Raw genomic sequence first — 492,757 nt, 5'->3', positions numbered from 1 at the left:
TGGGGTGGCCCCTCCCTCCCCAACTTCCACCACAGAGCTGCTTAAGAAGGGAAGGAGAAGGAAGCGACAAAGTCTAAAGGGCTCAGTGTATAAATATGTAAACATGTTGCCTGATATATAGTTCCTTATTGAAGCTTTTATGTAAACCGCTTTGGAAGGTTCACCTGAAAAGCAGTATATAAATGTCAAAAACACAGTCAGTGACGATATAAGAACATAAGAACAGCCCTGCTGGATCAGGCACAAGGCCCATCTAGTCCAGCATCCGGTTTCACATAGTGGCCCACCAGATGCCTCTGGGGAGACCTCTTGCCTGTGGGCTCCCCAGAGGCATCTGGTGCATGCCCTCTCTTTTATTGTTGTTCCCCTGCAACTGATATTGAGAAGTATCGTGCCTCTGAGGCTGGAGATGGCTCACAGCCATCAGACTTGTAGCCATTGATAGACCTGTCCACCACGAATCTGTCTAAACCCCTTTTAAAGCCATCCAAGCTGGTGGCCATCACCACATCCCATGGCAAGGAATTCCATAGATTAATTATGCGCTGTGTGAAAAAGTACTTCCGCTTGTTGGTCCTAAATTTCCCAACCTTCAGTTTCATGGGGTGACCCCTGGTTCTAGTGCTGTGAGAGAGGGAGAGATCTTATTGTTTGGAGAGATCTTATTGGAGTTCCTCATAATCCGTTGTGGATTTCACTATCCTAAATAGTTTAGTGTCATCTGCAAATTTGGCCACTTTGCTGGTCACCCCAACTTCTAGATCGTTTATGAACAAGTTAAAGAGTACTGGTCTCAGTACAGATCCCTGGGGGACCCCACTTCCTACCTACCTCCACTGTGAAAACTGTCCATTTATTCCTACTCTCTGTTTCCTGTCCTTCAACCAGTTACTGATCCACTCAGGAACCTGTCCCCTTATTCCATGACTGCTAAGTTTACTCAAGAGCCTTTGGTGGGGAACTTTATCAAAAATTTTGGAAGTCCAAGTATTCTATGTTGACACTCTCAAAGAACTCCAAAAGGTTAGTGAGGCAAGACTTGCCCTTGCAGAAGCCATGCTGGTTCTCCAGACTATATAGACTATATTCAGACTACCATCTGTTAGCTCAACTCATTGTCCATCATGGCTCAAACATGGTCCTGAAGCCAGGTTACTTCAAGGACCATCAGTGTTTCCAATTGATGGGGAAACACTTAGAAATATACACACAAATTCAGATATAAAAATTAAATGGTTAAATTTTTAACCCAGCTAAATTACAGTTTGTGTAGTTAAATCCCTTGTGAGCCCAATCACAACATTTTATTAAACAGTTTTCCACGTTTAACTGTTATGCATGGAAAGGTCCACTATAATTGTATTTTAGCACCATCAACCTGTCAAAATCAACTTGTTCAATTACCCCAAACTGCATTAACAACAGTGAATATTACTCTAATTGTGTCCAGTTTCTATGTAGACAAAGTCCCACATGGCTAATCTTGTATCTGCAGAGACAAGCAACCTGGCCATCAAACTGATTTCACAAGGATTCCTTCTCATAACACAGGTCCAGGTTGTCATCATTCTTTATTTTCTGTCCCCCGCCACACACACACATGCACACACACACACACACACACACACACACACACACATATTAGTGGGCTAATTAGTCATCAGTTATTTCCTGGAAATTTAGCATACAGAGGGTTAATGGGCTGGAAGGGTTTTGTTTTGTTTTGTTTGTTTTTGCATTTGAAGCAGAAAGCATATGGCAACCCTTCTAGATGGATTTGGCTACAGAAGGGTGGAAGGAATGCATGTATAATAATTAGGTGCAAGAATACAAATCAGAAAGCCTTCAGTGGAATTATTTTTCTAGTATAAATATAAATTAATGTAATAAGTTGGACTGACAGATCATGTTGGATTTATCAGTCCTGGTTATTACATTAATTACATCAATCTTGCCTCAAAGCATACTTCACCATAAGTTTTTTCTTTCATCCAAGAGAAGAATTCCTACCCTAACCCGCCCCAAGTCAGAATGTATTTCTGGTCATTGTAAAACAGCACACATCTGAACTTTCAGATTCCAAGTCTGTCGATATTCCTTCGATATGCAGAAATGTAAAAACTATTCTTGTGTGTTCTGGAAATTAACAGAAACAGAAACAGTGCTACAGTGATAACAGAAACAGTAGAATGCAGCAATGACCTGTGTTTTCACATGGTTTTTTTAAACAAATCTGGTCAAGAATGTGACAGGCCACATCATTAATTTTCAGATAGAAAATGATCCAAGACAAGCGATATTAAAGCAAAGATATGGTTCATTCTTAGCAGTTAATATATGAAACTCAGCACTCTGGCTACAGCCTCTCCCAGGCCCACTGTCTTACCTTTCTAAGCAACACCACTATAATATCCCTTGACCTTAGGATCTAAGTTATTTCCCAGGGCCTCACTTCTCTAGAAACCCGCCTTTCCATTACCATTCATTCTGGGGCACAGTATGATGTAATGGAAAATGTTAAGTTCCATTAGGAACTTGTTAGGAAAAGGTAGGTTTATATCCCCACTAAGTCAAAGGTCACTGGACCATCTCAGGCAAGTCACACTCTGAGCTTGTTCACATGCCACATGGAGTAAAGGTTTATTTTTATTTAGGTTTATTTAACAAAGCAGAATTGGTGTGCATACCATCACCAAAGTAAACAACTTGTTTTGTTGACTTGTATCTGTGTGGATCCTGCTTCCTTTCCTTGTCCTCCAATGAAAGTGCCTGAATTCTGTCCCAGCCTGCTTTGTCTTGCCCTGCTGCTGGCAAGGCATCACCTTATCAGCTACTCTTTCAGCAATGATCCTGATAAGAAGGAGAATATGGACTCTGACCCTATAACTCTAACCTCCTTTGTAAACAGAGAACATCAATCCCCTCCCCTCTCCATAGCCCAAGCATAATTACCTCTTTCCTATCCAATTACATTATGAAGTAGTGATTGTTAAACCACCACCTCTCCCTTCTCCCCCAGGGAATCAAATTAACACCCCTCACAAGCTTGTTTCAGACACTTGCAATATTTGCATGTCTCGAAACTTAAAATTGAGCAGGATCCGGACTAATGATGCATAAGAGGAACAATGTTTCACACATGCAATGAGGGGGGACAAATTTTGGCAATCCTCCCTTCCAATAAACCCCAAATATATGTCCCTGAGGGCTGGGGGACCTTTGCGAACATATTTTTGAGGTGCATTGGGGGAAGCCAGTGTGGATAAAAATAAATGATTTTTAAATTTTAAATGTGATTTAAAAAAAAGTAAATAAAATACTAAATTTCCAGTTCTCATGTGAAAAACAACATGAATAAAATTAAATATCATAAACATGCTACACCAACATTTTCAGTTTCCTAAAAATGAATCAATGACTCTCTATCACACACATTGCGTTACCTACTAATGAAACAAACATGGACATTCATTTCTGTTTCATCTCATGAAAATGGTGCTAGGCGGCCCAGCAGCTACCAGCTCTTGCTTTTGAAAATTTCTGGGCTCTCAGTTTCTAAGTCTGTTTTTCATGTGCAAAGACACATGCTGGATAACAGAGTGGTTGTTTTGAGATGGGACTGAATCAAGTCTGAGAAGTTAGAACAGACACACAATATAGGAAAAGAGGTGAAGCAGAAAAACAGTGGAAGAAAAAGGAACGTACACAGTACATGGCTTCCTTTATTGCCCCAAAAAACTGTCATAGCATTTGGGCGTAGGAGACACCTTATCTAGAACTATATTTTGAAGAAATGCTTTCCCTAGGTAAAAAGGCAAATGTGTCAAGTATAAGCAGTACAACAAGAAGATGCAGGGCAGCTTGACACAGGTAATGAGTAAAGGTATCAGTTATATTAAAAAAACCAGGTATTGTATACTATTTCCTAAATAAGTAAAAATTAAATTATCTAAAATATTTACAGAAAATACACCCCTATGCTGGCCTTGGGTCGAAATAAACAAATACATACATACATGCTAATTTATGTTGTAAATTAATGTGTTGTTGGTAAGATTGGCACCATTGTTGAAGAAATATGTTAAGTAGTATTTACTTCACATGAAACTTGATCTAAATAAATTCACCCTGGAGAGAGCAGAAAAAATGAAAGATGGCATAAAATGTTGTTGCACGAGCGAAACGTTCTTCCCCGCATACAAATACTATGAATATTTATATACTTTTCAACAAAAATTCCCAGAGTAGTTTACATAGATATAAATAAATAAAATGGCTCTTTTGTGTCCCCAAAGGGCTCACAATCTAAAAGACAAAGACTCCTTTCCAGTCTGCCTAGCTACAAATGAGGTCACTCCTCCATCCCAGGCAGTGTGGCCTGCAACTTCTGTTTTCTCTCCCTTGTTCAACACACACAGAGAGAGAGAGAGAGAGAGAGAGAGAGAGAGAGAGAGAGAGATGAAAGGCATTTAGCCTTTGAAACAAACTGCTGGAAGCACAGAAAGGATTAATAAAGATCCTGGGCAGTGTGCAGGCGACATCATGTGCTCTTGACCCTTGCCCTTAATGGCTAATAAAAGCTGCCAGGGAGGGTACAGGTGGTTGGTTGGAGGCGACTATTAATGCTTCATTAAGGGAGGGCAGGATGCCACCGCGCCTCAAGGAGGCGGTGGTAAGAGCATTATTTAAAAAGCCCTCCCTTGATCCCTCCAACCTGGACAACTATAGACCGGTCTCTAACCTGCCCTTTTTGGGCAAGTTGATAGAGTGTGTGGTGGCGTCCCAGCTGAAGAGGGTCTTGGATGATCCAGATTATCTGGACCCTTTTCAATCTGGCTTCCGCCCTGGGTATGGGACTGAGACTGCTTTGGTCATTCTAGTGGATGACCTACGCCGGGAACTAGTCAGGGAGAGTGCATCCCTGTTGGTTCTGCTGGACCTCTCGGCAGCGTTCGATACCATCAACCATGGTATCCTTCTGGGCCGCCTCTTGAGTATGGGAGTCGGAGGTACTGCATTGCAGTGGTTCCGGTACTTTTTTGAGGGGAGGGGATCCAGAAGGTGGTGCTGGGGGACTACTGCTGGGCTCCATGGCCACTGGCCTGTGGGGTCCCGCAGGGTTCGGTCTTGTCCCCCATGCTGTTTAACATCTACATGAAACCGCTGGGAGAGGTCATCCGGGGACTTGGACTGAGTTGTCAGCAATATGCGGATGACACTCAGCGCTATCTCTCCTCGTCTAGGAAGGCAGTGGATGTCCTGAATCGGGGGCTGGAGGCCGTGATGGGTTGGATGTGGGCTAATAAACTGAAATTGAATCTGGACAAGATGGAGGTACTGTTGGTCAGTAGGAGAGCCAATCGGGATGAGGAGATTTTACTGGTTCTGGATGAGGTTGCACTCCCCTTGAGGGAGCAAGTACACAGCTTGGGGCTACTACTGGACCCGGCTCTACTTTTGGAAGCTCAGGTGGAGGTGGTGGCCAGGGGTGCCTTTGCATGGCTTCGGCTAGTGCGCCAGCCGCATCCCTTTCTCAAGAAGGCAGATCTGGCCACGGTTACCTATGCCTTAGTCACGTCACGGCTGGATTACTGTAACACGCTTTACATGGAGCTGCCCTTGAAGAATATCCAGAAACTGCAGCTAGTGCAAAATGCGGCAGCTAGGGTTTTATCCGGAGCTGCTCGATGGGAGCACATCACAACCATTCTGAAAGAGTTGTACTGGCTGCCAGTTTGTTTCTGGGTCCAATTCAAGGTGCTGGTTTTGACCTTTAAAGCCCTTAACGGTTTGGGTCCGGGGTACCTGAGGGACTGCCTGCTCCCAAGGGTTGCTGCCCGCTTGATGAGGTCATCTGAGAGTGCTTTGCTCCAGGTGCTGACAATGAGGGAGGCTCAACTGTCGTGCACTCGGGACAGGGCCTTCTCTGTTGCTGCCCCCAGACTTTGGAATGCTCTCCCAGTTGCCATTCGCTCCTCGGACTTCATTACAATTTTTAGAAAACTTTTTAAATCTTGGCTTTTTATCCAGGCTTTTACATGATTGTTTTTATTGCTGCTTCTGTGTGTTTTTACCCATGTAAAGTTTTTATGCTTGTATTTTATAGATTTTAAATTTGGTTTGTTTTTATATTTTTAGCTTAGTATTTTAATTGTCATTTTGTTATATTATTTTAACTTTTGTAAACTGCCTTGAGATTGTTTTTAATGAAAGGTGGTATATAAATTCAACACTAAAATAAATAAATAAATAAATAATAAAGGAATTGTAAACAGAGAGGTTTTTAGTAATACTTTTGAGCAGTATCCAAACTAACACTGCATGGTGTTCAAACTGGCACAAACACTATAAAATGGGTGGCTGGGAGTTAGTCAAGACAGTGTCCCTTAATTTCAAAAAACGCGTATAATAGGACTATGATTATACTGCGTGCAGACAAATCTAGGTGATTCAGACTAGAAGAAAGCGAATTTTGCAGACTAGCAGAATCACATCTGCTCTCATGATCACCTCTTCTGCTACATCGATCTGGCACAGATCTACATAGATAGCAGAGAAAATACTAGAGAAATTGTGTGCTGTGCCCCTTCCCATTAATTAGTATTTATTTGGAAGAATGACAAGGGACATTGCCAGAGGTGCAACTGAATATCAGTTTCATCCTCAAAAGGAAGTCCGTGAAGGATGCTAGATTACACATCACAGTTGCCACAGCAGATGCTAAAAAAAGACCGGAAGATGTACTGGAGGGACCGGGAGATGTACTGTTCATCCCAGGCTGAGTCCCCATCCCAGAATGGTCAGAGTTGGGGTCAGCCGTTTCCTGAAAAGGAGTCCTGAAGAACTAAGGACCAGAGGGGTTCTGGCCCCTTCTCTAGAACCCCTTCCATTGACCCTGGGTCTCAGAAGCAGGGGCAATACCAAGCCCCTGGTTCTGAAAGCAAAGCACATCCCTACCTGGAAGGGGCTGGGCCCTTCCAAGACATAAAGATCTTCAGTTGTAGCCAGCAATTCACTGGTTTAACAATCCATTAGAGCTCAGGCCTCCAAGTCTGCCTTGCCTGATCTGGGTTTGGACAGTACTACACTTTGGGAAGGAGTCAAATTGGCCTCCCAGGTTATTTATGGATTGTTTCCTCTTTGAATTAAGTTACTCTAAACTGTTCCTTAGCTTGTTCACGATCACAGCCTTTTAAGTTCTGTGTAAGATATATAGTTTGCCCTCTACTTCTTAAAATAAGGAAAACACCAGAAATTCCTCCTTAGGGAAGGTACTGAACCAGAGTGTGAAGTATGGCTCAGATGCTTCTGCTTATCAAGGCTTGTGGGTACTAGGGTTGTGTGAAGCACAATGTTTGTGATTTGGGTGTCAGTTTGGCACTGTGGAGGGATCCTTGGTTTCATGCCTCTGTGTGTGTGTGCGTGTGTGTGTGCGCGCGCACGCTTGCGCTTTGCAACAGCCCAATTCCCACATTTGCTAGGGAATAATAAATCAATAATAAAGCTGATACAGTCTTTTATAAAAGTGAAACCACCACAAGTTGCTGCTCCCTCACTGCTAGGAGTCTGCCCATCTGCCTCCTTCCATGCTGCCTGATCTGGTGTAGGAGTGTGTGAGTGGTCTGAGACCAAAGTTTTTCCAACTTGAATTGAGCCCATTTCTACTCTATTCAATTAGATTGCATCCAAATCAGTTTGGACTGAATGTGACTCAGTTCAGTTCTAGACCAATCCTGCCTTCGGAGCTTTGCACAACCGTAGTGATTACAAAGGTATCAATTACTCATTTGGACTTAGAAGGGAGAGGTTTTTTTGGTTTTGTTTTTAAAATAATAATAATAAGAGAGACTACATGTTTGATAATATTCATGTCCAGAGGGCTTAGCTTCTGGAAAATCGGCTGAGTTAAATTTAAATAGACTACATTTCCCCTCATTTATGAGAACAGCATAAATTGTTGATCTGAGAGAAGCCAGCAGCTTCAGATGATAGTGTACCACATTTCTCCTTTCTGACTGAAGTTGTGGTGAGGGTAAAGTGAGATTTCTTCCAAGTTTGTTCACTAGTTGTCCAGGTCACATTTCAAGGCATGCATGTTCCATCATTTTCTAAGGGCCTTGCAGGATGTTGTTTTAAAAAAAATCCCTGTTGATACTAAAGAGCTTCAAAAGTGACTAACCTTCCTTTGATAGGTCCTTTGATCCATGCAACACTTAGATTTGTTTTTCTTCTCTTGCAATTTTCTAAAATCATTTTGTCAATCAGCAGCTGGTCTTTTGTGCCTCTGGTGTTCGGGCAATTTCCTTTCTGTTCAACTAGAAGATGTTTGTTAATTAATAAGTGTTGCATGACTTCATCTGCTATTATTCCAGTTAATAATTTGAACACGGTTGGCAGGTAGGTTATCAGTCTATAATTACTTGGAACTGCACCTTTTGCTGGGTCTTTCATGATGAGATGAGTTTTGCCAGTTGTTAGCCATTGTTCAATATCACCTCCTTGCAAAATGTGATTGAACTGTTTTGATAGTTGTTTATGAAGGCTTGTTAGGTGTTTAAGCCAAAAGCCATGTAGTTGATCGTCACCTGGTGCAGTCCAATTTTTTAAATTGCTGGAAGTCGAACCCTGGTGGTTGTTTGGTTCATGTGCTCAGTTATTTTTTGCTTTATTTCTTGTTGCTTTTCTGTTAAACGGCATTCAGGATTTCGAGGTGAAGGCAAAGGGGAGGTTGCCTGGCTGTGATTTTGAAACAGTTCAGCAACAGTGGCATCCTCTATTTCCAACACCTCCTCCACCTGCGCCTGAGCAACTTCTTCAGTTGGTGGTAATTCTTCTTCTATATCTTGAGCCTCTCTTTGCAGTTCTTCCAGCTCAACTTCTGTGAATACTTTATTTCTTATTATGAATCTTCTCTGGTCTGCTAGCCTTTGTTCTGTTATTTCTGTATCTGGATGCTTCTCTTTCCAAATTTGGTACATTCTTTTAAAATAACCTCTTCTTGTTGGACTAGACTTGTAATAGCAGATCATTATTTCCTTGGCATTTTTCGTATATTTTTTCCAGTTAAGCGACGTTTCTTCCAGTAACCCTGCAGTCTCCAGCCCTGGTTGCTCAACTGAAGATCCTGAGTCCTATAGCCCACTTGCCACTAGATGTCCAGGAACTCCAGCACCTGGTGTGGTCCTTGTTGACCAAGGCGACAACCGATCCGGTATAGATTTATTAAAGTTACATCTCACCATATTGTTGATGGGAGAGGCACTCTTCATCTGGCTCCTCTGGTGAGACCTGTCCAGTATGGTTGGACCTCTGGCATAGCTCTCACCTTCCTCAGAGCATGCAAGCCCCACAACCAAGCCAAGGTAGTGCCTCACAAGGTAATGCCTCACTTATTATTATTATTATTATTATTATTATTATTATTATTATTATTATTATTATTATTATCTATCTCCTTCTCTTAGACATACCCATTGCTAATCCAAAGCATGGCAGCTCTCGCAAAGTGTTCGCAAGCAACTGCCGGATAGTGATGGGGACAGGTGGGAGAGAAGAAAATGGCAGTGGTGGCGGCAGTGAGCCAGCCAGCCGGCGAAAAAAACAGCGGCAAATGGCAGCAGTGGAGGTAGGAGGTGGGCAGGGAGGAAACGATGGCATCAGACAGGCGGGGTGGAGGTGGCGGTCACAGGCAGGCAGTGGGAGGCAGCAGCGGGTGGGCAGGAAAACGGTGACTGTGGTGGCAGCGGGTGAACTAGAGGCTCAGACGCTCTGCGCCCGGCCCAACTAGTTGTTGTTGTTATACTTGATTTACAGGGTGTCACTTATGCTACAAGGTGCTATTTATAGATGATGAGGAACATTAAATGATCTGAGATGGACTTCCCAGAAATCCCACCATTCGAATCAAACGTACAGGAGCAGGAAACCTGTGGGATCAATAAGGACTTTAAGGAATCCTGTGTTTTAATAGACATTCTCTCTGTTTAGAGGCACCAAGTTTTTGTAACAACCCATGACACATTCTTTTGAATTAAACATCTTCTGATAGAGATTTCAGGCTCCACAGATATTTGTTAGATAGAAGTACAAGAAAGCAAAGTGAAGGAATAACTTCAGGCAGTAGATTCCATGGGGGACTAGCATTTCTTGCTTCTGATGTGATGCGGCTTACATTAAAACGCCGCTGCCTGTGCAGCAGAATCAGGCTGCTGCGGGAAGAGTTGTGTATGTTGCGGCTGCGTTGGGGGCGTGCACTCATTTGGGAGGGAGGAGGGGAGCTGGAAGGAGCTCTCCCTTGCTGCTGCTTCACACGCACCGGCAGGCAGTGGACGGACTCTGCTTTAAGGTAAACAGGGGACTTCCTCCCCCAATATACACAACCCTCCCCGCTGCAGCCTGATTCTGCCTCACAAGCAGTGGCGTTTTAATGTAAAATGGCGGGGGGGGGCTTTCCTTTCACTCTGCCCCACTCCCCGCAGCAGCCGCAAATTGCTGGCACTGCCCCCCATCCTGCAACTGCGGCGATGTTTAGAAGAAAAATGGGGGGACTTTCTTCCTCCTCGCCACCCCTACCCTCCTCGCTGCAGTGGTGGGGGTGGCAAAAGACTTAATCTCTCACCACTGCCACACAGCAACAGTTTTAAAAGGTGTGGGTTTTTTTAGTGTTTTTTTTTTTAAAGATAAAACATTCCCCCGCCCCAAGATTTGTGCCACTCCTCCTGGATTTGCCGCCATAGGCAATTGCCTCTATTGCCTCTGTGGTAATCTGCCTATGGAAACCAGCCCCTCAAAGATCTCCCCTCCTCCTGTTAAACAGCATAGAGGAAAGAATGGAACCCTGTGAAACCCCAAAGCATAACTGTCAAGGGGTTGAACAGTAACCCCCCAGCACCACCTTTTGGGAACAGGCCTCAAGGTAGGAGCGGAACCACCTCCATGCAGTGCCTCCCACACCCAGCTCAGCCAACCTATTCAAAAGGAAACCGTGGTCAATGGTATCGAAAGCCGCTGAGAGATCCAAGAGAATTAATAGGGTTGCACTCCCATCTCTCTCTCTGCACAAGTCATCCCACAGGGCGACCAAAGCAGTTTCTGTTCCAAAGCCAGGCCTGAAGCTTGATTGAAATGGATTTAGATAATCAGTTTCCTCCAAGAGTATCTGGAGCTGGTCAGCCACTACATGCTCAAGCACCTTGCCCAGGAAGGGAATATTGGCCACAGGCCTATAGTTTACAGCCTTTGGGTCCAGACTCGTTTTCTTTAGGAGTGGTCGAATAATAGCTTCCGTCAATGGAGCTGAGACACTCCCCTTCTCAATGAGGCATTTAGAACCTGCTGGACCTAGCTAAACATTCCCTCCCTACTAGATTGAATAAGCCATAAAGGCCTGTCACAAACGAACCCCGATTCTGACACGGAGGAATCCAAGGATGAAGAGGTCATGACCCCTGAGCTGGACACCAGGGGCTCTCGAGGTGAAGTAGCTGTGACCCCTGTGACATGCAACAAGGTATTCCCATCCCACATATTTCTTTCCCCACTCCCTGCTCTGTCGCTAAAGCAGAGGTTGCACTTGGCATCCGGCGCAAGTCACAGTCATGTTGGCCACCTGGCGCAGAGTGGGGTGGCAGCGCAGCGACCACACCACCTAGGGCAGACTAAAGAGGATTTGGGGGCCCATAGCAATAGCAATAGCAATAGCAATAGCAATAGCACTTACATTTATATACCGCTCTATAGCCAGAGCTCTCTAAGCAGTTTACAATGATTTTTAGCATATTGCCCCCAACATTCTGGGTACTCATTTTACCGACCTCGGAAGGATGGAAGGCTGAGTCAACCTTGAGCCCCTGGTCAGGATCGAACTTGTAACCTTCTGGTTACAGGGCGGCAGTTTTACCACTGCGCCACCAGGGGGTGCGCCATAGGGGGTGTGGAGGCCCTGGACTTCGGCTTCGGCCTAGAAGTCCAGGGGTAAGGGCGCCTCTGAGTCAACCAAGGCAGTCTACACCCCAATTAAACATGCGTAAGACTGGACTGTAAAAGCATTATTGAAATCAACAAGAGGCTGGGTGGATGGCCATAAAGTTGCTCATTCTTTAGCAATGAGGTGAGTAACCCATGGCTTTGTTATGCTTAAACTCTGATTATGATCTGTGCTCCTTGGCCTAAAGCTGCTAGCAGAATGCATTTCATCTAAGATCTTTTGAAGGGAGTAACCCTCTGACCTTTTCCAAGGGCAACATAATTTCAAGGGGCCCAGGGTTTAAACTGAGATCTTTTTATGCTTAGCAAGGTACTACTGTATTTACTCAAAACTAAGATGACTCTGAATTTAAAACGAGCCCCTTAAAAATACAGGTTAAATACAGGTTATACCCTTATTTACCCGAAAGGAAGAGGATTCTGCATTTAAGATGCCCCCTGATTTCTAACATGAAAGAACTTGGTGGGGGGGGGGCGGGGAGCCTAGTTTTGGATTCGGGTAAATGCAGCATATTTCTGTCACTTCTGGTCTCTTCCTCTTTCTGACTGATTAGCATAGCAATACACCTCCGTCTAATAAAACTGTTTCCCTGTACACATAGAAAGTCTTGCATCACGCCACATTCTCTAGGTCTGACTGCCTAGGCTCCCTGGTTCTGCTGGCTGAGTCTCTTTTCCTTTGAAACACTCGCCCCCTCACAGCTTTGATCCTGGCTCTTGCACAATGCTTCTTCTTTGTAGGATCTAATTTCAGGCTATCAGCTATGCTCCTGTTACATTTTCAGAACCTGAAGATTCTCCTCAGGAGCATAGCTAGGGGAGAGGGAGCCTGTGTTCACCCCTCTTCCCCTCGGCCCTTTGGAGTAAGGGAGATAATGAAGAAAATAGGGAGGGGTGGAACTGGGGGGTCCTCAGGAGATGAGGGGCCCAGGGATCTTTGAATCCATCCGCTCTACCCCTAATTTTGTTCCTACCTACAGGGGGGGGGAGCTATAATTGGGCAAACAGGTTCAAAGAATCCAGGCCGTGCCCAAGCAGGAGCCACCATTTGCGGCCCTGACACGCCCCCCGCGTCTGACGTCCGACGCGGGGGCGGTAGTTTAGCTCCTGAGCGGGGGCCACGCAGCCCCTTCGGGAGCTAAACAAAGGCTGGCGCAGTGAACGCAGCACCAGCCTAACTAGCTCCTGAAGGGGCCGCGTGGCCCCTTCAGGAGCTAAGACTGGTGCTGCATTCGCAACACAGCACAGAAGCGACTCTTCCCTGCAGGGAAGAGCCACTCCTGGGCTGCGCTGCGAACGCAGCACCAGCCTTCGTCTAACTGCCGAAGGGGCCACGTGGCCCCTTCAGCAGTTAAGCTGCTTCTCCCGAACAGAGCCTCAAGGCTCCGTTCAGGAGCCAGACCACGCCCCCCATGTCTGACGTCAGATGCGGGGGCATGGCTATCCCCTGCGTCTGACGTCAGGCGCAGGGGGCGGGGCTATCGGGGCGCCCACCACGGCCGCACATGGGCTGCCAGCGGGCTAGCTATGCCCCTGCCTACCTGTGCTCCTATCTGGTGTTCCCCTGTCTAGAATTTCCTTCTCCTGGACAGCCTTCTTGGATTTGACTGTCGTGCCTAATTTTCCTCCTGCTTGGCAATTTTCCTTTGCAACTTCCAGAGGCACCACAGTTATCATTGGTTCTCTTCCTGGGAGAGGGAGTCACAAATCCAGCAGCTGATTGTGGTAGTTGCCACACTTCTGGGAATCCATGTGGTGTTGCTTCTGGAGGCTATCATCTTCTATATATCTTCTATATATTTATTTCACTAAGACAGTCCACGCGTGGATGAAGGGGGATGCATCGTGGAAATCTCATGAGAGCCACGGAACTCTCACAAAGAATTCTCACAGAGAAGCAGGGGGAGAAGCAAACTCACCCAGAAGGTTGTGGGGTGGGTGACGAGGGGGTTAGGGTTAGGAGGAAGCAGATGGTCAACGGGTGAATCGGCCGCTGGGCTGAGGAGGAGGCAGCAGGGGGCCCTGGCCTGGCCGCCAGGAGGAGGGTGGAGAAAGTGGGGTGTGGGCAAGAAGTGCCCGGCGGGGAAGGAAAGCACTGCCTGTGGCCCAGCACAGAAAGTTGAGAGGAGGCGGGTGGCAGAGCCACACCAGCGAGAGGAGCCCGGCCAGGCGGGAGGCAGAGCCTCGTCCAGAGGGGAAGGAAAGTGCTGCTGGGCGGGGAGGGAAAGGTGAGAACAAGTGGGGAGCTGTGCCGTGCCCGGAGGGGAAGGAAAGCGCTGCCTGTGGGTGCAGAGGGAAAGGTAAGAGGAGGCGGGCGGCATCAGGGGAAGGAAAACATGGTGACAAACTAGCAGCACAGATGCTATGCACCGAGTCTGCTAGTTTTTATTTTTACATGTATATCCTACTCTTTCTCCAGGGAGTCCAGAGCAATGTCTAGGGTTATGCTTATCCTTACAAGAACCCGGTGAGGTATTCTGGGCTGAGAGAGAAGTGACTGGCCCAGAGTCATCCAGTGAGTTTCATGGCTGAATGAGGATTAGAACTCGAGACTCCTCAATCCTAGTCCAACACTCTAACCAATACACCACCCTGAAGAACGGAGCCACTGAATGAGGTACCTGAGGATGGCAATGAGAGAGGGTGCAGGTAGGTGACTGAGCAGGGAGTAGTTATGGAGCAGTTATGCCTCTTTGAGGCAAAGTCCCACACAAAGATCTACAATAGGCTAGGTGGAACAGCAGAACAGTTCATTGTTCAAATGTTTTGTTTTGTTTCATATTCATTCATTCATTCATTCATTCATTCATTCAATTTTTATAGCACCCTTCCAATAATGGCTCAGGGCAGTTTACACAGAAATAAAAAATAAATACTAGCCGACCCCGCACAGAGCATCTGTGCACTCTTGGGAGCCGGCGGTTACCCCCCCCCCCACTTCTGCCCCAGTCTCTGCTTCCGGGCCCAGCCACCTCTCCTCCCCACTTTCTTTCCCCCCTCCTGGGCCTTGCCTCCATGGCCTGGCCAGGCCTGCCACCTCTGGCCTCCATGGCTGGGCCGTGGTGGCGGCAACCAATTCTCCTGGGTGTGCCTCAGCCAATCAGGCACGTCCGCTGCCCAGACAATCGGCTGGGCTCTGGGACGCACATTCCAAGGCACACCCAGGAGAATTAATATAATAGAAGAAGATGGATCCCTGTTCCCAAAGGGCTCACAATCTAAAAAGAAACATAAAATAGACACCAGCAACAGTCACTGGAGGCAGGGGCGTAACTATAATAGGGCAAGGGGATGCAGTTGTCTGGGGGCCCACTGCCTTGGGGCCCCCCCTAGAGACAGGTCACATGACTGACTCCCCCAGCCGCGCACCCGCCCGGGCTTCCTTCAGTTGTGTTCATCCTCCGAAATTGATGTGAGTGTTAAGACCTGGAGTTACCAGAATAGCATGACTTTCTCTAGGACCATTAAATGACTTGCATCGTCCACAATTTACAAAACCTTTAAAAACACTTTAGGATGATGTTCTATTGTGGCACATTGGTTATTTTATTTTTTTTATATATATATATATAAACTTTACTATGCTTTTTGTTACCACTATTCAGCCTCATTTAAGATTTCTTTACTTCATGAGCTGAGCTTCAGTGTGTGCGTGTGGGGGGGGGCATTTTAAAATCTTGTCTCTGGGCCCACTCCAACCTTGCTATGCCCCTGACTGGAGGTACTGTGCTGGGGGTGGATAGGGCCAGTTACTCTCCCCCTGCTAAATAAAGAGAATCACTATGTTAAAAGGTGCCTCTTAGTTTTGTGGAGAATGGGTTCGATGTCTCCATTTCGTTATCTGTGGGCACCCATTAGGGCAGTGAGCAGCTTAAGAAAGCTTTGCTTTGCTCTGGCTAAAACAGTTCGATTTATTTATTTATTTATTTTGTTCCATGCTTGTGGCATTCTAGGGATGGTCTGAGACATTTCATAGAAAGGAAAAGCTTTGAAAGCTTACCCAAAGTTCCGCCCGGTTCCTCAGTCATTCAACTCCCCTGACGTTTCCCTCACACTTCCTGCATCTGTCTGAAGAGTTGAACTCTGTGTGATGGCGGGTGCATCTGTAATCAGGGGGCTCTAGTGCCAGAGCCTCCGGATCACAGAAGCACCTGCCATCATACTTATAGCACTTGCCTCTTCAACTGAATGCTTTAAGCAAGGGACTTCCAGCCAGCTTTTGGAGGCTGTGCCCGAGTGATTGATTAAGTGCCGTCAAGTCGATGTCGACTCTTAGCGACCACATAGATTCTCTCCCGAGTACAGCCTCCTTTTTATAACATCTGCCAGCTGAGGCAAACGTCATTATGATGCTCTCCCATCTGGAGGTGGCTACACCTTTGTGGCTGTGGAGGCAGGACTTGCAATGCCCTGCACTGCCTCCTCACACCCACACCTGAGGTAACTGCCTCACCCTGCCTTATGGAAAGGCTGTCCGTCCCTGTGGCATTCTAAATAATGAGGTTATTCACACAATCAAAAACTGTGTTCTGTCTGGGCTTGGGAGCTGTATGTGCTCCCAATTTTCGGTTGTGTGGAAGCAAGGTAAGAGAAAAACTTGGGTAGAAGCAACTGCATGGAAGCAAGGTAGGAGGGAAACATGGGTAGCTTTTCCTCCTACCTTGCTTCCACACAATCACTTCTACCCAGGTTTTCCTCCTACCTTGCTTCCACACAACCGAAAATTAGGAGCATACACAGTTCCCAAACCCAGGTAGGACACATTTTTTGATTGTTTGAATGTCATGACCCCCATGTGTGGTATCTGATGCTGTAACTGAATTTCAACTTTCCTTTCCCTTTTAATTTTTTTTTAGTTAAGTTTCTACATTTCATAGTTATGGAGATAAAACTGAAAATGTGCAGGCCATACTGGCAAAGGTGCCAGTTTTCTGGGGGGTAAAGATTCCTGTGTAAATAGCTGGCTCTCCTTCAGGTCTTTACTTGCCATACAGATATTTTGTGCCCTCCCCCCATAAATTTCCTCTCACCTGCTCACTCACTGTCAGGTAACAATAAGGCTATTTCCAGAGGTCACATTTAACCTGTAATGATTTATATGCAGGACTAACATTTGGTGGCTGTCTCACTAATGAGGTTCCTGTTCATTCCACATAGGTCATATGCCACCAGTAATATACAAAGTGTGGCTATGACTCCATAGACAAGGGCAATATTCTTATTTGTGTACAACAAATCTGCTTGGTTTTGTTGTAGCAAAATTCCTGCGAGCAGAAATATAGCCTTAAAAGATGCCCCTAAAACCAGCTGTTAACATTTCCTCTCCCTCAAAAGGCTACTAAGAGCTGTGAGCCAAGAGAACATTCAGCAAGTATTGGTTTTTTCATCATTGTCTCTTTGGACTGAGAAAAGCCTGGAGAACTACTGTTTGTTGTACAGCAAATAAAGACGCTAAAACAATGTGAGAAAAAGGTAGTGCTAGTCCTAACTGCTAATATTCTTGCAACAGGATAGAAACATGCAAAGGCACCATATACTAAGGCAGACTATTGGTCCATCTTGCTGAATATTGCATGTCTGTCTATGCTGACTAGCAACAGCTCTCTTGAGGTTCAGATGGGGATCTTTGCCAGGTTTACCAGGGAGTTATTTGCACATGGCTTCATGCTTCGGGGTAAATATTGAGCAAAGCCACTTTAAACTATACTCACGGCATTGAGGGAAGCAGCCCCTCCCTTCTGCTCTCGGGTTTTGTTTTGAAACAAGTTCACATGGTATGTGTCCGTGTTTTCTTTCTTGACAATGTGGTGGGGGCGGGGAGAAGAGACGGCTTCCTAAAGAGCGATATCTGCAATTCTAAAGAGAGCATTCCTCTTATCATGCTAATGATTTTGTGTCAGTGCCTCTCTCTATTTGCTCCGGCATTTTCAGAAACAGTAGCTTAAAACCAGCATTTTAAAAATCCGGAAATATGTTGAGATAAGCTAGAATTCGCATCACAAAGCCTGATTTGTGTGTGGAGTGGATCCAAGAATCTCGAAGGGACTTTGGGGTAAGTTTGGCTGGTGTGTGAATGTGCACACACTCTCCTCTGAAGTAGGTTCGGGGTAGAAGCCCCGTGTGTAAAGCCTTCTGGCTATGCCAGGAATTAAACCTGAGGCCTTCTGCATGCAAAGCATGTTCTCTGCCACTGAGCTCCAGCCCCTCCCCTATACATCTAAAAGGATAACTCTAAAGTGCACGCATGATGAGTTTTCGTCCTCTTCAGGCAGCTGCTGTTCACTGCTGCTGGAATCCCAATAAATGTATTCAAATAAAAAAGGATGCATTGGCCTCAGTGGACCATTGTTCTGAGTAGTGTGTTGGTTCCTAACATAAAGGATATTTGAAGACTTCCAATAATTTGCACTAGTTTATACCTGTTATATCAGAAGTGGCCACGAGGGGGAAGGATCACATCAGAAATAGCAAGGGTTGGTCCTTAAGTGAGGCTTCTCAAAATGTGAGATGACCCCTTTATGCTAGAATGATCATTTCCAGCCCAGGTTTTGTGTAGGCCATATTGGACATGGAGACCAAATAGGGATCTGTCTCCTCTAACCATTCTACAACACACATCGTTGTGTGGCCATCACCATTTATCTTGATGGTTGATGGCTGACACCACACTGGAGCAATGTATTCTTTGCAATTGTTTAAAAAACAGATTCTTCTATGATCTGCTTTCCTGGGGGGACACTGATGGAAAAAATGGGCACAAATTTATTCCACTTACTTTCCTTGGTCTGGCACCTGGAGATCTCCCTAGACTTCAGGCTCGTGGAGAGGAAGTTTGAGTCCTAGTGAGAAATTTGCTTTGTACAGATCTTTTAATCCAAGGCAAATGTCAACATTAGCAGACGTATTCAAATTACAGTTGTACTAATTTATTTATAAAATGTATCTTGCAGTTAAAATGTATTAACAAAATACACAAAGAAGTCTTGAAAACATGCCAAAAATAAAAATGGAATGCCTTGATCCAGCAAGAGAAATCTTTGAGCATTGTTGACACTGGCTGACATCCCATGCATGGGTATTTCAGCTCAGTAATGCTGCGTGCACTCAAGCTGTACAACTGCACATATGATGTGAAACAAAAGCAAGCCCATGAGAAATAGTGGGTGTACTCTTGTGTCCCGTTCCCCCCCCCCTTTTGTCTTAACGAATGTTTTTCTTTGTTTTTATTCTGTTGTAAACCGCCCAGAGATGTAAGTTTTGGGCGGTATAAAAATGTTTTAACAAATAAATAAAAATAAATAAATAATGTCATTTGCACAATGCTTGCATTTTTTCAGTTCGCATAGTTCCACTTCTTGCATGCATGCAACATTAATGAGCCAATGTACCCTTGCATGGTATGTCAACCACTAATGCCAATGTACAACTGGATGTACGTCCCCATCCTCATCACAGCACCCATCAGAAACGCTCTGAGAAGAGCACTTGCCTGCTTGCATGCAGAATGTTCCAAGTTCCTTCCCTGGCATCACCAAGATAGTGCTGAGAGAGACTCCTGCCTGCAACCTTGGAGAAGCTGCTGCCAGTCTGTGTAGACAATAATAAGCTAGATGGAGCAATGGTCTGACTCGGTATATGGCAGCTTCCTATGTTCCTAAAACCATGGAGAGCTGTAGTGGCTAAGAGTCCAAGTTATAAATCAGAACCACCTACCTGCTTCAAAACTGTATTTATAGTTAGATTTCTATATCACCTTTCATAACATTTATCCCATCGGTTTACAAAAGTACAATATTGTTCCATAAAAGTCACATTAAAACAAGATTAAAAACAATACAAAACATAAAAGCCGAGGAGGTGGGGCAGTAGCTCAGTGACAGAGCATCTGCTTTGCATTCTGAAAGTCCCAGGTGGAATCCCTGGCATCTCCAGATAGGTCTGGGAGAGCCACTGCCAGTCAGTGTGGAAAACACTGAGCTGGATGAACTAGTGGTCTGACTCAGTATACAGCTGCTTCCTATGTTCCACAGACAGAGCAGCAAGAGTTAACCCCTGCTAACTGGGCAAAGAGGCACCTTTTACCGTGGTGATTCTCTTTATTTAGCAGGGAGAGAGTAACTGGCCCTATCCACCCCCAGCACAGTACCTCCAGTGACTGTTGCTGGTGTCTATCTTATGTTTCTTTTTAGAATGTGAGCCCTTTGGGGACAGGGAACCATCTTATTTATTTATTATTTCTCTGTGTAAACCGCCCTGAGCCATTTTTGGAAGAGCGGTATAGAAATCGAATTATTTATTAATAAATAAATATTATTATTATTATTATTTATTGTTTACACAGTCAGACAGGTGTTATTGACTGGTTTGTTTTATCCAGACATCGAGTCCTTCCCAAGGACCTGGGATGCCAGAATTTTATCATCAATACTGTTGGTTATTATAGATATCGTCGCAAAATATAGGCTGTTCCCAGTAAAGCTGCTTTTTGTAACTGGCTGATGGTGATTTCTGTAGCCCCTATGGTGTTGAGGTGCTCTTCAAGGTCTTTTGGAACTGCACCCAGGGCGCCAATTACCACTGGGATTATTTGGGTCTTTTTCTGCCACAGCCTTTCAATTTGTAGATCTTTGTATTTGGTGATTTTTTCTATTTCTTTTTCTTCTATTCTGCTGTCCCCTGGTATTGCTATGTCGATTATTTTAACTTGTTTTTCTTTCTCCTCAACTACAGTGATATCTGGTGTATTGTGTGGCAGATGTTTGTCTGTTTGTAGTCGGAAGCCCCATAATATTTTTACATCTTCATTCTCTTCAGTTTTTCAATGTTATGGTCCCACCAATTTTTGGCTACAGGTAGCTTGTATTTTTTGCAGATGTTCCAGTGTATCATCCCTGCTACTTTGTCGTGTCTTTGTTTGTAGTCAGTCTGTGAGATCTTTTTACAACAGCTGATTAGGTGGTCCACTGTTTCATCTGCTTCTTTACAAGTATTTGTAATGTTTTTTCTCTTCTAGGTTCTTGATGTTGCTTCTATTGGGCAGTTCTATTCCTTCTGTTTTTGTTATTTTCCCTCTATTCATTATTAATGCAGCACACTTGTCTAGTCCGAACTCCATTGCTATATTGCTACTGAATATATGGACAGTGTTTAGCAGTGATTCTATTTCTGACTAGGACTTTCCATACAACTTCAGATCGTCCATGTACAGCAGATGGTTGATTTTACTTGATGTTTTAGATGTTTGGTATCTGAGGCCTGTTTTGTTTAGTATTTGTGAAAGTGAGGTCATGGCGATTACAAACAACAGAGGGGATAGTGAGTGCCCTTGGAAAATGCCTCTTCTAATGCTACCCTGTCCAAGTGTCTCGCCATTGATTGTTAACTGTGTACTCCACATGCTCATTGCTTTTTTAATAAATATCTGGATGTTTTTGCTGACACCAATTGTTTCTAAACATTTTAGTATCCATGTGTGAGGCAATGAGTCGAAGGCTTTCTTGTAGTCACTCCATGCAACACTTAGATTTGTTTTTCTTCTCTTGCAATTTTCTAAAATCATTTTGTCAATCAGCAGCTGGTCTTTTGTGCCTCTGGTGTTCGGGCAATTTCCTTTCTGTTCAACTGGAAGCTGTTTGTTAGTTAATAAGTGTTGCATCACTTCATCTGCTATTATTCCAGTTAATAATTTGAACATGGTTGGCAGGCAGGTTATTGGTCTATAATTACTTGGAAGTGCACCTTTTGCTGAGTCTTTCATGATGAGATGAGTTTTCTCAGTTGTTAGCCATTGTTCAATATCACCTCCTTGCAAAATGTGATTGAACTGTTTTGATAGTTGTTTATGAAGGCTTGTTAGGTGTTTAAGCCAAAAGCCATGCAGTTCATCGTCGCCTGGCGCAGTCCAATTTTTAATTTTCTTTGCTCTTTCACTTATTAATTCTGGTGTTATTATTAGATCTTGCATTTGTTGGTTACATTTTTGACCTCTTTCATCCAGCTTGCGTTTTTATTATAATCTATTGGATTGTCCCATAATTTCCGCCAGAATTGCACTGTTTCTTCTTTATTTGGTGTTTCTACATTTCTTGCAGTTTCTCCTTCTATGCTTTGGTTGAAACGTCTCTGATTCGACTGGAATTGGAGATTCTGCCTGTGTTGTGTGATTCTGGCTTCGTATCTGCTAATCCTCTTTGACACTGCTGTTATTTGTTGCTTAATTATTTCCAGGACTTCTCTAATTTTCCTTGAATCTAGGTGGTATTTTTGGATCAGATACTGTTTGGTGTTTTCATTCTTCAGCTTCTTGTCTTTCATATCTTTCAATTTACTAGCATCTGATCTTTGCCTGGAGATTTTATTTTCTAATCTAATCTTCCATTTAGGTGATGTACTGCTTTCTTTTTTTACAGGTCCATTGATCTTATATCCGAGCTCTTGTTTTGTTATTGTTGCTGCACTGTACATTAGTTGGTTTGTTTCTTGCAAATTATTGGTTGTTATTTCTGCAAGTGCAGCATTGACATCTTTTAATGCCTGAGTAAGTTGTTTTTTGGCAACTGTTTTTAGAGCTGGAAGTCGAACCCTGGTGGTTGTTTGGTTCATGTGCTCAGTAATTTTTTGCTTTAGTTCTTGTTGCTTTTCTGTTAAACGGCATTCGGGTTTTTGAGGTGAAGGCAAAGGGGAGGTTGCCTGGTTTTGATTTTGAAACAGTTCAGCAACAGTGGCATTATTATTATTATTAATTATTATTATTATTATTATTATTACTATTACTATTAGTATTATTACTGGGCCTGTACTATTAACACACACTCTCTCTCTCTCTCTCTCATCTGCAGTATGATGACAATCGTACTCACTTACCTTATAGGGTTTGTTGTAAGGATTACAAATTAAAAATAGGTGAAACACTTTGAACATGTGAAAGTGCTACACAAATGCTAGGTATTATTGTTGAGCTGGATGGGTGATTCACTTGAGATGGAAATGTGCAGGCACATCTGGGGCCACCAGTTATTACGCATGACTAGTTCAGTGCTAGCCACGTAGTGGGACAGTGGGGAGATGACTTGCCTAGTGAGCAAGAGGTTGCTGGTTCGAATCCCCGCCTGTTTGTTCCCCAGAATATGGGAAACACCTACACCGTGCCGCAGTGAAACACCTACACTGGGCAGTAGTACACTGGGGAAGGTGCTGAAAGGCGTAATCTCATACTGCGCGGGAGGAGGCAATGGTAAACCCCTCCTGTACTCTACCAAAGACAACCACATGGCTCTGTGGTCACCAGAAGTCGAGACTCGACACTGACTCGAGGACACAACTTTACTTTACTTTAGTTCAGTGCTGGAATTATTGTCAGGAGGCAGGGGAGAAGGGAGTAGAGGTCAGTATTCTCTCTAAGGCGCATGTACGTGCGCTCACAAATTTTTTAATGTCCACTCAGTTAATTTTAGATCCTGTTCAGGTTAAATCAGGAAGGCCCCACTCCCAGTGCACACGTGCACAGACTGTCTTGATACTGCCACCCAGAACAAAACTCATTCCACACACAGATGAAAAAAATTAGAGGGAACACTGGTAGAGGTACCCCTGAAGAAATTCAGAAGCCCTGTTCTCTGATTCCTCTGTTTTAGCCGACCATGCCCTGCTACAGCTTTCTAAAAATCATAGCTATAGAAGCTTCCTAACAGTTAAAGGAGCTGCCTCCATTTCAACCTTCTGATTCAGTCACTGGACTAGTTGCCTGTGATTATAGCCATATCAGGGCCAGAAGGATTTATGAGTTATTTGATATGAATAAAGGGTGCTGGAAGAGAGAATTTAAATTACAAGAGTGTGAGAGAGGGGTTGCCCCTGTAACCTTTCAGGACAACTGCCCCCCTCCCACCCCCGGCAGCTACTTTTGTTTTTAGGCAGCTGCCGGCAGAATCAATATCAGGCTAAAACTGGGGTGGGGTGGATTTAGAGTAGGGTTTGTTGATTTCATTATGCCCCCCCGCCTTTCTCGTCATACTGTGAAACTGCTGGAAAACAATTGGAAGTTGATTCTGCCATAGGCAGAACAGTCAGGTTCTAAAAAACCAGAATGGCCAGAAAGCGCCATAAGCAAACTCTTCAGTGGCACCAATGCTACCAACTTGTGTGGTACTCTCTGGGGAGGGAAAACAGCTGCAAGCCGGAAGTAGACAGACGCAGTCCAGCAGAATGTCTGTGTTACTGAGTGACAGGGAGATGGTGGTTCTTAATCCCAGCATTATGTATGCAGGTAATGGCAAGAGAAATTATGTTTATGACTATGGCTTTAGGAATGAAGAGAGCTACATTTATATGCAGGAGGGTGACAGGAACTGTTATGTTCACTTGCACTGAAGGAAGGATCTCCAGCAGGAATTCCCTTCTTCTCTCCAGGGCAACCCAAGAGGAGGAGAGGAGAGGAGAGGAGAGGAGAGCTGGTCTTGTGGTAGCAAGCATGACTTGTCCCCATAGCTAAGCAGGGTCTGCCCTGGTTGCATATGAATGGGAAACTGGAAGTGTGAGCACTGTGAGATATTCCCCTCAGGGGATGGAGCTGCTCTGGGAAGAGCATCTAGGTCCCAAGTTCCCTCCCTGGCTTCTCCAAGATAGGGCTGAGAGAGATTCCTGTCTGCAACCTTGAAGAAGCCGCTGCCAGTCTGTGAAGACAATACTGAGCTAGATAGACCAATGGTCTGACTCAGTATATGGCAGTTTCCTATGTTCCCAAGAGATTGGGAGTCATTTAGGTGGCGGCGGCAGCAAACATAAGCTTCGTCAGCACTGAAACACTCCATGTTCCCTTTTGATGGACTTTAGAAAATTAATCCAATGGAAGCCTATTACACACCTGTTAATATTAAAATCCCTTTTGATTATGAACTGCATTTGTTTGGGTATTAGAATGGGAGCATTCCTCATGCCATTGGTATGGGAGCGAGCTGCGGTTACTAAGTGGTGAAGCAATCAAGTCTGCACACGTTCAGGCTCGGAAAGGATCTCTCCAAACTGGGTGAAGAGCAGAGGCGTAACTAGGGAAAATGGCACCTGGGGCAAGCACTGAAATGGCGCCCCCCACGCCCCCCTGCCCCCCCAACATACTACATTATACTTAGGTTTTTCCTCACAAGCGCTCGCCGCCACCAAGCCAGGCCACTGATTGGCCGCCAGGCGCCAGCAAAGCAATGGGGGGGCCGCGGGCAGCGCAGAAGGGACTGCTCGTGGGGGAGGGGGCTCCGACGCGCTCCCTTGACTGCTGCAGCGCTGCTGCACTGAGCAGGAAACATTTGTGCTAACAAAAAAAATTTAAAAAAAATTAAAAAAACTTTTTTTTGTCATGGCGGCGCCCCCCACATGACCAGAAAAGATGGCGCCCGGGGCATGTGCCCCCCCCGCCCCCCTATAGTTACGCCTCTGGTGAAGAGGCCACAAAATGGCACATGAGGTTTAATGGCTGACATGACTGCAAGGGTAACGGAGCCAGAAGACATCAGTGCCTCTGCTGCTGTGTCCACGGAAGCAGTGGTGCTGTGTTCCAAACAGTGGTTGTGCAAGCTGTGTCTGCACAGTTTCTCTTATTGTGGTACTAGGTGGTGACATCATTATACTGTGCTGTGACTGGCTTGCTTTCCTGTGCTGGTCGGGGCTGGGGGTGGCTGCGGCCATGCCGGCAGTGACCTGTCAAAAAAGCCCCCAAACACTGAGTATGGGTCACTGCCAGTGTTCCCTGTAATAGGGATTCCCAGATGTTGCTGACTACAACTCCCAGCACCCTCAGCTGCAATCGCCTTTGGCTGGGGATGCTGGAAGTTGTAGTCAACAGCATCTGGGAATCCTTTACAGGGAACACTAGTCACTGCCAATGTTGCTAGGCCACTGGACAAGGGTCTTTCCCAGACATAGCCGGACATTGCCAGGGATTTAATCTAGACCTTCTGCATGCAAAGCAGATTTATCATATTCTTATACTGTCTGATATATACATCTCTAGATGCTACAGCCCCATCCTCCAGTCAATTGTACTTGCATTCAGAATCAGAAATCTATCTCTTAAGACTTCAGAATATTCCGCTTTTGCTTATGTTGCATTTTCTACTGTTTTCCCCTCCTTGCATTATTTCCAGCCTCCTCCTCCTTGGCCACACACTCCAAACAACTCTATCTTCATTCCTTTCTTTGTGCTTGCACTTTTAGAGAGAGGTTAGGGCGTGTATGTGTACATGTGCTCACACACAAACCTTCAGAGTGAGAGAGGGTGGGCAGCCTGATCAGGTCCATTACCTCTCATCTCCATCTAGTGTTGCTAACAAGCATGTTCATAGTATATAGTTAGATCTTATAATCCCTAGTCATCAGTTTTAGCATAATAATCCTATTCTTTTAGGGTTTTTTTAAAAAAATTCTTAGTTTCAAAACATATGGACTGAGGTGGGTATGTATGGGTGTGGCTGTATGTTGAATGTACATTTTCCTCAGATCTACCTTCAGTAGAGGGATTGCTCTGACCCCAATTCAGGAGTACACTTGTAGAAAATTATTATTAACATGGGACAGTCACTTCCTTCATAATAGTTTTAATTATGTTATATATTATGCACATGCTGCTCTTTTGAGATAGGCTGCCACCACTTGAAGACTGATCTAGAGTCATTGACTGCACTCGGACACAGCTTCAAAACACCTTAGAGCTGTCTGACTTGGGATGTGTTGACACTGTACAGCTAGAGTCCATAGAACCCAGCTTTAGACAAACAGTAGTTTATTCTAAAAGCCAAAGCATTAAGTAGTGCATGACCTCATGAGGCACATCAGGATTGGAAAGCGTTTTGCAAGAAACCTTCCAAAGCCTTTTAACACCAGACTGAAGCCACTTCGTATTATAAGAAAAGCATCAAGAAAATAGAGGTTGCACACAGAATAAGGAATTGGGGGTGGGGAAATAGGGGAAAAGCAGAGTAAGGAAATACATGCAGGAATACAGAAAGAAAATACAAAAACGTTAACCATCACTTAGTTTTACTTTAGTTCCTTGACTGAGAGAGCATCAATCTCTACAGTGTCTCCCTTGGGACACCAGTTGAGGGAAAATAGCAAAAACTGGCTAGGTTCTTGCCTCTTCTATTTATAGAACTTACAGAGGGAGAAGGTTTTCCCACTCTCCAGGGATAGACAGCTCTTGGATCCAATGAAAATATCTGGTGTAACTCTGATGTCATGCTGGTTTCAAGCCAATCTGGATGTAAGGGTTTTCCTCCAAATTTGTATCCTGGTCTGGTCTTATAAGACTTAAAGTGAATTAGTCTGGACTGGTTGCCTATTGTGAAAAAGGGATTAAGACTCTACCCCGGCTCTTCCATAAGGGAGGTAAGAGGTTGCACTTAATCAATGGCAAAAGGGAGGAATATCCCCCTTCAGAGCACTCAGGGTGGAGTGGAAGTGTAAGATATTCTTGATGACGGAGATCTGCATTTTGTCACAAAATTAAATTAAAACCATATAGGTTATTTTTATTTTCTTTAAAAGTTGTTAAAGAAATATACATTTAAATTGCTGAGATTTTTATCCACCCTGCATCACTGTACAACCCTGGCTCAACACTTCAATGGCAAAATTCAACTTACCCCAATTCAGGATGGAGGATATGTGAACATTTGAGGTGTAAGTGGACTAATTTGTGAACTGCTTAACCAATCTGAACCAAATTTGGTACAGTCGTAGGCAGGGGCATAGCTAGGGCAGAGGGGCCCTGTGTTCATCCCTCTCTCTGGCAGCCTCCCAGAGTGTGGGAGATAATGAGGAAAATAGGGAGGGGTGGAGCTGGAGGCCCGTGTTCTTTGAACCCTTTCGCTCAATTATAGCTACGCGCCTGGTTGTAGGGACACATAAACACACCTCAACTGCGTAGTTTGTGAGAATGTCATCCACCCCAATTCAAGATAGCAGACATGTTTGAGACACAAGTGGGCTACCTTGTGGAGATGGTAATTATCAATTAAGATTATAGTGAAAGGAAAGTAGGTAGATGAGTTCTTACCAGAACTTATTGTTTCTGCTTTGTTTTCTCATTTGTGTATTTGCTTTTCACTTGATCAGGATCTTTTATCCAATATAGTATGATGTGTTTGTTGGATCTAGTACAATAAACAGCTTCCTATAATTTCATTTATATCAGTGCCTTTGTTCATTTGAGTCAGTATGTTTCACCAGTTTAGGTATTTACCTACTCAGGTAAAAAACCCTACTTATTTACAGAGGTCAATTTGCTGAGGGCCCATGAAATCAGCCTTATTTGCCAACTTCTGCTGTGCCTTTAACAAACAGAAACCTAAGAAGCAACAGTTGGCATCACTACCTTCACGCCAGGAAAACCTTCACCAAATATCTGAGCACCAGCCTGCTATTAAAGGTACAGGAGAAGGGACAGTAGGAAAAAAGGTGGCAACCAGAAGAAAGAGAGAGGAAAAGATAAAGTTTGCAAGATCAAAGCAGAGCTTCTGGCGGCTGCACAAATACTCTGTAAGTTAATGATCTTAAGTCAATTGACACAAGCTTATACATATATTAGAAATTAGAAGCAGCAGAATGTAGTGTTGTGTATGCCAATGGATCAGAGATGACTGTGCAAGACAGAACAAGAGGAGAGTGTGCTGTTAAATGAGGTGAATCATTGCCATGGCAACATTGTTTTTCTCTGCCTTCCAGAAGCCAACCTCTTAAATGATATATTTGGCTGAAAAAGCCCAAGATTCATCATCCATTTTGAAGGAAATGGGCTGCCACATGTGGTCTCTGGAGCCAAGAAGGCACTGCATTTCCTGCTCTATAGGAAAAGTGGAAGTGCTTGCCATTCAGCTGCATCTGAAGTTATAGTTTTAGCAAGTACACAACATGGACCTCTAATTTCTGTATACAGGTGGCCCTCATTATTTGCAGGGGTTCAGCAATGTCTGTGGATAATGAAACTGTGAATAATGAGACCTTGAGTCTATGGGATGGAGGGTTAAAAAACCAAAACTTTTTAAAAAGCAGGAAGGGGCAGAAATAAGGGTAGAAAAGCATAGTACCTTGTTCTTCAGGTATGTCCCCAAATCCTCTTTTCCCATTTAAAATCTTTTTTAAAAACCCAAAAAACCACAAAATGATTCTGTGCTTCAAAATGGAGGCTGGAAATGACATCTAAAGTCATTTCTGGCTACTCGGGGACTGCAGATAGGCAAAAATCACCTATATTTCATGCTGTGAATAAAGAGGGTCTCTTGTACTACAATATAACGTATGAAATGGGCCTAGAGGAACATGACTGGAATAACGGAGATGGCCAGATTTCCACACAGAAACTCCATCTCAAAGCAGCCTTTCATGCATTTTCAAGAATATCTCCACAATCATGAGGAAAGGTTTTCTTCTCTTTTCTTAAAAGACATAGGTCGGAGGAGAAGATGACTGAGATTCCTGAAAGGAAAACTATGAATGAGATTTTGTCTCTCCATCCAGTTCTCAAATCCAGACCTTGGTCTGAGTGAAACTTCTTCACTCTCTGTTATCCTCTTTTCTCTTGAGCTGTTCCTTTTCATCAGTCCCAGCAAACCAGTTATTGTCTAAAAGGACCCATCAGTCTCCAGACTTAGGGGAACTTGCTGTTCAAGACCACACCTGGGAATACAAACTCCCTCTGTCTGCTCTGCATTCACCATGTCAACAGTAGCCAACTTCATTTGCAGTTTGTGAAACAGTTCATATATAGTACCAAATCTTAGATTTGGTGGAATTGCTGAAGCTTTAGAAATGCACAGGTGCCCTACTTCTGGTCTCAGGAAGGATATGCTGAGATTAGGCATGTCATACAAACTCACCCATCTCTGCGTATTCTAACCTTGCTTGCATTATGGAACCCCATATCTATCCCTCACTTTAAATCTTAGTTATAGATGTTGAGTTCTGTACCACAAGTAGGGTAGAATATGGAGAGGGCTCTTATGCACACTAATCTTGCCATATTCTACCCTACTTGTGGTACAGAACCCAACATCTGACCCTCACTTCATATCTGTTACAGATGTTGAGTTCTGTATGCTGAGATTGGTGGGTTCATACAAGATGCCCAATCTCAGCATATCCTTCCCACGACTGGAAGTAGGATGTGTGTGCTTTCCTGGGGCTTCAGCAGCTCTGCCAAACCAGAGGTTCAGAGTCATGTGAACATTTCCTCTTTGTGGCAAGTCCTTTTCTCTCAGTCTCACTCATACTCTGTCTCTCTTTTCTGCCTGTACCCCAGCTGAGGAAGGTTAGCTTTGAACATGATCTCTCTGTGTTATGAAGTTCTATTATACTAATTGTTCTGCTTCAGTACAACTTCTGTCCTAGTCCCAAGCAGTGACTGGAAAGGCCGACTGATTTCAATGAAATATGTTTCCAAGTAAACAAGCTTAGGATCCCCATTTTCATCAGGCACCTAAGCTCCAAGCATCATGAGGGGACACAAATCTTTCGCAACTGTTCTTTCCATTCAAAGCCAGGAACTCTTGCAAACCCCATTAAACAACCCTCTGCTTGCACTCTCCTCACACTGTGCTGACTATATGTAAACAAGAAACATGACATGAGAAATGAGCCTGGCTTCTAGATGTCTCTCTCTATGCTGGATCTTCCATTATTCGAAAATCAATAACCATCTCCAATACTCATCACTTGGCTCTTCTGTGACTCGTTATGGCTGTAATTTGCCACTACAAACTGCACTGCACCCCAATCAACAGGGCCATTCTATTAATGAGAAAAAAATGTTCCTTATCTCTTCCCCTAGCATAGGATAAAGATAGAAATTGATGGTGGTCAGTTTAGGAAACCAAAGTTCCCCATGATCCCTCTCTATAGGACACTGGTCCTTCTCATTTTCAAAATGCAGAGTAGCAAGAAGAGGATACATTTATTTAGAAAGCAATTCAAATCCTAGTTCAAGGTGCTTATCAGACTGGCACTAGTTTGCTGTGTAAGAGCTATTAATACACAGAATTGAAATAAATATGAGCATAGATTTTCAGATGCCACTATTTTCAGGAAGATATTTACAAGATCCCTACCACTCATTAAGATAATCAGGAAGGGTCTGTATTCAGGTGCCACCAGTTCATCTGATGGTGACCTGGGATTGGGTCTTCTCTGTTGTTGCCCCTAGATTGTGGAACGTGCTTCTCATGGATATGAGAGGATTATCTTCCTTGGAGGCCTTCAGGAGAGCCTTAGAGCCATCTTTTTAGCCTGGCTTATAATGATATCTAGTTTAAATTTTAATCTGGTTCAAATGTGTTTTTTATTTTAATGTAAACTGCTCTGAGCCACTTTAGGAAGGGCGGTATATAAATCAAAATATATAAATTGTCTGAGACCATGCTATCACAATCCTTTTAAACTGTGAGCCCATTTGGGACAGGGAGCCATCTTTTTATTTTTTCTCTGCAAAATGCTTTGAGCACTGAAAAGCAGCATATAAAATATGCTTTGCTGAAAAGCAGCATATAAATATTTGTAGCAGTAGTGTTATTGTACTTCTGGTTCTAAATAAGCATTTATTTAGCAATTAGTAGTAAGAATTTAGAGCAGGTGATTGGGGAGCCAGAACTTATCAGTTAAAGGTTTTCATTGTACACTAAGGCAAGTAGAGAAAGGACAATTATATTGACTTCCATTTTATAAAGTGATTTGGAATCTTAGACTAGCTTGCTACAGAAGAGACATTCTTACACCAACTCAGCTGGTGGGGAGGGGCGGGAGTAGAATCTCTCTCCCCTCAAGGCCTCATTTAGTCATTGCACTTGCCAATATGTATATTTTCCAAGAAGTGGATCCACCAATCAAAAAAGGGTGTGAGCACAAATTCATTTTTTTCCTGGGATAGTGGTACAAAAGCAAACATTTAACGTAAGGACAAGAAGTGATAGGCTGGTCAGCCTCACTGAAATTTTTTAAAAATAGCCTGTGATTATATGACTTGCATTAAACCTCTTGGCAAAAGCTAGCCAGCCTCTCTTGAGACAGACTTACTGCCAACTTTACATTTCCCCTTCTTTTTATAAGAAGTGGAAATGACAACTGCCTCAGAAAGGTGCTTTCCATAGAAGACTGGAGGCCACTTTGCATACAGTATTACTTCTTTGTAAACATATACCTAACCATGTCAAAAAGTGTATCATGCAAGTATGCTTGTCAGGGAGCCATGATTGGCTGCAGCTCCCAGCTGTGGGGGCACTCTGTAGGAAACCTGGGCTTGGTCTTGGATTTCAATTTTGTGTACACAAAATTCAATGCCATTAATCCTCAAATGTTATAATTGAGAAATAATTTTATAGCATTAGAAATGTTTAACTTCTGTGCAGAATGGCATTTCCTATTTGGAGGTAAATGAGATATAAGCCCAGCACTGGAAAGAGATACCAATTCTGTATGAAAATCCTATTGAACCACAGGGTAGCAACTCCTGGAGATGTGGAAGGCAATACTGTACCAAATCACCACAAAGCCATGCTGAAGACCTTAGAAGAGACTCCCCAGATTTAGCTGTACGAAGGTGAGCAGATACCCCCGCGAGCAAAACAGGGAGTATCAAGAGCAGCAGAGCTACCCAAAGCCTGAAGGAAAAGGTGAGAGAGTTGCTCTGAGCAGCATGAACAATACTGCAAAAATAAGCAAGCAGGAGGAGGAGGGGAAGGTGGAGCAGCTCTCCAAGACAAGATAGAGATCTTTAATTTAAAACAGAGTAAGCTTATTCATGGGGAAAGTGCGACAAAACACCCCAGGGACAGAGTGCTGCGCTCTGGCAATTAAAACTGCATTAAAAACCAGATAGGGGAGTCGGAATCCTAAAACAGATGGGCACAGAAGACTGTGTTGTCCCTATTTGTTTCAATATATTTACCTTTTGGGCAACAGAGATAGTTGCTGATTAATTTTCTTTCTGGGTGCTTCATCTACAACTTCATTGTTCCTGTTTGTAAAGTCATTCTCTTCCGCCTGCTCCTAAAGGAGGCAGGCTGCAAAGATTGCATTATGCAGGCAACCCAATGGCCTGATGCTGATGGAACTGGGAGGCTTTAGTATTCAGAGACAAGGTGGAGAAAAGGACATCTTGAATAGAAAAATCACTAGACAATCTCTAATTATTTTGCTCCAAGAAGGAGGGAGAACAAAAGCCCTATCCCATTTGCAAAATGAACCCTCCAGTCAAATGGTAATAAACACATTGTGAGACATACAACAGGCCCCTAAATGACACAGCAGGACACCAGGAGAGCAGTATTCAGGGCAGGCGCAGTGGCTCCAGAGAGGAAGGTACCTTAAGGTACAACAAACAAAATGCCTTAGAGTTAAGTATTTCAGTCTGAACCCAGGTTAAAATTGTATCATTTATTTGCAACATTTCCCTTGGGGTTCCCAGATGATCTCCCATCCAGGCAGTGACCAACCCAGACCTGCTACATCATGCGTTTCAGATCATGCCATGGGCTTATACAAGCTTACAGTTTAATAGATGCTCCTTTTGTTGATGCCCCCCTTCTGATACCTCAAAGAGAGTAACAAGACAGTTATAGGCCAGGTGAGTTATTCTGTTTTCAGGCAGTGTAAACCAAAGTGCTGGAGTGACATCGATTTACTATTTGACCTTACAGAGATCACCACAGAAATAGAAGCACAATTCAATTCTCTGCCCTGAGCCATGAACCTTGACCACAAAGGCTGAACAGTCATCTCTTCCATGTTACATCCTCCGATTTCCAGCAATAAGGCTCACAGCTCTGTTTCAGCCACTTCTTCCACCATCATTTGGTGGTCCACATGGTGGATAACAGACCTGCCTCACTGGATTGTTACCAACATAGGCTGTGCTGAGCGAAATGAAGGCTTCCAGGTCTCAGCTGTCAACATCAGACTTCTGCTTTTTGAGTCTACTATCCTCCTCATGATAGGAGCCTGTGAGGACGGCACCTTGTTCTCCATCTGTCCTGGCTTCAGTTGGGAAGCTCTGGCCTTCAGCCAGCACCTGCCTGACAGTCATGTTAATACGAGATACTTGCAAGTATTTGGCACAGACTTGCCAGTCCTTTTCGGAGCAGGGCTTAATAACAGAGTCTGCAGGAAGGTCTGCAGGGAGAGGCAGCTCCAGACAAGAAGGCAGAGGCTTTCCCTCAAGGTTTGGCAGAACTCGGGGGACTGCGTGAAACAGCAGGCGACTGAAGCCAGACATGATCATCAGGTCACCACTATGCATGAACATGGCCACAGGGGCTTCATCACGTTTTAGTCCTCCCAACAAAAATATAGATGACTGTCCAAAGCTAAAGGTGGAGGAAAAGAAAAGGAGGATTAGTAAAACTGTAGCGCTATAAAAATGTGAGATGTCTTCATGAGATGTATCCCTCTTAAGTCAGAGGGAAGTTCATTCATAACTTAGCACACATGACCACCAGATATGTGCAACATTGGTTCTTGTTTATGTGACACAATCTCTTAAAGACTAACCAGATTTGTATGGCAAAGTTATCTCCAAGGCCCAACTTCTGTGATGATGCTCAGTGGCATATAGTTGTCCCCATTTTCACCCCACTTTCTTTCCCAAAATTCAACCACAGAAATGGCAGTCTAAAGTAGAAGATCTGTAATGGGGTGTGGGTGTGTTTAACCCTTTCCCTCCACCAGAAGTGGCGAGTGAAGCCCACTTCCCCTTCAGAAAGATATGGATATCTGTTCTCATCTGAAGATGAACAGTTACCCATCCCTCTGATTTCCGTTTGTCCCTCTCTGGTACAGATGAAGAGCTCAGGTCCAGAGATAATTTGCAAATGCCAGTGTGGTGCAGTTCATCAGGGCCAGGATCTTTTAGCCCAACCTTCCTCACAGGGTTATGAGGAAAAAATATACACACCACTGGGCTCCCTGAAGGAGGGAAAGAATGCAAGCAAAACAAGTAAGGGCCACCATTTTGGCTCTTGCATACTTAATTCATATATTTCAGAAATCCACTGATTGACATCTGTGGCTGTTTTAAAAAACAAAACAAAAACTAAAGACCTTTTTATTTGTTCAGTCTTTTACACCTTAGGGGTTGTTTGTTCTTTTTCTTTTTAGATCCGCTGCTATTTTGTCTCTTTTTATGGTTGTGGTTGATATATATATATGTGTGTGTGTGTGTGTGATGGCTTATCAGTTATTATTTCAACTGATTTTAATGTTTTAATGTGATTTTTATGGAGTTCTATTGTTATTTTAATTTTTGAAAAGGGCCTTGGGATGTCTTATGAAAGGTGGTATAGAAATGGAAAGAATAAATAAATCCAGCCATTCTGCCCCTCTGTGTCCCCTACTGTGCCACTGCCCATCATCTTTATCTGCAGGGACAAAAGGAAATGGCTACTACTCCATTTTTTAAAAACATAAAATCTAGCAATTACTCAGTTCAGTCTCTAACTGGAACATGATGAACATTTCTGTAGTATTTGAAAGCTTGCTGCTCACTACTTAATGACTCTTTGGTTGATCCTAATAAAGATATTGTCCTACTTGGCTTAAAACAAGCAAACAAACCAAGGTGTATTAGGTAGATGATAGACAGGTATGCTTCACATTCTAGGACAAGAAAACCCTTTGCACAGCTTACCTAAATGATAAGAGGGGTCGAGAGTGGTCCAGCTCAGACTCATCCACATGAATTCCCAGAGATGAATCAAAATGATAGTAGTTCAGGATCCCTGCTTCTGCTTGGAAGCCTGGAAATCCACAAGCTGTAGCCACTTGCTCTGAGAGGAAAGCCAGATCGGAAGGGAAGGCGGTATAGTGATCAGCCAAATATTTCTGAGGAAGGGAAACAGGAAAGAACCATTCAGAAAATCAAACTGGAATCTGTGAGAATCAGATGCTCAAAGCCAGTCTTTAAATTTTTCCAGTGGCCACTTACAAGGACTGAAAGTAAAATTTAATGCAATACCTAGATGAAAACCCTGGAAACTGGTATCTTATTTCCAAAGCTAGTCAAACATACATATATATTATAAACAATTATAAACAACTAGTGATTTTCGGCCCGTTAAATAACGGGCGCTAGTGCAGTTGTGAGCTCTGGGCCTCCGCCACCATTCCCCCTCCCGGAGCTGTCGCCCGCCTCCATGCTGCGGCCGGTCTCCCTGGCCGGGCAAGGGCCCCAAAGTTCCCCCCCCGCCCGGCTTCGGCGGCAGCGCCATGGCTCGGCCATGGCTCCGCCACCGCCTCGGCCGTGCCGCATCCTCTGGCCTTGGCGGCGGCTCTGCCACCACCTCGGCCAGTTCCCCCCGCCACCTCTTTCCTGGCTTTGCGGGGCTTCCCCGGCTTCTTCGCGGCGGCTGCTTCTGGCCGTCCAACATGGCCGCCTGGTCGCCGCGGTTGTGTCTCCCTCAGCGTGTTCTGGGCATGCGCTCCGTGCATGCCCAGAACGGCTGAGGGAGGCACGGACACACGCCTGGGTGTCCACGGACGGACACCAAGGCTTTTATTATAGAGGATTTCCCTTACTCTTGGAACAGCAGTTATATCCTTGAGCTATAAAGTCCAAATTCATTTCCCCCCTCTATGATTACAAGGAAGGAGGAGACTAATTAGCACAAGTTGTTCTGACCAAGACTACAAGCTGAGAACAGAACTGAGAGGTTCCGTATTTTGCAGAGGCTAGTGAATAGTTTTCAGACAGGATTCACAGAGTCATTCAGTACTGTAATGCACTACAGAATAGAAAAGCTTCTCATTATTTTACCAGCGCCCCAAATCTTTCCCAGAAGTGCCTAAACACAACCATCCATGAACTAGAATCCTAAATCTGTTTCACTAGATGTTTCTGATGAGATGACTGGGATTGAATAGGTGGATTTCTTATGAAGGCCATACAATAAGCAGCTCACACAATTCAGATAAAGCTGCTGGCTCATTTGGTTAAGCATGCCTGCAGCAAGCTGATAGACAGTGCTTCCTCACTCTACCTTAGGTTTGCAATCTGATTAGAAAGACATTTTGGTTTCAAAAATTGACAGGAGTCCATGGCATCTATAGCAGGAAGCCTGTACTGTGCCTTTAAGCCTAAAGTTTTTAAAGCAAAAAATCATGGCAAAAATAAAACCAGCAAATAACTGCTATCATAGCCTCTTACTAATATACATTACTAACAAGTTCTGTTGTCCAAATGTAACATTTCCCCCCTTTCAGTACCTTGGTATTCCAGTTATAATGGTAACCCAATGTCACCCAGCGCAGCTTCTCCAGTAAACATTTTGCTTCCTGTTTGCTAGAACTTCTGCTCCTAGAACCATATAAAACAAAATGACAGAAAGTTTCATGTATGAATTTATGAAAACCCTGCAAGAATCATAAGTGGATTTATGAAAACGCTGGAAGTTTTCTGAAGACAGCCTAGTTCATTTTAGGGATGTGCACAAAACTGGTTTGCCCAGTTTGGTTCGAGTCCAAACTGGACTGGAACTAGACTGGACATGTTTGGTTTTGGCACACCCAAAGAAGGTTTCCGTTCGAATTCGAACTGGTTTGAGCCTGGTTCGTGGGCGCCATCCACGTTAAAATATGTTTTTTAAAAAGCTGACTTACCACTGCCGAGGGCGTTGGTGACTTCAGGGGGAGCTGCTGTGGCCGCAGGGTGTGTGTGTGTGTGTGTGTGTCTCCTCTGATGGCTCCCCCCACCCTCTGTGAGTGCTTGGCGGCCTCAAAATACATGCCTCTGTGGCCGCAGCAGCACCTGCCTCCCCCCCGCCCCCGGCCACTGAAGCCCTCAGTGGCAGTAAGTCCACTTAATTTTTTTTTAAAAACATGGATGCCCCCCTCCCCAAACCAGCCTGAGGGGTTCAGTTTGAGGTTCAACCGGCTCAAGGTCAAGCCAGCTCACACATCCCTAGTTCCTTTTACTGCCTTCTGTAGTTCTTGATAAAACTGCTCTGAAAGTTTGTACAAATACTAATCAATGTGTCTGCGTTTTCAGTGAGGGATGCAATGGTGAAAACAGAGTGAGCAAAGAACTGCAGTGAACTGAACAATTTAAGAGGATAATTGAAAATGCTAAGTATTTAAAACCCAGTGGAACTCTAAATAACACAAGAGAAGAGGGCATAATGGGCCGTAAATTTCTAGAATGTAATGACCAAGGAAAAAAATGTATTTCCTTGGTCCACATAACAGATTTTGAAAGAATGAGACAAAATGTAGATGAAGATTTCCAAGACTTGGCAATATACCAATCTGTGAAACAGGCACAAAGTAGTAGATGACAATATCGGCCAGAAGACATCCTATGGAAAGCAGTTACTCTGACTGAAGGAAATCCTGCTCCGTCTTGCAATATGATGAATCTAGAGTTCTTGACACTTATTCTATTGTTCTCTTGCAACAGAATGGCAGAATGTATATTGGAATTCATAGCAGGATAGCATGTGATCGCCTATCAGTGACTAAGTCAGAAGAAAAAATTTTGTGTCTCCAATCCACTGATTCATGCAACCTTGGATTTCAAGTCAGTGGAATAATAAAGACGCACAAAGCATGGGTTGCAACCCTTTTTTCAGAGCACTTTGACAAAGTATAGTGCCAAGCAGTAGGCTGGCCTTTTCAGTCATTTTAGGCCACAAGAAGTCCTGCCCAGAAAAATAAGAGGTTCAGCATTTCTGCCCCTACTGATTAGACCTATTCCAAACCTGAGCATTCTATTGTTCTATTTCAATAGGAATGCATGGCCTGCTTTTCCTGTCTTTTATTGGGATTTCCTCTCTGCCTAGCCAATGTGCAGGAAGGAAATCTCAACCTGCATTAATTAAAAACAAGGAAAAGGAAAGGAAAGATTGTGCCGTCAAGTTGGTGTCGACTCCTGGCGACCGCAGAGCCATGTGGTTTTCTTGGTAGAATACAGGAGTGGCTTACCATTGCCTTCCTCCTGCGCAGTATGCTTTTGTCATTGTCACTGAAGTGAGCATCCACCTCCAGCACCTTCCTATATCGCTGCTGCCCAATATAGGTGATTGATATATTTACTAGGCACAGTCTGGGAAGCACACCAGCGGGGATTTGAACTAACAGCCTCTTGCTCCCTAGGCAAGCTGCTTCCCCGTTGTGCCACCGCAGCTGATAATTAAAAACAAACAAACCATTAAAAAACAAAGTAAATCATCACTCCTGCTTTCCTCCTTCATGACAGAAGTAATTCTGGTGACTTTTGTGCACTGACACAGTAACTTTCAAAAATACCTATACCAGATGACTTGTGAAGCTGAGATGTCCAGGAAGCCCTAGGCCTGGAGAATGGATAGAATGGAGGACTTGCAAGTTAGAAATAATTATCTTCAAGGCTAGAGGAAGTGTACCTGGAAGGAACAGGTACGCCGCCTGGGGGTGCTTCTGGACACAAAACTCTGCCTGGTGTCCCAGGTTGAGGCAGTGGCCAGAAGTGCCTTTTATCAGTTTCAGCTGATACGCCAGCTGTGTCCATTTCTTGAGATGAATGACCTCTAGTACATCTGCAGGTCACCTCCAGACTTGACTATTGCAATGCGCTCTATGGGGGCTGCCTTTGTACGTAGTCTGGAAATTGCCGTTAGTCCAGAATGCAGCAGCCAGATTGGTCTCTGGGTCATATCGGAGAGACCATATCACTCTTATCTTAAAACATCTACACTGGCTGCTGGTAAGTTTCTGGGCAGAGTACAAGGTTTTGGTTATAACCTATAAAGCCCTAAACAGCTTGGGCTCTGGGCATTTAAGAGAACGTCTTCTTTGCTATGAACCACAACGCCCGTTGAGATCATCTGGAGAGGTCCGTCTGCAGTTGCCACCGGCTCATCTGGTGGCTACCTGGGGACGGGCCTTCTCCATTGCTGCCCTGAGGCTTTGGAACGCACTTCCTGCTGAAATAAGAGCCTCCCCATCTCTTACAACTTTTAAAAGGGCAGTCAAGATGCATTTGTTCACCCAGGCTTTTAAATTAGATACTGTTTTAATTGTGTTTTAATAGTTTTAACTTTTTAATTTTAATTGTTGAGATGTCTTAATCTTTTATTGGCTGTTTTTACTGTTTGTAAACTGCCCAGAGAACTTGCGCTTTGGGTGGTATAGAAATGTATTAAATAAATGTATGTATGTATGCATGTACGTATGTATGCATGCATGCAGTACTTCAGGTGACTCAGACACACCAAGTCCTGGACATATTTTAGTAAGCCTTAATATCTGCACATAATTCCACAAGCAGCTGCTGCGGAGTGGAAATGCAGTACTCCGCAGTGCTGAGGTCAAAGCAGCAGGGAGAGCTGCAGGTCAGGGCACTCGCAGAGTTGGATGAGTGGGAGGAGGAACAGCAAAGAGTTTGCCGATCTGGTAGGATGACACTGGCACATCTTTGCAGGGTGCCCACGATGAAAAGAGCAACGGGTGCTGCAAAAGCAGAACTGAGACACATCTGCTGCACTCTGATAACTGCCTGTGCTCTACCGCAGCAAAGCTGTGGCTCAGATATCCTTGTGCAGAAAGGTGCAAGGCAGCCTGAATGTGGCTCTGATTCTCCCCCATTGTATTGTTTTTATTGTTGATTATTATTTCAGAAACAAGTAGTTGGCATTTAAAAGCAGAGACAGACACTTGGCACTTCATGTGGAAGCCTGTGGAGATATGGAAGGATTCCCTCTGCCCTCACATTCAACTCTGTATCTTCCTGCTGGCCTCACTCTCACACACCTTTATTCATTGTAAGAGAGACATGGCTTTGTATGCAGTTAGCATGCCAAGAAAAGTATTCACTAACTCTGGCCAAAGGCAGAGGGTATTGCCCCCAAACAGAAATACAGGTATTTCCCTGCAGCAGTTCCCGGGGGACACTAAATTACCCACCTGGGTTTTCATGTTTAGTGATTAACCTAAAAAGCAATACTTAGCAATTGTGTCCAGTCCTAATCTTGTCTCTTCTTCAAGCCCAGTAACTTTCTCAACTCACCTCGCTAAGTCTAGGCTCAATAACTGGCTCGCTTACTTGTCTCTGACAAGAGTGCTCACTCAGCACTTAGTCTCTGCACACTCTCAGGCAAGCGCTTAATGGAACTGCCAATGTTTCTCTCAGTTATCGCACTCTGCAATATCGTTTCAGCCTGAATGATAACCAGCGGTGCATTAAACTCTGTCCTATATGGCTCTGGCGGATGCTGCTGGGGGAAAGCACTTCTGCCTCACTGATGGAGGGTGCTGCTCAGAGCCGAGCTGAGGATGCTGCTAACCAGCTTTCAGTGGTTAATTTTTACTCTAGATGGAGTATTAAAATCAAGAGTCTAGGGGCTGACATTAAATATGTAGCATGTGCATGAGGGCAGAGGGTATTTCACATCTGCCTTAGGAGAGAAGCCCCTGTTTCTGGGGGGAGCATCCCTCCCAGTGCCAACAGCAGATTCATGGGGACCATCTTTGTCAAGATGGGAAAAGGCTAAATATCCCCTGTGTGCCATGATCCCTATCCCAATTTACTGCCCTGCCCTGCAGCTGCTATTTAAATTACACACACACACACACACACCCCACACACGAATAGGACAACTAAGCCCTGCAACTAGAGTTTCCAGTCTGAGACCTCAGGCACGTTACATCCAAGGAACTGGTACTCTTACTCTGCTCTGCAGAATCTGTATGTGGGACTACACAGAGATCACAAAGAAAATAGTATCCTATTTCAGGTGGTTAAACGTTTTATAAACAAGAATGTAAGCACACACAGAACCAAAATATGCATTTAACGTAACAGAGAGTCCAGCTCTAGGCTTATGTAACAAACAAACAAGACACCTTGGTTCTGTATCTAGTTTTAAAGTGTTTCTCCTTAGAGAAAGGAGAGGAGGAGGAAGTAACGCTGAAGGGAAAAGAGGAGGTGGCATTTCACTTAGCTGGGCCTGGTTTGTTGGCACAATTAGGAGTCCACTTCTCTCCCCCCCCCCCCCCAATCTATGGGCCATGTCAACTTGTGCGATACAAAGTTATACTTATGTAAAGGCTTTGTTTCCATTTACAAGGGGCAAAAAGGGGCTTTGGAGAAAGTGGTGGTGGTGGTGGGAGAATAGTTCTAAAATATCACTGCAACAAACAAAAAGACTCCAGAGAAAGTTACATGAACTTGGTGAACAGAGGAAATAAGGAGGGCATTCCTTTCACTTGTGGTGCAAATCTATTCTGGGTTTCCAAAAGAAGGTGTATAGAATGGAAAAAAGGGGAACTTAGGTCACCTTGGTTCAAAGTTGACACCTTCCCTTCTATTTTGTTCCTTCATCTGTATCAGGCTTGCAGTGGGGTTATTCAGAGCCAGGACTTACCGCAGCTGCAGCTGACTCTTTCCCCATAGATCAGTGGTCTCCTTAGAAGACATGTGCATATCCAAATTGCACACATTGGGTTTCTGGGTGTACTGCTTGAGAGATTGCTTCACCCAGTGTCGCTGGCAGCCCGGAAGGAAGGGATTTGGGATAAATATAAACCCTGAACAGAAACAGGGATGGGTGAGGAAGAAAGAAGAAAGCACATTTAAAGCCTCTGCTCATAACATTAAACTGTGAACACTGAAGGAATTCCAAGTTACAGCAGCAACAAAGGGCTCAGAAGGTTCTCTAGAATCTCAAGCAGGCAGCATGGTTTATTGGCTATCAAGAATATGGTCTGTGGCCCTAGGAAAATTCATTGTGCTCTTTAATACTAAGTTCATAAACAAAAATAAATGCAGGTGAATGGAGCAAATAAGAGGCATCCCCCATCTGCTTTATTGGCTCATTTTGAACTCAGAACAGGAAATCTTTGGATAGTTAAAATGCATCAAAAATACAGCACAAGTCTCTCAGAAATAAAAATGTTCTCCTAAGTTTGTCCTGTCTCTGTATGTTGAAGAGAAACAGACACATGATCAAAGGAAGGAGTCCCGCGTCCCCTGCTTGATATCCAAAGATGCTCACCTGGATAGCTGTCCAGCCCATAGGCTTTCCATTGGCTAACTGGCTGCAGTCCTGCTCTGGAAGCATCTTGATCACTCACTGAAGAACAACTCAAGGGGCAGTTGACCACCTGGCAAAGGAAAAATCAGGTATCTGTCACCTGAACAGGAGTCGGTAAATAGTAGCTAGCAATAATATGTGCTTATCCTCTCCACAGAAGACATGTTGAGAGGCTAGATGCGGGCATAGTATAGTAGGAGGGTGATCTGATTTTATCTAGACAAAATTCTTCATATATGATACTTTTACTGTACTGTTTTTATTGCAGTTTCTCTTGATGTTTCTGATGTGTCGTGTACTGTTGTGTGTGTTATTTTGTTGTATTGAGTGGCCGTTGGCTGTAATAAAGTACTACTACTACTACTATGTGCTTATCCTCAACTCTGCCCCTCCTGCAAGGAGGGGTGACATCACACTTGCCAAGACTCTCCAGGGCTCTGCATGGTCAGGTAGATCTCCCACCCTTTTCCAGAGTCAGACCTTGTGCAGTTTGAAAAGGTTAAATAAGTATCTTACTGCTTTCCAAGCTTTTCCGAAGTCAGCACTTGAATATTAAAGGTAAAGTATGCTGTCAAGTCAGTTTCGACTCCTGGTGCCCACAGAGCCCCGTGGTTTTCTTTTGGTAGAATACAGGAGTATTATCTCATTAAATAAATAATATCTGTATTCAACACTGTCCACTGAACCATACCTGTTCTTAAAAGATTTGTTTTAAAATATTTAGTACCTTGCCTTTTAAGCAGTGTTCCCTCTAACAGGAATTCCCCGATATCCCATCTTTAATAGGGGGGAATAGTCAATCACTGTGATAGAGCATACATATAGGAGCTGGAGAGTGAGTTCATGAGAGTGTGTGTTACCATAGTAACCAGGCACAGAATGTTCATGGGGGAGGGATTTAAATAAGAACAGTTATGCTGGTTTAAGACCGCAATAAAAGATTTGAATTTGAATAAGTACAGTTGGTCAGGAGAAGACAGTTGGAGCTGGAGTTAGTTGGATCTGAGCATTGGGAGTGAGAGGCTGGAGAGAGTGTAGCAGAGAGACTGTTTAGGAGTTTGTTTAAGACTTGATTGGTGAATGTGTAGAGAGCCAGCGTGGTGTAGTGGTTAGAGTGCTGGACTAGGACCGGGGAGACCCGAGTTCAAATCCCCATTCAGCCATGAAACTAGCTGGGTGACTCTGGGCCAGTCACTTCTCTCTCAGCCCAACCTACTTCACAGGGTTGTTGTGAAAGAGAAACTCAAGTATGTAGTACACCGCTCTGGGCTCCTTGGAGGAAGAGCGCGGGATATAAATGTAAAATAATAATAATAATAATAACAACAATAATAATAAATAATAATGTGTAGAGACTGTGGAACCAGCAGTACACTAGGACAGTACTCTAAAAGTGGGGAGTGTTAAGCCTGGGAAAGAAACCTTGAACGTGAAAGGTGCCCAGAAATGAAACCTCCTGGTGACCAACAGTGAAGTCTGAGTTGATTCACTAAGTCTGCAAACCAAGTTTTATATACCTCTCTCTGTCCCAGTTATATCACTTCCCTAAACGTTACATTTTATTAAGAAGGAAAAACCACTCAGAGTTAAACAGCTGACATACTTAAACACTTTGTAGAGAAGTTTATGTGCCCTGCCTTACAGAGATCTTTATTCCAATCAGCTGTAAACAAACTTATTCTTGTTTTTGTTCTACACCTCAATTTTTGTTTCATTTTGTACACTGAACATAAACGCCTATCCTGCGCTCACAAGGCTATGTAACCAAGGCGTTGAGTTCTGAGAGCAGGGTAGTAAGTAATCATACGGTGGCAGCGAAAGAAAGTAAAAACTGAATACATTTCCAGAACCTGGAGACTGAGTTATTATAAAACAATATAAAAACAAATTACCTCCCTGGACTTGAGAGGGGCATCAGGGTGAGTTCCTAACAATCACCCTTTAATATTTTTCCTGTTCTATATAAAGTGCATCTAGGAAATTAAGTTATACTTGAATGTAACATGCCCAAGATTTGTCAAATTTGCCCAGTGAATATCTACCACACACATTCCTGATGCTGGCCAAAGTCTCCCAGCTTGCATAAATGTCAGAGTTAACAGCATGCAATATAATTGGAATTCCAGCTTTTCAAAGATAATATAGCATTTGTTTTTATCTCCAGAGAACTGTCAGATATCGGACAATAAAACTGTAATGTGTTCTTTGGACCTGTGAGGTTTTGGTGGGACATTTTACTTCTTGATTCAGTAGGCTGAGTGCTTCAAAAACCTGAAATCACAATGTTCTGACAAATAGCTCGCTTTTCTCCCTGCACCATAATTCCGACATTATGTGTGGTAACGGCTATTAATGCAGGAACCGCTATAGCTAGAAGAGACAACATTTTATAACCTGTGACAGACTAGAATCCCAAATCCAAATGAGATAATGCATTAATTTCCATCTCCAGTGAATATGCAATTTTAATTGAAATTACAAAGGATGCCAGAGAAATAAGAGGGTAATCATAATTATGTATTCTTAAGGTTTGAAGTGCTTATTTCTGTGACAGAAAATCTCCTTGGGAGGGCTGTAATTACACTGCACTCATTACAGTATTAACTGAGGACCAGTAAACCTGTCTAAGCACTGGTGCTAGTCAGATATTGTTAACACCTCATAGTCACTTTTAATATGTTATTCTTAATGAAATAAAAGGGATCTTTTGTTATTGAAGACAGCGCTAATCCTCTGTCAACCTGAAAATGTCACCTGTACAGTACTGTTAGTTTCTTTCCCTCTAGTTAATTTCCTGCAACAGACAGAAGATAATGGGATCAGGTGGGGAAAAAGCAGTAGGCAAGACATTATCTTGCTTTCTGGAACATGTCTGATAATAATGCAGACTATTTTTCCAGAAGTAAGAAACAGAATACACTACAACATACAGAGAGTACTGTATAAAAAATATTTGCAATAGGCAATGTTCCTACAGAGAGCTTCTCTAGGAATATTTACTGAGCTTCCAAGATTTGTTACCAATGTTTCAAGATCAAAACCTCCTCAAAAGCATTTGTGAGTTTGCCACTGACATGGAAGATGATAATCAGATATACTGACAGACTATGAAAGAGGATTCTCCTTGTAGGCTTTATATAATGATCAGAGTGGCAAGGATAGAACCACCTATGAGCTCCAAATATTTTCAAGAGCAAGTAAAACAAAAGAAGGCATGAATAGAGAACAAACAGTCCTAGGGATAGCATCTAGCTTTTGGCAACTGATAAGGGCGGATGTTGCAGGTAGGGGACAAGTTCCAAAGATCAAGTGTGGCTGTTTAAATGAACAGTTTTAATTTTGTGGCATGTCATTATCATTAAGCTCGCTATAAATCCAGCATTTTAAAAAACACTAAATCTTTCCTATTCACATTTCCCCAAATAATTTGAGATGTCATACACTTTTTAATCACATTATACCTTGATCACATTTCCCCCAATACTCTGACTCCATTACCCTGATCCAAAGGATGATGGGAATCCCTGTGATAAAGCAGGCTTTTGTGCACACAGGCCAGCCGTGCTTGCAATATTCATTCATGTACCACTGAACTGTTTAAAGAGTGCACAGAGATGTGCTTGTCAACCTGGGGTCTCCAGTTATTACAGGCAAATACTGTTATATTCCTCGTTCATACTCCCATTTATTTTTCAAAAGAGTAGCTGTGGCAGTCTGTTCCAGCAAAAAGACTGAACTCCATGGCTCAAAGACGAAGGTTATTGTAACATCAATTTTCATAGGCAAGAGCCTATGATTTGATTAGATGCATCTGATGCAATAGGCTCTGGATGGAAAAAAGCTTATGTCATAATAAACTAGTTAGCCTTTAAGGAGCCACATGATTCTGTTGGACTGTATTTGGCTTCAGTTTGCATTCTCTTCTTGAGTCCAATTATATATGCTTGTTTAGATGAGGGTATCTACAATCATCCAAGGAAGGAGGACAGTTTTTATAAGGGCATTGCTTTTAAAAATTATTTTCTACCTGTTCTACCATTCCTACTACATTATTATACTTTTAAAACAAAACAAAACAAAACACCACACACACACACACACACACACACACACACACCACAAGCTCTATGTCACGAACAGCAATTCTGAGAGGTGGAAGGTGGATTACTTTTGAATGATTGTAAAGCAAACATTGCCTCTTTGGATGAAAGAAAAGGCCAATCTAGTCTCCACTCTATATCCAACAATGGCCAGATGCCCTTGAGAAGTTCACAAAGAGAGAAGGATGGAAAAATCATACTCTTGTTAGAACAAAGTATCTGCTGCTCACAGATATACTGCCTCTGAATTCTATTCACAGCTTTCATGAGTAGACATGAAGTTGTCTTTGCTGGATTTTATCTGCATTGTTTTGCCCACTCTACCCAAGAATAAACATAACTCTAATACCATACAGAATTAAGCTTATTTTTTTAAAAAATCTGTCATCTAGAAGTTTTGCAACTTCTGTTTACACCAATTCATAAATTGCTAGTGAGTACATTTAGAAAGCATAAGTCCAATTATAGATCCTTCTTTGTGTCTTATGTGTGTACAGCCTGCCCTTCCTCTAAAGAGCTCACTTCATGAGGAGCATATTTTCATTATTTCATCAGTTCCTTCCAAATGAGTATGGGAATATCCTTACATACACATATTACAGACATATATATCCTTACATACACATATAATGTGTCTAGCCTGCCCTTCCTCTAAAGAGCTCACGTCCAGGAGGTATTTTAGTATATCAACAACTTTGTATGGAGGATAGAGATGTGGATTTTCTAAAAAATACAGAATTGGAAAATTTTCTGGTAATGTTCTGATGCAAAAGTTTCCTTGTTTGCATAAAATCTACATAACATTTTCTTCAGATAAATTTATTTATGTATTTATATCTATGTAAACCGCTTTGGAAACTTTTGTTGAAAAGAGGTATATAAAGATTTGTCGTATTCATATTTGCTATGCAAATTTTTCTGATGCCATAAATAGTTTTAAAACCCCAACAAAACCTACCATCTTATTTTCCCACACTGAATCTCCAAGTTTTTCAAGCAGCCAAGCAGTTAAATGGAAATATTTGATGGGCGGGGGGATCAATAAAGATACTTAAAGTGGTTTAAATGTTATATTGAAACAAATTCAGAGCATATGGAAAGAATTTTTTTTAATTGGAATAATCAGTAAATCAACATATATTCTCTTACACACTTCCTAAGGATAATCAACTGAAAAACATTAATTACAAATCTGAAATTGCCAAGCTTGCTTAACATTGCATTGGTATCCATTGTTACAAATACATTTTATGACATCATGAATTTTTAGAAATGGAAAATTTTCTACAGAAAAATTTCAACCCCACATAGGGTTGAAATAGGTGGTAGGTTAGCCAATAGTGATTGGCCAATGAGTCACCCAATGAGCTGCAGTGCCAAGCATGGATTTGAATCTGAGCTTTCCAAGTCTCAGACCAACACTTTAGCGACTAAAGTTTAGCCACTCCAGCACACTGGCTCTCTTTTGTCTTCTTCCAGAGGTGCTTGGATATTCTGGGGAAAAGTGTTCCAGAAATAATGAAATCTGATTTAAGGCTAAATTACTATTATTTTATTTAGTACATTCATATACCACCTATTTGTTATAACTCAAGGTGGTTTAGATCAGAGAAGTAAAACTCATACAGCCCTGTCCTAAGCATGTTTATTCCAAAGTAAACCTCACTAAGTTCAACAGATTTTACTCCCAAGTGAGCACAGGACTGCAACCCTACAATGCATTCTCAAGGTCTCTTAAATGCAGCGGGGAAGTAACTTGCCTAGGGAGCTTGCTGATTTGTATCCCCACTGATGTGTTTCCCAGACTATGGGAAACACCTATATCGGGCAGCAGCGATATAGGAAGATGCTGAAAGGCATCATCATATCATATTGCGCTGAAAATGGCAATGGTAAAGTCCTCCAGTATTCTACCAAAGACAATCTCAGGGCTCTGCGGTCACCAGGAGTTGACACCGACTTGACTGCACACTTTACCTTTACTCCAACAACAAAAACCAGCCTTTTAACAACTGAGAGCAACACTACAAGTGATGTGTAGTCCAGCAATTATCTTTTGGGATTCATGAGTATTCATATTTCATCTAGTAAAAGCAGTTGAAGGAAGAGATTTTCGGGGCGGGGGATTTATGACAGAAAAGGGTTACAAGATTTCTCCCTCCAGTGCAGTGGTTAGAGTGTTGGACCAGGACCAGGGCGACCTGAGTTCAAATCCCCATTTAGCCATGAAACTCACTGGGTGACTCTGGGCCAGTCACATCTCTCTCAACCTAACCTACCTCACAGGGTTGTTGTGAGGAGAAACATAACCATGTACTCTGGGCTCCTTGGAGGAAGTGCGGGATATAAATGTAAAAAAATAAAACAAAAAACAAAAATTGTAACCTCAAAAAATATATTTAATCCCCCCCAAGAATGGAATCACATGTAATGTGAAGTTGATTCTCACAACACTTAATAAATAAAAAGTCACATATGAGTGTGACCTCATGGGATATGGTATTATGGCAGTGAAAGAGGCCAGATGCTTCTAAATACCAGTTGCAGGGGAGCAACAGCAGGAGAGAGGGCATGTGCCAGCTCTTGCCTGTGGGCTTCCCAGAGGCATCTGGTGGGCCACTGTGGGAAACAGGATGCTGGACTAGATGGGCCCCGGGCCTGATCCAGCAGGGCTGTTCCTGTGTTTTTATGTTCACCATCAGTCTGCTTGCCAGAAAGTCTGAACTCTGTTTCAGACATCTTCAAAAAAGAACACCATTTATTCATCCATCTTTTCTCTCTAAGAGATGGAACAGCATAACAGAAACTGTGCCCAGTTGTTCAGCACCAGAGAGATAATGGACAAGGTCATGACATAAGAAAAAAAGCTCCAGCAACAGACAAGAGGTTCTAAAATCACAACATGTGAAGGTGCTGCCAGGAATTGACTCTCATGATATGCCCACAATGTTCCATAATATCCATGATATGAAAAATGAATACAAAAATAAGTAACCAGAACATACCAAAATTAGGAGACAGATTATGAAACCTTTCTTCCAAGTACAGGAACATAGGAATCTGCCATACACTGAGTGAGACCATTGGTCTATCTAGCTTAGTATTGTCTTCACAGACTGGCAGCAGCTTCTCCAAGGTTGTAGGCAGGAACCTCTCTCGTGTGTTGGTTCAATAAAAAAAATCTTGTCCTAAAAAAAAAAATTTAAAAAATCTTGTCCTATCTTGGAGATGCTGCCAGGGAGGGAACTTGAAACTTTCTGCTCTTCCCAGAGTGACTCCACCCTCCTAAGGGGAATATCTTACAGTGCTCACATGTTTAGTCTCCCATTCATATGCAACCAGACCCTGCTTAGATAAGGGGACAAGTCATGCTTGCTACCACAAATCCTCTCCATACAATTAAGTATGCTTAATAGTTGGGTCTGAGGAAGGGAAAATGGTTCACCACTAGGTAATGACCATTGCTCCCCAACAGACGGGATTTAAAACCAGGTGACAGGCCAATAGAAATTGGTATTCACACCATCCCTTGAAGACACCAGGAGAGTTAAAGGGCTTCAAAACTTCCCCTTCAACTTGCCACTGGAGAAGACATTTCTTTATTTAAAATATTTATATTCCACCCCTCCAGTACACTATTGCTCAGCGCAGCTCACAACATTAATAAAATAGATATACAATGTAAAGTAAGAATAAAGTTAACCAAATTAAGTTAAGTTAAATGACCAGGCTAAAACCACAATTAAAATTACATTAAAAAAATTTCAAGTTAACAGTTATTTAGAAAGTTTAAAACTGGGAGCATCAGGAGACGGGGTGGTGCCGCAGGGCACTCTCGTCCCCCTGTGGGATTCCCACCCAAGCTCTACACTCAGCAGAAGCATGGCTTTGAGAAGGAGAGCTGGTCTTCTTGTAGCAAGAATGACTTGTCCCCTTTGCTAAGCAGGATCTGGCCTGGTTGCATTAAAGGGGAGACTACATGTGAGCACCGTAACAAATTCCCCTGGGGGGGATGGGGCCGCTCTGGGAAGAGCACCTGTATGCTCAAATGCAGAAGATTCCAACTTCCCTCCCTGGCATCTCCAAGACAGGGCTGGGAGAGACTTCTGCCTGCAACCTTGGAGAAGCCACTGCCAGTCTGTGTAGACAATACTGAGCTAGATGGACCAATGGTCTAACTCAGTATATGGCAGCTCCCTATGTTCCTACCAGATATAAGCAGCAGATTAAATATTAAAAAGTCTCTTTTAAAAAAACACACTGGGGTTTGTTTTAAAAAAATCACACAGTGCTTTTTAAGAACACAGACATCTGGAAGAATAACTATGTATAGTTATTTATTTATATACCGCTCCATATAAAATCTCTGGGCAGTTTAGTACACCACTAACTACATTGATTTCAATCTTTGTAAACTGTTGTAGAGAATTATCTTTATTAGTCTAGCAGTATGAAACTTTGTTCAACTCTGAGTTTACTGACATGACTAGAACCATCGCTTGATGGTAAAGAACGTGCAGTATGCAGGCTGTGTCCCCCAGGTTCAGTCCCCAACATCTCCATTCAAATGGTAGCAGCGCTTTGGAAGGCCTTTGCCTGAAGATCTGCTGCCAGTCGGTTAAAAACATAACTATACTGTGTTAAGAGTAAGGCATGGTCTAACTGAGCGAAAAGCAGCTTCTTAATACACACATTATACAGAATGGAATGGAAGAATTCTGGACTGTGCCACTTGGTGAAGGCTTCCTACGGTAAACGGAGAGCAAACAAAAAATCCCGAACTCCCTGCATGTAGTAAAAGTGCCCTCATCTAGTATTTGCAGGGACAAAGCAAAGCATTCGAAGACAGCGCCCCCACCTGCGGTCTGAACTGGTAGAGTCCAGCATGCGACCGCCTCGTGCGCGGCGCGCGTGACGTCCGACGTGTAGTCCGGCGGCGGAAGACTACCGCAGGTCCTTGCCGGGCTGTCTTGTCCCCTCACACACACCCCCACCGACCAGGAGAAACTGACGCCGCAGTGATCTTCCCGAGATTGCGAGTCCGTCACTAAACGGCGGACGGGAAGAAACCCAACGGGAAATCATTCAAAACATGATGCCCGGACTGGTGTGGAGAAAGCATTATGTAAACCTCAGTTCCTCAGCCCGGCTCTTTCCAGGGGAGCCTCCCCCCCCCGCCCCCTTCCTCCAGCCACCCAAGACTTGCACTTGGTGCACACACCAGAAGAAGACGGGAAAACTCCTCAGCGAAGGGCGGGGGGAATTATGAGGAGGCCACCGCCCCCTGGCAGGCGTTGCCATAGCTACCGGCCGAGGAAGGCAGCCCCCAGCGCGAAAGGCCTAAGAGAGCGACTCGAGGCAAAGGACCGCCCAGGTACCTGCCGCGTCGCTGGCTGCGAGAAGTCAATCACCCCCGTCAGGTCCAAGCCCTCCCGTCGCCGGTAGAAGCGGAAAAGCCGTCGGAAAGCGTCTTCCCCGCCCTCCCTTGCGGCGACCCTGCTGGCCGCCATCTTTGTCGAGATGACCTTGCCCGCCGGGGTCAGCGGAAGGGGCTGGGCTCCGCTGCCGTCAGCCCGCCGGCGAGTCCCTTGGTTTCCAAGATGGCGGCGGTAGGACCTTCCCGGCGCGTCTTCGAGGTCTTTGTTGCCCGGATCCCCTGGACTGTATCGGCAAGTGAGTTCTCTGAGGCCGGGAGGAGTGTTTTCCCTTCGGAAAGCTACAGGCTGTTAGGAGCGGGCCATTTTTGTCTGAGGCTGTCAGCCGAGAAACGGCATGGATGCCCCGTTCCTCACACCCCCTCCCGCCGATTCTCGATATTTTTCTTTCCCTGCCCTGCAACAAACGCCTCGTAGAAATAGGATCCAAACAAATGTGTCCGAGTTGGGGTTCGGATCCTATGGAACTGGATATAGAACTTCCGCCCTAGAATCTCCCCCTCTTCCATCCCTGCCGAGGATCCGCTGCAGACGTGCTTTCCCGCCCGCTGGGGAACAAGTCCTCTTGAATGTTTTGCCGCAGTCGATGATTGTGTACCCATCTGCATTCTTATTTCTAATCGATCCCAGGTTTACGGGTGAACGACAACACCTGACAAACTATTCGTATTAAATAGTGCAAGAAATAAAGAAACCATGCTCAGTTATTTTTAGCCTAATTTATTTTAGCCTACAGTAGGCTTATGAGATTACCTGCCATTCTCTGTATGTCTGTGAGTCCCGCTATCATCTTCCCAACACCTGGACCAAATCAGGTACAGTTGTAGGGGGGACATCTCGATGGCATAGTTTGTGATGTCATCCACCCCATCCACGATGGCAGACTGTGAACGTTTGAGGCGCAAGTGGCCTAATTTGTGAACTGCCTAACTGATTTGAACCTAATTTGCTACAGCTGTACACATAAAGATAAAGTTGTGCCTCTGAGTCGGTGTTGATTCCTGGTGGCCACAGAGCCATGTAGTGTTCTTTGTAGAATACAGTAAGGGTTTACCATTGCCATCTCCCACGCAGTATAAGAAGATGCTTTTAGCATCTTTCTCTATCGCTGCTGCCCGATATAGGTGTTTCCAATAGTCTGGGAAATACACCAGCGGGGATTTGAATCAACAGTCTCTTGCTCCCTACGCAAGTTACTTCTCTGCTGTGCCATTAGGTGGCTTGGAGGGATGCCCAAATGGTGTGATGTATGATGACTCCAATTCAAGGTGGTGGCCACGTGAACTTTGTTACAGTTGTAGCGACACATAGGGACACCTCAACAGCAAAGATTGTGATGATGTCATCCACCCCAGTTCAAGATGGCTGACATGTAAACTTTTGAGGCTCAAGTGCACTAACTTGTGGACAGGCTAACCAATTTGAACCAAATTTGCTACAGCTGAATGTACACATAGGGATAACCTAATGGTGTAGTTTGTGATGATCTCACCCACCCCGATCCAAGATGGCGGATGCATAAACCTTTGAGGCACAAGTGCACTAACCTGAGGACTGTCTAACCAATTTGAATCAAATTTGGAACAATTGTATTGAGTGACACACAGGGACACCTCAATGGTGCAGTTTGTAATGATGACATCCAGCCCGATCCAAGATGGCAGACACATGAACCTTTGAGGTGCAAGAGATCTAACTTGTGAACCTAGATTTGCACCAGATTTAGTTCGGATGTAGAGATAGTGAAAGGAAAGTAGGTTGATTAGTTCTTACTAGAACAACTTGTTGATACTTCTTTTAGAAACAAATTCTTGTCATAGGCTGCCACTCTTCGCCACCACACCCCACCCTTAGAAGATTGTCTATCACTTTTGTGTTTCTTCCTTCCTCCAAGGAGCTCAGTGTTACTGACGCTGGAGGATTTTGACTGACCCTATTTTATCCTCACCACATCCCTGTAAATTAGATCAGGCCGAAATTAGATCAACCACCTACCTTAGAGAGTGGTTGTTGTACTACTGCTGTTGGTACTATTTATATAACATTTTTCAACAAAATTAGATCAACCACCTACCTTAGAGAGTGGTTGTACTACTTCTGTTTATGTAGTATACTACTGCTACTATTTATGTACCACTTTTCAACAAAAGTTCTCATCAAAGTGGTTTACATAGAATAATAATAAAATGGCTCCAAAAGGCACATCCTACTATATAATAAAACCCTAAGGTACCTGCGTCCGTGTCTCTTGAAGGTGTTCTGTGCATGCGTGGCACACGCGTAAAGGCGTCCGTGTAGGCAGGGCGCCTGATTGGTCCTGGCGGCACACCCAGGAGAACCAGCGGGCCAGACTGTGGGCGCCCATGGTGGCTGCGGAGCCGAGGTGGCGGGCCTGGCCGGCCAAGGCAAGGAGGCGGCAGGGGAAGCCGGGCGAGGCGGCAGTGGGCCCGGCCGGAGCCGCGGGCAACTCTTCTAGTGCAACTCTTCTAGCGCTCTTCTAACACCACTCTTCTAGCGCCCGTTAATGTAACGGGCTAAATGACTAGTAGTCCAATAAGAGCACAAGCAAGACACCAGCAACAGCTGCTGCAAGAAAACTGTTCTGGGTTTGAATAGGGCCAGTTGCTCTTTTCTTCCTAAATAAAGGCGTAGTGTGACATCAGCCTGGCATGTAGAATTGCAGCAAGATAGACAGTTGCTTATTCTATTTGTTACAATGCACACACACACACAAAAAAAATCAGCATAGGAAGCTTGTCTTCTGTGTTTTATCCTCTCATTCGTCCAATGTGTATAGAATATCTTTGCCTTGCAGCTCTCTGAGGTAGGCTTGAAAGAGACTTGTCCAAGGCCCCTCAGTGAGTTTCGTAGTTGAACAGGAACCGAATCAATGTTCCCTCTAACAGGAATTCCCAGATGTTGTTGATTACAACTCCCATCATCCCCAAGCAAAGGCTGTTGCAGCTGGGAATGCTGGGAGTTTTAGTCAGCAACATCTATCTGGGAATCCCTGTTAGAGGGAACACTTAACAGAACCTGGGTTTTCTATATATTTGCTCTCATGTAAAGTAAGCTGCAGTCTGTTTATTTCCATCCTTTCTCCCATGGAACTGAAGGTTGCGTAAATTCCCCAGCAGTCTTCTATCCAGGCACATACCATACTCGGATCTGCTTAACTTCACAGGTTGATGCGCCTTGTGCATTCAGTCTTTGTGTATTTTTATGAATATTTTTGTAAATTATGAGCCTAGCTATAGGACTTGACCAGCTGAATCATTTGGGAAGAATTATTGGTGTGCTGTGTCCCCTGCTGCGTGAACAAAAAAGGCACCTTTTAAAAGTGGCGATACTCTTAATTTAGCAGGGGGAGAGCAATTGGCCCTATCCATCCCCAGCACAGCATGCCTCCAGTGACTGTTGCTGGTGTCTATCCTATGTTGCTTTTTTAGACTGTGAGCCTAAGGGACAGGGAGCCATTTTATTTATTTATATCTATGTAAACCACTTTGGGAAATTTTGTTGAAAAGTGGTATATAAATATTCATTGTATTTGTATAGCAATCACTAAAATTAGATCTAGAAGGCATTCACTAGCACACTGGGTATGTTCCTAATCTCTTAATGAAGAGCTGTTTCTTGGTTAGGTTCAAGGGACAAGCAATGCGTAAAGGTACATCTGAGAGTTGTATGTAGAAATAAGGTATGTTAGGTAGGGGCAAGTATACTAGAGGACCTTCTGTTTTCCTCAGGCTGCAGAATTCTTCCAAGAAACAGTTATGTGACCTGTGTAAGCAAACATTTTTAAACTTCAGGCAGAAAAGTGAAGTATGGTATTTCACCTTCTCTTTTTTATTTGTTTTGTAGATGAAATAAGAAAATATTTTGCTCAGTTTGGCTCTGTGAAGAGATGTACGCTGCCATTTGTGAGTACAATTGCCACTAATTGACTTAAGAAACCAAATAAATTTGATTTTTTGTGGTGGGGGAGGGTATTTGATTATTAAGAAAAACCTAATCAATAGGCCATTGAAATCTCACATAAAGGATTTTATAACTGTCTAATTGTACCTATTTTAGAATAGACTTATGGTTGAAGTTCTGTTTTTTCTTTGTAATTGTTTTTTTAAACTTATCATTAGACCAGACAATTACTTTATAACACAATTTATTAAAATATAACAGGGCTAGCATGGTGACTTACTAAGGGGGCTTTTACCAAAGAGAAAACTTTTGTTTTTAATTGCCCAAATAAAACTAGTGTTTCCCATCTGGAGAAAAAGATTTCATCCCTGTTTAAGGCACATAAGAACAGCCCTCCTGAATCAGGCCCAAGGCCCATCTAGTCCAGCATCCTGTTTCACATAGTGTCCCACCAGATGCCCCTGGAAGCCTACAGGCAGGAGTTGAGGGCATGCCCTCCCTCCTGTTACTCCCCTGCAACTGGTACTCAGGGGCATCCTGCCTTGGAGGCTGGTCTATAGCCCTCCGACTAGCAGACGTTGATAGACCTCTCCTCCGTGAATTAATCTAAACCCCCTCTTAAAGCCATCCAGGTTGTTGGCTGATACCACATCTTGTGGCAGATAATTCCACAAGTTGATTATACTTTGTGTGAAAAAGTACTTCCGTTTGTTGGTCCTAAATTTCCTGGCAATTTCATGGGGTGACCCCTGGTTCTAGTATTATATGAGAGGCAGAAAAATTTTTCTCTGTCTACTTTCTCCACACCATGCATGATTTTATAGACCTCAATCATGTCTCCCCACAGTCTTTTTTTCTAAATTAAAAAGCCCCAGGTGTTGTAGTCTTGCCTCATAAGGAAGGTGCTTTAGGCCCCTGATTATCTTGGTTGCCCTCTTCTGCACCTTTTCCAGTTCTACAATTCTTCATGTTTTTAATTCGGGGTATATATTTATCGGTATGTATCACACTGCAGTGGATTGTAGTTCTGTTTGAGTTGCATATTAAATTCATAAGACTCAGAAAAGTGAAAAAGGCAAATGTTCTGTCTGACTGCATAACTTACTAAAATAGGCATCTGAAGAATCTTATAATATGTCTAAACAACATTCAGAACTAGGGGTGTGCAAACAGGTTTGATATCAAACTGGTTTGGTATGAAGGCGAACCACCCCCTGTTCGGGTTGACCCCAGACCAAACAAACGGGAACACACACACACACACCCAGTTCAGAGGTTCATCAAACATTTTTTTAAAAACAATTTTTTGCTTTGCTTTCTTTTTTAACTTATTTCCTCCAGGGGGCTTCTCCAAAGTGGCTGGGGGGACCGCGGAGTTTCCCCCTCCCCCTGCCAACCTTCCTTTTTGTAAAAATCATCTGGTTTGGGCACCCTCTGCCTTTTCCAGACCTATTCCCTGGCAGGTTGGCCATTTTGGAGGCTGCTGCGCCTGCACAGTGGGAGCCTGTGTGGCCGTGTTGGGCAATAGGCCTGGAAAAGGGCCGAAGACACCTGAACTGGGTGATTTTTACAAAAAGGAAGGCCGGCAGGGGGTGGGACCTACATAACCCCACCACCACCACCACCTTGGAGAAGCCTCCTGGAGGAAGCTTAAAAAAAAAAGAATACACCCACCCACCCACCCCGAACCGATGGGGAGCAAAACCAAACTGGTCTGTTTTAGGTCCAGTTTGAGCTTGAACCGAGCCAGGTGGTTTTGTGTACACTCCTATTCAGAGCAACACACCTGTGCTGTCACCTTCAGAATTGTATTTGTATACACTTGGTAAAAATTATTAATGATTCTGGTCTCTCAATTCTTTCCACTGCATTTTGCAAAAATTTTATTTACAAATCTTTCAACATTTACCATATGTATTCAAGAACTGCTTTTCCATGGAGATCAGTATTCAGGTACCAATCTCAAGAATAAAAACACATGGACGCTTCATCTGGTACTTCATTTTGCCCTTTAAAATGCATACAAAACAGTTTTGAACATTCCCTGCACATGTGTATTTAAAAGGGAAAGCAGTAACTTATTTATACCTGTGCCTTTGTTTGACACAAGGGGCATGATCCAGCCAAAGCTAAGCACTGTGGAGCAGGGCTCAGGAAATCCACTCGTCTACCTGTTCCTGCTGAGTGAAAATGATGCCTGACAAGTGAAAAAATTCTGACTAGTAACCTATCAAAATAAAATAGCTCAAGGAACCATCTGATTAATAAAGTTTTTGTCTGGCTGATAAACTGAGCCAACATTTTTGAACAGTGGTTTTGGGTTTCATTGCAAAAAATTCTAAGTTCATGCTTAACTCTCACTGAAATCAATAGACTTGAAAGATTGAATCTTACAGTGAAAGATACATGTTTGTATTGTACTTGGGTATCAACAGCTTAATATAACATGTCTTTAGAAGTACCCCTTTTCCCGTAGCGTATACATAATTTAGTTTTGACCCTAGTAAAGGGGGAAACTGGTAAACAAAAACAAAACAAAACAAAAATGACCAGTGCCCTGCCCTTCTGTGTTTCTCTCCCCCACTCCCCACTGGGAATTTTCAGTCCTTCATTGTGATATAACCAGTAAGTTTCTAGCACAATAATAATTCTATCTATATAGACTTGAGGAGGAAGTGGCTAGAAAGCTTTCTGCTCTGTTCAGGAGAGAAGATAAGCTATATGCCTTAAAACCTAAAGGGGATCCATTACAACCCATGTTTACGGTATTGGCTGTAAAACCATGATTATAGGAACATAGGAAGCTGCCATATACTGAGTCAGACCATAGGTCCATCTAGCTCTACACAGAGTGGCAGCAGCTTCTCCAAGGTTGCAGGCAGGAATCTCCCTCAGCCCCTAAAATCACCTGCAAACAGAAAGCTAGTGAGCTAGGCAAAACATTAAGGGAAACCCACTCACATTTCTTAAAAGAGTGTGTGGTAGCCAAAAGAGTGTGGCAGGGAGTAAGCAAGCTGTTAGAGTGGCCTGATTTGGAAAAACAGACTTGGGAAGAACTAACCTCGGGTTTGAGCGATAGAACCTCCTTTCGAGGTCCCAGAAAGAAACCTTCAAGGAAACGGGAGGGAACGGGTGCCCCCATACTAGGGAACTGGAACGTTCCCCTTCTCGTAATCAGGTTAGTAAACCTGTATGTCATTTATGCAATGCTCGTGTATAGGAATAGGGAGGGAAGACACGACCAAGAGGTTCACGCAGATGAGACAGTAAATCTCTTCTGGAAAAGTTTGTATGGTTATGTGCAAAAAGACAAGAGTATCTCTTCTAAACAGCAATGGGACAAATTGTGGAAATGGACGTTGGACGTAACCCCCCCCCCCCCGATTACCCGATGTGCCTTGTAATCCCCCACCCCCGAGTTACAGTACTACCTGCATATACTTCATAACTTGTGTGTTTCCAAATTCTTGTGTGTAAATCTTTGTAGATATATGATGTACAAACAACCACTTTGTATATAATTGTGCTTTGGCAACGTACTGTATGCTTTGGTAGTTTGTTGGTTCAATAAAAAAATCTTGTCCTATTAAAAAAAATAAATCTTGTCCTATTAAAAATAATAAATCTTGTCCTATATTGGAGATGCCGGGGAGGGAACTTGGAACCTTCTGCTCTTCCCAAAGTGGCTCCATCCCCTAAGGGGAATATCTTATAGTGTTCACACATTAAGTTTCCCATTCTTATGCAGCCTACTTAGCTAAGGGGAGAAGTCATGCTTGCCAGCACAAGACCAGCTGTCCTCTCTAAGGTGGTGTATCTTAAACTGTAAATTAGGGATCAGTAATTGAAAGCCCTGGGCCAAATGAAGCCCCTTAGGATCTGGGAGGCCAGACAGCATTTTTAATGTGGAATGAAACTGCGTTGGAATGGAAGAATTGGCAACTTTAGCAAGTGAACTTGTCAGCAGGCTTCTTTGGGTGGCACTGGTTGAAGTGGTGTTCCTCACACTACTTTCAAAGTGGCCTTTTAGAGAAAGTTGCTGAACAGGGCTATAAAGCTTACATAACCTATGGAAGGGATTTGAATGAATTAGGTCTTCGGTAAAGCTGATTCATAACAGAAATCGCTCTAACTACTGACATTCTATCTAGTACTTTTTGAAGCCCATTACAAACAGGTGGAGTATAAATTGCAGTTATAACCTGTGCAACTGATATTGTGAATATCTAAATGTTGCCTATTCATGCCCCTCATACAGTATTAGCTTATTGTAAGAAGGGTATAGAAGTAAACAGTGTTTAGGTTACATTTAAGCAGTAGTTAGCTACTGGAAAAAAATTATATTGTCTGGAAGTCTGAATTTTTGTATCAATATGTCTTGAATGATTAGAATAAAGAAACAGGATTCCACAAAAGTTTTTGCTGGGTTGGATTTTCTACTGAAGAAGGCTTCAAGAATGCTTTGCAGAAAAACACTCACATCCTGGAAGGAGTTAAGGTAAGAGGCTTGTGCAACCATAGATACCTGTCTTTTCCTTTTGAAATAACAATCTTAAGCTGCGCACTAAAATGGAAATGTGCAAACTATGACTGTGGTTAGTATGTTTGTTATATCTATATTATTAATTCTCCTGGGTGTGCCTTAGAATGTGCATCCCAGTGCCCAGCTGATTGGCTGGGCGGCGGAAGTGCCTGATTGGCTGAGGCGCACCCAGGAGGCAAGTGGCAGGCCCTGCCTGGCCACAGAGGCAAGTTGGACGGGGGAGGGAGGGCAAGAGAGTGGGGCGGGAGGGGAGAACAGCCAGCCCCAAAGAGCGCACAGATGCTCTGCGCGGGTCGGCTAGCTTTATATATTTCACAATGTGTAAGAAAGTGTCACAATTATCTTAATAAATGATGCAAGGCGTGTGTTAACATCAAAAACTTAGGTTAAGGGTGGGCAGGCTTAAGGCTTCCAGGAACTTTGTTTTGCTAGAGCCTTGGGAGCTACCGGCATGAAATAGCAGCTTGGGGCCAAGTCACAAAATAGTAGCTTGTATGAACATTTATATTTATGGAATAAGGATTTTAATATCAGAACGTGAATTCTAGGAGAGCTTTGCTGCAAAATTGTCTGCTTGGGTGGGTAGGGGGAAGAAATAGACAAATGTGAACAACTCTGAGCACCTGAAGAGAGAGATTAAAAATTGTGTGACCTGAAGCCAGCCAATCAACTTGTAGTATTGGCTGAGAGGGAGAAGCCTAGAGAGCTACTGCAGATAAGCTTGGAAACTACCAGTAGCTCCTGAGCTGGCTAATGCCACCCCAATTTTGTGTTTCTGTCATGGGGAGTAGGAAAAAGGCTTGACGCTTGCAGCAATGGAGGATTGTGAGAGGGGGAGGGAATCTTGCCCTGTTGTCCTCCCTCCCTCGGCTGCAGTTGAAAATATCAGTAGCCATTGGGATGCAGTGGTTAGAATTCTGGACTGAGAATGGGATTCAAACCCATTTTGAGCCCCTTCCCCAGAGAACTGGCAAACCTTTACTCAGTCTCTCTCTGTATAATATACCTTATAGAGTTGTGAAGATGAAGAGTGAGGTATGTGCTGTGCCCTGAATTCTCTGGCAGAAGGGCTATAACAACTTTTACATTCAGTTATTTATTGGAACTTATAACTGAAAGTAGTTCAGAAACACCTTAATCCTTGTACAAGGCTATGCTTCACAAAATGTTTTGTGTAATGGCAGCAGGCAGAACACACATTTTCAAAGTAGTGGAGGGAATATGCACAATTCAGCCCTTTTCTCCTGGGGGAGAGAGCCTAGAATAATTCTCCCCCTCCATTTGTTTTTCATAAGTTTATAAATATAGCAACAATAAGTCACCTTCTGCAGGACTCAGGTGCTGGATTATGTAGTTCAGCTTAATTTCTTAAACTGTGCATAAGGAAATTTAGGTATTTTTTGGTTGAAAAAATAACTTTCAAAATTGAAACCAACCTTGATTCAGGATGCTTGCAGAAATAGTGAATATTCAGTGTAATACCTACCCACCCTGTCAAGCAGGTGAATGTTTCCAGTGGCATTCTATTATTCCTTGACTTCTTGAACACAAATCCTGAACACTGCCACCATTGCAGTGATATCCAGTTGTAGTGGTAAGGCAAACTGCAATCTTAGTACGTTACATATACTCCAAAGAACACAATGGAGTCCGGTTGAGGAAGTGCTTATGGAGGCTCCTCCAGTTATGGTGAAGCTTATACTTATTGTCACAGTAACATAATATAGCCTAGCCAACACTACACTTTCATGTGCTTAGCTTATGTAGAACATCTCCATAATGAATATTTCCCTGTAAGCATAGAAATCAATGTATATTAAGCTTGTGTTTCCTTGCTGTCTTACTAGCAGTTTTGTCTTTATCTTTCAGCTTGACGTTCAGCACCAGAAAAAAAGTGTTTTTCCAGGCCAATATTCAGGCAGAAGAATTGCTGACACTAATTAAAGGAAAGAGACTTTATTTCACTGCCATGTAAAGAAACTAAAATAAACTTATGGATATGTATTCATCTCAGTTAAATGAATCCAGCTGTTTCTCTAAGCTCAAAATGACAGTCACAGCAGAGCAACAGTGAATCACAATACCCTTCCCTCTTGCAAGTACATTACAGCAGAAGCAGGGAAAACTATGTACAAGGGAAATTTCAGATAGAATAAACAGCTTTAACTAAGTAGAACTCAAGATAGGGCCAGAATATAGTTCCTGATACAAGACAATAGTCTAGTGCTTCACTTGTGTGGAAACAAATGGGAAGGGCATAGCTAGAATCCAGAATACAGAACACAACTCAGTGGTCCAATTTTGCCTTCCCTCTGTTCCTTGGGTAAGGTGTCCTATTGAGCTCATGGTGCTTTATATCCACTGCATTGGGGATTATCAACTGGTTAAGACAATTCCCCTGGAGCCTGTCTTTAAAATGCTTGAAGTACTGAATTCAGTCTTGCTATCTAGAGAAAGCAGTTCTTTATTCTTTCCTCCTTTTCTTGCCTTCATGCTCATGTTCTTTAGGGCGGCTGCTATCAGATGGCCTTTTTGAGCCCCCGTGCTGTTTGGCTTCCTCCAAGAACTTGTCTAGACCAAAAGGATCCTCCTCAAACTGAACTGGTCCTTCTCGACCTCTTTGTCTGCGATCTGAGCCAGAAAATTCCTTGTCAGGCACAAACCTATGACAGACAGGAAGCAAACAGTAAATCTAGTGTTCCAGTTGCAAAAAATAAAATAAAAAATAGCTTGGGCTTCAGATGTCTCACATTTGCTTCCATACCTATTTGTAGTTTTTATTTGTGCTTCTAAATCATCACCATACATGTCCTTATTCACATTTTTACTGGGTCTGTAGATGTTCTGGGCCATGTCTTTACCACTTCTCCAGGGTTGGTCATACACATTGTAAATTTCGTCTTCTCCTCCAGCAAAACCACTGTCCATGCCCTAGAGTAACACAAAATGGTCTGCATTAACTGGATGCTAATAATTCTCAGTACTTCTCTGCTGTAAGCCTATCCTAACTGCATTAGGTAACAATGGTTATTTAGAAAGAGTAGTATTTGCTTTTGCTGGGAGTTCAGAAGTATCCCATACAACATGAAGTCCATGGATCAGCATGTTATTGTTGGGCAGCCACAATTATCTCAAAGCCAGTTCCTAGCAATCTCTCACTAGCATGAGCATAAAACAAAACTGCAGGATACAAGTATGGCTTGATTCTCAATGCTAGGCACAAGTAATAGACTAGGTCTGAATTGCAGTGGTGGCTTTGAGCGCACACCTTCATTTTCCAAACATAAGTGAAAGTGCTGCACTTTTGCAGTGAGTGCATATTTGTCCTCACTGATATCAACCATGCAGGACTGCTGCAATAAACTTTTCTGCCTATCCTGCTACATACCCCAACACTCAGTTCTTGCAGTATGTGAGCCCTTCCTATCCATTGTCCCTCACAATGGGGGCAGTTTGCTAGTGTATTAGGTTACATGCCATGGGACAGAAAACTGATGGGTTCTGCTGATGGATGGAACTGATGGATTTCCCTGCTAACTGAGCAAAAAGGCACCTTTTAAAAGTGGTGATTCTCTTTATTAAGCAGGGGGAGAGCAACTGGCCCTATTCGGCCCCAGCACAGCGTCCCTCCAGTGGCTGTTGCTGGTGTCTGTCTTGTGTTTCTTTTTAGATTGTGAACCCTTTGGGGACAGGGTTCCATCTTTATTTATTTTTAGTTCTCTATATAAACCGCTTTGGGAACTTGTGTTGAAAAATGGTATAGAAATATCTGTCGTGTTGGTGAGGGTCTCTGGCCAGCATTCCCTTGCAGAGAAATAGTAGAGTTTGAACAACTCGCAGCCTCCCTTTTCTCTCAGCCACTGGAGAATTTACAAGCTGCTTTTCCACCATGAAATTATTCAAGGTAGCCCATCTGTAAAGTTCGTACACTAAATAGCCCCAACTATTGGGAGAACTGACAGGCGCTGTGAGTGCCATGTGTTTAGGATGGTGGCTGAAAGGAAGCAAACACTTCACTTCTTTCGACAGACCCAGACCACCCTGAAATGTGTGATACCCAAGGAGATCATCCCAGGATGTGATGAATATCTCTTCAGGGTTCTCTTGACTGTTGGTTCCCTGGATCTACCAGGCAACCAGATTCTTCTCACAGGGCGTAGAAGCTTCACTGCCAAAAGGATCTGGTGGAAGCAGGGGGCTGAATTGGGCTATTGTATCCAAACCGTCCAAGTCTCATCTCCCCAATACTTTTGGCAGCAAAGATAACCCTGCACACAGTGGTGAAATGTTCATGAGTCTTTATTTTTATCATCCAATGCCATAAATATTTAGCAGCGATTATAGGCAAGGATTTCAGCAGCTGTTGCCAAAACCACCATACATTTAGGGTTGAATACTACTATTGGGAGAATTAGAAGAACATTTAGGGTTCCCAAGATCCTAAGCACCTTAAAACTTAAGGTGAACTCCGTATTATCTACATTATTTTTTTTAAGTGTTTATACTTTCCTTCTTTGGCTCCAAGACCTCTGAGCAGTTAACAATCAACAGCAAATAAAGTTAGGCAGAAGCATTAAGGAAAGTATGCTAACAAGTTGCTACAAATTTTCTGCTTCATCATGCCTCCAGATACATGGAAAGAACTGCTTACCTTATGCTGGTTGAAGAGCCTCTGGTCATATTGAACTTCATTGGATGTTCGAGGGTTGGGAACACCCAAGGCAATGACTTCACTAATGTCTCTGTTCTCATTCCTTTGCAACTTTGATCTAAGTCAGGGTTAACGATATTGCATGTTGTTAGGCTACAATAAGATCAACCATTAATTAGCATGCTGAAACTCTTGAATTCTCACAGTGAAAAAGGTTAGCTGAACTTCTAACTTTCTTGTTCTGAATAGGCACGGTGATCTGCATTTGGAATTTTGACCAAACATTACTGGGCTTCCTGTCATAGTTGCCCCCATCCCCATTGGTTTGTTCTAGAAACATTAGTTTCTTGTACCTTTTGTCTGGAGCTGCTCTAGAAAGATTCCGGTCATGTTGTCTCTCTTTTCGCCTGTCATGTCTGATTTCATCTCGTTCTCTAGCTTCTCCATCCTCTGTAACGTTTGAGAGTCAAAATGTATCAATCATAATCTATGTGGGTTATTTCACAATAAATATCACTGCAGCAACTGGACTCAGGATTTAGGATCTGATGCTTCTGCACTAGTACCGGAAGTATTAAATGGTTTTTCTGGCACAGCCAAGTTTAGATAAAATAGAGAATTTCACTTAAGGTTATGTGCCATTAAAAAAAGGGCCTGATGCTGCAATCTTATGCACACTTACTTGGGAATAAGCACCAGTGAACTTTACCTGGAACTCCTAAATAAATGTCCATAGAACCAGGCTACATGCTCTTTGTCCGAGGAGCACCAAGCATGGAAAAAATGCAGTTTTTCAGCAGAGAGACTGGCTGACTAAAGCAGTTCCCAGCTACTGCAGACTCATAGCAGCCTTCCCCAAACAGCACTCAATTGCTTAAACTCAAGAGCAAACACGCCTTTGGAATCTTTTATAAAGGCAGCATGAAGGGAGCACATTACCTTTCTCCATGTGAGTTTTGATCCCAGCTCTTCGCTCTCTGGCCTTTTGTGCCATTTCCCTGAGTTTCTCCTCATGTTTCTCTTTTTCTTTTTGGGCCATCTTCCGCTCCACCTGGGCTCTCATCTCTACAGCCTCACGAGCCTGCACAAGATTCAGAGCAAAGGCAGACTATCAAGGACTGTAGCAAAAATCCTGAAGCTTTCTATCAAAACAGAGCCGCATGCTTCGAATGGTAATATAAACCCACATATGTAACCCAGAATCCAAAGCACTCAGATGTCTTTGGCCAGACAAAAAGCTAGAAAGGTGTAGCGTCTATACTATGTCACAAAGGTCTGTTCCCAAGCAGCTGAAGTTGTTATGCTGCTCAGATTTTTTCAATGGAAATAAGTAACCAGAAAGATGCACAACGAATAATAATAATTTTTAAAAAATAATGCCCTGACCTTTCTGTCAGCAATGTAGAGAGCCTCGGCCAACTTGGCAAAGTTTTCATTAATGTGAACAGTCTGCAGTCCTCTGCCATCTGCAGCCAGACGCTTGTCTAATGGAATGGTGTAACCCTGGAGTGAAAATAGACAAGACACTTAATCAACAAGCAAGAGACGTGGTGTGCTAAGAAATCTGCCACAAATATTTATTCATCATTAAAATACTCCAGTTAACTTGTTCTTTGTGCATCTGTATAGTTAGATGCACTGTTCTCTGATTTTTGGCTCAGATAATTTAAAAAAACAACCACCACCTTTACTGTTAATGCTAATAATTTACAACACATACCAAGGCCCTAGCTTGTGGAGTTAGTTGCAGTGACAACAGTTCCGTGCTTTCAAACCTTGTCTAAAACTAGTGTTGCATCCGCGCAACAAGAGAAGCTGCATGCACTTAAGAAGTTTATGGGGCTGTGTGAAGTTGCAGTGCTCCATGACATTGCACAACTGCTACCAGAAGACCTTCTCCAGGACACACACAAGGTTGTGCAATGCACCATGTTTTTTTGCTAGTTTAAGAGCTAGCCACTGAGTGCACAACATCATTCCATTACATTCTTGTGCTAGCACAAGAGCATCATGCCAACACAAAACTAGTCTGGATGTAGGCAGCTGTATTTTATTTTACATTATCCTTCTTTCCTACTTGTTACATATTCCTGGAGAATCCAGGAAAATCAGGCTCTTCCCCACTCCCTAAACATCTGGACGAACCTACAATCCTAAGCACATTAATTTGTCATCAATGGGAATAACCTTCCCACTGATGCCAGATTCTAATATGTTTAGGCTTGGAGAGATTCGTTTGTTTCCTGTGAACTAAGATGTTACATAAAATCAACAGAACACCTGCATCTGTCTCATAGTCAGTGTTCTTAAGAGTGGAGTAATGCCTCTGAGTTCCAGTTGCAGGGGAGTAACAGCAGGAGAGAGGGCATGCCGTCAACTCCTGCCTGTAGGCTTCCAGCGGCATCTTGTGGGCCACTGGGTGAAACAGGATGCTGGACTAGATGGGCCTTGGGCCTGATCCAGCAGGGCTGTCCTAATGAGTTGTCTTAGTAAGACCCATCACTGAAGCTTCAACGATGAGAAACATGATCAGGAATTATCAGTGCTCCCTGCTCCTTCCCCTGCCACACTAAACTGCCAATAGAATTGTTCTCTATGATCAGGACAACAAAAGGATCTTGCAAGAGAATAAAATAGCTAAGACAAAGTAGAAAAGACACAAAAAGGCTGTGACAATTGAAGTCTACTGGTTCTTTGTCCCACAAGTTTTCACAAGCAACACCAAACTCCTCAGATGGTAGATGGAGATGGTAGTGAGAATGTACATTCACACAGCCTGGAGTACACTGAAGTTGATTAGTGTAGGTGGGCACAAATGAGAACCAGTCAGTTTTAAATGATGTACCACACCTGTATTATATCCCATCCTTTCTCCAAGTTGCCCAAGTGGCATACATAGGGGTTGTATCAATTTCTCCTAATAAAACTCTGCAGTTGGTAAGGCTGAGAGTGTAATAACTGGCCCCAAGTCACACTATAAAGTTAATGGTCAAGGGGAGTTTCCAACACAGTTCTCTCTGGTCCAAGTCAAACATTGATGATGAGTGCAATAAAGAACTACAATTGTTTCAAGAATAGACTCCCCCACTTTTTTCCCCTTTCTTTTTTTGCTTCAAGTTAAAATGCACCAGGTCAAACTGGTGTCACATCATGCACTACAGCATTATGACAACTGTAAACACTTTCTTCTGTTTATTCAAAATAGGAATATACTCTCTAGAATATGTCTTGCTCTTGCCATCTTGGCAGTCCTAAGACATAGGAAAAAGAAGAGTCATGCTATATCCCTGTATACCCCTTTCTAAAAGCAGCTGGTTTACCCAGTTCTGGAGGTTTTAAAGTAACATTCAAATTGCAGATCATCTGAGGAGTTTCCCACCAGCAGGATGCAATATCGGAGACTGATGTTATAACAAGTTTTAATTACCTTTGCATTTTTCCAGTTTGAAATGCAAGGAGGAATTTTCCATTCTTGTTGCTCCTTCACAGTCATCTGAACAGGGACAAGGTAAAGAGATTTTAGATTTTTTACCAAAGAGGGGAGGAGGATGCTTTTCCATTTTAACACACAGTGGCAGAATAATAATGAAATGTCAAATAGCAGGTGCCAACAAAATGCACAGCAAAATAGTTTTTGCAGCAACTGTAGCATTCATCCGCACTGTACTTCCTGGAAAGCTATAATTAAGAAACATGTGTTACTCAGCAATTCTGAGTACAAGAACTGAATTTTTAACCTCTAGATAGCAAGGTCTTCTCAGGAACTCCCTGGTCTGTAGAAAGCCATCCCCCATTCCAAACTGCAAACTTCCATGCACAACTCCCCATCCCACCTTCTAAGATTAATTCATATGAACCTCATCAATGGTTCTACAAGGTACGTCAGAAAGCAGTAGCCCAAGGAATATTCTGGGCTTCCATAAACCTCACTATGCTGCCGCAAACAGTTAATAGGAGTAAACAAAAGTGCATTGTGCTAGAATGCCTATAGAACAGATGGCTCCAGATTTCATTAGCAAGCAAACCAAATATTTGGGCAAAACTCAACTAAGCCTCCTCAAAATGATATTGTACTGGCACCCCAGTCCACTCCCATCTTGAAATTCTATTTCAAAATGTAGTAGCCTGTGATTACCAAGACATGAGGGGAAAACAATTTGTGCCCCCAAAGGCCCTCAATGGAATATCTCCCACAGAGTTAATACTTGATGTTCTTATACTTGCATAGAGTGGGATATGCACCAGACCTTTAAAAAGTCAAATTAGAGAACGGCTGCAAAGTTATTACCTTTCTACTGGGAGAGTGCATTACAGGAGCTGGAGGAGATGGTGGCCCTCGAGGAATTTTCTTGTTAATCCTAATGTGTGAAAAACACAGCATAATTAATGCTTTAAATGAATTAATTAATGCTTTCCATCCCTCAACCTTCCATGACATAAGAGCCATACATTTTGTACACTCACTTGAATCTTGGTGGCTCCATGGGGTCCTTCTGCATCTCCACCATTCTAATAACTCTCTGTTTTGCACCAGAGTTGAAGGCCACACCTTGCTGTGATGGTGTGTATCTGAAATAAATAATCACAAGAAATTCAAGCTTTCAAGTCAATTCCTCTTTCCATTTGGCCTCTCCTTGGCATTTGTTAACTGGGCCAACATTTCAGTTTTGCTAACAGACATTGGACTGCCAAGCATACAGACGTTAGAAGAGAACCACCGAAATGAATGAAAACCGCCCAGAGACGCAAGTTTTGGGCAATATCAAAATATTTTAAATAAATATCATGTATTTATTTATTTAAAATATGTAATCCCACCCCTCCAGTGCAATACAGCTCAGGGTAGCTCACAAGAGTGTTAAAACAGTGCAGACAATAAAACAATCAACATATTAAAACAATATTAAGTAAAATAACTAAAAACAGGACCCAATTAAAACCAGATTTGAAAGTTTAAAACCCACCAAACCGCCTAGAGACAGAAGTTTGGGGCAGTATATAAATTTGAAAAAGAAACAAACAAAGTTGTAGATAACACACTAAAAGCCTCTCTAAAAAGATGCTTCTTCAGATGCTTCTTCAAAACCCCTGAGGAGGGGTGGCGCATGGCAAAGCTCTCCTGGGATGGCACAGTAGTAGCTGAAGAGTCATGGAGCACAATGGCTTCAGAGCTCTGTTTCAGTCACAGAACAGAACCTGATGTTCTAATTTCAAATTGATTGGGTAGCAGCTATCTTTCCAGTTGGATGTCTTACATTTTGGATTTGTATCTTTGAGGATAGCTTCACAGGCATTACTGTGCTATTCACCGTTTATGGGCCAGAAAGAGCACAATACATTCGACCAGAAAAAAGTTCATTATCAGAAACAAGTCAAGAAAGGAACACACAGCACGCAGCTTTCTCTGCATAGCCAAGTACATGATGTTATTTCTAACTGGACTAATATCACATTTCATTAAACAGCAATAACTTTCTAACATTGGTATAAGTGCTTGTGCCCTCAGATAATAATTACATTTTATTATCACAAAAAGGATATGTACTAAACTTGTATGCAAAAGGCTTTAAAAATATCCAAAGTGCCCCATACCGAATGTACTGAGCTGGAGCTAGTTTGTCAGCTGCTCGGACTGGCATGGCTGCTGCAATTTTCTGGGAGACGGATTTTTCCAGTGCTGCTCGGGTCTTTTCTGTAAGCTGCAATCAGAAATGTTACATTAAACACTGGGACAAGATGTGGGTGGCTTCAATAGTTATGTGCATCACTGATCACAATACCTCTCTGACAGCATCTTCATCGGGTCTTTGCAGCTCAGGGTCATCCACATTCATAACTTCCTTTGGAACCAGATCTGTGTATTTGCTGTAAATGACCTGAAACATTGAAAATAGCACTGTGAAGGGAGAATACTGTAAAGGAAAAAAGGTATTTCCCACTGGGGATTTTCAAGAAACTAGATCAGCTTTCTGATAAGGAATGGACCCTACAAGTGCCAAGCATCAAATATATCACAGGCAGCTGGAAATATGTTTAGAATTTTTATGTGCTGGAGGCAGTGATAATAAAATACTAAATTGTGTTGTACTGGTTACAGAAGGTGGTGCTGGGGAATTCCTGCTTAGCACCTTGGCCTTTGGCTTATAAGTCACACAAGCCCCTATTCTGTCTTCCAAGCTGTTTAACAGCTATATGAAATCGCAAAGGGAAGTTGTCTGTGAACTTGGGATTGGATAACACCAATACGCAGATGACATCTAGCTCGCTCACTCTTGCTCGCTCTCTCCCCGCTTTCCATCTTATGCCAGGGAAGTGGCTAAAGTTCCGAATCAGTGCCTGGAGTTGGTAGCAGACATAATGGAAGTGCTAAAGGTTGGCAGCACCACCAGTCTGGGAGAAGGGGCTCAGCATGTGTTAGATCAAGTATTTATTTTACTGTCATTTTATTACTTTTTGGTGTTGGTAAGTCACCATGGGCATTTTTTTTTTTAAAAGGTGGGACAAATAAACAAGTCCTACTGCAACCCATAGTGAGTCTAGATTGCAGCTTTCCTCAAAGAGGCAAGTATTTTCCACTAGAGACAATTCTACATAGGGATGTGCCAAAATGCGATTCGGCTGTCTGAGTTATGAGCACCTCCCTTTAAAGTCGAGGGCTTACATAGCCCCTTGAAAGCAGAGGAGAGCAGGTCCATACCTGCTCTGCTCACTGCCATCCCGGTGCTCCCCCCAGCTATGCCCACACACTGGAGGGGCATCTCCCAGCTGCCTCTACACGGCACTGGCACACACATGGCTGCCAGGCATGCACAGAGGCCAAATGCATGTCAGCACTGTGCAAGGGCAGCTGGGAGACGCCCCACCAGTGCGTGAGCTTAGCTGGGGTGAGAGCCGAGATGGCGGCAATGGTGGTGAACATAGGAACAGGTACGGACCTGCTCTCCTCCGCTTTAAACGGGCTGTATAAGCCTTTGATTTTAAGGGGAGGTGCCCGCGATCTGGACAGCCGAATCACGTTTTAGTACATCCCTATTCTAAGCAGCAGCCCTCCATCTCCATGGCATTTTCATAATAATAAAAGAGACTCATCGCCCAAATAATAATTTAGCACAGGAGTCATTTATCGATTCTCGTCCATATATTCCAAAATTAACAGTCCCTTAAATGAGTATCAATAAGAACACATCTTGCAAAGCCAAGTGAAGGACATTGAAAGAGCAATATTTCTTCTCGGTAATTAACTATAAAATACCCAAGAATCTCATAGCTCTCACTTGAAGAGCTCAAAATATTCCTGGCAGTGAAAGAGGGATAAAATGTTCTCCCAGAATTAAAATGGGTAATATCTGAACAAGACAAAGCCAAGGTTCATTATCCATTCATTTATGAGAGAAAGAGCAGTAAATGGGGCAATCTGATTGGTAATAGCACACTTGCAATTAGCCACTTGCCTGGTCATATGTGGAGAGCAAAAATTGCCTCAAAGCAACCAGGTGAATCTTGCCTGCTGTGACGAAAGAGTCATGTAGCGCTCCTATTTGTTCCTTTAGTGCAACCCTTTATCATAAAGCTACATCATGTGGGCTGCTGAAAGGGCTCCCCTTTTCTCCCTTCCCATCTCAAGACCCTGTTTTGATTTAGAAAGTGAAACAAAGGACCACAGCTCAGTGGTAAGGAACTACACTTGCATGCAAAAGATCCCAGGTTCAGCTTCTGGCTTCTCCAGGTAAGGCTGGGAAAGACTTCTCGTCTTGAAACCCAGAGAGCCACAGCCAGTCAGAATAGACCATACTGAACTAGATGGACCAATAGGCTGACTCCATATAAGAAAGCAGAGAGAGAGAGGGTGCCCCGTATTCATTGTCCAGATGTCATGGAGGCTGAGCACTAGGCATGTTCTTTCTTCCCTTGCAGCTCTAGGGCTCTAAGAGGAAAAACAGCCTAAACCACGGAGAAGGGGGCCTACAGCAAGGAGTGATTTATCATTCTCTGAAGATTTAACAAACATCTCTATCCTGCATGCAACAAACAATTTCACTCCAAAATAATTAACAACCCCCCACACACTTTCATATCCATAATGATCAATATAGAGTAAAATCTCAACCCAACTCATAAGCACACATTGAAAGGAGTCTTGTAATATGCATCTGCCTGAGGAAAGTAGCAATTTTCTTGAGTAAATACAGTATCTGAGATTTAAGCTATGCGGTGCTACGGTGGCTTCCTATGTGGTGATCTCTCCTAGCCTCAGATGGCAATTAGCTTTTTAAAGGAAGAAGCAAAACTTCGTTCTTGAAAGGGAGCACTGAAATTTACAACTCTTATACCGGGCTACACAGGCAGCTCCCATCTCCCTTCAATTTTAAAGCCTAATAGACCTTCAAGACAGAACGACATGCGTGTGCATAGACTAATGTCTATCACTGCTGTCCATGGTTTGTGGATCTAAGGACTGTGGTGACAGATAATTCATTTCCAGGTGATTGGCTTCGCATTCCTGGGTGAAGCTAAGCATAGATCTCAATCTCTGCCTCCCTCAGCCCTTATAGAAACTGCATCAGTGCCAAGCAAAGTGGGCAGGCAACCCAAACACCAGATGAGCAACCACCATCTAAGAAATCAGTTGCAAGAATGGAACAAGCCATCTACTCTTTAAACACTCAAGGAAAACATTATATGACCATTTATACATCTGTAGTTGAACGAAGTGGTAGAATTCTGTAGAGTGGGAACATTTTTAAAATTATCCCCTTATAGTATGCAGTAGTACAGTCCACTCTACCAATTCAGGATTTTACTACCTCATTTTGTTGCATGCATAGACCAGGACTCTGAGATCTTGACAACCGCGGATAACAAAACCCATGGATAACGAGACCTTGAGGGGAACTGGGTTAGGTTCTTCAAAAAAGGTCAAAAAGTGGGGAGGAAACAGGAATCTATATGTTTATTTCTCCTGCGTGTGCCTTCAAATGTGTGTCCCGGCACCCAGCCTGATTGGCTAGGCGGCGGAGGTGCCTGATTGGTGGAGGTGCCAGGAGAATTGGCTGGCGGTGGGCCAGGCTGTGGCGATGGTGGCACCGGGTCCGGCCCGGCTGCCGGGGCGAGGCAAGGTGATGGGCTCGGCCGCGGAGGCAGCACTCGGCCCAGCAGCCTGGGCCTGTCCCCGCCTGGAGACTGGGGCAGAAGGTGGGGGTGGAGGGAGTGGTAGCCGGCCCCGAAGAGGCCGGCCGCAGAGGCTGGCAAGCGGCAGCAGCGAGCCCGGCGGGCCACAAAGGCGGCACTTGCTGTGGTGGGCCCGGCAGAAAAGGCGGCACTCGCAGGCCAGGCCACAGAGGCGCTGGGCCCGGCCGCCGAGGCCAGGCGCCCATGGGATGATGGGGTGGGAGGGAACCGGGCGGCGGGACTTCCCTGTTCGCCGCCTGGGAGGAGGAGCGGCGGTGGGACCTTTTTTGGCTGCCCAGTAAGGAGAGCAAAATGGGGAGGAGGGAAGGGGGAGGAGAGAGCGGGGGGAGGGCAAGAGGGTGTGGGGGGAGGGCAAGAGAGTGTGGGGCAGGAGGGAGAGGGGAAGGGCAGGAGAGAGGGGGAGGGGGAGGGAGGGCAGGAGAGACTGGAGCAGGAGGGTGAGAGAGAGGGGTGGGAGGGGGGAAGAGAGTGGGGCGGGAGGGAGGGGAAGAGGGGCAAGAGTGTGAAGCAGAAGGGAGGGCGGGGGGAACAGCCGCCCCCAAAGATGCTCTGTGCGGGTTGGCTAGTGTTAAATAATGTACTATGCTGTTCAGTTGTCCAGCAATGCCACCCCCAACACCCAATTCTGCCCCATTTCTGCAAAAAATCATGGGATTTTTTTTTTTTTAAGAAAAAGCCATGAAGTGGCTCTGTTTAGCAAAATGATGGGCAGAAATGACCTCAGAGATCCTTTCCAGCCATTCAGGAACCGTGAAAAGGCAAGTTTTCAGTATTCTGTAGCTACGAATAATGAGGTTGCGTCTCCATTGCCTGACTGCGGGTACACGAAACCGTGGGTGCCAGGGTTGCAGATAACAAGGGCCATCTGTATCTGTCCTTTCAGGCCTGGTCATTTTTTCACAAAAAGCAGAATGCTAAGAATGTGCTTCTGTGCCATTTCTTAGAGCATAACTATTCAGAAAAGGAACTTGATGCATTATACTTAAAGATAGCCATCTTATCTTCTGCCTCTCTACAATTGGACTTTTGAGCAACTCATCCAGCATTCATGAAGAAGCCCTTCCAGTTTGCCCAGAAAAAGCATTATCTTATTTAGTTCATAATTTCCAGATGCATATTTCAGTTGTCAGTATTTTAGAATTATATTACCTTGTCTTTCGATTGTCCCTGCCGAGCTAAAGCATCGTATTTTATTTTTCCTTCTGCATCCACCTGAACAGCTAACGCATTGGACATTTTCTTTTTCCGGCCCATATCCAGAGGATACTGAGCAACGTGTATTTCCGGGAAAGCACCTCCATCTCCAAAATCCTATACAGAATAAAAGTGATTAGGGTACGAGCATGAGATGCAAAACTCCTAGAGCCTTTGGAGTCAGGCGGCATATAAAATTAAATAAATAAATAATATCATCATCGGCCCTGGAACACCCATTCAAAGTAATAGTTACGGGTGGAATTCAAAGAGCTAGTTTAAACATACCCAAAGATTTGGGGTTGTCTAGTTTTGTTCTAATGCCAGCCCCACATACCACAGCACAAGCTGCTTTTGAATGACCATTCAGGAGCCCCTGGTGGCGCAGTGGTAAAACTGCCGCCCTGTAACCAGAAGGTTACAAGTTCGATCCTGACCAGGGGCTCAAGGTTGACTCAGCCTTCCATCCTTCCGAGGTCGGTAAAATGAGTACCCAGAATGTTGGGGGCAATATGCTAAATCATTGTAAACCGCTTAGAGAGCTCCAGCTATAAAGCGGTATATAAATGCAAGTGCTATTGCTATTGCTATTTACAAGTGGCTTGTCATGTGGAATATGGGAGGCTGTTTTAAAAAACAATACAAACCTAGAGACACAACCCTTTGAGCACACAGAACTAGTTGCATGGTTCTGAAGCTCTGATGCAATTATACAAAAACAAGGTTATAGCCTAAGTACAGTTACTGATCCCATTTGCAACCCCTGCAGCTTACTTTTGAGTTAACATGTTTAGGAATAGGGCAAACATATTTTATATGCAATTAATCAGTTATTCAATGCTTTCAAACTTACAGTAATATTTACACAGAAATAATAGATATATTTCAAAGATGTTTAATATAATTCAAGCATTTACTCCACTAAGTTTGCAGTCATGGGATAAGGGGACAAGCACATGTGTGGACTGCTAACTGGTTGAAAGACAGGAAACAGAGGGTAGGTATAAATGGAGAGTTTTCGCAACGGAGGGAAGTAAGAAGTGGGGTCCCCCAGGGATCTGTACTGGGACCGGTGCTTCTTAATTTATTCATAAATAATCTAGAAGCAGGGGTAAGCAGCGAGGTGGCCAAATTTGCAGATGATACCAAACTCTTTTGGGTAGTGAAATCCAAAACAGATTGTGAGGCGCCCCAAAAGGATCTCTCCAAACTGGGTGAGTGGGCAACAAAATGGCAAATGAGGTTCAATGTTGGCAAGTGTAAAGTGATGCACCCTGGGACGAAAACCCCCAACTTCAAGTATACGTTTATGGGATCTGAGCTGTCGGTGACCAGCCAGGACTCGAGAGATCTTGGGGTCGAGGTGGACAGCTCATTGAAAGTGTCGACTCAATGTGTGGCAGCTGTGAAAAAGGCCAATTCCATGCTAGTGATCATTAGGAAGGGGAATGAAAATAAAACGGCTAATATTATAATGCCCTTATACAAAACTATGGTGCGGCCACACTTGGGAGTACTGCGTACAATTCTGCGTACAATTCTACATCTAAAAAAGGATATTGTAGAACTGGAGAAGGTGCAGAAGAGGGCAACCAAGATGATCAGGGGCCTAGAGCACCTTCCTTCTGAGGCAAGGCTACAACACCTAAATTTAGTTTAGAAAAAAGATGACTGCAGAGAGACAGGATAGAGGTCTATAAAATCAAGCATGGTGTGGAGAAAGTGGATAGAGAGAAATTCTTCTCCCTCTTACATAACACTAGAACCAGGGGTCGTCCCATGAAATTGACTGCCAAGAAATTTAGGACCGACAAATGGAGGTAATTTTTCACACAACACATAATCAACTTGTGGAATTCTCTGCCACAAGATGTGGTGACAGCCAACAACCTGGATGGCTTTAAGAGGGGGTTTGGATAAATTCATGGAGGAGAGGTCTATCAACATCTACTAGTCAGAGGGCTATAGGCCACCTCCAGCCTCCAAGGCAGGATGCCTCTGAGTATCAGTTGCAGGGGAGTAACAGCAGGAGGGAGGGCATGCCCTCAACTCCTGCCTGTAGGCTTCCAGCGGCATCTAGTGGGCCACTGTGTGAAACAAGATGCTGAACTAGATGGGCCTTGCAGCTGATCCAGCAGGGCTGTTCTTATGTTCTTAAGTGAGATGCTATTTGTTCTTTGAATTAATTAAAACCTAACAAGATGAGCCTAAAAATCAGTGGCTGACACACTAAGGAAATTACTCCATGAATGTCCTATTTAAATTAAGTAGACCTATACAGTAACTAGTGAGTAGTACTATTGAGAAACGTAGGCTGGATGTCAGCCAGAGCTCCAAGACCTTCAATTTTTCTAAAAATAGGCCAATAAAACTATACTCAGGAAGATGAGGGAGAACCTGAATATTGAGAAACCTGTGCACAAAGCACCATCTAGAACAGGGATTCACAACGCTGGGTCTCTAGATGTTATTGGACTTCAACCATAACCCCCAGCCAAAGGCCACTGTAGCTGGGAATTATGGGAGCTGAAGTCCAATAACATCTGGGGACCCAACATTGGGAACCCCTGATTTAGAAGCAGCCCCTTGAACCATAAGGAGTGCTGTTTTGGAGGGCATGGCATTTGAAGGATTTTTGTGAATGTGCATGCAAGGAACTGCCAGCAAAACAGAACTCAGAAGAGCCACAATGTGTGAGGAGCTGCAGCAACCTTGTGCTTCTCTGGATCCAACCAACAATGAAGAAGATCATAAAAACATTTCTACATCATATTTATAGCTTCAAAATGCACTTCACAAGTATTGTTATATGTTTTTCCAAAGCCTTAAGAGTAGGGGTGTGTACAGAACCGGTTCCGAACACACCGGGGAGTGGTGGCTTTAAGGTGCGGGGAGGGTGCTCTTACCTACCCCACTGCGCTTCCCACTCCGGTGCTGCTTTAAAAACTGCTGGTGTGGGGTGGCTGTATACCCTCTTGTTGCTCTGGTCAGCGTAAAACCGCAAGTAGTGGGCACACATGCAGTTTTACTCCCACTTTGCACATGGGACAAAGCCAAGCCAAGTTATAACATGTTAGTTGCTGTGGGAGTGGCGATATTGGAGGTGTAGGGTATAGGTTTTTAAAATAAAACAGAACCAAGAGATAATTAGTTGCCCAAGGTTATGTAATGAGTGCACAGTGCAGACAGGACGTGAATCTTGGCCTCCCAGATCCAAATTGGATCCCAGACCTAAATAATGTGGCCCACAAGGTTAAATGCAGCTTCCCAGGCTGCATTTTACAGTGAAATCAGCAGCAGACCAGGCATTTAAAACCCCAGTCTTCTCCAAAGCCACCCAGAATTAAACAGCAGAAACTGAAGTCCCTAGTGAAACTATCAGTTTCTCTGCAATGATTACAAATTACTCTGGCCTTCCAACACCTTCAGTCTCATGCAGGCAGCAAAGCAGAAAATTTATGAAGCCTCTGGTGTCTATCTCACATGGTTGGTAACAAGAGGATCACAACTTGAGCAGACTGGATCTCACTGATCTGCATCCAGGGCTATTTCCAAAATCATTTGTTTTCCCTTCCAAGTTTCCATCATTTACAGAGTCAATAGTTGGAATAATTATCGCTGCATCAGAAGTTTTTGCTACAATCTTTGGCTGATGCAGTTGCTAAATCTAAGTTAAAAATTACGTGACTTGAGAAACATATTAACAAATGTTAATATTTTTGTCTCATTTTAAGACATCATAGAAAACATTCTATTATATGAGACAAGTTTTATAGTAAGAACTAATCTACCTACTTTCTTTTCACTAACCCTACACATGGACTAAAATTTGGTCCAAATTGGTTAGACAGTTCACAAGTTAGCTCACTTGCACCTCAAACATTCATGGGTCTGCCATCTGAATCAGGGTGGATGATATCATTACAAACTATGCCCTTGAGCTGTCCCTAAATGTTCCTATACCTGTAACAAATTTGGTTCAAATTGGTTAGGTGGTTTACCAGTTAGCCCAGTTGCATCTCAAATGTTCATATGTCCGCCATCTTGAATTGGGGTGGGTGACATCACAAACCATACCATTGAGGAGTCCCTTTGTGTCACTTACTACAAATGTACCAAATTTGGTTCAAACCAGTTAGATGGTCCACAAGTTGGCCCACTTGTGCCTCAAGCGTTTATGCGTCTGCAATCTTGAATGGGGTGGTTGACATCACAAACTATGCCAATGAGGTGTCCCTATGTGTCCAGCTGTAGTAAATTTGGTTCAAATTGGTTAGGCAGTTCAAGTTAGCCCACTTGCTACCTGATTTGGTTCATATTGGTCCAGACATTGCGAAGTTGATAGTGGGGGACGCACACGGAAATTTGGGTGATATCATAAGCCTACTGGAAAGTAGGCTAAAACATGGAAGAAGAGCCCTGCTGGAACAGATCAAAGATCAATCTATATATATAATTCTCCTGGGTGTGCCTTGGAATGTGCGTCCCAGCTCCCAGCTGATTGGCTGGGCAGCGGACGCGCCTGATTGGCTGTGGCATACCCAGGAGGATTGGTTGCTGCAGCGGGCCTGGCCACGGAGGCCAGAGGTGGCGGCAGGCCCGGCCCGGAGGCAAGGCCCATGAGGAGGGAAAGAAAGTGGGGGGGGGGGCAGAAGTGGCAGCGGGGAGGAGAGGCGGCTGGGCCTGGAAGCGGAGACTGGGGCAGAAGGTGGGAGAGAAGAGGTAACTGCCGGCCCCAAAGAGCACACAGATGCTCTGTGCGGGGTCGGCTAGTCAAGTTCTATTTTCAATAGTGGCTAACCAGATGCCTGTTGAAATGGCATAAGTGTGAACTTTCCAGCAAAGTCTTTTCAGCCCCATTACTTTGTTGTTGTTGTTATTAGCACTGATAACACATTTCCTTACTAGTTACTGGGAATCAGTATCTATACATTTAGCAAGAGATAAAGGAACTGGAAACAGCAAACATTATAGGCCTTTACATCCAGAAGGCAAGATGTTACCTTTCAAAATTCACTGAAGCTGTTAGTCATGACTAGACCAGTGCACATTATTATTTACCTCCAACATTCGGGGTATCCATCCTTTCCGATAACCATAAGGAGGAGGCTCCCTTCGTGAGGATACCAGTGCAGTCTGTCTCACTCTTTGGGATCTTGCCCTCTCTTCCAATTCCAGCTGATCCTGAGACAGCTGAGTTGGTGCTGGTAAAAAACTGAGCAAACAAGAGGAGAAATGTTAACATTTGCACTCTATTATATACAACATTAGGCAAGGCATCATGCAATATCTTAATTCTATCAGAAGATTTTAAAGAGCAATTATTGTTCTGCTATTGATTAATATTTAATCAGAAGCTGTCTGTAATGTCTTAATAAGATGTTAATTACACCTAGGGAGAAAGAACTAATCTTTATTCTATTTGGGGATTTTTTTGTTGGCCTGAAATGAAGATTTCCAACCCATAGCTGAGTCAGTCCAAAGTACAGCCATCTCCTCATGTCAAGAACTGTGTTTCAGTGTTTTATAAAACTCCTAGAAAGATCTTTCCCTGCCCCCATCACATGTTTTTCGCATACTTCATCAAATTAGTTTGGAAGATGAGATTCCAGATGCTACTGGTTATCTCTTTGAAAAATATGAATTGCTTTCCAAGAATGAACCCCGCTCACATTCAGTACAAATACTTCTCTTTCCTTCTCTCCCTGTTCCCTAGATCACAGATCATGCCCTGCCAACACAAATTCCAAGGTAGATTAGCTAGAATCTAATCTACACTGACCTCCTCTGGTCAACTCATTTTGCACTTTCATGCTTTTGGCTTAAAGTGCGGACATATTTGAGCATTATTTCAACTGGACAGAAAAACACTGCCTCCATTCAGTAAGGTAACATTGTCATGGACCGTGAGTCCTTTTGGGACACAGAGCATTTTCTCAGGCCTTCTTGCTACGCAAACCACTATGATAATTTTTTATTGAAAAGCAGGATAATAAATAATACTGATGATGCTCATCATGGCACTCATTGTCTTCACAGAGAAAAGAGGAAAGCACCCCAATTTTCACTCCACATGCTAGAGAATTCATTGCTCATATGTAAAGAACAAAGGTCACAAAACATATAATCTTCCTCCCTGAATTGTCACATTTGCAACAGTAGTCTCAAGGAAGGGAATTATTTCAGGAGCCCACAAATAAAACTGCCAGCAGTGACCATAAATTTCTGTTAACTACTTGCCTAAGTGAACTCATAGGGAAGAGGGAGTCAGACACCAAACCTTCCTCGAACAGCACGAACAGAGAACTCAGGGGAGGGGGTCAGTTCTCATGTTGCATCACTTTGGAAACACTGAAAAGCACTGAGATTCTTCATATACACATTTTGTTACAATGGACTTATACACCAGTAAGGGTAAATAACATGCACATTTGGAGATGCTCTGCAAAGAATGCAGGATCTCTCCACCTATGATGGCACTGTGAGATAATGAAGTAGTTCTGGGTACTTGTGTTGCATGTTTTCAAAATTACTGTGGCTATTTCATATGTTCCTAGCAGCAGTGGCCAGGAGTGTTTTGTACAATTCTTCCTTGAGAAGGCTGATCTAGCCTTCTGTCACATTATGTCTTGATTATTACAATAAGTTTTATGTAGATCTGCCCTTGAAAAGTATTCAGAAGCTACAGATGGTACAGCATACGGCAGCTAAATTGGTATCTGAAGCCACTGGCTGCAAATCTGTCTCTGGGTACAATTCAAGGTGCTGGTTAAAGCCCTAAATAACTGGGCCCCTGATTGTGGTAGCAACCATGAATTGTTGGGAAGAGCAGAAGGTTCCAAGTTTGCTTCCTGGCATCTCCAAGATAGGGATGAGAGAGACTCCTTGGAGAAGCTGCTGCCAGTCTAAGCTAGATGGACCAATGGTCTGTCTCAGTAGAAGGAAGCTTCCTATGATGGGGGGAAGAGTTGGTCTTATGGTAGCAAGCATGAACTGTCTCCTTTACTAAGCAGGGCCCACCCTGGTTCACATTTGAATGGGAGACTACATGTGTGAGCACTCTGAGATATTCCCCATAGGGGATGGGTCCACTCCAGGAAAAGCATCTGCATGCAGAAGGTTCCAAGTTCCTTCCCTGGCATCTCCCGATAGGGCTGAAAGAGATTCTTGCCAGCAACCTTGGAGAAGCCGCTTACTCATGGGTCAAATGGGCCATAACCCAAAATTTGGCTTAAAATAAGCCAAATCTCGCAACAGAGCGGTCTGTGTAGACAATACTGAGCTAGATGGACTAATGGTTTGACTCGGTAGAAGGCAGCTTCCTATGTTCCTAAAAGACTGTCTGCTCTCAGCTGAATACCAAAAAGGCTCTGCTCTATGTGCATCTGCAGAAGCTTGTTTGTCAAGCATGAGGGACAGAACCCTGTGACTATCCCCAAGCTGTAAAACTCACTCTCTCAGGTTTCATCCACATGGCTCCCTCGCTCCCAAGGGCTGCCAGTTTATTCAGGCTTTCGGCCAATGAGCAGCTCTCTCCTTATTTCCTTTTAGCTGGTTGCAACTGTGTTTGTTGATTTTGAGTATATTTGTAAAGAAACTTTTATTAGTTTGCTGTTTTTTAAATGTGTTATTCACCACAATGGGGTTCCAGAACAAAGGCTGGTATGTACATGTAAATAATAAATATGTTTCTGTTCCTACATAGGAAAAAAATAGGCCTACACATACAAAAAATGTGTTTCATAGGATGAGCAAGTGTTTTTGCTACATGTATAAATGACAAGCGACATAATGGCACAATGGGGAAGCATCCTGCCTAGAGAACAGGAGGCTGTTGGTTCAAATCCCTGCTGGTGTGTCTCCCAGAATCATGGGAAACTTCTATATCAGGCAGCAGCAATACAGGAAGGTGCTGAAAGGCATCATCTCAAAACGCACGGGAGAAGGCAAAGGTAAACCTCTCCTGTATTTTACCAAAGAAAACCACAGGGCTCTGTGGTCTCCAGAAGTCGACACCAACTGCACGGCACAACCCTTCCTTTTAATTTACAAGTGATTAACACTGTTCAATGAAGATGTGCACACAGGCTATAAAAACGTTAAGTCTGCATGTAGGGAAAAAAGTTTACCTCATACGATAAATAAGCATACAAGTATTTTCATTAAAATGATTAACACAATCACAGAAAAATGCACACAAGGGCAACCCATTTCCTGGTCCATTTTACATGTGCATATATGCCACTTGATTTCTCTGCACTTTGTCACTAAAACACATCGGATGGGGAGCAGCTGAAGGTGTGAACAAGCTTCACTCAAGAGCATTTTTTCTGAGTCAACAACATGAACAGAAATTAAGCTTCTATCTAGCACGGCCCATCCAACACACGCAGACAAATAGCTGCTTCGTGCCACAAGCGAAAGAAGAACATGCGTGCGTGAGACCGTGTTTTCTTTAGTCAGAAATGCGTCTCGTGTAGGAAACAGCTCTCAGGTCGAGGCTTAGGCCTCTGCCTGCAGCAGTTTTCAGAGAGATCAATTCAACCAAACCTCTGGACCACGATGCCCCTATCTTTAGTGGGCAGCCAAGTCCACCGCCCCGGACTGCCGGCCATCCACACAAGCCGTGGATAGAAACCCACCCACCCGACCTCGTCCCTGAAAGAAAAGGGCTCCCCCATGGTCACTGGAAGTACTGGGAGTGGGGGAGAGGAGGAAGGCCTGCCTTTAAACATCCAGGCTACGGACTTGAGTCTTAAGAAAATGCCCGGATCAGTCCAGGCCTCGCTGACGTAACTTCTCCGCCACCGGAACCGCCTCAAAACCGAGGACGACAAACAAACAGCTGGACCGGCTCACAGAGACAACGAAGCGAGGAAAAGGGAAGGAAGCCTATTGCCATTTTTAACAGGCTCCCGCTCCGAACCCCGTAACCAACCTGGTGAGCGCCATCTTGCTCTTCTCCTTCCTTTTCTCCGGGCCTGGCGGTAAGATGCCCAACCGCGCAAGCCTAGAGGCGCACGGCATTCTGGGAGTTGTAGTTTCCACGCTTCCTTGGGTTGCAGACGGCCGCGCGCTAGACGGTTTTGCGCGTGCGCTGTAAGCGCGGCTCTCTTGAGAGTTCGTTAGCGAGAGAGAGCGTTTGGAAGCGATGTGAGGGGATTAGTGGTGGTCTGCCTTTCACACGGGGTGAGATTTGGGGCTCTTCTTCCACACGCTATTTTCCTACCACCACCTCAAAGAGAAAAGAGGAAACTTGAAAGCGAGACCAGTGGACATGCACGTGGCATCCTACTAACGAAAGTGGTGGTGTTGCAGTAGCAGCAGCGCTAACGCTAAAGAGCATACCCTGATGATTATAAGCGCTCTTCAAACTAGAACTCCCAGGACAGGACTGGCGAAACACGTATATGTTTGTAGTGTGGATAGGGGCCCACCAGCTACATTTCTCTCTAGTGTTGAAGGATGACACTTTGCCCCCCACCCCCACTTCTGCAGATGGCAATTATGACATCGCCTGTGGTTTCTCTACTATGACGCACTTATTGTCTCCTTGGTGATGGTTAGAGTTCCGTTGCCAAGTTTTAGCCATCAAGGTGTGGAGGATGCAGGAGAAGCAGCAGCATCTCACAGGGGGCAGCTTGGTTCTCCCTATCCCCCAAACAGACGGAATAATCATGGCAAAGCAGTTGTGCTTCTTTTAAACATACAAATGAGTGTTAAGGCTGCCAGATAAGAAGTATCTTTCTGTTCTAGAACAGGAGATTATAATGGCTGGAAGTGGTTTGAAATCAAATAATCCAGCAAATAAGGCAAATATCTCAGCCTCTCTAAATGCCAAAGTCTTTTGTTTCCTTCCTTTCTTTGGCTGTGTAAGTAAGCTTTGATTGATTAAGTGCCGTCAAGTCGGTGTCGACTCTTAGCGACCACATAGATAGATTCTCTCCAGGATGATCTGTCTTCAACTTGGCCTTTAAGGTCTCTCAGTGGTCCATTCATTGCTGTCGTAATCGAGTCCATCCACCTTGCTGCTGGTCGTCCTCTTTCAAAACTTGGTAGGCTTTGCCAAGGCTTAATTCTAGAGATGATGGAGGAGGGAAATATAACTTTGCCTGGAGCAGGCGCGGCTCGTGAACACACCTGGGGGGGTGGCGGCAGGCAGCTTCTTTAAGATAAATGGAGCTGGTGCTCCGTGCCACCCAGCAGCCGCCGTGGTGGGGAATCGCCTCCACCACTCACCTGGCTCATGCAGAGGCAAGCCCCCGCCAGCGGCCAGGTGAGTGGCGGAGGCGATTCCCCGCAGTGGGGGCTGCTGGGCAGCACGGAGCACCGGCCATGTTTACCTTAAAGAAGCTGCCTGCCGCCCGCCCCAAGAGGAGAGTTCACGAGCCGCGCCTGGCTGGAGAAGTATCTTCATCCTGGAAATAAACAAATGGACAATAATAAGAGAACCTTCATTTTGAGAATACTCTGGAAAAGCTATTAAAAAATAGATTCTGCCAAGTTTGAAAAAAACCCAACAAAAATGATGCAAGGTAAGGAATAACACTTGTTGCACTGTTTCGGGGGGGGGGGGGAAGGGATAATTATTCTAATTGAACTTGCTAATAGACTGAATTCCATGGACCAAAACAATTTAGATAAAATAATATGGTGGTTTATCTTCAAACAACATATGTCTGGCTATGGAGTAGATGGGAGGAGAAGATACAGGAGATTGGATTTTGTCAGTTTGTCTCCCTGGCCTCTGCCTGGAGAGATATCACAGTCTCCCCTTCTAGCTACCCATTCAGCCATGAAACTAGCTGGGTGACTCTAGGCCAGTCACTTCTCTCTCAGCCTAACCTACTTCACAGGGTTGTTGTGAAAGAGAAACTCAAGTATGTAGTAACCACTCTGGGCTCCTTGGAGTAAGAGCGGGATATAAATATAATAATAATAATAATAATTGTTCCTTTACTGGGAACAGCCTATATTCTGTGATGATATCTATAACAACTGACAATAAAATTCAGCCATCCCAGGTCCTTGGGAAGGACTCGATGTCTGGATAAAACAAACCAGTCAATAACACCTGTCTGACTGTGTAAACAAGAAATAATAATAATAATAATAGCTTGGATAGCTAGGAGATCAATCCTGACTAGTTGTTGGTTTGCTGCTCTGTTTCTTTGTTCCCTTTTTGAGTGGCTGACAACACTTGTGGGCACTAATTTCATCTGCCCCAGCTTGGAGCCACCTGTGAGAGGAGTGACTCTGATTTTGGGGTGCTTATAAGGACGGAAGGAGCATCAGAGACTGACTGCCAGAGGGTGGTGGGGCTCTACTAAGTTAGGGTTGGAGGTCTGGGTTGAAGCTTTGTAAGTTTCACTTTTATTGGGTTGTGTTAGTCCTTTTCTTATAGTGTATTTGGTTTCTCTTAGGCAGGGTGATTATGGGGGTGCACCTGGGGCAGCTATTACTGTTGTGGTGGGGAATAGATGAATTGGCATGGGCAGAATAGCTGGCTGTTACAGGGGAAGAGGAACTAGTAATTTTGTAACTGTTTCCACTTCCAGCTGCCCTATCAGCTCTCTGGCCTCAGGGAGCAGTTCCAACTACCCACAGAGCCTAGCCTTGCTCCTCTGCAATGCCAAGTTGGTTCAGAATAAGACCAAAATCATCCATGACTTGATCATTGATGACGGAGCTGACCTGTTTTTTATAACTGAGACCTGGATGGGGGAGAACTGTGGCCCAGTTTGGGCCCAGCTTCTCCCACCAGGCTACTCTGTTGTGGAGCAGCTGGGGGAAGTGGGTGGGGTGGTGGAGTAGCTGTGGTCCATAAGAATAGAATAAATAAATCTCTCTCAGGGGTGTAACTATAATAGGGCAAGGGGAGACAGTTGTCTGGGGCCCACTGCCTTGGGCCCCCCCCCCAGAGGCAAGTCACATGACTGATTCCCCCAGCAGCGCACCTGCCCGGGCTTCTTTCAGTTAGCACTTACATTTATATAGCACTTACATTTATATACCGCTCTATAGCCGGAACTCTCTAAGCGGTTTACAATGATTTTAGCATATTGCCCCCCAACATTCTGGGTACTCATTTTACCGACCTCGGAAGGATGGAAGGCTGAGTCAACCTTGAGCCCCTGGTCAGGATCGAACTTGTAACCTTCTGGTTACAGGGCGACAGTTTTACCACTGTTGTATTCATCCTCTGAAATTGATGTGAGTGTTAAGACCTGGAGCTACAAGAATAGCATGTCTTTTTCTAGTACCATTAAATGACTTGCATCGTCCACAATTTACAAAATCTTAAAAAAAAAATTAGGATGATGTTCTGTTGTGGTGTGTGTATGTGTGTGTGTATGTGTGTGTATGTATATATATATATATATATATATATATATGTGTGTGTGTGTGTGTGTGTATATATATAAAATTTTAGTGTGCTTTTTGTTACCACTATTCAGCCTCATTTAAGATTTCTTTACTTCATGAGCTGAGCTTCAGTGAGGGAGTGCATTTTAAAATCTTGTCTCTGGGCCCACTCTAACCTTGCTACGCCCCTGATATATATATTATTTATATTCTTATGGACCGTAAACATTTATTTATTTATTTAGATTTATATATTGCATAGTGCTCCTCCAAAATGGCTCAAGGCAATTTCTCTTACCAGGGCCCCTTGTGACAGTTGACTTATACTGAGTGTGTGTTTCTTTGGCTAGCAAGTAGGGATAGATTGGGGATTCTGTTGGTGATCCATCCACCCCGCTGCCCAACTACTGACTTCCTAACTGAGCTGATGGAGCTGGTCTCGGAATTGGAGTCACCTAGATTTTTAGTGCTGGGGGGCTTCAATATCCACTGTGAGGCTGATATGTCTGGTGCAGCTCAGGAGTTCATAATGGCCATGACAACTATGGGTCTATCCCAGCTAGTTTCAGGACCAACTCAAGTTGCCAGCCACACACTCAGTTTGATCTTTTGTTCAGATCAAGGGGGAGTTCCATGGGTGGGGGATCCTGTGGTTTCCCCATTGTCATGGATGGACCACTACCTGGTTAAGGTTGGTTTCACAGCCACAACCCAGCTCTGCAGGGGTGGAGGTCCTATTAAGATGGTCCACCCGAGACGTCTGCTAGATACAATAAGATTCCAAAAGGCCTTGGAGGGTTTTAGTTTTGGTCCTGCCAGTGATTCTGTCAGTGCCCTGGTGGAAACCTGGAATAGGGTTTTGGGGTATTTTAATTGGTTTTAAATGATTTTGAATTGTTTTAAAACTGTTTTTATATTGTTTTAAGTAGTATGTTTTAGATGGTGTTTGTTTTATGTCTTTTTAAATTTGTTGTGCATTGCCCAGAGCCTTTGGATGGGGTAGTCTATAAATGTAATAAGTAATAAATACTAATAACTAGCTGAACCCGCACAGAGCATCTGTGTGAAAGTACACCCCCGCCGCCCCCTTCTGCCCCAGTCCCCTCTCCCCGCCGCCCCCTTCTGCCAGGCATCCCATTTCCCATTGCTGCAAAGCAGGTGAACTTCGTGGCAGAGCTGCTTGCCTTTTTGCGGTCCCTCAGTCTTTGTTTTGCAGTCCCTCATGTCATCGCTACCAGCCCCAGCCGTCCCCTCCCAGCTGCCCCCAACCACCGAATTTCCTCCCACTCCTTGAGACTGGGTGTACGTTGTCTCTGCGCCTTCAGGCAAGCTCCTTGGGTTCCTTTACCTCACAGGGGTCCAGTTTCCTCCTTTTTCCTATAGTTTTCCTCCTTCCTCCTTTTCCTCAACTCTGCCGATGCCTTGCTAACTGCTCTCTCCCACCTGCCTCCCTCGCTGCCGTTCGCCATCCAGAAGCATCTCCACATCCCCATGCAGTTCCCAATGCAGTCGGCCGTAAGAGAATTAAATATATAGATAAATTTCCATCTGTAATTTTTGCAGCACACTCAATATGTGGGGGGAAATGCTTTTTTCTTAACCCCTGGAAATATTTGTCCCTTAGTTGATGAAAAATATGACTATTCATACAGTTTTACCAGGTCACTGTTGGGGTTTTGTATGATATAGTGGTTTTGTATGATACATATTGAATTAATTTTTATACTATGGATTGTATTCTCTTCATAAGTATATTTTCAATTAGTATTATTTCAGGTTGAATCTCAGTTCTACTAGAAGTTGAGTGTGTCTTTAGATTTATATAACTTCTTATGTTAACATAAAATACAACTATATCAAAAGTGGTTGTTATATATTTTTTATTATATAGTGGGGATCTTATTGTTTCTTGTTGTTTTGACATAGATATCCCAGTACACATGGTTTATCCCTAAATGTTGATCTGACCATTTTGATTACTGTTTTGCAGAATGAAAGGTAATTTTCCATTTTACAGGGAGCAACAATTTATCTATTCTCAAGAGGAAAAAAAGATACTTCTTCAAGGTAAGTAAACATATGATGATGGCGAATATTCAACCAACTTCAACCAAAGTTCCCAAAGCGGTTTTACACAGAAAAATGAATAATACATAAATAAAATGGTCGCCTATCGCCAAAGGGCTTACAATCTAAACAGAAACATTAGGTGGACATTAGCAACAACCACTGGAGAGATGCTGTGCTGGGGTTTGTTAGGACCAGTTGCTCTCCCCCTCCTAAATATAAGAGAATCACCACTTTAGAAGGTGTCTCTTTGTTCATTTAGCAGGGAGCGTACTACATACACCTTTGTCTTGCATGGGAACAGACTTGTGCAGAGAACTGGATGGGGGTCTACTAGTGGTTCAATGGCTACTAGTTTGGTGGCTATAGGCCACCTCCAGCCCCAGAGGCAAGATGCCGCTAAATAGCAGTTGCAGGGGAGCAATGGCAGGAGAGGGGGCAAGCCCTCACCCCCTACCTGTGGGCTTCTCAGAGGCCACTGTGTGAAACAGGATTCTGGACTAGATAGGCCTTGGGTGTGACCCAGTGGGGATGTTCTTATGGGGGCAATCTTTATTTGCAGGAAATGGTTTGGCTTGAAAAGCATAAAGCAGTTCATGATTTTCTACATGATCAAGTAAGCAACAAACTCATAACAAAAAGTCTACCGTGAGGTAAGGAATACCAGAATTGTTGCTTTGCTTTAGGAAGAAGGAAATGTGAAACATCACCAACATGATTTATGTGAAAACAGACCCTTAAGAAGTAAGTCCTTTGGCTTTATTACTAATGAAAGTGACTACAGCTGTCCCTCGCCACCGCGAAGGTTCTGTTCCTGGAAAATCTTGCGGCTGGTGAATTCCGGTTGGAGAGCCATTGAAATCAATGGCAAACGGTGTTGGGGGAATTGTGTTCACAAAAAGACCACAAAACAGTGAAAAATAGATAGAATGTTCCCCTGGCCCCCTGAAATGTCCCCCCAAACTGGCAAAAATGACCCCCTGACCCCGGATCCCCCTCCCACAATATGGTTAAAAACAACAACTCTCCAATCGATCAATCTTTATTACGGTCATAGACCAGCATAAAAAAACTTGCCAAACAGCAGATATTCTGGTCGCAGTTGGCAAGGGTGGTCACAATTTCCCAGTCGTGGATACTCAGCTCTTCAACTGGGAAAACCGCGATTGACAAGGGATGACTGTACCTGGTTTATTTCAACAATTAAACCAATCATTCAAACAGCTATGATGGTTAAACATCTATTTGATCATTTTGGTGTCTTTTTTTTCAGATTGAAAGGGAATTTTTAAAAGACACAATGAGTTGTCCATCCATTCTCTAAAGATGTTATCACTATAAGTAGTTACTCTTCATCAGATAAGTTGCTGAAAGGAAAATTCCATCTTTTAAAACAGTGCATGATATATAAAACTAATCCATCTTTCTTATGAGGCAAAGCAGTAGATTTATCTTCAGGAATATTGGCATCACAGGAATTTTGTTGCTTTATCTCATCCAGAAGTAACAGCACAAGGCATGTGAGTGAGAAGGAAGGAAGCCCTGAGATTTATGCAGTGGTTTTGAATGCTGCTGCTTTTGCCATTCAGAAGGGATTGTTCCTTCTCATGATGTTTAAACAATGCTAAACGTCTCTCTAGTTATTCTTTCAGATGGATCTAAACAAGACATGTGACTTTGGACACATCTGCAAATCTAGAGCCAACCAGATGAGCAACTACTAGAGAGGAAATCTGTGGCAAGGGAATGAATGTAAGCATTGCTAATAACATACACAGAAAGGAAGTGCATTCCATTCATTCAGAAAATGAATGCACACCCTTACTTTCTCTGCATGGTTATTTCCCATGAAGGACAGCAATACAGCCTGCTGGACACCAGTCAGCCATTACAGTGAGTAGGTAAGCTGAGGGAGTGCTTGTTTATAATAACAACTTTGCTCACATGCCCAGGGTAGCACTGACTGCCACTTTAGGGGTCAGGAAGGAATTTTCCTCCAGGGTAAATTGGCCATCCACCTTTTGTAATAGTTTGGGTAACCCTTCCCTCCCCGACAAGGTAAGTCACCAAATATCTGTGCAGTCACCTAATAGTGCAGTGGGGAAATAACTTGACTAGCAAGCCAGAGGTTGCTGGTTTGAATCCCTAGGAGATACCTATATCGGGCAGCATCGATATAGGAAGATCTGAAAGGCATCACCTCATACTGCGTGGGAGCTGGCAATTGTAACCGCCTCCTGTATTCTACCAAAGACAACCACAGGGCTCTGTGGTCACCAGGAGTCAACACCGACTCGATGGCACACTTTATCTTTACTGTCCACTGAAAGGCTTTGGATTCTTCATTTTAATGCCTGCAATTTGACGCATCACACAGTGTATGCCACGGATAGAGGAATGTTCTAGTATTTAAAATATGCTTACGAAGTATAACACTTAACAGTTAAAATTGTCATTCATTGTGCCCCTATATGTGCTGCACCCTAGGCAGCTACTTTGCCTGTATGCCCCTAGTCCCAGCTCTGGGTGCAATTGTAGGTAACAAACTGCAATAATTTAAAACCTGAATTATTGGCCCCTTGCTTCCACTGTTTTGTTTTTTAAATGGGCTTTCATTGCTTTTTTTAGAGAGTCACTTTCCTGTTTGCTTATTGTGGGAAGAACTGCATGGCAGCAGAAGTAGCCAGGAGTCCTGACCTAGACATCTGTTCTGCTTCCAGATTGGTTGGAGGTGATTGGGTGTTGTGTGCGGAAGGCTTGCCCAAACTTTAAATAGAGGGAACCATCCCTGACATTTGTAAGAAAGGGGGACAATTCCATCAGTGCCTTTACTGTGAGGATTCTCACTGCCATTGACTATGGGCTCAATTTTGTAGCATGGTATAAATATAAAAACAAGGAGTCATGTAGCACCTTAAAGACTAACAAATTTACTGTAGCACAAGTTTTTGTGGACTACAATCACTTCATCAGCTGAAAATCTATAGACATGGATCCAAGTAGCTATATCATACCAAGTGTATGGAAAACTGGGACAAGTACAGAAAAATATTTATCCTAATATCCTAGAATTTCTGTTTCTTTTGATCCTGATTTTAATGAACATGCTGGTGTGGACCTTTTCTAGAGCTGGGTACCCTATGGCACACAGACTGATATAAACACTGGATTGAACAAGGCAAATAAAGGCTCATGCTCATATTCAAGAAGGAATTTCAATGGCTAGACCCCCATTGCTTCAATACTTTCAGAGATTTGACATTATTTATCTTATTGGCGGAGGAGAATAGGTGGGAAACTTAAGGCTGCTTGATTTGAACCTGTAATAAGCCCAAAATATAATTATTGCAAATATATAAGATCTTGTTTCAAATTGGAAAAGACACAGGTCCTGCATACATTTCAAATAGGAAAGCTTACACACCAAACTACCAATGGATCTATGGAGTTCTCTCTGGAACAACTCAGATACTTATATGGTTATCTCAATACCAAAAGAGAATTGCTTTTAAAATGCAGTCTTAGTCGTATCTATATGTCCTCCAAGGTCTGTCATAATATGGATCAATGCTGGAAAAGCAGCATAGATACAGTACAGGAGATTTTATTCACTTTTGAGAGACATGCATCAAAGCAAATAATTACTGGATGCAGATCTGATGTATGATTAATAACACCTTAAAAATGAATTTGGTATTAGCTCCTAAAACTAGTTACTGGTTTTTAAAAGTATTTTAGCAACCAGAATAACATGCTAAATATTGGAAATGTACTAAAACCCCAAGGTTAAAGAAGTGGTTCATTAAGTTGAGGGATTTTGCTATTTTATATTAGCTAACTTGGTATATCTGTCTCTGACAAGGCTTATGTTAGTTTAACCAATCTGAAGAAGAATAGAAGTGTTCCAAAATATTTTGGAATGCTCAACAGAATGCTGTTAAAATTCATCTTTTCCCTGTATTACTTTGTTTTGTGTTGATATATTCTATATAGTATTAGATATTTTCAAACCAAATAAAACTTGAAATGAAATATATATTCAGGGACTTGTTCTGATATAAGTTGACTGCACATCACAATCTAAAATTCCATGGCTAGAAACATCAGACAGGATGAATCATGCAACACTGAATTCTACAAATATTTTGGATTTATAGATTTATAGTTTTAAAAATTTTAATACTGGGTTTTAAATGTTTTTAATATTTTAAATGATTTTAATTGTTAATTGATTTGGTATTGTAAATGATTTTAATTGTAAACCACCCAGAGATGCAAGTTTTGGGCGGCACAGGAATAGTTTAAATAACTTTGATCGAATAAATCAGTCAAGACTTGTAGGTTGTAACCAGAGCTTCATTAAGCAACGGAGAGGGTAAGTGAAGGGAAGAGAAAGGAAAAAAGACAAAAAGACCTAGTGAAACATTGAACAGCTTGAAATGGTACAGAAAAGAAGGGGATTCACTTGGGAAAGATGCACTGTGTAGGGATGTTAACTTATGAGCATGATCTGATAGATGCCCATGAAACTTGAGCAATTGCTTTCTTCACAGTAAAACATATGTGATGTTTGTGCTTGTTGGGGCAAGAACTACTGTTTTGAAGCCAGGGCAGCCAGCAGGTTAAACTGGAAAACCTTTATAAAAGAGATTGCCAAGGTTGTGCCAGCTGAGTTGATTAGTGATGACTGTGAATCCAGAAAATAATGGCAAAGATCTTAGTCTAAAATACGTTCACCGTATAGCAGGGTTTCCCAGCCTGTCTTACTCCATATGGTTGTTGTAGTTCAGCAACATAATCCCAAGCCACAATAAATTGTAGCTGGGGATGATGGGAGTAAGCCTAGTGCTTGCTTGCTCATTCTTCAAAAGAAAGACTACTATGATAAAGCTTTGCTTAAATCATATATTTAGGGCACAAACAGGGAATTTTTAATTTATTTATACATTTATATCCCACATTTGTATCCACATCTGGAGTACCACAGGTTGGGAACCCCCATGTAGAACATTGTGACCACATCTGGTGAAACATTCCTTTATTTCTACAAGTGTGTCTCATTAAGAGGGGTTTTGGATGACTTCATGGAGGAGAGGTCTATCAATGGCTACTAGTCGGAGGGCTGTGGGCCACCTCCAGCCTCAAGGGCAGGGTGCCTCTGAGTACCAGTTGCAGGGGAGTAATGGCAGGAGAGAGGGCACGCCCTCAACTCCCGTCTGCGGCTTCCAGCGGCATCTGGTGGGCCACTGTGCGAAACAGGATGCTGGACTAGATGGGCCTTGGGCCTGATCCAGCAGGGCTGTTCTTATGTTCAGTTTTGTTTTTCCCTAGGGGGTAAAAAAAAGGAAGACACTACCCACAGTTTCCCTCAGACAACCCAACTGGGTGTCAGTTGATACAGTTAGCAGAACCAAAATGGTAATGCCTTGCCTAGATTGTACCACCTCAAGTTGCAGGTAAGGTTGCATCATGTCTGACTGCTTCCTCGTGTGAAACATCTCTTCACATAGAAAACTGGGGCATCAGCGAGAAGGCTAGTTTGAACCTCAACACTGACATGCTAGTTTTATGTTCAGGGAGTATTTATTCAAATATGCAATTGAGAGCCAGCATGTTGTAGTGGTTAGAATGCTGGACTAGGACTGAAAGACCTGAGTTCAAATCCCCATTTAACCATTAAATTCACTGGGTGGCTCTAGGCCAGTCACTTATCTCTCAGCCGTAACCTGCTTCACAGGGTTATTGTGAGGATACACATAACTATCTACACCGCTTTGGGCTTCTTGGAGGAAAAGTGAGATCAATGTACAAATAAATTTTAAAAAACCACTTGTACCTTAAATTTACAATTTCGGGAAAGCTTTATCATAGGGGTTTGTATCAACTGATCTTTTCTTTTGAGGAATGAGCAAGCCAGCCCTGGGCTTATAGAAGTGATTGGTTATTTGCTTAACAAGCAGATAAAAGCATTTTACATCTTCTGTAGCAGTTGGGATAATCTCTGGATGTTTAAATTCACCAGTGATAGTGAAACAGAATTTTTTTATAATAAACTGAGTTCTTTCTTAAGACCTAGCAGCAAAATCGCACACAAAGCAGCTCCAATTATTCCATCTAAGTGCATGCTCTAATTATAGAAAGGTTTAGCTTTGGTTACATAATTACCTAGTGTTCTGGGGCACACAACATCATTATATTATAAAACCTTAGGGTTTTTCTTTGTCTGCTACAGATGAAGATTTAGGCTATTTGGTTAAGAGTCACATGAAGCAGATCATTTTGAATCAAGGGAAAAGATGCTGATAGGAAGTAGATATAAGCACATACACTTTTCTTTTAGTCAAGGCTTATGATCCAGTGATTAAAGGAGGTTGGGAGTTGAGGCAAGTCATGGCTTAATATCTGCTCAATTCAGATTGCAGGGAACTGGAATTATCGTTTACTGCATGTGAAAAACCAATGGAGAAAACTATTAAGACCATAACATTTCCAGACTGTAAAATCAACAATACCATAGGCTGATATAATGAGGAAAACCAGTCAAAGTAGTCCCATTGAAATTAAAAGGACAAGTTAACAATGTCTTAGCTTGTCCTTTTAATTTCAATGGGACTACTTTGACTAATTTTCTTCAGTATGTTAGCCATAGTGTATGTATTGATGGAAAGAACAATTCAAAGGGTAAACTAGATTGATCAAGATATTTGGTCAAACTAATTATGATAGATCCATTATAGTTAAAATGTGCACAAATAAGGTGGAGCCTTGTGAAGGCTGTAAGGAGAGACTACATACAACTGTAATGCAATGCGGACAACCAAAGTATGTTCTAAGAGACGGATGGCCAGTTTGTCAGCATTAGGACTCCTGTTATGCTTGGCCTTGAATGAGACAACAATGCAAGAATTGTGCTGTTTTCAAGCTGCTGCAGTATTGAGATGTTGTAAGCTGCATCTACACAACTGCTAAAGGACAGGTGCAAGAGACCCAGTGTTGGAAAGCTGCTCATCCCTATTATAAGCATATTCTTGTTGTTAAGTCCTGATATAACATAGCCACCTGATGTAAATGACAGTAGGGTCAGCTTAAAGCTTTGCATGAAAATCAGGACAAAACAGCATGGAAGACCCAACCATATTGTTTATTACAAGTATGGACCTACAACAAAAAGTTGTAGAATATCCCTAATGTGCATATGTTGCCTAAGCATGGCAGAAAATTTTAGGCACCTTTCCTCCTCAGAAGCAGAAGGTGTTGTGACTATCTTCAGGGAATATTCTTCAAGCTGAGAAATTTCCCACTCTTTCTCCTCCTTCCCCTCTCCTCACCAATGAGTCCCATCAGCTCTGGCCATCTGTTAACGGCGCTCTGAATCCACCAGCATTTCACTCTACTGAGTTACATTGGGGCAGTTTGGAGGGGTTTTTATGGTGTTTTTTCTCCCTTAAGGTTTTCTTCCTACAGCTTTTTGTGAAACTGGTGTATCAGTGGGTTACCCTTAGTCTGCCACCTTCCTCTTGCCCACAATATTTCCAGGTTTTTGGAAATAGATATATAGATTTATTATTACATTTTTATACCGCCTAACAAAAAAATCTTTAGGTGGTTAAAATATTAGTGGCTGCTAGTTATGGGACACCACCTCTCTGGGGGCTGAAGAAACAATTATATAGTTTGTAGCCATGAAAGAGAAGGACTGAGTTTCTGCAGCGAGTTGATCACAAGGAGCCTTGAGAGGCTGCAAATACTATACATGCTACTGCTTTTCCAGGTGCCTGTATTCTCCCCTGCTCAACATCTATATTTGAGAATAAACCAAACCAATACTACAAAATCCCCATAAGTACTCTGTCCTCACTTAGGGCTGCACACAACTCTGTCCCCCCAGCTGTTTTTGGACTACCACTCTCATCATCCCCAGTCACATAGGCCAGTAGTCAGGGATTATGGGAGTTGTGGGCCAACATCTACAGGAGGGCCAAAGTTGTGCAGCCCTGCAAGGTTGCACACCTGCCAACGTCCCTATTTTCCCGTTCAGGTGAATGGGAGAATAGGGAGATGTTGGCTGGTATGAGTTTGTCCCTGAAACTTCTTATCTTTCAGGGAAGTGGGAAGCAGAGTTACTGGGACTCAAGAATTGGTGTGTCTCTGCTAACAGTTCTGTAAGAGCCTCTGTCCGCTTTCTTCTTTTTCCTAGAAAATATATTTAAACTTTTTCAAAATCTGTTTATCATCATCATAATTATTTGAGCACAGCTTTAGCAAAGAAATCAATCCTATCTTCCTGAAAATTGTGATGTTTGTCATTCTTCTTTTTGATGGGAGGGAGGCCCTAGTTAGAAGCCAGCTGTACAGGAAGCTTCATCCTTTGCACCTGCAAATGTTTTCCCTTGTCATCACGCTTGTATTGTTCCTAACGAGCACATTTATCCTTGATTATTGGGGGTGGGGAGGCAGGGATGTTGGAAATATTCGAGTTTATTGTGGAATGCTGATACTTGATAGGACCTTGAATATATGAGAAAAACAGATGGAGGTCTTTTCTATGAAAAAGGATCGGAAGAAAACATGGTGTAAAGTGGTGCTCTACTCATTTATTCAGTGGACGGAGGGGGTGGGGAGCGCTGGCTATTGGAGACTTGAGTTGTTTCCATCTCTGCCATGAGTTCCTTGTGGTAAATGCTTTGAAAATTAAAGAAATGCACTTATATCTGTCCACTAATAGATGGTGTTTATTTAAATTCCATCTATTAGTGGAAAAGATATAATTACATTTCTTTAATTTTAACCCATTCAGCCCCTTCCAACACTATCCATTAAATTTTAAACACTGCTTAAAATTTCATGGATTGTATTGGAAGGGGGTGGGCTGGGGAGAGGAGAAAGCTCCAGCCCATGATTTTGACTACTCCTTCCACCTTTTTCCTTTGTGCTTCAGTCTCATTGCAATCAGGAAGGGGGGGGGGACACAGCAGGAGAGCTTCTATAAATCTCCATTATGTTCCTTACCTTTGCCCAAGATTGGGTCTCAATTGTGCAGGACCCAGGCAAAAATAGTCCCCGCCCCCCACCCGATGAATCAATGCTGTTCTTGCCCTGCAGGAACTAGAAGAGTCTCTGTTGCTGGGCTGCCGTCAGTGCGGGCCCCGCTGTATGTACAAGGCCCTGGGCAACTAGCCCCCACTTCAGTCAGCCCTGCCTTTGTCTCCTCCAGATCTCAGCTCTGTTAGTGTGGAACATTTGAAGCTGGCTTATACTGAGTTGGTATAACTCATATTGGATTCCATATTGGAATCGTTTCCGTTTTGGATACGTGAGAACCATAGCACGCATCATACATCTTCTAATAGTTCAACTATGTATTGCTTACAATTCAGTGTGGGAAACCCAGTATGTAAAGCTTAACTTAGACTGGAGAAATGACAAGTACAATGTAACTGAGAACTGTCTTTAGGTTCAAATATGGACCTTTCAGCAGGGTTTGAAATTTAGTAATAACAGCTGGTTGAGTAGGGTAAAATCGAGTTTGCAATGTGGACTATATGTGCTTTGAATTATTATAGCAATGGTAGATTTGTAGAGCTAATATGAACCGCGCAGATTGGTGAGCGGGAAGGTATTGTTAAGATATTGTAAAGTATCTTATTTTACTGTTAAGATATTGTAAAAACCAATAAAAATTTAAAATGTGAGAACTGTTTTTAGGTACTAGACCATCTGGACCTAGGACTGCTCAGGCTACATTGTCTTGCATCCCCAGAGCTGCCTTCAGGGAGGGATGGATGGACAATGCTCCTTTCAGTGGGGCCCTCAGTAACACTGGTCTACTTTGTGTCAAGATGGGCAGACCACAACATTGTCTTCAAGTGCAGCACTTTACATTTCCCCATAGAGAAGAAAGGCAACCATTCTTAATAATGGGACAAACCAAAGGCATGCATTCCGGGATTCTACTGGGGTAGTGGCTAAACCTGACATGGAATAAGGCGGTATTACCCTCTCTCATCCATGTTCCAAGCTGTAGCCTTTTTAGGGCATATGAAGCTGCCTTGTATTGAGTCAAGAGGACATTGGTCCATCTAGTTCAGTGTTGTCTACAGTGATGGGCAGCAGCACTCCTGCTTTTCAGCCAGAGAAATATCTTTCCCAGTCCTACCTGGAGATGTCAAGGACTGAACCTGGGACTGCCTGCATTCAAAGCATGTGATCTATCACTGAGCTACAGTTCCATTTGCGTTATTCCATCAAACTCAATGGCAGCCATTGGGAATGAAGCATCTGCTATCTACATAGCCTCATCCTCACCACCTAGGTCCTTTTTTCAGAGTGCGGTGCTATAACAGGCCCACACAACATAAGGAATGCTAGCAGATTATGGGTGCCTTCATGGATTATTGGAAGTTCTTTGCAGGAATGTCAAGCCCCTTTTGTATAAAGCCCTTTCCTACCTCTCTGAGAGAACATTTATGGCTTTGCACAGGTCTATCTACAGTGAGGATGAGAGAATTTTTGTGTTGCTTCTCCCCTCCTTGGTTTCAGAGATGCACAGATGCACAGCTGAACTCTGTACATTATTTATATATGTTAATTAACCCACTGAAAGAACTGCATGATACAGACCCTGCTAACCTGGCTGTCATTTCGCCACCTGCTCTATTTCATGCCTCACATGATGGGAGTAACTGGCCTGAGAGTTTACATCAACTCATCATATTTCCCCACCACCAGCAACCAGGGATGTCTGAGTGGTCAGTATAACAAACAGCAGTTTTGGTCTAGGTGTGAGAGAGACGTAGAGGGAGTTTTGACGAAACTAGAGTGAAGAAGCCAGAGGCACCAAGGATTGAATGTGGAAGAAAGAGAGAACTGAAGGAAGAGAAAACAGCTTGGGCAGGGCACTGACTCTGGTGTTTGCCTCTGCCCCACCTTGCTCCAGGTGTGTCATCTTTGGGACTGCTCCTGCTACAAAGAGCAGGCTGGGCCAAGGGCTCTCATTCTTGTGGCTCTCAGCCGTGGGGTGAGCTGCCTGGGGCCTCAGAAGACCTTCCTTTCACTTTTCCATCAAGAAGTCAACACGAGAGTTTGACTGCATGAGTCCTGGACCTGGTTTTTATCAAATACAGGAGCTGTGGTTGGTCGGGCTGAGGAGATGTGTCTGGGAGAGCAGAAAAGGGGGGATGGTCTGGGGGCAGCAATATCACAAGTAGCGGGCAGAGGGAGGTATGGTGGTGGGAGTTGGGCAGGCCATTACAGGGGGAAACAGTCCAGGCAATTGAGGCCTGTTCCTTTTTCTAGCTCTTCTCCCAACCCTGTGACCTCAGGGAGCTCTGAGGACACTTCCTCAAGGATTAGGGTGCTGCTGTTGAATGTCAGGTCGGTCAACGCTAAAACATCTCTCACTCATGATTTGGTTGTGGATGAGCATGCTGACCTGGTATGTGTGACGGAGTCCTGGCTGGATGAGCTGGGTGGGGTTGGTCTCTCTCAGCTGTGTCCTTCAGGTTTTCTGATCATGCAGCAGCCCCGCCTGGAGGGTTGGGGAGGGGGCATTGCAGTCATCTATCAAGAGATCTTTCCCATTTCCAGGTGCCCAATCAGGCAATCTCAGAATTTCAAGTGTTTGTCCATAAGGTGGGCCTCCAAAATAGGCTGGGGATTCTGCTAGTGTACCAACCACTCCGCTGCACTTCAGTCTCCTTAGCTGAGCTGGCGGGGGTGGTCTCGGAGGTGGTCTTGGGTTCCCCCAAACTTATTGTCTTGGGAGATTTCAATGTCCACGCTGAGGCCCCCCAAGTAGGTGCAGCTCAGGATTCCATGGCAACCATGGGCCTGTCTCAGCTGGTATCGGGCCCTACCCACATGGCAGGACATATTCTGGATCTTTTTGCCGACCAGGGAATAAATGATCTAGAGGTGGGGGAGTTTGAGATAATTCCCTTGTTACGGACAGACCATCATCTGGTGGGGCTTAGTTTGACTGCTCCGTCTGCCCTCTGCAGGGGTGGTAGACCAATTAGAATTGCCCGCCCCCGGAGGCTTAAGGATCCACTTGGTTTCCAGACGGCTCTCGGGGAGTTTCCAGTGTCCAGAGTTGGTGCCCTGTCGAGGCCCTGGTGAATCTCTGGAATGGAAAGATAGCCCAAGTTGTTGACACGGTTGCTTCTAAATGCCCTTTCTGGCTTGGTGGAGCCTGTTCTGCTCCTTGGTTTTCCTCAGAGCTTAGGGCGATTAAACAACTCAGGTAATGGCTGGAACGATGCTGGAGGAAGAGTCGTGACAAATCACACGGGCTAGAGCCCATTTTAGGGACTGCCTCGTGGCAGTGGGGGCAGCGAAGAAATGTTTTCTCTCTGCCTCCATTGCATCTGCTAAGTGCAGACCAGTGGAGCTGTTTCGTGTAGCAAAGTCATTGCTCCACACATTCCTCCAGGTAATGGGGGAGGAATCATCTACAGCCTGTTGTGATCGGTTTGCATGTCACTTAGCAGATAAAGTCACTCACATCCAGGCTGACTCCAGAGTTTTGGCAGTTCTGGCAGAAGTGCCTGTGGTACCATCTGGTCCTATTGTGTTGGATTCTTTTCAGTTGGTACAGCCTGAGGATGTGGACAAGATCCTGGACAGTGTGCGGGTGACATCGTGTGCTCTTGAACCTTGCCCTTCATGGCTAATAAAAGCTGCCAGGGAGGGTACAGGCAGATGTTTGGAGGTGATTATTAATGCTTCATTAAGGGAGAGCAGGATGCCATCGTGCCTCAAGGAGGTGATGGTAAGACCATTATTTTAAAAGCCTTCCCTTGATCCCGGATAACTATAAACCTGTCTATAACGGTTCCTTTTTTGGCAAGGTGATAGAGTGTGTGGTGGCATCCCAGCTGCAGAGGGTCTTGGATGATATGGATTATTTGGACCCTTCAAAATCTGGCTTCCGCCCCAGATATGGGACTGAAACTGCCTTGGTTGCTCTTGTGGATGACCTATGCCAGGAACTAGACAGGGGGAGTGCGTCCCTGTTGGTTCTGCTGGACCTCTCAGCAGCGTTCGATACCATCAACCATACTGTCCTTCTGGACTGCCTCTTGAGTATGGGAATTGGAAGTACTGCGTTAGAGTGGCTCTGGTTCTTTCTTGGGGGGGGGGAGGGAGGGTCCAGAAGGTGGTGCTGGGGGTCTATTGCTCGACTTCATGGCCATTGGCCTGTGGGGTCCCACAGGGTTTGGTTTTGTCCCCCATGCCATTTAACATCTACATGAAAATGCTGGGAGAGGTCATCTGGGCACTTGGACTGAGTTATCAGCATTATGCTGATGACACTCATTTCTATCTCTCCTTGTCACCTGATCCTAGGGAGGCAGTGGATGTCCTGAATCGGGGATTGGAGGCCATGATAGGTTGGATGTGGGCTAATAAACTGAGACTGAATCCAGACAAGATGGAGGTAATGTTGGTCAGTAGGAGAGCCAATCGGGATGAGGAGATTTTACTAGTTCTGGATGGGGTTGCACTCCCCTTGAAGGAGAAAGTATAATGCAGCTTGGGGGTATTACTGGGCCCGGCTCTGTTTTTGGAAGCTCAGGTAGAGGTGGTGGCCAGGGTGCCTATGCACGGCTTTGATTAGTGCGCCAGCTGTGTCCCTTTCTTGCGAAGGCAGATCTAGCCACAGTTACCCATGCCTTAGTCATGTCACGGCTGGATTACTGTAACATGCTCTACGTGGGGCTGCCCTCGAAGAATATCCAGAAACTGCAGCTAGTGCAAAATGCGGCAACTAGGGTTTTATCTGGATCTGCCTGTTGGGATCACATCACACCCATTTTGAAAGAGCTGCACTAGTTACCAGTTTGTTTCCAGGTCCAATTCAAGGTGCTGGTTTTGACCTTTAAAGCCCTTAATGGTTTGGGCCTGGGATACCTGAGGGACCATCTGCTCCCAAGGGTTGCTGCCTGCTTGACGAGGTCATCTGAGGGGGCTGTGCTCCGGGTGCTGACAATGAGGGAGGCTCGGTTGTCATGCATGCGGGACAGGGCCTTCTCTGTTGCTGCCCCCAGACTCTGGAATGCTCTCCCAGTGACTATTCGCTCCTCAGTCTCCATCAGTTTTTAGAAAGCATGTTACATTTTGGCTTTTTACCCAGGCTTTTATATGATTGTCTCTACTGCTGCTTCTTTGTATTTTGTACAGTTTTTATGCTTGTATTTAAAATATTTTCAGTTAGATTTGTTTTATATTTTAGCTTAATATTTTAATTGTGTTATTTTTATAGTCTTGCTTTTAATTTTTGTGTAAACCTTCCTTTGTGTAAACAATCCTTTTGGGATAGTTTTAATGAAAGGCAGTATACAAAACAAACAAATAAATAATCATTGGCAGCACCCATACAATTTCCCTATTTAGTACAACAGTGGTAACTCTCTCTCTAACTAAGAATGGATAGGTCTTGTTTAAACACATTTATGCAAATAATTTATAAGCTGCCTTTTCCTTGCTGTACAGTATAAACATAATAAAATCAAAACAAAACTACCCAAACAAACAGAACAGTGCAACAACCACAAAAGAGTACCAACAAGTTGCAGCCAGAAGCGTTATATCCCTTGCTAGTCAGAAGATGTGAGTAGTAGCATAAGACAGATGAACTCTACCTAGAACTCTCACTCTACCATTGGGGACAAGCCGTTTTTTGTTTTGGTGCTGATGGAGTGGTCAATGGAGTAAAAACCCAAATAATATTCAGTTCCTAATGTCTGACAAATCTAGTGTGCCAAAATGTTATTTTGGTACATTGAAAAATAAGAATAACTGCAATACTGCATCCTGGAGATTACTACAACAACAACATTATTGAATGAGTGTTAAAAGGGTAACCTTAAAAGGAAACAGAACCGAGAACCTACACAGGCAGTAATTATGTGCCCAGCTGAGACTGACGGTAATAATACCGTAGGGTGCGGACGCTTTGAGGAGGCTAATCGGGAATTATACTTCTGGAGATGACTGAAAGCAGAAGAAGTGGTTTGTCCTGTTCTTTCCACAGACTTTCACAGCACAGAACATACTTATTATTACACCTCCCAGAAAGAAATCAGCTGCTGACGCATGCAGATTTTTAAAGCGGTACTACAAACAAGTGTTAGTGGAGGCGGCGGTCTCAGGGTAACTTGTTGGTTGACAGCGGAACATGACCAATGCTCCCTCCTATTTCTTTTCAATGAGATTGCTCCGTACACCGCTTCTGTAGTTCTTAAGAGCTCATGCTCCTCGCAGATCTTACAACATCGACGTCAGCGGAAAAACTACAAGTTCCAGGATCCCTTGCAGGGAAAAGCCTGTACCACGTGTGAGGAGTGGAGGGGGGACCTTTGATTTCGCCAAATAAAATTGCCGCGGTGCCCTGGAAGCCGGTAAGTGCGAAGAATGAGCGCTCCTCATTGACTCCATGGTTTCATGGATAGCCGGAGGAGTGCAGGGGGGCGAGCGCGGAGGTGGGGTGCGTTTGGCATTTCGAGCGGTGGGACAAAGCTTCGTGGAATTTAGAACGTCGGGTAACGAGCTGGGGGGTCAAAAACGCAGAATATTCTAAGGAGCCGAAATAGAACCGATCCCTTTCCCCACGCTTCCCAAACCCAGTTATGCAATTAGTGTAGGGGCATCCCATCTATACCCCCGCCCGCCCCCCCATCAAGCCCTTCCAGCCCCACTGATGGGACCGGCTGCTTTAACGATCTTTCCTTCACCCAATCAGCATCTTCTGACTGCCTTCGTTCCCGAAATGCACCCAATCCCCTCGATCCTCATAAACTTGTACCATTCAACTACCGGCTCAGCCTCGTTAAGCCTCGGTCATTTGGTTGACCTCTGAAATCCAAAATCCGTCTCTCCGCCGCGAAGATCTGTCCCAAATTCCTCTGTTTTAGGTTATTTTTTTCACATTCTGCGTGTTCCCTTGTAAGATAAGATGGTCTGTCTTACCCAACGTAAGAGCAAGCAGCTAGGAGGAGGCAGCCTCAAATGCTTGTAAGACATCCCTGTTTGCATTGAAGCAGGTTCATGGTGGGAAAATATCTCACTGGGCTCTTACTTTCAGTGGCCAACTATGTTTTACAAAGAATAACCGTAAGGTATTTATTTATTTAAAACCCAACTATATTGCCTTTCTACCAAAGGTGAATTTATTTATTTTTATTTTTATATCCCACTTTTTCTCCCAAGGATTCCAGCAGTGTACATGGTTATTTTTATCCTCACAACAATCCTGTGAAGTAGGTTAAGCTGAGAGTTATGTGACTAGCCCAGAGTCACCCAGGGAGTTTCATGGCTGAACTCTCGTCTCCCTGGTCCTAGTCCAACACTCTAATGACTACACTGGCTTATATATGCACTGGCATATCTACCTACCTACGTACCTACCTACCTACCTATACTGCCCCATATAAAATATCTGGACCATTTACAATTAAAATCCAAGTATTAAAACCTTAAATCATATAAAACAAATTTTTAAAACCATCAATTAAATTTTAACACATTATAAACTAAAAACCTGATAAAATGGGTGCGTTTTCAAAAGTTGCTTTAAAATAGCTAGAGATGGGGAGGTTCTGATTTCATTTGGCAGCATGTTCCAGAGCCCTGGGGCAACTCTGGGAACTGCCTGGTGGTAACTGCATGAGATGATGCCTTTCAGCATTTTCCTATATCGCTGCTGCGGCTTCCCGATATAGGTGTTTCCCATAATCTGGGAAACATACCTGTGGAGATTCAAACCGGCAACCTCTGGCTTGCTAGTCAAGTCATTTCCCGCTGATTAATTACTGAATTTAAAATTTATTTAAATTTTAAATTACTGAATTTATAATTTATAGATCTCCTTGACTCGTTAAAAAATGGGTTTGCACTGAAAGCAGATACCAACTCTATGAGCACAACTGGAAGTGAAAAAGTAGTATTGAAGAACACAAGAGGCTTAAAATACTTCTATTCTTGGCATCTTTTGAATGCTAACCTGAAATGATGTGAGACAGTTTTTCTTCAGGAGAGACCCAGTTTTAACATTGCTCACTGTTGTCCCAGAAATTTACAGTTCAATCTCATCTATGAGGAAGTAAGTCCCATTGAGTTCAACAGGGCTTACTCCCAAGTAAGCATTCATAGGATTGCACCCTTATTTCTTTGTAAAAGCTGGTTGGTACACCATGCGATATGTGCACCACGTCCCCCTGCCCCCCAGTTGCAGTAGGGTGATGGTCCATAATACAAACTCTATTTTATTTTATTTTATTTTATTTATGTTTATATCCCACTCTTACTCCAAGGAGCCCACAACAGTTATCTTCACAACAACACTGTGTGGTAGGTTAGGCTGAGAGATAAGTGACTGGCCCAAGACTCACCCAGTGTGTTCTATGGCTGAGTGGGAATTTGAACTTAGATCTAGTCCAGGCCTGCACAATTTAGGCCCTCCAGCTGTCTTTGGACTACAACTCCCATAATCCCCAGCCACAGTGACCAATAGCCAGGGATTATGGGAGTTGTAGGCCAACATCTGCAGGAGGGCTGAAGTTGAGCAGCCCTGTCCTAGTCCAACACTAACCTAGGCCTGCTCAACCTTGGCCCCCCAGTTGTTTTTGGACTACAACGCCCATAATCTCTAGCCACAGTGGCCAATAGCCAGGGATTATGGGAGTTGTAGGCCAACATCTGCAGGAGGGCTGAAGCTGAGCAGCCTTGCTCTAACCACTACACCATGCTGGCTCACATTAGGTTTTTAGGGGATATGTTTTTAAGCGTATGCCAAACAACGGATAGTATGAATGCAACACACACATTTACAGACCCTTGGGTCATACAGGCCCTTGTGCAGAAGCTCAGTTAGGCTGTTGCTTTCTGATGAGCATATACTCATTAGCAAACTCATGTTTACTGCCTTGTGATTTGTGAAATGGGCCTTAGCCAATACTGCAGTGAGTCACAAAGCTCCTCTCTCATGCTTGTAGGTGGGGTTTCCACCAGGAAAGACTGCGTATGTGCGAAAGGTGTATCACATTACCTGTGTGGTTTTCTGAATAAAATAAGTTAGCCCTTTCTCTGCCCTCAGTGTGCGGGGCATCTTCAAAGAAGGCAGTTACCAGAGGGAGGGGGGAAATGGTAAAGATTTTATATCTTTGCATTCATGGAGAGCCTCACTTATTCCTATCCTTACAATTGCACAAAATGGTTTACAAGTTGCCTAATCATGAATGTGATTGCAATATCTGTGTTGGATTTCTCAGTGTTCATGACTGCTTGTCCTATTTAGGTTCTAATAAAAAGGACCTGTTCTCTGAAGGTATTATTAGTTATTAGTTTGCTGCCAGTTCTATGTAGCGAGTGAAGAAAGCAAGACTGGAAAGGGAGGAGAGCTGGTCTTGTGGAAGTGAGCATGAATTTCCCCCTTTACTAAAGAGGGTCTGCCTTGGTTTGCATGTGTATGGGTAACTACATTTCAGTGCTGCTGTAAGATATTCCCCTTAGGGGATGGGGCCATAACTCAGTGGAATGGCATCAATATGCTTGTATGCAGAAGGTCCCTGTTTCACTCCCTGGCAGCATCTCCAGGTAGGCCTGGGAGAGACCCTGCCTGAAACCTTGAGAGCTGCTGCCAGTCAGTGTAGACAGTATGAAGCTAGATCAGGGCTGCTCAACTTTGGCCCTCCTGCAGATGTTGGCCTACAACTCCCATAATCCCTGGCTATTGGTCACTGTGGCTGGAGATTATGGGAGTTGTTGTCCAAAAGCAGCTGGGGGGCGGTCAAAGTTGAGCAGGCCTGAACTAGATGGATCAATGGTCTGCATAGAACTGGGCGAGGGTGGTTTGAAGGCGGGGCTTTTTTTGGTTCCTGCCCCCCATCTTTAAGGGCAGGAGAGGATGCACTTACCCCTCCCTCTGCCTTCCCCTGCCGGCGCTCCATTTTTGAAAAGTCAATTGGAGCAGCAGCATACTTCTCTGTTGCCCTGTTGCCCCCTTTACTGGAAGTAACTGGAAGTATCCGACCTGCCTGAGCATGCCAGGCATGGGCACGTTGTGGGAGGGCATGCACATGGTGTGCACGCGCCTGGCACACGCAGGCATGTTGGATATTTCCAGTTTCTTCCAGTAAAGGGGGCAACTGTACGCTGCTGCCCCGATGGACTTTTTAAAAACGGAGCGTTGGTGTGGGGCAGGGGGAAAGCGGAGGGAAGGGTAAGTTCAAACTCTCCTGCCCTTAAAGATGTACCCTCCCACCTTTTATTTATTTATTTATTTATTTATTTATTGTTAAATTTATATACCGCCTTTCATTAAAGCAATCCCAAGGCGGTTTATAGCAAAAAATTTTTAACACAAGATGGTAAAAAAGACACAATTAAAATGGTAAAAAAGACACAATTAAAATATTAAGTGGGGAAAAAAATACTAAACAAATCTGATTTAAAAATTTAAAACAAAAAGCATAAAAGCAATAAAGATTATAAAGAGCAGCAGCAGAGAATCAAATAAATGCCTGGGCAAAAAGCCAGTGGAACCAGTGGAACTTTGAACCAGTAGAACTACCCGCCATTTGAACTGGTTCCGTGCACATATTTTGCAATAGCAAATACCACAGATTCAGTAGGACAAGAGTTCTTGTGCTTAGGAATTGGAATGTTAGAAGCATATTGCATCGTTGATGGGGCATTTAAAATTCCCCCTGGGAAATGCTCTGAGATGTTAGAGCAGCTCATTTACATGCTAGAGGTACAGTGATGCCTTATGGAACATTTCCAAAACAATTTCTTCTAAGCAATTATTCTCTCTACCTTATATTTTAATAACTCCATTTTTATTACAAAGAGAAATTAGCACAAAAGCAGGTGCCTTTGCTGCTTAAAAGTTCAGCTGCCACTCTGGTTTTCCACTGAAGTTGCTTCTCTGTGCTGGGTGTTGCAATTAGTGGCGGTGACAATAGTTGTAATGACACAAACTGCACAATATGTCTGCAGGTGAGACTAAAATATGGCAGCAGATGGAGTTCTCAAGCACAAGTTCTTGGAAAACAATAAAAGAAAACATAGAAGGAAGTTGAAAATGAGATGGATTTCTTTCAAAGGAGTTGTTGCTAAAAAGATTTAGGCCTTAGCTGAGAGAAAAGTCCAAAAGGGGAAAGCTGGGAATAGAAATGTTGTGCATAAAGTATAGAAGGATGGAAAATAGGTGAGAGCATTGTTGCACTTATTATTATTACCCCTCCTTTATCCCTACTCCCAAATGATTATGGTAAAATTGCCGTCATTTTTGCACAGAGCAAAGAGTTAAGGTTAGGGTAACAATGAACAAATTATACTTGCTCCATGGCGTAATCTTTGGAGAACATTATTGCCAATTGTCAATTCCATTCTTCTGACAACATCAATAAAATTTTATAATAGTTTTTGTGTTTTTTGTACTTTTAAAAAGCTTTGAAAACATCCTTGCAAATTTGGCTGCTGCATACCATATGGTCGGGACAATAAAACATGAGAACACATTGAAAGCTGGAAGTATGGCAATGCTACCACCTATTTTCCACCTCTAGGGGTATATAGACCTTGTCAAAAATCACGACCCCCCCCCCGATGGTATCGTCCACCCTAGTGTTCATGCACTAAAGAGGAATCTGCAACCACTCTGGCTTCTATTGTTTCTGCAGTTAGGAAGGTTTTGATGTAATATTTAACCTCATATGAATATCTGAAGTTGTCTTACGCTTAGCCAGATCACTGGTCCATCTGGCCCAGGATTGTGTCTATTCTAAGGTCTCAAGCAGAGGTCTTTTCCCAGCCCTGCTCCATGAGAATCTTTTAACTGGATATTCTGGAGACTGGAACTGGAACCTTGGCATGCAAAACATGAACTCTACCATAGCCCCTTCCCTACATGTGCTTTCCCCACAATCAAAACACATTGTTCCTCGTTGTCCATTGATATAGTGGAATATTGTTCCATGCTGTCCTCTGATAGTCCTTTTGATTGGTAGCTGCCAACCTTCTTGGGAAGTATGCCACGAGCTGGATTCAAAGTTTGAGGGAGGAACTAGGCATTGCAAGGAAACATGGGAAATGTGGTGTTCCTCACCTCCTTCCTGTACCCTGCCCCTTTATTTCCATTTCCTTGGTGGGCAAACACATGCTTGGAAACACACTTTTGGTGAAATTGTGTCTACTTTCACCCTGAGAGTAGTGCTTGTGAGCACAACAGCACATTGTGTTGCAGCTCTTGCCGATGCAATTCCCAGCTACTCAGCTAGGAATCAAGCACTGTTGCAGCATAAGAGGCATGGGCAGGAATACAGGCCACCTGTTTTCCTAGTTACATAGTTCTTCCTTCATACTTTGAATTTGCCTTCCTATTGTCCAGAAGTGTCGCAAAACTCCTGCTTATGTTGTAGGTTAGCCACTTGTATTTAAGTCTTTAAGAAACCATCAGACTATGGCGATTCTCTTTATTTAGCAGGGGGAGTGCAACGGGCCCTATCCATCCCCAGCACAGCATCCCTCCAGTGGCTTTTGCTGGTGTCTGTCTTATGTTTCTTCTTTAGATTGTGAGCCCTTTGGGGATAGGGACCCATTTTATTTATTCATTTATATTTATTTATTTGTTTGTTTGTTTCTATGTATTGGGAACTTTTGTTGAAAAGGTATATAAATATTTAGCAATCAGAATATTCTGCCACCTCATTTTAGAATATTGCAATACATTTCCTTTCCATCATTCAGTGATGACTCCTGTTTTATTTCTCCACAGTGTTTGCTGCCATGGCCAGAAGGGCTTTAAAGCTTGCATCATTTGCCACGGTAGCAGCAGCCACCACTGGTTTCTACCTGCACAGCAACAAGCAGCTGGATCCCAATGATTTTGGGGTTGTTCGAGTAGGCAGAGCTGTTGCCACGGTAAGTTTCAACCTGGCAGCTTGTGAGAGGGAATGAGAGCGAAGGCATAAAGATTTTCTAGGCCAGGGCTTAGAAGAACTGGCTTAAAAAGATGTAGGACCCATTTACTAACATGTAATGTATCTGATTTGAATATTTTTGTCCTACTGTGGGTGTTTGTCATCAGGAATTTATACTTCAGTCTACTGTGTTCTTACATTTGATGGTGAAGAGAAAATCATGAAATCATGAAATCCTGGATAATCATAGAAAAGATTCAGCAATGGGCCCATATTCACGAAGAGAACAGGAAAAGCTCAGTGATCAGGTATCAGAATTATTTTAATAGAAAGCATCAAGTCACTGGGACTTGGGGTTTTCTGCTAAAAGAATTTTGATAGCCATTTATTTATCATATTTTTATACCTCCTGATATATACATCTCTAGGTGATGTACAAAATATAAAACATTTAGAACACAGATTAAAATATTTGAGACACAATAAAAGCAATAGTGACAGTTACTAAAACAAATTATTAAAATTATTGAAGTTCTAATTAAAAGCTTGCGTGAACCAGAGAGTCTTGAGGGTCTTTCTGAAAACAAACAGAGAAGGAGATGCTCTTATTTCAGCAGGGAGCATATTCCAAAGCCCTGGGGCAGCCACAGAGAAAGGTTGGTCCTGGGTCCATTTATGGAACTCTTCCTGTTGTCTTTTGGTTTTTCATGTGATGCTGCTACAGCATCAGCATCTCAACAGCTAGCAGCATCTCAAGACAAGGGATGAGGCGAGCTCCTTCGTTCTCAAAGTGGGAGAAAGTCCTTCCTACTGAGAAGTTTTTAGAGCTATTTTATTATTTAGGTTTTAGAGATACTGTGAACTCCACCCCTATTCCTTCTCTCTTCATGTTCTTCTTATACCCAAGCTTGGATTTGCGCCAAAATTGTCATCATCTATTAGAGTGACTGCAAAAATGGTCTTCATCTAGTACAGTGTATAGATGAACTGCAGTAATGCAGATAAGTGGGACTTTCATTTGACCTCTTCAGTGATAAGAAACAACAGAGCTATGAAGTTTCCTTTATTTGGCAGTTAACTTAAAAAACATGTACACTCTGTAATGGTTCACAATTTATCACCCGCCCCCCATGGGCTTCTATGTCATGTTTTTGGTTGAGAAGAAGGTAGTGCATCAAGTGTCCTTCAAAAATATATTTACTTGCTCCTGCTTTCTTTCTTTTTGCTCATTCACATAGTGGTGATGCTGTTTTCATTCTGATTGTCACAGAATCATCATATATTCATGATTAAAACACTTGTCACAGTTAGCAAACTGTAAACTTTCAACTCAGAATAACATACTATTTGGGATCCTGTCAGATTGTTAGAATTTCTGTCATCTGGTTTTGAACTCATATGCTGACTAGTGAAGTAGGAAAATATGGTCCTTTGCCATCCTTACTGGGTGGATGGGAGATATTTAATTTACTTCTTCATCATGCAGAGGCGGCACCAGCTCCAATGAGTGTATGAACTTGGGCTATGAAATGAGAGTTCAACTTGCCAGATCCCACCGGAGGGATGAGGAAGGAAGACTCTCCCAATTTGCCCCTTACATTCCGATAAAGCATGTTATTTGTTATTGTTGTATCTAAGCTACATCCAAATTTTATCACCATGACAGCAGACATGATATCACTATATTGGATTGTGATACAGTTGTAAAACTTGGGTAGGAGGAAAAGAAAAGGTATTTGTGTATAAAGGTAGTCTTACCCTTTTTTAAAAAAAGTCAAGACCTTAGATTAATGGGCCTGTTTTGATTGACAATATATAGGCAAAGCCATTGCTTTTCCTAAGTCCTTTTCTTACCTTTGATAAAGAAACCTCCTTAAACACTGGACAAATCATTTTTGCTTCTTTCTGAGAGGCAGTGAGTTCTTTCCTTATTTCTGAAATAGAACAAACCCTGATCTAGTTTCTAGAAAGGTTGTGTTGTTAGGATTGTTACTTAAACCTTTTAATTTATATTAGGAATTACTTATGCTCTCTCTGTATTTTAAACTGAATCTTAATTTGGAACCCAGTACTGAACAACATCCCTTTGCCAAATATTTCAGTAAATTGGTGGTTCTGAGTAGATGAAATGGAAAGTTGGTAACTTGCTGGATTGAAGATGAATTCCTAGACAGCCAGAAATGGAACAAAATGGGCAAGGAGGACTGTAGTTCCAGGTCATGGGATCATAGATTCAATTTTCCTTTATTCAACTGAAAGAGCTGCAGTCTAAAGTGAATGAGCTGCACTAGGATACATTGCTTATGATTTTGTTTCTGGCTTGTTTTGTAGACAGCAGTGATTACCTATGACTATCTCACTTCTCTCCGGAGTGTTCCACGTGGGACAGAAGAGTATGAGTATGTCAAATCACAGGTAAAGGGACAACAGTTTCCCAATAGGATACCCACCAATGGCAGTTTTCTAAACCAACCCACTCAGTTGCTGATTTAGCAGAGTGCTGGAGAAGAAACAGATTTGTCTCCCTGCTTCAAGGAGTTTGCCAAAGTCCAGAATGATGCATAGAGCCAGCATTTCAGCTGCTGCCCATATGGAAATGTAAACTGCTTGACTGGGTTAACGACGAGAGTTTTGACATCCTTGGCTAGATAGTGGTTGAAGGCTAGAACAAATGTGTATAATATGAGGTGGGGTGAGAGGATGAAGACAAGAATGATCTTGATTCATCTTCCAGAAGAAATATAGAAATAACGAGGCAGACGTAAGGACAGCATGATTTAGAGCCTTCTGTTGTACTTGTTTGGAAGTTACTGTCTAGCGCGTGCATGAGCATCTGCAGTGACAACGGTTAGGATTGAAATTGCCAATATTTCTGTTGATGTCCTTCAGTTCTTATCTGGAGTTTCTCCTGTTTCTGTCCTGGAGCCTCTTCCAGAAGGTTGAATAATGCCAGCTTATATATTTTTGCCAAATTCATATGGCTTAATTAATTTCTCACTTGATATGAAATCTAGGATCTGGGTTCTCTACTATCATGCAGCACAAGATGGCACACATTGAACTGAATCCATCAAATAAGAACACTGTAAGGCTTCCCCTTCTTCCTCCCATAATTGGGGTCCAACATGCCTCAGGAGGGTGGGGAGGGGTTTTTAGCCACCTGAATGCGCATTTACCTGCCAGTAAGAGAGAATGCCCTGCTCCTCCCTGGGAGTCTCTAAGGGCCATCACCTTCTGTCTCCTCTGGCCTCCTTCTCATTGGCTCTGGGCCTATTAAATAGTTCCCCACTTGAGAGACATTCAGCTGCCTCCCTTACTGGCTCTCTTCCGAGGCCTGGTTATTCCCCCTCCTGATCACTCTTTCAGCAGCTGAGACTGCCGTCCTCATAGGCCCCGCCCCTTCTCCCAGTGTCATTGCACGGTGCCGCAAGAGAGGGGTGAGGGCTTCTCTCATCTGCTTGCCAGGCCATTCCCGCCCAGCGATCGGCAGCTGGCTACTGGCCTTTCATGCCCCTTCCAGACTTTTGGGATGGGCATTGCTACCTCCGAATGGGGTCAGGCTCGTCTCCTCCGTCAGTGTCCCTGCCCCTGTTCTGCTGGGCTGTTTTGACATTGATATAGGTTTCTTTCTTTCTGTCATTCTTTGTCCTGTTATTCATTTGTAAGCCTATTGACAAGGACTTGTCAGTTTTATTCTTGTACAGCTAATTTAGTTGCTTTATAAAATAAACTACTACTACTACTACTACTACTACTACTACAACATCATCATCATCATCATCATCATCATCATCATCATCAATGTTGTGCACAATCCAAACAAGGTGAAAAGCCAGACTGCCAGAAGCCTAGAGAGATAGGTCGAGTAACAGCCATGATAGCTAAATTTGATATTCAGATATATTTTACAACAGGGGTGGGGCGTTGTCTCCTGGTTAACATCTCAGAAGCATTTGACTCACTACTGTTGGATGCAGTAGTCCATCCCAGCATGACTCTTTTGTGTTTTGATGACTGCTAGGTAGAATTACATCCAAGCATAGGTTTAAGGCCAGGTTTTGGGCTGGCCTTTGAAGTTCCGCTGTGTCATCAGTTTGAAAGGTTGAGCAATTATTACATAATCAAGCAGTAGTCAGAAGGATAGTCCATGGTTCTGAGACAGAAGTTCAAGTAATGGTTGATAAGATCTGGAGGGCAGATGTTGAGCAGAGCTGGTTTGCCAGGCTGTTCCTGAAGTAGAACTGAGAAGGCCCAGGATTACAGTATATATGTATTTATATAGGGCTACATCCATTGAAAGACTGAGCTGAAAGCTTCAAAGAAAAGCAGCAACAAAGAATAAGATGTCATAGCTCATGCTTTGATTTAAATGGGCAAGGAGAGCAGGGGAAAGTTGAGTGGACAAGTCTTATCCCTCTCACAATGCAGAAAGAAAAATAAGAGCAGGCTAGGGGGCAGGCAGCAGGAGAATTTTGTATCAATATAAGAAGAATTTATTTTCCACCAAGCATGGGAGAAACGTGACTCAGATGAAACAAGTAGTGGTGGCCTGCCACAAACAGTTCTGGCCCAGTTCTGGCACTAAGTATGATGCAAAATCTGCCATGGGCAAATGGCAATAAAATGGATGATGATGGTCCATAAAAACGATTGTAGTGTCTGGAAGTGTTGGCCTCCTTGCAGCAGTTTACTGGATGTGCATGAAATGGTTGGTGGATTCTTGGTACAGTTTCCAGTAGGAATGGGCAAGCAGCACATAGTCTTCCTAGGATGAGTAGCTGCCTTATTGGCAGTCTGAAAGGGAGAGTAAATTGCTGTATGGTCCATGGGATGGAATCCTCAACTAAAATGTATCTCTCCGGATGAAGAGGGGGAGCCAGTTCTACCACTGGGTAAGGGATGCAGATGTTTGAATGACTGGAAGCTTTTCTGATTTCAAGCCTGGTATTCTGGAATCTTCCTTGGCTCTGACACAGGGAATATGACCTTGATATCCTTTCTTACAGAAGAGCAGACTGTCATTTCCCTCCCTGTGCTGCAGGCAGCTTGTGGTTTGATAGCTGTTGCCAGTAGTACAAGCAAGACTTTGACCTTTGGCCTTGTGTCTCTATGGCCTCATTAACCTCTGTCAGGCACTGGCTGATGGTTTTTCGCTTTATGTATGGGGAAGGAGCCCAGTTCATTTCAGCTGCTTCCTTCTTTCTTGGCAGCCTAGGTCTGTCATGATTCAGCACTAAAGCCTTGCCAAGGTGAGTGGTTAGTGCAGTGAGTTGCGGTGAGATTTTTGCCATAGTCTCTGTTTGCCTTGAAACCTTTTGTTCAAACCCTCACCAGCTCTGGATTGGTAGCAACCTGAAGTCTTTGATAGGCTGTTCAATGCTCTGTGTAAACAACAAGAACAACAAAGAAATTCACTGAAACTCAGTCCAATTTTTGAAAGACATTATTCAACCAAACCTACCATCAGTACTGGGCTTCTTTAATTGTCCATTCGGTATAGTGTGCTGTCGAGTCAATGTCAACTCCTGGCAACCACAGAGCCCTGTGGCTGTCTTTAGTAGAATACAGGAGGGGTTACCATTGCCATCTCCTGCACAGTATGAGATGATGCCTTTTAGCATCTTCCTATATTGCTGCTGCCCGAGATAGGTACCAGCAGGGATTTGAATTGGCAACCTCATGCTTGCTAGGCAAGTCATTTCCCGCTGCACCATTAGGTGGCTAGCTGAGATCAATGCTGACTTATCTTACTTTTAACCATAGCAGTCATGGAGAAAGTGCAGAGGAATATTTCTTGTTGTTGCCTTGGTGCTTCACTTCCTCTGTGGAAGCCTGATCATTTCAAGACTGTGGTTGACATCCAGATGAACGAAGCTTTGGTGCTATGGGAGAAGCACTGAGGTAGCACCAATGCTTCTGAAAAGTTCCAGACTAACACTGCACCAGTGCTTTTGTATGTGGGAGGGTGAATTTCAGCTACCTCCCCTTACTCCAGAAGTAGTCTGCGTTACCTAAAAAATGTTCCTGAGGGTTGCACAACCCTCTGGGGCATATTTTTGGATGGCAGAGTGTGCTTCCGGGGGAAGGGAAGTTGTTGATCTCATATGCTGGCTCTAATGGTAGCTGATATTTATATATGGTGTACTGTAGATTTTTTGGTAGTTCTTTTATTGCAGTTTAAATATCTTTAAATAGTGCTGTTTGGGGTTCTAACTGTTTCTGCCTTGTTTTTATGTTATCATATTGCTGTCTTCATTGTTTATATATTGCTTTTATTTTGCTCTTTTATTTTTTATTTTTGTACACTGCTCTGATACTGTTGTTGAAGATCAGTGTATAACCCCTACTAACTTGGCAAAGAGGCACCAAAGAGGTTAAACCCTTCATATGACATGCATGGAGGTGTCTTGTCATGGGCTGAAGCAGCTGGCATTCTGCAGTATTGCCCTGGCCACCACAGACTGAAATGGTCATGTTACTAGAACCTGAAAGGCAGGGGAAAATATGCTTCTGTTGTATTTACATATGTGTAAGTGTAGCAGATAGCGGATTTAAACCCAGCCTTTGTCTTAGGCAAGCCCACGTGGGGGAAAGAAAAATGCTGATTCATTCTCTCCATGTTTGCTCAACAAAGGCTGTTCCTTTAAAACTTAAATTGGTAGAATATATGCTGCCACCACACTGTAATTATTACAGAGTGCCCCCCCCCCCAGATTTGGGTGAATGTCCAGAGAGCTCTCTCCTTCTCATTTACCAATGGAAAAAAAATACAAAAACCCCTCTACGTGCAGTTTCCACGTGGTGGGAAAACTTGGTAGGTTGCTGAACAATTAACCTTGAGGCATGTTTGCACCAGAGTAAAACCCCTTTGCCTTAAGTTAAAAATCCACTCGGAGGTAGGTGAAATATAAAGAACAAAAAGAGAAAAACTTTATTCAAAATAGTACAGACTGCTTCAGTCTGAGGCTCTCTCAGCTTTGAGTTACAGGTAAAAAGAAATACTCAGTACTTCACAAGATTACTTCCAAAGAACACCCCAGCTGGTATTTGGAGTGGCCATTTAAAACTTGTGATTACCCAGTTGCATAAATAATTTAAAAAGCACCCCCGCCCCTGTTGCAAGGAACCTTTAAAAGCACCTTTACAGGATAGAGAGACTTCTACAGCCTCCTGGTTGGATAGAAAGGGCTCAGGCTAGAGTTCTTAGAAGGTTAAGTTACAAAATAAAACGGTGTAAGGATTTGCAAAGCACAAAAGGAAAGTAAATAGTCTAACACAGGCTAGCTATCACACTATTTCCTGTCTAAGTCTTTCTGAAGCCAAAAAGCCCTTGAGGCGAGTCTCATGATCAGTGAGACTCGCCATAAGGGGGTTTGTGGGGAGAGCAGGCTTAGCCCGCTCTCCCTGCAGACGATCAAGGCTGCAGCCCTGGGTGGTCAGATCAGCCACCCACACAACTGCTGGCTCCGTCATGGAGCCAGCGGGGGCTGCAGGGATTGGGGGCCGTGTGGACCTCGGAAATTCCAGGATGCCCCGTGCAAGTGTGCGGGGCATGCTGGAGAGACCCCTGAGCCCAGGAGGCTGCTTGCAGTCTCCTGGCCGGGGGTCTCCTCGTGTGTTGCTGTGGCATGCAGCCGCAGTGCTGCAGCACACAACCGGAAAACCCGGGTTAGCGGAGTGCTTGCTCCGCTAACCTGGCCTAAGGGAGGGGTATTTAAGCGGGCCACCCACTTTGGGGAAACTGGGCTTGCCTGGTGGTTCCCACAGTCTGTGAAAAGCAGGCTAAGCTCCCTTAGCCCGCTTTCCACTGATCGTGAGAATACCCTCCTTGGCTTCCTTTCTCCATGAACTCACCCCAAACTCCAGGAGAGAATTCAGGCTTCCTGCAATCCTGTCTCCCAAGGATCTGCAGATGTCCTTCCATGAGTGAAGTCTCCAGTCTGGCTGTTGGCCGTAAGGCAGCAAGACTTCATTGCTGGTGCTCACGAAGCCTGCTCTCCATCTTCTCTCATCACCCTCCTGGCTCCTTCTGAGAACAAAGACCCCTTTCTTCCTGCCGCCAGGCCCTCTAGGTCCCGGCCACCATGTGCTGAGTGGCTGATCCCTAAAGGTCTCTGCCTGACAGACAGGACAGGGTTCACTTCCGGTTCACTTTTTAGGAGGGCCGATTGCTACAGTAAGGTATGACACAGAGTTGTTGTGAGAGTTGTTGTACACCACTCTGGGCTCCTTGGAGAAAGAGTGAGATATAAATGTAAAATAATAAATAAAATGACTCCTCAGCCCCATCCTGGTTTTGAATGCAGGCTCACTTAAGTCCTCTTCAGATGTTAAAACAAGAGTGCATGTGAGTATAGTTTCCCAAGAGCGTGGTCACAAGCCCTGCTCCAGCACTGATGCACTCAGAAGCCTCAACACCCCCCTGCCCCCATGTCCACAGTTACCAAGTTTCTCTGCAGAGACACACTCTGTAACCGTGGACAGATTCTTTCTGTGATTGGAAGGCTGGGCTGCCTCAGCCCTCCAGTCATGAAAAGAATGTCTTCATGTTTACAGAGTTTGGCTCTGCAGAGAAACTCTGTAATTTATTCCGGAGAGCAAAGGGGTGAGAATCTCAGCATGTCGGCCCTGGGGCAGGGTTTGCAGGTGTGCTCTTAGGATGCTGTCGTTGGATACAGCCCACCCCCCACCCCGCCACACCTCAACACTGAATATGACTTTGCTCAAACCTTCATGCTGTCTTTGGCCCAAGTCTACCAACTGTCTCTGCAAAAGGAACCAGAAAAAGGCTACTAGCCGATTGGTCAACAGCTTGTGTTGGTCTCCCATGGGGAGACCAAAGTTCTAGTCCCTCCTCAGTTTTTAAGCTGACTGGGTGACCCTGGGCCTGTTGCTCTTTCCCAGCCTAACCTACCTCAAGGGTTGTTGTGAAGGTAGAAGGAGGGAGGAAAAACCACATATGCTGCTCTGAGGTCCTTGGAGGAAGAGCAGAATTCAAAAATGACATAAACAAATAAAATAAAGCCAGGTATAGTCAGCCACTTCTTCCATTTGCTTTGTTCTGCAAATTGAATTAATGAATTCCTGTCTGGTCGGTTTGCCTTTGGCTTTCCTTTGGTGTAGCTGTGCTGCTCAAGTCCTTGCATTTTTAAAGGAATTAGAATGACAATAAAACAGGCCCAACAAATTGGTTATGGACGAATCCTCTAAGCGTCGTATGCAGTTTTCAGTTTCTTTTTGAAACTCATTCCAAGTATAAATATTATTTCCATTTCTCAGAGATGGAAATCTCCAAGCCATCCATCAGAGAGACATTTTTTTTCTATCCTTTTATTTACTATAGCTTACAGTATACTCTTGACTGTTGTTCACCTCTAGAGAGTGAGAACATAAGAGCCCTCCCTTCTGGATCAGGCCCAAGGCCTATCTAGTCCAGCATCCTGTTTCCCACAGTGGCCCACCAGATGCCTCGGACAAGCCCACAGGCAAGAGACAAGGGCGTGCCCTCTCTCCTGCTGTTGCTCCCCTGCTACTGGTATTCAGAGGCATCTTGCCTCGGAGGCTGGAGGTGGCCTATAGTCACTAGACAATGCTCAGCAATTAGTAGGCACTCCCAGTCCCTGAGCCTGCTGGGGCCAAATAAGGACATTGTCATTAGGAAACAATTACACACAGAGCAGATTAAGCAAGAAATGGGCTCCCCATGGGCTCTTAGGCAGGTTCCTACTAGCTTCATCTTCCATTCCTCTCTTGTTTTCCTTTCATGTGTGAGCTGCTCTTGCTGCTAATGTTCACAGCCAGGCAGTTCCTAGCATCTCTTTATGGGCAGCAAATTGGGGGACTATTCACTCTTCTCCATAAGGAAATGGAAACAAACCTGCTTGCACGGAGTCTCCCGAAACACTAAGCAAGCGTTGTTCTTCTCGTTAACTCTGTTGGCTTCAGAACTGCAGTGTCAGGGACATTTGGGGAGGCTAATTAATTTCTTTCTTCCAAAGAGCAGGACTGAGATATTCTCTTCCTCCAAGATGCAGTTTTCAGAGCTTCAGGTGTGTGAGTAATTTGTGCCAAAGTAGTGTGATGAGCTGTGGAGGTTTTTTTTGGCACGGGAAGGGTGAGGGGAGGCCATGCCCTGAAGTCAGGCTGATCTGCTAAGCTTTCTCTCTTCTCAGATCTAGAACTGGGTGTGACCATTTACAGTATATAGGCTGAGAATTAGGGGATAGAAGCCTTATTCACATGTTATGTTTAACACTCGTACAAGTGTATAGTACACAAGTACGTCTGTACACAGATACAGCAATGTTGAACACAGATACATTTAGCAGTACATTTCCTATCTGTTTTGTTTTATTCGTTCATTTATTTCAATTTATATACTGCTCTTCCTGAAGTGGCTCAGGGTAGTTTACATTAAATTAAATTAAACAATTAAAATAAATTTTTTTTTAACCAGATTAAATCTCTTTAAAATTAAGGTTAAAACTAGATATCATCAAAAGCCAGGCTGAAGAGATGGGTCTTTAAAGCTCTCCCGAAGGCCTCAGACAGTCTTCTATATCCACAAGGAGCGTGTTTCACAACACAGGGGCGGCAGCTGAGAAGTACCGATCTCAGGTTGCCACCAGATGAACTGGTGGCATCCAAAGACAGATCCCTCATGATCTTAATGATCAGGATTTTAACGATGGATCTTAATGAATTTTGGGGATATTGTAGAGAAAGGTGCTCTCTCAGGTAACCTGGACCTAAGTGATTCAGGGCTTTAAAGGTAATAACCAGCACTTTGTACTTTGCCCAGAAACATATCAGTAGCCAGTGCAACTGTTTAAGAATAGGCATAATGTGGTATTTCCGGGATACTCCATAAACCAATCTGGCTGCCACATTTTGAACTAATTGAAGTTTCTGTACTATGCACAAAGGCAGTCCTAGATAGAGTGCATTGCAGTAGTCCAACCTGGAAGTTACCAGCTGATGTACCATTGTTTTCAGGTCATTCTCCTCAAGGAACAGGCAAATTTGTAGAATCAATAACAGCTGGTAAAAAGTGCTTCTGGCCACAGCCTCAACCTGAAACACCAGGGTGAGACCCAGATCCAAAAGCACTCTCAAACTACGAACCTGTTCTTTTTGGGGGGAGTGTAACCTCATCCAGTACAGGAAATTCTAATCCATTTTGCAGATTACAACCCCCAACAACGAGCACTCCATCTTTCTTGGAATCAATTCAATTTATTATCCCTCACCCAGCCCATTACTGCCTGTAGGCAGGCATTTAAGGGGCTAATGCCATTTCTTGATATCACTGACAAGTAGAAATAACACCCAGCTGTCATCAACATATTGATAACACCAAGCACCCAATCCCCTGATGTTTCATATAGATGTTAAAAAGTATTGGTGACAGAATGGAGCCCTGAGCCAAATTATGCATTTGATGGACCTGTACTTAAGTTCACTTTAAAATGAACACAGATAAAACCCTATTCAGATATTATGTTGTATGAGTGTACAGATGTGTGTATTGCCAACAGGTGTTCCCTAGGGATTCCTAGATGTTGTTAACAGCTCCCATCATGCCCAGCTGCAATGGCTTTTGGCTGGGGATGATGGGAGTTGTAGTCAACAACATCTGGGAATTCTTTTTATGGGGAGCACTCGTACATCTTTTTCTGTGAATGACTATGCCTTCATTCATTTCAAAAGTACACCAGGGCACAGTCTCCTGAAAGCATGGTACAGATAGGAAGTGTACTGCTGTACCTGTGTTCAGTATGATATGTGAATAACTATACCTGAGTACAAATCTGTACTGGCGTACACTGAGTGTTGAACATATGAGTGTTGAACAAATGAGCCCCTGGTGGTGCAGTGGTAAAACTGCCGCCCTGTAACCAGAAGGTTAGAAGTTCGATCCTGACCAGGGGCTCAAGGTTGACTCAGCCTTCCATCCTTCCGAGGTCAGTAAAATGAGTACCCAGAATGTTGGGGGCAATATGCTAAATCATTGTAAACCGCTTAGAGAGCTCCGGCTATAAAGCGGTATATAAATGTAAGTGCTATTGCTATTGCTATATGTGAACAGGGCTGCAGGCATTCACACAAAAACACCTCTCTGTGTATAGACATCTGTACATTTGTACAACAAAGTAGCTGAATAGGGCTAGAATCTCAACCAATCCCTAAAATTGTGGAATGGCTGTCACCTCTGTGCCCTTTGTTTCTAACTTGGAACTTGCAGCTCTGCTGCCAGTCTAGGGCTAGGTGGCAAAGCAGGGTGCTAGGCCTCTGGATCAAGAGCGACCTTGGTCAGAACCTTAACCACTAAGTGAATGGCTTTTTTGCAAATCTGCATAGGGAGTTGTTTGCTTGTTATTTATTTATTACATTTATATCTCTGCTTTTTCTTCCATGGGGCTGAAAGCAATTCCTCTGCACCCTGCTCTTGTGATCCTTACTGCTATGTTGTTGCTGCTGCTGCTATGTTGTTGTTGTGGTGGTGGTGTGTGTGTCTGTGTGTGTTTGGTGCTGATTTTTAGCCTGCTTTCTGTATGGAAAGTACCCTTATGAGATCGCCTTGCTGTCTGTGTGTCTCCCCCTCCCCCAGCACCTTTGCAATGCCTGCACTGATTTGCACCAAATTTGCATCAAATCATAGCTGTTGTGCCACATAGGGTCATCTGGACGGTGTTGTTTGTGATGGCTCAATGCACCTCAATCCAAGATGGCGACCCCATGGAAAGTATTGTCTAAAAAGAAAAAGGTTTGAGAGTTTTGCTGAAACTTGTATGCTGTTTAGGGCTTTGCTCCAAAAGTGGTATATAAATTGTAGGGATAAATTTGGTTTTTTAAACTTTTGGTCTGTGGACCACAGTAAATGCACTGGACTGTAAATAAAATGGATACTTTCCTGATGATCTACCACCCAGGTACTGATCAGACCCAGCTCTCATTAGCTTCAGCAACATTTCTAAAATCTCCCTTCAGCCCATGCCCTGGGACATGAATTTCCATTCAACTGAAAACAAAAGTACCTCAAATGGTACTGAAGCATGGCTGTGAAACAGCTGTGTAGTTGGAAAGGCTTGGCATTTCCTACAAATGCTGTTTAAGGAAAACCTGCAAGCAACAGATTAATCTTTAACCCAAAGAGTGTAGCAGGTTGTGAAATAAACGGAAATAATCTCCTTATTCCCTTTCTTCCTATAAAGGGTCCCCAACGGAATGATTCATTTTGGCTGTTGTGAGGGTGGTAGTGTATTTTACAAATGGTTCAGTTTTGTTTGGCAGCAGGTATAGTTGCAGCCTGTTGAGGGGTTTCTTAAGGGAACAGACTATATTCCACTGTGATTTCTTGTGAGATGCATTTTGAAGGAAATAAATAGTGCCTTATAAAGCTAACATTCTCTACATCATTGTTTTCAATCCTAGTAGTAGAACACATCTTTAAATAGTTTCTCCTGTAATTCCAAAGATAGGCATGGGCTATATACTATTCACAAGTCAAGCGATTCATTTCTGATTTTGAAGATCTGCCCAGGAGGATTCTGCTTCCCTTGTCCTCACCTGGTTTTGTATGTGTTCCCACCTGTCACCTCCAGGTGGGGCTGTTCCTTTGTTATTGGATCAAACATAGCTCTAATAAATTTATTGCCTTAAAGGACTTCAGCCCCTTTCAAGACAATTAAAAACAAAACAGATTTCCCCCCTTAGTGCTAGTCCAAATCCAGTGCTACTGCTGTGACATTCCAGTCTTATTTAGTGGATTGAAAGGTGAGCAGTAGCCTTGTTGCAGGGAACACCCATACTCCTGTTTATCTTTCTAGTTCTAAATCAGGATAGGTATGACCTCTGGTCTTAAAGGTGAGAGGGAGCACACAACCTTCGAAAACTATTGCCTGATTCAGACATCATCTCTACACTTGTACATGTGTTTGTGTGAATGACTGTACCTGTGTTCATTTAAAAAGTGAACCTTGATACAGGGCCTTCAAATGCATAGTACAGATAGGAAGTGTACTTCTGTACCTGTATTCATCATAACATGTGAATGACTGTACCTGTGCACAGATCTGTACTTGTGTAAACTGTACACTCGTAGGAATGCTGAACATAACTTGTGAATGGGCCTTATGTTAAATTAAAAACTGGTTCCTGGTTCCTAAAACTTGCACTAATGACAAGCACTGTTTGTATATTAAAGGAAACTCTAAGACATGTCTGCCATTTGCTGTTCTAACATCAGTTCATCATATGACCTAATACTAGGTCAGATGATGAGTTGGTCCCCTACGTACTAACTGAGCAAGGAGGCACCTTTAAAAAGTAGTGATTCTCTTTATTTAGCAGGGAGAGCAACTAGCCCAATCCATCCCTAGCACAGCATCCCTCCAGTGGCTGTTGCTGGTGTCTGTCTTATGTTTCTTTTTTAGATTGTGAGCCCTATGGGGACAGGGAGCCATTTTGTTTGTTTGTTTCTATGTAAACCGCTTTGGGAAATTTTTTGATGAAGAGTGGTATATAAATATTCATCGTATTCATAATTACCCATTTCTTCTATTAACTAGGTGCTCTTTCTCCATTAAAGGGTAAACCTGGAAAAGTGGCTTGGCCTTGTCATAACATCTGCTTCACATGTAAGCTGTTCTGTGGTAAAGAGAAGTCAGTAAAATGAAGGCCCCTGATCTGCCAGAGTAGATAGGGGGGTTGTTTGCTTTTCCAGATAATAGTTTCTTTGCCCAATGAATGCACAGTTGTTACTCATTTAGAGTGGAAGATTCCCTCCAGTTATCACTTCCCTTGAGAGAATATCACATTTTAGCAGCACTCAAATAGCACCTAGTTGTTGCTGGAAAAGAATTCTTCTACTCTGAACAAGATAGGACTATTTCTGCTAATGCAGTTAGCATGTCAAAGAGGGTAGCATCAATGTCACAAGCATCTATTGGATAGTGCCTGTGACATGAGGAGTGACCACTGACACAGTTCTTCATTCTACTACTACGAATATTTATACACCACTTTTCAACAAAATTTCCCATAGCTATTTAAATAGAGCAATAAAAATAAATAAATAAGGATGGCTTCCTGTCCCCAAAGGGCTCACAATCTAAAATGAAACATAACACAGACACCAACAACAGCCAATGGAGGGATGCTGTGCTGGGGATGGATTGGGCCAGTTGCTCTCCCCCTGCTAAGTATAAGAGAATCACCACTTTTAAAAGGTGCCTCTTTGCTCAGTTGTGCCACCTTAAGTGGCTCAGTGGGGGAAATGCTTGACTAACAAGCAGAAGGTTGCTGGTTTCAATCCCCACTGGTATGTTTCCCAGACTATGGGAAACACCTATACAGCAGTGATATAGGAAGATGCTGAAAGGCATCATCTCAGACTGCGTGGGAGATGGCAATGGTAAACCTCTCTTGTAGCTGTGGGTGCCAGGAGTCGAAATCGACTTGATGGCACACTTTACTTTTTACTTGCTCAGTTAGCAAGGGGTAACAGGGCTCTCCTCTGCCCGTGCCAAATTAAGATTTTTGTTGTTTAATTTTTGTGCTGGGTGATGATACAACTCAAAAGGTACAGTGAGGGAAATAAGTATTTGATCCCCTGCTGATTTTGTCCATTTGCCCTCTGACACAGAAATGACCAGGCTATAATTGGAATGGTAGGTTTATTGTAGCTGTGAGAGACGGAATAACAACAAACAAACCCTCAAAAGCCCAGTGCCCAAAAGTCAGCGATGGATTTGCATTGTATTGAGGGAAATAAGTATTCGATCCCTTCACAAAAGATGTCTTAGTACTTGGTGGCAAAACCCTTGCTGGCAATCACAGAGGTCAGACGTTTCTTGTAGTTGGCCACCAGCTTTGCACACAACCCAGGAGGGATGTTGTCCCACTCCTCTTAGCAGATCCTCTCCAAGTCAGAAAGGTTTCGAGGCTGATGTTTGGCAACCCGAACCTTCAGCTCCCTCCACAGATTTTCTATGGGATTAAGGTCTGGAGACTGGCTGGGCCACTCCAGGACCTTCATGTGCTTCTTCTTGAGCCACTCCTTTGTTGCCTTGGCTGTGTGTTTTGGGTCATTGTCATGCTGGAATACCCATCCACGACCCATTCTCAATGCCCTGGCTGAGGGAAGGAGGTGCTTACCCAAGATCTGACGGTACATGGACCCGTCCATCGTCCCTTCGATGCGGTGAAGGTGTCCTGTCCCCTTAGCAGAAAAACACCCCCAAAGCATAATGTGTCCACCTCCATGTTTGACGGTGGGGATGGTGTTCTTGGGCTCATAGGCAGCATTCCTCCTCCTCCACACATGGCGAGTTGAGTTGATGCCAAAGAGCTCGATTTTGGTCTCATCTGACCACAACACTTTCGCCCAGTTCTCCTCTGGATCATTCAGATGTGCATTGGCAAACTGCAGACGGGCCTGTACATGTGCTGCCTTGAGCAGGGGGACCTTGCGGGCACTGCAAGATTTCAGTCCTTCACGGTGTAGTGTGTTACCAATTGTTTTCTTGGTGACTATGGTTCCAGCTGCCCTGAGATCATTGACAAGTTCCCCCCGTGTAGTTCTGGGCTGCTTTGTCACCGTTCTCATGATCATTGCAACTCCACGAGGTGAGATCTTGCATGGAGCCCCAGACCGAGGGAGATTGACAGTTATTTTGTGTTTCTTCCATTTGCGAGTTATCGTGCCAACTGTAGTCACCTTCTCACCAAGCTGCTTGGCGATAGTCTTGTAGCCCAGTCCAGACTTGTGCAGGTCTACAACCTTGTCCCTGACATCCTTCGACAGCTTTTTGGTCTTGGGCATGGTGGTGAGTTTGGAAGCTGAGTGATCGCTTGCTTCTATGGACAGATGTCTTTTATACAGGTACTGTAACAAGCTGGGATTAGGAGCACTCCCTTACAGAGGGTGTTCCTCATCTCAGCTCATTACCTGCATATAGTGAAAAGACACCTGGGAGCCTGAAATCTTGCTGGTTGATAGGGGATCGAATACTTATTTCCTTCACTACAATGCAAATCCATCGCTGACTTTTGGGCACTGGGCTTTTGAGGGTTTGTTTGTTGTTATTCCGTCTCTCACAGCTACAATAAACCTACCATTCCAATTATAGCCTGGTCATTTCTGTGTCAGAGGGCAAACGGACAAAATCAGCAGGGGATCAAATACTTATTTCCCTCACTGTATAAGTTCATTTCGGTTTCTGCACTGTGCACTGTTGTGTGTTGTATCCCTTAACCTTCTCCAGTGGCTGTGCATTTCCCTTCTCTGGTGCTGAAATGCACCACCTTGTAGGGTAATTTATCAAAAGAAGGATGAACAGCAGCACAATCATTTTCAAAGGCTAAATGCCAAACCCCAAATAAACGTTGCAAGTCATGGGAAGCATCTTGGACAATGAAACAAGGTTGCTGTGCCCTTGTTAGCCAAAGGTGGGAAGTTGTGTGCATTGTGGCTGATATCTGAACCTCTTGATGCTGCAGTAGGACTAGAAGCAATATGGATTCTGAGCATCACTAGGGATGGGGTAAAGCTTCTTTTCCCCATAAACACAGTAGTTGACCAGAAGCACAGCAAGATAGAGCTGCTGCAAAATGTGTTGTGGCTGCTGTGGACTCATAAGGCAGCCCCGAAACTGTAGAGCAGGGGTGTCAAACTGCGACCCTCCAGCTATTGGCCTACAACTCCCATCATCCCCAGTCACCATGGGCAGTAATCAGGGATGATGGGAGTTGTAGGCCAGCATCTGCAGGAGGGTTGCAATTTGAAACCCTTGTTGTAGAGGAGAGCTGGTCTTGTGGTAGCAAGTATGAATTGTCCCCTTTGTTAAGCAGGGTCCACCCTGGTTTGTATTTGAATGGGAGACTACATGTGAGCACAGTAAGATATTCGCCTTAGGGGATGGGGTCACTCTTGGAAGATCAGCTGTGTGGTTGCATGCAGAAAGCCCCAAGTTCCCTCCCTGGCATCTCCAGATAGATCTGAGAGAGACTCCTGCCTGTAACCTTGGAGAAGCCGTTGCCATGATCCCCATGCCGCTCCCATGATCCCCAGCCACAGTGGCCAATAGTTGTAGGCCAACAAATGCAGGAGGGCCGAAGTTGAGTAGCCAGGGGCAGAGCCACCATTGGGTGAACGGGTTCAAAGAACCCGAGCCGCCACCAATGAGGGGCTGTGCCTCATGGCCCCGACACGCCCCCAGCATCTGATGTCAGATGTGGGGTGCTGATGTAGCTCTGAGCGGGTGCTGCACGGCCCCCATTCAGGAGTTAAGTGGCCGCTGCATTTGCAGCGTGGCCAGGAGCAGCTCTTCTTTGCCTTTAAGGCAGGGAAGAGCTGCTCTGGGCCGCACTGCGAACGCAGTGCCGGCCCCAACCTAGCTCTCAAACGGGGCCACGGGGCCCCCTCCGGGAGTTGGACGGGCAATGCAGCGTGGTCAGAAGTGGCGCAAACCCAGCGCCGGCTGGACTCAAACTCCCAAATGGAGCCGCGCAGCTCCGTTCGGGAGCCAGATCACGCCCCCCGCGTATGACATTAGATGCGGGGGCGGGGTGAGTGGGGCTGCTGCCGTGGCAGGACACAGGCTGCTGGCGGTCTGTTTCCGCGTCTGTGAGTAGCTCTGGTGTAGACAATACGGGGCTAGATGGACCAATGGCCTGACTTGATAGAAGGCAGCTTCCTATTCATTCATTCATTCATAATATGCGGTTGTGGAAGCAGTGCTGCTGCAGCTCCTCCCAAGGTTGCCCACACTTCCCCTACAGAATCAAGGCTGCCTTATGGGTACATAGCAGTCTCCTGTTTGTAGCAGCTCCAGACTGCTGTGCTTCATGTTGCACATAAATTTTAAAATTTTTAAATTAATCTGATATGTGCACAAGCTTTGTGGGTGTTTGGGCAGGAAAGCACTGGCTGAATTTGTATGAGAAGAGAAAGGGATAGAAAGGAGTTGTTTCTCCCTGGAATGCTTAGTGTCAGAGATCCTGGATTGTGGGCATTAAATCTGTGGTAGCAAGGAAGCCACTGGATCATGTGAAGGATTTTTGCAAAGACTGAGGGGCCGATTTAGCATAAAACCTGCAGGTTTACTCTGCTAAACCAGTGACCTTATCAAAATCTCCCTAAAGTGTATCTGATGAAGGAATGTGCTTGAGGCTAACACACAATTAGCTTACTTGTCAAGCCAACGTCTTCATTTTACCCTACTCCGTCAGTGTCAAGGGATTAACTGAAATTGGTATTGGCTTGTGGTTCGCTCAAACATTTTGTTTGTTTAACAAATCTGTATACTGCCCACTACTGAAGTCTCTAGGTGGTTTACACATAAAACAATCCGATAATTTAACAGTTAAAACATATAATAGATCAAATTAAAACCCATAAAAACACAGCAACTAAAAGGTTTGGCTGAAGAGTCTTTAGTTGTTTGCATTCCACAGCCCTGAGGCAACTACAGAGAAGGCGTGCCTTTGAGTCACCATCACACAAGCCGGCGACACCCTCAGAGGAACCTCCCCTGAAGACCTTAATAGGCAGTGGGATTCATAATGAAGAAGGCGCTCTCTTGAATACTGTGGGCCCAAGCTGTTAAGGGCTTTATAGATAACTAGCTGGGCCGGGCGCAGAGCATCTGCGCCACGGGCTGGCCCAGCCACCGCCACTGTTCTCCCCCACCCCACGCTGGCATGCCCGGGGTCCCCCCCCCGCTTCTTGCCCTCCTCCCCACACTTTCTGATGGGCTGGCTGGCCGGCCTGCTGGCCCGCTTCTTCTCCCCGCAACCCCATGCTTTATGGCTTGCAGGCCAGTTGGAAAGCCAGCCCGCCACTTCCTCCCAGCAGGCGGCTGGGCCAGGGCCAGGCCGGCCTGCTGCTGCCTCCTCCGGCAGCCGGGCCAGGACCAGGCTGGCCCACCGCCACTGCCTCTGGCCTCCTCCTCACGGTGGCTGGGCCAGGCCGACCTGCCGCCTCCTCCAGCTGACCAGTGGCCAGGACAGGGCCAGGCTGGCCCACCACCTCCACTTCTGGCTGAGCCAGGACCTGGATGGCCCACCACCTCCTTCCGGCAGGTGGCCAGGCCAGGCCAGCCCACTGCCGCCTCCTCCGGTGGCCAGGCCGGCCCGTCGCCACCGCCCTCCTCCTCCTCCCAGCAGCCGGGCCAGGTTGGCCCCGCCACTGCCTCTCCGGCCCAAGGCCAGGCCGGCCTGCCACCTCCTCCGGGCCGGCCAGGGCCAGGTCGGCCCTCTGCCATTGTCTTCCGTCCCTTGTCTCCTGTCCCATCGCTATCTCGTGAGAGCTGCCACACATGGGATTAGTGATGGGCATGCCTAGGAGAAATAAATATATAGATAACCAGCACTTTGTATTTTGCCCAGAAACATATTGGTAGCCCGGGTAGAGCTTTTAGAACCGGATTAATATGGCCTCTATGGGATATCCCGGAGACAATCTGGCAGCAGCATTCTGCACCAGTTGTGGCTTCCAGACTACGTAAAAAGGCAGCCCCACATAGAGTGAATTGCAGTAGTCAAGCCTGGAGGTTGCCAGCATGTGCACTGCTGTCTTAAGGTCACTGACTTCCAAGAAAGGGCGCAGTTGGCGAGCCAGGCAAAGCCGATAGAAAGCACTCCTGGCCACCGCCTCCACCTGCGTTATCAGCAGGCAGCAGGGGTGCACCTAGGTAATTTTGGAGCCTGGACCTGAAGGGCTTTGGAGGCCCCCCTCCCCCGGCATGAGGGCTTGGGAGGTCGTTGGGGGCAAGTTAAAGTCCCCCCCCTTACCTTTTTTCAGCCACCGCTGTGCAGCAGGGACGGGGACACCCAGCAGGGTGTGTGGCGCAGACACTTGAGTGGAGACCAAGGGGGGGGGAGGTGGGGCAGCAGCAACACAGGAACATAGGAAGCTGCCATATACTGAGTCAGACCCTTGGTCCATCTAGCTCAGTATTGTCTTCACAGACTGGCAGAGCCGGCTTGTCATCCAAATGAGAGATTGGATTCTTTGCCTGCGCAAAGAGCCCCGAAATGACCTGAAAATGGCCTGACCTCTCATTTGGGTGGCAGGTGGGCTCAGGGAAGGAGCTCTTGCCACCGCATCCCCTGCCTCGTTCTCTCCCCTCGAGTGCTCACACCCCGCTCTCCGTCTCCCATCCCTGCTACCACCCCGCTGCACAGCAGTGGTTGAAAAAAACAATTTAAATTTTTTTTAACTTGCACGGCAGGGCAGCAGCCGGCACGGGGAAGTGGTGGGGCTCTGGGGAGGCTCCCCAGAACATTTGGAGGCCCCCCTGGGGACAGGAGGCCATGGACCAAATCCCCAAGGTCCCTGGTAAGCCTGCCTCTGGGTATCAGAGAGAGGGTCCAGAAGTCTTCCCAAACTGCATACCTGTTCCTTCTGGGGGAGTGTAATGCTATCCAGAAACAGGTAGATCTATCCCATTTCCCAAACTGCGGCTTCCTACAGTGAGCACCTCTGTCTTGTTGAGCTGATGTATACCTTAAACAAGTGCAGTTTTAGGAACATAGGAAGCTGCCATATACTGAGTCAGACCATTGGTCTATCTAGCTCAGTATTGTCTTCACAGACTGGCAGCAGCTTCTCCAAGGTTGCAGGCAGGAATCTCTCTCAGCCCTATCTTGGAGAAGCCAGGGAGGGAACTTGAAACCTTCTGCTCTTCCCAGAGCGGCTTCATCCCCTGAGGGGAATATCTTGCAGTGCTCACACATCAAGTCTCCCATTCATATGCAACCAGGGCAGACCCTGCTTAGCTATGGGGACAAGTCATGCTTGCTACCACAAGACCAGCTCTCCTGATTTGTTTGACATTGGGTGTATGATAGGTCATAGGAAGCTGCCTTCTACCGAGTCAGACTATTGGTCCATCTAGCTCAGTATTGTCTACACCAAGGCTTTGGCCCTCCCACTGTTTTTTGACTACAACTCCCAGCATGCTCAGCTACAGTGGCCAATAGTCAGGGATGGTGAGAGTTGTAGGCCAACATCTGCAAGTGGGCTGAAGTTGTGCAACCCTGGTCTACACTGACTGGCAGTGGCTCTCCAAGGTTTCAGGCAGGAGTCTCTCCCAGCCCTACCTGGAGATGCCAGGGCTTGAAATTGGGACTTTCTGTTTGCAAAGCAGATGTATTACCACTGAATTACTGCCCCATCCCCAAGGGGAATAGCTTACTTTAGACAGTGCTCACATGTAGTCACCCATTCAAATGCAAACCTAAGGGAACTCTGCTTAGCAAAGGGGACCATTCATGCTTGCTAGCAAAAGACCAGCTTAATCTACCAGAAACAAAACCAAAGCCAAAATGTTTGGATGCCATAAGAACATAAGATCAACACTGCTGGTCCAGCATCCTATTTCACATCGTGGCCCACCAGGTGCCTCAGGGGAGCCCACAGGCAAGAGATGAGGGCATGCCCTCCCTCCTGCTGTTGCTCCCCTGCAGCTGGTATTTAGAGGCATTGTGCTTTGGAGATGGCCTATAGCCACCAGACTGGTAGCCAGTGATAGACCTGTCCTCCATGAATTTGTCTAAGCCCCTTTTAAAGCCATTCAAGCTAGTGACCATCATCACATCCTGTGGCAGAGAATTTCATAGATTAATTATGCACTTTGTGAAAAAGTACTTCATCATGTTGGATGTGAAAAAGTACTTCATCATGTTGGACCTAAATGTCCTGGCCATCAGTTTCATTGAATGACCCTTGGTTCTAGTGCTGTAAGAGAGTGAGAAAAATTTATACACCTCAATCATGTCTCCTGTTAGTCACCTCTTTTCCAAGGTCAAGAGCCCCAGATGCTGTAGCCTAGCCTCATAAGGAAGGTACTCCAGGCCCCTGATCATCTTGGTTGCCTTCTTCTGCACCTTTTCCAGTTCTACAATGTCCTTCTTAAGATATGGTGACCAAAGCTGTATGCAGTACTCCAGATGTGGCCGCACCATAGATTTGTATAAGGGCATTCTAATATTAGCATTTTTATTTTCAATCCCCTTCCTAATGATTCCTAGCATGGAATTAGCTTTTTTCACAGCTGATGCACACTGGGATGACACTTTCAGTGAGTTGTCAATCACGACCCCAAGATCTTCTCCTGGTCAGTCACTGACCTCTAAGATCCCATCAGGGTATATGTGAAGTTGGGGTTTTTTGCCCCAATGTGCATCACTTTACATTTGTCAACTCCCTGTCTGTGGCAGCTGGTTATGTACAGCTGCTGGCACATGCATGATTAAGCTTCAAAGATATTACTAGAAACACTCAGAATCGTAATTTGCAAGTGGTGTGCAAACGGCTTAGCTCCACATGTGGCAGCAACTGCTGCATTTGATTATCTGAAAGTTGTGAGAAAGCCAGTGTGGGCAGAGTTTTTCAAGCGGTAACCTCATGGTTGTGTGAATCTGCCTTAAAGGGCCTACCTAATGCTGTAGCCTAATATGAAACTTCGAACAGTAGCAGCTGTTGATTTAATCAGGAAACCAAATAAAATGGAAAGCTCTGTGGCAGTGTTAGCAGTAGTCTTTGCTTGTCATAGAAGAACTATATTGTCCAAGTCAGGAATTCTCAATGGTGGGTCCCCAGATGTTAGACTAGGACTGGGAAGACCCAGGTTTGAATCCCCATTCAACCATGAAACTCACTGGGTTACTCTGGGCCAGTCATGTATCTCTCAGCCTAACCTGCTTCACAGGGTTGTTGTGAGGATAAAAATAACCATGTATACTGCTCTGAGCTCCTTGGAGGAAGAGCAGGATATAAGTTTTAAAATAAATAAAATAAACAATTGGACTTCAACTCCCATAATCCCCAACCAAAGGCCACTGGGGCTGGGGATTATGGGAGTTGAAGTCCAATAACATCTGGGGACCCAACGTTGAGGATCCCTGGTGTAAGACATGGGTTCTTAAACTTGGGTTCCCAGATGTTGTTGGGACTACAGCCCCCATCATCCTTGGCCACAGTGGCCAGTGTGACTGAGGATGATGGGAGCTGTAGTCCCAACAGCATCTGGGAACCCAAGTTTGAGAACCCCTGGTCTAAGAGATCAAACCAGTCAGATGGACAAGCATGAGTGTATGTACTTCCAAACACAGACAGTCCCATTTGAACAAGGCTTTGTTGAGCTGTACTTGAAGCACCCTAAAGTCTGGATGGAGTTACAAAGTCTCAGCTGCAGTTTATTCTACTATGAACTATGAATATTGATATACCGCTCTTCAACCAAAGTTCTAAAAATAGTTTAACAATAAATAATACATAAACAAGATGGTCCCCTGTCCTCAAAGGGCTCACAATCTAAAAAGAAACATAAGACAGATACCAGCAACAGCCACTGGAGGGCTGCTGTGCAGGGGTTGGATAGGGCCAGTTGCTCTCCCCCTGTGGCAGGGGTTCCCAACCTGTGGTACTCCAGATGTTGAACTACAACCCTCATCACCCCCTGCTAAAGTTTGTTGTGTCTGGGAATGATGAGAGTTGTAATTCAGCAACTTCTGGAGTAACCACAGATTGGAAACCCCTGCTTTATGGGAAAGCATGCTGTTAAAATGTTTTAAAATGTTAGAAAAGTGAGCTCTCCTCTCCTTTATGGAGAGGAGAGCTGGTTTTGTGGTTGCAAACATGACTTGTCCCCTTAGGTAAGCAGGGTCTGCCCCGGTTGCATATGAATGGGAGACTAGAAGTGTGAGCACTGTAAGATATTCCCCTCAGGGGATGGAGCCGCTCTGGGAAGAGCATCTAGGTCCCAAGTTCCCTCCCTGGCTTCTCCAAGATAGGGCTGAGAGAGATGCCTGCCTGCAACCTTGGAGAAGCTGCTGCCAGTCTGTGAAAACAATATGAGCTAGATAGACCAGTGGTCTGACTCAGTATATAGCAGCTTCCTATGTTCCTAAAAGTGGGCTGGGAGGCAGGGTAGGTATTTTAAAATAAACAAAATGGTTTCCCTCATCATAACTATGAGGGCTAGAAAAGTAAAATCTTTTGAAGAAGGGTGCATGCTGTGCATGTATTTGGGGGAGGAGCTAAACTTTGACGGACGTAAGTAAAGGTAAGGTTTCTGGCTATATCCTTATTTCTGAATACTGACTGGTTTTGCTAAAGACAGTGATGACACTCTATTAATGTAACAGAGTAGAGTCCTGGACATGCTGGAATCCCTATGTTCACCCCTTTATCTGAGGATGAATCTTTGCATCTTCTCCTTAAAAGTTGCCAAAGCTTAGATTGTGATAATTGTTTCTTCATCCCATTCTAGAGTAGTAGTATGTTGAATGTTTCCTGTTATGGGGAAAGTGAAACTCTTTATAATCTTTATTTAGCAGAGGGAGAATAACTGGCCCTATCCGCCCCCAGCACAGTATCCCTCCAATGACTGTTGCTGGTATCTGTCTTATGTTTCCTTTTAGACTGTGAGCCCTTTGGGGACAGGGAGCCATCTTTATTTCTTTTTATTTCTCTTTGTAAACCACTTTGGGAATGTTTGTTGAAAAGTTTCCAAATATAAATAGTTGTTGTTGTAGGAGTAAACTGCCTTGGGATGTCTTATGAAAGGTATAAAAAACTGAACAACATGAAGAACAAAATGGCTGTAGACCCCGGCTGAACAACTTGGCCCTCCAGCTGTTGTTAAGCTCCAACTCCCACCATCTCTGACTGTTGGCCATTACAGCCCTGCTGTAGACTGCAACACTGCAGATTTTACAGATCACTGCAAATCTTGTAAGTAGATCACTGTGGATTTTAGGTAGGGGATTATCAACGTAAAGGGAAGACTTCAAGCACATTCCGCACTGGTTGAATCTTCCAAATAGTTATCCAAGGCAGCCTGCAAATGCAACATTATGTTGCATTGCAGACATTATGCATCACAGATGATCCTCCTAGGTAGCTTTATAGGGATGATGATCCTCCTAGGTAGAGGAAGGTAACAGGGGAGCAGGGCCATTTCATCTGCCTTGCTGGGATTTACCATCTAGCCCCTTTGCCCGCTGTGGACATTCCAGCACAGACGGAGTGCAGCCTGCTTGTTTGGCTGCTAAGTTACAGCTGGCTGGTTGCCAGCCTCCCAGACTGCTCAAGACTGCTTAAGTTCCATCACCTGCCGCCTGTCCTGGGAGCTGCTTGTGTGAGGAGTGGCTTCTGGGGCTTGCAGGCTTAAAAGCAAGGAGGCTCGCCATAGGCGGCCGCCGAAGCCGGCTGCTAAAGGGGGCCTGCCTTTGGGGCTGGGCCTTCAGGGCTGGGACTGAGGGCTGGGGGGGTTGGGTTGGGCTGGGCCAGGCCTCTTGCAGACATGTGTTTGGGCTCTCTTGAGTGGGATGGTGCTGGGGTTGTGCCTAGCAGTTCAGGGGCAGCTATTACTGTAGTGGTGGGGAATAGAAGAATTGGCGCTGGCAGAGCAGCTGGCCGTTACAGGGGAAGGGAAGTCAGTAATTTAGTAACTGTTTCCACTTCCAACTGTTCTGTCAACTCTTCGGCCTTGGGGAGCAGCTCCAACGACTCACAGAATCTGGCCTTGCTCCTTTGCAATGCCAGGTCAGTTCAGAATAAGACCGAAATTGTCCACGATTTGATCGTGGATGAGGGAGCTGACCTGGCATGTATAACGGACCCTGGTTGGGGGAGGCGAGTGGTCCAGTGTGGGCTCAGCTTCTCCCACCAGGTTATTCTGTCGTGGAACAGGCCAGGGGAAGTGGGCGGGGTGGTGGTGGAGTGGCTGTGGTCCATAAGAATACCATATCCCTTACCAGGGCCCCTGTGAGACAGCTGACTTATATTGAGTGCATATTTTTGAGGCTGGGGACTAGGGATAGATTGGGGATTCTGTTGGTGTACCGTCCACCCCGCTGCCCAACTGACTCCCTAACTGAGCTGATGGAGCTGGTCGCAGAGTTGGTGTTGGAGTCTCCTAGACTTTTGGTGCTGGGGGACTTCAATATCCACTTTGGGGCTGGCTTGTCTGGTGCGGCTCAGGAGTTCATAGCGGCCATGACAACTATGGGCCTTTCTCAACTAGTTTCTGAACCGACTCACGTTGCCGGCCACACACTCGATATGGTCTTTTGTTCGGATCAGGGGGGTGTTCCGTGGGTGGGGAATCCAGTGGTTTCCCCATTGTCATGGACGGACCACTACCTGGTTAAGGTTGGTCTCACAGCCGCAATCCACCCCTGCAGGGGTGGTGGACCTATTAGGATGGTCCGTCCGAAAAGGCTGCTGGACCCAGTGGGATTTCAAAAGGCCTTGGAGGATTTTGATGTTGGTGCGGCCGGTGATTCTGTCGATGCCCTGGTGGGAACCTGGAACAGGGAACTCAACAGGGCAGTAGACACGATTGCTCCTAAGCGTCCCTTCCGACCTGCTGCAAAAAGGGCCCCTTGGTATACTGAAGAGCTGCGGGGGCTGAAGCGGTTGGGTAGGCGACTAGAGCGCAAGTGGAGGAGAACTCGGTTCGAATCTGACAGGATTCAGCATGTGACCCATTTGAAGGCTTATGCGGTGGCAGTGCGCACAGCGAAAAAGAGATTCTGGTCTGCGCGCATTGCAGCTGCAGGTTCACGCTCGGCGGAGCTATCCCGGCTTGTGAGGAGTTTGGTTTCTGCTCCTTCTACTTCCAATCAGTCCCCGGGGTTGCTCTGCTGTGATGCCTTTAATGGGTTCTTTGCGAATAAGATCTCCTGTATTCAGGCTGACTTGGAGTCCACTATTTCTGCAAGGTCTATGGAGGAGGTGTCCAGCAATCCTTCTTGCAGTATTAGATTGGATCAGTTTCAATCTGTGACTCCTGAGGATGTGGACAAGCTGCTTGGGGCAGTGCGGCCTACCACCTGTTCTCTGGATCCCTGCCCGAGTTGGCTGCTTCTATCTAGCAGGCAGATTGTTGGAGATGGCCTAATTAATATTGTAAATGCATCGCTGAGGGAGGGTAGGGTGCCCCCCTGCCTGAAGGAGGCAATGATTAGACCACTCTTAAAGAAGCCTTCCCTGGACCCTTTAGCAATGGATAGCTACAGGCCAATCTCCAATCTCCCTTGGTTGGGCAAGGTGATTGAGAGGGTGGTGGCAGACCAGCTCCAGGCAGTCTGGAGGAAACTGATTATCTAGACCCATTTCAAACTGGCTTTAGAACGGGCTATGGGGTTGAGACAGCCTTGGTCGGCCTGATGGATGACCTTTACCAGGGAATTGACAGAGGGAGTGCGACTCTGCTGGTTCTTCTGGATCTCTCGGCGGCGTTCGATACCATCGACCATGGTATCCTTCTGGATCGCCTGGGGGAGTTGGGGATAGGGGGCACTGCTTTGCAGTGGTTTCGTTCCTATCTCTCGGGTAGATTCCAGATGGTGGAGCTTGGTGATAGTTGCTCCTCAAAATGGGAGCTGTTATATGGAGTCCCTCAGGGCTCCATTCTGTCACCAATGCTTTTTAACATCTACATGAAACCGCTGGGTGAGGTCATCAGGAGGTTTGGTTCTGGGTGTTATCAGTATGCTGATGACACCCAAATCTACTTCTCCTTTTCATCCTCAGGAAATGGCACTCATTCTCTAACTGCCTGCCTACAGGCAGTAATGGGCTGGATGAGGGAGAACAAATTGAAGCTGAATCCAAGCAAGACGGAGGTGCTTATTGTGGGGGCTCAGAATCTGAGGGGAGAGTTAGACCTTCCTGTTCTGGATGGGGTTACACTCCCCCAGAAGGAGCAGGTGCGCAGCTTGGGAGTACTCCTGGACCCAGTCCTCACCCTGGTATCTCAGGTGGAGGCCATGGCCAGGAGTGCTTTCTATCAGCTTCGGCTGATTCGACAGCTGTGCTCATTCCTCGAAGATGATGACCTCAAAACAGTGGTGCATCAGCTGGTAACCTCCCGGCTTGACTATTGCAACGCGCTCTACGTGGGGCTGCCTTTGTACGTAGTCCGGAAACTTCAGTTAGTTCAGAATGCGGCAGCCAGATTGGTCTCTGGGGCAACCCGGAGAGACCATATTATGCCTGTTTTGAAACAGTTACACTGGCTGTCAATATGTTTCCGGGCAAAATACAAAATGCTGGTTATTACCTTTAAAGCCCTGAATGGCTTGGGTCCAAGATATCTTAGAGAGCGCCTTCTTTTACATGATCCCCACCGCACGTTAAGGTCATTTGGGGAGGTCCGTCTCCAGTTGCCACCGGTTCGTTTGGTGGCGACTCAGAGGCAGGCCTTCTCTGTAGCTGTTCCTGGACTGTGGAATGCACTCCCAGCGGAAATTCGTAATCTTGATTCCTTACTGACCTTCAAGAGAGCCCTTAAAACCCATCTATTTGGCCGGGCTTTTCAGGGTTTTTAATCAGTTTTAATGGTTTTAACCTGGTTTTCAGGGTTTTAATTGTTTTGATAGTTTAATTGTTTTTAAAGATGTTTTAAACTGGTATTTATATTTGTATCTCTGTTTTAATTGTTTTTAATGATTTCTGTTTTAATTGTAAACCGCCCTGAGCCATTTCGGAAGGGTGGTATAAAAATCGAATGAATGAATAAATAAATAAATATAGTAGTCTTGAAGGCTTTGCACAACCTCATTGGTAATATTATGGCTTGGCTTAACCGAGAAGCATTTGCAAGATTACTGTATGATGTATATAGAACATTAAATAAAGCCAAACCCACAGCCTTGCTTAGTAGCAAGATTTTTATTTTCCTCCTTCACTTGCTTTGAAAAGAATAACTGTGCAACATATGTGCAATTAATGAAAGTTCCTTAAATATATAAATAAACTGTTGACTGGTTGTAAATTGTGGGACATATGTGCAGTTAATTAAAGAAGATGCAATGCATAGATTAGGCCACTCCTGCAACAATCTGCCCTCCCTCCCTGATGGCAGATGCCCCCCTCCACCTGGATTGCTTTACATTTTTTATCTTTAAATGGAAAATGTACGTTGAATCACAACATGGCCCCATAATTAATTGCAGTGTAATTCCAGTGTGCGGCTCTGTCATCCATGATAGCGAAAGGGGAGTGGGGAAGGTGTTGATATTTTTGTTGATGGTTGAACATTTGTTTTCTTCATCATTTTGACACCAGAGGTAATTGCCATTCCTGAAATATTTTCTTGCTGCCATTGCAAGGAAACTGTTAGGGACAAATTAATTATGAAGACTCTTGTTATGGCAGATTAATAGGCTGATGGAAGAGATTTCTTCCTGTCTTCTGCAATTTTTGGCTGGCTGGCTGGATGTTGGGCATCTGTGTATAAAAATAAAATAAAAATCAGCCTTTTTCCAGATACCTGATTTAAGGCATGTTATCTATATACACCAGCAAACTTGCATATCAGCTTATTGCCTAGAGGGAAAATTGAAAAATTAGGAATAGCAGTTATAGTGGGCCCAGGCCAGTTAAGGGTGGAATCGCTCCCATGTATGTCAGTTCTATTTTTTTTAAAGGGCTGGTGTCTGGATGCGGGATATGTGTGTACAACTTCTACTCTATCTCCACCCTCACCTGGTCTTTTCCCTAAGCATTTAGCAGAAATTTCCTACACATTTTTAAGGATTTGTTTCCTATCCCTGCAAGAGTTAGTAACTTGGCAACAAACAAACAAACAAAGGTCATTTAGGCTTCCCTGACAACTGCCAGATTTGAAATTTAGGGACCGTCATGGAGATGAGGCTAGCCTAGTGAAGTCTTTGTTCTACTTCAGTCGGGCACACATCTGGATGGGATTTATAAATAATGGCTGACATCCTGACTAACAGTGCGCCTGTGCGTTGTGGTGGTTTGCATTTTTTTTAGTACTGTTTGTTGACTTTATTTCTTGTGTTATTTATAAGTGTTTTAAAATGTATGTTTATACAGATTTTATTTGTTTGTTTGTTTGTTTGTTTGTTTAATTTATATACCACCCAAACTTTCGGCTCTGGGTGTAAATTGTTATTGTAAGTCTGTGCAGGAGGTTGATTTGACAGGTGGCGGCAGCAGCAGCAGCAAGACCCCCGTAGGAGAGATAGAGAAACCCTGCTTAGAATGTAGGAGAGAAAGACAGTTCGTGAGAGAGGAAAAATCGGAGATTCAGTTGGAGAGCAATTGGCCATACAGATAAGAGGGGTGAGAGGGTGAGCTGGAGGCTTGGAGAAAAAAGGAGTACGGAACACTTCTTTTAGGAAGAGAGAAATGGGGCGTAAGTAGAGGTGGGGGGTAAATCCGCTTTCTGCAAGAAAGCATTGTCTGTGTCAATGGGTGAGTGCATGTAAGCATGCGCGTGCCCTGACTACACCCCCTGACTCAATGTCAGAGTATCTGACATTGATATCTGATACTGACAATGCCAGTATCTGGAAAAGGAGCAGCTCCATCCCTCACCAGGGCAGAGAAAGAAGCTTCCCGTCAGTGCTTGAACGAAGCGCTGACTGGTGAGGATCAGGAAAGGCGTGGAGCAGCCCCGCTTCCTGATCCTGGCCAGCCTCACCACTATGTGACTGGAACTGACTGGATCTGGGGTGGGGTGGGGGACTGTCCTTGCCCCCCCTGCAGATGCCCATGACCCCAACCACAAGGTGGAGAAAGAAAATAAGGACGGAACCACAACTTGTTTATTATATGAAAAATAGCAATACTACTGTAAGTTGTAAATTAAGAGTTTTGCACCACCCTGGAACAATTAAGCTTATTTACACTGAAAGCTCATGACCATTACACGTTAAAGAACTTGTGCTAAAGCAATAAAACTTGTTTTAGAATTATCAAGCAGTAAGAACATTTTATTTCCTCTCCTATGTCACCAGGGAGGTATCCCACACTCTCACACAAATAGATGGAGAAGGTGATTTTTGGTCTCAGATCCTGCCAGAACAGATCTGAGTGGTGCAGCAAAGATAACCTCAAGCATCCCCACTGCAGGGAGCTTTCTGAGTGCCACATTGTTTATCATACAAGAGTGGGTCATTTTTTTACTATTTCCTTTCCCCGGAAGTGCTCTTTGTCACCTGAAAATATGCCCCTGAGGATCATGCAGCCTTCAGGGACGTATTTTCACTGGGTAGTTCCAGGGGAAGGAAGGAGAGGTGAAAACTGCACCCTCACCCATGCAATAAGCGCTGTGGAGCTCAGGAAGATCCCTACAGCGGTGACACTTCTTCCTGGTGCACAGGTGCATGGTTGGTTGGGATATTGCCCAGTATCAGGAAGGAAAATGGCCAGCTGCACCAAATTTATGCTGAATCAGATGTTTGTTTAATCAAATATGTTAAATTTCCATCACCATTACTAGATCTTTAAATGCAGACCAGAAGGTAGCTGCAAAATGAACAGGGACTTGGTGAAGAATTTGTACCCTTGTTACTTTGCTAATCCTGCATGTTCCAATTCCATTATGTTAACTCCTGAAATATATTTTATACCCCATTAACTTAATAACAAGCAACACTTTTGGGGTAGTCATTTTTATTTTAAATAACTTGGAATTGAGCTAATGTAAATTTAAACAAAAATATCATGAATGGGTTAGCAGCAGTCAAGGGTTTGAGAACACCACTCTCACAGATTTAAAAAACATGCAGATTAGTCTGTCAGTCTGCATTTTCACTGATGAAACTTTGTTTATACATAAGCAGGGCAGATGTAGTGGTTAAAGTGTCAGCCTAAGGCTTGGGAAACCGAGGTTCAAATCCCTGCTCAGTCATGAAACTCATTGGGTGGCCTTGGGCCAGTCACTATCTCAGCTTAACCTACCTTATAGGGTTGTTGTAAAGTTTAACTGAGGGGTGGGTGGGCACCATGCACACTGCAGTGAATTTCTTTGAAGAGCAGGATTAAAATGTAAGTAAATCAGTAAATAATAAGGTTATTAATAATGTAACAAATGTACCAACTTTTTCTTCATCTGGGTTAGTTTCCACTTTGGTGTAACAGCAGGTTTCTACACCTCCCCTGACCAAATTTTAAATGGCCACAAATAGATGTATTGTATATTGTCACTGAGTGGGGCTTTACATAGTCTTGTCTTTTGTTAAGACTAAATTTTGTTAGATGTTGTTAACATTGCATTTCTGTCCATCTGGATAAGACTAGTGCAGGGCTTGACAAATTGCAGGTGCCAGGGAGCCATGACACCTAGAAATTTAAACGTGGTGCCTAGTGGCTGACATGCAGAGCAAAGAATCGACGGGTAGACTAAGAGCATTTCCAGATTAATTGTTCCAGTGCACCGGGGAATATTTGACGATCCCCCTTTCCTCAGTAAGCTCTCTGTGCCACCCAAAAATATGTCCCTGAGGATTGTGCAGCACTCAGGGAAATATTTTCAGATGGCATAGAGCAGTGATTCTCAAACTTGGGTCCTCAGGTGTTATTGGACTTCAACTCCCATAATCCCCAACCAAAGGCCACTGAGGCTGGGGATTATGGGAGCTGAAGTCCAATAACACCTGAGGACCCAAGTTTGAGAATCCCTGGCATAGAGGGCTTCTTGGGGAAAGGGATGTTTTCAAAAATCGTCCCTTCTCTAGTGAACTGGTGCAGTCAGTCTGCAAGGCCTGTTAGTCTGCTCTTCTCTCTGCACTGGTGCTTTCTTGCTCTGGATGTCAGCTAGTAAAATTAGTCCTGCTGTTATGTCCTGATATGAGGTAGCATAATGTTTCAGAGAAATGACAGTAGATGTGCTGTCTTAAGTACTTGTACTTGGATGTAATACAGGTGGCCCTCATTATCTGCACTTTCGGCATTTGCGGTTTTGTGTTATCTGTGGTTGTTACTCATGGGTACACAGATATCTGTGTACCACGTTATCCATAGCTCACAGATATCTACCTCATTACCTGTGGTACATAGCTATGCAGATCGGCAGTTTTTGGCAGTGTAGTTCTGCTCTTACACAGTCATGCTCTTGCTGCACATGCTCATGGGTTGTGAGCAGTAATCCCCATCATCCCTAAGCAAAAGCCCTTGCATCTGGGGATTCTGGGAGTTGTAGTCCGCAACAACTGGGAATCCCTGTTAGAGGGAATGCTGGTTGTGAGAGAAGTTTAGAGGAGGATAACGGAGTGCATTGGTCTGCATGTTTAGAGGTTTTTGTGCTTCTAAAAGCCATTTTGGGTAGCCTTTGGTATCCGTAGGGAGCCATTGGAAGCCTTCAGGAGCCATTGCTCTGGAGCTTTTGGAGCCTTTTTTGAGCCATTCCTTGGAGCTTCTCGGAGCTATTTTCTGGAGCCTCTTGCAGCATCGTGCTGCCTTCGTAAGATGCTAATTATCACTTTCATAAATTTAATTTTGATGAAATTTTTATTTTTGATTAAAATTTCAAATTAGAAATTAATTTTAATTTTGATGATTATCTAATTTAAACTGCAATTCAAATTCAAATTAAATTAAAAATTAAAAAATGATTTTAAATATCCATTGAAATTGATTCTCCTCTCGCTCCTTGATTCTCACACTGTCCTCTGTGTGTGCTTACTTGAATTGGATGTAACTTTGTGCTGCCTCTTTGGCCAGCCTACCAACCAATCAGGCCAAAGGGCTTGTGCTAGTTACTAAGTGCTAGACTTCAACAGTGGGCTGAGGAAATGTCATGATTACACATTAGTGGAGAATCTGGGTGGCATTGCTGGAGGAGCTGGAGAGTGGGAGAATTGAGGTGGCTAAAGTACAGTGCTGTGATTTTTCGGTCAGCTCCTTGGGCTCCGGAACCTAACCCCCCCAATTCCCATTGACTTAAGATTTCATTATCTGTGGTTTTGTTATCCACGGTTGTAGGCCAGAACGGAACCTCCTGTATGTGAATGTGTGAGTGAGATTCCCTGCGTTTCTCTACCTCTCATTTTATCTGGGTATTTAACATAATTGGAACTTTAAGCCAAAGCACATGTTATAAGAGCTATTTAAAAGAAATATTTACTTTAAAAAACAATCTTGAAAAGGAGAGACTCCTATACTGCCCAGATGCCAAAGAATACAGTCATCTAGAATTCTAGGTGCAGCCAGTTTTTGGTGATTGGACATCTGTGTTCACTGATGCACTGTAATCTATCCAATTTCTCCCTCTTCTTTCATTAGCATATTAAATGCCACAAAAAATACTGACAAATCGGAGGACATTCAAAGGAGAACAACATAAATAGTCAGGCAGCTGGAGGGTTCGATCGATAAAGTGGAATTAAAAACACTCAGTGTGCAGACCTTGGCTAATAGAGAAATTGTTTGTTTTTCACGAACATTTGAGATCTTAAACAGAGTTCAGGACCACTAGACTAGTCAGCCTGGCTCAGGAAACTGCTTAACCTCATAATGCAACAAAAAGCATTTCTTACTCTAAAATACTCAGGAAGATGTGCTCTGTCACCTACAAAAAGTCTTGGAAAAATCTGTGTTTTTCTATTTTGCAGGAATAATTGCACTATTTCTATCTAATAATAAGATAATAAATAATATTTTAATAATAAAATAATTTATATTTACTTATATTGAATGATATTTATATTTGTAGCAAATTCTTAACTTAACTTAACTTAAAAGGTACCACTTTATTATACTGAAGGAATAATTAAACATTTTCTATATGTTTGTAATTCATTCTTATCTTAGATGAGTCAATTTTGGTATTAATTATAATTAAACATTGGCATGTACTGCACTTTTGTATACTTTGGATTATGTCCATTTGTGGAAGAAGTTTTGTTTGTTCAATGGGAAGGGGCAATTTCCCCAGTTGGCCTAGAATGCGGCGGCCAGGTTGGTCTCTGGATAATCTAAGAGAGCCCATATCACTTCTGTGTTGAAAGAATTACACTGGCTGCCGATATGTTTCCGGGCAAAATATTACCTTTAAAGCCCTAAACAGCTTAGGTCCTGGGTATTTAAGAGAACGTCTTCTTCACTATGAGCCCCACCGCCTGTCATCTAGAGAGGTTTGTCTGCAGTTGCCCCCAACTCATTTGGCGGCTACTCGGGAACGGGCCTTCTCTGTTGCTGCCCCTGGACTTTGGAATGTGCTCCCTGTTGAAATAAGAGCCTCCCCATCTCTGGCGACTTTTAAAAAGGCACTGAAGACACATTTATTCACCCAGGCTTTTAATTAGATTAATGGTTTAAATTTTTAATGTTGGTTTTAAATGATTTTAATGTTAATATATTTTAATGTTTCAATGATTTTAATTGTTTAATTGATTTAGTTTGTTTTTAACTGTTAATTGATTTTAATTGTTTTTATTTGTTGTAAACCGCCCTGAGCCATTTTTGGAGGGGCGGTATATAAATCAAATAAATAAATAATAAAATAAATTCCCCTTCCCTTTGTGCCTTCTCCCCCCACCCTCTAGGCCAAGGCTGCTCAACTTTGGCCCTCCTGCAGATGTTGGCCTACAATTCCCATAATCCCTAGCTATTGGCCACTGTGGCTGGGGATTATGGGAGTTGTGGTTCAAAAACAGCTGGGGGGCCTAAGTTGAGCAGGCCTGCTCTAGGCTTTTGAGAGTGACAAAAATTGTCCTTCATCCTTGCACAAACAGAAGTTGTTGTTCGGATAGAACCCATTGGATCAAAACTTAGTTCTTCCTATTAGTTCTTAGATATTAGTTCTCTAGATATTAGAAATATCTTCCTATTCTATTAAATTTGGATTCAAATTCAAAGGGGTATTGGTATGTATTTGTGATATTTATTATGAAATTATATAAACATCCATCATTGAAAAAGTATATATGGATGTTAAACCTCTCTTGGATTTTTTTTCTGGGAGATAGGAGTATTTTGTTTAACACCAAAATGTACAGATAATTCTATAAACATTATATATTAAAAATTAAATTTTATAAACATTATACATTAAAAATTATATATTATAAAAAATCGGTCAATAGAAAAACATTGGTGCTCAAACATTTGTGTATTTTTAAACCTCTCTTATTTTGGCCATAGTACATCTTGATTGTGTGTAAATTCAAAGTATTATATATTGGTTTGAAGCTTGGGATGTGGTGTTTTAGATGGTTTGTGATTAGTTTTTATGTCTCAGTTTGAATGGATTCTGGCTGACATCCAGACTAGCAAAGTGTGTGTGTAATGATGTTTGTGCATGCACTATGCATCAAGGAGGATTTTCGTTGAGATCCCTGTTACGAAGATAGCCTGTTGGGAGGCATCCCCTTCACTCTGAAGCCAATGGAGACTCCCAAAAATATCTCCCTGAGGGCAGCCCTCATGGACATGTACTGTATCTGGGAGTCACAGTTGGCTTCAGGGGGAAGGGGAGGTTGATGAAGATTGGCACTCCTGTGTAGCGAGCAGCGTGTTACTTCCATGGGCACTGTTTGACTGGACATCAGCAACTGAGTTGTATGTAGAAGCAAGCTGAAAAGCAAAATTAAAAATGGGTGGTGGTGGAGGAATATTGGGAGACTTTCTTCCTAAACAATGCTGTTGCTGTAATTTGAGGATTACACCATATTTTGCCTTGATGACCCAGGAAGTTTTCCACACCCGACTTTTAGCCCACATCTCCTCCGGAACAGAGCGGGCTCATTCACATATTCAGCAGATTTACCCCGAAGTCCCTGCAAGCTATTGGGGAACACCTCACACACAATTCGGATTTTTCACTGCTCATTAGAGTGCAACCTGATTTATATCCGGGGTAAAAAAATCCACTTTTTGCATTGGATTTTTTTGCATAATGTTGAGTTGGCTGGAAAGCCTTGCAGAAAACACAGTAAAGCTTGCTATGTGGAGAACTCCCTGTTCTTCTCATTTTGCAAACGGAGGGTCAAAACTTGAACTTCTTACTTGATTTTTGCTCAGGTCAACCTTCCACAGGCAGAGGCTGTTGTATTTCTGTCTCAGCTAGAACCCATCTGACAGAGAGAAAACAAAAAGCTGTTGAGGAGAAGGAAACAGCCAAGGTTCTTCTTTTGTCTCACTAAACCTAATGAAGATTGGGTTGCCTTCTCTTAACTTGGGGACTGTTTCTATCTCTTGAAAATCTCTAAAGGCCTCTTCACCCTCTGTCTGCCTGCTGTGGGGCAAAACTAAACTCATATTTACTATAGCAAGACTTATTTTGTGACTAGGGCAGCATTTGCAATCTGGCAGGGGGTACTGCCATTTCCAGTAAATGATTATTGCTTTTGCTGTTGCTAAACTCAGATTATGTCCACATTCCAATAAATCAGTCAAATAAATGTGCTTGATTTATTAGATTGAATTATCGAATAACATCGGCATAGTTTGCATAATTTATCCTGCTTGTGATAAACTCAGCTTTACTGGATGCCCAATTTTAGTTTTTGGTTTGCAGTAGATTATCATTCTAGGTCTTGTGTGTTATTTTTTTCAGACTTCTCTCTTTTGCTCATTTCTAAGCATGTTTTGTATATTTGTTGCCAGTCTCTGAGCGACACTGTGTTGCTTTCAGCCACCTTGAATCAAAAGTTGCAGTGCCCAGTAACCTGAAATGCTTTGATTTTGCTGCAGCTTCTTGGAATGCCATCCCATATCATTTATGATATGCACTTGTTCAAGCTGAAATTTGACAAGGTAGTCCCTTGATTATTTTTTTTAAAAGTTTCCTTAGCCATGAGGCAGTGGGAGAATTTCACCGTTACTAATTGGACACTACACATTCCATTGCTAGACTCGGCAATCATTATCTACTACCTTCATAGTGTGATGTAAGACAATCCCATTTTTGGAAATCTATTTTGCATCATTGTTCATGGATTGCCCTTAATGTGAAAGACTGTGTAAGTGACCCTCTGTTCTGTTCTCTAACCTATCAGCCCCATTAATTTTAGCTCTGCTTTGACCAGTTGGTTGCTTTCATGAGGACAGACATCTCCTCTGTCTGGGGAACGGAAGAGGTCAAGTGTTCTAACCCTTTATGCCTTTCTGAGATGAGGAGAGCAATAAAGATAATGGGTATTGAAGGCCAGTCCCATGCATACTGGTTGATGTATGATAGGCTGGCTAAGCTGTGGGAGGTCAGTATATTTGAAAGGCTGCCAGAGAGCAAGAGTGAGAATGAATGAACAATATTCTCGGTTGCTATTATAGGTAAGGCCAGAGCAGAGTCTGCACTGGTGCACTTTTGAAGCTCTGATGTGTGCCAAGTATACATTAGACCCCCATGCAAGATTTGCACTTCACTACCAACCTATCCTATTGGGGTCCACAAATATGGGTGCCAGGTCATCGGCAGGAAGAGTCTTCAGTATACTCTGTTTTAGAGTAACAACATGTTCTCCTTGCCAGCCATCCAGCATCTCAAATGCACCCACTACTTCTACTACTAAGGGGGATTCCTTCCAGTGTACTGGGGTGCAGAGGACCAAGAGTAAAGTCCACAAAATGCATGTAGGCGTTGTAGTTGGCAGTAAGCATTTTCTTTTTTTGCTTCATCTCATTCAGAGTCAAACCATGGTTTGGAGAGGCACAGGCACTGTTTGGGGTGAGGAGTGTTTTTGTGGGTTAGGTGATTTTGTAATTTCTGCACTAGGTAGCAATAGTTCTCTATGATTGAGCTGAAGGATTCTGCTGAGAGCAGGGCAAGGCAGATTCTTTGGAAGTGTCCTGAAGGGAGTTGTTCTGTTATTGCTTTGTCCAGTTGGGGGAACTATTTGATGTGGCAGGCTCTTCCCGCTGGTAGAATTTGTGGTTGGTATAGAGCCTCGGTGTGGGGCTGCTGAACAAAGGGTTTTAGGCATATTAGGGTGGGTTGCAGCCAGAGGCAGCCCAGAAGGGTAACTGGAAGACTGCTGTGGTATAAGGAGTTCTTATCTGGGTTCTACGCTCCATTCCCCTCTGGCTGGGGAAAGGGTCTGGCCAAGGCTTTTTCTGTACTCTTTCCCTCCTCTTTGAAGCCTGTTTGTTATCGAGGGCTGGACTCACGCTAGTAGTAATGTGCACGAACTGGTCCGGAGGCCATTTTAGAGGCTTCCGAACTGGTTCGAACGTGGCCCGGTCCGACACTGGGGGGTGGGGGGTGTCTCGCTTTAAGGGCAGGGGGGGTTGTACTTACTCCTCTTGCCGCTTCCCCCGCTCCGGCACTCCAGTTTTTTGCAAAGTTTTTGGGGCGGCAGCATTCCTCCCTGCTGTCCCTACCCCCATTGTTGGCCGAAAAAAGCGGAAGTAGCTGCCATGCATGTGCCCACTGCCACGCACTCATGTTGTGCATGTTGTGCACATTGAGTGCGCATGTTGTGTGCGTGATGTGCGCACACAGTGTGTGACGTGTGCAGCGGATGTGTGCGGCAGCGGGCGCACGCCTGGCAGCTACTTTTGCTTTTTCCGGCCAACAATGGGGGCAGGGGAGGCAGGGAGGAACGCTGCTGCCTCAAAAACTTTGCAAAAAAACAGAGCGTGGGAGGAGTAAGCACAACCCCCTGCCCTTAAAGCGAGCCACACCCCCCCGGGTGCTGGACCATGACTCTGCGGTTCCGTGCACATCTCTACACTCTAATTGTGTTTTTGATTTTCTGCACCTGGCCAGACTGCCTGATTGGTGGGAGTGAGAGACATATCCATTGGTCAGGAGAGGCTAGTGGTCCAGTTTGGTCCCAGCATCTCCCAGATGCTTTAACCAGAGGGTTACTCCATGGTAGAGCAGGTGAAACGATGTGGTCGGGGAGATGGGGTGGCTGTGGCCTATAAGAAAACAATCTCCCTTGCCAGGGTCTCTGTCAGGGACTTGGCCTATACTGAATGTGTGTATCTAAGCCTAGCGACCAGGGATAGACTGGGACTTCTGCTGGTGTACTGATCACCCTGCTGCCCAGTGGAGTCCCTAATTGAGCTGACGGGACCTGGTTGCTGAGCTGGCATTGGAGTCGCCCAGGTTGTTCTTGGTGGGGACTTTAATGTTCATCTTGGGACCGGGTTTTAGGGGGTGACTCAAGAATTCATAGCGACCATGTCGACTGTGTGCCTATCTCAGCTGGTTTCTGGTCCGACACATGATGCTGGTCACATGCTCCATTTGGCCTTTTGCTTTGATCAGGGTGTTCTGTGGGTGAGGACCCCTGTCATCTCCCCACTTCCATGGATGGATCACCATCTAGTTAAGGTAGAACGTGCAGCCATGACACACCTCTGCAGGGGTATAGGACCTATGAGATTGGTCAGCCCGAGAAGGTTATTAGGTCCGATAGGATTCCAAGAAGCCTTGGAAAGGTTTTGGGTTGGCTGCTAATGATTCTGTCTATGTTCTGGTACAAAGATGGAATAACGAACTTACTAGAGCAGTAGACACAATAGCTACTAAGTGGCTTCTCTGACTTGCCTTAAAGACAGCCCTGTGGTATTCAGAAGAGTTACGGGAGCTGAAGCAGCGAGGTAGACGATTAGAGCACAAGTGGAGGAAGACCCGGTGCGAGTATGATCAGGCACAACACAGAGCACATTTGAGCGCACCACGGAGGTCTGGAAACATTCGGAAGTCGAGGAAACCGCATCTAAAAATTCGTAGGTTGAGTAAGCTGAATCTAAACCGGCAACTACTTCCGGTCTTTTTTGTCGCTCGTAACTCGAAAACATCGGATGTCGAGTAGTTTGTAGGTCGAGGGACCACTGTAGCTGGTTTCTCAGGTTGAGGTGGTGGCCAGGAGCGCTTTTTCTCATCTTCAGCTGATAGATCAGCTACGTCCATTTCTAGAGGCGAATGACATTAAAACAGTGGTACATACGCTGGTAATCTCCAGGCTTGACTACTGTAATGTACTCTATGTGGGGCTGCCTTTGTATGTAGTCTGGAAATTACAATTGGTACAGAATGTGGCAGCCAGATTGGTCTCTGGGACAACATGAAGGGACCACACAACTCCGGTTTAGAAAGAACTGCACTGGCTGTTGCTATGTTTCCAGTTGAAATACAAAGTGCTGGTTCTTACCTATAAAGCCCTTAATGGCTTAGGTCCAGGCTATTTAAGAGAGTGTCTCCTTTGTCATAAACCCTGCTGCCTGTTACGATCTTCTGGTGAGGTCCAGTTACGGATGCCATCAGCTCATTTGGCAACCCAGGACCTGTCTTTCTCTGTGGCTACCCCAGTGCTTTGGAATATGCTTCCTACTGAAATAAGAGCATCTCCTTCTCTGTTTGTTTTCTGGAAGAACCTCAAGACTCTATTGTTTTTGCAGGCTTTTAATTAGAATGAATTTTAATAATTTAAAAACTTGTTTTAATATCTATCTTATTCTGTTGTTTTTATTATCATGTATTTACGTTTTGTAACTTGTAAATATTTTAAATTTTGTACACCACCTAGAAATGTACATATCAGGAGGTATAGAAATATGATAGATAACAAACAAACAAACAAACAGGGAGATTGGAAGTGGTCAAACTGGGGGATGACCTCAAAACGGTCTGCAAATTGGAGCAGGTTTCCAGAGATGATTACATAATTGATGACACTCATTTTGTTCCCGGCCCAGAAGGTAGATTTGGCGGGGTGGTCATTTTGAGGGAGCCATTTAGGATATACAGGTTAACTCTAATGGCCATTTGGGTCAGACAGAGTCCTGCATAGTTTGGTTTCCTGTCCTTCAAGTAGCGTGTGAAGGGGAGTATATCTACTTCCGGGTTAGGCTGGTAGCACTGATAGCGTGCATATCAGCTTCAGGGCCTAGTCTGGCATTAAGATCACTGCCTACTATTGTATATGCATTGGGGAAGGTAGGTTAAGTAGCTTTCCAGATCAGACCACAGGTTCCTGACCTGGGATTTCTGCCTCAGTGGAGGTAGGTAGATGTTGATTACTAGCAAAGTGCAGTGTCTGAATTTGATTGTTACAGCCCTAGCATGTTGCTTAAAAGAGTGGAGTCCTACTGACATTGCACGCAGGGTAGTAGAGACTAATACTCCCAGTATACCTTTAGGTCTGCCCCTTCCTGCACTGATTATGAGCTGAAGCCATTGAGTGTGATGTCCTCAAAAATCCAGGTTTCCTGCACCATTATGACATCATATCCAGAGATGAAGTCTATAAAGAGGACATCCCTGCAACTGGAGTGCCAACCTGCTACATTCCAGGTCAGGAGGGAGACTTTAGGCTGGTCTTTTGAATGTCAGTCTGTGGTCACATTAGCAGGGATCTGTGTAGAGGTTCCCAGTGGAGTGTCTTGGGGAGTGGTAGGTTGAATACATGGAGTCAGCTCCAACAATTCTTCAAAGGGTGCAATGGCCAACCACTGCTCTTGTGGTTCTGATGAAATCCCAGGGGGTGCATTGGTTGTTGCAGCTCTTGTGATGACAAAGATAATGGTGGGCATGTAGAGGACTCCATAGTGTCCCCTGGGAATGCATGTGGCAATTGGAGCTCTTGAGATTGTATAGGTGATCTAGAAGTCCCTACATTTGAAGTAGCTGTATCTATTTCTTGAGGAAATGAAGTTGATGTTGGGCATGCGTCCCCATTCCTCAGATCTTTGGGGCTTGTGTGAGGCAACTGTAGCTCTTGGGGTGTTGCAGGTGTTGCTGTCACTATGGGGCTCTGCAGCATTCAGAGCATGCATGGAGGGGTTGTAAACTGAGGTTGGGCAAGATCAGAGATAGCCCACTCCTCCGGATGGCTGATGATGAGGGAGAGGCCTCAATAATGTCTGTTTCACTGTCATTTACCTCTGAGTCAGTCAGAATTAAAGTCAGAGTAGTGAACTGACAGTTGCCTCCTTGATCTGGATGGGGTTTTTGTGCTTGGGTTGGTTAGGGCAGATATGCTATTAAGTCCCTCTGAGGTGGCTTGGAGAAGATTTGTGTTCACATCGTTATGACTATCTGTGAGCTCAGAGTCTGAGCGGGAGAAGAGTGTTGTCAGTGGCTGCGTTTGTGCTTGAACAGCTGTGAGTAGTTTTTTCCGTTGTGCAAGACCTAAGTCTATGGATTTATGACTTTCACTCTCTCTAGGCCATAAAGGGCTAGTCTCTCAAGTCTGGTTGAATGCAGCTGAGACATTTGTAGGTTGTTTACGGAAGTCTAATCTTGTTCCCCTGGAGATGTTATCATCAAGGTCATTTGCAGAAGGCACAGGTTTGCTTCTGAATTTCCCTGCTAGTATTGGTTTTATTGTGCAGTCCTTGAATACTCTGATAGTTCTTATGTTGTAATTATGAGAGAGATGCCCCTCCATCTGAATGAGCTTAAGTGGGAGGGTGGAGCAAGAGAAGGTAAGCAACATTATCTTGGTCTCTGGATGGCTAGGTAAAAATTGAATCAATTCCAGGTCTATAAATCTTGGCTGGCAATTTAAAAGAAGATTCAGAGAATTTATTATTGCTTTGTGAAATGACCACCTCCCTACATTGGTGTAATCTGTTGAAATTTGAAGCAGCATCTGGTTAGTTTGAAGTATGTGTGATATATTAGATGAGTGAGTTGTTTTTGGCGGCCCTGTATGCGGCTTGTGCGGAGTTTTGGCAGAGGTCTCATTCGGAGCTGAGGGCTTTCTCCGCACAGTTGTCTCATGCTACAAACGCATTGAAGGCATGCCTGAGCTTACCTACCTTTGCTGTGATTGTTCCAAAATTTGAATCACAGTTTCTGTGGTTAAAAGGCAGGTGTTACCTAGGTAATCTGATAATTCACGGAGGTGGCGAGGGGGATGTTTTGCCCTCTTAGATTAACTATCTCTCTGCTTCAGTGGGTTTCCTTGGCAGGAGTTCTTAGATAGCGAAGGTGTAATGCAGTCTCACTTGTAGCAGACTCCTGGGGGTGGGGTGAGGGAGGGTTCTCCGTGCCCAGGACCGTAAATCGGTTCTTGGTAAGGAGTGCAATGGTGGTAGTTACGGCTCAATTTGTGGGAAGGAAGGAGTTGATCCTCATCTGCTTCCTTGACTTTGCTGATTGATCGATAGGGCTGCTCCTATTTTCTCTTTTCTTGCCTTTACTTGTCATGGTTAGGATTTGTGTGGTTTCTGCTTGAGTATTTCAGCTCCAATGAGAAGTCCAATTTTAAGGCAGGAGCTCATGAATTGTGCCCCTAGCTTGTCGCCATCTTGCCCCCCCCCCAAACTTTATGCTTGCTGCACACCTAATTCTTGGCTTGTCTCAGGCCAGAGTGACAGGGGAGAGGAAGGACTTAGTGCCTTCCCAGTGGCACTGGGGTAAGTAAAGGGAGCGTTGTGGATGTTGGAAGCTTAGAAGGAAGTATTGAACTTCTCTGGCTTGGGAGTGCAGTTTAGAGAGTTTGCTCCTCTTTTTGGGGACCAGTTTTGAATCCTCCAAAACCTATTTATGAGCCTGAGCTTGTAGAAATTGACTGACATCTTTAGTTCCTGGACTGAGATCTGCTGTGCACTTTAAGATCATCTGCACCATGGAAATAACAATGTTAAAAAACTAGATTTACATGAAGTCTCCACAGGGCCACTTGCACTGCTGAAGAAGCTGCTGCATGGACACTCCATGGGGGTCAAATCAAATGCAGGGCTCCTAATTGGCAAAAACCAAAGACCTAATCCTAGATCTCCAGCATCACATCTGGCTTGGCCCCAATGTAAGGGAATGTTGTTATACACACTAAGTTTTAGGAGTAGAGAAGAATATATTTTATGCAAAAAGAAATGGGAGATTTTACTTGCTGGTTTGTTCATATAGAAGGGGAAGATAATGTGTGAGTTTCAATCAAGCATTACTTTACCACATTGGTAGATACAGAGAACTAGTATTATTACAGTCCCACTGTTTTGCACTGAAATGCACTCCAAGTGACATGCAATAAAGATAAAATACAATAAATATTAAAAATAATTCAGAAAATAAGGAAATAAACAGCAATAAAATAATATAAAAGCAGCTGCATAAAACAAATTTATAATTGAGTGGTGATTATTGAGTGCCTGTCAAGGCTAATCTAAAAATGGAAAGAGAGGAAGCCTGCTCAGTCTCTGCTGGTTAGAAAACTGTGGTGCCACCACTGAGCAGACCCTGTCCTTAGCCATATCTCCAGCAAAGCTGGGTTGTAGAGCAGGGCCTCCGACACTGATCCTGAAATTTGGTCAGGTTTGTATGGGTGAAGGCGCTCCTTGGGGTAACCTGGTCCTACATTGTTAGTGATCGTTAGGGTTTACACACTTGGTATTCAAAATTCTAGCACTTTGAATTTAGCACAGAAGAGGTAAGCCAGGGCCAGCCCAAGGCATTTTGCTGCCTGCAGCAAAGGATAATATGACACTCCCCCATCCAGCTCTGGATGAGTGTTGAGCATTCACAGGCCGTGTTTCAAGTCAACAAACAAACAAACAAACAAACAAAGTCAGTGGCCATGGCTTGCAGCCACTTTCTGGGTGATGCCTCCAAACCAGGCAGTGGTGGCAGGAGTGTTCCTAGCTCAAGTTGGGCATGGGGAAAGAAAATATGCACCCCAGTGGGGCAAGCAAGGGAAAATGAACAGCATGTCCCAATGGGGTGAGGAAAGGCAGTGATAGTGGATAGTGGTGTGGTGCCCATAGTGGCCCGGCACTTGCCATCCTTGTGACCCTCTTGCACCCATACCTGAGCAGGCCAGCCTAAAGGTTGGAGGGGGGTACCAAAAAAAAGTAGTGGGGCCAGCTATTAGCCTGACAAAGGAAATCTGCCAGACGAAACTTGTACAACTGATTTTATCACTTTTAGTTCTCCATTACGTTATAGCATAGTAGGTGCTGTATTGGCCTATCAGTCCTAAGTGTGAGCAGCATCTAGTTATTTGAAAATTGTTTGTTTTTGAAAAAATTAGAGGGGACAGGCCTGCCAGCTCCCCCAGCTATGGGTCTGGGCTTGAGGTGACTTCCTCACCCTGCCTCATGGAAGGGCTATCTCTGAGGTGAATTAATTTCAATGAGACCTAAATTCTGGTAATTGTTTGGATTGCATTATTTGATTCCAGTCAGTTTCTACATCTGAGAGAGCACAGTCTGACAGGAAAATCTCCTGCAAAGGTCCGACTGAAATGGGTGGGAGCTGTTGAAGAGCACAATGGTGGAGCACCACCGTGGTCTTGAGCAGTTCTCGTTCATCACAGTGGACCTTGTGTGGGAGATCTTCCCACTGGATTGTGCTCAAGCATGATTGGGCTTTTTTTTAAGGCTTGTCTTTCAAGATTTTCTAAAGAGGTCCTGTGAGAAGTATCCATTGTGTCTCATTGGAATTTAGAAGAGGAACAGCTGCTCCCTACAAACATTCTGATCCTCCCCCTTAACAACCCCTATTGGTAACTAATCGCAGCCCAGACACTTCTATTAGCTATTTACCCAAAATCGAGTTGGCTAATGAAAATGTTTCTAATTAATACGAGGCAGATTAAAACTCATTACAGCAAGGTCGTTGGTAATGAGAGATAATCAGAGCGCAAATGACCAAGCTTGGAGCAAAATGAAGATGGAGCGCGAGCCAGGAAATCGGCACCAACTGCCTGCGCCTCAACCTGCGAGGGAGAAAGAGAACGTGGCAAGGTGGCCGGAGGCTTTCTGCCAGCTTTGCTGCAGGCCACAAATGGCTATCTAGTCCCACCCCCCACCCCCAGATTCTGTGGCACCTTTTGGTTGTATGTCTGAGATATTGCAGTTGTGGGAGTTTAGACTATGTGTTATGGTACTTTGGAGGGCCAAAAAGACCCTCAGCATTCCCGAAGGCTATCAGGAATAGCCATCACACACATTCCTGAAGGGAATCTGTATACCTAAAGAAGTGTTTGATTTATATCTAGAGCAGAGGTTCCCAGCCTTAGTTCCCAGATGGTGTTGGGAATATAACTCCCATCATCCCCAGCCATTGTAGAAGGCCACTGTGACTGGGGATGATGGGAGTTGTAGTCCCAACAATGTCTGGGGACCTAAGGTTGGGAAGCCCTGATCTAAAGGGCCGCTTCATCCCACATGAACCTGCCTACCAGCTGAGATCTGCTTCTGAGGGCCTTCTTCAAGTGTCTTTGACAGCTGGACTCATGACTAGCAGCAGAAAGGGCATTTTCTGTGGTAATGCCCTAGCTGTGGAACTCCCTCCCTGGAATTGTGCTGCTGGCACCTTTAAAAAAATCTATATACTTATTTCTTGTAGACGGGCCATGCGCGGTGACGTGGTAGGAAGGAGGGGATTGGCTGAGTTTGCAAGCAGAAGCACCTGATTGCGCAGTGGGGATTCCATATGCAGAGTTTGCAAGTAGAAGCAACTGATTGGGCAGTGGGGATTCCATATGCAGATAGGGAGAAGGAGCCTGTAAGAGCAGAAGCACCATGGTGATTGGGCAGTGGGGATTCCCTATGCAGATAAGGAGGAGGGGCCTGTGATGGTTAAGGTCAGTTGGAATGCAGCTGTTACTGGTCGGAAGATGTTCTTGATATAAAAGGATAGCAGGCAGGGGTCTGCAAAAAGACAGGTCGTGAGGGAGGAAAGAGCCCCTTCAGGACAAGGAGAATGCCGTTGTGTAAATGAACAAAATCTGTTAACTCAGGGAGGGAGGAAGAAAAAACATGGAGGGGGAAGAAAGAGTGGAGAAGAGCGAGTGGAGGAGAGAGAAAGAGAAAAAGAAGGGAAGGGGAAGAGAGACAGAAGGAAGGGCAAGGGATGGGCCTGAGCCTGTCAGCAGCCTGAGGGGAATGAGTGGCCATGGCGGCATTGGCAGCAAGGAAGGGTCCAGGCAACCACTGCTGCTATTTGGGGCTACTGAGGCCATTGTAAGAGGGAGGCAGTCAGGCAAGGGATGGGCCTGGGCCTGTCAGCGGCCTGAGGGGAACGAGCGGCCATGGTAGTGACAGCAGTGAGGAACGGCCCAGTCAACCACTGCTGCTGCTCCTGAAGGGCGGAGCAGGAGCGGGGCTCGGGTGAGGGTGGGGAGGTCTCTGGGGATAGGGGGCTGCAGCTTGGCCAATAGGCAGCAGCAATGCTGCAGCCATGACCAAGAAGGGTGAGGAGGATGGAAGCAACGGGATGGAGAAGCAGCAGGAGTGCAGCTCAGGTCAGGGTGGGGAGATCTCTGAGGTGAGGGGAGCAATCAAGTACTAACGGGCAGATGCTCTAGAGCGGGCAAAATTTCTAGCACTGAAGCGGAGAGAAATAATGGCGGCGGTCAGGATGCAGAGGTGGAGGGCCGGCAGGCGAAGCCCCTCAGGCCAGAAGAGGTGGGTGGATGGCGGGCGAAGCCCCGCCAGCCGGGAAGAGGAGGCGGTGGCGGGGAGAAATGATGGCGGTGGTGAGGAGGTGGGCAGACGGCGAGTTAAGCCCTACCAGCCGGGTGGAGAAGGTGGGAGGCGGTGGTGGGATGGCCTGGCCCTGGCCCGCCCAATGGGGAGAGCAAGCGAGCGAGCCGAGGGGGGGAGAGCAAGCGAGCGAGCCGAGGGGGGGAGAGCGAGCGAGTGAGCTGCGGGGGGGAGAGCGAGTGAGCGAGCTGCGGGGCGGAGAGCGAGTGAGCGAGTGAGCTGCGGGGGGGAGGAGAGCGAGCGAGCGAGCTGCGGGGGATGTCAGAGGCTCAGTACACAACTGCACAGATGCTCTGTGCGGGGTCAGCTAGTAAATAAATTATACGAGTCCGGATGAAGTCTGTCCTGTTCTGTCTTGCTTTTCATAGATGTTAACAGAATAGTATTTGAGATCCTATTAATTGCCTTTCTGCTGTTGTATAGATGTTTTATCTGGATTTTAATATTCTGATCGCTGTTTGTATCTGTTGCGTTTATGGTCTTTCTGTATATTTATACACACACACCCTCTATTATTTATTAATCATTCATATATATATATATAGATAGTTGTTATAAGTGATAAGATGGTATAGAATTACCATAAACAAAGAAATTCATGTTATACTATGTTTCTTCACATCACTGCGGCTATTCTTGAGTATATGAGTTGTAAACTTATAGTATGCTGCAGCACCCTTGAAATCCTTGTGTGACATCACTCTTTGCGTTCTTGCCAGAACTGGTGTCGTGGGTGGAACAGGTCAGGCACAGGTCCCAGGGCCTGTGCTTGTCCATGCAGCTGACCCCTTTGCAGTGGCAGTAGTGGTGCAAGCTGGCTGACAGATTTGCACTGCCGCTGCCTTCATCACTAGGTACACCAGTGTCGTATTCTATCTAGCAATCCTTTATGTTTGGTTAATTAGAAGTTTGTTCCAGTGGGGATCCTGTAGAGAGTGTGTGTGTGTGGGGGGGGGGGTGGAGTCAGAAAGAGAAGGGAGGGAAAGGAGAAAGAGAAAAATGGAGTTGTTTCTGAATAAAGCTTAGTTAAACAAACATAAGACTGCTTTGTGTTTATGAGGGAAGCAGCTATAAAACACCTAGCAGCTATAAAACTCCATGGGAATGTCTGGCAGAAGTCCCTGCATCATTGTGGGGCCTTAAGAGTGCTCCCTTGCCCTATGGTGAGAGGCAAGAGGAGGAGGAGCTGTTGTGTGCGTCAAGACCCATGCAATCGCCCATCCTTCCCCCTACTCCCTGCATGTCGATGGGGTTGATCTCAAAGGTGAATGCAAGGGCTTTGGGAGGAAACCCATTGACTGCTGCGAAGGGTGAGGGAGGAGCTACCACTAAAGGGCTCAACAATATTGGTGACAGCTCTTCTTCTTTTCACCCTGCAACGGTGGGAGGGAGAGGAACTGCCACCACCTGGCAAGTTGTTGAGGGCAAATGGAGTGGGGTGAAGGCCCAGTGCAACCTATGGCCAGCACTCTATCTTGCCGTTTATTTAATGGCACAAGTCCGGATAGATTGTGGGGGATAGATAGAGGGTAGCTCCCTACAGCTGTTGCACTGCATGTGCAGTGCAAGATCTGATGTTCCACCAACACTGTTGAATGCTTACTTGAAGAAGGAACATGAGGACAGAGCTCTCCATTTAGCCATGTCCACAGACAGTCAGAATTGGCCAATTTACCTACAGGCCAGAACAAGGATGAAAGTGTCTTACTTCCAAAGGGAGAGAGCCCCTCTAGGAAGAATACTGAAAATATGAGAGACACAAATGGGGCAAAGAACAAAGGAGCCAGGGTGCAGAAACATCTAGAGAGGGGGGGAATTCACCTAAGAGAACTGTTTCTTGTGATTCTGAGTGTAATAAACTAAACATAGCATATTTGCCCATAAGTTCAGAAGATGAAACAACTTTCTCTCTTAGATTAGAAGATGGGACGAGTGGATCATAAAAGCACTGTATTACCCCCAGAGTTTCCATTCCTGAGTTATTCTGTGTCCAGCTAGAGTGTATGACATTCAAACTCAATTGCTTCCAACTGACCCAGAAAGAACTTGGGTTAACCAGCTTCCTTTTAAGTAAATGAATGATAAGCTCCAGTTTTGTCTCATGTGTCCAAAGGACACTCTCCCAGCAGCATTGTGGCTTGTCAATATGCTTTTTAGCAAATTCCAGTCTGGCTTTTTAATGACAAAACTGGAGCTTCTTGCAAGTCACATCAGCTCTATGTCCACAGATGAAAAAATGAAGCTTTCAAAGAAAAGAACACCATACCTACTGTGAAACATGGAGGAGGCTTGGTTATGTTTTGGGGCTGCTTTGCTGCGTCTGGCATGGGGTGCCTTGCATCTGTGCAGGGAACAATGAAATCTCAAGGTTATCAAGACATTCTGGAGCGAAACGTACTGCCCAATGTCAGAAAGCTCTGTCTCAGTCGCAGTGTCAGAAAGCTCTGTCTCAGTCACAGGTCATGGATCCTCCAACAGGATAATGACCCAAAACACACAGCTAAAAGCACCCAAGAATGGCTAAGGACAAAACATTGGACTATTCTGAAGTGGCCTTCTATGAGCCCTGATTTGAATCCTATCGAACATCTATGGAAAGAACTGAAACATGCAGTCTGGAGAAGGCACCCTTCAAACCTGACAGGAGCAGTTTGTTCAGGAAGAGTGGGCCAAACTACCTGTTGACAGGTGCAGAAGTCTCATTGAAAGCTACAGGAATCGCTTGTTTGCAGTGATTGCCTCTAAAGGTTGTGCAACAAAGTATTAGGTTAAGGGTCCCATCATTTTTGTCCGTGCCATTTTCATTTCTATTATTATTTGAAATATTCTGTTGCATCAAAATTCAAAAATATTCTGTTGCATCAAAAAAAAGCAAAGTCTGATTTTTGTTAAATGCGGAATAAACAATGATGGTTGCCAATTACGTTTGTCAGTTTCAAGTTATTTCAGAGACAACTGTGGGTTCTCCTTTTTCCGTGGAGGGGTACCAACACATTTGTCCACGTGGTATGTAAAGGAACTCTTAGGGCACATCTCTATGATGGGCAAGCTGGTTTTGTAGTCAATCCCTTTCCCTAGGGAACTCTGAGAACTGTAGTTCTGTTGAGGGGACAAGCTACCTAACAGAAAATCTTCAGCACCCTCACTAAGCTACAGTTCTTTGGGAGAAGCCGTGTTTGTTACAAAGCCAATAAAGGCTTATAGTGTAGATATGCCCTTAGACACAAGATTCTCAGGGAATCTTAGAATAGTAGTTCAGGAATAGGTCTGAAGGCCATTTAATCCAACCTTTTGCTCTGAAGCTATATTCTTTGTGATTCCATACCCTGAAAAGATTAGCCAGGTCATCAAAATTATATTGTATAAAGACTTGCTCTGCCAGCCTGGAAGTGCCAGTTGTAGTGCCATGCGAGAAATGTCTCTGTGTAAGAAGGAATAACTTTATTTATCTGAATTTCATAGTCAGCTTTTTTGTGTTCCCTATAAAGCCATAGGTCTTGTAATGATGTGATTTAATTTTTTTAAGTAAAGATGTCTTGCTTAAATAATTGTGAAGAAAAGCTTAATGATGCAAGCCTGGTGAATTTTCAGGGCTCAGAAGGCAAATAAAAACAATGCAGTTTCGACATACCTTGGCTCTTACCATTCCACAAAAATTATATTTTAAAATGTCAATCATGTGGTTTCTTGAGCCTGACTAATGCTTCCTGTTATTTTGTCTTTGACACTGGGGGCACCATCTCATTTTTCATTGTCATTGTCTGTGTAATCTGTTCTACATTTCCATTTCTGTCCTTTGTTTTAATGCACCCAAACACCCTGTTTTTGTTCCAGCGGCTGCTGTATTATAAAGAAGCATCTTTACTGATCTGAAATCCATCTGCCATTGGTTTGCCAGATCTCCCAGTGTGTTTGACTCCATCTGGAGTTTCCCATAATCTTTCCTCAGTCTAATGTAACCCAAATATATAGGCCTACATTGCAGCTTTACCAGCCCTAGCCAAGTTGTGCTGTCTAATCCTGAACACTGAACTACATATTGCAGTAAATGTGTGTTCCCAAGCCTTTGCCACTATAACAATATTATGATGATAACTTGGCAAACTATAAAAATGCATGCAACATGAGATAGCATCCAAATCTGCCAATGTGAAGGATACAAGGTAAAAGTAGAATAATTTAATTAATTCCATGCTGTTGCAAAGATAAAACTGCATTATCTAGACATTCTAATATCAGTGTATTACTCAATATTTAAATGGTTTGTTAATGTCTTTGCCATTTCCTCCCTATATAACAGATAAAGGACAACCAAACTACCAAACAATCTGAAATCAGTGCCATTTCCATAGAAAACATGCGTTAATTCGTGATCCCTCACCCCTGAACTGCTGTATCTCAGTTCCTTCATATCCATCGATGAATGCTTGGCATCTTTCCCTTATCTTTCTGCTCTTGTGGCAGGATAGATAAAGCCTCAGCCAACAGGTAGATTATTGTCTTCATGGTTCTTAGGGTGCTTAAGTTCTAAATAATGAGATTTTCTTATCCTGTTCCTATCTCGAGGCCCATTTCCAAAAAGTGGTGCTGGGGGATTCCTGCTCAACCCCTTGGCAGTTGTGCTTTGGGGTTCTACAAGGTTCATTCTTTCCCCTATGCTGTCTAACATCTACATGAAACTGCTGGGAGGGGTCATCTGGAGATTTGGCCTGAGGTGTCACCAGTATGCGGATGACACTCAGTTGTATCTTTTTCATCAGACGCAGGTGAGATGGTGACTGTCCTGAATCAGTGCCTGGATGCAGTAATGGAGTGGATGAAGGTGAACAAGTTGAGACTCAGTCCAGACAATACAGTAGTTCTGTTGGTTGGTGGTTGCTCTGCCCTGGTGAATGATATTCAGCCTGTTCTAGATGCGGTTGCACTCCCTCTGAAGGACCAGATACGCAGTCTGAGGGTGCTCATCAATCCAGCACTGTCGCTAGAGGCTCAAGTGGTCTCTGTGGCTCAGAGCACCTTTTATCAGCTTTGGCTGATATGCCAACTGAGACCTTGCCTGGATAGAGATAGCTTGGCCACAGTTAGTCTCTGGTAATCTCTTGCTTAGATTATTGCAATGTGTTGTACATGGGACTGCCTTTGAAAACGGCCCGGAACTGCAGTTGGTACAAAATAGGGCTGCAAGATTATTAACTAGGACTTGGTGTTTTGATCATATCTTGTCAGTACTTCGTCAGTTGCACTGTCTCCTTGTCCATTTCTGGGACCAGTTCAAAGTGCTGGTTTTAAGCTTCAAAGCCCTAAATGGCTTGGGACTGGGTTACCTGAAAGAGTGCCATATGTCCTGACTCGGACCTTAAGATCTTATCCCATATGTCCTGACTCGGACCTTAAGATCTTCTTCAGAGGCCTTGCTCCGAGTGCCCCTGCCAACGAGGTGAGGTGGGTGGCTACTAGGGAGAGGGCCTTTTTGGTAGTTTCACTCTATTTATGGAACAGCCTCCTCAGTGAGGTTAGCCTGGCATCATCACTTTGTTCTTTTAGATACCAGTTAAAGACCTATTTTTTCACTCAGGTGTTCTAAATTTGATTTTTAAAATTGACTTTAAAAAAGTTTTGAACTCTTTGCTAACTGAGCAAAAAGTCACCTTTTTAAAATGGTGATTCTCTTTATTGAGCAGGGGGAGAGCAACTGGCCCTATCCAGCCGCAACACAGTATCACTCCAATGGCTGTTGCTGGAGTCTGTCTTCTGCTTATTTTTTAGATTTTGAGCCCTTTGGGGACAGGGAGCCATTTAATTTTATTTATTTATAACTATGTGAGCCTCTTTAGGAACTTGTATTGAAAAGTGGTATATTAATATGCATCATATTTGTATTCATATTTTGTATTTTGGAAAATGTGTTTTGTTTTATGTGTTTTATTTGATGTTTTAATGCTGTGTTATGAGCCACCCAGAGAACAATTTGTTATGGTATGGCTAACAAAGTTTATTATTATTGTTGTGTTTGTTGTTGTTATCGAGCATTCCGACAATGGAACCAATTACCTAGTGAGATGGTGGGCTCCCTCCCTAGCTGGAAATCTTTAAGTAGAGACTGGACAGGCATTCTTTGGGGGATGCTCTTGCTCCGTATTTCCTGCACTGAGAAAGGGTTAGCCTACAAGTCCCCACCCCCGGACACCAACTCTATGATTCTGTGAAACACACGTATCTAGTCCATCTAGATATGTACATCAGGGAGCTGATTGTCCAGAGGGATTGTCTAAGTGAAATAGCCCTTAGGAATTGGTTTGCACAGGCTGTAACTGCAGATGCTTTTGCCACTCTGATAACCCTGCATTTCTGCATCCTGCTAAGCGTGCTTGGCATCTGTGTGCTATAGTTGTGCATCATGCAATGCACAGCATAAAAATGCTTGCAATGAAATTTCATCATTCAACGAACAAGGTCAACTTGCGTAAAAGTCAAGAAACCCCCTGGACAATGCAATGGGAGATCCAGTGAAGTGCAGGGCTGGGTTTGGACTTGAGAAATTCAGGCTCAAGTCCTCTTTGACCCATGAAGCTGAACTGAACATCTTTGGACAAGCAATTGTCTCTCAGTCTAACCCTAGGGTGTTGTGATGCTCTTTGATGTGTTATCCCCTTGAGCCTTGGGAAAGAACTCTACATGAACAGATTACTTTGGATCAAGTATTGTTTTATAAAGCTTTAAAAAATGTTTTATCTTTGTATTTTTCTAAAGAAAAGTTGAGCTTGCTCCAGCCTCTCATCAAATGTAATTTTTTTTCTGGGCTGTTTTCTTTTGTTTTTCTTTGAGGTGGGATTGCTTGTAGTTAATGCAGTATTTAAAATAAGGATATATCACCAATTTTAATGATGACACTGATAGTATTTGATATTCTCTATCGATCATTCTTTATCCATGCATTAATCCAGCATAGCACTATGTTGACTGCTGCTGTGCACCTAGCAGATGCTTTTGAAGAGCTGTCTAGAAGAATTCTCAGCTCTTTCTCATGAAAAGTCAACCATTAATTTAGATCCCATCATGGTATAAGAGTAGGACAGATTGTTCCTTATCTATCATGCTTAACCTTGGGCTTGACTGTATTGAATTTAATGTGCCAATATACAGTCTAGACACCTGGCTGTATTACATACTTTTGAGATTCCTGGAGTGGAATCTAGAGCCTCCTATGGTCCAGATTTGATGCTTTACTGCAGGGTTTTTGAACCTTGGGGCCCCAGATGTTGTTGAACTACAACTTCCATAGTCCCTAGCTGCTTTCAGCTATTGTGGTTGGGGATGAGGGGAGTTGTAGTCCACCAACATCCTCCTCCTCTGCGGGAGGGCAGGGTGCCTTCCTTTCTTAAGGAGGCAATAATTAGACCTCTTCAGAAGAAGCCTGCATTGGATCTCTTGGAGTTAAGAACTATAGGCCTGTCTCCAACCTTCCATGGCTGGGCAAAGTATTTGAGAGGGTGCTGGCCTCCCAGCTCCAGACTGTCTTGGGGGGAAAAGACTGATTATCTGGACCCATTTCAGACTGATTTTTTGGGCAGGCTATGGCGTGGAGACTGCCTTGGTTGGCCTGATGGATGATCTCCAATTAGGAATTGACAGAGTGAGTGTGATTCTCTTCCTTTTGGATCCCTCTGTGGCTTTCAATAGTATAGAACATAGTATCCCTCTGGAATGTCTGAGGAGGCTGGGAGTGGGAGGCACCACTTTGCTATGGTTTTGCTCCCACCTCTTGGGCAGATTCCAGATAATGTCCTTTGGAGACTGTTGTTTTTTAAAACATGAACTTTTATATGGCGTTCCCAGGGCTCCATGCTGTCTCCAATGCTTTTTAACATCTACATGAAACTGCTGGGAGAGATCATCAGGAGATTTGGTGCAGTGTGTTAACAGTATGCTGATGACACCCAAATCTATTTCTCCATGTCAGCATCATCAGGAGAAGGCGTAACCTCCATAAATGCCTACCTGGAGGCAGTGATGGGCTGGATGAGGGATAACAAAACTCAGACTGAATCCAGATAAGACAGAGGTACTTATTGTGCAGGATGGGAACTCAGGAGACAATTTTGATCTACTGGTTCTGCATGGGGTCACAGTTCCCCAAAAGGAACAGGTACACAGTCTGAGAGTGCTTCTGGATCCATATCTCTCCCTAGTGTCTCAGACTGAGGCAGTGGCCACAGGTGCTTTCTATCAGCTTTGGCTGATATGCCAGCTACGTTTGTTTCTTGAGATGAACGAACTCAAAATGGTGGTACATATACTGGTATCCTCTAGGCTGGATTACTGCAATGCGCTCTATGTGGGGCTGCCTTTGTACGTAGTCTGGAAACTACAGTTAGTCCATAATGTGGCAGCCAAGTAGATCTCTGAGTCATCTCGGAGAGACTACATTTCTCCTATATTAAAAGAACTACACTGGCTACCAATATTTCTGGGCAAAATACAAGGTGCTGGTTATAACTTACAAAGCCCTAAACAGTTAGGCTCTGAGTAGTTAAGAGAACTCTTCTTCGCTATAGCCTCACTTCCCATTGAGATCATCTAGAGAAGTTCCTCTGCAGTTGCCACCAGCTCGTCTGGTGGCCATACAGGGACGGGCCTTCTCTGTTGCTGCCCTGAGACTCTGGAATTTGCTCCCTGTTGAAATAAGAGCCTCCCTATCTCTGACAATGTTTTAAAAGTCTCTAAAGACACATTTATTCACCCAAGCTTTTTAACTAGACTTGTTTTAAATTGTTTTAAGGTTTTCATTTCAGTTTTAAGTTGTAGACTGCCCAGAGATGGAAGTTTGGAGCGGTCTAAAAATATAATAAATCAATAAATCTGGGGCCCCAAGATTGAGAACCCCTGCTTTACTGGCATACTGGTAATGTAGGAAGAATTCCTTGAAATGGCATGATGCAGGAGAACCGCATTGACATCCTATGTAGAGGTGTACATACACACACGTGTGTGTGTGTATGTGTATGTGCGTGCCACACACAGAGAAACCAACATCTTTTTAAGGTTCAGTACATATCAAACTACTAGGATTGGGTGTGCATCAGATGTACCTTGAACCTACAGGCCGTAGATAAGGTTGATCAATTCTTAGTGTGGCACTGTCAGACCACAGTTTTCACTAACCCCTTCATCTGATCTTGTAATGGAAACAAAGCCTATGTGTACTGGTTTTGTGCATATTCATTCCGTTTTCCTTAGTGTTCTCTCTGTTTCTTCCTCCCCATGTCCTTGAAGGCACTCTGTATCTGAACAATATAAATAAAAGCCAGTTTCCAACATTTTGTCCTATTTGCCAAACATGCTAAAGTGGCCAAAAACAAAAACGAAAACAGAATATAGAAAATGAAGACTGTGCAGAGAGGGTCTGACCTCTGGTTCAGAGTAGCCTTCACTGAGCTTAATGGGACAAAGTAAGCAGGCTGCAATCATGATAAATCAATGTGGCTACTACTAACAAGGACTAAGAGGAACTGAGTGTTGAACTGGAACAAGGAGGTGTGGCTACACCTTCGCTCTATGGATTGGGTGGAGCCCCAGATTGTCTGATAGGCTCCTGATACTATAAAACTGAATGGCTAAGCCAAGCTAACCTTAGTAAGGGTCTGCTGGATGCTCTTGAGGAGGAGAGGTGGTAGGCATGAATAGCTCTCTTTGCTAAGCAGGCTCTACTCTGGTTTGCATTTGAATGGGAGACTACATGGGAGACCTGTAAGATATTCCCTTAAGCGCTGGGGTTTCTCTGGGAAGAGCATTTTTATGCTTGCATGCAGAAGGTCGCAGATTTCCTCCCTGGCATCTCCAAGAGAGGACTGAGAGAGTCCCTTGCCACCCCGAGCATTAGCGTACGGGAGTGGGGGGTGGGGGCAGGGTATGTATAAACAAACAAACAAACAAACAAACAAACTGTGGAGAAGCTGCTGCCAGTCTGGGTAGACAATACTGAGCTACATGGACCAATGGTCTGACTCAGTATAAGGCAACTTCCTGTGTTTTTGAGGTCCTGATTAGACATTTGGGCTTGATGAGCAACAGGGACTGAAGGTAAGCTTGTGGTTATGGCTGGGTGTACCTCAGCAGTGTAGCATCCACCAGCCCAAGGCATTACATCTTACTAGTTCATCACCCAGTTCCAATTAATGGCCATTCTGCCCTGTTCAAGACTGAGAGTTTCTGGTGGCAACAAGATTTTTGAAATCATGTTTCTTTTCCCCCTTCTCCTACTAAGAATAATTATGAAGAGGACTAGATAGCACCAATAATATAAAGCCAGCTGCTTTATTACACTTGAAGTGACACTGAGAAATGAGATGGAGCCATTACTGTCAAACCCAAAATATTAGAAAACATTAGTCATGTCCAAGAAACCACATGACTGACATAGAAGATAGGGATGGAAGTGGTTATTGAACTGTGATTACTATTAATAATGGATTTCTCATGCTTTAATTAACTGTGTTTTAACCAGTGGTACATGTACCACTGCCAGTACCAGTAAGAGAAGGAACTTCTGAGTCCTGGGCTTTTTGAGGCAGAAGGGAGTATACCTTATATTAGAGTTTTTCCCATGATCACAAATTTGTGGGTAGAAGTGGGTTAACCCAGGAATCTGTAGTCATCTGGGACCCAGGGAGCCCTCCCAACTCAACAGTTCTAAACCTGGGTAGCCCAGATCCGCTACCCAGGTTAAAAGTGAGGTAGGACACAAAGAGAGCCTTCCTACCTTTTTCTTTGGTTCGTCTGCAGCACCAGCATCTTTTAAGCTGTTCCCAGGCTGCTTTACTAAAGAGTTTTGTGGAAAGCAGGGCCAGGGAAAGGAGAGCTGCTGCAGTACTGAGGGCTGCCTCTCCACTGCTCCCACAATGCATTGTGGGATATGTGGAGGCCCCAGCTCTTGGTTTCAGTAATGGAGAATGCTGTTGCAGTGTTTGTGTGGGCATGTGAGCTGCAGAGCCCAATGGAGACTCTGGTCGTTTGGGAGTCTCCCAAACTCCCAAACTTCAGTAATGGAGAATGCTGTTGCAGTGTTTGTGTGGGCATGTGAGCTGCAGAGCCCAATGGAGACTCTGGTCGTTTGGGAGTCTCCCAAACTCCCAAACTTCAGTAATGGAGAATGCTGTTGCAGTGTTTGTGTGGGCATGTGAGCTGCAGAGCCCAATGGAGACTCTGGTCGTTTGGGAGACTCCCAAACGACCAGAGTCTCCATTGGGCTCTGCAGCTCACATGCCCACACAAACACTGCAACAGCATTCTCCATTACTGAAACCAAGAGCTGGGGCCTCCACATATCCCACAATGCATTGTGGGAGCAGTGGAGAGGCAGCCCTCAGTACAGCCCTCAGCACAAGGTAAGAGCGTGCCTTCCCTCCAGCCCACTCCATTATATTCGTGAGAATGAGCCCATTGTGTCATAAGCTAACAATTTCTGCTCAGCATGCTGATGTGGTACCCCAGTCCACTGCTGTCTTGTGATAGCAATTGGAACTTTAAGTGGGACTGAACAAAGTCAAGTACTGAAAAGGTTTAGACAGTGTCTGATCAATGGCTATGTTTTTGCATCTCAGGCAACGATTAGTTTCTAACAGTTTGTAAGGGGCTTCATCAAAAATCGTTTGGTATTCTATTAAATATCTCCCTCTCCCCCCCCCACTACTTTGTTAGCATGTCCGAAAACTATAATAAATTGGGGAGGAAATGATTTTTTTGTGTTAGGAAAAGCCATGCTGGTTGTCATGTTTCATATTCATTGAGGTGATTTATAGCTCTGTTGTTAATTATTGTTTCAGCTCATTTATATGTTGCTGAAGTAATTGAGAGACTGAGGTGGTTCCATGGCTAAATGAGTAAAGAAAACTCAGTAATGCATAAAATAGTTGAGGCTGGGAGAACATGGGTTCAAGACCTCGATCAGCCATGAGCTCCCTAAAGAATCTTTGCGGACAGAAACATAAGATTGAACAAATCCAATTCAGCATCACGAAGGAAAACCTAAAAACATCAGATGAGTACCTGCTGTTTCAGACCAAAGGTCCATGTAGTCCAGCAACCAGTTTCTAACAGGGACCAGCCAGAGGCTTCAAGGAAAGCCCACAGCAGGGCATGAAGGCAAGAGAACTCTTTTGCTGTTTCCCTCTTCCGCAACAGATATTCAGTGGAATGCCACACCAGAGTCAGAAGGTTCCATTTATCAAGGCTAATAATCAAGGCGGTCGCTAAGAGTTGACACCGACTTGACGGCACTTAATCAAAACCCATTGAAAGGTGCATACTCCATAAATTTGTTGAATTCCATTTTAAAGCCTTCTAAACCTTGACAATGAGTTCCATTTTCTTCTCTCTCTCTCTAACCTACCCTTTACACAAGGACCCCAGAGGTGGTGTACATGGTTATGTTTATCCTAACAATAAACCTGTGAGGTAGGTTAGGTTCAGAGTCACCCAGGGAGTTTCATGGCTGAACAGGAATTTGAACTTGGGTCTCCCCAGTCCAAACATTTGTGTTATGTGGAGAAGTATTTTCTTTTGTCTATGGCCAATTAATTTCTTTGGGTGACCCCAGGTTTGAGTATCAAAGAGAGGGAGAAGAATTCCTCTCGATCCACTTTATCGACATCATGCATAATTAAAAAAACCTCTGTCATATAGGGATGTGTATGAACCATGATTTGAACCACGATTTGAGCACAGTTTGAGAGCTTAAGAAAGAGGAGAGCAGGTCCTTACCTGTTCTCCGTCGCCCCATACAGCGCATGCGCAGATGCCATGTGCATGCTGGTGCTGCATGGGGATTCTTGGGATGCACACCACTCCAGCAGTAAGTTGCATGGGGTGGTGGAGAGCAGGTAACGACCTGCTCTCCTCTTTTTTTTTTAAAGCTCCCGATATGTGCTTGAACTGTGGTTCGTGCAAATCCCTACTTTCATACCCTCCCTCATTAATCTCTCTTCCCACCCCCTTTGAATCAGACTAGACATTCCTAATTAGACATGAACTTGGGGAATTGTGGTTTGTTAACCTGGTTTGTTCTAACTCTAGTTAGTTATCCGACCAGTCAAACAGTGGTTTAGTATCCTGGTTTGTTCTAACTCTGGTTAGTTAACAAACCACAGTTCCCCAAGTTTATGTATGATGGAGAACCGTTGCTTGCTATTGAAGTGGAAGTTTTTACACTCCTCTTGTGAGGTGAGGGCAGAAGCATGTAACTGTGCAGTTCCTTAGACTTGTTTATGTAGTGCTAAACCAAAGTTTTATATTACCTTTGAACCAGGGCAATATCTATGTGCATGGTGCCCAGTATTATTATAAATCCATAGGCATCCCAGAAGAACTAGTTTGCATGCATTTCCTTTTCTGGAAATGAGAGATGTCTTTTCATTGAAGTCTTGCTGAAAAGCATTCAGGATCAGTGCTGACATAATAGTAGTAAAAACATTTTGAGCTTGCACTTTAATTAACAGGTTTGTTAATCCTGACTTTTGGGGCTAGGTGCCCAACCTTAGTCTGTTGGTTAAGTCTGGTGCATTCATTGCCATGATCCTGGACTTGGGACTGCCCCAACCCAAGGTGGACATTTCAGAGGAAGAGACTTGATGAGGAGACCTTGCAATCTTCTCATCAGAGCCCCCTGAGCTGGAGGAGCCAGATCTAGCATGTCTGCCATGACTTGAGGATACCACCCTATGTTTTTCTGACTGGGAGGAGTCCCTTAAAGACACCTCCACATAGATCAACAGCATAATAAAGTTCCCTCAGCTCTGGAGTTAGCACCTACAAAATCTGGGAGGACCCTTTTAAGCCAAAGAGCTTTTCCCAGGGAGCACTCATAAAAAACCTTTTGTCAGCTCCAAACATTTGCTAGAGCAACATCTAACCCTACTCTGCTGTACCCAAATCTCTCTCTTGCCTGCTCAGATCTGTTTGCGGTCCAAACTGCTTTACCCGACTGTGCTTCCTCTGGAGTTCTGTCAGAGGTCTGAGCCCCTCCTAGGATTCTGATTAGCCTCCAGACCTCTATCTCAGCAGAGTCTCTGGCTTGTCCATAGACACCCGCACCCCCACCTGGAACGGGTTACTCACATATTATCATGTCTCTGAAGTCAAGGCTCTTTCTGTCTGAAGACAGGGCAGACTTGGGGAATGAGTCAGAGGGGGAAGCTCCCATAGCCCAGACCTCCAGAGCCCCCACTCACCAGAACCCCCCCTTGCAATAGAGGAATCATAGGTAACTGTTTCCAGCACCCCCTCCATGGCTGAAGGTTACAGTTCTGCCCTTGTCCTATGACTTGAAGGAGTCCCTTGATGACCACCAGTACCAATACAATCAGCTCCTGGGAAATCATGGAAGGGGCACTGAAGCCACACAAACTTCTCCAGTAAAGTGTGCCGTTGAGTCGGTGTCTACTCTTGGCGACCACAGAGCCCTGTGGTTGTCTTTGGTAGACTACAGGAGGGGTTTACCATTGCCTCCTCCTGCACAGTATGAGATGATGCCTTTCAACATCTTCCTGTATCGCTGCTGCCCGATATAGGTGTTTCCCAAAGTCTGGGAAACATACAAGTGGGGATTCAGACAACCTCTGGTTTGCTAGTAAAGTTATTTCCCGCTGCGCCATTAGGTGGCTGAGGGTAGCCCTAACTAGCCAGCGACCTGCATAAGACTGCAGTAGACTCTAGACTTTTGTTGGAACAACCTCTTCCTTGCTCTGGTGAAGCAAGGAATCTCCCCAGCTCAATCTCTCTTGCTTGGAGCTGTCCAATTTCCACTCCCCCCACCCTTGCTCTCCCTTGGTGCTGTCCGAGGTCTGAATCCCTCCTGCGACTCTTTCGTCCACCCAAAGCCCTGAGTCAGCTGAAACCTTGGCTTGGCTAATGTTCCCTCCAGGAACAGAATTCATGCAGGAGATCTTGGCTTGGCTTGTTTCTGCGTGTTCCCAGTGGCCCTGACTCCATGGGTGAACTTACAGAGGGGAAAACATATTTTACTCTCTCAGCATGAGAATATGAGGAATTAGGGTTGACGTGCCATTTCCCCCTTCTCAAGTGCACCCAGACTGCCCTTTCTCTCCTCTCGAATGCAGGTTAATTCTGGATAGCTATAGATAGCAATACTTCTCACCCCCGCCTTTTGCTGGCTGCTATTTTTTTCCCTCTCCTCTGCTGGAGACATTGTCGAGGACAATTATCCAAGCTGCATAAAAGCTGTTTCCCTGTAATGGGCTGAACTCCCTGTACTGTGACAAACTGCCCAGCTGCTCTGGCTCCAGCCCTCCCCCCCCCCCCCGCCGCCTGGCTCCAACCCGCACCCTTTCTCTTCCAATTTCTCTTTTTTCTTTCTCTGTTCCTTCCCTTCCCCTCTTGACATCTCTGTCACTCAAAAGGAAGAGGACAAACAAACAGTTCAGGGATTGTACAAGATGCTGCACCCTCTGAAGTACAATGCATAAGACTAGAGGGCTCATGGTGGTGCTTGTTTTCTGTGGTAGCTCCCTGCTCATTGTGAAAATGTTATATTATGAGTCAGGAGGTAGAACTTTCCATTTTGCACGCCATTGCTTAAACTACATCAAGAGGTTTTTCAGGGGCGTGCAAAATGGCAGCTTCTGCTTGTAGCCATCACCAGCAAGGCAGTTAGGCACATCAGCCATTAATTATGACTTTGGAGGCCTGCGGACAGCATTTCCCCGGGTATTTGCTTTTTTGCTGCACTTTTGTGCAGTGCTTACTGAAGGGATTGAATGTACCCGTGCAGTCAGAGGTGCACCTAGGTAATGTTGGAGCCTGGACCTAAGGGCCTTGCCTCCCACCCCACCCCACCCCAGTTTAGCATAATCCCCCTTCACACACAACTACACACACACACACACACACACATTTTAATACGTGGGTTCTTGAGGGCACAAACAGCAACTGAACTCACATGAATTTGAGAATATAAAACAGATATATTTATGCAAATATGCATTAGCAGAAACATTTCAACATGCAACTCAACATATCCCCATCCCACATATTTCTTCCCCCACTCCCCTCTCTGTCTCTAAAGCAGAGGCCATGCTTGGCTGCCTGGTGTAGCATGGGCTGGCAGCTCGGTGGCCACACCACCTGGGACAGACTAAAGAGTATTTGGGGCCCCCCAGGGGGTGTGGAGGCTCTGGACCTCCACCTGGAAGTCCAGGGAGAACAGCACTTCTGCATCCAGTGTTTATAATGCCTGCAGTCTGCACCTGCTGCAGCCCACACTGGTCTCTGGCCACCCACAAGGACTGACAGAAGCAATTCCAGTACAGGAAGTCCTCCGACTTATGGCACAATTGGTTCTTGAAAACTGCGTCAAGTTGAAACGTTTTAACTCAGTGGTAGCAAGCATGACTTGTCCTCTTAGCTAAGCAGGGTCCACCCTGGTTGCATATGAATGGGAGACGATGTGTGAACACAGTAAGATACTCTTCTTGGGGGAAGGAGCCACTCTGGGAAGAGCAACTAGGTTCCGAGTTCTCTTTCTGGGCTGAGAGAGATGCCTGCCTGCAACCTTGGAGAAGCCGCAGCCAGTCTGTGAAGACAATACTGAGGTAGATGGACCTATGGTCTGACTCAGTATATGGCAGCTTCCTATGTTCCGATGTAACCTATTTCCCTATAGGAAATAATGTTATAAGTGGGGGTTTGGTTCCTGAACCAAGACTGGATACCTTATTTCCCCCCTCTTGTGGTCAAATCATGTGGCATGTTCATCACAGAGGAGCAGCCATTCAGCAGAGAAACTGATGGTGGAGAATTAGAAGTGGCTCACCCTTCCCACCCACTCCCTTCCTGGCTCTTTCTCACTTTTCCATGGAAGGAAGTATGGCAACTGGGTAGCTCGCCTCCATCTCCCCCTCCTCCTGGGCAATGTTTAGGCATGGAAGGAAGAATGGTGGGTAGGAAGCAGCGTGTGGGCTGGGAGCAGGGCGAGCCTTCCCTCTTTTACCATCATAGCACAGCAGCTGAGCCTGGAGGAGGAGCCAAAGCAGCAGCAGTGGCAGGCATTTTGGACAGGCAAGTCAACCAATCCCTTTGCAGCCTCAGATGCAGCAGCAGCAGCTGCTGCCACCACCAGACTGCTACTCTCAATGACAATTGAGGCTTCCTTCTCCTCTAGTCCATACACCACTAGCTGTCCAGTGGAGTCTCCTCTCCCACGGCAAATATTGTAAAGTAGAAACATAGTTGTAAAGTTGAAACAAGGTGGCAATTTACAAATGTCCTAAGTGCCATTTGTCTTAACTCAGGGAGTCTTCAGTGGAGGACTCCCTGTACTAATGCAGGCACTGCAAACTGCACCACCAGCTTCCAGGCATCGGCACAGGGGTATCCTTGGAATAAAACACCAAGAGGCCTCCTGCCCTGATGGTAAACTCAGCCCTCTGATAATTCTGTTGCTCAACAATTAGACAACTGCACAGTTGCATCGGGAATCTTGGGGAGTGGGGAATGTTTCAATATGTACTGTGTGGTCTGGAGAAAGGAGTTCAGGCAAAATCCGGAGGGTTCTAAGTCTGTCTCTCTTTTGGCAGGTGCATCTGCGTTCTGCAAAACGTCTCCGAGATCTGTGCTGTGCCAACCGGGGCACCTTCATCAAAGTGGGACAGCACCTGGGGGCTCTTGACTATCTCCTGCCTGAGGAATACACCCACACGCTCAAGGTGCTACACAGCCAAGCTCCTCAGAGCAGTATGGAAGAGATTGAGCAAGTGATCCGGGAGGACCTGGGAAAAGAGGTATGTGAGACAATAGGCCCTTGATGACTTGCCAGTCACGCAAAAGCAATACACGTACTCTGGCAAATGAAAGATGAAGAATACTAGACTTGGGGTAGCATCCACAGCCGCGTTCCCTGTAAGAGGGATTCCCAGACGTTGTTGACTACAACTCCCAGCATCCCCAGCTGCAGCATGGCCTTTGGTTGGGGATTAAGAACAGTCCTACAGGGCTCAAGACTTATCTAGTCCAGCATCCTGTTTCACACAGTGGCCCACCAGATGTCTCTGGGAAGCCCAGAGGCAAGAGGTGAGGGCATGCCCTCTCTCCTGCTGTTGCTCCCCTGCAATTGGTATTTAGAGGCATCTTGCCTCTGAGGATGGAAGTGGCCTATAGCCACCAGACTAGGAGCCATTGATAGACCTGTCCTCCATGGATTTGTCTAAGCCCCTTTTATATCCACCCCCAGCACAGTACCTCCAGTGACTGTTGCTGGTGTCTATCTTATGTTTCTTTTTAGATTGTGAGCTCTCGGGGACAGAGTTCTATCTTATTTGTTTGTTATTTCTCCATGTAAACTCCCCTGAGCCATTTTTGGAAGTGCGGTATAGAAATCGAATGACTGAATGACTGAATGAACGCATAGCCATCCAAGCTAGTGGCCATCACCACATCCTGTGGCAGAGATTTCCATAGATTAAAATTATGTGCTGTGTGCAAAAGTACTTCCTCTTGTCGTCCTCAAATTTCCCAACCTTCAGTTTGATGGGATGACCACTGGTTCTAGTGTTGTGAGAGAGGGAGAAATTTTTCTCTCTGTCCACTCTCTTTACTCCATGCATAATTTTATACACCTCAATCATGTCTCCCCTTAGTCGAATCCTTTCCACACTAAAGTGCCCCAGGTGCTGTAGTTCTGCCTCATAAGGAAGGTGCTCCAGGCTCCTGATCATCTTGCTTGTCCTCTTCTGCACCTTCTCCAGTTCTGTAATGTCCTTTGAGGTATGGTGACCATAGCTATGCAGTATTCCAAATGTGGTTGCATCATAGATTTTATAAGGGCATTATGATATTTAGCAGTTTTACTTTCAGTCCCCTTCCTAATGATCCCAAGCACAGAATTGGCCTTTTTCACAGCTGCTGCACATTGTGTGGACACTTTCAATGAGCTTTCCACCACGATTGCAAGGTTCCGCTCCTGGTCAGTCAACAACAACTCAGATCCAATCAGCGTATATGTGAAGTTGGGTTTACGTTCCTGCCATTTTGTTGCCCACTCCTCCAGTTTGGAGAGCTCTTTTTAGTGCTCCTCGCAATCTGTTTTGGATTTCACGACCGTAAATAATTTGGTGTCACCTGCAAATCTGGCCACCTTGCTGCTTACCCCAACTTCTAGATCATTTATGAATATATTAAAAAGCACTGATCCTAGTACAGATCCAAGGGGGACACCACTTATTCCATTTAGAGAGCTGTCCATTTATACCTACCCTCTGTTTCCTGTGCTTCAACCAGTTACCAGTCCACACATGGACCTGTCCCCTTATCCCATGACAGCTAGGTTTTCTCAAGAGTCTTTGATGAGGAACTTTGTCAAAGGCTTTTTGAAAGTCCAAGTATAGTATGTCAACTGGATCACCTTTATCCACACGCCTGTTGACACTCTCAAAACTCCAAAAGGTTGGTGAGGCAAGATTTACATTTGCAGAAGCCATGCTAGTTCTCTTTCAGTAGGGCCTGCTATTCTATATGCTTAACAATTTGATTTTTGAAAGTGCTTTACATCAATTTGTCCAACACAGAAGTTAAGCTAGTTGTTAAGTTGTGCCCTTGAGTCGGTGTCGACTCCTGGCAACCACAGAGCCCTGTGGTTGTCTTTGGTAGAATACAGGAGGGGTTTAGCATTGCCTCCTCCCACACAGTGGGAGATGATGCCTTTCAGCACCTTCCCATATCACTGATGCCCGATATAGGTGTTTCTCATATTCTGGGAAACATACCAGTGGGGATTTGAACCAGCAACCTCTTGCTCGCTAGGCAAGTCATTTCCCCGCTGCGCAATTAGGTGGCTTGATGTTAAGTTAACTGGCCTGTAATTTCCTGGTTCCCCCGGATCGCTTTTTGAAAACAGTTTTTACATTGACTACTTTCCAGTTCTCTAGTTCAGAGCCTGATTGTAAGGATAAATTACATATTTTTGCAAGGAGGTTGGCAATTTCACATTTGGGTTCTTTAAGGACTCTCTGGTAGATGCCATCTGGCCCTGGCAACTGGTTAATTTTTAATTTTTCCAGATAGTTTAGAACATCACCTCTCGTCACCTCTATCTGACTCAGTTCTTTAGCCTCCATCCCTGAGGAGCTTGGTTCAGGCACAGGTATACGCTCAGTATTCTCTGCCATGAAGACAGCTGCAAAAACTTGTTTAGCTTCTTTGCAATCTCCATATCCTCCTTAATAATCCCTTTCACTCCCTCATCATGTACTGGACCAACCACCTTCCTGGCAGGTTTCCTGCTTCTGATGTATATAAAGACGTTTTTGTTATTCCCCTTTGTGCTTTTAGCTAAATGATCCTCAAACTCTCTTTTTGCCTCTTTTTGTCACCTTGCATTTCTTTTGCCAGAGTTAGTGTTCCTTTCTGATCTCTTCATTTGAGTAGGCCTTCCAGTTTCTGAAGGAATTATTCTTCCCCTTTATAGCTTCCTTGATGTTACTCGTTAGCTGTGCTGGCATCCTTCTGGACTTTGTGATACCTTTCCTCCTTTTTAGTATATATTCTAAATGGGCTTCCATTATTGTGGTCTTAAATAAACTCCATGCATTTTGCAGCAAACTGACTCTCTTGAGTCTCCCTTTCAGTTTTATTTTCACCACACTCCTCTCTAGAGAAATTTCCTCTTCTGAAGTTCAAAGTGTCCATGGTAGACTTCCTTGGTGATCTTCTCCTTGTATATATACTGCATTTGATCACACTATGGTCACTGTTCCATAAAGGTTCCAGAACACTGACATCTCACACCAGGTCCTGTGCACCACTCAGGGTTAAGTCCAAGGTATCCTTCTCTTTGATTGGTTCTATGACCGACCAACTGTTCTAGGGCACAGCCATTCAGCATATCTAGAAATTTGGCCTGCTTCTCATTACTTGAATGTGAATTTACCCAGTCTATGTGTGGGTAATTGAAGTCACCCATTATTACAGCTCTGTCTCTTTTTGATGCCTCCCTGATTTTCTTCTGCAACGCCCACTCACAGATTGTGAGTTGTAGTTAGCAACATCTGGGAATCCCTGTTACATGGAACACTATCCATACTTGCTGTTGTTCTGGAGCAAGAGTCCTTACCCAAGAACATGGAGTCCTTACTCCAGAGCAAACACTTCTTTCTGGTCTAAGGACAATTGTGGATGCTACCCTTGGTGTTGTTCTAGGTGTTTTCTTTTTAAAAATGAGCAAGATAAAGGCATCTTTCCTCTTATTAGCATTGCTGTTGCAGAGACATTGGACTTTCTCAGTGCTCCAACTGGAATATGCTGTCACTGTGAAAATGCAAGTTTTTCCTTAGTGATATCTGTTGCTGCTGTGATTGCCATGCACAATGTTATGTGATTGTCACAGACTTCTGTAGACTAATGCTTGCATCATTTCTGGTGAGAGCCTACACTTGTCCCTGCCTGAAACCTACTAGGGATGTGCATGGAACCACTTCAGAGGCTCTTTATAGGCCTCCAAACCGGTTCAAAGAACCAGTGGTTCCGCCGGTTCGAAGGCGGTGGGGGTCTGCCTTTAAGAGTGGGGGAGGGTGCACTTACCCCTCCCGCTGCTTCCCCCACGTCACCTGTCCATCTCTTACAACTTTTTAAAAGGCAGTTAAGACACATTTGTTCACCGAGGCTTTTAATTAGATACTGTTTTAATTTTTTGATTTTTAATAGTTTTAACTTTTTAAATTTTAAATTGTTGTAATTTTTTAACCTTTCTATTTGTCATTTTTATTGTTTTGTTGTAAACCGCCCAGAGACTTGAGTTTTGGGCGGTATAAAAATATGTTGAATAAATAAATAATAAAATAATAATACATAAGTCCCCCAGGTGACTATTTTGAACAGAGCTGTGGTTACTGCACAGCAGGATACAGGCACACTAGCAAATATATATATTTTTTACCTATTCAAGTATTGCAGATTTGGGGATCCTAGGTTTCCTGTTGAATGGAGTCATCATCATAAGGAATTAATAGGAGTTTTATTTATGTTTGTATCCAAAGGTTCATTGGCTCAAAACCATCGACATGAACTGCTAAAGATTATCAGAGTGTTGGTAGTAATTACACAACTGGCTCTGACAGTTTTTGCTCAGAGCAGATCCCCGTGTTTGTTGCACACAGCTGCTGATAACTCTAATTGTAGAATCTCACCACTCCTCTTAGCAAACAGCATTAAGCAGCAAACTCACCGAAAGCAAATGAATGCTTATAGTCTTGGTCAAGCACAAATCTTGGATCTTGGGAAGGCCCTTGGGGACTTGAGTCATGTGCCCCTAGTTGAACATAGGAACCTGCTTTATACCAAGTCAAACCATTGGTCCTTATAGCTCAGTACTGTCTACACTGACTGGCAGCAGCTCTCCAAGGTTTTAGGCAGGAGTCTTCCCCAGCCCTACCTGGAGATGCCAGGGATTGAAGTTACCTTGTTAACTGGGAGTGTATCGCTCCCAGTGGGAGCTACAAGCCCTACTTGGAGATGCTCTTCCATGCAGATGCTCTTCCACTGAGCTATGGCCCCATCCTCCAAGGGGAATATCTTACACCACTCACAAGTAGTCAGCCTTCTAAATGCAAACCAAGGTGGACGCTGCTTAGCAATGGGGACAAATCATGCTTGCTACCACAAGGCAGCTCTCCAGGAGACTGTCGTGCAGTGTTCCCTCTAACAGGGATTCCCAGATGTTGTTGACTACAACTCCCAGAATCCCCAGCTGCAATGGCTTTTGCTTGGAGATTATGGGAGTTGTGGTCAACAACATCTGGGAATCCCTGTGAGAGGGAACACTGCTGTCGTGTCCTTGTCCTTTGATGTCTTGGATAATGTCTCCAGATCAATGACTTTCCAGATGCAATCCAGCAGGAATCTACTTCTGGAATCCCCCACTGACTCAGGTCTGGCCTGAGGCCCATTCTGTGGGAGAGCATTCTGTGGGCTGCACAGAAAAAGAGGACTTGGTAACTGACTAAGTAACAGCAGGAGAGAGGTTATGCCCTCAGCTCCTGCCTGTAGGTTTCCAGTGGCATCTGGTGGGCCACTGTAAAACAGGATGCTGGACTAGATGGGCTTTGGGCCTGATCCAGCAGGGCTGTTCATATGTTTTTATGACTGCCTTTAAAGCAAGAGAGAGACCAGAATCTGCAGCTCCATCACCATTGTGCTGGTTCAAAGCACATTCAAAAGCAAGAGTACGCAGAGGCATGGAACAATAGTGGGGCTGTGCAGACGTGTTGTGGCAGAGTCAAAGAGCTCTCCCTCAGTAGAATCACAGGCATTGTTAATCAGCAGCAAAGTTCTTGTTGGTAGAGAGCTACTACATGTGGGGGCAGCTTTTGCTGTTCCTCTCTGCACTATACCATTTCCAGACAGCGCTGTCAGCTCTTTACATTTGCGAGCCCCCTAATTAACCCTGGCTGAAACAAATAAATAAATCTCGGTAATAACAGCATAAATTGTTGCTGCTGCTCACTCCAAGGCCATGTGGTAGCAGACAGAAGCCTATGTTATCATTAACTCTTTGGTGCCAGGAGTTGGATTAACTTTTGGATGCTTTCCCCATCTTCATTTATAGTTGAATTTTGTATGTATGTATGTGTGTATATCTCTCTATATATTACATTGAATATAAAACAATTCACATATAGTTGAATACCATTTACTTGAAGCCCTCATGTGGATTGAGAAGGCCATGTTGTGAAGAATGGGGTTGTAGAATGTATACATCTTATGAGGAATGGGGGGTGAGATTCGCAATACATGAAGATGGCAGAGAAATGCAAGCTCTGTAGCAGGATGAGACCATCCAGTAAATCTGTAGCTGGATTTACTGTAGCTGTAGTAAATACGTAGCTGTAGATGGACCATACAGTAAATCTGTATGGTGGAGGAGTCCACGTGGCCTCATGGGCTAATGTCTTTGGGAAAGTGAATTACCTTACCAGCAGTGTTCCCTCTAACAGAGATTTGCAGATGTTGTTGACTACAACTCCCCTAATCCCCAAGCAAAAGCCATTGCAGCTGGGAATTCTGGGAGTTGTAGTCAGCAACATCTGGGAATTGCTGATAGAGGGAATACCGCTTGCCAGATATGATGTAATTTGGGCAAATCTGTATGAGTAGGTCAGGCCTTGTCAAATTGTCTTTGGCTCTAGGAGCCAGCCCCAAAATTTGGGAGACAAAGGACACCTGACAAAACTACCAGACTTAATAACAGACAGGGGAGGTGAGGGTAAACGGGCTTCTTTTTATCCCCTTTAAAAGTGACAAACTTATAACAGAAACAGGGCTGCCTGTGACAAATAAAAATTTTGTTAACTAACTCTACCTCTGAATATGCTAGTCTAAGTGTCACAGTTAAACTCCCTGGTGCCTGGTATTTGTAAAGCCCTGGAGTAGGTGGGCAAACCTCAAAACAGCCTTTGTTACGAGCAGTGATGAAAAACTGGAGGGTTTAGAGCAGGCCTGCTCAATTTAGGCCCTCCAGCTGTTTTTGGATTACAAATCCCAAAATCCGAAACACAGTGGCCAGTAGCCAGGGATTATGGGAATTGTAGGCCAACATCTGCATGAGGGCTAAGGTTGAGCAGCCCTGGTATAGAGGTATAAAGGGACAAGTGTTGTCCCACCAGGGCCACAAGCAGTTGCCCGTGCTGTCACCCTACCCACACTGAATTGTGATATCATAATATAATTCATGACTGGAGCGTGCTGCTGAAAATAAGCAGGGCTGAGCCTCTTGCCAGCTTTCTGAACTGAGCCTACCTGTGTTGTGTGATGCAGTACACAGGATGTGTTGCATGAAGCAGAACATAGGAAGCTGCCTAATGCTTAGTCAAAGCATTGGTCCACCTACAGCCATCTATTCTAGCTGGCAGGAATTGCCAAGTTGCCAAGCAGAAGCTTTTCCCAGCTTGATTCCCTACAACTGGAGACACTGGAGATTGAACCTGGGACCTTACAGATGCACGGTATGTGCTCTTTCATTGAGCTATTGCCCCTCCTGTACAATAAATGTAATGTTAGTCCAGCTGGCATAGTATAACCCTATTTGTATATGCCTGCATTCACACAATTTATGAATTTGTGGTTAAAGAGTTAACCAAGGCTCGCTGAGCCCTGTAGAGCTGATTGTGAAAACATATTTCCTGGAAGATCCTGGTCAAACCGCTGTGGTTAAACCACTTTTAACCGGGATAGAAAACCAGGCCGGTTATTAATCCTAGTTAAACGCAGTGCCTCCCTCTTAGCTGGTGAGTTGATGGGGCAGTCCAGGAGTTGGCTAGACCAGGGATTCTCAACACTGAGTCTCCAGATGTTATTGGACTTCAACTCCCATAATCCCCAGATCCAGTGGCCTTTAGCTGGGGATCATGGGTTGAAGTCCAATAACTTCTGATGATTGGACGCTGAGAATCCCTGAGCTAGACCACCACCCATCTGGCTGCCCAGGAGAGACAATCCTGGACAACGATGAAATTCTTTGTTGGCCTTAGACATTGCGATTGACCATGGATGGAGATGGGCCTCTGAGTATGTTGGGCCATGGCCTTTTGAAGCTTTGTAGATTAAAACTGGAACCTTGAAGTATATCTGGAAGGCCTTTTAATAGTCAGTTAAGATGCCTGGGCACTGGAAGCCTGGGAGCTCTTTCCCTTATTCCCAGGAACATGTTAAGTTTGGCTGCATTTCCATAGTGCTGAAGTAAGGGCACCATTCTGTATATTATTCATTCATGTGTTTTAGGGTTGGCCTTTGGCCCTGAAAATATGGCAAAAATCTACATCCTCACCCAAATTAAATCCTCCTCAGTATTATTCATGGCCCCTTCTGAACTGCTCTCTGGAAACGAAGAAAAGTAGGAAAGCTACACATTAAAATGCCGAGTTTGGTTGCCTCTGTCTCTCCTTGTGCAGCTTCGGCTGAATGCCGCTTCTGCGACAGGGGCCTTTTCTTCTCTCTTGAATACGTTTTCAGCCGCCACTGATCCGCCCCGGTTTCTTTCAGCATTTCAGAACCTAGACAGAGCCTTCCATGCCTCATTGATTCCCAGCTAGGCAGCTCGAATCCCCTCTCAGCCGCAGAGTTTCCTCTTAGCATTACTTTGCCTGCATGGGCAGCGCCAGGGTGATATTTAATTTTAAAGAGACAGAGAGAACATGACAAAGAGAAAGTGTGGAGAGAGATACTGTATGAAAGGGAAGAAGAAACAATTAGACAAAAAGAGATGAGGTGGGAGAGGAAACGTGTTTTGATGCGGAATGGGTATGGGCGGAGGTGGCTTGGGCAGCTCTGGTGGGTGATCTGGAAGCTGACATGAGGGACTCTTGACGCTTTTGAACCTTTGTGGCCTTTATGTGACTTTTGAGATGGACCAGAACATTTTGCTAGAATACAGTTGGGGCATCTGGCAGGGGGATGCATTATAACCCTTTAGTGGCTCTGATCTTCTTTGGTGTACAGTATTCAAGGGGTCATTATTGGTGATGCCAACTCAGCCCCCTGAGAGCTGCTGTGTGGGGTCCCCCAAGACATACCCAACCCTCAGGGACATATTTCTGAAGCCAAAAAATTACTTTTGGAGAGAGCATTGAAAATTGCTCCTGCCTTCCCCCTCTGCTTATGTTGGGCTGCTTGTTAATGCTCTGGGCTGTCCTCCGATCAGTGGCTGCTGCTGCTGCTGCCATCTCGGACTGTGGGTGTAGGGCAAGGATGCCTGTGGGCCACCTCCAGCCTCAAAGGCAGGATGCTTCTGAGTACCAGTTGCTGGGGAGTAACAGCAGGCAAGAGGGCATGCCCTCAACTCCTGCCTGTGGCTTCCAGCAGCATCTGGTGGGCCACGGTGCGAAACAGGATGCTGGACTAGATGGGCCTTGGGCCTGATCCAGCAGGGCTGTTCTTATGTTCTATGTTCTTATGATGCTAGTTGCGAGAAGCACGCAGTGAACATTACACATGAGTAAGCCCATTATTTCCAGTGGGCCTATGCATGGGTAACAGACACTGAGTCACTCAAAACTATCAGCAGCCTGCACTCCACCCCCCACTCCACCTCAAAAGAAAAGAAAAAAGCCCATGGCTGGTAAAAGATAACTTACAGTGTCCAGTCAGCCAGGGGAGGAAAGAGGCAGCCAATCTGCTGGGAGGCAGGGAATTTCCTGCTTCCTCCTCTGGCCGCTGCATCTTCCTCCTCGCCCTCCGCTATTGGAGGGAATAGCCTGCTTATCAAGGCGATTTCCTCACCTTGTTGCTTTGGGAACCCTGCGTCACTGCGTCCCCAGATTAGACATAAAAGGGCAAAAGAGGGAAGTGCACATGTGTCACTCCTGTTCTGCTTGCTCTTCTAGCATTGCAGAGTGTGAGCCAGCGTTTCCAAAAGGCTTTTTGCTGCTGACTTTTTAATGTCTTATTGTTCATGCTGTGTGGGGTGTGTGTGTGTGTGTATTTATTTTTACATGTATATCCTGCTCTTCCTCCAAGGCACCCAGAGCAGTGTACATGGCTATGTTTACCTCTACACAACAACCCTGTGGAGTAGGTTAGGCAGAGAGAGAAGTGGCTGGCCCAGAGTCATCTAGTGAATTTTGTGGCTGAGTGGAGATTTGAACTCAGGTCAAATCTGACACACTATCGGCTGATCCTAGTCCAACATACTAACTGCTGCATGTATAACTTTCTGTTATGGTTTTTATGTTTATTTCAAGCTGCCTCAAGCTTTGGAAATGCAAGATACATATGTTTTCAACAGATAAATTCAGGGACAGATTTGGGAATTGATTAACTTTTTAAAAATAATGGTTTTAAAGTAATTCTATATACAAACATTTTCTTGGATCTAATTCCCAGGCCTTGATTGAGTTCTTATCTTATGCAGTTTCTTATGAGCAACAGCTATTGGCCCCGGGTGAGGATGTGCATACCTATTCTCACTAAAAGATGCATCCAGCCAGTTTAATGGAACCTGGATGAGCATCACAATGCAGATGTACATTTAAGTGTGAATCCCATCTGCACTAGCTATGTATCTTGCTAGATCAAGGTGCCATTCTCCAGTGGAAGTGAATTCGATTATTGCTGGAATAAATTTAGCTCATGCATGCAGTTACCTGACACTACATTTGTAAATTACAACTATTAATTGGAAAAAAAGAATTTCCTCCTAAACATGATTAGGGGATAAGTGTTTGCTACATCAAAGTTTTAAAACCAAGATAAATTCTGAATCCGTGGTGTCTGAAATAAGGGACACTGATTATGTTTTGTAGAGCTGTAAATTAAGGACATTTGGCAATCTGAAGAATGAGGATTTTAAAAATACCTTTTCTCCTGCTCTTCTGAGAAGCCGAGACAGAAGCCTAGTGCCCAAGAACTATTAAAATCACTGTATCTGGAGAGTACAACTGATCTTGAGGGAGGACAAAGAAGCCATGAGTAATGGCTGGTCTTTTGCCTTTCTTGTTATTTTGACCTGCTGCAAGAGTTGGTGTCCAATAAAGAAAGAATCAGGCTTCCTGGTGGGACTGACATGCAGGCCATAGCTAGTTAAATATGATTTGATTTGTTTCCAAACAATGCAACAAAGGGTTGTGTGTGTGTGTGTGTGAGAGAGAGAGAGAGAGAGAAGGGGGTGGGGAGAGAGAGAAGGATCTCAGATGCATGGGTGTACTGCATTTGATCTTAATGAGCCATATGGAACCTGTAAAAGTCATGTGCTGATCCCTTGAGAAACCATGTGATCATCCATGATCTCGATTCCTTGGGAGTTAATGCGAGGTGGTTGAAGAGAAACTCAGAGATAGCTGCTTGAAAGATCATTTAGTGTCTGGTGCAATATGACTTAGAGACTTCTGCAAAAACAAAAACAAAAAACAACAACCCCCCCCCCGCCACACACACACCCCTTGTCTGCCAACTTTCTTTTGTGGTCTACACAACAAATGGTGGGGGGCGGGCTCTGTGAAGTTAGCAGAGGTAGCAGAAACCACAGAGCAGAAAGGTACACAGAACACCTTGCTACATTGAACTTTTCCTTCCTAGTACTGCTGGCAAGGCTGGATCCAGGTTTGAGAGAGCCCCCAGGCAAGAGGTATGCAGTGAGCCCTCTTAGACAGGAAATGTGGTCCTCTCCCACACAAAGGACTCACTCTTTCCTCGGCAAGTGTGTATGCAGTCCATTCAAATTCCATAGTCTTTAATCCACATGGTTGCTATTCTCCCAGCACTGGAAGAGCAGAGAATAAGGAGGGTTAGGGCTTGTGCTAGGTCTGGAGTTCAGCTCCATGGGTCTTTCAAGCTCTGTCCTTGGGCACTGGCAGCTGCTTAACCTTCCTGGGTGCTGATGATGGCCCTGACTGCTATTGTGTCCAGGCACTGAACTGTGGACGTGAGAGATGTGTAGAGGAGAGGGGGCAGCATGATTTAGGGCTATACTTGCAGCAGCAGCATGTTGTTATGAGGAGTGGATTGTCCCTGGATAACCTTACAGAGGGCCGGTTTGGAATATATTGTTGAAGCCTCATGACCCTCAGAAATGTGAACATTTTTCCAAAAGCAACAGAGCCGACAAGGCTCTCAGTGAACTGACTTGTGAGAGAAGATTTGAAGGATTTGAAATGCACGCATGCTAGATACTGTGATTAATTCTTTTACCCCTATTTTATCTATGCATGGGTTGATATAAAAGTCAGGTGTGGTGGCAAATCACAGTGTAGGATCCCTGGGGTGGGTGGGTCGAATTCCCACTGTTCCCCTCAGTGTTAGTCATTGCTCCACACATGTGTGATTCCACAGTACAAGTACTTATGCCAATATATTTAAATCCAGTGGTGTAAAGATGTTGGCGGTGACTTGGGTTCTAAACTTGACGGCCGCTGCCACAGCCACCCCACCCCCCAGCTCATCTGCTGTCTTTCTCCCCACCTCCACCCCAGGTCCTGCAGCCACCTCCATACCAGCCACTGCCTTACCAGCCACCTCCGAGGTGGCTCACTTGCTGCCTCTATTCATGTGTCCCTGTGGCAGCTCCTGAGGCTCCAGAACCACTGCGGCTTCTTAAGGTTTGCTCAGCCTCTCATCACGGCCCTGCAACAGATGCAGCAGCTGGGCAAACCTGAGGAAGCTGCTGCGACTCCCGGAACCTTAGGAGCTGCTGTGGAGGCAGGTGGCCTGGGGAGGGAGGTGAGGGGAGATGGCAGGGGAGTGGGAATCTGTGATGGGGAGAGAGGCAGCAGGCGAGTGACCTTGGGCGGTGAACAACCTGTGTTTGTGGAACACATCCACTCTCTTGTCATTCTGTCAGTGTTTAAATTATGATTGCATGATTGTTCTTGTATCCGTTCCTGCCTGTCTTCACTCATAGGATCCAGGGCAGGTACACATGAACACAGAAAGCCAGTCTAGTGTAGGGTTCAAGTTATTGGACAAGCAGTGTGGAGATCCAGGTTAATTTTTTTGCTGGATGGGGCACTTTGGACAACATTGGGCCAGTCATACTCTCTCAGCCTAACTTATCTCACAAGGTCGTTTTGAGGATAAAATGATGGGGAACCATGTTGCAAGCTTCCCTGGACGCCTTGAAGGAAGGGCAGAATAGAAATGTCAATATTATTAATACAAGAATTTCTGGTAAGTACTAATCTGCCTACTTTCATTTCACTATAATCTTAATTGATAATTAACATCTTCACAAGTTAACCCACTTCTACCTCAGATGCTCACAAATCTGCCATGTTGAATTGGGGTGGATGACATCATCACAAATGATGCTGTCGAGGTGTTCCTATGTGTACCTACAGCTATATCAAATTTGGTCCAGATTGGTTAGGCAGTTCTCAAGTTAGCCCACTTGCGCCTCAAAGGTTCATGCATCTGCTATCTTGAATTGGGGTGGATGACATAATCACAAATGATGCTGTTGAGGTCTCCCTATGTGTAACTACAACTGTACCAACTTTGGGCCTGATCAGTCCAGGCATTGTGAAGTTGATAGGGGACACACGCCCTCACACCCACACACCCGTAACTGGACAATCTTATAAACTTATTTTCCTTAAGCAAAGAAGGCTAATAATATTAATTCAGACTATTAGTCTTGCTCAATATTGGGCCAGTTCAAATGTCATGTGGAACTATGGTTTAATCCTCCTTTATGCAACACTCCTGAGCTTTGGATTTGTGTGTGAGGGGAGGGACTTTTCCCCTTCCTGCAATGGTTTAGAACAAACTATCATTCATTGGCTTATTGTTCTGGTTAGAACAAGCCAGGTTGTGAAACTGAGATTCTGGCTTTTTCAGAAATGAGGATTAGAACAAGTCAAGATTTGTCAAGTTCGGTTGTCATTACAGTGAATCCCAACTTGTTCTAAACCATAATGATTCCCACCCCACATTGAATGCAAATGGGAGGGAGGAGTGCACCAGCTTAGGAATGTAATGCAGAACCAGGTTTAAACTATGGTTCTGTGTGATGTCTGAATCAGGCCATTGTCTTTATTCTGTCAGCCGCCATACAAGGTTTGAAGCCAACATTCTCCTACTTGAAATTATTTAAACTAGACTTGAGCCCTGCTTCTGAGCTTCCCAGAGACATCTGCCTGGCTCCTTTTGAGAGGGGGAGGGGCAACTTGCTCCTCTGCTATGTAGAGAGGATCCCTGGCCTGGGGATGGGGCCACAGCTCAGTGGCAGAGCATCCAGATCTGCATGCAGGAGGTCCCAAGTTCAATCCTTGGCATCTCCAGGTAGGGCTGGGAGAGATTTCTGCCTGAAACCTTGGAGAGCTGCTGCCATTCAGTGTGTAGACAATACTGAGCTAGATGGGCCAATGATCTGACTCAATATAAGGCAGCTTCCTGTGTTCCTATTATTGTGTGAGTTGTTACACTAATTATAACCTATTTTGTTTTGTTTTGTTTAAACTGTTTTTTCCTGCTCTTTCTCCAAGGAGCCCTGAGTGGTGTACAAGGTTATGTTTTTATGGTTCATTGTTAGAATGTTTCTCCAGTGACATCAGTCACAAAGCATTTCCTTTTCTTGATATGCCTTAAACATTCAGGATGTTTATAATGAAGTGCTTTAAAAAAATCAGGACATGACAGTGATTTTTCTCCAGCTATCCTGTAAACATTACAAGAATTGACTACTCTGTGAAAAGAGCCATCTTCTTGTCTGGATACCCTAGGAGTCTACTGTATAGTGGCCAGCAGATGGCCAACTAGATCCACCCTGAATAGGATGTGTTATATTATGTAATAGATAGGTTGTGAGCCTGGGTTTGCAAATACCTGAGTGTAAAATACTAATATTAACTGGTTTATATAGCACAATGCTTATCTAGTTCCTTATTCCTAGAAACAATCTCCTGGTCAGCTTTGTAATTGTCTCTGCCTTATCAGTTCTGTCAATAATGTCCCATTGTCAGATCTGGATGTTTCCATGGAAATGATATATGACACTGCCTTATACTGAATCGACCATTGGTCCATAGAGCCCAGCCCTGTTTATTTTGAGTGGCAGCAGCTTGGCAAGGCCTCAGGAAGAGGTATTTCATAACACTTGCTACCTCAAGTCCTTTCTACCTGGAGATGCCAGGGACTGAATCTGGAACCTTTGGCATGCAAGAGAATGTGCTCTGCCCCTGAGCATGGTCAAAATTAACTGCAGTTATGGATCTGGGGTAAGACACTGGAGACACATGCATATTCGTATCTCTTTTCATGATGTCTCTAGGCACACAATGGGCCGGGCCCAGACGAATGCATGTCATACTGCTAAGGCTGTATTGGAGGAGTAATTGTAATCAATCTCTCATTCCCTCTGAAACCCCTTGTGACTCCTGGAAAAATATGTCCCCAAGGGTTGCATTTTTGGGAGGCACAGTGGGCTTCAAAGGGAAGAGGAGATAGACGGAAGTCACCCCTTCTCTGTAGCACATTCAGCATTGCTGCACTAAGCCTTCGTGGGTCTGGATACCTATTAAACAGGTACTTTTGGATGGTAGGTACATGGTAAGAGTTGGAAATCCTGGCCCACACGATGTGCAGCGTTACAGCTCTGAGGCTGCTGTGGAATTGGAACACAGCCCCGATGCTTGTACGAACAGGTGGTTGTGCTAGCTGCAGTTTCCCCCATTTGCAACTCATTTCCAGTTTTCGACATTGCATTTTTTTGCGGTGTTCCCCATTGCAAGCCTTGAGTGCAGCATTACAGAACCATAATGCTGTGCATCATGGGGGCCAGGATTTCCAATTCTTACCACTTTCCTATCATCCAAAAGTAGCTGTTTAATACATAGTACCTTGCATAATACTTTGCAGAGTACTTTGTCATTGTGAGTGTCAGTTGATGAGCACTGAATTCTGGAGCTCACTTGTTGATACACAGTGGGCACAGCAGGACTGCTTAAGATGGCATTTTACGTTCTGGGTGTTACTGAAAAGGATCACTTTGAAAATATGCCTGCATGCATATAGAGAGCATCAAGCATGCAGAACAAAACAACTCCCCCCTAGGCCCCCCCCCAACAAACTCTGTGTGACAAGTGCATGTCCAAAGCAGATCTTATTTTGCTTTGCCTTGGAACTGAATCTGACAACTTTGCTTGCAAACATCCAGACGTGAAAAGATCAAAATGTTACCAAATGCTAGCATTTTGGAACGGACATGTATAGCTATTAAAATGTGTTAATTTGTTACATGAGCTGCTACCCCAACGCTGCCCAGTATCCACCACACTTTCAGTAGAAAGTTAATATTTCAAAACCTATTTTGAGTGGGGCGGGGATGCCACTTGACCCCCTGGAAGTGGAATCTGGCTCGTTCGCTACTACCCTATCCTCCTGCTCATTTAACATGAAGAAGTATAGTGCTGAGCAGGAGGAAATTTTGGGGATGGCTGTTAAGGTCCGTTTCCTTGTGTGGTCAGAATGATGGATACTTAAGCTGTAATTTATAATACTAGGATTTACAAATATACCTGTTGAGCTTGGGGTGTGCTAGCAGACGGTGCTAGTTCTTAAAATAACCAAAAGCAGTAACAGCCACTAAGACAGATTCTTACTATTGGCTACAAAAACTTGAACTTAGTCCTGTTTTGTGGGCGATGTTCAAAATTGAAAAATGCACTCTGTCCTTTGACATCACTTCTCCTTTATGCATCAAGGTACTGGTCTTCATACCCACCCCACCAGTAGATGTGCCCTACATCCCCCCCTGTTATAAATATTGATACAAATATTTGTATAGTGAAATCAGAAATGTGCAGAATACCCTTGGTAGTAGTCCATTCATAAGCATTTATTGACAGCATGTTGCTCATAATGTCGGGATCCTCTCAAGAGTTGCTCCCCAGTTGCAGGGGAGTAACAGCAAGAGAGAGGGCTTGCCCTCAACTCCTGCCTCTGGCTTCCAGTGGCATCTGGTGGGCCACTGTGTGAAACAGGATGCTAGATGACTCTTGGGCCTGATCCAGCAGGGCTGGTCTTATGTTCTTAAGAGAGGAAGGGACCATCTGCTTCCCAGACGGCTCGGGGTGAGAGCCTGTATTGCCGTCTGCCTGCTGCTGGTACAACTGCTGCTGCCTGTGCTGGGGGTAATTTGTGGGACTGTGGCTGCTGCTGCTCTGTGGGGAGTTTGTGCAGGACTGGGGCTTGGGCCAGTCAGCAGTTTCTGAGTACCACCTTCCCAGACTCTGGGCCTATATAGGAACACTGCCTATGATGGTGGGCCTACCACTGGCGGGGTTGCCACCAAAGGGGCGACACCAAAAGGGGTCACTTTGGGGGATAACGAGGGTGAGGGCTAGCCCCTCTGGCCTAGGAATTTGTTTGGTTGTGTGTGCTCTGACTGTGTGGTGGAGGTGAGTGGGTATTTTATATATTTCGGTTTGTTATAGTGCATTGAGTTAGAATTTGAGGAGGGTGGAGCAATGTGTCAAGGTAAGGACTGGGGAGAGGAGGAGGTATTGGGTTTTTTTTATACCAGTAGTAATGGGCAGGGGGAGCTTAGGAGCTGCGAGGCAGAAGAAGAGATTGAGGCCAAGGAGTGTTAGACATATCAAGGCTGTCACTCCTTCTGGTCTGACTTCTAGCGAGCAGAATTTGGGGATACCTGTCAATCCAATCCTCTGCTCTGGTGGTGTTATTACTGAATGCTAGGTCAGCCCGTAATAAATTCAGTAATCCAAAAACTTTCAGTTTGAGATGAGAGTTAAGATGCTTTACATTTTCACTTTTGCTCTAAAAAGAATGGAAATTGCAAGTTAAGATGCCCATCTTAACTTCCACGCCATATAAGCTATAAATACTTTGTACAGTCTGACTTTAGGAATGAATAATGACTTTAGGAATGAAGTTTCATGCACCCATACGTTGCCTTGATCAGAGATGCATCAGGCAGAAATTCATCAGGGGCATCTCTAGGAAGTGATTGAGGAAGCTGTACTTGTTAAATGCCTGCCTGGATGCCTCCTTCTCCAGCTCAATGTCTAACTGAAAGACCAAGGCAAAGCATGGGTGCATGGAGTCTCATTTTTAAAGCCATTATCGTATACCAGACTGTACACAGTTTTTACAGCTTATATGGTGTGGAGGTTAAGATGGGTATCTCAACTTGCAATTTCCATTCTTTTTAGAGCAAGAGTGAAAATGTAAAGCATCTTAACTCTCATCTCAAACTGAAGGTTTTTGGCTTACTGAATTTCCAGGCATTTTAAAAAGGGAAATCTGATTAGACACCATGGGGAAGAGCTTACCCATGCTGGTTAAGTGGAGCCTTCCCATTCTTATGCATGATACCTCTGATGTAAAACCTCTGTGCTCAAAGGCAGTCTGCCACCACCTTAAATGCAACTGCAAGGCCCCAGTCATCTCGCTTCCGCCTTGCATTCCCTGGTAAGTACAATTGCCACTTCATTGCTGCCATACGTGCCTTCAGAAGTCCATTTGTCACCCTGCCCCTTTTGCCTCATATGGCTTGTAAGGACCCCTGTTACCTTGCCATCAGCTTGTGCTTCCTCATAAGCATTCACCCTACTTTGAGTTCTCTTCCACAACCTGTTGCCAGCTCTTTGCATTCCCTCACAAGTTCACACACCATTCCATTGCAGCCATGGAAATAGTGCTGGGAGGAAGTACACATTCCAGATGGCCCCATGTGCTTCCCCAGTGCACCTGTGTGAATTCTCAGCCCCATAGGCTCTGCTTCCTGCAGAAGAGGTCCTCCCAGTACCAGGAATGTAATGAACAGCACCAGAGATGGACATAGTGCAAGCAGCACCAGGGGGATGCTACAGATTCATTGGGATTGCAGCACCCAATAAACAGCCCTAGTAGCCAACTCTTGTTTTCTAGAGCAGGGATTCTCAACGTTGGGGCCCCAGATGTTACTGGACTTCAACTCCCATAATCCCCAACCAAAGTTCACTGGGGCTGGGGATTATGGGGGTTGAAGTCCAATAACATCTGGGGCCCCAACGTTGAGAATCCCTGCTCTAGAGTTTAAGCATCAGTTTTCAAACTGCTGCATCTTCTGCACCAGATCTGAAAGGATGGTGTCCCCTAGTTGATGCCTGTAAGCAGTGTTCCCTCTAACAGGGAATCCCAGATGTTGTTGACTACAACTCCCATAATCCCCAAGCAAAAGCCATTGCAGCTGGGGATTCTGGGAGTTGTAGTCAACAACATCTGGGAATCCCTGTTAGAGGGAACACGGCCTGCAAGCTTTCAGTCAAATCGGGCAGAAAATTTAGATGTTATCACCAAGAGAATATTCAGGGATTATAATGTTAAAATGCTGAAACAACTCCCTCCATCTTTATATTTACAGAACTGTGACATAAGGAAAGGTTCTTTGGTAGGCGTTTTCTCCACCATAGAAGCTCTCTCTGTAAGTGGAGGATTAACTTTCCTTTCTATTGAAAAACTGCTGATTTTGATAAGTAACCGTTGGAGGAAACTGTTGTATCTTAAGCCTGGTTTGACAGAGATTACTACCTATATCTCTCCAGATGAATAGCATTGTAGGCCTCAGTAACTGGGCTGGGCACATAATTGATCTTTAAACTCACAGAATACCACCCCCACTTTAATAGCACCCATCTCTCTCTCTGTCTTTTGATTACACATAGTTTTAAAGGGATATTTTAAGTTTGCAAATTCCCTATTCAAATCCCCATTCAGCCCTGTAACTCACTAGGTGACTCTGGGCCACACACTTAACTCTCAGCATAACCTACCTCACAGGGTTGTTGTGAGGATAAAAATAACCTTGTACTCTGGTTACTCTGGGCTCCTTGGAGGAAGTGTGGGATATAAATGTAAAACAAAACAAAACAAAACAAAACAAAACATAACTCAACCTGCAATTCTATTTTATTTATCAAAATGCTGCTGGAAAAGGCATGTGTATTCTTGCTTAGGATCCTCTTTCTCACAACACTAAGCTACATGCTTCTAGAAAGCTCCACAGAAGTGCAGCAAGAAAATCCCAGAAACCATTCCCAGCCAGTGCCAACAAACTATTATTGTGGTGTAGAGTGTTCTTGAACATAGAGGTTCTACATGAGAGCCAAACCACCTGTGAATATGGAGGCTTATGGCCAAGTGAAGCTTCAATATTCACTGGGAGTTTGGTTCTGATGAAGAAACTCCATGTTCAAGAGCAATCTACACAAGAATGATGGTTTCTTGGTGCTGAGTGGGAATTTTTAAGGATTTCCTTGAGGTTCCTCCTTCAGAACTTCCTAGCACAGTCTCCTTGTTCCCAATCCTAAATTTTTTACTCAGAAGTATGCCCCAGAGAAATAAATGGGGTTCCCCCCTTCTATGCTCTGCTGAGAGGCTGGGAGGAAGCATTAAAAAAAGAGAACCCACATTCATGCCTAGGACCTCTGCTGGTCCTGATTCCTATGTGTGTTTACTCAGAAGTAAGCTCCAGTGTAATCAGTGGTCTTACTTTCTAGTAATTTCAAGCTTTGCTGAGGGCCTCTACTTTACCCACTTTGATGGGGGTGAGAGAAAGGGGCAGAGGGGAAAAAATGCCAATTTTAAAAAAGGGAGGGGGAGGAATGGTTGTTTAGCTATACAAGTGCTAAAGTGCTCATAGACTGTCCTTATCAATCAGCTATGTTCAGAACCAGGAAGTCACCTGCTAGAAATTGCCAGGGCTTGCCCCTCCCAACTTTGGCTTCAGAATTCTCAGTGGACAGACTCAGTTATGCTCTTAGCTAACTTTCCCTCAGTTATTTTCCCTGTTGCTATGGAGATTTTGAACAGTAATTACTCAAAAACCACTAGGCTGATGTTTTTCAAACCGGCAAAAGGCACCAGTCCTGTATGGACCTGAATCGTTGAGGAATGCTAAAAAGACAAAAAACGTTTTAAAATATACATTATCTGTGATGAACAAAGGTCGCCAAAACCTTTAGAACCCCTTTTTGTGCAGGTAGCGGGGAATGGTGATGGTGGCGGCAAAATAATTTTTTTGGCCGCCACTAATGCCACATGGTAGGCACGATAATGTGCTCGCAACCTGGGTTTGATCAAACTCACAATGGGATTTACGCCACTTTTGCTCCAGCCATCATCCTTCCTTCGTCATTACCCGTAGTTCCCTGGAATACTAGGGTGTCTTACGGGTTCCACAGCATCGTTGAGAGCAATCGTGTCAATAGCCCTTATCCACCACCATTACATACTGGAGTAGCCATCCAGCAGAGCTTTTCCGGGTAGTGAATGGCCTACTAATGTTAGGCCAGAGGAGAAAGGGTTTAACATCATTTGTGGTCTGCTGTGACAAATCTGCAAGGTACTTTTAGGATAAAATCTCTAAAATCCACTCCAGGTGGTGCTAGACTACGACCCCCATAACCCCTGGCCATTCTGCCATTGGGAGCTGTAGTCCAAGAGCAGTTTTAGAGCCTCAGGTTGGCTGTCCCAGAGTTACTGGGACTTACTGACTGGGACTTACAATTGGAGATAGTTTGGTGGAGGTGTCTGGAGCATCGTCTGGTCCAGTTACCTTGGATTAGATTCAATTATTGCAGTCTCTGGATATGGAAGGGGTCTTGCAGGGGTCTGGACGACGACGTGCTTTCTTGATTCATGTCCATCATGGTTGATAAAAATGAATCAAAGGGGGTGGGCTCAGGGAGTGGTGAATTCCTCATTGAGGGAGAGGGTTGTCTCACTGATTCTTAAAGAGGCAGTGGTGTGTCCCCTTCTCAAGAGGACCTCCTTGGGCCCAGAAGAGTTGAACAACTATCCTGATATGGCTTCGGGGATTGGGAATTGGAGGCATTGTTTTACAATAGTTCCGCTCCTATCTCTGGGACCAGTATCAGACAGTAGTCATGGGAGACTTTTGTTTGGCACCCTGGAAACTACAGTCATCCCTTGCCAACGGTCCCATCTCTCGGTTTTAATCACAACTTGGAAATTGTGGCAGGTCTCGCCAATCATGATCCAAATATCCGTGCTTTGGTTAGATTTTTTCGCAATTTGGGTGGGTTTTTTGTTATTGGGGGGGCTTGGGGGTGATTTCCAGTGATTTTGGGGTGATTTTGGGAGGTTGGAGGGTGATTTCTGGGGGTCCCCCCTTACTCCTCTTGCTAACTATGGCTGATTCCGGGTGTTTCTTTGGTGTTTTTTAGTCTTTTAAATTTATTTCCCCCCGACTGCGATTCCCCTAACCCCCCGGTTTCCAATGCATTTCTATTGCTCTTCAGCCACCAGGTTTTCTTGAAACAGAACTCTGATGACTGTAACTTGTGGGGTTTCTCAGGGATCAATCTTGTCGCCCATGCTTTTAAACATTCATATGAAGCCACTGGGAACTTACATCAGGAGATTTGGAGTGAGGTTCCATCAGTATGCTGATCAGTGTTCCCTCTAACAGGGATTCCCAGATGTTGTTGACTATAACTCCCATAATCCCCAAACAAAAGCCATTGCAGCTGGGGATTCTGGGAGTTGTAGTCAACAACATCTGGGAATCCCTGTTAGAGGGAACACTGATGCTGATGTCACTCAGCTCTGCTTCTCCATTCCATCTGAATCAGGAGAGGCAGTCCAGGTGCTTGACCATTGCCTGAAGACAGTAATCGGCTGGATGTGGACCAACAACCTGAAGCTGAATCCAGACAAGATTGAGGCACTGTGTGTTACAGGTTCTTGAGTCCAGGAATTAGGGAGATGGCCTGGTCTTGATGGTGTTGCACTCTCCTGGAAGGGCCAGGTGTGTAGTTTGAGGGTACGATTAGATTCATTGCTGTCACTCAGGTGGCTAGGGTGGCCAAGAGTGCCTTTTTTCAGTACCAGCTGGTTCGCCAGCTACAGCCCTTTCTGGATCAAGATAGCTTGGCCACAGTGATCCAGGCCACGTGGGGCTGGCCTTGAAGACAGTTTGGAGACTGCAACTAGTGCAGAATGTAGCAACAAGGCTGCTGATGGGTATGTCTGGTTGGATGCACATCACACCAGTCCTAAAGGAGTTGCACTGGTTGCCAATTCACTACTGAGCCCGATTCAAGATATTAACGCTGACATACAAAGTCCTAAACGACTTGGGCCCCAGATATCTAAAGGAGCGTCTCCTCGCATATAGACTTGCCTATTAAGGTCACCCATAGAGACCCTCTTGGTAGTGATGTACATGAGAGGCCTTCTGTATGATAGCCCTCAGGTTATGGAATGACCTCCCTCCTGAGGTGTGTCAGGCTCCTTCATTACACATTTTTCGACGATTGGTGAAGACACGCCTCTTTACCCTGGCCTTTGGCTCAAAGTAGGGTGGTTTTCTTGCACTATATTGTTTTAATAATTTGGTTGGTTTTTATAGGTTAATGTTTTAGAATTTTTAAATGTTGTTAATGTGTTTTAATTGTTGTAATCCGCTCTGAGACCATGGGGTATAGGGAGGGATATAAATGCAACTAACTAACTAACTTAGCTAGCTAGCTAGCCAGCCAGCCAGCCAGCCAACCAACCAACCAACCAACTAACTAAGTAACTTAACAGTATTTTCCAGGACTGAACTTAAGCTACTCATTTTTGGTAAATATTTTTGGGAGCACTGAAAAATGGCTCTTTTCCACATGTTTTTCATCATCGCTTGTGAAAATGTTTGCTCATTAATTTAAATTGCCCTCACTCTTCCTTGCCCTCAGTTGCCATCAGTGAAATCATGCCACTAAATTTGATTAGCTACATAGTGTTGTGATATCATTCAGTTTGCTACATGATAATGCAGGAGGGAGAAAGAAGAATCTGTGAAAAGAAATAATGCAGTAGAGGAAACAATGGCACCTGATAGGATTTTTTAAAAAGTTAAATATTCACTCTTTAAATGATTTTAGGGGAAAATTGTACAACACTAAAATAGCTACTTTCAAACCAAGAATTCAAAATGGACAAATATTCAGTGGAACTCTACTATTTATTTAGTTATATGTTGGAGGGTTTGCTTGTTTGTCTCTGCTTTTGGGACTTAAGACCATGGTTGGTTGGTTTTTCGGTTCAGACCCTGAGCTTCTCAAAGTATGAGTACCTCAGTAGCTTAACTATTGGAACTTTAATTATTGCTGTAGAAAGCTTGGAAGTGAAACTGTTATGTGGTCTGTCAGCTCAATCATAATAAGGCAGGTGCTTCTTATTCTTTTCTCTTCGAGAATATAGCTTTTAGGGACCATTATACTTTGAGTACCACTAAGTGTGCAATTATTATTATTTGCCTCCAAAAACCTATGATTTTGGAGGTGAAGTCCAGTCAAAAATTGACTGCCGGTTTTTGAAAAATGGGAGGGTGTAATCTAGTACCAGCACAGGGCCTAGCAGTAAAAGCCCAGGAAAATGTTGGGTGGGGGTAGAGAGGAATTGGGGCTTTTTTTGTTTTGGTAATTGTGTTGGAGGATTTTTTCTAGTGCAAATATTGCAGTTTTTTCAGGATGCCGAGTAAAAGATTTTTTAATGTAGTTTCTAAAATAATATTGTTACAGATAATTAGACTGCTGCAAAATGCCTAGTTCCAAGCTAGTAATGTTGGTGATAATGTTGGTCAGGCTATTGAATGCAGTTCCAGTACAGTTAACCAGGGCAACTTTGAATGTGTTCTGTTCTGCAGCAAGTTCTAAAGATGCTGACCTGCTGAGGATGCTGAGGGTGAAGCACAAACTGAGGAGGGCAGGGCCGCTTTTCCTCTCTCCTTTGAGATTATCTCTGAGCGGGCTTGTCAGACTTTCCAAGTGGGTATCAATAAAAGCCACATTTGTATTAAAACGAAAATGAGGAATAAAAAGAAAAAACCCTCCACATTTTCTCCCAATAACATGGGATATAAAAAAGAGATTTTTATCAATTATGAAAAAGATTTCATCCATAAAAAGGTAATTTAAAGAGTCGGAGATGGATGGCAAGGAGCATTAATGTCAGCCAGAACAAATGGGCCCACATTAGTCAACTGAAAAGTGGCGGTGTTGGCGTCTCAGTAGAAAGTGCGGCTGCTGCCTTTGGAAGCTTGCTGGGTGGGCCCTGATGCACCTGTTGAGGGAGGTCTTTTAAGCACAATCTCTCAAGCAACCTGCCTGCAGTACAGCAAGTCCTTATGACGGTGGTGTGACCTTTTGAGGTCAAGACCAATGTGTGCCTCCCTGGAGGAGAATTGGGAAAAAGGATCTGCAAAGACTGCTGTGGCTTTAAGAACAGTGGCGGCGGCAGCAGCAACAGCCATTATTATGGTTTCTACCCTGCCACATCACTTGTGGATTACAGCAGGAAAATAAAACCAAAGTTAAGAGAAAAAGAACATTAGAAAAAGGAGCAGATAAAACATTACCTTTTCTAAGGGGGCAAAGAGGCACCATTCAAAGTGATGGCACTCTCTCCCCCCCTCCCGCCTCCTATTTATATTATGAAGTGCTTCATAAGACACGTGCGAAGTGCCTGACGGGGTTCTGTGGGGAGAGTGGGCTTAGCTCGCTCTCCGCACAGACAAACAGCTGCTCGTAGCTGGGTGGCCAGATCGGCCGCCCACACAACTGCCGGCTCTGTCATGGAGCCTTCGGGGGCTGCAGGGATCAGGGGCTGCATGGCCCCTGGAAGTTCCAGGATGCCCTGCGCAAGTGCGTGGGGCATCCTGGAGAAACTCCCGAGCCTGGGAGAGCTGCTTTCAGGCTCTTGGTCGGGGGTCTACTCATGTGTCACCGTGCGCTGCGGTGACACACAAGCACAAAAACAAGGTTAATGGAGTGATCACTCCGTTAACCTCATTAAAGGGGAGGGGGATTTAACGTGGCTAGCTGCCGGGAGCCGTGTGGCTCTTGTTGCAGCATACAATTGCCCAAAAGTGGGCTGGGCTCCCTTAGCCCGCTTTTGGGTGATTGTGGGAATAGCCTCATTGTATTTCAACAAAAGTTTCCAAATAGTTTACACAGAAAAATAAATAAGACTCCCTGTACCCAAAGGGCTCACAATCTGAAAAGGAACATGAGGTAGACATCAGCAACAACCATTGGAAGGATGCTGTGTTGGGGATGGATAGGGCCAGTTGCTCTCCCCCTGCTAAATGTAAGAGAATCACTCTCTTTGCTCAGTTAATTTTCAGTAGGGGAAGAGCAATTGTCCCTCCCTGTTCAACCCAGCACAACAACCCTGGTGTGCTTCTTTTTAGATTGTGAGCCCTGGTGGAACAAGGAATCATTTTTTCATTCTTGTTCTAATTTCCCCCCACATGGCTTTTGCTGTTGAAACAATTTTGTGAACGTTTTGTTGAAAAACATCATATACATCTTAATCATCATCATCATTAGCATCATCAACACCACAGGGGCCACAGAAATCACCATCAGTCAATTACAAAAAGCAATTTTACTGGGAACAGCCTATATTCTGCGACGATATCTATCATAACAGCAACAACATTGATAATAAAATTCAGCTATCCCAGGTCCTTGGGAAGAACTCGATGTCTGGATAAAACAAACCAGTCAATAACACCTGTCTGACTGTGTAAATTATTAACAACAACAACAACAACAACAGAAATCACCATCAGCCATATGCAAAAAACAACTTTACTGGGAACAGCCTACATTTTGCGGCGATACCTATAACAACAACAGTATTGAGAATAAAATTCTGGCATCCCAGGTGTTTGGGAAGGACTTGATGTCTGGATAAAACAAACCAGTTGAAAATACATCTGCGACCAGTTGGTTTAATTCCTGAGTTTCTTTCAGTTAGTTCCCAGCCATTATGGTGTACTACAGTAAGTACGAAGCTCACCTCTCTAGGCTTAGACCCAGCCCAACTGCTGGAATTGGGTCTAGTGAATGCAAAAAGAGTAGTGAAACAACGCTTTGTTGATATTGAGATCCATGAAAACTGGGCTGCGCTTCCAGAGTTTGATAGAGCTATAAGAACTAATATGGATCTTTTCCCCGCAAAATATCTGTCGACAATTACTTTCTCTAAGTTTCGATGGATATTCACAAGAGTAAGGGTTAATTCCTTCCCATCCACACTTCTAGCTGGGAGGTTTCAAGGTGTGCCTTTAGAAGAACGACACTGCCGTTGTGGATTAGGAGATACAGAAACTGTCGCACATATCCTTCTCCACTGTAATCTCCATTTGTATCCCAGGGAACGCCTTATTGCTCCTCTAATATGTAAACTGGCAGATCAATCCGATGATAACCTTGTAAAACATCTGCTTTCAGACAAAGATGCTTTAATTTCTATTCCTGTAGCTAAGTTTAGTTATATTGCTTTTAAAAGGTATAATGGGATATCACCCCAATCTTAAACTGTATATATGTATATACATATTTTAATGTTTACTGGTTTTTGCTCTCTGTTTGGTCAATGACTGTAAATAAAATTACATTACATTACATTACAAACCAGTCAATAACACCTGTTTGAATGTGCAAACAAGAAATAATAAATAAAATATAATAAAATTCATAATAATAAATTTTATTATTCTTAAATAAAATCAGGCAATAAAAATGAACTGAAATGCCAGTTTGCTATAGTTCAGAGGAAGTGCCTCTGCATGCTTGCAGAAGGTCCCAGGTTCACTCCCTGGCATCTCCAGGTGGGGTTCGGAGAGCTGCTGCCAGTCAGTGTAGACAATACTGAGCAAGATGGAACCATGGTCTGATTCAGTAGAAGGCAACTTCCTATCTTCGTATGATCAGCTTCCTATGTTCATATGATTTTTTTCCCCAGAGCACTAATCATTCCATGATTTTTTACTTCATTACTGCACCTTGCTTTTATTGCAGGCAGCTGTGCATTGTGATGGGGTGTGTGTGCGCATGCGTGTGTGAGTTTGTGCATGCGCGCCTGCTTACTGTAACCAAGCTTTTGTGGTTACTGATCACATGATTAGTTCCTACACAAACTGCATTCTGATGTAATATGGACACCTTGACTTGTAATGAATGCACACATGTTTCTTTTACCACAGGAACTTTGACACTTTTCTGTCAGTCTCTAGATTGTGATGTATTTGTTGTATGGATCAGGATGCACATGGGATTCATACAATCCCCCATGCAGGTGCAATATCCATCAAAGAAAGTTGCCATGTGTGGAAAAGCCCCTGGAACTGGAAAGAGGTCTGGCTGCAATGCATAATACAGACTTTAATAGAGTAATGCGATTCTCTGCTTATTTTGTAACTCCTCTTGTCTTCAGTGTTAACTGAAATGAGAAGGCCTCAGGCAGGTCTGCACTGCAAGTCAACTTCCTTTTCTTTGGTGCAGTGTTTATAATAACAATACACTTATATGGTGTTTTCTAGTGTATGAAGCACTTCAGAAACATTTATTGTAATCCTTACAGTAACTCTGCAATATAGGCAGTTATTATTAGTTAGTTGTGAAAAGTATGTTTTATTACAGAATGGGGAAATGTCACAACATTTGGTTTTAAAATAAGTGTAGCTTGGCCTACTCAAAGCTTCTTGGTTTGTTGTTTTTAATTAATAGGTGTGTGTGTGTGTGTGTGTGTGTGTGTGTGTGTGTGTGTGTGTGTTATCAAACAAGGAAATCCTGTTTGCCACAAATAATTAAGATGTAAATCTCCTTCTGGACCAATTATAGTGGTACATACAACCAACAGTATTGAAAAAAATATAAAAATATCATATAGGTTATTATTATTACTGTATCCTGTGTTGCAGAGAATGAGCTGAGGCTGTTCGAGTGACTTGCCTAAGGCCATTCATTTTGGTCTTGGCAGAGGTGAGATTCCATTCAGCGTTTTCCTGGTTTGTAGCTTAGTCAGCTAGTATATTACATCAGGATTGGTGCATTGCATTGGATCTGTACTGAGCCACCAGAGATTTAGTCAGATGATCGGAATTTGAATATCATCCTCTGCCTAATTTTGCCATGGTTACCCTTGGGGAGTTTGCTCATTCCTCCTACTGTCCCCGTCTCAGTTCTTCCATGATGGGTAATGTATCTGCATGTATACAGCTGCCAGCAGAAGGGAAAGAAAAACAGGTGTATTTAGCACTCCTTTAGAGCAGCACTGTGAGCCACCTAATGTGGCAGCGGGGAAATGACTTGACTAGCAAGCCAGAGGTTGCCAGTTCAAATCCCCACTGGTTTCCCAGACTATGGGAAACACCTATATCGGGCAGCAACGATATAGGAAGATGCTGAAAGGCATCATCTCATACTGCGCAAGAGGAGGCAATGGTAAACCCCTCCTGTATTCTACCAAAGACAACTGCAGGGTTCTGTGGTCACCAGGAGTTGACACCACCTTGATGGCACACTTTAGATTTACCTAAAGCAGCACTATTGGATAATTTAGTCAGGATGTCAGCTAATGATTTTACCAGGGACAGATATCAGAAAATAGGGACTGTCCTTGGTAAACAGGGACAGTTATAGGCTGGCAGTGAATTCCATGCATTAATGATGTACTGTATACAATAGAGGTTGTCGCAAACCATTGTGCTGGGGATTATGGGAATTGTAGTCCAACAGCATATGGGGGCCCAAGTTTGGGAACCCCTTGTATACAGAATTACTTTTTCCTGTCTCTTCTGAATCTTCTACCAATTGTTTTCACTGGGAGGAGGGAGAATCTCCCCCCTCTATCCGCCACTAATATTTGGTGCATCAAAGAAAGAAAGACAGATTTCCCAGCTCTTCTCCTGAAAGCATATTTCATTCTTCAGGTGAATCCTTGTGGCTCACCTCATAAGGGAAAAACCTGTGCACAGAGTATTGCCTCCGACACCCTCCCTGCAAACATCTGACAGCATCCCTCACTCCAGGATTTTTTCCTTTTCCTTGCAAATCATGTCCCTGTGGAGCAGCAGCAGTGCTGGGCCCATAAGTGTAGTTGATTTATGTTAACTGTTGAAACGATAATGTTTAATCTGTAAAGTGCTAATCTATTTTTATGTTGATTATGAATAGGCCAGCTGTGCCTACTTCCCTATTCATAGAGTTTAGCGAACAAGCCCATTTTACAGGCTGGGCTCGGAGGGTGATTTACATGCGAGCAGACACGGCTTTAAGGAGAGTAAATCAGTCGAGTTGCACTCCTGAACCAGAGCTCTGGCATCTCAGCAAGGAAAGAGATGAGGGAGGATGGGATGAAAAAAAAAGGAGAGAAGGAAAGAGTGAAGTGAAGAAGCAGAAAAGGAAGTAAGAGGAGCAAGCGGAGAACGTTTTGGGGGAAAGTATGTGCCTTCCTTTGTATGGTAAATGTCTTGACTCAGCATCTCAACTGAAAATGCAATATCCATGCAGCAAGCACTGAACCTTCAGGCAAGATTTGACGACTGCATGCAACAAATGGGAAACCTTTATTGTGCAATAAACTGATTTTGTAGAAAGGCACTGATAGAAACTATTCAAGGCATAGCCCTTGCTGTATTCCCACCCCCCCACCCACCCCCGTAGTAGCTGAGGCATGCTTTGGGCATGCACAGATGTCTAAGAAAATAATAGCCAATCTATGACAATAATAGCATAATTTTCTCTTTTTTTAATCAGATTTTCTTACTTTGTGCAACTGAGCATGCTCAAGTGCAGTGGAGCATGTTCAGTATGATCAAAGCTGCTTTCTATTTTCTGCCCACAATTTCTGTAAGATTTTCTTACCTTCTTTACAACAGGAAGAAAATAAATCCAAATTCTGCAGATAAGAAAAGCGCTTTTTTTTGCTTGTTACACATTACCAAAAAATCATGCTGCATGTGGTTGTTTGGCCCTTGTGTGGTGAGTCTAGCTTTCCTCTGCCGTTGCTCTTCAAATAAACCTCATATTTGCTTCTGCAGTGTATCCTGATTGCCTTGCGAGTTGGACACCTAAACCCATACTCCTGCTTTGGATGGATTGTCTGTTCTTTTGTTTGTTGGTATATTTAAAGAGCCATTTGTATAATCATACAAGCACTGTTTGTACCATTGTTTAAATATCTAATTCCATAGTAACTGCCTTTTTTCTTTTAAATATTCATTTTCAAGTGGCAAAACTGCTCTGTGCTGGGTATGATGGGTGCTTTATGATATCACAAACACTCAACCAATCAGTGATCTGCACAGTCTCTTTTGCTTAAGCTGGCAGAACCTATTCCTCCTGAACTAGATCCTCAAGAGAAGATTGAAAGTGAGACAACAGTGTGGTGAGTGCACTTTCTAGAACAGAGTGGCTCCTGTTTTTTTAATGTACATTTAAGCCCTGTTCAGGCATTCAGCTGAACATGGGTACAAGCACCAAAGTGGGCCGGAAGTCCTACCCCGGCATGTCACTGACCTCCCCTGTTACATTGTTCATGGAAACATCAGCATTTGTGTGAAGAGGGAAGCGCCCTGATAGCAGGCGCTTCCATGACTGGCAATCTTTTTCTTTCTTTTTCAGCAGGCTTTCCCTGGTGCTCTGTAATAGATCTTGTAGCTTTAGTTTCATCATAACTTCAATTGATGGTTTTAGTGCTGTACTTACTGTTGTACTTTATATGTTTATTTCAATTTTTATTGTGAATTGTCCCGAGTTTTTTCTGAAAGTAGGCAGGGTACACATTGTTATTAGCTATGAGAACTAATTAATAATATCCTAATAGTATGTAAGTATTGTAATTTGCACACCATTGTTCTGAACATGCTGGGTTTTATAAGCTATTCTCCTCTCTGTTGGCTGTCTTTTCCCTCTATAAACTGAAAATCAAAAGCTGCTTAATCCAGAACATTTGAGAATAAATGAAAGCCAAGATTTCTACAAGAGAAAGGTAGAGGATACAGATCATATACAGGTGAAACTCGGAAAATTAGAATATTGTGCAAAAGTCCATTAATTTCAGTAATGCAAATTAAAAGGTGAAACTGATATATGAGACAGACGCATTACATGCAAAGCGAGATAAGTCAAGCCTTAATTTGTTATAATTGTGATGATCATGGCGTACAGCTCATGAAAACCCCAAATCCACAATCCCAGAAAATTAGAATATTACATGGAACCAAGAAGACAAGGATTGTAGAATAGAACAATATCGGACCTCTGAAAAGTATACAGTATACTGTGCTTGATTGGCCAGCAAACTCGCCTGACCTGACCCCATAGAGAATCTATGGGGCATTGCCGAGAGAAGGATGAGAGACACGAGACCAAACAATGCAGAAGTGCTGAAGGCCGCTAATGAAGCATCCTGGTCTTCCATAACACCTCATCAGTGCCACAGGCTGATAGCATCCATGCCACGCCACATTGAGGCAGTAGTTGCTGCAAAAGGGGCCCAAACCAAGTACTGAATACATATGCATGCTTATACTTTTCAGAGGTCCGATATTGTTCTATTCTACAATCCTTGTCTTCTTGATTCCATGTAATATTCTAATTTTCTGGGATTGTGGATTTGGGGTTTTCATGAGCTGTATGCCATGATCATCACAATTATAACAAATTAAGGCTTGACTTATCTCGCTTTGCATGTAATGCGTCTGTCTCATATATCAGTTTCACCTTTTAATTTGCATTACTGAAATTAATGGACTTTTGCACAATATTCTAATTTTCCGAGTTTCACCTGTACCTGCTCTGGAACTGAGTTTAGCTTGGAGGCTAAAGAACTGGGTCAGTTTGAGATGATGAGAGAGAATGTTCTAAATTGTCATGAAAAACTAAAAATTAGCAAATCTCCAGGACCAGATGGCACCCACCCAAGAATTCTGAAGGAACTCAGATGTGACATTGCTGATCTCCTAGCAAAAATATGTAACTTGTCCTTACAATCAGGCTCTGTACCAGAGGTCTAGAAAGTAGTCAATGTAATTCTGATTTTCAAAAAATGATCTGGGGTGGGGATCCAGGTAACTACAGGCTAGTTAGCTTAACTTTTGTGCTGGGTAAATTGATGGAAAGCATACTTAAGGACAAAATGGTTAAACATATAGAAGAAAAGGCCTTGCTGAAGGAGAACCAGCATGGATTCTGCAAGGGCAAGTCTTGCCTCACTAAACTTTTGAAGTTCTTTGAGAGTGTCAGGAGGCATGTGGATAAAGGTGATCTGGTTGACATAGTATACCTGGACTTCCAAAAAGCTTTTGACAAAGTTCCCCACCAAAGGCTCTTGAGTCAACTTAGCAATCATGGAATAAGGGCACAGGTTCATGTGTGGATTGGTAACTTTTGAAAGACAGGAAATGGAAGGTAGGAATAAATGGACAGTTTTCACAATGGAGGGAAGTAAGAAGTGGGGTCTCCCAAGGATCTGTACTGGGACCAGTGCTCTTTAACTTGTTCATAAATTATCTAGAAGTTGGGATAAGTAGCCAGGTTTGCAGATTATACTAACTACTTAGGGTAGTGAAATCCACAACAGATTGAGAGGCTCCCCAAACTGGGTGAGTGGACGACAAAACGGCAAATGCAGTTCAGTGTTAGCAAGTGTAAAGTGATGCATATTGGGGCAAAAACCCTAGGGGTGAGCATGAACCGTTCAGTCTCGAACCGGTTCACCTTGAACTCAGCCGGTTCGATCACAAACCAGACCAGAGGTGGTCCGATCTGTGATTGAACTGAACTAAACCTGGTCTGTGGCAGACTGGTTTGGTGATTCAAGGGGCTATGCATGTAAAAGGAGAATCTAGTGAGCACTTCCCTTTACAAGCAAAGGAGTGGGAGAATCCTTGGAAAAACTTCTAAAGGGTAGCTGTGGGGGTGAGAGGGCACCTCTAAAAGTAGATTAAGGTTGTTATTAGTTTGGTGGCAGTCGCTGCCACTCCTCGCAGCCCCCCCCCCCCCCCCCCGTGCAGCTCAAGTTTGTGGCACTCCCTCCAACAATCCACCCACACAGTCCTGGCCTCTTAAAAACATTGTAGAACTAGAAAGGGTGCAGAAGAGGGCGACGCCGATGATTAGAGGCCTGGAGCACCTTTCTTAGATGCAGGGTACAGCATCAGGGGCTTTTTAGTTTGGAAAAGAGGTGACTACAGGGAGACATGATAGAGGTATATAAAATTATGCATGAAGTAGAGAGAGTGGACAAATCTTTCTCCCTCTCTCACAACACTAGAACCAGGGGTCATCCTATGAAACTGAAGGCCGGGAAATTTAGGATCAAGGAAAGGAAGTACTTTTTCACACAGTGCATAATTAATCCATGGAATTCTCTGCCATGGGATGTGGTGATGGCCACTAGCTTGGGTGGCTTTAAAAGGGGTTTAGACAAATTCACGGAGGACAGGTCTTTCAATGGCTACTAGTCTGGTGTCTGTAGGCCACCTCCAGCCTCAGAGGCAAGATGCCTTTAAATATCAGTTGCAGGGGAGCAACAACAAGAGCGAGGGCATGCCCTCAGCCCTTGCTTGTGCACTTTCCAGAGGCATCTGGTGGGCCACTTTGTGAAACGGGATGCTTGACTAGATGTGCCTTGGGCCTGATCCAGCAGGGCTGTTCTTATGAGAGCATACTGGCATGTTTGTCACTCATTAGGTATTATGTTGTGGCTGGATGGGTCTGAGTGATAGTGGTAGCAGCAGTATAGAGCATGGCTTGGTGAGCCAGTACAGGGCTCCTCTGCTTTTTCCAATCTACCACTGGAGCCTAAAGCCTCACTGGGCCTTATTGGGGAACCACTCTTGCCTAGGGATGTGCACAGAACCTGGCGGGGGTGGCTCGAGGCCGGGCAGGGTGTGCCACTTTAAAGGTGGGAGAAGGTGCACTCACCTCCCCGCTCGCCACTGCCGCCCCTTCCCCCTCTTCAGCCGGAAGTATCAGGTGCGTGCAAGCGACGTGTGCATATGCACCCAGTACTTCCGGCCACTTCTGGCCGAAGCAGAAGGGAAGTACACGGCCGCCCTGAAGGCTTTTATAGGCAACGAGCGCTGCCAAAGGAAAAGGGGGGAGGGGTAAGTGCACCCTCTCCCACCCTTAAATTGGCACCCCCCTCGCCTCGAACTTCGAACCCTCCTCGGTGTTCAAACCTGTTCGGAAGTCTGTAAAAGGGCCTCCGAATAGGTTTGTGCACATCTCTACCCTTGCCTAATTGGCTGATACCTGAAACAGACTAGCAGAAGCCCTGTGTGATCTCTCTTTTACCCGGCTATACTATTTTATGCCACAGCCATAGATCTGATTGCTTGAATGCTCCTTTAATAACCAAAATGAGAGCAGAGGTTCCTAACCTTTTTTTTCATGCCAATGTGCCCCTTCTTTCATAAACCTTCAGCTCAGATACCCCATAGAGATTTTGTGTGTGTGTGTGTGTGTGTGTGTGTGTGTGAGAGAGAGAGAGAGAGAGAGAGATTTAAACAAATTTTGTGTGTGTGTGTGTGTGAGAGAGAGAGAGAGAGAGACTGACTGACATCTAGATTAAGTTACTCATGAGTACTCTCGTTGAATTTAATGGGACAAGTTTACATTATCGTATAATTTCAATGGGAGTACTCCGTGTTAATTTTCTGAAGCCTGTCACTCAGGCTGAGGAGACGGGTTTGCTGAGCTTCAGCATGTAATTAGCCAAACAGAAGCAGAGGAGGAGGGGTTCCCTCTCCTCCCCCCCTTTTGCAGCAGACACATTGCTGAAGACATGTTGGCTTCAAGCTGACAATCCTCAGATGGGGAACAAATAGTGCAGCTGCAGCGTGGGGAGGTAGGAAGACTCGGAGTACCCCCAAGAGCCTTTCAAGTACCCCAGGAGTACTAGTAAGTAAGTAAAGTGTGCTGTCAAGTCAATTTTGACTCCTGATGCCTACAGAGGCCTGTGGTTTTCTTTGGTAGAATACAGGAGGGGTTTACCATTGCCCCCTCCCACACAGTATGAGATGATGCCTTTTAGCATCTTTCTATATTGCTGCTGCCCAATATAGTAGCAGCGGGGATTCGAACCGGCAACCTTTTGCTTGTTAGTCAAGTACTTCCCCGCTGCGCCACTTAAGGTGGCCTAGGAGTACAAGTACCTGTTGGGAATCCCTGTGTTAAGGAGAAGATTTGGACTAGCCTTTTCCCTCACATGCTTGTCATAGATTATATTTTGTGTAGATGGGCAACTAAGAACCTACATGGCAGTGGATAGAAAGCTCAAAACCTGACAGTTTTGCTGGAGTTCTGTATCCATAATCATGGCTGCTCTTGCCTTTTTTTTAAATAGAAAGCACAACACAGTGCTAGAAAAGAGTGTCTTAAGTTTCCTTCCTTCTCTTTTTCTGATATAAGAGAGGCTCTTGCCAGAAGGAAACAATGAAAGCATATCCTGTTTCCTGCAGACTTTCAGGAAATCAAGACCAAAATTTTCAATCAGAAATAGGGAGAGACTGTTTTTTAAAAAGTTGATTTTAGTTGCTGCTGCTGTGAAACTTACACATTCTCTGAGAGCCACAATCCCAATCCATCTCTGAGACTGACAGACACAGCTCCATCCTGACAGGCAGGCTAGTGCAAGAAGCGCACAAGATAATATTTCTTTCTGGGGAGAGAGAGAGAGAGGATTTAATGAGCATCGTTTAGTCCAGCTAGGAGACAACTTGAGACAGAAGAGCAAATTAGGAGGGAATAGGGTTGATGAGAGAATAAAATAGTGTCCGATTGAAGGATACCTCTTTTTGGCAAAAGCAGAACAACGCTGGTGACTTGACAAGTCACCAGCCGTGTGTGTGTGTGAGTGATATTTATATATAAAACCAGGTTGCCCCATCACATCTACTGTGACCCTAAAATAAAATTCTAACTGCAGTCATGCAATGCTGCTTAGATTAGGAGGGTGATGAAGCATTGCAGTGAAACATTGCTGAAGCCACAAAATGGCTGACAAATCTGATGCTTCATGTCATAAGCCAACTGGCAGCTGCCTTCTGGGAGGAAAAAAATTATCTTCCTTGATCACCTCACACCTGCACGTGGCAGGGCAGCTGGGCTCAAATGGGCATTTGGTGCATCTCAGACCCCACAATCTGAATTCTATAATGTTTCAACCTACACTGATCTTCCATTCATACTAGGGAAATGTTTAATACAGAAACATACTTTTCTCATGGGGTACCATCACAAAAACACAAAAACCTGTGCCTCACAGATTTTTATTATTTTAATTTAGCCTGGGCTTAAACATAAAAACAGTTTAAAATGGAGGCTAAAACCAAGAAACAGACTTGGTTTTCCTTTAGTCAATAGCAGCCACACAAATGGGGGGATCTGGATTAAGGTCGTGAGGGGGACTCTTTGCCACCACCATAGTTCTGATCTGGATAGTCACACACACCCGCCCCCCCATGGTTGGTTGCCCTGGGAGGACCCACATGAGAACTGTAGCAGTGGCAAAGGGTAAAAGTCCTCTTTCCCTTATATAATGGACCCAGGCCAGATCCTCTGGTCCTCCTCAGCTGCTGCTGCCTAAAGAAAAACTAAGCAGTCAGGATTCAGCATCAGATGTAGTTTGGCCTCTGGTCTTCCTGCTAAAGTGCAGAGTCTAAGAATTTTGAAAATGTAATGTACATAGCTAAATTCAAAAGCCGCTTCAACATAATAATGCTTCTTGTTCACCTTAATCCTGTACTTTTGCACTCAGTGACAACCATCATAATGTAAAAATGTGGCCTAAAATATAGCTGGAAGAAACAGAAAGCATAGAACTTGAGATCCATGGATACTGATGTAAATGGGCCTTAGTGTAAAAGAAAATAGGGAGATGTTTTATTTGTTGTTCAGTGTTTATACCGCCTTTCGTAAGGCACTTCAAGGCAGTTTGCAAAAGCTAAAATACAATAGAACTCCATAAAAATCACATTTAAAACCTTAAAACCAGTTAAACAGTAAAAGCCAGTTATCTAGGCTTCTGGCTAGATTGTCCTGAGAGTCTGATGATTGAGCTAGGATTGAATGACAGTCTTGCCTGTGATTCAGGCTGGCTTTTTTGGAGGTCTATATATAGATGGGCTCAGGATAGACATTTCCGCTGCTCTCATCTCTTCTCTCTTCCCTGGTGGTATCATATCTGGATATTGTTATTAATCCAGGATTATGATTTTATTGCTACCTTTGCCTTTTATTAAGCATCTGGCTTTAATCAAAAAAATGAATGAATGAATGAATGTTCTGTGTTTTTGCCTGAGCACAGATGATAAGCAAGAGTAAATTGGGATGGAATAAAGAGCAGTTTCCTCAAAGCATCACCTTGCAGATTAAAAAAAAAAAATCACATCAGGGTAATGATGATCATTATATTGTGCGCCAAGCATGGGTTGAATGGAAAGCAAGATCATGCATACGCTACCTTTAAAATGGAAGAAAGAAAAATCAAAATTCTTTATCGATGTTAAGTGCAATTTTGCGCCAAGAATAGATTCATTTAGCATCTTTTATGAATTATACAAATGAAGGACATTTACATTTGCCTGGCTGTAGAACTGAGTGTATTTTCCCAGTGCTTAAAGATCTGCACTGGCTATCAGTTTGTTTCCAGGAACAATTTGAAGTGCCGAGTTAGACCTATAAAATTTGACCTAAATAATCTGGAACCAGGCTATCTGAAGGGTCTTTGCTCCAGTATGATCCTGCTCAATTATTAAGATCTGTTTTGGGTCCTTGGAGATGAATCTTGGGGCTACCATGGATAAGACCTTCTCTGGGGTGGTGCTCCATTTGTGGTACTTTCTCTTCAGACCAGTTTGCCAAATGCCATCCCTGCTAGCATTTAGACACCAGATTAAAGCTTCACTTCTTTCAAACAGGGATTTAGGGGTGTCTGAGTTGTTAAATGGTATATTGGTGCTGACTTCTGCTTAGTACTTTTTAAATAATTGTATAGGATTTGGATGACATTTTATATTATTTTGACTGTTTTTAATTGTTTTATTTTGTAAGCCATCTTTGAGATCTTAACATTGAAAAGCAGTTTTAAAATGTTTCCGATAAATGAATAAAGAAACAAACAAATAGATAGCAACATGGGCATCCTCAGGACTTTTTCCCTGGGGGAGGGGTAAAGCCGGTAATACAACATCCCCCCTTCCTGAGATCATGTCCCTTTGAATTCAGTGGGAACTGGCTCAATCCGAGGTGGGTCAACTGCCCTCTCTTGGCCCCTCCTGCCCCGGATTCCCATGAATAGCAAACAAGACCAGTATCTGCCAGTCGTCGTAGACAGTACTGATCTAGATGGACCAATGGTGTGACTTAGTATAAGGCAGCTTTCTATATTCCTAGAGTGAGAATAACCCAGTGTCTGGATGAGTAGATGGTAACAATATAAGAGCAGAGCATCTATCCCCTTTCATAGTGAAGGGTTGCAGCTCAGCAGTAGAGCGTCTGCTTTGCATGCAGAAGCACCCAAGTTATGTCCTCAGCCTTTCCAGGTAGAGCTGGGAAATACCCATTTGAAACCCTGGAAAGCCCTTGCTAGTCAGTGTAGAGAAGACTGAGCTAGATGGATCGATGGTCTGACTCTGTTTAAGGCAGATATCTGTGTAACACTGTATAGATGCATGGGATGTGTGGAAGTGGCTTAGAGACAGTTCTGTATGTGTGAAAGGGACCTCTAGATTACATGTCAGAATATTCACAAGGTGGCTCACCACACTGTAATATGGAAACATCACTTTGTGGTTCCTTTGTTACATAAACATTTGTGTGAGTTGGCCTTGATTTAACTGGACATATGTTAGAAGCCTCCATCATAACTGAGAAAAGAAAACCTCCTACTCTTGTTAGTCTCGCCCCCATCATCTTGCAGCTGTCTCCTGTAAGCATTAGCCCCACTGTGCATTCAATGGACCAAGACGTCTTCCACGCCAAATAATAGCCGATCAAATAATTACAGACATGATCCTTCTGCATTAAGTGGTTAGGAGAGAGATTTTCCACAGTGCCTCAGTTTGGGGTGAAAGGCACACATATTAAGAAATTATTATTAAAAATAGTTAATAAATATGCACTCTTGACAGCCAAGTTAGGGTCCCATCAATTAAGCTTGGCATTCATTAGTCAAGGAGAAGTCCAATCAGATTTCACTGGCTCAACCCGGCTTCTATAAATTGTGGGCTGTTTGTTCTGACATTTGATGAATTATTCTTCATAATCCACTATCTGCTGCGATAAATCTAATCTTTCAGTTTCTGCTGTCTTAATAACTCCTAGAGTAACAATGCAGCACTTGATTTCTGAGCAAAAAATGCACAAATTGATGGGGGAAGAGAGGGTTCATGTTGACTCCAGGTTTAGAGTGGTTCTCTTACTCTAGCTTGACGTCTTCTGACCCCGGAAGCCTAGGTCTTGCCATAAATCCATGGAGCAATGAATCCATATTGCCCTTCACGTATGGGAATAATCTTCTAATTTTGAAAACTAATTTGGAACAGGAACAATGTCAATATGTTCTGGATGTGTCCTAGCATGAGGGATTTGTAAGAAACATCCAAGGCTTCCTGAGAGCTGGTGTTGGGTATGGGTCCATTGCTCAGTGGTAGAGCAACTGCTTGCATGCAGGAGGTCCTAGGTTCACTCCATGGCATCCCCAGGTCGGGCTGGGAAAGACTCCTGCATGAAACCTTGGAGAGCTGCTGCCCGTCAGTGTTGACAATACTGATCGAGATGGACCAAGGATCTGATTCACTATAATTTAGCTTCCTATGTAATCTATATAATATCATGTGATCTGTGCAAGCTAGGAGTCATCAACTCTCACTCCTGTCTTGAACTCACTGAGCCATTATTTTCTTAGCCTCATCCCCTCGCCATCTGCATCACAGGGGCAACAAGGGTAGTTTTCCTTGCAGGACTGTTGTTTTACAGCAATAATGTATGTGAAGCACTTTGAGCGCTTGAAATGAGCCATATAAATGTGAAGTATTATTAATATTTCTTGTTTACACAGTCAGACAGGTGTTATTGACTGGTTTGTTTTATCCAGACATTGAGTCCTTCCCAAGGACCTGGGATGGCTGAATTTTATTGTCAATATTGTTGCTGTTATTATTATAGATATCGTCGCAGAATATAGGTTGTTCCCAGTAAAGCTGCTTTTTGTAATTGGCTGATGGTGATTTCTGTGACCCCTATGGTGTTGAGGTGCTCTTCAAGGTCTTTTGGAACTGCACCCAGGGCGCCAATTACCACTGGGATTATTTTGGTCTTTTTCTGCCACAGCCTTTCAATTTCAATTTGTAGATCTTTGTATTTTGTGATTTTTTCCATTTCTTTTTCCTCTATTCTGCTAGCCCCTGGTATTGCTATGTTGATTATTTTAGCTTGTTTTTCTTTGTTCTCAACCACAGTTATATCTGGTGTATTGTGTGGCAGATGTTTGTCTGTTTGTAGTCGGAAGTCCCATAATATTTTTACATCTTCATTTTCTTCAACTTTTTCAGTTTTAGGGTCCCACCAATTTTTGGCTACAGGTAGCTAGTATTTTTTGCCGATGTTCCAGTGTATCATCCCTGCTGCCTTGTCATGCCTTTGTTTGTAGTCAGTCTGTGCGATCTTTTTACAACATCTGATTAGGTGGTCCACGGTTTCATCTGCTTCTTTACAAAGGCAGCACTTGCTGTTTGTTGTTGACTTTTCAACTTTTGCTCTTATTGCATTTGTTCTTAGTGCCTGTTCTTGCGCAGCCAGTATTAAACCCTCTGTTTCTTTCTTCAAGTTGCCATTCTTAAGCCATTGCCAGGTCTTGCTGATGTCTGATTTTCCACTTATATTGTGCAAATATTGACCATGCAGTGGCTTATTTCTCCATTTTTCTGCTCGGTTCTTGATTTATTCTTTCTTGTAGGCCTACTTTGTTTCATTGGTGTTGAATAGTTTCTCCTTATTGACCATTTGAAGTGCATCTTCTTCACTGTCCTTTGTATATTCTTCAAGGCCTCCTCTGCTGTTTGATGGACTTGCAGCATTCCTCTTCCACCTGAGCTGCGAGGGAGGTATAGCCTATCTACATCACTGCGGGGGTGCAGAGCATGATTGATGGTCATTATTTTCCTAGTCTTATGAAATAGCTTCTCTAGCTCTGCCTGGGTCCAGTCTATTATTCCTGCAGTGTATCTGATAACAGATATAGCCCAGATTTTTATGGCTTGTATGGTGTTCCTGCCATTGAGTTTGGACTTTAGGATTTTTCTAACTCTCCTGATGTATTCACTTCCCATTTTTCTTTTAACGTCAGCATGTGCGATGTTATCAGCCTGGAGAATGCCCAAATATTTGTAATGTTCTTTCTCTTCCAGGTTCTTGATCTTGCTTCCATTTGTCAGTTCTATTCCTTCTGTTTTTCTTATTTTCCCTCTGTTCATTATTAATGCAGCACACTTGTCTAGTCCAAACTCCATTGCTATATCGCTACTGAATATATGGACAGTGTTTAGCAGTGATTCTATTTCTGACTGGGACTTTCCATACAACTTCAGATCATCCATGTACAGCAGATGGTTGATTTTACTTGATGTTTTAGATGTTTGGTATCCGAGGCCTGTTTTGTTTAGTATTTGTGAAAATGGGGTCATGGCGATTACAAACAACAGAGGGGATAGTGAGTCCCCTTGGGAAATGCCTCTTCTAATGCTAACCTGTCCAAGTGTCTCGCCATTGATTGTTAACTGTGTACTCCACATGCTCTTTGCTTTAAAAATAAATAAATATCTGAATGTTTTTGCTGACACCAGTTGTTTCTAAACATTTTAGTATCCATGTGTGAGGCAATGAATCGAAGGCTTTCTTGTAGTCAATCCATGCAACACTTAGAGTTGTTTTTCTTCTCTTGCAATTTTCTAAAATCATTTTGTCAATCAGCAGCTGGTCTTTTGTGCCTCTGGTGTTCAGGCAATTTCCTTTCTGTTCAACTGGAAGCTGTTTGTTAGTTAATAAGTGTTGCATCACTTCATCTGCTATTATTCCAGTTAATAATTTGAACATGGTTGGCAGGCAGGTTATCGGTCTATAATTACTTGGAACTGCACCTTTTGCTGGGTCTTTCATGATGAGATGAGTTTTGCCAGTTGTTAGCCATTGTTCAATATCACCTCCTTGCAAAATGTGATTCAACTGTTTTGATAGTTGTTTATGAAGGCTTGTTAGGTGTTTAAGCCAAAAGCCAAGCAGTTCATCGTTGCCTGGTGCAGTCCAATTTTTAATTTTCTTTGCTCTTTCACTTATTAATTCTGGTGTTATTATTAGATCTTGCATTTGTTGGTTACATTTTTTGACCTCTTTCATCCAGCCTGCTTTTTTATTATAATCTGTCCCATAATTTCCCCCAGAATTGCACTGTTTCTTCTTTTTTTGGTGTTTCTAGGTTTCTTGCAGTTTCTCCTTCTATGCTTTGGTAGAAACGTCTCTGATTCGACTGGAATTGGAGATTCTGCCTGTGTTGTGTGATTCTGGCTTCGTATCTGCTAATCTTCTTTGACACTGCTGTTATTTGTTGATTTATTATTTCCAGGACTTCTCTAATTTTCCTTGAATCTAGGTGGTATTTTTGGATCAGATACTGTTTGGTGTTTTCATTCTTCAGCTTCACGTCTCTGACGTGCGCGCGCATGACGTGTGTGCAAAGCACTCCTGGGAAGGTTTGCAGAGTAGCAGCGGGGAAGGGGCGGCAGGGAGGTATCCTGCTGCCCCAATTACTCTGAAGATTATGGCCGCAGAGTGGGAAAGCGGCGGGAGGGGTAAGTAAACCCTCCCTCTGCTCTTAAAGCTACCCCCCACCCCCGAACCGAACCACCAAGGTCTGGACCGGTCCGGAAGCCTTTACAATGGCCTCCAGACCGGTCCGGGCCCATCCCTACCCAGTATTCTCCAGCTCCTGCAGTGTCAATCAGTCCTCTCTTTAAGCTTGAGCTCATTCCTTTCCTTACTTTGCTATGCAGGCATGTGTGTGCTGTGAGTAACCCCTTCTGGCTGGGACCAGGGATAACTGCATCTCTGATTTGGCGGTCCGGACCTTCCCTTCACGCAGAGTACCAGCATCTTGCGTCTGCATGGGGCCTTTGCTCTGGGTGGTTGGGTGGCATCACCCCCTCCTCAGATTGCAAACTTGAGCTGAAAGTGCTGAGTCCAAAGGAAGAGAGACACATTTTGCCAACACCTTAGTGTGCAGTAAACAAGCTATGCTTTCAGTGATGGGGTGGTTGACTGTGAACAGGTTTGAAAGTGTTTGCCAGTTCAGAGTGAGGGTAGGAAGCACTGCAGTCACTCTGAATTGTCTTCTAAGTGCTATCCCAAAGCCAAATCTGATTGGTTACCTGGTATAATATAATTAGTTTCACTGTGTAATCCCTGACTGGCTGCGTTCCCACAACAATGATGCAATTAAAAAAATTATTTGAAAGCAGCTGCCAGTCTGGGAAGTGAAAAGCCCTGAAACAGGCATGAGAAAAGAGGAGCAGAGAGGTGGGTGAGAGAATACTTGATGGAGTGTGTGGCAAAGGTTTTACTTTAACATTGGAAGTGGATGGATTTTTTTGTGGATATTCATTGCAACTCTAAGAAAACGGAATAACAGCACTAAATATACACATCACCTGACCTCAATGTCTACATGCTCTCCTAAAATAAATAGATCTTGCAGCCTCTTCAAAAGGCCATCAGGGACATGTGTTCAAGGGCATCTTCTGGGAGGCCATTCCACAATCCCAGAGCTACCACTGAAAAACCTCTGCCTCTTGCTGAGGTCATCTTGACCTTACATAACAATGGAGTTCAAAGTAGAGAACTCAATGCAAATCTTAATTGGTAGGGGGAAAATAATTTTTCTGGAAGCTAACAGGTAGCCAGTGCAATCACTGCAAAATTGTCTGGTGTCTCCATCAACTTTACCTCCATCCAGTGTTCCCTCTAATAGGGATTTCCAGATGTCGTTGATTACAACTCCCAGAATCCCCAGCCAAAGGCCATTGCAGCTGAGGATGCTGGAAGTTGTAATCAGCCACCACAATTACCCCCCCCCCAAAAAAAATCTCTCAGGAGGGCCAGTGTGCCACACAGTGGGGGTTAGGGGTGGGGAAGTTTGGGAAACACACTGGACTAGAAACTTAAAAAGAAAAGAAAAACTGAAGTTCAAACCTAAGTATTTGTATGGTGTGATAATTATATAATGTGGAGCCAGTGTGGTGTAGTGGTAGAGTGTTGAACTAGGACTGGGAAGACCTGAGTTCAAATTTCCATTTAACCATGAAACTCACTGGATGAATCTGGGTCAGTTACTTCTCTCTCAGCCTAACCTGCCTCACAGAGTTATTGTGAGGATAAATATAAACTATGTACACTGCTCTGGGATACTTGGAGGAAGAGCAAATATAAATGTAAAAATTAAAATTAAATAAGGTGGCATACTCACTGACTTGCCCATGGGACAGAAATCACTACTTTGGTGCAGTGGTTTCAGCCATGAAGCGCCATAGTAGCTCAGTGCCCATGCTACCAGTTTCCCCAAGCCTTCTGGCTTCCCACAGAATAGTTGGTTGCTTGTGGGAGGGGGTGGAATCTGAAGGTAGAAACCCAACATCTAACACAATATTTAAGAGGGAGAGAAATTCTCTGAAAGCCGGCATGTCAAAAGGTTTGAATCATGGATCTGCTGTAATTAAAACACACATAACTAGTCGTTTTCAAATGCGGTTGTTCTACTTAATTGATTTTGCCGCCAGAGGAATAAAATAAATAAATAAAAGGCGCCTTCCCCGTGAATTACTGGAGGCGGCGGAGACTCTGTTTGAATCTAATTGCTGCAAATGTGCCAGTTTGTTGCTGCTAATAGTTATTATAAAAAGAGGCTGTGGAGGGAGGGGGGAAAAGAAGCAGTGTTGTGTGCCTGTGTGTGTGTTGTGGTGTTGCGGGGGGAGCTGGTCTTAGCAGCTGTGTGTAGGCAAGGGCTGCTTCTAGAATGCTGCTCCCCCCTCCTCCATCAGCACAAAGGATTTCTGCTGAACGCTTTGCATGTAGGCTCTGTTTAAAAGTGTTTTATTCATATTTAATTGCTGGCTTGCTGCGGCTTCCATCTTTAATTATTGTGTAAAAAGTAGGATATAAAAATGCACTCGCATTCAATTTGTTTTCTTTTAATTTCTGCATATATTATGTGTTCCTTGATGGCTTGCCCTGGCGAGAAATATGCTTTGTATGAGCCGAGGACAGGCAGTCTTCTGTGAAGCCAACTCCTCTGGCTGACTATTGAGCATGGTGCGGCTCTGGGGAACTCTGCCCAGAACTGGAGGTGTGGCAAGGCAGCCCTTGGCGCCTCCCACAGCTCTGTATTATGCTGCAGGAGCAGAGTGCCTACATTTTCTCACTGTTGTCTGATGCTCCCCTTTTCTTGCCTGCCGCTTGGCTGGCTGATCCAGTTCTGCTTCCATCTCATGCAGCCCTTGATATGTACTGTAGCTTCTGTAAGCGACAATACTTACATGTATTCTGTAGCTTCTACTAAGTCCTTCCCTGCATTGGATGTAAGATCTCTCTGAATCAGGACAGCGGGAAAGGCTTAGCTAGGTATATTTTTCTTGGTCACTCAATAGGCTGGAAGAGCAAATGGGGCATAAGTAAGACAGTACGATCAAAAGGGAAGTACAGACAGAGCAAGGCTGGTTCCAAGGCTGGCTTGAAGGCACAAGACTTATCAGTTGATTCTCTTATCCAGCAAGGGGTGGAACAGGGGGAGGTATGTGAAATGAGACAGGGCTGTTGTAGGCATCCCTAACATTCATCTGGCCCGCTTTCCTTATGCTCTCCCAGAGCCCTCTACATGCATGGGATGAGACTGTAGCCCAGTGGTAGAGCATCTGCTGGGAAAGACTCTTTCCTGAAACATTGGAGAGCAGATGCCAGTCAGCATAGACAATACTGAGCTAGATGAACCAGTGGTTTGACTCAGTATATGGAAACTTCCCATGTTCCTATTCCAAAGCTTTAAAACCTGTATAACTTGGGCTCTGGATAACTGAAGGAGTGTCTGCTCCCATATCAACCCGGTGGCTCTTCTCCGGGTGTCCAGAGGTGAGGGATGTATCAGAGGTGAAGTTTGTGGTGACTAGAAAGACAGCCTTCTCTGTGGTGGCACCTTGTTTGTGGGACTCTGTCGCCAGAGGGACTCATCTGGCACCTATGCTGCTATCTTTTCCATGCTAAGCAAACGTTTTTGTTCCTCCTTCAGGCCTTCTAGGTTTTAGCTGCCATTTTAGTTGTTGCCGTTCTATTGATTAATTGTGGCTGCTTTATTGTTTTACTTGTTAACCTACTTGGGAATTTCTTATTTGAAAGGCAGGGGAAAAAATTCTGCTCAATAAATAAATAAAAAATCACAGAGGGCTGATGAGAAATTTCACTGCCTCAGACTTGCCAAGTGTTCAGAAAGCCTGGAAGCAACATGAGCCCCATGACACTGCTCTGACCTCATTCCCTCTTGTGTGAGGGAGAATGCCTCTTCTAAGATCTTAGGAACATAGGAAGCTGCCTTGTACCAAGTCAGACCATTGGTCCATCTAGCTCACTATTGTCTGCACAGACTGGCAGCAGCTTCTTCAAGGTTGCAGAAAGGAGTGTCTCTCAGCCTCTCTCTCTCTTGGAGATGCCAGGGAGGGAAGTTGGAACCTCCTGCATGCAAGCATGCAGATGTTCTTCTCAGAGTGGACCCATCCCTGCTAGGGAAATACCTTACAATGCTCACACGTAGTCTCCTATCCAAATGCAAACCAGGGTGGACCCTGCTTAGCAATGCATCCTTGTTACCATAAGACCAGTTCTCCTCCTTAGAAGAGAGGTATTCTCTTCTGTGAGGGTGATGAAGGAATGGCTTTTCTAAGATGACATCTGCCACACATAGCTTTTTAAAGTATAAATATTTAATAATTTTTTTTAAAGCAAACTTCTCTCAAATAAGTAGGAACCTCTTTTTAATAGATCAAAAGTTGCTTTAATCAATTAATCAGCTAGTCATTGCACCCCTTAAAAATGGTTCTCAGCCCCATTACAGTGCTGCAGAGATGTTCATGGTTATCTTAAGCCAGTCAGTCAAGACTGGCAAGTTAGAGCCTTTTTCAGACAGTACAAGAGGGAATGCCTCTCTTCAGTTTTCAAAAACAAATACTCTTCATTGTCTTTTAAACTATTGCCTCATATCCAAACAAAGCGAAGAAGATTTCATTCAATTAAAACCCGTACAATTCATTGACTAAGGTTTCTTTAATCAGGCAAAAGCCCTACTTCTCCCCACCCCCTAAAATGGGCAAAACCTATGACCACCCTCTCCCTATAGAAAACGACAACTGTCTTCTCATGCATAAAGTCTGTGGGTTTCCCAGTGATGTTTTCTCTTTCCATCCTAAAAGACTGACATGTCCATGTATTTTATTCTTTTTAAAGGGCTAAGGGCTAAGACGTCAGCAAATGAGAAGGGCTGACACATTTTGCTGAGTCCATCTGAGGCTGATAGCTTCCTTTCATCTTCTCCTTACAGATTAAGGAGCTGTTTGTAAGTTTTGAAGATGCCCCACTGGGAGCAGCATCCCTGGCCCAGGTGCACAAGGCTGTGCTGCAGGATGGGAGGACGGTGGCAGTGAAGGTCCAGCATCCAAAGGTTCAGGCTCAGAGCGCTAAGGATATTCTACTGATGGAGGTAAAATGGTTGGTAGACCTGGCGGGTGGGTGGGGATGGGATGCTTTTGTAGTGTACATGGAGCTTTACTGAATGAAATAAGCAAAAACAGACAGGTCTTGGACTCTGGAGTCTAAATGTTTATTCTGTGGAAGACAAAAGAGGAAGGGAAGGGAAGGGAAAAAGAGAGGACAGTGAAGGTTATATAACTCCTGCTAACTGAGCAGTGGTGATTCTCTTTATTTAGCAGGGAGAGAGCAACTGGACCTATATATCCCCAGCATAACACCTCTCTAGTGGCTGTTGCTGGTGTCTCTCTCATGTTTCTTTTTTAGACTGTGAGCCCTCTGAGGACAGGGATCCATTTTATTTATCCATTTATATCTATGTAAACTGTTTTGGGAACTTTTGTTGAAAAGTGGTATATAAATATTCATTGTTATTGTTATATTTCTTATGTGCAAATTGTATGTAAGTATGTATTACATTTTTATCCCACAGTTCATAAAAACTGGTGGCACTTTATAACCAAATGTAGTTATTTTGTTCAAATGAAGCTATCCATACTTTTAGTTGGGGCTGAGAAAGGACTGAGGGGCTAAACCTCCAAAATCTTAAGGGGCTTGAGGGGGTGTTTGAAGAAAGAGAGAGAGGTGACACCATCTAGGGGCATCACGTCGGGCACCATGAGAAAGAGGTGCCACCTTTGAGGGCTCCATGCATTCTGGGAAGGCGTTCCAGGAATAGGGGGCAGCAAGGTCAGTTCCAATCATTGTGGAGGTTTCTCCTTGCTTTTGTCTTCTTTTAGTCCTAGGACGGCTTCACACGTAGCGGTAAGTAAGCAGAAGAGAACCGTTGGTTCCCAGCAGTTGCATGCTCCTGGTACTTCTACGTCTTCTGTGTAATCCAAATCGGGGAATGTTGGGTTGCCAGTGTTGGATTCCCTCTATCACCTGACATTTGCTGCCAAACTTCAAGTCTGGGTTACAAATGCTGAGCACATGTCAGAAGACAAGAAAGAGGTGGAAGTCCTCAGAGAATGTGCTCTCCGGGAACCAGTGTTTCCCTTCCTACTTAAGCCTCACTTTTAGTTAGCAAATCAGAGTCTGAAGAATGGTTGCTAATTGCCACGTAGTTATAGAGTGTATTAAGGCTATAGTTCTGTGCATGCTTACCTGAGAGTAAGCTCTCTTGATTTCAGTGGGGACTTCATATGCATAAGACTGGGTTATAATTGTCTAATATAATCCTCTCTTAAGTCTACGTCTTCATTGTCCAGTCTCTCTCTCTTAATAAGTAGCCAGGCTATGCATGGCTACTGTTTGTTGACATTCCCAGAGAAATCACACCAAATTTATTTAGTCCTACAGCTTGAGCTTGCTTTGGCCTACATGTGTGTTATGGGGCAACCTCTTGGAACTGCTCAGGTCTAGATTGCCTTTGTTAGGAAAAAGGAGGCACCTTTTAAAGTGGTGATTCCCTAGACCCATTTCAACCTGGCTTTCAGGCGGGCTGTGGGGTGGAGACTGCCTTAGTTGGCCTGATGGATGATCTCCAATTAGGAATTGACAGAAGGAGTGTGACTCTTGGTCCTTTTGGATCTCTTGACTGTAGTATTCTTCTGTAGCATCTAAGGGGTTTGGCGGGTGGGAGGCACTGCTTTGCTGTGGTTCTGCTCCTACCTCTTGGGCAGATTGCAGATGGTGTCCCTTAGAGAGACTGTTGCTCTTCAAAATCTGAACTTTTGTATGGTGTCCCTGAGGGCTCCATACTGTCTCCAATGCTTTTTAACATCTACATGAAACCTCTGGGAGAGAACATCAGGAGCTTTGGTGTAGGGTGTTATCAGTACTGTATGCTGATGACACCCAAATCTGTTTCTCCATGTCAACATCACCAGGAGAAGGAATAACCTCCCTAAATGCCTGCCTGGAGGCAGTGATGTGCTGGGTGAGGGATAACAAACTGAGACTCAATCCAGATAAGACAGAGATACTAATTGTGTGGGATCAGCACTTGGGAGATGGTTTTGATCTGCTGGTTCTGGATGGGGTCATACTTCCCCAGAAGGAACAGGTACGCAGTCTGGGAGTGCTTCTGGAGCCACACCTCTCCCTGGGGCTCCAAGTTGAGGTGGTGGCCAGAGGTGCTTTCTATTAGCTTTGGCTGATATGCTAGCTACGTCAATTTCTTAAGGGAAATGACCTCAGAACAGTAGTACATCTGGTAATCTTCAGACTTGACTACTGCAATGAGCTCTATGTGGGGCTGCTTTTGTACGTCGTCCGGAAACTGCAGTTGTTCCAGAATGCGGCAGCCAGGTTGGTCTCTGGGTCATCTTGGAGAGACCATATTAATCCCATACTAAAAGAGTTACATTGGCTACCAATAAGTTTCCAGGCAAAATACAAGGTGCTGGTTATAACTTATAAAGCCCTAAACAGTTAGACTCTGGGTATTTAAGACAACATCTTCTTCACTACGAGCCCCACTTCCCATTGAGATCATCTGGAGAGGTTTGTCTACAGTTGCCACCAGCTTGTCTGGTGGCTACACAGAGACGGACGGGCCTTGTCTGTTGCTGCCCCGAGACTCCTTTTAAAGTAGACTTGTAGTTTTAAATTGTTTTAAAGTTTTCATTTCTGTTTTAATTTGTTTTGAGTTGTTGTAAACTGCCCAGAGACAGGGACAGGCCTTCTCTGTTGCTGCCCTGAGATTCTAGAATGTGTTTTCTGCTGAAATAAGAGCCTCTCCATCTCTGACAATATTTTAACAGTCTCTTAAGATTCATTTTTTCACCCAAGCTTTTAAACTTTACTGTGGTTTTAAAATTGTGTTAAGATCCTCATTTTTAATTTATTTTATATTGTAAACCGTCCAGAAATGGATGTTTGGAGTGGTCTGCAAATTTGAAAAATAAATATTTAGCAGGGTGAGAGCAAATGTCCCTATCCAATCCCAGCACAACATTCCTTGAATGGTTGTTGCAGATGTTTCCATTATATTTCTGTTTATATTGTGAGCCCTTTTGGGACAGTAGACCATCTTCTTGTTTATTATTTGTCTGTGTAAACTGCTTTGAGAACCTTTGTTAAAAAGTGGCATATTTGTTTATTTATTTATTTACTTACATTTATATCCCGCTTTTCCTCCAAGGAGCCCAGAATGGTGCACATAGTTATATTTATCCTCACAACAACCCTATGAGGTAGGTCAGGGTTAGATAGGTGAGAAGCACCTGGCCCAGAGTCACCCAGTGAGTTGCATGGCTGAATGTGGATTTGAACTTGGGTCTCCCCAGTCCTAGTCCAGCTCTCTAACTGCTACACCGCATTGGTATATAAATGTAGTAGTAGTAGTAGTAGTAGTAGTAGTAGTAGTAGTAGTAGGATGGTAATGCAGATGCAGGAACCTTTGGTGGGACCACAATCATACTAAAGAAATGCCCACCAGGGGTCAATCCTGATCGGTACTGTGTTGCTCAAGGGGGAGAAGATTGACTTGTTCCCTGCATTCTCTTTTCCTGCAGAACATCTCTGCCACCCTTACAAAACAGTTATTTGTCTCTGAAGCAGCTATTCGCTGCTGCTGCAGTCCAATGGCATCTCACAAGTGGGTTATGTTTCTCCATGTGACTCTAGAAGGAAGGACTTGTAAATTAAGTTAGGCTTTTAAGACCGGGAGGAGCATGACCCCACAATTCTTTTAGTTCTATGTGGCTCTAAGGCAGCTCTTCCTCGGCTCTAGCTATACTTGCTAAGATTCTTTCCTGATATTATTTCTCTTTTCTCCTCTCTCAATCTTTCTCCTTAAAAAACCAAAAACAAAAACAAATCTTCCCTACTTTCGTTTTCCCCTCTGCCCTCCTCTCCTTTGTTTCCTCCTCTGCTGCATGGAACACACAGCCAGGATCCTTCACATAAGAATCCCCAAGGGGAAACAGCATCAAGGTCCAAAGGCCATCAGAGCAGCCGGGAACCCACCCTGAGATCCCATGCACCGGCTTATTCTGCGGCGAGAGAGAGCTCCCCGGAACGCTCAGCCCCCACCGAACAGCTGACCGGCGGTGTTCCAGAGCAGGAAGAAGTTCCAGCCGCTTGTGTCCAGGGCGGGCAAGTGGACCAAGCCTCGACCTTGCTTCCACTTCCCACCAGCCCCACTTGCTGCCAGCCAGTTACCGCTGCAGCGGGAGCTCAGCAATGACAGTATCCACATATTTGGTGAGTTCAGCCCAGGCTGGGCCTTCTGAGACTTCTGCCTCCACCATCCTGGACACTTCTGGGTCATCTAGTCTATCCCAGCCCACACCAGTTTGCTAAGCTCTAGATCAAATGCCGGAAGACATGCCACCTACCTGATGCACCTGGTTCCAAGATGTGTGGGCAGGTGCTGGCAAGTTCATTCGAGACCTATGACCAATTAAAATCTAAAAAGAGAAACAGATCCAAGAGGGCTCCCTCCTCCTCCAGTGCTTCATGTTCCGTTTCAGAGGCGCCAGCCCCTAAAAAAGCAAAGAAAAAGAGAAAACATATTAAGAAAGCAAAAAAGGGGAGGTTTAAGTCCAAACAAAGGGGAAGGAGCGTGCATTCATCTGAACTCTCTGACCCAGTTCCCAGGGATACAGAGGAACTGCCCAGTAACCCCCCTCCCCAAAGCCGCCAGCCAAAGCACCTCTTAACCCATTCCCCACCATCCCATTGGATGAAGAACTCACCTTGCCAGAGAATTCTGGGGACTCAGGGGACCCCATGCGGGGAGGGAACATAGGAAGCTGCCATTTACTGAGTCAGACCATTAGTCTATCTAGCTCAGTATTATCTTCACAGACTGGCAGAGACTTCTCCAAGGTTGCAGGCAGGAATCTCTCTCAGCCCTATCTTGGAGAAGCCAGGAAGGGAACTTGGAACCTTCTGCTCTTCCCAGAGTGGCTCCATCCCCTACGGGGGATATCTTATAGTGCTCACACTTCCAGTCTCCCTTTCATATGCAACCAAAAGCAGACCCTGCTTAGCTAAGAGGACAAGTCGTGCTTGCTGCCACAAGACCAGCTCTCCTCTCCACCTCAGTACCCTTTGATGGGGGGAAAATTGTTTGGGGCAGTGGCCTTAAAAGACATTTTGGTTGAGTCAAAAGACAAAAAGACACCTATGCCTTCCTTGACACAAAAACAGGACCACCCTCAAGGATGGTGACCCTTTCAGTCCTTTTGTCCCTTTAGATCATTCTTTGAGGGCAGGGGCAGGGGATTCAGGTCACAACACCCCTATTGGGGTAGAGCCAGACCAGCCAGGCAGGGATTCGGTAGCTGGGCAATTTTCAGTGCCTGAGCCAAGCAGTCTAAAGAACTGGCATGACTTGGGGGAGCACCCCTAGGTGGTCACCTCTCCTCACATTGGTGCGTTTGGGAGGGCACCACATCAGACCTTTGGGTACTCAACACTGTCAAGGAGGGCTACTCCATAGAGCTGATCTGACAACCCCTTCACTGCTTTCTTCCTACTCCAGTCTCTCACCTACAACAGAAATACCAAGGTCTGAAGGGAGTGATTCAGCACTTCTTGTCAATCGGGGACATAGAGCTTGTCCCCTCAGAACACCAGGGCACAGGCATTTACTCGATAATCTTCACAGTGCCCCAAAAGGACGGCTCTCTGAGGGCAGTGCTGGACTTAAAACACTTAAACCGCTTTGTTCACAAGAGGAAATTCCGCATGGAATCCTTGAGGTCAATTGCTTAAGCACTCCAGCATCTAGACCTGAAGGAGGCATACATACACGTGCCAATACACCAAAACAGCCGCCACCTACTCTGTTTCCTATACACAGGAGTACATGATCAGTACAGGGCTTTCCCATTCGGCCTATCCTCAGCCCCACACATTTTTACAACGATCCTGTCATCATTGTTAGCGCACCTCCGCTTCCAGGTCGTGAGGATTTTTGGGTACCTAGATGATCTTTTGATAAAGTCTCTGTCACTGCAGGCAGCTCAGAGGGACCTGCAGCACACCCGACAGGTACTCAAGAACCACAGCTTCCTGATCAACAGGGAAAAGAGCCAACTCTGGCCGGCGCACCTCCTACTTCATCTGGGAGTCCTCATGGACACTCAACAAGACAAATTGTTCCTGCCAACAGAACGCAGACACACATTGGAGACCGAGGTACTCCAGGCCCTAGTGCATAAATCTCTTCCTCTGCTGTCCTTATCTAGGCTCCTGGGTCTGATGGTGGGAAGTTTGGAGTTGGTTCCATGGGGAAGTTTCCACTTGAGACCCCTGCAATGGTTCCTCCTGCCCTTCCACCGGGACATCTCAGTGAAGTTCAGCAGACGGGTGACCCTGACACGACTGGTTCTACAATCTCTACATTGGTGGATCACTCCTCCACACCTGTCAGTAGGCAAGGAGTTTCTGGACCCACCCAGGGTCATTGTGACCATGGACGCCAGCAAGAGAGGATGGGGTGCCCACTGTCTCCAATGGTCAGCCCAAGGCAACTGGTCAGCGGAAGAGCGTCAGCACAGCATAAACTGGCTGGAGCTCAGGGTGATCCGGATGGCACTTCTGGATTCCAGTCCATCATTCTCCATCGCCACATTCTTATACACACAGACAACTCCATGGCCAAAGCACACATAAACCACCAGGGGGCAACCAGGTTCAAATCTCTACAGGCAGAAGTGGTTCTACTCTTTCTATGGGCAGAATGGCATGTGGCATCTCTAGCAGCGCATCACGTACAGGGGGACTTGAACACAGTGGCAGACTGACTCAGGTGGTTGGATCTACTCCCAGGGGAATGGCATCTGAAATCGAAAACGTTATGCCTGATAGCCAAACACTTTGGGCAGCTGTTAGTGGATCTCTTCATGACTCCATCCAATGCTCAAGTCCCACGTTTTTTCACCAGGTTCCCCTGTCGACAAGCAGAGGCAGTGGACACGCTCTCCTTGCCATGACAGGCAGGTCTCCTGTATGCCTTCCCATCCACACTGCTCCTGGCTCGGGTGCTTTGCAGAGTCAAGCTCTTTAAGGCACAGCTTATCCTGGTGGCTCCGTTCCGGCCAAGAAGACCGTGGTTTGCAGAGCTCTCCAAACTGGCCATAGAAGTGCATCTGATGCTCCCAGTCACGCCGGACCTGCTTTACCAGGGCCCAGTATGTCACTGTAGTGTGTAGGCTGGTTAAAACTAGCTGCCTGAAGACTGAGCAGCACATCCTGAAACAACATAGCTACTCAGGAAAGGTGCTTGACATGATCCTGGCATCCAGATGTCCTTCCACGAACAGAATCTATCAATACACATGGAGGGCCTTCCTGCAATGGTCAGCAAGACATGGAATACCTAGGGGATCGGCCACCGTGAAACACCTCCTACAGTTTCTGCAAGATGGCCTAGACCAGGGACTCTCAGCCAATACCCTGAAGCGCCGGGCCGCTTCCTTGGTGGGACTCATATAAGGGACTTCTAAACTATCCATGAAACGTCATCCCCACCTAAGACGTTTCCTAAGGGGAGCTACCTTACTGTCTCCTCCGGTGGTCCATCATTTCCCTACTTGGCACCTGCATGCGGTCCTAAAAGCACCCCAGGGACCCCACTTTGAACCAGTGTCCATCATTCCACTCTGCTTACTTGCAAGGAAGAACACTGATCTCATTTGACCCATAGATGTCTGTATTAAGACTGATGTCTGTATTAAAATGTCTGCTTTAAGATCTTCTGTTTATGAGGCCAGACCAGGAGAACTTGGCAATTTTTTTAAATGGCAACCTGGAAAGAAAGTCAATACCTTAAAATCCTATGGATGTAATAACACAGGTTTTCATTCATCTGATTTTAACCGTGCTTCTTTGGGCTGCCTTCGGCATTCAAACCATGGAGGCAAACAAGAAGGTTGTTGTTGTTCTTGAGAGAAAGAGCTGAGAGCAGTTTGAAAGACAGATTGCTGCTCCTGGGATGTATGTTCCGCTCCCATCTCCAGTGAGAGTGTCCTCGTTCCCCTTCTCCATCCCATTCTCATCTCCTGTGAACAGGTTTTACAGTATTTTGTACAGTGTCAAAACATACAAAAGTGATTTGGCCGGAGGTGACAGAGAATTGAAATGGGTGCACACCATGGGAAGCGTCTCTCAAACTGCTTTCAACCCTTTACAAGTGCAATTTGTATTTATTAAAAGATTTCCAGCAACATTGCCAGGGCAGTTTGCAAAACAGAAGATAAAGTCAATAAAATAATCACAAGATATAACCCGGGATGCCTTCATCTACAGGCAAAACTGCCCACTCTTAAATACAGCCACGGGGGGGGGGGGCGGGGGAGAGAATCACCATTAGCTTCTGTCTTACTGCAGTGGGATGCTGATGACTGAGGGAGGTTGTTTAGGACTGTAAGAGTAGCCCTGAGAGGCAGACTAGATGACGTGTGTTTAAATATGGAACTGCCCAATCACTTAGAAAGAAAAAGGTAGTATATGAGCTAGCTGGAGTGGTTGGTACCATCTAGGCGGGGGACAAATGCTCATTGTGGTTTTTGACAAGCTCTACACTCCTAGAGATGGAAAATAGGTGATAGCATGCAATACTTCCATCTTTCAGTGTGTTATCTTGCTTTTATTGTCCTGACCATTGGGCCTGAAGCAGCCAAAATTGCAATGGTGTTTTAAAAGCTCTTAGACTTTTTAAAAACACAAAGAATATTATAAGATTTTGTTGATGTCATCAGAGGAATGGAAATGAACATCAGCAGGAAAGTCTTCCAAAGATTGCTCCATGGAGAGAATACAACAGTTTGTTCATTGTTAGCCTAACCCTAACCCTTTGCTCTGTGCAAAAATGACTGCAATTTTACCATAATCATTTGGGGGATAGGGATAAAGACAGGGTGATAACACACAGAAAGCTGTAAGTGCAACAATGCTATTGCCTATTTTCCATCTCCGGGTGGTAGACGTTGCCAAAAATCACCATCAGCGTTTGTCCCCAGAGATTGCACTGATGGTCAAAATTTCTGGGCCTGGCTCATGAACTAAGCTGGGTGAGTCAAATTCTAACACTAAAAAAGAGGCACAAATGAGAGGCATTGAACCCTCTGTGCATCTGCTGCTTACCTTACCATAGCCCCTCTCCCTAAGTATCTTTCCACCCAACCAAGATGGCTTCAGATATTAGGGTTGGCTGAAGGGTGGGGGGATTCGGTGGGGGTGGGTGGGCAGGGGCGGGATGGGTGGAAAGAGAGTTCTACACTCTACAACTGCATGGCTCATTTACATTGCAATTGGTCCCTACCCCACCCCCACTGTATATGTGTGGGGCAGTTCTGGGCTTAACCTGCCCCCATTTGCTGGGTGCTGCTCTTTGACACAGCTTTGCTACCTACCAGGTGATCCAGGAGTCTTTTGAAAACTTACCATTTACTTGTTTGGTTTCAGATCCTCCTGGTGGCTGTGAAGCAGATCTTCCCAGACTTTGAGTTCATGTGGTTGGTGGAAGAGGCAAAGAAGAACTTGCCTCTGGAGCTGGACTTCCTTAATGAGGGACGGAATGCTGAGAAGGTGGCCCACATGCTCAAATCATTTGATTTTCTGAAGGTAATACGTGTGCGTGTGTTCCGTATGCATAAACATGCATCTCTTTCATGCAAGCTCATGCTTATAGGTGCAAGACTGGCATTAAGCAGAGAGGGTGCATTATGAACTTGCTATGGTGGGAGGAACACCTAAAGAATGTGATTCGAAAGTGAGTATAACTCTGCTGAACATGCTACATTGACTATCCTGGGCACTCAAAGCCTCACCAGACCAAGGCAGAATAGCAGGAAGAGATTAAGCCTTAACTATGTTTTGGAGGCACTGCCTGGAGGAGAAAGAGGTAGTAATTTTTAACAGTCAGTTTGGAGTGCCTCTGTTGAAACTAGCAAAGAACACAGCTGGGACTTTGTTCTCTGCACATCTCAGTAATTTCTGTGGTGCATGATTGGCATTATTCCATGTGACCTCAGTCCTCCAGGACAGCTGCATTCTGGTGGACAGAATGGCCTCTTGGTACACAGGGAGCCCTTTGAGTCACCTGTCCCAGCTCCTCCCTCATATTCCGGAGATACCAACCAGCAACCCAAAATAAGCAGCAGGACCTGATGTTATAATCCTGGCAGTGTAGCTATTGGGAAGCATCAACATACAGTTAGTTAGAAATGCAAAGTACGGTAAGTTCAAAGGCTTATGTACATGGTGATGTCATTTTTCTGCTGATGCTACTAGTGCTTGCGCTGGAAATGAAACTAAAAACTATGATGTCAGCATTGGTTCTGTTGCTAAGGACTCATTTGCATGGCATTTTCCTGCACTTTTGGTTTAGTGTACTTGTGCTAAACCAGAAGGACTAGGGAAGCACTGCTTAAAGAAGCAGAAACCCAGTTATGTAATTTGTGTGGTTATTGCTGTAGGGGTTTGCACGAACTGTGGTTCGAGCACTGGTTCAATGCCATGGGCAGGGGAGTAGGGGTGTGCAAAACCTGGTTCGGATAGCCTGGTTCGACTAGTTCTGACTCAAACCAAACCCCAAAAAGGGGTTTCGGTTTGAGTTATAGCTGAACCAGCCTCAATTCTAACAGACGGTTCAGAACTAGTTCAGCTGTTCAAGGGGGTATGCTTGTAAAGGGGAATCTAGTGAGGATTCCCCTTAACAAACAAAGAGGGAAACCCTGCCTACCATTAAAAAAGACACTAATAGGGCGGCAAGAGGGCACCTGTCTGTTGCGTGGTGGTGCGGTTCCTTCAGATTGTCCGGACTGAGTCCAGTGCTCCAGCGTGGCCTAATTCCGGCCTTTGTGCAAGTGAGGAGGCCGGAACTAGACTGTGCTGGAGCACTGGGCATGGTCTGGATGATTTGGAGGAGCTGCGTTGCCACGTACTGGTGCCCCTCTCGTCACCATTATTAGGATCTTTTTAAGAGGTAGGCAGCCAGCCCCCGCCCCGCTTGTAAAGGGGAATCCTCACTGGATTCCCCTTTACAAGCATGCCCCCTTGAACCGCCAAAGTGGTTCCAAACCAGTTCGGCTGGGTTCAACACTCGCACTGAACTGGGGGCTGGTTTGACTCGAACCGTCTTGCAGGCTAGTCGGCCGGTTTGAGTTTGGCTCTAATTCGAACTGAACTGCTGGAATCGGATCGTGCATACCCCTAGTAGGAAGCAGGAGCTTTAAGAAAAAGGACAGCGGGTCCGCCAGCCCCCACTCCATGCAGTTTCCTGCAGGGGCGGCACTCGTCCCAAGTACCCTGCATGGCGGGGAAATAGAGAAAGGCTCGAATAGAGCCTAAATGAAAGGAGCACTGGACAAAAAGTGCTCTGAAGCAATGATTTCCATAGTGCCACACCCTTAGTGCATTTATACAAAATGTATCAGCCCCTGCACAAACTGGGCTGGAAAGAAATGTATTTATCTGCAGAAGCACCTATTTAATTTGCTTCTGCCTATTCTTTCTCTCAAAAGTCCCAAAGTGGGAAGTCTCGTACCCGAAAGTGTCTGAATGTGTGACATTTGGCAGTTTCTTTCCCAATCCGTCCCTAACTCTCAAGCTCTGAGGGTGGGCCAGCCCTTCCCAACCTTGGGAACAGCTCAGCCGCGCTCTGCAATAGTCCTTCCCTGCATAATGCTAAGCAAACAGGCATTTAAAAGGGCACAAAAGGCCAAAGGCTGGTGGCTTGTTCTGGGCGAGCGTTTCTCAAGAGCGTTGCGCCTAGGAGAACTGTGTCCGTTGCTGCTGTAACGACTCGGAGAGTGTGGAGCAAATCCCCATGGAGACAGCCAATCACGTCTTTGCTGAGTTAAAGAGCCGCTACAATATCGATTCAGAGAATAATAACAAATTGCTGCAAAAATGGCTAAATAATAGATTTCCCCTGTCCAACCCGTCGATTCCAAGACGTTTTCATCAGCCCCCAAAGCATCAAGGGAGTCAGGTTCCTGTATAAATAATTTTTTTTCCGAGGGAGAAAAAAAAGCCCAGAGCACCGCAGGGAAGTGGATTTCTTGCTGTGGACCCAGTTGAGCTTGTAAAGCCAGAGATAAATTGTTTCCATGTGCAGGCATTAGGGCCAAATGTCTGTGCATAATTTAACCTCGCTGAAGACTTTTGCTTTGTGCAAGTGAGACTTATACGCAGCTTAATAACTGCCATTGACTGCCACTGTAAATTTTGAAATGGGGATAAATGTTGACTCAGGGTTAAAATAAGCTACAGACTTTGGGATCAATGGACTTAAAAGCCAATGCATGGTAACAGCAGCAGCTGGAGAAACTGTTATTGTCAGGGTCAGCATGCTTTGATTGTGGGGTTTCTCTTTGTAAAATGTAAAACAGAAAGGGGATTTAGAGATGGTTCTGAACATGACTCATCTTTCACATTGGACAGAAGGCTTCAAGTCATCTGAAATGCCTTGGAAGTGGAAAGATGCTAGTCAGTCTAGGGACAAGAGATTTGCAGACCCAGACTGAGAAGCAAAGAGTTGTACAGTTTCTGGAATTTTGGAGGCATAGCCGGGGGGACGGGGGACGTGTTTAAAAAAACAAACCCAGACGTTTAAGAAACATTGGCTGGCACCCTGACTATATTACTAAATAGTACTACTCGGAGTTACTCCAAATGGGAGGAGAGCTGGTCATGTGGTAGCAAGCATGAATTGTCCCCTTGGCTAAACAGGGTCCACCCTGGTTTGCATTTGAATGGGAAATGTGTGAGCACTCTAAGATAGTCCCCTTAGGGGGATGCGGCTGCTGTGGGAAGAGCACCTGCATGCTTGCATGCGGAAGGTTCCCAGTTCCCTCTCTGGCATCTCCAAGATAGGGCTGAGAGACACTCCAGCCTGCAACCTCCGTCTGACTCAGTATAAGACAGCTTCCTATGCTCCTATGACTACTGAATCTCCTCTAGTAAATGTATTCAGGATGCTAGCCATTGGAATATATGCAGCAATTGTCTTCTTATCAAACTTAAAACTGCTTTGCTGTTTTGCGGATTGAGACTCTCCACACGGGCAGTGTGGAGAGTCGAGCAGGGCTTAGTGGGGAGAGCGGGCTTGGCCTGCCCTCCCCGAACACGAGAACTCCGCCTTCCCTGGGCGGCTGGATTAGCCCCCCACACTATTACCAGCTCTGTCACAGAGCCGGTTGGGGCGGCAGGAATCGGGGGCCGACTGGCCCCTGGAAGTCCCAGAATGCCCTGCACAAGTGCATGGGGCGTATGGGGAGACCCCCGAGGCCAGGAGGCTTGTAGGCATGGTGACTCACAATAGAAGGAACAGGGTTAGCGGAGCGCTCACTCCGCTAACCTCATTTAAGGGTGGAGTCATTTACAGAGGTTTGCCGCACAACTCCCGTTGCAGTACACAAGCAGCAGAAACCGGACTGGGCTCCCTTAGCCTGGTTCCTGCCGCCCATGAGAATAGCCTCATTGTGTATAACTTGCATATACATATACTACTTGGCGTATTTATGAAATTTGAAAATTTTTCATGAAATAGAAACATAGGAAACTGCCTTAGTCTGAATTGGACTGTTGGTCCACCTAGCTCCATATTGTCCAGGAGGTCTAGGACCAACAAACGGAAGTTGATTGCCAGGAAATCTACGACCAACAAACAGATGTACTTTTTCACACAACGCGTGATCCACTTGTGGAACTCTCTGCCACAGGATGTGGTGACAGCCAACTGCCTGGATGGCTTTAAGAGGGGTTTGGATGACTTCATGGAGGAGAGGTCTATCAATGGCTACTAGTCGGAGGGCTGTGTGCCATCTCCAGCCTCAAAGGCAGGATGCCTCTGAGTACCAGTTGCAGGGGAGTAATGGCAGGAGAGAGGGCACGCCCTCAACTCCTGTCTGTGGCTTCCAGCGGCATCTGGTGGACCACTGTGTGAAACAGGATGGTGGACTAGATGGGCCTTGGGCCTGATCCAGCAGGGCTGTTCTTATGTTCTTATGTTGCTGGCCAACGGCCATAATAAAATTGATGATGATGTTCTTATGTCTGCACTTGACTGGATGTGGCTCTCCAACATTTCAGGCAGGAGTCTCTCCTAGCCCTACCTGGAAATACCAGGAATTGTACTTAGGACTTTCTGCATGCTAAGCAGAAGGTCTACCACTGAGCTACAGCCCCATTCCAAATAACTACAAGCAGACCCAGAGGTTGTTCTCACGACTCACAGAAACCGACTCGCAGCAACTGGGCGAAGGGAGCCCAGCCTGGTTTCTGTGTGTCGTGTGCTGCAAAGGGAGCCACGTGGCTCCTGGCAGCCAGCCTGCATAATTGCCCTCCCACAATGAGGTTAAGAACATAAGAACAGCCCTGCTGGATCAGGCTCAAGGCCCATCTAGTCTAGCATCCTGTTTTGCACAGTGGCCCACCAGATGCCGCTGGAAGCCTACAGCAGGAGTTGAGGGCATGCCCTCTCTCCTGCTGTTACTCCCCCACAACTGGTACTCAGAGGCATCCTGCCTTTGAGGCTGGAGATGGCCCACAGCCCTCCGACTAGGAGCCTTTGATAGACCTCTCCTCTATGAAATTATCCAAACCCGTCTTAAAGCCATCCAGGTTGTTGGCTGTCACCACATCTTGTGCAAGAGAATTCCACAAATTGATTATGTGTTGTGTGAAAAAGTACTTGCGTTTGTTGGTCCTAGATTTCCCGGCAATCAATTTCATGGGATGACCCCTGGTTCTAGTATTATGTGTGAGAGAGAAGAATTTCTCTCTATCCGCTTTCTCCACACCATGCATGATTTTATAGACCTCTATCATGTCTCCCTACAGTCACCTTTTTTGTAAACTAAAAAGCCCCAGGTGTTGTAGCCTTGCCTCATAAGAAAGGTGCTCTAGGCCCCTGATCATCTTGGTTGCCCTCTTCTGCACCTTTTCCAGTTCAACAATGTCCTTTTTTAGATGTGGTGACTAGAATTGTATGCAGTACTCCAAGTGTGGTCGCACCATAGTTTTGTATAAGGGCATTATAATATTAGCCATTTTATTTTCAATCCCCTTCCTAATGATCCCTAGCATGGAATTGGCCCTTTTCACAGCTGCCACACATTTAGTCGACACATTGAGCTGCCCACCAGGACCCCTAGATCCTTCTCCTGGTCAGTCACCGAAAGCTCAGATCCCATCAGCGTATACTTGAAGTTGGGGTTTTTCGTCCCAATGTGCATCACCTTACACTTGCCAACATTGAACCGCATTTGCCACTTTGTCTCCCACTCCCCCAGTTTGGAGAGATCCTTTTGGAGCTCCTCACAATCCTATTTGGATTTCATTACCCGAAAGAGTTTGTTATCATCTGCAAATTTGGCCACATCACTGCTTACCCCTGCTTCTAGATCATTTATGAATAATTTAAAAAGCACCAGTCCCAGTACAGATCCCTGGGGGACCCCACTTCTTACTTCCCTCCATTGTGAAAACTCTCCATTGATACCTACCCTCTGTTTCCTGTCTTTCAACCAGTTAGCAATCCACACATGTACTTGTCCCCTTATCCCATGACTGCAAAGTTTTTTCAAGAGTCTTTGATGAGGAACTTTGTCAAAAGCTTTTTGGAAGTCCAGGTAGACTATGTCAACTGGATCACCTTGATCCACACACTTGTTGACACTCTCAAAGAACTCCAAAAGATTGGTGAGGCAGGATTTACCTTTGCGGAAGCCATGCTGGCTCACTTCCAGCAGGGCCTGTTCTTCTATGTGCTTTACAATTTTATCCTTGAGGATGCTTTCCATCAATTTGCCTGGAACGGACGTTAGGCTAACCGGCCTGTAATTTCCCGGATTGCCCCTGAATTTCTTTTTGAAAATCGGTGTTACATTTGCTACTCTCCAGTCCTCTGGTACAGAGGCCGATTTCAGGGCTAAGTTATATGTTTTAGCAAGGAGGTTGGCAAATTTACATTTGAGTTCTTTGAGGATTCTTGGATGGATGCCATCCAGCCCTGGTGATTTGTTAGTTTTCAGTTTTTCTAGACAGTTTAGAAGATCATCTAAAGGTTAGTGGAGCATGTGCTCTGCTGACCCCTTTTACCTGATCTTGTGTTGCCCTGGCTCAGCTGCACACCACACCGACTCACGAGGAGACCCCCGACGGGGAGGCAACAGCAAGACTCCCCATGTTGAGGGGCTCCCCAGAATGTTCCACGCACTCGCGTGCGGCATTCTAGGCCCCCGATCCCTGCCACCCCACCCAGCTCTGTGATGGAGCCGGTAATTGGAGCCCTGCTCGAGTGGAGAGCTTCCCAGTGTCAGAGATGGAGCTTCAAACTTCTGAGCACCAAAGTACCAAAGCACATCTTAGTTTTTGCCAGTTGGGAAAACAGGGGAAAAAATAAATTAACGTTGAGAAAAGATGCTATCAATGTAGCAAAGAAAAATAAAGTAAAGAAATCTGTTCCAGGGACCCACAAGTCCACATTTTAATACTAATGAGAGCCTGTCCTTCTCCAGCGCCTGGAAGGACTGTCCCTGATGTCATGCTGAGCTGGTTTGGACCACATATGTGAAGATGTTCTATATTCTGTAACATCTGAAATGAGTTTTCCAACATGAAATCCAAAGAGTGTGACTTGTATAGCAAACCAGGCAAGTGTTCAATACTATCATCACTGACATTACTACCTTTGAATCTTGGATCAGAGAGATTTGAAGCAGTGTGAATTGGCTGTAACAATATTCTTTCAAATAACTGCTTTAAAAAGTACTTCACCCATCTTTTTGAAAGAGAAAGTGTTTCATAAGAGGTTGTTTCAGCCTCTTCCCCCTCCACACATAGTCCCAGTTCTTCATACCAGGAGAGGAAATACACACCCCCTCCTGAATTTTTACATTATTCCTTTCCCTCCCAGACTTCACATCTTTACATTGGCAGGCGTAAGAAAGAACATTGGTTACAAACCATAAGAAGGCTGCTTGTACTTACAATCCCATTGAAATCAATGCAGCGATTGTTTCCAACAAAGAAAATCTCTGAAGAGCCAAATGGGTAGCCACATGGGGTTACCGTGTGTTGCTGTGTGAAGAGAAGCTCTTCCTTTGACTTCTTGATTCCATTATTGCCAGCTGCAATGCCAAGTTCCACCCCAGTTCCAAGGTTTGAGGCTTTCTCATTTATTTATTTAATGACTACATTTATATCCTGCTCTTCCTCCAAGGAGCCCAGAGCAGTGTAGCTGGTTATGTTTATCCCAACAACAACCCTGTAGGTTAGGCGGAGAGATGAGTGACTGGCCCAGAGTAATCCTGTGAGTTTGATAGCTGAATGAGGATTTGGACTTGGGTCTCCTTGGTCCTAGTTCAACACTCTAACCAGGTGCGTATCTAGGGGAGGGTGGGCTTGTGTTTGCCCCTCTCCCTAGCAGCCCCTTGTGCATGCCAGACACGCCATGGTCATGGCCATGACCATGGCCAGTGCCTTCAAGGGCCTGTACAACCCTTTGGAGCTTGTTTCCCTGCCAGCTTCATTGACTGAATGTTTTCTTCGTTCTCTCCTTTCCCTGGAGTGAGGGAAAGAACAAAGAAAACATGCAGATGACAACGAAACCGGCTGGGCATGAGGCCAGCCGGGACGATGGGCCAGCCAGGAGATTCCCAGGAGCTGGGTGACTTGTGTTCTTTGAACATGTCCACCCCATCATAGCTCTGCCCCTGGCTCTAACCACTACACCACACTGGCTGTTGTGGGCAAGTTGGAGGCTTGCAAACCGAGGAACACTAATTCTGCCCTTCTTGGGTGCTCTGTTTGCACACTAATTGCACACTAATTCTGCCCTTCTTGGGTGCTCTGTTCAGAGGGAGAATAGTGGTATTGGCTGACATCCTGATGAATGCTGAGCTAGCACAAGGCTGTTGCACTAAATCTGAACCTTGCATTCCAGACTAGTGTTGCACTGTAGTGGAGCAAGGTGCTCCACTTGTGCCACACCTCATGTTTTGCAGGGAACTTTTGCCCAATAGTGAAATAGCGCAATTCCAAAAAAACCTCGTCCCCTGCTATCTGGGCAAAGAGGCATCTTTCAGAGTGGTGATTCTCTTTATATTAAGGATGGAGAGAGCGACTGGCCCTGTCCAACCCCAGCACAGCATCCCTCCGAAAGTTGTTGCTGGTGTCTACCTTTGTGTTTCTTCTTATACTGTGAGCCTGTTAGGCTGCCACGTATGGGATTAGCCACGGGTCTTCTACTTATTATTCTTTTTCTGTGTAAACTGCTCTGAGAAGTTTTTGTTGAAAAGTGGTATTTTAATTAATAACTAGCTGGGCCGGACGCAGAGCATCTGTAACTCTAGTTTGTCACCTGTCGCCCCCCCCACCATTGTTGCCATTTTGTCACTCACCCGTTGCCGCCTCCTTCTTCCTCCGCCCGCCTGATTCAGCCTCATTTCCCCCTTGCCCTCTGCCACCTCCTTCCCCTGCCCACCCGTTGCTGCCTCCTTCTTCCCTTCCCTCGTCCTTGTCTGTCCCTGCCACCTCCTTTCATCCGTCGCCATCGCCGTTTTCTTGGTGCTGTCCCCCACCCCCACTGGCCGGCCAGCTGGCCACTGCCACCATTTCCCCCGCTCCTACCCGTCCCGTGGCTAGCCTATCCAGCAGCTCTTCGAACTCTCGTGAGAGATGCCACGCATGGGATTAGCCACGGGTATGCCTTAGATAATTAAATATATAGATAACAACAACAATTAATTAATTATCACTGTGATTTAGTGCAGCCATGCAGTCTTCTTGCACCAGTGCAACTTTGCTCAGTGCAACAAGCGCAGTATTAGTCAGGGTGCTGGCCAGTGTTCAGCGTGGGCACTGTCGGGGTACTGCAGATGTCTGACGTTGTTCCCTTCTGGAACTGGCATGGCAGTAAGTCTCCAGTTTCCAGCTGTCATGGTATCATCCTGAATCTCAAGTCAGAGGATCTGGAACTTGGACCAGAAGCCACATGACCTGAGGCTGGGATATATAGTCTAGGAAACTACCCAAGACTGTGTGTACTCATGCTCTCAAAACTTCCTGGCAAAGAAAGGAGCCTTGTAAAGAAAGTCTTCTGTGACTGGCCAGCTGTATGAGGACTCTGGATGGCCAGGTATCAAGAGTTGGGAGTCTTTTGCGTGTACCTGCAACAGAACAGAATCTTGCCTGCTGCAATCCAGCCTTATACCCAGTCTTGGCTCAGGCAACTGACTTCAGAGGCCCTGGCTTGGAGAAGTTCTGCTTTTAGATATGGCCACCTTGCTCTAGTTCAGGGCTGCACAACTTCAGCCCTCTGGCTGTTGATGGACTACAACTCCCATCATCCCCAGCCACAGTGGCCAATAGTCAGAGATGATAAAAGTTGTAGCCCAGCATCCACAGGAGGGTTGAAGTTGTGCAGCCCTGCTCTAGTTGATTAGTCTACCAGGGGAGAAACCACCCATGACAGAAACATCAAATCTTTCCGCTGCTGCAACACATATGTAATATCCATGAGTAGAACACGGATGTTGTAAGTTGAACTTTATTCTCTGATGGTGCTGGGGTGGGGCGATCCTTAGTTCAGAGATGGCACCTCCTCTTAGCTGACAATCAGGGGCCTCTCGCATCTGACACCAAGGAAAGGGCCTTTCTCTCAGTTCCCAGACTAGTCCTGTCCAGGAAGCAGACTGGCTATAGGATTCTGCTTTGCACATAAGCAGACATTGTGACATCATTCTAACCACCAGTCATGGACATGCTTAATTTTTTTCTTCTCTGCCCCACCCCTGGAAAGGGAATCTGGTTGAGGAGGGAGAAGACCCCAATCCTGAAGCCCAGGGAAACCAAGCAATTCAGCGCAATTGTCTCTCTTCCCAGTGTTTCCCCCCCCTTCCTTCCTGTGCTTTCCCCTCCCCCTCTGCACAATAGGAAGACACCTAGCACCCAGCCAACAAAGGCCAGGAAATGCCACTTGGACTCTCACCTGATATACCCATTCCCCACCTTAAGGCTAGGAAGTTTGGGTCACCAGGTTTCTTGGCCACATTGTCTTATTAGAACTTCCTCTGACTTTAAAAGATGTCACTCCTACAGTAGGGGTGTGCACGGAACCGCAGAGCTGCGCTCCGGCACTGGGGTGGGGGGTTCCAATAAGGACGGGGGCGGGGCTTTACTTACCCCTCCCAACAAAGGCGCCGTATTTCCTTGAGCTATCGGGCGGCAGGATACCTCCCTGCTGCCTGCTTCAATCCCCGCTTGGCTCCTTAAGAATTAAGAATCGGGCGGCAGGATACCTCCCTGCCGCCCCCTTCAAAACCCCGCTTGGCTGGCGGCCGCCCCCTTCAAGCCCCCTGCCGCCCCCAATCCCCCTGCCGCCCCCTTCTTGCCAGGTCTCCCTTGAAAACGGGCGGCAGGATAACTCCCTGCCGCCCCTTTGCCGGCTTGGCATTTAGAAGCCATTTGCAGCCATTTGCAGCCAAGCCGGCAAAGGGGCGGCAGGGAGTTATCCTGTCGCCCATTTTCAATGGAGACCTGGCAAGAAGGGGGCGGCAGGGGGATTGGGGGCGACAGGTTTTGAAGGGGGCGGCAGGGAGGTATCCTGCCGCCCGATTCTTAATTCTTAAGGAGCCAAGCGGGGATTGAAGACCCTAACCCTAAGCATCAACGACCAGAGCTTAAAATATGAGGACTGAAGCATGCTAAAGGCTGACATCTAGGCGAATGAAGCACTGGTGCAAACATGTTGCATTAGTTTGTGTTGCACTAAGTCTGGAGCTTGCGTTCCAGACTAATGCTGTGCTTTTGCAACACGTTGTTCAGCCTGTTCACGCCTCATGTGTTTTGCAGGGAACCTTCGCACAATAGCACAAGAATGCAGTTTTGAAAATCCACATGACTTTGTAACTACTTGCTCTTCTTGTACCAGTGTAACTGGCCCTATCCAACCTCAGCACAGTATCCTTCCCAGTGGCTGTTGCTGGTATCTGCCTTGTGTTTCTTTTTAGATGGTGAGCCCTTTGGAGAAAGGGGGGCATCTTATTTATGTATTGTTTATTTTTCTATGAAAATCGCTTTGGTTGAAGAGTGGTATATAAATATTCGTAGTAGTTCTATTTACCAACCAGAAAGGTCCAGCTGACTTGAACTGACATCAGCACTGTCTGTGCTCACCTGGGCTATTTAAACGAAAGCACCATGCTTTAAGCCTGCCTTTAGAGAGCATTTGTTCTACAAGCATGACTTTGAAGAATCCTGAACAGTTTCCAGTTTAGTCTTGCATTTATTAATCTAGTATGAGGCTGTTCATATCTGCTGTCCCATCAGGCATCTGACTGGCTGCTACTAGAAACAAAATGTTGGGTGCATAGACCTTTGGTCTGGCCCAGCAAGGTGGATCTTATGTTCCGTTTCATCCTCAGGGAAACATATTTGTGTGCAGAGTCATTTATATATTTGTTTGTTTGTATACTGCCCTTCATGCTAAGGCCCCAGGATGGTTAACAACAAGATAAAAACAATTCAATAAGAACAGAGTAAATGCAGCAACAAATTACAAAAGCGCAAGGGACAGCTAATTGGCCCAAAGCCTGAATTGTCTTTTTTGGGGGGTCTTTTTTTGTCCTTTTGACGCCAGGCAAAGACCTTTTCATTGACCCAGGACTTTTAATTTTTTGTCTGCTCTTAGTGGAAATTGCTGTTGACTTCCCTTTGTAGTCTATTCTATTGCTGTTTTTAGTTTTATATTTACAATTTATATGGGAAAATATTACATTGTTTATATTTAGTTTTATATAGTGCATAATGCTGATGTTCTCCTTAAGCTAGGATATGAAATTGTATAAACAAACCAATAAAGCCAGCAAAAATTAAAAGGACTTTCCAAGCTTTCAATACTTTCCCAACATCCTGCCTCCATCATTCTAACCACATGCTTTCTGATAAACACACAAGAGACAAAATAGTGATGTAGTGACAAGATGGAAAGCTCACTCATTTCAAGTTGTTATAAGGCCTTTTGTCAAGACATTTGTCATTTGTGCTCCCTTCAAACAGGTTGATTTTTGGGAAGTTTATACTGTATATCTATTTATTTTGTGTATTTCTATACCACCAAACATACAAATCTCTGGATGGTTTACATAATGTATACAAGTTCCCTGTTTCTTGGTCCATAACACATACACAACATCTCTTATGTTCCCTGTCACCCATCATTTGTACTCAGTGTTATATTCTGTTTCAGGTACCAAAGATTTATTGGGAACTCTCAACCAGGCGTGTTCTTCTCATGGAGTTTATGGAAGGTGGGCAAGTGAATGACAAGGCCTACATGGAGAGAAACTGCATCAACGTCAATGAGGTAATATTCCTTCTCTGTGTGACATTAACCAGTGGAAGTGTTAGAAACAGAAACATTATGTAGTATTCCTGCAACCAAGTGATCTAGCTGGATCTAGTAGCACAAGAATAATTGAGGAGTAAAAAGAATGAATGTCAGTGTGGGCTGTTTCTTCATGGATACATCGAGGAGAGCCCTCAGTCTGTGATTCTTTGGCATACTCTAGTTTTCCTTTGGGATGAGGGTGCTTTCTCATAGAGGGTTGTCTATGATTTCAGAATTATCTATAGATCTATATCAGAGTGAGTCTTCCTACATTAATGGATCTCCTGCTTGGTGTAATGTATAGAATGGTAGAACTCAAAGGAACCTCATGAGGAGAACCTCATTAATCATGGACCTGGCATCCGCGGTTTCGCGTATCTGCAGTCGGGTAATTGCCACGCAACCTTGGTATACATGAAAATATTTGACATTTAAAGGGTTAAGATTTGCATATTCATGGGTCGGGGATGGGCCATTATGAGGACAGGAGCCATTTTGTGTCTCCTTTTTGTTAAACAGAGAGAGAGCAACACAATGTTTCATGAAATAAATTTGATTTTTTTAAACTTTGGGAGATATTGCTGGATAGCTGGGGACACACAGGAACAGTAGGGCAATCCCTCGCCTCCAATTTACCCCACTTCAGTCCATTTTTCAACTCATTTTTGACAGCCCCTTTGCACCATTTCCAACTTTTTGCCTACTGCCTTAGGAACGTAACCCCCCCCCCAATTTCCATTGCCCTAATGCCCTGTTATCCACGGTTTCACTATCCACCCCTCCCCCTGTGGAACGGACCCCCCCATCCTGAAACTGGGGTTCTCCTGTACATAATTGCCCAGCTACAAACTGAGTTTTATTTCTTTATTCTTTATTCTGTGTAGTTTGGTTGTTCTTTCAGCCCACAAGTGTTCAGAGCAACATACAGAAATAACATCTAGATCAATCACCATTAAAACCAGATGTTTAAATTAGTCCGTGAACCAGGCGCACACATTTGGGCCATTAGTACACTCTCAGGGGACAAATGCACATGATGTTTTTAGGCAACATCTATCCCCCAGTGATGGAAAATAGGTGACAGCATTGTTGCACTTATAATTGTTTCTGTGTTATCCCTACCCCCAAATGATTATGGTAAAATTGCAGTCATTTTTGTCTAGAGCGAAGGGTCAAGATCAGGGTTAGGGACAAGTCAGGGTATGGGTAACAATGAACAAATTGTTGTGCTCTCACCATGGAGTACTCTTTAGAGAACATTCCTGCAAATTTTCATTTCCATTCCTCTGACAACACTGATATAATTTTATAGTATATGTGAGTTTTAAAAACTTTTTAAAGTTTTTAAAATGCCATTTCACATTTGGCCACTGCAGGCCTGATGATCAGGACAATAAAAGCATATCACACTGAAAGCTGACAGTATTGCAATGCTATCACCTATTTTCCATCTCTAGGGCTGTAGATTGTGTCAAAAGAGCATTGGGCCTCCGCAGATGGTACCAACCATCCCAGCTGGCCCATGTACTAAATGACCAAGAATGAATGACTATGAAAACAAAGCCAAAACCATGTGGATGTTGACTGCCAGAGCAATGCCTAACTGAAACTAGAAAACGCTTGTGGAAATGTCTCTGCTTTCAGCGGGTGATGAAAAAGCTTACAGGGAGGTGGCCAGTCTAATATCCTGAGCAGGGGAGTATTGAAGGGCTGGTGCCACAGTCCGAAAGGCCCTGCATGCAGTTTCACCAAAGTGAAAGCCAAAACAGTCAACAGAGCTTGACTGGAAGATCTGGTGGCCCAGGAGAACACATGGTTTATTCCATGTTTGAAACTTGCATAGGTAGGGGGAAGTCACCTTCTGACATGCTGTGCATTTTTTTGTTTTGAATGTGTCCTTACTATTCTGAAAACCTGGGGACATTGTTGGGATTTTACCTTTTGAAAAAGGACTTTAGGGGAGCCTTTAACTTGCCTTGTACATAGTTTAAGGGGCTCTGCAGGGTGTAAGAAAATGAGGCTACTGGGAAAAAGAAATACTGTTGCAGTAGCTGTCAATGACGCTGTACCCTGGCCATATCCCAGCACCAATGACTGTTTTCTAAGCCTGAACTGGAAACACCCTCCCCTTTGTGACTTTTGCTCTGAAAGAAGATGAAAGAGTTTGCCTATTCAGAGGAAGGGCAGAGCTGATCCAAGAAGCACTGCTTCATTCTCAGCTGACTTGGTTTGCCCTAGGTGAGGTCAAAGTCCTAAACCTTTGGCCAGCTTTTTCCATTAAATCTCCCGGTTTGTTTGCATTCATTTGTTTAAATTCATTATCTTCAGCAGGAGCTCAGATAGCTGCGTCTGTGCTCGCCAACACCGGAACCGGAACCTGGTGAGGTCATAATATAGTCAAATCTGGTTGGCTAGCATCATTATGTCAGTTCTGTGATTTCCAATTGGCTCGGACCCTTCTTGGGATGAGTCTTTTTATATCCCAAATCAGAGGCATGTGCTTCAAGATGTGACACTGTTCCAGATGCAGTCATATTGTATTGAATGGTGCCATTATTCCTGCGCACAAGGTGTGTATAGCTGGCCCCTTGGGCATTAACGTGTGTCTTTTTTGGAAAAGGATCCTGGTCTTGTGTCCAAGAGGCAGGGGCAGCTTCAGCCTGCTGAGCTTACCCTCGGAGTCAGTGAATTCTGATTGAATCAATGCTGCCTTCTCTCCCTGTGCACTATTGACGAGTGTCAAAATGCCACTTGGCTGACTAGCTATCAGTGAGTTCCGGCACAAAATCAATTTTACTTTGTCTGTCTGTCTGTCTATGAAGTCGATGTTCCTTCCCCTTTCGTCTTTTTATTCTGTGGCAGAGTTCACTCAGCATCAATTATAGACATTCCAAAATATATCCAGAGGGGGAGTCAGCTCATGTGTTCATTATCTTCCAAGAGGCTACATCTGTATTCTCCTAATTTTCCACTAGAAGGAATTGTTCACAAATGTAAGTAAGCACAGATAAGTCACATTAATACACTAATTGCCGGTACCATGAATGGCAATTAGGACCCAGAAGCACTGCTTCCCTGCTTTCTCGTGCTTCCCTAGCTACAATCTAAATTTATATACAAGTCAGTTCAAAGCTGCCTTCTACTGAGTCAGACTATTGGTCCATCTAGCTAAGTATTGTCTTCACAAACTGGCAACGGCTTCTTCAAGGTGGCTGGCAGGAGTCTCTCTCTGTCTTATCCTGGAGATGCCAGGGAAGGAACTTGGAACCTTCTTCATTCAAGCATGTAGGTGCTCTTCCGGGAGTGGCCTCATCACCTAAGGGGAATATCTTACAGTGCTCACACATGTCTTCCATTCAAATGCAAACCAGGGTGGTCCCTGCTTAGCAAAGTGGACAATTCATGCTTGCTACCACAAGACCAGCTCTCTTCCTAACACTTCCTAACACTGCATTACATTCTGGCATGACCAAGAAACGGAGGCAAGGATGGGGCCATGCAAATGAAGTTGTGTGTCTAGGTAAATTGGAGCAGATTTGATTCTCAGTTTCTGGAGTCACTGATGTCACCAAAGCCAGAGAGCAGATCTAGCACCCACTCCTTGCAGTAGCGAGCATGAATTGTCCCCATTGTTAAGCAGACTCTGCCCTGGTTTGCATTTGGATGGGTGACTACATGTGAGCACTGTAAGATATTCTCCTTAGGGGATGAGGCCACAGCTCAGTGGAATAGCATCTGCATGCTTCCGTGCAGATGGTCCCAGGTTCACTCCCAGGCATCTCCAGGTAGGGCTGGGAAAGACTCTTGCCTGGAACCTTGGATTACTGCTGCCAATCAGTGTAGACAATCCTGAGCTAGATGGGCCAATGGCCTGACTCAGTACAAGGCAGCTTCCTATGTTGCAATGGTGTCCCTGAGTGCAACCCTTTACTCTCCTTCATACATAAATGGTTCACCTATGGAGAAAAGGAAAACTCTGCACTAGGGGACATTAAAGGCAAAACCTACCCAGCCTTCACGGTCCCTTCAGGGGCTGCATGTATCTCAGTGCACAGTGATACACAGCACCCCCAAGGGTCCTTGCAATTTACAAGTTCATCACAACTACGAACATTTTGCAAATGTCTTCAGTATCCCAGTAGCAGGTTCTCTCGTCGTCCTTTGTGCTCTCTATAGTGTTGTGTTCAGCCACTCGGAACCCTTTGCATAGCTGAATAGACCGATGTCCTCTGAAGCAGCTGATTAATCTTGCCCTTCACCCTGTAATTAGAAGCAGGAAACCTTTGAGCCTGATGATGTAATGGCACACAGGAGGACAGGTATCGAAAACGCACTTCTATTGCCTTGAGTGTTCCTTGCAGAATGTTTACAGCGAATCTGAATAATGTTTATTCAGTAGCAAGTCGTATTGGTTTCAGTGGAGCTAGCTTTCAAAGAAGCAGGCTTCATGTCACAGCCCTAGCCATTCTGGCATTTGAGAAGAGAGAGTTCCTGAGACATTCACAGATCCACAAGCATGCTGTTGATATATGAGCAAGGGGGCTGATTTGGGCTTGCTCCTTCATCCTATACCACCAGGAATGCACTTCATTCCTGACAGTGATAATTTCATTTCTCACATAAATCTTGCCTCTGTGTAACAGTGTTCCCTGTAACAGGGATTCTCAGATGTTGTTGAGTAGAACTCCCACAATCCCAGCCAAACACCATTGCAGCTGGGGATTCTGGGAGTTGTAGTCAACAACATCTGGGAATCCCTGTTACAGGGAACACTGCTTTGTAGTCTTGATTATAACGGGTAATAAACAAATACTTGAGTGGCTTAATGGCAAATCTTTTTACATTATTGTGGGATGAAGTAGATGGACCAGTCTTTGCCCAAGTTTGGCCATTCTTATGTTTGATATCATGGTTTATTTTCTAGCCACAGGTAGAACTAACCACAGTACCCTAGTTCAGGCAACATGGGAAACTGTGGTTGGATGGAAGCAGTGTTCCCACTAACAGGGATTCTCAGATGTTGTTGACCTCAACTCCCAGAATCCCCAGCTGCAATGGCTTTTGCTTGGGGATTCTTGGAGTTGTAGTCAACAACATCTGGGAATCCCTGTTAGAGGGAACAAGGCTTCCTTATAACCACAATGGTTAGTTCTACCTGTGACTAGAAAATAAACCATGATATCAAACATAAAGAATGGCCATACTTGGGCAAAGAATTGTCCATCTACTGCATCCCACAATAATCTAAGATGATTTGCCATTAAGCCACTCATGTATTTCTTTATTACCCCATTATAATCAACTAGTAATTTTAAGCCAGTTATAATAACGGGCACTAGCCTTCCCCCCCCCCTTATGAGTTCTTCATCTCTTTTCTTTCTTTCTTTCTTTTTGTCACCTGACTGTCTCTCTCTCTCTCTTTGTCTCTTTCTCTCTGTTTTTGTTTTCCTCCACCCTTTTTCCTCCCCTTTAAGCGTTCCTCATCTCTTTTCCTCTGGTTTTGTGTTTGTGTGTGTCCCAGTTTTTTATTTTTATTTTTACCTGACTGTCTGTCTGTCTCTCTTTGTCTCTTTCTCTCTTTATCTTTGTCTTTGTTTTCCACCATCCTTTGCTCTGGCTTGTGTCAGTCGGGTGATCTTTAAACATAACCAGAGCAGGAGAGAGGAGCTCGCTAGCAGAGCTCCTCTCTCTGCAAAGCCTCTTCCCAAACTGGCGCTTTGGGCGCAAAGGATGGCGTCCTTTGCGTCCATAGCGGCAGTATGGGCAGAGGCTTTGCACAGAGAGGAGCTCTGTTTGCGAGCTCCTCTCTCCTTCTCTGAATATGCATTTTTCCGGGTAAGGAGGACTCGGGCATCTGGGAGGGCGGGCGGGCGGTCGTCGTCGGCAGCCGTGGCGGCAATTTCATGGGCCAATTTGGCCCTTAATCATGGGGGGGCGCGCCCCCGCCCCCGAGTGCGGCCGCCAGCGGGCCCAGTCCTTCCCTGTCCGCCCCGCGGCTACCGCCACCTCTTGCTGTGGTCGCGGCCGCCATCGGGGCCAGTTGCCCCGCCTCAGCTGTCGACGCCTCACTCTCACCGCGGCGGCCGCCGCCATCGGAGCCAGTCTGCCCCCGCCGCTGCCGCCTCACCCGCACTCTTGCCACCGTGGCGGCCGCCGCCATCGGGGCCAGTCGCCCCGCCGCGGCCACCGCCGCCTCGCCCGCACTCTCCTCCTGGCGCGGCCGCCGCCGCCTCACCCGCACTCTCGCCGCCGTGGCGGCCGATATTGTTCTATTCTTCAATCCTTGTCTTCTTGGTTCCATGTAATATTCTGATTTTCTGAGATTGTGGATTTGGGGTTTTCATGAGCTGTACGCCATGATCATCACAACTATAACAAATTAAGGCTTGACTTATCTCGCTTTGCATGTAATGCGTCTGTCTCATATATCAGTTTCACCTTTTAATTTGCATTACTGAAATTAATGGACTTTTGCACGATATTCTAATTTTCCGAATTTCACCTGTATGAAACTGCCTTAAGCTGAGTCTGTCATTGATCCATCTACCCCAGTACTCTCTGCTCAGACTGGCAGCAGCTCTTCAAGGTCTTTCCCCTCCTGTTTGCAATCCTTTTTGTTTTCTTAAACTGAAGGTGCCAGGAATTGAACCTAGGGCCTCCTCTACACTCTGAGCTGCAGTCTCTCTGTGGAACCATGATTATAACCTCATTTTCCCCAAAGAGGTCTTGCCATATTTAGCTGGGAGGGTCGGAGAGGAGTCTGTGCTAAGCAGGCTTTCTTTTGTAGAGTCGCAAAGTCTTGAAAAGCAGGCTGAGCCTCTCTCCTCTAAATGGAAAGGATCCCTGAGGTGAAAGCTCCCTTCAAACCAGGTTACTGACATTTACTTAATGCCGTCTGTAGCGGGATTATCATTAAAGCTGCCCAAAAGCACATTAATCTCTCTGGATCCATCCGAGCGCTGGACTGTAATGGCATTTAATCAGCGAAGCCTTTGATTTCTAAAGACAAGTGCAAACACTGAAATATCTGCTTGTGGAACAGTTACTTATTCATGTGCGAGCACAGCCTAGAATGAGAACATGGCTGGGGAAGCGAGGGAGGGGAGGAAAAGCAAGTCATGAACCTAGAGGGTGAGGCAAAGAGGAAAGAGCTCAGGTGTGTATTTGGAAATGAGATTCTCCAACCCCTGGACTACATCTGGACAGCTTGGATATCCCTGATCTTGACACGTTCCTATACAGCTTTCCCCCATCTTCTGCTTCTAGAATTTCTAATGTCCAGAACCAAAGAAAGTTCTTTTGCTTAAAGAAGGGACTTTATTTGGTTCAGGACATTAGAAATTCTAGAAGCCAAGATGGTGGGGGGACACATTGACATATATGAATGTGTCAAAATCAGGAATGTCCAACTAGTCTCTCCCTTTTGGTCCAAATGTGGTCCAGTGGGTAGAAGAGTAGCTTAAGTGGCTTTAAAAGAAAGCAGACCAGTTCATGGAGAAGAGGTTTATCAGTAGCTGTTAGCCATTATGGCAGTATGGAATCTCTGTGGCCAGTGGTAGTACTGAATATCAGTTGCTGGGGACCAACAGTAAGGGAGGGTTATTACCTTCATGCCTTGCCCATGGGCTTCTCAGAGGCGCCAGGATAGCCACTATAGGAAGATGGCATGGGAAGTCCGACAAGATGGTGGACTAGGTGGCCCTTTCATCTGATCCAGCAGGGCCCTTCTTATGTTCTTAATATAGTGTCTTATACAAACCAACTCCCACACAAGTACTCTGGCTCCATTATAAAGTTGGTATCTCTTGGCAGTAAGATCTTCATAGTTACAGAGTGCTTGTGCCTGGGCATAGTTGTGGCATGGAACACGAACATAAGAACATAAGAATAGCCTTGATGGGTCAGGCCTGAGGTTCATCTAGTCCAGCATTTTATTTCCCATAGTGACACACCAGATGCCTCTGGGAAGCCCACAAGGAGAAGATAAAGTCAGATGCCTTTCCTGCCATCATCCCTCGGTATTCAGAAGCAACTGGTATTCAGAAGCCTTTGAACCTGGAGGGAGTCTTTAGCCGTCAAAACTAGTCACCCTTGACAGACTTGCCCTCCATGAATTTATTTAGCCTTTTTTTTTGAAGACATCCATGTTTCTAACAACCTGAAGACAATTGTGTTTTCCTGATCAGTGAAACTGTGGGCAAACTTTTAATCAAGTCATGGTAAACATTTGGTAGGGCCATTGTGGGCTGACTGTTGGCGTTTCCTGTACAAGATAGACGATGTTGTTAATTGAATGAGTTACTGAAAGGGATCTACATTTCAGAGAACACCCCTCTATGGACAGTGCTCCTTGAAAATTCACACCCTTCCCTAATGGACCTGTTATCCTCGGAACTCCCTCTTAGTTTGCTGCATATTCTGCTTTGTGTTTCAGGTGCCATGTTTCAGTCCATGAGATGGCATGTTGAGTTCATTGCTGGTATCGCAAATAGAGCAAGATCCCCCATTCTGCAGATCTATTTCATTTGATCTAGTTATCTGAAGTCCTTGTGTGAATTCCTTTATTTGATGTAGTTATCTGAAGTCCTTGTCTGAATTCTCTTACACAGCCCTGTTTCTCTCAAGTATCATACTAATAGTACTTACATTCGTTTTGAATGTGTCTCCACCTCTGAGCTATTCAGCTAAAGCATGTTTTGCCACAAACCTAACGTTTGTCCAATGTTACTGATTAGGACAGCTCTCAGGCCCAATGGTTAGCTTGTCAGAACTTACAATATCTGCTGTTATCAGTTAGCCTCAGCAGTCACAGAAGTGATATTGTATATTTTGTGATGGGGTAATAAATAAAATGGTTCTCTGCCCCAAAGGGGGTCACAAAACAAAAAGAAACATAAAGTAGACACCAGCAATCACCACCAGAGGGATGCAGTGCTGGGGCTGGACAGGGCCAGTTGCTCTCTCCCTGCTAAATGTAAAAGAATCACCACTTTAAAGCTGTCTCTTTGCTCAGTTAGCACGGGTAGTTCTGATTGTTAGCAGGGGCATAGCTAGGGGAGAGGGGGACCTGTGTTCACCCCTCTCCTTGGCAGCCCTTCGGAGGGAAGGAGAAAATGAAGAAAATAGGAAGGGGTGGAGCTGGGGGGCCCTCAGGGGTTGGGGAGCCCAGGTCCTTTGAACCCATCTGCTCAGGTATAGCTACACCCCTGATTGTTAGCAGGTGTTTGTGGGCTCTGTCTTCCAAACCATTCACAGCAGAGTTTCAACACCTTTGTGTCTTTGCTGTGTAAATAAAAGGACAATGGTTTCTGTCCTTCCTTAGAGCTTTCTTATTTCAAGATCTCAAAGCTCCGCCTTCAAATATTAATGGTCTTTGTTAGGAAACGACTGATAAGATTCTACCAGTTTGGAACTGGGGGCACTATTAGTCAGTCTGCCATTCTCTTTGTGTTACGATATCAGTTTTCCTCCTTGTCATATGCCGTCAGAATAGGCATTGGCTGATCCACACAGCTGGTACCTGTGAGCCCCAATCACAGCATTCTAAGAGGCGGGCCTAAGTTATGAAAAGACATAGATCAGTGTCATTTGCCTGTGGAGGTTCAGGTAGAACAAGAAACCATGGTTTTCTGCTATGAGAATGAGCCCCAGAGAACCACAGGCTTCCCTCTCCTTTTTAAAACAAGCAAGGAGGACAGTGGAAGCTTTCACTATGAACTAAACTACAGTTCTGTGATTTATTCAAACTGTGATTTATTCAAACTACATTTAGGTCAAACAAATCAGGATTAAACCATGGTTTCAGATGGTGTGAATAAACAACAGTTCCTCTATCCATAGTACATATGTAATGTGGAATTGTCATTTACTTCAAACCAAAAACAAAAGCTTTCACTTTCCTCCTCCAACATTTGAAAGAGGTGGAGGAGAAGGCAGGGGGAAGCTCATGAGCCCACAGCTCTCTGACACTCATTCTCCTAGCAGGAACCCATGGTTTCTCTTTGTTTGAACTAAACCCGTGTTGTCTCATAGGAAGAGTTATGACAGCATGATACTTTGTTGGAGGCCAGAAGCCCACTTCCAGTCAGCAGCAGTATGAAGTGGTAAGAGGCCTGAAGTGGATGAGCGTACACTATGTCCTCTCAGACTGTAGGTGGGGTATCCTTTTGAATGCCCCCCTCATTAAAAAGTTCCCTGAAAGTAGAAAACTAGGAAATGGGAGAGTTCTGAGTTTGAACTCCCCCCACCCCCAACATGGGGTTTTCTTTTTGCTTGGAGTTTTATTTTAATTTTTACATGGCATCACCTATTTGCGGCCTGCAGTGGTACAGACTGTTCCACCGCTTCAGTATTCTATCACTCCATTCTGCGGCCTGTATAGACCAAGCCCAAAAATGCAGCTTCTATATGAGGAGTTTAGAATTGTACTTTTTTCCACTCATTGATGAATGGTCCCATGGGGGATGGGGTCATAGCTCACTCAAAGAGCATCTGCTTTGCATACAGAAGGTCCCAAGTTCAATCCCTGGCATCTCCATGTGGGACTGAGAAAAGCTCAAAACCCAGGAAAGCCGCTGCCAGTCAGCGCAGACAATACTGAGCTCGGTGGACCAAGGGGCTGACTCAGTATAAAGGCAGCTTCTTATCTCCCTGTGCTCCCGTTCTGTGGCCAAGTGCTTAACTGTGTACACATTACATCCCTTCATCTCAGCCAAACGTTGCAAATGCATAACAATCCTGTATTGCTTCCTCTGCATCGCAACGATACAAACACCTCTATTTCTGGAGTGCAAATCCTTCAGGTTTTTCTGACTGTGTTTTTTATATCACTCATTGATGTGGAGTGTTGCAGAGCTGTGATGCTGAGCAAGCTGCAGTGTCCAGCCCCTACGTCCCCCACTGCTGTTGTTAATTTCATACAAATTTGACTGGGGGACCTGCAATAGTAGGATTAAAAAACAACAACACCACATTCACTAATCCAATTAACCTTCGATTAAGGTTCCAAAATCGATGCTATTCTTTTGGCCCGAGGTGCTAATATCGAGTCCTGAGAAATGAGCTACATCACGACCTTTACTTTTAATGAGATCAATAGAAGTTAGTGTCGGCGTCTCTTAAAATAATTGGCAAATATTATGGCCGCATTAGGGCCAACAGCTAGTATCTGTTCTAAATCGGAAGAGACAGGAATAAATGGAGGAAGGACATGGAAGGATCCTGTCTTGAACCACCTGCTCCATTTTAGGTTTTCCCATGATCAGTGGAGAGATGAAGTCATCGGAACACAGCTTCTGTACCAGCAGTGGGCAACATGCTATACCTCCAAGATACAATCAAGCACTGCTGCTCATGATACCTGGTTTGAATCTTGGGTTTATTTTTTAAAAGTTTCTAGCCCTCAGTGATTTGACCTAAGGTGGGGGATAGTAGTTCCACACCAGATGATTTTTTTAACGTATAACATGTAAGCCCTCCATTCCTCTGCTGGATGCATCAAGCCGATACCAATGTATTGACTCCGTGTGATCTAGGGCCCCGCAATGATTGAATGCACAATCCAGTCATTACCGGGATTGGATGAATATTGACCTTGATAATGAGCACCGTGCAGAGCCCTCGTATTTATTACCTCCGTCCTGTCTTGCCCCTTTAAGCTCATGAAAAATCTCAATGTGGACCATACTGAGCTAGATGGACCAATGGTCTGACTCAGTATATGGCAGCTTCCTCTTTTCCTATGTAATGTTAGACTTGGAAGGGACCTTGAAGATCTTCTGGTCCAGAACCTGCTCAGTGCAGGAGACTGTCACAGCATCCCTGATAAGATCATGGCTGGATGGATCCCTGTCCAGCCTCTGTTGGGAAGCCTTGAGTGAAGGAGAGTTCACCACTGCATGAGGCACACCATTCCTCTGTCAAACAGCACTTTCAATTAGGAAATCCTTCCTAATGCCCAGGCTAAGCTTCCTTGTAATTTCAATCTATTGGTTCTAGTCCTGCCTTCAGGAGCAACAGAGAACAAGTTCTCTACTTCTTTTGTAGGGAGGAGAACAGGTCTTGTGGTGTGTGTATGTGTGTGCCGTCAAGTCAGTTTCAACTCCTGGTGCCCACAGAGTCCTGTGGTTTTCTTTGGTAGAGTACAGGAGGGGTTTACCATTGCCTCCTCGAACACACTACAGTATGTGATGATGCCTTTCAGCATCTTCCTATGTCGCTGCTGCCCGATAGAGTACCAGCAGGGATTTGAACCTTCTACTTGCTAGTCATGCATTCCCCCACTGTGTCACTTAAGGTGGCTTGGTCTTGTGGTAGCAAGCATGATTTGTCTGCTTTGCTAAGCAGGATCCACCCTGGTTTGCATTTGTATGGGAGACTACATGTGTGAGCAGTTCAAGATATTCTGGGGCTGCTCTGGGAAGAGCACCTGCATGCTTACATGCAGAAGATTCAGAGTCCTCCCCCTGCCCCGCCCCGGCAAGTTTTTTCTGTAGACAGGGCTGAGAGAAACTCCTGCCTGCAACCTTGGAGAGGTTGCTGCCAAGTCAGTGTAGACAACACTGAACTAGATGGACCAATGGTCTGTCTTGGTATAAGGCCACTTCCTATGTTCTAGGTAACAGAAATTTCAGCTTGTCTTCCCTATTGTTGATTGGTCCAGTAAATTATATGTTGCAGCTGCTGTTCCCTAATTAAACGAGCATTCATCCCATCGTTAATACAGTGCCCTATTTTGACATTTATCCTTCTTTTTTTCTCTTTTTTTACCATTAGATTTTGTTTGTGACAGAAGGCAGGCAAATGCAGTCAGAGTAAAGTTTGAATAAAATTCACTGGAAATCATTATTCTCCAGTCTCTGATAGGCACAGTCACAGTTCATGTCATCTTTATTAGCGCTCTCACCATAGGCTGTCTCTCCTGCAAATTCACAATTGCATGTGTACATTCATGGAACAACACGTCTGAGCAAGCATGCACAGTTACATTTGCATGTGCAAAGGCTTTATCACAGCCTTTCTGTCAGAGAGAGAGAGAGGGAGGGAGGGAGGGACAGGGAGAGAGAGGTGTGTTTGCGGGGGGGTAGCGCCTTACCTTGAACAGGCAAATTCGCTGGGAGGGCTGGTCAGCATGCATAGCCTGGGTGATATATGTGCTGCCTCTCCACACACTGGGTGCAGATAGTGCCTCTTATTATTGCTGCTTTGTGATTAATGTTGATGAACAAATTTAAATTTCTGCCAGTGTTCTCACTGCCGCCTGGCCCCAATGTGCTCAGAATCCCAGCAAGCTGGCTGCCTTCCGAGATGCTACGCTGGTGGGAGGAGACGTCTCTGCCTCGCACAACCTCCTTGTGGGCAAAAATGCTCTTATCCTGGTTTGCACAGAAGGTGCTCACAGGCCTCAAGGGGGAAGATGGTGGTTTTTGAGGGAGGGAAGAAAACAGGCTAATTCTCATGCAGGAGGCTGTCTGTGCTGGGATTCTTGCCCTTCAGGCTTCAAGTCTCTTGCCTCATGCTTTGAATTCTATTAGTTTCTGAATGTGAAACTGTGGTCTGGGGTTCCATAAGGAGCTCTGCATTGGCCCACAGCATTGCATCAGCTCCTCTTGTTGTGTTCCCATGCATACCTAGAAAAGCCATCTTTGGCCGTATCTGGCCTCTTCAGAAAAGAGACCACACCCTCTGCTTTCTGAAGGCTCCCCATCCTGAGGCAGGTCAGGGTGACTGGTACCAGGATACGAATGGCAGTTATGGTGATGACTGCTACCGTCACTGCCTCTAGGTAAGGGGAGATTGGGAGGAATCGACAGGGAGATGGGGGAATGGGAGATCAAAGGGGAATCGGCTTTGCATGCTGCAGGGATTGCAAAGGAACTGGAAGATTGGGTGGAGGGGAATGGTTGGAAAGAGAGGATTGATGCACGGTGCACTCTGCGTGGGCTGGGGCTTGGATGCAGCAACTCATCATGCTGCTTCAGGTACTTGGCACGGGGAGGGCCTACCCAACATTCCTGGGCACTGGGCAGTGCTCTGCAGTCTGCATGATACATATGCACCTTGGCCTAGAACACACACCAGGATCCTCTACAATGCACTGTGTTTCCATGGCAAATAGTCAGCAAAGTAAGCAGTCAGAGTAACTGGTGTGAGGACACCATGATGTGGTCACCTTCCTGAAACTAAGCTGGATGGGAAGCTGCTTGGGAATCCCGCATATGCCCCCTTGAGTCCCACCATGGACACAGGTTCATAAGGGTTATGTTCCATGTTACATACCACTCTATGTGTTCAGAAAAGACACTTCCTGCCACTCGAACTTCCCCTCCCACCTTTAGAACAGGTAAGACAGGCTGCAACATAGCTAAGAAAGAGGAGTAGGACAAGGAGTAGGACAAGACTGGTATGTGCACACGACACGGCTGCTGAGAGAGATGTGAGGGATTAGTGAGGTGAGGCCAGGTGAGGTGGCTAGAGGTGGAGGGTTGGTGGAGGTGGCCAATTTGCTGCCTATGTCATTCTGCCACCTGAGGTGACTTCCTCACCCAGCCTCATTAGTGGGCCTGCCATATTATTGAGCCTCACTTTTGCCCCTTGTGAACATGATCTGGAACACAACCAAGATTCCCCTGTAGGTGCCCCTTGCAGAGGGAGATCATAGTCTGAGGCAAGCTGTCTTTCCATGAAGCTTGTCTGCCATTACCCATCTTCTCATTGAGGAGCCTTTGATCAGCTTCCAAAGAACACCTGGGTTCCCTAAAACACTATTTGAAAACCACTGGCCTGATACATTCATTTCCTTCCAACTTTGACTCTGCCTAGATCTGGCAAAAGCTGGCTCATGATTTGTCACATTTGTAGGAAGGAATTTCAAACCCAGAATATTGATAACTTATGGGGCTCATTCTCACGATCCTAAACAGGGTAGGAGAGCTGTGTGCACACCCAGTCAGTGATCATATGTTCTCAAAGATCAAGGTAGGAGGAGGGGAGAGTAACTGTGTGGGAGCTGGGAGCTGTGTGCCAGGAGCTGTGCCAACCCACACTCTGTCCCCAACATTTTGAGAGTGGATAAAAAGCCATTCTGCCCAGCTCCCAGCTCCCACATTATTACTCTTCCCTCCTCTTCCCTTGATCTTTGCAAACACATGACCATCGATTGGGAGCATGCATGGCTGGGTGCTCCCCTTACCTGTTTAGGGTTGTGAGAACAGCCCTACTGTCTGCCTTCTCAGAGTTCTTTGAAACCCGATTCCCTGGCAAGAAAACCCATAGCGCACCTTACTTTCCCATCTGTTGCTTCTGCTGTGTGTCCTTGTGTGTTTGTAAATATACAAACTGGCTTCAAATCTGGATGCGGAGCAGTGTGAAGCAGGGGAGGGTTAGCAAGGGGAGTTGGATGTGGCGCTGTTTTGTGTATAAATGGAAAATGTTTTGTTAAACTTTAAATTAAGAAAAACGGAATATAGTAGGTTGAGATGGTGTTGAGTAACGCAAGAAGATCAGCACTTTCAGTTTGGCACCCACTGTGATGAGAAATATATAAAATTAGCCACAGCCTCTGGCTCATGTTCTATTTCTGACCCTAATGCTGCCCATTTGTGTGAAGCAGGGTGTTTGCATGAGCGCACTTGCTTGGTATGTTGATCTTTGCAAATGGTTTCTAGAATCCTTCCAGAAGCATTGGACATATGGCTCATGGTGGGTGCCTGCACAGTGTCTCCATCCCTTTCCTGACACAGTTTTATAGTATGCTGTTTATTCTTTGCATCGTTTATAATAATTGTCTTTTAATTGCCTCTTGGATAGCCTGCTGCGGGGCTGTTTGTGTCTTGCTGGGGGAAGGGGTTGGCAGGCAGAGACTTGTGTGTGTGTGTGTGCGCGCACACACACACATCCTTGTGTGTGGCTGCTTCGTTGCATAAGGCAGGGGTGTGTGCACCCCCATTGTGTAAGTGGATGTGAAACTCTAGGGCTGTTTACTGACTCTGAGCAGACTTTTAACTTTAATAAAATGGTGTGGTGATAAGGAGGTGATGGGGGGGCTGATGAAGGGGGAGCATGAGCAGTGACAGAATGATTTAAACAGCCTTGTGGTGTCGCTTCATCTTTGCAGACATCATAAATCAGATTAACATCCAATAGAGCAAGGAGGTGTGGAGGGTGGCAGAGTAAGAGCCGGCTAGAGACAGGGAGATTCTCATGCATTCTAGATGAAAATATTGCGGCCACTTTTGCAAAAGGCATGTACATCTTTTTTTTTTTTTTTTAATGTTTCCTGTGTCTGCATGATGACATCACATCAGTTCAGAGTTAGGCATATTCAGACATTAACATGTTCCCCTTCGTAGAAATACAATGTTGACCATTTTCTAGGGTGAGAAGGGCCAGTCCACCCCACCCTGAGAATTTCTTGAAGGCTGTGAAGAATGGAACTACCTAGTAGGATAAACATGAGGGCTACTCTGAAACTCACAGTTTTGTGTCAATTTTCCATTCCCTCTTTAAGGTGTAGTACTTTCTGGAGTCCTGATATTATTGTGTTGTGCATTTCTCCGCCCCCAGTGCTGCTTTTGATGGCAGCCCTATATTTATCATAATGTAAAAGTCCATTCGGATTCCACATGGTTATCCGTAACCATTAATGTACATCTTTAAGATTATGACTATTCACAGGGATGGGAAAACCCATGCTCAACAGGTCATGCAATCTCAGCAAGTGCATTTCCTCAAACAGTGGGCTTGTGTTAAAATGATTGTTTCCTGCATTATATGCCATATGAATTATATTCACCCTAGGTTAGAGGCAAAATAATGTTCTTGCATAATTTATGAACACCAAGTATGCCTGTTGTAGAGCGATGTCTCACTGGGAATGGGGCCACAGCTCAGTGGTGGAGCATCTGCTTTGCATGCAGAAGGTCCCAGGTTTAATCACTGGCATCTCCAGGAGGAAAGACGCCTGCCTGAAATCATGGAGAACTGCTGACTGTCACTGTAGACAATACTGAGATAGATGGACTAAGGGTCTGGTTTGTTACAAGGCAGCTTCCTAGGTGACACAAAGCAGCAGAGACCTGCACTTCTTTTCTTCCCACTGAGGGCCACTTTACACATTCCTTTTGTTAGGAGTGTACCCCAAGGGGTTTCAGGTGTATACCTAAGGACCAAACTAGATGTGAAGGGGAAGCTGTCCATGTGTCTGCTCAAATCACATATAAAGCGCGGGGGGGGGGGGGGGTTCACTCTTCACATGAAAAGGAGAGCATGGTGAGTTAATCCCCATCCCTCTTCCACCTTAGCTCACTGAGACCTGCTGTTTTAAGCAGTTTTATCGTAAAGTAAAGCTGTGCCCTCAAGTCAGTGTCGGCTCCTGGCGCTCACAGAGCCCTGTCGTTTTCTTTCGTAGAATACAGGAGGGGTTTAGCATTGCCTCCTCCCGTGTAATATGAGATGATGCCTTTCAGCACCTTCCTATATCGCTGCTGCGCAATATAGGTGTTTCCCATATTCTAGCCCAGCTCTAATATCGGAACTTAGTCAGGCTGGGATAAATTGCTTAAAGCAATGGTAAGAGAGAGCTTAACTTCTCTCCCTCGCATACTCCTTGTCATGTAAAGGATAGGACAACCCCCACCCCCATCCTGCTTAATATGTGAATGGGGCAGATACATGGATGAAACACACATGCATGTGCCATCATGTCTACTCTGCCCCTAAAATAATAAGATGTTAAGACAGCATGTAACTGTTTGCCAACATGGGTATCAAGACAGATGTGCTCATCAAGGAATCAGGATTGGCTGCAGTTCGCTGTTGAGTGTACCCTTGGTGGCAAAGCCAGGTTTTCCTTTGTATAATGTATGAAACAGCCCACAGCTGGGCACTTCGGTTCTTCTCTTCACTATTTTCCTTTCCCTCAAATCTCTGCTAATTACTTTGCTTGCTTGGAAGCATGCATATGTCTCTGATCCTTCTGAATCTATCCTTAATAGACTTTAGCATAGTTCGAGAAATGCTTCCAGCTTAGCCCCAAGTCGATCTGGCTCCCTGTGCCTTTATCTGAGATGCCTCCAGCTCTTTACATAGGCAGATGATCCATTTTGTACACTTCCCAAGTTACCTTGTGTACACACTCCAACAGGGAATCAAGCTGAATATGAACCCCAAAATTGGTTCACATGTTTGTTTTCAATGAACTAGAACTGAACATAAAATCTCTTGGCTGTCTTGAACCTGAACTGGAATATAGAGATGTGCATGAATAGGATTTTGCTATTCAATTCAAGCTTGAATCAAATTGCAAAATCTTTGACTTCAATGAATCAACCTTGAATAGTTTTGAGTGATTCAGCCATAGGGAATAATGGGGAACTCTAATCACCCCATTGTTCCCCTGGGGCCTAAGGACACCAAAGTGGGTTGGGTGGTAGGGCATGATGGGTGTCACCTACCACCCAACCTACAAAAGAAATGGGCAAGAGAACAATTAATTTTTTTAAACTTTCAAAACAACCACCACCACCACAACCACCCACAGGATCCTATGGGTGTTTGGGGGAAAGGTTAAAAAAAAAATTAATCGCCTGCTTGCCCATGTATTTTGTGGGTTGGGTGGTATGTAGCACCCATCAAGCCACTTTGGTGTCCCTAGGGCCTATCCATGGGGAACAATGGGGTGTTCTGTGTTCCCATTGTTCCCTATGGCCGAAACAAACTGCACTCAGAGTGTGCATGTCAAGTTTTGCGTTGCAATTTGCAATGCATTTTGCATCCCTGCCTTGCAAAACACTGTATATTAGAAGCACACAGTTAAAGGAATCTGTCCCTTCTGACACAGAACGACGCACATTTTTTTCAAACACAGTCCAAAGATCCCCAAAAAGAATCACTGACCCAGAATCCACAGTGCCTGTGCTGCAGTAACATCATTGGCACAAGTTGCTCTGTCTCACACATAATTATGATTCCTTACTTCAGTATTGCAAGAGCTGTCACAGCAGCACCCTTAAGCAGCAAACATAGCCATAAGCTCAATTAGAACAATGTCTTCAGCCACATTTTGACTGAGTACACCTTGCAGTGCAAATTGCAGACCAGACCAGAGCAGTGAGTGAAGCACAATTAAAGGCTCATCTCACAGCAATAATCAAGAAAATATCACACACACACAGACCCCTGAGCTGCCACTGTCCATTTCTTGCCACAACACCATCTCACAGAGACTTGTGTTTTGGGCGGTATACAAATATGTTAAATAAATAAATAAAAACTCACAAACAGACCAAACCACAATTCAATGAAGGCAGGCAGGCACCCCAGTTCTGCCTTTGTCAATCTGAGATCCAGCAAAATTAGTTAATAATATAGCAGCAATAGCACAGCAGATTATACTCTTGCTGAAAAAAGAAAACCACAAAATCAAATCTTCCTGGATTGATTCCTCCTCTCCTGATGTATCCTCTTCAAAGGCTCACTATGGGCTCTCTCTGCCTCCCCTCCCCAGGCCCTTTGAAAGCATTTTGAAATTCCCTGCTTTTTTGTTCCCCTTCTTCTTCCCTCCCCGCAGCCAATGGGGGCTCAGTTGCCCATGACAGCACTTGATTTATATGATAACAAGCCAACCAAGAAGCAGGAGATCTCAAGCCAATCGGAAGCTGGTGCAAGAAAACCAATCGGCAAGGGGTGAAAGTCCTCCTGAATGGTGCTCAAATCGATTCAAGCTCGAATTGGGGTTGTTTCAGTTCAAACTCAGATCAGGCCCTTTATTTTAAGGGCATTTCATTTTGAGTTCAAATCACTCAAAATGGTCTGATTTGAGCTCGAATCAATTCAAACTCAAATCAGTTTGCACATCTCTACTGAAATCAAGCCCCTAAATCACAAAAAGTGTAGCTTGTTCAAAATAAGGGGTTCAGTAACCAGATGTTCAGTTTTCTTTGTACAATGTATTGCACAAAGAATTATTTTATTTTCCTGTTTTTATACCATTTTATGTATTTTGTTCATAAAACCTTTAAACATTTTTTAAAAACCAAGTTTATATCCTTTCTCAAGTTAAATAATTATAATCGTTACAAGTTATAATCATTATATGTTATAGGATGGCATTGCAAGGAAAATAGTTTGATATTACTGTTATTGTGGTGTTGGTGGTGGAGGAGGAGGAAGAAGATCATCAAAGTGACTGAATGAGTAACCTAACCACTTTTTAAAGTTAGTGAACTGGAACTGAACCAGAGACTTAAAAAATACTGATGAACCTGAATCAGAACAAAACCCAAATGTTAATGGTCTCCCTGCACTTCCTGCAATCAGACACATGTTATTTCTTCTGATGGGCATTCTTGCATTTGCTTCTATTTCTAGAAGCATAGAAATGTAAGGGACATGCCAGGATTTGCTGCTCCTTTGCCATGCCATTAGGTGACATCTTTCTTACTGTAGTCATTATGCCCAAGCACGTAGGCTTCCTGCCCTTAGTGGTGTTTCCAGAGCCTTAACTCATACTGTGGCTTCCTCTTTCCTCCCCTCAGATCTCTCGCAACCTGGGGAAGCTCTACAGCGAAATGATCTTTGTGAATGGTTTTGTCCACTGTGACCCACATCCTGGCAATGTGCTGGTGAGAAAGTGCCCAACGACAGGCAAGACGCACATCATACTCCTGGACCACGGACTCTATCAGGTATGTAGAGGACAGCACGAGCAGATGGGGAGAAACTTCCAGCCAGTCACACCAGTGAACAACCCTTGGAGGCTGTTTAGGGCAGAACTTGATAAGGACAAGGAGTGCTTTTCCTGCAGCTGCAGATGGCGGAGTGTTTCCTTCCCAATGGAACGTTGGCGGGACTCCTGTGTCCCTGTGTGGGGGTGGGATGTTGCTCACACATTTTTCAGAGCCCAGGTTCAATATTCGTCATCTCCAGGTAGGGCATAGAAAGGGGCCAGTGTGGTGTAAGAGTGTTGAACTAGGACCAGGGTGACCCAAGATCCCATTCAGCCACTGGGTGACTCTGGGCCAGTCACTTATCTCTCAGCCTAACCCACCTCAGAGAGGAGTTATAAAGATAAACATAACCATGTACACCCCTCTGAGCTTCTTGGAGGAAGAGCAGGATATAAATGTAATAAATAATAAAGATTCCTCTGCTGTCTGAATCCCAGAGAACTGCTGCCAGCTGGTGATATTTAACCCTTTCTTTGGCGTGTGGGGGAAGGCCTGTTTAACCCCTTTTCCTTGTTCTGATGAAAATTGGTCTCCCTGTAGTTGCTGCTGGCTTCAGGAGGAACTTCACCATTGAGGCTAATAACCGATTTGGATGGCAGTTTTCACTGGGATCTCAGCATGAGGGGGAAAGAGTTAAATCCCCATGCGCCAGCGGCCCAGTCTTGATCACTCTTCTCTTGGCTGCTGTTTCAATGTGTAAAACGGAAGACACAAGCTGTAGTGATGCTGCTACCTTCCCATGTTGTTTGACCCTGAGCTATCAGAGCCTGGGGGCTGTGGCTCCTAGAGAGACGAGGGGCAGTGGGATGCGGCAGGCTGTTGCAGTGGTGGCTGTGACTGACTGGCTCATTAGGCAAGGTAAGCCACAGGCCAAGCAGAATGGGTGAGCCAGTCTGTCGGGAGGATTAGCTCCCGGCCTCACAGCAAGTAGGGCAGCATTTTAATATTTTGCCAGGGGTGCTGTAAAATTCATGAGGCCATCCCAGGGATACAGAAGCTCATGAGCGGTCAGTTGAAGTAATGGCTACGTGCCTCTGTCTGAATGAAAAGGACAACATAGACTGGCACGTTCCTTATTCATATTGTCATCTAGCCCCTGCTGCCATTTCCCAGAATTCTGTCTATAATGTCAGACCCTGGATTCTTACACACAATCAGATGGGGATGGTTTGGGGCTGGGAAGAATCCTTTCCTCATGCAGAACAGACAAGCAGAGCCTCAATTGGGCTCTGTAACCTCCACTCCCAGAGGAGTGGAGTGACAAACTAGGCTCAGGGAAGTCTGCCAAGAATTGGGAGAACCTTTCCACAATGCACCCTGCTACCAGGAGAAGGGAAGACGTCATTACATCACAGCTGCCTTCTGATTGGGCACAAGGGGGAAGGAGGTGGGGCAAACCACATTCATACCATTTTGAGCAAGTGGTCATAGAGTGAGCAGCGCAGAGTGGCACATTCACAGATCACAGCCCCTCCAGCCACAGTGCTCTCTAACAAACATGGCTGCTGGCTGCTGGGATCTGAAAGTACAGCAGAAAGTAGACACATGATCAACACCCCCAGCTACTGGGGCCGCTGCTGTGCACTAACCTAAGATGGAGGATTGGAAGCAAGATTACCCAGTTTCAGATTGCCAGGGCTTGGGGGTTTTGCCCTGGTTCACACAAGCATGTGAGCCTGGATTAGTGGCAGATAATTCAGGTTTAGATGCTTATGTGAAGAAGCTTTCTGGCTTGGCATCTTTTTCAAACCATAGTTGATAGGATGGTGTTGGTTCAGGTATCATAATTAATCATTTCTTGGCTCTACAAGCCATGGTTTAGCATTATGTCTAAACCTGTGTTTCCCAACCTTTTCCATCCTGAGACACACTTACACTAAAATCTATCTATCTATCTATCTATCTATCTATCTATCTATCTATCTATCTATCTATCTATCTATCTATCTATATGATAAATAAATTAAATAAAATTGAAAATGGAGTATGTCCCCACCCCACACACGCCTTCCTAAGTTAGCATCCCCGTATCCTTCCTAGTGCATTATGGAGCAAGTCAGCTCCAAAAGTGGGAAGTTTACATTTCCTGCTTCTGAAGTTGACTGACTCCCCTTATGTACCAGAAAGGGAGCGTATCAGCTCCAAAAGCAGGGAGTTTTAACTCCCTGCATTTGGAGCTGACTTGTCCCATAATGCACTGTGAAGGATACAAGGGGTGCACCAGGATGGACACAAGACTGGAGGAGGTAGCAAGTTATGGGGCAAGTCAACTCAAAGCTGAGTCAGTTTTGGCGCTGACTCAGAGTGTCAGTGCAGCAAACCAGCTAGTCTCCCACAGCACACTGGTTGGGAAATGCTGCTTTAAGCGATTCCTGAATGTTCAGCTCTGCATAGCCATCAATTCCTTTATTGCGATCCTTGACCAGTATTAAAGCTCTGAATATCAGTGATGTCACTTAAAACTGCTTTGCTGGTCTTTGCTGTTTTTGACTGATCTGCCCCAAAACATTCTTCCACTCTCCTAAGGACCTGACAGACAACTTCCGCTTGGACTACTGCCAGCTTTGGCAGGCCCTGATCAAAGCTGACGTGAAGCGAGTACAGAAATACAGCCGGCGTCTGGGAGCAGGTGACCTGTACCCCCTCTTTGCTTGCATGCTCACTGCCAGGTCCTGGGAATCAGTGAACAGGGGAATTGATCGGTCTCCAGTCACAGCTAAAGAGGTATATGTTTTGTTATAGTTCTCTAGCAGTTTAACGTTTATAATGAATGAGACCATTCTAAGAACACCATAGCAAAGATTAGCTGATACCTGCAATTCTGATGCTGTATTTTCTGCATAGGTACGATATAGCCCTGTGGTAATTCTCTTTATTTAGCAGAGGGAGAGTAACTGGCCCTATCCACCCCCAGCACAGTACCTCCAGTGACTGTGGCTGGTGTCTATCTTATGTTTCTTTTTAGATTGTGAGCCCTTTGGGGACAGGGATCCATCTTATTTTATTTTTTTTATTTTATTTTATTTTATTTTATTTTATTTATTTATTATTCCTCTGTGTAAACTGCCTTGAGCCATTTTTGGAAGGGCAGTATAGAAATCAATCAATCATTCAATCAATTAATCAATCGCCCAGCATCACAAGTCAGCTAACTTGGACCCTCGCCAGGGGCCTAGGGCTAGCAGAGGGCCCATGCCTGATCCTTGAAGTCCACCTGCTGAGTGCCCACATCTTTCCGTTGGTTCCACCATTCTCTCGGATGAGAGACTTGCTTTATCACTCCTGCCTTCTTCTGCCTTCCCAATCTGCAAATGAGCTTTCTCCAGAGGTTCCTGCATCATCACGGGGACCTCTGAAGGAAGCCAATTCAGAGATGAGGAGATGACAAAGTGACGCACTTGACTGAGTCGCTCTGTTGTCACATCTCTGGTGCCACCCTTGAAGGAGGAGCATCAGCTTCTGGTCTTCCTGGTAAGCCTCCTCCAATGAGCATAGGAACATAGGAAGCTGCCATCTACTGAGTCAGACCTTAGGTCCATCTAGCTCAGTATTATTTACACAGACTGGCAGCAGCTTCTCCAAGGTTGCAGGCAGGAATTTCTCTCAGCCCTATCTTGGAGATGCCGCCAGGGAGGGAACTTGGAACCTTCTGCTCTTCCCAGAGTGCCTCCATCCCCTGAGGGGAATATCTTACAGTGCTCACATTTCTAGTCTCCCATTCAAATGCAACCAGGGTGAACCCTGCTTAGCTAAGGGGACAAGTCATGTTTGCTACCACAAGGCCAGCTCTCCTCCCTTGAGCACTGGCAAGCTCACTGGGCCGTGGTGGGCAGCAGCAGACAGTGGCAGTGCCATTTTGTATTTTCCATGCCCCGTCCTCCTGACGCAGGATCAAGGGGCAGGGGCATTGTGGAATCCTAAAATGGCACTGCTGTCCTCCAGTGCCCAGTCAGCTTGCCACCTGGACACCATTATGGGAGGCATCAAGGGGGTGCAGTGGGAGGCTTTTGCCTTGAAGCTGTCCAAAACCTGGTGCCGGCTTTGGCTAGAGTTGTGGAGGCTCGTAGAGCTATTGTATAAATAAGAGTTTGAGATTGTTATGAGGAAGGGGCCATAGCTCAGTGACAGAGCACATGCTTTGCATGTAAAAAATCCCAGATCCAATTCCAGGTATTTCCAGTTAAAAGGCTGGGAGAGAGCCACTGCCTGTTAGAGTAGTAGCCACCGGGCTACTAGGCTAGATGACAGCTCCATATGCTCAAGAACATAAACCCTTTACATGCTCCTGGGTTTATTTCCTGGAGTTTCAAATTCAGGTTAGCAGCACTGCCACGGATTCCTCCTGGCGCCACCCCCCACCCCCCCTAAACAACGAATCGGGGGCCTCTGGGGGAAAGCTCCCATTTGTGTATGGGTCAAGCGAGAGTAGATGATGATGATGGACCAAGCCTCTCAGCCAAGAGGAAAATTCTGTCACCTGGCTATGGGCACAGGAAGGCAAGGACCAGCAATGGGCTCTTGGCTTAGGATATTGGCTTAACGGGATTGTTAAGATATTGTAAAAACCAATAAAGTTTTAAAAAGCAATATATATATATAGAGAGAGATATATAGATAGATAGATATAGATATAGATATAGATTTTTCAGCAGGGTTTGAAATTTAGTAATAATAGCAGGTTGGGTAGAGTAAAATCAAGTTTGTAATGTGTAGGATATATGCTTCGAATTATTATAGCAATGGTTGATTTGTATAGTTAATGAATCGCACAGATTGGTGAGCGTGAAGTCAATATTTACTTAATTAGATGTAACGGGATTGTTAAGATATTGTATTTAACCTCTGCTTTTTAAGGGGGTTGTCTTAAATTCAGAGTTGTCTTTGATGCGGGTAAATATGAGTAGTCAAACTTCCCACAGTCAGTCAGATGTCTGTTAGCCCTGGTTCATATTCAGCCTCAAAATCATAACGTGGTGTAGATAGACAGTTCTCTGTAGAAAAGGAGCCAGAGAAGTCAGCAACTTCTTTGTCCAATTTAAACATCTCTCTGCCCGGTCTTCCTTGCATCTCTGATCTGACCATGCCAGGATGTGGAAATCCGGAGCAACGCTGCTGCCTACTTACCTCAGATCAACAAGCTTCTCAACAACGTCCCTCGTCAGATGCTGCTGCTACTGAAGACCAATGATTTGCTGAGGGGGATCGAGTCAGCTCTGCAAACACGGGCCAGCGCCAGCTCCTTCCTCAACATGTCTCGCTGCTGCATCCGAGCCGTCTCCACGTGAGTCCCTCTGCCTGCGAGGCAGGATCGCCGACAGCTTCTTGGGCAATTCCTGCTTCTTGCTACTCTGCCAAGACTGAGGTGATAGTATCCACAATGGGCCAATCCTCCTTTGTGCTAGGCTGGAAGTGAAGGGGTGTCATGAAATAGTTAACATCTTCTGACATCCCTGGACTGCTGAAATGAAATGTAATTGGGGTCGGGCTAAGGGTGGACAATTTATTTCTTTCCACTCCTCTTTCTTGGTTGCTGCTATTGTTGTACTCGTGCTTGTGCATGCTAAACCACCGAGTAGCCAGGAACTACCATGGAGAGTCATAGGTGGAGAGCCAGTCTTGTAGTAGCAAGCATGAATTGTCCCCCTTCCTAAGCAGGATTCACCTTGGCTTGCATTTGGATTGGATCGGTGTCTACATGTGAGCACTATCTGCTGTAAGATATCACATCCCTTAGTGGATGGAGCTGTAGCTCAGTGGTGAAGCCTCTGCTTTGCATGCAGAAGGTTCCCGGTTCAATCCCTGCCATCTTCAGGTAGGGCTGGGAAAGACTTCTGCCTGAAACCTTGGAGAGCTGCTGTCAGTTGCTGTGTAGACAGGGGTTCCTAAGATGTGGTACTCCAGATGTTGCTGAACTACAGTCGCTCGCCAACTGTGAAGCTTCCATTCTGGGAAACCCTCACAGTTGCAAAATTCACAGTTGGAGAGCCATCAAAAGCAATGGCAAACAGGGGGTTAGGGGAGTTGCAGTCGAGAAAAGACCGCAAAACAAGGTAAAAAACAGATAAAATTCCCCTGACCCCCCCCAAACCACCCCCTGACCCCCCAAATCACCCCTGGCCTCCAGACATAACCCTGAACATTTCCCCTGAACTCCCGAAAATCTCCCCAAACTCCCTAAAATCACCCCTGATCCCCAGAAATGACCCCTGCCCTAAGAATAGACCTGCTGGATCAGGCCCAAGGCCCATCTAGTCCAGCATTCTGTTTCACACAGTGGCCCACTAGATGCCGCTGGAAGCCACAGACAGGAGTTGAGGGCGTGCCCTCTCTCCTGCCATTACTCCCCTGTAACTGGTACTCAGAGGCATCCTGCCTTTGAGGCTGGAGGTGGCCTACAGCCCTCCAACTAGTAGCCATTGATAGACCTGTCCTACATGAAGTCATCCAAACCCCTCTTGAAGCCATCCAGGTTGTTGGCTGTCACCACATCCTGTGGCAGAGAGTTCCACAAGTCGATCACGCGTTGTGTGAAAAAGTACTTCCGTTTGTTGGTCCTAGACCTCCTGGCAATCAATTTCATGGAGTGACCCCTGGTTCTAGTGTTGTGTGAGAGGGAAAAGAATCTCTCTCTCTCCACTTTCTCCACCCCATGCATGATTTTATAGACCTCTATCATGTCTCCCCGCAGTCGTCTTTTTTCTAAACTTAAAAGCCCCAGGTGTTGTAGTCTTGCCTCATAAGAAAGGTGCTCTAGGCCCCTGATCATCTTGGTTGCCCTCTTCTGTACCTTCTCCAGTTCAACAATGTCCTTTTTAAGATGTGGTGACCAGAATTGTACGCAGTATTCCAAGTGTGGTCGCACCATAGTTTTGTATAAGGGCATTATAATGTTAGCCATTTTATTTTCAATTCCCTTTCTAATGATCCCTAGCATGGAATTTGCCTTTTTCACAGCTGCCGCACATTGAGTCGACACTTTCAACGAACTGTCCACCACGACCCCAAGATCCCTCTCCTGGTCCGTCACCAACAGCTCGGATCCCATCAACATATACTTGAAGTTGGGGTTTTTCGGCCCAATGTGCATCACTTTACGCTTGCTAACATTGAACCGCATTTGCCATTTTGTTGCCCACTCCCCCAGTTTGGAGAGCTCCTTTTGGAGCTACTCACAATCTGTTTTGGAGTCCAATACCCGGAAGAGTTTGGTATCATCTGCAAATTTGGCCACATCGCTGCCTACCCCTGCTTCTAGATCATTTATGAATAAATTAAAAAGCACCGGTCCCAGTACAGATCCCTGGGGGACCCCACTTCTTACTTCCCTCCATTGTGAAAACTCTCCATTGATACCTACTCTCTGTTTCCTCTCTTTCAACCAGTTAGCAATCCACACATGTACTTGTCCCCTTATCCCATGACCGCTAAGTTTCCTCAGGAGTCTTTGATGAGGAACTTTGTCAAAAGCTTTTTGGAAGTCCAGGTAGACTATGTCAACTGGATCACCTTGATCCACACACTCGTTGACACTCTCAAAGAACTCCAAAAGGTTGGTCAGGCAAGATTTACCTTTGTGGAAGCCATGCTAGTTCACTCCCAGCAGGGCTTGTTCTTCTAGGTGCTTTACTGTTTTATCCTTGAGGATGCTTTCCATCAATTTGCCTGGAACGAACGTTAGGCTAACCAGCCTGTAATTTCCCAGATCTCCCCTGGATCCCTTCTTGAAAATCGGTGTTACATTTGCTACTCTCCAGTCCTCTGGTACAGAGCCCGATTTCAGGGATAAGTTAAATATTTTAGCAAGGAGGTTGGCAATTTCACGTTTGAGTTCTTTGAGGACTCTTGGATGGATGCCATCTGGCCCTGGTGATTTGTTAGCTTTTAGTTTTTCCAGACAGTTTAGAACATCATCCCTTGTCACTTCTATCTGACTCAGCTCTCTAGCCTCCATCCCTAAAAAGCCTGGTTCAGGAACAGGTATATGCTCAGTATCCTCTGCCGTGAAGACAGATGCAAAGAACTCATTCAGCTTCTCTGCAACCTCCATATCCTCCTTAATAATCCCTTTCATTCCCTCATTGTCTAATGGTCCAACTGCCTCCCTGGCAGGTTTCCTGCTTCTGATGTACTTAAAGTTTTTGTTATTACGCTTGATACTTTTGGCTAAATGTTCCTCAAACTCTCTTTTTGCCTCCCTTATTGTCACCTTGCATTTCTTTTGCCAGAGTTTGTGTTCTTTCTGTTCTCTTCATTTGGACAGGCCTTCCAATTTCGGAAGGAAGTCTTCTTCCCTTTTATGGCTTCCTTGACGGTACCCGTTAACCATGCTGGCATCCTCCTGGACTGGCATCCTCCTGGACTCCTTTCCTCCTTCTGGGTATACAATCTAACTGGGCTTCTAGTATTGTGGTTTTGAGTAAACTCCATGCACTCTGGAGCGAAGTGACTCTCCTGATATTCCCCCTCAGCTTTCTTTTCACCATACTCCTCATTTTGGAGACGTTTCCTCTTCTGAAATTCAAAATGTCTGTGTTAGACATCCTTGGTGATTCTCTCCCCGCATGTATGCTGAATTTGATGGCACTGTGGTCAATGTTCCCTAAAGGGTCGATGACACTGACATCATGCACCAGGTCCTGGGTGTCACTCAGAATTAGATCCAAGGTCGCCTTCTCTCTGGTTGGTTCCATGACCAACTGTTCTAGGGCAGTCATTTAGCGTATCTAGAGATTTGACCTCTTTGTCCTGACTTGAATGTGAATTTACCCAGTCTATGTGTGGGTAATTGAAATCACCCATAATTACAGCCCTGCCTCTGCTTGACACCTCCCTGGTTTCCTCCTGCAACTCCTAGTCACTGTCGGCATTATGATCTGAAGGGCGATAGCATGTCCCCAGTAGCACGTTCCCTTTCCGGCCTTGTATAGTCACCCACAGGGTTTCTGTGGAGGACTCCAGTCCACCTAGGTTTTCTAGCTTGTTAGATTCTATGCCTTCTTTAACATACAGTGCTAGCCCTCCTCCAAGGCGCCCCTCCCTGTCCTTTCTATAGAGTTTATACCCAGGGATAACAGTGTCCCACTGGTTCTCACTGTTCCACCATGTTTCTGTTATGCCCACTATATCTATTTCTGCGTTAGCAACCAAGCACTCCAGCTCACCCATCTTGGCTCGGAGGCTTCTGGCATTGGCATATAAGCACCTATACACTGAATCTCTCCCCTGATGTATGCTATTCTTTTTACTCTTTGACCTGCTGGCACAGGCTCCCGTCTGCTCTTTATGCGGTTCTGCTCTGTCCCCTTCTGTTTTATCTGAATTCTTTGCAGCCTCACACTTTAAAGGATGGCTTTTGCCAAACGGGATACTGCCCAGCTCCCATCGGCTGTTCCCCAGGTGTCATTTTTAAAGCTGCTCTGCAACCTTTTTGATTTTAAGCGCCAGCAGTCTGGTTCCATCATGGTTCAAGTGCAGCCTGTCCCTTTTGTACAGGCCTTGCTTGCCCCAAAATGTGTCCCAGTGCCTAACAAATCTAAACCCCTCCTCCCGGCACCACCGTCTCATCCACGCATTGAAACCCCTCAGCTCTGCCTGTCTCACTGTACTTGCTCGTGGAACAGGTAGCATTTCTGAGAATGCCACCTTGGGGGTCCTGGACTTCAAAATGCTACCTATCAGCCTAAATTTGGCTTCCAGGACCTCCCGACTGCATTTCCCCACATCGTTGGTGCCGACGTGCACCACGACAGCTGTCTCCTCCCCAGCACTGCCTCGGAGCCTGTCTAGACGCTGCGTAATGTCCGCAACCTTTGCACCAGGCAGGCAAGTCACCGTGCGGTCAACACGAGGGTCACAAACCCATCTCTCTATCCCTCTAATGATCGAATCACCAACTACAAGGAGGCCCCCAGCCCCCAGAGGAGTATCCCCTGTGCGAGAGGATATGGGCTCATCATCCACGGAAAGGGTCCCTTCTAAAGGAGCATTTCCCTCTTCCTCAGACCGATGTCCTCCTTGCCCAAGACCTTCATTCTCCCTGACAGCAGAGGAGCTACCAGCCCTGGAGTGGGATGCCTCTATCACATCCCTGAAGGTCTCGTCCACATGCCTCTCTGTCTCTCTGAGCTTCTCCAGATCCGCCACCTTGGTCTCGAGGGAACGGATTTGTTCCCTGAGAGCCAGGAGCTCCTTGCACTGAGCACACACCCATGACTTCTGCCCATGGGGCAAATAGTCATACATGTGGCACTCTGTGCAATACACTGGGAAGTGCCGCTTCCCCTGCTGACCTTCTATCTTCATACTTTTTTTGTTGGCTGTTTACAGTATTTAGGGAGCGTTTTGTCAGTTTATTAGATAGTTTATTAGGATAGGTCTCAGCTGTAATGGTCAACTATTTAACTGTCCAAACAGCCTTTCCCAAGAATATGAGGGATACGAGGGAGGGATATGTACTTACGTTCTCTTCTCCACCAGGCTCCTTGTGATCCTTGTGATTGCAGGGGCTTGTTCCAGACTCCCCCTCACACTTCCCGCTAAACTCCTGCAAAACTCCTACGTCCTGTTTGCTATCCCTGTTCGCTATGCTCTCGGGCCTTCACCTCATATGTAGAGTAGCCTTCCAACTGTCACACAGGATATGAGTCAAAGGAAAGGAATGTGGGGCCTCTCCCAGCCCTAGCTGACTCCACCCCCTCCAGGCAGCCACTAAGTAAACACTGCAGTTAGGTAACCCTAAGAACTCCTAGCCCTGTGATATCTTAACCCTAACAAGTCACACACACACACACACACACACACACACACACACACACACACACACTCACTCTAAGACCTACCCCTTAAAGAGAAACAGCCCCTGCAAAACTCCCCTCTTCCTGTTAATTTGTTTGAAGGGGGAAAGGCTAGATGTTTAGAAAGGCTTGCTCACCTTCTCAGCTGTGTCTGCTCTTCCCAGAGTAGCCTTCCAACTTCCCGTGGCCTTCCAACGCCCCTGACCCCAGAAATCCCCCCACCCACCCAAAAAAACTTGCCAAACCGCAAATACTCAGGTGGTGGTTGGCGAAGGTGGTCACAATTTCCCAGTCGCGGATACTCAAATCCATGATTGGGAAAACCGCAATTGACAAGGGACGACTGTACAACTCCCATCACCACCAACTACAATGTATTGTGGCAGGGGATGATGGGAGTTGTAGTTCAGCAACATTTGAGTATCACAGCTTGGGACAGACAACACCAAGCTAGATGGACTAAATGGCACCTTCCAGTGTTTCTATTGGAGGGAGCCAGTGGAGTGAAAAGGGGAGCTCTTGGACATTGATGCTTTAGTATTGTGCTCAGCTCAAATTTGTGCATCAGGTTCCTGGCATATTCCTGCATGGACCTTTTGCTGCTAGGCTGCAGCCCTGTAAGAGTTAAAGCATTTCTTTTTATATTTTCCTAGGTATCAGAGGAGCAAGAGCATCTCACTGTACAGAAAGACACAGATATCCCTCTCGGAGGCCCTGAGCCTGTGGCAGATCAGCTTGTATGAACTCTTCTTGAGGCTGAAGGGGTCCCAGCTGGGGAACTGGGTCATTGCTTTCCTGAGCTGGATGCACCATTCCTCATAGTGACATGAACCGGTGGGAGAAGCCAGGCCAATTACTTCCTTGCCTTTCCCAATGGAGGCATTCTGTTCGTATTTATTCCACTGGAGTTTTCTGGGTCTGTTTTCATGTGACCTTGTTGCCTTTCGCAGGGTCACTTCTCTCTGGCAGAGCAAAGGGTGAAAGTGTGAAACAGCAGCTAGAGCTCAGAGGTTGTGGGGGGAAGGCTGCTGGAAGCCTCTCAGTTCTCAGGTTTTTGGAGGACCTCCAGGTGACATCTTAAAGGACTACATAAACAGATTGACTTCCTGTAGGTCCAGGTAAAAATATACATGATTAAGAAAATCCAGTTCTGCCATAGAATTTCTATACATTTTGCAAAACAAGTGTCTAATAATACCCTTTAGGGTTTCTTGAGCAGGCACTACAGAACCCTTGCATTAATCCCTGTTCAGTTTTACTATACTGTTTCACAAGAAAATGGAAATTAAGTGGACAAGAGATTGAAAGCCAAGATGTCTGACTGCTACGCTCATTCCAGGTTCTGTTCCACCTCTGCCACTAAGTGACTGTAAGATTTTGGATGCATCACCCACATCTTCTTTGCCTTAGTTGCCTGATGTGTAAAATGGAAGCAGCTGTGCCAGCCTGCCTTGGAAGAGTTCAGAGAGAAAGCACTGCAGAATGGCAATGTATCATTGTCTCGGAATTCATTTACAAGTCAGTGTTAGTCATGTATGTGTATTGCAGGGGGAAATAAAATTGGGTGTCCTCCACTGGGAGGAAAAGAGTACATGCAGGCCTGTTTGGTTTTTAACGCATTGTGTTTCCCAAGTAATGCCACTCAGTTCCGTTGAAATCAGATCTGTCCAGCAGCTCCACAAATGTAATAGGCTAGTTTTGTTCCTGGATCACCTAGTGCTGAATCATTATTCTCAGAAGTGATTCAATACTCATTTATATATAGGTACAAGATCAAAAGTACATCCACACTAACTTTATCCATTAATCCTAATATTTGCTCACTTATTTATTATTGAAAATCCGTTATGTTCCCCCCCCACACACACAATTGCATTATTGTGTTTTTCCTGTTATCACCCTGTTTTCTTGAAGTGCTTTTTATTCCATTTTAAATCTTCTAGAGCAGGCCTGCTCAACTTAGCCACCCCCCAGCTATTTTTGGACTACAACTCCCATAATCCCCAGCCACGGCGGCCAATAGCCAGGGATTATGGGAGTTGTAGGCCAACACCCCCCCACCCCCCGCCAAGTCCTGCTATGCTGCCACATCGTGGTGGTGGTGGGTTGTTCCTGGAAAGGATGAGTGAAGTATGCCCAGAGGTATACTTCCAGTAGGGTCACCCAAAGCTTCGCAAAGGTCATTCCAGCTGCCCAGCTAAGGCAAGCAGGTAGCTATATTGGGCAGCTGTGATATGGACCCCTGCTAACTTGGCAAAGAGGCACCTTTTAATGTGGTGATTCTCTTTATTTAGCAGAGGGAGAGTAACTGGTCCTATTCGTGTCATGGCTCAGACTTCGGAATCAGAAGACTCAGAGCAGGAAGACTCGCCTGCTAGTGAGCCACAGCAGCAAGATTTGGTAGAGAAACCAGACTCGGGACCTGAGGATTCTCAACAGCTGCCAGACTTGAATTCTGATGTGGAAGAGCCTGGGATTCCACCTTTAGTGAGATGAAGTATCAAGAGGCAGGCTCAGAGGGTCTCATGCAGGGGCAGGAGATAACAGGGAAGAAAGCCAAACTGCTGACTCAGGGAAGCCTGATTGGTTCCTGGTTCTGTTGAGCCATATATATTCAACAGTCTCTCATGGCTGAGTTGCTGTTTGCAACTTCGCTGGCAGCAGATACTGTGCTCTTGGAATTATATATTTTCCGTGTTCCAGTTTGTCTTGTCTGTACTTCCCTGTATTGTTCCCTTAATTCCTTGTTCTGTGTCCTTCGCTTGTTTCATTCCTTGTTTTGTCTTTTCTTCCACTTATTACTCAGTTATTGTTAGAGGGGTGGTACCTAGTTTTAGTTCAGGGGGACTTTATTCATTTACTGTTTTCTTTGTGAGCCTTCTATTTTCCTTCATTCCAGTTTCGTTGATGCTTTCTGTTTACTCTCTCTCTCCGGGGGTTGTAAACCCTGTAGGGACAGCCGGGCTAGCAGTTCACGACAATTCACCCCCAGCACAGTACCTCCAGTGACTGTTGCTGGTGTCTATCTTATGTTTCTTTTTAGATTGTGAGCCCTTTGGGGACAGGGATCCATCTTATTTATGTATTATTTCTCTGTGTAAACCACCCTGAGCCATATTTGGAAGGGCGGTATAGAAATCAAATAAATAAATAATAATAATAATATAGGACGGTGCTGGAGGCGGATGTATTCATTGTCACTTCAGTGACAATGACAAAGGCATCATTTCATACTGCGCAGGAGAAGGCAATGGTAAACCACTCCTGTATTTTACCAAGAAAACCACATGGATAGCAAGATAGAATGATTGTTGATGTAGTGCCGGATGATGGGCCCCTCAGGTCAGATGGTACTCAACAGTAGGCATGTGCCTGAAACGTTTTGGAGGCCATTATGAAGGCCTCCAAAACGTTTCGGTGCTGGGGGAGGTTTCGGTGCCGGCCGGGGTAGCACTTTAAGGGCGGGGGAGGGTGTACTCAACCCTCCAGCCGCATTTCCCCGGCTGGCGTGTTATTTTTAAGCCCCTTGAGGCGGCAGTGTTCCTCCCTGCCGCCCCATTTCCCCTGTTGGCCGGAAGTCGCGAGCGTGCATGTGCGTGCACGCCCTTCTGCCGTGTGCGCACACATGACGGGCGCACACGTGCTTGCCACTTTCGGCCACTTCTGGCCGACGGGGGGAATGGGGCGGCAGGGAGGAATGCTGTCACCCCAAGGGGCTTAAAAATAACGCGCCGGCGGGGGAAATGCGGCGGGAGGGATGAGTACACCCTCCCCCGCCCTTAAAGTGCTACCCCCGCCGGCGCCGAAGATTTTCGTGCACATCCCTTCTCAACAGGCTACTGAGGAAGAGCTGAGGATCTCTCAGAGTACCAATGGTGTTTATGACACGGTTAGACTAAAGCCTTTTGGACATCTAGCAGCTGATGTTGCTGTTCAGGAAAAGAAAATCTGAAGCTGTAAAGACAGAATTACAATGGGAATGTAGAACATAAGAAGCATGAATATGGGAAAGCTCGACATGGTGAAAGATGAAATGAATCGACTACCACAAATGAATCGGCTACCACAAGACCAGCTCTCCTCCCTAAACATTTGAAGACACTGAAACAGCTAGGAAACATAAGGTCTCATCCTGTTCAACAATGCCATTTGCACTAAGCTCCTTCAAGAACATTAATCCTTTGCTCCTACATGCAGACATATTGCTAAGGACATCTTTCCTGTTCGTTATAGTAACAAGAGGTATTTGGGGAAAGCCCCAGGCTCAACCTAATTGTATACTTTTGCCAAATTGAAAAGACTGCCTATATACAAGAGTTATTTATTTCCCTCCCAACAATAGTTCGAGGATATTGTTTATAAAAGGCTATACATCTCTTTGGCTTAGCTGTTCCATGCCTACGGGATTTACCCAGTCTTTAATAGAAGTTCTCTACATGCTATGTATTATATCTTAACTGGGAAAATTATAGTGCCTCCTGCTGAGAAGGGAGAGGGTCCTGAATAATGTTGAGGAAACCACTCTCAGGTTCTTCCCTCCCCATATGAAATCACATTTGTTTTGGTCATATCCTTAGAATAGATCTGTTCAAACTAGTATCATTAATTTCTGTTTCCTGAGTGTGTGTATGCTTTTAATTTTAAGAACAAGACCTTTGAACCAGAGCTTCTCTAATGGTAGCTTTGTCAGCATCCCAGATTACCAATAATTACCATTATTGACCAGCTGCTGTGTTCAACTGGAACTGTTCTTTTGTACTTTGCTTAACCTCTGATATTAATGTCTTATCTAATAGAAACAAATTGTCCAGATGCCTACATCGAGATCTATATTGCGGACCAAATGGAAGCCAACACATCAGCAACAGGGCAGGATCCGCAGATAAAAAAGCACTGATCTTGACTTTTGATGCTTGTTGAATAAGCAGAGGGGCTGCAAAAAGCATATCTGTTTGAGAGTAAACATCAGGTGGGGGTGAATAAACAGTGCAATCTCTCAACCCTGAATTAATGGAGCTGTAGTTCAGTGGTAGAGTATCTGCTTTGTTTGCATAATGTCCCAGATCTGCAGGTAGGACTGGGAAAGACCCCTGTTGGAAATCCTGGAAAGCCCCTGCCAGTCAGAGTAGAGAGTACTGTAAATGGGCCAATAGATAATACTGAGCTAGATGGCACAGCGGGGAAATAACTTGCCTAAGGAGCAAGAGGTTGCCAGTTCGAATCCCCGCTGGTATGGGAAACACCTATATTGGGCAGCAGCGATATAGGAAGGTGCTGAAAGGCATCATCTTATACTGCACAGGAGATGGCAATGGTAAACCCCTCCTGTAGTCTACCAAAGATAATCACAAGGCTCTGTGGTCGCCAGGAGTCAACACCACTTCGACGGCACAACTTTACTTACTTTAGATAGACCAATGGTTTTATTCAGCATAAGGCAATTTCAGATGGAATTATGGGAAAAATTAGTGATTAGCTAATCTCTTTGGAAGTAACCCAGCCCCTCTTTCTTAACTCACATGGAAGAAAAGACAATAACAGACCAGAGCAAATAAGCTTCCCACTTCTATATAGTGGTGTGCACGGAACCACGGCGGCGTGGTCCAGCACTGAGGGGGGGTTGAACTTTAAGGGCGGGGGGGTAGTACTTACCCCTCCCGCCGCTCTTCCCCCTCCCGCCGCTCTTCCCCCTCCAGCGATGTATTTAAAATTGAAGTTTGGGGGGCGGCAGCATTCCTCCCTGCCGCCCCTGCCCCCGTCGTTGCTAGGAAGTCGTGTAAATACCAGCACACATGTGCCCGTCGCGGCGCGCGCACGGCGGCAACAGGCATGCACCGTGACGGGCGCATGCGTGCTGGTATTTACACGACTTCCTGGCAACGACGAGGGCAGGGGCGGCAGGGAGGAATGCTGCCGCCCCCAAAACTTCAATTCTAAATACAGCGCCAGAGGGGGAAGAGCAGCGGGAGGGGTAAGTACTACCCCCCCACCCTTAAAGTGCGACTCCCCTCAGTGCCGGACCGCCGGACCGCCCCGGTTCCAAACTGGTTCAGAGGCCTCCAACATGGCCTCCGAACCGGTTCATGCACATCCCTACTTCTATACCTTGCTGTTTCAGCCGATTCTCTCCAGTAAAAACAAATGTCTCTGGACAGGTGTAGAATGTCATTCTCACCAACCACAGCCTGCCCCTACATGTAGCTGAGGTTAATAAGCAGTGTTTCCAGAGAAAAGGGGGATTTGTTTCAACCAGACTTGACCTCCAACATCCACAGAGAGGAGGCAAATACAAAAAACGAACCTGTATTTTATTACTCTCAAATTCCTACACTCTGATATTTCAGTACAACGATAGTGCCTCTGAACATCTGCACAGTGAACATCAGAAGCTGCCTTAGGAACAGAGGAAGCTGCCTTATACTACTTGATGCCAGGGGTTGAAGAGGGGGACCTTCTGCATACAAAGCATGTGCTCTGCCACTGAGTTGTGTGTGTCTTTGATGCATTGCCTCTCACTCCTTGAAACCCATTCATCACATTCAATGTCTTCAAAGTGCTCTAAGTGTAAGAAAGAAAAAGCGAGGAACTAGCTAAGGGAGAGGAATGGCATTTCAGTCTTTTTACCAGTCCACACTTGACATTTCCCACCCTTCTACTCAGCCCATTACCATGGGTGGAACAAAGGATGGTTTTCAAATGCAGGGGCAGTCTAAGGTACTGTATTTACCTGTATCCAAGACTAGTCACCCCTGCCCCCAGTTATTTGGTGTTAGGAATCAGGGGGTCGACTTAATTTCAGAGTTCTCTTCCTTTCAGGTAAATAGTTTAGCCTGTATTTAACCTGTATCTTTAAGGGGGGCATCTTAAATCCAGAGTCGCCTGAGGCAACTGCTTCATCTTGCCTTCTGAAAGGACTGCCCCCCCATTGAAAAGTCACTCTGAAACTCCCCCCCCCCCAAAAAAAAACACTAAATAGCTCAACATTGCCACCTTCTCTCTTCTGAAAACAGTTCCTGCTTTGGGATGGGACTGGGGATGAGCATTGAAAACATACTGAGGTCATTCACACAACCAAAAACTGTTTTCTACCCAGGTTTGGGAGCTGTGTGTGCTCCCAGCTTTCAGTTGTGTGGAAGCATGGTTGGAGGAAACCCTGGGTAGAAGTGATTGTGTGGAAGCAAGGTAGGAAGAAAACCTGGGTAGCTTTTTCTCCTACCTTGCTTCCATACAATTCCAGGTTTTCCTCTTAAGTTGCTTCCACACAACCGAAAATTGGGAGCACACACAGCTCCCAAACTCGGGTAGAACACAACTTTTGATTGAATGAATGACCTCATTGCTTTCCCCTGCATGCCTGCAGCTTGCTTCAGGAAAGGGAGGAAAGATGAAAATGCTCCCTCCATTTGGACCCAACCAAGAGTGACATTATATCAGTTGGTACTATTTTGCAACACACTCCTGGAGAGGGCTCTTTCTTGGACTCACCTCATGCCCCTCAGGACAGCAGCCAGTGGCTTGAATTCCAGGATCTCTCTTCGCTTTCCCAGCATCATTGCTTTTATTGTGTGGCTCAAGGGTTCTCAAACGTAGGCCCCTAGGTGTTGTTGGACTACAACTCCCATGGGCCTTTGGGCATTGTGGTTGGGGATGACAAGAGTTGTAGCCCAATATTATCTGAGGAGCCAATTGAAGATCTTCCAGCCTTAGTGTATGTAGTATATAGCACAGGGATGGAACTCTGCATATTGATTTGCAAGTGTATATATTTAGGCATGTGCAAACATTTCCTGCAGCAAGAACAAAACTGAAGAAGTCATTGCATATGCAGTACAGGTATTTCTCATGCATGTGCAGATTTTTAAAATTCTTTTGGCACAGGGGGGAGGGGCAATCCTGGAAGAGTGCAGCATGAACTGTACAGGAGGAAGCAGTATCAGTGGATGAAAATGGAGGTATGCTGAGGAGGAAGCAAGTATCTGAAAGTGACACTGATGTAGCATTGTGGTTGAGTTATGGAAACTCCTGCTAACTGGGCAAATAGGCACCTTTTTAGGGTGGTGAGTCTCTTTATTTAGCAGGGGGAGAGCAACTGGCTCTATGCATCCCCAGTACAGTTTTTTTTTTTTTTATTGTGAGCCCTTTGGGGACCAGGAGCCAGTTTTGTTTGTTTGTTTGTTTACTCCTATATACCATCTCCTCCAAAGACTCTAGGTGGTGAACAACCACAATAATAATTTTTTTAAAAAATCAAAGGGCAAAAGCCTGGAGAAAAAGGTACAGGTAGGTCTTGAGAAGGGCCTTGAAAGCCACTAAGGGGGCTGAACTAATCTGGAGGGGTGGCAGGGTTTCCCAAAGAAGATGGGCGGCCACGGAGTAGGCCCTTCTACGGGCCCAGGCACCAAACATGACACCAGGGCCCAGGCCACTAAGGAGAGACAGCTGAGAAGACCTCACAGGAGGCCTCCGTGAACTGCTTTGGAAACTTTTGTTGAGAAGCAGCAAATAAATATTGGTTGTTGGAAAGCAGGACGTTCCTGGCTCAAGTCTCACCTCTGCCATGGAGTGACAAACTTAGCCCCAATGTGGGGATAGCAATGCTTACTTGCCTTACAAGGTTGCTGTAAAGATTACAGCATGTGAAGTGCTTTGGATGCTAGAAAGAGCCATAGCAGGGATGGCCAACCTGAGGCTCTCTGGCTGCTGCTAGACTGCAAGCAGGGCTGCTTTTGTTTTTTGCGGCTCTCGGGGACGGGTGCAAATACTTTCTACCCCCCATGAGGAATCAATATTGTTATGGTCCTGCCAGAGCTAGAAGAGTCTCTGATGCTGTGCTACAGTGTGCTCCCCAGCCCCAATGGCGTGGGTCCTGGGCAGCTGCCCTCCTAGCCCCCACCCCCCTTCAGACAGCCCTGATTGCAACTCCCATAATTCCCAGCCACAATAAATAATGGCTGGGGATGATGTGAGTTGTAGTCCAACATCAGCTGGAGAGCCTCAGGATGGCAACTCATGTACTATACAAATATCCGGTGGAGTTGTTCAGGGTTGTGAAGGGGCTAATGTGTGCCCCTCCCGCTTTGAACAGTACTTAAAACCAGCAATTATTCACTGTGATGTTTTTAATGAGTTATTTGTGGACAAAATCTCTCATATTCGGGCCGACTTGGATTCAAACTCCACAATTGTTAGAGTCTGATGCTGAGGTGTCCAGCAGCTCCTCTTATGTGATGACCCTGGATCAGTTTCAGTTCGTAACTCCTGAGGATGTGGAGAGGTTGCTTGGAATGGTGCAGCCAAACACCTGCCCTCTTGATCCTTGCCCAACATGGCTTATACTTTCTGGCAGGGAAGCTGTTGTAGAGGGCCTGGTGGAGATTATAAATGCTTCTCTGAGGGAGGGAAGGATGCCTCCTTGTCTTAAAGAGGCAATCATTAGACCGCTTCTGAAGAAGCCTGCCTTCGATCCCTCAGAGTTAAATAATTACAGGCCTGTCTCGACCTTCCTTGGTTGGGCAAGGTGATTGAGAAGGTGGTGGCCTCCCAGCTCCAGGCAGTCTTGGGGAAACTGATTATCTAGACCCATTTCAAACTGGCTTTCGGGTGGAGTAGAGACTGCCATGGTCAGCCTGATGGATGATCTCCAATTGGGAACTGACAGAGGGAATATAACTCTGTTGGTCCTTTTGGATCTCTCAGCGGCTTTCAATACTGTTGACCATAGTTCCTTCTGGAACGTCTGAAGGGGTTGGGGGTGGGAGGCACTGCTTTGCAGTGGTTCCGCTCCTACCTCACGGGCAGATTCCAGATGGTGTCTCTTGGAGGCTGTTGTTCTTCAAAATCTGAACTTTTGTATGGTGTCCCTCAGTGCTCCGTATTGTCTCCGATGTTGTTTAACATCTATATGAAACCGCTGGGAGAGAACATCAGGGGATTTGGTGCAGTGTGTTATCAGTATGCTGATGACACCCACATCTATTACTCCATGTCAGCATCATCTGTACCATAGGACTGGAGAGTAGCATATGTAACACCGATTTTCAGAAAGGGATCCAGGGGCGATCCGGGAAATTACAGGCTGGTTAGCTTAACGTCTGTTCCAGGCAAATTGATGGAAAGCATTCTCAAGGATAAAATTGTAAAACACATAGAAGAACAAGCCCTGCTGGGAGTGAACCAGCATGGCTTCCGCAAAGGTAAATCCTGCCTCACCAACCTTTTGGAGTTCTTTGAGAGTGTCAACGAGTGTGTGGATCAAGGTGATCCAGTTGACATAGTATACCAAGATTTCCAAAAAGCTTTTGACAAAGTTCCTCATCAAAGACTCCTGAGGAAACTTAGTGGTCATGGGATAAGGGGACATGTACATGTATGGATTGCTAACTGGTTGAAAGACAGGAAACAGAGAGTAGGAATAAATGGAGAGTTTTCACAATGGAGGGAAGTAAGAAGTGGGGTCCCCCAGGAATCTGTACTGGGACTGGTGCTTTTTAATTTATTCATAAATGATCTAGAAGCAGGGGTAAGCAATGAGGTGGCCAAATTTGCAGATGATACCAAACTCTTTTGGGTAATGAAATCCATAAAGGATTATGGGGAGCTCCAAAAGGATCTCTTCACACTGGGGGAGTGGGAGACAAAGTGGCAAATGCGGTTCAGTGTTGGCAAGTGTAAGGTGATGCACATTGGGTCGAAAAACCCCAACTTCAAGTATACGCTGATGGGATCTGAGCTGTTGGTGACTGACCAGGAGAGGGATCTTGGGGTCGTGGTGGACAGCTTGTTGAAAGTGTCGACTAAATGTGCGGCAGCTGTGAAAAAGGCCAATTCCATGCTAGGGATCATTAGGAAGGGGATTGAAAATAAAATGGCTAATATTATAATGCCCTTATACAAAATTATTGTGTCACCACACTTGGAGTACTGTGTACAATTCTGGTCACCACATCTAAAAACGGACATTGTTGAATTGGAAAAGGTGCAGAAGAGGGCAACCAAGATGATCAGGGGCCTAGAGCACCTTTCTTATGAGGCAAGGCTACAACACCTGGGGCTTTTTAGTTTAGAAAAAAGACAACTGCAGGGAGACATAGAGGTCTATAAAATCATGTATGGTGTGGAGAAAGTGGATAGCAAGAAATTCTCCTCCCTCTCACATAACACTAGAACCAGGGGTCACTCCATGAAATTGATTGCTGGGAAATCTAGGACCAACAAACGGAAGTACTTTTTCACACAAGGCATAATCCACTTGTGGAATTCTCTGCCACAGGATGTGGTGACAGCCAACAACCTGGATGGCTTTAAGAGGGGTTTGGATAACTTCATGGAGGAGAGGTCTATCAATGACTACTAGTCATAGGACTGTGGGCCACCTCCAGCCTCAAAGGCAGGATGCCTCTGAGTACCAGTTGCAGGGGAGTAACAGCAGGAGAGAGGGCATGCCCTCAACTCCTGCCTGTGGCTTCCAGCGGCATCTGGTGGGCCACTGTGTGAAAAAGGATGCTGGACTAGATGGGCCTTGGGCCTGATCCAGCAGGGCTGTTCTTATGTTCTTATGAAGACACATTTATTCACCCAGGCCTTTAATTAGATATATAGTTTAAATAAAGTTAATACTGGGTTTTAAAGGTTTTTAATTTTTTTAATGATTTTAATTGTTAATTGATTTAATGTTTTAAATGATTTTAATTGTAAACCACCCAGAGCTGCGAGTTTGGGGTGGTGTAGAAATATTTTAAATCAATAAATATTAGAAACTAATTATTACTTGTTCGAATTATGGGAATGGAAAGCTAGGATCACTGGAATGTAGTTTCTTCATTGAATATTCTGTGCAAGAGATGCTGTTACCAAGACTGACCACAGTGGCATTCACGAATGGCTGGGTCCATGCAGAGTTCAGCTTCTGTTGAAGACATCCTGTGATTGTTTCTCAACAACTCAATGCCTTTTAATAAAGAAAACCGCTCAATAGATTTGCAGTGGCATGATAACTGTTAAGACGAATTGTGAGCTGGACGCATGGAGGATATCACACTTCACCATGTGCTAAAGCTCATCAAACTGACACTCTGATGTCTTATAGTGTCTGAGACAGAGAGCTGCAAATCAGGAAATCCCTGTCTCAAATCTTGTCTTTGCCCTAAACTCACTAGATGGTCCTAAGCAAGCCACAGTGTGTCAGCCTCAGCCCACCCCTGCAATCTGTAACATGGGGATGATGATACTAACTTACCTTATCGGATTAAAATATAATGCATGTGAAGTATTTTGAGCATCTGCAAGCACTATACATAAATTCTAAGGATTATTATTATTTAAAACTCTCCATGCATGCATCCATTTAGTTTACATTCCCTGAGTGTCCATTCAGTTGTGTAAATTGGCCCTCGGTGTCAGTCTAACAGGCTTCTGTTTAAACCTCTAGACTGTCTTTAACATCCACTCAGATTCCTCTTGTTGCAATTAGGCTGCAATTCTATGCACGCTTTCCTGGGTGTAAGCCCTAATAAACATAGAGGAACTTACTTCTGAGTAACAATGCAAGGATGGTGCTGTCAGCTAGGAATGCAACTGGTTAAGAATGTTGCTCACTAAGTTGTTTCCCTTTTGTGATGATGGGAGCAACAGGAGAAAGGGACTTAACCTTTTATTCTATGACGAGGCAGCTTATAGCTGCTTAGCATTAGAGTCTCCATAATAATTTTGTCTCTTTTTTAGACTCTGGAATAGACTATTCAAGATAAAACTGTCTATGCATCTCTACTCTGCTTCTATTCCATGTTTTGAATTGTCTCTTCTTGCTTTCTGAGAGTTTCTTTCCATATATCTGCAACTCACTAGACAAGGCCTTGGTTCCTAAGGGTTATGTTTCAAGAGAAATGCAATTTTGTTTGGATTGTTCATTCTTTGTGTCCCCGTTGACTCCCTCTGCTGGCCCAGCAGCATAAAACCAACTGAAATCAGGGATATAAACAGAAAGCTTACTAGTCCTGCTTGTATTGAAGCAGATTCCAGAATCCAATTGAAGATAGATAGATAGATAGATAGATAGATAGATAGATAGATAGATAGATATGACATTTTGAATTCCATTTCCCCCCACTGGCTATCATTTAGACCAATTCACTCTATAGTACTACTCATGAGTTACTGTAAAGGATGACTTAATTTAGGGACTCATCGAGTAATTTAGTCAGGATGTCTGCCATGATATCTAATCTAATCCAATCTATCTGATATAGATAGATAGATAGATAGGAAATTTTTTACAAGACAGTGAACAAATGAAAACCAAACAAACAGAATAGCAAGTCTGGCCGCTATCACCCATGGCCTGGTCACATCAAGGCTCAATTACTGAAAAATTTATTTGTTTGTTTATTAAGTATATTTTTACATGGCCCCAAACTCACATCTCTGGGTAGATTACAGCAAATATAAAACAAATTAAAACATTAGAACCGTTTAAAAACCACAATTCTGGTTAAACTAGAATTTACACTCTATGTGAGGCTTCCCAAGAGTGTTTGGAAAATGCAGCTGGTCCAGAATGCTGCAGTTGTTGGGAGTCCACCAGGGGGCACATGTAACACCCACCCCACCATACTCAGTGGTGGCTCAAGGCCCCTGTGTGCCTGAGGTAGAGTGCCAAATGTTGCCCTCTGCTGTGCATCCTCCTCGCCTTCTTCCCCTGCCCATTTTTTAAAAGCAGGGGGAAGAAGGACACATTGTCACCTTGCTGGTACCCTATTAATCTGCTGCCTGAGGTGACTGCCTCACCTCACCGCATCTCAGGGCCACCCTTGCCTATACGTTATCTTCATTGGCTTCTGGTTAATTTTCTGGCCCATTTCAAAGTGCTGGTGGTCACCGTGGAAGCGCTTAACCGTTTGGGGCCAGGATACTTTATGTAATGCCATCTGCCAAATGAACCTGCCTGGACCAGAGGCGTAACTAAGGAAAACGGTGCCCAGGGCAAGCACTGAAATGGCACCCCCCCTCCGCCCCCCTAACATACTACATTATACTTAGGTTTTTCATCACAAGCGCCCGCCGCCGCCGCCAAGCCAGGCCACTGACTGGCCGCCAGGCGCCAGCAAAGCAATGGGGGGGGGGCGCAGGCAGCACGGAAGGGACCGCTCGTGGGGAAGGGGGCACCGACGCGCTCCCTTGACTGCTGCAGCGCTGCTGCACTGAGCAGGAAACATTTGTATTAACAAAAAATTATATTTTTTTAAAAAAAAATTTGTCATGGCGGCGCCCCCCACGTGACCAGAAAAGATGGTGCCCGGGGCACGTGCCCCCCCCTGCCCCCCCTATAGTTACGCCTCTGGCCTGGACACTTGGATAATGTGATGGCTAGGGCCTGCATTTATCAGAGATGCATCTGATGGTAACTCAGGACAAGGCCTCTTATGGAACTCCCTTCCCACTGAAAGCAGGCAGACCCCACCTTGGCCTCTTTTACTGGTGGGTGTTTGTCTTTTTATTTTTCCTGAACATAGGAACATAGGAAGCTGCCATATACTGAGTCAGACTATTGGTCTATCTAGCTCAGTATTGTCTTCACAGACTAGCAGTGGCTTCTCCAAGGTTGCAGGCAGGAATCTCTCTCAGCCCTATCTTGGAGATGCCAGGGAGGGAACTTGAAACCTTCTGCTCTTCCCAGAGCGGCTCCATCCCCTGAGGGGAATATCTTACAGTGCTTACACATCAAGTCTCCCATTCATATGCAACCAGGGTGGGCCCTGCTTAGCTATAAGGGGACAAGTCATGCTTGCTAATGCTCCTCCTGTTGCGGTTTGTGCACTTGCCATTTTTTGTATTGTATTTTAATTATTGCACCATTGCGCACTGCCTTGAGTACCTGGATACCAGTTATATTCCTGGATATAAAACTCTACAGAAGGGACAGGGAGAGGAGGATTGGAGCAGTAGCAGCACTGTATAATGAAGAAGGGATAGATTCCAATAAGCTAGAAAACCTAGGTGGACCAGAGTCCTCCACAGAATCATTATGGGTAACATTATGAGGTCTGAAAGGAAATGTATTACTAGGGACATGCTATCACCCTCCAGATCAAAACACTGAGAGTGACCTGGAGTTGGAGCAGCAAATAAGAGAGGCGTCAAAGAGAGACAGGGCAGTAATAATGGGTGACTTCAACTACACACACATAGACTGGATAAAATCACATTCAGGTAATGAAAGAGAGAGAGGCCAAGTTTCTAGACATGCTAAATGACTGTGCCTTAGAACAGTTAGTTGCAGAACCAACCATAGAGATGGCAACCTTGGACATAATCATGAGTGGTGCCCAGGAACTAGTGTGAGATGTCAGAGTTGCAGAACCATTGGGTAGCAGTGAGCATAGTATCATCCAATTCAGCATATATGCGAGTGGAGAATTGTCAAGGAAATCCAACACAGATGCATTGGACTTCAGAAGAGGAAACTTCTCAAAAATGAGGGGACTGGTAAGAAGGAAGTTGAAAGGAAAAGTCAGGAGAGTCAAATAACTCCAGAAAGCATGGAACTTATTTAAAACCACAATACTAGAAGCTCAGTTGGAATAGGTACCAAGAAGGAGGAAAGGTACCAACAGGTTCAGGAGGATGCCAGTGTGGCTAACAAATAGAGTCAGGGAAGCTATAAAAGGGAAAGAGATGTCCTTCAGAAAACAGAAGTCTTGCACAAATGAAGAGAATAGAAAGGAATATAAACTCTGGAAAAAGAAATGCAAGGAGACAAGGGATTCAAAGAGAGAGTTTGAGGAGCATATAGCTAGAAGTGTCAAGGGGAATAACAAAACCATCTTTAAATATTTCAGAAGTAGAAAACCTGTCAGGGAGGTGGTTGGCCCCTTAGATGATGAAAGGGATTATTAAGGAGAATAAGAAGATTGCAGAGAAGCTGAATGAGTTATTTGCATCTGTCTTCACGGTGGAGGATACTGACTATATACCCTCTCCGGAATTGAGCTTTTCAGGTTTAATGCCTGAAGAACTTGGCCAATTTGAGGTAACAAGGGAAGATGTTCAAAACTGTCTTGAAAAACTAAAAATTAACAAATCTCCAGGGCTAGATGCCTTCCACCCAAGAGTTCTGAAGGAAAGAAAATTTAAAATAGCTGATCTCCTAGCAAAAATACGTAACTTGTCCCTACAATCAGGCTCTGTACCAGAGGACTAGAAAGTAGCCAATGTAACTCCGATTTTCAAAAAGGGATCCAGGAAATTATAGGCCGGTCACCTTAACTTTGGTGCTGGATAAATTGATTGAAAGTGTACGTAAGGACAAAATGGTTAAACATTTAGAAGAAAAGGCCTTGCTGAAGGAGAACCAACATAGTTTCTGCAAGGGCAAGTCTTGCCTCACTAACCTTTTGAAGTTCTTTGAGAGTGTCAACAGGCATGTGGATAAAGGGGATCCAGTTGACATAATCTACTTGAACTTCCAAAAAGCTTTTGACTAAGTTCCCCATCCAAAGGCTCTTGAGTCAACCTAGCAGTCATGGGATAAGGGGACAGGTTCATGTGTGGATCAGTAACTGGTTGAAGGACAGGAAACAGAGGGTAGGAATAAATGGACAGTTTTCACAATGGATGTAGGTAAGATGTGGGGTACCATAGGGATCGGTAGTGGGACCAGTGCTCTTTAACTTGTTCATAAGCTATCTAGAAGTTGGGGTAAGCAGCAAAATGGCCAAATTTGCAGATGACACTAAACTATTTAGGGTAGTGAAATCCACAACAGATTGTGAAGAGCTGCAAAAAGATCTCTCCAAACTGGGGGAGTGGGTGACAAAATGGCAATTGTGGTTCAGTGTAAACAAGTGTAAAGTGATGCATATTTTTGGGGGAAAACCCCACTTCACAGATAAGCTGATGTGATCTGAGCTATCGGTGACTGACCAGGAGATAGATCTTGGGGGTCATGGTGGACAGCTCATTGAAAGCTGGTGTGGTGTAGTGGTTAGAGTGCTGGACTAGGATTGGGGAGACCCGAGTTCAAATCCCCATTTAGCCATGATACTTGCTGGGTGACTCTGGGCCAGTCACTTCTCTCTCAGCCTAACCTACTTCACAGAATTGTTGTGAAGAAAAACCTAAGTATGTAGTACACCGCTCTGGGCTCCTTGGAGGAAGAGCAGGATATAAAATGTAAACAAAAATTAAAAAGTGTTGACTCTGTGCGGCAGCTGTGAAAAAAGTTAATTCCATACTGGGAATCATTAGGAAGGGGCTTGAAAATAAAAATGCTAATATTATAATGCCCTTATACGAATCTATGGTGCAGCCACATCTGGAGTACTGCATACAGCTTTGGTTACCGTATCTTCAGAAGGATATTGTAGAACTGAAAAAGGTGCAGAAGAGGGCAGCCAAAATGATCAGGGGCCTGGAGTACCTTCCTTATAAGGCGAGTTACAGCATCTGGGGCTCTTTACCTTGGAAAAGAGGCAACTAAGGGGATACATGATTGAGGTGCATAAAATTATGCATGGAGTGGAGAGGGTGGACAGAGAAAAAAATTTCTCTCTTTCTCATAACACTAGAACCAGGAGTCACCCCAGTAACCGCACTAAACTGAAGATGGGAAATTTAGGACCCACAAAAGGAAGTTATTTTTCACACAGCACATAATCTATGGAATTCTCTGCCACAGTATGTGGTGATGGCCCCCAGCTTGGATGGCTTTAGAAGGACTTTAGGCAAATTCATGGAGGAGAGGTCTATCAACGGCTACTAGTCTTCTGGCTGTGGGCCACCTCCAGCCTCAGTGATACGATGCCTCTCAATACCATTTGCAGGGGAGCAACAGCAGGAGAGAGGGTACGCACATACTTGTCTCTGGGTTCCCCAGAGGCATCTGTGGTGGGCCTCTGCATGAAACAGGATGCTGGTCTAGATGGGCCTTGACCCTGATCCAGCAGGGCTGTTCTTATGTTATCTGTGTAGAAAGACAGTTTAAAAACTGAAGAAGTAATAAAAATAGCAAATAAACTTAGAGTACAAATAGAATAAAAGTCAGATAAAATAGCAAGTTCAATGTCTCATTGAACCAGGAAACAAAAGATGTCAGTAAAATGCCAGGTGAGATAAAAATATGCTTAAAGCTTAACAGATTTGGGGCTTGACATACCTCACTAGAGAGGGATTCCACAGTTGTAGTAGAGCCACACTGAAAAGATCCAATCATACCAAATCTGGATTGGTGGTGGGCCAGAGATCAGGGTCTGATAGGAAGAGTTCATTTACTTAGGCATGTTCATATGGAAGCAGGAGGTCCTTAAGATGCAGAGATTTCTTTTTAAAAGGTTCCCATACATACATACATCCTGGCCAGCTCTCAACATTCTTTCTTTGTCTTTAAGAGCCAATGATTCAGTCCTATTCTAGCATCACAAAAGAAATAGAACCCTGGCTGAGGATATGCAAATAATGGAGTGTGGCTCTGCAGATTGAAGCAGTTTTCAATGGTTCCCATTGATGGGGGGCAATAATTGCCCCTCATCCCAGGCAGCGAACTCACTGAATGGGCCACTGTGGGAAACAGGATGCTGGACTAGATTAGGACTTGATCCAGCAATACTGTTCTTATGTTCTTATTAATGTTCAGTACTTTACTTTTATGAATATTTAAATGTTTGTGGTATGCATTTTGATCTATGGGCTATTTCTCTGAACCTGTTTCTGTCAAGTGTTAGCCACTCTGAGTTGATGGAAATGGACAGGTTAGAAATGTAACAATATAAATAACTAGCTGGGCTGGGCGCAGAGCATCTGTGCCTCTGGCCAGCCCACTCACCGCCACTGCTCCCCGCCGGCACACCTGACTTTCTGGCCAACCGGTCGCTTCCTGCCCCACCTGCTTCTCACCCCCACCCCACAGTTTCTGGCTGGTGGGCCGGCCGGAAACCACCGCCTCCTGCCAGTCCCGGTAGCGGCCTCCTTCTCCCGCTGGCCACGCCTGCCTGCCGCCACCTCCTGCTCCCACTAGCCAGGCCAGGTTGGCCTGCCTCCTCCTCCCAGTGGCCTGGCCACCTGCCACTGCCTCCTGCTCCCACTGGCTGGGCCAGCCGGCCGCCACCTTCTCCGGCCAGCCGACTGCCACTGCCATTGTCTCCCCGTTCCCATCCCCTAGGCAGCTGCTCGCAAACTCTTGCAAGAGCTTCCACACATGGGATTAGCGATGTGTGTGTGTGTGTGTGTGTGTATAGATAGATAGATAGCAACAATAATGGTACAAGGGAACATGGGAATATCACTAGATATAGCCATGTATTACCAATGCTGGGGTGATTAGTCCCACTGTTTATTTAATCTACAGGACAGACAATTTATTTCATGGTTCCTGGAGAACAGCTGGGGGAGGTGTTTGCTCGGCTCTGAATCCTGCAACATTGTGTAGTGGAAGAAATTGTTTCGGGCATGTTGGAGGTTCTTTCCTTTCTGTCTTTCTTTCTTTCAGGCACATGCTTCCTGAACCTCATATCTATTGGCCAAGTGCTAATGTTCTCTGTTCCACCTCAAAGAGCTAAGGTCTCATCTGATGTCAGAAGGGCTTGCCTGAGGGCACTGCTGCTTTGGGATCACTGAGCCACTTGTCTTGCAAAAATGATACAGCTGCTTTGTCAAAGGACCTTAAGGGCCTTTATACCCAAAGCTAGATGCCATGGTTTGTGAATGAATAGCACTACTTGGTTATGCAAAGTGCTGGCATCCTTTTTGGCTTGGGATAGGCAGGGTGGGTATGGGGAGGGGAGGAAGGAGAGAGAGAGAGCGAGAGCGAGAGCGAGAGAGAGAGACTCTTCTCACAATTAGTGAGAAGAGTTTCTAGGGGGTTAGCGGGGAGAGTGGGCTTAGCCCACTCTCCCTGCGCATGAGCAGCAGTCTGCTCTGGGCAGCCACAGCGACTGCCCACACAGCTGCCGGCTCCGTCACGGAACTGGCCGGGGCTGGGGGAGTTCGGGGGCCACGCAGCCCCCAGAAGTTCCAGCATGCCCTGCGCGAGCGTGCAGGGCATGCTGGAGAGACCCCCGAGCCGGGAGGCTGCTTTTCAGCATTCCGGTCAGGGGTCTCCTCGTGAGTAGCCACGGCATGGAGCCGCACCGTGGCTACTCACGATTTTAAAAACCAGGTTTGCGGAGCACTCGCTCTGCAAACCCAGTTTAAGGGGAGGGTTACTTAGGCGCATTAACCGCCTGGAGGCCACCAGGCTCGCCCAGTCAGGAGAAATCAGGCTTGGCTCCCCTAGCCTGATTGTTCCTGATCATGGGAATAGTGTCTGTGTGTGTTTAAATGACCAAGCTGTGTAAAGGCATCACATAATGCCTTTCAAAAAAAAAAATTAAAATAAAATAAAAACACAGGAGGGAAAACACAAGGACTTGCCCGTGAATGTGTAGGGGGGGTGGCCAAGCGACCTGGGTGGTGTGATGCACAGTTCTGACTACAAGGATGCCACACATGGAAAGCAGATAATAAAGTGCAGGCAGGGCACCTTATTCCAGACTACCAAAGCAGACAAGTCAAGTCTGTAGCCACCAACATTTCACAGATGAAAACAGGGATACGTTTGTAGCAACCAATTCTCAAACCAAGGGGATGAAAAGGGACAGTTTCTCTCCACCTGCTTAATATAAGAGATCTACTATCTTAAAAGGTGCCTTCGTTTCATTAGCCGGGGTAACTGAGGGAGCAGTAGTGGAACACAAATTCTCTCAGAATATGCCCCAAGCCAGGCAGTGTTCACAGGGGTGTTTATAGCTCCCATTGGGGGAGAGAAGACTTCAATAGGTGACTTCAGTTACGAACACATAGACTGGGTAAATTCACATTCAAATAATGGCAAAGAGGCCAGATTTCTAGATACATTGAATGACTGTGCCCTAGAACAGTTGGTCATGGAACCAACCAGAGAGAAGAAGGTGACCTTGGACTTAATCCTGAATGGTGCACAGGACCTGGTGTGAGATGTCAGTGTTGTAGAACCATTAGGGAACAGTGACCACAGCATGAGCAGCATATATGTGAGGAGAAAATCGCCAAGGAAGTTCAACACAGACACTTTGAACTTCAGAAGAGGAATTTCTCTAAAATGCAGAGTTGGGTAAAAATAAAACTGAAAGGGAAAATCACGAGAGTCACTTTGCTCCAGAATGCATAGATTTATTTTAAGCCACAATAACGTAAGCCCAGATAGAATGTATGCCAAAAAGGAGGAAAGCTACCACCAATTCCAGAAGGATGCCAGCACGGCTAATAAGTAAAGTCAAGGAAGCTATAAAGGGGAAGAAGAATTCCTTCAGAAATTGGAAGGCCTGCCCAAATATAGAGAACAGAAAGGAACACAAACTCTGGCAAAAGAAATGCAAGGAGACAATAAGGGAGGCAAAAAGAGAGTTTGAAGAACATTTAGCTAAAAGCATCAAGGGGGATAACAAAAACTTCTTTAAATACATCAGAAGTAGGAAACCTGCCAGGGAGGCAGTTGGTCAGGTAGATGATGAGAGATTGAAAGGGATTATTAAGGAGAATAAGGAGATTTCAGAGAAGCTAAGCGAGTTTTTGCCTCTGTCTTCATGGCAGAAGATACTGAGCATATACCTGTGCCTGAACCGAGCTTCTCAGGGACAGAGGCTAAAGAAGAATGTCAGATAGAGGTAATGAGAGATGACTTTCTAAACTATCTGAAAATATTAAAAAATAACCAGTCTCCAGGATCAAATGGCATCCACCTGAGAGTCCTTAAAGAATCCAAATGTGAAATTGCTGACCTCCTCGCAAAAATATGTAACTTTCCCCATGGTCCTATTTGGTTACAGTGCCAGCAAGAACTATTACTTGAAACCATGTATACCTTGTAGAAGCAAGGGAATATCCAATATCCTCAGAAACATGTACAACACAGTCTACTAATAATACAACATAAGATGTTTTTAACAGATGGTCCACCTCCTCTCTGCATGAAGAGGTGTGCAGTTAGGGAAAGATGACCACAAGCATTCCTGTGATTGTATATAACATCTGGAGGTCTGCAAGATGAAAAGCATTAGGTATTAAATGTCAACATGACAGAATAATCCCTGATATGAAGCTGAAGACTCGGGTTGTCTACTCTGACGTTCACAGGATACTACAGTATTCATATGAAAATAAAATATTGTTGTTTAATATGTTTGTGTGTTGTGTCATCATCCTTAGAAAGGGGGATGTGATTTTGCTGTATAACCACTAGGGCCATTAGATGGCATAATGCAAGAAGTGGGGGGAGAATAAAAGGTAGTTTCGTCTTTACCTCAACATAGTTCCAAACTCTATGTTAACTCTACAGAGGACTGCTTCTGCGTTTTAGACTCCAGCTGTCTCTATTTACCAGTGAGCAGGGGCGACCATTCCATGAGGCAGGGGGAGGCAGTCACCTCAGGAACAGGTGTGAGGAAGAGCACAGGGGATGGCAAATGCCAACCCCCACCATTACAGATACCACCCCATAGGCCTCCCTGCTGCCATCACTGTTCTTCACCTCACTAGGCATGCTGTTAATTTCCCCCTCCTTTTGCACTGTAGTGCACCTCTTCTTTCTGATAAGAACATAAGAGCAATCCTGCTGGATCAGGCCCAAGCCCATCTAGTCCAGCATCCTGTTTCGCACCGTGGCCCACTGGATCACTCTGGGAAGCTCACAGGCAAGAGCTGAGGGCTTGCCCTCTCTCCTGCTGTTGCATCCACAGCTGTGTTGCCTGTAAGAGGGATTCCCAGATGTTGTTGACTATAACTCCCAACATCCCGAGCTGCAGCATGGCCTTGGGTTGGGGATTACGAACATAAGAACAGTCCTGTTGGGCTCAAGTCCTATCTAGTCCAGCTTCCTGTTTCATACAGTGGCCCACCAGATGCCTCTGGGAAGCCCACAGGCAAGATCTAAGGGCATGCGCTCTCTCCTGCTGTGAGGTCAACACAGATTTGAACCTCACCTTTTGGTTTTGATACAACTACTACTGCACACTAGTCCACTTGAGATGACTCCCGGTTGCTCCATGGATTCAAGTTCAGTGAGAGAGATAACAGCACCTTTCTGGGTGTTGACAGATCAGATCAAATAGTTTTGCATTGGGTAGAAGAGCAATTTGATAGTCACCTTCTAGTTTATCCAGATCTTGGAACAGTTTTGGAAATCATGATATTATAATTTATTATTATTATTTTTACATTTATATCCCGCTCTTCCTCCAAGGAGCCCAGAGCGGTGTACTACATACTTGAGTTTCTCTTTCACAACAACCCTGTGAAGTAGGTTAGGCTGAGAGAGAAGTGACTGGCCCAGAGTCACCCAGCTAGTTTTATGGCTGAATGGGGATCTGAACTCGGGTCTCCCGGTCCTAGTCCAGCACTCTAACCACAACACCTTGTGGTGAGACGACCTATCTTCATTATAAAGCTTAGAGCAGGGGCGTAGGTAGGGGAGAGGGGGCCCGTGTTCTCCCCTGTCCCCAGCGGCCCCTTGGAGTGAGGGAGATAATGAAGAAAATAGGGAGGGGTGGATCTGGGGGGCCCAGGTTCATTGAATCATCTGCTCAGTTATAGCGACACCCCTGGCCTAGAGCTATGATTGCTGGCATAGATATCCCATTGTTCTACTCTCTGCTGGAACTGCTTGCTCAGTCCTTGCTATCATACAGCGCTCTCTCTCTCTCTCTCTCTCTCTCTCTCTCTCTCTCTCTGACATATTGTAATGAATTAGGAATAATAATTCTGGACCCTTTCAGTAACAGAACTTGGTTCCAGGTTAGATCTCCAGGAATATGGGAGTGGTGATGCATCTGACTTTGCTTTTGGTGTCCAGCCTTCTTTGTAGTGGAGCAGACATGGTTAAAGGACTCATCTGCCCATAGCTTCTTACAGACTGGCTGACATGAAGCACAATGCAACATTGGCACTGCGCATCATGTCGGCTATTGTTCTGCAATTTTCAAGGATTCGAGGACTGACTCTGCAAGCCCTTCCTGACCCCTGCTACTTTCAACTGGGGTAATTACTCCAAAGTTAGAGATCTCAATAAAAGCATAAGAATTGTTTTGCTTTATTAAGTGGAAGTCTCAAAAAATGGCCAGCCAGATTTCCCTAGAAGCTCAGAAGGAGAGCTGACAGTAATAAATATTTTGTATTCAGGCACAGTAAATTAACTGTGTGCTGTTCCCTGAAGTACAGTCCAACCTCCATATTCCTCCCACCTCCTCTTGAACTAGGAGAAGCTCTACTGCATAATTGTATTAAGAGACCTACCAGAGAGCTATATATAACTCCTGTTATAAATGGCTGTGCAGTGCTGAATTCTGCAATTAAGATTATTTATTTAAATAATCCACTCTGATGTTTAAATAAAAACCACTCCGATAGCTGAGAATGCGGATGATCTCAGAGGTGTATCTAGGGAAAATAGCGCCTAGGGCAAGCACTGAAATTGCGCCCCCTGTCCAAACATCTGACACACATCTTTCAGATAACTTTACTATAATATCAGCTGAAAAATATAAGTCAAGCTCGTTAATCTTTTAAAATTTCAAAAACTATTTAGCAGTGGACGTAGCCAGACCAAAAAATGCTGAAAAACTACAAATTTCAATATGCTGGGGCTCATGAACTACCTAAATACTATGTGGAGGTGTACTTGGAAAACTAAACAGAAGTGCCTATCTAATTCTCTACTATGCATTGTAGCATCACTATTACATAAGTTTTAAAAACAAATGGAGAATTTGGCTTTTCCCAGATACTCTGAAAATAATTAAAGGATATGCAGAGTAAACTGTGTCACTGCTTGGAATATATTCTAGTATTTCAGAAAGACAGTTAAAATGAGAGAAAGAGAGCAAGAAACTCCCAGTAGGGATGTGCACGGTCCGGAGCAGTCCGGACCGGCACCGAAGGGGGGCCTTCCTTTTAGGGCGGGGAGGGCTTGCTTACCCCTCCCACCTCTTTGCCCCTGCCAGAGGCCGTATTTAACAGAGTAACGGGGGCGCTGGAAACCAGCCGCCCCCGCCGCCCCCGCCGCCCCCGCCGCCCCCCCCGCGAGCAGATTAAAGGAACTACCACTGCCGTCGCTGTCGCCCGCCTGCCAGCCCTCCCTCCCAGCCGCCCGCCCACCCCAGTCCTCACCCGATGGCTGCTTTAACCAAAGAGAGGAACTCGTGAACAGAGCTCCTCTCGCTTTGAAGTCCTGCAGGCGACTGAAGGAGGCAGGCTTTGCGCACGCGCATGCGCACACCACAAAGCACGCCGATCGCCGGAGGCCCGGTCTACCCGCCGGGAAAAAGCCGGGTATTCCGGGCCTCCAAGGCCGGGTAGACCGGGCCTCTGATAGCCGGAGGCCCGGTCTACCCGCCGGGAAAATCGGAGGCCTGGTCTACCCGGCCTTGGAGGCCCGGTCTACCCGGCCTTTTGCCGGCGGGTAGACCGGGCCTCCAGCGATCGGTGTGCTTTGTGGTGCGCGCATGCGCGCGCGCAAAGCCTGCCTCCTTCAGTCACCTGCAGGACTTCAAAGCGAGAGGAGCTCTGTTCACGAGCTCCTCTCTTTGGTTAAAGCAGCCATCGGGTGAGGACTCAGGCGGGCGGGCGGCTGGGAGGGAAGGCTGGCGGGCGGGCGACAGCGGCGGCAGTGGTAGTTCCTTTAATCTGCTCGCGGGGGGGCGGCGGGGGCGGCTGGTTTCCAGCGCCCCCGTTACTCTGTTAAATACGGCCTCTGGCGGGGGCAAAGAGGTGGGAGGGGTAAGCAAGCCCTCCCGCCCTTAAAGAAATACCCCCCACCCGGACCCGAACCAGCCCGGTCCGAACCGGTCCGGCAGTCCGGAGGCCTCCGGACCGGTTCGGACACACCCCTAACTCCCAGTGGGCCTTCATACTAAGGATTTCACACTGATTCAAAGACAAACTCACCATTAATAGCCATATTATTAAGACACCACATTTAACTTACTTATCATAAGAAGCAAAGTAAAAGCAAATGAATACAATCCTAGCTCATAAGCTTCAGCTCAGTATCCACAAGCCCTGATTCTCTGTACATAGTGCCAAACTGAATATGTGTACAGTGACTTATATTATATTAATTTTTTTTTAACCTGTAGCCCCTTCGGGGTGCTTCCTATAGGCCGTGGGAGGTGGGGTATCTGCAAAGGTTACCCCTCCCACCGCTGGCCTCTAGGGCCTCGCAGAGACCATTTGACCATTGCAGTGGCCATTTTTAAAAATAATTGGGGTTTTTTTTTAAATGGCCGCTGAAAACAAAATGGCTACCGTGCATGCTCAAATGGCCTCTGTGATGCCTGGCATGGCTGAGGGCCTCACAGAGGCAATTTGAGCATGTGCAGTGGCCATTTTGTTTTTGGTGGCCATTTTTTTTTTAATTAATTTTAAGAATTTGCTCCCCCTTCAAGTGGTGCCCAGGGCACATGCCCTGCCTGCCCTACCATAGGTACGCCCCTGGATGATCTGCAAGCTCTAGTAATGAAAGTCAAGGAGCACAGTGGGAAAAAAAAGGGACCTCGACTAAATGTAAAGAAGACTAAACTGATGACAATGGGTACAGCAACAAGCCTCAGAATTGATAATGAAGACATTGAAGTGGTGGATAGCTTCTGCCTTTTATGATCAACCATCAACAGTAAAGGATCCAGCAGTCAAGAAATACACCACAGACTAGCACTTGGTAGGGCTGCAGTGAAGGCCTTGGAAAGGATATTTAGATGCGGTGACGTGTCTACACCTACAAAGACTTGAATTGTTTGGACAATGGCTTTTCCCATTACACTCTATGGATGCGAAAGCTGGACTTTGAAGAAGCAAGATAGAAAAAGTATTGATGCTTTAGAACTTTGGTGCTGGAGAAGACTTTTACGGATACCATGGACAGCCAGAAAAACAAACAAATGGATCATAGAACAAATCAATCCAAAATCTTCACTCGAGGAACAAGTGACCAGGCTCAAACTATCATTCTTTGGACAAATTATGCGAGAACCTAGCTCCCTTGAGAAGTCCATAATGTTGGGGAAAGATGAAGAAAAGAGAAGAAGGCGAACAGCAGCAAGATGGATAGACTTGATTATGACAGCAATGAATGCACCACTGAGAAACATTAAAGGCCAAGCTGAAGACAGATCATCCTGGAGAGAATCTATCTATGTGGTCGCTAAGAGTCGGCACCAACTTGATGGCACGTAATCTATCTATCTATCTATCTATCTAATGCATGTATATACTCTCCTGTATACAAATCTCTGCATGGTTCACAGATTAACAATTAAAACAATAGATCATTTAAAATAATAGATCATTTAAAATAGATCAGTTTAAAATAACTATCAATACAACTTTGTTCATATTAAACAGACAGCAGAATAGCTCACAGTAGCTATCCCCAATGTTTTTCTCTGACTCCTTGTAATCTGAGATATACTGCCTCTGAACATGAAGGTTCTAATTTCAGCCATTATAGCTAATAGTCAAATTAACAGTCAGGCCTTTCTTTGCATAATCTTTTTGAAACCTCAAAAATCCAGAAGGGCCTGTCCCCACAACATGCAAGGAATACTGGAAAAAGAACAAAAGCCTGCATGAGTTTTTCTCTCCAAGACCTGCCATAGATAGCTTCTCTTGTCACTGCATGAGCATAATATAGATTCTGCCCTGATGAAAAGCTCTACTTGAAATGCACAGGGCACCTGTTTATGAAACAATAAACCATTCATACTGCAAATGTGACTTTTGTTCTTTTGTCAGCAGCCTTTTCCTTTTTTTAAAAAAAGTCATCAAACTAGTGGCCCTAACCAGTACTTGTGACAATGTATTCCATAAATTAATGATGTGAAGTAGTACTTTCTTTTATTTGTCCTGAACCTCCTGCCAGTCAATTTCACTGAATGACCCAGAGATCTAATGTTTTGAAAAGAAGAGGGAATAATAAGTCTCTCTGTTCTCTGAGCTGATAAATTTACAAATATTTAGTATGCCCACCATCCCTTAAGGCTAAAATAGACATGATACAGGAGATACGTGACTGTCTTATCTTCTGGGCACACTGAGGTTTTATACTACCAGTGAGGTGCAGGTGAGGGAGGTGCTACTAGCAGAGAGCAACAGCTTCTCTTGGTGCCACTTTGCTATCATGATGACTTTCTCGCTTGCTCTCTTCCTCCCTGTGCCTTCCACAAACTGGCTTTGAGATTGTTCTCACGAGCAGCCTGGGCTGCTCGTGTGGAGCGCCGGGTTCCATGTGGATCCTGGCAGTCCCGCATAGCCTAACCCCACTCCTAAGTCTGACTCTTAGCCGAGGTTAAAGGAGCAAGCATTCCCTTAACCCAGCTGCATGCAGTCCAAGGAAACCCAGAGATGGGCACCTAGAGCATCCATCTGACGGGGAATCTAGTGCTCACGGGATATCTGGGATATTGTGAGATATCCGGAAGCCGGGATGCATTGTCATTTCCGGCCTCTGGAGCTCCGTACTGCATGACAGCATTTGTGTGATCAACGGGGGAAGGTGAGTTGGGGCAGGTCATGTGAATGGCCCCTTTGTGTGCTGTGGGCCTGGGCCAGGACACAAGGGGCGAGGGGGAGGCAGAGAAAGGGAGAGTGGCATTGAGCCAGATAATGAAAGTGGCAGGCAGGTGAGGTGACCCCCACAGGTAGTGGCAGGGCCACCGAGAGCTGGTACGGGGCCCAGTGAAAAATATCTTTGCCCCCACCCCAGTAATGGCGGAGTGGTGATAAATCTTGACTCAGGATTTGTATTGCTGTGCAAAACATAAATAAATAAATAAATAAATAAATAAATAAATAAATAAATAAAATTTTTCTGCTGTCCCCTGCTAACTTGGCAAAGAGGCACCTTTTAACGTGTTGATTCTCTTTATTTAGCAGAGGGAGAGTTACTGGCCCTATCCACCCGCAGCACAGTACCTCCAGTGACTGTTGCTGGTGTCTATCTCATGTTCCTTTTTAGACTGTGAGCCCTTTGGAGACAGGGATCCATCTTATTTATTTGTCATTTCTCTGTGTGAACCGCCGTGAGCCATTTTTTGGAAGGGCGGTATAGAAATTGAACAAACAAACAAATAAAAATGCCCTGCCTGGTATACAAATGAAGCATGGAATAGCAAAACAAAACATTTATTCTTAAAGAACATTTTTATAATTTTGACATGAGAACTTGTTTATTTGAAAACTAAGAGAAAATACAGTTCAAAATATTTTTTTAAATAAACTGGCTTTGGGGGATATATATATATGCAGAATGCCCACACTCAGCACCCCGTGATGCAGATACTGTCTGAGACCACCATTTCACTTGCCTCATGGATGAACTGTCTCTGCATTTAGGTGTGGTTTTTTGTTTTTTGTTTTATCTAATAGATATACCCATGAGTAGATTCAGAAAAATGTTCAGGATGTCAACTGGTTGCGAACATGGCAGCCAAGTGTTTTATAGCTGATTCCCTTGTAAATACAAAGCAATCTTATGTTTGTTTAACTAAGACTTTGTTTGTTTGTTTGTTTATTAAATTTATATTCTGCCCAAACATATGTCTCCGGGCAGCTAACAATTAAAACATATATAAAAATCAAAACAATGCAACATATAACACATATATAAAAGTTAAAACAATAGAATAATTTAAAAACCATAAAATTAACAAACAGTATTTTTAATTAAAAACCTGAGAAGGCTTGGGTAAAAAAATGGTTTTCAAATGTTTTTTTAAAAAATAGCCAGAGATGGGGAGGATCGTAACTCAGCAGGGAGCACATTCCACAATCTCAGGGCAGCAGCTGAGAAGGCCCGTCTCTGTGCGACCACCAAACGAGTTGGCGGTAACTGGATACGGAACTCCTCAGATGACCTCAATGGGCGGTGGGGTTCGTAGTGAAGAAGACGGTCTCTTAAATACCCAGGACCTAATTCCAGAAACAACTCCATTTTCTCCTTCCCCTCCATTTTATTTCTGACCCCACCCCCACACCCTCTACTAGATCTCCTCTGGGGCAAATGTCTAATCAACCACACATAAAGGACTGCTACACAGAATACAACACCAAATTATGAAATGGTAGGGGCATGTGAAGCAGACGCAATGTGATTCAGCCCTTGGACTGGGCAAAGATGCAGTGCCACAGCTTCTGTTTGAAAAAGCCTGCCGAAAGAGGGGTTATTTCCTCTTCCTGCAGTCCAGGGAAAGTCACAAGTTATTTGGGAAATGGTACTTTTTTCAGAGGCCACCTAATGGTGCAGCGGGGAAATAACTTGCCTAGTGAGCAAGAGGTTGCCGGTTCGAATCCCTGCTGGTATTTTTCCAAGACATGAGAAACACCTATATCAGGCAGCAGTAATTTAGGAAGATGCTGAAAGGCATCATCTCATAGTGTGGGGGAGATGGCAATGGTAAACCGCTCCTGTATTCTGCTAAAGAAAACCACATGGCTCTGTGGTCACCAGCAGTTGACACCAACTCAACGGCGCAACTTTACTTTTTTCAGAGGCTGCAGCCATTGTAGGCAAGGCAAATCATTACCAGCATCCTGGCTGAGTTTCCAGTGCATAGCCAAGAATTTGAATGGTGTTGGGGGAACCCTTCTGCTCCATCACTATGCCCAGAGATGTGAGTTTTTGGTGGTATTAAAATATGATAAATAAATAAATAAACAAACAAACAATATGCCTCAGCCTAAACTGATTAATCCATAGAAGTAGAGCCCGTTGCCAGTTACACCCAGCTCAGTTACCTATCCTTCCACTCCTTCATGCTAGGTCCAAACAAGTGCTCCTGCTGAAATTGGGACCTGGACTTAGCGTCAGATGTTACATTTGCTTTCAGAAATATTGGAGCCCAACCTAAATTTAAGGTACCAGATTCAGATAAGGAACAAGAGCAGGAACGATTGACCAGAGGAGGTTTGTGGCCACCACTTAACTCATACATATCCTCAACATGCGTGGTTTCTAGAGGAAACACCTACGGTGAAGCATCGGTATAATATTTCTGAATAAAATGCCTTGTGTGTGGTATTATGCATACTAGCTTCTTTGCCACTCATGTGAAGTGAAATCTGATGAGAGAGGAGCACGGCTTGGAGGAGTACATTGTGACAACTCAGCCACATAAAGCCTGTCTCCCGCTTACTTGTACATCTGCATATGACCCACTTAGTCACCTCCCATTAAGGAGAGCAACTGAAGAGAGTCACCCAACACAGATAACAGCCTGCAGTTCACACCGATGGGTTATCATTAGCTCATGCACACCTTGCTTCTTCCCTTTGCCATGTGCACTAAAGAGGAATGAACACACAATTGCTATAAAAGGGCAGCCTCCTTGACCTTGATTATACAGTGACCCTGCAGATATGTGGCATGTTCCAGCAGTTCCAAGATTATCTCAGCTCTGGGAGATCCTTCTCTCCGAGGAGATTGGGAGTAAAGGCAGCCAGGCTTTGCTCTTCCTTTCCTAGATTGCATAACTTGGATGTTCTTTTATTTGACAGCTTGTCACTCTTGACAAAACTGACAATTGCTATTGGTGTTTTGTTTTTTTAAAGTCTACAAGTATGCACAGGGGAGAGAAAGATGAAGAAGTTGCATGGAAGGTAGGGAGAAACAAAGCAGCCAATCTTTGAAACTCCACAGAGAAGGAAATAACATGCAAGCAAAAGCAGCATTCCACGAGGCATGTTAGCCCACAAGGTGGGGAACCTCTCAAGGCATCTGTTTTGTCTGTAAGAGCATCTAAACTTTATAAACCACAAGAGCAAATAGATACATCTAGTGCAGAAAGGTTTAACACATGTAAATTGAATTCTCTGCTTGGTATTTGCTCCAGAGAGCTATGCTGCTCTGTTCTCCTTTCCCCTCCTAATGTAGACCCATGCAAGTCCTCGTGCGGCTTCTCAGACTTCACTTCATGTTTGGAATGCCAACAAAGTTGTTATTGCTTTGGACATAACAACATTGCAGCAAATCAACCAAAGATAATTCCCCTAGCCACAGACAGAAGTGGAATGGTAATTACCACCTCAAGCAGCTAACGCAGGAGGATTAATGATTAGATGAAGCAAGCAAACAGCATTTGGCCCTTTCAAGTTTACTTTTGTTGATTGTATAATGCTCTTCATGTACAGGGGCTACAGTGGGGTCAGCCCTTTGGGGACAGGGAGCCATCTTGTTCATTTATTATTTCTCTATGTAAACCACCCTGAGCCATTTTTGGAAGGGCAGTATAGAAATTGAATTAATAATAATAATAATAATAATACAAGAATGAACAAGTCAAGAACCGAGCAGAAAAATGGAGAAATAAGCCCCTGCGTGGCCAATATTTGCACAATATAAGTGGAAAATCAGACATCACCAAGACCTGGCAATGGCTTAAGAATGGCAACTTGAAGAAAGAAACAGAGGGTTTAATACTGGCTACACAAGAACAGGCACTAAGAACAAATGCAATCAGAGCAAAAGTCGAAAAATCCACCACAAACAGCAAGTGCCGCCTTTGTAAAGAAGCAGATGAAACAGTGGACCACCTAATCAGCTGTTGTACAAAGATCGCACAGACTGACTACAAACAAAGGCATGACAAGGTAGCAGGGATGATACACTGGAACATCTGCAAAAAATACAAGCTACCTGTAGCCAAGAATTGGTGGGACCATAAAATTGAAAAAGTGGTAGAAAATGAAGATGTAAAAATATTATGGGACTTCCGACTACAAACAGACAAACATCTGCCACACAATACACCAGATATCACTGTAGTCGAGAAGAAAGAAAAACAAGTCAAAATAATCGACATAGCAATACCAGGGGATAGCAGAATAGAAGAAAAAGAAATAGAAAAAAATCACCAAATACAAAGATCTACAAATTGAAATTGAAAGCCTGTGGCAGAAAAAGACCAAAATAATCCCAGTGGTAATTGGCGTCCTGGGTGCAGTTCCAAAAGACCTTGAAGAGCACCTCAACACCATAGGGGCCACAGAAATCACCATCAGCCAATTACAAAAAGCAGCTTTACTGGGAACAGCCTATATTCTGCGACGATATCTATAACAGCAACAACATTGACAATAAAATTCTGGCATCCTAGGTCCTTGGGAAGGACTCGATGTCTGGATAAAACAAACCAGTCAATAACACCTGTCTGACTGTGTAAATAAACTATATACCAATATAATAATAAAATAATCCAAAGAAGCATGGATGGTGACATGGCTCCTTATGTTATAATGACTTAGGACACAGTTTGATGTGCACTGCATAAGCCATAACAACAACAAAACAAACAATACAATACAACAAAAGAAGTCCATGGAGACTTGTACCTGAAATCTTTTCTCAAATGGTTACTATGAGGAGGTTGAAAGTGTAGGATAGGAGGAGGACATCAATTCAAAATAGTCAATGTGCATCCAGCAGAACCCAGTAAAGAGTATGTTTATTACAACAGTATAATTTTCAGAGTTTAGTCCCAGATGATCAACTGTATTTTCTGTGGCGGGGGCAGGATCTAAAATGTCAGGGACCAAAAGAGACATTCTAACATTTTCTAGTGTTTGTAGTTACATTTTTCACCATATTTTCAGTCACCGCCAGACTAATACAGTGGTCCCTCGACCTATGAACTACTCGACATCCGATGTTTTCGAGTTACGAGCGACAAAAAAGACCGGAAGTAGTTGCCGGTTTAGATTCAGCTTACTCGACCTACGAATTTTTAGATGTGGTTTCCTCGACTTACGAATGTTTCCAGACCTCCGTAGTGCGCTCTTCGACTTACGAAAATTTCGACCTCCGAACGTGCGTTCGGAACGGATTAATTACGTAAGTCGAGGGACCACTGTATCCTTTATGTTTGGGATTACCCGTTTCCTGTTTCTCATGAATTTATCGTGTAAAATAGTTGACTGTCCTCTTCCCATTCAAAAAGTGTAGCAGACAGCAGCAGCAACAACAAATATTTATATACCGGCTTTCAACAAACATTAGATAGATAGACAGATAGACAGATCCCTGTCCCCAAAGGGCTCATAATATAAAAAGAAACATAAGATAGACACCAGAAACCTCTTTGCCCTGGGCCTCTTTGCCCAGTTAGCAGAGGACAGCAGAAAAATTCATTTTGTTCAGGCTGCTTTTTTCCTTGCTGCTGATTTTCAGGGATAAAACAAGGAGCAAATGTATAGTTCTGTGGGGGTGGAGAATGGAATGGTGCAAACATACCAGGCAATAAGTGACTTTCACCAAATAATGCCACTGTTTTATATGACCACAGCTGGGTTAGCAGGAGAGAATTACAGGATCATGAAGAAATAGCCACATTCTCTTAAGTATGAGATAAATTACACTTTGAGGCCCAAGTCACAGCTCAATTATTCCGTATCTCCCCAGTAAGTTGCACTTGAAACAAACTGAAAATGTGACCTACCATCATCCCACCCTACACATCCAGCAATCAACGAAAAGGAGCGGCAAGTGGGGAAATGATAATATTTAGCATTTGTATAGTGCTTTCTGAATGTGCAAAGCACTTTGCATCTTTTAACTATTTTTCAACTAAAACCAAAACAATATGATGTATCACAAAAAAGTGTATACAAAAATCAGCACTATTAATATGAAAATGAACTCGCAAGATTACCATATCATTTCAAACATAAATATTTCACATAATAAATAGGGATATGTACAAATCAATTTTTGTGATTTGATTCAAGTTCAAATCAAATCAGCCTGATTCGATTCAAGTTCGAATCTGCTTCCTTGAATCTGGGATTGTTTCAATTCAGATCTGATTCTGTTCAAATTCGAATTGATTCGGCCAAATTTTTAAAGGATAGGGGACACCAAAGTGGGTTGGGTGGTAGGGCCCCATGGGTGTCAACTACCACCCAGCCCCCAAAGGAATTGGGCAAAGGAGTGACGTTTTAGGAATTTTTATGTGTTGCGAATTCTCGGTTATGAAATAACTTCTTCATAGGGAATACTTATGACGTTATTTCAATGGCGACTTGAATCACCAAATTGATTTGGGGTCGAATCTAAGATGATTCAATTCAACCTCAAATCTGGTCAGTGTCCCCAAGGGTGATTCAATTTGAGGTCAAATAACTCGAATCAACCAGATTTGAGTCAAATCAGTTTGGCCACAAATCAATTTGCACACCCCTAATCTATATATATAATTCTCTAAGACCCACCCCTCACTAATTCCATGTGTGGCAGCTCTCGCAAAAGTTTGTGAGCGAGCTGCCAGGAGGGGGAGAGGAAAGTGGCAGCGGGGGGGGGGGAGTCGCAGCGGTGGTGGTGGGGAGTGGCGGCCAGCTGGCCACAAAAAAGATGAACAGGTGGACGGGTAAAGGAAGCAGCTAGCAGTGGCTGGCCGGGTGGAGAGAGAAAATGGTAGGCGGGCATCCAGCCACTCCTGGCCTCCTCTCAGGGAGGCCAGCTGAGTAGGCGGTGGAGAGGGCAGTGCAGCCTCCTTCTTCAGTCCCACCTGCCGGCCAAATGACAGATGAGGCCATACTGGGGCCAAATGAGTCCTCTTGAAGCTGCGCAGAGAGGCAAGGAGATGGCCAAGCAGGCGGCAGAGAGGGCAGCACAGCCTTCTTCTATGGGCCCGCCTGCCAGCCAAATGGCAAGTTGAATGGGCCCCAGTGTGATCCCAGACCCACAGCTGCTGGGCGAGTGGGTGGGGGGGATGAACAGCCGACCGGTGAGTGGGTGGTGGGGAGGAATGGGCGGGTTTTGAGCGGGGGGGACGGGACGGGTGAGCTTTGAGAGGGGGAGGAATGGGCGAGCTTTAAGTAGGTGGGGGAGGAACAGGTGAGCTTTGATTGGGTGGGGGGAGGAACAGGTGAGCTATGGTTGAGTGCACTAGTGCACAGATGCCCTGTGCAGGATCAGCTAGTAATAACTATTACCTGACATCCTGATATCAGTGCAGCAGTGTTGCATTACAGACAAAGCCTGTGAAGGTGCATGCAGGGGAAGAAAACGATCTCACCTTTCATCCATAGCTGCCAATGCCACTTGAAAATATGAGACTTGCGTTTTGGGTGGTATACAAATGTGTTAAATAAAATAAACAAACTAAGTATGGCTTAGAAGCTTAGTGTTGTAACACTGCTGCACTGGTACTTTGTTAGGAAGGATGTTGGCCATCATCTTTAACTATTCTGGCCTAGTATAAGCGGATTTAGAATTGTCAGTAAAATTGAGAAAAGGAATCCACCTTTCAAAAAATAATATTTATCACTCACTCTCAGATGCTTTCATTTTTTAAAATATATATATATATTATTTTTATTATTTGGATAAGCTAATTGATTTAGAACCGTTTTGGGAGAAGTTTACGAATAAGCATTACTCTTGGTTAAAATTTCTTCAGTTTCAGTCCTTTATTTTACATCCTGATATAGTTAAGCAGGCTAATAGGAATTTGACTATGTTTGAAGAATTCATATTAAAGGCTTCAGAAGATTCTAAGGGCCTTATTTCTAGATTATATGAGATTTTAATAATTCAATCATCTGATCCTTTAATTGGCCGTAAATTGGCCTGGGAAAATGACCTACAACAAATTATTAGCAACTTACAATGGAATGGAATACTGAAATGGAAGCCGGTGTTTTCTTCCTCTTCCCGAATTATAGAGAATTTTGTTAAACTCTTTCACAGGTGGTATTTGACCCCTTCTAGATTATCCCACATCAATAAGTTTGTCCCCATTATGTTGGAATGGCTGTGGTAATAGGGGTACATACTTCCACTTATGCTGGTCTTGTCCCAGTATTTTCTGCTTTTGGGCAGAGGTATTTTTAGAAATGGGTAAAATTACCCAACAGAAGTTAGATATGAGACCAGAGTTGGCTCTATTAAATGTATTTTCAGGAGTTAATTTGGCATTATCATCTAAGGATCTTATAGTTTGTTCTTATAGAACAAAGATCTTAAGTTAACTGCAGCTAGATTATCCATTGCGCAACATTGGAAGCATAAAACTATGTCTTTGACAACTTGGTACCAGTCTATGTGGCACACTGCCATATCTGAAAAATTGTCTCATATTATTCGTCTTCAAACAGGTCAAGCTAATTCTAATGATTTTTTTTTTAATGATATGGTCAGATTTTATTCTGTTCACAAATCAAGATAAGTTTAGTCATTCTCCTCCATCTAATTATTTACATATCTGGAAGGACCGTTAATGGATGTCTTTATGTATTACTATTTACTGTATGTTTATGTATTGTCTTATTAATTTTTTTAAAAAAAGATGCTTTCATTTGTGATGATAAATCGTCTTCATTCCCCATTTTCTTTGTGCCAAGCCACAAAGACTTATAGTAATCATTTGCAGACCTCAGAATATGGTGTAACTGAAAAGCATAATAATATAGCTGTAAGTCTGGTATACCTGAACTACCTCTGTTTATCTCCATCTAGAGCTTGCACTAAATCTTGCTCATTTACTAACCCAAGTGAAGTTATGTATTATTTTTTGTCAACCAGAAATAAGACTTTTAGGAATAATTAACAGTAGGGTTTGAAATAATAATAAAAAGTGTCTGGCAATGTTATTTTAATAGCCTTTATCCTTGCAAACGATGCATATGACGAATATTTAGATACCGCTTTTCAACAAAAGTCCCCAAAGTGGTTTACATAGATATAAATAAATAATAAAAACAGCTCCCTGTCATAAACATAACATAAGATAAACATATGATAGACACCAACAGCCACTGGAGGGATGCTATGCTGAGGGTGAAAAGGGCAACCATGAAAGCAAACCAAAACAAATTTAAAGTTGACCAATGGAGACATTCTTTCTTTACTGTAAAAAAATGTTTTTCATAATTATCCTTCATTAAAGTTTCTGTAGATCCTGAAATCCTTACTTCCAGACTTTTCCAATTTTGTTTTGATTATTTGAAAGTACAGGAGGCCCTAATTTTTCACGGGGGATATGTTCCCACCTACAACTGCAAATGCCAAAACCACAATATTGGAAACCTTGTGCCTATGGGGATCTTGGAATTAGGTTCTTCAGCACACTTTAAAGTACTAAAAATCACCAATAAGGGGCGGAAGCAGAAATAAGAGTACAGCAGAACTTAACCCTCCAGCTCCTTCAGTTATGCCTCCTCAAGACCCCAAATCCTCTGAATTTTGCCAAGAAACCCATCAAAACATCCTTTAAATACCAGGGGAGAAACCTTCAAATGGGTCCACACTGCTTCCAAACTGGAAGTGACTCTGGAAATACACTGGAAGTGTGAAACACACACTCAGGAATTGTGAATAGCTAAAAATCACCCCCACGATAATGGAAATTGGATGTCTATAGCCCACTGTGTTGAAATTACAATGGGATAACCCGCGGAAAATGAGGTTCTCTTAGTTTTTGTTTTTTTACAACATTTTGCATCAAGTTTTGACTTCAAACTGTTAATTTTGAAACCAGACATGGCTCTATATTTACTCACAATAGTGGCCAGCATCCAGCACAGCATTAGGAGGGTGGAGCAGATCTGCACCTTTGTAGCAAGGGCTGCTCCAAGCTCAGCCAAAGGCTTTTTGAGCAGTATAGTGCATGTGCAGGGGAAGGAGGAGTGATGTTTGCTGCTCTCCCCTCCCATCCATTTGATTCATTTACAGATGTTTGTCATAGGACAAACATCCATTGGCTTTGAGGCTCTCGTTTAGCCTCATAAGATTCCCAGATGTAGGGCCTGCTCCGGCAGCATGTGTAATTGTGGAGTAAGCTGTGGAATTCAGTTCCTCCCAAGAGCAACCTATTATTGGCTTTCAGAGCACTTAATTGACCTGCAGCACTTGGGTATCCCTTTAGACTGCACGGACCAGGGCTTTCTTTTAGGCTTAAGGATGGATGCATGAAAATGGGTATTGGTCCATTTGATGACTGTAACCTTGAAACCCCATATTCAGTGCCCCATTTCCCACCTTTTTGGCAGCTGAAAAGATGCTTAGAATGGAAGTTTATTGTTTTTAAACTCACTTGAATGATTCGCTATCCTCCCTGATTGGACTAAGGGGGCTTTTGTCTACGGATGAGTGTGTCAGGACACATTTTACTTGCAAAATGTGTATTAAATGTTTCTTGCTCATGTACCCGCAGTTCCCTAGATTGCGATCGACTGAAATAATTGGTTTCTTTTGAGGATGGGTGCCCATCGGAACTGCTTGCTGCGAGGCTTTAAGTCCTGCAGAGCAACTAACCCCATGCCAGCTGACACCCTAATGGTGCCTCCAACTTTAATAAAAGGAGGATTGAAGAGATTGCTAAGTGGTTTCTGAGAGATAAAGCTACTTGCCAGGAGCACAGTAATATATTACTGCTGTTAAAGAAATTATGGAAAATAGTAATTGTGGCCATTGTTATCACTATCTTGTCCTTCAATGTGCGTTAAAACAATCCATCACAGTGATAAGGCTGAAAGAAACTCCTGGCACTTAGTAAATATAGAGAAGTATATCTCTTGAGGCATTCAGTTTCCGCACACGGCATGCAATTCCATTTTCCACATCCATTCTGTGGTGGAATCACCTTTGCTTATCCATGGCTTGCGGATGCCGGATAGCTCTCCGCAGGACAAAAGCAGAAGGATTCCACTTCTTTAGCCTCCCTTCGTCGAAAATCTGTAGAGAAATATTCTTCCTTTGTGTGAACAAAAGGAATTCTGAGCAAGATAATGCCAAGGCTCCGTAGGCTGGGGATTTATTTTGGTGTATCAATGCATCTTTGATACACTTTAACAAGCCAGATGGGCCTGTAGGAGGGTGGTAGCCAGTTTTAGCTTAGCCTTGGGTGGCAGAAGTCAGTAGAAAGCTTTGTATTTCTGCTAGCTGTGGGCAAGATGCTAATGTTCAATAAAACAGTCATGTAATCTTGCTAAGAAGGAATTATTTGCTTCCTTCGCTTGTATTTTCAGAGAATCAGTGCTAAAGAGAACGGAGCCGTGCAAGCCAGAAAAGACCTGCTACAGACTGCCAGTCAATCCCTAGCCATTGTGACTTGCTTCCTTTCAGGCAGGAGTAACCTTCTTACTTCGGAGACCAATGCACTAGGCAGAAGATGGGACATCCCCCTCACCCCAGAGTAGTATTAAAGAGAAGGCTGAGAGGTATTTAATGTGGTTTAATGAAAATCTCTTAGTTGAATATTTTATACCTCTTGGAAGGGGGGAAACAAGCAATGCAGATGATGGAACCCTGGAATAAAATGCTCCTGGAGACTAAATCCTTTCAGGAGACTGGCTGTCATGTTCTGCGTCAGCTGATCGGCTTAATGAAAAGCAAGGCCACAATCCAGCTTCGAATTAAGCGTGGGCTTAGGCATGCTTAAATCAATGGGCTTAGCCATGCTTAACTCAGTTAGATTGGGGCCCAAGTGTGCTGGGGGTTTATCTGAGGCAGAGGTCTGGATATGGTATTGTACATCTACCGCAACCTCTAGAAGACTGATCTCAAGGGATGGAAAGCTGGGGTAGATCCACGGGAGGGCCATGCAGTGACAGACTCAGTTGCAAGCCAGAGTCTGAACTAAGAAATCTGTACAGACGAGGGCTGGGATGCTGGAGGCATTTGGGCAGGCTAGTGGATAGGGAAACTGGAAGAAGGCGAGAGGAGTAGGTAGGCACGGAGACAACAGAGAAGCTTCCAGGCTGATAGGCAGAAACAGCTGGAGCAGGAATGGGTAGCAAGGGAAGAATCCGGCTGCTGCCCATGCAAAGATAGAGACCTGACCTACAACTATTTATAGACATGCCATGTCAGGAGATGTTAATGAGCTACGGGAGATGGAACTATGCTGGGAACTATAAAGTAATGTGTCTCCCTTCCTCCACTCTGTAGCCTTGCCTGTTTCATCACCATTTACTACAAGGGCACCAGTGCATTTGTCTGAAACCCCAGCAGTGGTGTATAGTAATGCCTTAGCTATTCCTGGTCCTGTGCCATTTTGTTTTGGGGCCTTTGGGGCTCAGCTTTTGTTTGGGGGCTTTACCATTGCCTCAAAATCCTGGGTTGATGCAATCAGGTAGGATGTATATATTGAGTCTCCAAGCCTTGTGTGTCTGCTCCATCCTGCACATGTCATTTAAAATTAGCGCTGGGCTGATTGGGGGAGGAACTCCCCTATTGCAAATATTTTCATTGGCGGCAAAAACTGGAACACAGGGACATAGAAAGCTGTCTTATACTGAGTCAGACCATTGGTCCATCTAGCTCAGTAACGTTTACACAGACTGGCAGAGGCTTTTCCAAGGTTACAGACAGGAGTCTCTCTTAGCACTATCTTAGAGATGCCAGGGAGGGAACTTGGAACCTTCTGCATACAAGCATGCAGTTGTTCTGCCCAAAGTGGCCCCCTAAGGGGAATATCTTGCAGTGCTCACATATGTAGTCTCCCATTCAAATGGGTTGGGATGCGCTGGCATGGTCTAGTGGCCCAGGCAGTAGTCATGCGCTCATCCTCCCAATATCCATTCATGCACACCCATGCTCTCCTCCTCCCAACATTCATTCAAGTTTGGGCTTCACTTCCCCCAACATCCATCCAGGTGGGCAGCTGCTGTTACACCACAATGCAAAGAAATTGAGAAAACAAATCAAACCTTTATTGCTTTACAGCTCAGCAGATACTTTTAAAACATTGTTGCTCTCTGTCTAGGCCAGCACTAGAACTATTCTGGGTTTCCCCCCCTCCCTTTTCCCAGAGTTCCACAAGGCTTTCCTTGTGGACAGTGACAGTATCATAATAATTAATACCAACAAAGCCTTAACCAAACTGGATTGTATTTCAGTTCCTTTCACACTACCCTCACCATAAAAACCCAAACACACACACACACACACACACACACCATTTTACTTTGGTACATATCAATCAGGATAAAAGACTGGAACTGGATAATAATATGGGAAATAACTTGGTGGATAAGACCAAGGAACAGCAATCTGGTACAGTTGAAGGAAGGCGCTGGACTGGTAGGCAGGCATTGGCCATCCTACCTATTGGTCATAGGTCAATACGTGTGGGGCCCGTTTATCTCTCACTGGATTACCTGCCACATTTGGACAACATCCAGCAGACTCAGTCTCTGGCACCTCCCCATACCCAGGTGCAGGAGAAGATTCCAACCTTTCTACACCTTCTTAGGGTAAATCCATAGGTTGATCTGCAGTGTCGGAAAGGCCAGGATTGGCCGGAGTAATAGTTTACAATGAAGGGCCCTAATGTCTCCATTGCCATTTTCCTCTCACACTGCGTATATAGTGCCATCACCTTTCCTTTGGAGCACATTTTGTCTTCCCAATAAGCTCTCAATTTGCCAGGGCCTCCTTTTCCAGAAAGATTCCCTGTCTCCTGGGCTAAGTGTAGTACCATGTACTCCTGGTCATAACAGCGTTTCCCCCAGAAAGCAGATGTTTGGGAATGTCATGATGCCAATTTGTATGCTTCCTTCATCTGTTGTTTCCATCTGTCTATATAAGTAATGCGGCCTTTTGATGAGGATGCAGTGCTTGGCAAAAGCCCATATGTCCCGCCAGCTCCCAGGCCTCAGTGAGTAGTTCCAACTACCTACAGAAGCTGACCATGCTCCTCTGCAATGCCAGATTGGTTCAAAACAAGACTGAAATCATCCATGATTTCATAGATCATAGATGAGGAAGCCAACCTGGCTTGTATAATGGAGACCTGCCTGGGGGAGACGAGTGGCCCAGTTTGGGCTCAGCTTCTTCCTGCTGGGTACTTGGTTGTGGAGCAGGTGAGGGGAAGTGGGTGATGTGTATGAGGAGTGGCTGTGATCCATAGGATAACATCTCCCTTACCTTACCAGAATATCTGTGAAAGAGATGGCCTATATTGAGTGTGTAAACCTTGGTCTGGGGACCAGGGATAGACTGGGGATTCTGTTGGTATATCAAGCACCCTGCTGCCAGTGGAGTCCCTAACGGAGCTGAAAGAACTGGTTGCAGAGTTGATTTTGGAGTCACCCAGGCTTTTGGTGTTGGGGGACTTCACTTTGGGACTAGCTTGCCTGGTGCAGCTCAGGAGTTCATAGCAGCCATGACAACTATGGGCCTATCCCAACTGGTTGAGGGCCAACACATACAGCTGGTAACACCTTCGATTTTGTTGTTGTTGTTGTTTTTCAGATGCAGGATGCCTCCATGTTTGAAGGAGGCAATTGTGAGACCTTTAGTTAAGAAGCCTACACTAGAGCCCTTGGTGATGGATAATTATAAGCCAGTCTTCAACCTCCCTTGGTTGGGCAAGGTGATTGAGAGGGTGGCGGCTGATCAATTCCAGGTAGTTCTGGAGGATACTGATTATCTAGACCCATTTCAAACTGGCTTTGAAACAGGCTATGGGTTTGAGACAACCGTGGTCAGCCTGATGGATGGTCTATACCAAGGCATCGACAGAGGAAGTATGACCTCTCCAAAAACAAGCTGCCCAGCTATGTCTCAAAGAAGGCCCTGTGACCGGGGGCTTCCAAGTCCTTCATCCTCTTGCATTCCTCATTCTACCAAGGGTTTATTGCTCTCATCCCTGAAGATGTCCCCTGGGTAAAGCTGTTGCAGATCTTCAGTGTTGGTCTCGGCATCGCCCCCCTCCTCTGCCTCTTGCACAGTGTATGTGCCAGTGTCTAGGAGGCAGCCAGCGGTGTCCTTGAACCTGACCTGCACCGATTCCTGGACCCTGGAGTTCTCCCCAACACTTTGCACTCCTGCCGGCTGTTGGGCAGGAGCACGTTGGTGTGAGAACATAAGAACATAAGAAAATCCCTGCTGGATCAGGCACAAGGCCCATCTAGTCCAGCATCCTGATTCACACAGTGGCCCACCAGATGCCTCTGGGTAGCCCACAGGGAAGAGGTATGTGCATGGCCTCTCTCTTGTTGCTCCCCTGCAACCTGTATTTAAAGGCATCTTGCCTCTGAGACTGGAGGTGGCCTATAGACACCAGACTAGTAACCATTGAAAGACCTGTCCTCCATGAATTTGTCTAAGCCCCCTTTAAAGCCATCCAAGCTAGTGGCCATCACCACATCCCATGGCAGAGAATTCCCTGGATTAATTACGTACTGTGTGAAAAAGTACATCTTTTTGTTGGTCCTAAATTTCTTGGCCTTCAGTTTCATGAGATGACCCCTGGTTCTGGTGTTGTGAGAGAGGGAGAATAATTTGTCTACTCTTTCTACTCCATGCATAATTTTATACACCTCTATCATGTCTCCCCATAGTCGCCTCTTTTCCAAACTAAAAAGCCCCAGATGCTATAGTCTTGCCTCATAAGCAAGGTACTCCAGGCCCCTGATCATCTTGGTTCCCCTCTTCTGCACCTTTTCTAGTTCTACAATGTCCTTCTTGAGATACGGTGATGCGTCACAGTACTCCAAATGCGGCCGCACCATAGATTTGTATAAGGGCATTATAATACAAGCATTTTTATTTCCAATCCCCTTCCTAATGAACCCTAGCATGGAATTTGCCTTTTCCGCAGCCAACTTCTTTTCTGTGATACTTCTTTGATACTGGCTATCAGTGTCTCTTATATTCCCATAGTTTGCACATTGGTTGGCACTCTGAACAGTTTGCTTTAAAAGGTCGACTTCAGCTTTAACCTATTTCATTTCTTCAAGGCTGGCTTTCAGTTCCTTCCTCTCATTCAGCAAAGGGTAGCTCTTTTGCTTAGGTGGTAATACTGAACTCTCCTAAGACTCAGGTTCTAGATGAAGATGTTGTCCCATTCCTAGCCCAGGCACCACTTCCCATTTTTTGTTCTTTTCTAGTCCTTACTGACAACCATGTGCAGGTTTTCAAATAAAAGGTCATCAGTGATCTGGCTGTCCTTTAAATGAGGTTGCATCAAGATCCGGATATTATAACTCCTGTCAGGAAGGAGTGAAGTAACCAATTTTGTACAAGGGCAATAGTTTAAGCCAGAGGCTGCTTCAGTGTCAGAGTTGCCAGAACCTAAGGGGTATACTCGTGGGTCAAATGGGCCGTAAGCCAGAATTTGGCTTTTAAAAAAGCCAAATCTGGCCACCTAGTTCAGTGTTCCCTCTAACAGGGATTCCTAGCTGCTGTTGACTACAATTCCCAGAATCCCCAGCTGCAATAGCTTTTGCTTGGGGATTATGGGAGTTGTAGTCAGCAACATCTGGGATTCCCTGTTAGAGGGAACACTGGTCTGCTTCCTGTGATGCAAACATAATTTTTTGTCTTAAATCCATTAGTTGGACTAGGAAATTCTGGGGTGTCTTTTGGGGTTCTTGCGCTGCTCTTGACAAGGTTAAATACAACTGTGTTGCAACGTTTTCCTGTTGGTAGGATCTCATAATGTGTCTCATTTTTACAACGCTGAGATCTCTTTTCCCTTCCAGATAGGAACATAGGAAGCTGGCATATACTGAGTCAGACCACTAGTCCATCTAGCTCAGTATTGTCTACACAGACTGGCAGCGGCTTCTCCAAGTTTGCAAGCAGCCCTATCTTGGAGATGTCAGGGATGGAACTTGGAACCTTCCGCTCTTCCCAGAGCAACTCCATCCCCTAAGGGGAATATCTTACAGTGCTCACACATCAAGCTTCTGAGGCTAAGTGCAAGGGAAATAGCCTTAATTACAGCTTCTGTTATTTCTGCCTCAAGTAGCTCTTTTGGACTTCACCCTCAATCTGATAGGCCAAGCTGATGAAACTCGGTCTGTCATTTTGCAAAGGGTTATCCATCTGTCCATTTATCTTAAAATCTTTCCTCTGTTTTGGTTCCAATCCCATAGGTGATTTTTTCTCTTTCAAAAGTTTCCTATCTCCTCCATTCCCCCACACACCCCTCCCGAGCTGATTTTCTAATAGTTTTACTTTCTCAAGATACTGCTTCTGTAGTCCCTTCTCTTTAGTTAAGGTTCTAAACTCCTCAATCGACCTTTCACTTTCAATAATGTGGACAGGCCCTCATCTTCTAATTCTCTTTGTTCAGCACTATTCAAATGTTGCACTACATACCTCAGGGGCGTAGCAAGGTTGGAGTGGGCCCAGAGACAAGATTTTAAAATCCCGCCCCCTCTGAAGCTCAGCTCATGAAGTAAAGAAATCTTAAATGAGGCTGAACAGTGGTTACAAAAAGCATAGTAAAATTTATTTATTTATTTATATATAAATGTGGCACATAGGTTTTATATTTAAAAAAACCTATGTGCCACAATAGAACATCATCCTAAATTATTTTTTTAAAGGTTTTGTAAATTGTGGATGATGCAAGTCATTTAATGGTACTAGAGAAAGACATGCTGTTCTGGTAGCTCCAGGTCTTAACACTCACATCAATTTCAGAGGATGAATACAACTGAAGGAAGCCCAGGCGGGTGCGCAGCTGGGGGAGTCAGTCATGTGACTTGCCTCGGGGGTGGGGGGCTAAGGCAGTGGGTGTTATGGACGGTCCACCTCAACACATCAGAACCAAAGGTACCAACTCAGAAGTATGTGGAATTGAGGCCTGTGTCTGATTTCATTTTATATTAAGAAATGAATTAATGCTTGGGCTCAGGGTGAACTGACAGCCCAGATCTCAACTGACCTGTGAGGGAGGAGGCAATCCAGCATTGTATTGTGAAATGGCTACTCAAGGGAGTACAAAAGCCAGGCCTGAATGCTGAATGCTATATCCAAATGCTAAAATGTGACTCACTACCAGATAATGTCTGTGGAAGAGGCCAGAAGCTGACCTCCCCTCTCCTGTTGCAAGAAGCCAGCGTTAATCCTTGTCAATGATTAACTCAATTGCTCTCTATAGAGATTCAACATAGGTAAATGCATACAAAGCAAACACCTGTAGACTTCACAGGATGCTTCTGCCTTAGTCAAATGTATTGATTAACTCATCTCACACATGTACCCCTTTTTATGTTACTTTAAATATTCTCTTGTTATAATTACACACTAGATAGAGGTACACAAGAAATAATGTAACTGTTGTCTCACACAAATAGAACTAATTCTCTCACTAACTCCTGACTTTTAACACCTTTTGGGAAGATGCTATTTGTAGCTCAGAGATGCAGATTTGCTTTGGGCAATGTTCCCCCCCTTCCTAAGTGCACAGTTTACAGAAGATGAGATTGAGATTTTTCTGGACTGGCCAATATCCTGAATAATTAAAAAGACATTATCCAGAAGGTAGCAGCAAGTTGTCACCTTTTTGAGGACCCAGGAAAAGATGAGATTTGAATAGACTCTAAGATAGATCAAAGGAAAATGCACTATAAAGAATGAGGCTACTGGACAGAGAGCGAGCAGTCTTGTGCCTACAAGCAGTCTTGTGCCTACAGCAAGATATGCTCACAAACAATGCCAGAGTTCGCTGCTAAGCCGCGGAGCAACAGCAGGAACTCTGTCCATGGACAGGAGCTGTCTGTGACTTCTACTGAGCAGTGAGAAGACTTCCCCAGCCATGGTGCTCTGGCTCTCAGCCGTGATCTGAGCAACTGCAAACGCTCCTGTCTCCAGCCAAGAAGCCTAGCTCCTTCAGCTGAAGAGATCCGCTGCTCTCAAATCTCTGGTCCTGGTAATATGCTTCTCCTTACAAGCCTTGGGCCCCTCCATCTTTTACCCTTCTTCTCCTTCCCTCCACCTTTCCTCTACTAATTCCTAATCTCCCCCCCAAAACCATGCCAGCCTTCAGCTTTCCTCACACACCTCTTTTCCCCATCTATATCTGAATTGTATTAGGCTCTAGGAAGATTTAATGCACACACATATGTTAGTTAGGAACACGTTGAATATTGGTGCTGGCTAGGATGTTCTGTTTAAATGCTGTTAGTAATATATTGATAGAGTGTTCTGCTTTCTGCTAGACTATGTGTTATTCTTTTATACTCAATAAAGCCCATTGAATCTTTGAGGATTGGTTTGATCTCCTTTCTTCCATGCGCCCAGATCCTACATGGTCACCATATAAAAGAACTTGGTGACACTATGAGCCAGACCTAATTTGGTATGCTAGCTAATAAGCATATTTAGTATATAAATCAGGCCTGGACCGTAACATGGGCCCCCAGACAACTGTCTCCCCTTGCCCTATTATAGTTACGCCCCTGACATATCTGAATAAAGCAAAATGGCTTTTGGTTGTAATCTTAGAACAATCTGGCCCAGAAATGCTCAAGGAGTCACACACGCTTTTAACTGCTCCTCCTGCAGTTGATACAAAGATCCTCCCACTTCCATAAGCAGGCTTTCTAAATCATTACCAGCCATAATGCCTCTTGCCTATGCAGTTCTTAACAAGGCCCCTCTTACTGCACTATGGTCTTCAGAAATTCCCTCTTGTAGTACTTGGTCCTCCAGAACTGCGTAAATTCGTCTCTTGGGAGTGAGGTCTGTTAAATTCACCCTCCTGCCTGGCTCGCCAAAATGTTACACCACAATGCAAGGAGATTGTGGAAAAAATAAAATGTTTATTGCTTCACAACTCAGCAGATACTCTTACAAGCTTCTTGCTCACTGCCTAGGCTAACACTAGAACTAATCTGGGGTTTCCCCCTCCAATTTATTTATTTATCTATCTGACATATTTATATACTGCCCAAAACTTATATCATTTCCCAAAGTTCCACTAGGCTTCCCTTTTTAAAGTGACAGTATCATATTAACAATTAATACCAACAAAATCTTAACCAAACTGGATTACATTTCAGTTCCTTCCACACTGCCAGGCTTTAGCAGGTGTCTAATCTCAGTTGTCAGGTGTCAAGACAAAGATGTAGCCCAAACAGGCAAAGTCCTGGCCAGAACAAACAGATGGGGGTCCTAGGGCTCAGAGGCAGGGGCATAATTGGGCTCAGCTGAGAGTTGCGTTTAAGAGAAGACAGTCACGTGAGGTGGAATTAGGTAAGGCACCCGAAGTCATCTGTTGCTGGTGCTGCTACTGCTCACAGAGACAAATTGCTCAGACTGGATCAGCTCTAAGGGCTGCACAACTTGGGCCATTCAGCTGTTTTTGGACTACAATTCCCATTCACACAGTGGTGAATAGTCAGGGCTTATAGGAGTTGTAGGCCAGCATCTGCAGGAGGACCAGGTTGTGCAGCCCTGGCCTAGGGGAACTGGAACTGGTCTGTAGTGGCCTGTCCCTGCTACAGAGGCAGTGCTGGCAGCTCACAGTACAGCCTAAGTGGCAGGGGAAGCCCAAGACATTTTGATGCCTAAGGAGATGGGCAATAGGTTGTCCCCCACCCCTGCCCATCTATGCACAAGTGCTCACTAGGGATGTGCATAAAACAGATTTTGCATTTTGTTCCAAGCTCAAAACAGATGGCTGAAGTATTTTATTGAAACTGTGGTTGACCCAGTGTTTCAATGAAATAAAATTCAAAACGTGTCAAGTGTTTTGGCCAGAGGAAACGATGGGGAAACTCAAAACACCTCATTGTTCCCCACAGGTAGCTCCTAAGGACACCAAAGTGGGTTGGGTGGTAGGGCATGATAGGCGCTACCTAGTACCCAACCCACAAAAGAAATGGGCAAGCAGGAGATTTTAAACATTTTTTTAACCTTTTCCCCAAGCCCACATAGGATCCCATGGGGGTTTTGGAGAATGGTTACAATTTTGTTAAAAATCACCCACTTGCCCATTTCTTGTGGGTTGGGTGGTAGATAGGCAGGCAGGTAGGTAGTACCCATCATGCCTTACCACCCAACCCACTTTGGTGTCCCTAGGAGCTATCCATGGGGAACAATGGGCTGTTTCATGTGTTCCCTGTGTTCACTATAACCAGAACAAGCTGCGCTCACAGAGGGCACTGCACACACAAGTTTTGCATTACAATTTGCACACTTGCCTTGAAAAAGAAAAACACTGCAGAATCACACTGTAAAAGGAAATCTGTCCCTCCCAACACAGAACACATTTCAAACACACTTCAAAAATGGCCAAAAAAGAATCACTGACCCAGAATCCACTGCCAGCCACTGTGCCTGCACCGCAGTAACATCACTGGCACAAGTTGCTCTCACACACTCAATTATGATCTCACTTCCTATCATTGCAACTGCTGCTATGCAATGCAGATTGCAGAGCAGACCAGAGCAGTGAGGGAAGCACAAGTTAGTCTCAGGGCTAGACATGGAGTTCAGCACAGCAATCACCAAGAAATATTAGAGAGAGCGAGAGCTGCTACTGTCCATTTGTCACCATAACACTATTTAACATACAAAACAAACCACAACTCAAGGAAGGCAGGCACCCAAGTTCTGCCTTTGTCAATCTGAGATCCAGCAAAACCAGAGCGTTATAGCAGCATTATCACAGCATATTATATTAGGTGCTGAGAAAACCACAAAATCAAACCTTGATTTCTTCCTCTTCTCCTTATGTATCTTCTTCAAGAGAGGCACACTATAAGGGCAGTCTCTTTAAATATATTTTGAAACTTCCTCCTTTTGTGTTCCCCCTCCCTCTCCCCAGCCAATGGGGGGAGAGTTTCCCATGACAACATGTAATTTGTCCCCTGCTGTGCAAAGAGGCATCTTTTTAAAGTGGCAATTCTCTTTATTTAGCAGGGGGCAAGCAATTGATCCTATCCATCCCCAGCAGACAATGTTGAGCCGGTTTGATACTGAACCTGCATAAACACTCCACCAGCTGCTCTCCAGAACTTCGGACACCATAATACATGCAAAAAACGTTGTTTGGTTCCCCAAATCGTCTCTTTTGCTCCTAATGCAAAAAAATCATTTAGTACCCCAAATAGTCACATGTCCTCTATAAAAGTCCCTAGTTGACAACCCCATGAGGAGGGGGAAAGGAACAGCATACCCCACTGGGGTGAGAACCGGAGGTGGCAGCTGGGAGGTACATGGAGTGGTGCTCATGGGGGGCAGTGATGCTTGCTGCTCCCTGCATTAGTGGTGTGCACAGAATCATGCCTCTGTGGTCCGGCACCTGGGGGGGGGTTCTTTAAGGGCAGTGGGGTGCCCTTACCCCTCCCACCACTTTCCGCCCGCTGGCGCGCCTTTTAAAAAAACTTCTTGGGGCAGCAGCATACCTCCCTGCTGCCCCCGTTTTCGGGCAGAAGTGGCCAGAAATACCACACATGTGTGCACATGTCACGCGGGTGCACCCGCACATCCAATGTGTGTGTGCGACGTGCACACATGCGCATGGTACTTCCGGCCAAAAACGGTGGCAGGGGCGGCAGGGAGGTATGCTGCCACCCCCAAGAAGTTTTTTTTTTTAAAGGAGTGCCAGCGGGGGGAAAGTGGCGGGAGGGGTAATTGTACCCCCTGCCCTTAAAGAACCCCCCGGTGCCGAACCTTCGAACTGCGCAACATCTGAACCGGTTCGGAGGCCTCTACAATGGCTTCTGGATCGGTTCGTGCACATCCCTACCCTGCATCCTTCCTTGAGTCCATGCCTGAGGCTACTGCCTCACCCTGCCTCATAGAGGGGCTGCCCCTGCTGAGTGGCACCCTTGCACTGCAACAATTGGGTATGCAAGGGGAGACAGAGCACTGGTGGGGCAGGAGGTAAGGCAGTAGGTCTTGACTTCTGAGGGCCCCATTTCAAAAGGCACACGTACACCCAGAGTCTTATTGCTGTTCAATGAAATATCAGCTTGGGACTCAGTGAATTGTCTGGGAGCACTTAACTCTGCAGCACAGCTGAAGCTAAGCAGGTGTAGGCCTGATCAGTACCCTGGACAGGGGGCACTGGGTGTCCCACATAAGAGCAGGATATACATATAACAACATGCAATATAAAAGAAAAAGTCAACTCAGTGTACAGCAACAGGGAAAGAGGCTAACTTAATGTATGGATTATTACGAAAGGGATTGAAAAGTGTTACAGTGCTAGTGTTACAATGCCTTTATATACAAATAAAAGGTCTGTGTAGAATACTGCATGGCCTAGTCTGATAAAAAGGTGACATAGCCCTAGATGGGCTGATCCAGAAGCGATCTTCTTTGGTTCTTAAGGAGGCCCTGACAAAAAGTGGTGCTGAAGCAGCAAAGTGAGGGCAGACAATGGCTGCAAACTGTAAACCAGGCCAAAAGAAGGTCAATGCCAGTCTTTTTCAGAGAACATTTTGGCTCGCCTGCAAGCACACCTTTCGCCCAGAAAATGTTCACAGACTTTATTTAAGACCTGTATTTCAGAACAAATTTATCTGCATAGCGTTTTGAAACGTCCTCAGGGGTTATTAGTCTTTACGATTCACACTTACTGTGACCATGAATTCTGCCCGTTGTTGCTAAGGGCAATATGGGTAATAATATCCCAGCAGCCAAGAACTTCTGTTCTAGGTAGCTCCCCCGACTAAGCACCACAGGCCGTTTGACTCCCCCTTCCCTGCGTGCTTTCTAGGCCCAACTCAGCCTATTCCTCTCAGATGGGAACAGTAAACGGCAAAGACAAAAATTACCTAGCCACCAAGTTAAATTAGCGCTGCTGAGCTCTTTTCCCCCCTTCTCTCACCATAGCACTTACCTGAAATTAGCTGTGGTTGGCATTTTGCAGAGGTGAACCCGGTTGCAATTATGAATGCACTTCTTGTTTGTCTTTTCACTGCTGAAATCCTGTCAGTGAGGAGAAGTGATAATAGCATGCTATTAAGTTCTTTCTGTATAATGTAATTCAGGAGTCAGGAGGCTGTTTGGTCATTTATGCCTTTGAAAAGCTCAGAATAATTTTCAGTTATTATCTTCCATTTTAAAGAGCCTGTTTCAAATATCAATATACAGACACCCCCCCCCTTTTCATCGCTTCACGCTCTGTTTTGTGATTTCCTCACATCTATTAGTCTTGTGTGCTCTGAATTTTCAGATATTTGAATTTTTTTAAAAAACCAACACCATTCTACATCACCCTTTCCATAGTCACCTTTTGTATTGACTGTAGCAAGGGACTAATATTTATTTAGTGTCTGTAAACTGAACCCAGCTCCACATATGTCCTGAAAATCGAGCAAAAACAGTTGCCTGTGGTAACAGCGAATTTTGGTTCAGGCCTCGTTAACAGCAGTGGAGGCCTATCTCCTTGTCAATTCCTGTCAAACAGAGCAGCCAGGCATATAACAGATATAATAGGAGGTATATTTCCCCCCTGTGCCATCTGATAGCCATTAAAATACTTTATCAAGTATTTAGTGCCATGCCTGCTATGTTATTTATTGAAAGCAGAGGTGCAAGAGGGGATGGGTAAAGCCATGGGGCTAATTCAGCTAATGGATCAGTGTTGGAGGGCATGGGCTGCAGTCTGTTTAGATCACAAGTGTCATGAATTTAGTTACCTGAGTTTAGTCCTAGGGATGCATTAATCCACCTCACCAAAGTATCATGATCAGTCATCTTGCCATATTCCACAGTGGCACAGCCTTAGCTGGCATAGCAAAGGCAGCCGAAGAAAAAGATTGAGAAGCATGGGGAGAACTACAAGACTGAAGCCATTGTGAGAGAGTCAGCGTGGTGTAGTGGTTAGAGTGCTGGACTAGGACCGGGGAGACCCGAGTTCAAATCCCCATTCAGCCATGATACTAGCTGGGTGACTCTGGGCCAATCACTTCTCTCTCAGCCTAACCTACTTCACAAGGTTGTTGTGAGGTGAAACGTAAGTATCTAGTACACTGCTCTGGGCTCCTTGGAGGAAGAGAGGGATATAAAATGTAAATAAATAAATAAAATAAATAATAATACATTGTTCAGGCATTACTTTCCCCACATTGCAGGGAGGGGAAAACAGGAATGTACTGGCTAGCTCTAACCCTTCATGTTCTTTTGCTGTGCTCCCTGGTCCTGTGCTTGTCTGCAGGGGCAAGCACTAAACATAGGGAGTGTTTCTCCCCTGTTTAGAATCTATGTCCCAAGGATGCCCTGACCCAGAGATGGAGGATTTATTCAGTGTTATGAATCACCCTGAAAATGTAGCAGAAATTGAAAGTTACTTGTTAATTTGCATATTGCAGCAAGCATTTTCAGGCCCGGAACCTCCTTTAATGCCAGCTTGCAACATAGAACCCACAGTTTTTAACCGCATAAATCCATTGTTGGCCTTCTCTCTAATGGACAGGGCTCTAGTACCCTTATTGTTCTATTGGAGAGGTGTTATATTTTATCCAGTGATATTTTGCAGTTGGTATGGACATTTGTTCCGACGGGGCAGGGGAACCTGTAGAGAGTGTGTGGGAGGAGTCAGAAAGGAAAAGGGACAGGATGGAGAAAATTGAGTTGTTGCTGAATAAACCTTCAGTTAATCTACATTATATTTCCTTGCGTGTATGAGGGGAGCAGCTATAAAAAGAGGGAATTTAGCACATGCTGCTTGTCATGCACAGGGGAGAAAAGCTGGACTTATCGAAATTCCCTTTCCCTGTAGTTGCCTCCCCGCCGCCGCCGCCTTTCTCCTTCTCTTAAGAAAAAAATCCTAACAAGGAAATGGTGGTGCTAGGATGGTGTGACCCTTTCATTTGGGGTGTGACTCACTTCCCTCTGCAGGTAGAGAGAGTGTGAGGTGGCTAGAAGCAGAGGTGCACCTAGATAATTTTGGAGCCTGGACCTAAAGGTCTTTGGAGGTCCCGCCTCCCCTGCAAATTGAGCATCATCATGCTCAGCCGGGCGACCACACCACCCGGGACAGACTAAAGAGGACTTGGGGCCCCCCAGGGGCTATGGAGGCCCTGGACTTTGGCCAGAAAGTCCAGGGGTAAGAACACCTCTGGTTAGAAGCTCAATGACAGATGAGCTCTAGTTAGTAGTATTTCACTTCCTTATGTGGCTTACCCAAATGCATACAGTTTCTACGTAAAACAGCTTAATCACTTATGCAATGGTCCTATCAACCCCAAAACAGGATGTGTGCACTGGTTCTGTGTGATTCCAAACCCCATCCATGCTGCTAGTGAGCGCAGAGGTGGTCAGCGGCGACTAAGAATTGCTTCAGAACTTTGATTATGATTTCCCCATCATTCTTAATGGGAGAAGCATTGCTAAAGCCCTGACACAATTCTTAGTCGCCACAGAGCCTCTTCATGCTTGCCTAGCAGCAAGAATGGGATTTGGAATCACACGGCACCAGCACTATGACCTGCTCTTGGGTTGGCAGGGTGCTGCACAGCATCTCTCATTCTCTGGAATCAACATAATGACCACGATCTGCAGAACTGGGATTCCCAAAACATTAAAGGTAAAAGTAAAGTGTGCCCTCGAGTCAGTGTTGACTCCTGGCAACCGCAGAGCAACAACTGTGTATTATTTGCAGTATGTGAGGAGGACAAAGAGAAATGAGGGCGTGCCATTATGTCCCGACCACCTGGTATGCCACCACCTCAACCCCTTATGGTCACATGGGGATGGAATATCTGAAGCAGCTTCTAACGGTGCAGTTGATATGCTAAGCTCATTTCAAGTGATGTGCCACTGCCCAGGGCCAGATCGTCTGAAGTGCCCCTTTATGATAATTCCATTGTGAACTTGGGACTATCTGCATGAATGGGATTATCATGCTATCAATAATAACCAAAGACTACAATTGGGTGAAATTAGAACACCAGGATTTTATTTCTGATTGGCACAATGTGCTATACAGGTGAAACTCGGAAAATTAGAATATCGTGCAAAAGTCCATTAATTTCAGTAATGCAAATTAAAAGGTGAAACTGATATATGAGACAGACGCATTACATGCAAAGCGAGATAAGTCAAGCCTTAATTTGTTATAATTGTGATGATCATGGCGTACAGCTCATGAAAACCCAAATCCACAATCCCAGAAAATTAGAATATTACATGGAACCAAGAAGACAAGGATTGTAGAATAGAACAATATCGGACCTCTGAAAAGTATAAGCATGCATATGTATTCAGTACTTGGTTTGGGCCCCTTTTGCAGCAGTTACTGCCTCAATGCGGCGTGGCATGGATGCTATCAGCCTGTGGCACTGATGAGGTATTATGGAAGACCAGGATGCTTCATTAGCGGCCTTCAGCAATTCTGCATTGTTTGGTCTCATGTCTCTCATCCTTCTCTTGGCAATGCCCCATAGATTCTCTATGGGGTCAGGTCAGGCGGGTTTGCTGGCCAATCAAGCACAGTACATTGTATACTTTTCAGAGGTCCGATATTGTTCTATTCTTCAATCCTTGTCTTCTTGGTTCCATGTAATATTCTAATTTTCTGGGATTGTGGATTTGGGGTTTTCATGAGCTGTACGCCATGATCATCACAATTATAACAAATTAAGGCTTGGCTTATCTCGCTTTGCATGTAATGCGTCTGTCTCATATATCAGTTTCACCTTTTAATTTGCATTACTGAAATTAATGGACTTTTGCACAATATTCTAATTTTCCGACTTTCACCTGTACACGTGGCAGGGGGGATGGGACTCTAACTCAGTGGTTATATGTGCTTTGCAAGCAGAAGGTCCCAGGTTTGATTCCTGGCATCACCAGGCAGGGCTAGGAAAGACCCCTTCCTGACACCTAGGAAAATCCACAGGAAATAAGGACGCAAACAAAGAAGATACATATGAAACAAAAACCTGCTTTGTCAGATGGTTTGGTTATATAGTTCATAGCAATCAACAGATGTTTAGGAACATAGGAAGCTGCCATATACTGAGTCAGACCATTGGTCTATCTAGGTCAGTATTGTCTTCACAGACTGGCAGCAGCTTCTCCAAGGTTGCAGGCAGGAATCTCTTTCAGCCCTATCTTGGAGATGCCAGGGAGAGAACTTGGAACTTTCTGCTCTTCCCAGAGGGCTCCATCCCCCAAGGGGAATACCTTACAGTGCTCACACATCAAGTCTCCCATTCATATGCAACCAGGATGTACCTTACTTAGCTAAGGGGACAAGTCATGCTTGCTACCACAAGACCAGCTTTTCTCTCCTAGATAGCTGCCGCCGCCAGAGTAGAAGAGTAGGGATGTGCACGGAACCATGGAGGCGTGGTCCGGCACTGGGGGGGAGTGTGGCTTTAAAGGTGGGGGGTAGTACTTACCGCCACTCTTCCCCCTCCGGCGCTGGACTTTGCTGCAAAGTTTTGGGGGTGGCACAGTTCCTCCCTGCCACCCCTGCCCCCGTCATTGTCTCCTCAAGTTCAGAAGCAGTAAAAGCTGGCGCCACGCATGTGCCCATTGCAGTGCGTACGCCGCATACATCACAATGATGTATGCGGCGTGCGCACGCCGCCGCCAGCAACGGACACGCGCGGCAATGGGCGCATGCGTGGTGCCAGCTTTTACTGCTTCTGAACTCGGGGAGACAATGACAGGGGCAGGGGCGGCAGGGAGGAACTCTGCCGCCCCCAAAACTTTGCAGCAAAGTCCAGCGCCAGAGGGGGAAGAGTGGCGGGGGGGGGGGGGGGTAAGTACTACCCCCCACCCTTAAAGCCACACTCCTCTTGTATGGCCCTGGACCGATCCGTGCACACCCCTATAGAAGAGTAGACACCACCACTATTTATTCACTATTTATATATTGCTTCTTGATGAAAGAGTTCTCAAAGCAGTTTAGATAGAAAATATAACAAAAGACAACAACAACAACAATAATAACATGGTTCCCTGTTCCCAAAGGACTCACAATCTAAGACAAAACACAAGGGGAGACACCTGCAACACCCACAGGAGGGATGCTGTGCTGGGGCCGAATAGGACCAGTTGCTCTCTCTCTACTAAATATAAGAGTATCACCACTTTGAAAGATTCTTCTTTGCCTGGTTAGGAGGACTAACTTTGCCTAGTTACTAACCACTGACCTAGATGGATTGATGGTCTTATTTGGTATAAGGCAGCTTCATGTCTTCCTGTTGAACTGGCCAATTTCTTGTAATGCCTTTAACGTCTGAGGCAGAATCTGAAATGAAGAGGCACTGCATTTGCAGGCTGGTGCAAGGAAAGTATGTTCTAAACATTCACAGATGGAAACAACACACAAAGCTGCTTGTAAGTCATTAAATTAGTGGTTGGATGTGGGATTTTGATGCAGCCCCCCTGAGGGTAATAAGGTCATCCTAGAAGCCTAAGGTCTTGTTTCTAGTCTACATAAGCAGGTGACATGTTGCCATGGATCACACAATTCTCTTCTCTTCTTAGAAGAGGAGACAGAGGAGAAAGCAGTCACGGCAGCTGCTCCCTTGTTCTGGATGGGTTCCCTCTCTGTCTCTCTGACCGCAGCCTCACTAGATGAGTTATATGCCGAGCTTGATGTATCATGTTTTCTGCTCATGCTTTTAGCGAGTGGGTGCTTCAGTGTGTACAGTTAATGGGTATTTTTGCCCTGAAATAGCCCCCAGGAAAGAAAGCTCAGAGGCTCCTTAACAGATGCAACTCCAACACCAGCCTACACTGCAGGCATGAAAACAGACAGATGTCTCCAAGTGAATGCAGCAAAAATTACCAACCCAAACTGATTCTTGAAAACAACCAGTCTCCTCTCTGCTGTGTGCATACAGAGGGCAAGACTGAGAGGAGAGTTTTATTTCATTAACTTAATTGGCAATGTGCCCTGAACTATCAGACTAAACATTGCCTCTGGGTCCAGGAAAATGCTTGCTATCCCTTAGTGGGGTGTGTGTGTTGGGGGTGGGGGAGCAAAAGCTAAACACTGATTTGGTTCTTTGCACACCAAGTCTGAGGTTGCTTTTTTGGAAATGTCCTTGCCTTTACTCTCTCTCTCACCCAGGAGATAAGCAAATTCCTCAGCTGAGTAGAAAACTTTGTACTGAGCAAAAATAGAATTTAACTCCTCATGCAAATGCAAGCTTTGGTATGATTGGAAGTACAGGCATGCAACGTCTTATTCTGTATTGATAAGACTGTGGACAGGCTGAATTATTGGCCTGATTCTGATCCTGGCCATTCTTGCATTGTGTTAATGATGTGCGAGTGACCAAGTTTGCATTGATAATCAATATCAGCTTCAGGAAGGGGCGGGGTGGGGGCTTACCTTTTCACGAAGAGCCAACTTCTGTGAAAAAGGCTGCTGTCTTATGGGCAGCAGCAGCATTTTAAATTTCCACCTTCCTCTTCCTGATATTGCCCTAGAATGCACCAGGAAAGGAAGCAATGCATGACATTGCATTCTTTCCCTGGTGCATTACTGGGGGGAAAATACCTGTGTAAAATTACAGGGTGTAGCCATCTTTTTTCCTATTTATGGGGGAAAAACCTTCCTCAACCCGATGGGCATTTCTTTTCTTTCCTCTCTCCTCCTTCGAATGCAAATTAGGAACACCCCTGCTGTGAGCATTTGGGGGATAGGAAAGCACCTTCTTCTCCCGCCAGTAGCCCTTACCCCCATTGAAATTGGCACATGCTAGGAACATAGGAAGCTGCCATATTCTGCATCAGACCATTGGTCTATCTAGCTTAGTATTGTCTTCACAGAGTGGCAGCGATTCTCCAAGGTTGCAGGCAGGAATCTCTCTCAGCCCTATCTTGTTGGTGCGAGGCAGGGAACTTGGAACCTTCTGCTTTTCCCAGAGCAGCTCCATCCCCTGAGGGGAATATCTTACAGTGCTCACACTTCTAGTCTCCCATTCATATGCAACCAAGGCAGACCCTGCTTAGCTAAGGTGAAAAGCCATGCTTGCTACCACAAGACCAACTCTCCTCTCCTAACGACACCCTGCATCAATGTCAGATGCAGGGGGCATGGCCAGCACTGGGAGAGGGTGCACTCAGACCCTTTCCTAATCATCCCCAGTTGGTGCTTCATTCAAGTGCTGGCTGAGGGCTCTGCCTCACGAGATGGAGAAAGAAGTTCCCAGGCAGTGCTTGAATGAAGCACTGACTCGGGATAATCAGGAGAGAGTCTGAGTGCATCATCTCCTGGGCTAGCCCTGCCTCCTGAGGCTGAGTTGGGTGGCATGGCCAATATCAGGAAGACTGTCCCTAAGTGCTGGCTGGGTGCATGTTTCTCTGCTTCACTGGGCGTGAGGGAGGGAAAAAGTTCCCAGCCAGCCAGTGCTTGAATGAAGTGCCAGCTGGGCAAGAGATGGGTGCGCCTTGTGCTGCCAGCCAGTGAACAAATCACTCACTGACTGGCAATGGGGTGCCTTGAGGGAGGGGACTTGGGGTACTTTGGTGACCCCCCTGACCCCCACAGCCCAGGGACTGTTGCTCCTCCTTGTCCAGTGGTAGCTATGCCCCTGGTTCTCAAATAGGGAAGAAACTAACTTAGCCACTGAGATCTGGGATGATCTTACCAAAGAGTACAGCTGTAAGGAATCTGTAAAGTATATGGGAAACTCAAATTGCAGTAAAGGGAATCAGCATATTAGCATGCAATGATCATATATGGAGAGCCCAATTTGCCTACAAATATGTGCAAGTACATCAGTCCTCTCATATTACTTTGCAGTGATTCCCACTGGGTTCTTCCAGAATAAGCATCATAAATCTGCAAAACACTACATTGGTAATAATAAAGAATCAACAGGAATATAGGATCTGGTGTTCTGCTTAGAAGGGCTCTTCTAGTCTTGAAACAGGTGATATCAGTGCAATCTTTCCCTCAAGCCTTCAACTATAGTTTGCTTTTTGGCTGCAGTAGCTAGCTACACTCTTCTGCTGGTCTCCAAATGGTCAGCTAAACTGCTTGTACTAACTGGTCACTCTGGATTATATAGGGTCTCACAGAAGGCAGAGATTCTCCATCTGGCCACCTGATGTCAATGGCAATGGAGTGGGCCATATATCAAAACTAATTCTACTTTTTTGCTGAGCCTCCCTCCTTAACTTTCCATGCTTCCCCTTGTTAGATTATCTCATATAACTAGCCCTCCTTGACATTCTATTCATTTTTTTAAAAAAAATCGCTGCACCTTTCACAACAGGGAAACAAGGGGGCTTATACAAAATACAAAATAAAACAGACTAAAACATCAATGCAACAAAAACTACAAAAATAATGTAAAATGCTGAACAGAATGCAAGAGCTAAAAACTATGTTAAAGCTACTCTAGCCAGACATAGGGAAAGCCAGTCTAAGATGCATTCTCATGATGATCTGGGTGGCAGCAAAGTGGGAATCCTAGATCTAAGCGGTGCACATGTGCTTGATTCTGTGTTGTGAGAACCTGGAAATGTAGGGCTTGCAATTGCATCCAGCCCGAATCAACTCCAGAGCAGCCACACCAGATCAAATCCTAAATCATCAATCTGTGATTGATGTGGGCGGGGTGCGATTGCAAGCCTTACATTTTCAGGTTCTTGTGACACAAAATCAGGTTTGCATGTGCCACCTAGATCTAGGATTCCCACTTTGCCTCCCGCTTGGATCATAATGAGAACGATCTCCTAAACAAATTGGCTTGGTTCACACAATCATTTGAATCTAGGTTTAATGTGGCATTAGTGTGACTGGCATTAGTGTGACTATGTGAACCCACACCAAGGTGGTTTATGGCCCAAGATAAATCCGAGATTCTCACCTTGGTGTGGATTCACACAAACACACTAATGTTGGTAACCCATATTAAACCTAGATTTGAAAGATTGTGCGAACCAGGCCAGTGCCTTTAGAAGATGCTGAAGACAAGGGAGGGGGGCAACGGAATCTCTGGGGGAAGAGTGTTCTATAGGGAGAGTACCACTGCAGTGAAGGTCCCAATCCTCTTTATGGTAGCAAATCCAGAGTCAAGGGCTTTCCTTCAAGCTACTTCTGAAAGTGAAAGTTGCAGTTCCTAATTGATGCCACAGTTCAAATGGAATGTTGGGTGCTGTGCAGATGGTTGGGGCTGGCATACTGTTCAAAACAGAAGAGCAAAGGCAGCCCATAGCCTAGTGGTGACACTCTGTAAGCAGCAGTCCTAGAACTCAAAAGCATTCTCTGTTTCCCAGGATTAAAGGGTCAGCTTGTAAGTCTGGCAACAATATTCAATATATTTCCTGGCCACTAGGGCACAATAACTGGCACCTCCACATGACATACCATGTTGGAGTTCAATTTACATGCCAACTTTTTAACTTGCAATCTTCCTTGATCTTTGCTTTTTAAAAATCCACATAACTAACACCACCCATGACTTCACCCTCTGGCTTCAGCCAATCAAATGGTAAGAGCCAGAGAGAGACCTTGGAGTGTGCAAGAGAGCCAGAGGATTTTAATCAGTCCTGTTTGTGGCACTTGGCCAATTAGTTGATGGGATTATCTGTTCCTAGCATGAAATGATAATCTTCAGAGGAACAGACTAGGAGGAGGTGGCGGTGGAGTTAATCTCTCTTAAGCAAGGACAGCACCACAGAGGGAAGCTGTGGGCAGCAGGAATGTCAGAGAACAAAACTGTGCTTGAGAAAAGATGATGTGGAGGAGAAACGAAAGCAAATATCCATGCAGGAAACCCAAGGACTGTTTGTTGTGTGAGTGAGAAACCCTTTATTATCCCTTGATTTCTTTATCATTGTTTTCCCATCCATACCTACGTGAAACATCTGTCAGGGAACTGCCCTCTCCGAGGCCTCTACCAACTATCTTGCTGTTGCATTTTGCTTATGATGAGCAGGGGGAAATTGCAGTAGCCACATTGCCCTAGAGTTCTCACCTCTGCTGTCTACTGGGGGACTGAACCAGGAGGTGCTGAGACATATACTAGGACTTCTATGCTGCCAAAACCTAATGGATGTTTTTCTAGAGCTTACGCAGCAGTGGACAGCTATGGTAAAGCACACAGCAAGGCATGTCACCCTGAAAAAACTAGACTAGGATTTGCACCTGGTACCATTGGATCTTGGAGAAAGGTGTATGGTGCATCTTCAGCTTGGATGCACATGCTCAATGAAGTTGCTAGTCTTTTATTTTTGGGTGACTTCTGAAGGTGTAAACAAATAAAAACCCTCTCATTTGATGAAGGGATCCTGCCCTCTTGCTCCTTTGTGTAGAGCATCTGCTTTGCATGCAGGTCCCTGACATTTCCAGGAAGGGCTGGGAAAGACCCTTGCCTGAAACCTTTGAGATCTGCTGCAAGTCAGTGTAGACCGGGCCTGCTCAACTTTGCCGCCCCCCAGCTGTTTTTGGACTACAATTCCCATAATCCCCAGCCACAGTGGCCAATAGCCAAGGATTATGGGAGTTGTAGGCCAACATCTGCAGGAGAGCCGAAGCTGAGCAGCCTTGGTGGAGACAGTACTGAGCTAGATGGGCCAATGGTTTGACTCAGTATAGGCAGCTTTCTATGTTCTGACATCAGAGGTGCACCTAGGTAATTTTGGGGCCTGGACCTAAAGGCCTTTGGAGCCCCCCCAATTAAGCATCATCATGCTTGGCCGGGCGACCACACCACCTGGAACAGACTAAAGAGGATTTGGGGGCCCCCAGGGGCTGTGGAGGCCCTGGACCTCAGCCCCAAAGTCCTGGGGTAAGAGCGCTTCTGTCCTAAGTTTCCCCGCCCCCCACAAATTTACTTTGTACTCTATGGAGCCCTTTTTGTTCTTGGTCATGTATCTGATGTTGCCAGCAAAAAGGGTAATTTCTACCAGCTGTAGTGATGCTGTTTATTAGATGGATGCCTGCCCACTAGACCAAAAACCCACTGGTTCACTTTACAAGCCAATTATGATGATAGGATTTGTTTTTTAAACACTTCTTATAGTGATTTGTACTTGACAGTGATACACGTGTCCTATAGTATCATCTCTATGGTTTCAGAAGGTGAGGTTTGCAATTTGTAGTCTTCTTTGAGATACATCTGTGGTAAAACCCAAGTGTGAACAGTCTCCCAGATCTAAACAGCCAGTTTACAAAGAAGAAAACTCACAATTAATTCAAATGAGAAATCATAGAAGACAAGCAGAAGTATTTACGTTTGGAGGTCTTTCACAAAAGCTCAAACACGTTAGCCCTATTCAGACATTATGTTCAACACTCATACCATGAGTGCACAGGCACAGATCTGTACACAGGTACAGTTATGCACAAGTTATGCTGAACGCAGGTTCAGAAGTATACTTCCTATCTGTACCATGCATTTGAAGGGCCTGTACCCAGGCTCACTTTTAGGGATGTGCGAACCGGTTTGAATTCGAACTGGCTCGAATTGGAACCAGGGTGGTTCAAAGGTTCAAATTCGAACAGAACCAGCCATCAGGTTCGAGCTGCAGGTTCGAATTCGAACCAAACCAGGGGGTGGTTTGATTTGAACCAGTTTGAACCAGTTTGGACACCCAAAAATTGGTAGGATCGTAGCTGGCACCCAGGGGTACCTGCCACCCAAACCCCAAAGCAATCGGACACTCGTACAATTTTTAATGAATTTTTGAAAATTATTTTTATTTTTTTCTCATAGGATATAATGGGACTCCTACCAGCCCATTATTCCTTATTGTGGAGCACCCATGGGTGCCAACAACCATGCAAACCCCGAAGTAATCAGACACCCCTATGATTTTTTATGAATATTTGAAATATTTTTAATTATTTTTCTCATAGAGTATAATAGGACCCAAACCAGCCCATATCCCCTATTGTGGAGCACCAAGGGGCACAAAAGTGGGGTAGGTGGTAGGCAACCAGGGGTGCCTACTATCCACAAAGTTCCAAGGCAATCGTACACTCCTCTGATTATTGGTGAATTTTAAAATTATTTTGGAATTCCTCATAGAGAATAATGAGGATTGCAGCAAATGTATAGCTTCATGTTGGGGAGAAAGGGTTTACGTGTCTTTAAGGTTTTTCTCCATAAAGAAGCATGGAGGTGTCAGCAAATGTATAGCTTCATGTCGGGGTGAAAGGGGTGTCCAAGAGCAGAGTGTGGTGGGTGGTAGTGCCCAAGGGGGGCCAGGTAGCTATCAGAATTATTTGAAAGGAATTGGGCAAAGGGCTGATTTTTAAGTGATTTTTGAAGTTTATGTGTCTTTAAGGTTAGCAATGAGAGTGGATTCATAGCTTGTCATTGAAAATCTTATATGCTACCAAAGAATCTACACTCGGAACACTTCAGAAACAACAAAATTCGAATTTGAACCGAACCAGGGGGAGGTTCGAGCAAATCCTAAACCGAACCACCCCCTCCTGGTTCGAACCTGGTTCGAATTTGAACCGAACCGGGCAAACTGGTTTTGTGCACATCCCTACTCACTTTTACAGTAAGTCATACAAAAACATGTATGAGTGTACAGATATCTGTACTCTTGTACAGCAAAATGTCTGAATAGGGCTTTTGTGCAATCTAAAAATGAGCATTCTATTGGTAGCTCTTTGGTGGAATTCATGATGGCCCCTTGAACAATGAGAATATGTCTTATACACAAAAGGCAAAGGCCTCTTGAATTAGCCAGTAAGTGCAAAGGGCATGAGAATGATGGCGGTTAAAAAGCTCTTACCTCGAGCATTGTAAAGAACCACAAAAAGGGGTTGCTAGAAGCTGTCCTGCCACTGCTGCGGATGGGACAAAATGGGAGCCTGGCCAGCTTGCTCTCATAACAATCAGGAGCTCGTTAAGAATTCTAATCAAGCAGAAATATTTTCCCGCCAGCTCATTGCAGACTATAACAAGGTCACAGCTCTGGGTTGTGGATGGCTTTTTCTCCTGCTAGAGATAACGAGTGTGTCTGCAGGAGGCTTTGCTGGCTTTATTTGTTATAATATGAAACAAAGGAGGCAAAGGTTGCGTCCAGACGGTAGCTTCCGGCACAGCTGATTTAGCATGGTAGCGCTGAACCAAAGGTGGGGAGGAAAGTTACCTTGAGGAAGAGCTACCTCCATCAGGCTCCAAAATCCCTTGGCCTGGAGGTACTCTAATAGGCAAAAGAGAAATGGGAAGGCAGAAAATGAAACTGAAGGGAAGTGGCAGAGGAACCAGATAACTGGGTGGGGTTAGAAAGTGTGGTTAGGTGGGTGGCTGGTAAATGATTGGGGTTAGGAAGAGAGTAGGGCTGGCAGAATGTGGAGGAGAGCTGCTCTGACGATAGCAAGCATGTATTGTCCCATCTGCTAAGCAAGGTCTGCTCTGGTTTGCATTTGGATGTGAGCGCAATCTTTTGTAAGATATTCCCCTGATGGGAAGGGACTGTAGCTTGGTGGCAGAGCATCTGCTTGCATGCAGAAGGTCCCAGATTAACTCCTTGGCATCTCCAGGTAGGGCTGGTAGAGATTCCTGCCTGGAACCTTGGAGAAGCCGCTGCCAGTCAGTGTAGAAAATATCAAGCTAGATGGACCAGAGGTCTGACTCAGCATAAGGCAGCTTCCTATGTTCCTAATTCTTATTCTGTAATAGTCCTTGGGGAGCTGAGCATTCATGCTGTGAAAACAGGGTTGGCCTCCTAGGGAGCGCAGTGAAAAACCCATAATCCTGGCCCCATCTTGTATGAGCAATTCTGTTGCAGAATGGACAATTTGAAGCTTGCAGTCAGAGAATTGGAACTGTAGCATGGTTCTCATAATTCAAATAAATATGTTAAATTCAGACTTCCTCTCACCTTTTTGGTCCATGTTGCCCCTCTAGGTTGCTGGCTCATAAAGCTGCCATGACAGTAGAAGCCATAAACGGAAGAAGTCTCCTTTTGGAGTTTAGGCTTTAAATACATAGTGAGTTGTAACGCAATGCTCTCTGGTACACAGTCACCAGCCCTCCAGACTAGCTGGTCCATTTTGTTGCTGTCAACTGTGAACAGAGCCCTGGTCCAACTTTTTCCTGGCTCATTTGCTAGAGATGCACCTGTTGAATTTCTTCCTGAGTTTATCCCAGCCTAGCGCATGTTGAAAGACTAAGGTAAAGTGTGCGTGTGTGCATGGAACCTAATTTGTAAAGTCAGCTTAATATACTGTATATGAGACTGTACAAAGTCTTTACTACTTACATGGCACAGACATCAAGGTGGATTTTACACTTGCCATTTCCATGCTTTTTGGAGCATAACAGCCCTGCAATGCTCTTCACTAAAGAATCAACACAGTTTTTGTTTCATTCATATTGAAACCATACTTCATAAGGAAAACAGATTAGTAAATCAAAAGAGATAAACTGGGTTCAGTGGACTAGTGTTAGGTGCATTGCATTGCAAATAGCCATCACTGCCAACATGCATTAGCAGCTCTTAAGAAGGAATTATACATATCTGCTCCACACTGGTCTTAGGTTGCTAAGTTTATAGTATTTTGATGAAATGGTGGCCTTGGTATCTGCCTCTTTTTCCCCCCTGTGCTATCTACAACAAAGTAGAGTATTTTAAAAGCTACTGACAGCACAGTCTCTGAGTACACAGAGTGCAATTCCTTTCATTAGACCCTACGAGGGACACAGTGGTGGAGCAAGGTTGAAGGTGGTCTGGGTGCAAACTCTAAAGCACCTCTGCTGCTGCTTCACCCTTCCCACCACCCCTTCACTCCTCGCTCCCAGCGACAGTGTGACAGAGGCATGCCTGCATTTTACCTGGCTCCAGCTCCCACACTCCAGCCAGGTGAGCAGCTGGGCCTAGCAAGTGGCAGTGGGCGGCAGCAGCGCTGAGCACCATGCTAAGGGTGGGCAGCACTGCCTCCTTGTGCCGCCCCTTCACTGACCACTTTGCTCCCCTGTTGCTCCCCTCAACGATGGAGTCATGGCTGTGCTCCAGCCGCAGCCGGGGCTGAGAAGGGCCAGCTGGTGGTGTGCTGTGCTGGGGATGGGCAGTGCTGCTGCCGTGCCAGGCAGCGGAGCAGGGGAGGTGAGTTTGGTGACCCTTCTCAGGGCCAGGCAGCTCTGGGAAGCTGGGCAGTGTGGGTTCTTTGCACCGGTCTACCCTACTGAAGCTCTACCCCTGGAGGGACAAGCCGCAAAGAAGCTACCACTTACTGCTATCTGTGATTGATTGATTGATTAAGTGGCATCAAGTCAGTGCTGACCCTTAGCGACCACATAGATAGATTCTCTCCAGGATGATCTGTCTTCAAGTTGGCCTTTAAGGCCTCTCAGTGGTGGACTAATTGCTGCCATAATCGTGTCCATCCACCTTGCTGCTGGTTTCCCTCTTCTCTTTCCTTCAACTTTCCCCAGCATTATGGACTTCTCAAGGGAGCTGGGTCTTCGCATAATGTGTCCGAAGTATGATAGTTTGAGCCTGGTCATTTGTGCCTCAAGTGAAAATTCTGGATTGATTTGTTCTATGACCCATTTGTTTGTTTTCCTGGCTGTCCATGGTATCCGTAAAAGTCTTCTCCAGCACCAAAGTTCAAAAGCATCATTACTTTTTCTATCTTGCTTCTTCAAAGTCCAGCTTTCGCATCCATGTCATAGGGAAAACCATTGTCCGAACGATTCTAATCTTTGTAGGTATAGACACGTCACAGCATCTAAATATTCTTTCCAAGGCCTTCATTGCAACCCTACAAATGCTAGTCTGCAGCGTATTTCTTGACTGCTGGATCATTTACTGTTGATGGTCGATCCTAAAAGGCAGAAGCTATCCACCACTTCAAGGTCTTCATTATCAATTCTGAGACTGGTTGCTGTACCCGTTGTCATTAGTTTAGTCTTCTTTACATTTAATTGTAGTCCCATTTTTTTCACTGTGCTCCTTGACTGCTATCTGTAGGCAGCAATGCTAACTGTAGGCAGACTGCTATCTGTAGGCAGCACTAAAAGAAAGACATGAACTACTGTTCTGTAAATATTGTCAATGGAGGGCCCAGCCTCTGAGCACCACAGGATCCCACTTAACTGGTGACACTGCCCCCCTTTGCACATAATGGGAAACTGCAGGTCCAGTGGATCTAAGGTTTGCCCCATCCCTTTGCATGATGGAAAGCCGCATCAGCCAATCAGAGAAGGAAGAGGGAATTGCTTCCTACCCTCAACTCTGGTTGAAGACAAACTGTAGCTTTCGGATGATATGATGCCGCTTTCTGACTGGAAGTTTCAGTGATGAAATTGAAGTGTGGCCAAGGGTTCAGATTCAGGTTTGGGGTCAGAAACCTCAGGTCACTTTTCTTTCGGAACCGTGGGTTCCTGCATTCGGATGACGGCATATCTGAACCTCTGGCATGGTTGCCTCCGTTTTGCCATTACATGCGAAAGTGGCCTATCTCTTTCTTGCCATCGTGTCTATGAAGTTGGAAGGGAGGGATTCTTGACATTCTTTTTTAAGTATACAAATGGACCCCATCCCTGTGGGATTCCTTGTGGGATGCAGTGGATTTTAGAAAGATTTAGGCACAGTGTGTGTACTAGGTGGAAGAGTAGATTTATTCTCCAATTTTTTACAGGAATTGTTCCATTATTCCCTCTCCCCCATTTTAAAAAAGGATCTTTCCATTACCTCCCCCATTTAGAACAGATCTTTCCATTATAACTCCTTGTGGGACAAACTATTGCTGAGTTATTTAAAGTGAGCATACTCTGCCTTTTTGATTTATGAAAAGAGTTATATTATCCACATAAAAAGGAACAATTGAGTATAATGTGGAGAGCTGGACAAGGGCTTTGAGGTACTTGATTTCATTACAAATATTTTTAAGGAACTTGGAAAAGGGATAAAAAGCTATCTGTAGTGTGGATTGTTGGCTAAGAAGTTACCTTAAGGTCTGTTTCAGTCCTTATCAATATATTATTTAACTCTATGGCTTCAACATGAGTAATTAAAAGTCATATGTAAAAAAGAAATGACAATTAAGCAGTTGTTCGATAAAGTTTCTTGGTATTTTTTTCCCCATGTGGGTGTTTGGAAAATGTAAGAACGTATAGGAAATAAAAGCAAGAAGGGTAAGCAGGGAGGAGAGCTGGTCTTGTGAGAGTAAGCATGAATTGTCCCCTTTGCTAAGCAGGGTCCATCCTGGTTTGCATTTGAATGGGGGACTATATGGTTTTCCCATTGTCATGGATGGACCACCACCTGGTTAAGTTTGGTTTCATGGGGATGACCCAGCCCTGCAGGGGTGGTAGACCTATTAAAATGGTCCATACAAGAAGTCTTCTGGACCCAGTAGGCTTCCAAAAGGCCTTGGAGGATTTAAATGTTGGTGCTGTCAGTGATTCTGTCAATGCCCTGGTCGGAACCTGGAATAGGGAACTTACCAGGGCAGTAGACACGATTGCTCCTAAGTGTCCCTTCCAACCTACTTTAAAAGTGGCCCCTTGGTATACAGAGGAGTTTCAGGGTGTGAAGCTGCAAGGTAGGCAACTGGAATGCAAGTAGAGGAGAACTTGGCTCGAATTTGACAGGACACAGTATAGAGCCCATTTGAAGGTTTATGTGGAAGGGGTGTGTGCAGAAAAAACCCAATTTTGGTCTGCGCACATTGCTTCTATGGGTTCGTGTTCAGCAGAGTTGTCTCAGGTTGCGAGGAGTTTGATTCAGACTCCTTCCAGTTCAAACCAGTCCCTGGAGACTATGTTCTGCTATAATGCCTTTAATTTATTTATTATTTATTTAATGGTTTATTTAAAGTGTTCTTTGTGGACAAAATCTCTTGTATTCGGGCCGACTTGGACTCCACTGTTTCTGCAGTGTCTATTAATGTGGTGTCCAACAATCCCTCTTGCAGTATTAGTTTGGATCAGTTTCAGTCTGTGATGCCTGAGAACATGGACAAGCTGTTTGGAGCAGTGCATCCTACCACTTGCTCTCTGGATCCTTGCCTGACTTGGCTGCTTCTATCTAGCAGGAAAATTGTTGGAGATGGCCTAGTTAATATCATTAACTGGGCTACCTTAGAGAGTGCTTTCTTTGGTATGATCCCCATCGCTCGTTGAGGTCATTTGAGAGGTCTGTCTCCAGTTACCACCGGCGCATCTGGTGGCAATTTGGAGCCGGACCTTCTTTGTATTTGCTCCTGCCTATGGAATGCACTCCCGGCAGATATTTGTAGTTTGCGCTCACTGTTGGCCTTCAAGAGAGCCCTAAGGACTTCCTTGTTTGGTCTGGCTTTCTAAGGTTTTAAAATTGTTTTAAAGTATTTTTTATTGGTTTTAAATGGCTCTGAGTTGTTTTAGATTTGTTTTTATATTGTTTTAACCTGTTTGTTTTAAATGCTGTTTGACACCTGTTGTGTCAGATATTGCTTTAACTTGTTTATTTTAATTGCTGTTTGAAGTACTATTTTACCTGTTGTGCACCGCCCAGAGCCTTTGGATGGGGTGGTACACAAGTGTAACAAACAAACAAATGTGTGAGCACTGTAAGATATTCCCCTTAGGGGATGGGGCCGATCTGGGAAGAGCATCTGCATGCTTGCATGCAGAAGGTTCCAAGTTCCCTCCCTGGCTCTCCAAGATAGGGCTGAGAGAGACTCCTGCCTGCAGCCTTGGAGAAATCATTGCCGGTCTGGGTAGACTAGACAATCCTGAGCTAGATGGACCGATGGTCTGATTCAGTGTAAGACAGCTTCCTATGTTCCAGTTCAAAAACAACTGAGTCTGTGCCTGAGTGACAATTTGATCCAAATAAAGAAGTCAGGTCAGAGCTGGCAGCTTTATAGAACTAGGTGGAACATATTGGCACCTTCAGCTACTTATCCCTATTGCACTGGTAGCTGCAATACCTTTTTTTTGGCCATCTGGAGTGGTGGTGCTGCAGTGCTGCAGATCAATAGCTTTCTTCTAACAAGCTGCCATGGTGACACAGAGAGTGGGTTTTATTTCTTATACCGTATTTTATGGACTATAAGACTCACTTTTTTCCTCGAAAAATATCCGCCAAAATTCAGGAGCGTCTTATATGTTTTAACAGTTTAATATGTTAAAACTCTGAAAAACTGGATTAAAATTAAGGTGCGTCTTATAGTCCGTAGCGTCTTATAGTCCGTAAAATACGGTATGTGGGAAGCTTTCCCCCCACGTTGGGTAAAATTCATAAATGCAATCCCCACTTGTTTTCTGAAATTGCAAAAATTTGGAAGGACTCTGTTGTGTGATTTTGAAGGATGTGTAGCCTGTCTCAGAGTCCTATATGCTGAAACTGAAGATTCTAGAGCACACTCTGATGGGTACCTTTCAGTCACTTGGGGACCTTCCACACTCTGCTGGGTGCTAAAGGTTATGTGGGGACCCAGTCTCCTCTGCTGTTTCCAGGATCTCAAGTGCCCAGCATGAAAACTGGTATAGTATCAGGAGGACCCTTTCTTTAGTACAGGATCTGAACAATCAGTACAGTACTAGAATAAATTAGAATGACTGGAGAGTTTTGATTGAACTGTTTTTGTTGCTACTGCTCTGAGTTTTATGGTCCTATTGTGCATGGTTGTTTTTTAAAAAAACTTTTAATTAGATTTGTATTTTTGTATTCCAATTTAATATTTTTATTGTGTGACGGGTTTATAGTCTTATATTGTTTTCAGTGTTTTGTAAACCGCCTTGAGATTGCTTTAATGAAAGGTGGTATACAGATTTAACAATAAATAAAAATAAATAAAACGAATAAAAGGCAGTGCAGCACACACACACACTTGATGGAAAAATTATTTCTGCTCTCCCTGACATTAGTAACAGTTAGAGATTGCACATGGATGTGGGCCTTAGAATGGGTTATGTTTAATGTCTTTTCCTTGCCAGCTAAGAGCAAGTTCCACTGCCATCTACTGTGCTGAGCCGGTGTGCGCAGATGCGTCGGGGACTTCTGGTTGTATCCAGACAACGGGGGCAACGGGGCGGCAGGGAGGTACGCTGCCGCCCCGATGAGCTTTTACAAAAATGGATGCCAGCGGGGGAAGAGCGACGGGAGGGGTAAGTGCACCCTCCTCCACTCTTAAAGCGAGACACAACAGCTCTCGAACCGCCAGAACCGCCAGTTCTGTGCACATCCCTAATGCTTGGTCATTTCAATCACTTTTCTCCCTGATCAGGCTTATTTCTAGTACAGGAGCCAAGCTGGGCAAAATACACCTGCAATGATGGAGTGTGAGGAGGTAAAGTGGGGGAGAGGGAGGGTTTGGCCAATAATCTATTTGCACCTTTTCTCCTAAGAACTAGATACCCCAGTTTGTGCAATATACATGAACAGGGCACACACCTGAACAACAAATGTGACTGCTCCATCACCTCCAGTTTGACCTTGAGGGTTTGTTCTTTCGAGCTTTAGGAGGGATCACTTTTGTCGTGATACTGCTGTGAGTATTATTATTATCCAGAATATTTACATACCATTTTTCAACAAATCAGTTTACGTAGTAAAAGATGGTTCCCTGGCCCAAAGAGACTCACAGTCTATAAGGAAATCCAAGAAAGACACAAACAACAGCCACTGGGTATGACACTAACTACAAAAGTGTCGCTCAATATTTGTGGGTTTCCCCCAAAGGCTTTACTCATTTGCAGAGCACCTCCTGGCATAGCAATGCAGTTATTGCAGCGGGTAATTTCAGTTATTCATGGGTCGATCCCCCTAACTAAATTGTATACCAGACCCATGCAGGCTGACCCAGCCACTTTTGCTTCTCGTGTGCCTCTTTAAGCCTCCCCATGAGACAGCTGATAAGTGGCAAGAGTGTCCATTAAACTTTAAATCTCCCCATCCATCAGTTGAGTTTAAAGTTTAAATAGCCACTCTCGTGCTTCTCAGAGAACACGTGGGGAGGTTTAACGAGATGGTGCAAGAGGCACAGGCTCTCCCAGACATTCTCCCCTCTTATGGATGCAGAACCTAACCCCATATTTTGGGTTAAGTTAAGCACTCCCATATAGCGGTTTCACTGTTGGTGGAAATTTCCAGGAACATAACCCCCCTGATATTAGGGGGTCTCTCATACAGGACTGAGTTGAGACAGCTGCTTCCCCCCCTGCCAAATATAAGAGAGCCGCCATTTTAAAAGTTGCCCCTTTGCTCACTGTGAACGCAGATCAAGTTGGACATTTGCTACAGAGATTATAGAATCACAGATGCTCGCATTACACAAGCCCTATTCAGACATTATGTTGTACGAGTGTGCAGATGTCTGTATACTCGCACATGTTTTTGTGTGAATGACTACCTGTGTTCATTTAAAAAGTGAACCTGGGTAAAGGCCCCTCAAATGCATGGTACAAATAGAAAGCGTACTGATGTACCTGTGTGCCACGTAACATGTGAATAACTGTACCTGTGTATAGAACTGAACCTATGCATACTGAACACTCATTGAGGTGCTTCACATGACATGTGCGAAGCGCTTGACGGGGTTCTGCGGGGAGAGCGGGCTTAGCCGAGCAGCCGCTTGTGGTTGGGAGGCCGGATTGGCTGCCCACATGGCTGCGCGACCCCGGAAGTTCCAGGATGTCCCGCGCAAGCACGCGGGGCATCCTGGAGAGACCCCCAAGCCCGGGAGGCCGTAGTGGCAACACACGAGCAACCAAATGAGGTAAACAGAGCTCTTGTTCCATTAACCTCATTTAAGGGGAGGGGGAATTAGGTGGGCTAGCTGCCTTGAGAGCACTGGGCTCGCCTGCGAGCCCGGTGGTTCCCACGATCCCTGGAAAGCGGGCTAAGCTCCCTAAGCCCAATTTTCAAGGATCATGGGAATAGCCTCATTGTATGAATGTTGAACGTAACATATGGATAGGGTTATTTTGCTGACCTAGCTAGTGCCAATTTTTTTTTTTTAAGGAAAAAATTTAATCTATACAACCTATTTTTAAAAACTAAGGATGTTTGTTTTTACATGACACTTCTACTCTTATTCTTCCTCCAGGGAGCCCAGGACATAATGCATGAAGTGTTCTCATTTTATTATTTATTTATTTATCATTTCCCCGATTTTTAGACCGCCCTTACAGAATAGCTCAGGGCGGTTCACAAATATCATAAAAGAGTTAAAATCAATCAATGATCAGGAATAAAAAATTTAAAATACAACAAAACAGCTAAAAATAAAACAATTCAAAACCTTATAAAAACCCGATACATTGAAAACCCTTTAAAACAATTTAAAAACCCTGGAAGGCCACGCTGAACAGGTAGGTCTTTAGGGCTCTCCTAAATGCCAGTAAAGAATTCAAATTACGGATTTCTGCAGGGAACGTATTCCACAATCTAGGAGCGGCTACAGAGAAGGCCTGGAGCCGGACCTCCTCAGATGATCTTAGCGTGCAGTGGGGATCAGACTGAAGAAGGCACTCTCTAAGGTAACCTGGACCTAAGCCATTCAGGGCTTTAAAGGTAATAACCAGCACTTTGTATTTTGCACGGAAACGTATTGGCAGCCAGTGCAGCTGTTTTAAAACAGGCATAATATGGCCTCTCCGAGTTGTCCCGGAGGCCAGCCTGGCTGCCGCAATTTGAACTAACTGAAGTTTCCGAACTACGTACAAAGGCAGCCCCACGTAGAGCGCATTGCAGTAGTCAACCCGGGAGGTTATCAGCTGGTCCACCACTGTTCTGAGGTCATCCTCCTCATGGAATGGACGCAGCTGTCAGATCAGCCGAAGCTGATAAAAAGCACTCCCGGCCACAGCCTCCACCTGATATACCAAAGTGAGGTCTGGATCCAGGAGTACCCCTAAGCTGAACACCTGCTCCTTCTGGGGGAGTGTAACCCCACCCAGCACAGGGAGATTTAACTCATCCCTCAGATTCTGAGCCCCTACAATGAGCACCACTGTCCTCTAGTTATGTTGCATTTTATCCTCTAGTTATGCTGCAAAAGAAGCCTCTGGGAAGCCCACAGGCAAGAGCTGAGTGTTGCAGCTCCTGATGGCATAGACTTTTAGCACCAGCAACCCTATTGACCACTAGGGGCATTAGGGGTAGACATAGCCGGTAAGGGCATTCCCCCTCTGACCATGCTTCCTCTACTCTGATTCCGCTTTGTTAGACTGATAGTCTTAGGTTTTATTCTTACACCGGAGAGAGAGACTTCCTTCTTCTGTCTCCCTCTTCCTTTATGTAGCTAGGAACAGGGCATGATAGGTCTTAATCTATCTCCCTGATGGATTTCCTAAATAAACTATTTTATTTAGAATCTAACTCCATGTTTTTAGACAATATTAATTAGCAGTGCTCCCTTCCATGTGCACTTCAGCTGTAGCTGGGGCAGATGAAGAAATCTCCCTTCCTGAGCTCTCTAACCAAGCAGATTATATTGCACAGGCGTCTGTAAACATGTATGTCTTTTGTGTGTGTGAATAACTGTGCATGTGTTTATTTTAAACACAAACCTGGGTAGAGGCCACCTCAAATGCAGACTCAATATGTTCTGCTGTATGTATATCAAACATAGGCCGCATTCACATGTAACATAGAACCGGAGTTGAAGGAGCCAGAGGTTGTCCTACCATTACATGTGAATGCATACAACTCTGGTTCCACGTGGCAACTAATGTGAGGTTTTTGTTTTTTAAACTCTAATCTGGGTTTACAGTCTACAACCTACCCTCAGGTTCTAGTGAGTTTTGCTACCACAACCTGAGATTAGACACAGCCTGTGTTGCATCCAAATTCAGAACTGCAGACTGCAGCTCCTTCAACTGGAATTGAGGGAGGAAGCTCCTCCCTCAATTCTGACTTTGATTGGCCATCCTTCATGCAAGAAGGAAGCCCACACAGCCAGTTTCCTTTTCCTCACAAACGGATTGTGAGGAGCTCCAAAAGGATCTCTCCAGATTGGGTGAGTGGGCAACAAAATGGCGAATGTGGTTCAGTGCTGGCAAGTGTAAAGTGATGCACATTGGTATGAAAAACCCCAACTTCAAGTATACATTGATGGGGGTCTCGTGTTTTATAAGTGATTTGATGTTTTAAATTGTTTTAATTGTAAACTGAGATGCAAGTTTTGGGTGGTATGGAAATATTTCAAACAAACAAACAAACAAACAAACAAACAAACAAACAAACAAATCTGAGCTGTCAGTGACTGACCAGGAGAAAGATCATGGGGTTGCGGTGGACACCTCATTGAAAGTGTCGACTCAATGGGCGGTAGCTGTGAAAAAGGCCAATTCCATGCTAGGGATCATTAGGAAGGGGATTGAAAATAAAAATGCTAATATTATAATGCCCTTATACAAAACCATGGTGCGGCCACACCTGGAGTACTGCGTACAATTCTGGTCACCACATCTAAAAAAAGGACATTGTTGAACTGGAAAAGGTGCAGAAGAGGGCAACCAAGATGATCAGGGGCCTAGACCACCTTTCTTATGAGGCAAGGCTACAACACCTGGGGCTTTTTAGTTTAGAAAAAAGACGACTGTGGGGAGACATGATAGAGGTCTATAAAATCATGCATGGTGTGGAGAAAGTGGACAGAGAGAAATTCTTCTCCCTCTCCCATAACACTAGAACCAGGGGTCATCCCATGAAATTGATTGCCAGGAAATTTAGGACCAAAAAACGGAGGTACCTTTTCACACAAAACATAATCAACTTGTGGAATTCTCTGCCATGAGATGTGGTGACAGCCAACAACCTGGATGGCTTTAAGAGGGGTTTGGATAAGTTCATGGGGTTTGGATAACTTCTATCAACAGCTACTAGTTGGAGGGCTATAGGCCACTTCCAGCCTCAGAGGCGGGACGCTTCTGAGTACCAGTTGCAGGAGTGTAACAGCAGGAGAGGGGGCATGCCCTCAGCTCCTGCCTGTGGGCTCCCCAGAGGGATCTGGTGGGCCACTGTGTGAAACAGATTCTGGACTAGATGGGTCTTCGGCCTGATTCAGCAGGGCTGTTCTTATGTTCTCTCTGCATTCTCACTGTCTGCAGAGAGAGGACTCTCCGTGACATCCAAATTTGGACAGGAGAGTGGGGTGATTGGTGGGGAGGGGAGTGGAACTGTGAGTCACATTTAATTCATATGCGGCCATTATGTACAGATGGGGCTAGAGTCACTATTCATGGATTAGGTTGTCCAGGGAACTTCCTGGCTGAGCAGAGATTTGAAGCTGGACCCTACAAGTTTGAAATCCATCACTCTCTCCCACAAAAATCCTACTTAAATTCTGATTTTAAAGTCTGATTTTCCTGGGTTTCAGCTCCTGGTGCTGCTGCTCATAGAGAACCTTGAAAGATTGGGTTCTGCCCCAGCCAGAGGTTGGTTCAATAAAAAGTAGAACCCCTGTGCCTCTCTCAGCTTGAAAATGTAATCTGATCCAAGGGTTTAGCTCTAGAAACTACACTCAGTCCCAGTTTTGAGCTCCTCGGGGGACATATGAAGTGATTTTGAAAAGCTGAGTATTCTTGGGTTCATACAGAGTATCATCTCATGAGTAAAGAACCAGAATTTGCTCATATGAATTTTAGATTAGTGGAAATAGTTTCATTGTGAGAGGATGTGATGTTTAGACAGGACCGGGATAAGATACTTTTTATTTTTTGAAATTAATAGTCAACGTTCTAAAATCCATGAGCTGCATATGAAAAGGAATCACACTAGACAGTGCCTGCCACAATGTTGGATGGATACTAAAGTGTCATAGAAGCCGGAGCTGAACGATTTCTTCAAACATGCAAAAGATGCTGGCCCTTCTGTATGCTTGGGTCCATATTGTCATCTTCTTTACTGTAGCAATTTGAAGTTACTCTGCAAAAAGTGGGAATTGCAGGCAATGATATTCTAAATTTCTACTGTGTCCTCCCTCTGCAACAGATTTCTGGTGCACGACACACAAATATCATGAGTATAAAATGCTGCTCTCCGAATCCTTCCCTCGCATTGGCACCTGTGCTTTCCACCCACTTGGCAGAGACTGAGATGACGGCAGGAGTCAGCCACCCATTCATTAGTGAGTATTTTACTACCCTACTCTAGAGATATCCTTTTCATTGCCTCTAGCTTGCACCCACTTCAGCTTCCCCACACAAAATGTTTGCAGAGTATTTTTGTAAGGGTGGCTGCGGATTACAGGGAGACATTAGAATTCCTACATGACTGCACTGACATAATGCACCATAGCCACTAATATATAATGCATTCATTTCTAGATCTTTAGTACTTTCTGCATATAGAAGTAAGTCGCTCGCTGTACATGTATGCTGATAGGCATGTGCATATGTGTATTAAGGTCACTGTCTTGCAGCGTGGACACTGGACACATTCCTTTAATATTTTTCTAATGCCATGAGAGATGATAGCTACTTCAGCTTCCACTCATTCCTTTCCACAAATCCTGCCCTCCACTTCCCCACATTCACTTGTTGTTGGAAATGGATCTCCAGAGACACAAGTTTTGAGCAGTATAGAAATATTTTAAAAATAAAATAAAATAATTAATAAATAAATCTTCAGATGTGCCACTACAAAGCAGGCAAGAGAAAGTGTGGTTGGTGGGACCTGAGATGGCATGAGCAGAAGGCACTGGCTGTTCTCTCTCCCACTGCTTCACAAAATTTAAATGAAGTTCTGGGTTGTGTGGTGGCACCCCAAATATGTCCCTGCTTGGACTGCACTTCCTCCAGTGAAATGTGTGGCTCATAAGTGTTCTTTCTCTCTCTTATCCCACTTTCTGCAGTATGGCAACACAAGGCACCATATATTTAAAAAGGCGGGGTGGGAATCCAGGCAAATAAAAAGAATACACAGCAGTAATCGCACATATTCAACAACAGAAAACAGATCATAATTAAGATATGCATTGAACAAACAAACTTGAGGAAGATAGCCAAGTCCTAACTGGGCATCTGAAGATGAGGAGGGTGGAGGCCATAGGGGTCTCCAATGGAAGAGAAGTCAAAAGTGTCGGCGCCACTATCACAGAAAAGGCCCTGCTCCTACTAGCAGATTATCTCACCTCCAAAGGTAACAGCACCCATAACAGGGCCTTAGATGTTAAAGAATGCAGAGGTCCACATGGGCAAAGGTACCCAGTTTCCAGCTGTTTAGAACTTTACAGAAAAGTATCAGCTCCTTGAATTGACCAACTAATGCAGCTGGAATAGAGCTGGGGTAATATAGAACAGTCCCAAATAAAGGTCAGGCTACAGCATTTTGTACCAAATGAAGTTTCCAGATGCTTTTCAAGAACAGTCCCATACAAAGCACATTACCGTAGTCAGATCAAACAGCACATGTGTTGGCCTGTCCATAAAGTGCATAGGCGTAACTATAGGGGGGGCAGGGGGGGCACGTGCCCCGGGCGCCATCTTTTCTGGTCACATGGGGGGCGCCGCCATGACCAAATTTTTTAATTTTTTTTTAAATTTTTTGTTAATACAAATGTTTCCTGCTCAGTGCAGCAGCGCTGCAGCAGTCAAGGGAGCACGTTGGTGTCCCCTTCCCCACGAACGGTCCCTTCCGCGCTGCCTGCGCCCCCCCCCCCATTGCTTTGCTGGCGCCTGGCGGCCAGTCAGTGGCCTGGCTTGGCGGCGGCGGGCGCGTGTGAGGAAAAACCTAAGTATAATGTAGTATGTTGGGGGGAGTGGCGGGGGGGGGGGCGCGCGTGGGGGGCGCCATTTCAATGCTTGCCCCGGGCGCCGTTTTCCCTAGTTACGCCTCTGATAAAGTGAGTAGAACTTTTTTTTTAACACAAGGATGTTCCGATATATATTAAAAAAAACAGTCATCTGGACTGTTGCGATTACATTTTTAAGCCTCGGACAAGGACTCTTGAATGCTAGAAACTCCCTTTAACAAAATGAAAGCCTCACAGAGGTACTGTTTGTATCCAGGTCATACAAGCCAGCTAGAGTCATGAGCCTACAAAACAAGCTATTTAACAACAACAACAACAACAAAAAGCTGGTGCCAGCTGAAGGTGCTATATAACCAGCAAGAACCCCACCCCTTCCTGCATCTTTAAGCCAATCTGCTCTAGAGGAGGTGACTGAGTAAGCCTTCTCCTGAGTAGCTGCATCAGGAGGATAGCCCTGAGCAGTCAGATGAGTACTCCGCCTTCATTGCTGGAGCTCAGCCTGGCATGATGTTGCCTCCACTGTGGGGACTTGATGGAAGGGGTTGTAAGATGAGGCAGGAGCCTTGCTGGGTTCCCAAGTTCTGGCTGCTGTGAGGGATTTAGAAGGCTGTCCCTGGGATCAGGGATCCAGGCTGGGGTGGGGTTCTCCTCTCCCTATGACAGGATCTCTTCTGGGTCGGAGTTGATGGTTACACAGTTACACGGCACCACTTTGTCATCCTAGAATGCAACTGGAGGACTTGCAATGAAAATTGAGAGAGAACAATCTTGTTAGCAGTATCCTTTATCTTTTGTCGTGAAGAGGAGCCAAAATTGTCATGAGATGAGGATTGCAAATATGTATATAATACTGTTCAGCAAAAAAAAAGAAAGGAAGAAAAAGAAAAAAAAGGGAAAAATGTTCTCACAGTGGTTTCAGAGGCGTAACTATAGGGGGGGCAGGGGGGGCACGTGCCCCGGGCGCCATCTTTTCTGGTCACGTGGGAGGCGCCGCCATGACCAATTTTTTTAAAAAAATTTTTTTTAAAAAAATTGTTAATACAAATGTTTCCTGCTCAGTGCAGCAGCTCTGCAGCAGTCAAAGGAGCGCGTCAGTGCCCCCTTCCCCATGAGCGGCCCCTTCCGCGCCACCTGCACCCCCCCCATTGCTTTGCTGGCGCCTGGCGGCCAGTCAGTGGCCTGGCTTGGCGGCGGCGGCGGCGGGCGCTTGTGAGGAAAAACCTAAGTATAATGTAGTATGTTGGGGGGGCGATGGGGGGGGTACGGTGGGGGGGGCACCATTTCAGTGCTTGCCCCGGGCGCCGTTTTCCCTAGTTACGCCTCTGAGTGGTTTACAAAGAAAAATAAATAAGATGGTTCCCTGTCCTCAGAGGGCTCACAATCTAAAAATAAACTTTAGAAACCAGCAACAGCCACTGGAGGGATGCTGTGCTGGGGATGGCTAGGGACAGTCGCTCTCCCTCTGCTAAACATAAGAAAGCCACCTTGTTTCCTTTCCCCTTGAGGCTTGTGTGGGTAAGGTCTCCCTCTCTCCCTCAGTGTGCATACTAAAGTTGTTTAAGAGGTAGTATTTGTATTTGGAGATAATAAAGAGGCCTGTTGTTGAAGTTACAGGAGTCTTTTGTGTTCCGAATGGAGAGTATGGCTGTGGGGCTCACTGTCTGGGGGAGCAGGTAACCTTAACTCCCACACCAACCAGGCCCAAGGGATACTACTGTTATGAAGTGTCACTGAAGATGTAATAGACATAATGACTGAAGATCCAAACTGAATATCCAAACTGAAGAACTAAAGTATACTACCCTTTGGTTACACTGCTCAAAATGTGTATCATTTTAGGGTGTCTGAGAAAATTACAATGAACATTTTTGGAATTGTAAAATAAGTTACCATCTGAAAATCTGTTCAAGGATCTGGTCACTTCTTTAGGCTCCATCTACTCAGAAGAGAAGGGGTTAAAATCTGAACACAGCTCAAGGAATTCTCTGCAGCCAGTTTTAGTCTGGGCAAGAGAGATTATCCTCCCTGCTTTAGGAATGACCCCAAACACATTCCTCTTAGGTACACCTCTAGATGGAGCCTCTGTTCCATTCAGCACTACTTTCTGGTAGAACCTTGCCCTGCTTTTGCTCCCCATACTCTGAATTAAAAGAAACTGCCAGGGTCTTTCTCAGTGTTGAAAAGCACAGGGTTCCCCCCGCCCCTCCCTGTTAGTACTTGGGGCATGAAATCCCATTTGTATTTAATGATTGTAGGGGAATAGTCTTGCTACAGGGGATCTGGTAGACTCTGAAAAAGATGGGAGATATGTCTGTCATTGCTGGAGTAGGGATAAATACAGCATTCAAAATTTTTTTTAATGGTTTGTAAAATGTTGGGGAATTGCTGAAGGAGAGAGTAGTAATCAGTCAATGTTAACATTTTTTTTTTTAAAAAAAGGGATTGCAGAAATGCTCTGTATTACAATAGCATAGTAACAGAATTCTCTGTAAAGACAATTTAGTGGTGCTCCGAAATGCACCCCCCCCATTTTCTCCACTATATTCTCTCATTTCTGAAATATCTCTCCCTTTTTCTACATCATAATCTCAAGCAGTGAAAAATTCAGGGGCTTTTCTTCCTTTGTTGTTGTTGTTGCAGTTTCTTGAGTGGGCTGGCTAGCAAAATTTCACAGCCTTCTAGCAGCTGAGATCCTCCACCCACCTCCCTAGGATCCCTCTCAGAAAGACACGACATCATGACTAGCGCTGCCACTGAGGCTGTCACACATAGATATAGAAACTATTCACATGACTGGACGGGCAGGGGGAAGGCTTTGCCAACTTACCTTCCCCTCAGACGACTGGTAGACTGATGCTGGGAGCATGTCTCATACTCCCAGACTATTTGCGCTGATATCCCAGATATCTTGCACAATGAGGATATCCAGAGGCCTCCAGGTATCCCACAATGCACTGCGTGATGAGTACGGTGCATTGAGGGTACTCCTGTGAGATGGACGCTCTAGGTTCCCATCTCTGTGCGTGAGACATACGATCCCAGCTCACACCCTTAGCCTCGGCTAAAGGCCAGGCTTGAAAGTGGGGTTAGGCAAGTGGGCAGCATTGGGATCTGCGTGGATCCCAGCAATGCACACGAGAAGCCTAACCCAGGCTGGGCTGCCCTAGCCTGGGTTAGGCTGCTCGTGAGAACAGCCTTACAATCTACTCTATACAACTATATTCTCTATAAAACAATCTTAAAGGCACTGCAATGGCTGACAATCTGTTTCTGGGCACAATTCAAGGTGCTAGTTATTACCATTAAAGCCCTAAATATCTTGGGCCCTGGGGACCTTGGGGACCACCGGCTCCCAGCTGAATCTACCCACCTGACTGGATTGGCTGAGGCTTTCTCCGTGTGCTGACATTTGCTGAGGCTCATTTGTTTAGCACACGGGACAGGGTCTTCTCAGTTATGGCCCCCAAGCTGTGGAACTCACTTGCAGCTGAGATCTGCATGGCTCCTTCTCTCCCAGCCTTTAGGAGGAAAGTGAAGACTCCCCTTTTTATTCAGGCTTTCAGCCAATGCTTCCCCCCTTCTTTCTTTATATTTTTAGCTACATTTATCCTATTTTTAATGTTGTTTATTGAAATTCTATTGTTTTTATCTTGTTGTTAATTGTCTCGGGGTCTTTGGACAAAGGTCGCTATATAAATATAAATAAATAAAGTACAGGTGTCCCTCTTTATCAGCACTTTCAGCAGTTTTACATATCTGCGGCTGGGCAATATATACCGCCTCTTGTTATGCACAGTAAGCAGTTTCATATATTTGCAGTTTTCAGTGCATATGGCACTGCCCTTATATGGTTGTGTTCTTGCTGCATGTGCTTGTGGGTTGTGACAGAAGTTTGGAGAAGGACAGTGGAGTGCTCTGTCTGGCATTTCTTTTTGAGTTTTTGTGCTTCAGAAAACTGCTTTGGTTAGCATTTGGCAGCCTTGGGCAGCCTTTGGTATCCTTAGGGAGCCATTGGGAGGATTGGGGAGCCATTGTTCTGGAGATTTTGAAGGCTTTTTGGAGCTATTTCTGTGGAGCCCTTGCAAGCTTTTGGGAGCCCTTGGGGGACTTTTTTGAGCCATTCCTGTGGAGCTTCTTGGAGGTGGAGGAAATCCTTCAAACCCATCGGGAGACATTGACAGAGAAGAAATTGGAGGACATCATCCAGGCAGCTCCTGAGAGTGAGGAAGAGGAGGAGGAAGAAGAGGAGATGCTCCCCAAGTCCTTAACCACAAAGGGGTCTGAAATTCTGCAGCTGGGGATGGCCTTGGCTGACAAGATGTTCGAACTTGATCCCTTGATGGAGCGCAGCATCAAAAAGAAGCTGGAAGCTGCTTTGCAACCCTATGAGGACACCTAATGGGTTCTGCAAAGCAAAACCAAGCAAAGCACCATCACCAGCTAAAAAAAGGTAGCCACACCCAGAACCACAGCTCCAGAGTCATCATCGGAAAGCAATTGTAGGGGAAGAATGGCAGTTCAGTCCCCAAATAACAAAGCAAAATCAGTTTGGTGAGAAAGCAGCAAAGCAAGAGGTTTTGAAACAGTTCTTTAGTACTGAAGAACTATAAGGATTTATTTAAAGAAAGGGTTACAAACAAATGTGAAAAAGCCTGTAGATTAATTTCAGCTGTAGTTCATGGATGAAGAGAGAGATCAAAAACAGCCATCTCTGGAAAGACAAAATGGAGACTAACACTGGAAGAACAAAGAGGGGACGAGTTCAGCACTTTTATCCATGACCCTAAAACCCTCCAGTGGTCACTATGAGACATTGCAGCAGAGACCTGATGCTGCCATGGTCTTAGCTCCAACAGCAACACCCTCACTTTCCACGGCTTCAAGGAGAAGGATGACAACGACAATGCCAGCAGCAGGTCTGCCTCTCCAGGGCTGCCTTCTGCTACCTGATATGTGCACCAAGCAGAAGACTGGAGCTGGAGTGTTGTGAACTCCAGCACTATCACAATGAAGTGAGTTAACTCCTCAGGGTGGCTACAGAAAAGGCCAAACCCTGAGTCCTCACCAGAATTGATGGCAATTGCAGGTGGACCTCCCCAGATGGCTTCATTGGGCAGTGGGGATCATACAGAAGTAAGCATTCTGCTAGGCAACCCATGACCAAGCCATTTATGTGATGACACATCATTTCCCCAAGTGACGACCAATATAGAATGATCACATCCAGAGCATACGGATAATCAAAATAATCAGTTTTGCAAAACAGTATATAAGTCTTGAGATGATGAAGGGTCTATGACAGGGACCCTTAATGTTGGTTCCCTCTCTAAATGTGGTTGAACTACAATTCCCACCCCCACCCCCAATGAAAGGCGATTGTGGCTGGGAATGATGGGATTTGTAGCCCAACAACATCTGGGGACCCAAGGCTGGAAACCCCTGGTCTATGAGGTCCCTACTCCAAAGGCAGCCTATCGCCTGCAGCAGCCCAATTGTGCCAGCCAAAAGCCTTGGCTGTGTTCTTAAAATCAGTGGCCTGACTAGCTACAGAGCCTTGGACAACTTTGAGTAATTATGAGCTTTGAATGAAGATCTGGACACTAATTTTGTGACACTGCCTGCAGAGCCATGGTGCAAACAAAAGAAAAAAAGGAAGGAAGGAAAATGAGATGTGCTGTTGCAAAACAGTAGTAAGCTGCCTGGGTGAACCTTTACAAGAAACCTCCCCCTTGAAATTGCCCTGTTTTGTCCCAGCACCTTTAAACTTTGCTGAAACGGCTTCAAAGAGAATTTTCTGATCAGCTCTAAAATAAATATTTAAAAATTTAAAAGTAAGAACATGTGCAGGGATATGTGGTATTATTTGTACTCCCACACGAACCTGCCCCATTCCTCAGATTATCCATTATAAAGATAACCAAACACATTACTGCTCAGTGCTCTCACTTTATGAACATCAGTGGTTGGCAATGAGACAGAGACGAGGCCTTCGGGGTTGTGGTGCCTTGATTGTGGAATGCCCCCACTGATGATTTTTAGATCAGCTGAAAACACTGATTTAGGGCCTTCTTCTTTTTTTTTTTACGGGTGTTCTAATGCATTTGATTTTTGTATCATTTTGTTTCTCAGGGCTGCTATCTTTCTACTAGTTTTTGTGTTTAACCATTTTCATGTGTATTGTAATTGCATTTTAACCATGTTGCAAGCTGCCTCAAAAATCAAGACTGAGAGGTGGGATACATACATTTAAACAAACAAACAAACAAACAAACAAGCAAACAAACAATGTATTTATTTATCATTATTAAATCTGTGTGTATGCTGTGATTTTGCAGGAGTGGAGGGTGGGGGAAAGACCAGAAAGGGGTATCGTGCACAAAATTCAACCTTCGGGGAGTTATTCGCACATGGCTTCATGCTGCAGGATAAATGTTGAGCGAAGCCGCTTCGAATCACACTCGTGGCATTGAGGGAAGCAGCCCCTCCCCTCTGCTCTTGGGTTTTGTTTTGATGCAAGTTCACATGGCATGCCTCTGTGTTTTCCTTCTAGCCAATGCGGGGGTGGGTAAGCTTTCTAAAGAGCTATACCTGCATTTCTAAAGAGAGTATCCCTCTTATCATGCTAATGATTCTACTCAGTGCCTCTCCCTGTTTGCTCCAGCATTTTCAGAAAAAGTAGCTTAAAACCAGCATTTTAAAAACCCGGAAATACACCGAGATAAGCTAGAATTTGCAAGACAAATCCCCATTTGTGTGTGGAGTGGGTCCAAGGATCTCGAAGGGACTTCAGGATAAGTTTGGCTGGTGTGTGAACGCACACATTCTCTTCCGAAGGAGATTCAGGGTAACAGCCCTTTCTGTAAAGCCTCCTGGGAATCTTAGCTTGTATTAAAACACTTCGATTTCCTAGTCTTTATAGCTTTAAATACATCCTTCAACATGTGTGGGCCATGTGTAGTGGAGCCACAGGAGCCACATGAAAGCCAAAGGAAAATATGGTGTGAGACCCTTTGGGACAGGGAATCATTTTCTCATTCCTTTTGCTATGTAAACCTCTTTGATAAGTTTTTTGTGGGGTGAAACGCAGTGTATAACAACAACAACAACAACAACCAACAACAACCACCAGTTCACTGGTCAGGGTTCCCTCCCTATGACTAGCAGAACCAGAATAAATAATGCAAAATAGTTTTTAAAATGCAGAACAAACTAAGCAAAATGAAAGAAAACATGCATGTTGGGTCAATTTCCAAAATTCATGCCATTTTTGAAATTTGGCTTTTTGTGGTAAAGAATTGGAATTTTTCTTTAAAAGAGTGGCATGCACACAATCATAGTTTTTACTGATGTCACAGGTAATATTATGTAGCGGGGCCTGGGGCATTTTTACACTGGCGTTCTACACAGTGCTTACAGCTGAAATGGACCCAGCAACAAAATACTGTGGCTTGAAAGACTGCCTTGAGGAAAAGCATCTGCAGCAAATGAGTAACAATGACACATTTATTGCACAAAGAAAGATTTTCTGAAGAGGCCTCGGGCTTCTTGGTGATGCTGCAGCATCTGTCTCCCAGAAAATGGTACCAACGTACCAGGAGGCTTTAAGACTGAGGCAAATGGGAGCTGATATACTGGGCTTGGGGACTGACGCTATCTGAGGGCCAGCAGAGCTCCAAACTGAGCATGTGCCTTGGGCATTACAAGCAGAGAAAATACTGCATGTTCTTTCGACAGCAATTTTTGCTTTTGTTGATGTGTCCTGTTCCATTTTCAAGGAGGTCAGCCTATAAAAGGCTTTCCTTTATTTTTTGGTCATGCTGCTGGGGAGCCTATTAGAGGTCTCCCCATCAGTAAATAAGTGGTGGTAGAGGGCTGGGGGTGCCTGAAGAGAAAACACCTGTCACTGCTTGAAAGCTCCTTGATTACGGTGGCTTTGCTGCCTCGAAAATTGCCAATTCTGGTCCCCTTTTTGCTGCTTCTCCCATCCCACTCTTTGCTCTTCTCTTTTTAAAAAAATGTCACTGAGCGATTAGATTTGCAAATAAGCAGGCGGGAAAACAGCAACAAAAGGGAGCTGGAGCTGAGGAGCAAGCAGGTATAATTACTGTAATTAACTCGAGCAGCAGGGGCACAGCCAGAGTCGGCAGCAAGCAAGGCAGTCACTGCTGGGAGAGAGATAGCATAGGCCAGAGATGAGAGAAGGGACTCTGGAAGGCAAAGGCAGGCCTCACTCACAGTGGCACAGGCCTCCCATAACTAGATGACACTCTTCTAGGAAGGCATAGATTCTAACAGGCACCAGCTAGCTCCCAGGGCAAGGGCTTTGGCCCAGGAATAATCCAGCCACAGGGGTTTGCCTGACTCTAAGCACAGCACAAATTAATCAGGCTTGTGAGAAGGAATCATCGCCCTCTCTCTAGTCACTTAGGCAGCTGACATTGGGACTGTTCACACATTGCACTATATGCAGGTACAGGTGTCTGTATGGGGGTACACTGGCATGTGTGAATGACTGTACGCGGGTTCATTTAAAAAAATCAATGTTTTCATTTGAAAAATCAACATTGTCGATCCTCGAAAATGTAAAGGTCCAATTGTGTGTACTGCTGTATGATCATGACCTGTATGGTCATGATCTTTACATGCGTAAAGATCAACAATCATGTGTACACTGTATACAGATTGTATGGGTATTGAATGTAATGTCTGGATAGGGTTATAGTGGTAGATTATCATTGTTAGCCATTATAAGTTAGTAGAACCAATACTCTCTGTAACCAGGTTTTCCAGATGTTGTTGACTACAATTTCCATAATCCTCAGCCAAACACCATTACAGCTGGGGATGCAGGGAGTTGTAGTCAACAACAGCTGGGAATCTATGTTACAGGGAATCCCTGTTACAGGGAACACTGAGTAGAACCTCCATATTCAGGGACAGTATACCTCTGAATGCCAGGTGGGGACATGAGGGAGGGCTGTGGCCTTCATGTTCTTCTTGTGTGCTTCTTGGGGGCATCTCACTGGCCACTATTGGAAATTGGAAGTGGGATGCTGACCTAAAATTACCCTTGCTCTGATCAAGCTGATCTAGCCACCTAATGGAGCAGCAGGGAAATGACTTGACTAGCAAGCCAGAAATTGCCAGTTCGAATCCCTGCTCGTATGTGTCCCAGACTATGGGAAACACCTCTATTGGGCAGCATAGGAAACACAGGAACATAGGAAGCTGCCGAATACTGAGTTAGACCATTGGTCTATCTAGCTCAGTATTGTCTACACAGACTGGCAGCAGCTTCTCCAAGGTTGCAGGCAGGAATCTTTCTCAGCCCTATTTTGGAGAAGCCAGGGAGGGAAGCCAGGGAGGGAACTTGAAACCTTCTGCTCTTCCCAGAGCAGCTCCATCCCCTGAGGGGAATATCTTAGAGTGCTCACATGTGATCTCCCATTCAAATGCAACCAGGTCAGACCCTGCTTATCTAGGGGGACAAGTCGTGCTTGCTACCACAAGACTGGCTCATCTCATATTATGCAGGAGATGGCAATGGTAAACCCTCCTCTATTCTACCAAAGACAACCACAGGGCTCTGTGGTCTCCTGGAGTCTGTCTGCACTGACTCAACGGCACACTTTACCTTTACTGATCTATTTAGGTTCTGTTAACTACTATTTTATATACTGCTTTTCAACAAAGTTTCCATAGTGGGTTATGTTCCCTATAAGGGCTCGTCATTTTCAGATCTTATCTCCCGAACTCATTTTCCCTTTGTTCGGTTTTGTATACGTTGTGAAGCAATTTTTTTTCTTCATTTTTTGGGGTTCCATAAACTATGTTAAAGGCCATAGGGAGAACCAATAAAAGATTTGCAAGAGCTGAGCTGCTGAACAGAAGCATGCCTCTTTGCAAAAGCTCAGCTTCTCTGCACAAAAAAGCCACAAACATGCATTTTACTAATTAACCTAACCGAGACAACTTTGCCGATCTATTAGCTGCAAACAGAGCAGCACAAAAAAGACTTACATTCTTTCTGGCAAAATATGGCAATATTATGTCTTACACTCCAATTTGATGCATGTTTGCTTAGGAGCCAGTCTCCCTGAGTTCAGTAGGACTTATTCCCAAACTAAGGATGCATAGCAGGCTTTATGTTCTTGCTTTAAAAGTTTCTTTAGAAATTTGTTCTACATAGAGTTAAAATGCTAGAGTGAATGATGCTGTTTTCAGTATAGTGGGTGTCTGGGTGGACAACATGGAGTACTTTGGGATTTTCAAATGGGCACGATCCAAGAGGCAAATGTTCTGTGGAAGCATAACTGAAATGAACATGCTGTGTGTAAAACTACTACTACTACTAATATTTATATACCACTTTTTGACAAAAGCCCTCAAAGCAGTTTACATAGATAGAAATAACTAAATAAAATGGCTCTTTTCAATCTAAAAAAGAAACATAAGGTAGACCAGCAACAGCCACTGAAGGGATGCTGTGCTGGGAATGGATAGGGCCAGTTGCTCTCCCCCTGCTAATTAAAGAGAATCACCTCTTTTTAAAAGTGCCCCTTTGCTCAGGTAGCAGAGGCTAATATGAGTGCTCTTGTGTAGCTACTATTCATTTCAGTGGGGCCAGTGTGGAAAGTGCATTATTATTTCTATGAGGAAAGCACTGGGAGGAACTACATGCCTCAAATATCCCTGTGCACTTTCCTGGCCAACCCCACAGACTCTGGTTCCAGCAGAAGTGCTGGAAATGTGAGGAATTGTGCAGGAATGGCCGTGCTGGGAGTGTCAGGGGAAGCGGGTGCTGGAAATTAATCGCCATTGGACTGTCCGATGCACAGCTGTAGTCAAAAGAGATGAACATTTGGAGATAATTATGATGGTTTTTCTTGCTGGTTTTTTCCTTTTTGCAGAACTTTGGCAACTCTGAAAAACAAAGACAGGTGCCCCTCATTATTTGCGGGAATTCCATTCTCGCCTATAGGCATGAATATGGAAACCACGAATAATGAAACCTTGGGAATAATGAAACCAGTGGGAATTGGGGCGTTAGGTTCCTTGAGCTTAAAAAAAGTACAAAAGGAGAAATAAAGGGAATAAAGCATAGTACCTTGTTCTCCAGGCCTCTAGCTCTCCAGAAAGCCCCCCTCTTTGTTTGTTTTTATTTGTTTGTTTGTTTTTACATTTCCAAGAATTTTGGGAAAGAATCTCACAAATCCTCCAAATTTTTGAGATTTCCCCCCAAAAATATTTGGTTGTTTTTTTTTAAGAGCCTCTGTGCTGAAAAATGGTGGCAGGAAATGACATTGGAAGTAATTTCCAGCCACCCAGGAACCACAGATCGGTGAATTTTGCCTACTTTATAAACTGTGGATAAAGAAACTGGGTCCCTATGACCCAAGAATGGATACACAAAACTACAGGTGCCAGGACTACGAATAATGAGGGCCACTACAATAGCACAAGGAGTATGTATATCCAAAATGTAGTCATTGGTGTCCTTAAAAGTGCAATGTGACACTTGGTGGTGGGTGGGGCGGGGAAGTGTCAGACTTAATTACAAAAATGCCTCTTTGGGATTTCATCACACCAGTTTGAATTCATCCATATTTCCCCCTTCTATTTCCATGTATATCCAATCTAAATGTAATGATAAACAGCAACACATGCATTGACAATCCAGCTGAGAATCACTCCAGTAGCAGGACAAGATACAAATACACCAGCTTAACTTGGTGAGTGGTACAACCTTAGTGACAAGTACAGCTATGACTGCATCCTTTGTTCAGGCTGACATGAAAGACATGAGCACACAGCTGCCTAAGTGATACTGACAGCACTGGTTGGCAGGCGTTTACCAGGCATATGATGGCTGACAGTGGTATTGGCTCTCAGGGTGCCAAAACTGGTGTTTTCTAGCTTAGTCTGTTTTGAGTAGAAATTAAGGGCCAAACAACATGTGGCATTTAATGCAACAGGACCCCTGGTAACTTAGTTTCTCTTTAGTCAATAGCATTGTGTGTGTGTGTGAGATGTGGGCAAAGGGGGGACGTTAACTCTATATACTCCTTCTGTGGTTCCAATCTGGATCATCCCACACGGCTGTTATTCGCCCCAGGAGGAAAGATACGATTGGTGCCTGTGGGAGATTTCTTCCTGCGGCAAATAGAAGCTGTGGACATAGTAACATAACCTTGATTGATTGATTCGATTTGATTGATTTGATTTATATATCGCCCTTCCAAAAATGGCTCATGGTGGTTTACATAAAAATAAAATCAATTAAAATCAATTAACAATTAAAATCAAAACAAAATCAAATAAACAGTTAAAATCATTTAAACATCACAGTCATTAACATTAAAATCCATTTAAAACCAACATTAAAAATTTAAAACCATACATCTAATTAAAAGCCTGGGTGAACAAATGTGTCGCCAGTGCCTTTTCAAAAGTTTCCAGAGATGGGGAGGCTCTTATTTCAACAGGGAGCGCATTCCAGTGTCCAGGGGCACCGACGGAGGAGGCCCGTTCCCAAGTAGCCACCAGATGAGTTGGTAGCAGTCGGACCTCTTCATATGATCCGAACAGGCAGTGGGGCTCATGGTGAAGAAGACGTTCTCTTAAATGCCCAGGACCTAAGCTGTTTAGGGCTTTATAGGTAATAACCAGCACCTTGTATTTTGTCTGGAAACATATTGGCAGCCAGTGTAGAAGTTTCAATTCAGGAGTAATATTGTCTTTCCCAGACGACCTGGAGACCAACCTGGCCGCCGCATTCTGGACCAACTGCAGTTTCTGGACTACGTACAAAGGCAGCCCCACATAGAGTGCATTGCAGTAATCTAACGTAGAGGTTACCAGCATATGTACCACTGTTTTGAGATCGTTCATCCCAAGAAATGGATGCAGCTGGCATATCAGACGAAGCTGAAGCTTCCGCTGATTACAGAGTTTGACTTCTGTTATGGACTGGAGCTAGACTCCACCCATTGACTTTTCTTGTTCCTTCCCGTATCTAAGTTTGTGTGGTTTCGGCTCAGCAATAAAGAAATATGTTTGTCTGACTGCCTTAAAAAGTGAGTACGAGTATATTTCTTCTGAAGCATAAACAAAAGTGGGAAGCCCAGTCTGGTTTGAGACCATGGTAGGAATACAGAGTTAAAGTCCTCTCCCCCACACCATGGTCCCAATCCAGATCACCCCTATTGATTGCTGCTGTTGACGAAAGAAAAAAAAAAGTCAGTCACAGCTAGACAGATCAGTCTTCATAAGCCAAACCAAGAAAGAAGAAATACTAATAGTGGGGAGGAGGACAAATCCTCATTGTTCATGGCGAGGTAAAATTGCTGGCTCTTTCTAAGCGTTTTGAAGACTGATATCTGGTCTACATGCACAACAGAATAAAATGGGAAAGGGGTGGTTGAGTTTTGAGATGGTACAAAGGACTGCACTACATCAGACTGCAATTGGGGGATCACAAATATTTATTCCTCTCCTATATGGAAAAACGCTATGCAGAGAGAAAACTAGCACAACAGAGAGCATGGCTAGGCTATAACTTCTCCTCCAGATGTTTTCTACCAAAGATTTTTAAAAGCAAACATTTAAAACATACATAAAATTCAGTTTAAAACAATAATCAATAAAATAATACACTTCTGCAATTGGGAGACTATCTGTGTCATCTGTGAGATGATCAGACAAATGGAGCAGCCTAGTAATGGTAGATACATTGCTTAGAATAGTAAGAACATAAGAACAGCCTTGCTGGATCAGGCCCAGGGCCTCTCTAGTCCAGCATCCTGTTTCACACAGTGGCCCACCAGATGCCTCTGGGAGCATAAGAACAGCCCTGCTGGATCAGGTTCATGGCCCATCAGGCTCATGGTCCAGCATCCTGTTTCACACAGTGGCCCACCAGATCCCTCTGGGGAGCCTACAGAGTTGAGCTCATGTCCTCTTTCCTGCTCTTACTCCCCTGCAACTGGTATTCAGAGGCATCCTGCCTTTGAGGCTGGAGGTGGCCTATAGCCCCCCGACTAGTAGCCGTTGATAGACCTCGCCTCCATGAAGTTATCCAAACCCCTCTTAAAGCCATCCAGGTTGTTGGCTGTCACCACATCTTGTGGCAGAGATTTTCATAGGTTGATTATGTGTTGTGTGAAAAAGTACCTCCGTTTGTTGGTCCTACATTTCCTGACAATCAATTTCATGCGATGACCCCTGATTCTAGTGTTATGTGTGTGAGAGAGGAATTTCTCTCTATCCACTTTCTCCACACCATGCATGATTTTATAGACCTCTATTATGTCTCCCTGTATTTGTCTTTTTTCTAAACTAAAAAACCCCAGGTGTTGTAGTCTTACCTCATAAGGAAGGTGTTCTAGGCCCTTGATCAACCCCCTTCCTAATGATCCCTAGCATGGAACTGGCCTTTTCCACAGCTGCTGCACATTGAGTCGACATTTTCAATGAGCTGTTCACTACAACCCCAAGATCCCTCTTCTTGTCAGTCTCTGACAGGCCAGACCCCATTCCTTGAATCAATTTGGGCTTCTTCTGTGTTGTAGGCCTCTTTGTGCCTACAACAGACTTCCTGCAGAATATTGTTTGGCAGCAGAGAAGGCATTCCAAGAATTCTTTAAGACCAACAGCAGCCACATTATGGCTATGAGCCTGTAAAGGACCAAATTGTTTCCCAACCTAAACGTATACAGCATGCTAAAACTGTGGGTTGTTTTAATGGGGTAGTAGTAGCAGCTGTACTTCTAAAGTGAATCCACAATGAAACATTATGTACTATGTTATCAACAATGAGTACAATGTGTGCTGTCATCCCAACAGTATTGGGTTGTAGGGTTTTCCCGTTGTAGGCTTCTTGAAGGAACATAAAAGTTGTTGGGGGTTATGGATAAAGGAGGGGTTGGGATCTGATGTTTCTTTGATAAAGGGTCAATGTTTTGACTTCCTTGATCAAGATTCCATCTGATAGGAGTGACATAAGCATGGGGGCATGAAGAAGGCCCTTCAAGTTGATGAGTTGGGTACATTCTAATTCTTAATTGTAACTGAATTATTAAAGTAAATCACTGCAGTTCTGGGAGGTCACACAAAATGAGCCTTTCTCTCAGAAGTGGGGGTGTATTATTTGGGGTTGCCCAACACTTATTTAGGGGTACCAAGACCTCAGTTATTTCTTCATAGGTGGATTGTCAGTGACTGGGGTTGGGGGCATCATGCTGGACAGTCTCCTGCTTGAAAATGAAGCTTTGGTCTAGACATGGTGAAAGAGACATCTCAAAGAGGAGAGCCCCTGAGTGGTGAGGGTACATGATTTAGGGTGGTCAAGGTTTATTTCAGAATGCAAATCCTCCAGTTCCTTATTTGTAGTTGTTCTGGCTAGGGAAGAATATAATTGGCTCAGAGGTGGCTTGTCTGAGAGTGCCTGCTGCAAAAACAAAGCTTTGGGTCAGACATGATGCTGGGACATATCATGGGGACCTCCCTAGTGGCAGAGGGGTATGATTTCAGGGTGCAAGTTCCTTAGTACTCTGTGTTGGCCTGGGGATATCATGTGTAAAAACACTTCGGGCTAAAAGGTAGCTGTGGGCCAAGCATGATGCTTAGTCTCATGCGGGTAGGGTTTGATTTTGGGTAATCCAAGGATTATTTTGGAAAATGTAGGTGTGCAAAATGGGAACAAAGAACCACCGTAAGCCTCAGTTCTGCTCCACTTATCATGGAAACGCTGTTATTTTTCCCTTGTTTTCCCAGGTACAACATAAGGCCAAGGGAGTGGAACTGGCCCAGAGCTTTGTGGTGCCTGAGGAGAGCTGGAGGAGAGCTGGTCTTGTGGTAGCAAGCATGACTTGTCCCCATAGCTAAGCAGGGTCTGCCCTGGTTGCATATGAATGGGAGACTTGATGTGTGAGCACTGCAAGATATTCCCCTCAGGGGATGAAGCCGCTCTGGGAAGAGCAGAAGGTTCCAAGTTCCCTCCCTGGCTTCTCCAAGACAGGGCTGAGAGAGATTCCTGCCTGCAACCTTGGAGAAGCGGCTGGCAGTCTGTGAAGATAATACTGAGCTAGATAGACCAATGGTCTGACTCAGTATATGGCAGCTTCCTATGTTCCTATGAGGTGAGGTGCAAAACATGATGGTCTTGCCCCCTGGCCCTGGTGGGGGGTCACCCCCCTTTCAAAATTAAGCTTTGCAAGCTTTGAAAAAGTGCACCAGGGGCAGGGAGGAGGAAAGGTTCTAGCAGCCTCCTCTTTTCTCCTTATGCTACAGGTAACTAATAATTGCTTTCATTAATATTTTCAATTAGAAACTAATAATAGCTTTCATTTATATTTAATAATTAATGTTAATGTAATTATTAATGTGCTGAACATTTACCTCGCCCCCCCCCCATACCAAGTCATGGTTGGTTCTGGCCCACTGGGATATTTGAGTTGTGCACTCCAGTTGCAGACTCTTCCAGGAGCAATATCACTAAACATAGATCAAAGGGTCAGGGCTGGTCCAGTGGCTGCTTGGATTCTGTACGAGGGACCATTGAGGGCTCCATCCTAACCCTACATTGCTGTACCTTCTCTTAGATATATGAATTATATTTGAATTTATATAGCACTTTCCCTGACAACCCAGGCTAAGGGCTAACAAAGGCTGTGTCCTCATGATGATGGCAAGTACAGTTAAAGAGTTAACCGACAAGCCCTACATGCTCCCGCAGTGAATGGCATGAAGAGGTGGGATCTCCAGGCAATCCCAGTCAAATTACTGTGGTTAATCAGCATTTAACCGGGATCGATAACCAGAATCAGATCCTGGTTATCGATCCCAGGTAAACGTGTTTAACAGCAGCTATTTGAATGGGATTGCTGGAAATCCTTTGTTCTTATGGCATCTTCTCTGGGAGCATGTGGAGTTTGGCAATTGTGGTCTTTAACAGCACGTGCCATCGTCATGAGAATGCAGCCAATGAAAAAAAAAGAATATATATCTACAATAAGAATATGACAAATATTGATACACCACTTTTCAATAAAGGTCCCCAAAGTGGTTTAGATAGATATAAACAAACAAACAAAATGAGGCGAGTCTCAGCTGTCATGGAGCCGGCAGGGGCTGCGGGGATTGGGGGCCACGTCGCCTCCGGAAGTTCCAGGATGCCTCGTGCTTGTGCATGGGGCATCCTGGAGAGACCCCCAGGGCTGGGAGGCTTGTTTCAGTCTCACGATGGGGGTCTCTTTGGGGGTCTCCCAGCAGGGGCCTCTTGTGTGTTGCTGTGGCATGGAGCCATGCCACAGCAATACACGGACAAATAAACGGGGTTAGCAGAGTGCTCGCTCCGCTAACCTTGTCTAAGGTGATGGAGAATTAGGGGGGTTTGCTGTCGGGAGCTGCGTGGCTCCCATGGCAGCACATGATCCCCCCAAAGTGGGCTAGGCTCCCTTAGCCCACTTTGGGTGGATTGTGAGAATCTCCTCAATGGCTCCCTGTCCCCAAAGGGCTCACAATCTAAAAAGGAAACATGAGATAGACACCAGCAACAGTCACTGGGGGGATGCTGTGCTGGGGATGGAAAGGGCCATTTGCTCTCCCCCTGCTAAATAAAGAGAATCACCACTTTTAAAAGGTGCCTCTTTGCTTAGTGAGCAGGGGATAACTCATCTGAGTCAAACAGACGAGTTGATAGAATAAGGCAATGCTAAAATGCATACTAAAAGCAGCAGACAAAAAACAATCACAGTTTTTAATCTGCTTCTCTTCCTTTCTCCTCACCATAAAAATCCTTTTCCATGGTTCTGCATTGGAAGGTGGAGTTGGATCCCATGGAGACGATGATGAGTTTCCTTGTGCTACTAAAACCTTCCTTAGCAGGATGCTGGGCATGGCTGCTGCATCTGTGCAGTGCAACATAATATCAGGCTCCTCTCTTTGAGCCTCCGCTGGCCCGTGCTAAAAGTAAAGCCAATCAAACTAGGTCAAGTATTCAAATATTTGGATTAATTTGTTTTTCAGCCAGGTGATCTGTCTCATATCCTTTTTGCTGTGTTAGCTGCAAGAATGACTGAGCACCCTCCTTTCCACTGATCTAACCCATCTGACTGGTTGACTATTTTCCAGTTGTACTTTTTTTTTTAATTCAGCAGACGCAGAAACTTAAGAGCTTAACACTTTGCAGGGAGCTGTCAAGGAATCTCAAATTGCAATTTTCTGCTTTTCTCGTCACCAGGATAATCGGATGATAAAAGGCAGAAATGCTGAGAAATTTTCTTCTCTTACATTAAAATAAGAAGTGCATTTGGGTATTTTTAGAACATTAATGCGACAAAATGCGGAAGCTTCTAAATATAGCAACCTTGATTCTTACCCCCACTTCAGTTCCATCAGTTAAAATGGTCCCTCATGTCTCTATGAAGGAAATGAAGCAATCCAATAGTAATACATTTACACGGAAAAAAACCTAGTTCTGAACCATTAATTCAGAATTATATTGCTATATCACGCTGGGCGAAGCTCTTTCATTGGAAATCTGGATAGGTAGCTTTGTTATCTTTTCTAATATGACAAACTGTGGCTCGGTTCATCCGTAATGCGGAATATGAGGTTTCCTCAGCCGACAATATGGAGGGAACCCAAAGTGGGCGTTGCAGGTGCCCACATATCTTGGTTTGCTGGAAGTAGCGGAGCTGATCCATGGTTATGCCCCTCCTGCTGAGCCTCCCAGCCAGGCTCTGGGTGCTATCCCAGCCTGCCTCACCTCACAGCCATTGGTCCCAATGGAAAAGGAGGTGGGCTTGCATGGAACAAACCAGGGCTTCGTGAAGAGTGTGGGTTCAGACACAATACACACCTAAGTGGGAGTGGCACTTGGTTTGGCAAGCCTACTTCAAATCTTAGTTACATAGTTTGAGTTCCTAAGTGTACTTTGATATCCTGTTTGGGCATGGGTTCAGACAGTCACAGACAAGTGAGTCACTGACTCGGCAAGTAGGTTCTGTGTGATATGTTATCCTGCCCTATCCCAATAGGGGTAGATAGAGACACTTTGGGATATAAAAGCAATGATATAAGCTGCATACCAAATTTCACCTCAGAACATCCCAAAAGATACATGCTTTGAGATGGGCAGCCTAGCTTACTGGCTTCCTGAAAGCTGACCTATTGTGCAGGAAAGGATTTGAGCTTGGACCAGTGACGCAAAAAGTGTCTGGCTTCCTGTATATATCATGTGGGTTATACGTGAGTGCAGCCAGTGAGGAAGAGTGTGTAAAAAGGCGGTTTGGTCCTGGTGGGCCTCTGTTTCCCCACAAAAGTTGCCACATTTGTCAAATTGAATTCCTGTACACCAACCATCAAAAGGGAGGGGAAGAGAAGATATTAGAATTCTACTTAAAAAAAACCCCAACAACCCTGAGATTGGAAAGAGTGTGTAACGAAAAGAGAGCTGTCTCTGTCCATATACATAACAGCTAAACCCAAAAGCCCACTAACACCCTCCCTAACTCGAGAGGTGATCCAGAAGGAAAGGAAGGGGTTTACTGAGCCATAAATAGAAAGCCAACCAGCCAGTCAACAGCACCAGTGCCAGAGAAAGAATAAGAATATGGGGCTTTAAAACATTGAAATCGCATTGCTACGAGGCCAGGAGAGAAGCACCAGGAAAAAAAAAAAGGAAAAATTCATTAAAATAATCTTCCTGCTTAAATTCTGGACATATCATATCCCAAATGACACTTTTCCTACATCCTAAACAGGACATCCAATTCTTGGATTGTCCAGGCCAATTCTGTGGCAACATGTGGCAATCTTCCCCCAACCTATTTATGGCTCAGTCGCCTCTTTTCCTAAGGCGGAGGTGACTCTTTTCACTGCCGGATAGGCCTGTCACACTCTGTTAGGTCAGTCCTGTCTTGCAGCCCAGCCCTGCCACTCCTTACGCACCACCACCCCACCTTCTGTCTGTGTCACTCCCTTGCAAAATACAAAGGCTTTGCTAAACGCCGGGCATTTCCCTTGCCTCACGCTGCCTTGCAAAGAAGACAGGAGCAGCAGCAAAAGGCAGATTTCAGGACGTCTTTGAAAAACAAAAATGAAAAACAAATCCAAGCCAGAGCTGTTTATTCTTTGTATGGAACAGAATTCTCCAGCAATTGGTTGCAGTCTGCAGGGACTGAGGCATTCCAACGAGGGGGTCCTCAAAGTGGTCACTGGTCTGTCACTGGGCTGTGCATTGGGGCCACTTGCAATTCATGGCAGAAGCAGGGAGAGAATGCACATAGCCTTGCTTTGCAACCAAGCTCCCTATAACGATTGGCTTTGTTATGCTTTGGGTACTTTAACAATGTAAAGATAGATATTGTGTTTTAGGTTTGTATGCCAGTTCACTCAACTCTGTAAGATGGGTTGAGTAGTGAAGCATTAATAAATAATAACAATAGCAACATCATCATCATCATCATCATCATCATCATTATTATTCTTTCTTGTTTGCACAGTCAAACAGGTGTTATTGACTGGTTTGTTTTATTCAGACATCGAGTCCTTCCCAAGGACCTGGAGATGTGAGAATTTTGTTATCAATATTGTTGTTATTATTATAGATATCGTCGTAAAATATAGGCTGTTCCTATATTTTGCGACAATAGCCTATAGGATCATCATCATCATCATCATCATCATCATCATCATCATCATCACCATTTTACCAGCCTTTAAAAGAGTCTTTAGGGCATATTTTTTAAGCCAGACTTTTAATAATGTTTTAAATTGCTGTTTTAACAGTTTGTCTTTTTTTAAAAAATGTTTATTTTTGTGAACTGCCTAGAGCCTTTGGAGTCAGGTAGTATATCAATCAATCAATCAATCAATCAATCAATCAATCAAATGTGTTATTATGCCAGGCAGGAGCTTGGGGGAGGGGCAAGAGGTGAGCCAGGCAGTTCTCAGGATCTGGACCACTTGGGTCTTCTGAACCTGCCTGCCCCTGGGAAGGAGGACTGTGGGTTTGCTTCTTTCCACAGTGGACTGGGCATGGAGGGGAGGGGAATGATTTTTGAGTCAGATATATACAAGTGGGCAGGGCTTTTTGAGGGAAGGAAAAGACACAAAAATCGCTCCCCCCCATGACTGGTCCACTACAGAGAGAAGCCTTCAGTGCAGGCTCCATGTGGACCCACATCCTGCTTTCTGATAATGGAGGGCGGTGCATCATGTCTATTATTATAGTTTTATCACTGCACCTATACTGCTTTATAAGGCTCAAATAGTTTTTGTGGCTCTCGCAGAGGTCTTCATCCAGGAACTGATCAAGACCTCACCTCCTTAGCGCCACCACTCCTATAGACTTTTGTATATGTTTGAAAGTTTTATGTCTGCCTCCTTGTTAGCTCAAGCCCTGATGTACAAGTTTACCACATCATCACAAAGACTTCCAAGAATGGATCGACTGTGGCACAATAAGAGGCAGAACTGTATGTTGATTAAAATCCACATTTATTGTGGATGGATTGTAGTATTTGTAACTATCTCTGACTCAGCCAGGTGGAAGATTACCTGACTGGCCAGTTCTGACTAGCCCTCTCAGTCAGCTAGTTCCTGAGGGAGACTCTTATCAGCTGAGTCACCGCTCTGAGAAGCTGCCTGGTTGTTTAATCTTTAACTTTCCAAAAAGCCTCCAAAGAAAAGATTCTGGTAAACAGAGGTTCTGGTAGTTTACTGCTGCCACCAAGCACTCTAAACTTTCAGAGATTGGACCACTGGACTAGAATGCTTTAGTCCAGGGTCTCTCTTGAACTTGTTTTTGGGCCAAAATAAAAACCTGCTCCCCAAGTGTTTGCCTGCACATGGAGCTACTGATAGCTGTGCTGAGCTCTCAGAGATGCTCAGTGCCCCCCGCCCCATTTCTCCTGGGTTATTAACCAACTCTGAGAGGTTTGTAAAAATAAAATAACAAAAACAGTTTATTCAATACTACAGACTGGTCCGTCTGGGGCTTAAGCTTTTTAGATACACTTGAAAATTCTTAGGTTGGTTACAAGAATGTTTCAAAATGCCTAGATCTTACTTAGTTGGCACACATTGGAATCTTAGTTGCGCATTACAAAGAACAGATATTTAGGGATGCAAAGCACACAGAAAAGAAATAGAATTCCTAACACAATGTCTGACTAAACATATTTTCCCGTACTCTAGATTCTGAAGCCCCCAAAGCCCGGGCTTCATTCCCCCTTGAAAACTCACCAAAAATCCTGATGTGATCAAGCCTCCTGTAATCCTGTCTTTCAAGGATCTGCAGAGTCACCATGCAGGAGCAAACTCCTTGCTGGATTTGTTTCACTTCCCTCTTCTTCTTCCCAGAATCCCCCTTCAGCAGCCCTCATGTCCCACCCACCTGGTGGATTGATTGGTCAAGACCTGGGGTCACCAGCCTGTCAGTCAAGGCCAGGAGATCACTTCCTGTTAACCCTATCAGAGCTGGGAGGATGATCACTACAGTATTCCCCACCTCATATGCTCAATTTAATTATTTCTGGGAACAATTGGCCAGATACTACACTAGTGAAAAGCCTCCATAGGAGTGCTTTGTGCTGATGTGGTGTCTTAGATGTGTTCTTGGAAATGACTGTAATGAACCCCTTTGCCTGTGTGCCCTAGAGAGCACAGAGCACACTATGTGAGGGCAGATCCACCCAAACCATTAGACCGTGCTGAAAAAAATCAGACTATAGTGAACGTCTCTTGTGCATACTGACCTGAAGCACATTTCAGGCCCAAATGAAACATTATGTGCAGTTATGTGTAACCTTCTTTCCTTTGGGGGAAAAAACTGGGGAGGGTGGGTGGGTGGAAGCTGGAGTCTTGAGTGAGTCCAGAAGCAGGGAGGGGCTGCATAACCATTTTCCCCCAGGCCATTTCTCACTCAAAATTACCCCTGCACCTGCTTTTCTTACCATGGAGGAAAAGATAAAAGTTCTCATATGTTTTCCCCATGGGGAGCAAATTACTGGGTGGGTGGGGGGATATGGAGTTGAACAAATAGCCTGAGGGGAAAAGATTATGCATCCCCTCCAGAGCAGGGTGAAAGCATTAGAGCTTACACTGTGAGGCTATTCACACGCGTGGAGCAAACTGGGCTAAGGGAGTCTAGCCCAATTTCCCCTGTGTGTGTGAACCACTGGTAGCCATGCAGCTCCCGGATGCTAGCCCACCTAATTGCCTCCCATTAAATGAGGTTAGCGGAGCGAGCACTCCACTAACCCCATTTTTTGGATCGTGAGTTGCCATGACACAGCTCCATGGTGCAGCTCCATGCTGTTGCAACTCGTGAGGAGACCCCCAACTGGGAGGCTACAGCAAGCCTTCTAATGTCAGGGGGCTCCCCAGAATACCCCACCCACTTGTGTGGAGGATGAGGCTGGGTGGAGCCGGTAATTGTGTGGGCAGTTGATCTGGCCACCCAGGGAGGGCTGAAAGCTTGTGCATGGGGAGAGTGGGTCAAGCCCACTCTCCCTGCCAAACTCTATCTGGCTCTCTGGACTGCTCATGTGGAGAGCCTCATTGTAATCTGTAGTCTGGCCCTCATTCAACCCACTTTCAGCGCCTTAAAAAGACATTAGCCCCATATGTCTGAACTGGATTGCCACCAACCTCCTTATCCAGCAAGGTGAAATGGGATTTAAGGCACAATAGGGGTGGATGGGAGGGGATGTGTGCTAAGCCTTCCCCTCTGTATACTTTCCCATTTGAAATAACGTCTTCTCAGTTGTCTTTCTGCCAATGGGGCTCTGAGACAGACATAACCCTGACTGGGAGAAAAATGACTAGGAAAATGCAGACTTCGCGAGGAAAGCATGGATAGGGCAAGATTCATCATCTGCCACCTGTCTGCCTCTACCACACTTTAAATGGCCCCAGCATCTGCTTTTTAGGGATTCAACACATACTGCATGAGGCTGTGCCACTTTCATTTCTAGTTCCTCAAAATCATGTCAATCAGACTTGATATGTGCTATGTATATGGTAATCAGAGGCGTACGTTACATTAGGAAAGGGGAGACAGTTGTCTCCTGGTCCGCTGCCTCAAAGCCCCCCCCCCCCAGAGTGAGGCTAGCTGCACTGGTGAGCAGACACTTTGGGTGGGAAGGGGAAGGTCTTGCCTTCCCCTCCATACTCTGCAGCTGCCCCCCCCCCCCCCCGCCGGCTACCTCTCCATGGCCTGGTGCGACTGCTGGTAAAGATCTGCTTGCAGCTAGCTGGGAACAGGAAGTTCCCTGTTTCCAGCATCCTGTGGGGGGCAACATCAGACTGCGGACGCAACTTGAGTGCTCAGGGCACTCAAGATGGCGTCTGCAATGTGAGGTTGGTCCCCACAGGATGCTGGGAACAGGGAACTTCCTGTTCCCAGCTAGCTACAAGCAGATCTATACCGGCAGCAGAGACGGCGTGGCTGCCTCTGTGCGATGGTGCTAGGCCACACAGAGGTGGTGGTGGGTAGCAGCAGAACACAGGAGGGGTAGGTAATACCTCCCCCTCCCCAATCTAAAGTGCCTGCTGGCTGCCTGACTTGTGCATTCTTTGGGAACAGACTGCCACTACATACAGAAGAACCTTTCCACCTTCAAAGGGGTTTCCTCTAAACATTTTGTATCCCCCAACCATTTTTGCTGCTTACCATCCTGAGGTATAGACCAATTTGAAATTAAACCAGCGATGACAATTTATATTGACTGCAAACTGAGCCAGAACCCACTTTTGGACACGTGGTTTTTTGTTTTGCTTTTTAAAAGATTTGTTTCTTTGAACCATTTTAATACAAATGTCTGACTGTGCTCAATTGTCAAGTTGCATGCATGAAAAATTGGCTAGCCCAAACGCAGTAATAGTCATTAGCAATTAGAACTTTTGAATTCACTAAGTGCTTTCTTGTTGTTTTTAAAGGTAGTGCAATTATTTATATTGGGGGGAAACTGATGTTTAACTTGATCTTTTGGGAACAGGACCACCACCCATTACATGCAGTTTGTGGACAGAAGGTATTTTGACATTCAGTTTTGCTATACAGAAACAGAATGACTTGCTCGTTGCCTGGCCCTATCCATCTCCAGAACAGCATCCCTGCAGTGGTTGTTGCCACTGTTGAAAAGTTGTGTATAAATATACTGCGAGGGGCCCATTTTAAAATCTTGTCTCTGGGCCCACTTCAACCTTGGTACGCCCCTAATGGTAATGCAACCTAAAGGGTGGAGTGGTGAGTTCAAACTCTGTATAAGGTTTGATTAGTGGCGTGGTGAGCATTTTCATATGACTCTAAAGTGACCCCCCTCCTCATTTATTTATTCTGTAATGAGAATTGAAAGTCTACATTGCCTGGAATGTACCATGAAATTAAAAACAACTCTTTCCCACTTTGTATCTTGCATTAGTGAAATTTGCACATGATACAAGTAGCAGGAAAGAGACTCAAAGGCTAATGTTGTGTGAAAACAGACATAAGAACCTAAGAACAGCCCTGCTGGATCAGGCCCAAGGCCTATCTAGTCCAGCACCCTGTTTCCTACAGTGGCCCACCAGTTGCCTCTGGGAAGCCCCTAGGCAAGAGGTGACTGGCCTGCCCTTGCTCCTGCTGTTGCTCCCCTGCAATTGGTATTCAGAGGTGGCCTATAGCTATCAAGACTACTAGACATTGATAAACCTGTCCTCCATGAATTTGTCTATACCCTGTTTAAAGCAGTCCAAGCTAGTGTTCATCACAACATCCCATGACAGCGAATTCCATGGGTGCACTTTTGGGGGGGGGGGATGTCCTTTAACAGTCCTAAATTTCCTGGTAATCCGTTTCATGACTCTTGGTTCTAGTGTTGTGAGAGAGGGAGAAACATTTCTCAATATCCACTCTGTCCATACAATGCATAATGTTATAAACCTCTGTCATGCCTCTCCTTAGTCACCTTTTTTCCAAATGTGAAAAAACTGTGAAAATAGTTCTATAACTGATTCATAACGCCCAGTTTTTGTGTGGTGAAGGATGAAGACCGATGTAACATTTTTAGAATAGTGAGGCCAATTTGGATGTGCCAATACCATATTCAGTGTAAACATATAGGCCACATTCACACGTAATGTCGAACCAGAGTTTTAGGGGGCAGAGGTTTCCTTACTGTGTCGTCTGAATGCTTGCAACTCCAGTTCCGTGCAGCGACCAACCCTCAGTTTCACTTTTTGAACTCAAATTTGAACCCTCGGGTAGTAGTGAGTTTAGTCTCCCTAACCCAAGGTTCCACACAGCCAGTGTGTCTTCTGAATTTGTAACTGCAGGCTGTGTTAGCTGTAGCCAGAGTTGAGGGAGGAAGCTCCTTCCTCTCTTTGGCTGTGATTGGCTGTATGGGCTATCCTTCATGCCAGAAGGAAGCCTGCACAGCCAGTTCCATCTCCTCTCTGCAGTCTTGCTGACTGAAGTTAGATCGCTCTCCATGATATCCGAATTCGGACAGGAGAGCGGGTGGCGGGGAGCTGAACTATGGGTCCATTGGACCCACGGTTCTGCATTTTGTGCGAATGTGGCCATAGTTTCCTCTCTTTAGTTAAATTCTGAAAAACTGGTTTTGCAAGTCAGCAGCATGATTCATCCTGAACAATGGAAAGGTACTCTTTGGCTAGTACTGACAATATCACCAACTCATCTTCCACCCAATCCCTGAAGCAGTTTTACTACTGTTTTATAATTCTTCTGAGTTTTTGAATAAGAGAAAGCGTGAATGCATAAATATATAAATGTACAGGTGCCGTGCCACTTTTGAAAGAAAATGGTGTAAAGACCACTTGAGGCATAAAGGGAGGGGCAAGATTGGCAACTGAACTGGCAAACTTCTTGGTGTGTATGTTGTGAAGTCTTCAAGTGAAGAATCCACTGTGGCTGCTTCTTAAATACAAGTCTGTCTTTATCTGAAGCTATTCTAAATTGGATTTTACAGTGGATCGAAGCATTCATGTGACAATTATGGCAAAAAGTCCAGATTCTGACTCACCACCTCCTATTTCATTTGACTAATGGGAATTCCACCCCCGCCCCCAATGGGTAAGTTGTAATCTAGACCTGTTTTACAAGAACATTTGGCTAGATCAGTTCAACAGACCAAAATCACCAAAAGTTGCTAATGGAAAACTAAGAATGGCAAATAGCAGAAAACCTCTGGCAATTTTTTCAGCTTTCAAAACAGTTGCCAGAAAAGCAAGCCATTTCCTTCCAGTCTTGTTCATTTTAAAAAAATCTGTACACCTTTAGCTGGTGGGCTGCACCTCAGGAATGACCCTGTGCTTCAGGGTTCCATCCCTGTCATGCTCTTGGCTTCAAGCAGCAGCCCAGAGAAGGAAGAGCTAGACTGCCAGGAAGGTCAGCAGTTCCTTCCTTCCTTCCTTCCTTCCTTCATGTATAGCCTGCTCTTCCTCCAAGGAGCCCAGAGTGGAGTACATGGTTATGTTTATCCTCACAACAAGGTAGGTTAGGCTCAGAGATGCATGACTGGCCCAGAGTCACCCAGTGAGCTTAATGGCTGAATGGGGATTTGAACTCAGGTCTTCCCAGTCCTAGTCCAACACTCTAACCACTACATCCAGCAGCCATGCAGGTGAAGCAGCCATGCAGTTGAAGCCTGGTTGAAGCTAGACCTGGACCTTGACTTTGAGCCTGCTAGGCAAGATCACTTTGAATCAGAAGCTTCTGAATTAAGATCTGCTGTGGCAACACACCCTGAATCTGATTTCTCTGAGGGACCACCCCTCTCCAGACCAGGAGCCTTGAGCTTACCAGTGTCTGCTTGCCTTTGCAGGCAACACACAAGGTGGGAATTAACAGAGAGTCACAGAGCGCTAGACTCCAGGCCAGAGATGTACCCCTTTAAAACCTTCCACACCTTAGAAAGTAGGTGGAGCCAGGGAAGAATAGTCAGACCCAGGAGGTGTACACAGGGACTCAGCTGAACTCCAAACATTCTTGAAGCAAATTCTCTGCTTGGAGCTCTCTAGGGTCCTGTAACCCGTGCCCAACTTTCTCAATAAATAAGTTCACAAAATGGTTCCATGGTTTCCTGTCCCAAACGGACTCCCAGTATAAAAAAAAAGACAAGAGAGACACTGGCCGACATTCTGATTAATTCTGCATGCGTGGAGTCAAAAGAAGCATGCACACAGCAGATGAATTCCCACTCCTGGGGTGATCATGCCTGTGTGGAAGATTTTTGCCGATCTTTTCTTCTGAAAGTGTCCTATGCAACTTGCAAATATGTCCCTGAGGGTTGTGCAGCCATCATATTTATGCATCACACAGAGTGTTTCTGCGGGAAAGGGAAATTGGTGAAAACTTGCACCCCACATGTGAGCGCCCATGCATCCGAAGCAGGAATGCATGTGCTTCCCTGTTTGCTTCTTTGGGCTGCATATGCACAGGATTAGTCACGATGCTGGCCACTGGCACCAGCCACTGACAGGGGATGAAAGGGGACAGTTGCTCTTCCCCTTACTAAATCCATCACCTCTGTCCAGTGGGTGGGGTTAACTTGCTACCCTGCTTTACCTGTAACCCTATGGCTGTCTCAAAATGCAAATATGTCCCCTCCTACAATCTGTGCTTGCCCTATGGGCTCCCATTCACAGTCAGGACAGGACCACCTCCAGATCTGCCCCAATCCATTGTAGGGGCCCAGTGGTCCCAAAGGGCATCACCCCCAAGCCCTGGAGTATATTAATAGTTCAGGGGTTCCCAACCTGGTACTCCAGATGTTGCTGAACGACAACTCTCAGCATCCCAGCTACAGTGGTAGCTGGGGCTGTTGGGAGTTGTAGTTCAGCAACATCTGGAGTACCATAAGTTGGGAACCCCTGTAATAGTTGTGGAAGGGTCTCTTGTTACCTTGATTATTTATTTATTTATTTATTTATTTATTTATTTATTTATTTATTTATTTATTTATTTATTACCAAGTAATTAACCTAACTATGGGATTCTTCCCTTTCCTCAAAGGGTTCTATCCTAGCAGTCTGAAGCACGAGGATCAGAAACTGCAAAACCCTCCAGTTCTTGGTTCAGATTCCGCCTCTCCCCTCTGTTTCTTCCTCCTCCTTCCTCCTCCTCTTCCTCCTCCAGAATGAGATTCCTCTGACCTCTGTGTATTAAGTGTTTCACTAAATGATGACGAAGTGCGTTGCTGGAGTTCACTTCGAGTGCCTGGGGATCTAGAATAAATACCACCATGTAATAGATTTTTATCCACTGCCTCGCTGTAATCCCCATCTGAATCCCTTCCAAATAGCAGCCGGGCGGCTGTTCGTACAAGTCAAACATTGATTCAGCTGCCTCTAGGAAGGTATTCAGGAAAGGAGTCCGGATAATGGGATTTCTTGGCTGCATCCAGAAGGGTTAAATTCTTTTCACGGGGCTCCACACTGGAGTCTCTGCCCCTTCCATGCATGAGGAGGAGGTATTTATAGAAAGGATAATTGCTTAAGCAGTGAAAGTGGCACCTTAAGGAGCTCTTGTCTCGGTTTTCAAGGAGGAGGCAAAGACCAGGATGCTGTCAGGGTCTGGGCTTGCAAAAGCCTGTTGGTACCTCTTTATCTATATGTGAGGGGAGGCCTTGCTAAAAGGAGATCTCCCCTGCTGCACTACCACCACATTTGGATGGGATTTAAAGGGGCATTTCCCCCACTTCCATATATTTCTTTGCAGCAAAAGGTTGATTTCTAAACAGAGGTGTGCTGGAGCTCAGCTCTGCCTGGGAACTGCAGCTTTGCCCCCCAAGTCCATGATATGCATATGTGTGGGATATGGTTAATAAGTGGTCAGGGAAATGCACTCTGCACATGCTCAGAGGTTTTGTTTTTGTTTTAATACTGGCTCATGTGTCCCAGGACTTAGCCCTGACAATGCAAATGGGATCCTGGTCTGTCTAGATTTATTATGTACTCCCATTTTACCCATTCTAGCCTATTTTTCCCCATATGAATCTATCTACCTATCCTGGCATGGCCTCTAGCAGAAGTCCACGGGTGAGGCAGAGTTCTTGCAGGAGTGCCTGGCTGTATGAGAGCCCCAAGATGGTAATGATCAGTCAGTGCAGCAGGTACTGTTTGAGGAGGAGAGCTGGTCTTGTGGTAGTGAGCATGAATTGCCCCCTTTGCTAAGCAGGGTCCACCTTGGTTTGCATTTGGATGGGTGGCTATATGGGAGCACTGTAAGATATTCCCCTTAGGGCAGGGCTGCTCAACTTTGGCCCGCCTGCAGATGTTGGCATACAATTCCCATAATCCCTGGCTCTTGACCACTTTGGCTGGTGGTTATGGGAGTTGTAGTCCAAAAATAGCTGGGGGGCCTAAGTTGAGCAGGATGGGGCCATAGCTCAGTGGGAAAGCATGTGAATGCTTGCATTTAGAAAGCCCCAGGTTCATTCCTTGACATCTCCAGGTAAGGCTGGAAGAAGAGACTCCTGCCTGAAACCTTGGATTGCTTGCCGCTACCAGTCAGTGTAGACAATAGTGAGCTTGATGGACCAATGGATTGACTCGATACAAGGCAGCTTCCTATGTTCCTATGTACCTGAGAAAAGGCCAGTAGCTAGGGACTAGGGAACCAGTTTGCCTGAACTGCAGGACATCCTGTCAATTGCTTGTGTAGACAGGAATGGGAAAACACACCTATTGTCTGTAGCCTGTGCTGTATTGAGCAACCCTTGCATGTTACCATGGGATGGCTTTCTACAGGTCTAGCTATGGTGGTAAAATAAGAAGAAGGTGAGCATCGGTCTGATACAGTAGATCCATAGTTAGCAGGCACCCTCTGCCATTCCAAATGGGTACAGCTCACACATAAACAATGTGCCTGTCCGCAGGCTTCACTCATCCTTCATAATGACCAAGGAGCACAATTCCTTCCCCCTGCAGTTGCACCAGAGATCTGGAGTGTCAGATGATTGTTTGTCACTAATGATTTTAAATGTGAGTTCAGCAGAGCAGGAAAGGTGGCTTGCCCTAGATTATGTTCAGCTGCGAGCACAATATCGGTGATTAAAACACCATTCCCCCTTTCCTGCCTAGAGTCGTCACATTACAATAGAGCACAGGAAAGTGCCTGATATTGGAGGGAGGCAACTCTATAGACATTGTGCAGCAGTGGTCCAGATAATTATTTTAATAAGGACCACCATTTGCTGGGGGTGGGCTGGAGACTGCATTCTAATTTCCGATTTAATTTCTAATTTATAATCTAATTCTAATTTCTTCCCAGATGGGGAAGAAAAGAATGTAGCCCCTCCTTCAAATAATCATAATGGGGAGATAATTGTGGAGATTAGCAGGGTATGTTAACTCTTGAATTAAATGACACAACAAGGAAATTCAAGTATTGATAAACAAACATGAATAAAGGTTCCATCACCAGAATACAGTTTTACATATTAATAACGTTATGGTCTCAGAGTGTTGGTGTAGCATAGTGTCTAAAATAAAATAAAATGCAGAAAGTCTCTAGTTCAAATCTCACCTCTCCCAGCAACTCACTAAGTGGCGTTAGGCAAACTACATTAGCTCAATTTCAGCCCTCCATCTGCAATAAGAGGATCATAATACTGACTGCCATACTGTGCAATGTTACAGATGTGGTGGAACATAACATTAGTGCAGTTGCACAAGAGTGCCATTGTGAAAGCACAACAGTTGCACAAATGGAGTTGCATAACAGTGTGGCCATGAGATGAGATGTGTGGTGTGGTGATTAGAGTGTTGGACTAGGACAGAAGAGACCTGAGTTCAAATCCCTGCTCAGCCAAGCAACTGACTGTCATTTATCTCTCAGCCCAACCTACCTTACTGGGTTGTTGTAGGGGTAAATATAACCATGTACACTGCTATGGCTTGGAGAAAGAGCAGGATATTAAACAAACAAACAATGGCCTCACTCGAGTACTTTTCCAACAGCACTCTTCACAACTGCGCTAACAGTCCACCGCATCTGTAATGTTAGTCTAATGCTTGCTGATGCCATGACAGCTCTTAACTCTGCGCCGAGAGAGCCTTTTCCTTAGTGCTACTCCTAGGATGCTGTGCTCCATGTGAAAGTTCACACCTAGCTAAGAGTTTATTCTTTTCCTATCCTTCTTGCTCACAGACATATGGAACTTTAAAATAGAAGACACGCATAACTCTCATTGCAGAAGCAGAACCACCTCATTTGGGTCTTTGGCAATGCCAAGATGTGTGTAGCCCTACTGACAAGTTATGCGGGCTGGCCAGCCACGCTCATGCTTACAGCTTAAAAGTGGGGAGGAAGTCCCCCCCCCGTGCTTTCACTCATCCTTTCCTGCTGACCCATTCACACTTACAGCCCCATTTGTCTGATGGGGGAGATGTTGCAAACCTGATGGCCAACGCTTCCTTGAGCTGCAACCTCAGATGATCCAAATAAATGGGTGGTAAGCATGAACAGGCCAGCTGGAGTGGATGAGTGCCTTCCTGCTTTTGCCATTGTAAGCATGAGCATGGCTGGCACTCATAACATGTGAATAGGGCTTGCATGTGTGCATGTGACAGGTAATGTGGGAGAAGCACTTAGGCTGTGGAGCACAAGACAGCAGGCCATGGGCATATGTGAGGATAGTGACCATGTTGGGAATTCTCTCTGGTAGGAGAAACCCTTTTTCATTATAGCAGAGTGCACAGAGGCACAGTGGAATTTAGTTAGGCATGTGTGTATGCTGAGAGTAAAGTAACTTGGAGCCAGTTCATAGTTTCAAATCATTATAAGTGGTATTTATTAGAGAACTCCATTCTAGATAGGAAAGTGAGGAGTTAGGATCTCTAATCTAGCTAGCTAGCTGGATGCAGATGGATTCTTCGGCCTTCAATACTATCGATCATGGTATCCTTCTGGGCCACCTCTTGAGAATTGGGATCGGAGGCACTGCGTTGTAGTGGTTCCGGTCCTTTCTTGAGGGGAGGGTCCAGAAGGTGGTGCTGGGAGACTACTGCTCGGCCCCGTGGCCGTTGGCCTGTGGGGTCCCGCAGGGTTTGGTCTTGTCCCCCATGCTGTTTAACATCTACATGAAGCTGCTGGGAGAGGTCGTCCGGGGTTTTGGACTGAGTTGTCAGCAATATGCGGATGACACTCAGCTCTATCTCTCCTTGTCATCTGATCCTAGGGAGGCGGTGGATGTCGTGAATCGGGGGCTGGAGGCTGTGATGGGTTGGATGTGGGCTAATAAACTGAAATTGAATCCGGATAAGACGGAGGTACTGTTGGTCAGTAGGAGAGCCAATCAGGATGAGGAGATTTCACCGGTTCTGGATGGGGTTGAACTCCCCTTGAAGGAGCAAGTACGCAGCTTGGGGGTACTACTGGACCCGGCTCTGCTTTTGGAAGCTCAGGTGGAGGCGGTGGCCAGGGGTGCCTTTGCATGGCTTCGGCTGGTGCGCCAGCTGCGTCCCTTTCTCGAGAAGGCAGATCTGGCCACGGTTACCCACGCCTTAGTCACGTCGCGGCTGGATTACTGTAACGCGCTCTACGTGGGGCTGCCCTTGAAGAATATCCGGAAACTGCAGCTAGTGCAAAATGCAGCAGCGAGGGTTTTATCCGGAGCTGCCCATTGGGAACATATCACCCCCATTTTGAAAGAGCTGCACTGGCTGCCGGTTTGTTTCCGGGTCCAATTCAAGGTGCTGGTTTTGACCTTTAAAGCCCTAAACGGTTTGGGCCCGGGGTATTTGAGGGACCGCCTGCTCCCAAGGGTTGCTGCCCACTTGACTAGGACATCTGAGGGGGCCCTGCTCCGGGTGCCGACAATGAGGGAGGTCCGGCTTTCGTGCACTCGGGACAGGGCCTTCTCTGTTGCTGCTCCTAGACTCTGGAATGCTCTCCCAGTGGCCATTCGTTCCTCAGACTCCATCACAGCTTTTAGAAAGCTTTTAAAGACTTGGCTTTTTACCCAGACTTTTACATAATCGGTTTTTACTGCTGTTCTTGTGTGTTTTTTATCTGCTGTCTTGTTTTTATGTATGCTTTTAGCTTGATGTTTTTACTGCTTTTATTGTATGTTTTAATTTTTGTAAACTGCCTTGGGGTTTTCTTTTAACGAAAGGAGGTATAAAAATGTAAAAATAAATAAATAAATAAATAAATAAATAAATAAATTCTGCATCTCTGAACACATGGTGCAGGGGAGTGGAGCTTCCATGTTGCAAGGTAGAAGGAAGGGAAGGAAAAGGGAGAGAGGAAGTGACAAGGCAGGAAGGAAGGAAGTCCCTGAGATTAGCAATCTACATTCCAAAGGGATAGTGTCAGAGCAGTAGAGAAGGGATGACCAATGTCTTGACCCTCTAGCCCTCTGACTCACTAGTCTGTCCTCCTACGTCATTGAGACAAGAGACAGCGTAAAGTCCTTCACTTTCAACAGACCATGCATTTTGAAAAATAGGGAAGGTGATCATTTGCTAACTGGTTTTTCCTTCCTTCATTCTAGCCCATTCTTAGCCATATAGTCTATTCTAATCAAATTTGAGCCACATAGATTGTCTGAATTTCCAGAGGGATCCTGGTGTCCCCTTTATTGCTACTGTTACTGAAGTGTAGAATACAATATATGAGACGCTTCTATTCACCAGCTGGAGCACTATCACTCTCAGCACTAGATTGAACACAGATCCTTTGACTAAGAGGATGGAAAATGGGATGCAAAACACCCAAAGTAATGTTCTTAGTAGAAATTTCCTGCCATGTGAACGATTCTTTAGATAGTCCTGTCTGGCTGAGGTGAGGCAGCCATAACAGTGGATGACATTTAGCACAACCTTCCAGTAGCGCACCTGGAAGATGTGCCTGTGTGACAGAGAGCTTTCTGAACTGCTCTGGGGCCATTCACCCAGCAGAAGGAGCAAATTGTGATGTTTTACTCTGACTCCAGAAGTGCCCTGTGTCACCCAAAAATATATCCCTTAAGGTCATACAGCCCTCAGGCACACATTTTTGGGTTTCAGGGAACAAGTAATCAAAATTTGTTCCCCCTGCTTCATGCCAGAGGTTGGGGTAAAGCTCTCCATCATGCAGGTATGACCTTTAGCCACAGTACCAGTAAGTATGTGTGTGGGCTGGGGTGATGGGTTTGCTAGGGAGAAAATTGGTGTAAGGGTTTCACACTTCCCCATTTTCTACCTCAGCTTTTTCCAATGGGCCTACTACTAGTTAAGATCAGGGCCAGCCTTCAACCCAGTCAGGGGCATATCTAGGGTAGGGCAGGCAGGGCACGTGCCCCGGGCACCACTTGAAGGGGGGGCGCCATTTTAAAAAATAAAAAATATTTAAAAATGGCCACTGAAAACAAAATGGCCACTGTGCATGCTCAAATGGCATCTGTGAGGCCCTAGGCCATGCCAGGCCTCACAGAGGCCATTTGAGCATGCACGGCTGCCATTTTGTTTTCAGCAGCCATATATATATATATATATGGCCACCACACATGCTCATATGGTCCCTTCAAAGCCCTAGAGGCCAGCGAGGGGAGGGGGAACCTTTGCAGACCCACCCCACAGCCTTTAAGAAGCCCCCGAAGGGGCTACAAGTTTTTTTTAAATTTAATATAACATAAGTCACTGTACACATATTTAGTTTGGCACTATGTACAGAGAATTAGGGCTTATGAATAATGAGCTGAAGCTTACGAGCTAATATTGTATTCTTTTGCTCTTACTTTGCTTCTTGTGATAAGTGAGTTAAATGTACTTCCAGTGACTGTTGCTGGTGTGTGTCTTATGTTTCTTTTTAGAATGGGAGCCCTTTGGGGACAGGGAGCCATGTTATTTGTTTGTTATTTCTCTTTGTAAACTGCCCTGCTATTTAATGGTGTGTTTGTCTTTGAATCAGTGTGAAATCCTTAGTATTAAGGCCCACTGGGAGTTTCTTGCCCTCTTTCTCTCATTTTAACTGTCTTTCTGAAAGACTAGAATATATTCCAAGCAGTGACACAGTTTACTCTGCATATCCTTTAATTATTTTCAGAGTATCTGGGAAAAGTCAAATTCTCCATTTATTTTTAAAACTTATGTAATAGTGATGCTACAATGCATAGTAGAGAATGATACATTAGTTTTCCAAGTACACCTCCACATAGTATTTGGGTATTTAATGAGCCCCAGAATACTGAAATTTGTAGTTTTCCAGCATTTTTTGGTCTGGCTACATCCACTGCTAAATAGTTTTTGAAATATTAAAAGATTAATGAGCTTGACTTGTATTTTTGAGCTGATATTATGGTAAAGTTATCTGAAAGATGGTTGTCAGATGTTTGGACAGGGGGCGCAATTTCAGTGTTTGCCCTAGGCACTATTTTCCCCAGATATGCCTCTGAACCCAGTTGCACCCCAGGTGAGAAGTGTCTTCAGCACTGCATTTGTTCAACTTCCGAATACTCTTTGATTATAACCCTTTTCATGACTTTGATACATAATCTGCATGCACAATATATTCCTGTCATATGACAAATTTACAGAGGTGGGTCTATAAAACTGGATTAATTCATGCCATATATAATCTAACAAAAACAAAATGGTTTCCTCTAGGCTTATAAAAGTATTTTAGTTTTAAGAATAACTGAAATGCTCCCAAAGTCTAGTGGCCAAGCTGTGGGCTGTGCCACCTATCCCTAAACCCAGTCCTGGCTGAAATGATGTATATTTTAGAATCACAATGTCAGAACAGTAGGGGAAACCCAATCAGTACCATCTTCCTTCTATAAGATAGGAATATCCACACAGAACTCCTAGACTGTCACATAATTTAATGTATCATGGTAATGATACATACCTCTTAGTAACTTCGAAGCTATGGGCCAATCCGGGATAGCTCATCTGAAGTTGGACTCTTATGTATAGGTTAATTAGAAGGATATGGTTTGTGTCTAATTGAACTTACTGCTTGTGATGACTGCTTTTAACTTCTATATATGGAGAGCTTTTTGAAGACAGTGGATTTTTGCACCTTGGACAATGTGAACTGGGGTTCTCATTGAAGATCCCTTTGCTTGACCCTCGAGTCAGCTTAGTTTGACACTTTTGAAGATGTTGACTGCCTGGGATGGAAAATGAAAAGTGATGGATTAGGTGTGGATGTTCCTGATCATGTGGCAAGGAGATGGTACTCAGTGGTCTTTTGGTCTGTTCTAACATTTTATTATTATTGTTTTATTGTTCAATTTGTATACCGCCTTTCATTAAAACAATCCCAAGGCGGTTCATACAAAAATGAAAACTATAAAAATGACACAATTAAAATATTAAGCTGAAATATAAATTATAAATATAATTTATAAATAAATAAATATATAAATATATAAATTCCAATTCGGGGGGGGGAATGCATGGAGCATAACAGTGCGCTAATTATTAGGATAATAATTAGGGTTAATGAGACACCAGCAACAGTCACTGGAGGGATACTGCGGATGGAGAGGGCCAGTTGCTCTCCCCCTGCTAAATAAAGAGAATCACCACTTTAAAAAGGTGCCTCTTTGCCCAGTTAGCAGGAAACCAAGATCCAGTTCACATCACGGTGATGGAGCAGTGTAGTCCATTAGCTCAAACACAAGATACCTGCATTTCAGGACCGTATTCCCTCTAAAGTATGTGCATGTGTGCACGCTCACACATTTTTTTATGTCTGCTCAATTAATTTTAGATTTCGCTCAGCTTGAATCAAGAAGGTCTCACTCTGAATACATATGTCCCACTCTGAATACCCCACTAACTTGGCAAAGAGGCACCTTTTAACGTGGTGATTCTCTTGATTTAGCAGGGGGAGAGTAACTGGCCCTATCCACCCCCAGCACAGTACTTCCAGTGACTGTTGCTGGTGTCTATCCTATGTTTCTTTTTAGATTGTGAGCCCTTTGGGGACAGAGATCCGTCTTATTTATTTGTTATGTCTCTATGCAAACTGCCCTGAGCCATTTTTTGGAAGGGCGGTATAGAAATTGAATGAATGAATGAATATGTGCGCACTAGGGATGTGCACGGAACCATCTGGCCCGATTCAGTTCAGTTCGGTTCGGTTCGAGGCTGGACCGGACTTGAACGGAACTGGGCCAATTCGGTATGGCACCCCTCGAACCCACCCCCCCGGTCTGGTCTGGTCCAGGGGGGAGAGGGTTTCATGAATTTCAAAGACTTAATTTTAAAAATTATTATTACCTTGAAAATGATCATTGAGGCGGTATGTGTGCGTGTGCGTGGAGGTTCCCTCTCCTCCTGCGGGCCTTCAAAGTCCACCTCTCGGGCCTTTTAGGCCCATTTTTCGGCCCATTCGGGCCTTGCTAAAAATGGTGCACCACAGCGCATGCGCAAGAGGCCTCTGCGAGGCCTGGCATGACCCATGGCCTCATAGAGGCCATTTGAGCACGTGCGGTGGCCATTTTTGTTTTGGCGGCCATTAAAACCAAAAAACCAAAAATGGCCACCATGCATGCGCAAATGGCTGCTGCGAGGCCGTGGGTCATGCCAGGCCTCACAGAGGTATTTTGTGCATGTGTGGCAGCTGCCGTTTTGGCCCCCATGCCATTTTTAGCAAGGCCTGAACATGCCGAAAAATGGGCCTAAAAGGCCCGAGGGGTGTGCTTTGAAGGCTGGCGGGGGGAGGGGAAACCACCATGCCCCCCGCCACCTCAACGATCATTTTCAAGATGATATATATTTTTTAAGTATGTGAAATTCACAACCTGCCCCAAACCATCAAGGTGTCGATCGGGGTTATCGAGGGTTATCGAGGATAACCCCATCGGGGTTATCGAGCCACATGGTGTTTGGTCCAGGGGTCGAACCATCGAACCCATGAATTTCAACCCCCCTGAACCTGTCTGCACATCCCTAGCGCGTGCACTGTCTTGATACTGTCACTGAAAACAAAATGCATTCTGCCCACAGATGAAAAAAATTAGAGAGAACACTGTTCCAGGGTATATTTTCTGAAAGAAACACATACACACACACACACACACACACACACACACACACACACACACTCCAACAACAGGTGCTGGGGATCAATCCTACTTACTAACACTCTAATCTGAGAGTCCTCTCCTTAGTCTGAGATGTGTGAGGCAGGTTGTGGTTTCTGAGTCTTAAGGAAAAAAGAACTCTATATAGGAAAATCGGAAACTGCATTATACTGAGTCAGATCATTGGTCCATCTAGCTCAGTATTGTCTACATCAGGGGTTCTCAGCATTGGGTCTCAAGCTATTATTGGACTTCAACTCCCATAATCCCCTGCCCCAGTGGCCTTTGGTTGGGAATTATGGGAGTTGAAGTCCAATCACAACTGGGGACCCAACGTTGAGAATCCCTGGTCTACACTGACTGGAAGCAGCTCTCCAAGGTTTTAGGCAGGAGACTTTTCCAGCCCTACCTGGAGATGCCAGAGACTGAGCCTGGAACCTTCTGCATGCAATGATGCAGATGCTCTTCCACTGAGTTATGGCCCCATCCTCGAAGGGGAATATTTTCCAGCACTCGGAGATAGTCACCCTTCCAAATGCAAATCAAGGTGGACCCTGCTTGCAATTCATGCTTGCTACCACAGATAGGAGGCAGTTCATGCTTGCTACCACAAGACCAGCTCTTCATCCCCGATGAACATGATGCTCATGCTCAGAGACATTATTCACACACCTTTGAGGACTTAGCTCTGGCACTGAAAACAATTTCTGGGGCCGAGTTCAAATCAAACCCTGCTGCTTTCAAACCTCTGCTTAGAGACAGATACTCTCTCTGCGTGACCTCAAGCAACTCATTCTCCCAGTCTCAGTTCTGTGATCTTTTAAAAGTGGGAGACCAGCAACTGACCGTACAAGCTTATTCAGAGTGCTACCTTGTACAGTAAAGTGTGCTTTGCAGATGATATTAATAGTAGCATGTTATTTTTAGTCTTTTAAGGAGTTCCAAAATGTAGAGGCGAGTCTCACGATCAGTGAGACTTGCCGAAATGACGTCTGCGGGGAGAGCGGGCTTAGCCCGCTTTCCCCGCAGATGATTGCCCGCGGAGCCCTGGGTGGTCGGATCGGTTGCCCACATGACTGCCGGTTCTGTCACGGAGCCGGCGGGGGCTGCGAGGATCGGGGGGGCATGTGGCCCCCGGAAGTCCCAAGATGCCTCACGTGAGTGCGCAGGGCATCCTAGAGAGACCCCCAAGCCCGGGAGGCTGCTTGCAGCCTCCCGGTGGGGGATCTACTTGTGTGTTACCGCAGCACGGAGCTGCACCATGGCAGCGCACAATCCGGAAACCTGGGTTAGCGGAGCACTTGCTCTACTAACCTGGGCTAAGGGGAGAGGTAAGAGGGCTAGCTGCCGAGAGCCTTGTGGCTCCCGTTGCAGCACACGACTGCCAAAAAGCGGGCTAGGCTCCCTTAGCCCGCTTTTTGGCGGTCGTAAGAATCACCTCATGATCTTTTTCATCTAAGAAGTTCCAAAATGTGATCGGCCTCATTTTCCAATAGAGAGACTTCAGAAGGGGGCTATTCACACGCACAGGCCAAACTGGGTGAATTCAGCCCAGCCCGGTTTTGCCTGCGTGTGAGAGCCACCGGAAGCCACACGGCTCCCAGCAGCAGCATGGCGGCAAACCCTGTAGGGAGGCCCAGGCGTTAGCCAGAGTTAAGGGTGCAAGCGTGCTCATGCCCCTGGCTAATTGATCGTGTGTTGGTGCAGCACAGCTCCATGTGGCACCTACACCCCTGGAGCACCTGCACAAGAGTAGCCATGCGGCACCTACACACGAGTAGCCTCCCAGCCTGTGTCAGGAAGCTCTCCATAAAGCACTCTCATTATGCACTCTTGCACAGTGCATGATGGGAGTTCCAGTGGCCTCCTGGCCTCCAAACCTCCACCAGCTGCCAATAGCAGATGGCAAACTTCTGGACAAGCAATCCACTTGCCCAGCCAGGATCATCTGAGGGGGAGGTCAGCCTTTTAAGGCTCCCTCCCCTGCAGCATGGAGCCTTTTCTCCCTGATCGTGAGAAAGGGCTCATGGTATCATAAAGACTGAGAGAAAGGAAAGATGTTAAGTGTGGCTTTGGCGTGGGGAGAGAATGCATCAGGGATGATTAACAGTGGAATTAGCCAGAGACCAATATGAATTAGCAGAGAGATTATGCATAAATTCATGGTTTCCTTCTCATAAGGACTATGGTCAGGCTCAAGCCTATGGACAGTCTGGGGTAATCTCAGGAGCAGTGGAGGGGGGAGCGGGAATAGAGCTGTCCACTCGTTGAGAGAATGAGAAGTTTTTGGCTGTTCAGTGCAGGAGAAAGAAACTGATTCCCTCAGAGCTGGGAGCCCTGCTTGAAAATGATGGAGCCTGACAGATCTGGGATTAATGTAAAAGTTTCAGTTCTTTGAACACCAAATGGAAATTCGCCTGGAAACCACAGTGAGTGAGCTGAGTCTATCAAACCTCTGCTGGGAACAGGAGGCAGGGTTGGGGGGTTCATAATATCCCCATTTCCATAGCCCTAATGGTCTGGTCTTCAGATTTAGGCACAGAGGGAACACTGCAACACTGTCAAAAAAAGAGAAGCTGAACCCTCTTTTATACACATTTTCAAACAGCATCTCTTTAGCTGCAGCAGAAATGATGGGTGGGGGGAATCATTATAAGCGAGGGCAATACTGCACACACCATTCTTAGCACCTGCAACAGTAGCCAGTTACCAGATTGCACGCACTCCCAGCAGATGGAGGATTAAAAGGGACAATTATGACTGCAAATAATTGTGCCTGTGTCTGTGTTCCTGCATTGACAGTAAACACAAAAGTGCACCTGCAGCACCAGAGGTGAAGTTGAAACCATGCTGAGGCAGATCTCAGTCTTATGAGTATGGATCTCTCTCCCCTTGCCTCACCCAGCCCAGTCTGTCTCCATTAAAACATTTTGGCCACCATCCAAAGTACAGTTATGTACAATTAAGATCCATTAACATCAAGGGGACTTGTGTGCATAATCATGGCTAATTTTGAGAAAGAGAGGTGCAAGGTTCAAGTTTAGCTGGGAGTCATGTCTTCTAATGAGTGATGGGCAAACTATCCACAGCTCAATTCAGAATCGGCTCGTTATGATGAGCTTCCTTGATGAGTGTCAGTTTTTCAAGAGTTCTCTCCCAGCTCTTAATGTGAGCGCATATAAACTGATGGAGCAGTGGAGGAAGATCTCTTTATTACCTGCTAGGAATTGTTGTTGGTTTCCCCTATCCTGTACTCACCCCATAAAACCAGCCGTGACAGACAGCTCATTGGAAATTCACTTCCACCTGCAAACAAATACACCTGGGAACAAGAAATGTTTTTAGATCTAGATGGGAGACAACCTCCACCAAATAACTAATTAATAATAATAATAATAATAATAACAACAACAACAACAGACAAACATCTGCCACACAATACACCAGATATAACTGCAGTCGAGAAGAAAGAAAAACAAGTTAAAATAATAGACATAGCAATACCAGGGGATAGCAGAATAGAAGAAAAAGAAATAGAAAAAATCACAAAATACAAAGATCTACAAATTGAAACTGAAAGGCTGTGGCAGAAAAAGACCCAAATCATCCCAGTGGTAATTGGCGCCCTGGGTGCAGTTCCAAAAGACCTTGAAGAGCACCTCAACACCATAGGGGCCACAGAAATCACCATCAGCCAATTACAAAAAGCAGCTTTACTGGGAACAGCCTATATTCTGCAATGATATATATATAATAACAGCAACAACATTGATAATAAAATTCAGCCATCCCAGGTCCTTGGGAAGGACTTGATGCCTAGATAAAACAAATCAGTCAATAACACCTGTCTGACTGTGTAAACAAACAAACAAACAAACAAATAAATCCACAGGAAATAAGGACGCAAATAAAGAAGATACATATGAAACAAAAACCTGCTTTGTCAGATGGTTTGGTTATATAGTTCATAGCAATCAACAGATGATTAGGAACATAGGAACATAGGAAGCTACCATATACTGAGTCAGACCATTGGTCTATCTAGCTCAGTATTGTCTTCACAGACTGGCAGGAGCTTCTCCAAGGTTGCAGGCAGGAATTTCTCTCAGCCCTATCTTGGAGAAGCCAGGGAGGGAACTTGGAACCTTTTGCTCTTCACAGAGCAGCTCCATCCCCTGAGGGGAATATCTCACAGTGCTCACACTTCTAGTCTCCCTTTCATATGCAACCAGGGCAGACCTTGCTTAGCTAAGGGGACAAGTCATGCTTGCTACCACAAGACCAGCTCTCCTCTCCTACTGTTTCATCTACAGTAAGCAATTAATGTTAAAGGACTTCTGTGCATGCACCTATACAGCAGGTGGCTGTATAGACCAAGAGGCTTCATAACAATCATTGAGAGTTTCATCAAGAGTAAGTAAGTGGTTAATAGTACAGGCCATCACAGCATCTGCCTACAAAGCAGTTGGCTTTGAAACAGGTATTATGGGTGTGAATTCTAGGTCCTGTTATCAGAACCTTTGCTAATTGGGCAAGGAGACATCTTTTAAGATTTGGATTTTCTTATTGTTAGCAGGCAGGAGAGCTAATATTTCTTTCTATCCCACCATAGCATCCCTTCCAGTGCTTATGGCCAATGTCTCCTTTATAGTATGTTTCTTGTTAGATTGTGGGCCTTTGGGAGAAGGAACCATCTCCACATTCCTTTCGCTATGTAAATTGCTTTGAGACCTTTGTTGTTGTTGTTGTTGTTAAGTGGTGCATACATATTCAAAATAATAACAGTAACCTGAATATTGTTATTACTACTTGCATCATGAATGCACACAGTGGGGCTATTCTCAAGATCCTCTTTGGAATAGGAGAAGCAGTCAGGCTGGAGCCACACACACTCCTGACTGGCTACTGTAAGAATTCTACAATCAAGGGAGGAGGAGGAGGGGGAAATGATCATCTGTGAGCAGGGTGTGGAGGCAGGAGGCACAGGCAGTGCTTTCCCTCTGCCCTCACTCTGGGAGCTGGGGACAAATTCTGGTCTTGTCATGGCCGCTTGTCTCCATACCTAGTTCGCCTTTTCCTCTCCTTCTGCCTTGATCGTAGAATTCTTATGATGGCCAAACAAGAGTCTGCATGGATCCCAAACTAATATAGGAGCCTTTTCCTATCCAGCCCCAGCACAGTATCCCTGTAGTGGCTGCTGGTGGTGTCTATCTTATGTTTCTTTTTAGAATGTGGCCTTTTGGGACAGGGGACCATCTTATTTATTAAGCCCATCTTATTTATTATTTCTTTTGCTATGTAAACCATTTTGAGATTTTTTGTCGAAAAGTGGTATATAAATATTCATAGTAGTAGTAGTAGTAGTAATCATCATTGTAAGAACAGCCCTAATATGTTGCGGAGTAACATAAGCAGAAAAGACAGGTCCCTTCTTACAAAACACCCTGTTTGGTGTTGAAGCTCATTCCATGCCAAACTAGTGCTCAATACCACGGACACCATCAGCACAATAACTGCACCCATCACAATGCCAAATGTTAGCAAACCAGTAGAAATTACCAACAAGCATGCCAGTACACTGACAGCCCAATGCATTCAGTCCCAATTCAACAATACCAACACATTCAATGTCAGCATAAAAGGACTGGAAAAAACCCACATTGTGATGAAGAGCCCAATCTTTTAATTTGCTGTGTCATTATGGGATGTATTATTTATATGCATACAAAATACGTTTGGGCATGATTTTGTTTAGCAATGTATACCATGTAGCTGATCTGATTATTTTAAAGACAAAGGGCCATAAATAAGTTGGTGGAAAGCTCCCCAGTCTTGTAGATTGGTGTGGAGCAATGCCTGTTTACACCAGTGGAAGATCTGGCCCATTATGTCAATCTAGAATAGACGCTTGTTTGTATTTCTAATAAGCTAAGACATTTTGATTGTGTAATCAGCTCTGCATTCTTCTCTCAGCCTGAGTAGGGTATAATTGTAGCTCTTGGGTGATAATTGTTATTAAATTATTAAATAATGGAGATTTGGAAGGTCACTTTGAGGTTGTGCATTGCAGAGTTCTTTGGTGTGAGCACTGAAGGAGATAGTACAGTTGAATCGAAATGGAGTGTGTTGGCCTGCTGGGGTGTGACAGTGCACAAATTGCACACACAAGCAATTACGGGTGTACAGTGTCATTGCAAAGAAATAGAGGCCGACTCTGGAAAATGTACCCCTTTTTGACACCAGAAGCTCATTCATTCTTGCTTCACTAATCTATAGACTGAGTCATGCTTTCAAGACACCATGATAGTCTCACCCCAGTTCCCAGGAAAATTTAAAAGGCCAGACTGCAAAAACATTAGCAACCTTGCTGAGTGATACAGAGCAACCACTGCTGTCTTGCTCACCATCTCTGGTCACTTCCGCAAGTGATACAAAGTACGGATTTAGACATCTAGCACTTAAAAGAAAACTAAGCTAAACTAAATCAATGAGCATCATTGATTTGTCAGTAATGGCCATTTTTCCTCATTAAAACAACAGTTCCTAGAATGTTGTCTTGTAAAGCCAGTTTTACCAGAGGGCCAGCCACAGTGGAAGGGATGGAGGTTGGTTCCACTGCTGCATTCACCAGTCCCTTCTCACAACTGTCTTTCCTCTAAGTGGCAGGATTCAAGGGGCTGGACTTGGCCCAGGAGACCTGTCATTGAATACTCTGTTGTCCCACAGAGAACAGAAGACATCTGTCAATTTCATTTCTCAGCCTGTTCTCTTTGGAATGCAATCTGTTGCATTCAAGCTTTGGTTGAGCTCTGAGATAGGCCACAAATGGGGTCTGATTCTGGCGCAGGCAGATGAAAATAAAAAGGGGCCACAGGAAGAAAACAGAATCAAGGGCAGGGTAGGTGGTAGAGTAGCAGATCATACCCCTATTCAGGCCACCTTTGGACATAATGTGAAACTGGAGGTAACCATGCCAGAGAGGTTCAAGATTTTGGTCATCTGAATACGTGAACCCGCAGTTTCATCACCTAACTGTGGGTCAGTTTTCAACCCTAAACCTGAATCTGAACCTTTGGTTACCTCTCAGTTTCACCACCAAAGCCTCAATTCAGAAAGCGGCATCGTGCCTGAATTCTGCCGCTGTGTCCCACCAGAGTTAAGGGTTGGAAGCCCCTCCTTCCCTCCCAGTCGATTGGTTGCTGCTGCTTTTCTTCATACATTGAAAGAAGCCCACAAAGTCAGTGCCATCCCCTTTGCAGTCTCCCAGACTGCAGATCAGGATCATCTGGGGGGCATGGGGTGAGGGGAGGGATGAATAACAACAACAACAACAAAATTCTGGCATCCCAGGTCCTTGGGAAGGACTCGATGTCTGGATAAAACAAACCAGTCAATAACACCTGTCTGACTGTGTAAACAAGAAATAATAATAATAATAATAATAATAATAATAATAATAATAATAATAATAATAATTCAATTTCTATACCACCCTTCCAAAAATGGCTCAGGGGGTGGTTTACACAGTGAAATAATAAATAAATAAGATGGATCCCTGTCCCCAAAGGGCTCACAATCTAAAGAGAAGCTTAAGATGGACACCATCAACCATCACTGGATGAACTGTGCTGGGAGTGGATAGGGCCAGTTACTCTCCCCCTGCTCAATAAAGAGAATTGCCACGTTAAAAGGTGCCTCTTTGCCAAGTTAGCAGGGATGGAGGCAAACTGCAGGTCCATTGGACCTGTGGTTTGCCTTTATGTCCAAAGGTGGCCTCAGATATTAAGTTGTATGAGTGTACAGATGTCTGTACATTCGTACATGTTTTTGTGTGAATGCCTGTCCCTGAATTCATTTAAAAAGTGAACCTGGGTACAAGCCAGTTCCAATAATACCAACCCCAGCAGCCCTCAGTACACATGATAAGGGCAGGAGTTTCAGGGGCGAAGCGGGGCTTTACATACATAAAATATACATAGGAAGCTGCCATATACTGAATCAGACCATAGGTCCATCTAGCTCAGTATTGTCTTCACAGACTGGCAGCAGCTTCTCCAAGGTTGCAGGCAGGTATCTCTCTCAGCCCTATCTTGGAGATGCTGCCAGGGAGGGAATGTGAAACCTTCTGTTCTTCCCAGAGCGGCTCCATTCCCTGAGAGGAATATCTCACAGTGCTCACACAGCAAGTCTCCCTTTCATATGCAACCAGGGCAGACCCTGCTTAGCTAAGGGGACAGGTCATGCTTGCTACCACAAGACTAGCTCTTCTCCCTACAGGAGGCATTGGGGTCCTTGTGGAGAGGGGCAATTCAGATGAGAAGGGAAGAGGGAACATCTTGGGCAGGGCATTGATTGTGCTTTTGCTTCTGCCCCACCTTCTCCATGTGTGTACCATCTATGGGGCTGATTCTGCTTCTTTAAAGCTCAGGCTGAGCCAGGGGTACGAGACTCTTGGTGCGAGCTGAAGCCTTGGGGCGAGCTGCATGGGGTTGGAAGATCTTCCAGACATCCCTTCTATCAAGAAGTCAGCATATGTTGTGTGGGTCCTGGATTTGGTTTTCATTAAGTAGTGGAGCTGTGGTTGGCTGGACTGAGGAATGTGCCTGGGAGAGCAGGAAAGTGGGGTTGGTGTGGGGGGCAGCAATACCACTGGTAGTGGGCAGAGGGAGCTATGGCGGTGGGAGTTGGGCTGGCTGTTACAGGGGGAAACGGTCCAGGCAACTGAGGCCTGTTCCTTTTTCCAGCTCTTCTCCCAACCCTGAGACCCCGGGAGCTCTGAGAACACTCCCTCGAGGATTAGAGTGCTGCTGCTGAATGCCAGGTCAGTTAATGCTAAAACATCTCTCATCCACGATCTGATTGTGGATGAACATTCCGACCTGGTATGTGTGACGGAGACCTGGTTGGATGAGCTGGGCGGGGTTGGTCTCTCTCAGCTCTGTCCTCCAGGTTTCCTGAGTGTGCAGCAGCCCCGCCTGGAGGGTCGGGGAGGGGGCGTTGCAGTCATCTATCGAGAGACCCTCCCCATTTCTAGGTGCCCGGTCAGGCAATCTCAGAATTCCAAGTGTTTGCCCTTGAGGGTGGGCCTCCGAGATAGGCTGGGGATTCTGCTGGTGTACTGACCACCCCGCTGCACTTCAGTCTCCCTACCTGAGCTGGCGGGGGTGGTCTCGGAGGTGGCCTTGGGTTCCCCCAGGCTTATTGTTTTGGGGGATTTCAATGTCCATGCTGAGACCCCCCTAGTGGGTTCGGCTCAGGATTTCATAGTCTCCATGGCAACCATGGGCCTGTCTCAGCTGGTATCGGGTCCTACCCACATCTCAAGACACACTCTGGATCTGGTTTTTGCGGACCAGGGAATAAATGATCTGGAAGAGGGGGAGTTTGAGATAACTCCCTTGTCATGGACTGATCATCATCTGGTGAGGTTTAGTTTGACTGCTCCATCTGCCCTCTGCAGGGGTGGTGGACCGATTAGTATGGTCCACCCCCGGAGGCTTATGGATCCGCTTGGATTCCAGATGGCCCTCAGGGAGTTTCCAGTGTCCAGAGCTGGTGACCCTTTTGAGGCCCTGGCTGATCTCTGAAATGGAGAGACGGCCCGGGCTGTTGACATGGTGGCTCCTAAATGCCCTCTCCGGCTTGGTGGAGCCCGATCTGCTCCTTGGTTTTCCTCAGAGCTTAGGGCGATGAAACAACTCGGACAACGGCTAGAACGACGCTGGAGGAAGAGTCATGCCAAATCTGATTGAACACGGGCTAGAGCCCATTTTAGGGCCTACTCCGTGGTGGTGGGGGCGGCGAAGAAATGTTTTTTTCCCTCCTCCATTGCATCTGCTCAGTGCAGACAGAGCTGTTTCGTGTTGTAAAAACATTGCTCCACACATCCCCCTTAGGTAATGGGGGAGGAATCATCTACAGCTCATTGTGATCAGTTTGCTTGCCACTTTGCAGATAATGTCGCTCGCATCCATGCTGACCTGGACTCCAGAGTTTTGGCAGTTCTGGCAGATGTGCCTTTGGTACCATCTGGTCCAGTTGTGTTGGATTCTTTTCAGTTAGTGCAGCCTGAGTATGTGGACAAGATCCTGTGCAGTGTGCGGGCAACATCATGCACTCTTGCCCTTCATGGCTAGTAAAAGCTGCCAGGGATGGTTGGAGGTGATCATTAATGCTTCATTAAAGGAGGGCAGGATGCCATCGTGCCTCAAGGAGGCGGTGGTAAGACCACTATTTAAAAAGCCCTACCTTGATCCCTCCAACCTGGACAACTATAGGCCTGTATCTAACCTTCCCTTTTTGGGCAAGGTGATAGAGGGTGTGGTGGCATCCCAGCTGCAGAGGGTCTTGGATGATACAGATTATCTGGACCCTTTTCAATCTGGCTTCCGCCCCGGGTATGGGACTGAGACTGCCTTGGTCGCTCTAGTGGATGACCTTCGCCGGGAGCTAGACAGGGGGAGTGCGTCCCTGTTGGTTCTGCTGGACCTCTCGGCGGCATTCAATACCATCAACCATGGTATCCTGCTGGACCCCCTCTTGAGTATGGGAACTGGAGGTACTATGTTGGAATGGCTCCGTTCCTTTCTTGGGGGGAGGGTCCAGAAGGTGGTGCTGGGGGACTACTGCTCGGCCCCGTGGCCGTTGGCCTGTGGGGTCCTGCAGGGTTCGATTTTGTCCCCCATGCTGTTTAACATCTACATGAAGCTGCTGGGAGAGGTCATCCAGAGACTTGGACTGAGTTGTCAGCAATATGTGGATGACACTCAGCTCTATCTCTCCTTGTCACCGGATCCTAGGGAGGTGGTGGATGTCCTGAATCAGGGATTGGAGACCGTGATGGGCTGGATGTGGGCTAATAAACTGAGATTGAATCCAGACAAGATGGAGGTAATGTTGGTCAGTAGGAGAGCCAATCGGGATGAGATTTTACCAGTTCTGGATGGGGTTGCACTCCCTTTGAAGGAGCAAGTATGCAGCTTGGAGGTATTACTGGACCTGGCTCTGCTTTTGGAAGCTCAGGTGGAGGCGGTGGCCAGGGGTGCCTTTGTGTCCCTTTCTCGAGAAGGCAGATCTGGCCACAGTTACCCATGCCTTAGTCATGTCACGGCTGGATTGCTGCAATGCGCTCTACGTGGGGCTGCCCTTGAAGAATAGCTATAAACTGCAGCTTGTACAAAATGCGGCATCTAGGGTTCTATCTGGAGCTGCCCGGTGTGATCACATCACACCTATTTTGACAGAGCTGCACTGGTTACCAGTGTGTTTCCGGGTCCAGTTCAAGGTGCTGGTTTTGACCTTTAAAGCCCTTAATTGTTTGGGCCTGGGGTATTTGAAGGACTGCCTGCTCCCAAGGGTTTCTGCCTACTTGACTAGATCATCTGAGGGGGCTCTGCTCCGGGTGCTGACAATGAGAGAGTCTAAGTTGTCGTGCACTCGGGACAGGGCCTTCTCTGTTGCTGCCCCCAGGCTTTAGAATGTTCTCCCAGTGGCCATTCGCTCCTCAGACTCTGTCACAGTTTTTAGGAAGCTGGTTAAATCTTGGCTTTTTATCCAGGCCTTTACATGATTGTTTTATTGCTGCTTCTGCGTGTTTTTATCCATGTATAGTTTTTTTATTTGTATATTGTATATTTTAATATCAGATTGTTTTTATATTTTTAGTAAATTACTTTTAATTCATTTTTATTATGTGTTTTAACTTTTGTAAACTGCCTTGTGATTGTTTTTAATGAAAGGTGGTATATAAATCTAACAATAAATACATAAAAATAAATAAATGAGCGCTCCTCTCATGTGATTGAAGGATGCCCCAACATTGCATCAGGATTCCCTTCAGTTACACCAGGGCAGGCTGCTCTTGGCATGTCCTCACCCTTTTCATGTATTTGGAGGGCTTCTGGGGCCGGTATAGTTGAAAGCAGCCCAGTGAAAGTGTACTGCTGTACCTGTGCTCAACATAATGTGTAAATAACCATCATGGGAAGCGACCAATAGCCTGTGCAATCAGGCTGCTTAGTTCCTGCCCAGGCCCAAATTTCCACATCATGCCACTGTCCACCAGCCCTGCCTGTCCGTGTTGTTGAATACACACACACACACACACACACACACACACACACACACACACACACCTCAGTCAGGCATACCAAATTATGTATTTATTTCCAAAATTTGCCGCAAGAGGAATTTTGCCACCGTAGGCAGCCACCTATCCTGCCTCTCCTTTATTCCGCCCCTGACTGCAGCATGGCAGAGATACGGCTCAGAACACCCACCATCTGGGAGCTGTCCTGGTGGTGCAGGGAGCAAGGTTTACAAGCTTACTCCCAGCCTCCTCACTTCAAAACCTCGGGCATCTTAACCCATTGTTTAAGAAATGCCTCAAGGCATACCTGTTTTCATTTGCAACTTGGGCACTGTCCAGATTACCTGCTCAACAGCGGCAAAAATGCTTCGGTTCGGGCAAATAGCATTCAAAATGTAAATAAAAGCTGTTGTGCAAAGCTACCAGCAGGGGGAGCAGTCTCACAAAAACTCACAACTGGAAAATACAGCAACCTTTTCATGCCGGACATACAACATTATAGCAATAAATCGTAGCGATTAAATCCGAAACATGGCATCCAAAATGTGAACGGCACCCTGCTGACAGCTTAGAGTCTGCAGTGTCACAACACAGGAAGTGCAGAAGCACATTTCGCAGATACATCATGACCTCGTTGCAGGGTCTAATCTGGAAAGTGTCCTGCTGCCTAAAGTGGTACACTCCAAGAAAAGCTTTGACAGGTAAGAACTACAGTCTAATCCTGTATATTTACTTGGAAGTAAGTGCACTGTTCAGCCTTACAGGAATAAAACAACCAAGGTTATTTCTTGGTCAGGAAAAGGGAAATGGTGCTTCTGTTCTGTTGTCTCTGACTCACCTGAGACAATGAACTGGAGTCCATTCAGTTTCAAATGAATGATGTGTGTGCTTGATACACTAGGGTTTTGCATTTATATGCAACTCCACCAGCAGGCCAGGCTGTTTTGCAGCTGGATTCAAGTCACCCAGTGTGCACAAAAAACACCCAATCATTAATATGACTCACACTTAGGAATCATTCCCCTGATAAGACTTGCTGTGTTTGAATATTATTCCATTCACATTAATACTCTCCTTAATCAATCCTACTTTGTGGAATGTAGTATTTCTAAGCAATTGTATTGCCCTCTCTGAGTTATATTTTGATTATTATTTACATTATTAATTGCTATTAATCATGATTGAGTACATGCTTGTTTTTGAGGGCTCTGCCTTCTGGACCCCTGCCAAGCTGTATATATAATATTCCTTTCTTCATAAGTCAGTCTGTGTAGCCGTTCCACAATTTATGGTTGCTCTTTTATGAAGCACCAGAAGCTTATCTGCATCTAGTCTGATTTACCACAAAATATTTGCCCAAAATGTAGTCTCTGGCTGAAAGGAAGCATTGAAGAGGTGACAATATTTCCAGAAAGTGATCCAGGAGTAGGCAACCTTGGTTCTTCAGCAGTTGCTAAACTACAACTCCCATCATCCCCAGTTACAGTTTATTACAGCTGGGGATGATGGGAATTGTAGTTCAGCAGCAGCTGGAGAGCCAAAGTTGCCTATCCCTAGCATTGACCTCCCTATCCAGGGGAGAGGGGGCCCATGTTCGCCCTTCTGCCTGACGGCCCCTCAGAGTGAGGGAGATAATCAAGAAAATAGGGAGGGGTAGAGCCAGGGGACCCATCCACTCAATTATAGCTACACCCCTGTCCCTATCGATTCCCTCCCAGTGTACATTGCTGCATTTTGGTTTAAGTGGAGGCAGAGTTTTCCTTTTTGATTCAGAGGCAGGAATGAAATGTGTGAAGGAAAACATTTGGAGTCTCCTTTGCAGTGTCTCTCCACCCAAAGATTTGATGTAAATATTCTCTAAGCTTTGTGAATGAATCGGTGTGTGTTAATGTTGGTCTGAACAATTACCCGTTGAAGGGGGGCAACAGCAGAAGAAAGGGCATGCCCTCACATCTTGCCTGTGGGCTTCCCGGGGCATCTGGTGGGCCACTGTGTGAAACAGGATGCTGGACTGGACTCGATAGGCCTTGGGCCTGATCCAGCAGGGTTGTCCTTGTGTCTTCTTAATTTGTGGAAATCTGTTTTGGTAAATTTGTTTGGAGAAGAGGATGGACAAAACAGTTTTGGGAGAGGAACTGAACAGAGCTGGTCACTCTCATTTTTTGCCCAATTTCAGTGGGGGATAGTTTACTAGTGTCAGCAGTGGTAGTATGGGTGTCCTTTCTATTTTTTCTTTAGGACCATCTCAGACTATGGGAAATACCTATATCGGGCATCAGCAATCTAGGAAGATGCTGAAAGGCATCATCACATACTGCGTGGAGGAGGCAATGGTAAACCCCTCCTGTATTCTACCAAAGACAACCACAGGGCTCTGTGGGCACCAGGAGTCGACACTGTCTTGACGGCACACTTTACTTACCATATCTGTGAAGGCAGCAGCAGTGCTGGAGACCTCCTTGTCAGCTGTCATCTGCAAGCTTCTGGGTTTCTTTACTGGAACACATGAGGGAATTATGCGACATTGTGACATCATGACATCATGTAATTCCCTATGTGATGTCACAATCTATTAATGGCTGGAGCCAACTGCTGGGAAGTTCTCCAGCACATCCAGCACAGTTTCTGCCACTTCTTGTACAGGTGCAAGCAGAAAAAGTAAAAAGGACACCCACAATGCTGCCACTGGTGGCTGCCACCACCAGTAAGCCTTCTCAAAACTGGGTAAAAATTGTACATAACATTACATCATGACTAGGGTTGTTGCCAGGCAAAATGCACCCAAAACCCAAAGATCTCTGGGGCAAGGCCTGATGATGTCACAAGACTTCCAACACTTGAAAAATGGCGGGGGGATCTGATACCGGGCAGAACAGCTATCCATAAAGGGGTGGAGCCAGTCAGCTGCCCAAATATGTTCCAAGATTAACCTTTGCTTCCACCCATCTGAGGCAAAAGCAAAAAGCTAGAGTCATTTTTGACGATCTGGCAACCCTAATAATTAGTGCCAGTGAACTAATATTTTTAAATACTATCAACTGATATTTGCTAGCAACATTTCTGAAATGATAAGGCAGATGTGGGCCTAGTTCCAGAAAGTGAGAATCCAAACAAAGCCTTTGAGGTTAATTTGAATGTGATAACGTGAAGCTGTGCATCTAGATTTGGAAGAAACAGCTTTTTATACTCAAGGCTGGAAGCTTAGAACCTTTCCTTTAAAATCCTGGGTCTTACCTATCTTAGCCATTTGTCAGTGTTTTATAACTGCTTTCCTTTTTAAACACAAAGAAATCTTATGCTGGTTTAACTATGACTTTATTAGGAAGCAACTCCATTTTCTCCTTCTCTTTTCCCTCCGCTTTTCTTTTTGACTACACCCCCCCACCCCAATGATCCCCATTGGGACAAACCTCCAAACAAAACAAAAAAAATCCAAAAAATTAGTAGATAGAAAACAACACATCCCTCCCCTCTATAACAACCAGAACTAAATTAATTTAAAATATAGTGACAAAGTCTTTAAGTCTTTTAAGTGGTCTCCTCTCACACACACTTCTCCTGAGTCTTGGATTCTCTGGCACAAGAGCTCTTAGTGATTTTTCTTCTGTTACTAAGGATTGCCCATCACTTTAATCAGCCTCATCTGTGAGGTCAAAACTGGAGGCAAGATCAAATTCCTCTTCAGTTCCTCTCTTGATATCAGACTCCCTTCCCTCTTGTCCCATAGTATGCATGCTTGAAAGTCTTGAACTGTTCCATTTCTTTCCATCATTCAATATGACAATCTCCTCAGATTTCAATTATTTGTTTTGGTCCAGAATATTGGGAACATCCCTTTCTCACTTTATAAGGCAACTGTATTCCAACAAAGTCCCCCACCTGAAATGTTTGCTATTTCAGACCCCATTTCCGATCCACATATAATTTCTGTTTTTGTTTCTCCCTTACCCAAGGGTGTCAGGAGTATCAGCAAAAATGTCAGAAAAATCAGCAATCATATCAGCATTTGGATGCTTTATCATCTGTAATACAGGTTCCATGCTATTTGGGTCTAACACTACCCGTAGTTATATTTCCAGCCTAATATTGAGACTCCTTTTTGTGACATGTACATTTTCCCTTCTGCAGTATGTCCTTTATGTTGCTGGACAGCAGTGAAGTATCCATTTATGGCAATAGGAGAACCTCCATATCCCCATGGGTGGATGTTTGAAGGCTGTAAGTGCAGATCTGATGTAGTAAGGAGTTTCTTGTAAAGTAGACAAGGAAACAAAATTGTACAGAGAATCAAAATCAGCCATCATTCACACTTCATGGGAACACCTTCTCAGTTTTCTCCCCTGGGTTGTGAAACGCATAACCCATGGATATAAGAGGATTATCTTCTTTGGAGGCCTTCAGGAGAGCCTTAAAGACCCATCTTTTTAGCCTGGCTTTTAATATCTAGATTTAATTTTACTTTAAATGCATTTCTATTTTAATTGTTTTATGATATGTTTTTATTTTATTTTAATGCAAACCATCCTGAGCCACTTTAGGAAAGGCAGTATGAATGAATGAAACTGAATGAATGAATGAATGAGTACATTCATCCTTTGGCCTTCAGGACCCAGGCAGTGAAGCAATATGGCCTTCTGCTTTGCTGAAGTAATATCAGGGGTCTGTATAGTGAGGGGGTAATTGCAGAAATAGGACTTCTCTTGTTTCCAGTAACTTACAGATTTTGATAGAAAACGTGTATGCTAAAACAAAATGGAGCAAACATTTCAGTGTGATACACCATCCTCAGTGTTCCTGGAGTGGGCAATAAAATGGTGGTGGTGGGATTTGAGCCATGCTGCAGTGGGCATGCAGCGAACAACAAAGTTCAGGATTGATAGGGGGAAAGTACCTTCAGGGGTTGTGCAGGTCAGGAAGCTCAATAACCACCAGCAGCAATATTAGAGTGTAGCAGTTTAGGAATGTAGGCCCTTTAATGCAATGAAAGGAAGATGCAGGAACTTTCATAAGCTTTGCAGTCGCACATGCATAAGCTGCTTCAAAATCTTGTTGCCTAATGTTTTATAATTGCTTCCCTTGTAAACATGAAGATATCTTTTGTAGATTTAAAAGGTAAAGTAAAATATGCCATCAAGTCGATTTCGACTCCTGGAGCCCACAGAGCCCTGTTGTTTTCTTTTGGTATATAAAATACAGGAGGGGCTTACCATTGCCTCCTCCCACGCAATATGAGACGATGCCTTTCAGCACCTTTCCTATATCACTGCTGCCCGACATAGTACCGGGGGGATTTGAATCGGCAACCTTCTGCTTGTTAGTTAAGCATTTGGTTTAGTCAGAAACGACTCTGTTTTCTCCTTCTCCTTTGTCTTCCCTTTCCTTCTTACTCCACTCCCCACACTCTCTACAGGATTCCCACTGGGACAAACCTCCAAACAACAAAACACAAAAGATCGCTAGATAGGGCTGTGCACGAAACACATATTGCATTCCATTCCGAGCTTGGAACAGAATGCAAAATGCGCTAAACAATCCATCAGAACAACCGGTTGAGCTGGTTGTTGTGGCGGAATGATTCCAAAATGGCACTCAGAACGGGGTTGGAACATTCCTCCTCAGAATGGGTTGTTCTGTTCTGAGCTCAGAACTGGCCCCCCACTTTTAGGGCTTTTCTGTTTCGAGTTCAGAACACTTGGAACGGCCCATTTTGAGGCAGAGTATTCTGACCTCGGAACGTTCTACAAATCCCTAATGCAACAGTCGGTCAAGATGCTAGTAATCAGAAGCGTAACTATAGGGGGGGCAGGGGGGGCACGTGCCCCGGGCGCCATCTTTTCTGGTCACGTGGGGGGCGCCGCCATGACCAAAATTTTTTAATTTTTTTTAAATTTTTTGTTAATACAAATGTTTCCTGCTCAGTGCAGCAGCGCTGCAGCAGTCAAAGGAGTGCGTTGGTGCCCCCTTCCCCACGAGCGGTCCCTTCCGCACCGCCTGCACCCCCCCCATTGCTTTGCTGGTGCCTGGCGGCCAGTCAGTGGCGTGGCTTGGCGGAGGCGGCGGGCGCTTGTGAGGAAAAACCTAAGTATAATGTAGTATGTTGGGGGGTGGGGGGTGCAGGGGGGGCGCCATTTCAGTGCTTGCCCCGGGCGCCGTTTTCCCTAGTTACGCCTCTGCTAGTAATTTATCTGTAGTACGGAACACATGCAAGCCAAGCAAGGCCTACCTGCTTCCTAACAATGCTTCCTCTTTTTCTTCTTCCCACTTGTTCAGCATCGCATCCTTCGAGTACAGAAGAAATTGGGTTTTGATCTGGGCACTATTCAAAACATTTGGCAACAAATGACTTTACATGGCCCTGAAGCCAGCTGTGGGTGTTAGTATCTCTCAGCTGAACCTACCTCACAGCAGGGGATGTCCAAGGCATTTTGGTACCTGAGGTGAAGGACAACATGATTCTCTCCAGATTGGCAGGTGGGTGCTCAGTAGGCCATGCTGCCAAGGCACCAGTGGCAACATGGAAGGGCTCTCAGATTTTGCCGTCAAGCCAGGCAGTGGCAGCAGGGGTGTTCCTAGCTCAGGGGTGTGCCCCAGCAGGGTAAGGGAGGGAAATGGAAGAATGTCTCCCTGTGGGGTGAAGACGGAAGGCCGTAGTAGATGGCAGCGTGGCACCAATAGTGACAGGGGACTGGCACGTGCTGCCCCCTGTACCCCTTCCTTAACCTGAGCCTGAGGTGACCACCTCACCCTGCCTCATGGAAGGACTACACCACCTCAGTGGTGTCGCAAGGGCAAAGATTGCTGAACACAGGCACCTCCTGCCCCTGTAGTGCACCCCTCCATGCAGGGGTGCCTTGCTGCCGCTCCTACCTCCTGCAGCCCCACCACCACTGCTGCTATTGCTCCTGTTTGCCCCCACCCCATGCCCCTGACTCGCCATCTGACTCCCAGCCTGTTGGGAGCAGGAAGGTTTTGCCCTCCTGCTTCCAACCTGATTTGGGAGCTAGATGGAAATAGGGAAAGCGCATGTGCCCCATGTCTGCACATGGAGTCAGATGGAAAGGCTCCCGGCCAGATTGGAAGCAAGAGGGCCCCGTTCCGGAGGGCAAGCTGAGGGGATGGGGGCAGCCAGGAGCTAGTGTGTGTGTGTGTGTGTGTGTGTGTGTGTGTAGGTGGCCAGAAGTGATAGTGGTGGCAGAAGTGGGGGGGGGGGCTTGAGCGATTGTTGGAAGTGAAGGACTATACACTGTCTCTTGTCTCAATGACATAGGAGGACAGACTAGTGAGTCAGAGGGCTAGAGGGTCAAGACATTGGTCATCCCTTCTCTACTGCTCTGACACTATCCCTTTGGAATGTAGATTGCTAATCTCAGGGACTTCCTTCCTTCCTGCCTTGTCACTTCCTCTCTCCCTTTTTCTTCCCTTCCTTCTACCTTGCAACATGGAAGCTCCACTCCCCTGCACCATGTGTGCAGAGATGCAGAATCCATCTGCATCCAGCTAGATAGATAGATTAGAGATCCTATCTCCTCACTTTCCTAACTCAAATGGAGTTCTCTAATAAATGCCATATATATTGATTTGAAACTATGAACTGGCTCCAAGTTACTTTACTCTCAGCTTACACGCATGCCTAACTAAATTCTGCTGTGTTGTGCCTCTGTGCACTCTGCTATAATGAAAAAGGGTTTCTCTTACCAGAGAGAATTCCAAACAGTGATAGTAGCAGCAATGGCAGCAGAAGAAGGGAGAAGGCGATCAAGGTAGTTCCCAGACCCCAGGGCAGTCCATGTTCCAAGGACCCCTTGGAACACTGGTAGCTCTGCCCCTGGCTACCCCCGCCTCACAGGGTTTTCTTGAAGATAAAGTGAGACTTTATCCTTCCAGGAGATGACCCCTGCACTCCTTAGAAAAGAGGCAGGATACAACCGTAGAGCATTCCATACCGCAAAGTGCACAATGGGCAAAATGACTGCTTTGAAAGGCCTTCCCTTGGCACTCTGATCACCTCCTCCATTCTGCCTGCAGAGCAGTGAACATGCATTGGAGGCTTTTGCTGATTGATAGGAGAGGAGAGGAGATGCTTCAGCTTGGCTGTGCCAGCGCAGTATAGTCAGTATGCTATACTGCAGTGGCTGCCTGTCATCAGGTGTTTAGACAATAAATCACTTGGATTTACTCCTCTCATGACACTATAAAGCCGGAAGTGTAAACAACACAGCTGTGTCAGTGATGGAGCATCCCCCACAAACAAAGATGCAACCAGAGCACGATGTCATGGGCTAACTCCATAAGATAGATCCAAGTTGCATGTGGAATGCCATTTAGTAGGATGTTAGGAGATGCTCAGTTCAAGCCTGTTGCATTTTTGTCATCTATGTTTGGGAAAACACACCATCCCTGGGGCTAAATTTAATTTTATCTCAGTCCTCATCTGTCTCAGAACACAAAGCATTTGGATCTCACTTTGTTTTGGGTTCCTAAGCTCACATGGGTGGATAATATTATAGGGGCTTAAGCAAGTGTAAGTGTGAAATATTCTGAGCCTTCTTTCCCTGGAGTCATCGATATTGAAGCAAATGAAACAAGCATGTAATAATCTTTTTTGGCACTTTTAATCTTCAAAGAACTTTACGAATATTAATGAAATTAATTTCCTCTCAACAAGCCCAATAAAGGAAGTGGGGAAAATATAAAGAAATACCCCCAGGAATGAGCCTGGAAGTGTAACTCAAGAGACACCTGTTCTCCTGCAAATTGTGCTTAAGATTCACTTCCACACCGATGCCAGGTGTATTCCTTTCTCTTGGCCTCACTCCTTTTTCTTCATCACATTTATTTGGAAATGAAATCTGAACAGATGATTTCAATAGAGCCGAAGGGTGACTAGTCTCAGGATGCTAATATTCCCGTCTGTCAAATGGGAATATTAAGCATTTCTTACAGTGCAACAAAGCAGCTACACTCTAGACATTAGGAGGAATTTCTTAACCATAAGAGCTGTTTGATAATGAAGCAGTCTGTCTGATGTAGTAGTGGACTCTCCGTCTCTAAAGGTTTTCAAACAGAGGCTGGACAGGTATCTGTCGGGGACTGTATTTATTTATTTATTTATTATTTTATTTATTTATTCAATTTACAGCTATTCCAATCTGCTGTAGCAAATTCTTTCGTCAAGCAGGGATGGGTCTAGCAAAGTCCCTTTCAACTCTAAGATTGTGTGATTCTATGTTTATGCCTCTACATGACTGTTGGATCCTATTATGCTTTGACCCAGAATCCTAGAGTCAAATCAAACCTAATCCTAAGCCAAAAATTGGTTCAGACTGAGAGAGTTTATTTTCCCCCAGTGAACTGAAACTAAACTTGAACCTAAAATCTTATTGTTGCCCTAGTCCTGAACTGGAGCCAAATTCCTAAACACAAAAAGTGATAACTGGTTTAGAATAAGAGGTTCAATAATCAATACTCAGCTTGCTATTATATAATTATTTTATTTTCCTATTTTTTTTTACCTTGTACACATTTTTGTTTGTTAAACTCTTAAAAATAAAAAATAAACCTTTAATAATTAGCAATACATCCCCTCTCCCAGCCACCTTAAGTGGCACTGCAGGGAAATGCTTGACTAACAAGCAGAAAGTTGCCAGTTTGAATCCCTGCTGGTATGTTTCACAGACTATGGGAAACACCTATATCAGGCAGCAGTGATATAGGAAGATGCTGAAAGACATCATCTCATACTGTGTGGGAGGAGGCAAAGAAAACCACAGGGCTCTGTGGGCGCCAGGAGTCAAAATCGACTCGATGGCACACTTACTTTACCTTACTTTAATACACCCCCCCCCCATTAAATGGTTATTGTATTAATTGCAGAAAGTTGTAATCAAAGGAGTTTGATATTATTTTGCATGATATGTATCAAAACCTGTTCAAAAACAGACTGAACTGATTACACACCCAAAGTGTCTGAAATGGAACAGAACTGGAGAGTTAAAAAAATACCAGTGAAACTGAAATGTAACAGAAGTCAAGCTGATAATGGTTCTCTCCATGCCCAGAAGTAATTCCTATGGGCTGACATCCTAACAAAGCACCTGTGCAATGGAAGAAGCACCAGTGCTACTGACACGCTCAACTGTCTCAGCTCCTCTGCTGGGTCAGTGCTGGGGGAGAATTTCAAGGACCTCCTTTCCCCAGGAAGCACTCTGTGCCACCCAAAAATATATCCCTGAGGGACGCACAGCCCTCCGAGACATTATTTTTAGATGACACAGAGGGCTTCTGGTGGATGCGGAGGTAGCTGAAATTTCCCCCAAATCACACACACTAGTACAGGTGCCTCATTAGTCTGAAACTCATCAGAAGTCCTGGTGCATCTTCTGTTCCACAGGAGCTTCGTTAGTCAGGATGTTACTCACCATGTTCAATGTAATATCCATCAAATTGTAGCCATGCAGCTCAAGCTTATAGATATTTACTCTAAGTAAATTCTACTGAGTTCAATGGGACTTACTTTCTGGCAAGTATGTTTAGGATTGCAGCCTTAATCTGTGAAATTTGTCCTTCCTTTGGTAGCTGAGATTTCAAGATCTCCAAGAGCCAATATCTTTTTCTTTAGGTAGGTTGATCCCTAGGTTAATATTATTCATTTTGATTCAATTACATCATCATTAATTTGAACATGGATTCCTACCTTTGGAAGGATCTGCAGTTCTATTTTAGTAAGGATGGTGCACTGAACAATAGCCTGTTTTTTCCTTATCTAAACATGGCTAACTGGCAATGTATCAGTTCCTTCTGCCAAGCACCTGCATCAGCAGAAACTTCACTCCACATTTAAGATTTCTTGTATAGGATCTGAAGGGCTGCTTAAAGTGGCTTAAAATTCTGACTGAAATTTGTTTCAGATTTTTAAAAATAGGCATTTGATTGTTATTTTGTGAGCTTTGACTCCCGGGGGAAAATCAGACTATGACTCAGTGTCACAATAGGGATGATGCTGGATCCCTCTTTATAGTTTCTTGTCTTGTCGAATTAAGTCTCAACTTGTTAGCCAAGATCCAGACATCTGCCACCATCAGAGACTGGTTGTTCAGAGCATTTGCTGCTTTCCTGGAATCAGATTTTTTAAAATTTACATATTTTTATACCACCCAAAACTTATGTCTCTGGGCAGTTTACAACAGATAAAAACAACATTAAAACATTAGTTAAAAACAAAAACAAGAAATTTAAAACACAATAGTTTAAAATTTTTTAAAACAATGCTCTAAAACAATCAAAACAAAGATGATGTAGTGATAGAGTTGGGTATTGTTTGCATATTGGTGGCACCATTGTCCAAACTTCCAGAAAACTCCCCCAGTGGTTTCAGGTAGATGTTAAACAACATAGGGGACAAAGGAACTTGTGTGGCCCCAGAGGCAAAGGACTATGGAGCTGAGTGATGGAACGCCAGTGACACCTTCTGGACCCTCATTTTGAGCTAGAACTGAAATGAGTACAACACACTGTGCCCCCAGTCCCTGTTCCAAGAGGTAGTCCAGAAGGATACCACAGTTGATAGTACTGAAAGCCTCCAAGGGGTCCAGCAGAACCAACAGGGACACACTCCCTCTGTCCAGTTCCCAGCATAGGTTGTTGGATCACCTTGGGAGACCAAGGTGGTTTCTGTCCCAAAATTGGATCAGAAGCTTGATTGAAATTGATCAAAATAATCCTTCTCATCCAAGATCTTCTGAATCGGAGACTTCATCATGTACTCAGTCACCTTTCCCAAAAAGGGAAGGTTTAAAAGTGACCTATAATGATCTAGGGTGGATGGATCAAGAGAAAATTCCTTCAGTAGAGGTCTCACTGCTGCCTCTTTCAAAGCAGATGGAATTTTATTTTCTCTACATAATGCCTTTATTGCCACCCCCACCCTTCTGGCTGTCCCTGCTCTAGCAGCTTTTGCAAGCCAGGAAGTGGATTATAATTGGTTGATGTCAAGATCATAATTGTCAAGGTCAAGATCATAATTGGTTGATGTCACACACTTCTTCCAGGACATCATAGGTGGCTGATGTCACACAAAATCTTGTCCACATCCTCAGGCTGAACAAGCTGAAAAGGACTCCATACAATGGGACATAGAGTCATCTGAGGCACAACCAAAAAAATTATAATCCACCTGGAGTCCTAGTCAGGAGAGTTCTAGCTGGAACAGAGATGGAATTTTAGCAGATGGAATTTTATTTTCTCTACATAATGCCTTTATTGCTGCTTCCACCCTTCTGGCTGCCCCTGCTCTAGCAGCTTTTGCAAGCCAGGAAGTGGAAGGGTCAAGATCATAGGTGGTTGATGTCACACTCTTCTTCTGTGACATCATAGGTGGCTGATGTCACACAAGATCTTGTCCACATTCTCAGGCTGAACAAGCTGAACAAGGACTCTGTACAATGGGATATATGGTCATCTGAGGCACATCCATAGAATTCGTAATCCACCTGGAGTCCCAGCTGGAACAGAACAGGTTGTTGGTGTGTGTGTGGTTGTTACAAAAACACTCATGCAACCTCACCACTCCTGTGTCCACCACTCCTGCGTCCATTCTGTTAGAAAAGGGATGTACTTACTTTGGTTTATGTGGAGAGAGAGAGAGCGAAAGAGCGCCAAGAATCAAGAGTTGGATACAATGCCCAGACAAATTTTGTGGACTCCTCTTAATTTTTATTACCACCTTGAAAAACCCACATTGAAGCCAAGTGCTCGAGTTCATTTGTCTGCTGCTCTGCTTTGCACTGTGTCCGGTGAGAATGTTCCACTGTGCTTCCATGCTCTTGGGGCTATGCTGCTCGGCACCTTGGTTCACCTTTCGCAGTTCTGACTGTCAGGGAGCAAATGTGGCCTCATTGATTCCTCATCTCCTGGAATTGCCCCACATGCACCATCCAGTGTTGGAATCAATACAGCAGGCTTCATATAGCGACTGTGCTGGGGCCAAGGAAGCAATTTGCTTACTGGACAGGTTATGATGAAATAATATTGTGTCAGGAGGTGAGCCTGCAGTAAAAGTGGCAATAAAGCTTTCTCTCCCTTGCCAAAGAGAAAGCAAGGATTTGATCAGATTTAGAGACAGGCTTGGTTGCTGCAGCTGTAGATCCTCCTAAGATAAAATGTAACTGGAGGAATAAAGGGGAAGCAATCATTTCAAAGTACAAACAGAATCCAGACATGTGGTTTCTAAACTCATCTGCTTAGAACTAGACTGACGGAAATTCAAGGTAACCTGTTGGCCAGGGTACTTAAATGCTCCTAAGATTCTTGAGTCTTAAACCCAGATCTGCCAGAGCCTTTTTCATTGGTGACACAACATGGGTTACTTGGGCTACTAGCTCTTCATTTTGAAACTGACCCCACGGATGATGATATGTAGAGTTCTTTCTTTAACAGTGGCAAGTATAGTATGTAGCCATTTGTAAATGGTAACGGCAGTGGAGATTGGAGATCACAGTAGGCGATTCCCATGATCAGTGGGAAGTGCCATAAGGGGGTTTGTGGGGAGAGTTGGCTTAGCCTGCTCTCCCTGCAGACGATTGAAAGGGACCCCTGGGTGCAGGGTATTCTGGAGAGCACACAGGGTATCCTGGAGAGACCCCCGAGCCTGGGAGGCTGTTTGCAGCCTCCCGGTCAGGGGTCTCCTCATGTGTCACCTTGTCTTTCGCAGTTCTGACTGTCAGGGAGCAGTTCTGACTGTCAGAGACACCTCAGGGGTCTCCTCATGTGTCACCGCAGCGACACACAATCAGAAAGACAAGGTTAATGGAGCGCTTGCTCCGTTAACCTCATCTAAGGGGAGCGGTACTTTGGGAGGGTTGCTGCCGGGAGCCGTGTGGCTGCCGTTGCAGCACACGGTCACCCAAAAGCGGGCTAGGCTCCCTTAGCCCGCTTTTGGCCAATCGTGAGAATCGCCTCAGTGGGTATCTTTGCACACAGCCTGTGGGCCAGTGTTGGCAGTGTTGTGTGTGTATTAAACCACAGTGTATACCCTCTACTACCCATATTTACCCAAACAGAAGATGACCCTGAATTTCAGAAGACCCCCTTAAAAATAGAGGTTAAATCCAGGTTATAAACCTGTATTTACCCCCAAAGAACAGCCCTCTGAATTTCAGACAACCTCTCAATTTCTGAAATCAAAGAACTTAGGAAGAAACAGATTCAAGTACACACAGTACTTTAACAGCAGAATTGCTTTATTATCTGGATTGAGGTGCATTAAAAGGGCTAGTTGATGTTAAGGTCTGGATTAGATATCACTTGCAATGAGTGACAGATCAGTGAATCATAAATATTTTTAAATGGTTCCTGTAATGCTCTTTTAAAATTCAAGCCATCCAGCTGAGGAATGCCAAGGCTTGAATCTTAAGCACACTTACTGGGGAGTTCCATGGAACTGAATAATATGTACTTTTGAGTAAACATGCTTAGGATTATGCTGTAAGTCTTTCCCTTGTTTTACTGAAGATTTGTAAAGGCATAGACCTGTGTTAAATATTGGCCTCTTCCATAGATATCTAATCTAAGTTTCTTGTCTGAAAACGCTTTTGCATTTTATAAAGTTGGAGAGGAGAGCTGGTCTTGTGGTAGGAAGCATGACTTGTCCCCATAGCTAAGCAGGGTCTGCCCTGGTTGCATATGAATGGGAGACTTGATGTGTGAGCACTGCAAGATATTCCCCTCAGGGGATGAAGCTGCTCTGGGAAGAGCAGAAGGTTTCAAGTTCCCTCCCTGGCTTCTCCAAGATAGGGCTGAGAGAGATTCCTGCCTGCAACCTTGGAGAAGCCGCTGCCAGTCTATGAAGACAATACTGAGCTAGATAGACCGATGGTCTGACTCAGTATATGGCAGTTTCCTATGTTCCTAAAGTCATGTTTGTTCAAGACGTCTGCTAGCTCATCAACACTAATAGCAAGATCACAACATACCCAGTTTGTATAAGTTTAGGATTAGCACACACATGCTAGGAAGACATGGAGATGAGTTACCCTCTGATAGTTTGGGACTTTGAGGTTAGAGGGAGTTCCCTTCAGACAGTGGCCACAGTTGCATGTCATGCAGAACCATGGGTCCAATGGACCTGCGGATCTGCTCCCCACCCCATATGACAGGGAAAGTGCCCTCTTTCAGTCAGTGAGACTGCAGAGAAAAGGGGGAACTGGCTGTATGGGTTGCCTTCTTGCTTGAAGGACAGCCTGCACAGCCAATCATGGAGAGAGAGAGGGAGGAGCTTCAGTCTGACCAAATGCAGTCTCCAGTACTGCATTTGGATGGAACGGAGGCTCCGTGGACCCTCGGTTTTGAACAGCAAAACTCACTACAAACTGAAGGTTCAAACTGGAGTATCCCAAGCAAAACCATAGGTCGTGCAATGGACAGGACCAGAGTTGCACAACTCGGGTTGCCCATTATGTGCGAATGTGGCCAATGTTTGAAACAAATGGGATAAGAAAAGCTTCAGGGTGCAGGCTTACTGTTGCTTCATCTGCACCCTTGAAGGGGGGTAAGGAGTGTAGACCCACACTGCCAACTCTTCTTCTTCAGCAGTTCTGTCATCTTAACTTAGAGTAACTGTTTCTCATATGCTCCATTCACAACTGATTTCCCCTGATTAGGCAAAAGAGGCCACCATGGGGATCTCTTGAGAAAATAAGGAATCTGCTGTGAAAATAATATGGCTGGAGCTGTCAAGGAGGACAGGCTGTTGTGGTAGGTAAATGGCAGCAGCTCTTCTTCCTGTTCGTTCCTCCAGCAGGAGAGAGCGAGCATGTCCTCACCTCTTGCCTGTGAGCTTCTCAGAGGCAACTGGTGGGCAACTGTGAGAAACAGGATGTTGGACTAGATAGGCTTTGGGCTTGATCCAGCAGGGCTGTTCTTATGTTCTTATGGTAGGCCAGCCCTTGACTGAGGGTTCTTGTCCTGGGTGAGGGTTCTAAGTCAAGGGTTGTCAACCTGTGGCTCTCCAGCTGTTGCTGGACATCAACTCCCATGATCCTCAGCTGTAATTGATTTGTCAAAGAGGATGAAAAGCTCCCCCCGCACACACTGATGGAAGAAGGGGTTGTGGGAGGAGCCCAGTGCCTCCAGTGTTGCATTAAACCTGCTACCCCCTGCAGTGGCTACTCAACTCTTGGGTTATTGAAGGGGTTGATATCCTGCCTTTCTGGTTTTAAAAAAAGCTCATGGCAGCTCACGAGAATAAAATCATGAATATAACCAGGTCCAATAAAACAAAACAAAATTATGAAGGTAGCAGGAAAACCAAAGCAATAAGCCAAGGGCCACCAATTCAATGATGGACTCAAAATCACAGGTCAAATGCCTGCAAATAGCTAGGTCTTAAGCAGGTGATGAAAGGTAGACAGACTGGGAGCCAAAGGATTCTCCTGTGATAGGGAATTCCACAGACTGACGGCCACCATGTAGATGCTTGTCACAGCCCTCCTCCTCCTCCTCCTCCTCCTCCTCCTCCTCCTCCTCCAGTGTCAGAGAAGTAGAGGGAAGCTGCTGCTTGCTTGGTTGTTTGCCTGCTTGTTCACTCACCTCCAGTCAGCAGTGATGCCTGCCACTGAGAGGGAGAGGGCCAATGAGCAAACAGTGGTGGCGTCTGTTCCTAGTAATGGCCATGGAGAGACCATTCCTGCATAAATTTGTCTAAACTGCGTCAAAACCTTGTTAAATCAAAAATGACATGAAGCTTTCCATTTTGCTTACCTGCTCTGTGTTTTTAGTGTCTGCATCACTCATTCAGGAGCCACATTTTCTTGAATACCAATGTCCAGTTTAAAGTTCACAAGGCTGCCATTTGTATACAGGATGAAAGTCCACTCATGAGGTGAGCATCCTCCAGTGTCCCTAGGCAAAAGGCTGGTGAGCTGCTGGAACTGCAACCATCCTCTCTATCCATGCTGAGCACATGCTGCTTCTGTCTACATACAGTTGCAAAGTTACTTAATTTTTGTGCAGCGCTTACACCTCTTTCCATATGCTGGACATTGCTGCTTTTCATAACGTGTGCCAAAGTGGCCACATTCACACATAATGTGAAACGGGAGGTTGACAAACCTGCGGTTTCAATTGGAACCATGAATCGCTTCACAGATGTTCATCCAACCACAGTCCACCAGCCTCTGGTTTCAGGAGAGCAGAGCCTCTCCCTGCTTCTCGGCAATGAGGCCAATTCCAGCAAGCTCCATGGCCAGACTGTGGGCAAAGTATCAGCATGTCAGCAGAGTGGCTGTGATTGGCTACTATCTTGAAGGAGGCGTGCTGAGCGCAATGGGTATTTTCAGAACAGTCCACTCATCCTTCCATGATCCCCAGCTTGGCAAGGAAAGGGCATTTAAATCCCTTTACATGCCATCCCATGCCATGCCCATCTTCTTACAGCAACGGCACTGCTGCCCCCAAAAGAGCCCTGCACCAAAATAGTCCTGCACAAGCATGATTTTGGGGGGTGGGGGTGGGAGGGTCTTGAGGCACTAAACCCTGCTGTTCAGTAAAGGGAAGGGACCATGATGACTTCCTAGGAGGGGATATGTATATGAGAGAGGCAAAATGATCCTGGGGAGTCTGTCCTGCTGTGTCTTAGGATGCTCTTGAGGGAGCTCACCTGGCAAAGCCGTTCATACAGACCAAACCACATTCCTGCTCTGCTGGAAGCTTGCTGCTGGTGGGTTGCACTCTCATGAGAGGGCCCGTCTACAGGGAAGGACCATGAGGTAAACATCCTTGGTCTTCCATCAGACTGCATGCTCATGAGTTGAGCTAACCCAACAAAGGGCCACCCACTTGCATGGGGCCCCCGCTTCCCATGGTAAAAGCTATATTTTTTGCACTGCAACCCCTCCTCCCCTGGAAAGCCTTGCACACGCCCAAAGGAGATTTTGTTGCCCCATGTGTCAGAGACTGGCTGCGTGTGTGGACAGGGGGAACACCAAGTGTAGGAATGGACCTTTACTCCCATTCAAAATTCCCAGGTTCGGGCCAGTGTTGAGCCATATGCAGATCTTCCACCATGGGGAATCGTGGGAGAGGGGAGCCCTGATTTCCAGTGACCCCAGTAGAGTGGGATCACTGTTTCAGGGCACAAGTAAGGGTACACATGTTCACATGGGTGGATGGGCTGGCAGAGGGCATGCTTTGGCAGCTATTTGGTGGCAGTCACCAAGACAAGGATTGCAGGTGCCGGAGTATCCTTTGCTGTGGTAGGGATGTGCAAACCGGCTTGAGGTCAAGCCAGTTCACCATTGAACAGGACCTTTTCGAAGGCTCACCCTTGAGCCAAACAGGGCCTGGTTCAGTTCAACTTCAAACCAAACCATCCGGGCCAGCTTGGGTGTGTGTGTGTGTGTATATCTCCCCCCACCAGCCCCCCTGATCTTCTTTGAGCCAGTCTGGCCCATTTCTGGGCCTTGTTAGCCCTCTCCCGGCTTGTGGAAGCACTCACACTGGCTATTGGCATGCCTGAGCCGTGACCTATCATCCCATCCCCTTTCCCTTCTGCTTGCCAGGAAGTGGCGTGGGGGGGGGCCTTTAGCAAATAATGGACAGAGTGGGGATGCCCCTGTTTGACTTTGCCACTTGACAGGCTGACAAGCTTGGGATGGGACGTGATAGCATCCCTGTTGCAGGCAACTGCATCGCTGGATCGGTGACAGGAGGGGTGGGCTGGTGCTCAGAAAGGCGGCCAGTGAGAAGTGCTGCAGGCATGGAGTGGGCACGATCCTGGGGGGTTCTGTATCTATGATACAAAAACCAGCACGAAACCACGGCTTTGGCGGTGTATGGGATCATATGTAACACTTCAATGGTCAAACCTCAGTTTTTAGTGGCGAACCTTACTGCAAACCGAAGGTTCAAACTGGAGTTTGCTGAGGCAAAGAAAACGTTGTTCTCTCTGTCTTGCCTTCCACCACAAGGTAGGTAGTACATGGTGCAGGCTTTCTATCTAAGTTTGTCACTTCTTAAATTAAACCTTAGGTTTCTCTGCTAAATAAAGGGTTGATTCAATTTCTCCCCTACAGTTAATGCCCCCCAAATTGTAGGTTTGGCACAACAGCTCCAAGTCAGTCACAAACTCTTCAGTAGTTTCACCTTCTTATTAAGTGCTTTGATTCAAAATGTATCTCTCAGGTCTTCTCTTTTATGAGAACTACAATATTCTTCAAACTTTTGCAATGCATATTTATGATCTGTCTGTTCATCCTCTCTTAATTATAGCCAGCTGAATACATCAAGCTTTTTGGGCTCAGTAATGGTCAGACATAACGCTTTCTTTGGACTGTCTTCTCTATCAGTTTGCCTTTTAAAAAGCAACCAATAGATTAAAACAGCTGGCTGCCATTTTTGCTCTCTTTATCATCGACACCTCTTGCAAGCAAATACAGAATTGTTGGAACTTTTTCCAGATTTCATTTCCAGAAAGGCTAAACTCTGGTGGGGTCATGGAATCTTAGAGTTGGAAGGAACCTTGGATTTCTTCTAATTCAACCAATGCAAGGAACTGCTACAGCATCTCTGACAGATGGTCTCCCAGCATCTATTTGAAGACCTCTGGAGAAGAAGAGCTTACCACTGCATGAGGCAGACAGTTCCACTTATCGAACAGGACTTATAGTTATTAAATTCCTCCATATGTCTAGGTTGGGGCTGTGAAACCCACAGCCCTCAAGCTGGCCCTGGCCCACACATCTCCTTCCTTCAGCCCTCTGGCCTTCTTTCCTCCCCACTGCTGTGCTGCACAGTTCCTTTCTTTCAGCTCCCCCTGCCATGCGCTGAAGTGCCAAAGCACCGGCCAGCATCCTTCACACACACCCCACACACTGCATTGCTTCCCCCCGCGACCCCAATTGAAGTGGCAGCATCCCAAGGAAGCCAACCTGCTTCGTTCTTCCACTCAAGCCACTGTTTCCTTTCCCCTTGCTCATGTTGCACACTGAAGCTCCAGCCAGTATCCTTCTCTCCCACCTGCTGCCCCGGTATTCCTATTCCCCTCTTCCATACCCCTTCTCTCTCCCCCTCCCCCCTCTCCAAGCCTCCCCATCCCCTTTCTCTCTCTCTTCCTTCGCTCACTTTCTTTTGTCAAGGCCCTACATACCCCCTCTCTCACTCTTTCTCTCTTTCTCTCCTGCTCTAGTCCATCCTCCATCTTTCTTTCTTTCTTTCTTTCTTTCTTTCTTTCTTTCTTTCTTTCTTTCTTTCTTTCTTTCTTTCTTTCTTTCTTTCTTTCTTTCTTTCCCAATCTCTCATCCCATCCCCCTTTTCTCCAGCCTATCCACCCTCTTTCTCTTGCTCTCTCCTCATATTAAGCCTCCCCATCCTCTCTATCCCCTCTCTCCCTCTCTCTTTCATATCAAGCCTCCCTCTCCCCCTCACTCTTCAAGCCTCCCCATCCTCCCTCCCCCCCTCCTCTCTCGACAATCCTCCCCATCCCAATTCTGTCTCTCTTGTCTCCCATACTTGTAGGGTTTGTGGTGAAGGATCAAAAAGTAGCACTGGGCACTCAGGATGGTGTCCACACATGCTGACGCCATTTCGTGCTGGGAACAGGGAACTTCCTGTTCTTTCTTTTTTTTGCATTAATTTTTTATTGATTTTAACAATATCTTAAACATCTCATTACATTCAATTAAACAAAAATTCACTTCCAGCTCACCAATCCGCGTGAATCACTAACTATACAATTAACCCTTGCTATAATAATTCAAAACATATAACCTATATCTTACCAAACTCGATTTTAATCTACTCAACCTGCTAATATTACTAAATTTCAAACCCTGTTGAAAAATCAATATTAGGAAAATAGTTCTTTAGGTACAGTAAGAATGATTTCCAATCTTCTTTAAAACCTTCCAAATTTTGATCTCTTATCAGTACTGTAAGTTTTGCCATCTCTGCATATTCCAAAATTTTTATCAGCCAATCTTCTTTTGTGGGAAGTTCATTGTCCTTCCATTTCTGTGCATATACTATTCTGGCCGCTGTGGTTGCATACATGAAGAATGTTAAATTGCTTGTGGAAAACTCTCCTTGCATTATTCCCAACAGGAAGGATTCTGGGCTCTTAGGAAATGTCATTAAAAATTTTTTTTAAACTCATTATATATCATGTCCCAAAAAGCCTTTGCCTTCCTACAAGACCACCACATATGAAAAAAAAGTTCCTTCACAATGTCCACATTTCCAACATTTGTTTGAAACATTTTTATACATTATCGCCAATTTTTTAGGCGTCAATTACCACCTATACATCATCTTATAATAATTTTCTTTTAAAGTGTAACATGCAGTGAACTTTAAATCAGTTTTCCATAATTTCCCCCAAGCTGCCATATCTATATTATGACCCACATCTTGAGCCCATTTTATCATAGTCATTTTAACCACTTCATCTCTTGTCTCTTCCAAAAGCAACAGCCTATACATCTTAGACACTAGTTTTTCATCATTTTCACATAGCTCCTTCTCAAATCTCGACATTTGATCCTCAAATCCAAGTTTGAAATCCTTCTTAAAAACGTCATTTAACTGATGGTACTGAAACCAATTACTGACCAAATTTTGTACTTCAATTAGATTTTTTAACTTACAGCCCTTTTCTTGAAAACACAACAGATCCCTAAGGTACCCCATTGCGGTTGCATATTTATCTCTTTACGTACTAAAGCTTCAATCGGGGATAACCATAACGGAGTTTTAGGTTCCAGCCATATTTTATATTTTACCCACACTCTCATTAGACTCCTTCTTACATAGTGATTCAAAAAATCTTTATGTATTTTACTTTTGTCATACCACAAATATGAATGCCATCCGAACCTTCTATCAAATCCTTCCAAATCAAGTATTCTAGGATTTCTTAATGTTATCCATTCTTTTAACCACGTCAAACAGACAGCTGGGAACTTCCTGTTCTTAAGGAAATGCGGCCAGCAAATAGAGAGCCTGGTGGCTTAATCCTGACAGTGCCGCTCTGGGGTGGTGGGGGTCAATGGAGCTACAATGGAGGGGCAGGCAAGACCTGCCTTCCTCCTTTTAAAGTGCCCACTCTCCACCGCCCTGGATGAGCCCGAAACACTTCGTGCACATCCCTAACTTCTACTACTGTTACTGCTGTGGATATTTCTCTTCCTACTTCGTTATGAACCTTGAACACTGAACCTTGTGCAAAACACATTTTCACCAGTATCCTCTTCATCACAGCATCATAGAATGGTAGAGGTTGAGGTCTTCTATTCCACCCCCCTGCTCAATGTAGAGCACTGCTGCCGAGTCTCTGACAGATGGCTGTCCAGCCTCTGTCTGAAAACCTCCAGCAAAGTAGAACCCACCACCACTGCATGAGGCAGACTGTTTCACTGTTGAACAGTTCTAAATGGAGCAGCCTGCACCATTGCTTGCTCTTCTGCCCTCTCCCTCTCAGCAGCAGTTGCTGCTCTTAGCAGTTGTCACTGTTGGCTGGCAAGTGAGTGAGCAGGCAAGCAGCAGCTAGGAACATGGGAAGCGGCCTTCTACCAAGTCAGACCCTTGGTCCATCTAGCTCAGTATTGTCTGTGCAGACTGGCAGCGGCTTCTCCAAGGTTGCAGGCAAGGGTCTCCCCCAGCCGTATCTGGAGATGCCAGGGAGGGAACTTGGAACCTTCTGCATGCAAGCATGCAGGTGCTCTTTCCAGAGCAGCCCCATCTGCTAAGGAGAATGTCTTAAATGTAGCCTCCCATTCAAACATAACCAGGGCAGACCCTGCTTAACAAAGGGGGCAATTTATGCCCTTCTCTTCAGCCAGAGAATCTCCCCTCTGCTTCCCGGGAGGCGGAGGAGGAGGAGGAGGGGGGCAGCTATGACAGAGTTTTACATAATGGCCCTTGAGATGTGAGACTGTTGTGGGAGCATCCAGCAATGGAAGGGGCAGCAGGGAGATGAGCTATTTGGCGGGCAATTGCCCCCTTGCAACCTCTGGTATCACCAATGCATGTTCAGTGGATGCGCTGCTCAGTGTACATAGTGGCAACTGATTGCCCTTCAGTTTATGAAAGATCAAAGGCTTTATTTCCATCCATCCATCCATCCATCCATCCATCCATACATTCATCCATCCACCCATCCATCCAAAAAGCTCTTTACTTCACCTTTGCCCAAGGTTCCAGGGTATTTCCATAAACAATAAGATATATACAACTGAACAATCTATAAAAACAATCAAAATTATGAAAGGAGTGTAAAAAGCACTCTAGTACAGCATACGAATGTCCTGTTCCATCACTATGTTGTCTGAGGTGTCTGTACACATTTACATGTGTTTGTGTGAATATCCTCATGTTAAAAATGAAACTGGGTACAGGCCCCCTGAAATGCAGGGTTCACTTAGGAAGTGTACTGCTGTACCTGTCTTCAGCATAACATGTGAATAACTGTACCTGCATACAGAACTATAACTGTGTATACCATACATAGATTGCACGTGTTGAAAATAACATGTGAATAGGGCTTAAAACAATCCTAAAAGTGGGAAATGGTGCTAAAGAAACCACCATGTAAATGATGATGATGATGATGAATAAAAGGATAACTTCTCTGTTTTTAAGGGCCTGCTGAAAGATCTCATGAATGCCTATCAAAAAATAACCAGGAAGAGGAGGCACTCCATAGGGAGTGTTGTAATGCAGGGGACAATAATATGTATCCACCAACTGAGCCTCCTCCGTCAGCTGTGGAATACTCACGAAGGCCTCCCTGGATGGTCTTGTAAGCTTGGCAGATACACGTGGGAGAAGGTGTTCCTTAAGGTATCTCAGGTCCAGGCTCTTTCGGGCTTGAAGCTGATAGCCCACACCTGAATTTCGTGGAAACAACTCGGCAATCAATACAGTTCCCACAGCACTGATGTCTGACCCCCCATCAAGATTGTGGCAGCCTCATTCTTCACCAACTGAAGTTTCCGAATGTTCTTCAAGGGCAGTCCTACGTATAGTAGTCCAAATGAGAGGTCCAAATGAATAGGTTATAAGGGCATCTTGGATTAGGCTTCTTTAGGATGAAGGTCTGAATGCAGTGCATTTGCTACACCCCTTGAAAAACTGGCCTAGATTTGTAGCTAGTCTTTCAAAAATATCTTCGTTGTCACTTTGGACTCAATATTAAAAGTGCTCCCATTTGAGGTAGTGTTAGCACTTCATTGTTATGGAGAAGGAGGAGCGGGGGGGGGGGGGGGGGGTTTGCTTTCCTGTTTCTTGTAGAACTCCCATTCATACAAGTTGTGACTGCCTCAGTTTGGGCTGCCGAATTAGCTTTTAGCTAGAAGAAGCCGAGGTGCAAGACACAGATTTTATTGCTATTTTTGTGCTGTGCTTTTGAATGCCTTCCATTGTGGAGTACAGGAAAGCAAAGAAGACACATATGCTTCACACCTTGGAAATAGGCATTCCACGCTTATAGGCTGCTTGTTGCTTTCTCACAGCTCTTGTCAAGCTTCAGTTTGCCAGTTGAAGTGAACACCATGTCCCATGAGTTGTGCTCGCTACCAACAGATGGTCCCATGAGGGCCGACAGATGGCCCATGGGCTGGAAGCTTCTAAGGATTTTGGGTGGCACGGAGAAATTAGACCCCATTTCTCACCCCAGGGTTCCATGCTAGAGACAGACTACGGCCATGCTTGAACTCCTGCTTCACCTCCAGTTAAATCTTATTTGTGCAGTGCTCTTAGGTAGGAGCTAGTTAATGCAGGAAGACTGGATTCAGATGGCAAAGCCATTCTCTTCCTGTTGTCCCCAGAGCAGCAGAAATTTAACACAAAGAACAGTAGAAAACATTTTGATTAGAAAAACAAATCCTTTCCTCATGTTTCCTAGGAGGTTCACTACATTGTTTCAGTCTATTCTTTAGCAAAGCCACTCACACAGCGTTGTGTTCCAGGCCTAGACCTCCCTGTTAGTGACTCCTCAGATTCTGATCTCAAGCCCAGAATGATGTGCTCAGGAGGTCTAGTGGCCCTGTGAAGCCATCAGATATGGTATCTGTTGTGGAACTCCCCAAATACTACTCTGAAATAGAGGACAAATTCCTAGGCTCTGAACCTGGGTTGAATAGCTCAGATATTTGGGAGTCTGAATTGAGTCTCCATCAGTATGAGAGGTCCCAGGGAAGGAAGCAAATTAAAAAAAACAAAAAATCCCCACGCACAACTGAGGTAATTCAAAGACAATCACAATGCAATTCAACCACTTAAAACTCCATGTGACTTTGCTTGAGGGGTGGGTGGGACTCTGGCTTACATCAAGAATTCAGGGTATAAGTCTTCAAGAGCAGGAGATGTTGGGATATGTGATGGTGGTACAGTGACAAGAGCATATTGCGGAGATACAGAACAATTTGTTATGGGCAGCTAACAAATAGAGTTTTTTGTTTGTTTGTTTGTTTATTTATTTCTTGTTTACACAGTCAGACTGCTTTGTTTTATCCAGACATCGAGTCCTTCCCAAGGACCTGGGATGGCTGAATTTTGTTATCAATATTGTTGTTATTATTATAGATATTGTCGCAAAATATAGGCTGTTCCCAGAAAAGATGCTTTTTGTAATTGACTGATAGTGATTTCTGTGGCCCCTATGGTGTTGAGGTGCTCTTCAAGTTGTTTTGGAATTGCACCTAGGGCGCCAGTTACCACTGGGATGATTTTGGTCTTCTTCTGCCACAGCCTTGTAATTTCAGTTTGTAGATCTTTGTATTTTGTTTTTGTTTGTTTGTTTCTTTTTCTTCTATTCTGCTATCCCCTGGTATTGCTATTTCAATTATTCTGACTTGTTTTTCTTCCTTCTTGACTACAGTTATATCTGGTGTATTGTGTGGCAGATGTTTGTCTGTAGTCGGAAGTCCCATAATATTTTTGCATCTTCATTTTCTACAACTTTTTCCATTTTATGGTTCCACCATTTTTTGGCTACAGGTAGCTTGTATTTTTTGCAGATGTTCCAGTCTATCATCCCTGCTACCTTGTCATGCCTTTGTTTGTAGTCAGTCTGTGTGATCTTTTTACAACAGCTGATTAGGTGGTCCACTGTTTCATCTGCTTCTTTACAAAGGCGGCACTTGCTGTTTGTTGTTATTTTTTGACTTTTGCTCTTATTGCATTTGTTCTTAGTGCCTGTTCTTGTGTAGCCAGTATTAAACCCTCTGTTTCTTTCTTCAAGTTGCCATTCTTAAGCTAGTGCTAGGTCTTGGTGATGTTTGGTTTCTGCTCGGTTCTTGACTTATTCTTTCTTGTAGGCCTGCTTTGTTTCATTGGTGTTTAATAGTTTCTCATTATTGACTATCTTAAGTGCATCTTCTTCACTGTCCTTGATATATTCTTCAAGGCCTCTTTTCTCCTCCTCTACTGTTTGAAGGACTTGTAGCATTCCTCTTCCACCTGAGCTGCGAGGGAGGTATAGCCTATCTACATCACTGCGGGAGTGCAGAGCATGATTGATGGTCATTATTTTCCTGGTCTTATGATCAAGCGTCTCTAGCTCTGCCTGGGTTTAGTCTATTATTCCTGCAGTGTATCTAATAATAGGTATAGCCCAGGTGTTTATGGCTTGTATGGTGTTCCCAACATTGAGTTTGGACTTTAGAATTTTTCTAACTCTCCTGATGTATTCACTTCCAATTTTTCTTTTAACTTCAGTTTGTGTGATGTTATCAGCCTGGAGAATGCCCAAGTATTTGTAATGCTCTTTCTCTTCCAGGTTCTTGATGTTGCTTCCATTGGGCAGTTCTATTCCTTCTGTTTTGGTTATTTTTCCTCTGTTCATTATTAATGCAGCACACTTGTCTAGTCCAAACTCCATTGCTATATCGCTACTGAATATACGGACAGTGTTTAGCAGTTATTCGATTTCTGACTGGGACTTTCCATACAACTTCAAATCATCCATGTACAGCAGATGGTTGATTTTATTTGATGTTTTAGATGTTTGGTATCCAAGGCCTGTTTTGTATAGTCTTTGTGAAAGTGGAGCCATGGCGATTACAAACAACGGATAGTGAGTTCCCTTGGAAAATACCTCTTCTAATGCTAACCTGTCCAAGAGTCTGAGTTCTCAAGCTCTTGGCTAGTTGAGCATCGGGTGGCAGGGTAGCAAGGCCTGTGAGGAAGCCTTTCTGCACCAGCATTCTTTGTCAGAAAATGACTGCCACAACTGTAGAAAGCCCTCCTCACAAACCCTTCAAACCTATGCTCAAAAAGGAAGATATAATTTGGTTTTCTATCCTGTTTGCTTCTTTCCCATGCTTCACTATCAGTTATCAGCATTCCTCTAGATTTCTTTATCACAGCATGATGGCCTAGATGTGCCATAGATTCTCCAGTCTCCTGAACTTAGATCATGACAGCTCTTCAGTTAGGATCATCACATTGTTTCTAGCCTAAATGATGTGAAGCTTCTTGCCTGTTCTAACCATGCGCTTTCCCTCACATTCATTGCAAACGTTTGATCTTTCTTGTCTTCAGAGTCTTGCTATATCATTCATTTAGGCACTTGGTCTTTGGCTAAACTATTATTATTATTATTATTATTATTATTATTATTATTATTATTATTATTATTTACTGCTACTACTACAACTTTATTTGTTCACTGCCCATAACAAATTGTTCTGTATCTCTGCAATATGCTCTTGTCACTGTATCACCATTACATATCCCAACATCTCCTGCTCTCCCATTCTCCAGCTTCTTTATGATCCAAACTCCTTTCCTGAATTCCTGAGCAATGTCACCTTTTCATCTATCAAGTTCTTTTGCAAAATAGCTTCTGCTTAGATTGCGAGCCCCTTTGGAACAAAGAACCATTTTCTCATTCCTTTTAAAAATATGAATTGCCTTGTTTCTGATGGAACTAGGGCTGCACAACTGCCTGGAAGTAGTTTTAAGCCATTCTGCAGTAGTCCCATCACACGACACCATCAGGGCTTCCTGTCAAGTTGTACAGCACCCCTAGTGGCTTCCTAACACTGATATAGGGCTGCCTATCTTGTTGGCCAACAATAATAAGATCAGCAGCAGAAGTGTAAATGAAAAAGAGTTCTCAACATTCTGTAACACAGAACACAGAATGAGGCCATGCAGATGAAGGATTGGTTCTATCAGGTTAGGCACCGACTTGGTTTTCAATGGCTAGGGCAGGGCTGCTCAACTTCGACCCTCCTGCAGGTGTTGGCCTACAACTCCCATAACCCCTGGCTATTGGCCACTGTGGCTGGGGATTATTGGAGTTGTAGTCCAAAAACAGCAGGGGGGGCTATGTTGAGCAGGCCTGGGCGAGGGTAATCAGGGACAGGTAGCAACTTTAGTTTCCCTTAGTGCACCTCATTTACTTTCCCCATATGAACAGGGAAGGACCCTAGCTAATTGGAAGAGCATCTCCTTTGCATGCAGAAGGTCTCAGGCTCTGTCCCTGACATCTCCAGGTTCAGTCCCAGGGATTGAACCTGGGACCTTCTGCATGCAAAGCAGGCTCTACCCACTGAATGATGGCCCCATCCCCTAAGGGGAATGTCTTACAACAGACAGTGCTCACATACAGGCACCCATCCAAGTGCAAACCAAAGTGATCCCTGCTTAGCAAAGGGGACAATTCATGCTCGCTACCTCAAGACCGGCTTCATCACCAGTAGAATTATTGATTGATTTTATTTTATTTATTTTATTTATATACTACCCTTCCAAATCTGGCCCCAGGCGGTTTACATCAAAATAAAAACAATTAAAATCAATTAACAATTAAAATCAAAACTAAATCAGTTAAACCATTAAAATCATTTAAACATTAAAATCATTAACATTAAAATCATTTAAAACCAACATTAAAAATTTTAAACCATAGATTGAATTAAAAGCCCGGGTGAATAAATGTGTCTTCAGTGGGGGGGCCTTGCAGCGGGGGTGGTCCAGGTCCCCAAATTACCTAGGTGCTCCCCTACATGGCATAGAGAGCCAGCATGGTGTAGTGGTTAGAGTGCTGGACTAGGACCAGGGAGATCTGAGTTTAAATCCCCATTCAGCCATGATACTTGCTGGGTGACTCTGGGCCAGTCACTTCTCTCTCAGCCTAACCTACTTCACAGGGTTGTTGTGAGGAGAAACCTAAGTATGTAGTACACCGCTCTGGGCTCCTTGGAGGAAGAGCGGGATATAAATGTAATAAATAAATAAATACGCAGGATGCTCACACTTTTGACATGTGTAAGACTTTTGCAAGTTTCTTTGACACTCATCCAACATTTTTCATTCTCCCTTGTTAGACTTGGCAAAAGAGGCCTTCACCCTTCTTCTCAGTAGTGCTTTGGGCTTCTGAAAAACATTATCACCTTGCAGCAAAAAAAGCATTTAGACAGCGAAATTTAGACTAAAAGCTCTGCTAAACCCCAGTTTCTTTCCCTTTCTTTGTCAATCCAAAGTGCATTAAATGAAACTCCAGTGCTTCTTGAAGCCACTTCCGTTATTATTGGAACTGATGCACATTTACTCTAGCCAATCTATTTTTATTTGAACCACTTATGCTGTATGAAACCAAGCGTAGTAACTGGAGTCAATACAGATATATTTGTTTTTATTTAAACCCATAAGTGTGCTAAAAGCAACAAATGCTTTCCCCACTGGAAACCAATATATACAGAATAGATATATATAATAGGCAGAAAACATATGTGCCAATCAAAACAATTGTGTCCAGTTACCCAAGAGTCTGTTTTCAAAAACTGTTGCATGCTATTATGGACAGGAACCAAAGGGCTGCAGGAGCAGCGTATTCAGTGGCAAGGATGGAGCTGATTCTCTTTAACAAATTACACAGAGCGAGTAAGGATTAATTATTAGGAGACCAGAATCTAGTAGGGGCAACTTAAGGAGATCATACCTGCTCTGAATATTACTGTTCCCTCTAACAAGTATTCCCAGATATTGACTACAACTCCCAGAATCCCCAGCTGCAATGGCTTTTGCTTGGACATTATGGGAGTTGTAGTTAACATCTGGGAATCCCGGTTAGAGGGAACACTGCTACTGAACATATGAAGGTGCCTTGTACTGGGGTGGACCATGGGTTCATTTACCTCAGTATTATCTATACCAGAGGTTCCCAACTTTGGGCTTTCAGATGTTGTTGGACATTAATTCCCATCATCTCCAGCCACAATGGCCCATGGGAATTGCAGTCCAACAACTTTTGGGGACCCAAGGTTAGGAACCCCTGAGCCACCCTTAATTTGTTCTCACAACCATAAACTGGGTAATAATATCATATTAATAAACTGTATTTGTTAGCCACCCCATAACAAATTGTTCTCTGGGCAGCTCATAACAGAGGATTAAAACATACCATAAAAACACATAACACATTGAACCATAACCGACAAAAAAAGTGAAAGAAAATACAAAATACAATAAAAAGCAGCTTTAAAACTCTTTTTAAAATTAGTTAAAAATCAAATCAAATCTGAAAAACCAAATTTAAAAGGCCTGGGTGAACAAAAAGGTTTTTACCTGGTACGTAAAAGAACAAAGTGATGAAGCCACATGAGCCTCACAAGGGAGGCTATTCCATAAATGGGGTGCAACCACCAAAAAGGCCCTGTCCCTAGAAGCCACCCACCTCACCTTGTTTGGAAGGGGTACTTGGAGGATGGCCTTGTAGGACAAGAGTCTATCTTCAGAAACTGTGTGTGCTCCCCATTTTTGATCATGTGTGAGTAAAATCCTAGGGAGGAGGAGGGAGGAGTGATCATGTGGGAGCATCTTGCTAAGTAGACCAGCTTTTCCTCCTACCTGATTAAACATCTGGGGGTAGGTGCTGGGTAGGATGGCACTGTCGTACTCAGCGTGAAGTTCCCACATGATCACCCGCCCCTCCTACCTAGGTTTTTACTTACATACGATCCAAAACCGGTGGCACACACAGCTCCCAAAGCTGCGTAGGATGCTTGTCCTACCCAATTAACAGTCATGTGAACCCCTTTACTGACCAGCAGCAACTTTTCAGGATTCCAGACAGGGATCTTTCCCAGCCCAGCCCTATCAGGAGATGCATGGGATGGAACTCGGGGACTTTAGCATGCAAATCGAATAAAATGGTATAAAATAAAATAAAATAAAATAAAATAAAATAAAATAAAGTGTGTGCTCTGCCACTGAGCCACAGCTGTCCCTTACCAGAGGAAAACCTGCTGCTGATTTTGTTGAACCTCTTGTCGGAGAGAAAGAGAAAGGAAGGGTTACCTCCTTTTCGGAAACATTAAGAACAACCCTCCTCACGCACCCAGGAAGGAGGAACGGATTGTCCGCGGGAGGTGAGCTTTTAAAGGCTTCCTCCCATTGCCCCTTCAAGCCCTCTCTCGTGATCGTGATGCAAGAAAGCAGGTGATCATCTTGTGACACACTTTGCTTGCCATTGCACAGAAGCTACTTAGCAGCATTTGAAGATATTAAATCACTTTCATCTGTTAAAATAAAATTCACATAAAAATTGCCCAACTGTGCAAACACATCTAATGTCCCATCAAGTTTAGGATGTGTGTGCATGTGTCCCTTATAGTGTTTCCATGCATGTGTGCGCACACACACACAGCACAGTGCTATTTGTTTATGGCACTTAAATTGCAACATAAGAAATAAAAGATATTCCTACCAGAAGGATCTTACAGTATCTGCGGATCTCTTCTATTTCTTGTTGTGCTCTCAGTGCCATATACACAAATCACATAATACAATAATAAAAACCATTTCCCCCCTTATAGAGAGATGGCACTGTGGGGGATTGTACATAATCCTTCCCCAAACTTTAAGGTGTTTACTCCATTTTAAAAGCCTTCCCTCAATTATGTTAAGTCTGATGATTTAAATGCGGATGACACAATATGGCAAGTGAAAGTTTTGTGGTGGTGATTTTTCCATATCAGAAACAGATGGAAGCATCAGGCTCACTTCTTAATGTTGAGATAGCATCTAGTGGTGCTTAATGTCAGTCACATTGGCATGAGCACAAGCTACTACCCAGTGGGAGTGATTCCATATTTCCTGCCCTGCTAACTTCCTATAAAGTGTGGTGGTGATTTAAAGCACAATATGGTTGGACAGGAGTGTGAACTGGAATATGACGAATATTTATATACCTCTTTTCAATCAAAGTTCCCAAAGCAGTACACACACAGACACACACACACACTTATTTATTAGCTCCCTCTCTCCAAAGGGCTTGCAATCTAAAAAATAAACATAAGATAAACACCAGCAACAGTCACTGGAGGGATGCTGTGCTGGGGATGGGGATGGATAGGGCCAGTTGTTCCCCCGCTAAGTAAAGAGAATTGCCACTTTAAAAAAGTGCCTTTCTGCTCAGTTAGCAGGACCCTTCTTCGACTGTACATTACACCTGAAACTGCTTTTGAAAGCTGTTTTTCTTTTACCAGAAGTTACTTCTAGTCACAGCGTTCCATTAGGGGAAAATAGCTAAATACAGTTGTGTTTTGTTTGATTGGTTTTCTATCATATTTATATACCATCCCATGTAAAATCTCTGGGCAGTTTGCAATTAAAATCCAACAATTAAAACCTTAAATCGTTTTTAAAAATCAAAATAATTATCAGTAAAACTTTAAGACATTATAAACTAAAAGCCTGATAAAATAGGTGCATTTTCAAAAGTTGCTTAAAAACAGCCAGAGATGGGGAAGTTCTGATTTTATTTGGGAGTGTGTTCCAGAGCCCGGGGTCAACCCTAGGGAAGCTCCGGTTTAGGGTCACCACTGTTAGAGGTTGTTAATTTTTACCCCAGTGGGCAAAACAGCAGAGCACTAAGGAATGGGCACACACTCCAGTTACAGAGTGGGTAGCAGAGGATGGTTTAGTTATTGCAGCTATTTAGAGAAAACACATGGAGATCCTTGTAGAACTAAATACTAAATATTTATTGGTTAAATACACATGGATAGGAAAGACTGAAACTAATCTAAAGGACTACATAATGACCAGGTAAGGAGAGATAGAGAGAGATGTTTCCATCTGCTCTCCAGGAGGAAGGGAAGGATTGTGACTCAGCACAGGAAATGCTGAAGAGTCATTCCTGGGGTAATAGAGTAGAGATAGGTAAGGAGACCCTCACTCACTACCTCTACTCCCAATGCCCCTAGTGGTCATTAGGATAGCAGATGCAAAGGTCGATGCACTGGAACTCCAATTCCAACCACCACCAAATGAGCTGATGCTAACCACAACTGGCTTTTTGTAGGGGAGGGGGAAAGTAATGTGAGGAGAGATTGCATTACTACACAGGTCCTCTGTCATTACGTTTAGTTGGGCTCTAACCAAACAATTTAAACTGATCTTGTTTGCCTTTCTATTGTCTACTTAAAAGCCTGGTTTCCAAGCTATCCCCCACCAGGAGAATGGCTCCTTCAGAGAGGCAGTTTACTTTCCTAATGGTTCTCACAGCAGCTGCCTGCATGAGACCCTGTTTCAGGGTTGGTAAAAATCCAAAATCAGTGCTCCAGCTGTGGGTCAAGAGGTTAGCCCTTGAAGTCAGATGGTGTAAATGCTCCCACGCTGTGAATCGCAGCCTCTCATCTCCACTGCTTTCACATCTCTGTTGCACTCCTTCCTCTTGTCTTTTGTGCTTCTATTTGCACTTGCTCCTTGATTTAATCCAGAACATCTTCTTGGCTCCTTGACCAGTCCTGGGGTGGCAGAGCTCAGGCAGTCAGGGGAGGCCGAAGGGCCAGTCAGTGACCAAGGGGGATTGTGGGAACAGGACCTGAAAAGGTAGACAATCAAATCTGGAATCAAGACTGCAGAGGGTGGGAGCAATGGGAGGCTATGAAAGCAATGGGAGGCACTGGAAACAATGGAAGGCACAACCAGGCAAGTAGAATACTGAGGTTCAGAGCTTGGAGGACCAGCATGGCTGGATACAGAGCTTTAAGGACACTGAAGAGGCCAGGCCACTAGGAACTTTTTCCAATGGAATCTCAGCCGCAGCGGAGTTCTTCCCTCCTGTCTGGCTCTGACTACCCCTCACAAGTTGCAGCTCCTTGCTAAAGAATAGAGCCTTAAAGAGGCAAGTCTGAAGCCCAGCACCAGGGGCATAACTATGGCAAGGGGAGAGAGTTGTCTGGGGGCCCACTGCCTTGGGCCCCCCCCAGAGGCAAGTCACATGACTGGCTCCCCCAGCCGCACACCTGCCCAGGCTTCCTTCAGTTGTATTCATTCTCCAAAATTGATATGAGCTGAGCTTCAGTGAGGGAGGGAGGCCATTTTAAAATCTTCTTTGGGCCCACTCCAACCTTGCTACGCCCCTGCCCAGCGCTCAACTGATTCTCCATCAGTTCACAACTAGTGCATGTCTGTGTGTGTGTGTGTGTGTGTGTGGCCTTTAATTTGACTTCTAATTTTTTTTTTAGTTAATTGTATTACTTTTATTGTATCTGTGTCTATCTTATTGTTGTGAGCCGCCCCAAGCAGTAGTGCACTGGAGGGGCGGGGTATAAATATTTTAAATAAATAAATAGTGTGTGTGTGTGTGTGTATACAGAGAGAGAGAGAGCGAGAGAGAGAGAGAGAGAGAGAGATAGCGCTTAGGATATGGTCCTCCAACTTTAGGTCCCCAGATGTTGTTGGACTACAACAGGGCTTCCTAAACTGTGGTACTCCAGATCTTGCTGAACTACAACTCCCATCATCCAGAGCCACAACAAGTTGCAGTATCACAGGTTGGGAACCCCTGGGCTACAACAACATTTGTGGACACAATATTATCTACGGCACTGCTGAAAATCCACAAAGGCTGCGCAAGAGAGAGTCTAGAGAGAAAAACCCATATCATTAGCATTGAAAACCAGCACTCTTCTACTTGTTCCCGCCTGCCTCTTCAGCCCTGCTCGCCTCCTTGGCTAATCCATTTACCACCATTTTTGTGTCTTTTTCCTGAGGTTTCTCAGAAGGTCTTTATGAAACGGAGGATTTATCTGTAATGATGAGAGGAAACAAACAAGATAAAAAGGGAGAGATAAGTGAGGAGACAGAATTTCAATCCTAACCTACCTTTAAAGTGAGTGATTGTCAATACTAATAACATAAAGCTAACAGTGGAATGTGGCTGACACACGTTGGGCTGGGGAACGCTTAGAGACATCTGAAAATTCAATCAGAGACTGCAGTCAGAAATGCAGCCAGTGTGTCTGGAATTTGGATTTAATACATTCGTTTAAAATATTCTACTAGCATGAGGGTTGAAAGTGCACTGAAGAGTGCATCTTGGCTTGGAATGCAGGTGCTTTGCTATGCAGGAAAAAACTGTGGCTTCAGTGCTGCTTCTGAAATAAAGTAGAGTAAATGCATAGGAGGCCACAGCAATGGCTGTGCAAAAATCCAGTTAGAATTTAGCTCAGCTGTACTGGAGAACCACTCACCTGCCTTGAAGCCACCCCGCCCACCTCACTCCAGGACATATAGGAATGAGCCATGCTTCACTAGTGGCAACAGAAATGCACTTTGCATATACTCAGAAACAGTGGCTGACATGACATACAGCGTCTCATCAACACTGTGACCCTACCAGGACTGGCATTTCCCCCCTCATCTCAGGTGCCCAGATACCTTGGGCTGCCCTTGGCCTCTTCACCTGATCACTCTGTGCTTGCTTCCCCCTTTCCGCCAATTCAGCATCAGAAGATAAGCTACAGTCAGCAAGAGGAAATCTAATTGCTCAGAACAGCAAGCAAGCTTGGCCTGGAAGCTGTTACAGGAGTCAGGGAATGCTGCCTGACTAGCTCTGGTCTATAGATGTATGCCTGATCTTCCTCAGTTACTGTTCTTCCTCATTTCTCTCCCCAAACTGAACTGGGCTCTCCTACACAAGCAGAATTCCTGCCTGGTTCCCTCAGGTTACTAGTTCAATACCAGGTGAGTGACCATCAGTTCCTGAAGTGGTCAGGCTATACCATTGCCTAGGATGTACATATCATTAAAAGAATTTGGGGCAAGCACAAAGCATGGTGTTGACATTCAAGCTGCATTCACATGTAACGGGGGACCAGAATTGCAGGGACCTGTGGTTTCCTTACCATTATGTCCGAAGGCATGCAACACCGGTACTGTCTGTAGCATGACCCAAGGTTTCGCTACAGAGTCTCCTATATGAACCCTTGTGAGTTTCGCTGCTCAAAACCAAGGGTCCACAGAGCCTCTATTCCATCCAAATGCAGCACTGTAGGCTGCATTTGGCCGGAATAGAGTTGAAGGAGAAAGCTCCTCCCTCTCTCCCTGGGAGATTGGCTGTATGGGCTGTCCTTCAAACAAGAAGGAAGCCCACACAGGATGCTCTCCCCGTCATCCGAATGGGGACAGGAGAGCAGGGGTTGTGGGGGGAGCAGAACTACGAGTCCATTGGACCCGCAGATTGGCATGACATGCAAATGCGGCCTCAGAATAGATCTTTGCATGTTTGATATGTGGCAGGAGCAGTTGAGGTCTGGGGTTAAGCGTTTTCAGGTTTAAATATACCACAGTTTTTATGATGTTGTTGGGTAAGTCTTGTATTTCTACAATGAGATTTGTTTGCTTATGTGACGAACTGATTAGTTAGGAATCATCTATGTTTTCATACGTTGCTTGCTCTGGTGTTTAGTGAGATAAACCTGGTAACTGTTGCTAGGTCCTGGGATTGACAGGGAGAGTTCCATGGATCTAGAATCTAGGAAGTAGAGTCAGTTGGCAGTTAACTTGCCAAAGAAGAGGCTGGCAGAAAGGGACTTTGACTGCAAGATAGTAAATTGTAACTGGTAACAAGTACTACTAATATTACTTTATTTGTTAGCCACCCTATAAAAAATTGTTATCTGGGAGGCTCACAATAGTACAATAGAATAAAATATACAATTAAAAGACAGAACAAAACAACTTTTTCCCAGCAAAATACAAAATAGAATACACAAACATTTTAAAAAACTTTTTAAAAACCGATTTTAAATGGTCTGAGGAACAGAAAGGATTTCACCTGGCATCTACAAGAACAAAGTGGCGATGCCAGGAGAGCCTAAATGGGAAGGCTATTCCATAAATGGGGTGCCACCACTGAAAAGACCTTCTCCCTAGGAGCCACTCACCTCATCTCATTTGACTCAGAGCAGGGCCTCTGGAGAAGATTTCAAGGTCTGGGCTGGGACATATGAAGCAAGGCGTTCTCTCAGGTAACTTGATCCCAAACCATTTAGGGCTTTAAGGTGCAAAACAACACTTTGAATTGGGCCCAGAAACAGACTGGGAGCCGGTGCAGCTGACAAAGCACTGGCATGATATGATTAAAATACCCAGCCCCAGTTAATAATCTTGTGGCCCTATTTTGGACCAACTGCAGTTTTTGACTGTTATCAAAGGCATATACAATGTTTTCCATTGGACTGTTTTACAAAGGCACATACAAAGGTCCAACATACAGTGCTTTGCAGTAATCCAAGTGGCAGTTTACCGGAGCATGGATAACTATGGCCAAGCTATCTGCATCCAGGTAAGGTCACAGCTGGCATATCAGTAGAAGCTGATAGAAGGTGCTCCGAGCAACAGTGGCCACTTGAGCCTGTAGTGACAGTGCTGGATCAAGGAGCACCCCCGGACTGCAAATCTGGTCCTGGTTGTGCTTTGAGCTGTGTATTTCTTGGAAAGAACCATCATTTGTTTTGCTTGTTTTTCCTTTTTATTTTTAAAATATTTGAACTTAACTGTCTTGGAATCACACCCCATGCCTTAAGCATTCCCCCGCTATCAAAGGCAATTATAAGAGATGACTACGCAGCGGGGAAACAGCTTGACTGCCAAGCCAGAGGCTGCTGGTTTGAATCCCCGCTGGGATGTTTCCCACCTATATCGGGCAGCAGCGAGATAGGAAGATGTTGAAAGACATCATCTCATACTGCGCGGGAGATGGCAATGGTAAACCCCTCCTGTATTCTACTAAAGACAACCACAGGGCTCTGTGGTTGCCAGGAGTCGACACCGACACGATGGCACACTTTACTGAAGATAAATGGTGGCAGCAGATACAAGAACCATCACAACTTATCTTTAGCAATAATAATTTTTTAAAAAATACAATTATTTGATTTCATTCTGAGTAGTAGAATCGGTAGCCCTCAAAGAGCACATGGTTTTGTACCCCATTACTATGAGAGGAGTACATTTTGATTTATGTCATATGCATAAATCAACGGAGCCACTGACAAGAGCATGGAACTGAGATTATGTGTGTAGTGCGCGTGAGAATCAGCCCACTTTGTGGTGTGAATGCTTTTGGAAATATCTGGCTTGCCCAGCCACAAGAAAGTAGGCACAGGAATCAGCTTTTGGGAACGTCTTTATTTCATATAGATTGTTTTTTGGAAATATCTTTTATATATTGTGTGTGTGTGTGTGTGTGTGTGTGTGTGTGTGTGTGGTGAAATATCTTTCACACAAATGCTTTTGGAAATATTTTCCCTGCTGAGCCACAAGAATGTAGTCACAGGAATCTGCCTACTTTGTAGGGTGAATGCTTTTGGAAATATCTTGCATGCTAGTTTAGGCTGTGCATGAGAACCGCCAGGATCGGGCCCGATCTTGGTAGGGCAGCACCTCCTAACCCCATTGTGGAAACCACCTCCTAAATGAGATTAAGGGAGTGAGCACTTAGCCCGTTTTTAGCCTACTTTCCAGTAGGCTTATGAAATCACCCGGCATTTTGTGTGTCCGTGAGTGTGTGTGTTCCCCACCAACTTCTCAATGCCTGGACCAATATGAACCAAATCAGGTACAGTTGTAGGGACACATAAGTACACCTCAAACAGCATAGTTTGTGATGATGTCATCCACCCAGTTCAAGATGGTGGATATGTAAACATTTGAGGTGCAAGTGGGCTAACTTGTGAACCGCCTATCTGATTTGAACCAAATTTGCTACACCTGTAGGGACATAGTTTGCATAGTTTTTGATGATGTCATCTACCCCACATCAAGATGGCGGGCATGTGAATGTTTGAGGCACAAGTGGGCTACCTTGTGGACTGTCTAATCAATCTGAACCAAATTAGGTACAGTTGTAGTGAGTGACACACAGGGACATGTCAATGGTGTAGTTTGTAATGATGTCATCCACCCCAGTCCAAGACGGCAGACACATGAACATTTTAGGTGCAAGAAATCTAACTTGCGGACCCTGATTTGAACCAAATTATGTCCAGCTGTAGAGATAGTGAAAGGAAAGTAGACAGATTAGTTCTTACTAGAACAATTTGTTAAAATTGTGTGCAGTGTCATCTGCTTTCAGCTGATGCTGCAACGCTGATGGGTTCCTGCCCATTGCTGGGGGTATCCCCACAATGCACCACACACTTGCACAGTTTAATGTGGGAGTTTCAGGGGCCAGGATGATGCGTCCTGACTCCCACACTGCTGCCCTGCCGAGGAAAACAGCAGATCATCTGGGCGCATGCGATAGCACACTCTGACCCTCCCAGGCCCAGCAGCTGAATTGTCTGTGGGAAGGCGGGTTTCTGTTGCCTCCCCTGCTGTCTGCCCTGCAGTCTTCTCACTCGATCATGAGGAAGGGCTGCATAGTTCAGTGGTAGAGAACAAGCTCTGGCCACCTTCACATGGAATACAGATGCTCTCCCCTCTGCTCTCCTGTCCATATTTGGTCGAAACAGAAAGCGAGCTCTCTGCAGTCAGGCAGTCTGCGAAGAAGAAGGGGAGCTGGCTGTGCAGGCTTCTTTCTTACTTGAAGGACAGCCCGCACAGCCAATCATGCCTGGAGAGAGGGAAGAACTTCCTCCCTTAACTCCGTTATGACTGTATGCAGCCTCCAGTGCTGCATTTGGACATCATCATCATCATCATCATCATCATCATCATCATCATCATCATTATTATTACATTTATATCCCGCTCTTCCTCCAAGGAGCCCAGAGTTCTTACTAGAACAATTTGTTAAAATTGTGTGCAGTGTCATACTACATACTTAAGTTTCTCTTTCACAACAACCCTGTGAAGTAGGCTAGGCTGAGAGAGAAGTGACTGTCCCAGAGTCACCCAGCTAGTATCATGGCTGAATGGGGATTTGAACTCAGATCTCCCCAGTCCTAGTACAACACTCTAACCACTACGTAGCAGGCTGGAACCCCAGTTACTGTATGAGCAGTGAAACACACTACAAACCGAGGGTTCAAATTGGAGTCTGCGGAGCGCAATCTTGGGTCGCTAGACAAACGGGTTGCATGCATTCAGACATAACGGTAGGGAAATCTCTGGCCCCTGCAACTCCAGTTCTGCTGCAGCCTGCATTATGTGAGAATGCTGCCTTTGTTTGTAGAAAGTCCTGGGTTTAGTTCCTGTTACTGTCTGAAACCCTGCAGAGCCACTGCCAGGTCAAAGTAGACAATATTGAAGTAGAGAGATCAATGCTCTAACTCAGTATAAAGTAGCTTCATATGTTCAGAAGAAGAAACGGCGCTTTTGGAGTCATTTTCTTCATTATCTAAAAGGGAACCGTGTGTTTTGTTCTTCTCCAAAACATAAATAAAAAAACAACAAATAGTTGCAGATTCAGTATTCTCCTGAGGGAGAAGATGAATGGATTGTTTCTGAAAACTTGTGATCCCCCCCCCCCCCCCGTTTCTAATCCTATAATCGTACTGCCCCTACTGTTGTGAATGTTCTCTTTTGGAATGTGTTTTTGTTAGTTGTTCTTGATTGGGGCCAGTTCTGTCATAACATGTCTTGCTTGCAAAATGGCCAAATCCTGACATACTTGTAGCTTTTCCTGGGATGATTTCATGAGTCAGGGTGAAAGGAACTTTCTTGTGGTTCCATGCTGGGGAAAGTTAACATATTATTCCAGAGGCTGTTCACAAAGAGGTGAGTGGGAAGTTGTAATCAGGGCTGGCCCAAAGGATTACTGGTCCCCCAGGCGAAGCTTGGCTTTGGCACCCCCTGCCTCCTTTGCCCTCATAGGCAGGCTCCTCCCGACATCTGGGCAGATGGTCTATCCCTGTTGCCCTCCTGCCTTTTCACTTGCTGTACTCACCCCTCTACTGCCTCTGCCTGCCCCTGCCAGCTGCTTCTGAGCAGCCGGTCTGCTGCGGTGTGTTATAACGACGTTGCCACATCACACAGCAACCTGATTACAATCTGCCACATCAGGCTGCCTGCCCAGAAGCATCCCATGGTGGCAGGAGCAGCAGGCAGAGGTAGTGTGGTGGAGAGCAAATGGGTGGCCAGACGGGTGACAGGCATGGGGAGAGCCCACTCGGTCACCTGCCTGCTGAGAAGACGGAAGGTACATGGGCACCCATGGGGTGGAAGGCCCTCGCATTGGCTTGTCAGGTGTGACATGACCCAAGCCATTAGCGCCCCTCCCCACTTGACTTCTAAGGCAAATGCTTATTTTGCGCAGTGGATGGGCCAGCCCTGGTTGTGGTCTAAGAAGGGGAGCACCTGCTGAGTGGCAAGTTGCAACCTAACTCCCTTGTCCATGGGCATTGTGAGATGGTGGACCCAGAGACAGAAGGACATCTGAGTCTACACCATGAAGGTGTGCAACTACTGACTGGCCAACTGGGTCCAGTAAGGCATGTGTCCTTACTAAACTGGGGCAGCACTCACCAAAGGCTGGTGCTTAGCAGCAGCTGTCTCTTCCAGCATGCTGCACCTCTTTGTAAACCACTGCAAAACCACGAACCATTTCACACATATATGAGCACATGGCGGGATCATTTCAAGTGTCCATGTGGATATAAAGGCTGTGTTCACAGTATCACAGCAACTGTGGTTAAAGAATTAACCAGGATAGCAGAGCCACTGATTGTGAGTATCCAGAATTTCTGGGCATTCCTGATCAAACTATTGTGGTTAATTCGCATTTAGCCAGGATAGATAGCCAGGATCTGCTGTGATTGTGTGAACACAGCCAAATAAATGTTACATCAGAACTGGCATCTAGTCTGCAATTGTTCTTCTCCTGTGACCAAATGCTGTCAACCATGTTTTAAATATTTTTAAAAAATTATTTTTAATTTTTAAAAAATTAATGGCTGATGTGATGAGGAAAATTATTAAAAGGAGAACCATTGAAATTAAAAGGTATGCTTAACTTCTCCTTTTAATTTCAATGGGATTACTTTGAGTAATTTCCCTCAGTCAACCACTATAATTTTAATAACATGTTTCATTTTGAAAATACAACCAAGAACTTAAAAAAAATCACCACCCTGACAAGATAAAGAAATAAAGGAAAAGGAAACAGAAGAAAAGGAAAAGGAAAAGGAAAAGGAAAAAAGAGGGGCCCCAACTTGGAAGTAAAAAAATTATTGTATTATTGCACAAATGGAAGGGGTATGTTTGTGTGTGTGTGTGTATTCCTGAGGAACTGGTCTTGCCTTGAGTCCTGAATGGGAGGCTATTATTTGTCTGTTCAACTGTCCACTTCTAGATAATGAATTACTCAGAAAAATATACATTTTGCTTAATGGCTCCAAAAATCTTCAGAATCCTCGTCAATTTCTAGGCTTCTCACTGCAGAAAAAAGTGTTGTTGACATTAAAGGCTCATTACCCCAATGAGGAACAAACAGAAGTCATTTATCATCATCATTATGATCATCGTCATCATCATTAGCATTGCCGTTTTAAAGTCAATCTCGCTCTTGTCATTGGTCTGAAGCAAATTTTAATGTGTGCTTATCACGATTTACAAAGCTAGGTTCTGCATGCAACAGATTACTTTGTGACATTGAAAATAAGTACATTTCATAAACAGTAATGGAGTTGAAGAACAGCATGATCCCAGCAAGGTATGAAAATGTTTAGAGCCTGAAATGAGAAATTAAGTCTCCCCCCCCCCCCGTAATAAAGGGCACAAGATAATTCGCAGTAGAAACGCTAAGCGAGAATGTCCTTATAAAAGATGCTTCTCCTCCAGCAAAGAAGACATCCCCACACTGTCTCATTGTCACTCATTCTAAGGTGCTGGGTTCTCAACCCAGGGATCGTGGTACCTGACTCTTTGAGAAGTGAAAACTTCAGGTTAGAAATATATAAGGATGCCATTTACTTTATTATTGTTTTCTCAGTATAAACTGCTTTGAGAACTTTTGTTAAAAAGCAGTATATAAATATTCATTGGACCGGGTCTCACAATCAGTGAGACCTGGTTTTGTCTAGTGAGCTGGAAGAGCGGGCTAAGCCCACATGATGGCTGGCCCTGAGACGGAGCCAGCGGGGGGTGGGGGGAGCGGGGGCTGCGTGGCCCCCGCAAGGCCCAGTATGCCCTGCGTGCAGGGCCGGCTCTGGGGGATCTGGCGCCCCAATGCAACATTCTGTTGAGCGCCCCCCACCATGGTAAAAAATGAAAATTCAAAATAATTACAATTAGTGTGTATTCAAAGTTTAATACACAAAGATTTTACTTAATTATGTACATAATATTGTATATAATATAATTATGTATATAATATGTATATAATATAATCTATATATTTAATCCCCGTAGACGTGCCTCAGCCTCTGTGGGGATGTGTCCCGGCAACCCAGCTGGCAGCGGAGCAGAGGGACGCACCTGATTGGCTGAGGCGCGCCTGTGGTGGAGGACAGAGGCGGCGGCGGGCCTTGCCGGGCCATGGAGGCCAGGGTGGTGGGGGACCCGGCCCGAATGCGGAGGCCGGCAGCGGCAGGCTTGGCCCGAACGCGGAGGCCGGCGGCGGCCCGGCCAGAGACTGGGGGGGGGAGAGGTAGCCGGCCCCCAAAAACGTGCAGATGCTCTGTGCGGGGGTCAGCTTGTTATAATTATATTACTCCTATACTTAAAGAGCTATTTGGCTACCAATATGCTTCTGGACAAAATACAAGGTGCTGGTTATCACCTATAAAGCCCTACACAGCTTAGGCCCTGGGTATTTAAGATAATGGAGCAGTCTTGGCTTGAGCGAGTGAGTGAGAATGGAGCAGTCTTGGCTTGAATGAGAGAGAGAAAGACAGAGAGAGAGAATGGAGCAGTCTTGGCGAGAAAAAGAGAGAGTCAGTTCCCCATTGTTCTGGAGGTCCCCGTCCACATCCTGCCAGAAGCAACTTCCCCTGCCCTTGACAGCGCTTTCTCTCCCCACCGGGCTCCCTCCCTCCCTGCCATTTTCGCCTGCCCTTCGCCAGGCTCCCTTATGAAGCCGCCGACCGCTTCCTTCTCCTCCTCCCTCTTTCATCATCACTGCGTCTGGGGCCATTTTCTTCTCTCCACCTCCTGCCAATTTGAGCCGCTGCACGGCTGAAGGGATGGCTGCAGGGGTGCATGTGTGTCCTTCTACCCCCCCCCCCGGTGGCAGAAGATATCAGAGCGATGCTGTGGCCTGCTACTTGGCCCGGCATTGCTTCCCAACTGTGAGGTGTGCCTGCGCAGTTAAGAGACTTAACTGCACAGGTGCGCCTCGCAGTTGGGAAGCAACGCCCCGACTCATTGGCTCAAAGCCCTCCTGCAGACTGCACCCCGATGCGGTGCATCATCTGCTTACTGGTAAGAGCCGGCCCTGCCTGCGCAAGTGTGCAGGGCATACTGGGGAGACCCCCGAGCCAGGATGCTGCTTTTAAGCCTCCCGGCCGGGGGTCTACTCATGAGTAGGTGCGGCACGAAGGCGTGCCGCGGCTACTCACGATTGCAAAAAGCAGGTTTGCAGGAGCGCTCGCTCTGCAAACCTGCTTTTTGCCAGGGGTTCTCGAGCAGGTTAGCCGCTCCAGAACCACCGGGCTTGGCTACGAACCCGGTGGTTCTGACGACCAACAAAAATCGGGCTAGCCTCTGCTAGCCCAATTTTTGTTGGTCGTGAGAATAGCCCTAGTGTTTGTTTGTTTGATTTAGGGATGGGAACATAGCCTGCAGTATTCCAGACAACATGTAATTATTTCTCAGAAGTGCCTAGATTCCTAATATGAACATAGGATGCTGTCTTATACCGAGTCAGACCATTGGTTCATCTAGCTCAGCCTTGTCTACACAGACTGGCAGCGGCTTCTCCAAAGTTGCAGGCATGAGGTATATAAGATATTAAAAAATTAAGTACAATAGATGCTCTTAAAATACATTGCTTTATTACAGTTTAATATTAAATTGACTATATTCAATGGCCAAAAAACCTGCTAGTTAAAGACCAGAGTTAAGGCTGTCTCAATCTGGCTCAAGCTCCACAAGCCAGGAAATTGGAACCTAAGGTTGATGCCTTAGCGGACATGCCACGTGATCAGTAATGATGTTGCACAATGTCACAAATTGTGCTCAATTCCAACTTGCTCTCCATGCATCCACTTTTCTTTGGTCTATGAGGCCCAAATCAAGATGGGGAGGATGGCACCAGCAAAGATGCCCCAAGTTGTCCACCTCCTGTACTGTCCTATGAAGCATCTGAACCTTATACCGTTGTGACAGGAGATGATGGGAGTTGTAGCCCCACAACCTGTGGCAACCCAAGTTTGTAAAGCCCTGCTGTACTATATTGCTTCAAGAAAAACCATTATGCTGCATTCTCAGATAAGCAACCTGAATTCTCACATCATTCAGCGGTGGAGCTTCTAGGGCCAGGCAGTATAGTTAGATTTTGGAGAGTGAAGCCTAGCCAACTTACCTGGGGTATCATGTGATCCATTCACCTGTCGAAGTAGCGTCCTCCTTCCCATCATTTCTGGTGCTCCATGACCTGGCTGAGGCTTTAGAACTGGGACCATCGACTAAAGAAGACATTAGCATCTTTTATAGTCTATGGGACAAAAGACTATGGGCAATGCTACAGGTTTTAGCTTTTTCTAAGTCTATTGTCCCCGAGATAAGAGAGGCAAGCCACTGATTGGTTATCAGATCGTCCTCTGGATGGTGCTTTCATCCAGCCTTTGCAGGACTGAACTTTAAAACCTCTTTTCTGGGGAGTCAAATGATGACTCAGAAGCTTCATAATTGTGCATTTGCACAACTTATGAAAATTGTCCATATCCAATGTTACAATTTATTTATTTTATTTATTTTTACATTTATATCCCACTCTTCCTCCAAGGAGCCCAGAGCGGTGTACTACATACTTGAGTTTCTCCTCACAACAACCCTGTGAAGTAGGTTAGGCTGTGAGAGAAGTGACTGTCCCAGTCACCCAGCTAGTATCATGGCTGAATAGGGATTTGAACTCGGGTCTCCCCAGTCCTAGTCCAGCACTCTAACCACTACACCACGCTGGCTCTCTACTAGGCTGGTGTACTCTTGTGCAGTATGTCTGCCATGATACTCTAGTATGCATCTGGTCAGTGCAATTAAGGGGGAGAACACTGGACACACCGAGAAAACCACCAACAGCATTCACTCAACTTAGGGGTTTCTGTTAGGATAGGGATGATTCTCAGCACTCTTGCTGAACCCATGAAATGAAGAGAAGAGAGTGGTGGGGTCGGGGGACGTGAGGACACTCCAGCTGCTGATACAGAAGAAAGGTCAGAATGGAGCTAGATGGTAATGTCGGAGCTGCAGCACTGGAAGAGCAGCTGAATGTCTAGTATCCCTCAGGGAATGAGCAGTGATTGAAAAAGGCAACAGCCGGCAACTCAATACGGGTGGGTTTGTTTTCATTAGCAACAATCATGATAATATTTCTCTCCGTGCGCCACTGATTTTGTCCTCCCCCCCCCTTTCTTCCTAGAGTGAGCATTTGGAGTCAGTGCTTCTGCTATAACTAGGTCAGGGAGCCTAAGTAGGTCACGTTGCCTTCCTGAATGTGGTAAATCTGGAAGTGAAGCAAGGAAGAATGGCCCGTAAACAAAAGGCAAGGGGGCCGGGCGAATGTGTGTGTGGCCGAACCCAGAATGACATGTGGTAGCAGCGTGCCAGCATCTAGAGCCTGAGATGCCATGCAGCGAGAAGGGGAAATGGGGAAGAAAGGGGAACAGAAGGGCAGAGGGAGATATTAGGGCAATATTTTATGCATGTATGTATTTATTTCATTTAATATAAACATTTACATCCCACTTTTCTTTCCCCAAGGAATTCAAATTCAAAGCAACGGATAATCCAAAAGTTCCAACACTCACATAAAATGAAAGACAGGGAAAGCAACCATTTCAAACAAAGTAAAAATACCAAAGCAGACAGAATGCCAACAGCTCCCAATACAGTCACACAGCTGATCACAGGACTGACAGAATCAGAAAATCAGAATTGAGAAAGCTGACATAAATAAAAAGCTTGTTAGCCTATGCTTAAACATAGGCAAGGAGAGTGCCAGCTCTGTGTGTGTGTGCATGTGTTCCTTTTGAGAAGGCATGTTATCACCAGCCTAACTTCTGATGGTGTGGCCAAGACTTGACCAACATGAATTGAGTGACCACACTGAGATTTTGAGCTAGAGGCCCAAGCTGGGTAGTCAGTTGCTCAAAGTGCAGGCAGCATAATAGGGACTGAAATGTTGGGTGATTCCCAGGGGCCAATCTGGGGGAGAGGGGAAAACCAGGGGGAAGGCCTGGGAACACTAACACATGGAGGGCAGGAGTTCAGGGAAGACAGGAGGTCAGGAATACATAGGAAGGTTGACAGACAGAGAAGATGAAGTGGGTGTGATGGACAGATGTGCAGATAGGAGATTCACAGCAGTGTTGAACACTAGGAGCAAAAGCATAGAGAAGGGGTTCTGAATCCTGGGTCCCCAGCAGTGTACCCTGTAACAGGGATTCCCAGATGATGTTGACTACAACTCCCAGAATCCCCAGGTGCAATGGCTTCTGCTTGGAGATTATGGGAGCTGTAGTCAACAACATCTGGGAATCCCTTTTAGAGGGAACACTGTAGTCCAATAATATTTGGGGGCCCGAGACTGGGAATGCCTGGAGCAGGGAATAGGATCTCCAGGACAACACGGAGGAGAAACTTAGAGTTGAACAGAGACCCTGCAAATAATCAGCTGGCAGTATTTATACTTGGAGCAAAGAGTTATTGCTAGGATTTCAGGCAATTAGAATGGGAATTGTCCGAGTTCCACTGTATAGTCAAAACCTGAAGGGGGCGTTGTGTCTCACCTCCTGAGTTCCTGGATATATTTGATTTGTAGCTGAAGCACCATGCCTCTTAACAGAAGGTTGCATCTGATAAGGATAATCAACCTATCAGTACATCTCTATAAAGTTAGCCCTTTAGGGCCACTTCACACAAAATGTTAAAGCTGAGGACTCAAATATGCACTTCAGCATACACGTATCCCAGTTCACACAATGCTGAACATATGCTCTGCAGGCCTGGCTTGTTTTTGCTCATGTCAACTTTCTTCCAGGCAAAAGCTAGCACAACTTGCAGCAAAATTTACGTGTGTAGATTACGAGCCTACCCACCCCACCCCCACTTTGCCTAAGCGTGGTGTAGTGGTTAGAGTGCTGGACTAGGGAGACCCGAGTTCAAATCCCCATTCAGCCATGATACTAGCTGGGTGACTCTGGGCCAGTCACTTCTCTCTCAGCCTAACCTACTTCACAGGGTTGTTGTGAGGAGAAACTGAAGTATGTAGTACACTGCTCTGGGCTCCTTGGAGGAAGAGCGGGATATAAATGAAATAATAATAAATAACAACAACAACAACACTATACAGGTGAATTTCGCTGAACATGCACACACAGGTTTTTTAGTATGACTTGATCTTGAGAGAGAGGAAGTAGAAGATGAACCAGCTTCCCAAAGGGGAAAAAGAGCCAGATCCACCTATGATTTGCAGGCCCCACCTTATTAGGCATACCACTCATTGTATATGGAAAACCGCCCCCACCCACCCCCCGCATGTTTAATGCCTGCTGTTTCTTGGAGTAGGCAATGATTTCTACCGGGGTGGGGGAGTAGTATAAGTCTGATTTGGAAAAGAGCGCCTTTGACACAGAGGGAGGCGTACCTTCAGCATTTATCACATTTATGTTTTGTGTCCCCATCTTCTGTGTTTATGGCACATTAGGGGCCTTGGCAAGTTGAAAATTATGCATAGGCCACCTCCTTTGACTGCCCTGAAGGAGCTCCTAAAACTAATGTTCCATGTAAATGATTCCCGTTGCTCCATCTGTGGCTCCTATATGCTCTTATCACAATGAAAGTTAATGACTCTCCTCCTCGGAGTGGCAAAGGGGCAAAGCCATGGCCTACTGTGCCAACAAATGTTATGTTTATGCCCATGCTCTTCAAAACCTAGTTTTGCATGAGAACTGTAGCAGGCTGGATGGCTTTAGGATGTCCTCCTGCTCCTCCTGCACATCCATCCACTTACAATAAAGGACTCATTTGCCAGGTCTGAGACTTCTGGGTGTCTTTGCTTCCTCTTGTCAGCAATTGCAGCATGGTCTTCAGTGCTGAGCTGGTAGGGTAGTAGTGTGTTACCCACTACTGTCCCAACACAGTGCTGCAAATCATGATGTTATTGCTGGCAGTTCAGACAGATGAACCCATCCAAAAGTCTCAGATCTGGCAAACGAGTCCGTGGAATCATCATCATCATCATCGTTGTCATCATCATCATTGTCGTCATCATCATCATCATCATCATTTGTTAGCCACCCCATAACAATTTGTTCTCTGGACAACTCACAACAGAACAATAAAAACATCCAATTAAAACCACACAATGTAAAACAAACAAATCACAATTAAAAAAAATACAATACAAAAGATTTTAAAACTTCTTTTTAAAATCAATTTTTAAAAGTCTGAGTGAGCAGAAAGGTCTTCACCTGGTGTCCAAAGGAACAAAGTGATGAAGCTAGGGGAGCCTCACTCGGGAGGCTATTCCATAGGCAGGGTGCCACCACTGAAAAGGCCCTCTCCCTAGTAGCCACCCAAGGCCTCTGAAGAAGATCTTAAGGTCTGAGTCAGGACATATGGGGCAAGGCACTCTTTTGGGTAACCTGTTCCCAAGCCATTTAAGCACTCGTATGCCATGGAAGCACTTATAGTGGTTCCGTTCCTTTCTTGGGGGAAAGGTCCAGAAGGTGGTGCTGGGGGACTACTGCTCAGCCCTGTGGTCATTGGTCTTGGGGGTCCCACTCCTCGATTTTGTCCCCCATGCTGTTTAACATTTACATGAAGCCGCTGGGAGAGGTCATCCAGAGACTTGGACTGAGTTGTCAGCAATAAGCAGATAACACTCAGCTCTATCTCTCCTTGTCACCTGATCCTAGGGAGGCGGTGGATGTCCTGAATAGGAGATTGGAGGCCATGATGGGTTGGATGTGGGCTATAATAAACTGAGACTGACTCTGGACAAGTCAGAGGTAATGTTGGTCAGTAGGAGAGCCAATCGGGATGAAGTGATTCTACCTGTTCTGGATGGGGTTGCACTCCCCTTGAAGGAGCAAGTATGCAGCTTTGGGGTATTACTGGACCCGGCTCTGCTTTTGGAACATCAGGTGAAGGTGGTGGCCAGGGTACCTTTGCACAGCTTCGGCTAGTGCGATAGCTGCGTCCTTTTCTCGAGAAGGCAGATCTGGCCACAGTTACCCATGCTTTAGTCACGCCACAGCTGGATTACTGTAACACCCTCTACGTGGCGCTGCCCTTGAAGAGTATCCGGAAACTGCAGCTTGTACAAAATGCGGCAGCTAGGGTTCTATCTGGAGGGGTCCAGTGTGAGATCATATCACACCTATTTTGAAAGGGCTGAACTGGATACCAGTGTGTTTCTGGGTCCAATTCAAGGTGCTGGGTTTGACTTTTAAAGCCCTCAACGGTTTGAGCCCAGGATACCTGAGGGACCACCTGCTCCCAAGAGTTGCTGCCCACTTGACGAGATCACCTGAGGGGGCTCTGCTCCGGGTGCCGACAATGAGGGAGGCTCAGTTGTCATGCACACGGGACAGGGCCTTCTCTGTTGTTGCCCCCAGACTTTGGAATGCTCTCCCAGCGGTCATTTGCTCCTCGGATTCCATCACAGTTTTTAGAAAACTTGTTAAATCTTGGCTTTTTATCCAGGCCTTTACCTGATTGTTTTATTGCTGCTTCTGTGTGTTTTTATCTGTGTACAGTTTTTATGTCTGTATTTTATATATTTTAAATCAGATTTGTTGTCATATTTTTAGCTTAATACTTTTAACTGTCATTTTAATTACATTTTTTAATTTTTTTAAACCACCTTGGGATTGTTTTTAATGAAAGGCAGTATATAAATTTAACAATAAAATAAATATAATAAATAAATATGACAGCACAAGGAATCAGCAAGGTTGGTTTCAGACATGGCTTGAGTTTTTCTTGTCCCTAATTATTGGCCACCATGGCCTTAGAGTTCAGTGGGGCAATGAGAGATCCATAGCAGGAATACATAAAATTTGTAAAATTAAGAAATAATTTTGTAAAATTAATAAATACTTAATTTTGTTACAGAGAAAAGATACCTTCTTGGACCCTTAGCAGTAGGGGTCACCCAAGAATTGTATTCTGTTAGAAATGGATTAGTTGTAACTTTGTTTCTATTTTGTGACTCCCTGAGACAATCTTTCCCAAGCGCTGATGAGGTAATGGCATTAGGAGAGTTGGTGTGCTGTGGTGGTTAGAGCCTTGAGTTCAAATCCCACCTCAGCCATGAAACTAATTGGTGACTTTAGGCCAGGGCTGCACAACTTCAGTCCGGCAGCTGATGTTGGATGACTACATCTCCTCCCGTAATCCCTAGCTACAGTGGCCAAGAGTCAGGGCTGATGGGATCTGGAGTCCAACAACAGTCGAAGGGCTAAAGTTGTGCAGCCCTGTCGTAGACCAAACACCAGCTCTCATCCTAGCCTACCTCACAGAGTTGTTGTAAAGATAAAATGGCATGGTGGGGGGAGCTAACAGAGTTCTTTGGAAGAAGAACACGATCACAGTATAATAAACAGGAACCACAGTGGCGGACATACCACACAGCGTTACATGCGCCTTGTAACATTGCATTCTCGCAATTGTGCAAGAGTGAAGTGGTAAAAGCACAAAAAATTGCACAAATGAAGTTGCATGGCGATGGAACCCTTGTATATAATGGCTTTACTGTTGTACAACTCCAGGTGTGCCATTTTTGTGCTTGTGGAATTGAAAAAAATGCAATGGCACAAGATGTGCGTAACGTTGCATGGCATGTCTGCCAGTGATTGCCAGAGGGCAATGTGGGCTTTGGAACTGCCTGAGTGTGTCTGTCTAAGTACTCAGTGCAAACACTTTGATAGTAGGGGCATCGTCACAGATGACAGTGACATGCTGACACTTTGTCTAAAAGGCAGAGTGGTTACTGTGGCAATGTCAGTCTGATTGTAAATTGCATCAGGTTACACAGGCAGCTTCTTTACCAAGTGCCTTTAAGGGCCAAAGCAGACCTGGTGTGGGACATCTATGATTGGATCTCCATGATTTCTCTCTCTCTTAACACTTACAAGCAGCTGTGGGGTGCTTCGATCAAATTAGGATTAGATCAAAGCAGCAGTGCTAGGACAGAAGGTATCTAATCCTTTCCCTGTGTCCTTTTCCTTATAGAGATCACTTCTGCCTACAGGGAGAAGAGCTGGTCTTGTGGTAGCGAGCATGAATGTTCCCCTTTGCTAAGCAGAGTTCACCTTGGTTTGCATTTGGATGGGTGACCACATGTGAGGATTGTCTGCTGTAAGATATCCCCTTTAGGGGATGGGGTCCTAAGCTCAGACAGAGCATCTGCTTGGGTGCAGAAGGTCCCAGTTTCACTCCCTGGCATCTCCAGATAGGGCTGGGAGAGACTCCTGCCTGAAATCTTGGAGAGCCGCTGCCAATCAGTGTAGATAATACTGAGGAGGAGAGCTGTTCTTGGAGTAGCAAGCATGAATTCCCCCTTTGCTAAGCAGAGTCTTCCCTGGTTTGCATTTGAATGGGAGAACTGTGTGAGCACTGTAAGATATTCCTGTTAGGGGTTGAGGTGACTCTGGGAAGAGCATCTGCAGACTTGGATGCAGAAGGTTCCAAGTTCCCTCCCTGGCATGTCCAAAATAAGGCTGAGGAGAGACTCCTGCCTGCAATCTTTGAGAAGCTGCTGCCAGTCAGTGTAGACAGTGCTGAGCTAGATGGACTAATAGTCTGACTTGTATCAGGGGTGTAGCAAGGTTGGAGTGGGTCCAGAGATGAGATTTTAAAATCCGCCCCCCCCGCACTGCTTTCCTCTCCTTCTAGTCCAGGGTCTCCGCACATCCCAGGCCCCCAAGGATTTGTCTGATATTTCAAGATAAGAATGCTGCCTGGAAATACGTTTCACTGAATGCACACACGCACACTTCACAATATCAATTGCTCAGCTTTGTATGATAATTCAGTCAAGTGACATATTTCAACTACCTTCAACTGAAAGGAGCACCTAAGAGAAAGGAGCACTATTTTTTAGTGAAGTGCTTAACAAATCACAAAACTACACTAACAACATCTGGTAATGCATACACACTGCACTTTCCTTTAAAAAGTCTACAAGCAGCAGAGGGCATGAAGCACCAGCAGAGAAATGCCCTTATTAAATATGATGCTGTAAAAAATTGGAATTGAAGTTTTATCAGATTTGTCCACCTCTTGGGGTCAACCAGCCAGGATGGTGTAGTGGCTAGAGTGCTGGACTAGGACCAGGGAGACCCAAGTTCACATCCCCATTCAGCCATGAAACTCACTGGGTGGCTCTCGGCCTGTCACTTATCTCTCAGGCTAACCTATCTCACAGGGTTGCTGTGAGGATAAACACACCACCACTCTGGGCTACTTGGAGGAAGAATGGGATAGAAGTATAAAAACAAATAGAGTAAGAATACACAAATCTGACAGGAAACAACAGCTAGTAATGGGAGTAAGTACTGTATTCTTCAATGCAGCTGCACTTCAGATGTAACACTACGTGCAAAAGGCCACCACAGACATGAGAACAGTAGTTGAATATAGAGGAAAGCCAGGTGCAGCAATAGAATAGACTTAAAATACACACAAATTAAATACAGTAGTCAAGTCAGCAATAGAACTATCAGAGCAACTTCTCTGGGGTACTGGTGGGAGTGAACCAAGTTTTAGGTCTAGGCCTTGCACTTCTCTGTAGAGTAGAAGTTAACCAGAGACCAATACAGTCATCATGTGACAACCCCCTTCCCTTCATACAATAACTCCAGCGCAAGTCTCAGGCAGCTTTAAGTTCAAGTCTTTAAGCCTACCTTTGGCCCAGACAACATTTCTATGAGAATATGGCTACAGGGGACAAGATATCCTTGAGAAGCCAAGCTGATGGATTTAATTCACATCTTTCTCTCTAAACTGACAAGTACGGAGACTGTTAATCACAACTTCAGCACTCAAATTACACTGCATGTTTGATCTCTGTTCTTTCTAGTGTTCCCTAATTAAACACCATAGACATTTATGCACATCTAATTGTACAGTATACAGAAAGTATTGGACACTTAGAATACAACTAAAAAATATCCCAGAGGGTTCCTCAGCTCTCACAGACATATTTTTGGCAGGCACAGAAAGCTGCAGAGGAAAGGAGAGAATGGTAAAAATCACCTTCCCGCCTCCATGCACAAGCAGAAGCATTCCATTTGGACAAATCTTTGCTTGGATGCTGCCCATTGTTTGCAGCTAGTTACAGTCATCCAACATTTGTATAACATTTAATATTACCAAATATTGCCTCTCTGTATGAATACTAAGCGGCACTTAAAATTCACACACACAAAGCCTTCCACAGAATAGTTTTATGGCAAATACAGAATATTTTACAACATATTCTCAAATTTAGTGTTCAAAGGCAACTGGTATGCTTTATATACATTTTAGAGCAGACCTTTTTGCTTTTTAGTTTGGAGGTTGTCCACCTCTCCTCCTTGTTGTCAGTCTTGTAACTCACCATTTACGCACAGCAAAAACCACCACTTCTCAACAGCTATGTACAAGGACATGAATCAGTGGCCAACATTTTAGTTGATCTGACACTCTGGGGGCTCACCAACCTTTTGGCAAGTCTATGCAGCCACATATTAAGTTCTCTCTCTCTCTGGCTAGAATTATGTCCCTTTCAAGGAGCAGGAGGGACTTCTTAGAAGTTTTGCAATTAGGAACCTCATGCCTCCCACACAGACACAGACACAGACACACACACTTTTTCAGATATTGTAGATGATCATGGCAGTACTAGGTAGCTTTTGTAAGTTACTGGGGGGAGCAAGGAGGACAGGACAGGAGGTGAAAATTGTTTCGTCCAACACACACAACCAAATTCAATTCTAAAAATGAGAAGCAGAGTCTAGGCTGAGGCGAAAAAACAGGAGAAGCATGGAGGAAAACACAGGCACAAGCTGAGGTGTGGGGAGAGGAAACAATCTGAACAAGTGGGCAGCAGAAAGGGGTGGCTTTGAAAGTGAAAGCAGGTGAGGGGGCACATCCATCAAGAGGAAACTCCCCATCCCATCCCACCCCAGCGACAGGAGAAAGGACACCTACCTCTCCCACTCGGAGGCAGTAGTGAAGTCTGTTATTTCAAAGACTTCAGACTTGGGCTGTGGAAGAGGGGAAAGCAGCGGATGAGGCACGGAGGAGTGTGTGCACTGGCTGATGGGACCAGGAAGATGCCCAAAGGGGGCGCCACCTTCTTCCTCATCTCAGATGGGGGGCAGCCTACCTTAAGGCTAAGCGAGATGAGAGGCAGCAGACGCCAGCGGCCACGGAGGCGGGAGGGAGGGGGCTCCAGCTGAGGGGCAGGTGGGCGCTCACACAATGGCATGGCACGATGGCAGCAGAGCAGGGCGCACAGGAGCGAGAGTCTGACCAGGCGCACAGAGACCTGGTGCACAGATGGCCCCAGCTGCGTCTCTTCCCAACTGCGAGCCGTCTCTTCCCACATCTCTTCCTGAACGGCAGGCCTGGCCACGTCTCTTCCCAACTGCAAGGCACACCTGCGCAGTGGAAAGAGATCGCTGTGATGATGGATAATCACAGTGACGGTCTTTCCACTGTGCAGGTGCACCTCGCAGTTGGGAAGAGACGCGGCCAGGGCCGAACGGCAGGCCCTGCATCGCTCTGGCTGAGAGTGAGATTGCCGCTGCCCGGCGGGTGGGAGAAGGAGTACTCCTGGCTCACACACCCCACACCCTGGGAGCCATCCTCAGCCACACGGTGGCAAAAATATAAAATGGAATTTTTAAAAATAATACTGGGGTTGGGCGAGTGGGCAGGGGAGTCACATGGCGTGTCTCTGGGGGGCCCCTCGGGGCAGCGGACCCTGAGACGACTGTCTCCCCTTGCCCAATGATAGTTATGCCCCTGACTCGTATATGGAACCTTCCTATGTTTCTACCTGAAGCTATTCTTTGCCTCATTGAGAAAAAATATGTAGGCAACATGCAGGCATCTGTCTTTTCCCTTTGGGAGGATTTTAATAGGGACAGAATCACAAGATAAAAGGGTTAAGCACCTCTTTCCCCTGTGCTATCATGACCCTAATCCAGTTTGGGCATTGTGCAGTAGTTTTTAATTTTCTTTTAAAAGATTAGGACTTCCCATGTCACATCTGTCTTAGCCCTAAAGTGTAGGCAAACAAACAACATGCAAATCCCTTGTGCTCCTTGTATTTAGAGCTGGAGTGAAGTAGTTAGAGTGTTAACATAAGAACAGCCCTGCTGGATCAGGCCCAAGGCCCATCTAGTCCAGCATCCTGTTTCGCACAGTGGCCCACCAGATGCCATTGGGAGCCTACAGTCAGGAGTTGAGGGCATGCCCTCTCACCTGCCATTACTCCCCTGCAACTGGTACTCAGAGGCACCCTGCCCTTGAGGCAGGAGGTGGCCTACAGCCCTCCGACTAGTAGCCATTGATAGACCTCTGCTCCATGAAGTCATCCAAACCCCTCTTAAAGCCATCCAGGTTGTCGGCTGTCACCACATCCTGTGGCAGAGAGTTCCACAAGTGGATCACGCGTTGTGTGAAAAAGTACTTCCGTTTGTTGGTCCTAGACCTCCTGGCAATCAATTTCATGGAGTGACCCCTGGTTCTAGTGTTGTGTGAGAGGGAAAAGAATCTCTCTCTCTCCACTTTCTCCATGCCATGCATGATTTTATAGACCTCTATCATGTCTCCCCACAGTCGTCTTTTTTCTAAACTAAAAAGCCCCAGGTGTTGTAGTCTTGCCTCATAGGAAAGGTGCTCTAGTCCCCTGATCATCTTGGTTGCCCTTTTCTGTACCTTCTCCAGTTCAACAATGTCCTTTTTAAGATGTGGTGACCAGAACTGTACGCAGTACTCCAAGTGTGGTCGCACCATAGTTTTGTATAAGGGCATTATAATGTTAGCCGTTTTGTTTTCAATCCCCTTCCTAATGATCCCCTTCCTAGTGTTGGATTTAGACAGCAGAGACTTGGATTCAAATGGCTACTCAGCCACAATTTGCGGGCTGCCCTTAGGTGAGTTGTCATCTCTCTGCTGAACCTACCTCACAGGTCTGTTGTAAAGATTCAGTGGGATTGCCCCATGTATACCACCCTGAGCACTGTGGAGGATGGCTACAATACAATTATTGCAAATAAAGCAACCTATAGGTTATGTACCAACCTCTTCTTCCTTGCAAAGAAGATGTAAGTTCTATCCATGGAATAGGATATGCAAATAAGTTTGATATATGCCAGTGTGCTTATTTTCCATAATGTTGCTTTGACAGGCACACTTTATTCTGAACTTGCTATTTTAGGTATTTGTAGACTTCAGATTTTCCTGTTGAAAGATAAGATGCGGCAGTTCAGAGAAGGGGCATTTGTTCAGTAGGAGAACAGAAGTTTTGCATGCAGAGGGCCTTTGGCCATTGTGGTTGGGGATGATGGGAATTGTAGTCCACTAAGTTCTGGGCTCCTAAGTGTGAGAACCACTAAAAGCCTTGCAGGCAGCAGGACTGGGAAATACCTCTATGTAAGAACCTGGAAAGCCACCCTGAGCCAAAGCAGAGAATATGTAAATGATAGACAGGAGAAGTGCATAGTAAAGGGGCATAATAAAGGAGTCGACAAAAGAGGACGAGGTAGCCTTGCTTGGTAGTAGCTTCATCTCTTGAACACTGTAGACGTTCTTTTAGCCCCTGCCTTCATTTTTTCAAATTATTGCCATAAGCCTCCTCTTACATTGTGATGGAAAAGAGGGATATACATACAGGCAAACAAACAAACAAATATAGCTCCACAATCATGAGGACTAGAACATTTGTTTTAAGTGTGCTAGATTCAATGTGAAAAATCTAATCGCACAAAATTATGGAAATCAAAATGCTCAAACAGGGGCTGACATCCTAACCAAGTGTGCCCACTTCAAGGGACTGCAGGGATGCTCTAGGAACTCATGTGCAACTCCCCCAATCTGTGTTTGTGTGTGTGTGTGTGTGTGTGTGTGTGTGTGTGTGTGTGTGTGTGTGTGTTGGTTGTTTGTTTGTTGTACAAGAGCCATTAGAGTTTGGAGCACTCTCTGCACTCAAGAAGCACTCAAGAAGATAGAAAAACCACCACTAACCTGGTCCCTCAGTGATGTATTTCCAATCTTACATAGTGCTTCCAGAGCATGGGCAATGCTCCAAACTCCAATGGCTTTTGCACAACAACATACACGTGGGGGACTGGGGAAGCTGCAAAATGGCTCTTGGAACGTCCTCACTGTTCCTCAAAGTGCGTGCCCTTCATTAGTCAGGATGTCAGCCCCTCTATCTACAGTTTTGAAAGTGTCTGTCAATTCAACTACATTTTCCCCATTCTAAACTCTGCTGTTGTCGCAGCCCTCATTCCAAATCCATGCACATTTGTTCCTGGAAAATAAATGTGCAAATTGCATTATGTAGACAGTCTGCCATTTCACCCAACTTTCTTCTCCTTAAATGGAAATTCAGAGCATTGCTTTTCCCAAATGACACTCCTAAAGCAGTGACGCATACATTCTTACTCTCTCCAAGCTTTCCACAAAGTAGGCCCTTTCTAAAAAAGAGAAGAGAAAGTACATAGTTCAGATTTGTTTAAAACGGGGCTGCTCAAATTTGGCCTTTCTGCAGATGTTGGCCTACAGCTCCCATAATCCCTGGCTATGGGCCACTGTGGCTGGGGATTATAGCGGTTATAGTCCAAAAACAGCTGGGGGGGGCAGAGTTGAGTAGGCCTGGTTTAAAAGCACCATAGATACATGACCTTGTGGGTATTAGCTTTGGTCCTGTGAACTAGTGCATACTCCTTATTTTAAAAGCATCACACGGGCTACCCAGACATTTCCGGGCAAAATATAAAGTGCTGGTGATTACCTAGAAAGTCCTAAACAGCTTGGGCCCAGGGTATTTAAGAGAGCGCCTTCTGCATCAGCTTCCCCCGCTGCTTATTACGGTTTTCTGGAGAGATCCACCTGTAGTTGCCACCAGCTCATCTGGTGGTGACCCAGGTTTGGGCCTTTTGTATAGCTGCTCCAAAACTCTGGAATGAACTCCCTGACATGGTAAGAGCTTCTCCATCTCTAAAAGAGGGTTAAAAGAGCTCTCAATATGCATTTACTTATTCACCAAACCTTTGATCAGTGGTAATGTTGGTTACCACTAACCCCCCAGTCCCCATGACCTTTCCCCAGTTATCCCCTATTACTATGTTTTCGCTCACCATGACCAGTTATTCCCCATTACTATGATGTTACTCACTTCTGTTCAGCATGAATGCAAGCACTGTGTATACCATGGGCTGTGGAGAGAGGAAATCACTCTGAAGGAACCACACACTGGACTTGCTGAGGGATCCTGGTGGCAGCACAGCAGTTAGCCCTCTTGGGTAGTCCACCGCTTACCCCGGGATGGGTTAAATGATTGTGTCTACTGCAGCTACTTGCAGCCGCGGCAGACACACTTGGGGATGGGGAAGGAGGGAGGAACAGGGCTCCCACTCCCAGTAATGCACAGCGCACCCACGCAGTGCATTACTGGGGCTCCAGGGAGTGGGGTGCCATGTGGTGGCACTTCCCTTTGCCCAGCCCCTGGAGCTGCCGGGTGAGGTGTGGGAGGATGGCAGGAGAGCCATCACTCATCTGCGCTGCCGATCCACCAGCTCAGAGCCCCAGTGTGATCGTCTGCAGGGAGGTAAGCAATTTCGGGCTTCCTCCCTGCAAAAGCAGGTAGCCCTTCTCACTTGATTGTGAGAAGGGCTTCTCTGTATAAGAAAAGAGACCTATTGTAACCCTTTCCATACTTGGTCTCCCCTGAATCCCCACATTGATATCCATAAGAGACTGAAATGGCCAAGGGGCCAGGAAGGGAAGCAACAGTTGTTTTGGCATCTATTGCTTATCAATCAAGGCCAAAAATCAGTGTTCCCTCTAACAGGGATTCCCAGATGTTGTCGACTACAACTCCCATAATCCCCAAGCAGAAGCCATTGGAAATGGGGATTCTGGGAGTTGCAGTCAACACCTGGGAATCCCTGTTAGAAGGAACACTGCCAAAGACCAGGGCAATAGAGGACGGCAACAACTATTTGCAGCATCATGGACCAAGCCACGGGGTGCCGGAGATCAGGATTATGATGCAGAGACACCACAATATGAGATAACTTCTGAGACCAAGATCTTGACGGTTGGCATCAAAGATGACATGTTTACACCCCTGAAGTATGTGGGAACTGATCACTCCCAAAGACCATCAAAGTTGAAGGAGACATTGGGGTTGCAGTCAGCTGATCAGAAGACAGGTCCAGAAGATGCATCTTCACCCTCTCCAATGCTGCAGCGTTCCTCACACCCTAGCTTTACACGCACCATCTTCTTTTTGCACCCCAGCATCTTAACTGTTGGGAGAAACCATGATCTGGACAATCGTTGGTTTCCCTGCCTCTTGGTAATGAACTTTCCCCCTCCTTTCCCCTCTTTCCCCTGCCCTTTCTCTCCCTCTCCCTTTTTCCTTGCTAGACAGATGCACTTGTAGTTAGACTAGAAAATTTAGCCTTTGCTTGCCAGAACCCATCACCTACTGTAATTCTTTGGGCCTATTTCTTTAAATAAAACTACAAAAGACATCCCTGGTCTGGTTCCTTATGTCTCCTCATATATCCATTGGTTGAGACCCTCATAATTTGTTTATCCACCCTTGAGCTCCTCTGAAGCTATATGTTGGTGAAGTCTTAGCTATAGTCCAATAGGGGTGATTGGTAAAGTCTAGGTTACAGTCCAACATCCAATTGTTGAAGCCCGGCTATAGTCTCATGGTGCATTGGTGAAGTCTGTAGCTATAGTCCAATAATTGACTGGTGAATCTTGGCTATAGTCCAGTGGTGTAATGGTGAAGTTCGTGGCTGCAGTCCTATAAGAATTGGTGAAGTCCCAGAATAATAACTCAATGATTATTTATTTAACATATTTGTATACCGTGTGAAGTGCAAGATAGAGACCAAGATAGAGATTATATACAACATATAATAAGAACAACAAATAAAAAGGTTAAATCATTAAAACAATTCAAAATTTAAAAGGGTAAAACTATTAAAAAACAAATAATTAAAACAGTATCTAATTAAAAGCCTGGGTGAACAAATGTGTCTTGACTGGCTTTTTTAAAGTTGTAAGAGATGGGGAGGCACTTAATTCAGCAGGAAGTATGTTCCAAAGCCTCGAGGCAGCAATGAAGAAGGCCCGTCCCTGAGTCACCAACAGACGACCTGGTGGCAACTACAGATTAACCTCTCCTTATGATCTCAATGGGCAGTGGGGCTCATAGCGAAGAAGACGTTCTCATAAATACCCAGAGTCCAAGCTGTTTAGGACTTTATAGGTTATAACCAAGACCTAGTATTATGCCTGGAAACTTATTGGCAACCAGTGTATATATTTTAAGATAGGAGATAGAGATATGGTCTCTCCAAGATGACCAGAGACCAACCTGCAGTTTCTGGACTATGTACAAAGGCAGCCCCACATAGAGTGCATTGCAGTAGTCAAGTCTTGATGTGACCAGCCGATGTACTACAGTTCTGAGGTCATTTATCTCAAGAAATGGACACAGCTGGCATATCAGCCAAAGCTGATAAAAGGCACCTCTGGCCACTGCCTCAACCTGGGACACCAAGGAGAGGTTCAGATCCAGAAGCACCCCCAGACTGCATACCTGTTCCTTCTGGGGAAGTGTAACCCCATCCAGAACTGGCAGATCAAAATCATCTCCCAAGTTACGACCCTCCATCTTTTCTGGATTCAGCCATCTCTCATCCAGCCCATCACTGCACCGCCATTTAGGGAGGTTATGCCTTCTCCTGATGATGTTGATGTTGTTTAGGGAAGGCATTTAGGGAGGTTATGCCTTCTCTTGATGATGTTGGCATGGAGACAAAGATTTGGGTGTCATCAGCATACTGATAACACCCTACACCAAATCTCCTGATGATCTCTCCCAGAGGTTTCATGTAGATGCTAAACAACATCGGAGACAATACAGAGCCCTGAGGGACACCATACCGATTCTGAAGAACAACAGTCCCTGGGGGACACCATCTGGAATCTGCCTGAGCGGTAAGAGTGGAACCACTGCAAAGCAGTGCCTCCCACCCCAACTCCCTCAGATGCTCCAGAAGGATACTTTGGTCAATAGTATAGAAAGCCGCTGAGAGGTCCAATAGAACCAACTCCTGTCAATTCCCAACTGGAGATCATCCATCAGGACGACCAAGGTAGTCTCCACTCCATAGCCCACCCGAAAGTGAGTCTGAATGGGTCTAGATAATCAGTTTGATCAAATGACATTCCCTAAGAGGCCAGAATCCTTCCTGCTGGGAATAACGCAAGGAGAGTTTTCCAGAAGAAACTTAACATTTTTTATGTATGCAACCACGGCGGCCAGAATAGTATATGCGCAGAAATGGAAGGACAAGGAAATGCCCTCAAAAGAAGATTGGTTGATAAAAATTTTGGAATATGCTGAGATGGCAAAACATACAGTACTGATAAGGGATGGAAACTTGGAATCTTTTAAAGGAGATTGAAAACCATTCTTACTATACTTAAAGAACTATTTTTCTAATATGGACCTTTCAGCAGGGTTTGAAATTTAGTAATAATAGCAGGTAAAATCGAGTTTGCAATGTGTAGGATATATGTTTTGAATTACTATAGCAATGGTTGACTTGTATAGTTAATGAATCGCGCAGATTGATGAGCAGGAAGTCAATATTTACTTAATTAGATGTAACAGGATTGTTAAGATATTGTAAAAACCAATAAAATTTTTAAAAAGCAAATAGATAATCAGTTTGATCCAAGACTGCCTGCAGTTGGGAGGCCACCACCTTCTCAATTATCTTGCCCAATCACGGAAGGTTGGAGACAGGCCTATAATTGCTTAACTCTGAGGGATCCAACTCAGGCTTCTTCAAAAAGACCTCTTCAAAAGAGGTCTATTAATTGCCTTTTTAAGGCAAGGAGGCATCCTGCCCTCAGAGAAGCATTTATGATCTCTACTAGGCCTTCTACAACAACTTCCCTGCAAGATAATATAAGCCATGTCAGGCAAGGGTCAAGAGAACAGGTGGTAGGCTGCACCACTCCAAGCGGCTTGTCCACATCCTCATGAGTCACAAACTGGAACTGATCCAGCCTGACCACAGAAGAAGAGTTGCTAGACACCTCTGATTCAGATACTTCAGTAATTGTGGGGTCTAAATCCAAGTTGGCCCGAAAACAAGAGATTTTATCCACAAAAAAACTCATTAAACATGTCACAGCAGGTGATAGAAGGTTCCAAGTTCTGATTCAAGGGAGGAGGGGCATTTACTAGCCCTCTCACAACCCTGAACTTGCTGTGAACTTGCGGATGCAAAATGGGCTGAAAGAATAGATTCTTCAAATGCGCTCCATGTTGCAGTCTGTTGGATTCAAGTCGAATCTTCCTCCACTTGCGCTCCAGTCGTCTACCTCGCTGCTTCAGCCCCCGTGGTTCTTCCGTATACCAAGGGGCCAATTTTGAAGCAGGTCAGAGAGGATGGAGAGGACAATTGGGAGCGATCATGTCTACTTCCCTGGTGAGTTTGCTGTTCCAATTCTCCACCAGGACATCAACAGGATCACCTGCAGAACCAATATTAAATCCCTCCAAGACTTCTTGGAACCCTACTGGATCCAATAACCTTCTCAGGTGAACCATTCTAATGGGCCCCTCAAGAGATCATCAGGGGATTTGGAGCTGGGTGCTATCAGTATGCTGATGACACCCAAATCTATTTCTCCATGTCAACTTCATCAGGAGAAGGCATATCTTCCCTGAATGCCTGCCTGGAGGCGGTAATGGGCTGGATGAGGGATAAGAAACTGAGACTGAATCCAGACAAGACGGAAGTACTTGTTGTGCGGGGTCGTTACGAGGGAAACAATATTGACCTGCCTGTTCTAGATGGGATCACACTTCCTCAGAAGGAACAGGTACGCAGTTTGGGAGTACTTCTGGATTCACGCCTCTCCCTGGTTTCTCAGGTTGAGGCAGTGGCCAGAAGTGCTTTTTATCAGCTTCAGTTGATACGCCAGCTGCGTCCGTTTCTTCAGATTCATGACCTCAGAACAGTAGTACATTTGCTGGTAACCTCCAGACTTGATTACTGCAATGCGCTCTATGTGGGGCTGCCTTTGTACGTAGTCTGGAAACTACAATTAGTACAGAACGCAGCAGCCAGGTTGGTCTCTGGGTCATCTCGAAGAGACCATATTACTCCTATATTACGGGAGTTACACTGGCTGCCAATAGGTTTCCGGGCAAAATACCAAGTGCTGGTTATAACCTATAAAGCCCTAAACATCTTAGGCCCACGGTATTTAAGAGAGCGTCTTCTTCTGCATGATCCCCATCGTCCACTGCATTCGTCAGGGGAGGCCCATCTGTGGCCTTCAAGTCATTTGGTGACCACTCAGGGACGGGCCTTCTCAGTTGTCGCTCCCGAGACTTTGGAATGCGCTTCCCGCTGATATAAGACTCTCCCCATCTCTAGCAGTTTTTAAAAGATCCTTGAAGACTCATTTTTTTAACCAGGCCTTTTAGCTTTTGTAATTTTAAATATTGTAAACTGTTCTGATTTTAGGCAGCTTTTAAAGTTTTAAAGTTTTAATTGATTTTAATGTTTTATTTATTTGTATTGTTTTACTATTGTGAACCACCCCAAGACTTTGGTTTGGGGCAGTAGAAAAATCAAATAAATAAATAAATAAATAAATAAATAATAAATAAATAAATAGTTGTTGAAGCCCAGCTATTGTCTACTGGTGCATTGGTGAAGACCATGGCTACAGTCCAATAACTGGTTGGTGAATCCTGGCTATAGTCTACTGGTGCATTGGTGAAGACTGCGGCTACAGTCCAGTGAACCATTGAGGGAGGTCTCTGACTACGGTCCAATTAGAGCAATGCTGCAAGGAGCAACCAGTTGGTGGACAGGGAGCAGGAGGCAGAGCCCTTGGGTGCATAACAGTAATTTGGTTTTTACTGTTGTTCTTTTAAAATAATTTCTAGACACTTGTTTTTGGTGGTACGAAAATGTGATAAATAAATAAATAAATATCCTGAATTCCCACAGCTATGTGGCTGAGAAAAAGAGATTATGAGAGTGTACGAATAAGCTGTTAAGAAAACTAAGTCACATCATAGAAAATGTAGACACAATATCGACAGATTGTTTCCACAGGTGAGTAATGTAGATTGGGGCTGTTCTGAAACACTTGAAAATAGTCACCTGGCTGCTGTTGAAAATAGTTTATGACATCAGACTGCAGCAAAGAGACAGAAGATTAAGAAAGGATAGGATTTTCTGCATGCCCCAGTTCATTGGACCAGTTGGTTAAAGCACACTTAATACTATATCTAATCTCATCTGAGTCCGCAACCCAGTTTAATCAAGTATCTATCCACAGCTGGATCGACTGCAAGTCAATATGCAGGGACTCTGAAAGGGACTTTGCCTGAGCAACATTGGTCTTCCTGGCTCTGCTGTGCTGTGGTGTGCCTCCTGGCCCTAATTACCTAGCACAACTCCTGGCTCCAGGTTCCTAGCTCCTGGCTCCTCTCTGACAGCTGCCAGAGGTGCCATGAAACTGATTGCCAGGAAATTTAGGACCGACAAAAGGAGGTACTTTTTCACACAGAGCATATTTAATCCATGTAATTATCTGCCATGGGGTGTGGTGATGGCTTCCATCTTGAATGGTTTTGAAAGGGACTTAGTCAAATTCAAGGAGGATAGGTCTATCAATGGCTTGATGGCTATAGGTTACATTCAGGCTCAGAGGATGACTCTGAACACCAGTTGCAGGGGAGCAACAGTAGGAGAGGGGGCTTGCCTTCATGTCCTGCTTGGGGGGTTTCCAGAGGCATCTGGTGGGCCTTTGTATGAAACAGGATGCTGGACTAGATAGACTTTGGGCCTGATCCAGCAAGGGTCTTCTTATGATAGCTCAGCCCTGAAAGCTCCAGCCCTTGAAGAAAGTGCTCCACAGACTTGCTCTGTGAGGGGACACTAATTTACATTAGGCAGTGCATGGTATCTGTAGCTAAATGTAGTGGGAAATGTTGGGCATGTTTTCTCCTTCTCCAGTTGTCTGAAACCATCCTGGACTTCTATCAGTGTGTTCTTGGAAGGCTCAGAGGTCTTGAAGGGTGGATTCTGGCAGAAAGGGATAGGGATTGGATTATCTAAGTGAAGTACACTTGGAACAAACACAGAGGAAATCTGCACAGTCCTTTTCTATACCTTGAGACTGGGGAGGAAAAGCATCAGATTACTAGGGCTGCGTGCGCCAACACCATTTATGTGCTGACGCCATGCAAGGGATGCAGGGGGATACATCCCATTGCCGCGGCACAACATTTTAAAGGAGCAAGTGGCATAAGCCACCGCTTGCACAAAGGTATTTCTATTGCAACAGCACCATGGCGGGGCGGCAGGGACTTGGAGGATGGGCAGGTAGGACCTGCCCGCCTCCCCTTAAGGCAGGCCTGCTCAACTTTGGCCCTCCTGCAGATGTTGGCCTACAATTCCCATAATTCCTGGCTATTGGCTGCTGTGGCTGAGAATTATGGGAGTTGTAGTCCAAAAACAGCTGGGGGGGCGTGAGTTGAGCAGGCCTGCCTTAAGGGAACCCCTTGCCCCACAACAAAACGTTTCAGTGCCATAGAGCCGAAGTGTTTAGCGCCTCTCCAAAGAGGCACCAAAACGCTTCGGGCTCATCCCTACAGATTACCCTTCTCACCAGCATTTGGACGATTTCATAAGTAAAATTGCATGCTGCTTCATAGCAAGAGAACAGAAAAGAGACCTGAATTTGATAAGATATCAGGTTCCATTTAAGAACATAAGAACATAAGAACATGCCGCTGGAAGCCTCAGACAGGAGTTGAGGGCGTGCCCTCTCTCCTGCCATTACTCCCCCGCAACTGGTACTCAGACGCACCCTGCCCCCGAGGCTGGAGGTGGCCCACAGCCCTCCGACTAGTAGCCGTTGATAGACCTCTCCTCCATGAAGTCATCCAAACCCCTCTTAAAGCCATCCAGGTTGTCGGCTGTCACCACATCCTGTGGCAGAGAGTTCCACAAGTGGATCACGCATTGTGTGAAAAAGTACTTCCGTTTGTTGGTCCTAGACCTCCTGGCAATCAATTTCATGGAGTGACCCCTGGTTCTAGTGTTGTGTGAGAGGGAAAAGAATCTCTCTCTCTCCACTTTCTCCACGCCATGCATGATTTTATAGACCTCTATCATGTCTCCCCGCAGTCGTCTTTTTTCTAAACTAAAAAGCCCCAGGTGTTGTAGTCTTGCCTCATAGGAAAGGTGCTCTAGTCCCCTGATCATCTTGGTTGCCCTCTTCTATACCTTCTCCAGTTCAACAATGTCCTTTTTAAGATGTGGTGACCAGAATTGTACGCAGTACTCCAGTGTGGTCGCACCATAGTTTTGTATAAGGGTATTATAATGTTAGCCGTTTTGTTTTCAATCCCCTTTCTAATGATCCCTAGCATGGAATTTGCCTTTTTCACAGCTGCCGCACATTGAGTCGACACTTTCAACGAGCTGTCAACCACAACCCCAAAGTCCCTCTCCTGGTCCTTCACCGACAGCTCGGATCCCATCAACATATACTTGAAGCTGGGGTTTTTCGTCCCAATGTGCATCACTTTACACTTTACACTTGCTAACATTGAACCGCATTAGCCATTTTGTCGCCCACTCCCCCAGTTTAGAGAGATCCTTTTGGAGCTGCTCACAATCCGTTTTGGATTTCACTACCCGGAAGAGTTTGGTATCATCTGCAAATTTGGCTACATCGCTGCTTACCCCTGCTTCTAGATCATTTATGAATAAATTAAAAAGCACCGGTCCCAGTACAGATCCCTGGGGGACCCCACTTCTTACTTCCCTCCATTGTGAAAACTCTCCATTTATACCTACCCTCTGTTTTCTGTCTTTCAACCAGTTAGCAATCCACACATGTACTTGTCCCTTTATCCCATGACAGCTAAGTTTCCTCAGGAGTCTTTGATGAGGAACTTTGTCAAAAGCTTTTTGAAAGTCCAGGTAGACTATGTCAACTTCATCACCTTTATCCACACACTCGTTGACACTCTCAAAGAAGTCCAAAAGGTTGGTGAGGCAAGATTTACCTTTGCGGAAGCCATGCTGGCTCACTCCCAGCAGGGCCTGTTCTTCTAGGTGCTTTGATTGAGTCCCGCTTAGCAATAAAGGTGTGTGTGTTTTTAAGCTCAAATGGTTTGATTTTTTTTTTTTACATTGAACACTCTCAACCATAATAAAAGTTAATAAAAGCTGTGAATCCTTGCAACTTTTGAAAATTAAGCCAAAGGACATTCCCCTGGCTGTTCTTAAATATACTAGATCTGTGGGTGAAATGCCATAGATCAGGGCTAGGCAACCTTGACTCTCCAGCTGTTGCTGAACTATTTATTGCAACTGGGAATGCAATGATTTATTTATTTATGGAATTTATTACAGATGGGGATGGTGGGAGTTGTAGTTCAGCAACAACTGGAGAATCAAGTTTGCCTATCCCCGCCATAGATTAATGTTAACAAGCACTACTCTAACAAGTCTGATACATATTAGAAGTGACCTTATACTGAGTCAGACCCAGGAGTGTAGCAAGAGGAAAGTGGGCTCATGTCCGTCCCTGGCACTTCCTGAAGTGTGCGAGCCACACTCCCTGCATGTGATGTCACACAAAGAGGGTAAGGCCAGTGTGGTGTTTTTGGTTTATCCATTCCTTGATCCAGGCCAGCTTTTAAACTGGGTTTTAGTTACTTGTATCCCAGTCCTGGTGTAGAGGCGGAGCTAACAAACAGCCAGCTGCAAGAGCATTGAAAAGCAGACTGCACATCAAATGATCACTATTCCTGATTTGACTCCACTGCCTTGTCCTTGCATACCACAACTCTTTCCCTTGGATTCTACAGCCAGCACCCTCCAGAACTCATTTCCCAGCAGGCTTCATTGTCAGTGGGATGTTTTCTTCATTTTCTCCCCCAGTAAGGGAGAGAACAAAGAAAACACCCAACCAACAACAAAGCTGACTGGGAATGAGGCAAGTGGGGAAGGTTCAATACAACCTTTATTGTCAATGGGGAGGGGAGAGGGTGGAGCCGGGCACCCAATGATAACTCCTCCCCTGGTCAAAACATTGGTCTATCTATCTCAGTATTGTCCACACTGACTGGCAGCAGCTCTCCAAGGTTTGAGGCAGGAGTCTTTCCCAACCTGGAGACGCCAGGGAGTGAAATTAGGACCTTCTTCATGCAAAACAGATGCTCTTCCACTGAACTATAGCAAAATATTCCCCTTAAGGGGAATATCTTACAGCGTTTGCATATAGTCACCCACCCAATTGCAAACCAAGGTAGGGCCTGGTTAGCAAAGGGGACAATTCATGCGCCTTACCTCCTTACTTATCAAGACCAGCTCTCCTCTTCCATATAAATGGACATAATAGTTAACATATTGAGTTCAGGGCCATGCAACAAGTATAACTTTGAACTAGAATGAAAGAGACTGAGGTGTCATAATATTTTAGAAGAATGTAAATGCTTTACTGGTTAATTACTTCAATGACAGGAGGAATACAAAGAAAACTAAAAGTGGCAAAAATCGAGATTACAAGTGAGAAGATGAAAACGATGCAAAAGGAAGATGTTTGCTTTGGAAAGAATACCTCCTTGGGCCAGGCATATGTGTTTATTACAGCTATAAATATTCTTCGTGTGTATCCTGAGCCTTGAGCGAGATGCTCATTAAATATTACCCCAAAAGGCCCACATGATCAGCCCCACCCATGTGGCTGGCGGCCTTTAAACATTAAACTAAGGCGGTGAGATGAATTTGTGGGGAAGTACCCCACAGCACTACTATAATGTTTAAAAAGGTATCATACTATATTTTTAAATGATAATTTTTTCAGAGTATGAACAATTTTAAATTAAATTGAGACAAAAACATGAAAATGATAACATTTTCATCTTTCAGCATAATGAAATATTTTACTCTCTCAGCTTGATATAGCATATAAATCCCCATCATATTCCTCAAAACCCTCTTCCATTTACGTAAAAGTTTTTAAAAAGAATAAAACAGACAAAAACAAAAAAAAAGATTGTAGTCACAGAATCATTCTGATCACTGTTTTCTACAAAAGTTGATTTCACAATGCACACAATTCTAAGAATGGTTTCCAAATTACCAGGAGCATATCATGAGCTTCCAGTAGTGGATGGTGTGGGTGCCACCAGGGAAGCAGCAAGTGACACCTTTGAGCATAAATTAGAAGGTGCTTACCTGCACTCCAGCAGAACCTACTAGCTGCTCTGAGCAGCAGCATGCTGCCCAGTACTCCCTATGGAGGGGGATCTGCTCCGTCACTCACCTGGCCGCCAATGGGGGATCAGCTCCATTGGTGGGCCAAACTCCATTGGTGGACTTGTCACAGGAATCTTCTTCAATCCACACCATTCCTGAGGCCATCCCCTCAGGCCAGTATTACCACAGACGCTATGGAGGAGGGATGGGGTACTTTTTGAGGGCCTTCACCTAATGGTCATTGGTCCAGGACAGAGATACGGCATCATTTCAACTACTTAGAATTGTTGGCCATTTACAAAGCTCTAAGGGATTTCCAACCAGAGATAGAAGGCTGCCATGTACAGATTGTTACAGTCAATACCACAGCAAAGGCTTATATAAACTGTCAGGGCAGAACAGGATCACGTGCCCTACTCATACTGTCACTGGAAATCTGGCATTGGGCAATTCAATATCAGATGCATTCGTCAGCTATCCATATAAAGGGTATGACAACAGTTTGGAAGATGCTTTGAGCAGAACGCAATCATTATCCCACAAATGGAAGTTGCACACAGGAATTATCCACGATGTCTTTCACAGGTGGGGGAAACCCTGCATACACTTATTTAGAGGAGAGGATAGCTGATCTTGCGGTAGCAAACATGACTTGTCCCCTTAGCTAAGCAGGGTCCACCCTGGTTACATATGAATGGGAGACTTGACGTGTGAGCTCTGTAAGATATTCCCTTTAAGGGATGGAGCCACTCTGGGAAGAGCAGAAGGTTTCAAATTCCCTCCCTGGTGGCATCTCCAAGATAGGGCTGAGAGAGATACCTGCCTGCAACCTTGGAGAAACTGCTGCCAGTCTGTGTAGACAATACTGAGCTAGATGGACCGATGGTCTGACTTGGTGTATGGCAGCTTTCTATGTTCCTATGTTCTATGCCAGTGAACACAACACCCAGTGTACAGTTTACTATTCCTGCAGGTGTAGGAAAGGACTTGAGGGGAGATGCTCTAGTGGCCACATGGGCAGGCATCTTCGCATACCTATTCCCTCCAATACCATTGCTTCTGAGAGTTATTCAAAAGCTAGAAAGCGACAAGGTGAATTGTATACTTGTGCCTCCATGGTGGCCATGTCTCCACCGGTTTCCTCATCTGCTGCACCTGTCCAAGAGACTATTCATTCAACTACCTCTATCATCGATGTTGCTATCGCAGCAGGAGAAGAAGATTCTACATCTGAACGTTGACAGGTTACGTCTAACAGCATGGCAGATTCGTCTGTCTGGTCCGAAGAGTTGAGAGAGGTCCTTGAGGCAAGCAGGAAACCCTCTACCATGACCTCTTACAGAGCAAAGTGGAAGTGCTTCACACAGTTTGCCAAGGTCTCACAGATTACTGATCCTTCCAGGGTCTCAATCCAGTTTATTTTGCTGCACCTTCTACAACTAAAGAGGTCAGGCCTGTCTATGTCGTCAGAGTCAATTTGGCTGCCAGAGCTGCTTTTTGGAAATGTCCGTCGGCATCCCCATTGTTGTTTGCTTCACCAGAGGTCAAGCAGTCTGGGTTATCCCCAGCTGGACACGCCATCTGTAGCCCCAGCATGGGATCTACCATGTATCTTGTCAGCCCTTATGGGAAGACTGTTTGAACCGATGGCCACTTGCGGCCTTTGGTTATTGACGTTAAAGACTATCTTTCTAGTTGTAATTACCTCAGCCTGCAGAGTAAGAGAACTCAGGGCTCTGCAGTCTGACCCCCCATATTTGTTTTTCCAAAAGGAGAAAATTGTTCTCAGGGTAGATATCTCCTTTCTACATAAAATGGTTTCGAATTTCCACAGGGCACAGAACATTTTGTTGCTGGTTTTCTTCCCAAACCTGACTTCAGAGGATGTGCGCAGGTGGCATACTCTGGATGTTAGAAGGGCTTTGGCCTTTTATATTCAAAGCACAACATCCTTTCCATAATCTATGGCACTGTTTGTGATGTACGGAGAACCCCGTAGGGGCCAAAGATTATCAGCTCAGTTGATTTCAACATGGCTAGTACAGACTATCAAACTGGCATACCAAGTGGCCAGGTTGGTACCTCCAGCTAGACTCAAGGCACACTCCACCAGGGCTGTTGCCACTTCAATGGCCTCCGATAATAAAGTGTTTCTTCAAAGCACTGGTTATGGTTCTATCTGTTGAAAGTTGTACCTTGTTAACAATATGGTCACAGTTTATCTTCAAGGTCTCTGGGCTCTGCTTCACTCCTCCAATGTGACGGGAGCTTGAAATGTACCCATCTGTGTGATGGACAGAGACCACTCAGAAGAACTTCAGGTTGCTTACCTGAAACTGGGGTTCTTCTGGTGGTCATCTGTCCAGTCACACACTCTCCCATCTGTCCCTGCTGCAGAGCTATGGAGTGGTGGACTTTAGAACTGAGGAGGAGGGTGCAGAGCATGTGACCTATGTATAGAGGGGAGGAGCCTAGTATCATCTATAGAGGGAGAAAAGCTTGTGAGGTTTTTGTGAATGTTTCTTCACATGAGCATGAAGCCCATCAGTGTGACTGGACAGATGACTGCCAGAAGAACCCCAGTTACAGGTAAGCAACCTGAAGTTCTCTTTGCTAGATAAATTCCAGTCCTTTGGTATTACTACCCAAACTGTAAATTCAAAATTTGAACCTAATACTAATGATAAGTATCCAGGTATAGTATACGGGTGCCAATACAGGACAAGCTGTCATTGGATACTTGCTGCTAACTGGGCAAAGAGGCAACTTTTACCATGGTGATTCTCTTTATTTAGCAGGGGGAGAGTAACTGGCCCTATCCATCCCCAGCACAGTACTTCCAGTGACTGTTGCTGGTGTCCATCATGTTTCTTTTTAGAATGTGAGCCCTTTGAGGACAGGGTTCCTTCTTATTTGTTTGTTATTTCTCTGTGTAAACCGCCCTGAGCCAATTTTTGGAAGGGCGGTATAGAAATTGAAATAATAATAATAATAATAATAATAATAATAATAATAATATGCCTTCACTGTTCTAGCATCACTCTGTCACTTTTCTAGCCTGTGATGGATTATGCATTCTCCCCCTGCCTCCATATTGCTGTTCATTGCCCCTCAAACATTCTTCTAGATCAAGGGCATCAGTTCGAACCACCAATCAAATGAATTTGCTGAAGAACCCATTGAGAATCAATATTTGCTTCTGTTTCATCTTCATCCTGCTCTCTATGGAGCAATCCAGGAGTAAATAAAGCATGTTTTCACATTAGAAAAAAGATAGTTGTAAAAGATAAAACAAAAATAAATTTACAACAGAGGAACATATAAAAGGTATCTGCGAGACACAATTCATACACGTGTTATTAGCACATGGGGATTTCAGTTTGAATGTCTGCTCTTGATGTTTGTACAGCCATTCTGATGCTAAATCTTACCTTCAAAGGAAAAAAAAAACACACAAAACTTGACGGATAAATAAAATAGAGTGTATCTTAGTAAACCAATGTGGAACGGGTGGAAATAATTCAGTTTGGAAGACCTTGGTTCAAGTCATGCCATGAATTTCCTGGGTGGCCTTGATTATCTTGCAATGTCACTTGCCCATCTGTACAATGGAAATAATAGTTGCCTCCTACCACTGCTTTGTTGTGAGGAAGAACAAGCCTCAGCATACAAAATATTATGCATATTGATAAAGTTATTGCCAAGATAAATATTAGCCTGTCAATCGCCAGTATTACAGAGGAGGCATTCCAGTTTCAGGTCCTGTAGGGCAGTTCTAATACATGAAAAGCTACTGGAGCTTCTTAAGTGGGTGATGAAACAAGCACTGCACAATGGTTAATATGTTAAGTGTAAGTAGCATAATGGGATTGTCTGCAACATTTGGGGGGAAGAGTGAAAAATTACCTAGGATGGAGTTCAGCTAGATCACCTGCGGTGATAAATATTTATCCATTATATTCACTGGATTTCTAAAATCCAGTCAAGTTCAAACCCCATGCTTCATATTCTGCTTATAATCTTTTCTATGGTGCTTAGTTGTGTAACTTCAGAAATATTAACGCAAATGTGATTGCATGGATATAGGTAATCTTCAGTTCCAGCAGATTAGCGTTGTTAGAGTATAAAAGCAACCCCTTCCCCCAATCCGATAGCAATTTAGGGCAGTCTCAAATGCTTCATATTTCTTAAATGAAAAGTATTTCCATGTAGGGAAAAGTGTTAAAATGAAAGGTGTTATATGTGGCAATTGTGTGTGTGTGTATACACACACACACACACACACTGTGCATATATAGTTTTGATACATGTAAGCATGGTGTTCATACCCTGGGAAACTGCAGTTAATTCTACCTTCTGAATGCATGTATACATAGCAAACTGTGTGTGTGTGTGTGTGTGTGTGGTCACACATCATGATGTATAAGTGCTTTTCACTACATTGTACTAGTATAACATTTTTAATGAAGTGACCCACAGCATCTCACAGATATAGGACACATTTGGACACAGCATGAAGGCTCGGGTAGATGAACCTGCAGTTAATCTGTGAAGCTGGGAGTCATCCTACAGATGCTCACTCAAACGTGTTTCAGCAGACTCTGGCTTCTGGGAAAAGGGACCCCTCCCTCTTCCTGGTCCACTGAGGCTGCATCCCATCTCCATTTCATGTGTATCACCAAACCACAGGCAAGGCATCTTCAACAATTCACCAAAAATCAGCCCTCTGCCCAAATCCTTTGAAAAAATTCAGGTAGCTTCCTTGCCCCTACCAGGGGGAAACCTTAAAGATGTGTAAACTTCAACAATTCACCAAAAATCAGCCCTCTGCCCAATCACTCTGCAATTGGGGTGGTAGCCTCCACCCATTAGGCACTACCACCCCACCCCACTATTTTGCCCCTGGGACCCGAAATTCAAGCAGACGTCACATCAGACCTTTTTGCATTGAAGTCAATGGGAGGCAAAAAGGCGGGAAATTCAAATAGACGTCATTGCTAAAAATGGAGGGGGGGGGGAAGAAGGCCACAAAATGGAGGTCTGAAACATCCGAATATTTTGGATCCGAAACAGGGGTGATTAGTTTTGGATCCAAAATTTTTCGGGGTTCTTCGGGGGTGATTCGGTTCGGATCCGAATCACCCGAAATTGGCTGTTTCGGGTACAGATCGTTCTGTACCCGAAAAGTTTCGCACATCCCTAGCACATGCTTTCATTGAAAGAGGACCCAGGCTCAGCTCCAGGTAGGGCGGGGGAAGACGGCTGTCTGAAACTCTTGAGAGCTGCAACCAGTCAGTGTATCACACTGAGCTAAATTGGCTCAGTATAAGGCAGTTTCACATGTTGCAGAAAGTCAGATGTATCTTGGCAGCATTCTTCGTTTGCACATCACACTTCTTCCAGCTTAAAGGAGCTCATTGAGGGCCTACACATCTTGGAGCTAGCACTGTACTTTAGAGTGAAGGCAAAAATTCAGGACAGTTTCTATTTACTCTTTCATAATGTCTTGAGATGGCCCCTATCCTGACATCGCTCTTCACCTATATTGACACGAATGGCCAAATTGCCAAGGACTAGGGGGTAGTGATCATTGTCCCTATATTTAAAAAGGGCAAGAAGGATGACCCCGCCAATTACAGACCCATCAGTTTGCTCAAAACTATTAGCAAACTTTATGTGAGACACCTATATGGGAAACTTAGCAATTGGCTGGATCAGGAAAATCTTCTTGCTGAGGAACAAGCGGGCTTCAGGAAAGGGCACTCCACCATTGATCAGTGCCTAGTTCTAAAGCACCTTATTGGGAAATACTCCTCCTGCAGGGTGATCTCTCTTTATGCCGCCTCCATTGATCTCAAGGCAGCATTCAATTGCATCTCATGTCAAATTATAGGAGAAGCTGGAAGCCTCCTCCATTGACCGGTGCCTGCTATACCTTCTTCACACCCTGCATGTAGACACATCACTCAAGGTGAGATGTTGCCCCAAGGCCACCTCACAAGAGCTGTCACAACTCCAAAGGGTGTCAAACAAGGATGCATTTTGCCCCCACTCCTCTTCAATTTCTACATTAACTCTATGGTGGGCCTGGGCCAGTTCAGCAACCCAGATTTCCACCCTCCAAAGATCGCTGGGAGACACATTGCCATCCTGTTAAATGAGGATGATGCAGCCATCCTCTCAAGGACCCCCATCGGCCTTAGAAGAGCACTGAGGGACCTGATGCTGCACTGCAGGGAGGACTGCCTGGAAATCAACTATCACAAAACTAAAATTGTGGCCTTCGCCACGAGGCCCAAGATCCACTCTTGGTGGATTGAGGGGCATAAGATTGAGCAAGCTGCACACTTCAATTGCTTGCGAGTAGTTTTTCATTCTGGCGGCTCCAGAAAAGCTCATGGAGAACACATGTCCTTCAATGCCCAGAGAAGTTCCTCTGCCATACTCAAATTCCTGCAGACAAGAGGAGGCCATTATGCACCCATGGCTCTTGAACTGTTCACAGCCAAGTCACTAGCTCAGCTCCTGTATGGTGCTCAATTGGGCCCCTTCCCCAACATTGCAACTCTGGAACTTGTACAATCTAAATTCCTGCAGGCAGCACTCCAATTATCGAGATGTGTCTCCAGTGCCGCTCTGCGCCTGGAAACAGGTATGATCAAGCTGAAGTCTAGGGTGTGGGTGGCCATTCTTTATTATTGGCTCAGACTATCCTTTTGCTCAATTGGTCTTGCCCCCCTAACCCTGCACAATGATTACCAATTTAGCTGGATTCAGACAATTGAGACAAAAAGAGCCACTCTGGGCTTTCCCCCCTTGACCTTGCTCAGCATGGGCTATGATCAGGCAAAAGCCACCATCAAGCAGCGCATTATAGACATCAAGTGCCAAACTGATCTCAGCAGTATCCCAAAATTTCAGTGACGGGCTCAGATATTCTGCTTCTACAGCAGCATACCTCACCCAACTGGAGGTCCCAAAGCACAGAAGGGCGTTCACTTTGGCTTGCTGTCATGGCCTCCCTTCAGCAGTGCTAGAAGGCCGTTATAGAAGGACCCCATTTGCAGAGCGACTATGCCTCTGTGGCCTAGAGCAGATCGAAACTACTGAGCATGGTCTCCTCTACTGCTCGTTCTATAGAGACATTCGCGCCTCCCTCATCCTTCATGCTAAGCATCCCTCATGCTAAGCAAGTATCCAGGTCGTCCGAGCCAATTCTACAGCTCCTTGCTACTCTCTGACTCTAAGCCTGCCATCACATATAGTGTCATCAGGTACTGTGCGGCTGCGATCAGCATTCATCAGCGGATGACAGGCAGTGAGTCCTATCAGTCTTAATCTGATTCTCAGTGACTCTGGGCAGGCCCTGCTGTTGCTCACATGCCTCCCTTTTTTATTGCTCCTTAGAACCTCTCTTTGGTTGCTTTCCAGTTTTATTACTTAGGATTTTATATATTATTACTCAGGATTTTATATATTTCTGTCTTCTCATGTATTTTAACTTTTTGTGTTAATATGTTCCATCTTATATGTAATCAATTTTATCTACTCTCACTTTTAACATGTGTTCACCCTTAAACTTTATGCTGGTCTGTGACCACAATAAAGATTGATTGATTGATTGATTGATTGACTGATTGATTGAAATGGATGCTGCCGCCTGCTCACATTGTGTTAACAGACACATCTGTTTAGGTGATGCTTTTACTTAGAAGAAAGAAGAAAAGAGCGAGGTTCTATTAGGGGCCTCTGTGTCAACATTTTAAAAGCAAGATTGGCTGCTTATTTCCATTTGCTGTCTCCACTGTTAAAAGTGAAGGTCAGCAAAATGTACGTGCAGCCGCACTTTATAGTTTCAGAACGATCCTTGCCTGGTGTGCTTTGCAAACATGCGTCTATATCCAGAGTTTCATCTGTAGTGCTTTGCTGCCTTTGGTGTATTAGGTTTACTCTGGAGCAGGCGTCATCTGTTTCCATGCTACGGCAGAAGCATGGCAATTATCCTCATTAGATTCGTTCTCATTTCTGTTGAAGTGCCTGTAATTAGTATCCCTAATCCAGAGTCCCCTGTGCACTCCAGTGAATACATGGAGCTTCAGCATGAGTGAGCTTACCAATTTACTTCTGTGAAGGGAGTAGCTCCATGTATGCATCCCTTTAGCTGTGAGGGGCTTCCTTCTCTAGGCATGAAGGAAAAGGTCCTTGCAGCTATAGGAGCTGGCTGTGCATACTGGAGCCCCCAGTTTCTGCAAGGGGGCTTTGTAATGACTCTTGTAGAATGTTTACGGCCTGGATGGTCTAAAAGCAGTAATTATCTATTGATAATCAAGGCAGAAAATATAACGTGTGTTTGAGACCCCAGAGAGCCTGGTACTTAGGTTTACTTTTGTCCACAGCTTCATTTCCATACCATGACTTAGGCAGTATTAAAGATACCCACATAGTGAGGGCACATGTCTTCAGATATCCATTGTGCTTTTTGAAAAAAGAATTCTATTAATTTTCTTTTACATGTACAGAGAAAACCCAGCTAAACTCCAGTCATCATTTACATAGATAAATTGAAAAACAAACTTTGAATAATTGACCCAGCCAACCAAAATTATAACCCCAAAGACCTGAAAATGGTAATTCACATTTCATATTAGAGAAAACAATGGGTAGGGATGTAATTCATCACTAAATTTATCATTCCCAAAAGATACCAAAAGTGACCATTGATTTCTTAGTAAAGTCATATCTGATTCTCTCTAGCTCTTATATAATACGTAAGTTTTGTCATCAAAGTTATATCCCATATCCTAAAAACAACAACCAGACAAAGGAGGATTTATATTCAATATGCTCCTATGGAGAACTTCACAGCAGTTAATAAATTGATAATCATTTTGCCAT

At 44.9% G+C, this 492,757-nt stretch overlaps 4 protein-coding genes and 2 long non-coding RNA genes across 25 annotated transcripts; 2 read left to right on the top strand and 4 right to left on the bottom strand.

The window, feature by feature from the left end:
- Positions 1-33,381: 33,381 nt before the first annotated feature.
- Positions 33,382-52,629, bottom strand: ALKBH1 (alkB homolog 1, histone H2A dioxygenase). The gene is made up of 6 exons (XM_053287367.1): positions 52,498-52,629; positions 42,981-43,089; positions 42,351-42,513; positions 37,219-37,309; positions 35,645-35,838; positions 33,382-34,325 (listed from the first exon to the last, which is right to left on the bottom strand). The coding sequence occupies exons 1-6, from the start codon at positions 52,627-52,629 to the stop codon at positions 33,902-33,904; spliced, it is 1,113 nt and encodes a 370-aa protein (XP_053143342.1). The 3' UTR covers positions 33,382-33,901.
- On the top strand, positions 52,041-63,031 carry SLIRP (SRA stem-loop interacting RNA binding protein). Of its 2 annotated transcripts, none has more exons than XM_053287368.1 (4): positions 52,041-52,493; positions 56,419-56,477; positions 60,866-60,973; positions 62,888-63,031. In XM_053287368.1, the coding sequence occupies exons 1-4, from the start codon at positions 52,385-52,387 to the stop codon at positions 62,960-62,962; spliced, it is 351 nt and encodes a 116-aa protein (XP_053143343.1). In that variant the 5' UTR covers positions 52,041-52,384; the 3' UTR covers positions 62,963-63,031. The 2 variants fall into 2 exon arrangements, with proteins under 2 accessions (XP_053143343.1, XP_053143344.1); XM_053287369.1 differs by lacking the exon at positions 52,041-52,493 and adding an exon at positions 52,662-52,792.
- On the bottom strand, positions 62,959-85,147 carry SNW1 (SNW domain containing 1). Its single transcript, XM_053287346.1, has 14 exons — positions 84,991-85,147; positions 81,114-81,267; positions 76,008-76,169; positions 71,450-71,545; positions 71,262-71,368; positions 70,134-70,238; positions 69,958-70,027; positions 69,097-69,162; positions 67,056-67,172; positions 66,609-66,750; positions 66,023-66,119; positions 65,670-65,787; positions 63,783-63,949; positions 62,959-63,681 (listed from the first exon to the last, which is right to left on the bottom strand). The coding sequence occupies exons 1-14, from the start codon at positions 85,077-85,079 to the stop codon at positions 63,483-63,485; spliced, it is 1,689 nt and encodes a 562-aa protein (XP_053143321.1). The 5' UTR covers positions 85,080-85,147; the 3' UTR covers positions 62,959-63,482.
- ADCK1 (aarF domain containing kinase 1) lies at positions 84,519-283,111 on the top strand. Of its 18 annotated transcripts, none has more exons than XM_053287360.1 (14): positions 86,416-86,587; positions 90,409-90,485; positions 91,048-91,138; positions 92,126-92,237; positions 112,264-112,409; positions 114,740-114,823; positions 179,156-179,359; positions 227,496-227,654; positions 237,068-237,226; positions 249,861-249,977; positions 270,536-270,685; positions 273,254-273,451; positions 275,815-276,008; positions 282,174-283,111. In XM_053287360.1, exons 5-14 carry the CDS (start codon positions 112,275-112,277, stop codon positions 282,340-282,342), a joined length of 1,569 nt encoding a protein of 522 aa, XP_053143335.1. In that variant the 5' UTR covers positions 86,416-86,587; positions 90,409-90,485; positions 91,048-91,138; positions 92,126-92,237; positions 112,264-112,274; the 3' UTR covers positions 282,343-283,111. The 18 variants fall into 18 exon arrangements, 17 of the variants coding, with proteins under 17 accessions (XP_053143329.1, XP_053143326.1, XP_053143330.1 ...); XM_053287358.1 differs by having other exon boundaries at positions 91,759-92,237; XM_053287357.1 differs by having other exon boundaries at positions 91,048-91,229.
- LOC128341184 (uncharacterized) lies at positions 142,116-160,381 on the bottom strand. The gene is made up of 3 exons (XR_008314253.1): positions 160,262-160,381; positions 150,189-150,256; positions 142,116-142,658 (listed from the first exon to the last, which is right to left on the bottom strand). It is a non-coding gene; the product is annotated as an uncharacterized LOC128341184 (long non-coding RNA).
- LOC128341183 (uncharacterized) lies at positions 215,402-235,657 on the bottom strand. 2 transcript variants are annotated; one of them, XR_008314251.1, is made up of 3 exons: positions 235,272-235,657; positions 231,988-232,134; positions 215,402-215,525 (listed from the first exon to the last, which is right to left on the bottom strand). It is a non-coding gene; the product is annotated as an uncharacterized LOC128341183 (long non-coding RNA). The 2 variants fall into 2 exon arrangements; XR_008314252.1 differs by having other exon boundaries at positions 235,429-235,657.
- Positions 283,112-492,757: the final 209,646 nt, after the last annotated feature.

Source organism: Hemicordylus capensis, chromosome 1 (assembly GCF_027244095.1).
Source record: "Hemicordylus capensis ecotype Gifberg chromosome 1, rHemCap1.1.pri, whole genome shotgun sequence".
NCBI classification, from domain to species: Eukaryota; Metazoa; Chordata; class Lepidosauria; order Squamata; family Cordylidae; genus Hemicordylus; species Hemicordylus capensis.
Note: the sequence above shows the minus strand (reverse complement) of the source record. Positions and strands in the feature narration are given on the sequence as shown.

Excerpts from the sequence above, each read along its gene's own strand:
- SLIRP (XM_053287368.1), top strand. The coding sequence starts at position 52,385 with ATGAGGAGGCCACCGCCCCCTGGCAGGCGTTGCCATAGCTACCGGCCG. Across the intron at positions 56,478-60,865 it reads AGAGATGTACGCTGCCATTT|AATAAAGAAACAGGATTCCA; the intron begins GTGAGTACAATT and ends TTGAATGATTAG. Across the intron at positions 60,974-62,887 it reads ACATCCTGGAAGGAGTTAAG|CTTGACGTTCAGCACCAGAA; the intron begins GTAAGAGGCTTG and ends TTTATCTTTCAG.
- ALKBH1 (XM_053287367.1), bottom strand. The coding sequence starts at position 52,629 with ATGGCGGCCAGCAGGGTCGCCGCAAGGGAGGGCGGGGAAGACGCTTTC. Across the intron at positions 42,514-42,980 it reads TGGGCTGGACAGCTATCCAG|GGTTTATATTTATCCCAAAT; the intron begins GTGAGCATCTTT and ends GTTTCTGTTCAG. Across the intron at positions 34,326-35,644 it reads CGACCCCTCTTATCATTTAG|CTTTGGACAGTCATCTATAT; the intron begins GTAAGCTGTGCA and ends CTCCACCTTTAG.
- SNW1 (XM_053287346.1), bottom strand. The coding sequence starts at position 85,079 with ATGCCGTGCGCCTCTAGGCTTGCGCGGTTGGGCATCTTACCGCCAGGC. Across the intron at positions 71,369-71,449 it reads ATGAAGATGCTGTCAGAGAG|CTTACAGAAAAGACCCGAGC; the intron begins GTATTGTGATCA and ends TTCTGATTGCAG. Across the intron at positions 63,682-63,782 it reads CAAATAAAAACTACAAATAG|GTTTGTGCCTGACAAGGAAT; the intron begins GTATGGAAGCAA and ends TGTCTGTCATAG.
- ADCK1 (XM_053287354.1), top strand. The coding sequence starts at position 112,275 with ATGGCCAGAAGGGCTTTAAAGCTTGCATCATTTGCCACGGTAGCAGCA. Across the intron at positions 179,360-227,495 it reads GGGAGGACCTGGGAAAAGAG|ATTAAGGAGCTGTTTGTAAG; the intron begins GTATGTGAGACA and ends TTCTCCTTACAG. Across the intron at positions 273,452-275,814 it reads CTCCAGTCACAGCTAAAGAG|GATGTGGAAATCCGGAGCAA; the intron begins GTATATGTTTTG and ends TGACCATGCCAG.